Below are 576716 nucleotides of genomic sequence, written 5' to 3'. Positions count from 1 at the left end.
AATAAATAAAATATCCTAACCGTGGGCATTCTTCTCTAGACTCTCTATTCCATGTTTATGCATATGTACATATTCTGATTATATGGTTTTAAAGCTGAGACTTCTAAATAGCTTTTTCTCTTCCAGTAGCTCAACTTTCCTTTCCCCTATGCAATGAATCCACATTAGCTGGAACAGGCAGAAAGGTTTACAGTGCTTTTAGAGATCACCGAATCCCTAAATAAATATCTTTTTAGCTTATCAGTCCCACCAGGGCCCTTAGCCAAACTCATCCCAATTATAAAAATGTTATGATTCTATCTAGTAAAATTCCTTCTGTTTCTGTAACTATCGCAACAAGAGGAGTTACGTCAGTCGCTCAGCAAGCATGCTTTCCCTCTACAGTGCTCTGTTTTTGGTCATCTTCTAAAAGGGAGTTCACAGAGCCAACAATTACTACTGCCAAGGGGGTCTGGAGGTCATACTTTGAATGGTTACAAGTAAGAATATCTGCTTTCAATGCTCTGTGTCCTTATGCAAAGGATGGTCATCCGAGCAGAGGTCAACAAGTCAGTGAGCTGACACATGCCCCCACAGTGCAAAATTGAAATCTCAAGTCTGTGTAGACCATTGGGGTCATGCTACTTTGTCTGTATTACTCCATAGGGAGTGGATAACGGAAAGAAGCATGTGTGGAAAATAGAACATAGGTTTTGCGTTCAGAGAGACTGCATTTTCTCCCCTTCACTGTGGAACTTTGGGCAGGTCCATTATCTATGAAATGAAGGCATAGAGTCCTCAGTGTTGTTGCCAAATATATTTTTTTTTAAAGTTCATATTGCATGTGGCATATCGTAAGTTCTCAACAATCAGTTGGTATAGATAAGCAAATATTCACACCTTGGCCTTACATGACAACAATAACAGACTCTCCTTGCCAGCTGTTTTAGTTTCTAAGAAGTATACTTTCTGCATCTTTTAAAAATCTAATTTCTTATTTCAATATCCTATATCTCTAGAAACCATTCAGATTCACATGTGGGTGACAATTCTCTAGTTGAAAACTTTCGCACTTGAACTGACAAGTAATCGAAGAGTTTCCTCTCCTGCCCTGAAGACTCTCTCAAACCCTCAGTCATGAGGGAGGAGAGAAATTGTATTTCTCTACATAATAAGGTAGAAGGAAAATCTAGAGGGGGTGGGGGGGGCAATACATGCCCATAGAAATAGAAAGGCCAAAATGATTATACTTGATAACTGTATAAAATTTTAGGCTTTCACGAATTATTTAGACTATATAAAGTACTTCGTATTTGTAAAATGCTTTATAATGACAAGCCAGATAGTTTTTCTCAATAACCCCTTGAAATACACTGGTATGATGACCTCCATCTCACAAGAGAGGATGCTGTGGTACAAGGAGATGAAGTGATCTATTCAGGGAAGAATGCTTTTGAGCTTCTATGGAGGGCATAGAGGAAACACTGAGGTTGGTTCTTTCCCCAGGGTCCCGTTCACTCCCCAAAAAGGAGTTAAGTGCTAGAATGCTGTGTAGACAAGGGTGGTGTTGGATTAAACTTTCTGAGTTAACAGCATGACTTGTTAAAGCAAGTAACTACAATAAGTACATGATTCTTGACCTCTTTCCCCCAACTTGGTTCCTGGCTGGGTCTTTTGGTTAAGGGGAGGGGACCAATGAGGTCAAATGGTTACAGGTACTTTCTTATCTCCGACACACATCACCAAATCTCTCACTCACAAAGGGAAGCAAGACTCTGGGATACACCTGGATACACCCATAGTACCACAGTTGGAAAAATATGTCAAATAAATTTCTTTTCTTTTTTTTTTGTATTATTTTCATAGATGAAAAGAAGCCTGATTCCTGAATTTGAGGTATTTTAGGTCTCCTTTTTAGGCTAATAATAGTGCTCTTTTTATTTTCTATAAAATTTTCAGCTATTCATTCAAACTATGGAGAACCGTAGGGGAATTAACCTTTTATTTCATATCCATTTTAACTCTAACCTCTCCCTAACCTTGCTACAGAGGCCCTCCCTCTCCTTAGGTGGATGATTAAAATAATGGGTAACTAAGCTGAAAAGGGGAGAAAAATATCGATGGGACCAGAGAACTTGGCTTTAAAAAATGTGCTTTCCTCTCTTGCTGCAGCAAGAATAAAAGAGCAAAGCTTGGAATTTGGGCAATGGATTTGGAAGTATTGAACAAGAAAGAACCAAATGGATTTGTTCCAGCAGGGCGCAGAATATGAGACAGGCCATGTTTTAAATGCTGGGCCAGGTCCAGGCCACTTCATAATACAGCTGCATTATACAGGAATGAGAAAGATGGAACTGAACGCAAACAGAATGATAGAGGGAATTGGGGAGTAGAGATTCTCAGGAGGGATGGACAAATGGTGTGGATAAAATAAGAACCAAACTGAACTCTCACCCCAGCTGAAGCGAAATCAAACTCTTTTAAGAAAAAAAAATCTTGAACATTATATCATTTCTTTTCTCATCACATTACATTTCATTTTTGCCCCCTTTGACATCTAGAAAATCCCAGCAATATGAGAAGATGAGAGGATGAAGGAATGACAAGACCTCCCCGGCGTTATTTCCAGACAAGAACAAAGAAACCCAGTGCTGCAAGATATATCGCCACAGCCCAAATATATATGCGCAGGTGATAGAGATACATGTGTATACGTGATACCCCGGATGGATAGAGAGCCTGTAGACACAGCTATATTCATGCAAATTCCAGCAGCCAGGAGGTTAAATGCATTCAATCACACCCATGCTCAAACTCTCCTCTCCCCCTCTTCTGAGCTCTCAATCATCTCTACACACAAACTTTGGCAGATAATATACTCCGGGCCCTCACTCTCCTATCTGTGGTGCCAGAGCCCTTGGTTTATGAGACTATCCTAAGATAATCTGTGTCAGAGGTCTGGTGAATGGGCCCTGCTCCCGATCTATAGCCATCCAAAGGTCCAGCCACGACATGTCAGCTGACAATGGACTTTCCTCTCCTTTGTCACACGGCATGGTTAGCATGGGACCAGTGTGTGTGTGTGTGTGTGTGTGTGTGTGTGTGCGCGCGTGTGATGATTCAGCACTGACATTTCAGAAATAATGGCCTCTCTGTCCAGGCAGTTCCTGTCCCTATTCCTAGTAGGTAGCCCACACTATGAAACCACAGAAGCCCCAGTGTCCCCTTTGAGACCAGCAACCACAGCCCAAGAACTTCAGGTGTGGAACATGGAGGTGTGTTTGACCCTCAGACTTCTCTCTCTGCACTCATCCCATAAGTGAACACCACTACGGACGCTGTCAAAGGCATAATTCCAAGGAGCCCTGGTAATCAATCATGCCATATTAAAGTCTACTCATGGCTGTTGTCACTCAGCTCTCCTGTGAATTAAAACTTGAAGTTTGAGATGAGAGAAGGAGGGTTGAAGGGACATGGGTTCCTGCGAAGCCTTTTCTTTTCAACTGGATATGAAAATAATCCTAACATAATCATAACTGGAATCATAATATAATCATAATATGGGAAGTGAGGAACTTTTCATATTGTATCTTCATAAGAACCATCTAGAGATAAAGTCACAGGCATCAGAGGAAAGAGTACCTGAGCTATTGATTACCCCTGGGAAGGGACGGCTGGGAAACACACACTTAGAGGACACGCCACAGCTCATCAAGTCTTCATCTAACACATTCCACGACAAAAGGAAAAGAAGACCTTCATGCAGTCATTTAACATTATTGCTAAAATTGGTAAATAGCAGCATGCTGGAGAAGAGCCGGTGGTCTGGAATTTAAATTCAAATAGCCCTATCATTAGGGAGTTTTCTGGGTTTTGAAAAGATGCATTTGAAGTCTATTTTAAAATCAGCACAACAAGAGCTCTGATTTTCTTCTACATGCTTCTTTTATTTGGTCATCATTATAATCATCCAAGTGATGATCATTTTCACTGGGGACTCCCACAAATGAACTGGACACAAATACTGGTGGAAGGTGCTGGATCACCCAGCACCTGGAGTCATCAGCCTGGAATCGCCTCACACACCTGGGTTTGGTTCATGCAATTTGCAAGGAAAAATAAATCACAATATTCTTGTCATATCACTAGAGGAAGTGGGTGACCTTAAGCAATGTGGAAAGTCTGAGCATCTTATCTGGATTGCTACATGAGGCTGGGGACATGGGGCATGGCAACTTGAGAATGAACTGTATGTTTGAAAGCAAACTATCATCATAACATCATTGTGATTGCTTTCTTCTGTATACATTGACTCTTATCTTTGTTCATCAAAACTTGGGTCCCCACCCAAATTCATATATTAGAAATCCTAATCCTCAGCACCTCAGAATCTGACCTTATTTGGAGACTGGATCTTTGTAGAGTTAACCCAGTTCAAATGAAGTCCTTCAGATGGGTCGTAATGCAAAATGACCTGCACCCTTACAAAAAAGGAAAATTGGACAGAGAGATATACCTACAAGGAAGACAATGGGAAGAGACACAAGGAGAAGCCAACCAGCTCCAAGCCAAGGAGAAAGACCTAGAACAGATTCTTCTCCACAGCCTCGGAAGGAATCAGCCCTACAGACACCTCCATCTTGGAACTCTAGCTCCCGGGACTTGAGATTATTCATTTCTGCTAAGTCACAGGTGACTGTGGTACTTTATTATGGCAGCCCTAACAAACTAATACCCAATTATTAACATTCTATTGTGTATCAGGGACCTTACATTAAGTGACATTTAATCTTACCAAATAACTCTCTAAGCTTTTTATTCTCCACATGAGGGAACTAAGAATTACCCATTAAATAGCTTGTTGAAATCACCATCTGGTGAGCATTCTGGCCACCTTGTAGTGGTCACAATTGACCACTTGAACCTGCCACCTTGAACCTGCCTGACTTCAGAGTTTGTGTGCAGCTACAGGCGACAAGGAGAACAATATTTTACACTGTACATTTACATTCTTAGGGCTTGGGTTACACCCATAAGACTATCTCTATATATCTATCTATCTATACACGTAAGAGCTCATAGACATGGGAGCAAGCTTGCCAAGGGTCTTCCTGAACCCTTTGGGGTTATAACTCATATTCAGTGGAGATCCGTAGACCCAAGAGATCTATAACACTGAGGACGATGTGGAGAGGCCCCATCAGAAGAGGTGCAGAAAGAAGGATGATTGTCACTCTGTTGGATCTTCTTCTCCAAAGGCATTTGGGTCGCTTGTACAACCCAAGACAGCAAGAAGAGGAATCAGGAGCATGGAGAGGAATCAGAATTGCTTCCCAGCCATCACTGACTTCTTGTATTGCATTAGCAGGGAGATCATAGCCACGTCCTCCAGGATTGGCTTAAGTGGCCTGAACCTCGCACTAGATCATCACTCGCTATTGTCACAGAAATAATCATGCAGATTCGGCAGCGGAGGAGCGTCTCTGGTAGAACAGAGTTCATGCATGACATATGATGTATCTGTTCAAAGGGACAGGTACATCTTTCTTACTGCTGCCACGCAGCGGCTCTCATCCACCAGCCCTCCCGTGCAAATCACCTCAAATAAATGTGAGTACTGCAGTGCTCACAGTAATTCCTTCATTTTTAAACACATAATGGAAATGTATAACTAGTCCTCATAAAAATTTATATCTCAATCCGTCCCTTTAATTTATAACGGGCCCTCTAGGCGGTTATTATTCAAACATTAATAAAATGCCTATGGATCACCACAAGCAAAACGTCTCCAAGTTCCCTTCTCCTCGTGTTTGCCCGAATATAAAACGAGACCAGCATTAACGCCACTTCTGGTTCTAACAACAATTATGCCTTTAATAAGAGGGGGCCATGTGATGTATTATCTTAATCATGTTAGGAATCCAGGCTCTCCTCGTGAAACCGAAGTTGAATTTTTCATGCCCTTTCCAACAATTGTTACTCTTAATGTCCTATATGTTTGGATTCTGCAGTTTATGCAAATGCCCCCTTTCTATAAATTTTAGATTTATCTCCATTTGTCATTGTACGTATTCTAATGTAAGGTGATTGTTATTTTTTTCCCCGAAAATATGATTAAAACCCATTTCAATTATTTATACGGGGCAGGGAAATAAAATAAAAGTAGATGGGATTTTCCTCTACAGTAGGGTTAATTATGTGACTTTTAAAATGTTAATAAATTTAACACGGGTCCGAACCTCTCCTGAATTTTTAAAAGTAGTTGTCTTGAAAAAAGACTTCACTGAGCTAAGGAAAGAGAAGTCATGAGCAGGCACCTCGTATTTTCATTACGCAGTGGGAATGTTTGATTCAGAATGTTCAGGGGGAGAACGTTTTTCACTCTCGTGATAATGCAGTTCTGTTCCTGTTCCCGTGTTTGCCCAGAAGCCTTACAACCTTGTAGCATGTGTTTTCCTGAATTAAAGAATAAATAAATAAATAGCTGACCTGTGTTTCTCCTCTAAACTTGAGTGATGCATTTCAAACCGTGCTTGATGCTTTCTAGCGAAGTGGTTTCGCACAGGCCCAGCTCTCCCCCTCCTAGAACAACACGGCTGTGGCTGAAAGTCCTGCTCTAACATCTTATTTTTATAACAAATCTTTCCCGATATTAGCAGCGGGCCTTCTTCATCAGCGCTCCACCACCACTGGGCTGGAGAGATAACCTTTCCTTCCGTGAGACACCCAAGGCTTCGGTGTGATATGTGTTCACAAAAGAAGTTTATTTTGTAATAAGTTACATCTCTTCCCATCCATCTCTCTCCGCAGCCATTTAAAAGTACCAGGGGGAAAAACAGATGAGAGGTTTCCAGTGAACCAAGAAAAAATCTTTAATAAGGCCCGTGAGTTCAATATATTAGCCGATTTCCCACAGATTTCATCAGGACTCTTGATTTTTCATCTGTGATCCCCTTTCAATAGATTTACGGCAACGGAGCTAAAAATCACAGGTTGATTCTGGTTAAATGTTAGTCGTTATTGCTAATGAGATCCTGTACCTTTAAAAAGCTAACTCCGCTTCAGTCCCTTTATATCCTGCTACTCTAATGGTCTTTCCACTAATTGGTTCTGTGTAAATGAAACAAGCTGAAAAACACTGTGGCACCAATAAATATTAATAAGTTATTGTTTGTTTTCTTTACCTTGCTTATGAATTCATACAAAGACAGTGCTAAGACATTAACTCCAGTCTATTAATTGCCACCTGATAATTGCCACCTGATACTTTTCTCCTGGATAATTAGGTACCCATTAGTTCTAATCAAGTAGTTACTTAATTATTGCAGTAATTAGTCTAATGGACTAGCAAATTGAAGCTTTATCACTTTTGGATACTTAATGTTCCTGACAGAGTACTTCACAAGTGTCAGGGTTCCGGATTCAGCAACCTGTCATCCGAGAACCCCCTCCTCCACTCCCACCCTCATCCCATTATCACCACATCCACTTTCCCTGACATTGTTGGGGGGGCCTTCCGAAAGGCAACCTAAACCCATGTTCCTCCGGCAGGGGCCCCTCCTGGTGTAGCCCCATAGCAACGCAAGGCTACATCCTCCTAAGGGCAACTGCACGTTGATTGGCCCAGAGTTTGGGCCACGTGAACCGCAGTCAATGCGCAGAGACCATTCCAGGGAGATGCAGAGAGCCTGCAGACAAACTGTACAGATGAAGGGAAGACTTGTTTAGGAACACTAGGGATCTAATTAATAATGGTATGTCATATCTTCCCCCACTGAAGCAAAAGATGATGCATAACACCCAGAGCAATGCAAAAGCTTAACAATTTGTTTGCAGAGGAACTGAAGTAAGGTGGAAATACAAATAAAATTCATACGACCGTCTGTCCGTAAGAGGCCCCGGAAAGTGATAAAATTGCTTTTCGGGACAATCTTTTTTTTTTTTTTTTAAAGATTTTTATTTATTTATTTGACAGACAGGGATCACAAGTAGGCTGAGAGGCAGGCAGAGAGAGGGAGGAGGAAGCAGGCTCCCGGCTGAGCAGGGAAGCCCCATGCGGGGCTCGATCCCAGGACCCCGAGATCATGACCCGAGCAGAAGGCAGAGGCTTTAACCCACTGAGCCACTCAGGCGCCCCTTTTCGGGACAATCTTATGTACTCCTCTTTCACAGAACTTTCACAGACGTTGAATTTCTCTGATTACCTGCTTCCCCATGAAGAGCAGTCTACATGGCACAGACGTTCTAGAAAATTCCTTCACAGAGTGTGCCTCTTCGTTTCTGACACTCATCATTTCTTATTTCTCCAGTGTCCTTTTCGAGAAAGTCACTTGGCGGCTTTATTCAGGATCCTCTTTCTTCATTGGCCAACATTTCCCCCTTTTTTGTTTGTTTACCTTACAAACAAATGTAATGTCTGAAAATGTCTTTATTTTTGGGTGATGCCTAGTGCTGTGTCCTTGGTTTGACTGACTGATTAACTGATTGACTGATGATCTCTTGATGGCTGCAGTTAGGTAGCTAGACAACTATTTGTTTATTTAAATCTATGTTGTCTCTGTTAATAACCTACATATCTGATCCTGTCATTTTCTTCCTTAAAATCTTTCAGAGGCTTTCACTACACTCAGAGTACACTCTGGACTCCTGACGCAGGAGGTCCTGCCTGATTTGGTCCCTCCTATCTCTCAGATTCTCTGTGTATTTCATAATTCCTCTCTGGGTTCATGTCAGCCGCTTGGATTTTTCTAGTCTTGGATCACACCCAAGTTGTTTATGCCTCAGGACATTTTCACGTACTGTTTTCCCCTCTCTTTGGAAAGCTTTTCTCAGCTCTTCTTATGCCTGGTCCTTTCTTGTTTGGGCCTCAACTCCGATGTCACCTCAAAGAAGTCTTCCTTGAATATCCTACCTAAAAACACCTCACCTGCTAAAGCTCTCTTTCAGAATTCTGATTATTTCTTTTTTAGAGCTCTTAACACCAACTGCCGTCTTCCCCACTGACATTTAACAATATGAAAACAGAGACCCTGACTGTTGCATTTGCCACTGTTATGCCCAGACACATGAACAGATCTGGCACAGAGGAGGCATCAAATGCTTCTTTCTAAATTCATCAGTAAATGGATGAATGAGAGAGGAGAGCTATCCTTCAAGCCTAAGACCTGTAGATTTAAGATATTTCCTTGGAAGTTCTTCCTGCCAATTAACCTTGTAGCCTTCTTAGATTCTGATGACAGAGGAAACTTTCCAATCTCATTCATTGGTACACAATCCAATCCTCTGAGTTTTACTGTGTAAAGGGCTCTGGAGTGTACAGCAGTGGATCAAAAGAGAGGGTACCATGGTTAAAAGTGTGGAGTCAGACAGCCCTGCTTTCACAACACAGTTTTCCTGGTCATGTGACTTCAGGCTTTGCTTTCTTAATTTTTAAAATAGAAATATTTTAAATATTTCTATTTCTATTTAAATATTTTAAATATTTCTATTTTTAAATATTTTAAATATTTTAAAATTTTAAAAATTTTAAATATTTAAATATTTCTACTTTTAAATATTTTTAAATATAAATACTAACACCTAAAGGAGAGAGTCTATTTGAGTGTTCTTTGGGATAATGAATACAAGTATCATTAAGCATATGAGAGCAAATACTCCCTGAAGATAGTTATCACCATTTTGAAAACATGGCCCTGTGTTGCAGAGGCTCACACCATTCTAGAAGGTTCTTCTTCCATGACCTAAAATATCACCTACAAAGGTGGTCTCAGGGATTGCAGCCTCACCAGAATTGCTTCTGTACATCTGCCTTGACTCATTTTGCTCATGAATGTGCTAGGGATTTGCTTCTGTAGCTTACTCACTGCTAGGTCTCCGCTGGCATCTGATGCCCCTTTGTGTGAAAAATCACATCATAAGACATAAGTCACAGAAATGTAAAGGAAGCAGATTACGTTGGCTGTTTCCTCTTCCTTTTACTCTGCCCTACTGCCTAACTGAAAGCCTAATGAACACAGTGCTAGGAAGACAGACGTGATCCAACCACAGTCTTCATGAGAAATGACGAGGCCTGGGAATGTCAACCCCAGAGGATGACGTGAGGCCTTATCCCATGAAAGGTGTCGCTAACCATGTCACCGCGCTAAACCTGGACTTTATCTCGTACATCGATTTGATTCTGATTCTTTCAGTCCTCAAGTCAGATTTGTATCTGAATTGATCACCGAGCCTTTGACAAGTGTCATCGGTCATATATATTGCAATTCATGACATTTAAAGGCCTATTGACCTAGAAATTCTGCTCCCATGTGGGCAACAGATACCAATTTCATTTAAAAATGTGGTACAATTGATGAATACTCATATTAACTCAAATATATACCGAAAAGCAAAAGAGTAAGTGTTCTGAAATCTATTTAATTACTCTATTTATATTTAACTACATCTTTATTCTTTCGCTAAACAAGAATGTGTTTATTTAATGTCAATGAGTATCAAAAACTACAGCTATATTCCTTGCTGCTGTGGAAGTGTTTCAATTTTAGAAATCATAGGAATTTTAAGAAGGAAGTACTAGATGTATCAGATTCTCTTTAAAAAAAAAAGGTCAATATTTAATATATTACGTAATTATTTTAATGGAAAATGTTGATGGGGAGGGGTGTTGGGAGAGGAGGGGTGGCGTTATGGACATTGGGGAGGGTATGTGCTATGGTGAGTGCTGTGAAGTGTGTAAACCTGGCGATTCACAGACCTGTACCCCTGGAGATAAAAATATATTATATGCTTATAAAAAATAAAATTTAAAAAAAAATTTAAAAAAATTAAAAAAATAAAAAAAAGAAAAAGAAAAACGTATTTTTAGTACTAGTATATTTGCCAAGATATGTTAAGAATTGCGTAAGGTAGGGGCACCTGGGTGGCTCTGTCAGTTAAGTGTTTAACTCTTGATTTCGGTTCAGGCCCTGATCTCAGGGTCCTGAGATCGAGCCCCGTGTTGGACTGCCTGAGAATTCTTTGTCTTCCTCTTCCTTTGACCCTCACCTTGCTCATGCTCATGCATGCGTGTTCTCTCTCTCTCTAAAACAAGTAAATTTAAAAAAAAACTGCATAAAGTAACAATAATAATAACATGCAGACCCAGTTTTCTGGAGCAAATATGCAAATCTAATCATGAAACACAATGATGCTATAGAATTAATCTCAAGATATATGGTTAAACCCATACTTGCCTAATCTCTGTTTTATTATCTGTGACACAGGAACATGAATCGCTACCTGCCATACTCACCTCACAAAGATGCTGTGAGTGTTGACTGGGTTAATATAGAGGAAAAGATTATTTGGAAAATTAAAAATTTGCTTTAGAGGAAAGTAAGAGATCCAAAAGAAGATACCATGCTTTTTTTTTTTTTTTTCAAAAGAAAAATTATCCAATCTCATGTGTCTCTGATTCAGAACAACTTCACGTGCTAAATTTTTCCTGCATATTTTTAGATGTGCCAAGTTAGGAGAACTGAGCCATGGCTTCTTCAAACCCAGCTCTCAGTGCATAGCCCATTTGCTGACACAGGTAAGTTGACTCCAGGACTGAAGGTCTTGTCCAAGCAAAAGAATGGAATTTCAATAGGGAAGGTGTCTGGACAAACTGTGTTTTTTCTGTTTTGTTTTTTGTTTGTTTGGTTTTTAATCCTTGCTTCCAAAAAAAAAAAAATCATTGCTCCCAGTTTGATAGCGTTCCATCAGTCCTTCCCCACCATCACCATTCCTTAATAACAATGGCAACAAGAAGATCACCATTCATTGAATTGTCTGCCAAATACAGTACATATCTTCAAATTAGTCATCACAGTTGAGCGACTGGAGCTCCAGGAACTGTGGGTGGTTTCTCCAGGATCACAAGGGCTAGATGATGGCACTGGATGGATATCAGATGGTGATTCACAGGGCTAGAGTTGAGAGTCTACCATAACAGTGAACTCTTCTATTGGTAGCTGTCCAGATCTTAAAGAGCCTCATGAATTGCTGAGTTCTCTAGACCTTTTCTTTGAGGGAGAAGAATCAGGACTCATACATCTTTGCCTCCCACATAGTCTCTAGCTTGGTCAGCCCATGGTGAATATCTAAAACATGTTGGCTGCCTTTACTTGATGGACAACAACTACTAGCACCTACTAACTGTCATGTGATCTGAGAACAAGCTTCTCTTTTCCCTCATTTGTGATATGAATAATCTCTGCTTGCACTCTATATTCACTCAAACTTCGCCCTGCTCAGTGGAGACAGCCAACAACACCAAATTAAAAGTCTGTATGGAGATGTTAATTTCACAAAATGCCCCCTTTGAACTCCAGGCAGGACCACTGTCATCACTTTGCCAGTAGGGGCATAAGGAGTTGATTGTTCACTGGCCTCCAGCCTTGTGCTAAGTTGCTTTAATGGCATCTTTTTTTTTTTAAGATTTTATTTATTTATTTGACAGACAGATCACAAGTAGGCAGAGAGGCAGGCAGAGAGAGAGGGGGAAGCAGGCTCCCCACTGAGCAGAGAGCCCGATGCGGGGCTCAATCTCAGGCCCCTGAGATCATGACCTGAGCCGAAGGCAGAGGCTTTAACCCACTGAGCCACCCAGGTGCCCCAATGGCATCATTTTTTAATGACTGTGGGGTATTGCTTTTTTTCCCTAAGGATGAGCACCACTTGTGTACGAGGAGTATAGGCTTCGGAATATGGATGTGACGGGAGTGACTCATGCATCGACATCTCTGGCGGGTTGCGCAGCTGGGCTCGTCCTATAATATTCACCATCCTTTGCCCTCAACCACACAACCAAGGGCATACACTAGTCTTCAGATGCACGCATTGACTCTGGGTGGAAGAAACTGGAAGAGGAGTCTAGCACAGGTCTCATTATTATGCTCTAATCCAGTGAATTTAAAGAGACATAAAATCCGCTCTTAGGAAGCAGTAACCTATCTCTTTTTGAGCCAATGTTGTTCAGCAAAGGATTTTTTTAATTGAAGTATAATTGACATGCAATGTTATATTCATTTCAGGTGTGCAACATAGTGTTTTCATGATTCTATACATTACACATGGCGTGCCATGATGTTAAGTGTGCGCTACACCAAGTATAGTTAGCATCTATCACCCTGCAACATTATTGCAATATTACTGACTGTATTCCCTATGCTATACTTTCCGTCCCCATAACTCATAATTGAATTATAAATGGAAGTGTGTACCTCCTAATCACCTTCACCTACTTTGCCCATCAACCCCCACCTCCCCTCTGGCAACCACCAATCTGTCCTCTGCATTTACAAGTCTGTTTCTGTTTCGTTTGTTTGATTGTTCGTTTGTTTTTGTTTTCTTCAATGCTACATGCAGGCGAAATCATACAATATTTGTCTTTTTCTGTCTGACATATTTCACTTAGTACAATACCCTCTGGGTCCACCCATGTTGTTGCAAAGGACATGGTTTTTGGATTGTGGTTCCACCACTTTTGAGCTGTATAATGTTGGATGAGGTACTCATTAATTCTCAATGTGGCTTAGTTACTCCATCTTCTAAATGTCTTCTTCATGGGGTCGTGAGGATCACAAAAGACAAATGAACCAAGAAAAGTATGTTGTTAATCGTAATGCACTCTGCAAATGTTAGATATTACTGTCCCTGAGAGAGTCAATTTTTTTTTTTAGTTATCAGAAGAGTCTTTCAGTCGTTTTACTTCCCACTCCAACCACTAGCATTCTGGAGGCTGGCTCAGCTAGCTCAGGAGACTGTCTGCATCTCTTCCCTGCATTCAGTAATGTCAAAGTGGTCATTCCTATAGGCATTATTGGGAGGAAGTATTCATATGCAGAAATTGCCAAGCACTACAATCAGGGCTTCTCCACCCCCATCTGTTGTTAAACATTTACCAGCATGTTTCTGGCCCCATCATTTCCTTAATCTCTAATCCCTCCCACCTTCCATCTTCACAGAAGCCACATATTTCCAGGATGTTGGACTTGTAAACTCTGAAGGAGAGAAATCTTTCTGATGTGAAGTTGTGTTCACTATCTAACAGAGCCTGACACATGCTAAGTGTTCAGTAAAAATGTGTTGAATGAGGGGAGTCCCGGTGGCTCAGTCAGTTAAGCATCTGACTCTTGACTTTGACTCAGGCATGATCTCAGGGTCATGAGCTCAAGAGCCACATCAGGCTCAAGTCCCACATCTCCGTCTCCTTCTCTCCTTCCCCTGCTCACACTCTGTCTCTCTCTCTCTCTTTCAAAATATACTTAATTAATTAAAATAAAAATAAATAATTTTAAAAAAGAAAGCATCAAGAACATCATTTTAAAAATGTGTTTAATGAATGGGTGAATTGATGAATGACTCACTTGAAGGATACGCGGGGAACACAGGGAAGACATACTGGGGTGTGGATATTGACTCTAATCAATAAGAACTTGGTCCTTCCAATTGACCTCTCAGGTTAGGTTTCTGCATCTGTAGAATGGGTAAATTGATATGTGCATGACAGAGAATTGATGTGAGGATTAATTAAGGTGGCAGGAACAGCATGCACTTGGGTAGTTAATAAATGTGAGATGTCTTTCTCTCCTTCCTGAAGCTGATGGGTGATTCTGTTCCTCCTCCTATTCATCCTCCTACTTGAGTACCCCCCCACCTCCCACTGTGTTTATGTACATATTTATGTGTACACACAAACACATATGTTTAACAACTAGCTGCGTGACTATCATTTCACACCAGGATGCCAAGCTCAGCCAACACATTCAGATGCGAACACCTGTGACGGAGGCAGAAAGAATGACTTCCATAAACCATTGCTTAATTTTTGAAATTGGAGTGGGTAATTCAGAAGGGTAATTCATGAATTCCTTATTTTTTTTTTTAATTTTCCAGCTCAAAACTGGTTGGGGATCCTGTATTCATTTTTGCTTACCTGTTAGAGTGGCCATGAGGTTCAAGTGGGATGATGTATATAAAACACTCAGTGCACCCTAATTATTACGACCATTAGAAGAAGAAAATGACATCAGTGGGTCCTAGAACCACAAAGCAGGCAGGGTGCTGAGATGATCCTTTAGTCCCACCCTGTTCATTCTTAAATGAGCAGCTTCAGGCAAAAATAAAGTGACTTTCCTTAGGTCACTCCATTTAATCAGTGGCAAAAATTAATCTAGCAACTATTGACTCCAAACCCAGCACCTTTGTTTGCGCGAATGCACGCCCACATCGTCAATGTGACAATGATTAAAATGGCAACTGCTGGGAGCAAAGTGTGATCTGAAGCACACACATGATGATTAAAAGAACAAGAGGCTAATGTATATTGAGAAAAGATGCCTACATTCCGAGTCAAATTAGCTCATTTCTGTCAGATCATTTTAAATGCATTGTTTTTTCACCATGAAAACACAACTGCAATTAGTTAGTGGAAAGGAAAACAAATGCTTCTTAGAAGAGCTTTATGAAATCCCCCCCCAAAAAAAAACTGTTTAATGGCCTAAAAGAAAGGGGAAAGTAAATAATAACTGGGGCCTGCATTACTTTGGATGCAATTAATGGTACTGGAACAAAAGGAACAAACCAGGAATCACAACGTGAAGTAGCCAACAGAAGCCTTGCATGTATTGAACACAGCATTCTTGAACCATGCTGAAGCACCATCTTCTCCCATCCTGAAATTCCCCAGCTCAGATGTAATCAATTTGAGCTTGTAATGATCCAGCAGCTTAAGATCTCCATAATAATTTAGCCCACTGCTGTGCAACTGCCTGCAACTTCTAGGAAGGAAGATGTCCCAGGAAAGCACAGGGCAGGAGGGAGTGGGTGGCAGACTCTCAGGGATAGGAGAGGAGAAGCAGGCAGAAGCATTCAGACCTCCTCTGTGTTCCAGGTAACAGGTGACTTCGTTAATGTCTCCATAGGGGTGACACTCAAAAGATTTCGCAGCTAGTAGTTTTCACCCTCCAGATAATCGGAACTGACCCTGGCTACCATATTGGGGCAGGGCTCTGCTGTGTTAGGTGATGACCAGTCCCTGGGGGTCTGGCCAAGGCTGCCAGAGTGGGTTGGAGGTGGGTAGGGATTCTCAGAGTTCAAGGCAATGACAATTTGCCAGCTGGGGTGGAAAGAGGGCAGTTTGTGACCGCCAAGCAACAACATCGCTGTCTACTTACTGAGTGATTAGTGTGCCCTTCACGCTTTTCTCCTTCCTCCTTAGGCCTTCCCTTCCATACTTTCATGGATGGTTGCTAGAACGATGTCCCAACAAGGCAGAGTTCAAAGGTCTAGAGAAAGCATTCTCTGAGAGCAAACAGTGAGCCAGTGCCCACGAGCGAGCCCTATCCCAGGTTGATTCCTGTTATTTCTTCTCAAAGGCATTAGCTTCACCTCAGCCCCAGGCTCATAGACATGCAGGTTCAGGTTGCTAAACCTCACCTGGATCCTAAAAAGAAGTGAGAAAGTCAAGAGTTTCTAGTTTTGAACCCAATGCAGGCCCACACTGGAAGGCCTCAGTCGCAACTCCCTGCTTGCCAGAAAGCCACATGGGAGCACAAAGTGTGATGTCCTTCCAGGATGAGCCAAGGCTGGACTTTTTCCAGGTGGATTATTCTTTGTTTCTACACAAAGACCAACAATCTCCGTGGATTGCGAAGTTCACAGCTAATTCCTCCTCCCTGGGGTGACTGCTCTGCTCTCAATGGCAAAGGCAAGTTGATGGGCCTTAAGGGCAGGAACTACGCTTGGCTCTGCGGTGGCCCCATCCCCAGACCCCATTTGAAGAAATAACCATGTCTGGGAAAGGCCCCTTGTCCTCCGTTCCCTGCTTGCGGCTGTGAGACGTTTCTCAGCTGCCTTCGTGGCTGGGCCCAAAGCAGCCAACATCTCGCAGATATAAAATGGGAAATGGGCTTCTCCTCAGAAGAGCAGCAGCTGCTGAACACCATCGGAAAACAAAATCATCGTCCTTCAAACCCGGATTTAGGCATGTAAAAGAGCTGCGAAAAAAGACAAAATAGAAAAAATGAGGCAGAGGCAAGAGTATGGCTTTGCAACTGGTCTAGCCTCCACCAATCCCTCCACTTCAGGGAAGAACAACTTCCAAACATGCAAGGCCTGAAGTTTTGGTTGTGTTGTTTGCTTGTGGGGTTTGTTTTTTTGGTGTTTTTTGTTTGTTTGTTTGTTTGTTTTTCCCCCGAGGGAATGAGCATTCCGTCTTCCAATGTGTCTTTCAAAAAATGCATCGATTTATCCCATCTCCCCCTTTTTAGTAGCCAGCAGCCCTGACTTAAATCCCTGGGATGATACATTTTTACCTTGACCCCCTCACCATGAAGATGGCTGGGTGGTTCCTTTGCCAATTACTCTCTACTCTGTTGACATTGGTGCCAGGCAAGGTGCTCAATTTTGTTCCCTAATGCGATAGACAGCTTGTACCCCAGATATCTCTGGTTATTAATATGTTAAAGTCATCTTTCCCCTTTTGATCCAGCAACTGGTGATTGCCGAATATCTACCAGACAAATGGCTGATACTAAAGATTGTCATTCCACAGACCAAATTGTTTTAGAGGCTCTCTTGTGACTTGTTTCGGTTTTTGCAATTTTTTTCATTTTTCTTTGTTTTAAATCTAAGTTACACCTGGAAGGCACACTTGTAAAGGATTGCAATTATTAGAAAAATCACCTGTTGCCCAGAGATGTCTAGTCTTATGCAGAAAAAAAATGTCAACAGGTATATTACAAAATTTTTAAATATTATAACTGAGCTCTTTTTTTTCTTTATATAGCAAATGAAATAATTGCATTTTGCTGGCTTTTTTATCTCCTACTGTAGAAGTTTTTTTTTTATTTGTTGTTGTTGTTGTTGTTGTTCCTTCTTTTTTCTTCACTCCTTGCTTTTTTTTCTGAACTAGGTAATGAGTTTCCCTGCAGAAGTCACCTGGTTTTTAATCCAAGATACTCTATCATAGATCGTTTGGCCTATCAGTCATGGTTAAGGCAAGGACCAGCATTATTTGCCAATTTTTATTTTGATTAATTAAAAATAAGTGTGTCGAGACCAAAATAGATAAACTCTAGGGAGCTGGGAAGGGTGCATAAGAAGGACACATTGGAAATGTTGGATAGGAGGGAGGCTGGTGTCATTTAGGACCCCTGGAAATGAGAAGATTCAAAGAGGATATTTAGGGCTGAGCAAGTTTCTGTTGTAGAAGCCGGTATCTCAAAGGAACAGTAAGAAGTGAATATGTAAAGGGAACTGGACATGATCCTCTCTTCTTTGTAGGACTCTGCCAAGAAAGGGGAAAGCACATGAGAGGAAAACTTGGGAAACCAAGTCAAGAGGCCAAGGCCTGAGCCACAAAGAGTCAGTAAGGCCAGCAGTGGGCCGGGGACCCCAGTGGTTTTTGAGAAGGCTGTCTGCACGAGGGGCTCTGGATGTCCTCTAAAGGCATTTGGGACAAGCCCATCCGCTGAGGAGGTCGGCGCCTGCCTTGACCCCCACCAGCGGGTAGCCAGTCAATCATCCTGTCCAATATAAAGCCTCATTTTCCTTTAAAGAACGTTTGTGTACTTTGTTCCAGGCAAGGAACTCAAGTGACCCCAGACTAACTGCAAGCTGTCCCCTGACCCAAATCAAAGGGGCACTCCAGCACCTGCCATTCATCAGGTTCCTTTCAGCAGAGTGGCATGAAAGAGAGAAATAATTTTACTCATGCCTAAAGTGTAGTTCTTTGGGGAAGCAGATGTTGACCAGCAGCGTGGCAACCCGGTACAACAGTTTAAGACAGGAAGTCAAGAAAAAATAGATTCAACAGGAACTGCAGAGGGAATTGAAAAAGGCAGAGCATAATTACCTGCTTTGGAGTGGAGCCTGAGCACGGACGCTAACATCATTACTCTTACATTAAGAGAAGAGGATTTTTCCCTAAACACAATCAGAGCTTTGCCCTTCGATGCGAGCTGTTCTATCGAGGGCAGTGGAGGCAGGGAGCCTTTCGAGAAGGTGAGAAGACAGAAGGAGGAAACTAGACAGACAGACATAAAGGCACCTTTCTATATCAATACTCTTGGCCTCACTGTCTGCTTCTCTAATTCACTTATTTTTTGGCAGGCACCCGTATCACATTAAAAATGCATCCTCTGATTCTAACATATTATCTCTGCATTTGCGCTGGATGGCAGGGTGGTGCTTATAGACACGCAAAGGACGGGCTTCTTACATATTTCTTAGAGTGGCAGTCACTTTTCAGTAATGATTCGGTATATAATCATATGTATTTCAGCTCGGACAGTAATGATGATTGCTCTTAATTGGGAGAGAAGAGCTACACTGGGTTGTGACTTGGGCTGGGTCAAGTGCCTGGGTCTGGTTCCTAACTGGTGATGCTGGGCAGGTCACTCAAACACTCTATTACTTCATCTGTGAAATGGGCAATGATGGGACCCAACTCGCGTGTGCATTCAGTGAGATAATAATGGTAAAGCAATAGATGATAACTGTGAGCTGGGATTATCAGTGCTCATTGCACTCCAAAACAGAAACCAAGATCAGTCTAAACAACCTAGCCTATTTCAACTTCCAAAATGCCCCTAAAGCCAACAGGCATGGGATGAGAGCTCTCTAAAACCACGTTCCCAATAAGACCATAAACGTTCCCAAACCAAGACGAGTTATGACAGCAGGGTCTATTTTTTAGATTTGCTATGTCATGCATGCAGGGCTGGTTAAAAGGCTTTTTAAATAAGAGCCCAGCAAAACCGCAGAAGAGAAAAAAGACAGGGTCGGGGGGAAAATTCCTCCCGGGCAAGTGACAGAATTCAGAACCCAAGCCTGCATGCGGTGATGCCCTAAACTCAAAATCTCTATAAGCTAAGTGGTCGATACGGCTGCCTAAGATCATCCCCCAATATGGCCCTGAGAGGACTAATAAAGGACCTGGCAGTAAGGGGAGAGAGAGGAAAGCACTTGGCTGGAAGATTGACTGATCTTGCTACAGATCAGATGGATGGTTCTAAATGACCTGTAAAGACATTCCTGGAGCCCTGGGCCACAGCATTAAGAGCCCAGACACCACTCGCACTTCTGAAGTAGTTATTAGTGACTGAAGTCACAGTTGTCAACTGTGACTTCAGTTTCAAGTAATGGTTTAACAGCATCAACTTGAGGAAAGGTTATATCTCGGTGTGTCTGCCGTACTGCTGACACTTAAAGGAAATAATTGGTAGATTTAGAGTGGAGAGAGAAGGCAGTGGGTAGAACAGGAGGGGCGGTCAAAACTTCTGGTAGAACTTTCAGTGTGATTGCGAGGAACAGAGCCAGAAACCTTTGCTGAGCCGCTGCACTGGAACCAGCCGCAACATGGGCATGGGCCCCACACACCTGCCTGCCGACCCCTCCCACCATCTTCTATCCTTTCTTCCATGTCACAACTGAAGAAGTCTCATATTCTTCCCTCTGTCAACGACTGAGTTCCAAGATTTCTCCATGTGCCTATGCTGGTCAGTTGGAATGCATTGTGATTTTGGAAATACCACATTGAACAATGAGAGAAGTGTGCTTTTCTGGCACCTTTGGGGTGTGGGAGGTCTGTGAACGGGGCACTTAGACCTTTTGGTTCTGCAGCTTGATATAAACCATCAATAACATGCATGGCGCCCCCACCCCCCAACTATCATCACGTTCAATCCCCAGGATCTGATTTCGGGGAGGTGCTGACGGTCTGCGTTGGCACGAGGGATGCTGGAGACACACTGCAGGCAACGAGCGATAAGTCTCTGTGTGTGTGCGTGTGTATGTGCGTGTTTATCCCCACATGCAGACCTACCTTTGCCTTCACCAAGTCAGACAGGTGAGCAATAAATTGGTTGTCAAACTTATCCAGATTTTGGTCTCAAGCAACTTTGAATTTAACCACCACCAAAATTTTTCTCCAGAAGACATTTCTGGTGTTTTTACTTAAAGGTAACCACCCCTGTAATTTTTTAAAGAGTCACAAATCTCAGCAGTAACACTGCCGCAATTTACACGTTATAGGATTTCCATCGTGATTTGGTCTTTCCGCCTTCCCTCTCTTCTTTTCCTCCTGAGTTACATTCCATCTGCTTGTCTTGCTTCCTCTCAGTAGGAATATGCCAAGTAATACACATTTAAATGATACCATGTATGACATAGGATCCTAAAGCGTGTTAATGGGTTGACCTTAAAGGCCCAGAGAATTGCCTTCACTTCCCATGGAATGGGTCAAGCTTTGGGCTGGATGAGAGCGGCCGTATTCAAAATAAGAGCAAGATGGCAGATTCAGGAATGTTCTCCTGAATCACTCCTGGTTGCCACTGATTGGAAGTATTTAGACGGGGATCTGACAAGCCAAACTGAGTGTGTGGCCTGACTCCTGTGAGGGGTGTCTGAGGAATCATGGTAACTCACCACTGAGATGGACTCGGGCACTTATTTTTTCTGGGAAGCCACCAAGATAAGGTTAAAGGCATAAAATAGGAAAAAAGAAAAGAAAAGAAAGAAATAGCAAAAACAAGTGACAAATGAAAAGAGAAATCAGCCAAAGCTTAGCCTGCCCTGTGATCTGGTTCCTCTCCAGTGGAAGATAACCCACGGCTGACAAGGGCATCCCAGGAGCTCAGGGGACTTCACCAGGTGTAATTGGTGGGCCATTGTTATGTAAAGCAGGCTCCTGCTGTACTGAGCCAACGGAGCTGCCTCCTTGCTCTAATGGCAGAGAATTCACCTGGGAGGTGTTAAGTCTTCAGTCTGTTCCTAGAGGGACTTCATGTTCCCCCTAATTAATTCCTCCACTGGATGTCTATATAATGCCATACTCTAGTGGTCATTACGAATCAGGGTGATGGCTCCTGGAGGTAGCTCCGGGGCTTCTAACTTGGTGTTTGGGGAGGGCCACAGAGACCGGCTCATCGTGGCTGTGAGAATGTGACGTGACTTCCACCGGCACACGTGCGCACACACGCAGGGAGACTCGCTCAAAACTGCTGAGATGGCTTTTCTTTTGGCATAGGAAATGCTTGTCAGACACATCAGCTGATAGCATCCACGGAGCTGGAAGAAGGAAAATGAACTGCATTACAACGAACTCAGATTTCCCCAGTGAAAGCTGCACACTGACATTTATATTAGCTTAGTTTGACATGACCTAGCCGTTCGGATTGGATGAAGAGGAGCTGTCTTCCCCAATCGCCTGCCCCATCCTATGGAGTGCATCTTCCCAGGTCTGCAAGGATAAGAGATCATACAGAATGGTGCAATTTCTTGCTGGCTCTTCCCTCGGACTGCAGAACCCCTGAATAGTCCAAAGTGTTATGTTTTCTATAGAATTGCTAAATGTAGGAGGAAATCACCCAGGCATCAGAAGTATGGAGAAGCATTCTAACTAAAACAGTAGTCCTCACTAAACGCAGAGGAACAGGTAGGCGGCTGGTTCAAACGGCAGATTCTTGAGCCTACACTCCACATAAGCAAAATCATTTAGCTTGAAATAGGACTTGGATATCTGCACATCGAACATGGACTTTTCACTATAGTACAGCTATCATTATGAGTATTGATAGGGTATTACAGACATTAAAATTTAATTAATTTATTTTTTAAGTTACTAACTTAATAATATTATCAGGTATCAGGTTAATAATTATATAGCTACACATATATTTTAGTCACGGACTACTTTTACCACACAGTGAACCTGGGCTATGATTCAGGCTCTGACGTAGTCTGGCCATTTAGGAAAAATTGACTTAGAAGCAGAGCAGACTGGGCTCAGCATGGGTCAGCCCACTTTGCAGTTAGGTCACAGACTTGGGGATTTTTGCCAGTGGGTCGAATATCTCCAAGTTACAGAGGGGACTCCGAGAAGTGAAGTCATACAAGCCAATTTAGGGCAGAGCTGTGATTAGACCTTTGGTCTTCTGTCTTTCCTTCCTGATAACGAGTTTCAGGCTAATAAAATAATCATTCTACTCATTGTCATCACAGATCTCTAGCAAGGATTATCTAACATATTCCTCGAGCTCAGTCTATGAAGCCGGCAGTGTATTTTTTAAAGTCATTTTGGAAATAAAGAATTTGAAGTTGAGGGACTTGGTAACTTGACCTGTGGTCGCCCTCCCCATCAGTGGGCAAACAGGATTCAAACTCGGGGTCTTCAGCTCCAGGACCTACAGTTTTAATTATCATGTGATATAGTTGTCTCTTCATTCACTTTACAAGGAGGCACAGAAGGTCCATGACCTGCCAGGTCTTACTTCAGGAGATGGGGACACCGTGATCTTCATGATACAGTCCCTGTCTCTGAAGCTTAGAAGCTAGCAGGGTAGAAAGTTCCCCCCATCCTGAGCAATAGAACATGGTCTTGTTAGTGCCCTAATGACGGAAGGACATAGATTTGCTTCTTCTGATGCAGTTATAGAAGGCTTCCAGAAAGGAACCTGGACTGAGTAGTGACAAGATGGGGACAGGGGAATGAAAACCAAGCCATAGAAAAAGCATGTGCAAAGGCCCAGAAGTGAGATCACATTTGGAGAAGGGGTCAGACAAATATACTTTTAGACCAGCACTTAGCTGTGCACCTGTCCCGCCAATGAGATTGAAATCTACAACTCAGTCACTGAAGGCCAAACCACACGATTCACACCAGCTAAGTGACATGAACCTAGAGGATTTGCTTAGCTTTATGTTATGGTGAGGATGATGATTTCCTCCAGAGAATGGTATGATATGGCTTGAAGAATATCAGCTTTCGGGTCACAGATATCTGTACTCAGTCTCTCCAGCTCCCACTTACTAACTCATAAGATAGTATTGAGTATTTAACCCTTTCTGATCTGCTGTTTCCCCAACCATCCTTGAGAATAATAAACCCCCCACCCCCGCAGGGTTCTTGAGGATTAGTAATAATGCATATAAAAATCTGACGCATAACACAACACCAAAAACAAAGCCATATTACACACTGGGAAAACGTATTTGAAACACATTTGGCAAAGAAATCACTTTATTAGTATAGAAAATATTCCCACAAATTGATAAGAAAAAAACCATTAAGTCTCTAGAAGAATGGAAAAGGGTATAATCAGAGTTCACAGAAAAGGAAACACAAAAGAGTCAAACACACACACTGTACTTAAAAAGAAAATATGCTTGATCTCATTCACATTAAAATAAGTACAAATTAAAACTACAACAAAATGTTATTTTCTATCTTTCAGATTATCAAAGTCAAAAATGTCAAAGTCAAATATCACTCCATGTTGGAGCTGGGGTGGGGAGAAGAATAGTTTTAGCAATATCTGTTTTAAATATTTAAATTTGCAGGCTCTGTGACCCAGTGATTCCACTTTTGGCAATCCATCATGCAGATGTTGTGACATTTGTGTGCAAAGAAGTATGTATGAGAATGTTCACTGCAGCAGATTGTGATAGAGCAAATTATTGGAAACAACTTAAATGCCTATCAAAATGGATCTAGTTCAATAAGTTATGGTAGAAGGAAACAATGTAATATAAAGCAGCTGCTAAAATGAATGAGGCAGCTCATTCATGAATTGCTGCAGGATGATCTCCAAGTAGACAGTCCTTGGTATGAAACAATGTATTTGTTTCTGTATGTCCGCATATATAGGGAATATTTCTAGACTAACACACCAGAAACTGATGGCACTGGTTCCCTCTGGAGAGTGATGGAGAGTGGTGGCTGTCTTCGAGTTTTGAATTCTGTCCCTACTATTGCATAAATGTTTAAAGGATCAGAAAATGTAAAAATATAACCAATGAGGGGTGCCTGGATGGCTCAGTGGGTTAAAGCCTCTGCCTTCGGCTCAGGTCATGATCCCAGGGTCCTGGGATTGAGCCCCACATCGGACTCTCTGCTTAGCGGGGATCTTGCTTCCCTTCCTCTCTCTCTGCCTGTCTCTCTGCCTACTTGTGATCTCTGTCTGTCAAATAAATAAATAAAATCTTTGAAAAAATATATAACCAATGAAATATAAAGAATGCATGCATGGTTGGCTGTGATTCATACAGCCTAATCTTGAATGTGTTATTCAGAATGGCAGAATGAACTTGAACATCCACACCCTCACCCTGTGTCCCTGGTGACGGATGTTGCTTTGCATACCTTGGAACAGCCTCTCATTAATAAAGAGGCCCCACAAGCAATACTGGAACAGAACAAAATGGGCAGGTTAGTTCATCACTCGTGCTGTTGAACTAAGCTTAAGGCTGGGCTTATCTGTGCCCTACGGTAACAGAGTGGAACAAAGGAGAGTAAATATTTTGTTCTAACTGCAAAGTCCAGCTTCATCCACCAGCTCACTAAGCTATGTGATCGTCAGCAACTTAACCTCTCTGAGACTTATTACATGGAAAAATTAAAGGAAAATATCCCCTTTGTTGATGATGAGAGCATTAAATGAGGTAATACAGTTACAGTAGTACAGCTGTGGACATACAATTGTTCAATTTTATTGTTACATCCAAGAAGAAAAGGTCTTTAATTTTAATTTAATTTAGAGCTAGAGAGACTGCATTAGCAGGGGGTGGGGCAGAGGAAGAGGGAGAGAGAGAATCTCAAGCAGATTCCCTCCTGAGCATGGAGCCTGACATGGGGCTCGATCTCACGATCTTGAGGCCATGACCTGAACCAAAACCGAGAATCAGACACTTAACTGACTGCACCACCCAGGCCTCCCTAATTTTATTTTATTTTATTTTATTTTTAAATATTTTATCTATTTATTTGACAGAGAAAGACACAGCGAGAGAGAGAACAGAAGCAGGGGAGTGGAAGAAGGAGAAGCAGGCTTCCGCCAGAGAGCCCAATGCAGGGCTCCATCCCAGGACCCTGGGTTCATGACCTGAGCTGAAGGCAGATGCTTAATGACTGAGCCACCCAGGTGCCCCTAATTTTATTATTTTTTAAAGTTCTTTTTTTGTCCCAATTTTTATTTAAATTCCAGTTAGTTAACATTATGTAATATTAGTTTCAGGTGTAGAATTTAGTGATTTGTTACTTAAAAACAACACCCAGTGCTCATCTTAAGTGCCCTCTTTAACGCCCATCAACCACTTAGCCTACACCCCACCCACCTCCCCTCAGCAAAGCTCAGTTTATTCTCTATAGTTAAGAGTCTTATTTCAAGTTCACCTCTTTTCCCCCCATACATATTCTTTTTTTTTTTTTTTTTTTTAGTTTATTTATCTATTTCTTAAGTAATCCGTACACCCAAACTTGGTGCTCAAACTAAGGGCCGTAAGATCAAGAGTCTGATGTTCCCCCAATTGAGCCAGCAAGGTGCCCCAAAAAGGTGTTTTAATTATTTGCTTTTTGTATGCTTTCTATTTACCAAGGTTGATGTCTAGGTAGTGCTAAGCTGCTCTGGTAATTTAAATTATTTTAACAGACCCATAGATTTTCGCTCTTGGGCTCCACCTCAGATTTAAGCACTAACTTTCAACATGTTTTTGGAAAAGTGGCTCATTTTGTCTGCTTTCAGTTGGTTTTTTTGTTTTGTTTTGCTTTGTTTTTTGTTTTTAATTTGGCAAAACAGTAATAGTAATTGCATTATCTCACAGAATTTTAAATCTCAAGTTCACGTGAAAGCGTATTCATACATTGCAACTGAAAGTCAAACACTTTTTAATTTTTAATAAATAAGCCAAAGTAATTGATGTACATCATGTGAAATGTCCATCCCCATGATGAATAACAGGCTGGGGGACTGTGCAGGGAAACCCGAGCCATACCTGCTCCCTCATCTCCATCCCTCCAACAAGCCCCCTTGCAGCAAAGTTACTCTTGCAAAGTCTTCTTGAGGAACTTATATAAGTTCATATTTTAATGGGTAATTGGAGTAATTATGAGGGAAGGAAAGAAATGTAAGAACATGAACAAAGGTTGAAAGAGGTAATGATTGGCTCTGGAGCTAATCCGAGACAGTGAAAAGATAAGGAAAAAAGGAACAAAATCACAATGACTGTGTAGGATTTATAGCTCTAACCTTCACAAAGAACACTGGGGGCTGGGAGTCCAGGACCCTCCTTCTGCAGGGTAATCAGGATCGTTTAGGGGAATTTGAACAAAGCTGACATTGGTCTGACTAGGCAGGACAAGCCCAGGTTCTTCACAGCTACATAGGGGTCGCTGAAGGCAAGAGTCTGGTTGGTCTCAGATGACTGAGCAGAGCATTATGGAACTAAAGAAAATCTTTGTTAGCTTTAATTTCTTAGCTGACCAAACCGGACCTTGTACTTGGTCTATAGGCATATAATTTTTCTGCCTAATGCAATTAATTATCTGCTAAATTTCCACATGTTGTTTCCCTGCTCTCAAAACACTGAGCTGAGCATTTTCTCATTAATACTTTGCCACTAAGAGTAACTACATTACATGGATTTTTTAGAATAATACTAATTTCAAATGCAGTATTATTTTGGCCCCATGAACCATCAAGGTAACTTGGGAATTCCCAAACTTATGTACATTATGATTAGATTAGTCATTCTAGAATTACACTGAGAAGTAGGCACATGTTACAAAAGATTCTCGTGAAAGAATTAATGTTTGAAAACATATCTAGTTACTGAAAAGACAACCAACACTTGCATTTGAACTTTAAGTGTTAATGAATCTGTCATGTCCTCTGGTACTAGTCACCTTGGAGTGGAATTATCTGGACCATCTGCCAATACAGAAATCCACATGACTGAGCCTATGAGGCAAAACCAGTTGAGTACAGTTTAAAGAGAAAGTAAAGTTTTCCACATTGCATCTGTCAACAGTCATTGTGCCTGTCAATCAAATCATTTGAAGTGTTCCAGTCCATTTAATTATTATGTTTTATTTTAATGTCAAAGGGAGCACAAGGAGCAAGGAAAGAAATACATGCAACTCTTCCAGAAAATTATGCATTAAGCAAGAAAATGCTCATGGACCTAGATTCTTAGTTCAGAAAATAATATTCTCCAGACTTCAGCTCAGATGAAAGTGCCCCAAGTTCACAATTTATGGCAGCAGATGTGGCGGCCAGAGCAGCAGGCTGAGAATGTCAACATGGCCTGGAAGGACTGTGAAGCCCAGGATAAGCAGCAGGCCCTTTTGGATAACAGCTTAATGTGAAACAAGAAACTAGCTTCCATCTGACTTCCACTGCATGGGTGTCAACATCAGAAAATGCTCCATCACACAGCTAGTAGAAGCACAGCCTGATGGACACAGAGCCTGACCTTGCTTCCCCAGGAGACAATCCCTCCAGGTCGTGGGTGAGGGATACTGGCAAGGGTCATGGAGGGGGGCGTGCAAGTACAGCTGCTTGCTCAAAATCCATCCACTAATCAACAGGACTCAGCCTCAAGGGGTTGTCATGCCAGCCCTTTCTCCTGCACTCACTGAACAGATGAAAAGCAAAGCCCAGGAAAATACTCTTATTTAAAGATCCAACACTGCACAGAGAAGAGAGCACTAAGAACAACATTAAAGCAAGCATCCAACTTGGGTGGGTTGGCCAAGCTAGCTGCTTGTGTTCAGACACACCTGAGTCCTTTATTGCAGGAACCAAAAAAGGCTCAATGAAAAGGTGGTGCAAAGAAAAGGGAAGATGGATGAATGGATGGATGGATGGCTGGATGGATAGGTGGGTGGATAGATGGATGGACGGGTAGATGGTTGGATAAATGGACAGGTGGGTGGATGGTTGGATGGGTGCATGAAAGAAGATAGATAAATATTTGGGTCTACAGTTATACTTTTATAAATACATCTGTACCTATAACTTTCTCTCTTCTTACAGACATAGACATGCTTGAGGCTCACCAACTCAGACATAGACCCCAATTTTACATAATCAGAGATATTTAAGTTCCCTGGTTGATTCCTTCAAAATGAAATCCTGCCCTGTGGCTTTCTGTAATATGCAGAATTCTGCAGGGCCCTGAAGGTATACGTCAGCCTCCCTAGTTTATTGGGTAGCTGGAAGCTGCTTAGATTCAGGGCAAGGAAAGTGAAATGTGTTGCCTCTGGCAAAGGGGTCATCAGCTGCACTGCACTGTGCCTTTAGCAGGCACTTCAATGTCAAGGGCATTAAGGCTCATTATTTTCTTTGCTTCCTTTGGTCCTATCTCTCCTTCCTCATTGCCCACACTGGCCTCTTTCCTCTGTACTCCACCTCTTCCTCTCATTAGGTTTATCGTCAGTGACTACTAGCTGGCCTGGAAGTGGAGATGTCAAGCTGAGCTTACAAAGCTAGCGGTTCATGAGCCCTTCCAGCTGGAAAGAGGTAGGACCTGGTGGTGGTCCTTCCATGTGGAAAAAAGAGATATATTTCTCATACGTTTGTCCAAATCAATTACACCCACGGAGGTGAATTATTTCTGACACTTACTACATTTGCTGATTTGTAACCCATCATAGAAAAACAAAGGAAGAGAAAAAAAAGGAAGAAAGAAAGGAAAAAGATGAATAGGTCACAGTCACAAGATATTCTACTTGTTTGCAAAGAAGTTGAATTAATGAATCCATTTATTGAGTTAATTCACACTTACATTAGAGCAAAAAAATGTTGTATCTGTACATCTGTTCTCTAACAACAAGAACAACATAAATGTTTAATTGTTTGAGGGGGCTATGCACATATTTCTACATGTTTGGATTTTATAAACTTCTGGCAGAAAAAAAATAGGAGGTGAAACTTACTAGTAAAAGTGGTCGAGATATTAGCTAATATCGTTGAGTGTTTAAGTGTCCCTAATCACTTTGCATGGATCATCTTTAAACCTTACAATCACTTTAGGAGATAGGAATTATGACTTTAACTTTGCTTTATAGAAGAGGAAACTGAGGCTCAGGAAGGTTAATGGGCATGTGAGAAAGCTCATGGGAGTGAAAGGTAAACCCAGGAAATCAGACATGAGTGTCTGTTCCACTTTAAATCTCACACTATTGTGTGTCCCATCGTATTTACTTATCACTGATCTGGGTGAATTCTCATTTGAAGCCTCCATTGGTTTTGCAGACTACTTAAAGCCAAATCTAAATGGAAGCAGCCATTTTGTTCATTTATTTTCATTGTTCATTTTATCCATATTGTAGGTAAGAGTCATGGCCATTATTTTACAAGTGAGAACACTTTCGTGAGAAATGGAGACGATCCTGTAATCAAGACAGGGGCATCCTGGATTAGGGGTTCATAATGTACAGTTCGGATATCATGCAAAAGGGTGAGTTTCATCTTTTTCCACTGAATTGGGGAGAAAGGAAAAAGCTAGCTCCTGTTCTCAAAGCGATAATTACATAGGATGGGAATCAAAGTGGAAGCAATGAGAAGGCTCAAGCTGGCATAATGCAATGTGGCTTAAATATTCTCTAAATGATAGACTTTGGGTAAACTTCATTCCCCTGTGCTTCTAAATTTGAAAACAGACTTAAAGAAGAATGTTACTATGAGAACTTTAATGAGTAGGAAGCCTCTTTGATCCCATAAAATCAAAAGAATCTATCACATTCTAATGAGGTTTCAATCATTGAGCCGTAAAGACGTCTCTAAGTATACAAGTGAACAGGAAAGAGAAATATTCCAGAATGACTCTAGGTAGATCAGTGCATCTGCTTTCACTTGGAGACATGATTCTCTCACTTCCCTGCTTTTACTTGTCACTGTAAACCTGCCTGCATTTCACAGAGTGACAATGAATCGAAGGGTTAAATGGTCTACAGCCTGGTGACAGTAATGACAAAATTAGTTAGGAAGAAAAAAGTAAAATAAAACTCAGTGCCGTTTCATTGGCTGTATGCAAAACAAGTTACCTATATCAGTGTCATTGGTAACCAAAACCAATGTGAGCAAACTATACTCTGCTCTTTTGAAATGTTCCAGAAAATGATGTGTGTTCCATGTTGAAGCACATTAGGAAATACCGCATACCCTTACTGGAATCCATTGTGAACTACTTGTCAAAGTTCAAATGGCCTGTTCAATAGCCACTTAATGATTATTAAACTAGCGTTAAATAAGTGGTAAAGGTTCTGAGAAGTCCTTCAGTAAGGAAACTTCCTACCTTTCCTAAAAGTAGTGTTTTCTCAAGTGATTTGTCTTCTGTAGGTTATGTCCATAGACATCATATCCACTCTGGGAAAGTCTTCACTTTGGGCTGGGCAAGACTGAAGTCAAAGAGTGTGTTGTTTCTACTTCCCCTTCCATAGTTGTTCACTGTGAGAAACCCCTCAAGCTCATAAAAGACTCCTGTCTTTATAGAAGAACCTATGGGAAAGCATAGTTTGTATTGTATTGTTACCCCATGTATCCATGACCCCATGGATCAGCCTTCACCACTTATTCAATATACACCCTACCATTCCCCAATCTCAATATTTGAGCATCTCAGGGTTATATCAAGTTCTGGACCCTCTTGCTTTGATCCTACAATACTCTCTGCCTCTTTTTCCAGAAATATCTTTTCCCATATTTTGGTCTTTTGGGTAATTTGCCATCCTTGATCCAAATTCCCCCTTGAACCTAGCTTTATTCCTGATGTCTTTCTTCTGGACCTAGAATTTGTGTTTATCCTCGGATCTGGCCATGTCAGGTTATACCCAGTAAATTGCCTGATAAAATCTCAGGGGAACCTGTGTGGCTCAGTCAGTTAGGTGTCTGACTCTTGGTTTCAGCTCAGGTCATGATCTCAGGGTCTTGAGATCGAGCCTTGTGTCAAGTTCTGCACTCAGCTCAGAGATTGCTTGAGATTCTCTCTGTCCCTCCCTCTGCTCTTTCTCTCTCAAATAAATAAATGAAACCTTAAAGAAAAAATAAATAGTACTCAGATCCCAAACCCAACCTCAGCATGGCTTTCACAACTCATTGTCCCCAACGATTACTCTTCTTGAAGGAGAGTCAAAAATCACTGCACCGATCTGGAAACAAAATCCTGGCACTGATATCTGGAGCCTGCTCTGGATGCATAAACAGATGGCATTATCTATGACACCACACACAAGACAGTTTTTCTAGTCCTCACTTTATTAGTTTATAAGATGGTGACTTTCTTACAGCACAGAAGGGAAAATAAATTGCTACACAAAAGCATAGTCTTTCAATTTTTAATTTGTTCTTGTCCTTTTCTTCTGTATCAAGTTGGTCAAAATATTTATATGGCTCTCAATAGTTTACAAAATGGTGTTAGTACACCTGTTTTCATTTAATTCTAATAACTAGGTGAGATAGGGATTACAATGGTGATTCTAGATGAGACAATTGTGCTTCCAAGAAATTGAGTTGGTCGAAGTTGCCCAGGTGGTAAGAAAGATGCTGACTGGAGGTGTCACTGAGTGAGGCTGGGGCAGGAGAGCCATCCCTGGAATCTGCTGACCTGCAAGTGTCTTCTTAGACATAAGGTCACTGGAACCAGAGCTGGTTACCTGGTGGCCTGGTCTGCAAATCAGGGCCTAGTTACAAGTTTCCCAAGAATTCATTCTCTCTAAAGGAAGCAAAAGTGGGGTACCTGGGTGGCCCAGTCAGTTAAGCATCTGCCTTCAGCTCGGGTCATAATCCCAGGTCCTGGGATCAAACCCCAAATTTGGCTCCCTGCTCAGCCGGGAACTTGCTTCTCTCCTCCCCCTGCCACTCACTCTGCTTGTGTTCTCTCTCTCTCTCTCTCTCTCTGTATCAAATAAATAAATAAAATCTTTAAAAAAAAAAAAAGAAAAGAAAAAAGTAAATTCTAAAGAAAAAAAAATAGGAAGGAAGGAAGGTAGATTGACCACTAGATTGGCTGCTCCTACCAACGATTCAAAAGTAAAGCTTAAACAAATGCCTCCTACAGACTTTCACACCTAAAGTTTCATTACCTCAAGATAACCATATGTTTGAGAGGTTGTGGGGAGCTGTGTCATGGTTAATGAATGCTTTGCATTGTGAGGTAGAGATAAAAACCAAAATGTTCATCCATTCATTCATTCCTACCCTGTACCAGATGTTCTTTCAAGAACTCGTGATACAGAGATAATCAAAACAGAAGGTTTCTTCTTCCATAGAACTTACCTTCCAGTGGGGAACCAGATAATACACCAATAAATTAGATTATTTTTTATATTAAGAACTCTAAGAAGAAAATTTGACAGTAATGGGGAAAGGTTTCTGTCAGAGGTCAAGAGAGACAGTAAACATCATTGATGAGGATGGTTATGCAAGTCCTCTCTCAGGAGGACCATGCAAAAGATGCCACCTGGGACCTTCAAAGCAAGACAGTGGGCCAGTAGCAAAGATAAGCTGGACCTGTTATTAGTTTGTGTGGGTTCAAGCTCATCAAGCTGGATTTCTACAATTCTGAGTCAGACGTGATTCTTCAGTTCTTTGGAAAAAACCGAATGCAAATCTGTCCGAAATCAACATTTATCAGAAGGATGTCAAGGGGCTGAGGAAAACAGCGTTTTGGAGGAGAGTGAAAAAATTAGGGCTGACCTTGTATTCTTCAACTGGAAGTCTTCCACTTTGATTGTTAAAAGGGAACGGGCAAAAGGAAATGAAAAATTATCTTCACGAGAAGGGGTCAGGCGTGGTCTGCCCATCAAGCAAAGCCAAGGTCAACGGTTGCTGTCTTTTGGCACCATTAACCACACTCTTGTTTATGCAGTTTGAATTCTGACTGCTGAGGAGTTTTAAGCTATTCAGTGAACGTCTTCTGTCATGGTCGTTTTCAAAAGGATATAATTTCCTATCCAAACTGTAACATACCAACTTTCAAAGGAAGCTGCTGTGGGTAAGTGGTGATGGCACTGTGTTTCCTAACTGGTGATTAGCAAATTTATTGCATGATAAACCATTTTCAGTGCAGTTTTGAAAAATAAAAACATGCTTCTTCCTGAGTAATTAGTTGCTCTTTACCGCCAACAAACTGTAATTTTTATTCCTTTTATACAAGCCCATTTATTAGGAGAGAGAGCGAGTGCGCATTTATGCTTTTGTGTTTATACTGCAAAGAAGACATGGCTTCGAAAACCCTGCTATGAGAATTCTGAATGCAGTTATATTTTAAAATCCACATTAATTATAGATCCACTTATTCTTAGAAAAGACAGGAATTGCAGCAGGACGGTGGCCAGGGGGGAGGGATTCACATATAAATTTCCTCCCAAGGACCCCACTGAAATTTCCATAACATTCACCACATGACACTGATGTGTGAAAATTGACATGAAGATTTGAAAATTGGGACCGAGGGAGCCCAAGCATAAAATAACTTCAATTTTGCGCTCCCTCTGTCTCTCGGAGGAATAGCGTGTAGGACTGACCAACACAACACAAACAAGTGAAGGGGAAAAAAAAAAATCCAGGGAGAAGGATAGGAGTTATTAAGGAGAAAACACACTTCTCACTCACAGAGAGAAAGGATGATCAATGGATTTAGTCACAGAGAAATTCAAGCAGAAAATTGCTGCTGTTTTTTATCTGAACAGCAGAAAGTTTAACCAAACCAGCATTCTCAAATCTGCGGAAGACATCTACGACTACCTGTGGACGCAGGGATGGGGCTTGGGTCTCCGATCCAGATGAAAATGGTTAAGTCCTCTTACTGTTTCTTAGATAATGAGTAGATTTTTGTTAGAGGAGATTTGCGTCGGAAATGACCTACGTCAAGGCTAACATTCTCTGCAGCCTCAAAGAGTTTCACCTGTATGAAGTAATCTGCTTGGTTCCAATGCCTGCTCCTTGAATGAAAATAATACCCCCAAATGTATCCAAAGTGAATGTGAAAATGGTATGCAGTCCATGGACAGTCTACCTGCTAAGAGTGACAAATGTAAAATCATTACTGACAAAATGGAGTGTACCAGCAATTCTTCACCTGGCAAAAATATTTAAAGAATGGCTCAAATCACACTACTTTGGCAAGTGCACTTTTTTTTGAGGTTTGAGGAAAACATAACGGGGAGAACAAAACAAAACCCTGCATCATCCACTCAAGCCTTTGGCTATCCTGGGTTTCTTTGCATGAAAAAAGAGAAAAAAGATGGAGAACACAGTTGCTTGAACTCTAGAGTTTTAAGTGAGAGAGTAACTGCTCACACTTGGAGAATCACTTCACAGAATGTCATTTTCAACATCAAGATTTTAAGACCTGTTGGAATAAACAGAATGTTCTATGTGAACACCTATCTGCTATTCCTCTGAGACAGAGGTAGTAAACAATTTGATTTTCCTCTAAAAGAAGTTTAAGATTTTGAACACTATAATAGAGTTTAAAAGCAAATTTAGAAAAAAAAAATGAACTTTAATGAAAGCCTTCAGCCCTTGGCAGTTTTATGACTTTAGGCAAGTGAATTGATTTTTTTAAAGCTGTTTCTTCAACTGTAAAAATGAGAAAAAAAGAAAAAATATCTACTCCAAAGTGGTGGGATGGACAAAGTTCGATAAGCTATAGAAGATTTGCATTCTGTAGTAAAAATTTGGTAGATATCAGCCAATGGTATGTTATTTTAGTATATCTTCTGCTGTTACTCTCAATGCTTTATGCAACCAAGCCTGTTAGGAACCCTTAAATCCATGTAGTATTTTAGAATTTACATGATTTTTCACATCCTTGTTCTTCTGTTTGATCTTTGTATTGATTAGCATAATACTAGTTGGTATAACAAACCATGAAAATTTCGTGATGTAACATATAAAAAACTTTATTATTACTCTTGTAGAAGTCCAACACAGGTGATCTTCACTGGGACACGATCTCCTTCCCAGTGACTCAGGGAACCGGGTACCTCTCATGTGATTCTGTCTTCCTCTTGGGGTTTGGAAATCCTTACGTTCAGTTGGCATTTTGGGAAATGGGTATGGTCCGTCACTCATGTGAGCTTTTTCTCAACCACACCCTTCCATTGAGACTCCATTGGCTACAAGCCATGCAGCCCCAGTGAACCAAAGAGAAGATTGGAAGCTGTCCCGGGAATCCGTGCCCAAGAGCAGGGGAACAGTCTCTGCTCACATCTTCCCCCTGATAAGCCCAAGACCCACCCAGAGTAAAGATGATTTCCCTATCTCATACACGTAAGAGTAGAACTGAGAACAGTACGATGACTTCTGAAAACTCCTAAAAGGTTCGAACCTCATCTCTTGAATCGCAGGGCATTGGTTTTGCTTCTAGATCCCTCAGCATCACAGTGAATACCAAGATGGCTTGAAAGAGAAATGGTGGTCCACTGTCTCTGGGTGTGTTTCCTTTTCACTGTTCTCTTCCACCCTCAAGCTCCCTGGGTCACTTCAGCCAGGGAGGAAAAGGATGTGACATCTTTAAGGAACTTAAGTCTCACACGTCCCTCTAACAGTTGTATTCTGTTGAAGTGTAGCAGAAGCTTCATCATCTGGAAGGGACAGAGTTCTACCCAGTGAAAAGAACAGGCTTAGGCAGTGGGCCCTCCTTTATTGGTGTCCTTGTCAGGAAAACAGCTGCTTGTCATTTTTTGGAGTATTAGAATCCACGAAAGAATGATAGTTAGATGTTCAGACCCAGGTTGTTCTCCTCTCTTTTCCCCCAGAACAGTCCAGATATAATGGACAGAGAGCCCTGTGACTTTTCGAGAGGCTTGGTATCATTTTAAAATGTACTAGGAGGGGTCCCTGGGTGGCTCAGTGGGTTAAGTCTCTGCCTTCGGCTCAGGTCATGATCTCAGGGTCCTGGAATTGAGTCCCATGTCGGGCTCTCTGCTCAACTGGGAGCCTGCTTCCCCCTCTTTCTCTCTGCCTGCCTCTCTGCCTGCTTGTGATCGCTGTCTGTCAAATAAATAAGTCAAATATTTTTTTAAAAAAATTTTTAAATGTACTGGGAAACAGCAAGCCTTTGCCAGAAATGCCCCCATTTCTTATCTCACATGGCTTTAAGACCAACAAAAAAAAGTGGGCAGAGAAATCTCACAAGATGGTGAAGGACATCCCTTCACTTTTCTCACCTAGAACTGATCTGGATGAACATTCAGGCAGTGCAAGACGAAAGGTAATAGAAGTTTACCGCCTGAGAGTCTAAATTCTTTTGCTCAAAACACAGTCATTTTCTTTCACCTCAAACAACTTCAGGATTTTGCCCCAGGGCCGTGGGAGGATTTTTTTATTTTTATTTTTATTTATTTATTTATTTTTTTTATGGTCTGTGTGAAACAGTATATTCCCTGGTGGCCACGGGGAGGTCAGATTCCCGTCCACTGATACCCTGAGCCGACACAGCGAGCAGGGCTCGTGAACTCCACATTCAGAGCTACATCCAAATGGGGAGCTTTTCTGATGAAGGAACAAGGAAAAGCCCAGAGACTGGAAGGGACCATGGAAAGCCGAATCACTAGAGTTGGTGAGCTCCCCGGGGCAGGGATGGGCACATCACGTCTGCACCTGCTTGAGGACTGTTTCAGTCTGAAACCCATGGGTGAATGGGCGGCTTGGCCCAAGCAGCTGATGAAACCCTCATAATTCACGCCGCTTACCAGTCAGTGCTTGTAGGCGTTGAATCGGATGAAACATGAATTGGTCTCAACTAAGTCCTTCTCTACTCTTACGTATAGATAAATCTCTCTCTGCTGGTGGAAATCAGCTGGCATGAGGACAGAGAAAGATCAGCACTTATTATTATTTTTTTTTCTCCAGCCACCATGAGAGCCCTGATACATCTCAGAGGCACCAACACTTCCAGAGAAAGATAGGATACTAGGAGAGGAGAGTGATGGTATCAAATTTCACCAGAATGACTCTCCTCTAGGTTCTTTTTTTTTTTTCCCCTTTGTGCTGCGCTAGGTCTGTGATTCTTCGCTAAGATGATGATCTACAAGACTGGCTGTTTGAGTGCTCTGGATCTCATTTATTAGGAAGTGAAGTATGTAATGGTGAAAAATAGCTCAACGGGTTTCCTCTTTCTCTGGGGTATCTCCGCAGCGGCACGGCTGGCTGCACACACAGTCAGTGCCACGGAAATAAATGGAAGGGAGACAAGACTCCGGATGCCGAGTGTGAGATACCCTCCTCCACACCTGCTGGAAGGCCCCCAACAGCCTCCTTTCTGCATATGGCTGTGGCTTGAGAAGGATCTGGGGGTCACTAGCGTGGTGCCTTCAAAGACACATGTGAGCTTCATGCTCAGTCATTTATTTTCTTGAAGGATTGTGTGTGTGTGTGCATCTGTGTACATGTGTGTATGAAGTCACAGCTCACAGGGCTGATGGGGGCAAGGCAGACTTCTCCGCCTCCCAGTCTGCGAGACGCCTGTCTCCAATCACCTTGAGGACTCGTCAGCACGAGTGGAAAATCCTTGAGAACAAAAAAGGCTCTAAAGACTTAGTGGGGAGAAGGACTTAGAGTTCGATCTCTTAAGAAATCTTTATAAAATGTGTTAATAGTTTGTACTTCTGGGTTTGTAGCCCTGTGAGAAACAGCACTTTTCATTAACATTACTCCTCAAAACTCAAGTCACCCTATTCTAACATTGCTGTTCTGGAATACTGAGATTGTTCTATGACTCCTCAAAGTCTTGCCTAGGTCCAGAGCAGAACTCCCGCATGACTGTGTCTAGATTCTGTTCTCTGCAAAGCAGAAACCCTAGCCTTTCCAGTCATATCATTGCTATTGATTGGCTTTAAGGTACTTTCGCTGTCTGACTTTTCTCCTAGGCACTAGGAAAGAAATAGTTTCCAGGAAGGACAAAACGTCTTGTGATAAGAGTAACTAGTATGTTGTGATGCAATTCTGTAATGTTGGAAACACACACACCACACACAGAAAAGGGATTTTGAGAGCATGAGTAATAGAGGGTCTAAGACTTATGTGCCCATCGCTGGGAGAAGCAGTCTATATACTTTGACTCACTCAGCTTCACAGTGCCTCTGAGAGGCAGTGGGGAGGTGACAGTGTCCCTATCACCAAGGAAGAAACAGAGGCTCAAGAAAAGTGACTACCTTGCTGAGAGTCCCACAGCTCACCAATGAGAGAGCCAGAATTTTCACCCAGGCTGTGATGCCACAGTACCTGGCCAGCTCACAGCTGTACCTATGTAAGAGCAGAGACAGGGAGACTGACCTGAGAATAAAGACATCGAAGATTCGTCCTAGGTATTAAGGATCTCTAATATTCGGGGAGTTTTCCCTTTTAGGAGCCTGGACTACATGCCTAATTTCACCTGCTTTTTATTTTTAAAAGCCAATGAGCACCTACTTGAGTAAGGTACTTCCCTCCCTTGCATTGTGGTTGAGGAAATTGAGGACCCAATAAATGAAGTGACTTTTTCAGGGTGATATAGATAGTAAAGAAGTTGAAGCTAATATCTGAGTCTTCTGGATGCCTTGATGCTCTTGGTTCTGAGGCCTTTTAGAAATGGATTCTGGTTCCATATAAATTTTAGGATTATTTGTTCCATTTCTTTGAAAAAAATGGATGGTACTTTGATAGGAAATGCATTAAATGTGTAGATTGCTTTAGGTAGCATAGACATTTTCACCATATTTATTCTTCCAATCAAGGAGCATGGAACATTTTTCCATTTCTTTGTGTCTTCCTCAATTTCTTTCATGAGTATTTTATAGTTTTCTGTGTATAGATTCTTAGTCTCTTTGGTTAGGTTTATTCCTAGGTATCTTATAGTTTTGGGTGCAATTGTAAATGGGATGGACTCCTTAATTTCTCTTTCTTCTGTCTTGTTGTTGGTGTAGAGAAATGCAACTGATTTCTGTGCATTGATTTTATATCCTGACACTTGACTGAATTCCTGTACAAGTTCTAGCAGTTTTGGAGTGGAGTCTTTTGGGTTTTCCACATATAGTATCATATCATCTGCGAAGAGTGATAGAAAAGACCTCGAATAGCCAAAGCAACATTGAAAAAGAAAGCCAAAGTTGGTGGCATCACAATTCCGGACTTCAAGCTCTATTACAAAGCTGTCATCATCAAGACAGCATGGTACTGGCACAAAAACAGACACATAGATCAATGGAACAGAATAGAGAGCCCAGAAATGGACCCTCAACTCTATGGTCAACTCATCTTCGACAAAGCAGGAAAGAATGTCCAATGGAAAAAAGACAGCCTCTTCAATAAATGGTGTTGGGAAAATTGGACAGCCACATGCAGAAAAATGAAATTGGATCATTTCCTTACACCACACACGAAAATAGACTCAAAATGGATTAAGGATCTCAATGTGAGAAAGGAATCCATCAAAATCCTTGAGGAGAACACAGGCAACAACCTCTTCGACCTCAGCCGCAGCAACATCTTCCTAGGAACATCACCAAAGGCAAGGGAAGCAAGGGCAAAAATGAACTTTTGGGATTTTATCAAGATCAAAAGCTTTTGCACAGCAAAGGAAACAGTGAACAAAACCAAAAGACAACTGACAGAATGGGAGAAGATATTTGCAAACGACATATCAGATAAAGGGCTAGTGTCCAAAATCTATAAAGAACTTAGCAAACTCAACACCCAAAGAACAAAGAATCCAATCAAGAAATGGGCAGAGGACATGAACAGACATTTCTGCAAAGAAGACATCCAGATGGCCAACAGACACATGAAAAAGTGCTCCATATCACTCGGCATCAGGGAAATACAAATCAAAACCACCATGAGATATCACCTCACACCAGTCAGAATGGCTAAAATTAACAAGTCAGGAAATGACAGATGCTGGCGAGGATGCAGAGAAAGGGGAACCCTCCTACACTGTTGGTGGAAATGCAAGCTGGTGCAACCACTCTGGAAAACAGCATGGAGGTTCCTCAAAATGTTGAAAATAGAACTACCCTATGACCCAGCAATTGCACTGCTGGGTATTTACCCTAAAGATACAAACGTAGTGATCCGAAGGGGCACGTGCACCCGAATGTTTATAGCAGCAATGTCTACAATAGCCAAACTATGGAAAGAACCTAGATGTCCATCAACAGACGAATGGATAAAGAAGATGTGGTATATATACACAATGGAATACTATGCAGCCATCAAAAGAAATGAAATCTTGCCATTTGCGACAACGTGGATGGAACTAGAGGGTATCATGCTTAGCGAAATAAGTCAATTGGAGAAAGACAACTATCATATGATCTCCCTGATATGAGGGAGAGGAGATGCAGTATGGGGGGTTAAGGGGGTAGGAGAAGAATAAATGTAACAAGATGGGATTGGGAGGGAGACAAACCATAAGTGACTCTTAATCTCACAAAACAAACTGAGGGTTGATGGGGGGAGGGGGTTGGGAGAGGGGGGGTGGGGTTATGGATATTGGGGCGGGTATGTGCTATGGTGAGTGCTGTGAAGTGTGTAAACCTGGCGATTCACCGACCTGTACCCCTGGGGATAAAAATATATGTTTATAAAAAATAAAATTAAATTAAAAAAAAAAAAAAAGAAATGGATTCTGCCACTTTTTTGATTGCCAAGATTGATTCCAGTTTTCTAGAAGGCTGGGGAATCATTGGCCTTTTTACCTCACTATTCACACAACATCCTTGGTGAATGTCATGGTGGCTCTGAGGAAGACTTGTTGGGGAGTGAAGGCTATGGGACACATAGAGCTCCAGGGAGAGACCCTCCAAAAGTTCAAGACTTTCATTGAGCACATTGGTTATATTATCCATCTGAGGCTAATGCAATTTTGCTCTTGGTTAATTTATTAGGTATTTTTCATGGCTAACTGCTGCCCAACAATATGCCTATCATGAAGTTGCTGTCCAGATAAGTAAATAATGATACCTCAGGATCAAAAATGGTCAGGCTCTGACCTTCTGTAGCATTCCCAGATAGGGAATACTTGTGTCGTTTGGCTTTTGTCCTCTTTCTCCTTGGTCAGTGTGCATCACCAAGAGAAGTCACAAAGAGTTTCCTGTTCACCTCTTATGGGCAATTTTACCTCTGAAAGTCTTAACCATCTATTAGTAACACTTCATTCTGTAACTTTTTATTCTCACATTTTACCCACTCCCCATTTAAATTGTGTGGGACTTCTTCTGTCCTTGAGCTTCTAGTTCAGAGGTTCTGGATTTTGGATGCATATGAGAATCCTCTGGGAAGATTTTGAAATTTTTCATGCCCCCACAGTTCTCTGGTGTGGGGCCCAGACATCAGTGAGCTTTAAAGGACCCAAGCAAATCCCATTGTAAAGCCAAGGTTGAGAACCATCATCTGTGTCATACCCCATCATAATCTATGGAAGAAAAGGTAAGGCAAATAGGCATTATTTTTTGTATGCACTTACATGAAGAATTTTACATATGTTGTTCAGAATGCACCACACTTCTGTAATGAAAGCTTTATCATTCTTTCTTTTTAAAGATTTATGTATTTATTTATTTGAGAAAGAGAGAGAGAGACAGAGGGAGAGTGAGGGGAGAGGCAGAGAGAGAATCTCAAATAGACCCCCTGCCGTGTGTAGAGCTCAATGTGGGGCTCCATCCCAGGTCCCAGAGATCATGACCCAAGCTGAAATCAGGAGTCAGACGCTTAACAGAACTGAGTCACCCAAGCACTCTTATCTTCCTTTTCAAGGGAGGAGACTTATGCTCAGAGAGGTTAAGTCCTACACCCTAGGTCACACCAGATGTGGTGAAAAGGGGATTTGAACACAGTATTACTCGATTCCATAATTTCATAATTTCATATATTTTCTTTCCATAAGTCGTCTAGTGTGGTGCCTGGCACACATTGGAAAAAACATTTTTCTTAATCCCCTTCTCTTCCTAATCTCAAGTCTGTCCTGAATAATTCTGGATGATTAACTTTCTGTTGGCTTACCTCAAATCATGATAACCTCTGAAGAAAAAACTTTGGAGATTTTTCTTTTCCTACAGTATCAGATCTAAACTTCTCTACTTGATTTCCAAAAACCCACTTTATCTTTTTGCCTGACTTTAGGATTTAATCTATCATACCAAATTATAATTTCTTCCACAAGCTTATTTAATAGCCCATGAAAATGCCCTAATTTTTCTTTGCATCTCTTATTCTCTCTACTTTTCATTCTAAAGATAACATAATTTGAATCAAAAATGATTTTAGAAGAATTATCAGTGAATCAGGAAAATGCCTAGATATAATATGAAGTGTAAAAGTAGCACCAAAAATGTATATAAATGTATATAAACCTTGATCTTAATTATGTAATATAAACATATATAAATGATGCTATGATCCTAATTATATTATATAAACATATGTTTATACATATGTATACATACATTACATATGTTATTTTATTTGTGTATGTGAGCATACATTTTTAATTAGAAGCACTTATGCCAAATAATTGCAGTGATTACCTCTAGGTTATAGTTAATTTTTTGTTTGATTCTTTTTTAAATATTTTCCAAGTTTCTTTCAAAGTCCTCACAAAATGACTTATATCTTACTGTACTATAACATTCAATAAATCTGGGCTACCTTCCAGACACAAAGAAAAAGCAACCTGAAGATCTTGACTATAAAGACCTCCAAAGTCTCCTAAGAGAAATGGAAGAAAAAAAGTTGAAATTAGGCTAGCAAATTCTGAAACTGATTTACAGCAACAATAAATACTTTAAAATTTACTTTTTAACCTCAGAGACGTTACAGAAAAAATAACTCTAGGCTTGCAATCCAACCCAGTGATCGTACCTCAAATTTGCTAATCTTGGCAACTGAAAACAAAATTATAGGGTAGGAGCAACCACAGAGAGTAACCCTTATTTGTAATTACTTTAAGTGTGGGACAAAGAAAAAACATCCATGCCAGCTTTCTAAGAACTCATTCTCAGCCAAGAGCACCTGGAGCTAAATTGTGGCTGTTTCACAACATCCTGCTGAAGGAAAGGCAGGGATAGAACAGAAAAATCCACCCTAGGAAACATGCTGGACACAATTATGGCCCTGCTCATGGAAACATCCTCTCCTTCCCAAGGTACATCCAAAAGCCTCCTTTAAGCTTTCCAATAGACTCATGTTGGGGAAGGAATGGAAGCTTCACAATCAAGCAGATTCTGACTTTATTTTTTTTTAAAGAGTTTATTTATTTATTTGACAGACAGAGATCACAAGTAGGCAGAGAGGCAGGCAGAGAGGCGGTGGGGAAGAAGGCTCCCCGCTGAGCAGAGAACCGATGTGGGACTCAATCCCAGGACCCTGAGATCATGACCTGAGCCAAAGGCAGAGGCTTTAACCCACTGAGCCACCCAGGTGCCCCAGATTCTGACTTTAGTCCCTACAAGGCCATTTGCTAATCCTGTGACTTTGAGAATGCCCCTTAACCTCTTCCATCCTCAGCTTCCCCTTTTGAACATTGTAGGAGACATAAACTATCTGACAGAATTTTTGGAAGACAAAATAAGTGTAGTTATTTTTCTTTGCTCCCATAAGGGAGAGGAACAGTGGATATCATTCTTCTGAAAGTTTTAAGTTCAAAAAATTGAATGGGTCATTTTAATTTGGAGGTTGAGTAGGAAGGGGGTCCAAAGGTTTAACTAATACTCCTACCCAGACAGTATTACCTCTGGGGAATATTATCTAAAATATACATGAAGGTGCCCACAGCCTTTCTCTGCTTTGTCATTTCAAGGGCATTGAAGAAGCAGTGAGACAGAATTCATTTTTAGTACCTTGCTGTATTAGGACAAGGAGGGGACTTAACTTTTCCTACTGAATACGAACTCATACCATGTTAGGTGTACTAAACACAATTTTGTTTGATTCTCTCTAACAACCCTAAGGAACAGACATAATATTTGCATTGGTACCAATAAGGAAATTGAGGCTCTGACAAATTATGTAGCTTGCTCAAATTTACACATCTTATAAGTTTAAGAATGAGGACTTCTATCTGGATCTTCTTCAATTTAACTCAAAATTTATTCCAGTATCTTAAGGGTTTCCATGGGAGTCATACTGTAATGTTTCCCTAGGATTGTATTAGTGAGTTCAGGCTACTATAACAAAATATCATAGACTGAGTGAAATCTATTTGTTCACTGTCTGGAAGCTGGGTAATCTAGGATCAACGTACCAACTGATGGAATTTCTGGTGAGAGATCTCTTTCTGGATTTCAGATGATTGCTTACTCACTGTGTTCCCACATGACTCAGAGAAAAAGAGACCTCTCTGGTGTCTCTTCTAAGGACACCAATCCTATCATATGAGGGTCCCACCCTTCTGACTTTATTTAACCTTACTTACTTCATTATGGGCCCCATCTCCAAATACAGTTACATCAGAAGTTGGGGCTTCATCATATGAATTATGGGGGGAACATAATGCATCTGTGGCAAGTATCTTGCATGAATTTGTGTGTTATATATTTGGTTGTTTTTTTTTTTTTAAGGATTTGTTTATTTGACACAGAGAGAGAGAGAGAGAGTGTGTGTGTGTGTGTGTGTGTGTGTGAGAGAGAGAGAGAGAGAGAGAGAGAGAGAGCTGGGGGAGGGGCAGAGGAAGAGGGAGAGACGATCCTCCAGCAGAGTCCCTGCTGAGCTCAGAGTCCAACGAGGGGCTCAATTCAGGACCCTGAGATCATGACCTGAGCTGAAACCAAGAGTCAGACACTTAACTGACGGAGCCACCCAGGCACCCCGATATATATTTGTTTTGAGACTCTCCTCTGTTCTGCCCCAGATAGTCCCCTTCTTTTTCTCAATGCCGTGAGTTTTTAAATTTTACAGATAATCTCTCCATATCATTTATCACATTATTATATATCCTTAGACCAGACCTTCATCAGCTCTCCCTCTGAGTGTTATGAAACATGCTAACAGGGCTGAGCTGCCAGACTTCATCTTCTCAAATGCATCCATCAAACAACCCCAGTGCAGATGGCCCAGGTGAGTCTCTCGCAGTCCACAGCTGAAAATCATTCATTTGATGAACACATATACCCCAAACCTATCTGACTGGCACTCATTGTCTCCCACTGTCAGGTCCTGGGTTCCCCTTCCAACTTCTATCTCTCCCTTATAAAGGTCTTTTTATTCTCCTTAATATAACTTGCACCAGGTGTCTTGCTAACCATTTGTTTGTTTGTTCACCTACTCATTTATTGAATAAGTATTTATTGAGTGTTACTAATGTGCTAAAGAGTGTGCTACACGTTGAACACCCAGCAGTGAATACTGCAGATGTTTCTCCCCAGATGGAGAATATTTGACGAGAAAAGAGAAAGACACTAAGTGAGCTCACAGGAATTGCTTCCATGCATACCCAAGACCCATTATTCTCCAATCCCCATATTTCTGTTAAAGTTGCCCCATAAGAAGATATTTGGAAAGCATATCTTATAAAGATCTTATTTCTAGAACATGTAAAACTGAACCACACACACAAAAAAACCCCAGTTTAAAAAATGAAGAAAGATCTAATAGACACTTCAACAAAGACTAGGTGGCAAATGAGCCTATGAAAAGACACCCAACATCATTATTTTAGGAAACTGCAAGTTAAAAACACAATAAATTACTATTATATATGTAACAAAATGGCTAAATGAGAGAGTGACACTATGAAGCATTGTGGAAAATGGACAACATATTGCTGGGGGAAAGCAAAATGGTCTAGTCAGTTTGTGAAACAGTGGGTGAGTTCCTCAAAGAGCTAAATGAGCACTTACCCCATGACCTAGTAATCTCAGTCCTAGACATTTACCAAAGTAATGAAAAAATATGACCCTGTAAAGATATATATGAACTTAAGGGGTATAGCAACTGGGAGGCTTACAAGTCTCAGTCATTTAAGTGTCCTGCTCTTGATTTCAGCTCAGGTCAAGATCTCAGAGTCCTGGGATTGAGCCCCATGTCCGGCTCCATGCTCTTTGGGGAGTCTGCTCGAGGATCCTCTCCATCACCCTCTGCCCCTCCCTCTTTCTCTCTCAAAATAAAAATAAATAAATCTTTCAAAAAAATAAAATAAATATGTATATCAATTTATACACAGTAGCCTAAAAGTAGAAGGCACCTAAATGTCCATCATCTTCTAATTGGGTCAATGAATTGTGTGCCCATAAAGCAAAAGTCATCCCTGAAAAGGTCCAAACTACTGATACTTACAATATGAATGAATGTCAAAAGCATCATGCTAACTGAAAAACAAAAAATGAACAAACAAAAAACCCCCAGAAACAAAATCTACCTATGATTCAATTTATTTCAAATTCTAGAAATGGCAAAAATGTAGTGATAGAAAGTGAGTATCAGGAGGCAGAGAGCAGAAAATGTATTGACTTCCAACAGGCACATGGGAACATTTTGGGGTAAAAAAGCTGTTCCTTATCATGTTTGTGATGGTGATTATACAGCTGTGCATGTTTATCAAGCCTTATCACTTCTTTTTCAATTTATTAGTTAAAATTTTAAGGAGTAAAGCCTACTTTAGAGAAAGCACATGAAAGATCGAGGGCTGGAGGCACTCCCTAATTATTTACATAAGTCAGAATATATACATTAATCTGTGTTAAACTTAATCTCTCCTTAATCAGTACCATGGTCATCCATCTTCACTAGCACCCACCTTACTCCCTTAAAAACTGTGAGTGTATTTACTCTTATGTCGGTGAGTTGATGAGCCCCCGTGCTGGAAGGGTAGGCTCTAGCCACTTTATTCCCCATACATATATCAATATGGCGCCTTGCATAGGATAGGCTACAATCAATGCATGCTACCTTGCGATGCCCGTGTTCTGTAACTGTTCACCTTTCACCCTCAAACCAAATCTTCATTCTTATAGAACTCTCTAGTCTTAAAGAATCCCTAGCTTTAAGTTACTGAGATGCTAGCTTTTGGGGAGGCATTCTTTTAAGCAGGAGTTTGGGCGAAATGACCTCCTGGGAAATATCAACTCTACGCAACAGATAGAACAGAGTCAAGCAAACAGAAGAGGAGGAGAGTCGCCTGCAGTCTGTGGGCTTTATGCCTTGTGATTCTATTCAGAGAATATGAGAGAGAAGTAATGTATGTGCCTATATAATAAACAACTAAAATACTGATATATATATCAAGAGGTTTTTTCGGGGGAGGGGATCCCACTGTGAAGGCATACTGCCACTTTCTTAGAATGATATTGATGTATCTCCATTCAGAAAATACAGAGTTTTTATGTAAACTGATTCATTTAATAGAGTCTCCTTAAGGACTAAATCTTATTTGTCATCCCATCCTCAGAGTCTGTCATGACATACAGAACCCACTTAAAGATATTTGTCAAATGGATGAATAATTGAGTGAATGCATATGTCAACTGACTCACATAACCTACCCACAAGAAATAAAACCCAACATTGTGCAAGCACACTGCTTGTCACTGAGACATGATGAGCTTTGCGTTTTTTTTTAATACTGATATCTATTCATCTGTATATGTAATGTAGCATGTATTAGAGATCACAAAGGTAGAAAGACAAACATAACAAGAAGGCAAAAGCAGAAGGAAAAGGAGGAGATGCCATATTTATTTAGAGGAGAATGGAGAAATAATTTGTTAAACTCAAAAAAACACCTGTCTACCTATTTGAGTTTGATACTAGAAGCATATCCAGTTCCTTCTCTTTAATATCTGTAATAAGCCAAGATCATGCTAATACAAACTTCACTAGCTAATACTTATGATAACACATTGTGAGTGGAGCTCTGTACCAAAGATCCAGTCTTCACAACAGCCCTATGAGGAAGAGCTCACTTGGCTTCTCTTTCCTTCTCTACCTCCTTTTCCTGAAATAACCAAATGTTCTCTATGAATAGCATCAAAACAGTGATTTATCTTCAGGGCAAAAGCCATATTAAAAATTCAAAGCAACTTTCAATTCTAGCCAAAGATCCATTGTTTCCACAAATCCTTTCATTGTACCTACAGTCATAGACTAGTTATCACTGTTCTCTGGTTGTTCAAGACATCCATATGCTTTCTTTTTTTTTTTTAAGATTTTATTTATTTGGCAGACAGAGATCACAAGTAGGCAGAGAGGCAGAGTGGGGAAGGAGGCCCCCACTGAGCAGAGAGCCTGATGCCAGGCTCGATCCCGGGACCCTGAGATCATAACCTGAGCTGAAGGCAGAGGCCTAACCCACTGAGCCACACAGGCACCCCCAAAACATCCATATGCTTTTCTGTGTTCTTAATCACAATGTGTGGTAGCCTGCCATGATGCACAACTCCAGGAGAGGCACCATTTAAATCTTAGTTTATGTGGATAATGCAGCAGGAAGTAACAGGATGTTCAACCTGGACGACATTCAACATGGCGGCCCCAGATAAAAGAGGAATTCTCTCTTTTTTTTTTTTTAAAGATTTTATTTATTTGACAGAGAGAGATCACAAGTGGGCAGAGAGGCAAGCAGAGAGAGAGAGAGGAGGAAGCAGTCTCCCCGCAGAGCAGAGAGCCTGATGCGGGACTCGATCCCAGGACCCCGAGATCATGACCTGAGCTGAAGGCAGAGGCTTAACCACTGAGCCACCCAGGTGCCCCAAAAGATAGCAATTCTCAAAGGTGTCTTCTTTTTAAACCTGCATGACTTTTTTGCTCCATTTCCTCATTTGATAATATAATAACAATGATACATCAACTTTAATGAGTGAACATTGTGCACCAGCTTCTTTACTTGCATTTGAATTTCAAGCCCCAATACACAGATTTCAAATAATCGGGCATGAAAGTTAATCTCATTCCTATAATTCTTCCTGACATTCATTTTTCTTTATGCATTTCTCGGATTGCTTGAGTTTTTCCCTCAGGATGCATTGGAGGAGTTGCTAGGAGCAGCCTCTTTTCTTTGTGTCCCATTCCATGGGAAAAAAAAAAAAATCTCATCCCAAAGTGAGTGACAATGATGAGGCTTCCAGGACGTTAGAGGCTGTTCTGCTAGAAGAGGTCATCAGGAGCCAAAACCAATAATGCAGAGGAAAAAGTTTGGTATCTATGAACCAAGGTCTCAGCAATGTGTGAAATCATCAGGTCAAACAAGGACTTGGCTCAGCTGACAAAGATTCACCTCCAGACACCTGCAAAAGTTTCTCTTGCTGACTTCTCCTTGACAGGACTCCCAGTCTTTGGCGTGCTCTGCCTCTCTTGTTTATTTTGCATATATTTCAACTCAAGTTATGAATATGACTAAGAAAAATCTTCTCCCTGCTCTCCTAGACATTCATCTGAAGTCAGGTGTTCTTTTGTCCCCTTCATGCTAAATTTAGTTTATTAGTCAATTCATGTAACATTTATAAGGAGTGGAACCACTGCTTCTAGTGTACATTTTTCTTTTGTTCCTGTGCAGCTCTAGAGTTCAAGGCTGTGGACATTGTCAAAATACTTGACCTAGAAAAATAGTAAAGGCAAGGCACAATCCTGCTGCTTGGACCGGGGTGATAAATTGCACCAAGAAGGCTTGTTTTGCTTCTAGGACTTGGTGTTTCAGGCAGAAACTGGCTTCCTTCCCTCGCCACTGGCATTTGAAATTAAAAAGAGGATGATACAGCTCAAGGCATATTAGTACTTCTTACATGTATCTTCTGAACTACTTTATATAATCAAAGGCATGGAAATATTTTTCTCTGCCAAACAAATTAAAGTGTTTTTTTTTTTCAGACAAATTAAAGTTTAGCAGAGCTGTACAATAACTGGAATTACAACTTGGAAATGTCTCTACACAACTTAGAATTTCTGTTCTACCCAATCATGAGCTTTGTATTGTATGGATTTTCTCTTCTTTCTTCCCTTTTCTTTTTTCTTTCTTTCTTTCTTTCTTTCTTCTTCTTCTTCTTCTTTTTTTTAATCTAGTTTTTCTCAAAAGCTAAATATAGTTCTGGAACAAAGCTCAAGTCAAGATTACTACGATTCTAAATGTGTACCATTCACACACAGTTAATGGCTTTTTACTACAGGATCAGGGTCTTAAATTAGCTACCCAAGGGCCACATCATCCTCACTGGCCAAACCCAGCCTGCAAACATATTATCATTTGCCCACACAGCCTTTTTTTTTTTTTTTTTTTCAAATAGAGTGACATATGAATGTGGAAATTGCGTATATATTTTGGATATCTGCTTTTCCTTTAAGAAAAATAAAGAACCTAGTTATACTGGATGTCATTCTTGCATTCTACATTTAATTGTTCAACAAATGTTTCTTGAGCACCTACTGTTTGCTAGGTATACTGTTTAGGGGCTAGGCATAACTCAGTGGGACAAACAACTGCAAACCAAATGTCTCTGTTTTCATGAAGCTTCTGTTCTAGGGGGTGTCTACCTGGGGGAAAAAACCAAAACAAACAAACAAACAAAATGGTAGTCTCCCCATGTAGATGACCACTTCTTTCCCATTTCTTTATAAGATTTACTCCTGCTTTCCTGGAGTTTCCTTCACAAATTTGCACATTTGTACACTCCCATCTTCTAACCTATAAGTTTGTAAAGTTCCATCTAAAGAGACTTAGGCTCTATGAGTCTCTACATCAAAGGTCACAGCAGTAGAGAGAAAGGCAGCCTAACTTGGGAGGAACAGATGTTGGAACTGGACAGCACGGGTTCAAACCTGAGCTCTGATTCTTGCATGCTTTGTAATCTTGGTACACCGTTTAATGCTCAGTTTCCGCATCTGTTAAATGGGAATGATAATAGTCTTTAAGTCATGCAGAGGGTTAATGCCTGAATGTGCTTAGAAAAGAATCCGGTGCCTGGAGAGTGTTATATGAAGACTTTCAAAATTATAATGAAAGTCCTTCTTTTTTCAGGAATGCTCATGAGAAACAAGCACAAGATACAAAGCTGAACTTCTCACTGCAGAATTATTTACCGAACAGGTAACCTTCCTTAGAATCCTGAGATATACCCTCTGATTCAAATATCCCACCACCATGAAATGTCCAGATTACTTTTAAATATCTTTTAAACAAGTAATGCATGGTCTTCTCACCAATGAATTCAGAATATTTCAGAACAATTTTTTATGATTAACTAGAGAATTTTGCCGTTATTTATAAAATCACTAGCTGTTTTCATGACCCAGTTTCCACTCAGGAGGTAAGAGCAACATTAACTTGAGAACACACTCTGATGTACTCCAGCTGGTATAGACCACACAGAAGGAGGCCATTTGCTTTAATAAGAAAACAAAACAAATTTTTTAAAATGTTCCTTTTTTCTTAAATATATCCCTTCCTCTCCATTTCTTAGAGTCCAAATCCTCATCATTTCAGATTCAACTCAACTAAGGAGCAATGACTATGGCAAACATTTGGCTAGGTGTTGTAAATACATCAATTTAGCTAGACATCATGGAATGTTTGAATATAATTATTTTTTTTCTTCCTTTCCTGATGAGAACACGGACATTCAGAACAGTGACGTGACTGGCCCAAGTCTACACAGCCTCTTGTCACTATATCAGACTCAAAAGCTTGGTCCCCTAACCATGGATCCCATGCCTATTAGGGTTCCTTTGGGCAATGGTCCTTTGAATATAGTGTTCAGACCAGCTGCATCAGCATCACCTGGGATCTTATTAGAAATGTAGACCCTCAAATACCTCACCTCAGATCTACTGACTCAGCAGCTCTGTGGACAGAGCAAAGGATGCTGAGTTTTAACAAGCCCTTTGGACAGTTCAGATGCCCACTCAAGTTTGAGGACACTGGACTTCAGCTCATCTTAGCTGACCTTCCTGACTTCAGTCTTTCTCCTGTCCTTTGCCTGGCTCAGCCCTACCAGGCTCTCCTTTCATGGATATAGTTTCCATCACATCTCTTCTTCTCAGAAACCTGGAGTCAGTCTTCCTTTCCTCTTTCTTAAAGCCAGATTCCTTTCCATTCAGGGTTCCTGTGACTTCTCCCCTAAGCTCTGGCTGTCTAACATTTTTCTGCCCCGCAGGCCAGTCAAATCAGGCTGCCCACTTTGCCGTGAAATGGCTGTCATCTCACCACTTGGGGGCCTTTGGTTATGTTGCTCTTCCTTATTCTTGATTTCTTCCCCAAACCACCTTGGAGTCCACCTCTTCTCTTCATGTCTCATTGGGTACCACAGCCCAGAATTCCCACGGAAGAACTTGGGCCCAGTCTATCTCTCCAACCTCAGTTCCTACCACGTCTCCTCCACTCTTCTGCTCAAGCCATACTGGCCTTGCTTCCATCACAATTTTTTGCTGTTGTGAGTTCTTTGAAATTATCCCCCCCTTCACTACTTAGAACAGCTTTCCCCAAAAATCTGTCATAGCTGGTTCCTTCATTCAGACCTCAACTCATATGTCACCTCCTAGGAGATGCTGGTGTGGACCTTCCATTCCATAAGCCCCAAGTCACTCTCCTAATGCCCAATTTTATTTTCATGGCACTTGTAAGTGCCATGCACTCACACTCTTCTTAGGTGTGTACTTGAACGGTTGCTCTTTCTATGTTCCATTCTTTGCTTCCATCCCAGTGCCTAGAACAGTACCTGGCACAGAGCAGGTGCTAAGTAACTATGTATGGATGACTGAATAAATCCTTCATCATCGGCCTCACACCATTTGGCCATTACTTCAAGACTATCTTACAGGGGGAGCTGTTCATATTCTCAGTGTTCATCTTAATTCCTTTCCCCTATATCATGAACTTTTTGAGTAGTGATACTTGCTTTTAAGTTTTCTTGTCTTACAGGACACAGTAGAATGTTGAAACAGTCAAACTGTGTCAGTGTTTGTATCTCCCTTCTTCAAACAGTCCCACTAAACACCATTGCACATAATTGGTGTTTGTCTGATAATTGTTAGTTAAATGATATTTGAAGCACTATAGAAGAGTTATATGTTGAAACCAGCCCGATTGCAAAGTCCCACAGAAAATGATAATACATTTTGTACAGTGACAAATAAATTCAACATTTAACTTTTGGAGGATAATCCTGCTATCTAATGCTGAGTACATAAAAATTTCATTTGTCAACTGTATAATATCCATGTAAACTAAGTTCAGTGACTGCTTCTTTAGTACCCACTATAAAACTAGGCAAAATGCATGCATTATCATGAACCTATTTAATCCACATAGAACCCATTGAAATTAGCTTTGTTATCTCCTCTTTTAGAGGTTTAGAAACCAAGGATCATGTAGTTGAGAATTTACTTGAGGCTGTTCCAGATCTCACAGCTAATAATGCTGACTCTGAGATTGGGACCCCAGATTTGTCTTATTAATTCCATCCATTTCATCACTTTGTAGTACAATTTCCATTATATTTATCCCTGTGACAAAACAGAAATATTTTAATTAATTCAAAAGAAATGGTAAAAGAGCATTCAAGAAAAAAGTCTAAAATCCAACTCTGGTTTGGATGCATTGAATATATGTTTAGTGGGGCACCTGAGTGGCTCAGTTGGTTAAGTATCTGACTTTTGGTGTTGGTTCAGGTCATGATCTCAGGGTCCTGAGATGGAAACCTACATCAGGCTCCATGCTCAGTGCAAAGTCTGCTTGTCCCTCTTCTTCTGCTCCTCATCGCCATAAGTAAAATAAATAGATAAATAAAATAAATGAAATGAAATAAAATATTAAATATATATTTATATAAAATTTATATGTATTTATATATTATGTTTAACTATTTTTAATAAATAAATAATATCAATATATTTTTTTAAGTGGGCTGGACCCTGAACTCACCTCAAGCAGGAGCCCAAATCAAGAAGAGTTGGATGCTTAACTAATTAACCTACCCAGATTCCCCCATCATATCAATAATTAAACAAATAAGTTATTTGGAATCTCTTCATTATTGCAGTTATACCAACTTCTACCCCTACCTAAATCCATATTTTCCATACCAGGAAGCCAATCCTATTAGAAAAAAAAAAAAATGCAAAACATTGGTCCCATCACCCAATCTTTGCAAACCATACTAAAGGCTTACATTTATTAACTGTTGTCAAAATGTTTTTACGTATACTATCTTGCCATTTCTTCAGACTTCACCCTAAGGACAATGAAAATGTCTCCTGAAAGATAAGACCATAGAGAGGAAGTACTGTCAAGGGTCTTGGCTCAGGATCTGCCTGAGATTGTGGCAACGCCAGACCACAGAGTCCAGTTCTATTGCCTCTTATAAAATGACTTCTGTAGATCAAAACAAAACAAACAAACAAACAAACAAAAAAAACGGTCCTACTGACAGGTGCTTGGTGGAACTTCTGAGACACCAACACTGATATGAGGCCATTTGGAGCAGTGAGGGCCAGGCTGTGCCCATCTGACTAAGGCAAGGCACCCAGTGCCTGTCTCCTGCACCCCACTCTCCCCTCTCTCCCCTTGGCTGAGGTCCTGATGGTTGGCTTTTGTTTCTTGGCTACATCTCTAGACACTTGTACCTCTCATCTTGTGATGGGAATGTTCAATATTTGGCAGTGACCTCTCCTACACCCACCCCTTGCCTCAGGGCTTGGATCCTAAAGCTACTTCTCTCACCCAGACCCACCAGCCTTCCCAGTTGCCTCCTTCCCTCTTGCTTGGTAATGCTCACTGCACTGGATATCTCCCCACCCAGAATGCCTTGTCTAGCCTTTGCCCGCCATTGAATTTGAAGGTGACATTCTGTCATGCCAGTCACTGTTAACAGTCACAGTAGAAACCACCCTGTTTAGTTACTCGGCTGTCACCACTCTGAACAATAACTAAAAGGACCATACAGTTATGGGTGCTGGAAACTTGGTGAGAAATTTAAAATACCAATCATCAGAGAATCATAAAAAAGAAACATCATATATTAAATTTTTTAAAAGATTTTATTTATTTCTTAAAAAAAATTTATTTATTTCTTAGAGAGAGAGCATGAGAGAGAGCACAAGCAGGGGGCAGAGATAGAGGGAGAAGCAGACTCCCTGCTGAACAGGAAACCCAATGTGGGACTGGATCCCAGGACCCTGGGGTCATGACCTGAGCTGAAGCAGACTCTCAACCAACTGAGCCACCCAGGTGCCCCACCAAATATTAAACTTTTTAACTTAAAATGTATCTATAATTTGTCAACCTCTGGATATAGGGTCAAGGCCTTGTTTCCGCACACGGGCCTGCCTGTCAGAGTGCCGCATTGCCATTTTGCCTAAATCGTACTTATTAAGCAGCATCCCTGATTTTTCAGTGTCTACAAAGAGGAGCCAGAACTTAAAAACTTGCAGAGCAATCTCAGAAGAGAATCCATCTAAATTTTAATGATCTTTCCCAATCTTATACATTTGTCTAACTCACACCTAATTTAACAGCAATTACTTTCTAGCAAATAGCCTTCATCAAATCTTTCCAAAGCACTCAACTTCGTTCTCATAGACACAACATCTTGCTGTCTTCTAACAGTAATATTTCTCCAGTTTACATAATGTTTAATGAAACTAAGCAATTACAGTAACAGATGCAACTAGTTTAAATAGAAATGGGGACAAATACACCTGGTTTTTGGGACGCATCCAGCTCAATGGAAAGAAGCATAAGTCCGTGGGTGTCCTACTGAGCAGCCTACCCCCCCACCAGTGGGGAGAACTCCACCCACCATGGAAACCGGAGGGGATGGTCACCGGTGAGTGTGGTGAGTCGTACATGTGGAGGCTGGTTCACAGGCAGGTGGCTATGGGCAGATTTGTCTTTTTCTATCATAGCATCAGGAACCATCAGAGTAAGAAGTCTCCCAACAGTGTATGTAATTCAGATTTCCATCAACCAGCTTCTTAGCAAACCCATGGCAAGTTTGTTTCAGAGACAGGGGTCTCATGAGCTGCAAATGAGCCCATTTCATACTTGGGCAGTTGTCATAGTTACAACATTCTCTTAAATAGTGAGTCAAGAGTCTCCCCTTTATGGTTTCTAAATTCAACCTCCTTAAATGGAGAAGTTGCCAGACCCCTCCTGCTTTTGCTCTTTCCTTTCTAGATACACTCTAGTTTGGGGTTATTATTCTCCCCCTTAGCGGACTTGCTCAGCAATGGAAACAATTGAGCTCAGAACTTATTCACCAGAGCAGGAGGAGGAAGAGTCTCAAGACATTTTGCTTTATGTTAGTGTAAAGCATTCACTTACCTTCTTAAAATAATTCCATCAGACTTTCAGCTCATATTTAGCTCATGGTCTGCCCAAGTTTCCAGCTCATCTTTATGTGAATTGTTGCCAAACCAATTCTTTTTCTTTCCTGTCCTGCTTTGCTAGGTTTCTTTCTTTCTTTTTTTTTCTTTTCTTCTCTTGCCACTGATTTTTAGCCCAAAGTTTGTGTTTATTTCAGTTCATCGGTAGCTGCTTGGTTAGATATACACTGCTACTCCGATCATGATAACTGCTGATAACTAGGCACCAAGAACAGCTCAGCACAGTGTCCATGTATCAGTTAATTCTCCGAACAGTTTTGTGAGGTAAGTACAATTTAACATACCCCTTTCTCAGCTGAGAAAACTGAAGCAAATGTATAATATAACAACTGGTAGTTGTGGGATACAATCCCAACCAAGATGGTTCCAGGGACAGGGCCCTTAAGCACTACACACTCTACCACTTCTTGATTCATCTCTCTTCCTGAATAGTCTTTGTCGTCAATGGAGTCCTACTGTCTGCCAAGTACCTTGAGTTTCCTCAGTCAAGAAACTGGTAAACATTTTCCAAACATACCTTTGTTTTCCTGTCTCACTCCTCTCCTATTGGCTTTTCTGGGGAAGGATCATGCATGTGGGTTCCCGTGTAAGGAAAAAACAGTCCTATGTTGAACTGGGTGCTCCGTTGGGGAGGGTAATCTTGTAGAACCCAATGGTAATGGGCTCTGGGGTGGGAGAGACTTGAGTTCTGGCCCTATCCCTGCTCTATAGGCTCAGCTCTTTGCTATGCTGACTTCAGTCCCTTTTATTTGTACGATACAGGAAATGATACCGATCTGATGGGGCTTTGGGGAATCACATGCAGTCACACTGGTAAAACCCTTAGCGGAGAGCAGGCATTCCAGTTGAAGTTGATCCCCTGCCTGTCTCCCCTCTAATAACAAAAGAAAAGCCCTGAATAAAAATACTCTCAGATGGCCTGGGAAACATGGAGGAATGCACAGTAGTCTCTTGACGACAGAGGGTGTGAGCAGTGACAAGGTGACACCTCGGGCAGTTCTCCAGTGGAAAAAAAAAAAGGCCTCCCATCCCATGGCGGCTGCTCTGTGGGGCAGAATGGGGCCATGGAACTGGCTGTGTCTGGGCAGCTGGACCCACCAGTGTGGGCTAGCTCTTCTTCTGAAGTCAGCATGCTGGTGAAGAGGGGAGAAAGAACACTTGTGTACAACTCAAAGGAATAATTAATCATCTTGGCAATTACTCTAGTCTCAAATCAGCTTCCTGCTGAGCTCCCTGACACTGCTTCTCTTAATTTCCTGGGACCAGCAGTTCCACATCCCTTCTCCAGGCGACCACCAACTAGGGAAGCAAATTAAGGATATCTTCCTCTATAGTCCACTGGAGCATATTTTAGATTAAAAAAAAATGACAATATTAATAGGTAACTGATTTTTCGCTGATGACAGAAGACTCCTACCGAGAACCTGGTTTGTGTCTAATAATGTCATTGGATTTTATTTTTTTATAAATATTTTTCTCCTAGAGATTTTGGGGGTGGGTGTCTGTCCTCTTGGCCTTTGTCGAGCAAACATGAAAAGCAACAAACATCTTTAGTTCATGTAGTTTATACTCCATTTAGACATCACAGAAATCTGTGAAAGCTTATGAGTTTCTGAGTTCTGAACAAAATGAGTATTTGGGAATTTGCATACCACCTTATAATTTTTAATATGACTCTTTCTCTCCCAGGCCGCATGCCTTGCAGCAAGGAAGAGGGAGTCGTGGGCATCTTAGTGTTTCCAGAGGCAATAACTCTTTTCCCAACGTGATTTCATTTTTACATGATTCCTGTGGTTCTTTCATGGAAATCCCTTAGATGTGAGGACAGAGTTGGCTTGTTCTGTTTGTACTCCCAGTCTTACTTACCAGTCTCTGCTTAGTACTCACATTTTAACTCCTTCTGTGCTTTTCAGATGATTCTGGAAGGCCCCAACCTCCATATTCGGATCTTATCACTTGTCTGCACCTGGAAAATCCCATTCGCCTTCTTGGCATACCTGATGCTGGTGACCGCCTATTTTAATTTATTTTTGCTTTGTTTGATTTTGAACAACATACTTATTTGAAATACGGCTGCTGTTTCTCTTAAACTGATTAACAGATATACTAGATGAAAGATTACTTATCAGTCTGTACTTTTATGTTTATTTTGCTCCAGCTTTGGCATCTTTTCATTCATTTATATTGTAATAGTAGGAAGGAAATGTGATCAGTCTTTAGGTTAGTATCAGCAAACTTCATCCCTTTGGTTTGCCTTAGGGCCAATAAAGAAGTCTGCTAAGTTGTGCTATGGAAATATGACGAGAACTTTACTCTTCTGGTAGAATCCACAAAAGGGTTTAGAGTAGGTTATCCTTTGTTGTGGTTCTCAGCCCAGATTTGAATCAGGGGTGGTAACTTTGAGTAGACCTATTTGTATTGTGCACATATGAGGTATCAGTACTTATATATTTAACATTTAATATTTTTAAAAGTAACTTCACAACTATAATTCTGTCTCATTTTTATGCCCAGAGTCAACATACATCTCAGTAAGGCAGGCCTCGTATGACAGACGAAGTAGAAAGAATGATTGAGTCCAAACTAGAAGTCCTGAGTTCAAACCATGATTGGGTGACCATGGACAAGAAACTTGACCTACTCGGGCTTCCTTCTCATATCCAGTTATCAAGTTTCATTCAGAGTAGTGACTTTCTACTTTTATTTGAGGTCCTGTAACCAAGGATTGGCAGAATCCCCCTCAGGACTCTGGTGTCCTCATTCCTAGTACTCAACCTTGACACACCAGACCATATTATTAAGATCAGGGTTGGGTAACTTAACACCACATGTGGTGGTACCTGCCGTTGTTGAAGGATTAAAGGTGTCGGAGAGGAATGAAGAGGGAAGAGGAAGGCAAGGAAGTAGGTTGTAGACCAGTAAATATGAGACAAGATTATAAATGTTATCTATGGCTTAGAGGGACAAGAGAAGGGGAAATAGTTCTTCCCTGGGAATGAAGGGGAGGAAAACCAAGAGAGCTAGGGAGGGGAGAAAATAATTGATCAGTGTCATCCTACTAGGCCAAGGGGGAAGGAATAAGTGAAATAAAATAATAGAGTGACTAAAATGAGCAAAACCAACAATCATCTGTGCGAACTTTTCCTTTTACGCTTTGATTCACATGGAGGAGAAAAGTCACCTCTGGTGGGGAAAAAACACTATAGACTTAAGCACATGGAAAACAAATCAGAAAAAAATCCCTCTCTGTTCCTGATCTCCTCCATAGTCTGTGTTTATGGTAATAAATACCAACAATTCATAGCCATAAAATGGACTCTCCAGAGCTATAAGAATCTAAATTATCAAAGAAAGAACCAGGCAAGTTCAGTTTACTGTGACTGCTAAGGCAGGGAAGTGGGTTTATCCATTTCAGAAAATAATTTTGATAATCATGGCAATGGGAACAAAGTGTTTGAGATTTTCTTGATTACTAACAGCAAAAAATGCCAACTTACCTAGAAAGCCCCATTTTCTAAACATTCTGGTGAATTGATGTTTTCCCACCGTATATAAGATGCAAAATGATTTCTAGTAAGGACTGGTAAAAAGTATATCTGCTTAATTACACGTGAATTTTATGAGGTGGGTTTGACTGCTGTTTTCTGTCTCAGCGTGAAAACTCCCTTGTTCTAAATGTCTTTGATAGAAAGATATTCCTCAGAGCTATGGAGATTTACTATTCAATTTAGAAAAATACAGAATGATGGCATTGGGGATGATCAGGCTGAGATGTTGGTGAGGCTGGGTGGCACTGGGTTTATGTCTAACCAGAGGGGGAACATCAGGTACACCGTTCAACCACTGAATCTGGCAACATTCATGAGGAAAAGAATGGGAACAGAAATGAGTGGGAGTGAGAATCCAGCTCTGACACTCAACTGTCTGTCAGATCCCAGATCGGTTCACACCAGTGGTACCACTTTGTTCAAATCTCTTCATCTTCTTAGCCTCAGTTTCCTCGCTTGTGATATGAGGAAAATAATAGTGCCTGCCTCACATGTTTTGGGGGAAAGGTTAAATGAGATGGTATGCATATGGTGTTTAGCACCATATCCAGCACACTAAGAGTTCGTGATAAATATTAATGATTATAATTCATAAATGGGACCAGAAATGGGGTGTCTGGGTGGCACAGTCATTTAAGCATCTGACTCTTGATTTTGGCTGAGGTCATGATCTCAGGTGCTGTGAAATTGAGCCCCGCATTGGGCTCCACATGGAGCATGGAGCCCACTTCAAATTCTCTCTCTCCCTTTTCCTCTGCCCATCCACCCCCCAAAATCCTCCACCAGCTCTCATGGATACACACACTATCTCTCTTAAAAAATAAAAGTGGGGTAAGATAAAACAAGGGAAACTAGCAATTGCATCAAACAGCATGGCAATGCACATGGTGGCCTAATTTAGCCATCCAGCTAACTTGCTAGAATAAAAATGATAACAAGAGAAGAGCAATTATTTTATTGTCTTCGGTGTGTGCCAAGCACTGTTCTTAGCACTTCACATGTATTAATACATTTAATCCTCACAACAACATCATTCATTCAAACTCCAGTTAAAGAACCATCATACAGGAGGAAGGATTCTGTGAGAATTGTCTCCAACTTCATTTAGACACATTATCTTCTTTTAGACAAGTACCATTAAACCGGTATCTTCAAGGAAATAATCACCTTAGAAGGGAGGCTAACTTAAAGTTCTCATAAACCATGGGATATTACAGAAACTACTAGGAAAGTTTCCACAAGCAAACCTCTCCCCGATTAATGTTCTCAGACAGAGAGGTGATCAGGCTTCAGACAGTACATGAACTGGACACAAGATAGGATCGTAGCTGAATCTGGAGTTCAGATCAGGTTCTGTTCTCAGACCTTATAATGTCCGGTCATTTTATTTGAGGTCACGTGCCCGCCAGAGCTGCCCAGGACTCAATGCCAAGGCAAAGAGAAAGCTTTTAAAAGAGATTTGTTGAAATTCTGTCACAAGGTCCCATAAACAATTCCTGTCTCCTTCCTGTATCCTGTTATAAATTGTAATCTATATTTTACCTACTGTACAAATATCATTATTCTTTTGTATAATATTCTCAACAACTTTATTTGATTGCTTTTAAATACTTTTCAGCTTATTATTATGTCTTATCTGTTTTTTTGTTTTGTTTTGTTTTTCCTTGTTTGGTTTGTTGCCACTTCTCCTTCCAGAAGTCATTTGACTTAGTGAGTCAGTCACCTCCCTCTTATTACCTAACAGCCCGACGAGGATCCTTTTCTAATAAGAGTAAAACATGAATTGGTTATAGGTTGTTTTTTATGGTTTTAAGGAAAATCAAGAAACCAATAATAATAACAAAAATGCCAACTTGATCCTAGTGACACTTTAGAATTCGTGATTACATGGTCTTTCACTAATTCCTAAATGCATTGTTTAAGCAGGTAAATCATAGCTGGGTGACATGACACTCTTTGAGGGTAGTAAGAATAATAATTCTGCTTTGCAAATACGGAAAATGCCAAAACCATGGCAGAAAAAAAAATGAGATTCAGTTGTTTTTGTTTACTTTGCCTTTTGGATTTTTTACTTGAACCTCTTTCCTGAGAACTGCAAGTATACCACTTTCTCGTTCATCATTCTGCTATCATCACTATGCTATCACAATGACTTCAAATTAAGTGACAATGAGGATATATCTTTCAGGATGTTAAGATATCTGGATGAAGCGTGAATCATCCCAGTGCATTGTCTAAGTGATGCTAAACACAAAAATGGTTGGAAACAACCCCGATGTTTGGTGTCATAGAAACAAAACAGTCAGTTGACCATTGAATTGTTCACCTTTCAATGGGGTGTTTTGGCAACACAAGGATCCTTCTCAAATCACCTTTTTCTCTAGGGGGCCTAGAGCTGTGATTTCAACTCTCAATTATGTTTCAGATCAACCTCAGGAAGTTTGCAAAGCCAGGGCTCTCTTTGGGTGGGCACATCTTAGACTCTAAATTATGTTTCAGAGCAACCTGAGGAAGTTTGCAAAGCCAGGGCTCTCTTTGGGTGGGCATACCTCAGAAGTCTGGTAACAGCACATATGCTCTTTCCCTTAGATAATGCCAATCTCACTAGCTCTTGAGTATATTTCTCTCTCCTTCCCTTTCTCTCACAGACACACACACATATATATACAAAAGTCATCACATTCAGTTTCTACCTAACTCTTACTTGGGGAAGCAGCCATTATTGGCTAGTTTCAGGGACTGGTAGATTCCTTAGATAATTCAGATAGACATCTCAGCAGAGAGTTATCTGCTGTTATGGGTTGGCTAAGCCCAGCCCACTTAGTAGTTATGTTCTGCAGGATCCCAAAGAAGATCAAATGGTTTTTTTCTTAGTGTTAATAGGAGATGCCAATGGCAGAGTGACTGCCCTCCCATGGCCTTGGACTGTTATCTAGGCAGTACCCTTGTCCAGGGAAACCCTTTACCTTTATCCACCTGGCTAAGCCTTCATGTTCTCCGTAAAGACACAGCCTTAGTGTTTCTGTGAAACCTCAAAATCTGTCCCCGTGTGACTGGGTCGCCTTAGCTTGTCCATCACTCTCTGCCACACCCATGCTGTTTGGGATTCACTATTGCTCATCCCAGACTGTGAGTTCTTTGTGGCCAGAGGTTATGTCTTACCATCTTTGTCATTCCGAAAACTTCCCCAGGGCTGGACAGCTAGTGAGTCTTGGTAAGTGCCATCTCTCAAAGCATTTCCTTCTCCCTAAACCAGTGTATTTCTTTCATGGGCGAATTTTAGTGATAGATGACAAATTGTGTGCATATGTGCTTCTGTATATTATAAACACTCCAGCATGGTCTCTGTGTGTTCTGGCCCAGTCCTGAGCTCCATAAGGAGTGACTTACCTCTTTGAGGTAAGGGTTCATCTAAAATGGCTGGATGCCTGGGGAGGGAGGGGGCAATCCAGTTGGTGGCGTAGCTGCTGGTGGTGGTTAAGGAAGTCTCTCAGAGCTGCAGATCTAACAGCCCCTTTTCAGAATTCCCAAGGAAGAGTTGCAACAAGGTCTTTTATTCATTCATTCAACACAGGATTTGAAGGTCTACAGCATGTTGAGACAACAGGGATGGGCAACACAGAGAGAGTACAGTCTTGGGGTGTAATACATAATAAGTAATATGTGATAATAAAACCTGGTGAGCCCTGTAGGAAAAAGGCAAGGATGCAAGATGAGGGGTGAGGGCAGGAGAGTCTGAGTGGCCCTGAGAAAGACAAGTTTGAGGGAGGACCACAGATGGAAAGAAGTTTAGAGTGGGGGTGGGGGTGGGGGTCAGAGTGACTGTCCTGTTTTGTCACAGAGAGAAAAGGATGGCAGCCCAGAGAGATCAGAGGTGACCCTGAGGTGACGGAGGTTGGGAAAATGGGGGAGAAGATGTGAGAACTCTACTTGGAAAACCATAATTACAACTCAACTGTAAACCTCCACTCTTCCGCAGGAAGAGCTCTACTATCAGAGAGAGTAGCTCTAAAATACCTGAGGACAAAACTGGCCAGGTGGGAGACAAGTATTTCTTGTAGTGTTCCTGTTCTTAAAACTTTCCCGGCAATCATGTCGGCCCCAGCGTCCGTGAAATGTTGGACCCTCATTGAGGTTTCGGTAGGCGAAGCCCACAAAAGCCTTCCAGTGGAATGTCATAGTGTCATGTTTTTGACTTGGGTACTCTAATTTTCAAAAAAGAAAAAAAAAAAAAAAGGAACTTTCAGAATGCAGATCAAACCCCAACTGGCTTAGAAGATGGCAGGAAACGAGGACCAAACCCCGGAGAAGCATGCTCCGAAAACAGGACTGGGCTGGCTGCTGTCAGTGTGGCTGGCATCCAGGTAGGGTTCCAAACGTTCCCATCCTGTGCAGGACTCTGCCCGCTTGGAAACAAAGCCAGGTCGGTGCTGACTTTAACGGCCTTTTCCGTTTCTCTCTCGACAAAGATTAAAGTTTATAGTGGTGCATTCCGATCTTATTAAACACCAAGTGGCCCCCACCATCAGAAATTTCAGGAAATGAGGGACAGAGCCTCCAACTCAATACAGATTCTTTTGTGTTTCTCCTCCTGTGAAGGGGTGAGTTAGGCCTTCAAAAAGGGGATGAGGCAGCTTTAATAATGAGGAGAAAAAATGAAAGGAGAAGGGAAGAAAGGTGCCTTAGTTGTCTCGGTAGCTGATCAACAAAGAAGCAGTCGTGAGCTGTAACCTCTTGGAGCTGCAGTCTGGAACATGACACATGTCAGCCTATGATAAATGGTGCAGAGTGTGTGCAATTTCAAGCGCAATGCCCTTGAGATGCTCAGGACCCCGATCACAAATGTTATTGTTAAATTAAACCTTAAAGGAAGGATTGGAAAGAAGGGTGGGGGTGGGGCAGGGTGCTTTTATATACATACATATATATATATATGTATATATATGTGTGTGTGTGTGTTGTGTGTGTGTGTATGCATATAATAAGAAATGCACAAAAGGAGGAGAGGAGGAAATAATATGCCAAGTGAAGAAATAGAACTTTCTCTTTCTCACCTAACTGAATAAAAAAGCATTCCCTGAAAACTATCCAAGATAGAAGTCTTCTCCGTTTGTTTTCCCCTCCTGCAGCATTCCAAATTACTTTGATTGGCATAGCTACGTTACACCCTTCCGTTTGTACATTTGCTCTGATCTTTATTCTCATCCTTGGTCATCCTGACACCGCTGACTCTCCATTCTGCTTTTGCATTCTGTGTGTGATGCACGTGAGATGAGTGTGAGTATGTGTGCATGGTGTGTTTATCTAGCGCTAATGGCCGAAAACCTCCCTCTCTCACCCATCCCCTACTGACACACCTCCAACACCTAAGCTCATTAATTGAATGCAGGAAATGCTGGATGAAGTGATATAAGGCAAAGGGGAGGAGGAGAGGATGTGGGAGGAAGGGGATAGGAGTCTGAGAACTGGTTGCCTACAAAGGCTGCTAGTAATCAGTGATACAGGGGCTGTGAACAACTAGCTACAGAGATGAAGTGGAAAAACCCACACAAGTAAATGAAAATTGGGGTAGCAAAAGTTAGGAGTGAAGTTGTTTTCCTGTAGAATGAAAAGGAACAAAAAGTCGGTAGGATAATTGAGCATCTCTATCATGTGATCATGCCTGCCAATCACAATCTGGAGTTTCCCTCATGGACTCAAAGTATCATTATTGGTCTAGAAGTGGCTGAAGCAAAGGGATTGGCTATTGAAGAGAGGCACATAATTGTGTTCTGGATAGAGGCCATGCTGAAGGGATTTATTTACTTTTCCCCTCCCCACAACACATTCAGATGAAAGGATGTTTAATAGAGGGGAAAAAACCCAGATTACAAAAGAAAGGGGACCCAAGGCTTGTTTTGTGCATTTTGGCCATGGTTGCCTGGCATCTTTGAAAACTAGAATCCTTTTTTGGTCTTTTGGAAAAGTTCGCCCAGGTTTCTTGTTATTAAAGAAAATAAACATCAGACAAAACAGGACTTTATCAAAACTATAAATAATTCAATGCAGATGGATTTTAAAAGCAAGCAGATTTTCAGAGTGCAGAGCACGGCAGGGTTTGGGTAGAAACAGAGAGGGAATATAAACAGAAAAAAGAAATGAAATTATGAACTTGTTGAGGAAAATAAATAGACAACGTAAAACTAATTGAAAGGAAAATAAAGAGGGACCACTCAAAAAACAAGGCAGCCTTCCCAGAGTTCTGTGCAGTGACATGCAGCCCACAGCCATTGACTAAAGACAACCTAGCTGAAAGTCACCATTGAGTGTAGCCTGATGGTCACCAGAGCAAACACAGACAGGTCCCTTGTTTTGTGTCGTTGACAGTGAACTCCAGTGAGATTGTCTCTGGTTCAAATCAGTGTCAAAACTGTGGTTAGAACACAGTGAACTGGGGACCTTGGTCCACTGCTTTTTCTACCGAGTGGCACCAGGAGTGGCATTAGCTTCTACCTACCATCTCAACTAAACATACAACCCAGCTCCCCCTACAACCAGTACCAGCTCATGAGGCAATTAACAGTTTCAATCTGGCAACTCCTTTACTCTCCAAAAACAATGCTACAGGAGATGACAGAAGCCAAAGGAAATGGAATTACGCATTTAAGCAATACCTCTGGAAAGCTACAAAGGGGAGCATGGACATCGAATGAACTTGAAAGATGTTAGAATTCTTTGGGTTGGGAGGAGAGGTTGCACACCCTGAATTGTGCAGAAAGAAATTGCCTCACAGGCCACTAGGTGGTTTATTTCCTTCAACAAACCTCTTCCATTCTCTTTTGCAGGTGGAAAGAGAATGAAGGAAGGTGGCCTTGGGCTCCAGGAGGAGCAGAAGGTAGCCTTCAACTGCTTCCACAGTCCTTGGTGTCACCAATATTTCATTGGTGGTCTCCTCCTTGCCTCTCTGGCCCTGGTCCTTTCAGGTGTCATAAAGCTTACTGACGGTTCTTTATTGATTTACTAAAGATGGATTCATCAAGTCTCACTGTGAGTTCTGTGTGCGAAGGAGGTTCTTGTTTGGTTTCATTTGGTTTTTAATAACTCTTGAGCAACAGTCACGAAGTGGGTCAAACTCGTGTGCAAGATATGCAGAACAAGTTTCAAAGCAGTCAACACACACGCATCTATTCCAAGAGGACTCCTTGGGTAGCTCCTGGAGATGGAAAACAAAAAATTCCCATGACAGCCGGCCCCGGATCACACAGCTGTGGCCAGTCATTCTGTGGCAGGTACGTGAGCACGCTGTACCTCAGGGTTGTTTTCAAAGAAGACGTGATCATTTGGAGTTGGCATCTGAGCCAAGAAGCGTTGATAGCAACTATCACAGCATGTTCTTCTTTCCTTTGGAAAGTCACGGGCTCAAACATTACCTGTGAAAAACAGAGATCTAATCCACAGTGTTCAAGAGTTGCTTTTGCGTCCTTGTGGGGAGGGGACATAAGCCTTTTCTCCATCGGCTGAACATGTCATTTTACCTTATTTCAAATGCAAGCCCTTCCTTTGCCAGTATCACGACAGTAAGCTGCCTAAATACTGTTGATACAAAACAGTAGAGTCCACATCAGAATTCCTATTCATCTGGTGTCTGTGCCGCATCCCCTCGCTGAGAGCGACTCGGCATCCTCCATCTAGAATCTCAGATCCAACCTTTCAGGAAAGCAAATGCTTTGGGAGGGCATCCTTTCTGCGGTAAATGACTAGGGTAATTGCTACTAGAGTGTTTTTAAATGACATATTTGCAATCAAACTCCAATTTCAAATTACCCCCACCAGCAGCCCTACCTTACAACAATTTAGAGAGCCTGATATTACTGACATGTGTATGCATGGTCTGAAATAGGAGGAGTAAGGGGGATTCACCAGGAGCAGCGCTTACATGGTCATGACTTGAATGTCATCCACTCTGAGTGAAGAGCATTCATTTAAAAAAAAAAAAATCTTCCTGTATTTTTTTTTCTTTTTAAAATCTAATTCATAGTTCTGGTCCTGCCTCATGCATTGCCAACGTTACTACCTAGCTCTAAGGCCAATCCAAATTCTACCCACTGAATCCCTAGCCACATAAAACCTTCCTCTCTCAGTTTAATGAGAATTTATCCCAGGGGCACGTGAGTGGCTCAGTCGGTTAGGTGTCGGCTCTTAGTTTTGGCTCAAGTCCTGAGGTCAGGATGGTGGCTTTGAGCCCCACATTGGGCCCTGCATGGAGCGTGGAGCCTGCTTAAGATTCTCTCTCTTCTTCTCCCTCTGCCACCAACCCCACCTCATCCCTGCTCTCTCTCATACCTGAGTGCACGCTCTCTCTCACTCTTAAAAAAATAAATAAATAAGGAGAAGAACCGAGCCCAACAAGTAAAAGAATCAGCAGCTCTGGCAGATGAGAGACTTGATTAGAATGGCTTTCTTACTGGGTATCCATACTTCAAGCTCAACGTTAGGCTTTATTCCTATTTCCTATACATTAATGTCTTGGCATCTTTAGCATTGCTCCTAAGGACATTGGTCACCAACTCCACCCTCTGGGCACAGTGAATTCCTCCTTGGCAATTGCTGGGATCTGTTTACTGTTTATTTCTTGGGACAGGGTTGCTTTCTTTGGAATGACCTTTCTCTTCTGCTCCTCACATACTAGGAGACATCCAAGCTATCCATAAAGAAACTTCAAGAAACCATGAACTTTTGAGTTACGGCCACCTGCCTCCTATCCTCATTCCCTCTCTCCCACAATATGTACTGAGCATCTGTCATGATCCAGGCATAGTTCTGGCCATGGACTATAGTAGTTAGCAGAAAGCTATGACTCTCGTTCTCACGGAAACTGTAGTCACCCATGCTATCCTCTTCCTTCCCTCCTGCCATTGCAATATTTGGATCACAGCACATCACACACACTTATGTGGCTCAGTCAGTTAAGCATCAGACTCTTGATTACAGCTCAGGTCGTAATCTCAGGGTTGTGAGATCCAGCCCCAAGTTGGGCTCCATACTGGGCATGGAGTCTGCTTAAGATTCTCTCTCTCTCTCTGCCCCTCCCCTGCTCGATCTCTTAATAAAAAATGGATCACACCACATCAAATTAAAGCTATTTATATTCACTCCTATATCCATAGGACCCAGTGGGCACTCAGGACCCCAAATCATGCTTGATTCAGTGCTATTCTATACCTGGCACAATGTTCAATAAAGGTTTGTTGAATTTTTTTTTTCTTTAAATCTAGAACATCAAGGTAAAGAAGAGAAGTCTCATCTTGAATTAATAATAAGAAAGGCAATTCATTAGCAAGATGATAAACAATAAGGCTGAAAGAATTGGCTGGGGCACAGATTATGTCCGATTCTTCTCAGGAGCTAGTACTGAGTCTCTCTCGCTGAGAGGTGAGGTCTCACACACAGAGAAAGGTTCCAGACGCTTTGGCTCATTTTATAAACTCTGCTCACTCCTATCATTCTGCTCTGCTGCCAATGGCCTTACATTATTAGTGTTGACTTTCAATTAGTGTCAGTTTTCCAAAAATAATATTTTTAGGAAGCTTTATTCAGACTCCAAACTGCCTTGCCACTGAGATGAAAATGCTCATAGAGATTTCAGCCATCCTCAAAGGAAAGGCTTTGATAAAAGCAAGCCAATAATACACATCTTTCTCTTTTAGCTTAAAAAATTTAATCACAGACGTTTTTTCCCTTCTTATTGACAATATGAGGCCACTGTTGGTATATTTGTTCAATTCTATATGCTAATTTCATGAAGTCTGGATATTATGGTGCAAAATGGCAGTCCCACTTAGACAAAGGAAATTCCATCTAAATTGGATCAAGTAAGAAACATAAGCTTATTTTGATTAAAGGAACAACTGAGAAATTCTTTTTCATTTAGAGTCAATAACCGTGTTGAAAATTCAAGGGAAAAAATATGGAAGATAAGGAAAGGAGAAAAAATCTGTGTGTGTATGTGTAATATATACATGCATATAAGCATACATGTATACACAGTAAACATACTTACACCCGTATACTTACATACACACATTCATATTAATATATACCTCCAAGCCACGGTAGAATTTGAATGCTCTTGACAAATTGCGTTTAAAAGCTTTTAAGAGGATACAGTGAATATAAAGCTCCCAATAAGCCACGAGGTAACTTATTCCATTTTCCTAACACTCCTGAATGTGTACGTTATTTTTAGCAATGATATTGTTTTATAAAGAAGTTGACTGTACATGAATATGTATAATATATACACACTGAAATTCAAATAGTCAAAAACTAGAATTTTACCTACTCCACCCCTTAAATTTTCTGATACATTTTATACAAGTCCCTAAAAAGAATACTTTATACTATGTATATATACTTATGTATATTAGATGTACAATATATAAAATATAACAATATATATCATTACGTAATAATATATGTAATTTTATGTATAGTTATTTTCTCTTACATACACAATAACATACATATTCTATTTAGAAGAGTATATTATAAATAATAGTTTATTTAAATAATTTTCCTGGTGGGGCACCTGGGTGGCTCAGCTGGTCAAGTGTCTGCCTTCAGCTCAGGTCATGATCTCAGTGTCTTGGAATCCAGCCCCACATGGGGCTCCCTGCTCAATGGGAAGCCTGCTTCTTCCTCTCCCTCTGCCCCGCCCCCCTCATTGGGCTTGCTCTCTCTCTCTCTCTCTCTCTCAAAGAAACAAAATCGTTTTGATAAATTAGTAAACAGTTTTCCTAGAGACAAATCCTAAGAGTTACAGGAAAAGCACTTGCCCTGGCTTAAAGCAGAACACTTGATCTTAGTTCTGCCCTTGGCAGTGACACAGTGACTCTATGGTGTCTCCAACCTTCCATGTCCTCTGCTGGAAGATGAAGTTGTCTTCCCACTCCTGCCTCTTCATGGAGCTGTGGGAAGATCAAAATACTAGTTAACATGTATGAACACTTACCATAGGCAAAAAACTGTGCCTTGTGCTTTTGTTTCATTTCCATCTTCCTTTTGACATTTCTCCAGAAACAGATATTATAATCATGCCCATTTAACAGATGAACTTAGGGGGTTGTGAAGTCAAATAGCTTGCCGTGAGTGACATGGCTTGAAAATAGCAGATACAAACGTTGAAGTGAAGTCTGGTTGCAGAGCCTGAACTTGTCAGTAGCTCAGCCTCATTTGAAAAAAAAAAAAAACAAAAAACAAAACAAACAAACAAACAAAATAACCCAACAACATATCCACTAAAGCATTTCAGAGAATTTGAGGACTAATCAATGCACACAATAATAAAAATAATTTTTTAAAAGATTTTATTTATTTGGCAGAAATCACAAGTAGACAGAGAGGCAGACAGAGAGAGAGGAGGAAGCAGTCTTCTTGCCTAGCAGAGATCCCGATGTGGGGATCGATTCCAGGACTCTGGGATCATGACCTGAGGCTTTAACCCACTGAGCCACCCAGGTGCCTCCCAATAAAAATATTTTTTTAAAATTATTGCATTATAAATAAATGACATATTCTCTACTGATAACAAAAAACAAAGAAAAAAAGAAATCAGCAAAACCCCGGTGCCCACGTGGTGTCAGTGCAGAGGAAGACAGCATTATTCTTATGTTAAAAGGCTTTTCCTTCATAGAGGAAAGGATTCTCCATTATACAGACACACTTGGAGCCAACTGGCATCTGATCTCGGAGGTCTGTGATGAAATTTTAATCCTTGCTATAGAAAACACAACTAAAATGTAAAAATTAATGGAATCTGAATGTTAGAGACCCAAATTTCATGCATTTTAGCTGTCTCATAAATAAGTTCATTGTGATTCCGGGCTTTAATTCTGAAACTAAAGGCTTACTTTCTGACAGGAATCACAGAGGAGGGATTTAGAAATTTTAAAGGGCACAAAGCCATGCCATCTGGTGCCAGATCTAAGTGCAATCTATGGGGAAAGTTTACAGCTCTTGTCCACCAGCTTCAACTGTCCAAAGAAGATACAGGTCTATGGATGCCAAGACTTATAAACCATTTCTTCAGAATTATATTATCTTTCCTGAGCAAGAAAGGCAGCATTTCTGAGAAGTACATCTCCCCATGTAGCTTTCTTGGGTCTCCCTGCAGAGTATGTTCCTCTAACTAGAAAGAACTACTTTGGAGAATATATGATAAAGAAGCCTCATAGGTTATATAGGGGAAGAAGGGAAAGGGTACGACGCGTATAAGATCACGGCTATCTTTGATCCCAAATGACAGCAGAATCTCTACGCACTTTTTCTAGAAAAAAATCAGAGCTTGATTTTTTGGGGGAAATGACAGAGAACCCAAATGTTTAACATCTAAGAAAGCTATGGTTGGGTGGGGGGAAATGATGAACTGCCCACCATTAGTATGACTTGGAGCAGCATGAGAGTGGACACATAGCTTGATCTTTCTGGTCAACCACTAGTGAGACATGGAGTAGCATAGGTCAGTTCTGCCTCTGCCTTTTGGCATCCCAGTCTCCTTGTTTCAGAAACTCATGGGGTTACTTTTTATTTTAGGACTAAACAGTACCTGAGACTGACACCAACCTTTGTCTTTGCTGAATTGTCAGAATATCTGTGAACTTTCAGGATCATCTAACATCATGCTTGATCCACATGTGGTCAACAGGAAAGGATGTGTTTCCATTGAGAAGAAAAGGTGGGCTCTGATGTTCATTCCCAGTGCTGCTGAGAGGCTCAGTCCTAGTCATCCAGGATTGAGGAGCTTGAAAAGAAACTAGTTGATTTTTCTTATTTCTTGGTTGGTCCTTTTGCCCATCTCAGGAATAAAATGACCTAATTAGTACTTTGGGATTCAATATGTATCAAAGCCAACTACAAAGTCACTGCCCCGGAAGTCTTTCCCAGCTTCGCCTGAATGGGTACCTTTTTTTTCTCTCTGCATCAAAAGCACTTTGTGCCCGGGGCTTCTGGAACATTTGATATGATTTTGTGATTCTTTCCTTTTCTTTTTCTACGTGTTTGTCTTCTACCAGAACGTGAGCAACCTCATGGTCAGAGGCAGAGCCTTACTCACCATTATAGGTACAATTCTCAACAGTGCTTATCACATAGTAGAAACTCAATAAATCTTTGGTGAATAACTGAGTGCCTTTATTAATCCATCTGTAGATGAAAGGTCTACTCTGGTGAGGAATTATGTCAAGGTTCATTCCTTCTTTTTTGTGGATTTGTTGTTTTTATTGTGTCCCTTTTAAAATTATTTATTTATTATTTATTATTGTTATTTATTGCTATTTTCTTTCAAGGCTCATTCCTTCTTTGGACATCGACCATATATAATGTAAAGTACCAGGCCTCTGAAATTCACAATGATATAGCACTGACCAAAAAATTCAAATACTTTCTCACTTTATGTGTTTATTATTGATTATCCTACCAAAATATCTGGCCAGTGATGCCAGGACTATATCTGGTTGGGGTTATACTTCTAAACCTCTGATGCTGATGCCATTACACAGCAGGTGCTCAATAAATGTTTACTGAATGAAATAGGAAATCAGAAAGCAAGCAAGCAACTTCAATATCATTAATACTACCCAATGGTCACCGACCTTGTAGAAGGCCACCCTTGGGAGTAAGAGATATCTAGGGGTTTCTTACCACTGTCTGAAGATAGAAAGTCCTAGAGATTCATTTGGGGGGAGCAGCTGTTGGAAATATTGATGGCTTTTGAATTCCATATTCTTTATTTTTATTTTTAATTTTAAGCCTTCACTTTTTTAGAGCAGTTTTAGGTTCAGGAAAATTGAGAGGCAGACTTAGAGATTTTCTGTATACTCCTCCTCACACAAGCATAGCCTTCCCCATCACCTACACCCTCACCAGAGTGGATATATGCTACAGTTGATGAACCTACATTGACACATCATAATCATCCAAAGCCATTTAGAAGGCTTCCATCCAGAGCCATACAGAAGGCTCCGTAGAGACATGGGACAAAGAGTATTTGGTCTGATCCAAAAATAGGGCTCGGCCCACAGTAGGTCCTCAGTCACTATCTGCTGTATGAATGAATGAGTGCTCAGAAAGGACTGGGGTTTCAGTAGTATGTTGGTCTTCTATTTCTCCAGCCTACGTGAAAGGTCATGTTCTTGTAGCCCAGCACCTCCTGTTCACAGTAACTTTTGCTATGCCACTGTCATTCAACGAGTCTCCCCCCCCACCTTTATTTTCACTTCTATGAGTAGATTTGAGTTGAAGAATGGCATGGAATTCACTGCTTCCTTCTCATGAGAGTTATTAATAGACTACTAAGAAAGTTTTTAAAAACCATCCTTTCCCAGGGGGCAGACACTTATCTAATCACAGGAAAGTGAGCATCAGATGCAGCCACTGAGTTGAGTCTCAGCTTATCAAATGAGTCTGCATGCTAATGTATTCCTTTAATCATGGCTCTGTCTCAGGCACAAGCAACTGTTACTAGGAAGAAATATAATCAATAATCAGGATTTCCGTGCTTTCATTCATGGTATAGAGGACATGGGGGAAAGCACGTAACTCCATCAAATCATTGCTCAGAGAAAATCTCTGTTTATAAAAGAGAATAGTGGGGATTGTCTGTGTTTTTACACAAAAGAAAAATTAACTCCAGCATGAGGTTTATGTGCATTCTGTAGAAACTTTCCATAATTTGGAAAAGGAATTGGATTCATACAATGCACAATAAAGGTATGGTATTATCAAGGGAGGATAGGTCTGGGAGACATCACGAGCTCACTGAAATTCCTAGTTCAGCATCTTCCAAAAGGAAGAAATTTTACTGTGCTGAGTTTCACTTTCTTCATCATGAGATGAAGTCACTGACCATTCAGTAAGGTTATTGAGTGGGTCAAGAATGAATACATCTCTGTGAATCCTGGAACATGTTTAGTCGCCACTCTCCCATTGGAAGAAAGGAACCATTTTGAAAAAAGCCTGCCTGAAAGGTTTTGATAGATGAATAAAGCGGCATAGTTCTATGTTCTGAAAAGGACCAAGTAGAAGGATAATTAGAGACTTAGATGGACATCTAGAGATCATCAAGTCCAGGGGTCTTCAAATAGGTTAACAAAGAAAACATTTATTTAAATAAGATATTCGATCTTGTGTGTAAGCTCACATCAGAAGTGGAACTTGTGTGATGGGAGCCAGGTTCTCGGCTTGTCAGCCTGCCCACCAATCCACGAAGCTCCTCCACAGAACCTTCAAGCACTGAGAACCACCCTAAGTCTTTTACTCATGCAATGTGATCTGTTATCTCCCCTACCCTACCATCAATAAGTTTTGAAAGTAGGTAATTGATTCAAGTGGACTCAAGTGACTTTGCCTAAGGCTACTTAGTTTATTGGTTGACGACTAGGAAATAAACTCAGTCCTCCTAACTAAGGATCTGGCACTCTTTCAATCATGGCGTACTGTATTAGGGTGGGCTAAGTTTTGCCCCAATAAGAACAACCGAGTATAGTGGCCTAAATCTATGATTTATTGCTCATACATATAACATGTGTTTTAGATTAGTGAGGGGCTCTTCTCTACAATATCCTGTGGCAAAGACTCAGGCTGATAGAGGCTCTGTCACTAGGACTCTCCCATTATTATGGTAAGGGGAGAACGTGTTGGAGAGCTGAACACTAGCAATTAGATCCTCTCACACAAAAATGACACACATCTCTTCCCCCATATGTCATTGGTCAAAGCAAGTCAATGGGGACATCTTAATACAAGCAAGTGGGAAAGTACAATCCCGGAGGGGGGGAAAAAAAATAGAACTGTAGACACTTCTGCTATAGTCACTGATTATTTATGTCTTTTCTTTTAATTTTATATTCTAAAACCAGTTTATAATTAATTATATTAAAGCTTCATATAATAGTATTAGATTATAAAAAAATATTTTAAGCACAGTTGGATCACGACAAGTACAGAGTTATATATCCATCTTATAATAATAGCCACATCTGATTTCCAAATTAACTGGAAGAACTCTGTAGAGTCCAATTTGTTGAGTCCCAGGGGGACAGAATAACCTAGATGACTCATATGGGGAAAAGTATAACAGACAACTTTTTGTTTCTCCAAGTCTATGCACAATTGCACAATGCTAACAGTAAGATTGTTTCCACTGCAAGGAAGAGAAGTTGATTCTAACTAACCTAAGGAAAGGGAGTTTACCGAAAGGCTATCAGGGATTCAAAGAAAGGTTAACAGAGCAAGCAGACCTCAGATGTGACTGCTGCTATAAAATTACACACAAGATATTGTGACCTAGGCAATGTCAGAGGCCAGGAAGCAGGAACCCCAGTCAGTTGTGAAGTTCGAACAGTATGATCAGACCCAGAATGCAGTGAAACCCAACTATTTCAGTCATTCTTCCTCTATTCAAGAATCATAATCTATGGTGAGAGCTTCCAGTTATTCTAATTATGCCCTTTGACTAAGAGAAGACTTTCCATAAAGGAAGAGGAGGAAATAAGGGTTCTTGAGAAGTGGACAATGATATTGGGAAGCCCCCAGAACAATAAATGTTGGTCACACATTGCTAGGAAAAGATGCACTGGTGCGTCCAGGGGCCTCCTTAGGATTGGGCTCATGTCCCCCTGACCCGGCAGAGAGATTGTGTAGTTCCATGGCTGGACTGCATTTCATCTCAACTCCTGGTTCCACTCCTATGATTTCATTTCAAAAGCAGCTACTTCAGCTTCGCCATCAACTTTTCATCTCCTATGGCAAACCATTTACAATATCTCCTATTGCAAAAAAAAAATAAAAAAAATAAAAAAAAAAACCTTTCCTATTAAAAATCTCCAAATTGCTACTTTCATACTCACAGCCATATGATCCCGGAATCTAGACGAGGAGAAACATACCGACTCAAAGATCTTTTGAAGGATCAACCCTGCTATAACTAATTTCTGTCCTTACTTTGCAAGATAAAACTTATACAGATGCTTCTCTAAGACAGAACTTTTTATGAAATTAAGAAGAAACACTTCACAAAAGCCAAGTTCTCTGGTATTACAGAACATTATCTTCTCATGTAGATGTCTTTCTAATTCATTATTCCCTAACAGAGATGTCAGAGATTTTGTGGGGCTTGGCCGTGTCAATATGTCAAACCACTTACGCTGATCTTCAACTCTGTTGTAATGCACCCGCTTGTCTAAATAAGAAATTCAAGTACAAACTTTTCCCCTAGACATTTCCCATAAAGTTGCTCAGTTAACTTTAGGGTAAAACCTCCCATGCTTTTAAAATTATCATGATTAGAGCCTAGTAATGATTTAAAAAAATTAAATTAAAAAAAAATAATTACTTCTTCCTAATGAAAGAAAAATCAGAATAGAATTGATGATGCTTATTAAAATACCTATTTTTTTTTTTTAAATCTGGAGATGATGTTCTAAGTTCAAGTCCTTCTCCTAAACCTCATCCTCACACACTTGTCAGGCTAATTATTTGTGCAAAAAAACTTAGAAAATGTATCCTGGAGTCAATATTCAAAATACTCTGGAAAGTCTTAAAAATTGAAGTTAGGAATTTATTGAAATCACTTAAATGAATTGTTAAATTAAATTCCATCTATCTACTATGTGTATCTGTACCTATCTATCTGTCCATCGATGTATTGTATGTGTACACTTTTCTTTTTCTTTTTTTCTTTCCTTCTTGTTCATTCTTCTTTTCTTTTCACCAACAATGAAAACTTTACCTGCACTCAGTAATGCTCCAAAAAATCTTCCCAGCTGCCAACGGCTTCTTCTAAGTCAGAGAACCTCTATTGTCTTTCCTCTGGTAATAAATGATAATAATTAAAGGCAAATACACAATAATTAGTCACACTAGGTTTATCCATCTGGTGTACCTGCGTCCTATCACTGTGTCTTTGAAACAGATGACAAGCAACATATTGCAGCATATCCTGCTAATGGGTCTAAGTGGAAAATGGAGAGGTAAAGAGGTCATTGGAAAAAAGGTCAGCAGTAAGAACAAGAACATTATAACATTATACTTTTTTTTTTAAATTCTCATTGACTATTGAGCTCTGTATCTTCCAAAAACATATGTGCTTCCACAAGATAGTAGTAAACTACAGAAGCTCATCAGGCCTAGGAAGGTGTCTATATACAATTAATTCCACTCTTGTTGAGATCACGGTCACCATGAGCAACCCCACAGCTGCTGTTTCTTGGTTGCTCCTTTTAGACCCAGTCCCGTGTTGCCTTTAAAAATATTTGTTCTCTCCTTCTGAAAATTTTGCAAGGCAGATGTTAAAGTCATCCCCCATTTGTAGACGAGACATTGACTGAAGGAGAGATCAAGAAACTTCCCCCAGATCACTTTGTCAGTCCTGCACCAAAATTAAAAAAAAAAAAAAAAAAAAAAAAAAAAGATGAGCCATTTTTGGAAGAATTAACAAAGTCTATTGGGCTGCTTATCAATTATCGTAGTTGAAGGTTGACTTTAAGAGAGCTTAAAATTGGGGGGGCCAAGTTTTTATGAACAATATAGACTTTCAGAGCTTAAGGGAATATGGTCATCAAGTCCTAAAATTAAACAGACAAACTCAGTTATATATATGAGACAGGCACATCTTGGTTAAGACTATTAAAAATGCATTACAAATGAATTCTCCTTTCCCCACAAACCCAAGAGAAATGGTTATTCATGGGGACTATTTTATGCCATCTGTATTCTTCAAGGGAAAGGAAGAATATTCCCCAGTTTAATAGTTGCCCCTATAAACCAAGAAAGACCTACAATGTCTCTCTAATCGGCCTACCACCTTCTGTACTCAGTTCATGTGACTCTCACCTCTATTCATGTTTTTAAGGCTTGAAATACCCTCAGTACACACGTTCACATATACAAGCTGGGCTGGCACTGGCCACTCCATCTGTTCACACTCTCTGAATTTGTCATTAATTTCCCACGAGTAAAAAAATGAAGATTTCTATCAGTTTTTTCCCCCCAAAGGGGAAGATTGGACACCTCCAGACTATTAAACATGGCCATCCCAAGTTACCAGTGTTTCTCAGGACAAAATACACTTTTTCTGCTGTTGTTAGGAGATCTGCCCATGTTCCAAGGCCCATGAGATGGGAAGGGAGTGAAAAGGTATAGAGGTGGGAAGCTAGGACTTTCACAGTCGGGTAAAAAAAAAATCCCTAAGTGCCTGTTTCAAATAGGTGGAACGGGAAATGGTACCTTCACTGGCTCCGTAGAAGAGGGAAATAGAAGGAAAACAAGATCAGGGTTTTGCAATCAGTGTAAATTGTTATTCACCAAACATTTTGGCGTCTCAGCTTGTCTTTTGAAACACCTGTTGCTGACTATAGCAGTCACAGCCTCACCAAGCAATCAAGGCATTCCCATCTGTGGTGAAATTTCTCAATTTCTCTTGTATACATCAGACCCGTCATTGCTAATGAGCTCACGGGAAGCATGCAACGTCGTATTTGATTCGATGGCTCGCAAGGATGAAGCGGCGGGAATTAAAAATTAGAATCAGCTGAGGTTTTCCCCAGCGTGCAAGGCTGATGTTCCCCTCTTCCCAAACTTCCCTTCTTTGCACAGATTTTTCAGGGTTTTATTCAAATCAGGACATCAGGCATTTTGGCTTGATTACGCTTCTCTTTGATGGCTCCCTAGTCATGGGAGGGCGCAAGCTACCCATTGTCCTGATCTCTCCTTTCTCTTAATTCCGTATCCAATTCGATAGCCACGAACTGCAAATTATGTGCCTTTACATCAGCTCTATTCTCTCCTGAACTGCCTCATCCCCACAACCCGTGTCTTAGGATAGATATTTCTCACAGATTCTGTCAACAGCCTTTAAACCGTCTCTCCTCGTTCCCCCATTCCGTGCCCGCCTTTAATCCAGCATTCAAATTGTTTACCACAAAGGGTTTTCTAAAACATAAGTCAGAAATAAGAAGCCTGAACTCCCACCGTGCCTTTTGGGATTCCTCGTGACTCGACTGTAGCCCGTGTGTCCATCTTGACCTCCAGCCCGGTCTCTGCTCAGAATCCGTTCCTCCTTTTTCAGTGAAGCAATGCTGTTCTGTGAGCATTGGGCCGGTCTCTGCCTTCTATCCCTCATTGTATCCAGTGCCTTGCTTCCTCCCTGGGGAACTCCTGTTTATCCTTTAAGAGGAGCAGAAATGGGTGACCTTTCCCACGGTAAATGTACCGCTCTTGGGCCCCATTGATTCTTTTTTTTTTTTTTTAAGATTTTATTTATTTATTTGAGAGAGAGAGAGACAGTGAGAGAGACCATGAGCGAGGAGAAGGTCACAGAGAGAAGCAGACTCCCCGTGGAGCCGGGAGCCCGATGCGGGACTCGATCCCAGGACTCCAGGATCATGACCTGAGCCAAAGGCGGTCGTCCAACCAACTGAGCCACCCAGGCGTCCCGGCCCCATTATTCTTGAGCCACTGTGTTCAGCAGGATTCCGATGCTTATCTGGGGTTGGTGAGAGGAGTGGAAGTAGGTTAGCAATGCCTTCCAATGGTGAGGGAAGGAGGAGGGTTGAAATCTTACTCCCTCCATGCAAACTTCTCCAACTCCCCCAGAAGGGTTTATCGACTGACTCCTTTGTGTTCCTATAGCATCTTAAACTTTTCTCTCCCCGCCCTTTATAGTCCCTGTAATTAGCTCCTGGAGTATCCATCTCCTACATTAGACCGTGAACTTCTGCAGGACATGGATTAGACAAGGGACACTTGCTAAATCTTTGTTGAATGACTTCTCATTCTTTTCTGATTCCAAATGATCATGGTGGATCTACAGCAGTTTGGCAAAGGACTACAGTCTGCCTACAGGCTAAATCCAACTCACCACCCGTTTGTACAAAGTATGGTTGGAATAGGGCCATGCCCCATCATTTATTACCTATGTCTGCTTTCACATTATAACAGCAGACACAGCTGAGTGGTTATAAGGGAGACTCCATGGCCTGAAAACCTAAAAATATTCACCGCCTGGTCATTTACACATAAGGCCTGCTGACCCCAGTCCTGGAGCTTAAAAATAAAAGCTAAGTTTCCATGTTTCTGAAACACTATCTAAGGAACTTCGGGGCCATGATATGGGAAGTACTCAGCCCCAGTGAGATACTCCGTCCCCCATTCCAAGGTCAAAGCTGCTGCTAGAAGCTCATTGGGTTCTGTGGGATCCTAAATGATATTTTTTTTTAACTTTCAGAAATCTTGCCCAAGGATACTTCACCAAAGCAAAACATAAGCCTTATCATTAGTCTGTTAGTGTGTAGTCATTTAAGCTCCTATGAAAATGTTCTGGGCTCTGTGTCTGGGCCCAGCACTGCTCTTTGAACACACCTTCTATCCATGTGTTAATATAAAAATGCTTAATGAGGGGCGCCTGGGTGGCTCAGTGGGTTAAAGCCTCTGCCTTCAGCTCAGGTCACGATCCCAGGGTCCTGGGATAAAGCCCCGCATCGGGCTCTCTGCTCGGCAGGGAGCCTGCTTCCTCCTCTCTCTGCCTGCCTCTCTTCCCACGTGTGATTCTGTCTTTCAAATAAATAAATAAAATCTTTAAAAAAAAATGCTTAATGAAGAGTGGGAACCTCCATATCCACGGTCTTCCTGCTTCTATCCCTAAAATCTCATCTCCTGAGACAAGCTCAGTGGACTAGAACCCAAGTGACCTAATCGTACCCTAAACTGTAGATGGTAATTTGTTCTTCCAGGTCTTGCCCTTGTGTAAGCAGATCACCAGTTCGAAGCCCGGCTCCTTCCAGATATGACTGGCTGTTCAACCCTGGGAAAATAGCGCCTCTTTCTAATCCTCGGTATACTTCTCTGTAAAGAGGGGGCTGGTAGATTGTTGTGAAAAAGCAATACAATCATCCACGAAAAGCATATGGCAGAGCTGTTGTCCCCAGCAGAGCATTGGCTTTTCGTCTGTTTTGCTTTCAACATTCCGATCAGTTCATCCTGCCAGCTTCTCATATGGTATTAGGTCTTTCAATGTAAATGTGCCAGCCTCCAGGTGTTAGGATCACACCCATGACTTCTTTGACCTCTGGTGTCCTGAAACCTCATTCCAAGGGCTCTGGCCTGCCTCAGAGGTGGGCCGGGAACAGTTCTGACAGGTCAGAACCAGCCTCACCTTGAAAAGTAGCCTAAGTCTCGAGATATCCAAACTGTCAAGTCCCCTCCAGATTGTTTTTCTAGATTCCAAATTGGAAGAAAATCATCCCCTCTTCCTAACAGCCGAGGGTACCCTAGTTATAAGTTTTGGGGCTAGTCTAGTCCAACGTCCGTGGTTTTTTGCATGGCCCAAGATCTCTAGGATCAAAAGTGGCTGCTGAACCCAGCCTTGAGAGTTTCTGGTTCTGAGTTGATTGGCCCAGAATCAGAAATAAAAAAAAAAAAAAAAAAAAAAAGAGAGGCAGAAAAAAGAACAGATGTATTTCTTTTTTCCCCTTGAGCATTATTTTTCTGATTCCATCCTGGAAACCAAAGAAAAACATGTTTTGATTATATTTACAAATTTATCTCATCATTCTGGAATGTTGGACTACATTTTATCTTTGGAAAGGGACATCAATAAAGTGCCTTCTGGGCATGGAGCTTGCTAGCTTGCAACGACTCTCTCTGTAGGACACCAGGCACAAAGGGGCAGCCAGAGCAAAGAAGCATCTCCTTTGCTTAACCCACAGCACCCCAATATGCATGACTACTCCCTCGAGGGTCTGGATGCACAAGGGGATCTTCTGATATTTGCCTCTTTAACATCAAACATTTTGGGGGAGGCTGGACTATTCCCACCACCTTCTAACTGCTGTCATTGCTGTGAGTTTCTCTGCCTTCATTTCATCCATCTTCCTCTACTACCAGAGACATCCATCTAAAACACAAATCTGATCATGTCACTTCCCCTCTTACAAACCATCAGTGCCTGCCCATTGCTCAAGGGATAATGCCTTAAACCCTTTAGGAAGATTCACCTGCATTTATGATCTGGCCCAGCAGCTCTCCCTGGCAAATCGATCCTTTTCTTTAAAAACTTCAACTCTCCTAACTTCTCTCATTCTTCCTTTGACATTCCCTCACAATGGGTACATGCTTTAGCACTAAAATATTTTACATGTTATAAAAGAACCATTAATATCTCTGCTACTCTATTTGGCACATCTTGAGGGTGGAGGCTATGTCAAACATGTTGCCCAGTTGCCATCGGACGCCATGATTGACAACACTGAGGTAAAGTAGAATGAATGCAACTTGATGTGGAATCCCGTCTGCATCTCATTCTCCGACCCTCTGTGTTACATTTTCATGGCTCATCTCTCCTAATAGACTTTGAGGGTAGGAATGCTGTGTCTATTTATCTTCCACTCTCTCAAGCTTCTGTATATTTCCGGCATGTGGGAAAAGCTCAACAATGATTTGTTGAAGAAAAGATTAAGTTTTTCAAAACGTTAAAAAGTAAGTACACTTGGAATCTATTTTCAGGCAATTTTCTTTCCTCTTGGATATGTAAGACAGCACACTGGTATCAGGGACACAGAAGTCCTATATGGGTTTAAAAATGCTGAGATTTAAGGAGGAGGCATTCAAGGGGAGCATGGATAGAGGAGAAGAGGGAGAGGTTACTTCTAGTTGCAATGATTTGTCTATTCAACAAATAAGTTTTGAGCACTTACTTTAAGTGTGGAATGTGGTAGTAAGAGAAGAGAGATAGGACTCATAGGATTTCACAGCTCAGGGCCTTAGCATAAGCACAGGCCATTGCAAGGGGGATGGTAAAGGTAGCACTGGGCACTATGGGATCATAGACACAGCTCCAGAGTCTGCCTGGGAGTTGGGAGAAAGGAGGGGTTTGGCAGTGGGAGGACAAGCAGAGATGGTCCTAAAGTGTAACTATGCTGTGAACGGTGGGCCAGCACTTTCTGGCCACTGGAGGAAGAATGTTGTAACAACTAGCTTGGGAGTCCCTTCAGCAGTCTTGATGAGACATCTACGACAGTTACTCTTACCCTGACTTTTGCCTCCTGGCCTCAACGCAGTCACTCAAACAATAGATACCAGGATATTGAGGGCTCTGAGAAAGACCCAGAAAGGCCAAACTCCCAAGAGAAGACTGGCCGCAAACCAAATGTTCCCCAAAGTCCCCCATCACAGAAGAGCAGAGAGGATCAGTTCAAACCTTAAAATCTATCTGAAAAGCCATCGCAAGCCTCCAACTCTTGATAGGGGCTTGGTGGTGATAGAAGGTAGCATCTTCCCTTTTGAGCAGGTTTTCCCTGGGTGTTGCTATGTATTTGAAATAGGCAATTGATCCATTAACTTTGATTTATATTTTTGAAAACTAAAACCTCGATTACATGGGAGTTTCAGAAGTTTTTAACTCTTTCTTATAAATGCTGTCTTTCTGGAAACATTTGGGGGTGACCTCAAACAGAGACACGTTTCCACTGTACTTGTGCAGAGAAGAGAGTACAGAGCTGAGAAGAGAGTAGACTCCTGATAAATGTTTTTTTAAAAATGGATTCAACTGAATGATTGTATATTTAGTTCTCATTTGTGTTTGATTCTGCCGGCGTAGAAACATGAGCTCAATTGAATATCCCTCTTTAGAGAATCAAAAATTTAGTGGGAAGAAAGCATGGGAGAAAGTAAAATAAGAACATAATATAATAAGCACATCTACAAAGAAATTGCTGTGGAAATTATGAAAATTCTGAAAAGGGAGAAATTACATTTTTTTAAAAATTCATTAGGAAGGCTTCAAAGAGAAAGTGGACTTTGAGGACCGTTGGTTTTCCTGAGCTAGATTTAGGGTTAAACATTTCTTGTTCATTGCTTTACAAAATGCTTTCCTATGTTGTAAAAGTTGGTGCTCTCCCAACAATAATGTATGCCACCATTGAAACTGGAAATTAAAATAAAAAAGGATAAGGAAGAGGACCAGAGGAAGGGAGAGGAGAAACAACTTATCAGCAGATTTAGTCCTTCACAACCCATCATTCCTTTATCACTGTTTTAGGGATTTCTAATAAAGGCCATTTGGTCTCTAGAGCGCCTGGGTGGTTCAGTCTGTTAAATGTCCCACTCTTGGTTTTCTCTCAGGTCATGATCTCAGGGTGCTTAGATCGAGCCCCTACTGGGTTCTGAGCTCAGTGGGGAGTCTGCTGGAAGATTCTCCCTTTCTGCCTCTGCCTTCCCCCACTCCATTTGCAAATAAGTAAATGAATCTTCTAAAAAGATAGCCATTAGTTTCTAAAGTTTTGAGAGCATGTCACATTTACATCTGTGCATTTACTTAGGGTTTCCAAAGCCCTTTACTACCTCCGGTTTCATTTAACTCTCCTCATAACACTAACAGACAAATAACACAGGTGGTTGCAGCCCCAAGCTTATTTCACAAACACTGGAGCTCAGCAAGTCTCCTCTTCCGGGGTTCCTCAACAACTTAGAAGGGGGGAACCAGGTTTCTCACTCTTGTCGTCCAGCTCCCTCATCGTCATACTGCTATTTCCCATAGGGTTTTAAAAATTTCTTCAGCCAGATTTACTTTAGTAAAAATAATTGTGGAACCTTCCATGAAACTGCTACATCCTATAAAAAACACATGACAAATTGTATTTTCAGTCACCCAAAATTGGCCTCCCTTGCTTTCTTCTTACCCTCAGGCTAGGTCATTGGCAGAGTACTGTTTAGGTGGTTTTGTTTGTTTGTTTGTTTGTTTTGTTTTTCCCCCCATTTCCATCTGGAAAACAAGGGTTTTGTGTCGGAAGGAACAAAGTTTATAAGAACTGAAATGCCAGAACAGGCTACATTAGCTCTCAAAGGAAACGGGACAGGTAAGAACATTTTAATAGTGGGACTCCTTCATCCAAGATGGACCGAGACCAAAAACAGAGACTGACCATGACACGTGAGAGATAAGCACCATCTTATGGGTCCATCATAATGGCTTCCTGGAACAACGTTAAGAAGCCGGCTGGGTCAGCACTGAGGATGTTGTGTCCCGTCATGGTGGCTACAGTAGGCCTGGGGTTTCTGGGTTCCCTCTCTAGAGATCCTGACTATGCCCCACTCAGGATTTCCCTATTGAGTGGCACATTTACAAAGGCTGATGAACTTAGACTCCTGTTCTCCTCTAGGGTGTTAACCTGACTTCGGGGCTGTTGCTTTAGTATTTTCCAGAGGGTTTTTTTTTTTCTTTTTTTATATATACATGGCTCCTTCATTACATACGTTCATGCCTCTACTCACTCTCTATTCCTTTACTTTATAGATTTCCTTTTTCTATAAATTTCTTTGAAAAAGATCCAAAGCCAAATTAAGATAAATAAGGATTTATTTAGAGTCAGGATATGGAAGCTAAATGATCTTATGTGAGACTTAAACTTTTTTTTTTGTTGTTCTAAGTAATACTGCTTATTGTAAAAAAAAAAAAAAATTGGAGAATACAGAAAGTACAATGAAGCATTTACTATAATCCTCATCCACAAAAATAAGCATTATCAATATCCTCTAAGTAGACTATTTTTTCTATTGATATGTAAAATTGTTGAAGGAATACTTTATGTGTAATTTTGCTTCCTACATTTTTACATCCTATTTTAACAGAAACATTTGTCATGCATCCTGTGATAAAGTCTTTGTAAGTACGCTTTTCAATAACCAGACTTCATAGTCAGAAGTCTTGGGATTCTCCCCTAAAAACATACTTATAAGTCCATCAATCTAGCAAAGTGGCACCAAAACCCACTCAATAATGCTTGCTCCCAACTGAGGTCTCAGTGATTCTTTTCCTTCCTTAGATCCCAAGTGAGAAACCTGTACTCTCCAGCTCTATACCTCTTCCTGCATACCCCGTGTCTTCCTACATACCACTCCCGTCATCTCTGTCCTAGACGACACCATGCCCTCAGCTGGTCTTTCCTCCTGTCTTTCACCTTGACTCCTCCGAAGCCCATTCTCCACAGACCAAGCCACAAGAGCTTTATATAAATCAGATAATGCCCCTCTTCTGTTTGACACCCTCCAGCCTTTGTTGCATGTGGACTAAAATCCATGTTCCTCACCATGGACGATGAGCCCCTCCCATCTCTGTGCCTGACTGTGGTTCTGCCCATCCCCTATGACTCTCCCTCGTCCCCTTCTCTGAAATGATCATACCATTTGGCGATTTGTTGCCCATTTGCTTATTTGCCTGTTTATGGCCCATTTCTCCCCCACCAGATTATAAGCTCTGCCTCCTGCCTGCACCTGTCTCTTCATGCTTTATCTGCCCAGCCTTCAGGTGGCGGCATACCGCTGGCATTCAACCAGCATTTGTTAAATGGATGAATAATATTGCAAACTGTTTTATCCATCCTTTAGTTTGAAAACATTTATCTGCTCAATACATTCCTCTGGCTTCAAACAACATTGACATAATCTGATAGCATTATTCTTCTGGCACCCATCCCCACCCACTGTCCTCCCTGCAGACCCCCATGGATGGATCTTCAGGATTTGAGCCCACGGGCCCTTCCCTGGGCATAGCTGGAGCATCTCCTTCGTGTTTCCTCCCCTGCTGGGCAGACAGACACCCCACTTTTCCCATCCCTAGATACATTCATGGGCTGCTCTCTTTGCTCTGAACACCCATTTTCCCATTGGTCTAGTCCCAGGCTTCCCTCTCTTCCTGGGGAAATCTTGCAGTGATATTATGTGATACAAGATAGAAATAGCGCCTGGCCTCGGGGAACTTATATCCTAGTGACATGGACAGACAGTAAACAAATAATCAGAATAAAGCACAGCAACACAATGTAGGTGTGGTGACAGAAGAAAGAATGCATCTTTGAAAAGTGACTGTTGGAGTGGACGCCTGAAAATAAACTATCATTACACCTAATTTTTACTTCTCCCGTGCTATCTGTCATATGCCCTGTTTATCATACTTAGATGCCAGTTCTATCTTTCCTCTTAGTTTTTAAGCTGCCAAAGGGCTAATTTCCTGTCTGTTTCACAGGATTTATGCACAGTACGCATCTCTGTATCTGAAGGAGGGGAGGCGGAGAGAGGAGGTAGGGGTCAGGGGTGGATAGAAGGAGGGCAGGAGGAGGAGAGGAGCAGGGGAGCAGAAGAGAGTAGAGAGGGATCCAAGGAAGGAAAGGAAGGGGAGAGGAAAGAGCAACTTTCAGGTTGGGGCTGGCCACTAAAAATTTGAACATTGTACCACTAAGGCGGTGTGGAGCTCACCAATGGGCTTGAAACAAAGATTTGATTGCCAATGCAATGCATCATTGTACTGATGTCAGTTACACTTGGCAAAGACTTAGCATTGGGTCAGGCCAATGATTTTTTTTTTTTTTTTAATTCTTCTCAGTTCCCATAACTTTACACCCTGTATTACAGCAAAAGGATGGCCTAGGGACCCATCCTGCCTTTTCCTTCCAAAAAATTATCATTTACCAGATATAAGCTTGTCAATTCCCTCGGGCCAGCTCTGATTTAGATTTAAAAAGCCCAGTGAAGTCAGAGCTAGTTTTGAACCCTGCCTGCGTGGGGGAGCATGGAAGATCTCCAAGCTATGCCAGGCCCTCCAAGCCCACGCAGATGGCGAGCAGAGGGACCACCCTGGACTTGGAGCTGCTATGGAGGGCCGATGACAGGAGAGGCAGAGAGAGCACAGGGGGTGAGGCAACATCCTCTTCTCGGATGGCCTCCCTACAGACTAGAAATAGTAAAGTGGAGACCTTGTTTTGTTCCAGTCCCTGCTCCAATCCTGTGGGAAGGACTGGAGCATTGCCAAGGCCACTGCACCCCCAGAGAAGCCAGGTGCATCTTCAAAAGGAGCACAGTGGCCCCGGGAGCAGAGAAGCTGCCCGCCAGGCCCCAGGCACAGAGCTGAATGCTGTGGCAGGGAGAGGTAGCAGGCAAGGAGAGCGAAGAGGACGGAAGTTGATATTTACTGAGCATCTAGTTGCATGAACCTGGTACTCCATCAGACAGCTGACAATGTCCTCTCTTAGAATGCCCACCACAGCCCTTGAAATAAATATTAATACCCTCCCGTCACAAATGAGAAAGTGGAAACTCAGTCTTGTTGCATGTCTTGTCCAAGTTCACTCCGTCGATGCTCAAACCGTTCCTCCTGACCTCCGGGAGATCAGCGTCAGCATCTCCCTATCCATGTTCCCCAGGCATCTAGAATTGCACAGAAAATGGAACAGGGCATTGATGGTTTCCCTGTGACTAGTGAGCGAAAGCACAAACTCCTGACTTCCAACTTGTAGTTGTTAGTAATGTGTCTGGATGATATTAACAAGTCTGGAGAGAGAGTCCACTTGGGGCCTGGGCAGAGCCAGCGTCGTTATCTGTGACGCTGGGCACATTGCTGAACCCTCCTGAGCTTTATTTATTTATTTTTTTAATTTGTAAAACAGAGACCCAACTACTCACTTCCTCAGATCACTGGGAGGATCAGGGCTAGAAGATAAGACAGCACCTAACCCAGTGCCTGGCACTCACAGCTTTCAAGGCATGTTTGTCATTTCCCCCCACTTACCGGGGAGCATGTGGGATAAAGGGCCGTGGGACATATGTGTCGGACATTTGAGTCCACGCACTCCAAGGGCATAGAAATTCCTTCCTGCCCTGGTCCAGGCTACCCCTGCTGGTTTTAATCTGGCCTTTCTAGCACATTTGTCATTTTGATTTCTTTTTCTCTTTCCTCTTTAATGTCCATGAACTAGAATGGGATCAAGAAGTTCTTGACAGACAGGCTCCAGTAAGGAGTCCGGGTTGAGGTTTGAGGCCTCCAACAACGAGGCCAGATTCCGCCTTCATTAAGGCTTCAGGCTATTAGAGCACCCATGGTTGGACTCTGATGGAAGGACAAGGTCATCCAGGGTCACCCCACATGAACTTGATGGTGTAATCCAAGACCCCGTGGACACTGATGAGTATGGAGATGGTCTCAGTGCCAAATGAACAAAAACCCACACCCACACCAATCTGCAAGTGGCTGGAGGAAAAGGTCAGACAGTTGCCTAAGGTGGGATAATTTAAGAGCAATATTTTCAAATCGTTATATATTTTTTAAAGACATAATTGTTTTCATACATCCCGACTCCTCTCTCGAATGGGGAGGAAATGCCCAGGAAGGGGGAGAAACTTCGCGGGGCCGTTATCACACCCCCCCCCCCCCCCCCCCCCACCGCTTCATCTGCTCCGGGCCAGCGCTCTGTGGGTTGCCATGGTGACGCAGGGCTGACCTCTCACATTTTACTCTTCCAGGAGCTAAAAAGGTAAAAATGAGCCATTTGGTCTCAAATGAAAATCAACCTCCTTCAGTTAAAAGATGTTAAATCGCTTTCCCTTCGTCAAACCTAATGTTCCGTAGCCAAGTTTAAAAAAAAAAAAAAAAAAAAAAAAGAGGGGAAAGAAAGGAAAAAACGGGGTAGTGAGGAAGGAAGCAAGCGAAAGGTCTTAGAAGCAGAGATGCGGGGCTGACGGGCCCCTGCGGCAGGGACAGACCACAGGGGCGGCAGAGAGCGGCCAGCCCACACCCCACAACTGTCCCTGGGCTCACAGTCGCTGCTGTCTCGCTTCCTCCGACCTGCACAGGCCCCATGGTTCTGGTTCTAGCTCCCCTTGGCGCTTGCTCGGCAGTGGTACTTGGTGCGGCTGTACGGTGGGCTTTTATTTTTTTTTATTGTGGGCAACGTGCATCAGAAAATCAGACTATCGGTTGAACCCGTTAGCGGTTGGGCAACCCATTATTAGCCACGCACCCCACGCGAGAGGTGGCAGGGCACATTCGTTGGCTGTGATTAATATGTTGAAGTGGATGTCGCCAGCCGGGCAGGCTGCTCGGCCATGCTGCCAGGAACAGGACCACTCAGAGCCTGGACAGCGGGACCACCCAGGCCAGGATGCCTCTCATCTGATTAAATGCGCAGGTTGGGCAAGTGGGAGAGGTGTGCCCGGTGGGGAAGCAGGCCTCTGGGAAGCAGGTTTGGTCATGCCTGGGGGCTGGAAGCAGCTTGCCGCCCATTTCTGGCTTTCTGATGCATGGTGGGGCAGCTGGAGATTTGCCCTTCTTTTCTCTTTTCTCTCTCTCTCTTGCTGAGTACAGGAGCCCACGCCGTCCATCCACCTGCAGAGCATGTGAAAGGCAGTGAGATGGCATTTTGGCTTCAGTTGAGTCATCGGTTTCATTTTGATGTCAGTTTCTAAGCATGTGGGCTAGAGCTGTCAAATCTTCCTCTATATGTGAATTACCTTTAATTACAAGCTAGGCAAGAGCTACCGGTTTATCACTACCAGACTTGTTTTTAATCCCTTAACTTCTTGAGAGTGGTAACATAAAGAAAAATTGTAAAGAATGAGAGTGGATGTCAGAAATGGGACTAATTCTTATCAAAAAGATTTCTTCCCAATCCTAGGTTTTTCCAAAAGTTCTTTAGAAATCTCAGGGGTCCAACAAGCAGGGAAAACTATTTAGTGATCAATTTCCATAAGCACAACATTGGAAATATAGGAAGCCAGCATTCAAAGTCGTAAACCTGGAGGGGAGAAAACGGTGCCCAGATTCATTCATTTGCTCATTCATTCATTCGTCCAGAGGATGGACACCATTTAGTCATAGTTCTTCAAACACTGACAGCATTTGGCAAAGACCTGCTAGTTTAATAATCTTAAACTCACCGATATCATCAGCTTCCTGTGGTAATAGAACTCAGAGAAAGTGTCTCTTCTGCTGTGTTCATGACATCTCTTGGATCCTACCTGACATAGGCTATCCCTGAAATGTGGGAAGAAAGTCTCTTTCATGCTGCACACATACATACACTCCCCCAGCCACACATGCGCGCGCGCACACACACACACACACACGTTCGTGGTCCATATTTCTAATGAGGTCCAAGTGGTCATTTTACTCTCTGGGACCATTGCTAAACCCAGCTTCTGAAGACAGCTTAGTTACATCAAACTCTTTAATTGGCTGGCATTTAAAAAGTTTAAGGGGTTAATGCTTATAAGGGAGAGGGAAAATATGCTTCCGCGCATGCATTTTGATCTGAGGTTCAAAACATACAACCAGATGAAAATGGCCACCCTCATTGCTACACACAATTCCTTTCTCTGCCTCCCGGTTCCTCTCCTTCCCTCTCCAGGATCTTACAGATCTCAGCGCGATTAGAGAGCTGCTGATAAGTGAATGGCCAATGGTATTCTATGATTTCAGTGTAGTCTGAAGACTAAATCCCTATGAAAATAATATATCTCTTCTCCACTCCCCCACCCCCCTCCCCACTAGAAGCAGCTGCTTTTCACATTTAAATGTAGCAGGGGTAACAAGAGCCTCTTTTATCAGCTACTCCTATTCATAAGGCATTAAAATACATGCCATTTCTTAATCCCTAGTGCAGCTCTAAGGGGCTTCAGCTTTGTGCTGAAATAGTACGTATCTTTTAAAAGTAGCTGATGGAAATCGTCTTCTAAACCAAATCAGTCTCTTAAAAGCAGTCTCCCCCAGGTTTACACAGAACATAAATGCAGTCCCGGACACAGTGTGTGTCCAGCCTCCCCCTCCACCATAAAGGGCTTGAGAAACAATGCCAGAGTTTGTTTATAAGTAGCCCTGGTGACTTGGCAAGCGGCTTCCCTCCCCTCTCTCCTCTTTCCACCCCTGTACCCATCATTGCAACAGCACAACTTGGCATGGTACAGCATCTCTTCTGGGAAAGGATTTCTGCATAAGCCAATCGGCATTTGTTGAGCAAGGTCACTTTCAGACATAGCTCCTTCGGAAGGCAGCCTCTCCAGGAATAGAGGGAAAGGGAGTCAGGGTGTGGATCAGGGAGAAAATCACCTGGATTCGTAGTTAATCCAGAGGCCTCAAGAGGAGTGGGTGCAGGGTTGGTGAGTTTTGCAACCACCGAGAAAGCTATATGATGAGCAGGTAGCTGATAGAAACTAACATAGCAATACTGCGTATGTGTATATTTGTTGAGATATATCTTTGTACACAGATACATGTGCACACACAAACATGCATTATCTGCATCAGATAATACCATTGGCTACATGTATCCTCATCTAAAAATAGCATTCAAAGCACTATTAGTACAAAGGGAATATGTAAAATACAGACAAAAATGAATACCCTGAGTTATAGATAACTCTTGCAACTATATTTCCGATAAAACTAGTTCCTTGACATCAAATCTTTTCCTATATGTTTAAATTAAAGCTGGCCCTTTATTTTTATTTACTTATTTATTTATTTATTTATTTGACAGACAGAGATCACAAGTAGGCAGAGAGGCAGGCAGAGAGAGAAGGGGAAGCAGGCTCGCCACTGAGCAGAGAGCCCGATGTGGGGCTTGATCCCAGGACCCTGAGATCATGACCCGAGCCAAAGGCAGAGGCTTAACCCAGTGAGCCACCCAGGCGCCCCCTTTAAAATAAATTCTTTCCACAGGGCGCCTGGGTGGTTCAGTGGGTTAAAGCCTCTGCCTTTGGCTCAGGTCATGATCCTGGGGTCCTGGGATCAAGCCCCACATCGGGCTCTCTGCTCAGTGGCGAGCCTGCTTCCCCTTCTCTCTCTGCCTGCCTCTCTGCCTACTTGTGATTTCTCTCTCTGTCAAATAAATAGATAAAATCTTTAAAAATAAATAAATAAATAAATAAATAAATAAATAAATTCTTTCCAAACAACAATAACAACTAAGTAAATATGCAATTTTCCTTCACAAATATATCTAGTTTTCTATCGCCCCTAAAATTAGCGGTTTCCTAGTCTCTGGCATTATTGTTAAGGAAGAACAGAAAAAGATGGCAGAAATATTTGCGATATTTTGTGTTCAGCTCTATGCTCATTTTCACTTAGACTCTTCCAGAAGGTATCTCAGGGGCAGAAAGTGTCACATTCATCTAATGTTGTTTCACTCGAAGTTCCAGTTTAGAAGTGAAATTTCTCTTTTCTCAAAGCGAGTGAGCATTGCTGGAAGTGTTTTGGATTTTAAGTCCCTCTGGTAGATAGACCTGTTTTTCAATTGCTGTGAATTTGCTTTTTCAGTCTGAGTCTCTCTCTCCTTGATTTCAAACTGAAGTGCTCAGGGTGCTCTTTGCTTTGTATAACATGTTTCTTTTTACCTATAAAATGTCACAAAGTTATAAAGGAGGAGGACCGTGTAGTCAGATTTGCCCCCTCCCCCATGAGCTAGTCAGTTGGGGAAGAAGGCTTTACGGGAACAAACATAAGGCATATGTAAAATGTACACATGAATACACCCTCCTTGCAACCCTTTTGTGAAAAGTATCCATGTCCCGAAGGTTGTAACGTTCTTAGTAAAAAGCAAAAAATCTTCAGGTAATTTTAAATGCCCTTAAACACCGTTAAAGGAAAAACTTCATTCGAATCACTGCAATTTATTGAAAAAAAATCTTACTTTCTGGGGGTAATGGTGATTGTTTGAATCATGTAACCCGACTGCCCTCTTCTGGATAGAAAATGAAATGGTAACAGTCTGAAAGATATCAGAGACCTATACAGGATGCTCATTATTCTAGCTCCGATTATAAGTTTACAGCTAGAAAATCTATAATGATGAAGACATTTCAGAAAAACTGAGAATTATAATCACAAACTAAGTAACCTGACTTTCCCCGAATCCGAAATGACGTGCTCCCTCATTTTTTTTCGACAGCATTTCTGGCTTTTGTACTATTTTCTTTTATATTTGAGACCCTCGTGTGAGACCCGAGAATTCATACAAAGCCAGGATGAGGAAAAAGAATGACTTTGATATTTCCACAACATTAGGAAAAGCTGATATAAAGTGAGCCAAGCATTTATAAACCTTGCATGCAGTTTGCAGGAGGGACTCACAATTATTAAAACCTCTCAAAGTACGTTGTCAGTAATTAACTAGATCATATTTTACAGATAAAAAGTAAAATGAAACTATTCTCAAATAAAATAAAAACATGAAAAATAACTATTATACAATTCCATAACTCAGTGGCATCTTACTTGGTATTTGGTAGAATTATCAATAGGATAGTCTTAGATCCATCCACTTTTTCCCTCTTTTTCTGTCATAGGCCATACAATCTTACATATCAGTATAATTAAAGAGCTTTGGGTTTCTTTCTTTTCTGCCATTTTACGTCTGAAAAATGGTATAACAAATTCAAGATGATTGATAATTCTGGATAGAGAGTCATTAAATGCCAACAGAAAAAAAATGTACCCTCAATTATAATTGTGATACTACGTCAAACAGATAGAGGAAATCCTAATTCTGAGCTCTATTAAAATGCACTTATTTCAATTTCCAGTTGCTATGTATGTCCTATTAGCAGCCTGACATTTTGAGTAGTACACTAATTCATATGAATTGGGTTTTAAATGAAAGCTTTCAAGTCAACCTTTATGGAACACTGAATGTGTAATAAACCCAGAATTAACAAGAGAATGAGGCGATACTTTTTCACCAAGCGAGCTTCTTGTATGAAGGAGCAAAACCTGAACACTCCAAATTATAAAATGCTTTCATTTCAAGGGCCTCGCCCATAAGTAAAGCACATGCTGATTTCATTGTATTTTTCTCTAGAGACCTATTAAGTAGTTAGGAGCAGGTATAATTCTAGTCTGCAGCTAGAAAATTAAAGGTCAGAGGTTAAGTATGTGTCTTACCAGGTAGGCCTCAGCTGGTTCTCCACCTGTCTGTCAGGCACCAGAGCTGAGGACAAATTCCAAAAGATCACATAAAGCGGGCTAAGTATCCACATAATTGGGCAAAGCTTATGTAGGTCACTGTTAGCAGGAGAAGAGAAAACAGGGTCCCCTGATTGTCTAATTTTCCTCTAGAGAGGCTACTGGGCCTGCAGCGGGGTTCTGTGTTCCAGTGGAGGGACCCTTCCCTCTTGGGGGTCCTTTTGATAAGATAAATGTAAGAAGTGCTTGTGGAAAGTGAAATGGGGTGTCCGTGCCCTGGTAGGGTGGCTCTAGGCACCCCAAACTTGGCGGTTGTCAAGGAATGCCAGCTGTGCCCGCAGGAATGTGGGCAGAAGGACATTGCTGCCCCCTGCTGGGACTAAGAGCCCCATCCTTTTGGGTGAAGAGGAGCCCCTGCCTTCAGCTAGCTTGTTTTCCATGCAACCAGGAAGAGGATCCCAAGGTCACGTTTGGCCAATCAGGCTCAGTCACCTGGCTGTATTAATGGACGAGCACTGGATTAGAAATCAGCTTCTTCCCAAGCTTTGCCATCTTATGAGCACTATTTCCACCATGGAACTACTTCCTCTCTACCTCAGTTTACTCATCTATAAAATCAGGGACACATATCCAGTGCTTCCTAAGTCTCCTTCCTGGTTCAAAATCCAAATATTCTTACTTAGTCACTTGTCATTTCCATGACACTACATCACTAAATTGGGAACCTGACCATCTCCAAGAACAAAGGACACTAATTAATTATGTGAAATATCTAAAGAGTTATGAAAATTTTTTTAATTTTTTAAATTTTTTATTAACATATAATGTATTATTAGCCCCAGGGGTACAAGTCTGTGAATCGCCAGGTTTACACACTTCACAGCACTCACCATAGCACATACCCTCCCCGACATCCACAACCCAACCACCCACTCCCTACCCCCTACCCCCAGCAACCCTCAGTTTGTTTTGTGAAATTAAGAGTCTCTTATGGTTTGTCTCCCTCCCAATCCCATCTTGTTTCATTTTTTTTCCTTCCCTATCCCCCAAGCCCCCCACATTGCCTCCCAAATTCCTCCTTTCAGGGAGATCATATGATAATTGTCTTTCTCTGATTGACTTATTTTGCTTTGAATAATACCCTCTAGTTCCATCCACATCATTGCAAATGGCAAGATTTCATTTCTTTTGATGGCTGCATAGTATTCCATTGTGTTTATATACCACATCTTCTTTATCCATTCATCTGTTGATGGACATCTAGGTTCTTTCCATAGTTTGGCTATTGTGGACATTTGCTACTATAAACATTCAGGTGCATGTGCCCCTTCAGATCACTATATTTGTATCTTTACTACCCAGTAGTGCGATTGCTGGGTTGTAGGGTAACTCTATTTTCATAAAGAGTTATGAAAAATTTTTTATGAATCTTTCCCCTTGGATACTAGATTGAACCAAACAAAGCAAACCATTAGATTTTATAACTTGCTCACTTATGTAATAAATATGAAATGACCTGAATCTCTCCTCCTCTTTTTTTTTTTTTTTCAAGTTCATAAGGTCAGTGGTTTGTATTCCCACAGAATACCGCCTCTGTCCAGAATCGGGAGAAAAATCAAGTCATTGTGGTCCAAGGCTTTGGGAGAGAAATTGAGAAACCCGACAGCACTGGTAGGGATGACGTTAATGACACAGCAGGGGTATGTGGCCCTCTAGTCTGGAGGGATGCTCGGGTGGGACTCATGCCAAATCTTTTGGAAGGAGTCTTCTCAGGTACGGGTTCCTCCAGTTCATCTGGTCATAGTATTGTGACCACAGAGTCTGTAGACTCTGGTGCTAGCTGTCTTGTGCCAATGGAAACTCCCAGAGCAATGACAGCTGCTGGCCAGATCTAGAGAAGCCGAGAAAGTAGAGAATCAATAAAGTTAAAAGATCGTGTAAACCAAATTATCATGCCTGCCTTCATTTCAAAGTAACACTCATGTCACCATTTAAAATACTCTCACTGGGGCGCCTGGGTGGCTCAATTGGTTAAGCGACTGCCTTCAGCTCAGGTCATGATCCTGGTGTCCCGGGATCGAGTCCTGCATCGGGCTCCCAGCTCTACGGGGAGTCTGCTTCTCCCTCTGACCTTCTCCTCGCTCATGCTCTCTCTCACTGTCTCTCTCTCTCTCTCTCTCTCTCAAATAAATAAATAAATAAATACTCGCACTAATCCACTTAAATCCATTGTGACTTCCCTACAGGAGTTACTGGAACATGTCCTAGAATCTCCTAGAATATAAGTTCCATGAGGGCAGATATTTCTGTCTGCTTTATTCATTGTACTCGTGGTAGCTAGAGTAACGTTTGGTGTCTGGTTGGAATGTGGGACATATTTATGATGGAGGTATTGGTAGTGGAGAGGAAATGGAATTGGAGGTGGTGGTGGAGGTTGTGATGGTGCTAGAGGTGGTAGAGATGGAGGGGAGAGTAGTGGAGGTGGAGGTGAGTGAGCTGGACATAGTGGTAGAGGTAGAGGTAGAAGGAGATGACAGTGTTGCCATGGCCACTATGGACTGCAAAGACTTCCCACAGGAAGCAAATGGTTTAAAGAAGCTCCACATTGGAGCTAGTATGGCAGAATTCCCCATGAGGCAGCTTGAGTTCCTGCTTTCAGTAAGTCTACGGAGGATGAATTCATCTTTAATTATGAGAGCCAAACAATCCCCATTGTCTTCTTATGCAAGTTTGAATTCCTGAAAGGACCTCCCCTACCTTGGAAGCCTCAGGCCCCTCATCTCCCTAAGACTTCCAAGCCAGCGCTGGTCCTACTTGAAAACCATTACCCATGGCTCGTCACTGACTGAGGACTCTCACTGCAAGGTTCAGATCATGTGGGAACTCTGTTGGAGAAGTCCAACAACCAAATCTAATTAATTCAAGTCTCTCCTTAAAGGTTGAGGGGCTCCCCAGGTACAGTGGGCTAAAACCTTGCCCAAGCCATGAGAGTTTACTCCATCCCCACCGGTCTCTTCTCTGACCTAATCCCCTTGGGGGCCTAATCCAATCAGCCTATTCTCCATGTGCTGTTCCATAAATCTATGACACCATTCCACATTCCACCCTTCTCTTTATCCTTCACTCCTTTCTCTTCCTGGAGAATCTTTATTCTTTGAAATCCCTTCAAGAACCACTTTAAGCCCATCATTCAAATTCCATCCTTTGATATTCTTTTTTTTTTTTAAGATTTTATTTATTTATTTGACAGAGACAGAAGTTACAAGTAGGTGGAGAGGCAGGCAGAGATAGAGGAGGAAGCAGGCTCCATGCTGAGCAGAGAGCCCGATGTGGGGTTCGATCCCAGGACCCTGAAATCATGACCTGAGCCAAAGACAGAGGCTTTAACCCCTTTCATCTTTTTGAAGACTTCCACCCAGGCCCCCTATCTCTCCTTCCCTCATCCAGCCAGAGTGCCCATCCATGGTGTCCCTTTGGCATCTGGGCATGTTCCTGTAACAGTGTGCCTGACTCCATGGAATCATGTCCACATGCCCATCCTCCACCACTGCCTATGCAATATTTGAGAACACATCTGATACGTGTACCTAGCATGGAGATGCCACAGCATCAAGGATAATTCTTTTCCTTTTCCACTGAGCAGTATGGGATGGCAAACTGTTTCAATGCTAGTACATCACCCAAAATGATGGGAACTTACGAGAAAAATAAGTGAATATTGAAAGACCAAGTGATACTGTTTCTCTGATCACAGAATACAACTGTGTGTCCTGGAAGGAAACATAAATCCACCAGGTGCTTAAGAGCCAAGAGACCTATCTACTAAGACTTGGGAAATTCAGTAGAGAGTTGGGGAGGGCAGTTAATTTCTGTCCACTCATGGTTGGCTTTGGAGGGGTCTGGAGGCTTCTAGAAGACTTGCTTAAATTTGCATTTGCTCAGGAAGGATATTCTTGTTGTTTGGAGCATTTTATTTGTGTGCTTGGTGGTAGTGGTGCTTGTGGAGGGTCTGATGCGTCCCTGAAGCTGTAGTCCTTGGTACCACCTGTAAAGGTACCATAGAAATTAGCAGAAAGGCTTCAAATACATGACTTGTTAAGAAGTAACCATTTACCATGGAAGATACTCATGTGGTTTAACATTTTCTAGGCATATGGGTCTGAATATATATTTGGATGACAGAAGGACACCAGGAATATGTGAGGCAGCCCCTTGTTTGCCTGAGTTCTCAAAGCTATGCAGGGAGGGCTCTGAATTCAAGAGTCACTAAAAAATGGTACTTCAGAGAGGCCAGAACTTTCACAAAGGCATTCAGGGGCATCCAAGAAGCCCTCTACTATTGATGTCAATAGACACAATAATAGAACTTCGAATTTTTGTTTTTTGTTTTGTTTTGTTTTAATGGAGAGGAAACAGCAGACCTAGATGTCTATAAAGGACCAGATAATAAGGGACAGGAAATAAGTGCATCATGCCCAATTATGCCTACCACACAGCAGGGACAGAAGCCCCTTTCAAGATGACCAGCTACTTTTCATTGCCCCAAAGTCTTGAAATCAACAAGATGAGGTGAACTGGGAGAGCAAGGGAAGGAATCAAGATGGTAGAGTCCTTGGTAAAGACAACTGGGGATGAAGTTTGGGGTACAGAGAAGAGAGAGAGAGAAAGAAAGAAAGAAAGAAAGAAAGACAGACAGACAGACAGGGTGCTGAGAATCAGCTCTCCAGTTGGGCAGATATGGGTGGGGTGGGGATTTCATTGCTGGTCTCTTTCTTTTTCTTTTTTTTTTTTTTTTTGTTTAATTTTTTAAATCTATGAACTTCATTGGATTCTTGGCTCCATATCAAGGATGAAGTAATCTATAAATATAATTTTTTGTCATCTTTACCATAGTATTTCTCTAATTATTATTATTGCTATTTTTAAAATGGGAGCAATTGGAATGAGTAATGAAGTTTAGACCCTAAAATTGCTAGAGAAGTGAATACAAAAGACCCCAACTCTCTCTATATGTATAGCAAGGAAAGACAAGAGCTTTGGAAAGAATGAGAAGGATCAGGAAATGTCAGGGACCAAAGGATGACCTGCCAGGGAAGATTTTTAAAGTCAGGAGAGCAGCTACACATGGCCAAATCACCGGGAAGGCATTGAATTTTCTATATTGCTGCAGAAATTTGGAAAAACAGGCACTGATAATGAGCTGTCATAAAAATTACATACAAAATCTTTGCTATTGGAGATTATAGTTATCAAGGGCTCATGGGATTAACAAAGAGGGGAGCCAGAGAAACTTCAATAAGAAGAAAAATTATGCTTACTTACATTATTCCTTTATAGCGTCATTTGAACACTTCTGATTTAATGTGAAATTTCAGAAGAATGGTTGAATAGAATGGAGTGTATGCAAAATACTGAGCTTTGTGTTAACCCAGACTACTTTTCCAAGTGAAAGCCTGAGGAACTGGAAAGCACACATGAAAAAGTTTCACAAAAATGTCCCGTGGAAGCCACAGTGCATGGATGTGGATCTGCTAGCACCTGCTCCTTCATCCTCCGTCGAATGCTAGGCCCTGCTTGGTGCCAGGTCATATAATTGGTGCCATGGAGAATAAGGTCACCACGCACACTCCCTCCTGGCCTAGAAACTCCAGAAGGAAATGCGTTCATTCCAAAATGAGAGCGCTGATGATTTGAGAATGATCATAATTTGTTAGAATAAAACTTTTCGCTTGGGTTTTCCCAACAACCCATGAAAGGTCAGCTCAGCTAACCTGTCCTTCAGAGCCCCCCTCGTGGAGGCAGGGTCTAGACCCTGCCACATACCATCTCCTGGTTTCCATGAAGCAAGCCTAGTACTAATGCCACAAGCTAGTTTCTCTTTGTTTCCATATGTTTTCCTAGGGGCTCTCTCATCACAGCATCTTATACAACCCCTATCAACATCATGTCCCATTTGGTCAAAAGGCATTTCCAATCCACTGCTTCCTAACCTCTTTTAGGGGAAGTATTACGTGCAAGTTAACATTACCATGCCCTGACAGATCAAATGAGGAGATCCAGCCAGAAAGCACTGAAAGTTCATGACAAACTGGGTCACTTTCCATTACATTTATTTTACTGTAATAGGGTCCTTTAAGGACTCCTTTTAGAGATGGTTTACAATATCTCATGTGAGCTTTTCTCCCAAATTTCACTCCACCCCCACCATGATTATTGTCCATGTGGTTAAACAGACCATGCACAGTTATATACAACAGGATGGCAGGCAGCCGGGGGTTGGGGCAGGGAAAACTGAGCCATAAAACCATAGAACCTGACCTGCATAGGAGGACAGGACAGGAGTTGAGAGATGTGTGATGTGCCACCACAGAGGCCAATGGAGCTATGAAGAGGTGATCTTAGGTGAAGATTAGGCAAGTAGACACATGATCTTGGGCAGGTCTATCAGGTGGATAATAGACTCTCAACTAGCAAGCCTGAGTTCAGGAGCCAGGTCCAATATTAGAGAGAAAGACAAGAAAAGCTAAAGAAAGTGACAAAAGTTTAAGGAGGGATATTTGGAAGTAGACACATCAGTAGATTCAGACTTAGAGAAGGGCTTTTGCCATCATAGGAAGCAAGACTCACAATAGGGAAGAGGTAAGGGAGAACCATGAGAGCCTAGGAACCAGAAAAGTAATGCCCATTGTCCAAGTGGACCACCAAAGAGCTGGGAGAGGAAAGCTAACCTCAGGGCTGAAAAAGGCAGCCAGTGGTCAGGGTAGGGCACTGGGAGGACAGAACTGTGTGGTGGCCCCGACGGGGAGATCCAGCTGTCAGGAAATGGATGGCACACCACACGGCGTGCCTGTGTGTATAAGTGGTAGGGATGGTTGAGGCATGACCGTGGAACCACTTCAACATTCCCTCCCACAGATGAGGATGGGTCCGGGAACGAGGGGGAGGCGGAGCTTGTTGGTGCCAATTTCACTGTCACGGAGAGCACGGACAAGGTGGGAGGAGTCCGACAGACCTAACTTTCCTTGGATTTACCCTGGACTCTGCACAAGTTATCAAAAACCTCTCTACCAGTTACCAACTAAGCACCTCTCTCTTCTTAAAAAGTCAGAATCCTCTTTCGCCCCTGGCTCCTCCTTAAGCTACATTGGATGAGAACATCTATCACTTTAAAAGAAAGATATTTACTACCATCAGCCTATAGTTTTCATTATAGAGCAAATGTTCAGCTCCCCTATAGGTCATTTATTCTCCATTTTCTTTGGCTTTTGGTAAGCACAGCTCCTTTCTGCAGAAAGCATTGGTTGAACACTATTATGTGTCCTACACTACCTAAATGCCAGAGGAACCAGGGGGGTAGGAAGCCTATCTCTTGTCCTAATGGAGTTTCCAGGCCGGAAGAAGAGACAAAAAATGCAAATAAAAAAACAAAAAAGTAACAGGTGGTTTCAAGACAGTATAACAGCATGTGGGAGAGTCCCCTGTTGAGTCTTGGGAAGAGACTCACTCATGGGAAGCTTTCCAGAAAAATTAAGAACAAACTGAGAGCTCTGCGTGTGTTAGTGGCCTTACTGTGGGAGGGCCTGGGGCCTCCATGGAGCAGTGAGCTATTTGAGAAATGGATTTTCTATCCTTTCAATGTGATAATATTTAATAGGATATTATCCTAGGCATAATATAATGTACAAGGCTCATGTTAACTGATCTATGTAAAATGAAAATATGATTAATGTTCTGATCTTTGCGACTACTATGAACAAGGCTCACAGAAGATGTATTTGAGTCTGTGATTACTTAGGCTGTCGAAGAAGGTGATCCCAAGGAGCCCCAGTCAGATATAAAATTTTACTGTACTCATAAAATCTATGTTGAACTTAATGCAGTGGAGTGGTAAGACAACCGGATCAGAAGTTAGGATTCGTGATACGCTTTTTCCCATTCTGTCACTAAGCAGCCCTGTACCCCTGGCAAATCACATCTGTGGTCTCCATGTCCTGTTTTCTAAGAGGAAGGGATAGAATTGGGTTTCTCACTAGTCACAAGGGGCCATGATCCTGCCCTAAGATGATTCTGAGATCAGTGTTATAATCATATGTGATGAACTATGAAAATGATGACTTAGAACACGATGTTCTTTTTGAGAAACCCAGTTCAAGACAATAGACAGGACGTCATAAATTATCTGCCTTGGGGTAAAAATAAACTCCAGTCAAATTCATGTGCTTCGTACCTGGGTAAAGTGCTTAAAGCTATTTGTCTGTTTCTACCAAATAAACTATGACCAGGCTTATAGGAGCAGGCATGTTAAGATCATATGATGTTCAGTCCACCGGCCACATCATGGGGAAAGCAGATGCGTGTGTCAAAGAGATAGCTTCCGAGACTGAGGAAAAGGAAGGAAAGATCCCTCCGGCCAAAAGAATCTCTCCCACTGTCCCATGAATCCTGCCATGGTTTCTTGGGGATTAAAGGTAAATCCTAAACTCCTTATCTTTCCTCACTCGCCGAGCCTTACAGGATAGTGAGCATTAACTAAAAAAATTCATGGAAATGTGACTGGCAGACAACGGTCAACCAACAAACATTGGTTTGTCTTCCCTTCCTTCCTGTGGCCCTGAGTCTCCTCCCCAGGCAGGTCTTGGCCTTTACTCTCTCTCTCCTCTGAGCCAGGTAGAAACCACAGTGTCTTCAAGCCCTTGCTGTGTTGTTTCCTCCACCTGGAAGATTCTCCTCCCCTCCCTCTGACCCCTATCTCTGTTCAACCAAATCCAGTTTGTGTCCAATAAAGGTTTCTATTTGAAAGTAAAAGAAGCTAATGAGAAAGGTTACAAGGGCCTCTCCTAAGAATGAGGACCTAAAAAGCTAATTGTGGACAATGAGATCCCAGGGATCTCCAGAGGACCCAGGTTCACACCGCAGAAACCATCTGGTCTGCACACCCCCATCACTGCTGCAATCTGTCTGACCACTAAGTGACCCATTTGGGGGCATCAACTCCACAGTCAGAGCCTTCAGACCACACGTGTATTTGGAGAGACCTAAGTCATGTGCTGGTCCCTGGTTGCACCCCATCTGGGTGAGATGGGAGAAGATCATGTGGCAGTAGCAGTGGAGTTCAGCAAAGAGAAGGGAGATCTGGATTTAGCTTTCTAACAGAAGGGAATGCTCAGGGACGGGGAGGGAGTCCACCAAGACAATATCAGGGCATTAATAACAAGAGGGATCAGATGTCAAAGAGCCCCCAGACTACCAGTGTTCCCCACAGGGTCCTATCCCCAGAACGTTTACCAAAGCCTCTCTCCCAAGCTAGGACCCACCTAATTGGTTTTCCTTGGCCCAAGCTTCACTCCTCTGAATTCCTTCTGGTACCATCTCTGCCACACATTTTACGAGAAGTATTACACTACCAGAACACACTGTGTGACTCTCTTGTGTCTTCTCAAACACCTTCTCCCTGTGTTGTCTGACTCTGCCTGAGGCTCCCGCTTACACAGAGCATGCCAGGTCTTTCAAGAGGCTCTTGTTGTATAGAGAAAGAGAAGACTCAGGACAGGACCAGAAGTGGTGAAGGCAAGCAGGAAAATACCCTTCCCCATGCCCTAGGGAGGCACATGGGCTGTGGTGGGGCATCACGTGAGCCCTTGGGAGCCCCGTGGTACCATGAGGCTGTAAATTTCTTGGGTAAACCTAGCCTTTTTCTCTCTGTGAGTCTATACACTGCTTCGAGAAAAGGGCCTGAGCTTGACTGTCTGGGAGCTCTGTCAGAATTCTGGAAACGAAAACCAAATGAACTCTAAACAGAACTAAGCAGGAGCTATGCAACTGTGTTATTAAGAAGCGCGTCATCTGGGGTGCCTGGGTGGCTGAGAGCATTAAAGCCTCTGTCTTCAGCTTAGGTCATGATCCCAGGGTCATGGGGTCGAGCCCTGCGTCAGGCTCTCTGCTCAGCAGGGAGCCTGCTTCCTCCTCTCTCTCTGCCTTCCTCTCTGCCTACTTGTGATCTCTGTCTGTCAAATAAATAAATAGGTAAATCTTTAAAAAAAAAAAAAAGCACGTCATCTGAAAAAATAAAACTCCCTTGATTAACAGAATTCCCTAATATAACACACAGAAAAAGTAGTCTCCGACAAAGTGAAGGTTTATTTCCAGCCAAAAGCCAACATCTCCATAAAATATTAAATCAAACCAGAGATGATGGCTAACTCCAGTATTACTGAGCATTAACTTCTTAGCATGAAGCAATGCTATAGGAAAATATTTTAAGCTATTTTTAGGTGATACAATCATATGTTCACAAAGCTGAAATGATGGCCAGATCAAAAGAATCATAACGATCTGCCTCCTACTTTCTTTTATAATTAAGTTCCTAAAAATATGTCTGTATGAAAGTTAAACAATTGATTTACATCTCCTAAAGGTGGTTTGATTCCAAGAGAGCTTACAAATTTAAAAATTAATTTAAATTAAGCTAATTTAGATTATATAAAGTAATATATAGCCACGAACGTTCTAGAATGTATCCATTATTGCTTTAAATTCCACAACAGTTTGCCGTTTATCCAGGTAGTAAAACAAAATCAATTTTCAAAAGTAATTTTTACCCAAAATTATGTTTTTTCATTTATTTGAAATAATATTCAGAATTCCAGGGGACTGATTTTATTGTTGAAAAAGAGGTCTGATTTTTTTAATATTTATTCCCCATTATTCTAATTGATTGTTACTGGCATTCAGACATTCTTCAAATTTTGTGCATGCATCTTTCTAAAACCATACACTTTCATGCATAAATCAATGGCACTCTAAGCCCCATTTGCTATGCCTAGTTAGACTTTCAGATATAACCTCATTAACATGCATGTTTACTTGCCGGACTAACAACTCAATCTGAACAATATTGCCATCCATATAGGTGAAGTGATGTTTGTGCGACTAGTGGAACACATTATTGTAGTTCCTGCATGCTCTTTTGTAAATGAAAGCAGATAAATAAAGCAAATAATACAGTGGTAATGTGAAGGAGTTAACCATCAAAATCAAGAATAAAAGAACTTCTGGTCAATCCAGACCGTGGAATACTATGCAGGCATTAAAACCATCATATCCAAGAATATCTACTCCCATTTGGAAATAGTCATGACACACATTTCAGAGAGAAAAAAAAAAACAAAACTGTACATACATTTGACCCTCATTGTGCACACCTGTCTTCTACATCTTCTCTTAAGGGTATCGTTCCTGCCATCTTTTCAGTATCTGGACAGGCTTGTGGTCCGTCCTTCACGTGTGTCTTGGCAGTAGACAAGGTTCTAACAAAAAGAGGTCAGAGGTCAGAAAGGAACCCAGGAAAAGGCACGTTTTGGTCTAATTTTGCCTAGAGTGGCCCTCTCAGGAAGGATACAATGATACTAGTGGTGGTAGGAGTCATACTAGAAGTATTAGTAGAAACAATAATATACCTAAAAGAATGCAGGTACAATTGGTTACTTTTTATAATAAGCACCATAGGGGGGAAAGTAAGAAGCAAACAAAAACATCTAGAAGACATAAGATTAATAATCTGCTAACTACAGGGCTACAGAGGTTATTTGGGGAACCAAGGACCCATAAAATTGGAATCAGAGGCATTCTTTGCCTTCGAAATCACTTCGGAAGAAGGATGACTTTGGGGACACCAGCGAAAAAACATTGAGGTGGATCCCAAGAATGGGGGCCACACGCTAGGTAAGTGAGCTATTCAGAGCAGGAAGGAGGACTGGACCGGGTCAGGCCATTCACAGTAGGTCCCCAAAGATCTGAACTTTTTATCTCAAACATTGCATCTCATCACTGCCTATGATTTTTACCGGCAAACTAGAAACTTCTTTCTCTGGATCTTTTCAACTCAGGCCACTCTTCACGGTAGCTGTGTTGACACCAGCACATGTTTTAGCAAACTTGCTCAGTGGAATCTTTGCTTGTAACTGTCTAGCAGTTCTTAGCTTCTGTTTATAACATTTTAAATTTCCCTAGAAGCCAAGGTTATTAATAAGAGCTAACATTTATTTAAGCATGCTCAGTTCCCTGCTTGCGTGACTGTTTAATGCTAGTGTTAGTATTATTGTCTTGCATGGTTATTTTTATCTGCATTTCAGTACCTTCATAAGGTCTTGGAGCCCCCAGAGGAGTGCCTCACACCAGCCCATACATGCCGGTCAGCTGTTCTCACAGAGTCCATGTTGTGTTTTGTTTTGTTTTGTTTTGTTTTTCTCCTGCATGGGCACCCAGGTGTTGCCATCCATTACCAAGAGGTTCCTCAAAAGAGAATCACCCTGGCTAATGCCAGCAAGAGTACCAAGCCCAGTGTTTATGCTGAGAGCGCAGCACTCACAAGGGGGACAGTCCTGGAGGGTCGTAGAGCCAAAGCACTTCGGGGCCCCAGGCAGGTGAGTGGCCCCCACCTCACCTCACCAAGCCTCCACCATGTTTTGTTACAAGATCCAAAGTAGTTCCTCTAGAACACGCTGTCAAAGCCTTGGTCAGGCCGACAGCTTCCTGCTCGCTCCCCGCTCGTATTCCAAGGGGCTCCAAGAGCAGCAGAGGGGTACATGGAAGACAAAGCCTACCCCGCCCTTCTGTGCCCTCCCCACCATCTTCCGGAAGCAGCTGGTTGGCCTCTGGGTGACCCTGGCTCTTTCTGGCCCTGAAGTTGTCGTTGTTGTTGTTGTTTTTTCCCCCTTTTGAGCCACATCTTTATCTCAGAGAAGGAGTTTGGGTTTATGTCCATATAACTAAATAGCTCACAGAGGTGGTTTTTAAAGGAGAGAGGTCTCCCCAGTGGTAAACTCAAGTGTCCACCTCTGGAGAAACAGAAATCACTCTCTACTTTGGAGCGAAGGTTGTCTCCTTCATCTTTTGCCCACCAGGTCTTTGAAACCCATAAAGCTGAGATTCTGGATCAGCCTTCATCCCTCCTCCTGACTTGACTATCTCCAGTTCTTACCAAGAAAGACAGCCTCCCCATGTCTCCTCTCTTCTGAGGTGGTCCCCATGTTGGCCTCTGGAGCAACAGGCTCTGCCTTTCTGGTCCTCTGAGGTAAACCTTCACCAAGAATTTCTTTTTCCCTCTTCCTGATCTCCCTAGGGCCACTGCTTGGGATCACCTCAGCTTCTCGAGTCTACCTTTATGAAGATGGTGATGGGCTTCCAGTGGTGTCTGCCCAGCAGCTGCCCAGCCGCACTCTTGGCAGCCTTCCTGTACATGTCATCTTCCAAAGACTCCAGCCCAGATCAGAGCTCTGAGGATTCAATTATCTAGGAGGGGAGGCTTGGTTTTGGGAAATATGGGCATCTGTAACTACTTCCCTGTACATGCCAGACAGATGATTCCTAGTGACGAGATCAGCCAGACTCTGGGCCAGTCAATGAAATACCACTAAGAGCGGGGAAGCAGTCTCCATTACAGGAAAAACCTACATTACAGGAAAAGAACATGCCTTGTGGACAGTATGTCAAGAATATTGTATCCATTCACTCAGCCCATGAGCATCTCTGCTCTGATATAGACCAGGCATTGGGCTAAGTACAATAGAAAAAAAATATGAGGCAGGCGTGGCTCCTGTCCTCAGGGAGCTGAGCATTTAGATAGGAAGCACCACGTCCTGCAGGAGATCGTCACCATTTGCCTCAAATAGCAACTGTGTAATCTGTGTAAATAGTAAAGCTTTTGATTAACATTTTAAATCCCTAAGCATGTGACACGCAGCCTCCAAATAAATACAAGGCAAAGTCCCTAATGTGAAACTACTATGACTAGAGCCCAGTTAGGATATTTAGAACAGGGTTTAGCCATTACTTTGTGGCCAAATTTTGACACTTGAGAACACAAATGGGGAGCTCTGAGGATACCCACCTGATAATACGTTGGGTACGGCTTACCTTATCAAAGTCAAATTTGCTTTCTTTAAGAATAATTCCCATTTAAATGGATGACCCAGACAAACTAGTTTAAGCTGCTACAAATGAAAATGCAAATAAAACATCTGCTTCTAAATGATTTCCACTCATTATTTTAACTTCAGAGGAGGAGAGGTTAGGAAGTTTCTAGAATCATTTGAATGCCAAGTGCTTTGATCAGACATGCTGTTAGGACCCCGTGAGCCGATGGACTGAGCTTTTAAGAGGTAAAATCCCTCAGCGCTCTAAGACTAGTAGAACACAAACAAGATGACAAACTTAAGAGACTGGACACTCCATGTAGAGATGTCTAAAAAACAAATGAGAATTTGGGAGACATAATATACTGCAGCAGAGGGAGAAATGAATGTGAGACATAACTCAATATGGGAGAGAGACCTGAGGAGGAAAAAAATCTCATTCTTGTCGAATATATCTTCTTTAGAGACTCGGCACGGCAGTCATGCTGAAATAAGGCAGTCAATGCAAGAAAGCCCCTTTGATTTGGAGGATCCTTGACAAGTACAAGACGCCAAGGAAATATAGAGGGACAGTGAAACCTAACGATAAGAACACAGGGAAAGCACAACCCCACTCAGACAAAGGTGGGTCACAGCGGATACTCCCTGTGACTCCTTGGTCCTTTTGCTCTGGGTCTCCAGGTTTTTCAAGAGACATTTGAAAGGCTGGAACAGTATTTATGGCCGTCATCCCTGGAACTGCTCACTGTTGTGCCCAGCGGTCATCCCACCAAAACACGATGAGATGGAGAAAAGAAACGCATAGTCAGGCTCTGAGCTCCGGCTTGTCACTTCCCCAGCTGTGTGACCTTGGGCAACTCGCTCTAAGTCTTTGAATCATATTTGTCCCATCCCTTAAAAAGCAGCTGCTGTCTGGGAGGGGAGGTTTGTAAAGTGCATGAATCATAGTAGTTGATCACTAAACATAGCATTTTCATTATAAAGTCTTCTACAAAGAGTTTTTTTATTTTTCATTTCATTTTGTTTTTTAAAGAAGAAACCAGGAAGTTGGCTTGAAGAAAAATATTTAAATGTTGTAGGTACATATGTACCCTTTAAGGCATGTTTCTGCTTGAAATTCCCCTTGTGAAACCTAACATCCTCTTCTTTGGTAAAGATTTTCAGATTTAACTCTAACATGTAACTTTATTTGGTTAACATTTTGTTTCTCCTACTGGACACACATTTATTTTTTAGATATTGATATGCAGGTCTACTATTCTTTTTCATTTTACTTAAGAAAATCTTTTTTGTAATGTAGTTTTGGAGATTCCATAGGACTCAAGGAAGAGAATTCTAAGGCAGTTACTCTTAAACTCTCCTGGGGTCACACATTACTTTGAAATCTGATAAAAGCTATAATCCCATGCCCCACAAAAAGCAGATATACACACATACAAACATAATCGTAAGGGTTCATAGATCTTCTTGGAGCTACAGGAAAGTACGTTAGGTTAAGGACTATTCATCTAGGGCATACCTAGACATTTTTAGAACTGTCCCCACTCCCTACAATGGTAAAGGAGGAATTACACAAAACCAATTCTTTATCCCTTAAGAAGAATCCTTTGTCTTAAAGTTTGGTTTGAGTCACATTCCCTGGGTACTCATGGAGAACATGAAGGATTTATAGCAAGCCTAGGACTACGGATAGACGCAAGGAAATCGGTTTTGAAGTAATCATCTTCCATGTAGCCTCTTTAGAAAAAATAATTTGTTTGAGAACTCTTGAATGTCTGTTAGCTCTTCTACTTTATAAAAGAAAGGAATCCACTTCAACCACCTCCAAACTTAGCGTGGCTCAGCATCCTGTGCAATGAAAATCTTTTAAGTGTCAAGCAAAGGGAAACCTCGTGTAATGATTATAATCAAGCTACCATAAACCCATAAACCTACAGGAAAAGTGGAATGCTAAGAATTGCTTTTTACCTTTCGTGTAAGCAAGCACGAAATGCAAGCAATTTTCCCCAGCTATGCTCAGTACTTATCCTTAGGGCAACTCAAGAGCGAGGAGAACAAGTTCCTTCCAAACAGCATAAGCAGAATAAGTAACTGAGACTTTTAACAGTCGCTGAAATATTTTATGAGACTACCAAATTTTCAAAAGACACTGGATAAAATCGCAGATAAAAATTTCATGTGATGTATCTCATATTCTTTGTGTTATTCAAGGAGTTATTAAAACCTAATTTTTAACAATTATCATTAAATATTTATAGGAACTACAGTCAATTGTCATTTTATTTCATCCTATTAAAGGTTTAATAATTTCTACTTTGTATTTAAAAAAAATAATATGCTAGCTCTGGATAGACTAATTCTTGCCAGCGCACCCCCCCTTTCTCTTTCATTAATGTCTACAAAGAGTCTTGGCATGATCTGCCTTATTAAGAAATAGAATTCTAATAAAATTTCATTTATGCTTAATAATTGTCAGGCTTTATAATTGATTTATGCTGTTTATAGATTAATTGAGTACTAACAATAATGTAATATCCCAATCCAGAAAAAAAAATGTTTTCAGTTGTTACATCCACAGGAAACAAAACATATTAAATGTTTATATATATATACACACACACACACACACACACATATATATGCATACAATATATGCATGTTTTATTGCAGATATGCATGACAGAGTGACTAATAAAGAATTTTCAAATATATAATTGTAATCCATTAAGCTAATGCTGTGGAGCAAGAATAAAAACAGGAGTTCAAGAAGGAAAAAGAAAGACATAAAAATCATTAAATGTCGGGGCGCCTGGTGGCTGTTGTTTAGGTGTCTGACTCTTGATTTCTGCTCAGGCATGATCCCAGGGTCTCTAGATCAATCCCCGGGGCAGGCTGAGGGAGGAGCCCGCTTAAGATTTTCTCTCTTCCTCTCCCCCAACATCCCCCGCCACCCCTACAAGCACATGCAGGCTCTCTGTAAAAAAAAATAATAATAATAAATAAAATAAAATAAAATAAAATTTAAATGTTTTTTTTACAGAAGTATGTTTGCATACTCTTTGTGTTAGTAAGTTTCATGTTATTATGGTATTTAGATTTTGTTTGAGGTATTTTTAAAGATTTTATCTATTTGAGAGAGAGAGAGTATGAACAGGGGGAGAGACAGAGAGAGAAAGAGAGAGGGAGAAGCAGACCCCCTCCTCAATACAAAGCCTGACACAGAGCTTGATCCCAGGACCCTGAGATCATGACCTGAGCTGAAGGCAGAGGCTTAAATGACTGAGCCACCCAAGAGCCCCTGTTTGATGTATTTAAAAGTGTAACATAACCATTTATTTGTAAAGATCTGCAGAATTCTATCGTCTGAAACCATTTAAACTTATGATGATGGGACGCTTGGCTGTATCAGTCAGTTAAGAGTCTGCCTTCAGGGCCGACTGGGTGACTCAGTGGGTTAAAGCCTCTGCCTTTGGCTCAGGTCATGATCCCAGGGTCCTGGGATAGAGCCCCACATGGGGCTCTCTGCTCAGCAGGGAGCCTGTTTCCCTTCCTCTCTCTGCCTGCCTCTCTGCCTGCTTGTGATCTCTGTCTGTCAAATAAATAAATAAAATCTTAAAAAAAAGAGAGAGTCTGCCTTCAGCTCAGGTCATGATCCTAGGGTCCTGAGATCGAGTCCTGCCCTGGTCTCCTTGCTCAGCAGGGAGCCTGCTTCTCTCTGCCTGCTGCTTCCCCTGCTTTTGCTCTCTCAACGTCTCCCTGACAAATAAATAAAATCTTTGAAAAAGTTAAATAAACCTAAGATGAAAAGTTAAGATGCTCATATTTGTACTGAGTCAGAAACTGCATTGTTTTACCAAATTATTTCAGGGGTGATACAAAAAAAAGATTTCTAAAAATCAGTATTCTCAATTATAATTCAATATGTGACAAACATAACGCTAATAATAGAAGTAACTGAAATTACATATATATGTAACATAATATATATTCTATTATATAATTATTTACAATTACACATACATTTATGTGTATGTAACTCAGCTATCTTGATTTTATTGTCATGTCCTCTTTTTCTGTTTTGTTTTGTTTTTTCTTTTCCCTTTTAGCATGGCTTATCACATGAAGAATGAATTGAAAGGCAATGTTTGGAGGGAATCTTTCTAATTTGTCTTGGAATTTTGCCGATAAGGGCAATAGACTTGTATTGATCCTACTCATGTGTGACCCTAATTTGGAAAGTTAGTGCTCTTAGAGTTAAGATTTTGTGATCAAACAAGTTTGAAAGAGTCATACTGCCCCATTGGAAGCTAGTATGATTACTTTGCCAATCCTATTGATACTTTCTTTCGAGTGCCTGCCTTTTTGATAGCTTTAAGATTTTAATTATTTATTTATTTAGAGAGAAAAAAGAGTACATGAGCAGGGGGAAGGGCAGAGGAAGAGAGAGAATTTCAAGCAAGCTCAGCACTGAGCTCAGAGCCCAACTTAGGGCTCGATCTTATAACCCTGAGATCATGACCTGAGCCAGAATCAGGAATTGGACACATAACCGACTGAGCCACCCAGGCGCCCCTGAAGTGTCTTTCTTAAGCACTGTGTCTTGTATAGGACCTGACTAGAAGCTATCAAGGACACACAGAGGAACACATCCTAGTTCTGCCCATGGACCTTTCAGGCTATGGAGGAGGCCATGTGGATGGAGGGTTGCAGAAAGTCATGTGGGTTTCCCACGAGGACACAATTTCTTCCTGATCATTTCCAATTCGACAAATGACTGTAGTCATGGGAGAGATGGCCTTTGTGCCTGGAAACATGTATATGAGATGAACATTCAGAAATGGGGAAGGCTAGTCCAGGAAGCATTTTTACGAACATAAATAAAATCAATGGGTGAAAAAAGTCATTAAAAGTTCAATTAATAGTAATCTAGGATCCACCAGGCATCCTATGACTTTAGTAAAGGTTTACATTTATTTCCTTATAAAGTTCCTGTTCTGTGGTTTCATCTGACTTTGTTTTCCAAACTGCAGGTTGTAGCGTGTTAATGCCTTGTGAAGTCAATTTAGTGGAGCACAGCCAGTTTTTTGAAAAAGAAGTGAAATCGAGTAGAGCAGAATAGAATGGTCAATTATTCATGGGTACTACACAAAGTGGGGGTGATTATTATTTTGTGAAACTTTCATTTCAGATATGTGTGTGGACGTAATATGACGGGCAATAGAATTCTTACTATATACATTGTTGAGCAAATAACCCAAAAAAACTCTAAGATACACACAAACCTAACCAAAAAATAGGTAGAGGAAAGTGAGTACGGATTGGAAGCTTGCAACCTAATTTCCATTTTGAGTGAACAGGTAGACTGTGCTGCGCTAGCCAAACTGAAGAAAACAAAAGGAGTGAGACATTTGGGGAGAAATTAATTCACGAAGGAAGTTTATGATACATTGCACAGAGACACTTTATTGACTCGAGGTGGGCATTTCCAGTAAACTGCTGACCCTCAGGAATGAGGTGTTCCCCCAGAGACATAAATTTGGAAGATAAAGGCAAAAAAAAAAAAAGCTAAGGCTAAATCTTTGATTAAAGCTACCCAATATTTCTCTGAATGTTTAAGAAAGTTGAAGAAAATGAAACAAGTTTCCCAGACAAGATATTAGCTATGAAAAATGTCACATTGGGTCAGTTCCTTTGCATGACTACTCGCAAAGACCACAAAGGAAATGGAAATGGGGCCACCCCAGATTCTCACCCCATTATATCCAGTGCACTTGTGTGGCACGAGGGCTAAACTAGAGAAGGGGACCTTTTTGCATTCCTGCAGCATTCCGTCGTCTCCCAGGTTTTTATCATTGATTATGTCATTGAACGCGTACGTGTGGAGTGAGGCTGTCAGGTTCGGCTAAGCACGGAGCTTTAGAAATGTCATTGTCACAGAGCACACGTTCCCCTTGGAAGCTAAACGATCCTAGCAACTTTACCTAAGGAAAACTCTCTCCAGATCAGTGAAAGACAAGCTACATTGAGACTCCCTGGCATTCACAAACGTCCTCTTAATAGGGGACGAGCAGTGCCATACAGACGTATTTCCATTGTCTTTCTGCTCACAGGAAGGCCCTCTGTGCTACTGAGGATGAAATGTACACACTCGATTGTGTCTGATAGTGGAGACCAAGACGGCTGGGAAGTTGAGGATGTTAACTTGGATCTGCAGTGTTAAAAGCAAATTCCTAAGTTTTTAAATGACCCTTATCTTCCCTTCCCTCCTCCCTGAATTTGAATGACCACTGCAAGGCAATAAAAGAAATCAGGTGTGTTGGGGGACAGGAAGAGGGGATTGAGGTCCATAGTGACACTGTGTCTGGGATGTTGAGTGAATGTTTTTTTTTTCTTCCTGCATTTTCTCTCTCGTGTGTTTGGTTCAAGCAGGCCACAGGCCCTGGGTTTCTTTGTCTCAGCGGAAGTGTGAGATGGGACAGAAAGCATTCTTGCATTTCCTTTCCAAAAGTCTCAGCCACAGAGTAGGGTTTTATTAAGTATCTAAGAAAGAGAGGCATAGGGGTTGTAGCTCCAGGGAGAGATTTAAATTACTGAAAAGAGTCTCACAAAGATGGGGAGAAAAAAAAGTCTGTGGGTCCTGGAGGATGAATGTCAGTGCCCTGGGCATACCTCAGGGAGAATGGTGGTGTGTGTCTTACCCTCACCAAGGAGTCTGGTGCTGTGAACCACACGTGAAAGGATCTGCAAACCTGAAGGCGTTGTTTCAGCTAGGGCAAGGAGGTTGTTGGCAACAGCAGAGTGTCTGGGACCCATCACTAATGGATGAGCATCCCTGACATGTGACATCCAGAAGACTCTGGAAGCTTCTCCCTATTTTAGTACTACAGATGAGAGGGAGGAGAGAAAGCCCTCCAGGAATGACTGACGTTAGCTACCTCACAGTCCAGAGGAATGGGAGCTTATGGTTGAAATAAAGTTGATTTATGCAAAAAAAAATTAGATGTACTTTATCTGGCAAATTGTGATTTATGGACTGAGGTTGCTATCCATTGCACTAATTCATGGTTATTAGTGGTTGGAATATTCCTTTATTGTAATGATCACTCTCTTCACACACACACACACCACACACACACACACACACACACACACACACACACACCCCTCAGAATCAAGGGCAAAACTTCACTCTGAACAACCTAATGGCCACACTAGCCAGGATGTGTGTAAGAACAGAAATGTGAAACAGGGGGACAAAGGTAAGCAGAAGTTCTATGTCTTACAAATCACAGGGATATAAAAACCACCTTCTTTACCAATTCCTCAGAGTCCATCCACAGCCATTGTCTTATGTAAGATTTATTTCCTTCGAGAAATTTCCATGTGCACACACAGGTCTTGTCAAGTTGGGAGCATTCTCAGTTTGGCGGAGGGGGCTGCTCCCTGCCTCTCTGGTTCTGTGAAGTTGCCTGTCTCTTGATGATGTGATTTCAACCAGTCATATAGGGCATTCCCAAACTGGTTTATTTCTTCCCAAAGTCAACGCTAGTGAGACAAAGACCTAAGCTGCTCCCTCTATGGCTTAATTTCCACCATTTAGATCTCTGATACCACTCTCTAAGGGCATATTCAGGACTAAGTTGCTGCCTCTTCGGCCAGTGTGCTCATTTCTATGGCTAACATATGCATTACCACAAACTGGGTGGCTTCTCACGACAGAAATTTCTTCTCTCCTGCTTCTGAAGGCCTTCCTTCTGAAACCAAGATGTCTGCAGGGCCATGCCCCTTCCAAAGTCTCTAGAGTAAATTCAGTGAATACACATACACAAAGAGAACAAGATCTAATTAACCATAATGACACCAATTGTACATCATTATTGTTAAACTTTTAGAGCCCTCTATATTTTATTCAGCTGCAGGTGTCCACAAAAGAGGTTTCAAAATAATAAATCATTAAATCCCTTAAATGTTTGAAATATTCCATTTTATAAATGAACTGCAACTCATATCTTAGTCCCTTCTTTATTAAAGGGCAGATAAGTTGCTATTTGAAATCATGTTTTTTAGCAAGGATCTCCACCCCTCTGTCACAGATACCTACAGCAGAATGGCTAGGTCACAGGTTCTGTGCATCTTAAACTTCACTTGACCTTGCTGATTTGCTTCTTCACAGAGGTTATTACGCACATTTATATCTCCACGCACACATTGGGAAGAGCCCATTCTTTCTTTGCCAGTTTATCCCATCGCTTCTGTATATCAAGTTAATATTTGTGAAATGCAACATCAATAAACAAACATATATTGGTTCTAGGTTCTCTATTCTATTCTACTAATCTCATGGCCTGGCTTGTACCAATACCCCTCAACAGTTTTACAAAGAGTCTTGATATTTGATTGTAGGAGTTCCTTTACATTATTCTTCCTCAAAATTTCCAAAATGTTCCTGTTATTCGTGCCTTTTTATTCTTCCATAAACATTTTAGCATCAGCTTGCCCAATGTTATAAAACTCTGCCAGCATATTGAATGGAATCACTTGGTATTAATTTGTGGAGATGCCATTGTTACCACAGAGAGTGTACCCATCCATACTCATGGTATATCTATTTCTTTAGGTATTCAAGTTCAATAAATTATGCAATTTATTAAGACCTCATAAAGGCCTCAAGTATACATTTTGTTAGTTTTATGTTTTGGAATTTATGGCTTTTAATTGTGTCATAAATGTTATTTTTTAAACAATCTTATTTTTGAGTAGGTCAGGCAAAATTCACACTAGTGGCTGTTCTATGTTGACAGCATATTCAGTAAACTTGCTGAATTCTCTTTTGAGCAATAATATTTTACATATAGATTCTCTCAGATCTTCTAAGTTGACAATCATCATATATGAACATCTTATCTGCCAAGATTTATAATCTTTATTTCCTTTTCTAATTTTATGAGTGTCTGAAACATCCATTATAATATGTAAAAATAAAAACAAAAACAAAAGACTGTAAGAACAACTATCTTTGACTCGTTCTTAACTTTAGAGTAAATGCTTCTAATGTCTCATCAGTTGTGATGTTTGCTATAGATCTTTGAGAGATATCCTTTATGAAGCTAAAGAAGTTATCTTCTATTCCTACCTTCTCAAAGTTTTATTTCCAATAAATCATGAATAGGTGTTGAACTTCAAATATGTTGTTTATACATCTATTGAAATGATAACAAAATTGTTCTCCTTTATCTATCAAGGAAGTAAATTCCAACAGTGAGTTCTTTAATATTGTTGTATATCTGCATTATTATGATGCATTTTTTAACGACGATTTTGGAAATGAGATGCTAATACAGATGTGAGATTAACCCATCAATTTTCTCTCTCATATATTCCCTATCCAGCTTGGTATCAAGATTATACCACCTTTATAAAATGAGTTGGAGATCTTTCTCTTTTGTACTCTAAACAGTTTGCCTAAGATAAGGATTGCTTTAGGGCACCAGGGTGGCTCAGTCAGTTAAGCATCTGTCTTCCACTCAGGTCATGATCCCAGAGTCCTAAGATCAAATCCCAAGTCGCTTCCTGCTCAGGAGGGAGTCTGCTTCTCTCCTAGCATCTGCCCCTCCCCCACTCATGGGCACTCACGTTTTCTCAAATAAATAAATTAAATCTTTAAAAAATGACAAGGATTCGTTTAGTAGAACTTACCATTGAAATATTTGGCTTTTAGTATTTTGTAGGGAGAGCATTTAAAACTGGACGAATTCCTTGAGGGACCTGGCTGGCTCAGTTAGTTGAATGTTTGACTCTTAATTTCACCCCAGGTCATGATCTCAGGGTCATGGGATTGAGCCCCTCGTTGAGCTCTGCACTCAGTAGGAGTTTGCTTGTGCTTAAGATTCTCTCTCCCTCTCCCTCTTCCCTCGCCCCTAAAATAAATAATAAATAAAACTGGCTGAATTTCTACAAGGTATACAGGTCCACACAGGTATTCTCTTTCTGAAGTTCGTTATGATAATTCAATTATGCTAATGTATGTGTGTGTGTGTGTTTTGATTTTGTTGTTACTATTCTTTAGTTTCTTATATCATTTATTTCTGCCACTATCTTCCTTATTTCCCTTTTTTAAACTTTATTTGTGTAGACCCTAATTTTTAACTATAATTCTTAGGTGATTAATACTGTTTTTTCTTCCTTTCTGATTCATGAATGTTCCTTTTGATCCTTTTTCAGACTTGCCCATACTTTTTTTTTTTTTTTAAGATTTATTTATTTGAGGGACGCCTGGGTGGCTCAGTTGGTTAAGCGGCTGCCTTCGGCTCAGGTCATGATCCCAGCGTCCTGGGATCGAGTCCCACATCGGGCTCCTTGCTCAGCGGGGAGCCTGCTTCTCCCTCTGCCTCTGCCTACCACTCTGTCTGCCTGTGCTCATGCTCGCTCCCTCTCTCTCTCTAACAAATAAATAAATAAAATCTTTAAAAAAAAAAAGATTTATTTATTTGAGAAAGAGAGAGAGAGAGAGAGAGCGGGGGGAGGGGCAGAGGGAGAAGGAGAGAAATAATCTAAAGAAGACTCTGTGCTGAGCACACAGAGTATCCCTCTCAGGCTCCCTCTTACAACCCTAATTTCATGACCTAACCCAAAACCAAGAGTTAGATGCTTAACTGATTGCATCACCCAGGTGCCCCTATTTTGCCTTTTAAACTTTTTTAGCATTTTATCCTACAACACTTTTATTGACTGCTTGTGTAATATAAATATAAATCATATAATTTAAATGTTAATTAAAAAAACAAAAAATATAAATCATACAATTTAATGGTTTTTAACATATTCCCAGAATTGTGATACCATCATTGGAAACAACCTCACATTTTTATTAGCCTAAAAAGAAACCTCATATCCTTTAGCTCTTATCTCCCAACCACCTCCACATTTTACCCCAAACTTGAAGGTCTGGCAATTATTATGATTACTTTTTGCCCCTAAATTTACCTACTCTGGACATTTTGCACAAATGGAATCACACAATATGTAGTCATTTGTGATTGGCTTTTTTAACTTACCATATTGTTTCTATGATTCATCTGATTTGTAGCACACATCAGAACTTCATCCTGTTTATGGCTGAATAACATTCTATTGCAGGATTGTACCACATTTTGTTTATACATTCATCACCTGATGGGCACTCAGTGTGTTATCTTTCTGTTATTCAGGATTACGTGGTTATAAATATTCACCTCCAAGATTTCATGGGAACATGTTTCCAGTTCTCTTGGGTACATGCCTGCAAGCACAATTCTTGGTTCAAATAATGACTTTATGTTTAACGGTCCTCTAATAACCTTAAATTTGAAGCCATGTATAACTTCTTTGGAGGACATAATATGAAGCAATTTCTAAAATGATTTAGAAGTATTTTAAGTGATTATATAAAGTAACTCTTAAAATACTTTTCATTCAGTTGTTCTGTTTATTCCTCGGTATGCAAAATATTTATCTTTATGTATTTTTGATTTTGTATGAATTTCCTAGATGTCACAAGATAAAATGTTTTCCCCTAACTTGAATGGGAATATATACAAGTTTTCTTCAACATTGGTCATGTTCATTGTTGGTTTTAGGTTTGTTCTTTTTTTCTTAGTCATATTTAGAAGAGATTTTTCTAGAATCAGCTTGAGAATTTTTTATGAGAAATGGATGTTGGATTTCAAATGGATTGCAGAATGTATTGCAATAAACATGCTTTTCTCTTTTGACCTATTCATGTGATAAATTATTTTAATAGCTTTCATAATGTTGAAACATCCTTGTTTCAACTTAATCTTATTAGAATTTAATCGAGAACATTTGCAACTGTATTGATGGTGAAATAGAAAAGTATGCAATGTTGGTTTTCTATTTTTTTTTTTGCTTCTTTTAACCACAATGTTATGCTAATATAACAAAATGAATTTTGAGACTTACCCTTCATTTTTCTCACCAAAATATTTTATTTATTTATTTTTAAAAGATTCATTTATTTAGTTACTTGAAAGACAGAGCATGAGGTGGTAGGGGCAGAGGGAGAGGGCCAAAATCAAGAGTCTGTGCTTATCCAGGTGCCCCTCACCCAAAGAACAGGAATTCTTTGCTCCTTGAAGGTTTTCTGGATTCACTTAATAAACCACCTGGGCTCCCTGCCTTACTCGTTACTAGTAAATAAATATTGCTTGAAAAAGTTGATACATTATTTTCCCCCAGAATCAATTCTGTCTGTATTTATTTTCCCTAATAATCATCCATTTTATGACTGTGTGTGGGATTCTTCTTAATTTTCTTCATCTCTTTCATAGTTATAGTTGTGCTCCCTTTCTTTCTGTTGATATTGTAACTTACGGCTTTTACTCTAGATTAAACTGGGCAGAAGTGTGTCTCTTATTACGTGTGCCTAAACACCTTAGGAATGTGTCCAGAATCAACTCTGGAATTTATCAAATATGCCATTAAATATTTTTCTCTTTTTTTTTTTTTGTAATTATCATGGCTTTTAGCTTAGTCCTCAATTCCTTTGATAACTTTTTTTAACTTTCAAAAATTTCATAAAATCCATCTAATTACAGCGAGGCTTTTAGTGTCTGCTGAAACAGTAAATAATGATTGGCAACACTTACCACTCACTTCCTACACACCAGGAATTCTTCTAAATGCATTACATGTATTATCTTGTTTAATCCTCGTAGTTAACATTAGGTAAGAACTGTTATTTCTTTTCCATTTTCTACATGAGGAACTAAGACTCAGAAAAGTCAATGTGCCCACAATTACCTAAGTAACAGGCAGTGTAACCTGATTTCAAATCATCTGGTTCAAGAGTTCACAATTTTAACCAGTCTGCTACAAATTCAATCATATCTCTAAGTGCTTGGTATGGCTTCTCCTTTACTCTTGCTTATTTTAGATGTTTTCCAGCACAAAAATGCATTAAGATCTCATGGAATCTTCAAGGACTCTTGTACCTTTGTTTGATTTCTCAATTCATGCATGTGACAAATGCTCCGTTGATATTTCATCTTACCCGTGAAGGATGCCAAAAAGGAAAAGTCTACTTCACATGTGGTATTGCAAAAGATAGAGTGGGCTTTGCATAGGCTCTTAAACCTCCTTAGACTTTGCATCTTGTGGTTAACCTCAAAGATAAACACCGTGTTCACGAAATGCCAAGGGCTCTTGGATTGTTGGGATACCTGCAATAGAGAGGAGGGATCCTGTTATTGGATACTAGTTGTTTAATGAATTACAGCTATAATATATGTCCCATTGCTATGAAAAATGTTCATTTATATGCAGCAATATTTCTCTACCACTGTAAGTAGGGATCTAATAGAGCTAATGGTTTGGATTTAAATTAATGAAGCATACACAATGTGACTAGGAGACTAGGATTTTATAAACTTAGTTCTTGAAATATTTGTCAATATTTGCTGGAAGTTTCTGCAAACACTGCATCAGACTTTGTGCCAGTGATGGGTGCCCAGACACATTTAGCGGGGGGATAATGAAGAAAGAGGGATTTGATTTATTTGGGATTTTTAACAAATAAATAGCATCCCAATTTGCCGTTGCTGGCTTTAAAATAGCAACAGTTTTAACGATCGCTTAAATGTCTCTATTCACCCAGCACATGCTGAATTGAGGCAACAGAACATCTGATATTTATGAAATGCTGTTTTTCAATACATATTAAGATTTGTTGATTAACAGTAGGGATAATTACGAATGTTAACTAATGGGGTATCTTTTTTCTGTTAGCATCTTGTTCAATGGTGGGATGAGATCTTCCAGAAAGCTTTGTGGATGGGGACTGAAGAGAAGCCACACACAAAGCATCCTGTGGTGCAAACAGAAAGATGTCATATTTAGATTCATTAGGAATTCTCAAAAGTTCACAACCAATTCCCTACACGCCAGGAAATTGTGCATTTACTGGTTTTAATGCCAGTCTCAGTCTCAAAACTCAATCCTATTTCCCATTATCTTTGGAGGGAACTCTAAAACCATACACTAGAGAGTTTACAAAGTTTAAGTTGTCCAAAGCAATTCCCCCTTTCAAATAAAGATGCTGAAGCTCAGAGAGGGAAAGTGGCATGTCCAAAGTCACACAGCAAATGTGTGAGAGTTCTCGAACCGGCACCAAAGTTGTTTTGTACCTCTTATATTACTCTCCAGAATAACCAGGTTCATGTTCTGCTTATACAGTCTGTACAGACACAAATGCTGATCTGCCTCTGGGATGATTGGCATTTTCGGCCATGCCTACTGTTAAATGCGTTTAAGTATCCCAGAGACCACACCCTATCTTAAAGAAAAGTGCCCAATATGACTTTAGAGTTAAAAATAAATCGATTCAGCCTGTACTTGAAGCTTCACAAGGCCTCACCCAGGGCACTTCCATAATCCTGCTCGATGTTTTTTAAACTACCTCATGGACCCTCCCCCAAATCAGAATTTTCAGCCCCTTCAGAGCATCTCCAGATCTGTTCTTGTGAATGAGGCAATGCCATCCAGTCTTAATGAACATATCACTGTCTATCAAATGGGAGGTAAAGTTTTAGGCATCTATGACGTTTAGGTACTCCCCATCTCTTCTGTGTCATCCAAAAATCACCATAATTGTCGTGAAGCCTTTTTATAGCAAATAGGACCACAGAGACTGACGGAGGCTAGAGGTGGTGCTACCATGATAGGCCGTCAGTGTGGAGTGCCAGAAGTGGAACTAGTTGGGTGCGAGGAGACAGTAGTCAGAGGAGGAGGACACTGTGATGGCTCTTGTCTTATAAATAAATTGAGGGGACTTTCAAATGTTGAGTGAAACACATAAAACAAATCAGAATGATTCTCATTGAAAGTGGGGATGGATGGGCCAAGCCCTACACAGTCTCCCGTCTACCTTCAACATGGGATACCCATCAGGATTCCACACTTTGGAAATCCCTGGACTGAATGCTTTGTACTTTCTGTCACTAAGAGCTCATGATTCCGATGGGCCATTGCCATGCGCAGTGGCTCAGGAAAGGAATAGAATCATTAGGGGTGCCTGGATGGCTCTGTCAGTTAAGCGTCTGCCTTCAGCTCAGATCACGGTCTCCAGGTCCAGGGACGGAGTCCTGCATCCATCGAGTTGGGGATCCCTGCTCAATGGGAAGACTGTTTCTCTCTCTCTCTCTTTCTCTCTGCCCCTCACCACTGCTTGTTCTCTCTTACTCTCTCTCTCTCTCTCAAATATAGAAATAAAATCTTTTTTTTTTTTTAAAGAATAGAATCATTAGCCTAAACCAATAGTTCTTCAACTGTGGTTCTAGGACATTATTAGTTCTGCCTGGGAACTCGTTAGAGATGCAGATTTGCATCTCCATCCAGACCTACTGAATCAGAAATCCTGAACCCAGAGATCTCTATTTTTCCCAACTCTCCAAATGATTCTGATGCACGCTAATTTTGAAAAACCACTGTATTAAATAAGAGTAAGAACATTTACTAAAAATGAGAGGAAAAATTAATTAAAGGCAAAGATGCATTTATCTCACACTCAAGAAGGTTGAGTATAGGCCTAAAATGGTAATTCAATCACCTATTAGACTCACAGATTCTTCTCACCATTCTGCCCTGCTCCTTGGAACCTTGTGCTGCATTATCATGCTTGACACTCCAGATGGCAAGATGGCTGCTGCCTTTCCAGGTTGAACGGCTTTATCTTAACAGATACCATCTTTACAATTTGGGAAGAGACACAGTCCTCTGGGACTTCCACCTACATCTCATTGGCTATAACTGTGTCATGTGGTCATCTTGGGGCAACCCAGGCAGGAAGGACATAAGTACGTAGGTATGGAGCCAGCCCTACAGCTCAGCCTATTTAGCTGAGGGTAGACAAAGGCAGGGGCACATGCTTTCCAAAATATCTTAAAGCATTTTTGGTGGCTATGAAAGGAGCTCCTTCTCTTCAAAGAACAAACAAATAAACAAACAAAATAGAGAACATGAGAAATGTGTAGGGATCAAAAACAACCACGTGGGGCTCTTATGCTGAGTGCTGGCAAAAGGCAAGCAGGGGGCTCTCAGAGAATCCATCCAAGTCATTCCCTACGGGCCCTAAAGTAAAAATTACCCCGGGGGCTACTTCAGTTGAGTGGGACTTTCCCGAGGTTGTAGACATCTACTCCTTTGGGTGTAGCGGAGAGGTGGGACATTGATAAATAAAAACTTAAAGCATAGGTCCCAGAATGGCACTCCCGGCTTTCAACCTCTCCCGCGTTCCCCTTAGCACACGTAAACTTCCCTCAAGCTTTATCTTGGCCCTTCTCTCAATTGATGCTTCAGCCAGGACAGATTTGCTAATACTCTCCGCCCTCGGTAAGTGGTTCAGAGTGGTGAATTTACATACTTGTTAGCTGAACAAAAAATAATGTCCTGCTTTGATAACGTCACGTGGAATCATTCCTGCTCTCAAACCGTGTTTACGCAGGACCTCTGAACCAGGTGAAATCACTAGAAACATAGGTGAAGGCAGCAGGCCTCCAACAATACGTCACACTATTGATCTGTTGCTTATTGTAGGCAACAGCTCATGGCCAATAATTCTGGCGATTCTGGGCAAGTTATTTCACTCTTCAGACCTTGGGGGTTGGAGTAAATTCAATTAATCTCGATAATCTTATCTATCCTTGCCAGATAAGATGAACCACCAAGATGTTCTATCATATGTGGATGTTTTGTTTTTCTTTTATATCATACCGGGTAAGCACCAAAACAGCCCATTATGCTCAGGCCAAATAAAAGATGGGAAATAACATTGTATCAAACATCCTGCTACCAAGAACCACTTACACTCCAAATCTCCAACCATGGTTCAGAAGATTAGCTCTAGGGACGCCTGGTTGGCTCAGTGGGTTAAGCCGCTGCCTTCGGCTCAGGTCATGATCTCAGGGTCCTGGGATCGAGTCCCACATCAGGCTCTCTGCTCAGCAAGAAGCCTGCTTCCCTCTCTCTCTCTGCCTGCCTCTCCGTCTACTTGTGATCTCTCTCTGTCAAATAAATAAATAAAATCTTTAAAAAAAAAAAAAGAAGATTAGCTCTAATACCAACTCACCAGAAAAAAATCTTTTGAGCATCTTTGTGGGGATAAAAATTTTAGAAAGACCTCATTCTTCCTTTTAGCCCCTCAGGACACCCCTAGAAACAACAGAGTGGGTGCTACTTCTCCACTCAGCTTCTCCTTTGTGCATGCACGCCCTCGTACAGCCTGGGTTCCCTGAGTTCATGGGTGGTCTGTTTGTTTGTCTTCTGTGAAATCTATACTTTCCAAAGACAATATACTCATGGAATGAGGACGCCACGGAGCTCGACCATTTCTACAGGGGCTTCCAACACGTCTGTATTTTATTCCAGCTGCAATTTCTCAAGAAAATAACTCCAGTGGAGGTTCACGTTAAATTCCCAGGGGCTGAGTTACCAGGAATCAACTCCTTTTTAATTCTGCATGATCACTACAAGTCCTAGCACAACCCTTTCCGGGGACTGGCCCAGGACATTTTTCTTTCACCTGCACTTGGATAGGTGAGATTCTGGAACACATCGAAGGCTAGTTATATAACAGAACCTAGTCTCCAAACCCTCCCATTAGATCCCTGATGCTTGGTGGAAAAGGCATTACCTAGCAACGGTCACCCACAAACTGCAGGAAAAATAATACAGATAACACGCTGCATCTCTCCACGGAGTCAAAACTGACAGAAAATTGCATTTGCCCTTTCTTTCCATGTGGAAAATCTATTGTTTACAGGCAAAAGGTATAAAACCTGCACATCCATGTGAATGGACACCTTGACCCTGGGTGAAAAATAATCTTGGAGAGAATGAACTAAAAGTTAAGGACACTAATACCTGCTCGCTACCCAAACGCTACAAACAAAATGTACTTGTGCATTCAAGTGGGATTATGGGTGCTGGGAAGTGCCACCTTCAGACTTCGTGCGTCTGCCTTCTGGGTGTTTGAGGCCCAGATGTTCAGTTTCCCTGCAGAATAAATCTTGCAAACACACCATCTTCACAGACTGGAGGTCCCAGGACCCCTTGTGCATTACACACAGCAGCAAGCTTGTCACACCCCTGCTGATGACACCAACACTATTACCAGCAACCAATAGGGGAAAACTCAGCTTGATCGTAACCACTTTTTTCCAGAGCTGGGCTGAGGGGGAGGGCCCCCTTGTATTAGAGACAGCTGATAAAATATCTTGCCATGTGTCCACTAAACACTGGTTTCATAGAAATCTGAAGGGGAAATTTAAACATGTTCTCTTTGATGATAGTCCTACTCAAGCAACTTTCTTCTGCTTGGGAAGAAAAATACTCCAAATGAACATTACGCTATAGATAGATTTTTTTTTTTTTTAGTGATTTTTATTTATTGATTTTAGAGAGAACGAGCCAGTTGGGGTGAAGGGGGTGGGGGAGAGAGAGAAGCACACTCACTACGAAGCAGGGAACCCAAAGCAGGGCTTGATCCTAGGACCCTGAGATCAGGACCTGAGCTGAAGGCAGACACTTTTAACGACTGAGCCACCCGAGCACCCCCTATAGGTATAATTTTTCTAATGGGTGTAGTGTATTGATTGAGGAAAAAAACGTGGCTGTCATTCTAAAGTTAATAGAACAAATGAATATTATACATCCAATGTACCTCTTTGCTCAAAAAGGGGAAGAAAGGCATAAAGCTTTCATGAAAAGACAAAGTAATCATACAAGCAAAGGGAGTGTTTTTTACATTTTGAAGATATTCCACGCTTACATGTAGTGATGGTTGTTTAAGAGGCTGACTCCATGAAACTGTACTCTTCAGTGACTTTGTTTCTAAGAAAATATAGTTGTTCCCTTTCTAGTTAGAAATAAAACAGACTTTCAGATAAAGGATGGAATGTTTCCTTTTGTAGTGAACGATGACAAATACACAGGTTTTTTTTTTTAAAAGACTGCTAGTGAATTCAAAATATCATTACTTTCTTAAAATAGTTTAAATAGATGTATATATTTTGGTGTGAAAACATTTCTATTTTTGTATCTAAGTATTTTTAATGCATGCATGTACATATAGACCCATACTTGGTCCGCCTACCACTTTGGAATTTTTTTTTAAATTTTTAAATAAAAAGGTTAATCTGATGTTCTTAAACTGATGGCATTCTAACCTTCAAAAGCATGTGTTTATCATGAGTTTCCACCACCCCAAATAGTTTTGACCTAAGGTTACAATGCAGGCTCAGACTATTTCAAAGGGGGTAAAAATGGATGATAAGCAAACACTTCATTCTGGAATCTCGGTATGTGTAAGACTCTTCAAATCCCCAAGAAGATTTTTCAGCATATCCCGAGAGTGGTGGAGGAGTTCAAACCCAGAGGGTACAGTCAATCAGAGTCCTGCTGTCACATAACAAAGAGCTGAGCCCCTGGTCCCTTGCATCATCATCTTCCTGCCACATTGGCTGGCTGGGGTCATTAGAATACTCAGGATTTCACTTAAGGTGATGCATCATCAAAGGTAAGATTTTAAGTCCTAATTGAAAAATGCTCACCTCTCACAAAGTCCATGCCCTTTCCATCCTGGATGTCGCAGAAAAGAGAGGGAGAAAAGGGTGAAGGGAAGGACACTTCTTAAAACCACAGTCTTAGAACATTAAAGAAACCTGTTTCCCTCCAGCTCTGAGCCAAGTTTAATTCTTTACGTGCATGGAAATTGTGGTTCCATGGGGACCAGGGAAAATAAGACTTGTGGGGATTCTGCAGCTTACACACAGGTAAACTGAGGACAGCAGTAGGTAATGAAAAGGCTCCCCATTGGAGAGAGGCACACTGTTACTTGTACAAATCACTGCATCTCACAGCACTTGCCCATACCACTTTGGCCAACCTTGCTTAGGACCAGCCACTTCTATATCAGGATTAAATGTACAGGGGAGGGGCGCCTGGGTGGCTCAGTGGATTAAGCCTCTGCCTTCAGCTCAGGTCATGGTCCCAGGGTCCTGGGATCGAGCCACACATCGGGCTCTCTGCTCGGCGGGGAGCCTGCTTCCCTTCCTCTCTCTCTGCCTGCCTCTCTGCCTACTTGTGATCTCTCTCTGTCAAATAAATGAATAAAAATCTTTAAAAAAAAATGTACAGGGGAATCCAGCCACTGTCAAGATTGACTCAATGAGGGTAATTTATCATGCACACCCATTTGCACAGCACACTCAAACTGTTTTCCCGTGCCCTTCAACTTTTCCTTCTCCTGAAGGCCAGCTTCCTGCCCCATTAAATTTTTAACCTTTGGATCCCTGGCATTTTCTGGACTGACAATGGAATGAACCCAAGCAGTGTCTACCTCCTGGCTCCCCCCCACCTCCTCTTCCACCCCACACCAACCTCCAGGAGATCCATGGAGAAAACTAATTATGTTTTCCTAAGGAGGCAGAGTACTTCTATTTAGGAGAAACTGGGACCCTATGTTGACCTAACACTGAGCGTTTCAAGTAAACTGCCAGAACCCCCATCAAATTGCTAAGAGTAATTTAGAGTATGAAATGTGTTAAATTATTCAAAGGGCTGAATAAGCATAAACAGGCAGTACCAAGGAGAGATACATACACCCAGCGATGCTGGGCTGACATTTAATACATCATATTAGCACTCCTGTTAGTGCAAATCGCCCACCTCACAGCACACTGCCCCGCGCACTCACTAACAGACGCTGAGACGCTGTCATTCTCCATCAAGATTTCTGCTAACTATTTCCATTTTCAATAATTTGTCCCAACCTCCACAGCTGCCTTCTCTTCGGGAGACGCTATGTCCATAGCTCTCTCCCGAGTAAGTAAAAAAAATGTTAATGGCTGAATAGGAAAGGATTTGATTTTCTCTCTCCTCTCAAAGCCAGGACCTCGTCTAGTGCTGTCTGATACCAAAAAGAGCTTGTTCACAAAGGGAAAATATTAAAACCTCTTTGCTTGAGACCCTAAAGAAGTACACATTTCCAGGGTCCTAACTTTCTCATTTCCCAAACAAGTCTCAAGTGAAATGAATTCTGAAAAGGTGCTTACAGAAAAGAAATTGGTGACTCGGGTCAAAAAATGCAGACCAATTGTTTCCGATTATTCAAACGTGATACGAGCAGTTCATTCATCCACTCGTCCACCCCATAGATATTTATTTAGGATCCATGATACACCAGTTCCTAGGTTTGGGATAGGGGGTAGAGTAAAAGGTGGTACAGAGAAAGGTCAGTCTCAGAGATGCAATTGCACTGCCCTCATCATTGAAAAATGAGCACTATAGGGGTGAGGGGGCCCAAAATAATTCCAAGGCAATGCCATAATCCCATAATAGAAGTGTGTGAAAAGTGCTATCTGGGCTCAGAAAAAAATAACAATCAATTCCATGAGGGAGATGAAACACGCCTCACTAAAGCCTGTACACTGAGGTATTGGGTTGTTCCCAAGATTCTTACCCTCCTACGTCTTGGGCCTGTCCTCCACCCTATAGTTTACAGAAGGCCCCAATCGTGAAGACCAGACAGAACATACACATGATGGCAGTCCCCTAACCAGCCTTCACCTCACCAAATAAGGTAGTTCTTGCACAGGCAGTAGTACTCCCTCTTTTCTTACCACTTCCACACCTGTTTGCAGGTTTTGTCATTCTTCCTTCATGGATTTGCTGAAGTAGCCATATACAAGAGACCTTAGAGCTCTACACAGCCTGTTAGAAGGTCCTTGCACCAACCAAGCAACAGAGCAAGATTTCCACAGTGCTCTCCTCTGCTGAACTGCATTAGAAATCTCCAGTGCTATACCATAAACCCACCACCAAAAAATACAGGGCTCAGTGATAATCGTGCCAAGGTGGCTGGATGGGTAAAAATCCAGGCCCAACTCTGCGCTACCCAGAAAAGACTCGTGTCAGCTTTAAAAAAACATGCAAGTTCAAAGTCAGAAGAAGATATGTCATGCAAGTGAAAACCAAAATAAAGCACTGAGAACTAGACCTATATCAGACAAAAGAGATCTGAAGACAAACAACAACAATAACAATAACGAACAATAATGAGATAAAGAAGATCATTATACAATGATAAAAGAATCAATTCCTCAACAAGATATAACAATTATAAATACACATGCATGGCATCATCAGAGTATCTAAACATATTAAACAAATACTAACATCTGAAGTAGAAATAGACGACAATACCATAATAATAGAGAACATCAATACCCCACATTCAACAATAGATAGACCATCCAGACATAAAATCAATAAGGAAATGGACTTGAACTGTACCTCAAAGACATATGCGCAATACTCTGTTCAACAGCACTAGAAGAATGTTCTTCTCAAGCACACATGGAACATATCCCAGGGTAGATCATATGATGGGTCACAAAATGAGTCTCAGGAAATTTTAAAAATCTGAAATTATACCAAGTATCTTTTTTTACCACAATAGTATGAAACAAGGAATCAGTAACAGAAGGAAATCTGGAAAATTCACAAATATATGGAAATGAAATAACACACTCTGAAACAATCAGTGGATCAAAATAGAAATAAAAAAGAAATCAAGAAATATCCTTACGCAAACAGAAATGGAAACCTCATTTGTTTTTTGTCTCTTTGTTTGTTTTACCAGCTGATTTAGCCCTCTCTTTTCTCCCAGGCTTCTCATATTTTCCCCAGTGACCTGTCTCCAAGAGCAACAGTGACCCAAGTAATATCCAAAAGTAAGCTGAATCAATGTCCTTTTAACAATGGTAAGTCCTTCTCTCTAAAAGGCAGTATCTTGGGTGGTGTATAATATTATCCTCCTCCTATGGATGAAGAAAAAGAGATCCAGGAAGTAAAGCAACTCACCCAAATTCTCACAGCGAGTAAAAAGACATGCTGGGCCCGGTTGGTCAATAAATATATGACAACTTAACTGGCAACAGAGAAATTAAAATTAAAGTCCCAAGATATACTTTAAATCCAACAGGGAAATTCAAATCAAAACCACATTGAGATACCACCTCATACCAGTTAGAATGGCAAACATTGACAAGAAACAACAAATGTCGGAGAGGTTGTGGAGAAAGGGGAACTCTCTTACACTGTTGATGGGAATGCAAGTTGGTGCAGCCACTTTGGGAAATAGTGTGGAGATTCCTCAAAAAGTTAAAAATAGAGCTATTTTGGGGGTATGTACCCCAAAGATACAGATGTAGTGAAAAGAAGGGTCATAAGATCCCCAATGTTCATAGCAGCAATGGCCACAATAGCCAAACTATGGAAGGAGCTGAGATGCTCTTCAACAGATTAATAGATACAGAAGATGTGGTCCATATATACAATTGAATATTACTCAGCCATCAGAAAGGATGAATACCCAATATTTGCCTCAACATGGATGGAACTGGAGATTATGCTGAGTGAAATAAGTCAAGCAGAGAAAGTCAGTTATCATATGGTTTCACTTACTTGTGGAGCATAAGGAATAACATGGAAAATATTAGGAGAAGGAAGGGGAAAATGAAAGGGGGAAAATCGGAAGGGAAAACAAACCATGAAAGACTATGGACTATGGGAAATAAACTGAGAGTCTCAGAGGAAAGGGGGTGGAGGGATGGGTGAGCCCAGTGATGGGTATTAAGGAGGGCATGCATTGCATGGAACACTGGCTGTTAAACACAATGACTTACGGAATACTGTATCCAAAAAACAAACAAACAAAAAACTTTTATTACAGCAAAAAAATAATAAACACAATAGATTCTACCAATTAAAAAAAAAATCCAACAAAATAACCAAACTTAAAAATCACACACTGCAAGTGTTGGTAAGTATGTAGAATGACAGCATAAATTGGACCAACTACTTTTGAGAACAATTTAGCATCGAATTAAAAAGTTGAACTTGTACATAGACTATGATTCAGTAGTTCTATTAGTGGGAATGTCATCTAGAGATATTCCTTCATATTTGTATTATGAAACATGTAACAAATTCTTATAGCAGTGTTGTTTCTTACAGCAAAATGTAAAAGCAACACAAATGTCCATCAACAGTAGAAATGGAAGAATAAAAGAGGACACATCCATGGAATAGAAACTAAACAGAAACAAAAATCAATAAACCACAGGTCTACACATTAACATGAAGATGTCATTAAAACATAAAGTCAAATGGACTCTGAAAAACGATCTGAGAATTTTGAAGGGGTGGGAGGTGGGAGGTTGGGGGCACCAGGTAGTGGGTATTGTAGAGGGCACGGATTGCATGGAGCACTGGGTGTGGTGCAAAAATAATGAATACTGTTATGCTGAAAAAATAAAAAAAAAAAACAAAAAAAACAAAAAAACAAAAAAAAAAAACATAAAGTCAAGAGAAATAAGCCATAACAGTAGAATGCACACAGTAGTATTCCATTTGTATAAAATTTAAAACCAGGAAGAGCTAAACAATTAGATTTAAACATTCATTAACAGGGGCAACTGGGTGGCTCAGTGGGTTAGGGCCTTTGCCTTCGGCTCAGGTCATGATCTCAGGGTCCTGGGATCGAGCCCCTGCATCGGGCACTCTGCTCAGCGGTGAGCCTGCTTCCCCCTCCCTCTCTCTCTCTGTCTACTTGTAATCTCTGTCTGTCAAATAAATAAATAAAATAAAAATTCATTAACAGTTCATAAAACTACTTAAAATAAAGCAAACAATGGGGCACCTGGGTGGCTCAGTGGGTTAAAGCCTCTGCCTTCGGCTCGGGTCATGATCCCAGGGTCCTGGGATCGAGCCCCACATCGGGCTCTCTGCTCCACACGGGGCCTGCTTCCTCCTCTCTCTCTGCCTGCCTCTCTGCCTACTTGTGATCTCTCTCTGTCAAATAAATAAATAAAATCTTTAAAAAAAAAATAAAAAGGGCTCCTGGGTGGCTCAGTGGGTTAAGCCGCTGCCTTCGGCTCAGGTCATGATCTCAGGGTCCTGGGATCGAGTCCCGCATCGGGCTCTCTGCTCGGCAGGGAGCCTGCTTCCCTCTCTCTCTCTCTCTCTCTGCCTGCCTCTCTGTCTACTTGTGATCTCTCTCTGTCAAATAAATTAAAAAAAAAATCTAAAAAAAAATAAATAAAATTAAAAAAATAATAAAGCAAGCAAAAAAAAAAAAAAGAAAGAAAGAAAAAAGAAAAGAAAAGGAATGATCATGCCCCTAGCTTTAGACCAGTGATTGTCAGACACTAACCCTTGATTAATCAGCCTCCTCTGCTCTGTTTAGCTCCTTCCCAAAGCCCCCCTCTTAACCTCTGCCATAACCTTCTCTGGGAAAATGAACTTTTCCACTGTCTCCTAGAACTGTTCCTTCAAACACTGGACCTGGGATGTCTTCTTGAGTTCTACTGCCATTTTCATACCATTTTGCCTCTAAAATCCAGCTTGTAATACTCTTTTCTTAAATCTGCACCATCTGGCTTACCATTCATGAATCTTCTTTGTTGCTACCATTTACCAAACTGGCTCATATTTCTCTAAGTTGACCCTGACATTATTTTAATATGGACATCGATAAATCAGACAACATAAAGACCTCCCAGTTCTTAGACCTCATCCTCCCAAATGATATTCTCCTCTCATTCCAGTTTAATCTGCCGCTCCCATGCCATATCTTGTCATCACAGGAAATGGCCCCATCTGAAAAACAAATAATTTCTATATACCATCCTCCAAACATAATTTCTATCCTTTCAGTTCATTTGTTTGAATTCTCTCATGAAATCAATTTTTAAACTACAATAAGATGTCTAAATTTGATCTTATTACTTTCTCACTATGGTACTTGCATCCTCCTTTTTTTTTTCCTTCACAATGGGAATTAAGAATGTTTTTAATGAGGTGCAATTTACATATATTTAATGTATATAACTTGATAAATTACAAATAAAGTTACAATGAATATTCATGTACAAGTCCTAGAAGAGGGGCACCTGGATGTCTCAGTAGTTAAGCATCCAACTCTTGATTTCAGCTCAGGTCATGATCTCACCGTAATAATCTCAGGGTAAAGAGATCCAGCCCCATGTTGGATTCTGTACTCAGCAGAGTCCGCTTGAACCTGTCCCTTTGCTGCTTCCCCTCACAAATAAATAAATAAATAAAATCTTTAAAAAATAAGTCCTATGTTGGAAAAGATGTGGAGAAAGGGGAACCCTCTTACACTGTTGGTGGGAATGCAAGTTGGTGCAGCCACTTTGGAAAACAGTGTGGAGATTCCTCAAGAAATTAAAAATAGAGCTTCCCTATGACCCTGCAATTGCACTACTGGGTATTTACCCCAAAGATATAGATGTAGTGAAAAGAAGGGTCATCTGTACCCCAATGTTTATAGCAGCAATGGCCACGGTCGCCAAACTGTGGGAAGAACCAAGATGCCCTTCAACGGACAAATGGATAAGGAAGATGTGGTCCTTATACACTATGGAGTATTATGCCTCCATCAGAAAGGATGAATACCCAACTTTTGTAGCAGCATGGACGAGACTGGAAGAGATTATGCTGAGTGAAATAAGTCAAGCAGAGAGAGTCAATTATCATATGGTTTCACTTATTTGTGGAGCATAACAAATAGCATGGAGGACAAAGGGAGATGGAGAGGAGAAGGGAGTTGAGGGAAATTGGGAGGGGAGGTGAACCATGAGAGACTATGGACTCTGAAAAACAATCTGAGGGTTTTGAACTGGCGGGGGGCGGGAGGTTGGAGGATGGGTATTAGAGAGGTCACCGATTGCATGGAGCACTGGGTGTGGTGCAAAAACAATGAATACTGTTACGCTGAAAAGAAATAAAAAATTTAAAAAAAAAATAAATAAAATTTAAAAAATAAAAAATAAGTCCTAGAAGAGAAATGGCTGGATCCTATAGTAGATGTATGTTTAACATTTTTAAAAACTAGCAAGGTTTATTTCCAATGTAGTTGCACCATTTTATATTCCCACCTGCAATGTATAAGAGTTCTAATTTCTCCATATCTTCCCAGAGACTTGAAATAGTCCCATTTTGTTTTTGTTTTTGTTTTTGTTTTAGCCATTCTGCTAGATGAGTTGAGTCCCCTTCTTTCATTATTCTTCTTCATATCCAGCCTTAGAGCCCAAGTCTCATTCTTGCTTATCCCCTTTCAGTTTCTCTCTTCCATTTTCTTGGGTAATCCCAGCCATTTCCAAGGACTTAACACGATAGGCATGTTAGTAACTCCCCAATTCACCCATCCACTTCAGCTGCCTCTACCTGTTACACTCAGTTGCTTACTAGCTTTGCATTCGTGGTCTCACAACATCTATAATACTGCATATAATAAAACAATGCTTCCTGCCCCTTCTGAAACACATCCCTTATCTCTATCCCAGTTTTCTTCAACTCAGATGTTTCTACAGCCTATTCAGATGACCGAGGCAAGCCATTCTAGATGACCCCCTCTCTCACATTAGGGCTTCCCTCCACTGTTACCTAATGATTACAGAATTGTATCAGTTCTGCTCCAGATTATAGCTTTAGTCCATCCATTTCTGTTTTCTTTGACTCTCACAGTTCCAGTCGCCATCATTCCTTGATTGGACTACAGCAAGCACCTCCTAACTGATTACTTCTGTTTCGTTATTGTATTCTTTCACAGAAAACAGAATGATCTTTTAAAAATACAAATAAGTCCCTATCCCCAACATGATTAAGTGCATGCTTCCCAATGCACTCAAAACCAAATTCAAACTTCATACATTAGCACATGTAACAACATCTGGCCCTATCTACTTCTCTGACCACATTTTTGTGCTGTCCTACACACCTCACTGCTCTGGGCCTTCTTCTAGTCCCTCACTTAGGCCAAGTTCTTTCCAATTTAGAAAAACAGAGCATCTGGCTCTCCTTCAAAGGATCTTTCTCTTGGGTTTTTACATGCCTGATTCTTTATCATCCTTCAGTTGGTTTCCTTGAGATCACCTCCTAACCACCCAGTACAGCCAGCTCTCCCCATTACTCTCTATCTCAGCCACCTAGTTATTTCTTTTATGGTACTTCTTAATTTGAAATTCCTTGTTTATTGCTTTTTTATTAGATATTTATTTTTCTCCCTCACTACTTCATAAATTCTCTGAGGAAAAGGATTTTGGTGGGTTTTTTGGTTTTGTTTTGTTTTCCAAATCGAGTACTCATCTACTTTCCCCTGGCCTTTGAATATCACACACAATGCAAAGGGTCTTGAATCTTTGTTTTATGGTGTAAGTATTAGCATGCTGAGCTAATAAGGACTTACAAACTCTCAACCTGTACTTAAGTAACTATTAAGCTACCAGATACCAACATAAAGTACAGTTTTCTGGTTACATACTCTAGGGATATAGATTACGTGCTTATTGTTTATAAACAATTAAATCAGTTATTTTTCCACTTGCATTTTTGTTACTAACTTTTACATGCTGTAAGATGGGTTCTTTGTAATTTAAAAAAATACTTATTATCAAGTAATTCATCCCAAGTGCAAGTATCTGTCATGTTTTTCATGATTTTCAATGTCTTTAATCATCTCTACTAATTATGATTATACCCTTTTTATTTACATTCATTCTGACCAGATTTGATAGAATGAGTATGATTTTAAAACCTCTCAAACTTGTTCCAGGTGTAATGAATATGTCGTTAATGACCTAGACTTAAATGATGAATTATTTTTAGAATCATCTTCCGTGTGGTCAGTGTTGATTTATTTTTGCTCTGGAATATAGCTTTGCTTGTGTCCATAAAACTGTATATGGCGAGAGCAGGTAAGTCGATCCTGAATTTTGGCTAACACAGTTGACTAAAAGGGAACTATTTCCTGGTTCATTATATATCCCTAGCAAGGTTCAAAAGATGTCATGAATATTCACAAAGATTCAACTTAGAGTTCCATGAGAAGTTGATCTTTATACAGCTTAAAATTGGTGATTCTCTTTTCCTATTTCTCTTCTCTGTCTTGTGTTTTCAGTCTGCTTTCGTGTAGCCCAATCTCCTCTCCCTTCCATTCTGTAAATGCTACACAGATATACTCATCCCCACTTCTCTTTTTGTTCCTCCTCCCTCTGCCTTGTCCCCTTCTCTCTGATCTCCATATTATCACTGTGCCCCCTGCATTCCAATAATGTTCCTGCTTATCCTTGATGTTAGCTCATTACTATAATGCTTGGTTGCTCAAAAATTTCATTATCAAGCTTCTTTGTGGAAATAATATCCCATGACTTAGAATATATTTTTCTACAAAATTCAATGTTCTAATAGTCTACAGAATATTTTATAATCTGTTTCCACATTAGCTAGCTATTTAGCATGTAAAGACCATAGGACTTCAACACAGCAACCTAATCCTCTGTAGTTATTCTTTTCATTAAAATTAATTATAAATACTCATACAGTAGTATGTAGAACAAATAATAATATAAAATTATAATTTATTATATTATAATTATGTAATTTGTTGAAATTCTGTGAAACTATAACCTCAGAGAACTAAATATTTTTGCTTTGTTTATCCCTTTGGGCTCATCCTTTCATTTTAGACATGCTAAGGGCTGGACCTTGTGTCGTATCTTATTTTCCTCAAATCAACATCATAAGAATGATACAGTATTTATGAAAATACTTTTTTAATTCTCTTTTCTCTTTTACCATGCAAGCCTTTGAAGACAGGATATTCTTTATGCTCTTTTAATAACGAATATGGTTTTTAAAAGTGTATACCAGTGTATAGCTCATAGGAAATACTAATAATTTGTTCACCAAATGTTTTGATAAAAGAATAGAAAAGGTGAGATTTTGTCCTGGAATTGAAAGCCAAATAGTAGGGGAAAGCAGGACAGGACAGGAGGAATGGGGTGCAAAGTCATGGTAGAAGGAAAAGCCAGTCATGGGTGGAGAGGTATAACCAGTTCCTTCTTGAAGGTTTCTACATGGTTAACCTGCTTAGTGGGGTTGGGGGAAAGTGTAGGGTCGCCAAATTCTGGAGGGCAGTAGATGGCCATTGTGGCATTTCTAGCAAGGAAATTGCATGATATGATGATCTGTGTGTTAGAAAAATAGCTTTGGCAGCAGCGTGGCAGATTAGGACCTGGGGAAGCGGGACAATGAGGGTTTCATCTGAGGCAGAGGCCAAGGGGATGGAGGCAGGGGCCAGAGTTGTGCCATGTTGACTTAGTATATCAAAATCAATAGATTTTGATGAACTGCAATTCCTGTCTTTCAGTAAGAAAAAAAATACTCTGTTATTCCTGGTCTTTCAGAAGAAAACACACCTAGGCTGTGTGGGGTTTTTGAAATCTAGTGGGGACACGTTTCAAGGATAAAGGACATCGTGGCTATGTGGAGATTTTGGGTCCTCCCACCCTGACCCCCACTTCCTCCACCCCCTCTTCCAGCTGAAAATTTTTTCTCATTTCGAAGAAATCTCAGATTTTACTGAGTCAGGGCTGGCAGAGAACTCTCTGTTGCCTGACTGCTCGATTAAAATAACAACTTCCCAAATCCATACAGTGAGTTCATAACACAGAAATAGAAAAAAAAAAAAAAAGAAAGAAAGAAAAGAAATCCCAAGAGGATTGGTAGAAACTCCTATTACTGGACTTATTAAAAAGAGGACCATACAAATCCTTCGCTGTATCCTGCAGGGACCAGGCCAGCGCTGAAGGAGGAGTGCACACGGGGCTTTTTGATGTAGAGTGATACCTGCCAGAGAGGCATGGAGACAATTCAGAGGAAAGCTGATTATAACCATTCTGGTATCCACTTGAACACTGCTGCCTTCTCGAAAATGTGTACACACGCAGTCTGAGGTTCGGAATCCTGACTAGCTCCTATCCATGCAAATGCAGGGCTGGCCCCTCTCCCCGAAGCTCTTTCACACACCTACCAACATAGATGCCTGCCCTTGAGGGGTGAACCTGGTATTGGGGGCAGGGGTGGGATGGATATTTGGCTCATATCTTTCTTGTGAGGGTCCACACTCCAACGTGATTAGCTGCTATAGCCTAGTTAATAATCAGCATCTTACCTCCTGTGCTCTCTGCCCCCAGGGACTCCCTCTTCCTTGCCCCGAGCACAGAAAGTCCCCTTTTTCCCACTCTCCCCAAACAGCACCATTACTGGTGTATCTGTGTGACCTAATGAGGGCTTGGCATGAGGCAGGGGGCCATCAGCACCTATCACAATAGGAATCAGTCTGAGAGTATTAAGTCTTAGATCTCCCAAAGCTGCCTGCCTCTGGAAGCTTCTCTAGTTTTGCTATCTCTGAAAGTGCCAGTTGCTGCTTTGTTGGAGGGTTTACTCGCCCACCAGGAGTCTTTCCCTTTGTCACTCTCTTGTCTCTCTCTAGTCATTCTGAAATCCAAACCCTGTTGTCAAGGGACAGATGTCACATTGGTATAATTGTACCAAACAGACAAATTCAATTGTCCTTGTTAGAATCCTCTTCTACTCCTTCATAGGAGAGAGAAAGGGGAGTTGGGACTGGCAAAAATATATCTTTTTATATTTTCCTAAATATACAAAAGCCAAGTTCCCAGGCACCTGGGAAGAATGCTATCCTCTCTTAGAATGCCGTAGATATTTCCTTCTTTTAAAAAAAATGAATTCTTGGAGTGTCTGGGTGTTTCAGTCTGCCAAGCATCTGCCTCTGGCTCAGGTCATGATCTCAGAGTCCTGGGATCAAGTGCTGGGTCAGGATCCCTGCTCAGCCAGGAGTCTGCTTCTCCCTCCCACTCCACCCCTACTACCCCTTCCCATGCTCTCCATGTCTTTCTCTCAAATAAATAAGTAAAATCTCTTTAAAAAATTACTTCTTGATTTTAATTCTTCATTATTGATTCTTCCAACCCAGTCCTATTGGTCAACAGAAAACAAACAAGTCATCTCTAACCACCCCAGCTGGAAAGGATAGTTTCTATGGACTGTGACCTTTGGCTGAAACTTTTTGTCTCTAGGACCCAGAACTTCTCTACCATTAGCTTGGGCTGTTAGTTCTTGATAAGCTAAAGCATCACTCATTCAAGTGTTTAACCACCATTGAATTCTTCATGGGACAAGCCATGATCACTCACTCATTTACCAAGTGCTCTTTTCACTTCCTCTTGGCAGAGTATGTTTGCACCTGGAGGGTAAACTGCATGCCCTTTTCCTCTCTGTGTTTTCCCAAGCACCTGCCAGGACCTGCAAGAAAGGCTAACTCACTCTGGCACTGAACTTTCTAAGTCCACCTCTAAGTATATTAAAATAGGGGAAAGGGGCTTCAGATCTTCAAAAATTAGATCCACAACTGATAAAGATAAAGTTATTGTTTGTGAAGGCTGCATTTCAGCATGAAACTCAGTCTGTTTGAGCAGATAAACTGACAACTTCACCATTCCCATTTTGTGAATTGGGCTTCTATGACCTATATGCTAAATGATATTTTTATGACTTGAAGAAAACTGACGGGAAACCACGTTGAAGCTTAGTGATTGGGAGAATCTGACTCATTTAGAATGAGACAGAGAAGGCATACATCGATGGTTCTAACCCTACCAGGTTAGAACAATTTGTCTATTGGTTAAATGTGGTGTCAAACTTACACAGCAGTTTCTTTTAAGTCTCTCTTTAATTTTAACAATAAAAGAAATTGGAGTTTTGATCCAATATTTCCAGATATAAAAGTGCAATGTTTTCAGAAGTCATTTGATCATTTATTTTGTAGTGCATTTTTTGGATTCTCTTTGATGTCTCAGGTTGATTCTTCAAACAGAAATTCAAATTAAATTTAAATGAGACAATCTGATTTTCCAGACCTGAGAGAGTATTCAAAAATATGAAAGAGACAGGGAAGCAGCAGCCCAGTTGTTCAGCTGGAAGGAGGTGGGGGGGGGGGGGCTTGAGGGAAGAGATTAAAAAAAAGTAATATCAGCTACACTTAGTGAAAGACTCAGCGTAAAAAGCTGAGTGCAAACCCCCAGGGCACACTCCATCGAGGGCTGAAGTCTGTGCACCCAACAAAGACATTATTGCCACGAATTCTTACTACTTCCTGCTATTCTATAACCAGCTGTAATTTTTCATGCTTCAAAAAAAAAAATCAACTTGTTTAATTGACTCTTTCAAAGTACTAAGACATGATACTTGGACCCACACAGTGTAAAGGAAAGTCTGTGTTCCAGGTCCAGCCAATTGGCTCCCTAGCTGTGATCTTAAGCAGTCACTTTGTGGTACGTTAAAGATGTCTGCAAACCTTTTACTATTCCTCACAGTGAGATGTGGAGTTTAGCCACACATCCTGGAAATCTAGATTGGCCTTAGTGAGTTGTGGCACGAGTATGACTTCCAAGTTAGTTGTAAGAAGATTTCCACTTCGGTCTCTTGAAACATTCTTTCTGGAAGAAGCCAGTCACCATTGGAAGAAATCCAACTCTCAAAGACCACCATGCTGTGAGGAAGTCCAAGCTAGCCATGTGGGAAAATCCTATGAAGAAAGATCGATGACGGGTGACTCCCGGCTGCTCCAGCCACCACAGCCAGGCAAGAGGGCAAATAACCACCTTGGGCACAATTTTAAAAAGAACCAAAGGACCCAACTGATAGTGAGGACTCAGATATTTGGTCCCAGTCAATTCATCCCAGCCACTTCTCCCTCTTCAAGCCACTCTAGATGAGGTCATTGTCACTGGGGTCCAGAGAAGAGCCTTCTCCATAAAATCCCACCCAAATTCCTGACCCACAAAATCTTGAACATAACAAAATGTTTGTTGTTTTAAGTCACTAAGTAATAGACAAGCAGGATACACAGGAAATAGATAGCCAATACATAATCAGAACACACAACTCATGGAGACTGAGTTCCTTCTCCTCTGAAAAGAAAGGAACCTATTGCAGGAGGCACCTGCAGCTGCTCATGATGTCCTTTATTTCCCATCCACTTGAGTACATGTTGCCCAGCCAAAAAAACTATGGTGGTCGGCATCCCTTACAGCTAAAGAAGTCTATGAGACTAAGTTCTGGCAAAAGAGATAGATGTGAATGCCAGAGATCACAGAGCTGGGCAATAATTTTAAAAGAGAGAGGATACAGCCTTTATTTATTTATCTCTTGCTTCTTTCTTAGAATATGGATGTGATAGCTGGAGTTCAAGCAGCCATTTTGAACCACAAAGAGACATACTAAGAATGATGGAACATCAAGATGGAAGGACACCTATGGAGCCCTCTTATTTACTGCCCTTTTGAATTCTTTTACATGAAAAGGAAATCAACTTTCATCTTGTTTCAGCCTTTGATAGTTGGGTGAGAAGGAGTCTAGCATAGGTAAGCACACCTAATACTATTGGCTGCACCTACCTCATGGAGTTGATGAGGTCAAACAGAAAACAGAAAATTTATGGAAGAATGATCTGCCTCGTATTCAACAAATGCCATTCCCTTCTGTCTTCTTCCCACATCCCTAATATGCTATTACCTACAATAATGGATTCTAAACTTTCTCAAACTACCTAAACTTCTGAAAACTTATTGGTATAAGTATTTGGGAAGTAAGATGGAGCATGGTTTCATATTTGGGGTTGTTCATATTTAAGATGGAGGACCACTTAGATCAGAACCACCTCTATATGGATTAGGACTTCAAGTACAGGAAAGGGAAATACATCTTTGAATAGCCCATCTTCAAAATGCCAGTACTCCAAGAAAGGAATATGCCTCTGTAAAAGTTCAGCAGATAAGAGAAAGCTGGGTTGTATTAGGATCCATGGAACATCCATCCGTGCATCCAGCTGCATAGTCTAGTTGGGGAATTTTCTTCCCCTGTGAAAGGTAGGACAAGAATGAGGATATTGTGCTATATCAGGGACTTGGTATTTTTTTATGACATTCAACCCTCACAGCAACAAACAAATTAGGTTATGATTCCCACTTCCTGATAAAGAAATGAGGCACATACAAGTCAAGTAAGTTGCCTGAGATAAGAGTGCCTGCCATATATCATTTTGCAAACCAGATCCATAAGATTCCTAAATAGGTCTTATTTCCTGCATGCCCTGTTTTTAGCAATGCCTCTATAAGAGAAAGTCCAGAGCAGCCAAAACCATGGCATCATTGTGAACCCACTCAACAGCCTCCAGTCAAATATTCAGGTGCCCAAAAGGCAGTCACAACCCAGAACCCCTGAGCCTCCTTGTCATCCTTCTTTTCCATGACTGGAGATGTAGCTGCTGCAGTGATTTTCTGGGATGGACTCTGCACTGTTGGTGCTTTGACCCTGCCAACTGAGAAAGGGGACCAGGTTTAAGACGCTACCATTTGGGCAGCAACCAGAAAGGGAGAAAGAAGAAGGGGGAGGGTAGTCTATCATTTCAGAACAATGGGGGAGGTGGTTTATCCACAGACACCATCCTGAACAGAAGACAGTCTGCTGCCTCCTTGACCCTTTGATTTGTGATGAGAACAGAGCCTCTGGCACGTGTCAGTCAGCCCACAGAAAACAAAGGTTTCCCCATCTCTGCTTCAGTTCAGATTGCTCTCAGACCATGATGGGGTTCAGGGGAAGAGAGGATCTCAGCAGTTCACTGAACCTTTGGAAATATTTCTCCCCTCCTTCCACCCTTCACCATTCTCTATCTCCCCCTTAGAGCAAATCCGTCTTTCTTTTCTGGACTCTCGCACACACTTGGAGGCTAATTTGTCCCTCCATCAGCCTCACCTTCCAACTTTCTAACCTTTTTGCACAATTGTTTTCATTGCGAACTTTCTAAAATGCAAATGCAAACAGGTCTCTCTTCTGCTTAATAACCTGCTCAGCAATCAGGCTCCGAATGAAGGTCAGCGTGACATTTATGATCTGTCCCTGATTCTCATTGCTAGCTCTTCTCCTTGAACGGTGCTCTGTTTCCATCGCTCAGGGCTGCACCACTTTCTCCAAGAACAGGTGGGCTTTGCAATAGCCCCTCTTATTACAAGGTCTTTCCCCCGCCCTCCAGCACATTCTTACTCCTTTCTTGTCCTTCTGAGCATGCGGTCTTTCTGTAGCATCTCCCTGACCTCTCCTAGCAGAGTTTCTGCCCTCTTCTCTCCTCCAGCATGTCTATGGGTCCTTTAGTATAGCACGTGTCCCTTGGTGGGGTCATACAGATTTGTCTGGGTTCTTCACTCCCCACTCCAAGCTTATGAGTCTTGAAGGTCTCAATGTCTAGCACAATGTTGCTGCAATAAAATGGGTGCTTAGTAAATTTTTCTTAATAAGTAAGTGAATTCGAAAGCATTTGGGCTGCTAGATAAAAGATAAAACAGATATATCACTTACTTATGGGATTTCTTGCCCGTCTGCCTACTTGTAGTAATTGCTATATATTTACTATCTAATAGTTGGGAGTAAATACACATTATATCATTTCACCAAACAACACAGCTAAATCAGGTCAGTTTAATGCAATCTATACATGACAAATTTGCAAAATGCCTCTCTCTATAAACCTAATTTGAGACAACCACTGGCATAAACTTAATGAAGGTTGAAAATAAAAAGAACTTCAAAGTGGCCTGGTTTTCCCCATAGGGGAAGTTATGGAATTGCATGCAATAATCGCTATATTCTTCTAAGTGATGAAGTTGAGCATCTTGAGAATTGTAGCGGAAAAAAATTGAGAAAGGCAGAAACACAGTGAGGAAGAATGGGTAATCTTGAGTTTGTGTGGCAAGTTTACACCAGCCGTGGCTATGCTGGTCCACTGCTGGCTCCAGAAGCCATGTTATCTTAATAAGACCTTAAATAACATTCTTAACTGCACCTAAATCACATGGTGGCAACCCCAAGAAAAAAAATATGCAAGTATTTCCATTCAATTCTAATTGCACACACATTAAAATGTATGTTCCCTTCCTAATGCTACCAGTATGACACAATAAAATACTACCTATTTTTATAAAAAATCCATACTGCATAAGAAATGTAAAATGTAACAACTATGTCAATTTGGGTTTCCCCCTCCTGTATTGTATAGACTATTAAAAATTCCAAAGGAGACCTATAGAAAGAACATGAGAGTTTATTACTCTAACTTGTCTCTCTAGGCAACATATATACATCGTCCTATTTCTGTAGAGCTACTGGGGAGACAAACAAACAAACAAACAAACAAAAATCATTTTGAAAAAAAAGTCCCATGATTAATGGCCTCACCTTTACAAAATTGCTCTAACTACCATTTTGTAGTTTAATTCTATCAGTCTCTTCTGTAACTACAAGAGTTGGGATATTGTCAAGAACTGTCCTTTTGGGACGCCTGGGTGGCTCAGTTGGTTGAGCAGCTGCCTTCGGCTCGGGTCATGATCCCAGCGTCCTGGGATCGAGTCCCACATCGGGCTCCTTGCTCATCAGGGAGCCTGCTTCTCCCTCTGCCTCTGCCTGCCATTCTGTCTGCCTGTGCTCGCTCTCTCTCCCTCTCTCTCTCTGACAAATAAATAAATAAAATCTTTAAAAAAAAAAAAAAAAGAACGGTCCTTTTGCGGATTGCATTGAAGCCCACCTCGCCAGCCCACACCTCCTCCAGGAGCACCTGTGAGGCTCACTCCGTCATCCCACAGACAGGAAGTGGAAGCATTGAATAAGTACCCTGTGTGATGGTGAAGCCCAGATTCAAACCCAGGAAGGCTTGGCTTTAAACCAAGCTCCACTTGTGACTCCAAGTATGACACCTGCATAGCACGTGTCTCCCAGGTCATCCCACATTCAGCAAACTCATAGGTTTCTGGATGTGGGTGGGGCCTTGTTCCAGAAGAGACACAGCTCTGAGCATGACATGAGGGTCTTGTCCTTCATGGAGACTTTCCTTGGCAGGCAGACAGTGTTAGTTACTACCAAGTCTCTTCTCCTCCATTCCAGGAGGGTGTCTCAACATGCTCAGCCCAACATCACTCCCAGCCAACCAAGGAGGGCAGAAGGTGCCATATCTGGGCCACTCTGTGCTGCCACCTGAGATGGGATGCTCAGAAAGACTGGAGAACAGAGTAATGACAGCAAATGGAAATGGGATGTGAGGGGCTCCTGATCCACCCAGGATGCTGTCCTCATCAGTGACATGTTCTTATGAAGGAAGGACAAAATCCAAAGGAAGTATCCTTTGCCCAGGACTATTCTAGAAAACGTGGCATATCAATTCCACCTGTACAACCTGCCAACATTTTTGAGCTCCTTCAAGGCCATCCAAGCCCCATTTCACCTCTTCTTGGAAACCCTCCTAGATGTACAAGCCAGTTGATCATTTATCTTCTCTGATCCTGAAATATTTTGTCCCATAACTGCCCAGAATCAAGTTAGTTGGATATATAGCACCTGTGTGTTTCTTGGACACACTCATATCCAAGCCTATCCTAGAATATGACTGTTTACTACCACAGCTCTGACCGCCATGTTACCTCCTTCCAGAGCTCTGGACTGTCACAGGTATGGAGAAGAGGGTAGGGCCCTGAGCAGCAATTCTGTCCAATTCTTACCAGTTCAGGGAGTGGTGTGTGAAGCTGGGGGGCCTTGTTTCTCCACTGTTACCATATTTTACGGTTTGTGCATGTCTGTCATCCCACCCTCCAGGGCCCAGGTGGTGGGAAATGGCCACCTCCCTACCTTCAGTGGTCACTAGGTATAGCTAGCCTGGTTGGATACTCTGAAATCATTACACCCCACATTTAATGTTCAGAGCCTTTGTGAAGGGAAAAAGAACTAATTCACTGGCTCTCTGAGTGACCATTTTCTTCTTTTTGCCACTGGCCATTTCCTCTCCCCTCTTTTTTGCGATTCCAGCAGAGAATCTTTCCCAGTGAGTCCACTGGCTCCAGGGACTTTCTTATCATATCATCCCTTCTCTGGGAGGGACAACTCGCTGCCTTGTCAGACTGCATACATTAGATCTCTTAGAATAAAGGCAAAACTCCCCCAGGGTCATCAAAGCTCCATGAGACCTGGGTATCTTCTGTCCTCTGACCTCAGTTCCTGCTACACTCCCTGGATCACTCCACTCTGGCAGAACCAGACTTCATGCTGAACTTGAATACATCAGACACACCCTTCCCTCTGGGAACTTACACTTGCTGTTCGTTTTTGGTGGAGAGTTCTTCCTCCAGGGTCTTCTCCCAAATGTCCTATTCTCAAGAAGACCTTCGCTGACCACCTGATTTAAAATTGAGCCCTTCCTGCTCAGACTCCAGTGATCTCCCTTTCTTGCTTTAGTTTTCTCCACTAAAAGTATCACCATTAGGGGCACCTGGGTGGCTCAGTTGGTTAAACGTTGGCCTTCAGGTCAGGTCATGATCCCAGGGTGCTAGGATCAAGTCCCACCTTGGGCTCACTGCCTGGAAGAGAACCTGCTTCTCCCTCTGCCTCTCCCCCTTCTTGCTCTCTCGCTTGCTCTCTCTCTTTCTCTCTCTCTCTCTGTGTCAAATAAAAAATAAAAATCTTTTTAAAAATATCATTATTAAACATTTCACTTTTGCTTTTTAAATCTGTGTCCCTGACTAGAAGGGAAGCTTCGTGAGTGCAGATATTTCTTGGTCCACTGCGATACCACTGTCTGGCTTATGGTAGATACTCAACAGAGGCTTGTTGGATGGATGGATGGATGGATGGATGGATGGATGGATGGACAGATGGATGGATGGATGGGTGGATGGATGGATGGATGGATGGTGGATGGATAAATATAGTTGTTTATTCCTACTCTCAACTAGGATAATGAAAGTAGTACAGAAAGTAGTACAGAAATTTGTCCATGATTGATTGCCGTTGTCATGTCCTCAGATGTCTATCAGCCTGTAAATTTCATTTCTGCTCCAGAATTCCAGCCCACTTGAAAACCTTTGTCCATATTTGCTTCTTTCACTTATTCCTCTAACTCCCTGTCTACTCCCTTTTCCAGGACATCCAGAGCTCCTCTAATAGCGGATGCTCTTTAAACAAGAAGATCACAGCAGTCTGCATTTTACTTAAACACGTCATCCCTATTAAACCAGTCCAAGGACTAAACTAATCACTACCAAAACACCCATTAAGAGTGTGGTCTTCTTCAAATGGGTTTTATAATCAGTGGCAGTCTTCTGGGGCATGGGGTGGTGGGGAGTTAGAGTGCCAAGGTTTCAGCAGAGAAGCTGCCCACTACATTTGGTTTCAGAGAAGTTAAAAGCAATCCCCTTCCCAAACACAATGGATACCAAAAGCATGAGAATGGAAATAAGTCAAACACAAAAGTAATAGTAGGTCCTATAAAATGTGATGGGTTTGCAGACTTTTAAGGTCAATTTCAACCTCTATAAGACTGATTATTTATCCTGAGCATTGAGCCTGTCACTGTGACTGCTACCACCTGGGGCATAGTAAAATCTAGATATTGGCGTTCCCCAGTATAAATAGTAGAAATAATAGTTCAAAACTTCATAAATTAGTCATGCTTTTATCACAAAAACTCCAACTATGTGCATTAGTTATTATATATTTGGTAATCATTATTTATTATTTTATTACTTAGCTTATATTATTTTTATTTGGTATTGTGTTGGCTTATTATTATATATATAATAATTATATATATAATATAATATAATATATTACACATAACATATATATAATATAATATAACATAATATAATATATATTATTATATCTATCATTTACTACTGTGTTATTATTTTATAATCAAAGGATGACTAATCATACCGGCTGACACCCATGTGTCATTTGTTGTTCAGACAGTTGTATCTATTAACTTATTCTATTCAGTCCTCTCTACAACCTTATCACTGTTTTGCAGATAAGGGAAACTAAGTCTCAGGTTAAGTGATTTGCCTTAAGGACTCACAGCTCCCAAGTGACAGAGCTGAGTTGCAACGCCAGGTAGTGGGGCTCAACTGTCCATGTTCTTGATGACCATCATACTCAAAAAATAGTAGTAAATGCATGTAAGCATCCATTAATTATTCAGTAGGTATTACTTTTTGCTTAAGAATCCTTAAGAAGGGGCGCCTGGGTGGCTCAGTGGGTTGGGCTGCTGCCTTCGGCTCGGGTCATGATCTCAGGGTCCTGGGATCGAGTCCCGCATCGGGCTCTTTGCTCAGCAGGGAGCCTGCTTCCCTCTCTCCCTCTCCACCTGCCTCTTTGTCTACTTGTGATCTCTCTCTGTCAAATAAATAAATAAAAAATCTTAAAAAAAAAAGAATCCTTAAGAAAATTTGCACTTGGAGAAACCATTTTATAAAATGAAACAATATCCAAGAAGTTCTCCTGTTCCTACTCAACATTATCTGTAATCGATCTCTCTTTAATAGCACTTGGGTGATTTCATCTGCCTAGCTTAATTTCTTTGCATTTTTCAGAGAACACATTGACTCTAGCTAAGGCAATCTCCCACCAACTTACTCTATCTTCTTCCCTAATAATGATGATGATGTGTATTATTTTAATAAAGCAAACATTTATTGAATCACACAGCTATTTGGTGAATCCCTTTATTAATGGACACCAGAGCCCAAGGAGGGAGATGCAGCCTCTTTCTAGTTTATGGATGGTCGGAATCCGAGGCTTTTAGAGTTCAGACCAACTTGCCTGAGATCATCTGGCTCATAAGTGGCAGAACTATGAGCTAAGATATGAACCCATCCTCTCTCTTGACTCAGAGGGGCAAGGCTCTCACCCTTACACCACATGAGAATTACCCACATGGATTTCAGGAAGGCAAATGCCAGGTGCAGAGCGGGGTTGTGCAAGAGAGACATGGCACTGGTTCTGCTCACAGCCTCTCTGGCTCCTGACCCCTCTGTGACTTGAAATGAGGCTCAGCCTTCTCTGGAATTCACTGTGCTCTGTGGTTAATGAGGCCAACAGCCCATGAGTTCCAATGTCTATCCCAAGCCCTCGTTTGCATCTCCCCTTCTGGGTTTTTCTTGATGTCAGCTCCAGACCTCCCTCCCAACTCACTCAGAACACCTTCAGCCATGGGCTTTCCTTGACTCCAACTTCCCACCATCCTTCTCCAACACACTGACACTGAACACGTTTCCTTACCTTGCGTTCCACCAATACATAAAGGGCGCAGGAGAAAATCTCCATTATTTTGCAATGATTCAAATACGGCTTCATGATTTTCTCCAGTTCTTTTCATCCCTGTGTCTTTTCTTCCAAACTTATTAGTAAATTCTTCCATGAGTGGAACACAGCCTTTTCCTTATTATAACCCCAGAAGTCGCAACGAAGGTATCAATCAATATAATTGCATATTGATTAAGGAAGGACTCCTGCCTACTCATCATTTTTTCTCCTACATTGAGCCGAGTTATACCCCAGTTTCCATCAAAGAAGAGCCAACATACTAATGTTTGTTAAAATGTACTGATTTCTAAAAGCATGCTGGGAAAATGAGGCCAACTATCAATTTCTGTCTCTCAAAGGTTTCTGGACAAGTTTCCAAACTCCGTATCTGAGATTCCAAATATTTTCAAGGATTTGCTTTGCCAGGTGGAAGGTCTGGATCTGAAATGCTTCTGTGACTTTGTTTCTTAGTGCTGTCCCTGTCAAGGTCAAAGTGAATACAGGGCTGAGGCTGGGGGTGGAGGTAGGGGAGGGGGATGGGAAAAAAGAAGAATATGTCGTCAACATTCAGATTTGATGTACATTATGTGCAACAGGATCTGGGAGGTAGCAACTCCCTGCCAGCTGGGATTTGGGATTCCAGAGGAAACAGCTGTTTGGAGATTATAGGAACAAAGGAAGTTTGAGTCCGGAAGGAGTGCAGGAAGTCGCTTTTGTTCCTCCGAGTGTCTGTTGTTAGTACTCTTCATACCAGGCCTGTGAGGCCTTCACTCGATGTTCCCAGAGACAAATTAACGTGAAGACAAAAACAAAAAAATAAAACAACAAACAAATTTTTATTGGGTTCGTCCTTTGGCTTGGTTTAAACTAGGGCTTACTGATTTTGCAAGCTCAACTCATAAGGCTTCCACCTCATGGAATTATGCCTCCCACCCCAACCCTGGTAGCAGGCCATGAAATGTTTTCAGAAGAGCTCCCCACTGTGGGAATGAATTTTTGTTCATGAAAGATCCTGCATTTTAAACTCTCTGCCTCCCACATACGCCTTGAGATTTCTCCCACACAAATGTCTCTCCCTTCCTTGTGCTTGCCTTCTCACTCTCTTTCTTAATATAATAAAGAATTCTTTTAAAATATCAAGCAATTAAAGCTCTTCATGGGTGAGCTCACCCATTGAGAGGAATCCTCTATGTATGAAAAGGTGTCTCCATCACATTCTAAATCTGTTTGAAAAAAGCACACCCACAACATATTATTTTTCTGATTTTTGGCAGTAAGAGAACTAATTTTGTTCCAACACACTATGCATGCATTTTCTTTTCCTTTAGTGGCTTTATATATCCCAGCTACACTTGGGGGAAAATTTCCATTGACCAGAACAAGTCAGAGCAAGATTAAATAGCTACTTACGTTTAAATGTGTTTATTATATTCAATTGTAATTTGGGTTCCCCGATAAATAGAGTGAGAAATTAGAACTAGGGGAAGTGAGAGGAGACAATGATAGGAAACAGAAGGAGGTACATTTCTTTTTTCTTTTTCTTTTCTATCTTTCCTTTTTCTTTCTTTCTTTTTTTTTTTTTAATTGTCTCCCTGTTACTTGGAGGGGGGAAAAAAAAAACAAAGCTAGACAACACACTCAAGTCCATGTCTGCTGATCGGGCTGTGATGTGTTTGACTTTAATTTGTGCAACCAGCCCCCTCTCAGGACTTGTGCAAATGCCATGTCCTTTTAACATCAGCAGCCACTGGCCTCATTCTCATCTTCTGAAACATGCTCCCTGGAACAATCTCATGACCGGCCAGAACAGGGATACAGCCTTCAATTCAGGAAAAAGCAAATTGTGCTTGGGTGGGAATACCTGGGTAATTTTACTTTCAGGGAGGTGCTTTTTTTTTTTTTTTTTTTCTTTTCAGTGTACCAGAATTCATTGTTTATGCACCACACCCAGTGTTCCATGCAATACGTGCCCTCCATAATACCCACCACCAGGCTCATCCAACTTCCCACCCCCCGCCCCTTCAAAACCCTCAGATTGTTTCTCAAAGTCCACAGACTTTCATAGTTCATCTCCCTCTCCAATTTCCCTCAACTCCCTTCTCCTCTCCATTTCCCCATGTCCTCCGTGTTATTCCTTATGCTCCACAAATAAGTGAAACCATATGATAATTGACTCTCTCTGCTTGACTTATTTCACTCAGCATAATCTCCTCCAGTCCCATCCATGCTGATACAAAAGTTGGGTATTCATCCTTTCTGATGGAGGCATAATACTCCATAGTGTATGAGGACCACATCTTCTTCACCTTCTGGGGTAGGGGCTTCCATGTAATTGGAGGTTCTGTTTGAGAAACGACTGAGGAGAAAAGCAACAGACGGGATCAAATGTTCCCATTACAGGAGTGAGTGAATACCAGTCTCCTGGGCAACTTAGGAATGGTGACAAGACCCATTCTTGCACTACCCTCACTGCAAAGAAACCTAGGCAGGTATTCAAATTAGTTCCTCAACTACCATCTTGAGAATGATGAATGCAGGCCATTTGGTTTGGAGCTGTCCATGACAGAGCCCCAGAACAGAAGTTCCTATTGGCTTCCGAGCACTGATCAGAAGTCAAGAACACACACATTCAGAAAGCTATCTCATTTATCACAGGTGGATTTGACTCTACTCCCCTCTTCTATTAAGTGTCATTTCTTTTTTTTTTTTTAAGATTTTATTTATTTATTTGACAGAGAGAAATCACAAGTAGGCAGAGAGGCAGGCAGAGAGAGAGGAGGAAGCAGGCTCCCTGCTGAGCAGAAAGCCCGATGTGGGGCTCGAACCCAGGACCTGGGATCATGACCCGAGCCGAAGGCAGCGGCTCAACCCACTGAGCCACCCAGGCGCCCCTAGTGTCATTTCTTTTAGAGGCAAGGCTGACCATAGTTAGCTAATGACTGATAACTGTTGTTGCCGCAAAATCAACAAGCAGATTTGCTTCCTGACCTGTCTTTGCATGAAGACCAAAATGATAATAATGATAATAATAAATGCAGAACTCTAGATGCCGTGTGGTCCAACTGCAACATCTCACAGAGAAAGAAACATAGCCATGGAAAATTGAGTGCCTGGTCAGGCTCTCAGCCCTGGGTGGCAGCGCCAGGCAGGACCCATATGACCCAGGAGCCTTTGCTATGGCTCAGGTGCCTTTCTCAATCAATTTTATGCATGTAGGTTCTCCTAGATGAAACCAAATCTAACACCGTGAGCCAGGGAGACAGATGAAGGTGGGCAGGAGAGGGTAGAGGGAAAAGGGAAGAGAGTCAGGAGAGCTGCTGGGAGACCTATGTAATACAGCCTGAGCAGAAGGATGAGAGAGAGAAATATTTGCACTTAGGTTATCTACTCTTTTTCCTACAAAACTACATTTTCAGGTTTTCTTTTTTTTTTTTTTTCTCTTCCCTTGGATAGCAATAATTAGTTGTGTCAAGATGACTACTCAAATGATAATGTGATTTCAATGAAAAAAGTGGGAGAAAAACTATTATTTGGACAGTCATTTGATCAAGTTGTCTTTTCCTTGTCACATTTTAAATGATTTATAAAATTATATGTGGGTGTCTATTGAAGGTTACTTAACATATTTTAAAGCCCTTTCTTTCTTATTCCTTTCCATCTCCAGTACATCACAATTTGTGGGATTTTTTTTTTTTTTTCCACTCTCAGTTTGGTTTAGATCTACTCATAGACCGGTTAAGCTAATTTAAAGATCCAATGTTACTTGCTCTGGACATTAGCCATCTTAAAAAATTTGTTTTATTTTTTTCTTTCTTTTTTTTTTCTTTTTCAATTTTGGGTCAAGTAGCCCATGCCATATGTCTTTGCACTTAACTCTGTATTCCTTAAAATACTTTCCTTGGAACATTAGACCAGTAAAGGTAATCTCAGATAAAGAGATACATAGTTTAAACAAAATGGAGAAACAAGAACAAGTACACCTTCCACTGAGAAATTGCATGCTATTTTGCATATTCAAGGTTATGGGAATTTCTACATTAAGTACAACTCTTTGACTACATTTCCTTCAGTTTCAATCCAACTTATTGTTGCCAGGATCTCCTTTTCCCCCTAAAATGTACTAACATTCTTTGGGATCCATGCTCCACAGGAAGCACGTTGGGAAATTTTGGTTTAGCTGATATGTACACAAATTCAATTGTATAACTATGATCCACTGCTCTACTCCAAACGAGCAAAAATAATACGCGGGGCATCTGGGTGGCTCAGTCAGTTAAGTGCCAGGGTTCTGGGATCAAGTCTCAGATTGGGCTCCCTGTGTCGGGGTGTCTGCTTCTCCCTCTGCTGCTCCCCCCTGCTTATGTTCACTCTCAAACTCTCTCTCCCCCAACTTCTGTCAAATAAATAAATAATTTTTTAAGAAAATAACGTGAAAAATAAACGCACTAAGGGCGTTTCTGTTGTTCTGAACAACAACATGCCTTTTTTGACTATATGAACACAAGAAAATTTTAGCTTTAAACCTGGATTCTTAGAAAACTTTGCCTTAAAAATAATTTGGACCAGAGTGAAACTGACATAATTTAGTGACAGTTCTCAACACCCATCACATGTACCTCTGCAGCTCCTAACACGTGCTTTGTAATCACAATCCTAGAACACTCCTGGACTCACACAAGTTCTGCTACAGTGGATTTCAACTAGCCGCTGGAAGAGTCATTTATAATCACTGGACCTGGAGTTCGGTATCTGGGATCCTTGTACTGATTAGACAGGTCAGGTAACAAGGTTGTATCTATGAGCTAGGCACAGTAAGGTCTCGGAACGGCAAGGGGATTGTTTCTCTTTTATCTTTTATTAAAGGGGATCAGGTGTTTGCCCATATGAATTACACTCCAAGCAATGTGCAGCTCTATTCTGGAATATGCCCATAAACTAGAAATATGTCTGTTTAAATAAACATAAAATCATAAATATCCTGCAGCCAAATAAGACAGTGGCATTTAGGAGAAAAGGCGGGCAAAATCCACTTACTTCTTCCTCTTCCTGAATGAATGACTCAACTTTGAGACTATAGAGATTTTCCCAAGAACAAAGAACCAATAATCCCAAGATGCTGATGTTTATTTATCACTCGGTACAGTTTCTAATTTGCATCCTGTGAAAAAGCATGTGAAAGAGGGGTTTTGTTTTCTTTTTCAAAACCCTCTAAATATTGTCCCTGAAGTGACACCATTTTATTAATGAACTCGGGCCAGCATCCTTGCTTGGAATAATGCGTATTCTTTACTTCGAAGTGTTCAGCTGTACTCCCGTTTTCTCCAAGTAGGATTGCAAGGGAATTATGAGTTGCACCAGCCTTGCTGTTCTTGTATCTACTTATTTTGAAACCTTTCCTTTGTAGCGACAGCTGCAAGGTGTCCCTTCAAGGATTTTGCTTTTTTGATTTATACTTTTATACACTCAAATCTCAATTGAGATATCCGAGCTTCATTCCATTTTCTGACCTTACGCTATCAAGCCAGAGTGACCCCCAATCTCTTAGGACTGGGCTACATTCCAAACCAGGTTATGGAAGGACAAGGGCAGAGAATCAAAGCCACACATCACCCCAGCCCCAAGGAGACACTTCACGTAAAGCCGAGTGAAGGCCAGCCAATCCACAGACCTGATCTATTTGCCCACGTGAGAATTCTCTCCTCTCCACCCTTTGAACTTTTGACATTATTTTTGAGTGTGTGTGAGTCCTGTTTATATAAAATACGAAAGCCAGACAGATGCTCAGTTTGGCATGGAAATTGGCTTCATGGAAATAAATGTTCTTTCTTTTTCCTATTTTTTTTTTCCTGGTGAGGATGCGCACTGCTGACAGGCACTGTAGCTGCTGACATATGAGTGAATATTCCATGCATCTGTTTCTGGTTATTGTTCTCCTCATGACACACCTGTCATCGTGCCCACGCAGTGAGGCGTGTCAGATAATAAAAACCCCTCCGAGCCCGGCCAAATGGACGTGGTAGTCAATAAGGCGGTGTGCTAATGTACCTGGGAATCAACTGAGCACTCGAGGGTGCCCCCCCCCCCCGCCTCAAGCCCCTATTTGGGGAGGATTGTTTTCACTTAGAAAGATGCTATCTTGGGATGGAGAGGAAAATGGACTGGACCAGCATTCCAACAAGAAAGACTTTTCCAAGTCTCCATTCCCTCAGAACACCCGGCCTGATTTTTCAGGGGAGAAAATACTAACCTGGATAAATACAGATTTTAAAATACTATTCCCATTGGTCGAAGAACGTAACTTTCGACGATTTACAATACATCTTTCTATGTTACTCAGTGTGCAAGTAGCTGTTTAGCACTGCGTACCACGCCTGGATATGGTAAGCATTCAATACACAGAATTTTTGTTGTCATCTCTCTAAGTCTAACAATCCCCCCAGTGACATAAACATATTATTATACCCTCGGTTCACACTTGCTCGTGGGGACCAAGTGACTTGCCTCACCCCCATCGCACGTCCAGTACATGGAAGAACTGGCACCTCTCCCCTTCTAATGGGAACCAGCAGTGGCATCTTTGCCCGATGGAGGGCCAGGGAGGAGCACAAATCTTTGTATTGTAAACCAGATTCACGGGAGGTTTATGGCAGGCTAATAAACCACTAAATGACCCCTACCAGTTGTTTAAATAACAACTTAAGTTTTGGTCCAGGCTATTTCTAAACCCCAATTTATGTCCTATTGGAGAGCTACCCTCCTCAGTGAATGAGACCAAGATTGAGAACAAAGGAAAATAGCATCCTCTCTCTTTTCAATAGTGCCTTGTAAATGTTGTGTCAGATGAATTGTTCTATTTATAAGGTCTTTGTTTTTCCTTACTGTAAACTCTTAAGGACACTCCATTGCCCGGCACAATTCAATATGACTGGAGCTCACAGGGGTCTTGATCTCTGTACACGGTACACCACAGGAGTGATTTATAAACCACAATCCCAGAGCATCCCAGGACCGGGAGTGAATTGTGGCTTCTAAGTGAACACAAGTGCTATGAATTCCAATGTTAGACCAGCACAAGCAATGTCCCTAAACTCATTTCCTGCAAGTGAGAATGGGGATGTGGTTGGAGGGGATTCGGGGGAATGGCAAACCCCATAAGGAATGAGGTTGGTACCCAATTAGCTTCTTTTCATATTATGGGTTTAGGGAGGCCAAGTAATCCCAAGATGGCTCCAGTCATTTTCACGTTGGCAAAGAGGAACAATATCTCTTTTTAATAGTGTGAGGTCGGAGGGAAAAAGGGCAGAGGGAGGAAAGGGGAAAGCAAACCTAAGGAGGATTGTGAATGCACATAGTAATTCCCTGGACATGAGCATTTCTGCAACCAAAAAAAAAAAAAAAAGATTAAAAAATTAATAACTTGAATGTGTGATCAATAAAAATAATTACCATCAGGCAGCACATTTTTCATAAAGCACTCCATGGCCTGAGAGTAATTTCTGACATAGATACAGGAGCAGAGCACTTGAAATGCACAATTACCAAAAATCCTCTTTCTTAAAACAAGTCTTTCCTGTTCCAATCTCAATGTGTGTGTGTGTGTTTTCTTCCTGTCTTCTATGCTCAACCGTTTGGTCTAAAGACAGTCAGGGAGCTAAATATATATTAATTAGAACTCTTGGGGCTGGCATCACTGAGATACAATTATACCAAACGGATGCCATTCCGGGCTCTGATAGCTTCATTTAAATTCCTGAATAAAACATGAAATATCTTTAATGAGAAATGAATATAGCTGTCAGGAGGGAGTAGTTCTGATATTGTTACTAGTTGAGATCGAGAAGATGAAGATGTAATGTGAATACCTTCCATTTTATATAAAAATGATGGTTGTTAGAAAAGACATATCCCTCTTCTGAGACATCGTGTATGCAACAAAGTCGAAAAATTACAGAGCCTAACAGCACCACCTCCTCCCGAGGAAGCACAGCGTCAGAGTTTCTGGGGACTCGCGCACACACACTGGCTCTGTCTGCTACCAGGAGAAAGGATCACCTCCAAAAGCACCGGCCAGAGCCAACATGTGCCACTCCATGAAGCAAATCACCATGTCCTTCCAAGAAAGAGTTGAGTAGCCACAAACATACTTTGTGGAGAACAAGAGAGATGGAGACATGGGGACTTATCTGCAATCTCTGTCCTGCTCAGATGTGGAGGGAAATGGATTCATAAAATCACTAAAATCACACTGTCAAGGAGATGAGCTGCACATGGCTTCTGGCTCCGCCGGGTCTCCTCTTTGATCACAGGCCCTGGGAAGTCTGAGCCTGAGCCCCAGGCTCCAGAGAATGCCTCTTCACCTGTTGGGCTGTGGCTAGAATTTTCTTCTCTTCTTTCCAGGGGTTTCCCTTTATTCATCATGTCTTTCATAATTAAACTAGCAGCGGCTATGTTCAGGCTGCTCCTGTCTTAATCTCTGGTGACCTTCAAGCACGTTAGAAATGATACCAACAATAACCAGCATTTGCTATGTCTGCCACTGAAGGGCCAAGTCCTCAACCCGGGAGACTGGGAGGCAAAGAGAAGCAGAACTTGCAGGCACGAGGATTTATTTTTTCCCCATATCTTCCATCAGAGTGGTGAGCAGTTCTTAAAAACAGACAAGATACCACTCCGTTCCCTTTGTTCTAAGAGATGAGTTATGACTCCTGCTTTATAAAGTAGATGGAGAGGTCAGGTGACCAACTGGGGTTGGTCAGTTAATAAAGATCTTGTCTTCATGCTACTCAACACAGGGTTCATGTCAGCTCCCAGCCCTGTAGTCCATCTCGCCCCATGGAAGTGGAGTCTCAGATGCTGCTTTTCTTTTCTTTTTTTTTTTTTTAAAGATTTTATTTATTTATTTGACAGAGAGAGATCACAAGTAGACAGAGAGGCAGGCAGAGAGAGAGAGAGAGAGAGAGGGAAGCAGGCTCCCTGCCGAGCAGAGAGCCCGATGCGGGCCTCGATCCCAGGACCCTGAGATCATGACCTGAGCCGAAGGCAGCGGCTTAACCCACTGAGCCACCCAGGCACCCAGATGCTGCTTTTCTAACCAAACTCCTAGATGAGCCTGGTGGTGTCAGGCTGAACTATACTTTGAAAGCAATGAGCTCACCAGTAGAGATCTCCAGACTCTTCCAGGCCTCCATGTTTTCCTTTGCATTGCTCTCTCTGCCAAGACTGACCTGTTCTCCATCTGTTGAGGCATTGCTGTGTTCTGTGCAATCTTTTCTGAACACTTCTTCTTCTCTCTTGGGCCCTCAAAGACTTAAGGACATCTTTCTTGCTAGGCACATATAACTCTTTTTGTTATTGTACTTACTAATCTGTCCATTGCTGCCAGATCCACTGGAAAGAAATCTCTTAGACAAAAGAGATAATGTATCTTATATGTCTAACCCAGTGCCTGACACATAGGAAGAGTTCAAATAAATACTGGAGATAATATTTGACCAGATAGACAGATAAACTGGATGGATGGATAGAGAGAGAGAGAGAGAGAGAGAGAGAGAGAGAGGTAGTTACATAGATAGACAGACAAACAGACTGGATGGATGGTTGGATGGGTGGAGGATGGTTGGATGGATGGATGGGTGGATAGATAGATGATAAATAGACTGGATGGATGGATGGATGGATGGATGGATGAGAGATAGATAGATGGATGATAGGATGGATGGCTGGATTGATGGATAGATAGATGATAGTTGCATAGCTAGACAGACAAACGGAATGGATGGATGGATGGATGTTTGGATGGATGGATAGATGGGTAGATAGATGATAGATAAATAGATAGATAGATTGATAGATAAATTATGGAGATAGGTAACATAACCTGTAAGTTTTTCTAAATTTATACTTTCCTGAGTAAAATAAAAATAAACAAAGAGGTTTGTTTTGCCTTGATTGTATGAAGTCAAGAAATCTGGATAAGTAAGAAAATGCATCTAATTTTGTTGCTGGTTTTTGCTTTGTTTTGTTTCCTTCCATAAGACCCAATCACAATTTCACTAATATACTTTTACTTTTCACTAGTGACTTTTATTTTCCAAAGTTGTTTGCATCAACCATTTCTTTTGATCTTGTCTTTTTGTTTTGCAGATTATTCTATAGTTGTCTTTGGTTCAGGAATGGATCAATAATAGCTGTGACAGGGTTGGTTAACTTTTACTGAATTGCACAAGAACAGTTAAGAGCATTTCTTATGTGTTAACTCAATCCATCCTTATATCCACCCTATGCAATGACCATACCCCATGGAAGATATGGAGGAAGAAAGATACTGAGATATTAGTGTTCTTTGCCCAAAGCCCAGAGATCATTGTACATGGATAATGACCTATTCTTTATCTCTACAAAGATCAAAGCAAGGATATGAATGATGAAATGGCATAATGAGAGAGAGACTGTACAGAGAAAGAATTTCTCACATCCTATCAAAGAATTTCTCACATCCTATCACCCAAATGGAAGAGATTTCGTTTGAAATAGCTTAATATAAAGTAACAAAGAAAAGATCTTCACTAATGATTCATGCCTGAATTTTAAGCATTTGTGGACCTGGTCAAGAGATTTGGGAAGTTTGCTCCTCATCTTGTTTTGGGACTCCATGTGCTCATCTCTCTTGTGTCTGCAGGATGGACATGTAGTTTAGCTGTGTGGTTCCAGAGGAATGTGTCCTTGTTTTACCACCAGTTCACTTTAGCCTTGATGTCCGAGACTCACTCTTTCCATCCCCCTAGGCCTTCCTCTCTCATGGGTCTCTTTTCCACATAGCCTCCTTCATCAGGCAGACACAGCGGTGGATAAGTGTGTAAGCTAAGAACAAGGGGTCCCTGGGCACTTGAGGACCCCCATGAATCACAACCTCTCCTACTAGTAGTCCTGTTTAATCCAACATGGTTGCAACTTTGTTGCCCTGTTACCCATTTACCCACTGGGGCAGGGGCCCCCAATTCTGGCCTCGTGTATCTAGGTCTTACTAAGTCTATTCCCTAAGTGGGTGCAGGAATGGTAGAGAGAGATGCACTGTTCACTGCCTCTAATCCTTCTGCTGCAAATCTGCGTGAGCCCCTTCCCTGAGGAAGCCGGACACCTCTATATTTATTCCTGGAACTTGTTACGAACAGTCTGAAATAGTGCATCAGAGAATCTCAACTTGGGAATTGGTGGAGCCACAGAATGGCCTCACCAATCCATCAGGGCACTCTGCCCCCTGAGCTGGACATGGTCTCAGGACCCTCTTCAAAATATTCTACCTGGCAACTTCTCCAGGGTTGGAGTTGACACGTCTCTGCAAATCCTGTCCTTCACCCTTGGCCCCCAGGCTTGCTCTCACAGCCTGCCCACCTGACACGGAGGATCCCTCACTGCTGGGACACCTGTAACTGTGTCCGACTTTAACCGCAATGCCGACCCAAACCACCACAGCTTCCTTCCCTCCCCCTATAGACCCACACTCGTCCTCTCAAGCCAGGTTAGGTCCTTTTACCCACCCAAGCCTGAAGTCCTCCTTTTTACCTTTCTTCCTCATCGCTGAGGACCCTGCATGACTTTCCAGCCAATCTACCCAATTTCGGCCAAGTAGCTAAAATAGCTAAATAAAGAATGACACACCTAAGGAAGATGCTTCTGCCGTGCGTGCTCTTAACCAGATTCAACATTACAACAATTGCCGATCGTGTAAAAGTCTAATAATGACAGTAACTAGCATTTAGTGCACGCATCTTCTATATACAGCTGCACGTCGTGCAGGGATTATCCCTCTGGACACTGAATAAAACGAAAAGTAATTTACCACAGCACCCCACTTTCTTCTGTGAATTCAGCCCTTAAACCATATTTTCCAGTTATTCTGAGATAAATAGACTCTTGCTGCTTACATGTGTCCTATAAGGGGCTATTTTATATTTTTTAAGACATTTATTTATTTAATTTATTTTTATTTATTTATTTGAGAGGGAACATGAGTTCGGGGGAAGGGACAGAGGGAGAGCTGAGCAGGGAACCTGATGCGGGACTCGATTCCAGGACCTGGGATCATGACCTGAAACAAAGGCAGATGCTTAACCGACGGAGCCATCCAGGCACCCCATGCTCTATGAGGTGTTATTTTACAGATGGGCAAACCGAGGTTTGGAATGGGAAGTAAGATTGTACAGTAAGAATGCAGCAGGACTGGAGATCAAAGCCTAGCTTCTACCTAAACCGTTGCTCTTAGCTTCTAAATTATACTAAGAAAAAAAAAAAAAATCTTTCCACATTTCTCCATTTCCCAAATGCCAGGAAAGAGCATCTTCAAAGCAGAAAGGCTTTGAAGGACTGGAGTTGGACATAATGGCTATCTACGAAGACTTCCTTTATCCCAGCACACTGGGGCCCTGGGGACGGTTCTAGCTCTCTCTAAACAGTGGTCTAGACAGAAAATGGGAATCATAAATGCTCCCGTAGCAAACACATAACCTCAAGATAGAAGTGTGGTCTGGGGCACTGATTGCAGACATCCCCTATTTGGGGTATAAGACCCCCAGGACACAGGGATTTTTGCGGGAAACTGTTTCTCATCTTGAAGGCTTTTTTTTTTTTTTTTTTTCGATTTCCTCCTCCCCTGCAGAAGCAAAGTGGGTGGTGATGGTGTTGGACTCAGGGGTCGTGAGGGGGAGACAGGGCTGGGACTACAGTGAGATAAGTAAGGCGCCTGCTTTGGGCACAACATGTGAGAGATTTCCAAACAAAACAAAACAAAACCAACAAACAAAAACTCAGGAAGCAAGATAAGTCATACTTTAATGCAGTAGTTAAAAAAATCAAAACTAAGGCAAAAACACATGATGAGCAAAATTTCAAAATTTTTAAATAAGCACAGTATCAGTGTCCTGATTGTTCCTCTTGCCTTAGGATTCAGAATGGCTCAGCGTGACAGTAGGCTCAGAGTAAATTAGGGAAGGAAATTTAAGTTGGGGGGCTTATAAAATCTTTACCAACCATTGCTTTCTGAGTCAGGCCCAACCAGAAACATTGTTTCACTTTTACTAGAGAAGGTGGAAAACTGAAGTTATCCAGTGTTTTTTGTGTGTTGTGTTTGTTGGCTGGGTTTTGTTGTTGTTGTTGTTGTTGTTGTTGTTTGGTTTGGTTTGGTTTGGGGTTTTTTTTGCTTTTTGGTTTTTGTTCTCTTGGAGGACTGGACTCAGTGGGTATAAGGAAGAAGCAATTGGTCTTTCTTCCAGAAGCCCTGGTATAGCCCCAAACCTCCACCTGCCTCAAGTCCTGAGCAGAATCTAAAGTCCTTCTAGTTATCACTCCTCAGTGAGTAAAATGGTCTGGTCCTTTCCGAGTAATAAAATAATCCAGCCCAGGGCCACACCAAATTTCCAAGCTCTTAGTCAGTGGAAAACCTCTCTCCTCTCCAGCTCAGGATTCAATCCGTAGACCAGGAAACCTGTGTAGAAAAGGAAGCAAGAGGGGCGCCTGGGTGGCTCAGTCAGTTAAGCAGCCAGCTTCTGATTTGGGCTCAGGTCATGACCTCAGGGTCAAGGGATCGAACGCCATGTCAGGCCAGGCTTCTGGTGCAGCAGGGAGACTGGGATTCTCTCTCTCTTCCCTTCTCTCTCTTTCTCTCTTGAATAAATAAATGTTTCCCTCAGCAACTCACTCCACCACTTGTTCTTTGCTGCTTAGGACCCCACTAAGGGTGGAGCATGGTGGGCAGAAAAGGTGAGGCCTAGGAAGAGGCTTCTGTGGTGGAGAATTTTAAATTAGGCGTGGAGAGCTTCTGGGTGTGGCAGAATTCATAGAATCCATAAGCTGAAATTTTCCTCATGGAAAAACCTGCCTTGGGGTAGAGTCTTTAGACTTACTTTACCTCAGTGTTCCTCACACTCGAGCAGCTGTTACAAACACCTCCCAGCTGTGTCACAGTGAGGCTTGCTGGTCCCCTCAGCCTGGACTTTGGGACTCAGCAGGTCTGGACAGGGCCAGGACACTCTAAAGATAGTATGTGAGGAAGATACGCCACCATCTTGCCCTCAAGAAATTACAATTTATAACCTGTGGAAGAAGGTTTCCCCTGTCCTCTTGAGGAAAAGCTGTTTATAAACCCAGCTACTGTGAGCACAACACACTTGGAGCTATTAAAACACAACAACAAATGTCTTAATTAGGGCAGGAACAGGGAGTGGTGTAAATCTCTCAGGGTCCCTCTGAAATAGTTTTCCTCGCTGATGCAACCAGGAGTTCCTTTTTACTTTATAAACATTCCTGGAACAAGAAAATTAAAGTCCTCCAAAAATGAGATTATAAACACTAAATGCTATTTATGACTCTCATGATAGAAGCTTACAGTAGAATTCATTTTAATCTCGTCACTTAATAAATGTACTGCAAGGTTTTTTTTTCCCCCTCTAAATTATTTCAATGGGCTTCAAGATACCAGCTCAAAAATATGGTGAGGGGACAGACAGAGTTCAAAGAGCTACAGACACTCCCAGCTCCCACCCCCACACTGTCCCTAGGAGCCCAAGTTCAGAAGGCAGAAAGGCAAACTGGGAATCCACCCAACCAAGTTCACTTCCAAAGCAGGCCTTTGTTTGTTATTTTCTCTGCTGAAACTCTCTCCCCTTGGGAGTCCGCCTGCCCCCATCTTCTCTCCCGTCTAGCATTCTATCTGAACTGGGTGTCCTCCTGGAAGAGGAAAGATATTCAAGTCAGACTGGGAGATGCAGGAGGTTTTCCAAGAAGACCGGGTGGCAAGTTGGGGTGGCATGTGAGGCATAAGAAAGCACCTTCCAGATGCTGAGAAGATGGTGGGTGGTCCAGGCCGAGAGAAGGGCCCAAGGGGAGGCTCTGGGGGCGCACCAGCATGGAGGGGCAGTGTGAACATGTGGCTCCTGAGGCAGGAGAACGCAGCCATGTGGCCTCAAGGCTGGCAGGGGGCAGAACGTGGGCGTCTTGCATACCCAACTGAGGTGCTGGGCCTTCTTGTTGAAATCTAAAGGATAAGACTGAGCAAGAGAGAGGCATCATCGGTGCCTTTTCAGAAGGTGACAGTGAAGCAGAGAACAGAACGTCGGGGCCCAGAGTGAAGGAAGGGTTTCCAGTGGAGAGATGGCACACCCACGCAGGAAGGGGGTGGGGGGCACTGAGCAGACTCAGGTGGCGGGCCCATAGCGGGTCATTCCCCCTCTAGGAAGCACAGCTGAGCACGTCTGCTCACTGAAGATGAATTCATGACCTTGTTCACATGTCTTTCACTTGGGCCAGGATGAGACTGTTCCTGGATATTTTGACCCCAGACGTGAAGCCTAATCCATAGACCAAATCTTCCTTCTTTTCACCCATTCCCTAAAGTCCTCAGATGCCTTCCATTGCCTGACGATCCTTCATTTGTCTTCTGTCCCTTCTCTTGGCAGAGTGACATGTCTCTGTTTCTCAAAAAAGCCAAGCTCATCTCCAAATCAGTTTACAATTTGCTGTTCCCTCTGTTTTGAACATTGTTCCCTGTGAATCCAGCATCACTGGCTCTTTTCCACCATTCAGCTTGCTGCTGGACTATGACCTCCTCAGGAGGCCTGCATTCCCAGAGCACCACCATTCTCAGCACCATCATCATCTAAAATGACCCAGCATCCTTCTTTGTCACAGTGTTCATTCTCTCCCTTCCCCTCAATAAAATGTCTGGGTCATGAGAAGAGAGTTTTTTTCCTCTGATCTCCTCATGGCTTCAACCTCCATACCTTCCGAAATGCATGGCTCATAGTAGATGCTCAATAAATTCATATGAGTGACATGAGGACCCGGAAAAATGGAGAGAACTAACTTAGAAGAATTTATTTGCCAAGGAGTCACCAATTCAGTCCCTTCCCCCAAGAATATCCCATCCATCTTTTCACATTCATTCACCAGCAATGAGGGAACAGACTAGCATCATTATAAGAGCAAATTCCCGGAGTGGGGAGGGAGCAATCTGTCCCACAGCAGGTTACTCCCAGAGGACCCTCGTTCCGGCAAAGGGAACACTCACTGCTCACTTTTTCTCTGGGCAAGGTACATGTCTGCACGACAGCCTCCGACTCGAACAGCTACCTCGGAGACCAGACAGGAGGCATTAAAAATTAAACAACAGAAGAGTCGACCAGCTTCCAATCTCGGGTTTATAGACAGGAAAATGCTTAATGACAGGTGGTCTCTGTAACAGAGGTGGCCTCTGAGAGACATTTCTCTTGATTTTATTTTTTAATTAACTTTTATTTTCAGTATTTTGTCCCCTTTTTCTGCCCCTGCTGGAATGATATATAAATGATAAAAGGCTCACCACAGTTCCTAGAGCAGCCCAGGCCACCTCACCATCCAGCTGCAAGGCAAGGCAATCTTTAAAGAGGGCTCTGTCTTGGAATCCTAATGTTGCCAAGTGGCATGCACAGATTCTCATAATGTGCCACCCCAAGCCGCAGTTCTGAAAGCTAAAGAGGGCAATTTTTCACACTTGGAACCGACAGTCTTCTAATTACCCATTCCAAGACCCGTGAAATGGCATTCTTCCTACTTAAAGATCTCTACCATCCGCTGCAAGACACACTAGTGAGCTGAGTATATTTTATTTAGCATCTATCGACTGTGCATGAAGAGTAAAACGAGGCTCCATCCAAGTCTTACTGTACTGAGTGGCATGAAGATGCATATATTCTGACTTAGCGTAGGGTCATGACTAAATCACATATATGCAGGTGTGTATACACATGTACACATGGATAATACAGTCATTATTACCAGGAGACAAGGCATATCTTGTGTTCTTATGGTGGTGCTTTCTCTCTAAAGGTCATGATCTCATTTGATGCTGGAAGACAGCTCTCACATTCTGGTCATTTTACAGACATCAGAGCTACATCTCAGAGAGGTTGAGTTACTTGCCTAATGTCACACAGCTTGTGAGTGCCAAGCCGAGGTTTGAACCCAGGCAGCCTGACTCCAGAGATTGTATTCTTAACTTCCTCACACGTCTGGAGTGTTTGGGTGTGTCCTGGGGAACAAGGGAAGGAGAAAGAAAAGTAGCTTGGGAAATATCACAAGAGCTAGGTTGTGTGTGATGTTGCATGCTGCTAGATGTCACTTGGACTTTATTCTTTGGGTCATAAGGAGATATCAGGGTTTTAAGGAGAGATCTTTGAATAAAGGGACCGATAGCTTTAATCCTCCTCTTCGTTGATTACTATCAAAAGTGATATGTATGTAGGGGCGCCTGGGTGGCTCAGTGGGTTAAGCCGCTGCCTTCGGCTCAGGTCATGATCTCAGGGTCCTGGGATCAAGCCCCACATCGGGATCTCTGCTCGGCAGGGAGCCTGCTTCCCTCTCTCTGTCTCTGCCTGCCTCTCTGTCTACTTGTGATCTCTCTCTGTCAAATAAATCAATAAAATCTTAAAAAAAAAAAAAAAGTGATATGTATGTATGCTCTGTTACTTGCATATCCTGCCTCTTCCTTTACTGGAATGAATTTGTCACAAGAATGAGTCTCTCAGAGTGCCTGGGTGGCTCAGTTGGTTAAGCGCCTGCCTTCTATTCAGGTCATGATCCCATGGTCCAGGGATTGAGCCCCACGTCAGGCTCCCTGCTTAGTGGGAAGCCTGCTTCTCCCTCTCCCGTTCTCCTTGTTTGTGTTCCCTCTCTCACTGTCTCTCTCTCTCTCTCTCTCTCTGTCAAATAAATAAAGTCCTTTAAAAAAAAAAATAGGTCTCTGAGGACCCACCCTCAATGCCTACAGCAAGGTCTGGCACAAATAAGGCACTTACTATATGGAAGAGATGAACCAGGGACGGCAAGGTTGGAGTTCCCATTGCTACCCTATGCTTGGATCATCTGGATTCCTTGAACAAAACACACCCCAGGCTCCCAACCCAGCTCTGCCATATGGCATGGATCCAAATGGGCTCCTGGTGGGTCCATCGAGTTCTCTCCATCCCTCACCCCAGACTCGACATACATGTAGCTTGGCCTCAGGTTTTCTCAGTAGACAAGATGGCCTTGTTCTGGTCTGCTGCTCGCAGCATCCCTCCCCAGATCATAAATCGATATGGTCTCCTGTCAGAGCAGGTGACCCTTGCCTATCTGCTCCCAGTCTCACGTTAGGATTAATTATTTCATGACGTAGCTTCACCTGAGGGTAGTAAAAGAGAAGAAAACCCCGAAGCCCTGCATCTGAACTCACCCCTCCCTGTTCACTCTGACCCTCACTTCATCGTCTCCTGTGTATCCTCCACATCTACTTCGGACCACTTAACCTTCCATGGGATATTTTTATGCTCCATTTCTGTGCCATTATGAAGGAGAAGAAAGCAAATGGAGTTCACTTTGGGTGGGCACAGCTATCCCCCACTGATGTGTTTCCCCTGCATCCCACCCCCTGCCACTTCCCAGAAGGGAAATGCAGGTGCAAAGAGAGTGAAAGTGTTTTCAAATTAAATGCATCTCAGAAAGTCAGGTAGGCAGGAACGGACACCTTTCACTGGGAAGTCAAACTAGTAAAGCCCCTAAAATTGACAACTGACCCGTACAGACAAAAGCATTTACTTAGTAACAAACAAACCAGTACAAGACCAAGTTAGCTAGCTGTCTTGTTTACACTCCCCTGGGGACTTGGGCTTCTCCTTTCTACACTTCTCACAAATAACTACTTGTTTAATGTCAACTTTCCCAGAGATCGTTATGGTTACATTTCCTCATGTAACTGGTAGCTTCAAACAGAAGCAAGCTACTTATCTTGCTCACAAATATTCAGCTGGGGGTCAGGGTCATCAGCAGTGGCACATGTCAGCACCACGGGAAGTTCTGAAGGGCCCATATCCAAGATGGCTCATGCACAGCTAGTAAGTTGGTACTGGGGAGTCAAGTCAGCACTTCTGGTTGGGGAGCCCGATGTCCTCTCCAGGTGGGCCTCTCCACTAGGCCATTTGGGTTTCCCATGACATGGCAGCTGGTTTCCAAAAGCAGTGTTCCAATAGAGGGGAGGTAGAAGTTATCAATCTCTTAAAATGTAGGTTCAAATACTGACTGTAATGAGTTGAATTTTATGGGTGCTCTATTTAAAAATAAATAAATAAAAAGATGTGTTAACATCCTAACCACCAGGACCTCAGAACGTGACCTTATTTAGAAATATACTCTGCAAATATTGTCAAGTCAAGTTAGGGTGGGCTCTAATCCAATATGGCTGTCATCCTTATCAAAAGGGGAAATTGGACATAGACATGGACATGAACCATGAAGAGACAATGTGAAGACACACAGGGAAACTGTCTTTTGACTGGAAAGGCAGAGATTGGGATGATCTATCTACAAGCCAAAGTTTGGTCGCAAACCACCAGAGGTCGGGGTAGAGGCATGAAATGGATTCGCTTCCAGAGTTCTGAGAAGGGACCAACCCAGCCAACACTCACCTTGGACTTCTCATCTCCGGAAGTGACGGAACACGTGTCGATTGTTGAAGCTAACCAACTTTGGTACAGCAGTTCCAGGAAATGAATATACGGGCATAGCATCACTGTTGGCCAAAGAAGCCAGTCCCGGAGCCAGCCCAGATTGAAAAGAAATCTCAGGAGGATTGTCAAAGAAGTCATGGTCATCATGAAGCCACAGATTTTAAAACAGAGACTATGGTTCTCTTGTCATCCACTGCTTTATCAGTGCCTGGTACAGGTATGGCATTCAATAAATATTTTTTGAAATAAATAAAATGAATAAAAGTTCACTGTTGTGTTTGTTATTTGGACTTAAACTGATTTGAAACTGACCTTCTGGGCATCACAATCCTTTGTGGAGAAACTCCTCATTTTTTGTAAAAAGACAAAATGGTACAATGGTGGTACCTGCTTCACTTCACAGGTACAGTGGTACCTGCTTCACTTCTGCCTTCTAAAGAACGCAAAGAAATTTCTGACCCTCCCTCGTCTGAGCCCTCAGTTACTGTGTGTATGTATAGAGAAGGGGACCTGGAGTTTGAATGAGGCCCTAGGGATTGCAAAACTGTCACAGAATCAGACTAGCACTGTATTTCTAGCTTCCCCTCCCATGAGTGACACACAGGAACTTCTGCGTGCGTTTGAGAAGTTCTGATCGCAAAACCACCCCTCGGAGCCTATGACAACACCAAGTAGGATCATCTTTGCCTGAGATCTCGTCACGGTGGGACTTAGGAACGGACCCTTATGCTTCACAGTTTCAGAGAGATGGTGGGGGACAGGGAGATGATAATAATTAAACCAAAAATAGGATGTAGTAAGTAGGAGGAGGCGGAAGCGAAGGAGAAGAAATGGGAAGAAGAGATCAGTTACTATTAATTTAAACCCTTCTATCTAGCTGATTATTTACCCATGTTTATTTAATCAGTACTAAATAACTATGCCATAGTTATTCTCCTTGTCGTACAACAAAGCTGAGTTCCAGAGGAATTCGAGCCTGGTACCTAAACCATACACTAGAGAACCACGAGACTGAGACCCAGAATCAAAGTCATACAACTCTGACGCTGTGTTCTTCACCACTGGGCCAAGGTGCCCCAGCAAAGTGGATGGAAGGAGCCAATGGGCCCCACAGAGTGCTGTGCTCATGTGGGATGACAGGAAGAAAGCAACAGGGAAGGGGCTATTAGAAGTCACCCAGGGACCCTGCAAAAGTGATGGAAGTGTTGGGACTCTGGGATTCCGGGACTCTATTTGGGGACACCCTCCCTTATCCCCCTAATTCAAAGAACAGGTTTCCCCCAAACTGCACGAAATCCCACCGTACAATTTCATACCAATTCGCACATACAGAGACACAGATGCACACAGCCACACACTTCCTTGCTCAGTGCTATTCCTCTGAAATATACCGTCGGCACTTTCTTAATAACTGCGGTCCCCCCGGGGGGTAGCACATGAACTGCTGTCGGTTGCTATTTAAGACTGACAAAGACAGGAGGAGAAAGCGGACCCTGTCATTCCAGGGACTTGCCTCCTTTTCCTGGCTGGCATCTCTTTCCACAATGGTTCAGGTCCAAAAAACGTTACTCATTGTGCTCCCCTTCGCCTTCTCGGCTTGATGCTTGCGCCTGGGCTGTCTGGAGGAAGAAGGAAGGGGGAGAGGGATGGATGGGAGACAGGAGGGCATCACTGATAAGAACAAAGGCCCAGCGAACTCCGGAAGCCCACGGAGGAGGCCGCCAAGAGGAGCTGGATTCCAGCAACATGAAAAGACAGTGAGGAGGAGAATTACGGGAACTTCCTTTTCTGGTGGTGTGGTCCGGTCATAATGGTATTGTGGTTACACGGCAAAAGCTCATTAAAACAATAAATAAACCACAACCACTATAACGAGGAGTTCTCTTTCCTAGCCTGCTTTGCTGAAAGACAGGAGGCTGGGTCCCCTGTCTCCTGCCATTTACTACCAGCAGTGCTCTTCATAGATGGCACGATTAATTTAAAACAGCAAAGAAGAGCAGAGATCGCTTACACTCTTATATTGTGCAGGATGAGGGTGAAGAGGGAAGGGCTGTCACTTAAGGACTCAGTAAAAAGGACTGCAGTTGGAACTTTCTGGATAATAATGAGGCCTCCATGTAAAGTTACATTTCATGCTCAGAGTGCAATTTTCTCTGGGCTCTATAGAAAATGTCCTAGCCCGTGCTATCATCAGAGAATGCCTGGCTGCATTTTCAAAAATGCTTCCCTGGGTGGTACCTGCATTTGAATTAATGAAAGAAGCAGAAATGAGGAGCCAAAGCAGGTAATTCGATATAACCAACCAGCACTTTAAAATTCCCCACTTGTCCAGCACCTTTGTCCTTCGCTCATCTAAAATTCCAAACAGCCTCTTGAAGGCTAGATACAAATAACCCTGTAATTTCAACACTACAAGATTATAGGAGGATTTAATCCTAAATTGGCTATTTCTCAAATGTAAGTCTGACCAAACTATAGGTCATTCAAGCTCTTTCGCCATTATCATATAAATGTATCTGGCAAACACACTCCTTAGTCCAAATCTCCAAATCACAGTTGTTCCCCACTCAGGACCGAATCATATCCAAGCTTTGTTAGCCTGTCCTTGAAGACCCTTCAAGTTCAAGTTCTGGCCCCTTCTAGCTCTCAAAGTCCTTTCCTAAACAGGCAGGCCACAGGAGCTAATGTGGATTTCTCTTGTGTTCTGAATAAGAGAGCATTGCCTCGTCTGTATCCAACTCTCTCTCGTGTGGTGCTGCCCACGGGCTAAAGGCATGAATTTGGGGATCAAACAGACCTGGAACCGAATCTCTATCTTGCTCCTTATCAACAAGGTGACTCTGGACAGAGAAAGCCTGACTCGGTTCAAAATGAGAATAAGAGTATTGACCCCACAGAATTCTTACAAGAGTTTTAATGAGCAAATTAATACAAAGAATTTAGCAGAGCCTTTGGTAAAAAGTAAGGACTGAATAAAGCAAGGTGGTTTTCGTTGTTACTACAAATATTATTACCTACAGTTGTCAAAATGCTGCAATCCTATCAAGACCTAAATGCATCCTCCAAGATTACCCCAGTTGGAAGCAATCTCTGTTCCCTGTGAAATCCTGAAGTTTTAGTGATTTGGCACATAGAGCCTCTTGGTGTAATTGTTTCAAGGTAGTGATAAAAATATCTAGTGCTTATGTATGTATTAATTACTAACCCCAAGAATCTTCTAGGCATGATCTCACTCCCCACAATAGCTCTGTGAGCCTCGTACTATTATTATCCCCATTTTACAGATGAAGAAACTGATATACAGTAAGATGAAGTCGTGTCCAAGGTTGCCTGGCCATTTCAAGGTGACACCTGGATTCAAAACCAGTAAGGCCGACAATAGGGCTCTGTTCTTAGCTGACTTCCTCAACTCGGCTTATATCTTCTCAGGGTGAGAGTGAGGGCACCAGCCATGTCCCTTGTCTCATATACCCTCTATACCCTTATTGGAAAGGAAATAGAACTAAAGTCACAGATGCAACCTCGAACTCCACCTTAGCCCCTCTATAGCTTGGGCTATGTCATTTAATATTTCAAAGTCTCCATTTGCACAATGAAAGTGAAAATTCATAAAAGATTAGGGGCAATGGGGGTGCCTGGGTGGGTGGCTCAGTGGGTTAAGCCTCTGCCTTCGGCTCAGGTCATGATCTCAGGGTTCTGGCATCAAGTCCCACATGGGGCTCTCTGCTCAGCAGGGAGCCTGCTTCCCCCTCTCTCTCTCTCTTCCTGCCTCTCTGCCTACTTGTGCTCTCTGTCTGTCAAATAAATAAATAAAATTTTTAAAAAAAGATTAGGGACAATGTGTATCAAATTAGTACCCACCATATGGCAGGTACTCAACTAATATATTTTATGAATATGTTGGAAGACTCTCAGGTAGCAGAAATTCTATTTTATACATTTTCTTTGTTCCTCTTCACAGAACCTCAGAAAGAATCCTTCTGTGCAAGTAACCCCTTGCACAGAAGAACAACTCAGTATACACTTATGATCTGAATAACTGAATGTATGAATAAATGTCACCTGTGTGATGTAAGCAAATAGCTCTAGAAGAACATGGAAAATGGTCGCATTGGGCTGTCTGTCCCTAAAAACCTTATTAATAAAACGGTACACATTCTTTTATGTTGGAGTGATGGTTAGGGTTTCCCTGAACATAACAAGCCATCTCTCCACCTGCGTGGCCACCCTCATTCAAGGCCTGGGCCGGTGGGAGGTTGACTGGCAGGCAAACAGCTCCACCTACTGCCCTGTAGATTTCCACGGTCCAGAGGGAGGCCACGGCGGGGCTAGTTCGAGGCCACGGCGGGGCTAGTTCAAGGCCACGCCACCGCGCTTAACTCCAATCCAAACAGAGCAGAAGTGAAAGCCCCATAATTGTGAAGACAATGTGTCCAGGAAGCAGGGCTTATTTTGCTTCCTCTGACTTCCATCCTCCGCTGAGCCGCTGCTGGAATGTGTCTATGGCCAGGGCGGCAGGCAGCCCCGGGGTGCTGATCCCAGCCCTGGAGTTCCCCAGGGCTCATTTTTCGCTTAATTCGGCGGCACGTCTCCAGAGGAGTGTACCATTGTATCAGTGCTGATGGGGTCAGAGAGGCCTTTCTGAGTTGTGTGGGCATTGTGCCAAAACATTCAACAGCCCACTGACCTTGGATACAAGGACAAGGTCATCACTGCTCGGACGCCTGCCTCTCCTCAGTGCGTCACAGGCAAACAACATTCGGTTTCAACTGAGTTGATCCTTCTCTTCAGCATCAGCACGTTTGCGAGCGCACCATTCGCTGATGGGAAGAGCAGAAGATCCTCTAACTTAAGGTCCACTCATGTTGGACTTGTATCCTCTGCATCACCCACCAAGCCATCTGACCAAGAGCCTGATGTATACAGTAGGTGCTTAATAAATGCCCACTACGTGGATGACCGAAACACATAGGGCTTCTGGCCTGGAAGTGGGAGGTGGTTTTTTTCCTTACCTGAGGCCCTACATTGCAAACACCTCGAGGATCCTTCTTCTTCCATTACATCAGCTCCTGGTTCCACTTTCCTGCCCCCACAGAATCGTGAGCCCAGTGACTAGCATCCATGTTGACTGGGGCCCCAAACAGCAAACACCCTTCGTTAAGGAGAGACCTGATTGCGTTCATTTCACTGATTTATTTCCAGTGTTCAGGAAAAGGCTTAGAATACAGTGGGTACTCAATAAATGTTTGTAAAATGTGTGGATGCATGGGTGGGTGGGTGGATGGACAGATGGAAATACTCGCTAGGAGAACCATCCCAGAAGGAAGAACAATGAAAAGAAAGGAGCGGAGAGCTAGAGGGGAGGATGAAAGGAAGAGGAAGAGGGGGGCAGGCCACCAAGGAAAAGTGTGGAACAACTGATGGGAGAAAGAACCAGAGCTGATGTCCACCCCTCCAGCTCGTCTCTACAAACTCTTCTGCCCTGCAAGACTTGCCACCCAGTGGTGCCTTCCCCAAGCATGGGGGTGGGGGGAGGACTTCCATCCTTAGGGGACACCCCAACACAGCAGGCCTCTACTGTGTTCCCTCTGGCCACCCACCTTCGGCTAAGACCCCACTTTCCAGATAGCCACATGCCCCCTGGACCTCGTGGCCCTAAAAGTCTACCCAGTAACAAGCTCTATGGCCTCTGCCTGTGTCTTTCTGTCTCTTCTGTCTGGCTGGCAGTCTGCCTCTTGCCCTTTATCTGCTTTCCTCTCTCTCTGTGGTCTCTCTGTGACTTTGCCTCCTTCTGTGTCTCTGTCACTCTGCATGTGTAAGTATCTGTTTCTGTTTGTACCACTCTCTGTCTCTCTCTTGCTCTCTTTCTCTCTATTGTCTCTGTCTTTGTCTGCATCTGTTCCTTTCTGTCTGTGTATGTGTCTCTCTCTGTATATCCCTCTCTCCGGCCCTTTCTTTGTCCCCTTCTGTCTCTGGGTCTGTGTCTCCGTATCTCTCTCTCTCTGGCTGTCTTTCTCTCTCCTTGTCAGTCTGTCTCTCTCATTCCCTTTGTGTGTGTCTCTTTCTCTCTGTCTCTCCCTATCTCTGTCCCTGCTACTCTCTGCCAAACAGCCTCCTCTTCACGTATACCCTCCCGGCCTCGAGCATATAAAGCGGCTTCCTGCTCATCCTCCTCTCGTCCCCACTAAGATCCCTGTCAAGGCTCTCTCTGCCACAGATTTAAATCCCGTCACTGAGGAGTTCTTCACCGTGACAGCCGCAGTTTGGGGGAATGTGCATTTCTATCTTAGCTTAGCTAACCACACAAAGGCCCGAAATCCACTGTTCTGCGGACAGTCTTCTCTTCATTCACATGCCCTGGAATGTCCGCAGAAGTCATCAGTTCCTCTGTAATTTGGAAACTCCGAAAATTCTGTGCACCGGGGCAGTCCTGGGGCCGCAGACGGAGGGGGCCTCGAAGGAGAGAGCCATTAGGAAGATTTCATCTTTGTGCTTGCCCGTGACGAAGTCCACGCCTTGGCGCGCTCACAGGTAACTGACAGCTCTCCCTGCCTGGAACTCCGCTTCCCAGACTGAGCAGCCCAGACAGCAGTTTAACGCGACGGTCAGAGGGCAGCCAGGCCTTATCGACCAATGGGCTGCCTTGCCTCTGCCTCACTGAGTTCGGCCTTCCCGTATAGACTCTGACAGGAGGGGCCACGCCGCAGGGCTCCACCGCTAGGATTTAGGCACAAAGAACCATTCCAACAACCCCCACCCATTTTTAAATGAATGAAACTCAACACAGATTCTGTATTAATAATCTTTCCTAGAGGGTACCTCCTGAGTCGCCAGACATGAGAGGGACGGCACATCAGTTGGGGTGTGCGACACACACGCACACACAACAATGTGGGTATCTTCGGTTGATTAAAGATGAGGATTGAAACGCCTCTTAATAACCAGAAAATAACTTACAATCTAACATCTTGATTGTACTAGATTTCAAAGGGCAACAAGATGTGTTGAAATGCACATATATAATCACCAATGGAATTAAGAGATTTGCGAAAGTTATGCTTGAGAACATTATGTGTAGCTGTAACACAGCATAATCAAATTCCCATTTAATTTTATTAATGCTAAAATTCAGACTATTTGCACATTACCATTTTTCCCCTAATATTAATTTTGGGGTTATTGAGAAAGCACATTTTAAAATGTTTTCTTTTCTATGGATATTTTTAAAGCAAAATCACATGCTTTCATGGTTATTTACTTAAGAACATTTCCCCTCTTTCTTTTAACCTTGATCTCGCAAACAGAGTTAGATACGTGGAGACCAAACTGGGAAGCTACAAAAGCCTCAGGCTTCTGGTGCAGGAACTTAGAACACACTTTCTTCTAGCTGTTTCCTCTCCAATTGTCCCCACCACTCCCATTCAGGGAGCCTATGTTTACACATAGGCCCTTTGTCCTCCCTCCCGCCTACTGGCGAGGGCCTGCTCTGCTCTTTCCCTCTCCCTCTGACGCTAGCCTACCTTGCATCTCAGAGCACACATTCCAGAACACCTCTGCCACTGACCAAAGCCCTCCCTGGGCCAGAAACCCATTCCCACTGAACTTCAGGTCCACACCGGGTGAGGGGAGGCACCTGATATAAATCAGAGTGTGAATTTCAAACAGGGAACTACAGGGCGCCTGAGTGGCATCTGCTTTCAGGCTCAGGTCCTGATCTCAGGGAGCTGCATTGGGCTTCCTGCTCAGGGTGGGTGTCTGCTTCTCTCTGTCCCTCTGCCTCTCCCCCTATTCATGCCTCTCTTATTTGTTGTCAAATAAATAAATAAAATCTTAAAAAAATACAGGACTCACATGATAAAAATTGCATTAGGACTCTACAAGCAGAAGAGAAAAGGGGATAGAAATTTGAGCAACGGGGCGCCTGGGTGGCTCAGTGGATTAAGCCTCTGCCTTTGGCTCAGGTCATGATCTCAGGGTCCTGGGATCAAGCCCCGCATCAGGCTCTCTGCTTAAAGGGGAGCCTGCTTCCCCCCTTCTCTCTGCCTGTCTCTCTGTCTACTTGTGACCTCTCTCTCTCCCTGTCAAATAAATAAATAAAATCTTAAAAAAAAAAAAAGAAATTTGAGCACCAATCTTTCAACCATGTGGCAGTGGTTTCATTTAATGTACACTTAAGTCAGAAAAGGCATCACCGTATCAATTTATTGTGACCAGGCTTACTGGATCAGTGGTTACTGCAGTTAAGTAAGGTGTTCAGAGGTAGAGGGTAAGAATGTGAAGGGGAAGAACTGTTTTTACTTAAATTACATGTCAGAGTTGAAAATATCACACAGAAAAGATCCGACAGTGATCACTGCATTAGAAATGCCATGTTTTTTGTTAATTGGAGAGCTGTGGCTTGAAGTCAGAACATTTGGGCTCCCATCTTATCTTTATCACTTTCTGGCTGAGATACATAAGGCAAGGACCAGCACCTCTCTGAGCCTTTAAAATGGCCTCTCACAACCACAATGCTTAGAGTGCCAGCTTCCCCAAATTACTAAGATGATTAATTGAGAAAACAGTGTACATCCTAGTGGTCTGTAAACCACAAAGAACCACACATAGAAGGTGCTATTAATATATAACTATGCTTATTAACATAATTCTGGATAAATTTACTTATTATTCTCTTTTTAAAAATCAGTAGTAGGTCCAAATATTTTCATTTCTCCTTTTGTCCGTGCATGTCTTCCTTTCCATGTATGCAACTGGCTATCATGGTCTAAGAGGGTAGGCACTGTCTTACTTATTAGAACAACAAAACATTTAGTGGGACACAAGGAATAAGTTTGTCCTACAGGCCTGAGCTAAAGTCCCAGCTCAGCCACTGACACGTTATGTGACCTTGGATACTCTACTTACTCTCTAAGTGTGTCTATCAACTCGAAAAGAAAGGAGAATGCTATTTATTGCTTAATTTAGGGGATTACTGACAAAGACAAAAACTAGGGCAAAGAGACATTTAGTACTGGTCAAGAGCCATAGACATAAAGTCTTAGAAACCAAATTCAAGCTGGCTCAAGGGCATTTGTTGCCTCAAATAACTTGGAGGTACAAGTTTGAATGTAGCTCCATGAGCATCATCAGGCCTTTGTCGTCTCTGTCTGATTCTCCTTGTGCCGTGCTCTCCTTCTTTCCAAGTGTAGGTGGTTTCCTCCTCATGGCCAGAAGCAGAATGAAAGGGAAGAGTCCTACATGCACACTTAGTAGCACACTTATCAGAAAGTGAATGTTGTTTTCATATATGCATAAACACATACAGGCACTTTTATCTGTATCTATCTATAGATATAGATTGATAGATATATAGATAGATAGCTATAGATGATAGATAATGGAATGGAGGAAGGAGGGAAGGAAGGAAGGAAGGAAGGAAGGAAGGAAGGAAGGAAGGAAGGGAGGAAGGAAACAAACCTTGGATCCCATGTCATGGCTTTGACCTGGTGATGGGCTGAAGGCTATGACTGAAGTTTCATTAAATCCCAGGTTGGGAGAAGAGTTTTTTTTTTTTTTTTTTTTTTTTTAAAGAGAAAGGGATATTGATCAGATAAAAATAATCCACCAATTTCCCTTATGACAATTCAGCATCCATGTTCCTGCCATTTTAGTTTATATTGATTTAAAATAATTTTCTTGGGGCACCTGGGTGGCTCAGTTGGTTAAGTGTCCAACTATTGGTTTCAGCTCAGGTTGTGATCTTAGGGTCATGAGATTGAGCCCTGCATCAGGTTCCACATTGGGCATGAAGTCTACTTAAGATTTTCTCTCTCCCTCTGCCTCTGTACCACCTTTCTAATCAATCAATCAATCAATCAACTAAAATAATTGTCTTGCCTGACATAAAGAATGGCAAGCCACTCACCTCCTTTCTAAAGGGAGACTTCACAAAACCACTACTCCATGCTTCATCTGGCTCAAAGTCTAGGCTCCATAAGTGACCTGCATACATTCTTCTTAGGTCCAAATGGTGAGGCCTTGAGTCCAGTAACTGGGATAATGACAAATAATATCCAAATTTGGAGAAAAGGAAACAGTCTCACATTATAATTTGTAGGTAGGACAGCAGTGTTGGAGAGAGCTTGCAAAGGCTTGCTCCTGGGACCTGTCGGTGATATTCTACATCAGGCAATCGGTTACACCTAGGTCACCAGGAGCATCCCACTTATCCATCTCCTTCCATGGCCACACATGAAAAGGGTGAGAGGGCCCCATCTTCTTTTGGGGAGAACAACTTGGACGTAGGTTCCAAGGACAAGGAAATAACTAGAAGTAGAGCAATCCTAGGTCCCTGTCTGCCGGACTCGGACTTGCTCTGAAAACACGTTGCTTCATTTCTGGAGTCTGTTCTGATAACTAATACCAAAAATCTTGCTGAATCCTGATTCTTGCATAAAGAGCCCACCTTTGTACATTTGTCTCTTAGCAACCAGTTGGGAGTTCTGCTATTCTTGATCTTACTGACACCCTTCATGGCTTGTGTCTCAAAACAATGTAAAACATCATGTTTTGGTGGATGAAGCAGACTAGCCAGTCCCTGACCCTTTACTCTTTCTCCTTTCCTTTACTGTATCCAGTGGCCAGCACGTTATAGCCTACCAGCAGATAAAATTTGGAAAATAAATGGAGATCAGACTCCCCCTAAATTTGTTTTGTAATGGCTTTGTAATATGTCGTTTTGCCTAGGTTGATCCATTTTTCCCCAGATTTCATTATTTGTATGCCTAATTCTTGAACAGGCCACAGGAGAGTCTCCTGTGTAAGATTTGGTGGGCAGACGTGAAACAGCTGCCATTTTGTAGCCCAGACACATTGCTGCTTACTGCTGACTCCCGTCATTGAGTGCAAGGCTGTTCTGCAACATGGTCACCTTTCTTCTGGACCCTCTGAGAGCTTCTCTGACTCCTAGGCCAGATGCGTGTTTTGCTCCAGGATGAAGGACCCATATTCTTAGGATGCCTATATCAATGCCCACAACTAGGGTAAAGGCAACAGGAACAGATCAGGGTTGGTCCATCCTCGTGGGTCGCAGCTCATAGCCGTGGGTTTCTGCTTTGTTGTGCTCTTGACCACCTTACATACTCCTGTCCATCTTCTCTTCCTGCCCACTACATGGTCTCTAAGTTCTAGCAGCAGACATGAGGACTATAGCCTTATAGAGACCACAGTTGTGTAAAGTCAGATCACTGTGATGTATCTACGGCTATGTATCTATATCTAGTTTCATATCTATCTCAGTGATTATACTACTCTGATTGAACTCTAAATGATACTCTTTCTCATTCTAACTATTTTCTAGTTAATTGTCTTTGATCAGCTATCCTTCAACTCCAGGATGAAATGCTGGCTTCTGCAATCTAAATGTCCTTGATTATCTGGGCCCTATTCACCTATTTGCTGTTCACAGTGAAATGAGTCTCAGTTATAACTCAGGATCCATTTCCTCTCTGCTCCCAGAGCATTGGCAAATAGGTTTCCTCTATGCATCAGGAGGAGGTGGCTATTATTAGCCAAGTTCTACATCCTTCCGGACTACCTGGTTCTTTGAATCTCACCATTTCTAGCCATCAGGCTGTGTGTTAATACAAACAGCAATAATGTTTTAATACACATGATGATTTCCAACAAGTAGGATAATGGATAACTTCCAGTTAACGAGTTAATGTTTTTCCAATTTCCCCTGGTGATAATAATATGGAAGTAATAGGAATCTCTAGCTACTTCAGCAAGTTTGTCCTTTTTCTCTCAGTGTTGTCTCATGGAAACAATAAGGAGTTTCCACACTCATGCCAACAAATTTCACAGCCATATTGGCCAGATTTATTGCTAACCACTGAACAGACTGCTTTTGAATGAGTTGGTTTTCTCATCCCTTCAACCACCAGTTTCAACATGAATGGTCTCTTCAGGGATGTAGTCAGCTCAATGCAATTTTAAAATGAGACTTTCAGCTGATCATTTCAAATGTTGTATTTTCCACCATACAAGTCATGCTCTCAATTCCCTACTATGTCTACTGTTTGAAGTGTATACACTTTACTGAGTTCAAATCATCATTAAAGCAGTAAGTCATAGAGAGAATCTGTAGGAATCAAAGCATATATGATATTATCTACAAAAAGAGACTTATTCCCACCTTTTGGCCAGTAGCCTACCTTAAGACCTATATATTCAACTGAACCACATGAAATTACTTTTTTTTTAATAATTCAGGAATCATATTGGCAATCTCATTTGTTAACCTAATAGAAATTCCTTTAAACTAGTGTCCATAATTTGAATATCTATTAGGAAATAAAATAAGAAAAGAACCAAAACAAGCTCAACATTTCTTTAAGTGAAAAAAATAATTATGAGGAACGAAAGCATCTCTACTACCAAACATGATTTAGGGAGGATAGAAATAAAATATTTAAAAAATTGTTTTTATTCCCAGAGGTTAGGGCTAATCATGAGGAAATTAAGGAAGTGTTTATTCCAGGTTTAATCTCAATATTAGTCTATTTCTTAAGAAATTCACCTTCTTGACTATAAAGCATGTCCTCATCATACTTACTAATAATTTAGCTGTCAGGGTGACCAAAAAGACAGGAATATTGAAAGATTCTGACCACCTATACCTTTGCAACTCTACTGGAACTCACAGTAATTATAGCTCCCCCCCCCTTTTTTAATCATTTAAACGCATATATTTTTTAATTTGAATTTAAAATCTGAGGGGTTTTGTCTGTTTCTCTCCCATCTTAAATTCAGGTTCAACTCAACACAGTGTATATTCTGTCAACTAAACTATTGCTTCTTTCTAAGATAGTCACTCTAAGTGAGTTGGAATGAAAGCTAATAATATAATGGACTTCAGTTATGACACAAGAAATACATGATGCATTTTAAAGAGGTGTTACCTGATGTAGGAAATGATGTTAGGGTTCAAAGACAATGGCAAAGAAGGAATTCTGAAGACATCTTTGGTGCAAAAAGGTGATTTTATTAAAAATCACAGAGACAAGACCCATGGACAGGAGGAGCTGTGTTTGGGGAAATAAAGAAATTATATACTTTCAAGTTGGGAGGGGGTTAGGGATAGCATAATTCTCTAAGGAATTTTGGAAGCAAGATTTCCAGGACCTTGAGGGAGCTAGCTATTATTGGGAAAAGGTCATTTATTACCATCTAATATAACCTGAGTCGTGAGACTCTTTAGATGTATATCGGTGGGTCATATGCTTGGGAGATGATTGCCAACATGTATATGGGGAAGTAGAGATAAAGGAAGTTTCCAAAGGAATTTTTATATGTTAAAGTAGACTTACAGGATCCTGGATTAAGCTTACCTGGGGCCTTAGCAAAGTATTAACATCAAAGCAGCTGAGTCCTTAGAGGAGTATCACACTGCCTATTTCAAGGACTTTTCAATGGGCTGTAAGTAATAAGGAAATTTAATAATTTTTCTTCTTCCTTTGTTCCCACATCACTGCCTATTGTAATGGGCAAGATCAATCTTTCTCTCTTTCTTTCTTTCTTTCTTTCTTCCTTTTCCACATGCACATAGGTGCACTAAGCAAGGTTTTTCAAGGGAGGGGGGTGCAATAAAAGAAAAAAGAAATCCATAGCACAGGCTCTAAAAGAAATTCCCAAACCAGAATAGCCAGAAGCCATGTGTATTTTCAAGTGTCATTACAGAAAGGCTCAGCTAGGACTTATGAAAGTCTGGCAGTAATGTAGGGCTTAGAAGAAGGAGGAAGAGAGAGAGAAGGAGGAAGAGAGAGAGGAGGAGGAAGGAGAGAAAGAGGGAGAGGGAAGCTCCACCTTCCCTGGACCTCAGCCAGGAGCTGGTCTATGTTGAGCATCACCTAACTTCCCAGTCACAGAGTTCCTGACTGTTAAGTGGCATCTCAGGGTCCCAGCCAAGCGAGGTGGGGTGTAGGGTTGTGCTCAAGGGCCTGGGAGTTCCTGTCCGTGGGACAGAGTTAGGCAAAGGAACGAGGGAGAATGCTGTTGTAATTTTGGGGAACTGAGCAAGACAGAGACAAGAAAAGTGATGTAGGGTCTGAAGCTGATGAGCATAAGGGATGTGTCTGTGGGCAGCTGTGACTAACACTAAGGATTATACTGCGCAATACGACAGTTATTTTCCCCACTCCACCAACCAACCGTCCATCAAGAAAGTGGTGTGTGGGGATGCCTTGGTGGCTCAGTTGGTTGGACGACTGCCTTCGGCTCAGGTCATGATCCCGGAGTCCCGGGATCGAGTCCCGCATCGGGCTCCCAGCTCCACGGGGAGTCTGCTTCTCCCTCTGACTTTCTCCTCGCTCATGCTCTCTCTCACTGCCTTTCTCTCAATAAATAAATAAAAATCTTAAAAAAAAAAAAAAGAAAGAAAGTGGTGTGTGGTTGGCCTCTTCTCTGTGTCCCTGTGCCACGTCCTCCGTCTGCCTTTCTTGATAAGGTTTCTGATTGCAGCAATTCTGTTGTTGTTTGAGTTTCGGAGAATTTTTGTTTGGTTGATATTATTGTTTTATGGGGGAGGGGGTTCTGAGAGGTGAGCAAAAGGGGATAAGAAGCAAGAGACAGGAAAGGCTTTATCTGATTCCCACCAGCTTAGCTTTAGTTTCTTCCATCCATGGAGGCAGCTGCTGATGACTTTTCTGGCACTTTCAGACATGTCTCTCCCTGGCATTACCAGGGGTCCCTTAGCCACAGCTGTGTTGTAGAATGTCTGTCTTCTGTGTGAATGTTTGGAAGTTCACCTCCCAGCCCCTTACTGATGATATTCCCATTTCTCCACCTGCTCCCAGATACTGTCCCCAACTCATGGGGTCCATACTGTCTGCTGCCTGTTGGAGCACGAGCATCTCCCCAGGTTCCCCATGTGGCTGTCCTAGCTGCCATGGCCAGACTCACAACCTTGAGATGTTTCTTTCACTTGAATCAGACAACTGAAGGTCCAGGCCTACATGTCAATTTCTCCAGAAAATCTTCACTTTTTCACCTGGCTGGAGACTCCCAGGACAGCTCGACCGAACCTCTCCTGTCCACGAGGGTCCAGTGCATGATCAGTTATGGTCCCTGAGCCGGTGCCCACCTGCCTTCTTCAGAAATCTGACATTAGGTGATACAGGACCCAGCTTTGGACCAGAGAGTAGCTGGCATTGGATCTCAAACAGGGTACCATACCATCGGCTTGAAACATGGACTTATTTATAAATATGAAGATGGGTGTACTATCCAAACCTTATCTGTCTATGCATAAAATGAATTTTACAACTCCATTTTAATTTCTGAAAATATTTTTATTCCACCGTCCCTTTTGAATAAGCATTTGGTTCAATATAAAATTTTATTCCATTTACTTTTAATGACCTCATTATGGCATTTGAGCCCCTGCAGACCTGACTGCTAAAAATTAATATACCTCCAAGTGCCCTCCAGTTATTTCTGGGAGCTTCTTAAACCGCTCTCTGTGCCACAGTTTCCATACCACACTGGGCTTGCTCCCCTCTCCTCTCCCACCTGTCCACACCTGCTGTCCATGAGGCCTCAGCCTGATTATTACTGCTCATGATGGGAACTCAATAGAGGATGCCAGATGCTCTGGAAGATTCCAGCCCTTGGTTGCCAAATATCACTGTGTTCTGCAGAGATGGTAGAAGGGTTTCTCCCTGACTGGACACCAACTAGCATGTCAAGACTGGATTGATTTCTTTTTTTTTTTTTAAGATTTTATTTATTTGATACAGAGAGAGAGATCACAAGTAGGCAGAGAGGCAGGCAGAGAGACGGGTGGAAGCAGGCTTCCCGCCAAGCAGAGAGCCCGATGTGGGGCTCGATCCCAGGACCCTGAGATCATGACCTGAGCTGAAGGCAGAGGCTTTAACCCACTGAGCCACCCAGGTGCCCCAAGACTGGATTGATTTCTGCACCCCCAATCTCTCCTAAACAATTCTATCATGTTCAAGACATTGCCCTTGCCTGAAGTCTTTTCAGATGTGTCATTAAAAATTATCTTTTCGATTATTTCCCATTTTCTTCTGAGAGAACTCAAATCCAGCTCCAGAGGTTGGACAAGTATCAGAACTCCAGATGGGGTGACCTGAAATGGATGGGGGCAAATCAACTCTAATATTGGCTTAGATCCAGTCAATGGATCTGGACAATGAGCACTTCAGTCAAGCCACTAGTCAAGAGGTGCATTCCCTGTGAAGCAGACATGGGTACACCAGCCCTCACTCCTGCATTTCTCTTGCATCACCCTAGAAAGGGAGACACCCCAAGTCTAGCATATAGTCAAACATCTCACATCTCAGTGTGTGGAGCTTGGATTAATAGTAAATTTATCTTTGAAACATAAAATAAAATATCACCACCAGATCCTTTATATGGATGACCAAGTTGAGGCTAGCTGGGTGGCTGGGCTGGGATTTGAACTTCTGAAGCCTGTTTCTTAACCATTCTTCTTAACAACTCTTCAGTAGAATAGCCAAGCCTTCAGGAACTAGAAGGGTCTCAGGTTTGAATTCGCTGTCTGGTGCATGCATATTTTTCATCTACTTGAGGAACAATCCATTGGAAGCCCACAAAAGTCTCCATAATAGATAAGGAACAAAAATGTGAATTTGTCCAAGCTGGTCACATTGGAATCCTGCAGAAAAGATGGCCCAATGACCGGAACTGCAAGCCATTCTCCTTATTTTCTTGTCTATGAGGTTTTCTCTAAGCTGAGGATGGCCTCAACCTATCAGAAATGCTGCTCCAGGGAAATTTCTAATGGCCACAAGCATAAGAATCAGTTAGGTGGGCTTCAACTTGATTGCCAGGGGAAATAGTTTATCTTTGGCCTTGATTTAAAGATTCAATGGTCCACTCATGGACGCTTTCCCTGAACTCAGACATCCAGTAAAACTGATATTTAAAGTCGTTTAATCACTAGATGAGTTAACATTTAATTAAGATTGCTTAATTCTGAATCTTACTTAATGCCATTTCAAATATCTTAACTAATCTTATCCAAACTCGAGTTCTAAGAGTAAATATATATATATATATATATATATATATATATATATATATATATACACACACACACACTCAGCTCTATTTGACATCTTAAGAAAAGAACAGGCAATATTTCTCTTGCCATAAAAAACTCCCCTAATCCCTAAAGAGGAAGCTTGGGCACACGTCCCTGTGGTTTGGGGACAGAGAACTCAGAGGATGTCTTTAGAACATCTTTAGAACTTTCTAGGCTCAGACCTCAAAGGCTGTGGGAAGAATGACAGAGCTCTCCATACCCTTCTCTGGAGGAGGAATGTTTACAAGCGCTTCCATTGCCTCCCATTTTCTACTGAACCCACCAGGTGAGGGCTCTTGTACTTCTGGAACCAGAAGCCCTCATACGATCTTTCCCAGGGACCGTGCAGAACACTTGGGTCCCAGATAGGAGTTCTATAGGTTTGGGGCAACAACCTGCTATGTAAATCACTGGCTCCTAGTGATTTAGGATAAATGATGAGGAGTGTCAGCATGATTGTGCTCACCTAAGGACTCCAGCATTCATGTGCTTTTGAATTCTTGAGCCTCTGGCCATGACATCTTGTATGTCTGTACTTTTGTTTATTTACCTCTGTGAGTGGGCACTTGTTCGTGCACTTTCTCTCTCTCTCTCTCTCTCTCTCTATATATATATATATATATATATATATATATATATAAAATCTTTCTCTCACTCACTCATTTGGGTATTTCCTCTCCATTCTAGGTTCATACAAGAGCATCATCAGATGTGGCATGGAGAAATATGGCGCCCTCAAGAAACAATGGTAAAATGTCATAGCAGGTGAAATGAGGAAGCATGGTGTAAAGACACAATTGGGAATGATAGATTGGGACTGGGTGGGGCACATTTGGAGACAAAAAAGTACCACTAAGGATTGTGAAACACCCCTAGTCCAGAAAAATGCCTAAACCTGGTACTCTCCTGTCAACACAATGTATTAAAATTATAAAAGTTTGGTTTGACTCTGAACAAGAGCAAATAGATTGGTCTACACCTAAGAAGCACTTACTGTAATTATTTTTAAGTACAACAGATATAATTATAGAAATCACTAGATACATGGCGATGGTCAGTTTTCTGTGTCAGTTTGACTAAGCTGCAGTCCTAGTTACTCAATCAAATGTGAATCTAGATGTTGCTGTGAAGACATTTTGTAGATGTGATTTATACATATATATGTATGTATATATATATGTATTTAAAATACATACATATAAAATTTTATACATATAAAAATATGTATAAATATATATATGTATATATGTATGTGTGTATGTATGTATGTATACACACACACACACACACACACACACACACACACACACACTATCTAACAAAGGAGTTTATCATGGATAATGTGGGTGGGCCTGATCTAAGGATCAGGAAGAAGAAAGCTAGCCAGTGGCTTACAGTCAGCCCCTGCTGGGTACCTTCCAGGCTGCTTTACCAGTCTTCTCTTTGGATTTCAGACTAGTCTAGACAGCCCTGATCATAATATAAGCAATTATTTCTAATAAATTTCTTTATATATGTATATATCATATTGGTTCTGTTTCTCTGATGCAACTTTCACTGATACAATATGCATCAAATCAACTTTATTGTAACATCATATTGTATTATTGCATTTTTTGTATAATTCAGTGTCATTTTCTTTTTTCTCCCTTCCTCCCTTCCTTCTTCCCTCTGTCTTCTCCCCCTTCTCTCATTTCCTCTTCACCCTCTTCCTCTTCCCCCTTCCCTCCCTTCTCCTCATTCACCTCTTCTCCTTTCTTTCCTCCCCTCCCCACCTCTTCCTCTTCCTCCTCCTCTCTTTCTTCCGTCTTTGACCTTGTAGAAGAGTAATGCCTGAATAGCAGGGAATGTTCCTTTCTGATCCCAAAGGGCGCTCTTCATTAAACTACATGGGACAGCCTAGAAAGTTCACTGTACCAACCCTTTGCCAGAAGTTGTTCCCAGCTCATCACAAGTTGAGGTCCTTCTATAGCTGTCTAGAGCTTTATGTGATCTCACAATGTAATTGACCCAAAAAGGTCAATGTCAATCCAGACCTTTCTTTGTCCAAGTTCACAAGAAAATGGGACAGAACATTTCTCATAATTCCCAAGATGACCTCACCCTTAAAAGACAAGATCCACCCCCTGAGGCTCTGCCTGGTCCCAAGGGTCATGTTGAAGGTGACAGATGTCCTGGGTGACCACCATCTGGGTCACCCTTGCTGGGCTTCCCCTAGCGAACTCTCTAGTGCTGCACCTACTTGATTGGGATTAGGGCATACAAGTAGACACCGTCCTGCTCAGTAGGATCCTGAGAGCCAGTACTTACAAATGGGTCCATCCCCTCAGATCTCCCCACCCTGGCACAAGCCTGAGGCCTCATCCCACAACCCCCTTCCAAACAGCCAGACTGAGGGTTCAGAGTCATACTGCCTCAGTCTGAAGATCACATTTCTATAAATTGCAAATGTATTTTTATAGTTTAATATTTCTGAAATCTGGATTTCTCATATGAATGAGTACATTTCATGGGTTTTGCCTGTGTTTCTGCTTTTTTAAAATCCACTCATTTCTACACATCTATTCCCAACCCCCACAAAAAGCTATTATCAAGTTGGTTCATTTGTAGTCAAAAGTATCTGAGGATTGACACTTCAAGAAAAGATGGAAGTTCACTGAGGAGGAAGAGCCCCATCCCAAGAGTCCCAACAGCCCTGATACAAAGAGTCACCATCCTTGTGAGCCATTTTGATAAGCCCATCCTTGATCTAGGTCCCCTCAGGTCCTTATTAACTCCAGGAAACTTTGACCTCAGACCAACCCACAGCTTTGCAATTCCGCTCTCTCTCTACTTGGATTTGACAAGTCTTATTCTGTTGCTGTGTGTCAAACCACTGCCACACATGTACAAGTTTTATCTCAGAAGTTAGATTTAGATATCATGGCAGACTCTCTCTCAACTGCTCTATCACAGGGGTCCTCACACTGCCTGCTTACCCTTGGAGTCTTTGGTGGTCTACAAGCCCCTGCTTACTGACATTTCTCTGTGTCCATCCCTTCTCCCAATATTAACTCATCCCTGAAGTTACCTGCTAGAGACAGTCACCATTCAGTAAGGAGACAGGGACCACAGAATTTATTGTCCAAATTGGAACACTCTGAAAATAAAAAAGCAAATTATTACTAATTATTGATTATTAAAGTAAACTATTAATAATTATGCAAAGACAACATACATTAATGGGGACTGTTCTGGATAACCTGGGGTCTATATATTCTTCCCCAGGACAAGCAACAGTGGATGGACAAACGCTGGCTCCTGGCCACTTCATTGACTGTTTGCAGTCCATAGAGTGGACCTACTTGTTTTTAGATTAAAGGTTCTTCTTTGGTCCAAAGAGGCTGGCTAAGATGTTGCAGCCAAATAGTAAATAACATGGTTATTGGGGTCTGAGAAACAACAGTAATAAGTAACATTAAGTGACCATTATCTTGTGCCAGTGAGCTAAGTGCTTTAAGTCTTAAGTCTAAGCCTTTATTTAAACTTCGTACCAACTTTATGAAGTACATGTGTGTTCACTTCTTTTAGAGGCTATATAATTTATGCAAGACCATTCAGATGGGAGGTGATAGAATCTGGATAACATCCAACCTCCAGAGACCAACCCACCCACTCTGTACCTTTCTCTTCCCTGCCTCAGGGGATCTCTTTCTTCCTGAGGGTTATTTATCTCAGTAAAGCACAAGAGGAAACTGGCCATAAGAGAGTTGCCCTCAGAAAGGGGCTAAGGATGTGCCTGGTATTCAGGAAAAAAAGGTGTCTCCAACTACACTGAAGCTACACAGTTATAGACTCCAAATGATCTAGAGCAGAGACCAACACACTTCACCTGTGAAAGACCAGTTAGTAAGTATCTTAGGCTTGGAAAGACATATGGCCTCTGTTGCAACCAGTTGGTGCGCCACTGTAGGATGAGAGCAGTCACAGCCAAGACATAAGTGTGGCTGTTTCCAGCCAACTTGATTTACAGAAAGCTTATATCACCTGCCTAACTTGAACAACTAAATCAGAAATTTCACAGTCCTGCAGCCAGCCTCCTCAGGTCAAGACTCCAACGGACAAAGTTGTTTCTGAAAATGCTTCTGAGAAAATGTGTTCAAAATAGATATCTAGGGGGGCGCCACTGTGGCTCAGTCCGTTATGCATCTGACTCTTGATTTCAGGTCAGGTCATGATCTCAGGGTCCTGAGATTGAGCCCTGCACTGGGCTCTGCACTGGGCTCTGTGTTGGGCTCTATGCTGGGCATGGAACCTGCTTAAGATTCTCTCTCCTCTTGTACCTCTGCATCTCTCCCCTACTTGCTTTCTCTCTCTCAAAAAAAAAAAAAAAAAAAAGATATCTATGAAGGTGGTAGAGACAGGGATGCCAGATAGCTAAGGAAGCTAGCAGCACAGAGGAGGTCCTAGGTATAGAAATAATCATGCCCCTCCCCTTGGTGCCCTCCACTCTGGGGTAGGAATTTACAATATCAGAATAAGACTGGCATGGGTGTGAACAAAGAACATCATTAACTTGCAAATAACCAAGTAACAATTTGCTGGGGGCCTCCTGAAAATTCCCTTGTTAATTCCAAATGTTCCATCAACAACTTGGATGAATCAAGCTCCACCATCAGGAAGGCACAACATTGCTAATGAAAGCCTTAATGATTAAACTGAACTTCTACAATCCAATGATGTTTTTTGTTTTGGGGGGTTTTCTCTTAATGAGAGAGGAAAGGGTTTTGGAGTGCATCAGGGGGCTAATAAATGCACTTTGCAGATAAAAAAAAAAGATAATCAGTTTCTTCACTAGGAAATGTAGAGCAAACATATATGAACATTACATCCTGAAGTTCCCAGTCTTGAGGTTGAGGAAGTTCCAAATGAAATGGGAAAAAGGGCAGCCAAAGAAAAATGTATTGTTCCATCTGGGAAATTAAGGAAGTAGTAGGCTCTCATGGAGAGCCAAGAACTGGAATGCTGATCCCCACTCCCTGGTGCCCCCCACCAAAGCCAGTTCCTTCTTGCACCATGGAGAGAAAAGCTACCAGAATAAATATCTCATGTGCCAGGGAAGCAGTAGAATCCTAACCAAGTGTTGCCAAGCTATGTAAAAATCCAATGAGTTTTGCTATGAGAGTAGGAGTTAAATGCTTTCATTTGAAATCACTAATAAAGGAGTTATGATCAAAACTTTTGTTGATGAGTTCCAAGAGAATTGAAATGCACCTAGATGTGTTTCTTAAGTCATTATTTTAGAACAAGATGGAATCAAAGACGTCTAAGATGTTCTCACACTCTTCCCAGGTTCCCTTATTCTTCACACCAGAGGCTAATACTGGTTTCTTGTTTAAATTTTACAGATGTCTCTGGATATATAGCCATATGTGGATGTTCCTTAAAAAGATAAAGAAAAATGACAGTACATGTTGCACATTTTTCCAGCTCCTCTCTTTTCTCATTTAATGATAACTCTTGGAGTTCCTTCCATACCACTTTATATAGAACTGCTTTTTACTTTTATTTTCTAATATTTGATTGTATGTCTGTCATAATTTATTTAATGACCCCTATTTATGGACATTTTGGATTTTTACGAACTTATACTATTAAATCATAAATATCTTTGTATGTATATAACTTTTTGTATATTTTGTCAGTGGTATAAATTCTTGGAAGTAAAATTTCCCAGGTCAAGGAGTATGTACAAATTTAAAATTTGATAGATTTAACTCAATTTCTCTCTTGGAGGCATCCCAATTTTTATTTCCAATAACGAAATACAAAAGTGTGTATTTTACTTGGCTGTCCTCAACTTCAAATTTTTTATAGCCAGTATCATACATAGTAATAGTTCTGCTATAGCTTTAATTCACATTTACCTTTTGGTAAGAATTATTGTTTGAGCCACTCTTCATAGATTTAATAGCCCTGCTCCTTTTACTTTCTTTTTTTTTTTTACTTTATTACATTATTTCAGTGTTCCAAGATGCATCATTTATGCATCACATGCAGTGCTCCATGCAATATATGCCCTCCTTAATACCCACCAGCAGGCTCACCCAACCCCCCACTCTTCTCCCCTCCAAAACCTTCAGTTTGTTTCTCAGAGTCCAGTCTCTCATGGTTCGTCTCCCCCTCCAATTTCCCCCAATTTCCTTCTCCTCTCCTTCTCCCAATGTCTTCTGTGTTATTCCTTGTGCTCCACTAGTAAGTGAAACCATACAATAATTGACTCTCTCTGCTTGACTTACTTCACTCAGCATAATCTCCTCTAGTTACTTTCTTTTAGTTGTCTAATGCTTGACCTTTGAATCTTGTGTCCTTAATCTTTCATTGTTGATTACCAGGAGCTCTTCACATGCTAGGGAAAATAGTGTGGGGCTAGTATAGGAGTTGCAAATATTTATCTTCCAATGTTGTGGTTTGTATTTTTACCTTCTGGCCTTTTATTTTTTGTCATGTAACAATTTTTAACTTTTATCTGTTTAAATTATCTACTTTTTCTGAGTTTGGGGATTTATTCATTCTTAGAAAAGCCTTCCTTGCTATACCATCACAAATGTAAATTCTCCCATACATTTTATAGTATTTTATAGTTTTAGCATTAGCTTTTATGACTTACAGATCTAGCATTTATTTTGGTATAAAGTGTGAGATAGAAACCCAGCATTTTCCTTTTCATTCAGATCAGTATTGACCCACCATTCAGTAATTCAGATTTTGCTCACCAGTATGTCTTCCATTATATATAGAAGTCTTGTATAGCTTTCAGCTATACTTGGACATTCTCTTCTTTTTTTTTTTTAAAGATTTTATTTATTTGACAGAGAGAGAGAGAGAGATCACAAGTAGGTGGAGAGGCAGGCAGAGAGAGAGAGAGAGGAGGAAGCAGGCTCCCCACTGAGCAGAGAGCCCGATACGGGGCTCGATCCCAGGACCCTGGGATCACGACCCGAGCTGAAGGCAGAGGCTTTAACCCACTGAGCCACCCAGGTGCCCCTGGACATTCTCTTCTGCACAGTGTTTTAATTAGTGATTCTTTGTAACAAGTGTAACATCTAGTATGGCTAGTTCTCTTTCATTATTTTCTTTTGTAATTTTGCCTGGAAATTCTGGGTTTGGTTATTTTTTTCTGCATAAAACATATATTTTTTTTTAAATGCAGTCTCATGATAACTCTATTTCCTAAATTCTTGCCTGTCTGAAAATGTGTGTTGCATTTATATGGTCATAGTTTTGCTGGGTATAAAATTTGGAGGTCACCTTTTTTTTTTCCTTGATGATATTATAAACACTACTCCAATATATATATTTATATAATAAATACGTATAAATATTTAATATGAATATATGTGTGCATATCTATATACATATATGCATTATATATATATACATATATACACACATATATATACACATCTATATAATTTTTGTTACAGTCTCTAGTATATGTAGAGTATGAGGGATGGGAGGAGAGAGAGAAAGATGGAGAGAGAACAAGAACACTTAGGCCTGTTTTTCTCCTTTTTATGGATGGATTATATATTTTTAATGAAAAAAAATTTTTTTCCAAAAAATATATTTATCTTTTAAGTTCAATAACTTTATTTATCTAATTCTTATTGTTAGGTTATTCTGTGTTAATTTTTCCCCCTTGGGCACTATGACTCTACATATTCAAGTGTTATTTTACTTGTGAAAATTTTAAAAATGATTTATTTAGGGGAACCTGGCTGGCTCAGTCAGTAGAGCATGCTGACTCTTGATCTTGGGATTGTAAGTTCAAGCCCTATGTTGGGTGTGGAGATTATTTAAAAGTAAAATCTTTAAAAAACAAGTTAAAAAAATAAAAATCATTTAGTTAGATGATTTGCTTGTTCCATTAATTCAGCTTCTTTTTTTGGAAGCTCCAATAATATGTGGGCTGGATCTTCTTTTTTTTAATATTTTATTTATTCATTTATTTATTTATTTTAGAGAGAGAGAGCACGTGTGCCAATGGGGGAGGAGCTGAGGGAAAGAGAGAGAATCTCAAGCAGACTTGGCACTGAGCACAAAGCCTGATGCAGGGCTCAGTCTCACAATCCTGAAATCATGACCTGAGCCAAAATCAAGAGTCAGTTGCGTAACCAACTGAGTCACCCAGGCACCCTTTCGTTCTTTTGTTCTTTTGTTTATTATAGTCCTTTTAACTCTGTACACTTCTCTTTTGTTCTGGCTGTGTATTTTAATCTGTCACATCTTTCTTGCTGTATTTTCAACAAGGCCATTTTACTTCATGCTCTTGGCAATATGGCCCTCTTTTCTGTGATAATTTTCTTTTTCTTTCTTTATGCCACCCCAGGGTCTGTCAGCTCAATGATTTATCTCTTCTGTTTTCCTTTCTCTATCATCCCTGATTATTTATATTCTTTCTTAAAATGCCTTTTTTTTTAATTAAAAACCACAACATCATTATTGCTTATTTTTAACTGCAAATTTGTATTATTTCTATTGTTGTTGCAATATATTTTGTTAAAATTTTCATCAGCTTTGTGGTGACATTCTTCTGGTGACTGTCCTGACATTTAGGAAGAAAAGAAGATAGCATCTTTGTCATTTTAAAACCATAAGTTCCATTTGTATTTCTTTATCATATCTTTACCCATTCATTTATTTGTAAATATTTATTGACTATACCGTGTGCTAGGTATTATGCTAGGTTCTAGGGAAATAATAACAAACAAAACAGAGAAGACTCTTGATTGCTGGACCCTCTATTCTATCTTACATTGTTTGCCAAAAATTTATATGAAAAATAAAAGTAGTCAGTTGTAAATATATGATTATATTTGAAATTTATGATAATCTGGTCCCTGTCCTTCCTATTCTCTCTGTTCTCAGCAAGCATTTCATATATACCTGAAACAAGCATTAGCTAATTAGCATTATAAAACAATTGTACACAAGAAAAGGAAAACAACCTTGTGAGTTCCAGTATTTCAGATCAAGTAAAAAAGTAATACACATGACAAGGTCTTATTTTCAAACCTAAATAAGTATGTTTCCTTACCAACATTATGTTAAAATCCAACATTAATGTTCATGGGTTTCATTGTTATTACAAAGCAAATTATCCAGAAATTATTTTTAAGCCCCACCATTTTAAGCCTGGTGACTATAAGTTGAACTGCAAAGCTCTATCATTCTCTTCACCCTCTTCCTACAGAATCACACATTTACTTTGAGATTTATCTTCAGACTTTTGATAACAAAGGCAGTGCCTTTGTTATGTCTAACAGCACATAAACTATAGCACCATTACCACAAAGTATAAAGACAGACTGTAGAAGAATGGACTCTCCCTATTAAATGTATGCAATTGGCTGGACATGCCAGCAATTTATCGAAAAAATTAATAGGCCCTCTATGTGACATTAAATAGCCTTTTAACAACAGTGCACTTAGATCCCACACCAACTCACACAATATAAATAGAACTGAATTGCCTAACAATCAAATAAGGATTTGTCTTCCATTTCAATTTAAATTACTCTGAAAGATAAGCAAACCTAAAAAGCTAATGGAGAAATAAATCCCTATCTATTATGTTTTATTTGACACATATGTAACCCCAGTTGTCTTTGGGAAAATAAAGTCACATTATTTATTTGCATTTTCCATATACCAGTCATTAAGGCATTCTCAGTAAATAGTGTTAAGTGGAATAAGATAAGGTTGTAATATTGTCACAAGTGTGCACAAGGAGAGAAGAAGTGGTTGTTTCCAGAGAGAGAAACACTCCTTGTGCTATGAAGGATGAAGGAGAATAAGAGGGAGAATATGCAATAATATTTGGAAATAGCAAGGAAAACAATTGATGGAACTCAAATCCCATGGCTCCACACATCTTTGCATAACCAAAGACCTATTTATGCACTGGAATGATGACATTCACAGTGAGAGAGATACAGAGACAGAGAAGGTGGGGGTTATTTAAATAGCCACTCTAACATATGAGCTACAAGGTCAATAACAAATGGAAGAAATACTATAGCAACGAGAGCCCCAAAGTTATAACCACATGATAGACTCAATCAACAACTGTTTCTTATCTTTCCCTTTATTTACAAATGCACAAGAACAATAGGACCAAGAAAGAGAGAAAGAAAGAAAGAGAAAGAGAGAGGGAGGAAGGAAGGAAGGAAGAGAGAAAGGAAGGAAGGAAGGAAGGAAGGAAAGATGGAAGGAGCATAGAGGGAATTAATCTGCAATACAGAAATGGCAGAGAGCCAAGTCAGTAGGAATTGGCAAATTACTGTGAATGTGCTAACGTGAGGTTCATGAAAATACAGAGGTGAGTAAGACAGATATTCATGATGGAATAAGTGAATAGGGAGAAATCAAGGGGTTCAAATCATTGTGTCAGATTCTAACACTGTCACATATTTGCCCGCCCTTTCCCTGTAAGAGAATTATATATTCTTGCCTGTTGCTGTACATGCTACACATGTGTACACCTGTTGCCATACTACCTGCCCCCACCCTTGAGAAGGGTACAGTCCCACTCACTCCATTGATGATTGACCTGGTATCACAAATGACTTAATTTGGCCAAGACGAAGTAAGCTGACTTAAATTTTGCCATATCCCAATAGGAGATGTAAAAGCCTTTGCTCAGCTCACCCTTACCTTTTTCCTTCAGTGATGAGAATGGAATGTCCCAGGGCATAATGCAGGGACAAGCTGCCAACAGCCTGGACCCTGAAATGAGACAGGAAAAAGAGTCACAGAAACCTATGTCTTGCATAAAATGAGGACCGTTCCACTTTCCTATGATTGGATTGAAGGATGGGAAGAGTCCTAAGGAGCATAAAAATAGTTTTGGTAGCAGGAGTAGAAGCAGACTTTATCAGATTACAAATTGATTGAGAGGTACTGATGTGAAGGGAGCATGTCTAAAAAACTCTTTGAAGGTGAGTAAAGTGAAATGGTGTTAACTGGAGCGATGTAGGGTCCAAAAAAAGATTCTGGTTTTCACACCTTCTTTTGTTTTTTAAAGATGAGAGTCTCAAGCAAGCTTCTATGCTGACGGGAAGGATGCAGAAGTGGGAATGATGCTTAAGATAGTGGGTGAAAAGGAAGTAATAAGGCAGTGCAATCTCTGGGAGCCAGTACACGGGCAGATGGATCTTCCTTTGATAGGACAGTGAGGTACAAGCTGATGAGAGAAATAGATTGTTTGCTAGACTTTAATGAGAGCCCAGCTGAGGCAAGTGATTAAAAGATTATGAATTCATAATGATTCTAATCTGCCTAATTGTGTGATTTTTTTTCCCCCAGTAGGGCTTAATTTTTAGCATGGATATGAGCTGGAGAACGAGCGTGATTGGGTCTGCTCTGGACTAGGACTTTGTTCATGCAGAATGGACAAAAAAACAAGGGAGGTATGTATATTTGCAAAAGAGTGCAAGCCTCCGTGGAGCAGGCACTCAGCCAGATACACATGGATTGAGTAAAAGATAGGTTAATTGATGGAAAGAATGGAGAGGGATCAAGATGGAAACTCAGGTTTGATGAAGCATTGAAATAGAGGTACTTGAGTAGAGGAGCTAGGAGAATAAAGGATCACCTTGAGAGAATTCGCTGTTTGGATTGGTGATTGCGGAAATTGTGCAGCCTCTGCTAATAAGAGCAGGAGAATGGAAGTGGGTGGCTGAAGTGGAAAGGAGGAGAACATTGGAAAAGAGAAGTTCAAGGGCAAGAGGCCAGGATTTTGAGTAGAGATGGAAAGGGAGCCTATATACCAATTGTTGAAGTTTTTGATGATTAAAGAGGAGTGAAGAAGATGGTAAGTGTTTGAGACAGGGAAGAAGGAAAGAAAGGGCAGATAAATAGATGGAGACAAAGAATCAGAGGTTCTGGGGGAAAGGAAAGACAATCACATAGAAGCAGCAATAGGGAGCCTGGATGAGTCATATTCACCTTGCTGTGGAGTGTGGAAGAATGCCCGGGGAACTGCTGTGACCATGATTTTTCTCTACTCCTTCCCACCTACCCAAGGAAACGTGGGAGTCCCCTAACATCTCATCCTGTACCAGAGCAAATATGGGTGCTTCTTGTTCACACACTACTGAAGAGATCACCCTAATAATGTCCTCATATCAGTGAACTATAAAACCAGGAATGGAGAATAATGTCTCCAGATCCCCAACTATGCTTCCCAGATTCAGTAACTGAGTATGAAGTGGTTTGAATTGGGGGAGGTTCTCAATCTTTAGTGTGCTTAAGAATCAACTCGGTGGTTGGGGTCGTTCAGTTGGTTAAGTGTCTGACTCTCGATTTTGGCTTGGGTCATGATCTCAAATTGCGAGATCAAGCCCCGCACAGGCTCCATGCTGGACATGGTGTCTGCTTAAGATTCTCTCTCTCTCTCTGCCCCTTCCCCCTCTCTCTCCCCCTCTAAAAAAAGTAATTAATTAATTTTAAAAATCAACATAGTTGCTGATTAAAATGTAAATAGCCAGGGTCCAATTCCACAGGCTGAAATTCAGAAGGGCTAAGCACAGACATAACTTGGTATTTTTAACCAGCACTCTCAATGAATGGGAAATATAGGTGTTACTTCAGATGGCAATGGAACGGGTAAAACATGAAGACTCTTTTTACTAAAAAAGAATGGGACTGGATATTGGGAGACTAGCCAACAACTGCTTAGTGGATGTGAATCCTACCATGTGTTTCCTAGGCTGCTGTAGCAAAGTACCATGAATTGACTGGTTCAAGCAACAGAAATTTATTGTTTCACAATTCTGAGGGCTGGAAGTCAAAGATCAGGTGTCCGTATGCTTGGTTCCTTCTGAGGGTTCTCGGGGAATATCTTTGTGATTCTCTCCCAGCTTTTGATGTTTTGCTAGCAATTTTTGGCATCCCTTGACCTGTAGATCCAGCACCCCAATCTATGCCTTTATCTTGATATGGTGTTTTCCCTGTGCCTGGCTCCATGTCCAAATTTCCTATTTTTATAAGGGACACAGTTCTATTGGATTAGGTCCCATCCTATTGACATCATCTTGACCTGATTGCCAGCAGAATCTATTTCCAAAACAGGTACTAAGTGTTAGGACTTCACCATCTTTGGCAGGGACACCATTCAGCCCATCACATCTACTTAGTAAGGTTCACAGAGCCCTGCCACCCAGCCTCTCCAATCTATATTCTCTACAGTTTGCCTTAGGCTACTTCTAATCTGTTTCTATGACTTTCATCTCTGCTGACTTATCCTACCTGATTCCTGGTCCTGGAAATAAGACTCTCAACACCCACCGCTTGTCCCTCTGTATTCATTTCAGGGAGTCACACCTAGCTGGCCTTCATATCTCACTCTTGTCCTGCTTCTTTCTGTTTCAGCACACCACTGGGTCTAAGACCATGACAGCCCACCTGCAAGTATTAGCTCTCTATCGTCAACAAACCTGGCCATGAACTCTGATTGCTCACACCCTCAACACCCACAGGTACCTCTAGCCTGCCAGCACTATTGTCTGTAGTGGTGGCTCACAGCTGCCCTTGTCAACACCTGCCCATCTCAGCTCAGAGAAAGAAAACATAGCACCATCGTTGTTAGGAGGATTTTTTTTCACACCTGATTAAATAGCTCCCACTTGAAATAAAAATTACTTTACCCATGGCTCCCTGCATTGGCAGCTGAAGTGGATTATGTTGTCTCAAACTGCAGAGGATGGCGTCAGGTAGGAATTATGGAGCTGACACTCCTCAGAAGCTATAATTCACACAGTTTCTGGAAGTAAGGGATTGAGAGGAAAACAGGGCAACCAAGAGAATCTGTCAAGAAAGAAGTAGCTCTAGATTAAATATTTTCCAAAGTTTTCTGGGAGGCATAAATAGTTTATTAAATATTAATCAGAGAAATCTCCATCTGACTGTTCCTCAGTAATACAACAAAAGGAATGGCCAGTTTTACAATCACTGACATGGGGGTGGGGAGGGGATAAGGGGCCACAGAGCTGGAATCATTTATCAAAAAAAAAAAAAAAGTGGCTTCCAGCAAAAGATTCACAGATGCTGCCTTCTAATTAATTTTTTTTAATTTTCAAATACAGTTTTACAGACTCTATACCTGCAAATGAATGCCTCACACCACATGGTGTCTCCCAGTGTACTGTGAAGGGAGAAGCCAGGGCAGTTTTTGATGGCATATGCCTCACTCAGTGACCTTGATCTGCCTTGTGTTGCCAGAAACCAGAGAAAGGGAAATTCAATTAAAATAAAACACTAGATGCCCTGTATGGATTTCAAAATTGTCTGGGCCAGAAAATGAGACTGCATTTTTTAAAATGGTAGAAGGAAGTTTCACATGCTTTCTCTGTTGCCTCTAAGAAATAAGGAATCAGGAATGAAAGAAAGAAAGAAGAAAGGAAAGGAGGAAGGGAGGAAGGAAGGAAGGAGGAAAGAGAGAGAAAGAAGGAATCCGTAAATTCAGACAGACTGTCAAACATTGTGTTGTCAAACTCATTCAGAGGAAGGTTGTTTGTAAGAACAGGGAGAAGTGTGGGAAATTCACAGGATCTTCCATTCTTAACCAAACCATACCTTTCCCCTGAGCCCAGACATGACCTTAATATTCTCAGAAGTATCCTCCAGTAGCCATTAATAGTTGATCAGAATTTTCAATTACGATAAAATGCATTTGCCATTCTTTGTCTAGAGGGTTATTTTTAGTGAGGAAGGAAGCTGGGATCCTGAGGATTTAAAATTGTGAAGCAGAGAATTAACTACCTTTCCTTAGGATATAAAATAAGAACAAGGTGAAACCTTTTGAGGTGAGGTTTTCCGTTCCCTAAAATCTACGCCTTTATCCATCTACCTACATACATTTTTTTTTAATTTATTGCTTAGAGTTCTCACTTGGTTTTCAAAGACAACCATTCTAAATGGTCACCTAAAGTTTTAAAAGACAGTCAACCTACATTATTTATATGGCTCAAAGACTCCAAAGTTGTGAACAGTGTGGGCCAATACTCCTGAAGAGGACAGGAGGCCCAGAACAATCAGGGCATTTAAGTGCAAGACGCTTTAATCATCCCATGAAGGAGGCTACTGAATTCCAAGCCCAACATCAGGCTTGTCTGAGGGTCCAGTGTGGACCAACAGGAGAAATCGATTTGTCAGTAGTTCCACAATATAAGACAGAGGAAGTTGAAGAGGTGACCAGTTACTGAAACAAAAAAATCTCCTAAGTTGTGGTAGCTATAGGTCACATCAATTACAATTTTTTTTTCTGAAAATAAAACTCTAATAAACTCATCGTAAAAACTTTTCAAATGACAAGGTAATGAGAAATAAGCAAAGCATCAGTGTAGAAATCCAGAATTATATCAGAGATTTTAAGCATTTTTTTGTGTTCATAACTAACTATATAATTATGTGATCATACTCTAGATACAGTTTTATGTTTTGTATTAAAATATTATTGTATTTGTATTAAAATGTTTTGTGTCTTCATGTTAAAATGTTTCCATGTTTTTACAAAAAGTCTTCAACTGTGAAGATGCATAATTTTTCCTTGTAAGGATAAGTATAATTCAGTCCTTCATTCTCAATAAATGTGTCAAGTATTATTGCATCCCAGGATGTGTGCTATTTCCTGGGAACATGGCAGTTTGCAAATCTGCCTACACCAATCTCTTCTTTTCCAGTTTCATTGAGCTCTCATTAACATGTAACATTGTTTAAGCTGTACAACAAAGTGATTTGATCTGTGTACATGTTGTGCAAGGATTACTACCATAAGTTTAGTTAACATCCATTATCTCATAGAGTTACAATTTTTTTCTTGCCATGACAACTCTGAAGATCTTCTCTCTTGGCAACTTTCTAATATACAATATAGTACCATTAATTACAGTCATTGTGCTGTCTGTCACATCCCCTAAAAGAAGGAAATCCTGCCACCTGTAACAATGTGGATGAATGTTAAGGGCATTATGTTAAGTGAAATAAGTCAGACAGAGAAAGATGAATGCCGTATGATCTCACTTGTGTATGGAATCTCAAGAAATGAAAAGGGCCTCGTGGAAACAGAGTACAGATCAGTAGTTTTCAGAGGCAGGGGTGGGGGCATATATAGATCTTATTTTTTTTAAGATTTTATTTATTTATTTGACAGAGAGAGAGAGCATCAGAAAGCACAAGCAGGGGAGCGGCAGAGGGAGAGAAAGAAGCACGGGGCCCAACGTTGGGCTCAATCCCAGGACCCTGAGATCATGACATGAGCCAAAGCCTGATGCTTAACTGACTGAGCCACGCCAATGCCCCTCACATATGGATCTTATATCTAAAGATCCTCATTAAACTGTAGTAAAGGAGGTGTACATTCATCAACAACTCAGGCACATCAACATGCATTTATAACTAAGAGGTCCTGTAGACTAAAGGTACACTGAAATAGAAAAGTTCATGATGGAGGAATTGACCTTGCTAGGGAGGTTGGGGAATGAGAAAATTCCCTACTGAACGGAGATCTGAAGGAACAACTGAAGTGAAACAGGTTGAAAAATACATATATGGATAAAAGTGAGAAAGACTGTTCCAGGCGAAGGGAACAGCATATGCAAAGGAACAGCATATGCAAAGCTAATTGACAAGGGAGATCTTGGTATATCTGAGGAACTGTAAGGAGAATGTAACTAAAACCCAAAGGCTAGAGGTAAATAACAAGGCTGGAGAGATAGGTGGGCTTCATACCGATTAGGAATCATAGATCCTAAGAAGAATCTCTTGTGGTTCTGTGGAGTGTTTTAAATTGCTGAAGGCAGCCAGGAGGGGCGCAGGTGAGAACTAGCAGGTCTGAGTTATAGAAAGATCATTCTGACTGTACTGGAGAAAATGGGTGGGAACATAAGTGGAGTTAAGAGGGTCAGTTAGAAGCCCATTTCAGGGGTTCATTAAAGACACTGGTATCTGTGATGGCTCTTAAGAGTGACTTAGAACTAACTAGACAGTGGTGGACAGAATCGTCTAGCATTGAAGAGTTGTCAGACATGGGACTGATGAAAATCCAGAGAACAAGACACTTTAAAGTAACGACAAAAACCCATCAAAACAGTGAGACTTGCACTTTAATCGAAATGATAAGTGGACTGAAGACAGAGAAAACTAATCCCTTATTGTCAGACACTTGGGTTGTACCACTTCCTCATACTGCAATGAACATCCTTATATAGAAATATTACATTTCTCATTTCCTTCTTAAGGTGGATTTCTCAAAATAGAATTAAATAATCAAATCACATAGACATTGTCAAGATTGCAAACGTGTTACTGTGCTGCCCCAGTAGAAGTAGTATTAATTTCACCCTATGCTTTGTTTTTTTTGGGGGGGGTGGTTTTTCTTCTTAATTTTTCTTATTTATTTGAGAAAGAGAACAAGATAGAGAGCACAAGCAGAGCAGGGGACAGGAGAGGGAGAAGCAGACTCCTAGCTGAGCAGGGAACCTAATGTTAGGCTCTATCCCAGGACCCTGGGATCATAACCTGATCCAAAGGCAGAGGCTTAATCTACTGAGCCACCCAGGTACCGTGCCTTATGCTTTTTTTGGTTGTGCTTAGCTCATTAGAGGTTCACCAGAATTGAGGGTTTTAAGTTTTCACCATTTCAATGAACAAAAATGACATTTAATTTCCTGCTTTGCAATTCTTTGATTACTAATGATGTTGATATATTTATAACACTTTTTTAATATATATTTTTATGTGTATGGTCTATGTCCCTTGCCCATAATTTCCTTCAATATTGTAGTGTTTTCCTCACTAATTGAAAAAAAAATAATTGACACATTATTATGGGTATCGACTCTGTGTAATAACTTGTGAAATACTTTTGTTTTCTATTCGCCTTTTGTTTTTTCTTATATTTTTCGAAAAGAACATGGAAATTCATATGCTTGACATGATACTTTTCTCTTTTTATTCTTTTAAAATCACCTCTCTCCATCTTAAGGTATATATTTTTTTAAACTGCCTTTTTTTCCTTGTTTCATCATTAACACATTTTCTTTTACATTTTATGTTATCCAATCAGGAATTTATTTTGATAACGGCATGCTGTCAGGATCTGACATGTTTTCCAGTCACTGTTCTGTAGTGGACATCTTCCAGGTTTTGTCCAGCACCTGCTACCCCTTCACTGGGGACCTTCCTGTCACTGGTCGTGCCCTTCCCCCGCTATAGTTAATCAGTCAAGAAGTGGTTCCTTCAGAATGCTTCTGTGAAATTTTTCTAACTGAAACTGAGAAACGTATTCATTCCCTATTTGTGGGTGCAAATTTTCACAAAGGTGTTGGAGCCATCAATGGCCGTATGAAGAAAGCAAGTCCATGGTGAGAGAGTATTAATTTAACATGTCCAGTAGCAGAAAGGTGCATGGAGAAGGATTCTTGGCACTGTGATCTATTGTTAGAGGTATTCCTGAGTCTACCTGCTATTCAAACTTTCCTTAAATCTATGAACCAATTATTTTTATTTCTGCTTTTCTTTCTTTCTTTTTCTTTTTTCTTTTCTTTTCTTTTTTTTTTTTTTTTTTTTTTTGCCTCCTCTAGTTCGAATATGGTTTCCGTTCTCAGAAGCATCTATCCCACTTGTAGTTACTTCTAATATGTGTGTGTTGGTTTTATTGTTATGTTTCATACATACTTTTCCTGTGTTTTTCCATTTGACTTTCACATTTAATTATGTTTCAGTTTTGGTTTTTTTTCTGTTTTCTCAGAGAATTCTCCTTCTGAAATAAAGTTTAAAGCCCTTCTGACCCTTCATATGAATTTCCTTCTATTTTTAGAGCAGGTAGGTGGCTTGTCTGTTTATGACTCAACTCTCATTGGAGACTCTTTTCTCTAAGCCCACTTGAAGGGAATACAGAGAAGCAAGAGATAGGTTTAGACAATCAGACAAACACTCAAACTGTGTTTGTCATCTCAAAATACTATCTTGCAGAATCTGTGTCCTCTGCCCTGGTATAGAAGAGAATATACCACACCCATCAACCCTTCTTGGGTTGAATGAATCACCTCAGCAGCTGTCTCTGGGCTCACAGATCATTAACAGCAACAGATATTCCTCATCAACAAATATTATTGGTGATTTATTGCCATCAGTTAATAGAGTGTCTGCCCTAGTGGATACTCACCAAATATTTGTTGAATGCATAAATGTATGAGTAAATGAAGATTTGCTCAAGTCGAAGAGGAGTTGAGTCTAGAATACCTGGAATAAGTTGCCTTAAATGTCAAGTCATATTACTTAAGAGCTCTAGAGTCTGTATCTGGAAAATAAGGATAACAATGGCTTCTCTAACCAACATATGGAATTATTGTTGGAGATAATGACATACTCGGGTGAAAAATTGAGATGTTCTGTATCTAGTGGTATAGAAAGAGGAGTTGTTTAGAACAGTTACTTGATGTATGCTCAGTCAGGTCATTCATGGGAAATGTGGCCTGAGTGCAAATAAGGCAATGGTTTTCAAAGCATAGCAGCTGGAAGTCTTGGCTACTTAAACTTCATAAAGTTGGGCATCAGAAAGCACATTCTCATGGCTACCACAATAACTTAAAGTTTCTACAGACACATTATCACTATGGCCCAGCAGATTTAGTCTGTTGTGATGACTGAAGGTTTTAGAGGAGAGGTGAACTTAACGAGACCACAGTTCAAACCCAAATCACTTTAAGTAGGCAATTCTGGAACGATATTGAATTACCATAAAAATAATTCTCTTCCACAAATGTTGAAGCTTTGGTACAAGCCATTGCATGGACACTTCTTATTCATAATCAGGTGTTTTTGTAACGATTGTGCCTCAGAAATATATTTCTGTTATTGATAGATCTTGCCATAAGGACCCAAGAGTAGATCACAGCAAACACAATGGTAAAACTGTATAGTAGAATATTTAAGAGTTGGAAGAACTAATTCCTTTAGCTTTAGATACCACCAAAAACTAGATTCTTTCTTGTAAATTTATTACTTAATAAAAAAGGCTAAGTATTTAATATCTTAGGTACCTAAAAGGAGATGTTGGAGAAACTATGAAAAAAAAATATGAGGTAAATTTTTTGAAGTTAGTTCTAGGAAAATAAGAGAGATCTCCACCTCATTACACTCACATCATTGAAACAGCAGCACCATTGGGAAATAACAGATGCTGACTCCCAGATTTATCGCTGGTATTGGCATCCCAATAGAGCAAGGCCCCTTCAGTTTACCATCACTACCATTTCACAGATGATATCTGATGGGAATTCTGTACCAGTTTTACCTGAATCTTTGTCATCCCTGATAAGCCTGAACAGAATTACTAAAGTGATGAGAAGAGTACAGATAAATGGGACAGGGTTGACCTAGCAACCTTTTCCAAATTGTCAGAAAGATGGCAATTTAAAGTGGAACCAACACATGATAATTTCAACCACCCCCCATAAGAAGGAAGAATAAGTCAAAACATCAACAAAATGGTTCAAATATGGTAATGATATTCCACATTAAGCAGCTCAAACAAGGACTCATTTGTAACAAGTCAAATTTAGAAAAGACTAAACCTTTCATTTCCTTTTTCATTCTTCATGACAGCAGTTCCTTCTGGAAGGCACTGACTAAAGTTCTCATTTTCTCTCTGTGCTTGCCACAGAAAGGCCTTGTATGGAAGATTTCTCATTAAAAGTAAATACATAAATGAAAAATCTGTAGCCATGGAACTTAATTTCCCCTCAAGAGTCCCTTCACATTTGAAGAGGAAAAAAGGAAGGAAGGAAGGAAGGAAGGAAGGAAGGAAGGAAGGAAGGACAGAAAAAGAGAGAGAGAAAGAAAGAAAGGAAGAGAGAGAGAAAGAAAGAAAAGAAGAGGGAGGGAGGGAGGAAAGGAAGGGAAGGAGGGAAAGAAAGGGATAAAAGAAAGAAAAGAGAGAGAGGGCAGGAGGGAAGGAGAAAGGAAGGAGGGAGGGAAGAAGGAAGGAGGGAGAAAGAAAGAAAATGAAAAAAGAAAAGAAAAGGTAAAAAGAAGGAGAATGGGGAAAGGAAAGAAAGAAAGAAAGAAAGAAAGAAAGAAAGAAAGAAAGAAAGAAAGAAAGAAAGAAAGGGAGAAAGAAAGAAAGAAAGAAAGGAAAGCTGCTTTTTAAAAACTTCTCTGAGTATTTATACCACTTTGTTTTTCATTCACACGAGGGAAATAACAAGAGGTCCTCTGATGAATGTTGCAGATCGCCATGGTTACGCTTCAGAGATGCGGCAAAAAGCAATTATGGTGGAACAGAAGAAAGAAATGCACCTCTTTGTCAGAATTTCATAACAGCTGTAATAACACTAGAGCACCCAAATGAATGTAAAATAACTGAAATATTGTGGCATGTTAAATGCCAGCACATTAAAAAATTGTATTTCAACGTCATACTATTTAAAATGACAGGAAGCATTAATTCCAGCTGCACCAAGGAGCTTGTTAAGAGATACAGGGTGGGGGTGTCATCCAGCATCCACGCAGGGAGGAGACTTCAACAGGATGGATGAAATCCAATACTGTTTGGTGGAAAAAAAAATAGGATGTACAAGAGCAAATGTAATCTAATATTCAGAATTAGTTCCCTATATGTTATTGAGGTTAGCACCCCACCCCTGCCAAAGCTGCTACGGTATTAAGCAATTGCTTGCACCATGAGCTCCAAATATTTCTATTAATTAAAAGTTTTCCTGCTGAGGAATATTATACCCATTTTACAGTAGAACCAAATGAGACAATGATGGCCAAATAATTATCAGTATTTCATCCTGGAGTCTTCTGTGGTTAGAAGAGCTTAAGGCTGTCTTTCAATAACTCAAAGCTCCCAGTTTTAAAATGTTGGTGAGAGAAGAAATAGGATCCAACAATAATAAAATACCATCTCTCCATTTGACACTCTTCAGATAACATTTTCCTCTGAGTGAAAAAATGCAGTAGATGAGATGTGCTTTGGCCACAAATGCCCATTGTACTTTTCTGTTCTGCAGCCTACTACTTGTTCTAACTAGAACTTGGGCTCATTTCTCAGGCCATCAACATTCACAAAAACCAGTTTCAAAACTGACCGTGAGCCATGCTTTAGATTTCAATGGCTGATATGATGGCTCTTCTAAATATTCCAGATACTCTCTCACCTTGGCCAAAAGACAAGAAATTGTTGATAGGATCAGTAGGAAAGAATCTTCACCAAGGAACAAACATACCTCTTAAGAATAGCAACAATGTTAAGGAAGACACTGGAATTCCTCTCCTGGTCAATGATACAACTATAGCTCAGTCAATAACCATGGGTAGCATTGGGACCACGTCCCGTGATATCACCCCACAAGACTTATTTCACATCTCAAGTGGCCTGGCTCACCCTTGTACATACAGAGTCCAGTTTCTCTAGCAGAGTGATATTGGCTAAACGTCACTAGACTTGTAGAGTTCCTTAGCTCTGTTGCTACATAACTACCCCAAAACTTGCTGGCTTGAAATAACCACTTTATTATGTTCAGGGATTCCGTGGGCTAGGAATGTAGTGAAGGCTCGGTGGGGGATGACTTGTGCCTCCACATCTGGGGCCTTCGCTGGGATAACTTAAAGGCTGGGGTGGAGGGTGGTGACTTAATGATTGAGACCTGGAACCATCTGAAGGTCTCCTTCACTTGTCCTCTGGGACAAATGTTTGGCTGGGAAGACTCAGAAAAGACTGAAGCATCTCCCCATGGTATCTCCATGTGGTTTGGCTTCCTCACAACATGGCAGTCTCAGAGTAGTTAGTCTTTCTGCATGGCAGCCCAGGGCTCTAAGTCCAAGAATCCCAACGAAGCAGAAGCTAAATCTCCATTTGTGACCCAGCCGAGGAACTCCCACTCTGTTGGGCTGAGGATCACAACCCATTTGTTTTCAAGGGGTGGCCCAAGAGACATTTTCTCAATGGGAGGAAATGTTGAGGTATTTTGCAACCATGTTTCACAACCATCCCAGCTCCTAACCAAAAGTTACTATCTCATCTTTGGATATGTGATTCTATAAAAATGCCTAAGAGCATTTTCAAGCTAAGAAACTTTGAATAATTAGACCAAAGATTGGATACAAAAGATATTTACATTTGCTTCTGACAAAAGAAGAATGATTTCTGAAGGAAGAATTACACAACTGAATTATAGAACAGATGAGGTAGTGCTTGTACAGGTACATGGGGCCGAGGAAGAGTGAGGGATCCTGCTTACTCTAAGCTGGACACATTTATTCACCACTATGCCCTCACTGATTTTTAATGGAAAGGACTTCAGTAGCCCTCCCACATGACCCCTCGTTTTCAAGGACATAAATATCTTATGACCACCCTTTTATAGACAAAAACCAGCAGGTGAGTTAAGTGGCATATGATAGGATCCGAAGACCACCCCTGAATTCAGGCCATTAACCTGACTTTCCAAGATTCTTGCAAGAACACTTCCTCCCAGATTCCTACAGTTCAAAAAATACAAGTTAGGATTCAGCCTCATTACTTGTGAAATGCAAAATTTAGAAAAGACTAACCTTCTAAGTTTAGGAGGAAAAAAAGCCAAAAAACTGTAAACTTTTAATTGTGATATGGGAACGGCCCTAATCATAAGTAAACAGTTTTCTGGTGTTTTTTGTTTTGTTTTGGTTTGGTTTGGGTTTTTTTGTTTGTTTGTTTGTTTGTTTGTTTTTGTTTTGTTTGTTTTGTTTTGTTTTGTTTTGTTTGCACAGTGAACACAACATGTAGCCAGTGCTCATATCAAGAAACAGAACTTGCATGATCTCATGGTCATGAGATTAAACACCTTTTAGGCTCTATACCAGGTGTGGAGCCTGCTTAAGATTCTTTCTCTCCCTTTCCCTCTGCCCCTCCTCCTCAACCTTGCACTCATGCTCTCACTCTTTCCTTAAAAAAAAAAAAAAAAGGAAAGGAAGGAAAGAAAGAAAGGACAGAAGGAAGGAAGGAAGGAAGAAAGAAAGAAAGAAAGAAAGAAAGAAAGAAAGAAAGAAAGAAAGAAAGAAAGAAAGAGAAATAGACCTTCACCAGCACCCCTCGTTGCTTTCCAATCCCCGCTTTCTCCAAGTGGTTATAGCATGTGCCCTTTGTGTTTGGGATTTTTTATAAGCTATTATTATGCTTGTGAGATTCATCTTACTGATTTTTTCCCTGAAATTTCTCAACCATTTTACATTTGATGTCTATTCCATTTCATTGCTTGTAAAATAGTGTGATTATTGAATGTGTGTCCAATATTTACTTAACAGCTCTGTACTGTGTTTTTGTTTGTTTGCTCCTTAAAGTCATTGCTTACGTAGAGAGCATTGCATTGCAGGATTAAATGGAGGGTCAGAGTTTCTCTGCTCAATAAGCCTTTAATTGCCTATATGACCCTATTAAGTCACTTCATCTTTCTATCCCTTAATATTCTCTTCTAAAAAGTTGGTGTAGACACATAAAATCCCCCACGAATCTTTCCATCACCCAAACTGTACACTTTGAGGCCATTAACCCTAATTCCATGTCATCACACTTTTATGTATTTCTTTAAAAAGGAAATTATATAAACACTTCATAAGCCCTCTCTCCTCAAAGAGACTGCTATTCTGGAAAAAGAAAGCAAGAGAAGCCATGCTTTTCTTGGGAGAACATTTGCAAACTGCAACTTTTCAAATGTGGTTGTTTGCCCATTTATTGTCAAATGAACAAGTGTCAGTCAACTGCCGGGGAACTGCAAAAAAATGGAGATGCCATTCATTGGAGCACATGCGGTTGTGTCAGTATAATGGCTGAATTGGTCTTTCCTTGGAGTGGTTTCCCTTGTGTGTCCAGCAGAATAGACCGGGGAGAAGAAGCAATCTGAGCCATCCCTAATGTTGCATGCAACCAGAGATAGGACTGTCACTGCTTATTTTGTGCTCAAGGCAAACGGAGTTTAAACAGGGAGGAGGTAAAAGACTGGATTTCAAGACCAAGGTCTCATCCCACAGTGCTGAGGCATGCAACCTCACTTACTGTTTGCTGTATGCTTCCGTCAGATAAGTGGGCTTACAAAGCACCTTAATTAGAATTAAGGATTATCCTGGACCTGAAATCACTGGGCAGTGGGCCCTTCTGTGTGCACAGAAAGCACAACCTCGATTCATCAAATACCTGGTAGACTTGAGGGTCTTACTGAGAAAACGAACTTTAAGTAGCCCAAACTTCTGTATCTTTCACCTACTTCCAAAATTTACTAATAATTTCTCCCTGCTTTAATTTCTGGAGGGAAGAAAATAACCTTCTCTTTTTTTTAAAGAAGAAATTCAAAGACCTTAGAAAATGTACATTATAAGTACCCTATGATTCCAGAGACAGTAAATTAAAGCAAGGAGAGGCAATATTTATTAGTTGGGTGAAAAATATCAGGCTGCCAGTATCTCAGGTTGTCATTTGGAATTATCTACAAATCCTGGTGCTTTTTCCTTGTAGCACTGTAATTAGTTATTAATGAAATTTGTCTACCATGTTTATCTTTCTCATCAAAATATAAGTTCCCTTAGAGAACAACCAGGTCTCTCTCATTCTCTACCATATTCCTAGTATCTTTGATGACAAGTGTTCTCTTCATTTGGAGCCAATTCATACTTGAAAAACTAATGATTTATATTAATTCCACAGGACAAAAGGCAATGCATGGTCATTTCCTGAGCAACAAGTTTGTCATAGAGTTAAACGGGCAAAATCTTTTACTGAGATAATGAGAATGTTCCATTGATGGAATTTCTTGGATGAACCAAAATATGTGGGTGACACTGCATTTTAGGACTACCCATACAAGTATCTTTGAAAAGTCACTACTAGTTTCCACTTCCATGTTACCAATGTACTTTTGTATCTTGCTCTTGGGTTGAACAATAAAAGATTCCGAGGTCTGAATATATTGATTAGTTGGTACCTCTGGGTAATAATTATCAATGAGGAAAATGAGAGCTGGAAACATGCAGGAAGGTAAGGTCTCAGGACAGTAACCATGACTGGGAAAGCAGAGAGAGCTGAGTTGAAACCCAGTGGGGATGGGGGGTGATGTCAAGGTGTGGGTCTTGGACCAGACTTCCTATCAGTTTGGCAAGAAAGGAGCTCAGATGTGGACGTTCAAGTCAGAGGACTTCCACACCCAGATCTGCTCTGGCCCGCAGTAGGAATCCTGAACAGAAGTGAAGAGGGTCACTAGAAAAATATGTGTTAAGTGCTTTGAACCTAGTGGGTTTGCATATCATTCCTTGATTCCTCCCTCCCTCTCCCTCTCTTGCATCACACCATACCATTTATGTTTTTACTCATTTCCATTTAAAAGTCCATGAAGGAAAAAACCATCATGGTTGTAACACCGGACCCTGGCATTGAAGAGAACTCAGTAATATTTGTTGGGTGGGTGGATTCCACAGAAAACAAGGTGCCTGCTAAATTTGATGCAGAGTAAATTAGAACTCAGGGAGTGAAAGACACCTAATCTTATGTTAAAAGCAAAGAATCTCATTAATAACCCTCCCCAGATATATAAACCTACCTAAAATGTATAGAGTATTGAGCAGTTAGTCTGTTTTCTCTAGTTCTATGCTTAATCATATGATTGCTTCTTAGATTGGACTGGCATCCAACATTAGGGACAGACACTGGCCTCAGGGCCTATAAGCCACTATGGTTTCTTCTTTCCTTGGAAAGGTACAAAAAAGATAGGTTATTACTCAGGCTACTATGCAAATACATAGTTGAAGTACCTTACTAAATAATTTCCCTAAAACAGGGATAGAAAGAGGCTCTTCTTCCTCAAACTTTGTTAACTCCCTGACCACAAATCGGTGTTGAAGCAAAGATAATTGTTTACTTACCATTGACCTTTGAGTTCCCTTCCAAAAAAAGTTGAGCAATTTAATAAAGGAAAACTGGATCTGTTTGCCCAAGTCTCTAGTCCTTCCCTTCACCAAGAGCACATATTAAGAATAGAACTGGACTGTGTCTGATAACTCTGCCACTTGATGGGTTTTAGCAAATAGGGCACTTTAATGTCAACATCAAACTCTTTTTCAAATTTTCCTCTAACTCTCATACTAACACAGTCTTTGTTGCTTTGGGGTAGAAGGGCTCAATGAATTTAAACAGTGAAAATTGATCAGTGCAGTTTGTATTTCTCGATAAAATACTGTCTCTGGAAAACATTTTCAAAAGTTATGCTAGCTAATATTTTGCTAATGCTACAGTGCTAATATTTTGAGGTTTATAACACATCAGAGAACATCCACATCTCATCATATCTAATTGTCTCACAGTTTTAAAAATAACATTCATAATTGTAATTTTCAACTGTCTTCAATTTTCAGTTCTTATTGTAGTTCTCACAAAGCAAATTTCAGTTTCATGCCTGAAACCATGTGATGGAATCCATTTTCCATTTGAGCACCTACTATTAAACAGTAATTACTTCTGTTCATCCTTGCCAGTAGTCTTAAAAGGGAAATGGGGCAAAGGATATAAGACAAAATCAAATTTATTTTTTAAAAAGGGGGTCACCAAGATGGTGACCCAGGTTGCTCCTGACTTTACTCCCCCCTCACAAGAACAACTACCAACTATTCAAAACTGAGTCTACTACCAAGAGAATCCTAAAATTGCAGGGGTGAGGCTAAAGAGACCTCAGGACCTTAGAGACCCAAATAGACTGCATTAGAAGGCTACACATGGACAACACTGCCTTCCTCCAGGTCAGGGCACCACCAGGCAGAGAGGTCTCCCCTAAGCCTCCAGCTCCTCCAATGGGAAAAGAGAATCCAGGGAAGACAAACAACCACCCCTAGCATTATGGGTTGTTTTGTTTCTGATCTCACACCTAGGGACTACAGGGGTGGGGCTCAACCACTGAGAACCTGACTGTGACTCAGAAGGTTGGGAGGGCTTGAGCAACCAGCACACAGATCTTAGTACCAAGTTCATATCTTTAGAGCCTAAGTATTAATCTCAACCAGTGATTTTGCTCAGTGACAGAACCAGGACAAGGGTATAATCTGATCAGAAAACACAAAGGGATACTAAACTGCCTAATTCAGATCCTCAGATGAGGAATTTTGTGACCCAAGACCCTAATTTGCCCACAACCAGACAATGAGCTGACTTACAGCCCCACTCACTAGGGAGCGTGTCTTCTAGCTCCATTTGACTGGAAGGGTTGGTGAAAACTCCTGGAAACTGCAAGGTTCTATGGCATTTGAGCCAAGAGGCAGGTGGACAGAGTAGCTCGCCTCCAGAGCAAAGCCAGTACCTGGCATGGAGCATTCTTGTGGTACACACAGGCAGGAGGATTCATTCCTAGCCAAGGCTGAGGGTAGCTTCCAGCCCCTCCTCATCAGAAAGCCTGTTTGGGCAACTGGGAGGAGACTTGACCAGCCCCCACCCCAAGCAGGCAAGGAAGCTGCTATAAAGCCCACCTGCTGTGGAGAATGTCTTTCAAACCCATCTGACCAGCAATGCTGACAACAACTCCTGGAAGCCATATAGCCCAAAAGCAGTCAAACTGAGAGGCAAAGGACAGATCCAATAGTTTGCAGAGAAGAGCCAGCATCCCTCTTCAGTCAGGGAATTTGAGTGTGGATTGGCTTGAGTTAAGACAACAAAAAGCTTAACTAGTTTTACAGCTGCTTCTGTTATATGTGGGCAAGAAATCTAATTTGCAGCTCCACTCATCACTAATACAGCATTCAGCCTGTCCAACCAAGGAGCCTAACCAGAGCACACAGGAAGCCACATAACCCATTCAACAGCCCTATTTAAAGTAGCACTAGAGGGCACCTGGGTGGCTCAGTGGGTTAAGCTGCTGCCTTCGGCTTGGGTCATGATCTCGGAATCCTGGGATTGAGCCCCGCATCAGGCTCTCTGCCCAGCGGGGGGCCTGCTTCCCTCTCTCTCTCTGCCTGCCTCTCCATCTACTTGTGATTTCTCTCTGTCAAATAAATAAAAATCTTTAAAAAAAAAAAATAAAGTAGCACTAGAACAGAGAGCGCAGCTTATAGCTTACCCATCTGCAGAGAAAAAACAGTGACCTCACCTGGCCAGGAAATTCAGTGCACACTCTGGCCTGATTTGGATCTCCAGAAAAGACCTATAAAGGCCCTGCGTGGGTCCTGACCTGCTGTCTTGCCAGAGCAGGGAAGTAAATTCACAGCTCCTTCAAATACTGAATATAGTCCCAGTGTCAACTATCTAGTAAGCCTGACCAATAATTCAGACAAATGCAAACTCACACTTACTTGGGTATGAAACAAAGCCAGCAGTTCTAGCCAACTGTTCTCAGCCAGTAGCATACCCTTCTCATCCCTATTCTCAAAGCTCAAAGTGACTACTTTACCCAAAAATAGACCATAATAGTAGGCCCCACCTGCCCAAGGACATTACCAGCAGACACATCCAGAAACCCAAACTGAGCTGACTGGTTAAAAATTGTCTCTGCTAAAGCAAGCCTGTTAAGTTTAGAAAAGGGGCCCAGTTCCTCAAATGCATTGAAAACAATGTAAGGAATCAAGAATCATTTCTTTTAAATCAGGTAAAAATGATGTTACTGCAAAAAACTAATAAATCTCCAAAAACCAACTCTAAATAAATGGACATCTATGAACTGGCAGACAAAGAATTCAGAATAATCCTCTTAAAGAAGTTTAGTAACACACACACACACACACACACACACACACACACACAGAGAGAGAAAGTTAACTAAACTTACTTGGGAAAGCAATGCATGAACAAAAGGAGTTTGACCAAAAAAAAAAAAAAAAAAAAGCGAGCAACCATGAAAAATTCCTGAAGTTTAAAAATACAATAGCTGAATTGAAGAATTTAATTGTGAATTTCAAGTAACCATGTAGAAGAATCAGAGACCTGAAGGATAGGACATTGGAAATAACCCAGTCACAGGAGAAAAAAATAAAAGATAATGAGAAGAGTGAAGAAAACCTATGGGAATTATAGGACACAGTGAGAAGAAACAATAGTCACATTATAGGAATTCCAGGAGGAAGGAAAGAAGAAAGGAAGGAAAGAAGGAAGGAAAGAAGAAAGGAAAACAAACAGAAAGTATATTTAAAGTAATAATGGCTGAAAACTTCCCAAACCTGAGAAAAGAAATGGACATCCAGATCCGTGAGTCCCCAAAACCACCAGAATAAGCTGAACATGAATAAGACCACATCAAGACACATTATAATTAAAAAGGCAAGACTCAAATACACACAATAAGAACAGCAAGGAAAAAAGAGGAATTACATTCAGAAAAGCCTCCAAAAGATTAATGACAGATTTCTCAACAGAAACTTTTTAGGCAGGAGGGAATGGAGTAATATGTTCAAATATTGAAAGAAAAAACATCAAGAATTCTGAGTAAGGCTGTCCTTCAGAAATAAAGGAAAGATAAAGACTTTCCTAAGCAAACTAGAGCTGAGGGAGTTTATAACAAGAAACTAAAGTTTCTTTATAAGAAACTCTAAAAGGAATTCTTTGAGTGGAAGTAAAAGAATGCTGATTAACATCATAAAAACACTACAAAGGTAGTGTAAATTTCACTGGTATTGGTAAATATATAGTTATTGTTAGATTCTGCTATATGATGATAGTGGTGCATAATTCACTTATAATTCCACTTAAAAAATACTGTAAGTAGTTGAAATAACCATAACAATTATAATCTGTTATTAGTTACAAAATATTTTAAAAACATGTAAATTACAACAACAATAACCAAAAATGTGAGAGGGGAGGAGACGTGAAAGTGTTAATTTTACAAATTCTATTAAAGTTAAGTTCTTACCAGTTTAAAATAGGATTATAAGTTTAACATATTTTATATAAACTTCACCATAACCACAAGGAAAAATTCTGTAGTGATTACACAAAAGAACATGATAAAGAAGTCAAAGCATATTGAGATCAAAATACAGCAAAACACAAAGAAGGAGAGCAGGATAAGAGACAGAACAATGAACATACAAAACAACCAGAAAACAATTAATAAAATGACAATAGGGGGTGCCTGGGTGGCTCAGTGGGTTAAAGCCACTGCCTTCGGCTCAGGTCATGGTCTCAGGGTCCTGGGATTGAGCCCCGCATCCGGCTCTCTGCTCAGCGGGGAGCCTGCTTCCCCCCTCTCCCTCCACCTGCCTCTCTGCCTACTTGTGATCTGTCCTCTCAAATAAATAAATAAAATCTTTTTTAAAAAATGACAATAGTAAGTCTTTACCTATCAATAATTACTTTAAACATAAATGGATTAAATTCTCCAATTATAATATATAATATGGCTGAATAGCTTTTTTTTTTTTTAAGATCCAAAAATACGCTACCTTTAAAAGACCCACTTTAACCTTAATAAGAACAATAGCCTTAGAGTGAAAACATGGGGGGGGGCGGAATTTAAGCAAATGATAACCAAAAATGTGCAGGGGTAGCTATGCTTATATCAACAAATAAATTTTAAACTAAAAATGGTAAAAAGAGACAAAGAAGGTCATTATATTATGATAAAGGGATCAATACATCAAGCAGTTATAACACTTAAAAATATTTTGTGCCTGACATTAGAGCATCTAATATATAAGGCAAAAACTAAGAGCTAGGGGCACCTGGGTGGCTCAGTGGGTTAAGCCTCTGCCTTCAGCTCAGGTCGTGATCCCGGGGTCCTGGGATCAAGCCCCGCATCGGGCTCTCTGCTCAGCGGGGAGCCTGCTTCCCTTCCTCTCTCTCTCTGCCTGCCTTTCTGCCTACTTGTGATCTCTCTCTGTCAAATAAATAAAATCTTAAAAAAAAAACTGAGAACTAAAAGGAGAAACAAATAACAATACAATACTACTTGAGGATTTAACGCCCTACTGTCAAAAATAGATAGATCATCCAGACAGAGAATCAATAAGAAAACAGTACATTTGAATATACTATAGATCAGGTAAACCTAACACATGCAAAATTTCTATGGAACAGCAGAATACACATTCTTCTCAAGTATAGATGGAACACGTTCTAGGATAAACCATGTGTTAGGTCACAAAAAACAAACCTTAGCAAATTCAAGAAGATTAAAATCATACCAATATCTTCTCTGACCATAATGGTATGAAGTTAGAAATCAGTAACAAGAGGAAAATTGGAAAATTTACAAATGCAAGGAAATTAAACAACACTCTCCTTTAAAAAAAAAAGGAAAAGAAAAAAGAAAGAAAGAAAGAAAGATTTTATTTATTTATTTGAGAGAGAGAGTGAGAGCATGAGAGGGAGGAGGGTCAGAGAGAGAGAGAAGTAGACTCCCAAGAGCAGAGAGCCCAATGTGGGGCTCAATCCTGGGACTCCAGGATCATGACCTGAGCCAAAAGCAGATGTTTAACCAACAGAACCACCCAGGTGCCCCTAAACAACACTCTCCTAAACAAGCAATGGAGGAAAAAAAATGGGGTGGGGAAGGATAAACAAATTTCTTGAGACAAATAAAAATGGAACTACAACATATCAGAACTTGTGAGATGCAGCAGAGGCAGTTCTAAGAGAGAAGTATATAGCAATTATTCATAGCAATAAATGCTTACACTAAAAGCAGTCATCCCAAATAAACAAGAAAAACCAAACTAAAATTAGATTTAGACTTTCTGAAACAAAAACTTTTCACCACTATCCCCATATTGCAGAATCTAACCATGGCTATATATTTACCATTACCAGTAAAATTAACACTACCTTTCTATGTTTTTATGACGTTAATTAACATTCTTTTACTTCCACTCAAAAAAAAAATTCCTTTCAGCATTTCTTGTAAGAAAATTCCTTTGGTTTCTTGAAATAAACTTCCTCAGCTTTAGTTTGCTGGGGAACGTCTAATTATCCCAAAGAAACAAGATCAGCCGAAGAATATTAGCCAACTAAAACTTGGTTCTTTGAAAACGGAAACAAAATTGACAAACCCTTAGCTAGATTAACCAAGGGGAGAAAAAACCAAAATCAGTAAAATTATAAATTTAAAAAAAAAAGAAACATTACAATGGATACCACAGAAAGTCAAAGGATCCTAAGAGGTTACTATAAACAATTACAGATCAATAAATTGAACAACCTAGAAGAAATGGAGGGATTCTTAGAAACATACAAGTTAAGAAGACTGAATCAGGGAGAAAGAAAAAAGCTGTAGAGAACAATCACTGGTAATGAGATTGAATCAGCAATCAAAAATCACCCAGAACATGGGGCGCCTGGGTGGCTCAGTGGGTTAAGCCTCTGCCTTCAGCTCAAGTCATGATCCCAGGGTCCTGGGATCAAGCCCTGCATCGGGCTCTCTGCTTGGTGAGGAGCCTGCTTCCCTTCTTCTCTCTCTGCCTGCCTCTCTGCCTACTTGTGATCTCTGTCTGTCAAATAAATAAATAAAATCTTAAAAAAAAAAATCACCCAGAACAGAAAAGTCCAAGACCAGATGACTTCAATGATAAATTTTACCAAATATTTAAAGAAAAATTAACATTGGTCTTTCTCAAACTCTTCCAAATAATTGAGAGGGAAACCTCCTGCATTATCCTGATACCAAAACCAGAAAAGGAGGCTACTGTAAAAGAAAACTAAGGGCCGGTATCCCTGATGAATATAAATGTAAGAACTCATAATAAAATAGTAGCAAACCAAATTCAGCAGTACATTAAAAGAATCATTCACTGTGATCAAGTGAGATTTATTCCTGGGATGAAAGGATGCTTCAACATATGCAAATCAATCAGTGTAATACATCAGATTAACAAAATGAAAGAGAAGAATCATATGATTATCCCAATAGATACAGAAAAAGCATTAGACAAAATTCAACATCCGTTCATGTTAAAAATTATTAATGATTAGGAATAAAACATATCTCTACATCATAAAGGCCATGTATGACATGCCCACAGCTAGTATACTCATTGGTGAAAGGGTTGAAAAGTGTCTCTAAGATCAGGAATAAGACAAAGATGCCCACTCTCATCACTCCTATTCAACATAGTCCTAGAAGTTTTAGCTAGAGCAGGCAGGCAAGAAAAAGAAATAAAAGATATTAGAACTGGGAAGAAAGAATGAAAATCACCTGTCATGAAGATGACATGATTTTAAATGGAGAAAATCCTAAAGACTCAATTCCCCCCAAAAAAACTATTAAATAGGGGCGCCTGGGTGGCTCAGTGGGTTAAGCCACTGCCTTCGGCTCAGGTCATGATCTCAGGGTCCTGGGATCGAGTCCCACATCGGGCTCTCTGCTCAGCGGGAAGCCTGCTTCCCTCTCTCTCTCTCTCTCTCTCTGCCTTCCTCTCCGTCTACTTGTGATCTCTCTCTGTCAAATAAATAAATTTAAAAAAAAATCTTAAAAAAAAAAACTATTAAATATAATCAATAAATCCAATAAAGATTTAGGATGCAAAGTCCATATACAAAACTCAGTAGTTTCTCTGTATAGCAACAATAAATTTTTTTGAAAAATAAATTTAAAATGATCTCACTTATAAAAGCATCAAAAACAATAAAATACTTAGGAATAAATTTAACAAAGGAGGTCAAAGATCTTAAATCTGAAAACACTGATAAAAGAAATCAAAGACACATATACATGGAAAGGTTTTGCACATTCATGAATTGGAAGAATTAACATTGTTAAAATATCAATATTCCAAAATCTCCAATATTCCAAAAGATCCAAAGCAATCTCTACCAAGATTCTAATGGCATTTTTTTACAGAAGTAGAGAAAACATTCCTAAAATTTATATGAAACCACAAGAGACTCCCAATAGCCAAGCAATCCTGAGAAAAAAAGAACAAAGCAAGACACATCACACTTTCTAATTCCAAGAGATGGTCATTGAAAACAGTACTGTACTGGTAAAAACAGGAAAATAGACCAGTGGAACAGAATTAGGAGCCCAGAAACAAACCTAAGCATACACAGTCAACGAGTATTTGGCAAGGGAGCCAAGAATACTCAATGGAGAAAAGACAGTCTGTGACAAATGGTGCTGTGATAATTGATTATTCACATTTAAAAGAATGAAACTGGACCCATGTCCTAAACCACTCACAAAAATTAACTCAAAATGTATTATAGGCTCAAATTAAGACCTGAAGCCATGAAACTTCTAGAAGTAAACATAGAAATAAAGCAACTTGACGTGGATCTTGGTAATGATTTTTTGGATATGCTGCCTAAAGCACAAGCAATAAAACAAAAAATATAATAATAATCCTTTAGGGCTACACCAAACTACAAGCCACTACACACCCAAAGAGACCATCAACAAAATGAAAAGACAACCTATGAAATGGGAAACAAATATTTTCAAACCATATATCTGATAAGAAATTAATGTTCAAAATATATAAAGAACTCATACAAGCCAATAGCAAAGTAATAATAATTACTAATAATAACCTAAACAGAAAATGGACAGAAATCTGAATGGACACTTTTCCAAAGAATGTATATGAAGGGCCAAAAGGTACATGAAAAAGTGCTCAACATCACAAATCATTAGGGAAATGCAAATTAGAAATACAATGAGACTCCATAAAGCTTTGAAGTGATGATTGTAAATGGAGTTGATTTCTTCCACCATCAGCTCTCCTAGCTTGCTTTTAAGTCCATAGATGCAACACTCCAAACAGTTCTATAGTGATGGGAGAATCATAAAATCACATTTGCCTTCTTACCCTCCTCCTGTATTGTTTTGTTTTGTTTTGTTTTCCAGTGAAGGTTGTTTAAGGGCTAAGAAACACAGGGAAATCTTCATGGACACCAAAATATAGTAAGTATATTTAACACTTTTGTGTTAAAAATTTTTTTAGTACTTATTCATTCTTTCTAATGGCTAAGTAATATGGGAGGAGTATCTGGGGATGGGCATTAAGGAGGGCATGAACACTGGGTGTTATACACAACTAAGGACTCACTGAACACTACATCAAATATTAATGTACTATATTTTGGCTAATTGAACTTAAATTTAAAAATGTTTTTAAAAAGAATATGTGCTATAGATTAAATGTTTTGCATCCCCACTATACCCCACCCCTGCCAAATACATATGTTGAAATCTTACCCCCCAAGTGATGGTATTAGGAGGTGGGGCCTCTTGACCTCATCCTTCCTGCAGGCTCCCTCCATTTTTCAACTTTCCTTCTCAAAGCACTTGAAGAGTTGGCCACATTTTCTGACCCCATATTCTTATTCTTACTTACTCCTCTCAGCTCCCTGCTCACTTCACTACTACTGTCCTGCTCTGAGTTGTCAATGACATCCAAGTTATAGAATTTTCTTCCTACTTGATTTTTTTTTCAGACTTCTTCATTCTTCACTCCTCCTCCTTCCAACTTTTTTTTTTTAAGATTTTATTTGTTTATTTGACAGAGAGAGATCACAAGCAGGCAGAGAGGCAGGCAGAGAGAGAGGAGGAAGCAGGCTCCCTGCCGAGCAGAGAGCCCGATGCGGGGCTCGATCCCAGCACCCTGAGATCATGACCTGAGCCAAAGGCAGCGGCCTAACCCACTGAGCCACCCAGGCGCCCCTCCTCCTTCCAACTTTAAGAAACACTTTCAACTCTTAGATGGTATTCAATATTCTCACTTTTCTACCTACTTCTCTGCAATAATACTTCAATTTTTCTTCCTGAGGATGGTATTCTCCAGGGTTCCTCCCCAGGAAGGCCTTCTTATCTCATTCTCTGTATCACCAATCAGAGACCTCACCTCTGCATTGTGTCTTGAGCCCAGACCTTTCTCTTGCCCACTGGAGAGTTCTAATTGGTTGTAGCCCTTAACACCCTTAATCAATAGATTCAAAATTAAACTCATTGTCTTTTCTCATGACATCCACCCCAAACCTACCCTACATTTGACGTCTTCATGACAGTAAAAGTCATCATCATACACCTATAGCAAAAACCATCAATCTGGGGCCAGCCTTGAGCCTTCCCTCCCTTATTCCCCATATCCAGTCCTACCACCAAAGCCTTGCGTTTCTACTTCTTGAAAATGATTCAGATACATCTTCTCTGAATTGTTATACCTCAAGATACTATCTTACTGATTTGCTGTAACAATCCCATTAGTGGTATCCCTGCTTTTGCTTGTCCCCTTCAAGTCATGCTCACCATTAATCCCTGTCAGTCCAGAGTGCCTTGAAAATGGAAATATCATCATTGCATCATGGGATCTCTGATGCCCATAAAACAAAGTCCAAACTCTTTAATATGTTTTGCAAAGTCAGTTGTGACCTGGCCTTTTGAACTTCTTTCTTAGCCTTTCCCCATTCCAACTTGACAGGAGATTTTCTTTTCATTTCTTTTCTCCTTTCCTTTTCTTTTCATTTCTTTCTTTCTTTCTTTCTTTCTTTCTTTCTTTCTTTCTTTCTTTCTTTCTTTCCTTCTTTCTTTCTTTCTTTCCTTCTTTCCTTCTTTCTTTCTCTTTCTTCCTCCCTTTTTTCCTTTCTCCCCTCCCTTTCCTCCTCCCTCCTTTCCTTCTATCCTCCTTTCTTCCCTCTTTTCCTTCTTTTCCTTCTTTCCTCCCTCCTTCCCTTACTCTCTCTTTCTCCCTCCCTTCCTCTCTCTCTCTCCATTCTCCATCCTTTCCACTCATATTCATATATTCTTTATCTCTAATTTCTTCCCTTCTTTGTCTTTAGATAATTCCTATCCACCTGTCATGCCTCAGCTTCATATTGCAGTCTCCATACTAGACTTTCATAACACCTCTGTTGTTATTGTGTGTCTCTTATCTCCATATGGGCACAGACTGTCCATCCTGCTCCCTATATTATCTGAACACCAAGCACAGTTTCTAGTACACAGTAATGATGTAGTATCTCATGTCAGAGCTGGCGATGTTTTGTGCTTGTTATGTGCTGGACACTCTTCTAAATACATTGAATGATTTAGCATATTTAATCTCACAACACCTTGACAGAGTTATTGTTATCATTCTCATTTATATATAGGAAAACTGAGGCACAAAGAGGTTAGGTAACATGTACAGTTATTAAGTGATGGAAACAAGATTCAAATTCAGACAGTGGCTCTAAAGACCAGGCTTTTAATTTTTTTTTAACTAAATGAATGAGAATAAATGAAGGAGTGGCGCACTGGATAAAACTTAGGTCAAATTCATTTCCCTGTGCAATATGGCTGGGAGGTTCTGGGGCTAGGGATTTATTCTCTGTCTTCCGACTCCAAATTCTATGAGTTCGGGACTGTTCTGTACTGCCTTTTATATTTTTAATTGTTTTAAAAGCAAATGCATTTTTGCTCTCTGTGGACATGGTTTTAATAAGCCTATTTAAATATTCATAATTCAAATGCAAAATCCCCTGCTGCAGCCTTCTGTGGTTCACAGACTTCAGTAAGTGGCCTCTGCTCTTTGTGGTGAGGGCCTGATGAACTGACTGGCCCCTCATTTATCCCACTTCCTGTATGATCAGACTCTCCGAACAGACTGCTGAGCCAGGAGGTTAGAAGAGTCTGTCATTGCTTCCAAAATATTAATTGGATGGTAATATTTTTGCTCAATAGGCAGCTGGTTCATAACCTCACTGGGAAAGTGCAAAATGGTGATAAAAATTGTCTCAATTCTAGGAGAAATTAAATGTTTCAGAATATCTCAAGAGTTAACCATGCTGGTCATTTTTCCCCTTCAGATCTCCTAAATTCATAGTCACTGAGCATTGTCAGACCCTGTGATAAGATGTTTAAATTCAAATCTGTGATTTCTCCTGCAATTCTCAGTCTTCTCCTGTATCTGCAAATGCTGAGTGATGTCCTATATTTTCATTAAAACCTTTCTTAATTACTTGAGGTTAGGAAGCAAATTTTACTAAATTGTGTTTCTCATGCCTAAATTAATGCCACCTACATATTATTTTCTAAAAAACAACCTTTTATTGAATGAATGAATGAGTTATCCCAAAACTTCATTATTCTCTCCTTCTTTGAAACAAAGATCAATAAATATTTGGTCTGTAGCACAAAATTTTTTGACCACATTTGTTTGTAGGACAGACCAGCAGAAGGCATGATTCTTTTTGTGAAAGACTACAGAATTCAAAATATTTAAAGTCTTTCAGTCTTCAGACAGACAGTTGTCCTTTTTTTTTTTTTTAATCCTCTCACATCAGTAGTAACTCCCTCTTACTTTTTCTGGCTCTTTCTTTGCTCTCTGTTACATCTTCCTTCAATGGGAGCTATTTCTATTATCCTCGCTCTCTCTTCTTTTAACCAGTCCTATGATTCAAACATAATCTACATATTGACGACCTGTACATCTTCATCTTCAACCCTGACCTGTCCAAGTCATATGCAACTTATTTCTCCAACAACTAACTGCAAAGTATTCCTCTCCTAGACTTGGCTGTCTTGGTAAGTGACCATTCCTTGGGTCTTAATCCCAGGAGTAAGTTTGCTCAAGTAAAACAAAGGACAATATGTATTCCAAGTCCACAGATGGTAGTTTGGCAAGAGTGCTGCACACAGGGAAGGCTGATCCATATTCAAAGTTAATTGTCTATGTCCAGTAAGAACAGAGTGCTGTTCCATCCATGATATGAGCAGTGCAGTATAATCAATCTGTCACCTAGTCACTTTGGGCAATTCAGGCCTCTGAATCAATAGACAAATAAGGTAGTCACTGTACTGGCTAGAGGGATTGCTCTTGACTGATCCTGACTAAAGTGAGCTGCTACTACCCAATGGACGTAAGAGTGTCTGGAATATAAAACATCCCTTGGGTTATCTCTTATTACTACCATCTTCTAAGATTAAAGTCAATGTACAATTGCAACAACCAAATAAGGCAGGATTGCTAATAGCACAAATCCTTCAGGAATGAATGTTTGGATTTTATTTTTTTATTTATTTAGAGGGAGGGAGTGCATGCAAGTTGGGGGAGGGGAAGAAGGAAAGAATCTCTAGCAGACTCCCCTCTGAGTGAGCAGCCCCAGAGTGCTGGGCCCCATCTCAAGACCCTAAGATCATGATCAGAGCCAAAACCAAGAGTCAGCACTTAACTGACTGAGCCACCGAGGCACCCAAAATTTGGGGTTTAATTATGGTTTAAAGAGATGTGTATGGATGCCAAGTTGATAAAGAGTGGACTATGATGGTCTTTTTTATGCATCAATTTGATTAGGCAATGGCCTTCAATTATTCATTTAAACACTAATCTGTGCTGTCATGAAGGTATTTTGTAGATGTGATTAAAGTCTATAACCAGTAAACTTGAAGCAAGGGAGATGATCCTAGAAGATCTATCTTCTAGACATAATAGATAATCTTGGTGGGCCTGATTCAATTATTTGAAAGGTCTTAAAAGCTGAGCTGAGGCTTCCCTGAAGGGTGAAATTCTGCAACTAAGTACAGACAGGGCCAGATTGCTTGCTTAACAACCACCCCTATGGATTTTGGACTTTTCTACTCAGTCCCCACAATCTGGTAAACACAGTCCTCACAATAAATTGCTTAATATAAATTTCCTACCAAGTCTCATTCTCTGGATGAACCCCAAATGGTACACTAAATCTGACAACCTTACACTGGAGTCAGTCTGAGTCCTCTCTTTCCATCCCTTTCTTCCCCATATAATCTTTCTGCAAGCCCTGTTAATTCCAAAGCATACACTGAACTGTACCATTTCTCAACATCTTTGCCAATAATCATCTGATACAAATCATGCCAATCTTCTATCTAAAATTTTTAGGGAGAGGAGCAAGATGATGGAGGAGTGGGAGACCTAAATATTATGAAGTCCCAGGAGTTCGCCTAGATAGTTAGCAAACCATTCTGAACACATACAAACTCAACAGGAGAGCAAAGGGAAGAGCAGCAATTCTATGAACAGAAAAGTGACCACTTTCTGGAAGGCAGGACCTGCAGAGAAGTGAATCTGAGGCAACAGGAAGATAAACCATGGGGGAGGGGCTGGCTCCCAGCAAGTGGTGGAGCAGCAGAGCACAAAATTGAACTTTTAGAAGTCTGCTCCACTGAGGGATATCGCTCCAGAGGCTAAGCGGGGGTGGAGCCCTCACAGGGACAGTGTGGTCTCAGGACCCAAGGGGTCACAGAAAGACCCGGAATGTCTGAGTGTGGCAGAGCTCCCAGGTATCATAGCAGGGAAGCTGGCTGTAGAGACAGAGCCGAGGAGGGGGTTCTCAGCTTGGGTGTACCTTAAACTGTGATCCAAGGCATAGTCAGACCACTACTCTTCATGCAGGGACCCCACAAGCAGAAGATCTGGGTAGACTCATCTTCCTCGACTGGGAGGAGCGGTGCAGGAGGGTGTGCAGCAGGAATCTGCTGGGTTTGGAGACTCCAAAAAGGGCTGCACACCAGAGATAGAAATGCTTGGTCACAGACCAGGTGAGTACAGAGCACGACTGGATACGAGGGACACGGGAGAAATTGACTGCTTTTTTCTAAGGGTGCACTGAGGAGTGGCACCCCGAGCTCTCAGCTCCTCTGGGTGGAGATTGGGAGACCACCATCTTTATTCCCATCCTCCAGAGCTCTGTGGAAAGCACTCAGGGAACAAAAGCTCCCAAAAGTGAATGGAGCAGATAACTTGGCCTGGCCTCTGGCAAGGGCAGGGCAATTCCACCTTGGGTAAAGACATTTGAAAATCACAGCACTAGGCCTCTCTCCCAGAAGATCAGCAAGAACATCCAGCCAACATCAAGTTCACCAATCAATGAAAACTGCAAAACTTCAGAGCTATGAGAATAGAGAATACAGCATATAGAATTCATGGTTTTTTCCCCCATGATTCTTCAGTCTTTCAAAGTTAAATTTTTATAATTTATTTTTTTATTCTATTTTTTCCCAATTTTTCTTCTTTCCTATTTTAACTTTTTCAACTATTTTATCCTATCAATACCTTTTTTAAAAAATCTTTTTTACTTTTTATTGTTATAGTCATATTCTATCCCTTCATTGTATTTAGTCTTATTTTTTATACATATAGTTTTTTTTCTTTAAAATTTTGACATACAGTTTCTTCTAACAGATCATAATATACCCTAAATCTAGTGTATGTCTTCGTTCTAGTCTCCAGCCTGATCACGTTCTTTCTTCTTTTTTTTTCAATCAACTTCTTATCAATTGTTTTTTCAGAATCTTTTTAAATTTTCATCTTTACAGTCATATCCCATCACTTCATGTTTACCCTTATTTTTGTATATATATAAGTTATTCTGTCTAAAATTTTGGAAGGTAGTTTCTTTTTTTTTTAAGATTTTATTTATTTATTTGATAGACCGAGACTACAAGCAGGCAGAGAGGCAGGCAGAGAGAGAGGAGGAAGCAGACTTCCTGCTGAGCAGAGAACCCAATGCGGGGCTCGATCCCAGGACCCTGGGATCATGGCCTGAGCCGAAGGCAGAGGCTTTAACCCACTGAGCCACCCAGGTGCCACGGAAGGCAGTTTCTTCTAACAGAACAAAATACACCCAAAATCAAGTATGTGGCTATATATATATCTCCTGCTCTCCACCCCCACCCCCTGGGTTTCAGGTATCTTCTGATTTGGTTAGTGTATATTTTTTCTGGAATCATTTCTACCCTTTTAGTATTTTTCTCGCTCACTCATCTATTCTTATCTGGATAAAATGACAAAAATGACAAGGTGGAAAAACTCAACTCAAAAAAAAAAAAAAAAAAAAGAGGCAGTACCAGTGGGTAGGGACCTAAACAATAAGGACATTAGTAATATGTCAGAACTAGAGTTCAGAATGACGATTATCAAGGTTCTAGCTGGGCTCAAACAAACAAACAAACAAACAAAACCCATAAAAGATACTAGAGAATTTTCTTCTGGAGAAATAAAATCCCTTTCTGGAGAAATACAAGAACTAATGTCTAACCAAGTTGAAATCAAAAAAGCTATTAATGAGGTGTAATCAAAAATGAAGGTTCTCACTGCTAAGATAAATGTGGCAGAAGAGAGAATTAGTGATATAGGAGACCAAATGATGGAGAATGAAGAAGCTGAGAAAAAGAGAGATAAACAACTATTGGACCAAGAAGAGAGAATTTGAGAGATAAGTGGTACCATAGGTGAGACAATATTAGAATAATTAGAGTCCCAGAAAAAGAAGAAAGAGAGGGGGACAGAAAGTATATTGGAACAAATTATAGTAGAGAATTTCCCTAATTTGGCTAAGGGAACAAGCATCAAAATCCAGGAGGCATAAAGAACCACCCCCCCAAAATCAATAAAAACAGGTCCAGGGGCACCTGGGTGGCTCAGTGGGTTAAAGCCTCTGCCTTCGGCTCAGGTCATGATCCCAGGGTCCTGGGATCGAGCCCCGCATCAGGCTCTCTGCTTGGCCAGGAGCCTGCTTCTCACCTGTCTCTCTGCCTACTTGTGATTTCTGTCTGTCAAATAAATTAATAAAAATAGGGGCGCCTGGGTGGCTCAGTGGATTAAGCCGCTGCCTTCGGCTCAGGTCATGATCTCAGGGTCCTGGGATCGAGCCCCACATCGGGCTCTCTGCTCAGCAGGGAGTCTGCTTCCTCCTCTCTCTCTCTGCCTGCCTCTCTGCCTACTTGTGATCTCTCTCTCAGTCAAATAAATAAATAAAATCTTTAAAAAAATGACATTTAAAATTAATTAATTAATTAATTAATTAATAAAAATAAAATTTAAAAAAAAAAAACAGGTCCACACCCTGTCATCTAATAGAAAAACTTGCAAGTCTCCATTACAAAGAGAAAATCCTGGAAGAAGTTCAGGACAAGAGGTCTGTAACATACAACAGTAGAAATATTACATTGGTAGCAGACCTATCCACAGAGATCTGGCAGGCCAGAAAGGACTGGCATAATATATTCAGAGCACTAAACAAGAAAAATATGCATCCAAGAATACTATATCCAGCTAGGCTGTCATTGAAAATAGAGGGAGAGATCAAAAGCTTCCCGGACAAACAAAAACTAAAAGAATTTGCAAACACCAAACCAGCCCTATAGGAAATATCGAAAGGGGTTCTCTAAGCCAATAGAGAGCCTTAAAGTAACAGACCAGAAAAGAACAGAGACAGTATACAGTAACAGTCACCTTAGAGGCAATACAATGGCACTAAATTCACATCTTTCAATAGTTATTCTGAATGTAAATGGGCAAATGTCCCCAATCAAAAGACACAGGGTATCAAAATGGATTAAAAAACAAGACCCATTGATATGCTGTCTGCCAGAAACTCATTTTATACCCAAAGACACCTCCAGATTTCAAGTGAGGGGTTGGAAAACAATTTACCATGCTAATGGACATCAGAAAAAACCCTGGGGTAATAATTCTTATATCAAATAAATGAGACTTTAAGCCAAAGACTATTTTAAGAGATGAGGAAGGACACTGTATCATACATAAAGGGTTTGTCCAACAAGAAGCTCTAACTATTTTAAATATATATTCCCCTAACATGGGAGAAGCAATTATATAGGCCAATTAATAATAAAATCAAAGAAACACATTGACAATAATACAATAACAGTAGGTGACTTTAATGCCCCCTCACTGAAATGGACAGATCATCTAAGCAAAAGATCAACAAGGAAGTAAAAGCTTTAAACAATACACTGAACCAGATGAACATCACAGAATCTATTCAGAACATTCCATCCCAAAGCAACAGAATACACATTCTTCTCTAGTGCACATGAAACAGAAGAGATCACATTCTGGGTCACAAATCAGGTCTCACCCAGTACCAAAAGATTGAGATGATTCCCTGCATATTTTCAGACCAGAAGGCTTTGAAACTAGAACTCAACCACAGAGGAAAGTTGGAAAGAACACAAATACATGGAGACTAAAGAGCATCCTACTTAAGAATGAATGGGTCAACCAGGAAACTAAAGAAGAATTTTTAAAAATCATGGAAACAAATGAAAATGAAAACACAACTGTTCAAAATGTTTGGTACACAGCAAAGGCAGTCCTGAGAGAAAAGTATATCGCAATACAAGCCTTTCTCAAGAGACAAGAAAGGTCTCAGGTACACAACCTAACCCTACACCTAAAGGAGCTGGAGAAACAACAGCAAAGAAAGCCTAAACCCATCAGGAGAAGAGAAATAATAAAGATCAAAGCAGAAATCAATGAAATAGAAACCAAAAGAACAGTAGAACAAATCAATGAAACTAGGAGCTGGTTCTTTGAAAGAATTAATAAGATTGATAAACCCCCAGCCAGACTTATCAAAAAGAAAAGATAAAGGACCCAAATTAATAAATCATGAATGAAAGAGGAGAGATCACAACCAATACCAAAGAAATACAAACAATTATAAGGACATATTATGAGCAATTATACACCAGCAAATTTGACAATCTGGAAGAAATGGATGCATTCCTAGAGACATATAAACTACCAAAACTGAACCGGGAAGAAATAAAAAAACTGAACAGACCCATAACCAGCAAAGAAATTAAAGCAGACATCAAAAATCTCCCAGCAGGGGCGCCTGGGTGGCTCAGTGGGTTAAGCCGCTGCCTTCAGCTCAGGTCATGATCCCTGGATCCTGGGATCGAGTCCTGCATCGGGCTCTCTGCTCAGCAGGGAGCCTGCTTCCCTTCCTCTCTCTCTGCCTGCCTCTCTGCCTATTTGTGATCTCTGTCTGTCAAATAAATAAATAAAATCTTAAAAAAAAAATCTCCTGGCAAACAAAAGCCCAGGGCCAGATGGCTTCCCAGAGGAATTCTACCAAACATTTACAGAAGAATTAATACCTATTCTCCTGAGCTATTACAAAAAACAGAAACGGGAGGAAAACTTCCAAACTCATTATATGAGATCAGCATTACCTTGATCCCAAAACCAGACAAAGACCCCCATCAAAAAGGAGAATTACAGACCAATATCCTTGATGAACACAGATATGAAAATTCTCACCAAAATACTAGCCAATAGGATCCAACAATACATTAAAAGGATTATTCACCACAGAGAAGTGGGATTTATTCCTGGGCTGCAAGGTTGGTTTAACATCTGCAAATCAATCAATTAATAAAAGAAAGAATAAGAACCATATGATACTCTCAATAGGTGCTGAAAAACATTTGACAAAATACAGCATCCTTTCTTGATCAAAACTCTTCATAGTGTAGGGATAGAGGGTACATACCTCAATATCATCAAAGCCATTTATGAAAAGCTGACAGCAAATATCATTCTCAATGGGGAAAAGCCGGGATGTTTTCCCCTGAAGTTAGGAACATGACAGGGCTGTTCCTGTCACCACTGCCCTTCAGCATAGTACTAGGAGTCCTAGCCTCCACAATCAGACAACAAAAAGAAATAAAAGGCATCTGAATCAGCAAAGAAGAAGTAAAACTCTCACTCTTTGCAGATGATATGATACTTTATGTGAAAAATCGAAAAGAATACACTCAAAAACTGCTAGAACTCAAGCAAGAATTCAGCAAAGTGTCAGGATATAAAATCAATGCACTGAAATCAGTTGCATTTCTACACACCAACAGAAAGACAGAAGAAAGAGAAATTAAGGAGTCAATCCCATTTACAATTGCACCCACAACCATAAGATACATAGGAATAAACCTAACCAAAAAGGCAAAGAATCTGTACTCGGAAAACTATAAGGTACTCACGAAAGAAATTGAGGAAGACACAAAGAAATGGAAAAACATTCCATGCTTATGAATTGGAAGAACAAATATTGTGAAAATGTCTATGCTACCTAAAACAATCTACACATTTAATGCAATCCTTATCAAACTACCATCAATTTTTTTCAAAGAAATGGGACAAATAATCCTAACATTTATATGGAATGAGAAAAGACCCCAAAGAGCCAGAGGAATGTTGAAAAAGAAAACCAAAGTTGGCAGCATCACAGTTCCAGACTTCAGGCTCTATTACAAAGCTATAATCATCGAGGCAGTATGGTACTGGCACAAAACAGACACATAGATCAAGGAAACAGAACAAAGACCCCAGAAATGGCCCCTCAACTCTATGGTTAACTAATCTTTGACAAAGCAAGAAAGAATGTCAGACAGTCTCTTTAACAAATGGTGTTGGGAAAATTAGACAACCACATGCAGAAAAATAAAACTGGACCATTTCCTTACACCACTCACAAAAATAGACTCAAAATGGATGAAAGTCCTCAATGTGAGACAGGATCCATCAAAATCCTTGAAAAGAACACAGGCAGCAACCTCTTCGACCTCAGCCGCAGCAACTTCTTCCTAGGAACATCACCAAAGGCAAGGGAAGCAAGGGCAAAAATGAACTATTGGGATTTCATCAAGATCAAAAGCTTTTGCACAGCAAAGGAAACGGTTAACAAAACCAAAAGACAAATGACAGAATGGGAGAAGATATTTCCAAACGACATATCAGATAAAGGGCTAATATCCAAAATCTATAAAGAACTTATCAAACTCAGCACCCAAAGAACAAAGAATCCGATCAAGAAATGGGCGGAAGACATGAACAGACATTTCTACAAAGACATCCAAATGGCGAAAAGACACATGAAAAAGTGCTCAACATCACTCTGCATCAGGGAAATACAAATCAAAACTATAGTGAGATACCAGCTCACACCAGTCAGAATGACTAAAATTAACAAGTCAGGAAATGATAGGTGTTGGCAAGGATGTGGAGAAAGAGGAACCCTTCTACACTGTTGGTGGGAATACAGGCTGGTGCAGCCACGCTGGAAAACAGTATGGAGGCTCTTCAAAAAGTTGAAAATAGAGCTACTCTATTACCCAGCAATCACACTACTGGGTATTTATCCTAAAGATAAAAATGTAGTGATCCGAAGGGGCACAAATGTTTATAGCAGCAATGTCCACAAAAGCCAAACTATGCAAAGAACCTAGATGTCCATCAACAGATGACTAGATAAAGAAGATGTGGTATATATATATATATATATATATATATATATATATATATGATGGAATACTATGCAGCCATCAAGAGAAACAAAATCTTGCCATTTGCAACGACGTGGATCGCACTAAAGGGTATTATGCTGAGCGAAATAATTCAATCAGAGAAAGACAATTATCATATAATGTCTCTGATATGAGGAACTTGAGAGGAAGGGTGGGGGTTCATGGGGGGAAGGGAGGGAATAAATGAACAAGATGGGACCAGGGAGGAAGACAAATGATAAAAGACTCTTAATCTCAGGAAACAAACTGAAGGTTGCTGGAGGGAAGAGGGGTGGCTTGGTAATGGACATTGGGGAAGGTATGCGCTATGAATTGTGTAAGACTGATGATTCACAGACCTGTACCCCTGAAGCAAATAATACATTATATGTTAAAAAAAAAAACCAATGTTGTATTTTATGGTGACTAACTTAACATAATAAAAAATAAAATTAAATTAAGTCACTCTAAAAATAAAATAAAATAAAATAATATTTTTAAATGGCTTCTCACTACACTTTGAGTAAAATGCAAACTCTTTGTCATTGTCTAAAGCAGTGGTTCTAGACCAAATTTTTAGCCTCAAGATTAGATTTTGCATTCTTAATTTTTTTTTAACTCCAAGGAGCATCTGTTTCTTTGGGTTATATCAATATTTACTGTATTAGAAATTAAAATTTAGAATTTTCTAAAAGTAGTTATGTATTAATTCATCTAAAATAATAGCAAATCTACTACATGTTAAAATACATACTGTATTTGTTGAAGATAACTGTATTTTCAAACAATTAGTAAGAAGAGTAACATTATCTTACATTTTTTTTTTACCTAACTCTTTAATGTCTGGTTTAATAGAAGATATCTGAGTCTTTTACCTGCATCTCTATTCAGCATATTACAATATACTGTTTTGGTTCAAGAGTATAGAGAATGTTTGGTCTTTCCATCTGTGTGGTTAGAAATAAGAAGAGTGTTTTAATAGCCTATTTGATAATTAGAGGTATTTCTTTTATTGTATTAAACCAAAACTTGACAAGTAATAATTTGTATAGGTAAATTACAAGGTGGAATCTGAAAGTATATGAATGTACATTAAAATCCATTGGTTTGTCTTTTTGTTTGAATTGATCTATTGCTTGCGATTTTGCAACATCTTGCTTTTGTCATTTGAGAAGTAATAGTTCACTGAATTAGACAACCATTCTAAATCTTGGTATGTTTCACATACAAAAACAATCATGTTCACAAACATCACCATGAATCTCATCAGAGAGCTATTAAGCTCATAATGGCAGATACAAGTTCTCTAAAATTCTAATTTTCTTTGGAAAGGCTGCCTTCATCATTTGCAACAAATACTGTGATTTACCTTTAAGTGACAGTCTCATTTCATTCACTTTCAAGAAAATGTTTGCCAAACACCCAGATCTGAATAATTGCACTTTGTTAGTTGTTCTTTCAAGGAAAAGTACTGTGCCATGAAAAACTGGTTAGTTAGGCTAGCAATTCAATCACACAATTGTTTTTCCTCAAGGTAACCATCATACTTGAGGTGGAACAGAACTGCTTCAAGTGAACTCTCCATTTTGCCACAACAAAAATGTCAGAATTAGTGCAATTAGTATTTTTTTTTCTTATTTTCTCTAAGACATTCTTAAGTAAAACTGGCTTTTATTTCTCTGGACATGAACTTTGGTAAAGAAACAATGATTGGTGGGTTTGCATGGATTAATGGTCAGGCATATTAGTTTTAGCCAATATTACTTTGGTTTCATCAGTTTAAAGGTGGACCCAGCTGATGGAGTGCCTGGGTGGCACAGTAGATAAGCAGCCCACTCAATTTCAGCCCAGATCATGATCTCAAGGTCCTGGGATTGAGACACGTGTCAGGCTCCATTCTCAGCGGGGAGTCTGCTTGAGGATTCTCTCCCTCTTCCTCTGCTCCTTCCCCCACTTGCATGCTTTCTCTCTAAAATAAATAAATAATCTATTTTTAAAAAGATCAATGCAACTAAGTAAACAAAAAAAATTTTCATATCACTATGACAATAATTTTGACTTAAGGAATCCTCTGCAAGAGTCTCATATATCTCCAGGGCCCATACTTCAAGAATTTCTGCTATAAGCTATACCTAGTCATAGTTCCCTCCCCTCCCTGTAATTTGAATTCTACCGAAAACCTAGCAATTCAGAATTCAGGACAAGCAGGAAGATGTTGTGCTGGTTCCGGTACTCTAACTTACAGAAATCTGAGTGCCTGAATTGTCTCTTCATTTTTGAGTGTAACTAAATAGTATGTGTTCTTCCATGGAATACCTTCTATATATTTCATCTACATGACTGTATTGGGCTAGACAGTGTATTAGTCAGGGTTCTTCAGAGAAACAGAACCAGTGTGTGTGTATGTGTGTGTGTGTACATACACAGAGAGAAAGATTTAGGGAACTGGCTCATGCAGTTATGGAGGTCGTCAAGTCCCAAATCTACAAGGTGGTTTGGCAGGTTAATGACTCAGAAAGAGCCAATAATGAAGTTTAAGTCTAAAGTCAGTCATCTGACAGAATTACCTCTTGCTTGGGGGTGGTCAGTCTTTTATTCCATTTGGGCCTTCAGCTGATTAGATGTGGCTCACCCATGTTATGAATGGCAATCTGTTTTACTCAAAGTCCACTGATATAACTGTTAATCCCATCAAAAACACTCTCACAGAAACATTCAGAATAATATTTGAGTGCATAGGTGGGCATCACAACTCAGTTAGTTTGACACATAAAATTAACCATCATACATAGTATTCCCCAGGTTCATATCCTTCCCAGAACTTCAGATAGTGACCACATTTTGGAAATGGGGCCATTGCAGACCAACTGGTTCAGATGAGGTCACGGTGGAGTAGGGTGGGGCCTTAATACAATATTGACTATTGTCCTCGTAAGAAGATAATGCATTGAAAGACACTATGTAATGAATGACAAAGGCAGAGAGATTGGAGTGATGTATCCATGAACCAAGGAAAATCGAGGATTTCCAGTAACACTAAAAGTTAATTGAAAGGCTCCCATAAAGCCTTCAGAGAGATCATGGCCTTGCCAGCTCTTGATTTCAGACTTCTGGCCTCCAGATCTGTGAGGGAACATGTTCCACTCATTTTAAGCTACGAGTTGATGGCACTTTGTGGCCAGAGCCCTAAGAAATGAATACAATGACTATACCACCAAATGACTTAAGTATGTCAAGGTAGAAACAAAGATCTCTTCATGGGTAAGAATAAATAAACAAGGTTTGTCCCATAAGGGTAGGGCAGTAAGAGCAAGACACTTAACCACATGTCATTGACCTGTAGGGTGCAGAGAGAGAGAGAGAAGAGATAAGGCTGGGGGTTCGGCAGAAAACCCAGGCAGGAGCCTGGGTCATCTCCAAAATGAAGGAGGCCAATTGAGGACATGGGGAGGAAGGGTCAGAAATGTCCTGGTCCCCTTCTAAGGTACAGTTAAGTATCCTGGGGAGCCTTTCAGAGAGCTATCTAAGAGTCTCCAAGGGTCCCAACTTTGCCTCCTGCAAAATTCGGAGTATGAAAGAGAACTGGAAGAAGAGCCAGAGGGGTTGAGAAGGCAAGCAGGATCTGCCATCACTCCGGACAGGGAAAGAAAATGTCAGATTGCAGCTGGTAAATAAGATGTTACAGCGAAGCTTGAAAAGCCGGGTTCTTTCTCCTTTGTGAAGTCTCTACCTGCATAACATGAAGGGGCTCAGTGACAGACACATTAAAACACCATTAAACTGTGAAATAGAACACAGTGTGAAAATAGATTTAACCTTCACAGTGTATCGATCTCCACCCTGCGCCGTGCCCAAGTTCTTGGACAACTGTTTTATAATAGGTTTTACTTATTTTCCTGTTGCTGTTCTGACTTCCTCAGAGAAGGGTGTTATTTCGACAAGCTCCCCAACAGTGGAAAGAAGCAGACTTGCTTCTCAGGCAGCACCTGGCCTTGGAAGGCTCCTGCCAGCAGCTCCACAAACAGAAATCAGTTTGGTGAAAGTGAGGAATGACTTTGTGGTGGCCCCTGGGACAACAGACACCCAAGGAGGAGGAGGAGAAATGCCAGCCCCTTGGGGAGGGGAGAGGGGAGGGAAGTGGAGAAGGGAGAGGGCTGGCTCCATGCAATGGCGGACCAACCGTGGCAGGACGTGGTGCTCGCACCTCCTGTGATTGAGTTTAGGCACCTAAGGACAAGGGGATCTTGCTGCCTTTGTAGGATAGCTCTTATGTTTTAGTTTTTACTTCAAAATACATTTTGAACACACACACAATCAGAATTCTTTTCATAATAATGGAGAGAAGAGAATCCATCCCCTGTAACAAAAATGATTAAAGAGCTAGAACTCTCTAAATAACTTTCTGGCTAAGTGTTGGCCCACATGAACAGATTAACAAAGAGTAACACAAAGACAACAAAAATCACTCACTTTTCATGGAAACATTCATGTTTCATTTTGCAAGTAGCTTAAAGGACTGAACAAATTGGAAGATACATTTCTAGCTCAGCGTTAAGGCTAAAAAGCCCAAGTAGCCCTTAGATATGAGACTTCCCACATCATTTTTTTCTTCAACCACCATACATGGATAATGAACGTCTGAGGAATAGCCCTTTCCTAAATTGTAGCCAAACCAGAGAAGAACCATAATGAAGACATCAGGTTGTGGCAAAGCATCCAAGGAACCAGTTCACACTTAAGGGTGAACAAATAAATTGTCTTTGGGATTAGAAACATAAAGAAGTTACCTCATTTTGTTATATTATTTGTAATTATTGTATAAGTAATAACTGATGGGATAAAATACAAAAAAAGGAGTAAAAGCTCTAACAACGAAGGGGATAAGGAAGAAACTTCCTGTAGGTTGCATGATTGCCTCTCTTGAAAATGTAGTAAGACCTATTAAAATCATTTAAAAAAGTAATTGATTTAAGGGCCACCTGGGTGACTCAGTTGGTTAAGCATCTGACTCTTGATTTCGGCTCAGGTCATGATCTCAGTGTCATGAGACTGAGCCCTGCACTGGACTCTGCTCTGGCATTGGAGCCTGCTTAAGAGTCTCTCTCCCTCTCCCTCCCCTTACCCCCTTTTTTAAAAAATAGTAATAATTGATTTAAATACATTTGCCGATTTAAAACTATGCATAAAATACCAGTAATTTCCTATATTAAAAATATATCTACTTTGAAAATAGAATAAGAAAAGGATCCCTCCTCTCCAAAAAGATTGCACCCAGGTTCTACCACAAATATAAAATAAAGTGGATATAGTCCTTATAGGAAATGTGTAGAACCCGTATGAGAAAAAAAAAAAAAAAAGCTTATGAAATCTTATGTCATGTCCATACATTGAGAGATTAATATGGTGAAGATTACAAATCATCCAAAAATAACTTATGAATATAATGAAATTCCAGTAGGATATTTTAGAGCACAAAAACTTTTGAAAATTTATGTAGAAGAAAAAGGTAGGATGGATAGCTTGGGACTTTTTTAAGTGAAGAGGAATAGGGAGTGACGTGACTAACCAGATGTTATTCATTAAGCAAATACTTGAGGACAGTGTACCTTTTGCTTGTGGGAGAGGGAGAAAGAGCAGACATGGCCCTGCCTCCAAGGAGCTTATAATCTAGTGAAGGGGAGGGAGAAAGTAAAAAAATAATGACCAGGATATCGTAAATATCTCATTATAAGCAGTAACAAGTGCTTTCCAAGAAAGCTACCAGTCAGGGAAAGCAGTATTTAGGGCTGCAGTTCTATGCCCAAACTGGAGGACACAACTTCCTTCAACGGGCACACAAATGGCGTCACTAGCCTGTCCTACAACACACCCCAAAGCCATAAGTGATGGTCTTCATGGGGAGTGACATTGAACCTGACTCAAGGATGGAAAGGGAATGAGTTCCCAGGGGAAGGAAAGCAGGTTTGAAGGCCCGTGATGAGCAGATCTTGGCACAGTCAAGAAACAAAAGGAGTCTAGTGCCAACCAAAAGATGGAATTCCAGAGACTTGGGAAAAAGGTAGGAGAGAAAGAGTTGGGGCCACGTGCAGACCATGCAACATGGAAAAATTCTATTCATGTGTTGTGAAAATCTCCCTAAGGGTCCTGGGCAGGTGCCCTAATGAAACCATACCATGATGAAACCAATGGCTTATTCTTTTCTGTTGCATGGAGAATGTTCTGGATGTGATGAAGAAGGCACACAGGGCAACTACATAGTGGGTTATGCGGTATTCCAGGAAAAAGATGGTGAAGTGGGTAACCAGGGTGGGGGTGCTGGAAATGGAGAATTGAAGGACTTGACAAATATTTAGAAGGTAGGATTAATGAGAATTGGTGATTGATAAACTAGAAAGTCAAAAGACCAATATGAAGCTGATATCTCTTAAAGTTTTTCACTGGTGTAAGAAAAGACAGGCCGCTTGTTCCAACCAAACAAAAGGAACAACAGAAATAGATCCATATGTATATAATTATAAAATCAACTTGGCATTTTAAAACAGTGGGAAAGAAGGAATGATCCGTAAAATAAATTTTAGCAATTGGCTAAATGTTTTTAGGGGGAGGAGGAGAGAACAACATAAGGTTGATATTTTTTTCTCACAATTTACTCCAAATAAAAATAAAATATTGAAAGTACAAGAAGATAATACAGGTTCATATTTCCATTTTGCTTTACCTTACTTTGTTCCCTCTTTGCCTTTGGACCTCAGGAACAAACAGGACCTAACAATACTCCTTAGTTCATGTTTCACTATCATCCATTTGTCTGTGAAAAGCCTTCTCCCATCTTTTTATTTGATTTTTCTCCCCATCATCACTCCCATTGTATTTCTCGGGCTCCATACTCTCCAACACCTCCAAGTAAACTCTTTGACACTCTTGCAAGCATTACTACATAGTGTTGGTGAGCAGTTTAAATGTTAACACATGAGAAACCCTTTAGAAAACACTTACCATGTTGTACCCCTTCAATAGATATTAACTCATCTGGAGTTTATTATTAAATTTTCCTATCAAAGAATATCTCCTCTTTTAATCAAATCTTTTTTCTAACATTCTCTAATTCTGCGAGAATTTTCTCCAAACATGCTTGTTTTTTCTTTGTTAGGTTAAAGCCAGGCCCTTTAGAGTATTGGTTGCTATTTTAAATCTTCTATTTCTTTTTCTGAGTGGTTATTCCCAGTATGGACAAATGCTGTTGATTTTCAAATTTTATTTTTTCTGCTCAGTTGAAAAACAATGTTGAATTAGGGAGGGCTTTTAAAAGCATAATGCCAAGGGCAGAATGCATAAGAAAAAAACATTTATTTGCTCAAAAAAAAACTATCAAAGTCAAAAATATATGACAATTTGGGAAAGAAAATATTTGCTACACATATGACAGAAAAGAGACTAAGAGACTAATGCTCTAAGTATATTAAAAGCTATTACAAAACAAAAGGGAAATTGTCAAATATGGGCAGAGACCATGAAGAAATAATTAGGAAAGGAACAGAAATATCCAGCAAACATGAATTAATGCTCAGTCTTATATGTAATCAAAGATCTGCAAATTAACGGAAGAAAGCACTTTTGCATTATCTTCTGCATTAGTCAAGATTCATGTCATAGTGACAGAATCCCCACACAATGGAAATTATGCAGAGAAGGAAATTATTGGATCAGTTAACTGGGAGATCTGGGGATGAGTCTTGCTTCAGTCCTAAGAGGACCTAATAGCTCCCTCCCATCTCCTAGTGTCATGTCTATTGGATTTTATTCTACAGGCGGATTTTGTCTACTTGGAAGACAAGATAGCTGCCAGGAACTCCTTCCAGTCTGGCAAATTGAGATAAAAATCTAACAGCACTCTTCAATGTCTATGTACAGAACCAAGGGAAGATTCCAGTCTTAGTTGGGTCACTTGCCTCTGCTAATGAGAGAGTGACACACCATAGGCAGAAGGAGGAACCTGAAAGGGCTGTATTTCAATTCCTCAAAATTTTTAAAAACCACAGATCCCTGTAAACAAACAAACAAAACTAAAACAGAGAAACCAATTGCCTATGGAGAGGGTCACATAGGAAGTTGGAAAGTTGCCAAGGATACGCTCTGTCTCATAATTGTCTTTGGGACCCTAGTGGCAGAAAGACCTCATTACACTGCAAGTCACCTCCCAAGCCACTGTGGGGACTTGCGGGCTGGAGTGGTTTGCTTTAGACATTGTATCACGGTCCTCGGAGAGAAGAGTTGCTTTGCAGGAAGAGAAGGAACAATTCCATCTTGAGGGACAAAAGCAAGCAGCGGAAAGGTCTGAGATGGGGAGGGGAGAGGAACAGGTGATCTAAACCCCGAGAATAAGTCTCTTTTCTCGAACAATGCGGTCTGTGCTGAAGGTTAGTTACAAATACAATCTCGGGCGTGTGAAAGGCACACTAACTTTTATTTTTTCTCCCCACTAAATTGATAGGTTGGCAGGTTTGAGGCCTGTGTCCTTTAGAAATCCCGCTGCGCAGCTCAGAGGTTTAATACAACCAGGGAGGAAATAAACAGCATGAAGGTCACTCCGAGCTTCTGTGAAGGCACAGTGTTTTGTTTTATGAAAAAAATACAAAATGCGGGGATGGTGTGAAGACGGCAGGGAGCAAATAATGAAATTCCTTATTCCCCCGGAACTCTTCAGAAAAACCCGAATTCCCTTTGACCACACGTCTGCCACCTTCTAGATTTAAATGCCTTCACACGGCAAACGGCCTTTGCAGTACTGCATGGAGAAATGGGGCCACCGTGGCTTATAGGGTTTAGGGAAGTTGCGTGAGCCACGTGGTTCTATACTTCCTCCTCTGGATGTGGGGAGATCTCAGCACACAGAGCAAACTGAGGAGCCAGTAAGAGCCTGACCGGTCATGCAAGGAGGGGCACTTAGCTTCTTTCCAATTAACTTAACATCCCTTCTGTAGGTCCATCTGCAAAGCCTCTGAGGTAGATGTTAGAAGACATGTAGATGCGGGGATGCCTCCATTCGAGAAGGAATGAGCTGAGCACATGCATTCTTAGGCTACAACGGGGAGGCACGAGACAGCCAGGGGAAAGAACAAAGGGTTACAAGGGTTACAAAATACAGTTACAAGGAGGAAAGATGGTGCAGAGTGGAGGGGATCCAAAAGTGTTTCTTCAAGAGGTGTGATATGGGAACAGCACTAAAAATGAATGTCACTGGGAGAGAGAGAGAGAGGAGAAAAGGCTATTCCAGATCAAAGTAGGCAGATGTATTAAGGACAGCAGAACAGTGCATTTTGAGTACAATCAACCATATTTCTGGGACAGTATTGTTATATAGGACTGGAAAGCTAGGTTGGGGCCAGCTACTTTCTTTCTTTCTTTCTTTCTTCCTTTCTTTCTTTCTTTTTTTTTTTTTTTTAAGATTTTTCTATTTATTTGAGAAAGAGAACACACAAATGTAACCCAGGGGGGAGCAGTAGGAGGAGAGAGAACCTCAAGCAGACTCCCCACCAAGCATGAAGCCCAATGCAAGATCCAATCTCATCTCATGACCCTGAAATCATAACCTGAGATGATATCAAGAGTCGGATGCTCAACAGGGCCATCTACTAAGTTGCCCAACATGGCCCACTTGCTGGAAAAGAAAATCGGTCACACACATTATCATTGCTTACCTATTGCTCCAGTTGCCATACCGGACTTCATCGGCACCTGGAAGGCATGGACTGTATCTGGTTCCTGCCTGGCAGGGATTTATACCTGTGTTTCTCCAGGTCAGGAGGAAAGGTCTTTGACCCCATCCACTACTTAAGAGTCTCCCATAAAGAGAGCTACGTTGAAGTAACACTCCTGATTGCTTCCAGCGCCTCTATCAATACACCTGCCCGGGGAGGAGGAAAGAGGCTTGCCCATCACAGCCATTCCCTCTTTCTCTTTGGAATCTGCCTGTCTGCACAGAGTGGGCATTTCTCTTTGCTCCTCTCTGCCTGGAGTCTTTCAGGATCAGGCAGTGTCCCTGTGTGGGGAGGCCTCTGGTATCCCATACTCTCGGTGTCTGGCTGGGTATGACTATTGAATTCTGGGGCTCATATTAGGAAACCCACATGTCCTCCTCGTTCACGAGCAGCAATAAAGATCCGTTTTCATCTCCATTTGTTTGACTCCTGCGTCTATCTCCTGGTCTAAACTCAGGTGGTAAAGGGTATATTACGTCCCTTAAACGCTATCAAACCCTAAGAGTAGGCACTCAGTAAGTGCACGTGTTTTGATTGAAAGAACGAATGTACACATGATTTAATTATTGAAGACCAGCGGGGGTAAGAAGCATCAAGGCCCCCACCCCATCACTCTATTGCTCTGTCAAGGCCCATCTGCAACTATGGGCACCTGATAATAGAACCTTCCCATGAGGTCATTTGGGGTCACCATTAATAGATCACTTTCTCTTTCCTGTTCTGAAATATTTGATTATTTCCTTCTTCTCTCCTCTTATTTGAAATTTGTGTCTCAGGTCCTGGAAGGATTCCAGTCATCTTTTACTCATTGAATACCACCACATTCCTTTCCCCACTGATACCACCTCCTGCAGCTGCTTTCTCACTCATTTCTGCTCTCCGTTTCCACAGCCAGGAATTGTGAAAATCCTTGAAGTGATGAATATAGGGGCTCCTGTTGTTCTGGCTCCCCACCTGCACCGGGACACACCTCTCACTTAGAATACAATGTTTCTGGTCTCAAAAATGACCTTCGTGTTCCTGGCCCTTTCACATGTTGCTCACCAAGAGGATGTCATACACAGTTATGGAAGACCAAGAAGTTTTCTTGTTCTTCTTATTTTTTTAATTCATATTTTAAAAATTTAGTTTCATTTGAGAACACACTCATACTTCTAAAACCTGGATATCACATTGTCTCAAGAGCATGCCAACCAAAACAAGAAATCCACCTGTATTTCAAAGTCCAAAGAGATTTCTGAAATTGGAGGACCACCTCTGCTTCCAAAGTTTCTTTAAAAATGATGAAACTCCAAGATAACCGGGGACTAATGTAAGTTGAGACTATGACTGAAAAAGTGGGTAAAATTGAGAGCTCAGCCTCTGTAGATCTCTGGACAGAAGTGTCTGAGCATCCGTGTAGAATTAAAAAAAAAAAAAAAGAAGAAGAAGAAGAAGAAGAAGAAGAAGAAGAAGGGGCAGAGCCCACTGAAAATGGAAAAACAATTAAAAAATATATTGAAAGTAGAAAGAAAAAGAGAAATCATTCCTAATTAATTCTGGTGCCCTGCTCAACCCCAGCCTCTTTGTAATCCTACTGGGAACATCTTTATTGATCTGGGGGTCCTGCAGCAGGCTTCTGATGCTTACCTCAGCATAAAAACAGGCTCTTGTGATGAGCAGTGATTTAATTACATGACAATCACCGTTAACAATGCATGACGAATACCAAAAAAATATGCAGAGCAAGACTGGCAGTGATAAATGCAAAGAGGTAGCATTGACTTTCAGTAAAGTTTCTGGCTCAAATTCTACTAATACGTCTCTCATAGGAAAAAATAATATTCAGCGACTTGAAATGTCTGAGAACTGGACTCATTGGCTCATTTTTAAGTAATAAAAAGAAAGTTTAAACTTGAAGATATTAGTTTTTATTATATTAGTAGAACTTATTCCTAAAACCTGAGAATAGACCTATAATTAAGCTTTCCAACAAAAATTATGAGGCTTTAAAAGGCAGCGAATTTCTCCTGTCTGAGATCCTTAAGACTCACTCAATGCATAGGTCTATAGTCAGTATTCAAAAATTTATGGAAGGAACTAGTGGAAATTGAATATATTTTTACAATAAGACTCTTTCAGAATAAAATTTCAAATGTCTTCAGACATGATCTTACGCCTAGGCTTTTAGATATATCAAAGCACATATGTAAGTATAGGCGTATGTAAAACAATAAAATACATTCCAGTCTTTATCATGAGACTAAGTTGGGTTAACCTAAACTAAATACTAGTTTAGAATGATAATGTTTTAGTGGTAATTGACACAGGTTGTTTTAAACCATTTGAACAGATAAATATGTAAGTAAGGGCAAAAAATCATGTGTAATTTGGTATCATAAACTCTGGTTAATGGAACATGGTAGAATGGCTCTTCTTTAATGAGAATCTAATAAAATTAGAGCATCGTACAAAACAGAATAAACACACAAGAGCTGAGAGTATAAAGACGGAGTCATCACAGAGGAGAGAGGTGGAGAGGGTAGGGGTGAGTAGAATGTGTCCATAGCAGGCAGAGAGGGAGTGCCCATTAGGGGATGACATCAGTGGAGTCCCCACAACAGTGAGTGTGGAAAGGAGCATCTAGGTCCTGGCGACCCTCAGAAAGCTCATCTCTAAGTTGGCAGGGTCTAAAAGGGGCATGAATGAGAAGAGGTTCTGGGAAGATAGGGATTCACAGGAAGCTGCCATGGCATCAGTCCACAGAACTCAAGATTTCTTCTTTTGAGAATATCAGTGGATTTTCTTCAGGCAGAACATGTAACAGTCAAGGGCATAGTTTCCAGAGCCAGCCTAGCTGGACTCAAAGCTCAAGTCTGTTTCTTACTAGTTATGTGACCTTGAACAATTTCCTTAACTATCGTGCCTCACTTTCCTTTTGTAAGTAAAATGTAAGATGAGGGATATAATAGTACAACTACTACACACAGTTGTTTTGAGGATTAAATAACCATGAGAGACTGTGGACTCTGAGGAACTAACTGAGGGTTTTGGAGGGGAACGTGGTGGGAGGTTGGGTGAGTCTGGTGATGGGTATTGTGGAGGGCACGTATTGCATGGAGCACTGGGTGTGGTGCATAGACAATGAATTCTGGAACACTGAAAATAAATTTAAAAAATAAAAAATTTTAAAAAATATAACACTCCCTAAATGTCAGCTGTGAGTAATATCAACATTCCTAGGGTGGTGTTGGTAAGTTCAGAACAAAGTCTTTCTTATTCTGGCCTTTGGAAGGACTCACAGCCTGCAACAGACTCTCTGCCTACCCAAGCCCATACAGCTGGTGGGCACACTCTTCCCAGACTGATATCTTCTTCCAAAGATGGGTTTATCAGGAGAAGGACCTACTTATTCATGAGCAGAGAAAACCTGCAGGTCTTGCCTGGGACAGCCAATCCAGTTCTTTAGTCCCAAATAAGAATCAATAATGGATCCACAGACCTGTGAGGAGAACAAGCAATATGAAAGGAGAACTGACACGGAAAGAAATAGATGATTCAGGTAGACAGATGAAAACAAAAAACACTCTTTTGCCTTTAGATTTGAGAATATAGTAAACAAAGAAGAAGAACAACAGACTGCTATGGAAAACACAAGAGAATCTAAAATATGATCAGCCAAATTAAATAATTAATTGAAAGACTGAAACAGAAAGTCAAAGAAGTTTCCCAGAGTGTAGAGCAAAAGAGAAAATATAAGAGAGGAAAAAAAGAGACAGAGAGACAAAAGACTTCAAAGTCTCACTTCTCTGTCTACAGTGCCTCAATAAGAAGGAAGAGAAATGACCACATAGGTAATAGAGGACACGATTTTAGGTCTGAACTCTCTCTCTTTCTCACCTTCCCACATAAATAAATAAAGTATTTTTTTAAATTAAAAAAAAAGAAAATTTCTTCTAAATGTCCTTCAGCATAATCAGAGAGACAATCAACAAAGAGGAGGGCATGTGGCCTAGGAAGCCACAGATGGGACCCAAGAGAAAAAGGAAGGGGTATCCCCAGTATGAGAAGGTGGCAGGTGGGAGACAAATGAGACATGGGGGCAATGGCGGACAGTGGCATCCTGAGCTCAAAGACGGAGAAGTTGAAACACTGGATAAAGTTAACAGAATAAAAAATAAATAAACAAAGTCACATGATTTAGAGGCGTAAAGCAAAAGAAAATTCAAATGTAACTTGGCATTACCTCACAACACAGAAATCTATACATTAAACAACATAGATTATCCTAACCTAATGCAAAAAAGTATCATTTCCAATAACGATTAAAAAAAAAAACCAACAACCTTGTGCTTTTCCAAATTGCTTACACAACTGGTCTGGCTCTCTCTCTGATCTCTTTTTATCTGCGTGAAATTGCCAGATTTCCTCCACTAACCCCCCCATTTGACAAATTGGAAAGCCAAGCCACAGTGGCATGAACTGACTAAAGTCCGCACCACTAGGAAGTTAACTTTTCTCTCCATCCCAGCATTAAAAAAAAGAAAGAAAGAAAAGAAAAGAAAAGAAAAGAAAAGAAAAGAAAAGAAAAGAAAAGAAAGGAAAGGAAAAGAAAAGAAAAGAAAAGAGAAGAGAAAAGAAAAGAAAAAATTCTCTACAAAACTGAACCCAGCTAAATTTATGTCCCAAAAAATCATAGGTAGCAGGAGTGGATGCCAGCGGTGGAATTTTCATGCATCGAGTATTAAAATGCAAAACTGCTGTCCACTGTGGAGATTGACCTTGGAGGGACATGATGACTCACGTGGTCCCTCATGTCAATATGACAAACCTATTAAAACGTGATGAATTCCTCAGGTGACACGTCTCATGATCCCGACCTGTTGTCTATTTACTGAAAAGAATATGTACATTTCCAAATGTAGGCATCGAATATCTCTTTGGCACACTGGGTTCCAATGCAGCTCAGGGATATTAATAGAATACAGATTTAGAGACAAAAGAAATGCCGCCGTGAGTTGTTGTTGGTTTTACATTCCAGAAGATTCCAGCCTGCCTCTGCAACTCACAGCTTAATTGGGATTTCTATTATTATACAATTTCTAGCTTTACAGTTTCCAGTTCTGACATAATCATTTCCTAGTGTGAGTCACAAGTAATGTGACTGTGCAGTTAAAATTTAAGGATACTATTAAGATAATCAACTACTTCAATCCAATCTTGGGCCAAATCCAGAGAGAAAATTCCCCAAACCAATCAATTTAAAGGACGTGCCCTTTTTTTTTCTTTCTTTTCTTTCTTTCTTTTTTCTTTTTTAGTTTTAAGCCTCTAATTTTGACAGCTTGTTCAAAAAGAATTATGTAATTATGATTGCCAAGTTGTGATTTTCTGAAATGATAGGAGACAAGTATAACACGGATAATTGAAACGGAGAATGGGGGAAACAGAAGCTCCAACTGTATCTAATGATGACTTTCAACATCCGCTTTTGCTGAGTGTTGAGGCAGCATTGTTACACAACAAAATGGACCAGTCTAATGCCGAGATCTTAAAAAATGGAAACATTTTATGCACAATACCGGTATTTAAGGTTCCATCCTTAAATGGCTCCTCTTATTGCTTTAGCGGAGAAACTGAGGTAAGGTGAACTGCATTTTTGTACTCAGTGGGTCAAGAATTGGTATTAGTGATGACATCAAGAATTAGAGTTTTGGAGTCTGGTTTTTATTTGGCTGATGGATGAGTCTCCTCTCTTGGCCCTACTATATAAAAGCATTTCCTTCTCAGTTAAATTTACACCAGGATTATCCTCCTTCCATCTGCACCTCTGGAGCTGACCATTAGTTGGCTATGAGGCTTCTTAATGGAATTTTAATGATGGGGAATACCTCTGAGAGAAATAAATGCTCATGACTCTCTACACAGCTCGTTACAGTACTACTACTACTAAATTTTACATTAAAGTGTATAAAAGGGCAGATTCAGGTGGAGAACATGGATTTTTCTGATTATTAGTTTGATGCTCTTTGTATCATCCCATACTGCCTTGGAGACTTTATTAAGACATTAAAAGCATAGGAAGTTATTTCACGCGCTATTGTTCTCCAGTGATGCTCTGAATACATTAGCGATGTGTGTATGTGTATATGTGTGCACACTCACGCGAACGTGTGGGCGTAACCCACACAAGTATAAGAAATTCTACTTTGAAAATAAATATGGATGACAGCATCTCCTAAGAAAACGCGGGAGAAATGTGCTCCTGCCCAAAGTGGTCCATTTAGATTCAAAAACCTTAATGGGTGTGGTAGGCATAATAATGACCCACGATGGATGTCCAGATTCTGTGCATGTGTTAGGCTGCAGGGTAAAGGGGAAACGAGGTTGCTTATCAGCTGTCCTGAATATAGGGTGATTATTCTGGATTGCTCAGGTGGGGCCAATATAATCACTGTATATACAGTATTTTATGGTCCTTCCGAGTGGAAAGGGAATTGGAAGAGACAACTGGAGGAAAGGCAGAATAACAAGGACTCTGCTCAACATTGGTGGGTGTTCCAAGAAGGTAGGTAGGGGAGGGTGGGAGGTGGCAAGGAGCTAGGGTGTTGCGAGTGACTTCCAAAAGCTGGGAAAATCAACCTACCTAAGGTTTTCCAGAAGGACCCTGCAGTCCTTTGACAACCTTGATTTTAGCCAAGTGGATCTCTGGACTTCTGATTTCCAGAACTGTAAGGCAAATTTGTCTGTTTTAAGCCACGAAATTTCTGGCAATCTGTTATAGTGTCATAGAAACCAACACAAAGGACTCCCTTTAATGCATCCTATCATTTTTGACCTGCAAAGGAGACATGGCCTCAAAATTAAACCTCACTGAATATATGTTTATAATCTGACTTGTGTTGTTTAATGATTCTGGGAGACTTCATTCTTCCAGACATGTTCATTGTACTTCTCTTTATTATACTTTTAAGCAACAGTGAAGGAAAGGAAAAAATAGCCTGGCGTGTAGTGTTTAGCCAATTTCCATCAAATGTTTATCTCTCCAAATAGATGTTGTTTCCCCAATTCAGATAATGTGATATGAAACTTCAGTAATTTGTATTTTCTGTTGCATATGAAATTTGGGTCTCTACAGCATCGGAATCCACAATATGAAAGCCGTTGTTTATAATTTCTCATGTATTTTCATTGTCTTTCCTCACATTATAACAACTGGCTATTATAAAGAAGATGAAAATGAATCTTTGTTTTCTAGGATTCCTATTTTCTTCATTATAGCAAGCACTCAAACCTCCTGCTACATAGTTTAATGCACATGGATTAAGTTACTAGATCTTTACATTTTTTAAATTCTTTTTTAAAAAAGATTTTATTTATTTATTTGACACAGAAAGAGAGATCACAAGTAGGCAGAGAGGCAGGCAGAGAGAGAGAGGGGAAGCAGGCTCCCCGCTGAGCAGTGAGCCCCATGTCAGGGTCGATCCCAGGACCCTGAGAGAATGACCTGAGTGGAAAGCAGAGGCTTAACCCACTGAGCCACCCCCTACCTACATTTTCTTTTTTTTAAAGATTTTATTTATTTATTTGACAGACAGAGATCACAAATAGGTAGAGAGGCAGGTGGGGGCCAGGAGAAGGAGGCTCCCCACTGAGCAGGGAGCCTGACGTGGGGCTCGATCCTAGGACCCAGAGATCATGACCTGAGCCGAAGGCAGAGGCTTAACCCACTGAGTCACTCAGGTGTCCCCTACATTTTTAAAATTCTAAGGGATTTTATTTATTTATTTGAGGGAGAGCAGGGGGAAGATCAGAGGGAGAGAGAATCTCAAGCAGACTCCCCACTGAGCACAGATCCTGATGTGGTGCTTGGTACCAGGACCTTGATATCATGACTTGAGAAGAACTCAAAAATCAGAAGCTTAACTGACTGAGCAACCCAAGAGCCCATAGTTCTTTACATTTTTTTTAACCATGAATACTGAGCAGTTAAAGGATTTTGAACTCCCCCAATAATTGTAGTTTTATTTATTTATAAATTATATTTATACAAGATGATTAAAATATTATATACTTTAGGAAACATGCTAGACAAGGATTTTTTTTTTTCACTAAACAAAAATAAATATAAGTAGGGCCACCCAGCTGGCTCAGTTAGTGGAGCATGGGACTCTTGATCTCAGGGTTGTAAATTCGAGCTCCATGTTGGTGACAGAGATTACTTAAAAATAAAATCTTTAAGTAAGTAAATAAATAAATAAATAAATAAGCAAGCCATAGAAGAAGCAAAACAGGAGCGCCTGGGTCGCTCAGTGGGTTAAGCCTCTACCTTCGGCTCAGGTCATAATCCCAGGGTCCTGGGATCAAGCCCCACATCCGGCTCTCTGCTCAGCAGGGAGCCTGTTCCTCCTCTCTCTCTCTCTGCCTGTCTCTCTGCCTACTTGTGATCTCTATCTGTCAAATAAATAAATAAAATCTTTAAAAGAAAGAAGAAGAAGTAAACCAGTATGAAAACCTTGGAGTTCGGGATGCCTGAGTGGCTCAGTTGGTTATTTATGTGTCTGCCTTCAGCTCAGTCATGATCCCAGAGTCCTGGGATCCAGTCTCACAACTGGCTCAGCAGAGAGCCTGCTTCTCCCTCTCCCTCCGCCTGCCGCTCCCCCTGCTCGAGCACTCTCTCTCTCTCTGTGTCAAATAAATAATAAATAAAATCTTTTAAAAATTTTTTAAAAAATTTTTAAAATTTTAAAAACGTGATTGACTAGATACTCAAAAGGGAATCACAAGGGTACGTATGCCTACGCTCAGTTAGTAAATACTTAATAAAAACTGCCAACAGTTTTCTGAAGTAGTTGAACAAATTAAAACTTCCACTGGCAGGGGGTACTAGAAGCTGTGGAGAAATGGGAACAGAAGCAAGACCCTCGGGACCCCAGACCCAGGGAGGCCCTCCTTCCAGGACTGATGGTAAGGAACCTGCCTGAAGTTTCTGCTCAGGGCAGCTGGCGCTGGCGAGTGACCCCTGAGTGGGGGAAGACTGGAGAACCGATGACAGCTCACTTGGGAGGGGCCCCTCTTAACCTGAGGTCTGGGCATAACACACAGGCACAGTATATACTAGAGGTTCTCAGCTTAGGGAGATTTTTCCTCCTCATTCCCCACCCCTGAGCAATTGGCAACATCTGGACACATTTGGAGTGTCATATCTTCCCAGATTTGGGGGAGGTACTCCTGACGTCTAATTGGGAGAGGTCCGGGACACTGCTAAACTTCCTTGCAGAGGTAAGAATCACACTGTTCCATCACAAAGAATTATCTGGCTCCCAAGGTCAATAGTGCCGAGTTTCCATCACAAAGAATTATCTGGCTCCCAAGGTCAATAGTGCCGAGTTTATACATATCCTTGAGGGACGGTAGACCAAAGGGGTGTGCATAGAGGGTTCTGGGATGCTAGTCTTGTTAAGTTTCTTTTTTTTTTTTTAAGATTTTATTTATTTATTTGATAGAGAGAGAGAGAGAGAGAGATCACAAATAGGCAGAGAGGCAGGCGGAGAGAGGGGGAAGCAGGCTCCCTGCTGAGCAGAGAGCCCGATGCAGGACTCCATCCCAGGACCCTGAGATCATGACCTGAGCTGAAGGCTGAGAATTTAACCCACTGAGCGACCCAGGCACCCAAGTCATGTTAAGTTTCTTGATCTGGATGTTAGTTTCATGAGAATATTCAATTTGTGAAAATTCATGAGGCTGAATATACCTGTTATGTGCACTACTCTGTGTGTGTATCCTAATTCCATAAAAGTCAACTGCAGGTGCTGAGCATATATGTGATTCCAAACCCTCATAATGTGGGTGCTATTATTGCCATTTGTAGCAAGGGAAATCAGGGTTCCAGGGAGATAAGTGGGAGGCCCAGAGACAAACAATAAGTTGGTACCACAGTACCCAGTCTTGGATTTGAACCCCTATCCTTGTGGCTCTGAGTCATGGAGCTCAACCAACTTCAAGCCAGCAACAATCAAATGCTAATGAAAGGCAAGTGGGAAAAAAACAAAAACCAAAAACCAAACAAACAACAACGACAACAAAACACCTAGTTTTTATTTCAGTATAGCCCAAATTTGGGGTCAACCAGCCCTCTGAGTGTTCCCCCCTTTTAAATTGCCTGTTTTAGGACATGTAAAATTTTTGTTGCCTCTGAATTAGAGAATGGACAGCTATAAAAAAGAGAAAGTGGATGAAACAGATCAAATAAGGTAGCAATTTTATAGATTACCAGGGCACTGGGACAGAATTTTGAAACTACTAGAGTTTAACACTTAATGGGAAGTTTTAGGACCACACGTGAATTGAATTCACGCACACTCCCACAGGACTATGAATAATCGAAACCCAGGCTAAAAACTACGGGTCAGGAGAAAAGGAGGCATTAATTATTAAATGAATGTGACACTATTAACTTGGAAATCCTTCATAGGAACAGCCCATATCAATACTCAAAAGAAATGGACAGCCTGACCAAGTAACCATTTATAAGAAGCAAGGGAAAAGAATGTCAGGAAACCTCATCATTCAAAAGTCAATAGTTCAAAATCGCTCATGCCCGGGAGAATTCGCCCCTCCTTAAGCCCCGCCCCCCACCATGATGCTTTTGAAGTAGTTCTTGTAAAATCAAGAATCAGAGCACAGATCAAAATCTTAAGCCCAGACACACCATGTTAATTATGCAAAATATCTTTGTCATTGAATAAAATTATGATTTTATTTTTTTTAAAGATTGTATTTATTTATTTGACAGACAGAGATCATAAGTAAGTAGAGAGGCAGAGAGAGGAGGAGGGAAGCAGGCTCCCCGCTGAGCAGAGAGCCTGATGCAGGGCTCGATTCCAGAACCCTGGGATCATGACATGAGCTGAAGGCAGAGGCTTTAACCCGCTGAGCTACCCAGGTTGTCCCTAAAACTACGATTTTAAAGTGCCTTGGCTATAAGTGACCATCCATAAATGATTGCTACTGGGATGATTATAACTGGGTCCAACATCTTAACAAGCAAATTTACACTGCTATAAATTATGAAGCTTAAACCTGATTATAGTGAGCAGGGATGGTTACCTAGAAATAATCCTACGATCTGTTTGCTGTTTAAAGTAAGTAGGAGAAAATACAGTGGGATCTCGCAAAGCTCCAATTTGCTGGGGAAAAAAGGGGGGGGGCACACTGGCAGGTTGACAATTACATTTTTCAAGGTAGTCAGAGTGATCAGTGCTACTGCATCAAGTTAAAGAGAGGTGTCTGGTTGGTGAGTGGAAGGGATTAAGGTCATGTGCTGTTTTAGCATCTTTATTAATGATTTGGAAGAGAAAAATATACACAAACATTTTAAGTAATTTTAACATGGAATATCCTGTATTATGAAAAGAAGAAAGGCTATTTCTACATGATCAGGGGCTTCTTCTCTAATCAGAGTCACTGCTAGGTTGCCCACCTCCCCTGGGACACAAGTTGCTGAACCTGAGGGTGACAATAAGCATAGTCCAGGGCAAAACTTTCAGAGCTGGAGAGAACACATGCCCGGGTCTCTCCCTGTGCGAGCTCGATTCTGCCCGGGATCATGGCTCTGTGTACAGCCTTAGGACTTGCCATTGCCGTCCGACCCTTTCACCAAGTCAGAGAAACTGTCTCCCACTTTCAGACTCTCCTTCAGCAAATCCCATTCTCTCCCTGGGCCCAGCCCCACGTGCTGTAGGCATAAAATGCAGGTGATGTGTGCCTCACTTAGGGAAAAAAAAATTTAAAAATCTGCTCTCTCCTTTCATTGTACAAGGAACATTCTACTTGTCCCTGTTAACTTTTCTTTGCTGGATCACTTCTCCAGCTTGTGCAGGACTTTTGAGGCAAAAATGAAACAAAACAGAACAAAAGCAAACAAACAAAACCCCCAAATCATGGCCTTTGCCACTATGCAGATGACGATTTATCTGGTAGAGGCATATGAAATCAGTTACGCCAGCTCGTCATTGTGCAGTTAAACAAACGACTCCATGTGTTTTTGTTTTCCCAACCAGTTGCTTTGATCTGATAATGAAAATACATGGAGAAGAGAAGCTTGTATGTATTATCGTAATGAATTAAAGGAATGGAAAGCAAATTGAAATCTTAGGATTTCTCAGCTGTAAAGACTAGCCTAATAAAACGTTTCCCAGAAAAAAGCTGGATTGAATAATGAATGAATTGAACACTGGCGTTGAGAAGACTACTGACATTGGGCTTCCAGAAAAACACGTTCTCCACCCGGAGGTCAAATGCAGCAGGAGGCAAAAGCTGAATGTTTTGCCTGAAAACACAGGTTCTTGGGTTCTTAACTGGAATCTACAGATCAATTTTTAGAGATATGTGAAATTTTACAAAAATTTAGGAGTATATGTGTATACGTGTAGAGTGAGCCTTGAATAATGCAGTGGTGGGCAATGGGAAGGCTGTTAGAAGCACCCACCCTCTATGCAGTGGAAAACCCAGTATAACTTCTGACTCCCCCCACAAAAAACTTAAATACGTATGCTTCCAGGCTTGATGAATGTAAGTATAATGTGTAAAAAGATAAAACTTTTTTTTTAAGATTTTATTTATTTATTTGAGAGAGAGAGGAGAGACAGAGCACGAGTAGGGGGAGGAGCAGAGGGAGAGGAAGAGGGAGGAGGAAAGAATCCCAAGCAGACTCCGTGCTGAGCAAAGAACCCAACACGGGGTTCCATCTCACAACCCTGAGATCACTACCCAAGATTGTGACCTGAGCCGAAACCAATATTTGAACGCCAAGTTGACTGAGCCATCCAGCTGCTCCAAAAGAAAAAACTTTCTGGAACACTTCAGACCCTGAGGTTGTCAAGGGCCAATTTGCTCATGTAGAGCAATTTTTTAATGCTTCTGTAGGTGATCAGTTAGAGGAAGTCACTTTTTGTACTCCTAGGAATGAAGACCTTTTTTAAAATGATGGCTGATTTGTGTGAAGACATCATTGAATATTCAAGTGCAGTAAGATTATCGAGGAAATGTCGGCTATGGGTTTGTTTAAAATGACTCCCAACTCTTACACAATTTAAAATGTTTATTTGGATTAGTGCTCTTCTTCTTCTGTGTTTAAAATACCAACAGTGATCAGCTTCAGTTTCTTTCACTGTAAATTAGGAATAAAATGGCCATGCTACATCATTTTTTTCTTTTCTTTCCTTTTAGTAAACATGCATAAAATTATTACAAGTCCTAAATTGACAGCTCAGTGAATTTCACAAAGTTAACAAGTTGATGTAACTAGAATCCGGACCAAAATGACAAACCTTTGACATCACCCCGGGAATTCCCCCGATAGCTCCTTTTAGCCACTGCACCCCTCACCTTCTGACTTCTAACACCATAGATTGTGCTCTTCTGGTATTGAACAGTACATAAATGAAATCTTGCATTGTATGTACATGTGCTTTTTTGTTGAACGTTATTTCCAAAATATGTGTTGTTGCATGCAACCTTAGTTTTCCCTCTCATTTCTGTATTTCCCTCTCATTTCCCTCTCATTTCTGTAGAGTATTCCATTGCAGAGTCCCAAGTAATTGATCATCACAGCTACTGATGAACATATGCTGTGCTGTTTTTAGAATTACACAAGTAGCACAAGTAGTGCTAAGTATTCTTGGGCATGTCTTTTATCGAACGTATGCACAATTCTGTTGGTTATATACCTAAGAGTGGAACTGGGGGAAGGGTCATAGGGTATGTAGCTGGTTAACTTTAATAAACACTTTTCTGAAAGTTTTCCAAAGTGGTTGTACCAATAGATGTTCTCACCCACTAATGGCATACAGGATTTTTTTTTTTCCACATCCTTAAAAACACTTACTACTGACTAGTTCATTTTAGCCATTTTGTGGTTTCAGTTTGCATTTGCCTGATGACTAATGATGCTGAGTGCCTTTTTGTATGTTTGCGGGCCATTTGGATAAGCTCTTCTGTGAAGTGCCTGTTCAAGTCTTTTGCCCCTTTTTCTACTGGGTTTTCTGCCTTTTCATCATAGAAAATCTTTATGTATTCTGGGCAGAATTGTCAAGTTATATACAGAGATTGCATATTTTCTTTCACTTTGTGGCTTACCCATTTACTCTCTTAACCGTACTTTTTGAGGAAAAAATTAAGTTTAGTGATCTCCAATTTATCAGTATTTTCTCATTATGATTAGCATCCTACTATCAGTATAAGAAATCTTTATCACATAGATGTGAAGAGATTTTTCTTATGTCCTTTTCCTGGAATCTTTTACTGTGCCTTCTATCTTTGGATCTGCAATTCACACAGAATTGACTTTTTTGAGTATAAGGAAAGAGTCAATATTTATTTTATCCATGTGGATACTTAAGTGACCCAAGGTCTTTTTTCAAAAGGTTTCTTCCCCTACACTGCATGCTGTCCCCACATTGAAAATATGTCACCTTTGACATAAATTAGATCACGGGTTAGCAAATATGTGTGGATGTCCTTCCGGTCTTTTCTATTTCTTTAATCTGTCTATGCTTGTGCCTATAGCACGTTGTCTAGTTACAATAACTTTATAATACATCTTGTTATCTGCCAGTGTTAATCATCTGTAAGATTGCTTGGACTATTCTTGAATTCTTGCATTTCCGTGTACATTTTAGAATCAGCTGATTAATTTCTGTAAAAAAACAATTTTTCTTGGGCTTACATTTAATCTCTTGACATCTTAATATATTGAATCTTCTAATCCACGAAACCCTACATTTATTTATCTTCTCTCTTTCAATTATGTTTTTGGTGTAGAAGCTTACATATCATTCATAATTTTATATCTATATTCATAAGGGATTCTGGTAAGTCATTTCCATCCTTGTATCACCTTGTTGGGTTTTGGAATGAGGATTGTACCGGCTTCATAAAATATGTAGAAAAGTGTCACTTTTTTCTTCTTTTTTTACTATTTCCTGGAAGAGTTTAAATGAAATTGGTTATTTTTTCCAAAAATATTTAGAGGAATTTCATAGTTTTATTGTTGTTAATTAAATGAGCTATTACATCTAAAACACTTAGGAAGTACCTGGAATTTAATACATGCTCTAAAATGCTATTCTTCTGTGCTTGATTATCCATTTTCCCCATGTAAATCACATTAACATGCCAGAACAGAAGGGCAGGTTTTCTACAAGGAGACCCACATAAAGAGGTAATATGCTTTAAGCCATCCTTTAGATGTCACCTTTCAACATTCATCTAATGATTCAATTGACTACTCATAATATTTTCAGAAGATATTGTATTTTTATTTCCCAACCACTTTACTCCCATAAAAGTTAGATTACGACTATACAAAAGAGAGGGGGTTTTGACGGGGCAAAGTTTTAAATGACAATACAGATCACTCCATCTCGTACTCCTGAAGAATTTTTGGTTTCTAACAGGTGTACACGGAGTTCATGATATATCTACTTTTTTCCCTTAATAATTCCAGGCACCTTCTTCCATTCTGAGTTCTTGGCTCTCTCTCCTCTCCTTCTAGTGGAATTTTTCAGGAGATACCTCCAAGTGGTCTCCATTTGCTAGGTCCACTCATTTCTCAACCCATATCTGGTTTCCTTTCCTACCACTCTACAGAAATGACTCATCGCCAAGACCCCCACAGGTGGACATGCCATTAAATAAAAGTCGTTTTGCTGTCCTCAACTGATGTGATCTCAGTGGTATTTAGCACTATAGACAGCACCTGTTTTCTTGAAACATGCTCTACCAACTGAATTCTCTGACAGTACATGCTTAATGCTTTTCCCTTATTTAATATTTCTATTTAGCCTTGGTTGGCTCATCTTTACAGACCTTTTTGAGTGTGGAGTCCATTTTTTGAAGCATATGGCTTCAATAATTTCTATGAATGTTGGCCCTTATGTATATCTCCTTCTAGTGCATTTCTTCTCTCAACTCCATAACCATACATTGTTACCTCTTTGAGATCCTCATTTAAAGGCTTTTCAGGTACCCCAAATTCAACATCATCTAAAACTGGGCTCCTGCTGTTCTTCTCATGGCTGCTCCTATAATTCCCTTGGAAAACACCATACCATCTTCCTGGACCCAAAGAGAACACTGAGTGCCATCTTGAACTCTGATCTCTCCTTCATCCCATAGTCAAGCAACTGAGAAGTCCCACTCATTTTTCCTCCTAACCATCTCACGATTTCACCTGTAGATTTTTTCACTGACACAATTTGAAGGTCCAGGTGACCATCAATTTATCAAGATTATTCAAATTAGCTCTTCTTTGAACATTCATTGTTGCTGGCCTACCCACTGCAGCCAGAATATCCTTCTAGAACTGGAATCTGCAAATGTCCTGCCACTTTTCAAAAGTATCTGTTTCATGCCTGGCTTTACCAAGGGAATGCAGTCTGTTTTGGTCAGGTAGATCATAAGTGTTCCATATATGTTCATTAAATGATAAATGACAAGAAGAAAAATCAAGGGTTTTTTGTTTTGTTTTACCATGCACAAATATATTTTCCTGTGATATGTAAGTAATGACTTTTCCAATATAAGACATCATTGAAAAGTTTGTAGTTGACACGGCCAGAGCTTATAAATAATATCACACAGTATAAGCTCTGTGCTTAATACAAGAAATTACTTCCTCTGATAGACCGCACTATCTACCCGTCTCAGCCCTCTATATATATATGAAAGGGCAGAGAAGAAAAGTTGACTATGACCCAATCAATTAATCACGTATTTCCTGAGTGTCTATTAGGTGCCAGTGGAGGACAGAGGGAGTCAAAGCCTCTGACAATGATGAGCTATAGCAGGCAAATGTCAGAAAAATATGAAAGATGTAAGAGGGCAGAATTTATTTGGACAGAAACTTTATTTGGACAGAAATTTATTTGGACAGAAACAGATTGAGAAAGTATTCCTAGTGAAAAGAACAATGGGAATGAGGATTAATCTGGCATAATGTACTTGGCACCATCGCCATGTCTCTTAAGAGGTTTTGGAGGCCTTGGCTTAGGGGGTGGTGATCAGAAATGGACAAGATAGAAATGAACATGAGTAACACACAACAAGGATCTATAAGTTTATGGGTTGGGACGTAGGGGGTGGGGAACATGAGGAACAAAAAAAAAGGGGGATGCCCAGTGTCTTCCAGCCCAGAAGATGCCAGTGCCAGTAAGGGAAATAAAGAATCTGGAAGGAGAGTATGGGTTAAAGGGTCCTGAACACACGGAGGGAGAGATAACCAAGTTTCTGACCCACTGAGGTAGAGAGGCCTATAAGACATCCAGACAGAGCTGGAAATGGGAGTGTGAGGTTTGAGAAGAGAACCAGGAGAGCTTGGCTAAAATTCAACATTCCTACTGAATTATCATTAATTATCATACTGTGAATCCACAATCCATAAATTTTATCCAAAGAGCATTCTGGAATCTGGTAGGGGTTTGATCACTTGTACAAATCTTCACATTTCCCTTACAATGAACGTTTTTAACGTTCAAAGTCGACTTAATCAATTAACAATTGTTTTCTACTTACAGTTTATTACAGGTTGATTCCGTCCTGCTCTTGGTAGCCCAGCTGCCGTCTGTGTCCTCAACTTAATGCTCAGAATTCCCACTGGGCAGCAGAGGGAATAAGTCTAACTAATGATGCCTTCTTGTTGGACAAATTATTTCATTTTGAAATTGTATAGCAAAAGAACAACAATGAAGTATCGGTTCCACTTTTAAATAAATAAGGGGTTATTTTGCTGCTGAAAGTTTTCATTCAAATGACTGATCAGATCTCACATGTCTGTTTTAAAATGTCTGACTTAGGTCGTTACAAAATGACAGACTGTGATAAACTACATGATAGTTGGGAGTGAGACAATGAGGCATTGTTTACACAGAAGATTGAGTAACTGGTTGAACAAAAGAGGTTCTTGGCTATCTATTGTATGTACAACGAAGAGATTTACTGGAGCTTTTATAATTTCTGCAAGTCCTTTTCCAGCCAGCTTCATTAACTTGAAGCAAATCAAATCATGCAGAAATCTGGCTCAGCCAGAAAGAAACCCAGGAAGATAGAATATGAAGAAAAACAGACACGGGATGATAAGGTTTAGAATCTTGTGCATTTTTTCATAAACATTTTGTTTGAAGATTATTAAATTACAACCCAGAGAGAAAAAAAAAAATAGTAAACCTCGCTATTAAATCAGTTTTTACCTCAACTTTTCTTTACAGTATACACACACACACATATATTATATATATAAAACACAAAGTATATGTCAACAAAATACAGTCTTTACAACTTAAATATCATTTGAACCAAAGGATATTTGTGTGTATTTTATATATGCATAAAATCGGGGTTTTTCCTTGCGGGGGGTATTATGAATGGTGGGGTCTGCAGGAATCAGCTATTCGTCAAGAGGATCTTGGGGTGGCGTTTTTCTAGGAATGGGGTTCTGAGATATAGATGCATTATGTCTAGCCTATCTTGTTCAGGAACAAAAGATTGATTTGGATGGCTGAGTTAGTTTTACTTTCTGCTCAGAAATTCGGGCAAATATAGTGATTATGACAATCAGGTGAAGAAGCCATAATAGTCATTAGTCCCTTGCTCCTCTGCCTTCATCCGTTTTCCTAAATACTCTCAGAATCCATTCATTCATCCTCTCTCTCAAGCGCTAATGTTGACATTTTATTTTGGAAATAGGCAAAGTCAAGTCGGAAGACATGGCGTTTGTAAGGCAACCAAATACTCCCACGAAAACTTCACTTTTTGGATGAGTGGTCCCTTCCGACCTTCCCGGGGCTTCCACTGCCCGCAAAGGACCACACCACAGGCTGGTGTCCAGCACCGGGGAGCTGACCGCCATTGTACACACATCTTCAGTAATCATGGTGGAAGGACGCCCAAAGGTTTGGGCTACGCCTGGTAATTATTAAAAAATCTACTTCTAAGAGACATTTGTTGGGGAGATGATGGTTACTATCAGACTTGTGGACTCAGAGAAGGAAACTGACTCACATGCACAATAATCAGAAAGGAGTGTGTGAAACAGGAGTGAAAAATAACTGAATCTTAAGGAGCATCTGTTGGAGGTAGGAAAACAAGTTCAGGGTCACTCTTGCATCCAGGTGGTCCCCCAGCCCTTCTCAAAGAGGCCATTCAGACCCCTGGCCACCTTGCTTTACCTCCTATCTGAGAAGGGACCTCAGTCTTTCACTGTCCCTCGATTGTTTCCTTGGGATGGGCCAAGCCGCTAAGCAACTAGCACACCCATGCGTGTGGGTGTGAGCACGTGTGTGTGCATGGGCGCACGTGGAGAAGCAGGGAGGGCACAGGGAGGGCTCCACGCAGCACGCATTCCAGAATGACACCACGGGTACCACCTTGGAAACAGAGATAGTGTTGGTCTAATCAATCCAACAGGGAATCGGGCGCTGGTGTCCAAGGTTGGCGTGAGTCCTAGAGAGCACTGCGCTTCTTCCGAAGGGGGCTCTGGCTGCTGCAGGGTTTCAATTCTGCGTACTGCACCTGTGAAAACAAACAGACAGCCCCGGCGGTTAGGTAACCCTAGCTCACCACAGTGTGTGTTAATGGCTCCCCAAGGACAAACCGAGGCAAAGGAAGGAAGGTTCAAAGGTAATGAATCATTTTCTAAACACAGGAACACGGAGGGATTAATTGCAGGAAGGATTTGAGAAGTCATGCATCATTTCTTGAGACCAAGAATATTAAAAGCAGATTTTTCTAATGAGATGCATGGCTTTCTACCTGCTCTCGGCACTGCCAGATAATTTTAGTTTCTCGTGTGCCCGTTTTCAACCACAAGGACGCTTAATAATGGCCTCTTGGGAAATGTTTCTCTTAGTATATGATACAGCAAAACTTACCAAGAAATATTCATTTAAAATTATCTCAGGTCTTGGGGAAAAAATTATCTGCAAATTATATACATTTATGTTTCCAGGAGAGGGGGAAAATGTTGAAATTGATACTGGCCACAGAGTTAAATAGATTTCTCTTAAAAATGAATTGCATTTACAATGTAATGGCTAAAACATCTGTGATATATCTGAGCACTTGGGGAGTCCCCAGGGGCAAGCTGTCTATTGTGTTATTTGGAAGTGTTCTTGGTGATACACGGAGGATCTTACTAGCATACTGTCTATCTTCCTCGAATGTTCTTTTGTAGCGTCACTCTGTATGCATGTCAGCTCCAGCCGGATGGCCGCTCCGAGGGCTGGTGCCTGGACGATGTAGACACAGTCCTTGTGGTGGGCTGTGCTGGATGGTGATTTCCTTTCTTTGAGGACGTGGGGACGACCTCACATTGCAACTCAAGGGTTGCAACTCAATCTCACTGCCTTGCTGTGCAGGTTCTGATTGGCTGACGGCAGAACGGCTTCATTTAAAGTATAGTATTACAGAGCACATGTGCTCACTGGCTTTTAGCATTTGTGCTGAACTCCCCAAGGACACCATGCCCCATCACATATGTTGAGCTACACTTCATCAAAAGCAGATACATGCTAAAAAAGCACCCTCACCTTTGAGTGTTTGGTGAAGGTCCCCTTGGGGAGCAGGGGAGGACATACCTGTCAATTTTCAACGCAAAACAAACAGGGGCCAGGTTACTATTTTATAATCATGGAATGCAAATGTTAACGAGGAACCTCATAGTCATAGAATGCATATAATAGCTAATTAGATCATAAAATGGAGGTTAAAGAAAAACGGCGTCATGGAATCTATTTTCATCTCTAGAACTCAGAGGGAAGGGGAAGGAAACTGGAGGTCTTTTCAGCCCCGAGTCCCTGCCATCTGCAGAGGAGCGCTGGGAACCACTTCCATGACAGCGGCCCAAGGCTGAAAATCGATACTTGATTTGGATTCTCTGAGATAATAAAGGGCTGTGTCTTTGATCATCATGCTGCTATTTCACACCACGGTCTCCCCATCTACTCCTTCTATGATCTCTATTCTCCTTTAGAGAAATCATTGCCTGTCCTCCTTCCCCTGGGATTTATAGCTGCCTGATCCGCAGGGGCCTGGCTCGGGCTACTCTACAGGACTTTCTGGCATTGTTGCCTGGTTTAATCTCGGTGCATCCACAGAGACCAGATGTGGCTGGACTCAGTGACCATTACCTGTGAATAATACTTCTGATCGATCTCCAATTATTTCAGGCTGTCTCTGCCTCTATGTGTATGAAAGGGGGTGGGAGCTTTGCCCTCGGCATCCCTAAATCTTCAGAGGGGAAGGGATAGAAGGGAAGCCTAGGACGTAATTGGGGCAAACAAGAATAAAAAAGAATAATCCTCTTGTCCCCTACTTCCCCTATAATGCCTGCCATCTGGAAGAGGAGGAAAATAAGCAATCCTCCCCTAGCTTGGGATCTCCCACTCTCCCACTCACTGAGCCCATCTTATCCTCTTCAGGGAGGCAAGCGATCAAAAAACGGACAAACACTATCTCACTATACCCACGCAGTATGAGTTCCAGATCATTCTTAAGTAGCCCTTTTTTTCGGGGTAATTTTCCATAATCATATCATGCTCCAGACAAAGGTTTTCCTGCCACCTCCCTGCAAACTAGGCCACTTTAAGGATTTTCTGATTCGTTATCTCAATTACACAAGCCCTGCTCTGTGCACCTCTGGCTCTGGGGCTGGCCAAACTTCAGTGCTGGGGTCCCCGTTGGTGGTGACCGTTCATTACGTACCTTTTGAACATCAGACGGTACCCTGGAGAGGAAGTCTAGCAGCTCATTATTGTCGATGGCATAGGGATTTCGAAGCTTCTTGGTGAATTTATTTATGCCTGGAAAATGGAAATGCAGGGAGATCTCTTTGTTTGTCTTTCTATCTACCTATCTATCTATCTTTAAAAACTCTCCTGACTGGGGGAGAGGGAGATTCACAAGTAAAAATTAGTGTAAAACAATTACTAGACCTCAAGTCACACACACACATACATGTCGCTGTCATGTGGAATCATTCACAAATGCCTTTTCTGGAAGGAAGGAGGGGTGGAGGGTGGTTTGTGGGACAGGAGCTCTGCCTTCTTCAACTGTGAAAATCCCATTACAATCCCAGCAGCAAGGTGGCAGAAACACACACTAAAACTGTGGAGCTCATTGGCTTTTTTGGACTACACTGATTAACAGCCTTCTCTGCTAGGAAAACAAACGTCCCAGATGGGAAAGGCCTTCATTAGCCCCAACAAGTCTCTGCTTGGGGGCTCTGGACCAAATGCAGCAGTGGGAGGTGGAGGACGGGAGTTGCTTTTTTGTTGTTAAAAAGAAATGGCAGAAATTTCTCTCCCCCACTCCAGCTCATTTTCACAGGTTTATCTTTTCTCCCTGCAGAACAGAACTTGACATGTTGATTGTACTTTGATGCTGCAGGAAACTGTGAAAAGTTATTATTGGAAATTATCTTACTATGGCTGCTAACTTAATTTATGGACTGTGACACTGGTGCTTGGGTTTGTCTAGTCAATGGAGTCCCTGCTAATTTAGGATGGGGACAGTGGTAATTAGAGGAGGTTCAACCCTTCAGGTGTCTTTGATGGCTGCACCTTGGGTTTGCAGGCATGCCCCAGGAAAGCTCTACCTGTGGTTTCCTCTCCAGAGGGATGTACCTCTGAGCCACTATTGTATCTCCTCTTCTGTTCCCCTGAGCTGCTGGTAAGAGCTCAGGAGCCATTGTCTTTCCACCAAAGGCCAACTCTTTCTCATGCTGAGTTTTCCAAGCATAAAGACTAAGGTGGTGGGCTTCCGAAGTTTGCCACGGAGTGCTTGTTTAGCGAGGATCATATCTGAAGCCCGAGTCGATCCCAGTAATGCTGAATGACTTCTCACCTTAGATAACCCTTCCGGACTTTTCCCTCAGAGCCAAGGTAACAGTTAACTGTTTGACCGTCCCCAGCCCATAAAAGCTTTGATGTTTTTCTCCATGAAATATTATTTTGCTTTCATCTACAGATAGAACTTCCTGAGTATCATTCTACCTGACACATGCCAACCTCGGTCATTTCCTTAGACAGTCACATTCACATCTGCTTTGCAAATGGGAGCCGGCCATTGTCCATGAGTAAAATGGTGACCTGGTGGTTGGGCTGGGGAAGGCTCCTTGTAAATGATCCTTTTTCTCTCAAGTCAGAGCTGCACTCTGCCTTTCTTCCCTCTACCCCCCACAGCAAGCCTCATGTTTCTAGCTAAAATCTCCCCCAGCATTCCTTTAAACTAGAATACTCTCACTGTATTATTCTAAAGACACTTAATTGTAGCATGGGTTTTTGGCAAAAGAAAACAGACAAGGCAAAATGATGAAGGGAGACAAAGACTTATTGAGAAAAGATATATCTTCTATTGTTAATTATATATAGTGTAAGCATCTGGAGTCTTTACAATGAACAGCAAGGCAGGGATAATCTCACAGCCGGTCAAAACACTGCATTCTTAGTCACTGAGAAGATTATAAACCTGCACAGTAGCTCAAATGTACCAATAAGGGCAGAAATTGCCCACAATGCACTGAGACTGTCTGTTTGAAAAACTTCATGAGAATCAAAATTACAAGGCGCTCTGACTGCATGCTTCAAAAGCACACCTTATTTCTTTTTATGTTGTCAAATGTCCGTAATTCTATAATATTATCTGTTGTATGAGACCAAGTGTTCACAGGGGCTCATGTATTCTTGGGTCCACAGTAAGGAGTAATGGGGCCAGGAGCAAGGGCTACGGAATGAGAGTAGCTGGGCCCCGGCTCTGGCGTCACCAGGCATCCGTTGTGTGGTTTCAAGAAAACCACTTGACCTTCCTGTGCCTTAGATTTCTTACATTAAAATCTGAAGAATAAAGACCTGCCCTATATAGTTTCTTAGGTGGATGGGAGAATCACATTGGACACCGTAGGCACAAGGATTCTCTAATCTGGAGTTCCAGAACAAAGAGGGGGGCTACCATCATGACTCGAGATGTCGACAAGCCAAAAAACAAAGGGATTATATTATTAGGCATGTGAGCACACACACCCAGATTTGGAAATTGTACCTTTATCAGCGTGACAGACAAGCCTTTAGATGTGTTTAACCTTAATACAGATAGGCAGAGGGCCTATCTACTGTGAATCTTAATGTTTTAGCACACCCAAAGGAGTAGGATCCAAATACCAAAGGATAACATGTGGCAAAGACACTATCATTTAATGGTCCCAGATCACAGACTGAAGCGATCAGTGGAGTGGATTGAGCAATACCCAGTAAAAAAGAAAAAAAAAAAAATTCTCTTGGAGATAGTTGGAAAAATTGCCTGACTGCTTGGCACATATGGCCACAGGTGAATAAAACCACTTGAAACAGAATTATAACACTATTTTTCAAATACTTGTATGAGTGCCTAGCATGCAGCCCCGACTCAGTACATTGGCGGGAGTGTTGAGATGGGGTGGAGGGTCCTTGCTTGCTCATGTATCAAACAGTAAGTGCCTCCCACATAAAAGACACTGTGTTATCAAATGGAGATGCGAAGTTTAATAAGTCATGGGTCTTCTTTTCAAGAAGTTCAAAATCTAGCTCCAGGAGTTCTTATGTACTTTGGAATGACAGAAGTACCCCAGATCAGAAGCATCTATGGTGAAGAACAGAATGAAAATACGGGAAACCTCTCAAAAGGGGCAGAAAACCCACATGGGATCCAATCCTAAGAAGTGCCTTGCCTTCTAGAAATACACCAAATGGGTGATCAAAATTCAGTAGATACCGTTTCCTTCAGAAAATGTCAAATATCCCTCTTAAGCCACTTTTCATGCCATTTTCAAAATCTACACTCCCACACAAGAGAGGTGGGGGGTGGGCTCAAAAGAAATGCCATCCCTGTAAATCGCAGGTATGAAATATGCAGACACATGAAATATTTGTCAGGTACTTGTTAAAGATCTACTACCTATATGTAACTTCCCTGGGAATTACAGGCTAAAGAGGAAAGAAAAATGCCTCACCCTTCAAAACCTTACAACGAGGTTGATGAGTCAAGGAATATTTCCTATGGCCACTACGAAATCAGGCTGCTTTTCAGGGGCTTATGTTAAATAATCCTGGTACTTAGTAAGTATTTCTACAAAAATATTATTTGGAGGAATAGGATCTGGAAATATAGAACATATGGTTAAGTAATGTTGTTTCAAAGGGTTAAAAGAGGTGGACAAAAGGGGAAAAAAATTTTAGGATCTTAACTCACCACTTTAAGGACTCAAAGAAAATGATTAAGTAACTCAGAATAGAAATGATTTTCTGGTAAAAGGAACCGTGGAAATGGAAGACATACGAAGTCTTCTACAGGAGAGAATCTCTACCAAGAATTCAGTCATATAGGAGACGTGCAAAGGAATGTCCTGGGTCCATGTAGCTAATAACAAATTTGTCTTGGAAAGGAAGTCCTAATAGAATTGCTGAGTACATTCCAGGATGGCATTGGCGGGTTTTACTCAATGAGGCAACAGAGCATATTCTTATTGTCAAGGCTTTTGACTACAATATATATGGTGAGCTCATCAATAAACTATAAGCCCCTGCCCAGAACATACAACTAAAGAACCAGACACAGAAGACAAAGCTCAAAGGGTTATGGTCAGCTCAGGAGAATATAATAAACTCCATGCTATTTAATAATTTCATCCATAAGCGGAACAATAAATAGAGCAATATCTCATTAATGATATTGATATTGATAATGATAATGATATTGATAATGATATTTTATTAATGAGATAAAAAGTTGTTGTTGGAAAGCTGCCAAGATCTTGGAGGATAAGATCAAAAGTCAAAGCAATTTGGGATAAACAGAAAGAGGGACTGGAATTCCAACACTGATGATCAAAGGAGGAAATAGAGTATAGACCCTTTTGTCGAGGGAAAGACGCAGAAAAGCAAGTCATGTATGTACCAGAATGATAAGATCCTGAGAATGTGTTTGACAAGCTGACCATGCAATTGACTTATGCCAGCTTAAAAATGAACAAAGTATTGGCCAAATGATTATAGTAATTTTGAATCATTTTCTGGTTAGGGTCAGACAACAGCTTTAAAATCTGTTTTTTAAATGTGACCAGTAAATGGATTTGCAAACTAATTCTTAATGAAAAACAATTAAGAAAGACTGAGGTTATTCAGTCTATATAGATAACATTTAGTACATATAAGGCATTCAAGGAAATACTTTTATAAAATGTTTCTTCTTTTTTTAAACATTTGTGTGTTTTTTTTTAAAGATTTTATTTATTTATTTGACAGAGAGAGAGAGCACAAGCAGGCAGAGAGGCAGGCAGAGGGAGAGGGGGAAGCAGGCTCCCCACTGAGCAGAGAGTTCGATGCAGGGCTCGATCCCAAAACCCTGAGATCATAACGTGAGCCGAAGGCAGAGGCTTAACCTACTAAGCCACCCAGGCACCCCAAAAAATGTTTCTTCTTGATCAATGGACCCCGAAGAGCTTCATGTTCTCTTAGAGTCTACAGATCAAGGCTAGCATTGTTGCAGAATAGAGAAACTAACTATGGATAGAAGTAAGTATGTAAGTAAGAAACTAAGTATGGATAGGAGACTTTTGCCAAGAGTGAGGGTCATCAAGACTATCTTTTTCTTTTAATTCTTTTAATTCTTTCAAATTAGAATATCTTTTTCTTTTCTCAGGCTCTCTCTCTTACTATAAAAGAGAGATACTTATTTATATGGGATTTTCACTTCCTGGATGAAACAGAACCAGTGCCTTATGCTCTTTCAAAATCATTCTACTTCTTAAGTTTTACGAATTACTCAATTTTTTTTTTTTATGACTTTTCCCAATTCACAATGTCTACACTTGGCTTTTCTCATCAGCAGGATTCTACTCCTGTGAGTTCTCTCTGAAAAGGTCTACATTTAATGGTTTTAGAAAGGTTGTACCTTGTTTCTGACATTTGCAAGCTCTCAGCTTTTACTTAAAGATGAATGTATCTTAATGCAATCACTTGTACGTGGTAACTTCTCTGAACCCCTTACTATCTGAGGGTCCCTAGAAATATGGCTACGGTTGAGAATTCAGCAGTAGTCACAGGAGCCAAGGAATGGAAAACTATGACTGGCAGACTCTTAGGGAAAAGAGTTGACTGCTTCTCCAGCAATTAATTCACTACAATGCACGCTCCTTCTATCAACCCAGAAGCCCACCCAACAGCAGACACAAATATTCACAAAGCTGCTGTCTTTCGTCCAAATGCTAACTTGAGTAGTAAATCAAGTCATGCCGTTTATTTCGAGTTTGTGATTTTTGTTACTACTTTTTTTTTTTTTTTTAAGCAGCTAAACTTTATATAGGCACATCATTTACCCTGCTAAATTATGGCTTCCTCTTCTTTTAGGCATTGGGTAGGGAGTAACCACCTCCCTTCCTCTCTACCGCTTCTGGATTGAAGTATGGGGTTAGATTATTTTTCCTCCAGGAGAGATGGAATGTCAGAAGCACCCTGGCAGGGGCCAGATCCACTTTTACATAATATAAAGGGCGAGATGCAGGTGTTTGCTCACTGTTTGAATAACAGGGTTGCCTGAAAGTTACCGGGCCACCGCAATATATTATTCGAGACTATTTATGACTACAAAAGCCCAAAGGGAAATCTCATGCACAATCACATTTTTATTTGATTGCAATTATACAAGAGAACTATAAATATCTCTGCTGATCGTTTGGGCGACTGGCCTTTTCAGGGAGGTCCTGGAAGTTTTTGTTCCCAAAATTCCTTCCTTAATCTCATGTTTAATTGCTAACAAGAACACATTTAAAGTTTATGGTCCCACTTGACAAATGAGTCATGGGTTCTTACCTGAAATTGACCGCAAGCGAAAGGACCATGCCAGACTTACCCCAGATTAAAACGATGTAGCGGAGTGGAATAAAATACAAAATGATGGTGGCCACTGCCAGGATCAGACAGGCCAGGAACGAGAGGAACGGGACCGTCCAGTTAAACGTGCTGCAGACAAAGCACATCACTGTCACTTTCTCTGATGCTCTAAAGCGGCTACATAGTCATCTTGCCATGCTTATTTCTTAGTTACACAAATGAGAAAGGTCTACTAGAGAAATCACTCTAAAACCTGGAGAGGAAGGTCTGCCAAGCTGGGGATGGCAAAAACATCACTGAGGTCCTGAGGGGAAGCCAGCCAAGACCAACCTCCAGCCAACATGTCAGAGTCCTCTGCCCTCCTGGAGCCGACAGTCTTTAAGGGAAGACTCGGCTCCCACCAGCAATGAAGGTCATGATGGCTCCGTGCATGGAGATCTTCAAAACGAGAGGTCAGTGAGGTCACATCAAAGTCAACAATTCTCTCGGTGAAGACACGGTTGCCAGTAAATATTTAGAAAAAAGGGAGGATATTATTAAGGTGTCCTGGTGCTTTTGGTTTGCTTTGTTTTCTTTTTTTTCTTTTTGAGAGAGAGAGGACACAAGTTGGGGGGAGGCGGACGAGCAGAAGGAGAGGGAGAGAATCTCAAGCAAGCTCCACGCTCAGCACAGAGCCCCACACAGGACTCGATCTCATGACTCTGAGATCATGACCTGAGCCAAAATCAAGAGTCTGACACTAAACTGACTGAGCCACCCAGGCACCCACCCCAACTTTTGTGTTTTTTAATTACTTATTTTTAGAATTTTTAGACTCGTTGGCTCTAGAAGGTTACCAGGGAAACAGGCTTGAGGCATGTAACTATAAACCCTTATGCCCCCAATCCAGAGGGAACACAGCTTATGTGACCACACATTATTTTCACAGGGCCCCTGGCTCCTTCAGCATATCCATTGCCGCCTCTGACTTGTGTGCAAATGGAGATCTAGAACACGGGATGCAGAACTGAACAAACAGTAGAAATCCTTGCACGATCCTAGAAGATGATCTGGAAATCCCACGTCCTGTGGAGAGCCCATGAGAGCCTACGGTCCTTCTTTTTCCTGGTCTTCAGCTTCACTTATATGGTGTAGCTTCACTGACATTGACCCTTGAGCCTTGTGCTAGGAATACAAAGAGATTTGTCTCTTTGTTTTTGTTTTCTGGTGGGGTGCGTGTGTGTGTACATGCAGTGGGGGACTAAACATATAAAAGCTGTTGGGTACTTAATATGTGCCATTGTGCTAGTATTTTTTACATCATAATTGTGATGGTCATCATAATTCTTCTAAGTAAAGATTATCCCCATTTTACACATGAGCAAATTGAGGCCGAGAGAGATTTTTGTCTTGTTTTGTAAATAACCACAATTCCATGAAGAGTCTAAGAAAAACCCGGTCACCTCACCCTCTTGTAATAGATTGTTATCAGTGTTTTTAATCTTTACCCACTGAGAGGTATGTGTGTTTTTAATTTCTCAGTTTTTAAAATTATAAGCAAATTTAAACACTTTTAATATGCATGTAATTTGTTTCTCAAGTGATTTCTAGTTTGTTTCTTTGTGAGGTGCCACTGTTTGGGAAAGTGCTTAAGAAAATGGAATTTTAAGCAAACTGACATTGGATTGAGTTCAGGCTCCATCTCTAATTAGCCACAGGAAAGTGATTTAATCGATCTGCACCAACATTTCTGCTCTGCAAAATGTGTATAATAATAGTAATATCTCTATTATAGAGTTCTGCCAGAATTAAACAAGAACTTGCAAGTAAGATAGCTAGCACATTCTGTTTTTAGCACATTGTAAAAACTCGGAAAATGGAAAGCAGTTACGATTTGCCTATTGTGCCTTGAGCTGTTTTTGCTTGACTTTTTCCTCAGTGATTTAAAATATCTCTTTGGATACTAAAGAAATCAATCCTTTGTCATATTTGTTACAGTGCTTTCCCCAATGTGTTACTTTGTCTTTTTTGTGTGGTTTATACATTTTTAAATATAAAATTATGTATTTTACATGACCAAATTTATCAATGTTTTCCCTGGCTGATTTCTGGATTTGATAGCACTTATGGAAGATTTCCCCAGTCCAGCACCTTGACGTCAACAAAATGAATAATTGATATTTTCCCCACTCCTTCCTCATGCCTTTTTCTATGCTATTCTAAATTTATACATAAACATTGGTCCATTTCTGACTCCTCGCTTCCACAGTACAACTTCTAGCTGAACTTTTTGGAGGGCGATTTCACATTTGGAGACATGTTATATGGACTTCCTAATGATCCAAATCATGCCATGGCAGGAAGTTTAACCTACAGATCTCCTTGCACAAGGATGCTGGGAAGTGCATGAACGGCACAGTAATGGTTGTTAGTTGTTAAAAAAGTTAATAGCTTCAGTATCATTAATAGCTCAAAATCCAAATAAAGGGAAGAATCTAAGTAGATTTCTACTTGGCAATATTTTACAGATTTTTGTTTTGTTCAATTCAGCATTTATTAAGAATCTACTATATGCACACAGACTTAAGATAACCTTTATTCTTTTTCTTAGCATAAAGTTGCAGCTGCATTGATCTTTAGAAAACAGTGAGATCATAAAAAGGATACCCACACAAATACCCCTTTCCCCCAAAAGAGAGGCTCAAACCTAGATACGGTGAAAAAATAAATTGCATAAAAAATGGGTATGTGTGTATATATATGCATATACATATATGTACTTATTAATAAATTTACAGATTCACAAATACCACATATATAGTTTTTATACTGAAAAGGAACCTCTGATGGATATACTCCAAGTTGTTAATGATAGTTCAATATGACAAAAAGAAGGGGAAGAAAAGAAAGTTCAGAGAATAAAGGGGGCATGCTGATTGATTAGTTTGATAATGGATGTATACCATACTTATAATAAAAATAAAAACAAAATATGAAGTCAATCAATTACAATTAAATAAGTAAAAAACAAACATGAACCTTTATGCCCTAATTTTCTTCATTTTTTTGTTTTTTGAAAGCAGAGCCATAGTAGTAGATCCTGGATACAAATCAATAGATAGATACCATAGATTAAGAAGGTTCCTGAGTGGGAAGACAATACAAGTTAACAATTTATATTAGGCTGTGCTGAGTCATGCTGTAAACTCTAGGGTCACAACTAAAAGAAGAGCAATAGAATCCTTACATTCTGAGCAAATAGATAAAAAATAGATGAGAATAAAAAAACACTCATAACAAGGACAAAAAAACAATGACATCCACAAATTTAAAATCTAAATATATGAGTAACCACATTTAATTTGAATGGACTACATGGTACAACTAAAAGTGATTGTCTTTAGACAATCTTTGCTTTAGAAAGAGATCTAAAACATAAACAGATAGGTTGAAAGAAAATAATAGGAAATTATATATTATGAGGAATCCAACAAGCAGGAGATGGTATAGCCATATTACTACTAGTTAAGATATTAAGGTAAAATTTCATTTATTGCTTAGATATAAATAGGGCACCTAAAAGTAATGATCCAATTCAGTAGGAAAGTATAGCAATTTTAATATGTATGACCCAGAAGCACTTAGGTGACTCAGTCGGTTAAGCATTTAACTCTTGATTTTGGCTCAGGTCATGATATCAGGGTTGTAAGATTGAGCCCCATGTTGGGCTCTGCGCTCAGCAAGGAGTCTGCTTGAGATTCTCTCTGTTCCTCCCCCTTGCTCACTCACTCTCCTTAAATAAATAAATAAAATCTTTAAAATAAAATGTACAACCCAAATAATACAGCTTTTGAATACAGAAGGCAAAAACGAGCCAAGCTATAAGGAGATACAGATAAATCCACGGTGGGGCGTTTTAACACACATCTTTAACCAATTGATCCAAGAAGTCAACAAAAAATAAAAATCAGTATAAATACAAAAGACTGAACACAATCAACAAAATTAATCAATGCATACGTGTATACACACACACACACACACACACACACACACACACACTCTCAATAACTTTTCCAAGCTCACATGAAGAGTTTACACAGGTAGGCCATTTTCTTGATCAATATTTCTGACCATAAAGCAATTAAGTTAGAAATCAGAAACAAAAAGATAACCAGAAAATCTCCACATACTTGGAAATTAAGCAACATATTTCTTCACCATGGAAGCAATAAAAATAGAAAATTGGAAAAAAAGTTTTTACTAAACTTGAATGATAATAAAAATATCAACACCAAAATGTCTGGCCTGGAGCTAAAGTTATGCTTATAGGAACCTGTAGAGCTTTAAATACTCTTAGATGTTTGGAAAATAGAATGATTGAAAGTAAGTAATCCAGTGATCTATCTTTAGTTAGGAAAAAAATGCTAAATTAATCCTAAGGGAAGTAAAAGGAAGAAAGGAATAAAAAAGAGTATTAGTAATTAATGAAAAAGAAAACAGGTAGCAGGAAGATTACAAAGGCCAATAACAGTTCTTTCTGAAGACTATCATAATTCATAAATCCGATCAAGAAAGAAAGGAAAACACAATTAACATCAAGCATAGAGTTGCCTGTAAGCTCAGTCTGTTAAGCAGTGACTCTTGATTTTGGCTTAGGTCATGATTTCAGGGTTGTGAGATCAAGCCCCATGTTGGGTTCCATGCTAGGCATGGAGTCTGCTTAAGAATTTTTCTCTCAATCTCCTGCTACCCACCTCCCCCTTTAAAAAAGTATCAAGCATAAAAAAGTGGACAATGCTACAGATCCTAGTGACATTAAAGGTAGGATTTTATTAAATAAAAGGGGATTTTATTAACAACTTTATATCAAAAAGTCGAGAATTTAAGTGAAATGGACGAACTCAAGAAAAGGACAGCTTACAGATGTGAGAAGAAACAGAATGGCTGAACACATCTATATAATTTACAAAAATGGAATATTCAACTAAAACCCTTCCTAAAAGAAAACTTTGGGCCCAGATGCTTCACCAGCAAATTCTATTGAATCTTAAAAGAAGTAATGGCATCAGGCGTGGGTGCCTGGGTGGCTCAGTGGGTTAAAGCCTCTGCTTTGGCTCAGGTCATGGTCCCAGGGTCCTGGGATGGAGCCCCACCTGGGGCTTTCTGTTTGGTGGGGAGCCTGCTTCTCTCCCTCCCTCTCTGCCTGTCTCTCTGCCTACTTGTGATCTCTCTCTCTGTGTCGAATAAATAAGTAAAATCTTTTAAAAAAAGACACCAGGCTTATGCAAACTCTTCCAAATAACGATAAAGAGAGAACACTCCCACATGTTGAGTGAGCCTAGAATAATCTCTCCATAAGGAATTTAGGAACAGAAAATTACAGCTCAAATCTCATTAATGATTATAGCTGCAAAAATCCTAACAAAGTAATAGTAAATAAAATACAGCAATATACGAAGAGAGTGTATATAGCATGGCAAAATTGGGTTTATTCCATAAATGGAAGACTGGCTTAACATTTAGAAACCAAAACAATAATAGACCACATTAGCAAAAATAAAGGAAAAAAATTATCAGCGACACCTGGGTGGCTCAGTTGGTTAAGCGGCTGCCTTCAGCTCAGGTCATGATCCCAGCGTCCTGGGATCGAGTCCCACATCGGGCTCCTTGCTCAGCAGGGAGCCTGCTTCTCCCTCTGCCTCTGCTGCCCCTCTGCCTGCCTGCACTCTCTCTCTCTCTGACAAATAAATAAATAAATAAAATGTTAAAAAAAATTATCATGCGAATGAATGTAGGAAAAAGTTTGACAAAACTCACATTCACAATAAAAACTCTTAGTAAATTAAAAATAAAAGGGAACTTCTTTAATCTGTAAAGCATCTTTACAAATACCTAAAGCAAATATTCTTCTTAGAGTAAAATTTTGAAAGTTTTTTTCTCTAATATCATACAGGAGAAAAGAATGTTCAACACCAATTCTGTTCAACATGGTACTAGAGCTAGTAGCTGGTACAATAAACCAAGGAAACATAGAAAAATGTGTAAGGATTGGAAAATAAGGAAGAAAAAATTATCCCAGATAATATGTCTATGCAATAGAAAATTCATAATAATAGTCTTCAGATAAAAATCAAGATAACTAAGTTTACCAAAGTTTATAGATACAAAGTCAGTGTAGGAAAATTAATTTCACTTCTATATCCTAGTAATAAATAGAGAATGAAATCTGAAAAATATCATGAAACTAATCAAGTACTTGGGAATATATCTCACAAAAATGTGTGAAACTTCTATATATAAAACCCTAAAATAATATTGACATAAATTCAAAATGACCTAAATAGACATAAGACTTTATGAGAAGACTTAAAATTTTATCGAGATGTCAATTATTTTCCAATTAATGCAACCCTTTTAAAGATCTCAGTGGTTGTTTGTGTGTGCAAGTGTATGATGTGTCATGTGTATTAGTGTTGGGTGTTTCATTTCTAATGAAGATGTGTATCAGACACTCTGACAAACACCCTGTCAGATCGCTTTCCCAACAGCCAAATCAGTTAACTCCTGCATTTTCCCTTCAGCAACCCACAATTCTAGCAGAAAATGTTTAAAAGTTTTTTTAGGGGTGCCTGGGTGGCTCAGTCATTAAGCACCCGCCTTTGGCTCAGGTCATGATCCCGGGGTCCTGGGATTGAGCCCTGCATCAGGCTCCCTGCTCAGGGGGAAGCCTACTTCTCCCTCTCCCACTCCCCCTGCTTGTGTTCCTGCTCTGTCTTTTGTCAAATAAATAAATAAAATCTTCAACAAATAAAAAATAAAATTTTTTTTTTAAAAAAGGGAGACGTTTGCTTCTTAATTATGCTTTTTTAATTTAAGACATGGAAAAAGAATGTCAAGGCAGTTTGCCAAAAATAATATTCATAATAGTCAATATTCTTAAGTGAATAATACATGCCATCCACTAGTCTGAGCTCTTTATACGCACTAATTCATCTAATTCTTCCAAAAATGTTATGAAGTAGGAATCATTATTACTCCCATTCTACAAATGAGGACTCTGAGTCTTAAAAGTTAAGTAACTGGCATTAAATCACTTAGGCTCAGTACAAGTGACAGAATTAGGATGTGAATTCAGAAAGTCTGCTCCAGAGCCCACTCTCACTGCCATTCTATAGTAGGCACTTTCGAAACTGTAAAAAGGTACATTTTTCTCACTTAACTTAATGTTCCTGTTTATACAGAGTACTTAGTTCAAAGACATTTTACTGTAAATCCTTTAACACTCAAGAACTTACTAGACCTTCTCTCCATTAACATAGAGTATCTTGTGCTGGTTTTCACAGAACACCCAAAGTTAAAAAAGCAAAACAAAACAAAACAAAAACCCTTTCCATCTGAAAATCAAATACTTCAGTTCAGTTCCACAACTTCCCTAATTTCCCCAACTTGAGAGCTCACTAAATTCCTAAGAAAGGAATCCCTGACTTGGACAGTAATGAGACAAATAAGTCAAACCTTTCAATTAGTGAAAAAAGAAAAAAAATTCAATGAATCCCCTTCCTTCCTTCAACCATCCAGGCTTAGCAACATGTCCTAAGAATATCATTTTCAAAGGTCCAAAGCCCTAAAGAAAAATGAGTGTGTCCACATCCGGTAGAGGGGGTAACAGCTCCATCCTGTAGTTCCTCCCCCAAATGGGTGTCCCACTAGTTGACCCTTATGTCCATGGAATCTTGATTTTCCTCACTTCCCAGGCTAGGACAAATGAGTTTTTCTGACTCTTCTACCCATGGAGACAGAAATGACTGATCATATAATCTTACAGATTATTCTTTTGTTATGGATCCCACAAGATGCTTTCATTCACGAGGCATGGTTTTTACTCTAGCTTGTGAACCTTCTCCTCTACCTTCTGTCTGGCCAACTCTTTGGTCTTTCTGCCTTCATTCTTCATTCTTTGTTCCTTTCGACAAACAGAAGATCAATTGCTCTACCACTCCCCCACGTCTTCACAGCGATCCAAGCTACGCTTAACTTCCTTCCTCCTTCCTCATCTTTAGTGCCTAGTCCTTCTCAGCATCACTTCCCATCTAGAGAAGTTCTCCTTCTGATGAATGTACCTTCCAAACCGGACTCTGGAATATCTACAGGGATGACTTTCCTGTCCTAGGTTTCTCATTCTCCTGTGCAGAGATTTCCTTAACCACTCAAATATACACGTGTTGAAGGCAACACTCCATAATGAGAAGACATAAAATATAGCCATCTAGCCTGCTGTTTGAGATAATATAAGGTGAACCATGTTCAGTAAATATTTTAGCCTGTTACAGATATACATTTGAAATTTGTATAATATTAGAGAAGGTAATTAGAGGAAGTAGAGAAGAGTAGAAAAAGAAAATATAGTTTGTGCCATGTAGATGCAATATGATTGGAGTCTTCCGGGTCAGTAACTGGAAAGCCCTGCTCTGAGTATTATGCAAGCTTTACTTATTTACCAGTTGCCAGAAGTTGGGTAAAAGTTTTCGTGGTCCTTCGACACTGAATTACAATGGAATTCCAACAGAGTTACACATGCCATCCCACTTGAATACCCAGAAGGAACTTTAAGGTCACTGTGGTAATGAATGGCCCAAGAATTAATAGGAGTGGAGAATTAAGAGCTTTCCTTCCTGTGCTGCAGCTGGGCAGAACAGTACTCTGTTCATGGCTGAAAATACGTCTCAGACATGGCCACCACAGCTGTGCCGGGCACAGCTGCCCCTCAGACGCACTGCAGAGATGGGGGCCTGTTTAAATCACCCTGCCTTCTTCTCTCATCAGACACATTTCCTTGACCATTATCAATTGCACAACAGCCACATTTGTCTATTCGAGACCTTCAAGCATGGAGAAGGTTTTACTAAACACCATGGCCTTCCTTTCTCCGTCTTGCCCCTGCTCCACATCCTTTTATCCTTCTTGCTGCCACAATGTCCCTCATCCAGTTTTTTTTCATTGACTTTTTCCACCCACTCAGGACCCTGTATGAGCTTCAAGCATGAGCACTACCATATGGTATCACACAGACATATTAAACCCCATGCATCTCCCTGGATCTAGCATAGTCTTGGGCTTTGGAAACCTTTGCGCAGTCTCCCACCAACTGAAGTCTCCATTCATTAACTCTTTGCTCAGCTATCTCTTCCTGTTATCAGACTTACTGACAAGATGCCCCTTCTTCAGAAATGCCCCCTGTCTGTCTTTCTCTCTCCTACATCCCTTTCTAGGCTGGTCAGGCCTTCCCTGCCACCCCGTCTTATCTCTACCTCTCATCAATGCAACTGAATTCTAGTTATTACTGTTCTCCCTCACTACAAAATCGATCCCTGCAGGAAAATGGCATTGTAGGGCAATAGTGAGGGCAGGTTCAAATCTAAGCTTCTTTGCTTAGTAGTTCTGAGAGTTAATCACTCTGTGATTCCATTTTCTCATCTGTAAAATGGATATACTAAAAATCCTTAATCCAGAGGTCAGTTGGAATCTTTTAATCCGACTCCTGCCAGCAACTTCTTAAAGAAATTATTATGTGTTCAGGGTTTACAATAGTGTCTGGCTAGCACATGACATGAGCTGACGTTGCTATTATCATGGTTTTATGGAATATTTCTCATTCTTAGACCGAGTCAGTGCCTGACACTCAGGACTGAGAGTTAATGAGTGAATGAAGGGAGAAGTAAAATGCCCTCCTCATCATCTATTTCCTCTTGTCACTTATGTTTCTGTTAAACAATTTTGAGGATAACTTCAAAAATCATTGGTCAATTTATATGACATCTAGATGGGCATCAATATGTGTAAGCCAAAACTCTCCTTCTCTTTAATTTCTTCTAAGACATGGATAATGGGAACAGCAACATGTAAACTCAGTAAAGCCAAATTTAAGGTGATTTATAACTTACTTTATAAACAAAACAAACATGTTTATTATGCCAACAAATGGCCATGCAAGAGAAACTGGATTTGATAAGGAACCGAGAAAGATCAGCGTCCACGCAAAGTTCCATATTAGCTATTTATATTTCCTGAAATTTGTTATAACTTACCGATTTCCCTCCTCTCTTTTATATATCCTCTCGATATATAAAACTTTCCCTTGGCTTTTAGCACTAACATTAATCTCTTCTTTATCCATGCAATTTTTTTTTATGATTTATTTATTTATTTTAGAGAGAGAGAGAGAGAGAGAGAGAAAGAGAAAATGAGTGGGAGGGGCAGAGGGAGAGGGAGAGAGAATCTCAAGCAGACTCTGCACTGACCGTGGAGCTCAACACGAGGCTTGATCTCATGACCCCGAGATCATGACCTGAGCTGAAACCAAGAGTCAGAGACTTAACCAACTGCACCACTCAGGCACCCCTACCCATGCATATTATCTTCTCTTCTTACAGAAACTATACTGGTCAATAAAATAAGAAAAAAAAAGCTATCAGTGAATCTTCAGAAAGTAGATAGTTGATATAGTTCTGGATTTGAAGAAATAAGTTTAAAGTTAAAAGAAAAAAATGTTTCAATTGCTTTGTTCATTGGTACCAAATGAAGACTGAATTAAACAGAGTTCATGATGTCTGAAACAAAATAAACATAGAAACAGTCTTTCTCAACCAAGACTCCAGTGGAGATTTAGTCCTTGTGACCTAAGGTAGGAAGTGGCAAGCCATGGGTTGGGTTTAAGTCGACTCTAGCTCGCCACCTGTTTTTGTAAATAAAGTTTTGTTAGAACACATATCACAGCCATTCGTTTAGGTATCAATGATGCCCGCTTTCATGCTTAACAGAGTTGAGTAGTTGTGGTCCACAAAGATGAAAATATTTACTCACTGCCTTTCATAAAGAAAGTCAGTTGACCCCTGTCCTAAGTCATGAATTAACTTCCCATCTTTGTATCCATGATGCTACTTGCTATGTATGGCTCTTTGGTAAATTGAGGAAAAAAAGCATTTGTTGTGTTCCATGTTTCAGTTGAAAAAGGAAGTTTCAGAGCATATTTGCCTCCCTTTTTATTTCTGATTATGATACTCTATTTTTTTTATCTATAATTTATCACCAAAATGAGGATACTTTTGAGAGTGAAATAATTATGCTGGGGCAATTGGTGTGAATTGGCCATATGGTCAACCAGGTTCCAAGGCACTACCCAACTGTGAAGCTGACACACCCAAAGAACAAACCAACACATACAAATACGGTTGCTCCAATACTGTAGCTTTTGTTTCTTTTGTTTTTGCATTTATTGATCCCTGCCCTCCCCATCCTCTTACCCCCACTGTCCTAATACATGGCAGCTCTACTTCAAACACAACTCAAATGTAGAACTTACTTTTTAATTCTTTCTCCAAACGAAGCTATTTCCTCCAAGATGTTTTGAACAGTTGAAACAATATCCTGTACCATATAGATTCTCTCAATTAAGCCCTTTTTCTCGGATTCCTAGGAAACATAAAAGCAAGATTTAGCTCAGTCACTTCATTTTTATTATCCTGCTGTAGAAAATACTATACCATGTTAAAATAACATGGTTTTGATGAAAAGAGTGACTCCAAGAGATGAATCACATGTTTCACAACTTAAAATATTTATTGACTCCAAAGAACCGTTACCCACTCATTCAGAGGCAACCATTCACATTATATCTCAGTCACTACTTCAGTGTGTAGAAATTCCCATAGAACCAAGAGCTTCATTTCTCTGTGGAAGCTACTGCTTCTGTCAGAGGACTTGGCAACCTCCTCCATTTGGCTGACCCTGATTTCCGGTCTGGCTTCACAGGGTTATCTGCCGGCTCACCTTACCCTATTCCCTCACAGTCCTTCAGATATGTTTCCAGTATGTGACAACACAGTATGGTGCAAATCCAGGTGACAGGTCTCCTAGTACTGTGGCTTCTTTGTCAAACTCTGCTGCATTTTTAGTCATGTTTTGAACACACTGCAAGTCTGACAAACATTTCAGTCATCCTTTGGCAACCACCTCAGAAACAGAGTAGGCACCTGGAGGCAGACTACAAAGTCACTGCTGGAGACTGATCTTACACGGGTTCTCCCATGGAGGATTCCCAATGACTGACTGGCTTTTCCTTCACAGAAGTAGCAGCAAATACATGTTCATCTTCCTCAGTCTCCAGTTCTTCATGTGAACCAGAATTTAGCCTCCTAAGACCATTGTCCGTATCTTGCTTATAGAAAACCTCAAGTGTGTTTTACCATGTTATGCAGCTAATGCTTACAAAAAGAATTCATAAATTATCCAAATGTTGGAGAAAAGATGATTCTCTAAAGTGGTATTTTTACACAAATTCTTATATTCTTATAATCTAGGTCCCGGGGAACTCTACTGGAACTGGGATTTAGCTAGTATTCCTCTCAGCTCTTGTCTTTCTAGGGTATTGTAGCCACTACATATACTATATAATACCCAAAACCTCAAATTTTTCTCTATCTAGAATTTTACTTGAATTAGAATTATCCTAACTTATGGAGCAAAACCTTCTAAATTTATGACAGCATTTTAAGAATAACCTTCTATACAGCAAAAGAAAAGACTTCACTCTCCTTGTGCATTCTCTGTTCCATCAAAATGGACACAACTTGTGTGGGAAGGAGAATCCACCACCTGGTTAGTGATTATGGCTAAAATTTCACATAAAATTATGGCAGAAATTTCACAAAACACAGACTTCCCTTCTCCCACCTGTCCCTGTTTATGAAGCTACGTGGCAGAAACAGATCACAGGGAGGGCAGAGGTTAGAATGTACTACTGCCAGACCCTCTTTAGTAAAGAGTGCTGGGGTGATTTGAAGAACCTCTTACCATCTGGGCTGAACTACTTAATCCAAGCAATCTGTATAGAAGAAAGTAGGTTCATTGTGTCCTCTTGTTAAATCAAACTAGCATGACATTTGTGGTTTTTCACCCCAATTTAAAATTTCTTATTTCCTTTACTCTCTAATTCTTCAAGCAGCTTGCATTAAAAATTAGGTATGCCACTGAAGCAACCTAATTCATGCTCAGCCACATCTATTAATGGGCACAATGGTGAAAACCCATCTCTGTCTGCTACATAAGTATTCATGTTTATAAAGGAGGATTTGAAAGCACTAGGGAATTTGACCCAAAGGGCAAAAGTAGCTTCCTCTTTTCAGTAGCATAGACTTCAGGTCAAAACAATTTCTTGGAAAATGACTCAAATTTCCATGTGGCTCAAGTTCATAAAAACATCCTAGTTCCATTGACTCAGTGTGTGTGTGTGTGTGTGTGTGCGCGCGCGTGCGCGCACGCGTGTGTGTGTGTTCTCCCCCACCCCCAAAAAACACCCAAATGCCAAGGTTCTGGTTGTGAAGGAAGTATAAGTTAGTATACCAAAATAATAAATGATTGTCTCCATGTCCTTTTCCTTTTTAATGAATTTGGTATTTTAGTTTGCATATTTAATACCCAAAGACAAGGCTAAGAGTCTTACCGTATCTAGGCTAACAGGATAAAAACTTACCAACCAAATCTCTACACTTTCAAGAGTAAGAGTAATCAGAATTATATAATTTTTGAAATACTTATCAACTATCAATTTGATTTTATATTTGGTGAATCCACATAATTATTTCATTTTATTTTTATAAACACATTACTTCAAATTTTGAAAAAGCATACTTTATATATATTAAAATGGAACTTATTTATGTTATTTGGACATTTCTAAATGATGCATAAAGAATGATTATTTGTGCTACAGATTCACATTTTTAACTGGTTTCCTAGTTATATACGTTTATAATCCCAGGTCAGGGCACTTTTCAAAAGAATGTACTTTTTAATATTCTTTTTATATATTTCAGAAAAATTGTTCCTAATCATCTTCAGAGTTGCACTTAATAGTCATTAAGTTGACACCTTTAATTGACTCTACTGTGGATCATAATTTTAATTACAAAAATACTCTTTCTACAGGTGCTGAGATACCTTGAAATCTCACACCAAAAAAATGTGTTACATGGAGAAAATCATTATCAATTTTAATTTTTAAATGTTGAGATCCCTATATATTTTAGCTTAAATATTTTCAAAGGCACTGCCTTTTTGTATCCATTCATATGGATTTTCTCTGTCAAACATTCTTTAGAACAAAACTCTAAGTTGTATCCATAATTCCTTTGACTGCTTCACAAAATTTATGCTGATAAATAAATGACTTCTCAATTTCCTTCCATTCTTGGGTCAAATAGATATTTAGTCTATTAAAAATCAAAAGATTTTCCACAAATTGAGATATACCAAAGGGTGACTTCAGAATTAAATATTGAAATGTGCACAACATTTGACCTTGTCATTTACTTTGCGTTAAATATTACTGGTTTTTGTGGGGGGAAAAAATGCAGTGTCTTTTTTGTCAGTTCTTTTAAAATTCACCTCCACTCACTAAAAGCTTGCAAAGATGAAATTATTTACCATTTCAATCATCAAAGATTTTGATAAAATTTTCCAACTGTTTATGACCCAAATGCAACAAAAACTGTAGAGATCTTTTTTCACAAGAGTTCAATAGCTCTAGAAAATGTTTAAGTTGACTAAGAGCTCCTCAAAGGTTCAAACATTCTTAAAATCAAATTGATGACCGGCAGCAAAAAACAGAGTACATATTGACACACTGAAGTGTATTTTTCATATCTGAAATATCTTTGTCACAAACAACTTTGTTGTTGCTACCTAGTACTGTATATACAAAATATTTATAAGTGTGGACAAGACAGCTTCTAATTCAATCAATGGAGCATTATCATTCTTCTGTACCCAGTCATGGATAATCAGGGCACTGTGGCCAATCCCAAGTACACTTCTGCCTCATAAATGCATTCATTTTGTAAAAACATTTTATTAGCCATGATGCTATCCTCCATCAAAGTTTGCATTTATACTATCCCTATAGGTTAAATAATTCCCAAATATAATTGTTTCAACTAAATTTACATCAGCATTCCTGATGTCAGAGATTTCATCATTTGTAAAACTAATTAGCAAAAGCTTTATTTGGTTCCATTTATTGGTTGAAAAAAAATCAAAATCATTTTAGAATTAACTTATTTGACAGTCTGTTTCAATCACTCGATAGCGTCCAGGTAAGACTGCCACCATTTGACTCTGCCCAAGAGTTTTCAGATATTGGTTCTATTAGAGTCGACATATTAACAGCTACCTTGCATTTTCATACACGTACAACGAAACCTCGGAATGGAAAAAATCCGATAAATGTACAATAGCCATTTGTCTAAAAGAAAAGTCATAGTCCACAGAGAGATATGTAAGCACAACTTCTTGGCTACATAAATAAAAGCATGTTTCCAGAAATGGTCTTCTTGAAGTAACTACTAACTGTTGAAGACTCTTTGGCAGTTTTGTAACTTCAGTTTATATACACAGATGATAGGACCATGTCCCCAGGGGATAGACAAGGAATGTAAACACACATCTCTCAGCACATCGATAATTATCTTAATAGAATATTATTACTGGATTATTTCTTAAACATGAATTCTGACTTTATTTACTCATTGCAAAACTTTATCAGAGAGTAAAAAAAAAAAAAAGGTAAATGCAGATTTACTCTTTGGAATGAGTGAAACAAAATATGATAGCCAAAGTGTTCAGACTACTTTTTATTCTCTTATCCATAGGACTGTTTCAATTCTGCCTATATTTACATATATTTGTTGTATATTTACAACATACCCTCACCCTATCATTTTTCATCTTTCCCACTAACCCTCCTGGAATAGGCAGTTTGGAGGCTATATGCATACAGACTGGGCAATAGCCGTGTGCCCACAGGCTTGTATACAACATGACTGACTGGGGGGAATGGGGGGCATCAGAGGCTTCTCCACCATCGCTTGAGACAAGAAGGGGTGAACTTATCTGAGAACACTTTGTTTGTCAGGGACCACCCAAAAGCTCTCCCTGAAAGCTAGGTTTTAGTGGCTTAGCCCCCTGAAAAGGGGTCAGGAAAACAGATGGGTTATCCCTGCTTGTTGGCTGGATTTAATCGGGTGTCAGTAAGATCTCTGGTCACCGCTCATGCAACACCGCGGCAAATAGGAAAAACCATAGCAGAAGCAGAATGCACAAACAACAAGCCTAAGCAATTTATCACAGTGTATTTGAAATGAAGTATTAAATACAATACTTAGAATTTAAATAAAATGGGGGGGGGGTCAGTAAATAGAAAATTTCTGGGCAAGTAGGTACATGTAACATAGGATTCTAGTCCAGAACGCCAGAGCAAGTGTGTCTTCATTATAAGAAGCCCCTTAGCACCTGGGTGGCTCAGTCGGCTAGGCAACTGCCTTTGGCTCAGGTCATGATCTTAGGGTCCTGGTATTGAGCCCTGCATTGGGCTCCCTGCTTGGTGGGAAGCCTGCTTCTCTCTCTCCCTCTGCTGCTCCCCCTCTTTGTGCTCTCCCTCAACCAAAAAATAAAATCTTGGAAAAAAAAAAAAAAGCGTAAGTTCTAGTGGGCATTTCACAAGGTGGGCATTCAGCTCCCACTTGTTTTTTTTTGGCATTTGCTTCTTTGATGTCTATGGGTTTTTGTTCTGTCTCTTTGTATACCATCGGATATATAATTTTGAGAAACCTGACTCAGTTACATATTGCCCCCTACTCTTTACAGCACTATTTTGCCCAGAACTCATGAGAGTATGTTAAATGATATCTTTTAAAACTATTTCAAAAACATTTCTTTCCATTCTTATATTTAAGAGCTGGGGTAACCAGGGATTGTTTGCACCAACAGGTGAAAAGTTAACAAGAAAAACAGACCAACCAACCATGAGACTTCAACTCTACCCAGGCCCACACATTTTGTAAAGAGCAGACTAGGGGTCAGAGAGAACTGAGTTCTGCCTGGTCATCTACCAATTTTGTGATCATGGCAAATCCCTCACCCATTCTGAATTCCAATTTAGCTATCTGGGAAAAGGGAGAGTCTAATCCTTTCCTGACTGAATATTAATTTAAATATTAATATTTAATAATAAGAATTAAATATTATTCGTATCATAAGATATGTAAAGCATTTAGTATATTATAGACACTTCATAAACATAAGTCCCTTCCTTTTGAGAATGCAAAGAGATAAAAGAAGGAATAACCTTCGATCTAGTTGAAAGAATACAGGGGTTAATTTAAGTTTTGAAAGCAATGATCTTCCAAGACAAGTCTACTCATGTTGCCCTGCGTTGTACGAAAGATCATCTGGCAGTTTTATCTGCATCATGCTGGCTTTATTTACACGTCTCAGATTGAACCACGGAATATGGTGATAACAGTTTAGCAAACACAACATTACATCTGCTGCTGCCACCAAATTGCCTGGGAAGAGCAACAGAGATCCATTCAGGAAGACAGAACCGTTATCACGTGTGCTGGTGTGTTTCCTTAACATAGGAGGCTTCTGATTTATAGAGGGAAATGTGTAATAAAGAGTGGAAGAGTGGTGGTCATTGGGGTGATTAGACAAATGCACAAAAAAAATTATGACCAGCCATGCACTGCACTCCCAGAGCCCTACATTTGAGAAAGAATAGATTTTACTTCTTATTACAAACTTGAAAAACCAGTGAGGCATACGACCGTTCACATGATTTGGGTCTACTTTGTGATAAAGCTTGCATCACGAAATAATAGAAGAGATGAGAGCATGCAACTTTTCAGATACAGAATTCCAATTTCATAAGGTTCCTTTGTTTTCTGATATGCCATAAAGAAGGACTGGCACTCATTGTAAGAAAAATGATGACAAAACCCATCTCTATAACCTAAAAATGTATATTATTATATAGAGACAGATGCAAGTTCACCATTTTCTTCATTGTCCGTTTGTTTATAAAACGTGAGAAAAATAAACCTGACTCTTTTGGCTAGGTTTATAAAGCAGTCAGATTAAGAACAAATCATGTACTTTTTTTATAAGTAAAACCAAAAATCAGTCAGGAAGCAAATGCGTCTTTCTTCAGTTCTGGTTGCCACCCCCACGGTTCCAATGACTATAGCACTGTAGGTGTAATAAACCAGCTTGGAGCCTCTGGGAGAGAATTCACACCATCAAAATGAATTTACAACTCAGAATTAATTATATAATCAGTATGTTACTTTAAATCTTTCCCACATGTTCCAATTTAAGGAAAAAAAAATCCTCATTTCTCATTTAATTACCTAAGCAAAACCGGGAAGACAGTCCCAAAAATGGACCATGTCAGAAAAAATCCTTTTTGACAAGTTTAAAAATTGAGTAGTATTTGTCAGAGGATAGACGCATTCTCAAAAGGGATCAATGCAAAATTCTGTCTCAAGATCTCTCCAGTAATTCCAGCCCTCTAGAGCAAAAACACAAAAATATAACTTTGCATTTTCAATGGGACTATGTTTGGTCTGTTTTATCCTACGGAATATTAAAAGCCTATAATTTGAAAACTTGAAGAATTACAAATGCCAGAAATAGACTGGAATTTAGCATGGAAAACACACAAACTGAAAAAAAAATTCAAACCTCAGTATCTGTCATAACAAAGAATAAGAAGCAGTATTTCTGATAGATGAGATTAAAAACTACTCCTTGGAAGCCTGGCTTACTGCACTGGGAAAGGTCTTTAGGACTTCTTCCCATGAGATGTGGGGGATGTGCGCATGCGCTTTCAGACCTACATGCTTGCACGTGCAAACCGCACGTGCGCGCACACATAGACACACACGCACACACCCAATCAACTCCTTAGCGTTTGCTCTTTCCACGGGGGTAAAATTCTGTAGTTTTTCAGGACAGCGTTTCCTTCTCAAGTATTCTTTTGCTTGAGGAAATGAATATAGAACAGATCTGGGTTTTATTTTATTTTTTTTTTAAGATTTTATTTATTTATTTGACAGAGAGAAATCACAAGTAAGCAGAGAGGCAGGCAGAGAGAGAGGAGGAAGCAGGCTCCCTGCTGAGCAGAGAGCCCGATGTGGGGCTCGAACCCAGGACCTGGGATCATGACCTGAGCCGAAGGCAGCGGCTTAACCCACTGAGCCACCCAGGCGCCCCCAGATCTGGGTTTTAAATCAATATCATTTCTAAGTGGTTTTGAACCTGCTCTGTTCATTACAGAAAGCGTTTCCACGCTGACTGGTATTTACCAACGACTTTTCTTGGCTTACCACAAGAATCTCATCTGGTGTTACAGGGAAGGGCTGAAAAAAGTAAAAGAAGGAACAGCACCAAGATGATGTTGGTAAAACACCAATGAAAAACTGCCAACAGTCTACAATAATTCTCTGGCATTTAGGCCTCAGGAAGATTGGTTTCTGATACATGCCTGACGCCCCCTCCCCCACACACACAGAGCAATCAAGGTCTGTAAGTACTGAAGGCAGTTCTCTGTAAATAGGGCAGGTAGACCCACAAGGAGCTGCTGATTTTACTGTGTGTGTGTGTCCTTTAGTTTTCTCCGAGGAAGGGGAGCAGGAAAGGCAGAAGATAGAAGATCCATGCAATGAAGCAGCGCAACACGTAATCCTCACTACCCTAAGACTCTGCTCCAACATCACCTCCTCTTCAATGAAAGTAGCAACCACACTATATTCCCATTATTTACTCAGAAGACCACGTTTATAGTTTTAATCTTTGCACCTAAAGAGGCTGAGAGAGGGAGAAAACACTTCATAAATAGGTAACAATGCAGGACAATGAACCGAAAAATAAATGACATGTTTCCTTCATGACAGTGTGGCATGGTCCAAAATAAATCTGATTTAGGTCAGAAGAACTGGATTTGAGTTTTGCTATTATCCTACCTAGTGAATTTCTCTTAATTTGTAGATGGGGAAAATAATATAAAATGTAATGGTTTGAGTACTGGATGAGCTAAAGTACATAAAAACAGTAGCAAGTTATAAACCCTCTACTAATATTAATATTTTTATAAATATAATTATTTAGCTAATATTCAAAATAATCTTGTTTTATATTATTACTTTTGTGTCCTTTATTACTTACTTTCAGTTATAACTTTTCCCTTGAGGAAAAGGAGAGGGGTCCTCACTTATCAATTACCTTGTAAACCCACTGGATATTTGGGATTTAGGACAAACCACCAGGGAACAGAGGGGGTTTCATTAAGAAAGACAAAAGGAACAGCTATTATCCTCAGAGAAACATTGACTTGTGGATAATGGATACACAATACCCAATGTATTCTACATTAGCATGATATAAACATTTTAGGCAATGAGATATTAAATATCTAGACACAGTATAGCCTATAAAACCAGAGCCACTGACTGTATTCTGTTAGTGCAAACAAACTAATAGGATAGATAATCCATCTAATTTATAGGCTAATGTATCATATTTCACAATATTGGGGAATTACATACCAAACATAACCCTTACAATTGAAGTCACAAAGAAAATATACAAGTACTGGGAGTATTAGTGAGCCTGATATGAGCGGGATGAATAATGGTCCAAAAGGTTAGATTAGTAACATTTCTGGTTGGCTTCAAAATATAATGAAGGCAACACATTTTTTAAGAATGGGGACTTGAGTTTTAAAAGAAAAATTTGAGCAAGTCCATGTGTTAGAGAAAAGACTGCAGGAGATAGGGAAGCCAATCCCTTCTTATTCAAAACATACATAAACTGATAATTAAGAATTGGCTAGAATCCATTTTAATATTGAAGTCTTGAAAGTAAGATGGTATGGTAGAAATGGTAGTAATTAAATCACTTCATCACTAAAAATCACATTAAATCAAATTAAATGGAGTTAAATCAGAGCAACCATTTACTTTATCTTCCTGAAAGTTATCCTTTTATTTTTTTAAGACTTTATGTATTTATTTGAGAGAGAGAGAGAGATTGGGAACACGAGCAGGGACGAGAGGGAGAAACAGGTTGCCTGCCAGCAGAGAGCCCAACGTGGGACTCAATCCCAGGACCCTGAGATAAGGATCTGAGCCAAAAGCATATGCTTAACCGACTGAGCCACCCAGGCACCCCACTGAGAGTTATCCTTAAACACGTCCTCTACAATATACCCTGTATACAGATTGCATGTCTCCTGAAAGTGTATGTGTGTGTGTGTGTGTGTGTGTTCAACTACTACTAACCTTTCAAAGATATTGTCTGACTTTATATTTTCCTAAAAATACCACACTTTATCATTTTAAAAGTACCACTCCTCTGTCAATAGGTTAAAAAACTCACTAATCAAATTAATTTGCTGTGTGTTTGGGACATTCTTAAGAAAGCACAAAGGAATCATAGGCAGAATGACTCTCATGATGAGATTGAAAGATAAAACCTCCTCCAAGCATGATCGTCTCCCCTGGCTGGGACACTATAGATCATCTTCTCTCTCTGGAATAAGAAAGCACAGGGAATGAGGCATCCTGGTCCTAGCCCACTCATCTAAAGGACAATGCAGGTTATATTACAGCAAGAACACTTTTTTAAAATTTTTATTTTTTTAACTTATTTATTTATTTGACAGAGATCACAAGTAGGTAGAGAGGCAGGCAGAGAGAGAGGAGGAAGCAGGCTCCCTGCTGAGAAGAGAGCCTGATGTGGAGCTCGATCCCAGAACCCTGAGATCATGACCTGAGCGGAAGGCAGAGGCTTAACCCACTGAGCCACCCAGGCACCCCAAGAACACCTTTTAAATACATATGCCACGTGTTTCTCTCCCTAAGAAGCTTCTGCTTGGAATGAGAGGAATAACCAGTCTGGAGAACGGAAACCATGTTAAACACTGAAATTGAGTTTAAAATGTACTTAAATTTTAATGATGACATCCTAATTTGTGAAAAGGGGACAGAGATATAATATTCATCCGTATCCTTTCATTACGAAATTGTTCCACGACTGATCCACAAAAATGAATTAGATGTTTATTTTCTTAAGAAAAACAACCATATCTGTTTTTTGCCAACAATTGACACAGAAGGGCAATTTCTCCTCCCTAAACACGGTAAGACAATTGTGCACTCATTGATCATCCTAGGACAGATCATTCAAGTCCTGTTTCTGACAGATGAGTTAAAGACACGCCAACTCACAATGCAGGCATTACCGCAGTTTCCTTATGATATAGCAATAGACAGGATTTTTTTTTTATGACATGCCCTTATGATTTCTTCTTGCTGATGTTAATAGTAAATGCTAAAATATTCTGTGTAAGCATTTGTTAGGCTGGAAAAAGAAAGAAACTCTAATGCAAGTATTTATACCTTCCGCAATGAAAACAAGATATTATTGCTTTGCGTGACCTTTCCTAAGTATGGGAATACAGCATTTTACACAATAGTTTCTTGGTTCATGCTTCAATTACTGACCTTTACTGTGCAGAAAATTAATGCAATTTTCATTGTAATCCATCCGTACAAATAAGGTCCACATAGAAGAATTCCACATTTGGAATCTAATACAAATAGGAAATGTCAGCTGATTGCTGTTGGCTGAACTTAGCCATTATCTGTTTGTTCAGGGGTCCCCAGCAAACTACACTTGTAACAAGCAATTTCTTGCATGGCCATCAGGAATAAGAAAGAAATATCTCCTCTCTTCAAAGTTTAATTTGTACAGTTAGTTTCCTAAAAGCCCATAAAGTAGTTATCTGAAGGTTCTTTGTTACATCTGAAAGTGCAGAAACACACACACACACGTGCACAATTGTGCAATCTAATTTGGCTTCTCATACAGGTCACCACCATGGACTTCTGACAGTGAAAAGGAGCAAAAGGTTACAGTGATGTCATTTTATAACAATCCCCCTTCCAGACAATAAAAGTATGACAGACCCCAAACCACGTCCTGGTCCGTGCATCAGAGACTTGCAGAATATACAGAATGCATCCATCTCCAGAGGAAGCTGTGCCGCGGGGCCCCGACGTGCTTTTATCTTCCACAGTCCCCCGTTATGGTATTTGGTGGGAAGGGGTGCTAGCAATTACAGACTGTTACTTTCAAGATGGATAGTCTAGATGGAAAGGAGTTTCCTCTCTTCTTCTGGTTTGGAAGGAAATGGCTGTATGTTTATAATTTGTAAACAGCTCATCGCTCACTGGGTGTGTTACAGTTCCCAGAGGCATGGCCTGTCATGTCTCACATGCAACAGAAGCCAGGGGGGTTCTGTGGGTAAGCTCTTTGGTACAGCACAAGATGGAGGGCAGTAGCCCCGTGGCTGTGTGCGCGGGTCTATGGCAAGCACGTCTCAGCTGTGAAGTCTGGTCTATGTGGAGAAGGACGGATGGACTGTAATATATATTGGGATGTAGTGGGCTCCAGAAGTCTTAAAGTTGAAAATTCCTCTTTACTTTACAAAGCTCTCAGAGATGGGAGATTGAAAAGATATGGATAAGGACAGCAAAGTTTACCAGTCTCCCTAAACAGTAGAAGGGTTGTGGTAAACACAAGAAGGTATACGTAGAAGTCAAAATTTCATTTTAGATTTATTCCTCTGGATAATCTGAAAGGCCAACAAAACTGAGGAAGCAAACAAACATGGCCATGCTGTGGCCATTAAAGGCCCTATGAGAACACTGTAATAGAAGTATATCGCGAACAGCACTGTCCTGAGGGAAATATGGAATGTCCTAACGCCCTGTCTATAACAGGGTTGGCACACCTGCTGTGGGGACTGCAATGTTTGGATAAACACAGGAGCTCCAAGGCTCTTCCATGTAGATGCTATGGTTCCAACTCAGTCATTCTTACCCAGGAAGGCTTAGCACACTTGTCTCTCCTTCCAGATGCCCAGAGCCCCAGACAGTCCTTGAGGCACCTCAGTAGAAGGTTGGCTTATGACAACCACTGGTCTAGAATCCATGGCCTGAATTTTTGCTTGCCAGTTCACACCACTTTTTCACTCATTTCCTTCTTGTTGGAAGCTCTGCTTTATCAGATGGGCCAAAGACACATGGTCACAATGCTCTCTAAAGGACAGATGACGCCCTCTTCTATTGAGGTCTCATTTTAACAGACATAGCCAAACAGAAGAAAATCTTCCTTACTTCCTAGCCTTGGTAAATAAAATTTAGCATGTGGCCTCATAAAGGTTTAAAATAATTTCTTCTAATACGTGTGGTTCTTTTGGTAAAACATCCTATCACCAGGCAGGTTAGCTTGGCTGTGACAATTTTTCATGCTCAAGGAGTTATATTACTCAGAAGCAACTCCCATCGATTCATCAAGAAGAAAGCTGCATCTGTGTGACCTTATTCTGAAAAGAGTCAATTCCATTTTTTAAAAATATTATGCTTTATTTTATTATTTTGCTATTAATGATCATTTTAGCACAACAAATAAGATTCCCTTTGTCATCTACCCAATTTGCTTCAAATGGGCAAAACCATCTGGCTCACCAATTAATTTTAGGGCTGTTTGTGTCATGGAGCCAGTGTTTTTTAATTCATTACCATTTTCTGGGCATTTTATATTGGATACTTAAATCTTAAGATCCCCCTCCCCTTTCACCTTTTCCCCTCCTGCCAGCCTCCTCCACACAAACATCACAAACCCCATCCACCCACAGGTTCTAGGGGGTTGGAAGTCCATTAAGCTGGTAGCATCTCATTTGGCATTTCCACTTTTTTCATTTTATTCCAGAAGGTTTGTCTGAAAGCGTAATGACAACAAAAGCAGCAGATTTGAGAGATTCTCCCAGGAGAAGAAAAAGGACAGATGTACACAGACATATAGCTGAAAACATTGCCAGCAACAGCTGGGAAACTGACAGGCTCTGAAGTGGGTGACCACCCCACAGAGCGCAGACGGGAACCTAAAGGAACAGCAATTTTACTTGATTTACTTTTGACTTCCTAGACTACCTTTTATCTACCTTTTACACACCGAGGGGCAGGCTCTTACGATCTTCACTTGAATCAAATGACAGGCCTCCTTTAGGTACGCTTTTTATAATATTTCGGTAATTCCTTATATTTTTACCCCCTTTTATCCTCACTTTATAAGATCTCTTAAAAAGGATATCCTTTATAAATTACAAATATATTACTATGCCGGACAGTTCATAGTACTGAAAGCAAACAAACAAACGGCAGTTTGATTCAACCAGAAACGTGCTATCTGCTGACCACGTTAACACCCCCTTTCACGAGTTTCCCTGACTCACCTTGTCCTCTTCATCCTCCTCTTCCTCCAAGTCTGTGCTCTCCTAAAAGGAAAAACCATGGTTTGTTCATATAACATCCCTTGAAATTACTAAATGCAAATTAAACCCATATACACTTTTTACTTTTTTTTTTTCCTACGTAACTGAAGCACTCGTGGTTTTTAAATCCATTATATAACCTCTCAAAAAATAATGCTCTTAAAGTTCAGGGACACTGTGGAAAGACTACAAACACTATGCATAATCTACATAAAACTTAACTATAAATAAAGCGATCAGGCGAGTGGCCTTTGAAGGTACCCAGCTTTAAAAATGCATCGCCAGGCTGTACGTTCTGTAAACAGTTTGTTCTTATTCTGACAAATGAGCCAACTGATATGTTAAGGCTGAGAACACCGTACTGGGTTTGTGCTGGGCTCATTGTTATAATGACTGCTCTTTTCCTTTGGGGCCATTACTGAAACATTAGACAGTAGGAAATGCATTAGTCTGAATATAATCAATCTCAAGAATAAGTTACAGGTTTCTGTGCATTATTACTGTTTTCCTTGGGACTCTCGGAGGGGGAGTGGGGGCAGGTAAGAGAAGCCAACTCGGGCTCTCATGGCCACTAACAGGCACCTGGCTTTAGTCTGGGGACCAAAGCACCAGGTGCTGTGAATAGACTTGTTCAGATCAGTGTAGAAATCTTGACTGTTTACCAGGTAACTTTTAATTGTATCAGTGCAATATTTAAAAGCCAACACAGGGGGCGCCTGGGTGGCTCAGTGGGTTAAGGCCTCTGCCTTCAGCTCAGGTCATGATCCCAGGTCCTGGGATCGAGCCCCGCATCGGGCTCTCTGCTCAGCGGGGAGCCTGCATCCTCCCCTCTCTCTCTCTCTGCCTGCCTCTCTGCCTACTTGTGATCTCTCTCTCTCTCTCTCTGTCAAATAAATAAAATCTTAAAAAAAAAAAGAAAATAAATAAATAAAAGCCAACACAGTCCAGGCGGGCCAGGAGCTCAGAGAGAACGCTGGGTATTCAAAAACCAAAGTCCGTTTATAGCCTGAACACTTATTTTCCGCTCAACCATGTTGCAAAGGTCAGGCATGCTGTTTAGATGTCATTTTTCTAGTAGTCAACAGAATTCTCAGTACCATGTTCTTAAAGAAAGAGTAACTCTGAAGTATGCAGAGAGTACTCTACCATACTCCCTAAAACCACTGAGCAGTTACCCAGCAATTTCTCCAAGACCGCTGCTCCATTACATCCCAGAATTCCCATGAGCTGTAGCCAGCTCTGTGTGGGACCCTCAACGGATGCTGGAGAACTCACCTAGTCACCATGGACAGCACACGTTTCAGGAAAGCAAATGGGTAAAAACACACATAATAAAAACACGCCATGGGAGGAAGAACACTGTAATTTGGAGTTAGAAGCCCAGCTTGGGACAAGTCTTCAGCTTGGGACACTGTTCAAGGACATCCTGTTGTGTGACCTTGGGCAAATCACCTTGTCCCTCTAGGCCTTACGTTCCTCAAGCATAAAATAGTAATTCCTGCTTCCTTCATGGTTGTGTTATCAAGATTAAAATAGGTAATGCATGTGAAAGTGTTCTGTAAATTGAGAAGATTTTACACACACATATTTATAATCATATGCACATAAGTATTCTTACGTACCCAAACATATCTACCTGCCTACACATGCATACACATCATGTATATGATAGCTGGAAAACTAAAATCTGATCAAAAATTGTAAAAATGTTAGCTGACAGCATTTTTTATTAAAGATGTTTCTCTGTGAAAACTTCCCTCATCCCTATTCTCATTCCCATATCTGTGTGCAACTTACTCCTTAAACAATCCTATACTTTAAAGCTATTTATTTATTAGTTGGTTCTAGCATCATTAGGTCCCTCATTATTGAAATACATCCATGTCTCCCTCATCAAAACAATCCAATATCAAACAGAATAGAATTTGGAATTTGCCTGAGGTTCCTCCTCCCTGCCAAAAAATCTCATTTTCTCTTCTTCCTTTCTACCCCCCAAATGATACCAGAATATCCCTTCAATTTCCATTATTTCATAGATTTTTTTTAATAATAGCATTATAAGGAAAAATGGGTGAAGATCATCAGCTTTTGGGTCTTGAGAAAACCACTACTATCAAGTCGCAAAATCCTAGACTTTAGTTTTAAAAATTCATTTCTTGAATCTGGAATTCCAAAATCATGCCCTAAAGCAAGTCTACAGATACTAGTTCTTATTCACCCAGACCAGGAAAAGATCCTCTGGGCTGGAACAAGTAAATAGGGGAAGCTGAGTCAGAAAGTATGATAAGTAGATGATAGGGGATGTCTTGCTGTTTGCTTCCTTCAAGATCATGGGAAGCTTGAGATTTTCAGGACCTGGGCACCCAAAAATGGAGCTGCCCATGCCTGCCCACTCTCTGATTTCCCTAGAAGCTGGCCAGCCTCTGAAGGCTTCAGGCTAGGATGTCTGGGTGGAGAGGCGTAAGGCAGTCTTCCAGACGCATTCCGTGCCCTGAAGGAACTCAGTGAGATGCCAAAGGCTTTTTTCAGTGGATGAGAATGCTATTCATAGGAGCCTTGCAGATAGCCTTGCAGATAACTTGCATGGACAAACAATGAAATATGCTGCCACTTTGGTAAAAATGACCAAGCACCAGAGGGCTCTCCTCACGCTAAGAATGTAGGCCAAGTCTCAGAAGCATAACACAGAAGGACAACTCCAGGTTATACCCAATAAAAGATCACCACTATCACATAAATGTATGTCCAATGTTGCTCTCCTCAAGTCTCAAACCAAGTGGATTTGGGTCACGATTTGGTGGCAGTTGGTTGTTATTACCACCTTTTTTCCTCTGGTCAAATGTCACAGTTACTAGAACCTTCGCTCACCTGGCTGTCCTGGATGGTGCCAACCTTCCCTTTTGTGGGTGTGATGAAATTGTAGATGAACAGTAGCAGTAACAGCAGCGGGATCATGTACAGTTCAAAATTCCAGACAGTGACTAAAAATACCTGATTGGAAGACAAGATAAAATCATTGCTTGAAAAATCAGTATGGGAATAAACTTAAAATCCTTTGCATGGACTTAAGGAAATTAAATCCAGGACACTCTCTCTATAGTAGCTTTTAGGAACAGTTACAGACAGGCTAATACACACACACACACACACACACACACACAATGAACAGTTTTAGAATCGGCCGTAGAATGAAGAAGATCTAGAAATGAGTAGGCCAGTCACATTCTGAAATAGACAATATTGTAGCCTCATACCTAGAAATTCCATTACCCCATCAACTATATTCAGTTTTTTGCTCTGAGATTTACCAGAATTTAGGAAAGTAGTATGGAAAAATCCAAGGTCTCCGAGTCAGGCCACAGACCAAATTTTGCCAACAGTATGGTTTATTGGAGCTGTAGACTGTTAATTACTTCTTAAATTGGCTTCTAATGTTTAAAAATCCAAATAGTTCAGATAAAAACTTCAGATGGCCAAAGTCTCTTTAAAAATCTTAAAATTTTCCAATTTTGAGGCTGGATGGTCACAAGGAAATTATGGGCTAGAAGTGCCTGCATCAGACCAGGTATGTGCTTTACCAGCCCAATTGCTGTCAGCCTCCAGATTTGTGACCCTCCCTACAGAAAGACAACCAAGAGCTTGGGTTTGAATCCAAGTATCTATGTGACAGTGGTCATGGGAGACATAAATGCAAATAAGACACGGCCCTACCTCCAAGGAATAAGCAAATTAGGACAAATAAGAAAACAACCCATGATAATTACAATATGAGGCGAGAGTGAAATCACAGGGAAATGATTTCAAAACTTGAGCCTCACTTTCTTTTCCAATCCACAAGTGGTCCAGAGGATGAAATGAGATAATCTGTGGTTATCAGCTATTAGTGCTTATAAGGGCTTGAAAAGAGTCACTCTTACATCAACGTAGAAGAGGCAAATTACTGCATCTTAAATATTGATTCTTCTTTTCTCGAAGCAATATTACCTATTACTAAAAACATTTTATACCATATTAAAGTTTTATTTTGTAGGTATTATATGTATTTCCTGCTTATTTTTTGTTTGCTATTCTAAATGCAATAATTTCTCCCATTCTACATTTCAAGCAGATAAATAAAAGCTAATAATTGTACATGTTAATTTTTTAAATTAGTAACTTTATAGAATTTTCTTCAAATAGGCTATTATTTCACTTTTGGGGAGTTTCTAAGAATACATTCACACAATCTACAAATAATTTTTCCTGTTTCCTCTTGTCTAATATCTATAACTTACTTTCTAATAGGTATACTTACTTTCATTACTATTAACTAGACAATTTTATTTATTTTTATTTTTATTTATTTATTTATTTTAAAGATTTTATTTATTTATTTGACAGACAGAGATCACAAGCAGGCAGAGAGTCAGGCAGAGAGAGAGGAGGAAGCAGGCTCCTTGCTGAGCAGAGAGCCCGATGCAGGGCTTGATCCCAGGACCCTGAGATCATGACCTGAGCTGAAGGCAGCGGCCCAACCCACTGAGCCACCCAGGCGCCCTTAACTAGACAATTTTAAATCAAACTGTTGAAAGTGATATTGTCTAATTCTTGGATTTTATAAAAATGCTTCTATTTTTATAATTAAGCATGCTGTTGATTTTTGTTTGAGCTACATAAATCATTTTGTATTAAGAATATGCAAATAAACCTTTTTTAAATTAGAAAGTTCACATAGAAGCATTCATTTTATTATTTTAAAAATATTTACAAATCCTTTTAATAAAAATATTTGAAAAAGAAAAATATTTTTAATAATACCACATCGATTTTAACAAGGATTTATTTAATTCATATTATTTTTTAATTCAGGAATGGAGGAGGGCGAATGATTAATTGTTCTTTCACTATCTTCTGAAATAAGGAGGGTTTTTCCTTCTCATTTTAGAACCTCAACATGGTATATTGTATTTATGATTTCCAAATATTGAAGTGAATCTGTATTTCTGGAAGAAACGTCCCCTTTAGTGGGCTGTAATGGTCTTACATTGTACTTTGAATTTTATTTGCTAACACTGGAAGATGTTTTACATTGATATCCATGTGCTGTCATTTCCTTTTTATTTTATTTTCAGGTTGTAGTATCAGGATTATTTTAGTATCATTACTTTGGTACACTCCATTCTTTCTTTCTCTATACCAAGGATAATTTTTTCATGTCATATTACTAAATATACCAAGAATGAAAAAAATATACATAGGCTAATTTAACAAATACCCATGCACCTGCGTGCATGAAGACTTGTAAATGTGTTGTCAGTTTTCTTTCCAATTTATGTATTAGTCTTTTTAAAAAATAAAACATTTCAGATAATTGGTATTCATTGTCAACTCTTCACCTACTACCCTCAACTGACTCCTCCCATTCCCAGAAGCCACCATGTCTGAAAATGGAGTTGAATCTTTGCCATCTGAGGACCTCTATGGTTTATTTTAGAAACATAAAGAGCATCAAAATGTTCCCATCACTCTGAATTTTTTTATTCAATATTATGTTCCATAGATCTGTTGATGGTATAGGTATAAATCAAGTGTATTCATTTTTAGGGGTATCTGAGTGGCTCAGCCAATTAAGCATCTAATTTGAGCTCAGATTATCATCCTCAAGTGCTGGGATCAAAACCCATATATCCCTCTCCTTCTTCCCCCACTCGTGTTCTCTCTCTCTAATCAATAAATCTTCTTTAAAAAGTATATTCATTTTAACTGATACATGGTACCCCATTCAAAGTAATGTTCAGTAATTTATCCATTATCCTCTCATCATTAAAAACTTAAGATGAAACTTTTTATACTTTTTAATGTAGTCAAACATACTCACCTTCAACCGTAAAATTCATGCTCTTCATGTTCAATGTTCTACTTAAGGAATCACATTCTACTCTGAGATGATAAAGTTATTTCATTGTGTTTTCTCCCAAAAGATAATTGTATGTGTGTGTTCCTCATTTTTTGTCTCAAGTGGTTTTTTGGCTTATAGTCAGAAAAAAGCATCCAATTTGGATGCTTCTGGATAGCCAACTTATACAACTAGATTGTGGTATCAATCCCTGTTTTTGTTCACTATTTCCATTGACACTTCTGCTACATACCAAATTCCTACATGGGTGTGTTTATTGTTTAAGGACACTCCAATCCTGTCCATTGATACATATTCTATTTTATCAAGACCACATCTTTAACTGTAGTTTAATAACCAGATGATATGAGTGAGCAAGTTGGTATTATTTTACCTTCAAAATTATCTCTGGTAGTTCTTTGTTCTTTACCCTTCTACATGTATTTTAAAACCAATTTGTAATGTTCCATAAAATTCTTGGTGAAATTTTCACTGGGATAGCCTTGAATGTATCTACCAATTTGGAGAGAACTGACATCTTGGTACTGGCTTTCCAAATCATAAAGATTATTTGTTTCTCCATATATTCAGGACATTTCTGTATCTTAAAATATTTTATTACTTTCATCATGCTGATGAAAAACATGTGATCATTTTGTCTATGTTTTATTATTATTTTTCCGTGTAACTTAAGAGTTTTGATACTATTATAAATGAGGGCATTTTACATTTATATACTTTAATTGGTTACTTCTGGGCACAGGAACATAGATTTCTATATGTTGTTCACATTATTTTGGTCCCCTCTTATCAGCTATAGGGGATTTCAAATCTATCCTTTTGGAGATCTGCTGTGGAAAATCATATAAACTGCAAATCATGACATCTTTGTTGTTGGTGGTGGTTTTTTTGCCGTCCAATCTAGGTGTTACTTACATTTTCTTTCAGTGCTAAATCTCCAAATTTTTTTTAAGTATAGAATTTTTAAAATGTTTTTTGAATCAATGCATATTATTATGTTGTTGATTTCCTCCAGGCTATTCATCTGGTATGCTTTATCAGTTTTATTTACTGATTTATAATTTATATTTTCTTTTACTTTTCTTTTTAAGGTTTCTTTTACTTTTATGTCTTGTTTTTCTTTGATATGATCAACAGAGTGAAGCAGAGAAAATGATACATTGATTCCTCTACTAGATAAAGCTAGAGAATTTCCTAATTTTTACCTATTTCTTTCTTTATTTTTAAAGTTCTTTTAGGACTAGAAGTTTTAACTGATTTTAACTGTGTTCTAAATGGTTACTATTCCTCAATGTCTATCTACTGGATAAGTGAAATTTTATTGTTTTTTTACATTGCTAAATATAACTTCAACTGAAGAGGCTGACACAAAACTATTGGGAAAAATTAGGAAATAGCATATTTTTAATTTATTTTCCTCATCATAAAGCTATTTATAAAATGTCTTTAACAAAATTACTTGTACATCAACTAATATTAGAAGGCTGTTGTGCTAGATAAATACCTCATTTGCCATAACATTTGCATCTATCAAGTATAGTTAAGTAATATAAGAAAGTGTTTTATAACAGAAATTGAGTAGCATTTAAATATCACATTTAAAGGATTCATAACTTTCAGAGTGAGTCACCAGTTCACTCAGAAATATTTTTAAGGGGTGCCTGGCTGGCTTTGTGGATAGAGCATGTGACTTTCTCTCAGAGTCGTAAGTTCAAGCCCCACATTGGTTGTGGGGCTTACTTAAAAAAATTTTTTTTGAATCAATCTATAACTCCTACCTCTGTAATGAACAATTAATTTCCTAATAAACACCTTCTAGCAAAATAATAATAATAATACTAATACCTGAAAACAAATTTTAAAAAAAGACCAGTGATAATTGGTAGACTCTGATAGTTGGTAGAGAGACCTGAGATTCTGATCCATGAACTTTGCACGGAAGTGCAAAGCTTAAAGAAGAAATCAGATCGGCATGGGGTCACTGTAACGTTTTCGCATCTTTCCTTCAAGAGCAGCTGCTATCACAATGATAATACCAGTTGGTTAAAACTCAAAAGAAAAATTTGCCATCTTTCTGAATGGATGAAACCAGCAAAGAAATTGGGGACAATCAGAGCCATGGTACAGAGGAACACTGGAAGGAGACAACAAGCAAAGGAAAACCCCAAATTCTGTATGTGAACTTTGCTGCAGTCTCTGCCATAGATGTGGGGGCAGATTCAGAGCAGTCTTAACTGGGATCAGAGCTGCCACCCACAGGAGGTGTGACAGAATTTGCAGTTTGAGTTTAATGAAGTTAAATATCTTCTTAAAAAATAAGGTCAACCTATGTGAAAGAACGTTGGAGAATCTAGGGTCTCTGCTGCATAACATTCCTAATATCTAAGGCACAATTAAAAATCACATGACATACAAAAGGTCAGGAAAATGTAATCGATTTTCAAGGCAGAGGCAATCAACAGATGCCAACTTCAAGGTGAATTATGGTTTTTTTCTTCTAAGTTTTATTTAAATTCCCGTTAGTTAGCATACCATATTAGTTTCAGGTGTAGAATTTAGTGATTCAAACTTCCATACAACACCCAGTTCTCATCTCAAGAAATACCCTCCTTAATCCCCATCACCTATTTAACCCATTCCCACACCCAACCCCTGCCCACCTCCCCTCTGGTAACCATCAGTTTGTTCTTTAGAGTTAAGAGTCTGTTTCTTGGTTTTCCTCTTTTTCCCCCTCCCCATGTTCATTTGTTCTATTTCTTAAATTCCACATATGAGTGAAATCATGTGGTATTTGTCTTTCTATGACTTATTTTGCTTAGTATAATACTCTCTAGCCCCAACCACATCATTGCAAATGTCAAGATTTCATTCTTTTTGATGGCTGAATGATATTCCATTATATATACATATATACACACACGCACACACATATACATATATGTCTACATACATACATTTTCTTTATCCCTTCACCAGTTGACAGACATAGACATTTGGGCTCCTTCTATAATTTGACTATTGTTGAAGGGTGAATTGTAAGATGAAATTATAAGACAAGAACTTTAAACCACATATTAAAAATATGTTCAATGAGATAAAGGAAAATAAACTAATATAATAAATGAAAATTGGTAAAGATTAAAATACAAAAAATAATAAAAGTGAAAATTGCCCATCTAAAAAATATGATATCTAAAACTTTCAAAAAATTCAGTGGATATGCTCAGGAGCAGAATTAAGAAGAAAAAGTCAGTGAACATAAAGATAGATCAAAAGAAATCTTATCTGGGGCACCTAGGTGTCTCAATTGGTTAAGCATCTGACTCTCAATTTTGGCTCAGGTCATGATGTCAGGGTCCTGGGATCAAGCTCCATGTCAGGCTCTGCGCTCAGTGTAGAGTTTGCTTGTCTTTCTCCCTCTGCTCCTCCTCCACTCTCTTTCTCTCTCTAATAAATAAATAAATAAAATCTTAAAAAAACAAACAATGAAATCCTATCTGAAAGCAAAAAATGTTTGGAAAAATTTAATAGACTGTCTGTGGTCCATGGGATAATTTCAGAAGTTCTAAAATAGATTTTTGGAATCTCAGAGAAAGGAAGAAGTTCAAAATTATGTAAAGAACTAATGGCTGAACACTTTTTACAGAAACCCAAGCAGAATATGTTTAAGAAAACCAGGCTTAGGCATCTATATTGTCATCACACACACTATATTGTAATCACACAAACATCACACTACAATGTGAACATAACTATTTGAATGGACATGAATATCACATTAGAAACCATGGAGGCAAGGAGACACTGCAACATTTTAAAGTGTTAAAATGAACAACAGTAAGAGAAACAAAAACCGTAAACTCAGAATTCTATACCCAGGGAAAATATCCTTTATGAATGAAGTGAAGATTTAGATAAAAGAAAATTAAAAGAATTCTTTACCAGTATAACTTCATATCAATAAATGCTAAAGGAGTTCTTCAGAATGAAGGGAAACTCAAACTTCAGGAAGAAACAGAGAGCATCAGATGGTGGATACATAGGACAATATTAAAGACTATTTTTTAATTTTATTTTCTTTAGGATCCATACAGTTGTTTAAAGCTATGCTTATAGCATCATCTTGGTAGGATATATAATGTACTTATATGTGATATACATGAAAACTAAAATATAAAGGAGGTAGGGATGAGTGGATAAATGGACTTAGATGAATTGCAATGTTTCTACGTTTTAGATAAAGTGATTCAATAATACTTCTAAATTGACTATCAAAAGCTAAGGGAGATTACATATTCACACATGCACTTTAATCCCTAGAACCATCACTGAAAGAATATTCCAGTGAGTTAAAATAGAATGTTAAAAGGCACAAAAGAGAAACAGGAATAAGGAGCATAGTAGACAAGTGGAAAATAATAAAACGGTTATCTAAGTCTAACAATATCAATAGTTACATTAAATGTTAATGGAATAAATACTATAAGAATAAAAAGCAGAGATGAGAATAAAAACTCCATAATAACCTTCTAAAAGTAGGGAAAAGGTAAGGATGTCTGGTCTCACTACCTCTATTCAGCATTAGACTAAATATGCTAACCATTGCAATAAAGTAAAAGAAATGAAATAAAAAGCTCAAATAAGAAGGAAAACAACAAAACTATCTCTATAGATGACATGATTTTTAACATAGAAAATTTTAAAGAATCTACAAAGCAATCCTAGAAATAATTAAATCCAGCAAAGTCACAGAGTATATAGTTATTTTTTAAAGTAAATTCCATATTTATATGCTAATATCAAAAATAACCTCTGGATTATGACATTTTAAGATTTCCATTTATGGTATCATCAAAGCCCATAAAATATATAGGAATAAAATTCATAAAATACGAGAAGATCTCTTCACTGAAAATTATAAGATTACATTATAAAATAAGTAAGTGGATAGATATACCACTCATTCATGGGTTGGAAGACTAAATATTGTTTACATGGCAGTTGTCTATAAACTGATCTGTAGAAGCAAGCAATCTTAATTTTGTAGAAATTGACAAGCTGATTCTAAATATTATCTGGAAATCCAAGTGACAGGATCATTAAAGCAATTTTAACAATAAAGCTTACACTACCTAATTTCATAATTTATAAATATATAGTAATGAAGACAGTGTGATGCTATCAAAAAGATAGGCATAGTGATCATTGGAACAGAAAACAGGTCCAGAAACAGATCCACATACATGCAGTTAATTAAGAAAGTTGCCAAGATAACTGTATAGGAGAAATAAGAGTCTTTTCAACAAATGGCGCTGGAACAACTGGATACATGTATGAGGGAAAAAAGAAAATCATTAGTCCTTACCACCTACAATATATAAGAAATAACTCTAAATGGATTATAATATTTTAATATAAATGTTCAAATTTTAAAACTTCTAAGAAAACATATGAGGAAAAACCTTTGCCATCTTGGGTGACATTTCTTAAGATACAAAAATAAGATACAAAAAATAATTCTTTACAAAGAATAATGTAAATAAAAGAAAAAAAAGTAGAGTTTATTGGCAGCAATCTTCATTTGCTCTTTGAAAGATACAGCTAAGAAAGGGGAAAAGTCACAAAATGGGGAACAATATTATCTACACATATACTGAAAGACAAGTTGTACCCAGAATATATAAGGAATTCTTACAAGAATTAACAAGAAGATAATCCAATAAAAATGAGCCAAAGATTTGGCCAGGCCCTTCACACATACAGAAATTTATGTGAATACCTAAAAGCACATAAAAAATATGGAACATGATTATCCAACAAGTAAATGCAAATAAAGGCCCCTGGGAAATAGCAATGCATGCTTACTAGAAAGACTACAATCAAAAACCCTGACAAGAGAGAAAGTATTGACAGTTTGTGGAACAATGAGATCTCTCAAACACTCCAGGTAGAAATACAAAATGACACAACTGATTTGGAAAACCACCTGGAAGTTTCTCAAAAACTTGAGCATATGTCTACTATAATCCACAGCCTTTCTACTCTGAAATGAAGAAATTTAAGATAAATAATGTACGTCCCACAAAGACTTCTTCACAAATGTTCAGAGCATAGCAGCTTTAATCCAAATAACAGCAAAGCAGGCAAGAGCACAAATGTCCAGCAACAAGTGAACATAATATATCCATTCAATGGAACATTGCTCAGAATTGAAACATCTACAAAACGTCAGAACCAGTACATGAAGCTCTATTTTTCTGATTCTTACTCTATCTTGTGGATTTCCTTCCGACATTCTATGACCCAGATGCAAAGGTGACCCAGTCTGTATCTTCTCCCAAAATGTAACTTTAAGAAATTGTCTTAAATCTTTAGCTACAGATATTTCTTCATTTTTTGCCTCAAAACTTATCAAAATTTTTATAAAAATAGGTTCAAAAATAAATACATGACAAATCTCAGATAAGGAAAATGTGATTCATAAAGAGACTTCATGTTTTTCTAGGGAAAATGCTAAAGATCGAAATATGTGTGAGAGAGTCCATGGTACCAAGGGAGCTGTGATTGACGAACTTATCCAGCACTGCCATAGACATTTGTGCAAATCTTCTAGATATTGTTTAATTAGATATGACAGGAGAAAGATGTTACCTTACATCACAAAAAGTTTTAAAGAACAAATCAGGCTATGTTTTCCTCAGGTTTCATTATGAAGTCTTTTGGAAATAAGTAATCAAGCAATCCAATGGCTGAATTACCTTCTACACATCCAAGAGGATGCCTCGCTTGCAAATATTTAACTTGGGATACCAAGTACAATGGCACTACTATTTTCCTAAATACTCTGGGATAGCCTCATTTGAAATTATATTAAGATTCTGTCCTGTCCCTTGAGAGTAGATTTAAGACTAGAAAACAGCCAGATTACATGAAGCCAAGTCTCTGAATAACTCCTAAAAACACTACCTTTGTTGAGACAAACAAAACAAACATACAAATTATGATCACACATTGCCCATGAAAATAATGTTAAAAGAAATTGAAAAATGGAATCAAGATCCTCATTTCAATATAAAAGTTTTGGTAAGGTTGCTCTTTTTGTTTGTTTGTTCTCATAAATCACTAGACTCACCACTCAGATTAGGCTCATGTTAATATAATTACTGTTTACAAAATATCACCTTGACCCAATATTGGTCAGATTAACTAGGTAGTCTTAAATTGCTATTCTACTGTGTAGAATGACATAGGATGACTTAAGATGGCATAAATACATTAAGTATGTAAAAATGTTCACTTTTGGTAGGAAATTGCTGAAAAACTTTTATATCAAGTTTCAGTCATGAACACTATACTTTCTAAGTTACTCATTCCTACAACTCAAACACTGAGGTCTCTAAAGAGAGAAAAAAGAGGTCAAGATTTATTTCACAAATACAGTTAAGACTTAACGTCAGAGTAAAAATGAACAGATATCCTGGAAGGAAAACAGATGAAAATTAACCCAATAATCACCTTCCTTGCTACCAGCCCAAACTCCCACCTTACTAGGCCACTGAGTTAAAATCATACAGATAAGCAACATCCCAAAAAGCATGAAGGAAAGGCTTGTTGATTTATTTTGGTTAAGGCACTTCTGCTTCAAAGTTCAATAGCTTGGATTGAATATTCAAAGGGGTTAGAAGGTGTTTCATCTGCAAAATACTGAAGAGGAGACTAACCCTCAGTGAAAACCACTGGAGTGGTCTTTGCCTTAGGACCAACAAGAAAAAAAAAAAAACAAAAACACACATTTCTTTCCCAATATTGTGAAAATCAGTTCATTTGTTATACTAAAAATTAAAATATTTAAAAACAGTGTCTTGAAATAATCATACAGTCTTTATGAGCAACCATCCATCAGCACAGGGCATAATTTGAGAAGAGATTCTTATACACATGATTATTTTAGAATAAAGGTATTAGGTAAAGATGAAACAAAGTTATGCTACTTCTATTCCAAAGAACTCCAAGGTTAAACAAAGAGAGAGTAATATGAGAATCTGTTTTTAATTTGACCAAGTACACATTCATTGTTCTAACAAATCAGTAAGCAGCTACTTCTCAAGAAAGTAGAACTTACTTTATTACTGTGAAAAGAGAAAAAAAAAGTGTTGTACATACTACTGTAATAAAGGAAAACCATAGTATACACCAAAAAACACCTCCAGGTCTTCTAATGTCCACTCATCTGATTAAAAGTCTTTATAGATTTCTGGCCTACATTATGACACAGAGACATGATAGTTTAATATGTAAGATCTTCCTTGAACTTGCTTATACTTGACTATTATGCATAAGCTAATATCCTTCACAAATTCTAGATTCACAATCAAGATACACTATTTGCAGACCCCATACATGAAACGGTGTTCAGGATTTTGCTTTTGAACATACCCTTTGCGCATCTAGAAAGCTACTCCTTCAGCATTTCATCACCTTAGGCATGTTTCCTTTAAACGCAACCCAGTGCACTATATACTAACCCCATCTTATCATCACTGCTTTACTTCACGTATAAATTCATTGTTCATTTTCCCTTCAGTAAATATTTGTTGAATACTACAAACCATGTTGATTTACTCTTTTTTTTTTTTCAATTTGAAGTAGTTATTTATTAACTGACCAGATCACAAAAATAATCATGGTAGATACCTTAGTTCATCCTTCTAAATAGCCTATTGATCTGGTCTTCCCTGTTGTCAGCATCTTCACTTTCAACAAAAAGTGGTGCTCTTTTTCTTCATTCCCCTTTAAGGAGAAGGTAATTCGAAGGGCCATAAGAAGTTATTTCTTCTTCGAAATATTTTCCAACAGTATAGATCTCATGGATCAGAACTCCATACCAAATCATGTCGTATTTATCAATCATATCTTATTTATGAGCAACCAATGTGTTATCTACGAGGGCAATTCACTTTTTCTTGATTTTGCCACAACCATGCTTATAGATCAATTCATTCACTGACTTCAGGTTTGGGTACCTCCATGCCACATATGGTTCCACAATCCTTGAACCTTTGGCTTCACACCGCTGATACCTCTCACCCTGTTGACAAATGCCAACCTGGGTTCTGCAGGTATGTAGAAGTTGCCAGCTTTTCTTACCATCCTAGCTATTTGATCTCAGTTCTGTACATCTGCACATATTCGTTGTGGTAATGCTTAGCTTTTTCATAGATAAACTTCCTGTTTGCTTTTCAAAGCATGTTTTGGGCAAATGTCTTACTCAGGTGGTTGATCTACAGCTTTGTGAAATTGTTTGTTTGTTTTCCTTAAGGGTTGCTGACACAGCAGGAACCTTCCTTTTCTTCTCCTCTGTATCTTTCATGGTTCCAGCAGGAAAAGCTGAACCACGTTGATTGAGAGACAAGAGTGAACAAAACCAGCAAACCTACCACCACCCCTAACAATTTCAACAATAACAAAACAGCCTTAATAGAACCTACATTGTATTTGGGGATAGGCATGAGGTAGATAAAATAAATAAGCAAACTCTATATTATGTAACAGACGATTAAAAACTAGAAATGTGAAAATAAACCAAACAGGGATGAAAGGAAGGGAATACGAGGCAACAGGTAAAGGGGTACAATTATAAGTGGAGGCGGCCAGGGAAGGCCTTGTGGAGAGAGCAACATGTGATCTAATTCCTTGGAGGAAGTGTGGAAATCCAGTTCAGTCGTGTTTCTGGTCAAAAGGTATAACGCATCCAAAGGTCCCAAAGTGCGAGTATTCCTGGTACGTGCAAGGAATAGCAAGAACCCCTGTGGCTGATCAGAGTGAGTAAGACACTTAGAAAGAGAAGAGAAGTGAGAAAGGAACAGGAGTCAGTCTTGAGGGGCCTGGAACATGGCTGTAAGTTCTCTGAAGTATATTCTAAGGGAGTGGCTGTTGAAGGGCTATGAGCAGAAGAAGGACCCTTATGTTATCCACTGTCATGATCTGACTGAGGATAGGGAGGAGGAATTAGAGCTTGAGGACAGACATTATTACATAATTTAGAAGAGAGGAAAGGAGAAAGGATTACAGAAATTGTACTACATCTGTCAAGAGGCACTAAATTTTTTTTCCAATAGCCATGCTTTCCTAAGGCTCTGCTAACTGAATATAATGAAGGTAGAGAAGGAAAGGAAATTATTTTAAAGATGGACCATGGAATTTGAGCTTGATTATTGGTGAGGAATAATATAAAGTGGTAAGGATGCAATTTAAACACCATCAGTGTACTGATTAAAAGATTAGAAGAAGCTGAAAAGAAAATAAGTGAAATGCAAAATGATTCTGAAGTAATTATTCAGAATGTAGGTCAGAGAGACAGAGATACAGATATAAAGAGAAGTTAAAGCTATGGATGATACAAAGGAGATGCTGAGGGTAGGGAGAAAGAGTTAATGCTATAATGGGAAAGAAGCAATATATGAAGATAAAATGCCTGAGAATTTCCCAAAACTGTAGAAAGATACCCATATAGGAAACAAACAAGAAGGAAGGAAGGAAGGGAGGAAGGAAGGAAAGAAAGAAAAGATAAATATATATATATATATATATATATATATATATACCATGATATATATACCATATGTATACATACCATGATACCATATATACCATGATATATGAAGAATTTAGATACAAAAATGCCATAGCAGAATGGAAAAGCACCTGGGAACAAAAAAAAAAAAACTAAAGTTAAAGATGAAAAACAGCTCAACTGCAAAGAAAAAGCAATTTGAGTTTATCTCAGTGCAACAAGAAAAGCAAAAAGACACTATAGCACATATAAAATTTCAGTCTTTCAATTCAGAATAGTATATCTGGCAAATTATCTTATGAGTAAAACAAATACATTTTCAGAAATATATGAGCCAGCAGTGCTTATCACCAAAAGATGCTCATGAAAGCGTACAGATTTATTTTAAAGAGAAGGAAAATTATTCCTGGTCCAAAGGCTGAATGCAAGGATGTATGTGCTCAAAAGCAATGATAAATCTGTACACCAATCTAATTAAATATTGACTTACAAAAAAAGAGGCTACTTTGTGTGTAATGAGACAATCTAGAACAAAATGGGGAGTCAGTAAAACCCATAAATTGGGAGTGGTATGGTTTGATTTAAAGAATCCTAAGACACTTTCTCCGATTGACTTATTTCGCTAAGCATGATACCCTCTAGTTCCATCCACGTCATCACAAATGGCAAGATTTCATTTCTTTTGATGGCTGCATAGTATTCCATTGTGTATATATACCACTTCTTCTTTATCCATTCGTCTGTTGATGGACATCTAGGTTCTTTCCATAGTTTGGCTATTTGTAGACATGGCTGCTATAAACATTCGGGTGCACGTGCCCCTTCAGATCACTACGTTTGTATCTTTAGGGTAAATACCCAGCAGTGCAATTGCAGGGTCATAGGGTAGTTCTATTTTCAGCATTTTGAGGAACCTCCATGCTGTTTTCCAGAGTGGTTGCACCAGCTTGCATTCCCACCAACAGTGTAGGAGGGTTCCCCTTTCTCCGCATCCTCGCCAGCATCTGTCATTTCCTGACTTGTTAATTTTAGCCATTCTGACTGGTGTGAGGTGATATCTCATGGTGGTTTTGATTTGTATTTCCCTGATGCCGAGTGATATGGAGCACTTTTTCATGTGTCTGTTGGCCATCTGGATGTCTTCTTTGCAGAACTGTCTGTTCATGTCCTCTGCCCATTTCTTGATTGGATTATTTGTTCTTTGAGTGTTGAGTTTGCTAAGTTCTTTATAGATTTTGGACACTAGCCCTTTATCTGATATGTCATTTGCAAATATCTTCTCCCATTCTGTCAGTTGCCTTTTGGTTTTGTTAACTGTTTCCTTTGCTGTGCAAAAGCTTTTGATCTTGATAAAATCCCAATAGTTTTGCCCTTGCTTCCCTTGCCTTTGGTGATGTTCCCTGATATGAGGGAGAGGAGATGCAACATGGGGGGTTGAGGGGGTAGGAGAAGAGTAAATGAAACAAGATGGGATTGGGAGGGAGACAAACCATAAGTGACTCTTAATCTCACAAAACAAACTGAGGGTTGATGGGGGGAGGGGGTTGGGAGAGGGGGGTGGGGTTATGGATATTGGGGAGGGTATGTACTATGGTGAGTGCTGTGAAGTGTGTAAACCTGGCGATTCGCAGACCTGTACCCCTGGGGATAAAAATATATGTTTATAAAAAATAAAAAAAAATTATTAAAAAAAATTATAAAGAATCCTAAGACACTTTCGTGTTAAACCCATGTGTTAAGGAGAAACATAAACTTCAACCTTTTAGCATGAAGCTGAAGCTCTACCTCAATCTTCCTGCCGAAAAACAAAACTCACACAAAAACAAAGACCCATAAAACAACCGTGAAGACTGGATACTACACCCAAATTAACAAACTCTAGTTGAAGACATATGAGAACAATAAAGGTATCCAGGGTCCATGAAGACAAGACCAAGAATGGAAGACAAATGCAATGAGGTGAAGCTTGGTAGCTTGGTTTGCTACTGCTTTATCTCTTTCGGGGATTTTATTTATTCATTTATTTTTGTTTGTTTGTTTCTTTTGCCCAATTCACTACGTGGGATGACATAGTGACCAGAGTTAGAGTAGCAGGTTAGAGCTTGCTTCTGTTTTAATAATCTAGGGAGCTAAAAAATCAAAGTGCACAGAAACTATGGCAGCCAAAACTTCAGAGACAAAATGAACAGGAGAGATTCAAGCCCATCATTCGCCATGCAGTTCTCCTGATTTACGATTCTCTAAGACATGCATGTTTAGGGTGAAAGGTTGAGACCAAGCAGAAAGTGGAAACTAAAAGCTTTTAGCAATCTCACGGACTGCGAAGGAGTAGTAGGAACAAAGGGCTCCCGTAGACACAACAGGCTTTTATTAAGACACCTGAAAGGCTCTGCAGAAGCGTAGGGGTAACTAGAAATAGACCCACCCTCAAAATGCCTGAAATCCTCCTACCTTGGATCATTTCAACCCTAAATGTATCATAAAGACTTGTTAGACTCTTATTACCTCCTCTATATACTCTCAGTGGAAACAACACAGTTCCATATCCCCTTTATCATTTTTTTAAAAATATTTTATTTATTTATTTGACAGAGAGAGACACAGCGAGAGAGGGAACACAAGCACAGGGAGTGGGAGAGTGGGAAGCAGGCTCCCCGCTGAGCAGGGAGCCCGATGTGGGGCTCGATCTCAGAACCCTGGGATCATGACCTGAGCTGAAGGCAGAGGCTTTAACCCACTGAGCCACCCAAGCACCCCCCCTTTATCATTTTAATACATCTTATGCAATATTTATTTTTTTTAATTTTTTTTTTAAATTTATTTGACAGAAATCACAAGTAGGCAGAGAGTCAGGCAGAGAGAGAGGGGGAAGGCAGGCTCCCCGCTGAGCAGAGAGCCCGATGCGGGGCTCGATCCCAGGACCCTGAGATCATGACCCAAGCTGAAAGCAGAGGCTTTAACCCACTGAGCGACCCAGGTGCCCCCTTATGCAATATTTAATAAAAAAATAAGTAGTCATGGTTAGGATTAAAAAGAATGACCAAAAATTAAGAGAAAAACAGACAACCAGAATAAGTAGGTGATTAAGAGGTTAGAGTAAACAGATATGAATTTTAAAATAGTTTTGATTACTACGTACAGGAAAATGGGTAACAGCATGCAGAATATCAGCAGAGAATTGGGATCTCTAAAACAGAATCTAATGGAAGGCTAGAAATTTAAAAAAAAAAAAAAGGATAAGTAAAAGGGTGAACTCACGAAATGAATTTAATAACAGAACAGAAAAGAGAAGATTCATGATTTGGTGTATTGGCAGAAAACAGATAAATATGCTAAGAAAATACAGTACAAAAACCCCATGTACACTGAGGAAAAAATTAATTTATACCTAAAAATGTGGAATCCAGGAGAAGAAAGGAAAAAGAGAATAGAGGAAAAGCTATAAATGATACTGGATGAGAACTGTCCAAAATTTATAAAAGATGTGAAGTTACATATTTAAAGAAACTCAAATACGATGAAGAGAAGGAAAACCACATGTAGGCACCTCAGAGCAAAACTGCACATAACTGATGACAAAAATAAGCTTGAAAGGCAGACACTGGGGAGAAAAAGGAAGAAAGGAAGGAAGGAAGAAGGAAGGAAAAGGAAAGGAGAAAGAAAAGGAAGGAGGAAAGGAAAGGAAAGGAAAGGAAAGGAAAGGAAAGGAAGTCATCCCAATGAACAACAATCAAACTGACAATGGACTCTTCCAAAAAAATGGTAAGAGCCAGAAGACAATTGGAAGGAATGTATGTATGACAGGATTTATATGTTCTTAAAAAGCTTGGTAAAATTTACTTCTAAAGTTGCCTCAGCTTGTGTTTTATTTTCTGGAAGGATACTAAATTACTGATTCAATTATTTAATGGTTTTAAGGTCATTAATGTTCTCATTCTTTTTCAGTCACTTTGATATGTTGTTTTGTAAGTTTAATCTATTTCATATTTTTTTAACATTTTAAGCATAAGATTTCATAGTATCCTCTTATGTTTAATCTCTGCTTCATCTATTTTTTTTCTCATTTTAATGTCAGACACTGTTTACTTGTGCCTTTATTTTGTACGTTGAAAATGCTCAAAAAATAATCAATTTTACTAAGCTTTTTCTGAAGAGACAATTTTTAATTTTATTTTCCTTTTTATTTTACACATGTATTCTACTTCATTGATTTTGCTCTTATTTTTATTTCTAACTCATTTGGTTTCATTTTGCTGTAATTTTTCAATGTCTTGATTTTGACAGTTAACTCATTTTGAGTGTGACTTATTTTTCAATACTGGTTTTGTCTTGTTCTAATTTTGTGGACTATAGCATATCAATTCCAACTTTTATGTGGAAGGGCAAAAAGCCAAGAATAGCCAAGGCATTCCTGAAAATTAAAAATAAATTAGAATCACGCTAAAGCCAAATGATGTTTGTGTAACATTACGGGTATAGACAAGAGACCAATGGGCAAGCCCACCCACATGTGGAAACCTGATCTATAATTTTCTGAAAATTGCAGATCACTAGGAAAAAAGCAGAAGATTCAAGAACTGGAACTAGTTTAACTGGATAGCTAGAAAACAACAATGAAATCAAAAGTAGCTTTAAAAATTTAATGTAGGGGCGCGTGGTGGATCAGTCGGTTAAGTGTCTGCCTTCAGCTCAGGTCATGATCACAGGGTCCTGGGATCGAGCCCCATGTTGTGCTCCCTGCTCAGTGGGGTGTCTGCTTCTCCCTCTCTCTCTGCCTGCTGCTCTGCCTCCATGTGTTCTCTCTGTCTCTCTGTCAAATAAATAACTAAAATCTTTTTTAAAAATTTAATGTAAAAAACAAAAAATTAAAGAACATCTTTATAATTTTGGGATACGAACAGTCCTCAATAATGATACAAAATACACAAACCACAGGAAAAAAAACTGATAAATCTGACATGAAATACAAGAATATTTTCATCACAAGTTAATATAGAGTGAAGAAATAAGGCACAAACTTGGAGAAGATATATCTCTCATGAAGAATTTCTCTCTAGATTAATGAGACACTTCTATAAATCAGTAAAAACGGAGGGGGTAAAGAAGAACAAAAGCAGCATAAAGGCCCCCCAAACATATAACTCTTATTTGTAATGAGGAAAATGCAAATTAAAACTACACCAAGGTACCACATCACACACCAGATGGGATAGAATTTAAAAAGTCAGAGAATCCCAAGAGTCTTCCAACATGCAGAACAACAATAAGTTTTGATTTGATGTCTGGTGTTCAATCACTTGGGAAAGGGTTCGCATTGACTAAACACAATGTGTAGATCGGATAACCTCGTAACTCCACTCGTCAGTATAAATCTGGGAGTGGCGAGTTTCAAATATTAGTGTACACGAGAATTAGTGTACATGAGAAGTACTAGGGGGCTGGTTTAAACAAGGTTGCTGGGCCTTACCCCTGGAATTTCTGGTTCCACAGGTTTGGGTGGGGCCCAGGAAATCCCATTTCTACAAGGTTCCCAGGTGATGCTGTTGGCTGCTGTGCAGGCATCACACATCAGGAGCCTGACTCTAAACTCTCGCACATGTCCACCAGATGAAATGCATTCCAGTATCTTCAAGAACACTCTTTGTAATAGCCAAAAACAAAAATGGAAACAAAACAAAACAAAAGGGGCGCCTGGGCGGCTCAGTGGGTTAAAGCCTCTTCTTTCAGCTCAGGTCATGATCCCAGGGTCCTGGGATCGAGCCCCATGCCAGGTTCCCCACTCTGTGGTGAGCTTGGTTCGCTCCCTTAATCCAAGTGCCCCTACGAATGTTCTTTTCTATTTTTTTTTTTCTTTCTCACTGGTTGCCCTAGTTGGAACAAGCCACTATGTTACCCAGTGTTTCATAATGCCTTGTAATTGGTTCTATAAATACCAAGTAAATGTATTTTGCCTGGCATCATGGCCATTTTGCTCAAGTTTTACCCTTTGAAATCCTGAAGCATATATAATTTATATCTGTATTTCTTATAAAACATAGGATAGTGTCTTGTATGTAATAGAAACTCAAAGATTGAATTGAAACGGGAGTCAAAATGAGTGTTAAAAGTCTAACTGAGGGGCACCTGGGTGGCTCAGTGGGTTAAGCCGCTGCCTTCGGCTCGGGTCATGATCTCAGGGTCCTGGGATCGAGCCCCACATCGGGCTCTCTGCTCAGCAGGGAGCCTGCTTCCTCCTCTCTCTCTGCCTGCCTCTCTGCCTACTTGTGATTTCTCTCTGTCAAATAAATAAATAAAATCTTAAAAAAAAGTCTAACTGAATCCTTTGCATTTGAACCTGTCCCCCAAAACTGCAGTTGGGTGACAGCACAACATAAGGCAGCTTGTAGTAATCTGGAGGGCAGACCAGGAAGCCCTAAATCAGAATCCAAAGGATGGTTTTATACAAAGGCAAAAGGATAGAACCCGAGATACTTCAGATGCACGAATTACAAATATCCCCCCAGTGCAGCATCCCCCATGTGAACATTTATGTGTGGCTTGAAAATGGTGAGCAGGAGAAAGTCCTGGCGAGTTCTTTATTTCCATTCTACATCAATTCCCGGAAATCCAAGATGGGCAAATATACCACAGGTTCCGAATCGATTAAAAGTGCTGAGTTGATTAATTAATTCAAACTTCCATCCAACCAACATTCATGGGCTGTTTATTATGTATGGAGCACTTGCTGTTATTTTAAAAAAGGAATAAGACCCTTTCTGTCATCCAGAAGCTACAGTATAAACTCCCTCAAACTCACGCATGTGCACACATGTGCGTGCATACACACACACACACACACACACACACACGCATTTCTGGAGTTCCTCATCATGTTTTATTTACATATGGTTGTAAATAAAAATATCAGAGTACATCATTACATATGATCATACAGTAATCAAAAGAACACTTCAAATGAGAAAATAAAATTGTTAATAATTAAATTTGTGGTTGACTTTGACTATGGAGCCAAGTGCTCTTAACTAGCACACTGTACTTTTCCCTGTTGTGTTATTTCCAACAGTTCTGAGGCAATTACATTTTCTAACATTAAGCATTTATTTAATGGTGCTTGGGACATACTCATTTTGATTGGATCTAAATCATGGCTCTGTCCTAGCAATGTGCTCTTGGAAACATTACATAATATTTTTTCATCTGTAAAATGAGAAGGATAGTATCTGCCTTGAGCACTGTTGAGAGGACTCAAGGCAAGAATGGAAGGGAGGAGTCATCATCACTGCCAGGCTTCTTAAAGCAGGTGAATGACAGCATCCAAGTCAAAAGACAGTAATAGAAGCAAGAAGAAAGCCACTTGAAAGATAAGGTTTGTTGGTCTCTATGTCATGAATTATTTCTGTGGAAAAGCACGCTGGCCATTCACTGGTTCAATGAGAAGACATTTACTCACTTATTCCTTTGTGTTTGTCCAATGCTAGAGAGGGGCAGTGCTTACTTTAGACTTCTTTGTAGTAAGAGAAAGAAAGCACAAGCAAAAGACACGACAGTGGTTAAAAAAAAAAAAAAAAATTAAAGGCTTCCCATGCTTAGAAGTGGTGAGACAACTAATCGGGTGGGATCATAGAGAAATGGGGCTGGCGATAAGGGAGGGTACTAAGTGGGGGCCAGCTAGACCTGTATGTCAGGGTAATATGTGGAAGATGCGATTATAAGCTAAACCCAAAAATAACAGGATCGGTTATTTAACTAGATAATGTTAACTAGATAATTTTCTCCTTAATTATGGGAATGGAGTAATGAAATGAGAAACAGAAAAACCTTTTAGGAAGGAAGTGCAATAAACCAGGAGAAAGGGCGAGATCATTTTTGTCCGGGATGCTAAGGGATATTTTACAAAGAATATAAATAGGCTTTGGGTTTGGGGGCACCTGGGTCAGTTAAATATCTGGCTCTTGATTTTGGCTCAAGTCATGATCCTGGGGTTCTGGGATCAAGCCACATGTAGGGCTCCACGCTCAGGAGGGAGTCTGCTTAAGGATTCTCTCTCTTCTTCTCCCTCAGCTCACATTCTCTCTCTCTCTCAAATAAATAAATATTTTTTAAAAAAGATTATAGGCTTTTGTTGGTTCCTTAAACATGGTTTGGATTTTGAGGAACTGTGGGAAGTCACGTGGGGAAACACTATTGATCTCATGCCGAATTATACTCATCTGCTCGTCAGGAATTACTTCCGGGTTCTGGACAGCCCTTCAAGTCATTCCTGGTCTCCTCAGCCCTTTGGGTTGGCCTATGAAACCAGCCCACCCATTACTCTTCTTGTTGGCGTTTTTATATGCAAGACCTACCATGTAGAGAGGCACACAGCTTCCTCCTAGAGGTAAAGCCCTCCATCATACACCAGTAGCCCTGAGGGAAGCCAAGTGAGCTAACCAAATACCAGAAATCTTTCAAGTTGCTGATAACATGTGACTTCTGTGTATTTGTAACTACAGTTCTCCCAGACACTCCGACTGAAATGTCCATAGTCTGTAACCTCTTCCCTCCTCCCAAACGTTTGCCTCCCTTAGTTCCTTCCTATGCAAGGAGCCAATGCTTGCTTCATAAATCTTTATGCATCAGACAAACAACAGGAATGAAGGACTGCAATGAAGGGCCTCATTGTGGTAGTCTGAACAATGGTTCCCCAAACCATGTCCATGTCCTAGACCCCAGAACCTGTGCATATGTTTCAGTGCAAAGGGAAACTAAGGTGACAGATGGAGTTCAGGTGGCTCACCGTCTAACCTTAACATAGGGCAATCAGCATGGATTACCTGGTTGAGTCCAATGACATCACAAGGGTCAGTCCTTACACGTGGAAGGTGGAAGCAGAAGAGAAAAGTCAGAAAAAGATGGGAGGGCAAAGCAAGGCCAGAGAGGTGCCGTGTGAGGACTCAACAATGTTCCCTTGCTGGATGTGAGGCTGGAGGAAAGGACCATGAGTCAGGGAACATGGGCAGACTCTGTAAGTTGGAAACAGAAAGGAAACAGACACCTCCTTAGAGCCACAAGAATAGAACATAGCCCATCCAGCATCTTGATTTTAGGCCAGTGAGATGATATTATATAAATGGAAAATGGTCAAACAATGACCCAATAAAAGTCCACACCACTCATACAGGCAGAACAACTCATTTGCAAAGTAGAAAAGCACTGAACTAAACGAATGAAAGCCACAAATGGGCTGTGACTATCAGCTTTTTCCTCCTGGAATGATCATAATTTCGGGTCTTCCACCAAACAATACATTTTGCATTATGTGTTTTTGCAGAAACTGGTAATTGAAAGTCTGATTTTGGTAAATACATCTTTCAAAGCCATCGGCAAATTCTCTGCTCTAAGGAAGGGAAGACAAATCCTCACCCTTCTATTTACTCCCCATAAAGCTGGGTATCTTGAAGGGGTCAAGGAAAAAAAATCCCATTACATGTACCTATAAATATTATTTTAGACGTGTAACAGTTGGCATGGTGGGCACCGTTTGAGGGTAGAAGTCCGATGGGGCTCTAATTGTATTCTCAGTGGACAAAGCATTCTCGAAAAGTGTTCTCTGCCTTTGGTCCCACGAACATCAGGCTACAATTGTGACTAAGAGTTTAAAAATCACACTCATGACTGACTCCTTCATGTTCATAGAAAGATTAGATCAGAGTGAATGCAGAAAAAAATCGCTCTGGGTAATAAAGCAAGTGTATCTAATTAGCATTAGCGCAGTGATCAAGTAAAGCAGTTCACTGTATTAAGTTACTCTCCTTGTAGCTTTATTTCTGGCACTAAAAGAGGGAGGCTTGCAATCCATTCCCATTAAGCCTGCAATAGCTCTGTACATATTCAGTGTGCTTAAAACAGACCAAGGTGCTCTAATTCAGGAACCCTCCAATAGTGATTAGGGAGTGATGTTATTTCTAGCAAAGCACAATCCCTTGAGGAGTCTGAATGAGAATGCCTTCAATGGTCTCCCATTACCCTGACAGACTACCTATTTTCTTCATCAAGAGGAACACAATTTCTATCAGAGGCCCACATACCTGTCACCACACACAAACATGAACGCAGGTTTGGATCTTTCTCTCCCTGAAACATGCTTTTCAGAGTCCTGAATTTCTTGTGATTGGGGGAATCTGAGAAGATTTCCTACAACACTGAGATATCACTATAAACCAGGAAGGAACCCCAAATAAGGTCCTTCAGTATGTACACACACACACACACACATGCTCATGCACGCGTGCACTCTCTTTCTCTTTCCTATCCACTCACACACAGTCACTCACTCAATCTTTTGCTCACCAAAATAAAAGTTCAAATCAAAACCCAGCACCGACAAATTCCGTTTTTGGCCTGTTATATTCAAAATCTGTTGCATCGTGTAAATAAATGTGCCCAAAACAACCACCACCACAACACAAATTCCTGAAACAACAATGATCCTATTTAAAGATGCTGCTTGAATTTTAATGCCTTTCATTTCAAACCCAAAATAGTAAGTTTGATGACACGAATAGAAAATGAAGTCTTCCTCCAGCCTTTCTAGGATACGATCCACTTAAGCACAGAATGAAAATATTTTAAAAGGCCCTTTAAAAACCAAGAGGCAGATGTTCAGGTAAAAGCAAAGCCAGGAGATTGTATATTTTAATAAAGCTATTCTATGTGCAGCCCCAAATTAGGAATGGCATTGAGGCTAGGGCATGTCTAAACCATCACCACCTGTTTGCCCTGAAAAATCAATTAAAGTCACACTTTCAGAGTAGTCCCCTTCTAACCAATAAAACTTAGCCAGCTTCATCGAGAGACCCGAGCTCCTCCAAAGGAATGTACTTGAAACCTGAAGCCTCAGTCTCGAGTTCCTGCCCTGCTTGTGTTCATATAAATGAACCACAGTAAAACCAGCCTTCAGGGGCAAAGGCAGACTGGGAGGAAGAGGACCAAAAAGAGAAAGAAAAAGAGAGAGACAGAGACAAAGAGAAATTCTTCTTTCCACTGGCTTCATCGTGAGAATCATACTTTCTTTTGGTGAATTCTAGTAATTTCTTCAAAGGCTCTATTTTTTTTCCTCTTTTCTTTTTTGCTCCTGCAGAATTCTGTGCTACATTTTCTGTGCAACAGAAGAGATCCAACTTTGCAAGTTGAAAGCAAGGGCAGGAAAGCCATCCCAAGTGTTTTAGTAATTAAACGAATATGCATAATGAACCATATGCCCAAAGGGCCTGTTCTTCATGCGGGCCAGATTTTTGTTTGAATTTTTAATTTTTATATACAGATGAAACATTCAGTGTAATCTACCAACAGTGTGAGAGAGCATGCGATAAGAAAAAGTGCGAGGGACAGTCCACGTAGGAGCAGGAACAGGAGACACTGGAGAAATTCTGCTCCGAAGATGTTGATTCAAATGTGTTTTTTCCCCTCTAGCAATTGTTCCTGTCATCTGCTCAGAGCCTTCCGGAGACACATATAACGAATACACTGACAGCTTTATACAGTATGAGTAAAATACAGTGCCGTCAGCCGAAAAGTGTGAAAATCCCATGGGACAAACAAGGATTTCTTTAAAAAAAAAAAAAAAAAATCCTTCTACACCCATCATTCAGACTACCATCGTGAATTACAGGGAATCCTCCCAAGTCTCTTTCGGAAGCTACATAAATATTATATTGTAGGCACTAAGCCACATATATTAGCGATTTGAACTGATCTAAGAGGAATTCTTACCTCTCAATGATGCAACTGTGCGTAGCAGGTGGAAAACGCTTGGGGCGGAATGCAAGCTTGTCCTCCCCACTCCTACCACGATACGCACGATGAATTTAAGGATTCAATATGCTTGCTCAGATACACAGATCCTCTATATTTCCTGAACTACCGTCACGGAAGAACTGGCAAAACCTTCCTTTAAGCTTTTCGGTGTCATTTGAAAATACTGAGTTATAATCAAAGCAACATTAAGAGACACAGAGTCTGATAAGATTTCCTATATCCGCTCCTAGACGCACAGGATTGAGGAAGCATTCTCTAAGGCAGAAGAGAGCTTTGTAAAAATGTGTTTGTAAGACGTTTGAAATTTACAGTGATGGTCTGGACAAAGTCACCGGGTCCTTCTGGTGGGTTAATCTTATAAATGCCTAATTCAGGATAAACATTTCAGAGTGTGTGTATGTGTGTGTGTGTTGGGGGTGGGGGATGCCACAGGGGAAATGCTAAAGTTCACTATCCTCCATGTCTTTAACTGAAATAACCCAAATGCAAGAGGCTACCCTGGGCCTTACGGCATGGTGAAAAGATGAAAATCTGATCAAAAATTGACGGGAAGCCTTAGCCTCATTTCAGCCCCCATTTTGAACACAGATATGCTGTCACTTTCCCAATGCAAACACCAGAAATGGAAGGCAAAGCATTTAAAGAGCAAATAATAATGGAGCTGTAAATAACATCTCTCATTGCTTTCACTCTTAATTCAGAGTTTATGCTTTTGACAACGGCTAGGTTACTTGATCTAGTGGTCTCAGCGGAAAGACAGATAAACTTCAACTGCAGGCACAAGACAAAAATTGACAAGGAGCGTCACCTTTCCTGACTGTTTAAATCCTTTAAGGAAGTGTCAGAGCAATTAGAGAGGGAGTGTAATCTTTGCAGAGTGCATTAACACTCTCCGACCTCCCAGACAATAGATCAGACCTCAGACACATAATGCTTCCCTAAGGCTTTTTAGCCAGCATATTTGATCTCTTAGTCACTCCGCGTGTTACTATAGGTATCATCCCCATAGAAGGCATTACTCATGAGCACTCCTGTCCACTAGGTCTGAGGCTGGTCTGCAATCAAGCAAAAGCCGGAAAATCACCTTAATCCTCTGCGTACTTCCTGTATCTTTAAGATGGGAGGGGGGGAGGGAGGGAGGAAGGGAGGGAGTCTAGACTTCTGGAAAAGAGTCTTTCACAATTCTCTTATCATTGTTTAAAGCTACAGAGTCTGTTCTGTAAAAGTGAATTACAGTAGACCCCCGGTATCTGGGCGGGGGGGGGGATACCTTCCAGGACCCCCAGTGGCTCCTGAAACTACAGAGTACCGAGCCCCATAGATGCTGTGTTTTTTCCCCTACATACACACCCATGATAAAATTTAATTTATAAATTAGACACGGTAAGAGATTAACAACGATTAATGAAACAGAACAATCCTAACAACATACTCTAACAGAAGTTACGTGAATGTGGCCTCTCTCAGTGTCTTTTGTAGGTACTCCCTCTTCTTCTTGGGATGATGAGAGATGCTAAAATACTTGGTGTGGTGAGGTGAATGATGTTGGTGCTGGGACGGAGTGCTAGGCTACCAGTGACCTTTTGATGCACGTCAGACAGAGGGTCATCTGCTCCTGGACCCTGGTTGACAATGGCTAACTAAAACAATGGGAAGCAAAATTGTGGAGAAGGGGAACCTCTGGTATTGCTTTCATATGGACGGGTCATTAGATGAGCATGGGAGGGTAGGGAGGGGGACAACCTCCAAAATATTTGATGCTTTTTGTCTACAAGATGAACTTCATAATCGACTCACTGAGAAAAACGCCAGGTGCGATAAACAGTACTGTAATATGCAAAAGAAAGCAAAGGTTGGGCGGGGCGGGGTGAGGTGGGGGGATCAAATCAACTCCTTGTACTCCAAGCTTTTAAATCTTCATCTGTCCCGCAGGTCATGTGGCAAGGCACATGGGTCAGACAATAACCATTTCCTGATGAACACATCCTGTTCCAACCGCTAATCTCACAGTGGAAGCTTGGCTTTTACCATTTATTATAAACATTTTCAAGAACTGCTTACCGCGATATATTTTTTAATGGATTAGATTTTGGTCAGCTGCTAACAGAGAACTGAATATTCTTTATACAAAGACAGCAAAATAGGTTTTCTGAGAGTCTGACTTACTTTCCACTTTTCTCCCTCATGAGTAAATTGGAATAGCAATTGAAACAGAACATAAGAAGGCTGGGTTTCTTTTCTGTTCTTTTTCCTTTTCCTCCCTCTTCCATTATAAGAAATTCTGTATCTAACCTCATGGTATACAAGACCTTATTGGTTTTGAACTTTATCACAAGACTTGGTGAAATGTCCAAAAGAGAGACAAAGGCCGAAATTCACATAATTAGCTCAAGACTATTACAGCTGTCTGTTGATGACAGCATCTAGAGCCTACCGCATTTAAAGTAAAATAATTACATTTTCTTAGAATTAAGGCAGTTCCCCCTTGAAAATGTGTACTGTCAAGGTTTTGCAAATGAGACTACAAGAAAAGAGAAGAGGTGCATATTAGCTTTATGTTTTAGCAAATCGCTTTAGAGTTAGCATTTTCAAACCCAAGCTTAAGAGAAAAAAAAATGGCAGATGAAAATAGATACTCACAAAAACCAATTTAAGAACTTTTGAAACTTGATTACCAAATAAAGATCTACTGAATGCTTTAACTTTGCTTCAACAATGCCTAAAATCCAAAATGAAATAATGAAAGTAACTGGAAAAAATGTTACCGTATCTACTATGCATCCTCTAATGTTTTAAAAGAAATTACTTATGTTATGTTTTTAATCCCTGGGTAAAATTGCTTTCAAGGAATTCGTGATCCCACTCAGATTAAAACTAACCACGAACAGTTAGCTAGGGAAGGAAATGTCCTCCTAAACCAACCGGATTTCATACTCTGATGAGAAGGTGTACCTGTGTACAGACACTCACACTCACATGCGCAAGCGCGCGCACACACACACACACACACACAGAGCACTATGCCTAAGTAATTTAGTACAATAGCAAAGGACTTTATAACCCTGACCACTGTCACAGGCATACAATTTTAGTTAAGAAAATTAAAAATAAAGGGGGAAAACAGGTTTAAAAATGGTTGTCCTGTGAAATCTGTACCAACTTCACAATAGTCCAGATCCCATCCCTTATGCCTAAAGATGAAAAAACCATAGAATATCTGAGTAAATTATCAATAGAGATGACACAATGCCAAAGCTTGAGTTTTTTTAAAACTAATATAATGATTTCTGCTCATAGATAATTGTATTAAATTAAAAATAAATTGCTGAAATTAAAATCCCCAAGAAGCCATCCACAGAAATTTGCTTTGGACTTTAATCATTTATGAGTTTCTATCGCCACCTGCAGGACAATATTTAAGGAATCTCAAGCAATATTTGAGTTTTGCCATTCTTTCTTTTCCTCTTTTTCTTTCTTCTCTTCTTCCTCCTCTTCCTCTCTTAATGTCTGTGGGCACCTATGTGTATGCATTAAATTGCTGGGATATCAATTATTTATCTTTTGAAAATATATATAATTAAACATGTAAAACTCACCAATGAAATGCAAACTTAAATTTTCTGGAAGAGGTGTAGGGGACTGTGGCCACAGGCAGCCAATTTTTTAACAGCAAAGCATATCCCATTCTCCAATTTTGCAAAGTAAAATTCTGATGGAAGGTTAACCTACAGTAATTTCCTTACCAAAATGATAAGGACTTCAATGATTTCCAAGGAGAGCAGTTTTTGCTAAGGAACAGTTTACAAAAAAGTTTATAATTGCATGTACCTGGCTTAGAGCAGAGACGAAATCTACCAGAGAAGAAAGTATCAGCAAATTCATACTTAGGGTTTTGTTGCTCTTTAAGCAAAAGACAAGTGTTAGTATTTTACTAACTGTTACCGTAACCTAATAAAGAACAGGTTTTAAGGGCTGATGTCAAAGCTTAAAGACAAAAGCAAAGACCATCATGATCATTGTATTTATGTCTTCATCACTATCAACATAAAGTTTGGATTAGAAAGATCCATTACCTGGGGCACCTGGCTGGCTCAGTCGGTTAAGTGACCGACTCCTGATATTGGCTAAGGTCATGATCTTGGAATCGGCTCCTTGTGAGACCCTGCACTGGTGAGCTGAGTCTGCTTGGGATTCTCTCTCTCCCTCTACCCTACACCCCCCAACCCAACGTATGCATGATCTCTGTGTCAAGTAGATAAATACTAAAAAAAAAAAAAAAAAGAAAAGAAAGAAAGAAAGAAAGAAAAGAAGAGAAGAGAAAGACCTACCACCTGTAAAAGAAGGGTCAGCCAGATGTATATGAAGTAAGTATACAGACTTTTGCTCCTCCAAGCCCCATTCTGAGTAGCAGGTCTGCAGACATATACAAAATCGTTCAAACGTAAGACTTAAGGAAAAAATGTTCTTTTATTTTAAGAACATAATTCACAGCTACCATGTAGACATAGTTCACACTCATGAACTAAAACCATAATTGTGAGGTTCAAGACCACAAACATCACATACTAGACAAGTGTATAGGGTTGAGCAGCATCCTCTGTTCTAACAAGCCATGAGGCCTTGGGAAAACTCATTTTACTGAATGTGAAGGGCCTCTGATTTAACATTCTATAGCTCCATGCTTCTCCAGACTTAAAACAGTAGCCATGAGGGTCTCATTTTCAACACCTAGTAAGCTGAGAAGGGTATTTCTTTCTTTCTACTTTTTTTAATTTTTCTTGACAAAATGAAGTATCTTTGGCAAAGACTTGAAACAAAAATTTTTAAAACTTTGCTCAGAAATAGAAATGTCATTTTAAAGGAACATACATATATGCGAATTCAGGAAATAAATATAAATGTGTATATATTATTTATATATAATATATATGTGGATCTGGGCTATATATATATATATATATACACATACATATGCATACATACTTACATACATACATGAGTGTACACACACACACACACACACACGGTACATATGAATTTGGACTATAAGAAAATCCCAGAGAGATTAAAAGTCAGCAAACATTGTACAGAAACACGGCTTAGGTGAGGACCTATTGAATTGGATATTAACTGTCTTTGTATCTTTTCAATCAAAGTGAGAGCTGGAATATCAGGCCACTGAATGTCTCCCCCTCACCCCGAAATTAGCTGTTATTTAAAAAGCCAATGACACAACACTGAGAGAGGAGGAAAGGCAGCAAAACACACCTTCTGAAGTCATAAATCAAATGGCAAAAAGTACAGTACAGCATAGTAAACCGTCACCAGACCACAAAGAAGGTTTCTCTCCATAAACATCAGATCGGGCAGCTGGAATGATTACCAGGCTCTCCTGCAACTGTCGCCTGTAGTGGGTCTAATTACAGGCTACCGGCTCAGGCAAGCATGCCCACACTGCACACGGCAATAAAAGGGCCATCCGCTTGCCAAGCCCAGCCAGACAACGGAGAGCACGCGCCACCTGATGGGGAGGCCCAAAGATCAGCCAGAGAGACTAATAAAAATGACAGCTTAGAAACAAATGACAAAGCTTGGGCCACCAAAAAAAAAAAAAAAAAAGGCAGCATCAAATTAGCCAGAAGTACAAGGGCTGAACGTGGCTCTTCAACAGATCCGAACCGAAGCAGGGAACCAGTTATAACTTTTCACACACACATTGGTGATTTTTCTCCCTCTCCTTCTCTTTTATTTCTAGATTTTTTTTTTCATTTTTGCATCATAGAAAATGTTTGCACATCCAGGTGTCACATACAGAAACAGATGGAGAAAGAGGGGAAAAAAGCACTCAACTCTATGAGAATTTAAAATAAAATCCCCCTCATTTGGGGGATGCTGTTCTGGGTTAGAGATTTGCCAGCTCCTTCCCCCTTCCCCTTGGTTCTCCCACTGCTGGCTGCCTTTTGGCCCTTTTGCTATAGATTAGCATCACCCCCTGGATGGGCGACGTCAAGAGGAAGCTAGAAAAATGCACATTACACAAGGTTATGATGCAGCTGTTAGATTGTCTTTGGATTTTACCCTCTGATGGGGTCCCAGGCTGTCACGGTCAGAGGAGGAGTTAGAATACAAAGAAAGCAGCATCTGATCATAGATGGTTTGTACTGGTTCTAGCTCTCTTCCAAGAAGTACTGATCAGAAGCCTACTATGTACACAACACATAAGCCATTAAGGACGTACGCAGAGGTAGAAGATGGGGACTTTGTCACTGTGTAGCTCACACTGTCCTAAAACAATCCTTCCAACATATGGCTACAATACACTGAATAAGTCCTTAGTGTTTTCACATTAACCTGAGTTATTAGGCCATAGAAATAAAATTCCTCCATTTTTGATGTGAAGAATTAATTTATTAGATAGAACATGAAGAATGCTCAGAGCTTTAAAGACAGAGCCACGTGCATGGCATTTGGTGATTCTATGCACATGAATGAGCCCTAGAAAGAGTTGATGTGTGAACACCAATGATATGGTGTGTAATACACCATACTGTATTGTATTGTGCATAATACAATGACCTGCATTTCTGTCCTATCCTGGAACAGGTCTTCCTCAAGTCCTTACCTAACATCCTCCGTGATGAATCAGCAACTATGTGCATGTACGTGTGCACCTGCTCTCATGAAGCCTCTGAGTTAGAATACCACCACACCTACCAATAGTGATACCAGATAATAATCCCTACCCACCTTTGTAGCCCATTTCCTATTTTTAAAATATTCCCTTGCATATTATCAAAGTTCATCTCCAAAGGACAGATTTAATTTTTCTTATGGGGTGTGTCCACCATTAAATGGCACCACTTTGGTTTCAACTTTAAGAGGAGGGCAGTGGAGAGTGGCAGGGAGGCAGGGAGGGGAGGTGGCAGGTGGCAAGAGAAACGGGGAGGGAGGCTGGGGAGAAGCTGGGAGGAGGGGTAGATGGATGAGAAGGAGGAAGGGAGAGAGGAATGAAGGGAGATGGGGAGAGAAGGGAGGCAGATAAGGGACTGGGGAGGACTTAGCATGACAGTTTCATCTTTGTATCTCAGTATCTAATAGTGCTTGAGATGCTGGACAATGGTTGTAGAAAGCAAGGGAGAGAATGAATGGGGCAAGCCTGAAGAGGGCACTAGCTGGGTCAAGGAGTGACATGACCTCCTGATCTCTTCTTTCTCTAAGATTTAAGACCCTACACTCAGGACCAAGTTCAAATTAACAGTAGGATATTTCTGGACAGCAGAGAACTAGACTGAATTCACTGAGAATCTGCAAAGGACGATGGCTCCCAACCAGAAAACTCACAGAAGGCAGAAAACATATGTGTGTGTGTGTGTGTGTGTGTGTGTCCCTCCAGAAAGCTTAGAGGAGGCAGTAGGTAGAGACAAAAGCATTCTCATGCAGAGCTGGCACATGTCATACAAAAGTGAGAGTTAACCATTCGCTTGTTATCTAATGGGGCCATGTGAAGACTGGCAATGTATGTTCTTCTAGGAATTAAAAAAAAAAACAAAAACAAAAAAAACAGATCTCATGCTTACTAGTCAAATTGGGATGTGCCAAAATATCCAAATGATTTCAGTTAGCCTAGCTATGATTGTCTGAGAGTGCAATTCAATTACAAAGTTGAAAATATAAACATGAAAATATGCTAGAGTAGTTAAGAGTGTCCTTTTAAATTTTCAACAGATAATCTTTTAATGCAATTACTGTAATTTTATTAAATGGCATAATTAGTTAATGCCTGAGAAGTTGTCAATAGAAGGTGCAATTATGTTGTAAAAAATTATAATCACAATGTGCAATGATGGATTGTTCTGAGGAAAAAAATGCTGAAAAACACCCTTTAAAATATTTTTGAAGGTATATTATGTAGTCCTCTGTGAAAGGAAGGCTTGGGAAATCATCTTATAAATGTTAAATAAAACAATAAATTGTCAAATATTTTAAGCATTTTACAGGATATATTTATACATTTCGCACATGAGTATATATGGATGCATTTAAAATGTCAAAAAATATCTTTTCCTCCAGACAAAGTGGTTATTGGAACTGGATTTTTTTTTCAGCTTTAGAGAAATACTGTTAATCTTGAGCTCCAACTGCACAAACACCTACTGAACAGGCAGTGAGGTCTATTCTGTACAGACAACTGACTTCTGGTGGAGATGGAAACACGGCCACCAAATGCTTAATCAAATGCAGGTGCATCTAATTGTGAATAAATTGATGATAGAACTTAAAGAAGAAGTAAATCTTTTAGACACAGTTAATACATAAATATCAAAAGCATCGAGAAGACATGGACCAGCACTATTTTAAAAGTGTGATGTAAAAACAAAATTCCCATTATCGCTGTCACTTGTAGCAAAGTACATTCAACCTGAACATTCTTTAGACCACAGAATGGATCGTGGACAGAAGCAATCCTCAAGATCTCATAGAAGGGCTAATTAAAGTGTTTTCACAAAATGTTTCACGGAGAAACTTTGTATCTCCCAGATACCTTTGCTTCTTAGTCTCCCTATGTGTGTGTGTTTGTGTGTGTGTGTGTGTGTGTGTGTGTGTGTGTGTGTTTATGCACGCATGTGGCATGTGGGTTGGAAGGGTCCATTCTGTTACTGTTGCTGTTGTTTATAAGTTCGATGTGAAGTCATTTCACCTTTCTCAACATTCCAGGATCTCTCAAAGCTAAGAATCCCATATATGCTAAATACAGGATTTCACTGAGAAAGTGGGGAACAGTATTTTTAACCTTATTGGAGAAGGAGAGGTTGATTGATGCTTTAAATTATGTCTCATATTACAGGCCCTGTCAACTCTGAAGAAGAAATTCTTCATTTTCTGACACTCAAAAAATTGAGGAAAAAAGTCACAGATGTTAAAATCATAGCTTTATGAAGATACCCATTGATATATGGTAGATTTAGATTACTTTTTAACATCAAACGTCCAAGTAAAAATTTAATAAAATAAGGAATCCATCAATGCCCCACAGACTTGCCTCTCTTGAAGCAATAGGTGTGTGTGCCTGAAAGACTAGTAGAAAATTGAAAAAAAAAAATGCAATCCTTTTTTATAGCATTAGGAGACCTTTGCTATTTAAAATAATCTTCTGATGATGCCGTCTGTCAAGTAAATGCTTTTTTGTCATATGAAAAAAAAAACTTACTTATGCCATAATGCATCTTTAGGTCTTTTCAAAGACAGTATTGGAGTCTGTAAAATACATGTACCCAACAGAAAAATAAAACAAAAATCCTCTATAGATGACTGGTTCCATGATACAAACATCACAATGCAGAATTATCTCTGGAGAACAAATTCCATTTATCCTATCATTAAATAATGTATTTGTATCGAAACATGGGGATAGACTATAGAGTACCCCATTCCCCCCCACCACAAGAAATACAGATCTATCTCTTTCTATGATAGCTGTTGCCTTAAGACATTTTGAAGGAATGCACTAATGTAGATAGATAAATAAATGTCCTTGTCTCTACACTTATCCCTTATTTCGAATAACCTGGAATTCTCAAAAAGAATCTGGCAAAAGTATAGAGTTTATCCATGACCCCCCTCATGTAGTTGTTTTCAGCCTTCATGCTCTCCATCATCTAAGAGCTTCCCCTAAATGTGGGTAAAAAATAACTCCGTCTTCAATTTGGGTCTCAGCCTGGAACCAGCCACTGAGATTTTCCAGACCATCCAGCTAGATTCCAAGGATGTCATGTGCATGTGATTCCCAGGGTCTGGACTCCTCCACAGATATGGCACAGACATCTCCACCTTATGCTTCTTCAGAAGAGTTCTGGCTCTATCTCTTGTCAATGTAATGACCGTGACTAAGAATTATTCCCACTCACATGATGAGGGGTCCCCCTCCCCCAAAGCATCTTGGAAAAGGCTTAACTCCCATTCATTCCACCTAAACACATATCTGAAATGACCAGTGTCATTGTCCCTAGAGTCATTATCATCTATTTAAGTATAAGGACCATAATTACTGCATTCTGAACAGCAGTGAGAGGTAGTATAGCCCATTGGTTAAACACAAGGACTCCAAAGCCTTATGGTCTGGGTTAATATCCCAGCTGGGCTTAAAAGCATATGAGCTCTGACACTCTATTTAACCTCTATGGGTTCATTTTTCTCATCTGTACAAAGAAGGCAATAACTAGTACCTACATCAGCAGGTATTGGTGAGGACTAGATGAGGTAACATTTCCAAGATGCTTTGGACAGCACTAGACACACAGTAAGCACCAAAACGTGAGCTCTTAAAGACCCCTAGAGGTGAAAGTGTGTGTCTGAAAATGGCCACGCGCAGGTCTATGAAACACCATGTGTAATTACAAATCCATTCACAGGGAAATACCCAGATGTGCTTCTTCTAAGCATGATTTTTAGTTACCCTTCGCCTCTGTCAATAAATTGACATCTCCTGTTAATTTGTTTTCCCATTGGAAAAGTTGAGAATAGGGACTCTGAGCAGAAAAAAGAAAATATATACATATTTAATTTATAATGAGTCAAGCTCAGAAAATGCCACAAAGTAAAATATCTAGAAAATCTGGAGGAAAGAGAAAGACTCAAGAGACAAAAATGAGCAAGATATCCTGTAGTCTAACAAAACAGAAATCAAGCCTATAGACACATGCTTCGGAATGGCACAACCCCTCTGAAAAAATCCAAATTTAATTTCTTACAACAATGAACTCAAGGTTGTAGGCAACATTTGCATAGCATGTGCCAGTGAATTAAAAACACTCTTCTCCAAGTGTTGGGAATGAGTACAGTCCCCTGGGTAAGTGGAGAGGGTATTAATCCCAGGGTGGAGGGTTTTATGCCTGGACAGTCTAGTAGATAAATTCCGCCCCATGTTTGTCCACCCACTTCTGACCAGACACCATGTTGGACTTCTATCTTTATAGGCCACTTGTCTTTAACCCTGCTTTCAACATAAGATATATGAATATATCCTATCCACACCCATAGGAATCCTTAGAAAACGTATGCTTTGTTTTCCTTATGTCTTAAAATGAACAGCCACAATACACTCAACAAGATCGTACAAGGTTCATGTTGTGTCTCATCTGAAAATAGAAACATTGACATGACATTAATAGGCTATTTTATATTATCTGACAAAACATAAGAAAAAAAAAAAATCCTATAGTTTTGCCCTTAGCTTGTGGTGCTGGAGTCACTTCCAGGACCTTGGGAAGAAGGCAAAGCCCCACTGAGAACTGGCCCACCAAAAACACTTCTTTACTGACCTGTGCCGTGAGCCCTCAGACACCACGGATCCTACTTTCGAATACAGAAAGACCTTCAAATGCAGTCCTATTACTTAGTAAAACCTTGGCCTGAGACCTTGCTTTAAATCACCACAGAATTCTTCGGCTCCTACAATGCCAAGACAAGCGGATGAAGCATGAACAATGGTCGTACCAATGAATAAGGACCAGTAACAGCACCCTGTGCTTGGTGGGTCATAGGAGAGACTCAGGCTGTACCCCCGATGACAAACCCAGTGCTCTCCACAGGGCAGCAAGGAAGAGAAGAAGCAGGGTTTTGGCATCACAGGAGCCCTTCCTTTCTCTGGCCCAGGTCACCTGAGGATCCAACACTTTGCAGAAAGATAACCCTTAATGGGGTCCCCCAGAGTCATGGACACAGTACCGCAGCCAGTGGTGGCCCTGGATGAAAGGATGAAAGGATGAAACTAACCATCTGTACACCCTACAGGAGCCTAACATCACAAGTAGGTAGGCAGGAGGCCTAAAAGCAAAAGGTTCTCCCCACAAATGAAGGCTTGTATACCCATGGTCTTAAAATATAATAAGGGAGACTAACATACATACTTTTTTTTATCCTGAAAGTACATTTTCTTTATACACTCTTACTTTAGGAACAGACTTTTGGAATCACCATGATGATAACAGTCGCAAAAACAGTCTCTAATAACATAACCCTTCATCTGCTCAGGGAGGGGAGAAACCACCTCTCTCTGTATCCGTAGTATCTCTGAGATCTGCCAAGGCTGGCCCAAGTACACAAGAGATAAACGTTCGGCACGGGATTTCAAATTAAAACCTTTAAGGGAGCACTCCTCATTCTCGTACCTTCAGAGAAAAGGTGCATGCACGTATCATTCCTGGTTGACTGCATTTTCTCAGTGAAGTCCAGTGGGAAACATCCCCCAGTAAACACACACACAGACAATGGAGACTCTCCCAGTCTCACAAACCCATGTATCCTTGCAACATCATACTGTGGAGAACCAAAGAAGAGAGCCTTTATATGGATAATGGAAGAGCCTTTATCTTCAATTTTGTGGGCCACAGTGATTTGAAAGGATGAAGCAGCCACTGCAGTCTGCTAGCCGAGGAGCGTGTTTCCCAGCGTGGTGCCCCCAGGACGGACATGTGCCGGGACTGGAAGGTGGACCCACTGCCGATGCCCCCTTCCCATTGAGAAGGCCCCTTGAGTAGACAACCTATTTCTATTCATTTGTTCTAATCTTTCTTCAGATCAGGCCGGTAGTCCATTAATCATTTCTGTCATTCCTCTACATAAGTCCGTGCAATGGAGCTCTGTTTTTCTAAAAATCACAGTGCCAGAAATTAAGCTCAAGAAAGAGGAAATCCTCTCCTCCTCACAGGGGCTGGCTGGGGTGCTGACTGGAAGAAGCCACCGATTGTGTTGACTTTCCTCTTGTGCCCAGAATCACAGGAGAACATTATGTGGAAAGTTTTGAAGAGAATTCAGGTGGGAAGTGCAGGTGGGGAGGCTGAGGAGGAAGCCAACATGAAGCCCCCAGCTGAGGAGAACATTGAAAGAAAGGGAAGCAGATGAATAAATGCCAGAACAAGACAGATAAGGATTAAGAGGATTCTTATTTATGTTTTTATTAAGGCCAGTTGTTTTTAGCAACTTCAGACCAAAGAAGAAGTATATTAAAAGTCCTGGTCATAGCCCTCATAGGCCCTCTACATCTTGAAGCAACGGAAGTCTAAAATTAATGAAACCAAACAGAACATTCTCCACGGCAAAGAAAAAGACTCTTGTGGAGCTGATATAGTGTATATGTGATATGTGTAATAAGGAATAAAGATGAGAATGACCTTGAACGCACTGACATCTTAGGCCGATTTAAAGAAAAAAAATTAAAGATTGTATTTATTTATTTATTTATTTATTTGACAGAGCGGGAACACAAAGCAGGGAGAGTGGGAGAGGGAGAAGCAGACTCCCCGCTGAGCAGGGAGCCCAATGCGGGCCTTGATCCCTGGACCCTGGGATCATGACCTAAGCTGAAGGCAGATGTTTAATGACTGAGCCACCCAGGAGTCCCTAAATTTTTTTTTTTTTTTAAATGAGGATGTGCCTATGAGGTAGGAGAAAGCATGGACGATTAAAAAACAAAACAAACAAACAAACAAACTAAAAACAGAGGCAGAAGATTCATGATTTACCGAAGATCCTGACTCAGAACGACTCACACATCCTATTAGGCCTTATTGTGATCTTTGCACAATACAAAGGTTAATAGCATGATAAAAAAAAAAGGGGGGGGGGACAAGATTAGCAGTTGGGAGATTTGGTTTCTCTTTCCATGTCTGACACTACCAATCTCTTCAAGAACAAGTCCTTTTTACAAATGGCGGAGGGTGCCCAGAGGCCTAAGTTGGGGGCATGGCACCAACTTTCAAGTCCTTAAAAGATTCCTGGGCTCTCAGTGGTTAACTTAGGTGGTTCTGAGAATGTTTGTAGATCTTGCGAGAATATTTTGTGGTTTTTATTTCACTCCTAAGGATGGCTCAGCATCACCAGAGAGAAGGAAGAGTGCTCTGACCTACATTAGTCACTCCCTTCTGTGGTGTTGGGTCACCTTGTCATGTGACTCAAGTAGTTTGATAGAAACCAATGTTTTTATATCAAAGTCTGTGACGATTTACTAAATCATAAACAAGCAATTTCATCATGTGAGTCTTCAACCATCACTTTTTTTTTTTCAACCATCACTTTTTTCACAAAACACTGGCACTCACTGGAACAGAGGGAGAGAATTATTAACAATGGAGGGACTCCACAGACACAGTTAATATAAAAATAACCACCCTGAATAAAGACACCTTTTTGAGTAGAAAAAAAAATTTACAAAAATATAGAATTGAGGTCTCTAAACTTACTGAGAGAGAGTATCTGAGTAAGATTTGAGTAACTGAAGGGCTTTCCAAGGGTAAATCTGCTATAAGTACAGTCTTAGACATCTACATAGTTATCTACGCTGTAGTGTATTTCGGAAAGATACACAGATGGATATCGTGTATATTTTAAAGTTTCCTTACAGGTGTGAACTTGGGCTGCATTCAATGTGTAGAACTCTGCATCATGTGGGTAAAATAAAAGTCATCTGCATTTGGATTTGGGACTCAAACACAAATAATTTGAACATAAAATCGAGGCTTACCACAAATGCAATGGCACTTCTCCCCGTGGATTCCCACTGGAAGCAGCTTTTAAGGAACTGTATTGTATTCCACATTGCCATGGTGATTCTTTTCACACGGTCTATATCCCTCGATAAGATCTAATAAAAAGAACGGAAAACAAGGAATGAGATTGAAATACTCTAAATATTCTCTTTAGATCAGGCGGCTCCGTCATTTAAGTTACAGTCTGCATAGCTGTCAAATCAAAAAAAAAAAAAAAAAAAAGCAGGAAAAACCCTTCGTGCTTTTTCTAAAATTCTTTTTCAAACACCATCCTCCACAGAAGGAAAAAAAATACAATGCACTTTGTAGCTCTTTTGATGGAGAGTAGCCTGTTTCAATAATATTCAGGACAAAACCGAGCTGGTAAAAGCTACGGCAGCAAGGCATTTGGGGTGTATGCGTGCATGTATGTGTCTGTGTGTGTGTGTATGTGAGAGAGAGAGAGAGAGAGCTTATTAGTTTAGAAGGAAATGGATGGATTTTTGTGGAAACTAGATGTACAAGTATTCCAGCTCGTAGAGTCTAGAAGGAAAAGACTATAGGAACGTCTAATTCTGGGAGGAGAATCCAGCTCTCCCACCTCCCCGATATGCAACCTGCAACCAGTTTCCTAACCTCTCTGGTCCTATAGGATGGGGTTGATCTTAGTATTCACCTTGTGGACAGTGAAGAAAATTGAGGGCCTTTGAAAAGTGCCTGCCATGGGTAATGATCTCAAGTATCTGCATCATAATTAAACATAAGCTCAACGTGTGTAAAAATCTGGAGACACGCTGAGGTGAAAGACATGTGGGGAAGGTCCTAACAGACCCCAGGATTTCAGCCCTAAATCCTCTGGAGCTCTCAGAGCCCAAAGCCACCCCCTGCAGAGGTCCTGCTTGGCAAAGTAAACGTCCTTTCTCCCAGTTGTAGGCAGATTCATTTCAACTTGTTTGCAAAGCAGCCAGCCCAGGGACTCCAACTCCGGTTTTAACTTTCAAGAAAATAGGGCACAAAGCAGTAGTAATAATAATAATAATAAAAATAATAAAAGACGTTTACTCAGATTACACCAAATAAATATTACACTCAATGTTATGACAGACCAAAACAAACATGGGGATGCTCCCTTCAGAAGACATTCCAGGCCCTTCCCAAGTGTGCCCAGAAGTTCATGGGAAACAAAAGGCTGAGGAGATGCGTTTATATTTAACGGCTTTATGTCATCCACAGCTGCCCACCCCACAGGAAGTGGTGGAAGTAATAAACACTTTAAAAAGGGGACACTTTGTTCTTTGTTACACAACTGAGGAGGGACAATAGGTACAGAGTGAAATCCTGGACTGCTTCAGAGTAAGACAGGGAGGGACTCTGAAAAGAAATATAAAGGTCATGTTAAAAAAACGCAAAATGTCCCCTACTGGGCCCTGATCATCCCTTTTTTTAAACTGATGAGAGAGGGATTAAGGGAAACCAGCAGAGGGAGAGAGTTGACCCAGAATGCGGTAAAATGCTAACACAATCCAAATGTGTAGACAGTACAAAAATGGTAGGAGCATCATGAGGGAACTTGAGGTTAGAGACCCCTAAGATTCGCTGGGCTGAGGCAGTTAAGGCCTCCCTGGGCAGAACACCTCCCTGGGACCTTGACAGGATAGAGGTGGAAAGGGCCTTAACTGATTGAGGCTAGCAGGGTGAGCCACGTCAGTCTACAGAGGCTGCTGACACTAGGAATGTTCCTTGATAGAGTGACGCAGGAGATGAATGGAGGGCTGACACCTTCTACTTCATCCAACATTTAGTTTTTAGTCCGTCCTTTCTTATCCTGCTAACTGAGGTCCTTGTTCTGGGACAGATGGGGAGAGGCAGAGGAAGGAGTGGAGATGGGGAGAAGCTGAGAGAATTGGGGGGTGGGGGAGAGGAAGAGGGAGAAAGGGAAGGAGAGAGACATAGGGAAAGGAAGGGGTAGAGAGAGAAAGGGAGCGGGAAGGGGGGGAGGAGAAGGGTGGTAGGAGGAAGAAAGGAAGGAAGGAAGGGAGGGGAGGGGGGAGAAGGGGAAGGAAGGGAGGGGAGGAGGGAGGAGGAGAGAGATGCTAAGTAAGGACAAATAAGCACTTCCGGTGCTGAGTGTATCAGGGCCCCTTTAAAGGGTACCCACCTACCTTCTTGGACAACTTGCGGGTATCTTCAACAAAGCGCTTTTCTTTGGGAGTAAAAGTCCTAATACTTGCTTTGACCTAGAAAGACATCATTGTTTAGAAAAAAAAAAAAAAAGACAGCATTTAAATGGACTTCATTCTTCTCTTTTTCTTGTTAATGACTGGGAAGAATGTAGAAAGCAATATCTTCTGACCCTCAGGCCTTTGGCAGGGAGCTGAGGTGATGGAGGACACCCCTTAATGTGTTCTTGGGGATCTCATTTCCCCAGCACACTGGGGTAGGTCAGACTGGATTCAGGGGACGCCAAGACTGTTGCATCCACTTAGCAAATCAGTGGAGGTATTTTAAACCCCTGTGCAGGTTGAGTTCAGGAGGCTCTAGAAACAGTTTCAAAGAAATAAAACTGCCTTCCCATCAAGGTTTTGAACCATTTTTTCACCTTGTCTGTGAAAATCAGTTTCCTGCTTTTAAGAACATCTTTCCACAGAGAATCCCATTTCCTCCCAATTCTATGGAAAAATAAGTAGATGAGTCATCTGAGACCCATTTTGTGGGGGATAAACTGAGGCTCAGAGAGATTTCGTGGCTTATCCCAATCACTGTACTGAGGAAAAGCTCAAAGAATAAAATCCAAGTCCCTCTCCACTCCATCGGATGGACAACTGGGAAATGGCACCACTAACATATTTTCTCGGTAATGCTCTCTTCCCTAAAACTCGGGTTTGACCCGTGTGCACAGACTACGTATACAAGTGTGGCCAGAAGAAAACAGGAAATGCAGGGTCACGGACGATACAAGATGCCCAGAGGATTTCCTTGAAGGGAACAAGAACTCAATGGGAAAGATAAGGAGGTAACATCCCCATCTCCATACTGGAGACTAAAAATATAATAATGTCCCTGCCGTTGATTTTATGAATAATTCCTTAAATACACTACACAGGAAGCAGAGTAGCATAGGAATCACCACAGAATCAGAAAGACGTGGATCTGTATGCTGACTCACTCATTTATGAGTAAATCAGCTATCGTATTTAATTCCATTGGCTCATCATAAAATGGCACTAACGATACCTATTTACCAGGTTTATTGGGAGGATTAAATGCAATAATGTCAGAGCCTGGCCCATTGTAGGTGGCCACTAAATGGCAGCCATTCTTATAAATACCATAAAAACTCCATTACCCTACATTCATTTATACCGCTAACTGGATTAACCCGTGTTCTCCTTTGCCTTTCTGGAACCGGCTGCTGATACGATGGCATATGTGTGGTCACAGCTAAGTAGGCCACATCCCTGCATGCGAAGGAATCTCCTCTCACAACAATCAAATCACATGCCCACCGAGAATCAGCTGTGTTAACTCCCAATCTGGTTTCTGCCGGTTTTGCCCATTATTGTAATTCCATATTTTAATCAAGTATCATATAAATCATTGAAATCCAAGCATGGACCCAAAGACTTGAAATCTGTGTCACTCTAGAAAGCCTTGATAAAGGTCAGTCCCTAAAAAGATACTGAGGTAATGATTTTATGGGAAAAAAACAGTCTGGAAAATTCTATATCAGATTGTTCCGGATCTTTAAATTAGATCTCCACTTTAAAAAAAAAAAAAAAAAAAAAAAAAAACTTAAAGTAGATATTATTATCGATGTTATGAGTGTATTTATGCAAGGAACAGGTTACAAAACTAAACATGATAAATCCATGCTATAAAAAACAGATTTTATGCCCATAGCTAAAGATGGGCAAAAGATTATCTACATATTTTATAATAAACTAAAGGTTGAAGATAGGTTTTAAAAACTCCTCCTTCAACTGTAGTTTCCAAATGAGTAACTACTTCTCTTGATAGTGTTGTATAGCAGGACATCTATTGTAACAATTAAATAACACGTCAGGGGTTTGAAAATACCTACCTCTGTCTGACTGCCAGCTGTGACCTTCAAGATTACTGGAAATAAAGCTAACAAATTTCTCCTTTTTTTTCCTTTTTTCTTTTGTTTTACTTTTTTGTTTTGTTTTGTTTGCTTTTTCCTTGACATTTGGATGTCCTGGGAATTAAATACCATCATTTCTACTGGCTCAAGGGGATTAATACCAGTTAAAAACTGGATTCTGGATTGTCCCACACTGATTCTAGAGTCGAAGTTCAAAACCCTCTTCTCTCTCTCTAGTGGCAACATGTCTGAAACATTTTACAGGGATTTGAGATTTGAGTCTCACCAGGCTGGTCATCTTTTACTTTAGGTAGAGAGAAGCTGGGAGGTATGGCTGGTCCAGCTAGACTCACCGGGTTATATATGAGGTCCATTTCCAAGTAAATAGCTCCTTTAAAAGCTTGTTCTAAATCTTTATTCTTCAACACGTAGCAATTTGGTTGTCCATCTCGAATCTGTCATAAACAACAGATAAAACACCAAATTTCTAGGGGGCTTAAACTAAACTGGCAAAGCTGAGACCGTAAAAAGCACACGCAGATGAAGCAGATATGCAGCTAATATTAAACCCATCATACATCAACTTTAAATTCTAGAATGCTATTCAACTGATAAGAGGATAAAGTAATAATCAACAGGGTAAAACTGGGTTATTAATGGAAAATCAGTGGTACAAATTATTAGTAGGTCTACATGGGCTTTCCTTCAAAAATCCCAGAGGTTATACATTTTCATTTATTAAACATGATAAATAGTCTACAAAATTCCTGACCAGTACTTCTCAAGATTGCCAAGGTCATGGGAAAAAGGAAAGAGTCGGAAGCTGTCACAGTTCAGAAGACAGAAGGAGATAAGATGATTAAGTGCGATGTGGTAGCCTGGCTTGGATTCCAGAACAGAAAAAAAGACATTAGTGGAAAAACTGGTAATATCCAAATAAAGACCCAAGTTTAGTTAATGGTAATGCCCAATGTCCGTTTTCTTTTTTTAGTTTTGACAAATGTACCATGGCCATGTGAAGAGTTAACATTAGGGGAAACAAGGTGAGGGGTATATAGGAACTCTAGATTATCCCTGCAACTTTCCTATAAACCTAAAATTATCCCAAAATAAAGAGGAAATTAAAATATTTTTAAGAAAGGAATAAAGGAACTGATTTTAAGAAAACAGTGTTTCACAGCCATGGAGCAATGCAAATTAAACCCAGGAGCGTAGCTGAAGGTGAGGTCAACATCCAAAGACATTTACAATGCACAAAACACTGAGAAGTTTTCAAAATAAATAAGTTCCTCTGATAGCTTCTCTCAGCCAGCAGGTCACATCACTTCCACACCCTAATCTGCCCGTGGACCCCAACGCATATGGCATTCCAGAAAAATACCTCCTGTACCATTTTGGAAACGATGTGGGTCCCCTCAAAGCGTTCTCTTTCCAGATTTGAGAGCAGCCATGCTTTTATGAGTTCACAGCTCTCTATGTATTGATTAAACTTCTGTTACTTATAAGAAGCATCCTTGTTTACTCCCAAAGGACACAGGAAAACTTGAACTGACCAAAAGCTCCATTTGGAATTATAATGATTAAAGATTTGAAATAACATAGGAAATTTGAAGGCATGAAATTTGAGCCATATTTTAACTGACTATTGCTGTCACTTCAAGCATTCAGCACAAGTGTTCTTATAAACAGTGGTGGAAATGAGTTGAATAAGTCATGGGGGAAACAGAGCCATTCCACTTTACAAGGGAGAGGTCACCTTCCTTCCCAAAGTCACCCCACCTCTCAGATTGAATAGGTTTTAAACAGAAAGATGGTTTTCCTGGCCAGTGGCTAAGAGGAAGGGGGTGCCCCATAAAGACCTGGTTTCCTTCCTAAACGGTGTCCAAACAGGATTCTGAGCTTCCTCTTTTATCCACAGTCTCACTTAATAAATTGTGGGTGTTAAAGTTGAAAGAAATAAATACAAAAACAGCATGACAATTTGCCATCCTGACTTCAGTCCAGTTTAGCTGTGCCTCAACCCACAGTCATTGTACTGTTATCTTAAAATTTCCATGATTTCTTCAGGGTTAGGAAAGGTCAACAGAAGAACATGAAGTATCAGTAGAAAAAAAATAAATTTTATAGTAATTTTTTTTTGTCTTTGATTTTTTTGGTAAACGATCTTTTCCTCTTTTTCAGTGTCCTAGTATTGTGTCAGCAAAACAGAATCCACCCAGGGACCCTAAATCCGTTATTAAAGCTAGAGATACCGCATAGGCTATCGTGTTGAGTACTTCCATATAATATTATCTTAAAACTTGTCAATTTTAAGTTTACACATTTGTAAAAAGTTTGAAAAATTACAGGAAGAAAAAAAACAAAAGTCCCTATGAACTTCCACAAATATCACAATTCCTTCCCCCGCATAGAAATTAGAAAGGAATTTGGCAGGTATCCTGCCTCAATTTGGATTGAGAATTTATATTCATAAATAAGCCCTTGAAAAAAGTAATTTGAATTTTTGGCCTGCGTGAAACTGTGTTTTACAACCTCACTTGGTATCTATCAAAGTGGTTTGATATTGTATATATAGTATACAGATTTGCTTTTCTTTAAATTACTATATAATATTCAAAATAGGAACTTATTTGTTAACTGTCCAATTGATGAACATTCGATTGACCCCAACTTCTCTGTCTGCTATAAGGAGTATCTTTGGGAAAAGAGAAAGAGGATGGGAAACAGGAAATACCCTACTTTGTTCTGGGATATGTTTAAGTTAAGAGGAGGTCCATGTACTTGAATAGTATTATAATTAAACACTGAAATATTAAACAAAGGGACTATTTTTAGAAGATTTTCATTTTTCACAGTCTTTATGTATCTGAACTTCCAACACAAGAATATAGGAAAAAAAGTTTTGTAACATCTCAACTTGCCAAACCACATGTAAGAGTACCTATAGAACAGGAAAGGAAATCTAACCATATTTTTCCTGTCAAGAGAATTAGGTTTATCATGTATACTTAGAACACAGAAAATCACCTCTGGCCATTTATGATTATAAAACCTCTGTTAAGTAGCAGGACAGTTAAAACACAGCCAAAAGAAAATTTAGAGCAAAGAATCTATATATACTTTCATCTTTCAGGTATGAGATAGTCACTTAAATTAAGACCGAAACTTGATTTTTAGGTCTCTGCTGATCAAAGCAAAAAGGAATGATACAATTTTCGATCTGTGACAAAGGGAGGTCTCTAAGTTCATCTGAAGAGTCTTCTTGAATTGACATTTGGGATGATTTAGTTTCACTCCGAGATAAGGGTCATTGAATAAAATAATAGACAATGTCTTTAACCTGTTACAAGAAAATTTTTCAGATTGACTTATCACACACATTTTTGCATGCCTGCCTACTCACAGAAGAGCACAGATATTAGGCAGTTGTTTGGGGAAGGTACCTCTGCAGAACAGTAATATAGATCCAATATCATTAGAAATCTAATTCAACAATCAGGGAAATGGTCATTTGCATGTTCCTTTCTTTTCATGAAAAATGTATCTATCACAAAGCTTTTAGAAAGCACGTGCTAACAGTTAATTTCTGGGTAAATGAGCCCGCCAATGCAAGAGTACAGGAAGTCTGTTCCTGAGTAATGATTCAGGATTCTGGAGCCAGAAGACAAGTTACAGAGAAGACAGTCTCGTTTAGATTTTAATCTGACCTGAAATCATCTTTAAACTATTCAACTTCTTTTTCTACTTAAAGGAATTTTAAATCTTCTTAAATATACTTTAGCATCATAAATATGATTAACTTTTTAAAAGTTGAGTGAATAAAATAATTTTTTAAAAGATTTTATTTATTTGACAGAGAGAGAGAGAGATCACAAGTAGGCAGAGAGGCAGGCAGACAGAGGAGGAAGCAGGCTCAGTGCTGAGCAGAGAGCCCGATGCGGGGCCCGATCCCAGGACCCTGAGATCATGACCTGAGCCGAAGGCAGCGGCTTAACCCACTGAACCACCCAGGCGCCCCTAAAATAATTTTTTAATCAAAAAGATACTACAATCATTTTTTAGAAGACAGGATTTTTTAAAATCTGTGTATAACAGAAGTTGGTTATGTGGAATAGGGAACAAAATTGTTTTCTCGTTTCAAGCTCTCTTTAAAGAATTATTATTATGCTTTGCTATAAATTTCCTTATGACCAATTACCAACTGATGCAATAGAAAAGTTAATCAGAATCAATATGCATGAATAAATCCATCAATTGGTTTAGGGAGGGAAGATACATATTTAGGAGCAAAACCAAACTAAAGTGTCCTACTGATACCCCCAGCTTGACCCTCATGTGAAAGAGTGGAGGACATTTGGGTATAAACAAGCATGCCGCTTATCAGACACTTTTCTTTCCATGCACAGGGGTAAATACTTGAACGTGACAACATCACGATTCAACAGTTGGTCCCAGATGATGCACATACAAAATGACTCTCCAATAAAATGTGAAGAGGACAGACATGAGACTGGGTAAGAAAAAATAAATACTCTTTACTTGGAAGGGATTCACATTCATATCCCTACTTGGAAGCAGGCCTGCTTCCAATGCCATGAGTTGCAAACAGCATGGGAAATTACAAAGCCCACAAGGTTATCATTTGCCTGGACATAAAGTCAACCACCAGCCAGTGGAGATGGTATTGAATTCATTAGCCAGACCCTCTCCACGTATACCCTACCCCTCCTCCTTGCTGAGGCCATCCATTCCAACCAAAACCTAGCTCTGAACCTTGGAAATGGCAGAAAACATTTGTGTTCTCAGCATTTATCACTTCCTCTCTAAAATATAAGCTATTTTACAAAATTAATATATATTAATTATAAGAATTGTGTAAAATTTATAAAAAATGTTTAAGAATAGAGTTTTTATGTTACATTTTTTTAAACAAGTAAACATGAATCTCTAGTTTTTAATGTACATTTGTATTTGCTTATCTTGTGAAAACAGGATCAGAGTGTACTGGATAAAATTAGGGACTCCAGAGGCAGATGAACTGAGTTTAAATTCTGACTCTGCCTCAGATGGGCTGAAAAACTTTGGACAAGTTACATAACTCCCTCCGGTTGGTCAGTTTCCTAATCTGTAAAATGTGAATAATAAAATGATAACGTATCTCAGAGGTTGCCATGAAATAATCAGCAGAAAGCAGTAAAGAACAGCGACAAGCAGAAATTGCTTGTTAAATAAAATCTTTTAGTCATATTAACTTATATACTTTTTAATCACTTGTCTTTTAGATTTAAAAAAAAAAAAAAAGAAAGACAGAGGAAACATTCCCCATTGTAATAACCAATTCTGGTACATAATATGGAATAGTTCTTCATCTTATGAAGATTATATAATGAACTTAACCAATCCTTCAATTTTTAACCATAAACACTGTGTTCATTTTATACATAGCTAACTGTGTGTCCATGATGCATCCCCCAAAATAAATTCCTAGAGGTGGAAAGGTTGAGTCACAGGATATACCCATTCTTGTGGTTTGGGCCAAGAATTGCCAGTAAGCTCTCCTAAAATGTGATATTAATTTCTACTCCTAGGCTCAATGAATAAGCCTGTCCATTTCCTTGCAACTTTGCCAACTGCAGGCATTTTATTTAATATATAGCAATTTCATAGGAAGAAAATGGCCTCAGGATGTTTTAATATGTGTGTGTGGTTTTTTTTTTTTTTTTTTTTTCCCTCCAACTAATGAGACTGAACATTGTCTTTCGTATGTTTATTAACTGTGGGCCATGGTAGGACTGGGAAGCCAGACTTAGATTCAATTCCCATTTCTGGCATTTAGCATCTGTGTGGCCATGAGTAATTACTGTATCTCTCCCAGGCTCAGTTGCCTCTCTAAAACAGACACCTAGCATATAAATGCTCAGAGATATGTGTAGATTAAATTTTAATCCATTTTATCAAAGTGCCTTCTAACAAGGCTCGTACCAAGTCACGTTCCCTCCAACAACATTGGAGCGGGTCCCTCGTTTGTCATCACTGGTAAAGAAAAATCTTTACCCTATTTGTTAATCCAACTGCTTAAAGTGATTTGATCATTTACGTTATTACCACAAGGATGATGGAGATGATAAATTACACTGTAAGTCAGTACTGTGTGCTACTATCCTCACTTCACAGTCCTCAAACCATTTAAATCCTTACCACAGACTCTAAGGCAGACATTATCATTATCTTCATTCCATCAAGGAAGAAAGAGACAGAGAGGTTAAGTAACCTGTCAATAATCACACAGCCAATTAGAAGACAACACTGGGGGCCACCCAGGTGGTCTGGCTCCATCCTCTGCACTTTTAAGGACCATGATCACTACTGAGCAAGCAGGAGCCATTCATACGTTTATTAGCTAGTTGGATTTCCACCTGTTTGAATTAACTTTTCTGTTAGATTGATTTGTCTCTTCCTTACAGACTAAAACACAAAAACCTTCTATGTTAGTGATATTATCTATTGGTTTCTACATTGCCAGTATTTCTGACCTTGTGTTTTAATTTACAATGGCAATTTCTGTTGTTACCATGTTGCCATCTTCAGATTATTTTTTTCTTTCTCATTCCTGGTTTTCATGATGTTTATATAAGCCTTCCCCATCATTTTAACAGTTTTATTTAGGAAGTTTGTTCCAAGTGTTTGATCTTTAATTCATGGCAAAATCGTGACTATGTTTGATGTACCACACTGATGCATTTTTCCCTGATGAGTAAGCAACTGACTTTCCCAGAATCCCTTTTAAGGTGATCACTTCACTTACCCTTTTCCATCGTCTTTCTTTCATGTCTTTTTGTACAGTTCTAGAACTGTCCTCACATAGGTCTTAAGCATTATAGTTGTTCTTGTTTCCTGATGTTAGATTCTTTAATGCTTTAAGTGTTTTGAGTGTTTTCCTATTGGGTAAGGCCACTGATTTTTTATTTCCCTAATTTTGATCTTGCTTACACCTCACTGACCTTTATTTCAAGATGCTGTTTATTAATTTCCTTTATATTTATGTATAGATGATAGCTGACATCAGATAGCTAATATTATTTTCATTAAAATATAAATGGTATATTATTAATAATATATAACACATATTGTTAATGTAATTAATAACATAAAAATATTTCTTATATTTTTACATTGGCTGGGTCTGACACAAAAGCTTATTTTAATTTGTAAACCTAGAACTTCATTAAATTTGAAATCTCTCTAATTGTTCAATAGTAAGTCTGAGATTTGTGGTGATTTTGATAGATCACTGCAGTATTCACCAAACACTAATTTATTAGACTACTTTTTTCATCATCAAGAAAGGATGTTAAATTTTATCAAGTGCCCCTTTCACTTTATTGAAATTGCCAAGTTTTTTTCCTCCCTTAATGTATTAATAATATAAATCACACAATTACATTTCTTAATGTGCTTTCATGGTCTTCCATGAAAGGTACATGATTTCTTTTTTAAAATCTGTGTTTTTTTATATCAGAATTCTTCTAGTCTCACAATCAATTCACAAATTTTCTGTTTTCTTTTATGTCCTTAATCCATTTCAGTAATGTAAGAATGCCTGGGCCCTTAAGGTTTTATAAAACTTGCTCATTAAACAATTTGAACCTGCTCTTTTCTTATTTGGAGGAAAGGATGCAGGGAGAAAAGAGTGGAATTACTTGATGATTTTTTTTCCTGATATTTCAGTACCTGATATTCATGTTTTTCTAATTGTAATTTTTTTTAAGATTTTATTTATTTATTTGACAGAGAGAGAGATCACAAGTAGGCAGAGAGGCAGGCAAAGAGAGAAGAGGAAGCAGGCTCCCCGCGGAGCAGAGAGCAGGATGTGGGGCTCGATCCCAGGACCCTGGGATCATGACCTGAGCTGAAGGCAGAGGCTTAACCCACTGAGCCACGCAGGTGCCCCTCTAATTGTATTTTAAACATAATTTTTCTTGCTATTTTTACACATTGTTTTTTTCCAAATTGGGAGCTGTATTGTATGTATAGTAACCCGGGGAGATCTTAAGTCTCAGTAACACCCACATTCCCTCAAGATATATCCCTATTGAAGTTTTTTCCCAGACTCTTCAGTAAAATTTAGTTATGTTTTTCATAGTGATCCCCATATATCTTATTTCCTTATTCTTCACAATAAATGCTTTACTTTTTCTCATTAGCCTTGTAACTGGCCTCTCCATTTCACCGGATTTTAGAGAAAATCATACTTGGGTTTATCAGATATACAGTTCCCATATTACCTACATTTTTGTTCTTTTTTTAATCTTCATAAATTCCTCTCTAGCTTTCCTAATTTTACTTAGTGTATCTTTTGTTGTGATGTTTAATTGATTTTCAGCCTTTGGTGCTCAATTATAAAAGCATTCAAAGTAAGGATTTCCTCTGAATAATACTTCTGGCCCTTATCCACAGTTTGTATGATAGTATTTCACTGCTAATTTCTAAAAAGTCTGTAACTGTAGTTTTGGTATCTCCATTAGCTACCTGAGACTTTTTTCTTTCACCAACTGTTTTGATACTTGTTTCTTTTTTGTTACTAATTTATATTAATATTTATCAACACAATATAAATTATGATCACAATATAGTTTCTGCCTTTTGGGGATCTTCTGAGGCATTTGTGAGCCCAAGACATGATCAAAACTGAAGCCCACAGGTATTTGAATAGAATATTCTATGTATTTATATATGTGTACATATACTACATTAGATCAAACTTACTGTTTATTCTCTAAAATTTGAGAGTCGCTGCTTTAGTAGGCCAAAACTTCATCCGACAACTTGCTGGAAAAAAAGCACTTTCCAGGGTCTCATCCCCAGAAATTTAGTAGCTGTGGGATGGTGTACATGAACTTTAACTCTCAGCAACAACTTCATGGAATTTGGACTTTCAAACAATTGGGCCTTTAAGAAACCCCACTTGACAGCCTTATTTTTTTGTTTCTGATATTTTTTAAGCTGCAAAGATAATATGATGGTTTTGTGTTTCTAAGCTGGTAATCTTTTCTTGTATTTCAAATTTTTTGAAGACTTATTTATTTATCAGAGAGAGAGGGAGAGGGAGAGAGCACAAGCAGGGGGAGCAGCAGGCAGAGGAAGAAGCAGGCTTCCTGCTGAGCAGAGAGCCCAATGCGGGACTCGATTCCAGGACCCTGGGTTCATGACCTGAGCCAAAGGCTGATGCTTAACGACTGAGCCACCCAGGCGTCTCTCTTGTATTTCAAATATTTTTAATGCATATATGCACTTCTATGGGAAACTATTCACATAAAGATTCATGTCTGCTCTAAGTTTATTGGTAATGAAATCGTTTTGCGAAATAACCTCCTCTGTATGTTTCTGACTTCCCACTTATATGTAGGAGTAATACTTTTGCCCATCCATTTCTGTTTTACCACAATTGAGGCACCTCAAAGCAGCAGCCGCTAGATTTTACTCTTTTACTCAATGTAAGAGGTTTTTCCATTTAATAGAAAAGTTTAACCCATTCAGCATTTGCTCAGACTTATACTTGCTACCTTCTTGTACCAAGACATCAGAGGGAATCCACGCAGTATTCCTTCTCCCTTAGCCTGTCCATCCTAACCAAATCCATCCACCATATATGCTACATATGGTTCATGGTAATTCCAGCATGTGAAAGGTCCCCTTTCCTAGTTTCCAGGCCCATGGACGAATTTGCCTCATTTTATCTTTTTTTCCTTTATTTCAAAGGACATATTGGAGCAGGAGCAGGCAGGGAAGAGAGTCGAATGTTTGTTTTAGCCATTTTAAAATTTTTAAGTGGCTATACATCCATAAATATTAAAGTAAAATATAAACATAATTTGTTTTAATGGCCAAAATTTCAGCACGAACTTTAAAAAAAAAATATGATCGTGAAAATGTGTCCATTACAATATTCAAAACCTATCACAGGTGAAACGGGGCAAACACTTAATTGAAAATGCAAATGAAGATGTGTATGGACATTTATTTGGTACAAGCCATTATAGAAAATTTGTCCCATAAAACTAATTAAGTGAAGCTGTTCCTCTGCACGTGGATTCACAGAGGACGCGAAGGGCTGTGTGAAGCCTGTGCTTCTGATCAGGAACTCACCTGCCCTTGGCCTGGCTTGCGCAGGAGGTCTCAAACTTGAATCAAAAGGCAGGACCTCGGGGCACCTGGGTGGCTCAGGGGGTTAAAGCCTCTGCCTTCAGCTCAGGTCATGATCTCAGGGTTCTGGGATTGAGCCCCACATGGGGCTCTCTGCTCAGCAGGGAGCCTGCTTCCCTTCCTCTCTCTCTGCCTGCCTCTCTGCCTACTTGTGATCTCTATCTGTCAAATAAATAAATAAAATCTTAAAAAAAAAAAAGGTAGGACCTCAAAAAAAAAAAAAAAAGGTAGGACCTCCTTTTGATTCAAAGTCATCAAAAAAGACAACTTTTTTCTTAGGTATTAGGAAATCACAATCAATAGAGAGAGACACTTTCCCTGTTTTACAGAAAGCTGATTTTCAAAGTCTTTCTATATGGGGCCATTCCATAATTTCTGAGATGATAAACATACGTCTGCCTAAAAAGAAACGTCCTGGAGGAGAAGAACCCAGATTGATTTCCAGGACAAAAAATTAGACTTCTTAACTGACAATAGATGTGTTTAAATAAATCTAAGGGAATCGGATAATATTTCAGAGGTAGTGTCTATGTAAATATCTTAAAACACTAAAATATGTTTACTGTTTTCCAATGCACACTTATGTTACTGATTAGAAGATATTTGGAGTTATGTGGAAATGGGCAAAAATTAGAAGTCTTCAGATGATAATCCAGGCCAGATGTAATTTTCTATTGTTTTTAATCGTGAGTGACAAGTTTTACATATCTATATAGCCCTTGTTTTTTAAAGATTTTATTTATTTGAGAGAGAGTAGAGAGAGAGAGACAGAAAGCACAAGCAGGAAGGGAGAGAGGAAGAAGCAGACTCCCCACTCAGCAGAGAGCCCAATGTTGGACTCGATCCTAGGACCCCAGGATCATGATCTGAGCCAAAACCAAGAGCCAGACCTATAACCAACTGAGCCACTGATGTGCCCCCTCTATATTTTACTATTTACCCACTATTTACCCACTATTTACCCACTATTTTACTAAAAAACTTGGACAGAAATTAAATACATGGAAGGATGACCAAGTGGCCTGGATTCTTACAATGCTGTATTATTTGAGCATATGTAAATGCTTTGAACAATTCACTGCATTAACAGATATACTGATTTTACAACATGGATTTTAAATGAGCCAATCGTCAGCCAGCACATTCACCCTGCTTTAAAAGACACAGTGAATTTAGATCAGGCTTTTCATTTAACAGGCTGAAAGGCACTTAGCACATTATCATTTTAAGACAGATTAAAAGTTAAAGTACATTCAATACTTTATACTTAGATATTTTGAAATGTAGCTTGCATTTTCTCTGAAAGTGTAAATCAAGTTTTAGTTTATGACTTGATTAAAGAAAATGTACTCTTGCAAAAAAGAAATTCATACTCTTCTCCAAGAAATACAATTTTTGTTTTTAAATAGAAAAGAAAGGGGCGCCTGGGTGGCTCAGTGGGTTAAACCTCTGTCTTCAGCTCAGGTCATGATCTCAGGGACCTGGGATCGAGCCCCGCATCGGGGTCTCTGCTCAGTGGAGAGCCTGCTTCCTCCTCTCCCTCTCTCTGCCTGCCTCTCTGCCTACTTGCAATCTCTGTCTGTCAAATAAATAAAATCTTTAAAATAAATAAATAAATAAATAAATAAAATAAATAGAAAAGAAGGCATTATTGAAACTATTTCATATCCTATAAAGGCAACAGAGAAGCACTGGCTATTCCATTTTTATAATTCTCCCTCATATGAAAAAAGCAGAGAAATCAGACCATCTCCTACGAGGCATAAAACTTGAAATATAAGAGTTCTCTCTTTGACGAGTTTCAACCAATCCCTCCAGGAAAAGTCTCTCTCCCTCTGTAACTTCCTTCATACTACAGCCAAAACTTTCTTCCTAGTAGACAGCTCTGAGATCTCCATCCCAGGCTAAAAGCCTTCCGGTTCTCCTTGCTAATAGAATAAGCCCCAGCCTCCCTCAATCCTTCTTGAGCAGCCCTCCGTCCTCCCTCTCCATTCTCCCTGCTCACCCTGAGCACCAGGCAACAAAAGCTCCTCTTTGCTTCCAGAAGGTGGCCTTTCTCTTACCCCCTGCTTCTCCACGCCTCCTCTACCCTCTGCTTGGAATGGCCTTCTTTCTTTACCTCACCCACCAGTCATGATCAACACCAGGTCCCCTCTAGGCCAGTTCAAACTCCCCACTTCAAGTCTTCCTAAAATTAAATCCATTCCTCCTGCTCTATGTTTTCTTTTTCCTTTTATGTAACACTTGATATTTCTGATCTTGCATAAGCCCAGAGAACGAACTGGTGGATGCTACAGGGGAGGGAAGTGAGGGATGGGCAAGTGGATGGAGGGAGTGGGAGGTCATTGCTTCTGGTTACAGAGGAGTTAAGTCATGGGAATGTAAGGTACAGCATAGGGATTATAGTCAATGGTACCGTAACCATGCCATCTGGTGACAGGTGGTAGCTACATGTGTTAGCACAACATAACACAGACTTGTTGCATCCCTGTATTGTCCACCCATATGATATTCTATGTCAACTGTACTTCAATTAAGAAAAAAAGCATTTCAGGTCTTCTGTGTTCATTCCACAGGCATCACCCAAGATATGCAAGTCTTCAACTCTGTGTCCTACCTGTCCACACTTTATCGCATTGAGACCAGTGGTTGCGTGAAGAACATCTTGGTTCTTCCTTTTGGCCTCATTTCTACTGAACAGGGGCTCACCGTGGCAGGAAAGCATCCATTTAAGGAGCCCAGCTTGGACATGAAACTGCCTACTTCCAGCCTCTACTACGTCCCAGCGCCAGGACCCTCGTGCACCTTAGCTCCCTCTTTTGTAAACAGCCATGATACTAAAGCATGCCGAATAAGGTTTTCGGAAAATTAATGATTTCACATGTGATACATGCTTCACCTAGGGCTGGTTAGTGAAGCACGATGCAACAGATATTAAATAAAGACAAAAAAAAAAAAAAAAGCCAGATCTAAATAAATGTGAAAACATACTCTCTAAATCACAAGTTGGAATTACTCGAAAACGGAATGATCGGTGATCTAATGAACAACTGAAAACCTGCCTCTTACGGATACTGAGGATTATGGCATTTTTTCTATCATACTTATAACTACATTTTAGGTAGAGGGGCCCCCCGAGCCCCTCATGAGAACGTGGCTCAGGCCACACTGCCTTTAGGCTTTGTGTGGTAGAGAACGGTCAGAGCTGGATTTATTTCTCTGTGTGCCACAGCCCTTTCATGTTAGAAACAGAGAGCATAGACCAAATCAAGTACTCCCTGCCTTGACACTTTCCTGTGGATCCCCATCAACGCTAAGAGCAAGCCAAAGTCCTTCAAACGTTCAGACTGGCAGCGTCTTACAGCTTTCCCATGACACTTCGTCCCTGTGTCCTTCCTTATTCCACATTTGTGATTGCCCCCTCCAACCCCTCCAGGAGACTCCATTCCATCCACACTGTCCACTCCAATATGTCTGGGACTAGACATTCAGGGTACTGCCTTAGAGCCTTGGAACATGGAAGCAGTCCTGCCTGGAACCGTTTCCCCAGATAGCCACAGGGTTTTCTTTCTCACCTCCTTAAGTTCTCATTCAAATGCCCCCTGGAGTGAGGTCCTTCCTGGGCAACCCACAGAGAAGTGCACCCCTTCCCTGGACATAATCTTGGAGCTTTGCTTTCTACAGGGTACCTTTCACCATCTAACATGCTGTCTTGCTTTTTGTGGGTTTCTTTGTTTGTTTTGTATACTGACTACTACAACCCAAAGGTAAGTTCTGAGAGAAGATAACTTCACCGCTGTCACTGTTAGAGCTAAACTAAAACTAAACTAAACTAAACCTAAAACGATGAGCAATCCCTGGCATAAAGCAGACACTCAATAAATACTCCTCAAACAAATGAATGTATAGATCGTGGACACATTATCAGCAACCAGAATAAAGTTAAGGGGGTCGGGGGCTCTTTGCATTTAAATGAAAATTTTCATAGAATCATTCTACCCTGCATCTTGAAAGATAAAATGCAAAAACGGCACTAACTTGGGTCAGTGGTTCTCCACCAGGAGTGATTTTGCCCCTCCTTGGAACATTGGCAAGGTCTGCAGACATCTTTGACTGTCACTACAGTGATGGGTGGATGGGTCCTTCTGACATCTATTGGGTAGAAGTCAGGGATCTGCTAAACATCCCACAGAGCACAGGACAGCGCCCCACAACAAAGCATGATCCAACCAAAAATGTCAATCATGGTAAGGCTGAGAAACCCTACACCTGATTTAGCCAGAGGTAATTTCTTAGATCTAACTCAACAGCATTGAGACATTGTACATCATAAGGGAAGAAGGGAGGGAATAAGTGGGTTAATTTGTTGGTATTATAGAAAACTAATTACACAAAACTTTTACACATAAAACAGAGGGAGGTTTAAAATCACACCAAGGAGTGTTCACCCAGCAAGGAATAAAATATGTTACTACCTATTTATCTATTAAAAACAAGGGGACAGGGGCACCTGGTGGCTCAGTTGGTTAAGCATTAGACTCATGATTTTGGCTCAGGTCATAACCTCGGGGGCCTCAGATCGATCCCCACATGGGGCTCCACACTCAGTAAGGAGTCTGCTTGAGATTCTCCTCTCTCTCTCCCTCTGTCCCCCACCACACACACACTCTTTCTTTCTCTCAAAAATAAATATTTTTTTAAAAATCAAGAGGAGACATGTCTCTGTCCCATCTAAAAGAATTGAGGAAAAAAAGAAACTGAATTGTAAAGGCGGGTCTTCCCTTTAGACCTCTCTAAAATTGTATCCCATGCTCTTGTTACATGTATTAATTCAGGAATAACTGACAAAGTTGTAGCCAAAGAGAGAGAGAGAGAGATCCCAAATTGCCATCTCCTCCTGGAGAGTCAGTGTGGTCTGCTGCTGATGGCTCTGAGTATTTGGCAGGAGCCAAACTGACAAGGGAGAAGCTGCTCCACCCCTTCTCTTAGAGGAACAGTCAGGATAAGAGAAATTGGGGAGAAATTAACCAGGCGATCAAAACCCATAGAGATACTGAGAGATGTAGTGCTTCTGGACTGTAAGCATCATGTGAGCTAGTCTAATCTCATGGTTAGAGCACAGACTCTCCTGCTACAAAAATGTACTAGTAGCTTTGGAGAAATAAGTCTTTGGGAAGAAGTAAATAAAGCCTTGCTGACTGATTAGACCATGACATCTCTACAATGAAACATTAATTGTTGAGTGAAAAACTGAAATTCTCTCTTCTGGAAGAGTACATTTGGTACAAACATTAATGTCCCATTAATAGGTAAATTCAGATCCCAGCTTCCCTCCTTTGCCCATGTAAAGGTATCATGTGGTACTTTCTCATCTGACGTCATAGGATATTATTTCATTCAGCTCCTAGCTTACTCTAGTATGTTATCTTTTAACTAGACTACTGAAATGGCACTCTTTTTCCAAGAGAAGCTCTCTGCTCTCTTCCAGAAAGCATTTTTTGAGGCTGAAAGCAAACCCTACTACTATAAAGACAAACAGAACTTTTGAGAGAATGGTCTTCAGTAGAGCTAGGAAAAACTTTGCATTACCAAGAATTAATCTTTGAAGAAATGGGTACTAAGGAGATAATAAAGGGACATGTGTATGTTTTCATTAACAAATGGAAAATCAGTCATAGATCTATATTCCTTGAAACCAAACAGAAACCCCCACTAAAAATGAATTGAAAGACCAGTCAAAATGTTCTTGTTGGTTAAACCAATATTCAACTACATGATTGTTACTTTATATCTGAAACTACTGAAAAAACTGGAAAACGTTAAGGAATAAAATAGTTGTTTCCTGCTATAGCTAGGAGGATCTTTTCCCCAGATTGACAAAGATAGAACAACTCTAGATCATAGAAACTTGTCAACTGTAAAACGACTTACGAACTGGGTATTAACTACAGTAACTTACGGACAGCAAGGGAATGGCAACTTTTCCAAGAAAATCAGGAGGTTTATCTCCATCTTCATCAAAGACTGTCACTTCCAAAACATCATGGATATCTTTAATAGGACTGAAACAAGAAATTTATCATGTATTATATACAAAAATACACAAGTGGAGTCTGTTCCATGAAGATCTGAAAACACAGTTTCACTAATTAAGCCTGTATGTCCTTAGAGTATAAAACTACCATTTAATTAAATTCCAAAAATTAAATCAAACTGAACTGTATTCCCAAACCTTCCATCATAGAAGATTCAGACATCCATATGAAAAAAAAAAAAGTCAACTTTTTTTACTATGACATATTCCATGTATACATGCACTCAAGGGTAGGACTATTAAAGAAACAGGAGGATAAAGAAAAAGAGACAGAATGAGGAGCTAAAAGGCCAGTGATTTCAAATAGGCAATAAGATTTTCTTTACATTAAATTAATGAAAAAAATAAATTAATGAAGAATTCCCTTTGGGGAGGAGGAAAGAAGGTGATCAAAATCATTATTTGCTGAGATACATAGAAAGCTTCCCATTGTTGAAAGACAAAATATTAAAACTCCCATGCATATTTAGAAACATTTTTTTATGTGGACCAGAAACCAAACATCACCTATAATGAGAAATGGAGCCATGGTCATCAGCTGTGTTTTGAGCAAACAAGAAACTCTTTCATATGGCAGTTTGCAAACCTGCTCAGGCGAGTTAATCCACTTCTCATAGATCCTTGGGAACTTTCTCTCATCAGTCTTTTAGTTTTCAGAGTACAGATCTTTCACCTCTTTGGTTTAGTTTGTTCCTAGGTATTTTATTATCTTGGTATAATTATAAATGAGATTGTTTTATTATTTTTTCTTTCTGCTGCTTCACTATTAATGCATAGAAATGCAACAGATTTCTGTATAATGATTTTGTATTCCACAACCTTAACAAATTCTTTTATCAGTCCTAGTACCTTTTTATGGAGTCTTTAGAGTTTTCTATATTATGTCATCTGCAAATAATGAAAGCTTTACTTCTTCCTTACTAATTTGGATGCCTTTTATTTCTTTTTCTTGTCTGATTGCTGTGGCTAAGACTTCCAGTGCTATACTGAATAAAAGTGGTGACAGTGGACATCCTTGTCTTTTTCCTGTTCTTGGGGGAAAAGCTCTCATTTTTTCCCACTGGCTATGATGCTAGCTGTGGGTTTTTCATATAAGGTCTTAATTATGTTGAAGTATACTCCCTCTATGAACGGATGTTATATTTTGTCAAATATCTTTTCTGCATCTATTGAAATGATCATATGTTTTTTATCCTCTTAGTGATGTGATGTATCACATTGCTTGGTTTGCAAATATTGAACGATACTTGTATCTTTGAGAATAAACCCCACTTCGTTGTGGTGAATGGTTTTTTGTTGTTGTTGTTGTTGTTGTTGTTGTTGTTGTTGTTTTAATATATTGTTGGATTCCATTCACTAATACCTTGTTGAGGATATCTGCATCAGAGGTACTGGCTTTATAGTTCTCTTTCTTTGTGGGGATCTGAGTTTGGTCTCAGGGTAATGCTGGCCTCAAAGAATGAATTTGGGAGTTTTCCTCCCTCTTCCACTTTTTGGAAAAGTTTGAGAAGAATATGTATTAACTCTTTAAATGTTCAGTAGAATTTACCTGTGGAACCACATGGTATTGGACTTTTGTTTGTTGGGAGGTTTGTGATGACTGATTCAATTTCGATCCTTGGGAGCGTTTATTTGAAAATCATCAACTCCATTCAAAATATATTCATTCAGTTACAAGCACAGCATTTCTTCAGTGTTGTGAGGGCAGTGAACCACCATTTGACCCCAATCAACAGGTGCCTCCCCTTGATGGCCAGGTACCTCAGAGTCTAAAGCATGCTAGGAAATAGATCTAGCCTTCTAAATGCCTGAGTTTGAAAGACTGGACATGGCTTCTCTGTGGGGGAGCTGGTCTTCAGACAAGCTGGAATACAAAGACACTTTGGAACTCTTTGAGGAATCACAGATAATCTATATTTTCCAAAAGACTCTGCCATAATATAAGCCTTTAGATATTACAATAATGCTATAACATATAAACTTGAATTTAAGGCAGGTCTTCATTTGTAATTTTCTTTAACCCAGGAATGAATTAGTCTGGATAAATGGAAGTGTCCATCTACTCACAGATTAATTGAGCTACTGAAAGATCTACTTTACAAATGCCTCCTATAACCCTAACCCTTGCAATTCCAAATGGCCTCTTCTATTATTAACACTATACTCTATAAAATGAAAGGATAAAAGGTTTTCAGAAGGAAAAAAACAATAAAATTCATTCTTTGCACATAAAAATGGATAGAAAGTTCCACTTAAGAGCCCCAGTCTGCCCCACACATATCAAGGATAATTGATCTCTAAGTTAAAAACACTCCTTGATATTCTGGAGGCTTAAGAAAGCACTTACAAGGTAAAAACTTTGTTCCACTCGGGGTTGAGGTTTTTGTAGATGGTGTGTGTCTGAAGTCGGTCGTTGCCTAACTCCAACAGGCAAAAAGGATCACTCTTCCCTGGAAAGAGAACACAGGACATTGGTCAAGGCAAAGGCAGTTCCCTGATCAGAGACAAAGGAATCTCAGAAGTAGAAGAGGCCAAGTGAGTAAAATCCAGGCAGGTTTATACCAATAAAACTGTGCTTGCTGAAAGAGCAAAAGTGAGCATCTCTTTCCAGCAAGGCTTGTGAGGGAGTTCAGGAAACAGAGAGAACCTGTTAGTTCGGGAACTGTAGCATACTTAATGAACAGGGATGGATACATAACCCAGATGCAGCCTTGAGAGCCAGTGACCACAACAGGTTGCATAAAAGCAACTGTCAGCCTCGCACATGAGAGAGTTGAGTTTTGTGTTGTTTTAAGATTTATTTATTTATTTATTTGAGAGAGAGCATGAGAGGAGAGAGGTCAGCAGGAGGAGCAGACTTCCCACTGAGCCGGGAGCCCAATGCGGGACTCAATCCCGGGACTCCAGGATCATGACCTGGCAGCCGCCCAACCAACTGAGCCACCCAGGTGCCCCGAGTTTTGTGTTGTTTTAATACAGAAGCTCGTGTCCATTTCCTGCTTAAGTTTTCCTTGAGTCAATATAGGAAAGTACTCAGCTATGCAGGAAGCCTATGGTAACCCAGAGGCTTCTGCAAGGTCCAGAGAGAAGAGAAGAAAACTATAAACACGGCTACTAAGGAGCTAAAACTGCCCTGTGGGGGGAGTGGCCACAAACACATATGATCTGATATATTCAAATACATTATGAGAATACAGATGATGCTACATTTTTGCTGCTCATAAACATGCAAAAGTAGAATTCCACAAAGTCCAATGTTTTTATCTTAAAAAAAAAAAAAAAATCTTAACCCCGACTTCTCTCATCTCGCGTCTTCCTTTTCCACCCCACCTCATACATCCTCCAAAAGAAAAAATAAATAAATAATAAAGTTAGAAAATCCAAAATCCAAAGTGGGACCCAGAAAGTTATTGCAAAAAACAAACAAACAAAACAATGCTCTCCCCTTTCATTGGGTTTGACAGTGGGATCCAGAATCGGAACTGTCAGGGACAGAATGGGTGGCTCTATAATGTCCATATAACCGAACACATTGCCTGCCTCTGTGGCACAGGGACACTTTACGAAGCAGCACGTACTAAATTAATTGGGGGCATGAGGACAGATGTTCTGCCAACAAATGGCCAAGGAATCACAGGCCAGGGTCTAATGCCGAGAGTCCTTGGGATTCTTGACCTACTGGCCTACCGTTCAGGTCATGGAACCTACATCTAATTAACTTAATATCCAGGAGCTCCGAGGTACAGCACATCAATAAACAGACTGACAGGTTCAAGAGACTCCATGAAGATTCTATGTCAAAAATAGAAAAAGAGGAAGAACAGATACATGACGAAGGGTATTAAACAGGAGATTCTGTTCAACGGAATAGTGTTCTAGACACGTAGATGCCTGGCTAAGCTTTTAAGCCAATGCTATGATCTCAGTGGCCAGTAGACAATGACCAAGTCATGGACATAAATGAATGAGTTGGGGTTGTCAGTTATAAACATGGAAATGGCCCCTGTCTCAATTTAGCGAAAAAATATCAGAGAACTCTCAGAATCATGGCAAAGATTGGAAAATCAGGCTGGAAAATTACTAGAAACCCAAGAAGGGTTAAAAATACTCAAGCACAAGAACCTCCGTCACTCTCCCTCCCCAGGAAAAGTCTGGCTTCTGCTTCCCAGGAAAACTAGCCTCACAGGTCCTCGTGTTACTGGATCCTGGGTGTGGCTGCCTCTAAGGCGAATTATCTGCCCCTGCTTTTTTGCTGCCCATGACGCAGAGGCAAAGACCTCCAAGAAGGATCTAACTGTTCCCGCCTCATCAAGCACCCAGGCCCTAAATGCCAGTGCTCAGAAAAGAAGGACTGGCTTTTCATCTTCTGTCCACGCAAGGACGCTCTGACCTCTTCTCCAAAACATGCAACAGGAACCTCCCCAAATTTACAAGGGGTTTAGATGCTGGGCAGCCACAGTCAAACCAACACAAAACCCATTCCTCGGCATCTCACAAAAAAGGCTTGCTTACTTAAGGCAAGTGAGCTTTACTCTGGGGAGTGTGTTTTGCAGGGCAAGGGGGTAGGCTCTGGGAGGGGAGGAGCTGCGGACAGAGGAGGGCAGATTTGCCTCTTTCAGAGCAAAGAGCATGGAGAGAACACGTGCTCCACTCTTCAGGCTTCACTCTTCTTCCTCTCAGGTAAAGGACGCCGGCTCCCCCGACCCGTGCTAAAGCAGCCACTTAACCATTTGTCAGACTGTTAGTAGGTGTCAGGGCTGCTCCTCCAGAAACCCCAACATGACATGCCATCAGCACTCCCTCCTGGGAAACCATCTGACACTTTTAATGAAAGCCCTGGGGTTCCTCCACAGCAGGGCCGAGCCGCGGCCGGTCCTGTGCACGCACAGGTGGGCTGGAGCTGTGGCCCCCTCCCTCCCAAGCCAGCATACTCTTAGCTGTCCCAGCTAATGAGGAACAGACTTCCTTCCAGAAACCGGGAACTTCAGTTATGCGTCTCCAAGGAACACACGGCACCAACTCTCTGAAGGTGATCCCATCAAAGCTCATTAAAATGCTGCATTTATTAATATTACAATATAAGCAGGCGGAGAGGAGGAAGGAGAAACAAAGACATTAAAAGATGTACAGAGTCACTTCTTTGCACTTTACGGATTGCTTTCTCTCCCTTAAAAGTTTCCAGATAAAAGGGGATTTTCTAGAATTTAAATAATGAATACATTCATTGGAGATAAAGATGACGTCCCGTCATAAATGAGATGTCCCAATGTTCTCCCAATGGTACTGAGCAAACAGCACCAGACAGACTGACATATACACACAGGGTCTGTGCTTTTTGTCTCTGGTCCCCGAAGTTCTCTAAGTGAAACAGTCAGATGACCTCCCATACCCCCGGGTGGCCTATCACCTTGACACAGGTGGCCTGCCACCTTGACACGGATACATCACTGGCGATTTCAGCTCACGGACCTGTTTAGCACTTTGCCTTCAATAGGCTTTGCTACTTTTCAACACCACTTTATAATGCGTTTCTATTCCTTGGATGGCAAGTAGAGGTTTCTCACTGAAATAATTTTACTTTTATGTCAGTTTCAGAAATTGAATGGAAGTAATACACGTACTGCAGAGGTCCTACCACTCATCTGACAGATATTTTTTAAGCACACACTCTGCTCCTGGCACTGAACCAGGCCCTGATGGACACAGCCCACCAAGGCATGACTTCTAAAGGACTCTCATACCAATCTCTGCTTTTCAGCAAATGCCACCTTTCCAGTGAAGACCTTCCTTGTGCTCCCTGCTCAGAGACTGTGTTGCTGCCGTTTCTGCTCTCCAACTGTGTGTTTTCCTTACACGTCTCATATTCCACATCTGCACATTCCTGTTCCATATTCAGTCCTGTATTTCATTTGAGGGTCTGACGCAGGCAAACCCGAGGTGTACATACCCCTCTGTCCCCCAGGAGGGAGATGTGCCATGGTCAAGAGTGCCATGCCCCAGTAAGAGGGTCCAGCAGGCTCTTCGTGGCCAGCCCTAGCTAGAGGGGCCCACCTGGCTCCTTCTGCTCTAAGCGGGTAACCATGAGTTAGGCAGCTTCTCATTCAGTCCTCACATCATCTCCAAGAGGTGAGGGATGCTCATGCCATTTTGCAGAAGAGGCACCTAAAGTTCAGAGAGATTCAATGTGGTTGGTCCAAGTCTGAGAAGATCTCATGGTGCAAATGAATCTTAAAGCAGACGTCACTGGGCTAGCAGAAATGGATGGGTTAATCTTGAGGAGGTAAGGACAGAGGAGAGCTTTAAATTAACAAGATAGACAGACACGCAGAGAGATACAGATACATAGTGGCAATCATGACATGTGAGATATGGATAAATAAATGCTGAGATGAGCTTGAAGCCTTGAAGGCCATGACCAGTACTTTTCATTTAAATGCGCTTCTTTTATTCTCATCCAGCACTCAGGAGCCACCGCAGACCGTCAGCATGGGGGCAGGACCAAAGAAAGAATTTCCAGAGGAAGATCATTTCTGAAGCTAAGCACGGAGCATCACAGCGCAGACAAGCTGGGAAGGGAGGGGTAGGGTAGGGGGCAATAGAGCCATGCCAGGCTGAATTTCTATAAACTCTCCCTTCATGTTTTGTTTCCAACCACATGCTTATAACCCTTACTAGAGCATACTGGAGCAAATTCTAGGTGCTCATCTGAAAATCTGTTCTCTGACAATTTACCCCACACGATCCATCCTGATCCCTATTCCCAAACCCTCTGTCGAGGTTGGTGTGTCTTTCCCCCACTCCCGACCAGCATGTAGAGGTGTGGGGCTCAGACAGCCTTCCTCCACTGCGTGTGGGATGACCAAGTCCTCCTGCAATGCTCTCTTAATCCCTGATCCCAACCCAAAACACAAAGGCCAATTAGCCTCCAAGACCTAGTTCAAGATGTATCATCTTCGCAGAACTTTCTCTACAACCACAGGCTCCCAGGAGCCTTCCCTTTCCCCCCAGCTCCTATGATGATTGATTTGAAACTCATAAGTCCTCAAATGAAAATTATAAGGCCTATGACGTGCCTGCTCCTCTACTCAACAATTACTTTATGATCCCTGCAATGTGGAAAACACGATGCTCGGAGCTAAGAGGGATCTTCGAAGAAAAACAAACATGGATGTCTATGGGTGCTGGGTCTAACTTTTCAAGTATGTCTTGCCTTCCCGAGTGGCTGCAACCTTCGGGAATCCATAGAATGGCCTCTGCGGGGTCACCCAGGTGAGGACTTGCTCACGTGACTGCTGCAGACATCCAGAGCAAGGGGCAGACAAACCTGTATTAGGACTACAAGATCCACAAAGGACAATAAGGACTTAATTTTGCTGAAGTGTTATTGAACTAAATTTCTGATAGTCTACTCTTCTAACAAAGCACAGAACATATAAGAACTCATGACATAATGGGGCAGCTGGGTGGCTCAGTGGGTTAAAGCCTCTGCCTTCAGCTCAGGTCATGATCTCAGGGTCCTAGGATCGAGCCCCGCATCAGGCTCTGCTCAGCGGGGAGCCTGCTTCCTCCTCTCTCTCTGCCTGCCTCTCTGCCTGCTTGTGATCTCTGTCTGTCAGATAAATAAATAAAATCTTTAAAAGAAAAATAACTCGTGACATAAGAATTTTTCTTCTAATTCCATTCCCGTCGCCATTCAAGTTCCAAAAGCAAACAAACAAACAAAAAATCCAAAACATAAAACCACCATCACCCACTGCATTGACCCGACATCTCCCCGTTTCCACTGAGGCACCCTCAAAACCCTTGCTCCTCTAGGCACATACTTTCTTCTGTGTTTCAGAAAAGCCCTGCAGGCTCTGAGACCTGCTGTCCCCTCATTTTAAAAGGCTTTTCTTTTACTTCTGCCGTGCTAACTCAGCTCTGACATCTCAGTAAAAGCGTCGTTTCCTGCAGGAACACCAGTCAGGTGTTCCTTCCCTGAACCTTGACACGCTGTCCTTGACCTTAGGAGTAGAACTGCCCTTACACCTGCCCCTCGAACAACAGGCGTTTCAATGGTGCACGTCCACTTACATGTGGATTTTTTTAAATAAATGCTACAGTACAATACTGTAAAATGAATTTTCTCTTCCATGGTTTTCTCAATAACATTTTCTCTCATTTATTCTAAAAATACAGTATATAACACAGATGACACTGTGGTACTCAACTGTTTATCTCACCAGTAAGGCTTCAGATCAACACTAGGCTATCAGTAGTTAAAAGTTATATGCCAAGTTTTTGCCAATTTTTAACTGCATGGGGTATCAGTGCTTGCATGCCCCACACTGTTCAAGCATCAACTGTAGATGCTATTGGTTTAATTGGTCATTTCATGGGAGGCCAAAGACCAATTCCTCTCCCCTATCATATCACCAGAGCCTACCACAGCCCCTTGCATTGAGCAGGTATATTTGCTAGATAAATTAAGATAATTACTTACTAAGCGCCCAACTAATAAGATCAAAGTGACTTTGTTAATTCATAGAAGAGAAACGAACTGAGTTCATTCACTCTCAACGTACCAGTAAGTTCAAAACTGCTAAATCTTACATAGACCCCCAAACTCTGTGGTGAGGAGAGTCCACGTTCTTTGGCAGACTATTAAAGCAGATGGTGAGCCAAAGACAGATTTATACAGTTTTTGATGTGTTTTTAAAAAGTTGGTCTTGATTCGAGCTCAGCCATCCAAGAGGTTCTCAAGGAAATTAAAAGCATTCAATCACTATTTTTAAGCTTTCTAGAAATTGCAATTACAGCCATCCCTTTGAAAATATGGCATCTTTAGGGGGAGAGGTATTGCTATGGCTACAACTTCAAACAGACAATGAAAACAAACCAGAAAATGGACAGGTGACTTAAAATCTCCAGTGAACAATAACTATAGGACTATTTTTCCTCTAATACAAGTAGTCATGCTTTGGGAAAAAAATTAAAAAACAAAATAACTAGAAACTTACAGCCAGTGTTATAATTTATAGAAACTACTTAAAAGTCATTATTACAGCATATGGCTGGAATATTTCTATAATATGGGATCTAAATGAAGTGTTTTGGTTAACAGTTTCTCAAAACAGCACTTTCGTGTGTAACAAAACAATTGATGAGCCCACAAAAATATTTTATATGGATAAAACTATCATTCAGATTATTAAAATGTGGACACAAGCACTAAACTGGTTTGAGTATGAGAATTTCCCCACTATGAAGCACATTTTTTTTTTTTTTTTTTTTGGCTTGGCTTTTATCAGGCAGTAGAAACAGAACAAAAAGAAAAAACATTTTAGATTGGTAACTAGATTTCTAAAAGTGGTTGAAAAGCCAAGTGTGATTAGAGATGCTGATAATTCTGACATTATTTAAAATTAGAAGAATGATAAACAAAACATTAATAACCTGTGAAACTCCCCACATCAACTATACTCTAAGCAAATAAATTTAATAAAAAATGGTAATAGTTATGTATTGAACATGCAATATGTGTTAGACATGTTCATGTAGGTTTTAATTAACCCTCAAAATATCCACGAGGAAACAGGCTTGCGGTGGACCCAAGGCCAGCACGTGGTAGAACCAAGATTTAAAATAGTTGACTGTTTCTGTATATGTTCTACACCATAATACATAAGAATGAAAGCAAAAGGCAGAGACCGTAAAAATAAATGGCAAAAATATGGAGACTGATTTTCATCTTTAATGAATAAATCACTGAACTAAACGTTGATTTATTTAACGCATGAGTCACAGTCACTGAGAAAGGGTTCACATCCTGAATGCACTCTACCAGGATCGGGGAGATCAATCCTGCGTGTGGAACAGACCAAGAGCTCCTCCTAATGGCACTGGGAACTGGAAATGCCACCCAGATTTTGAGAGAGGTCCTTATCCATTTCAACAATACACACTGCCCCCTTTGGGCAACTCTGCGGTAGAGAAGGAAGAGGGAAGTGACCAAGCTCCTCAAATACAATTGGTTCTCAATGAGTATTTCTTGAAGATCATGAGATCTACCACCAAGCTGGCTTTTCATAAGTTGAGACAAGCTTTAAAAGCTATTGGGACTGGGTATGGTACATAAACAATGAATTCTGGAACTTTGAAAAGAAATTTAAAAAATAAATAGAAGCCACTGGGAAGCTATACTGGGCTCCCTGGAGAGAAGTTGGGGATTCTGGAATTAAACATATCTTTTTTTTCTTGTATCAGGCACTATTGGGTTCCTATCATGTTTATTTACCAAACAAGGCCACTTCACAAAAACCTGCATTTTTTGTTGTTGTTGTCTGAAAACACTGTCTTTTCCACTCCTCTAATAGTTATTTTGATACTAATTTAGCAGTTGTCTTATTAACCTGGAAACAGAGAAAGGGTCTAAATGACAACCTTATGGCCAAGAAGTCACGAAGATCCGGATATATTTGGAAACTCTGTCTTGTTTGATGGGTGGTGTGGTATAGCGAAATATGCCAAAAAGTGACAAGGATCCCTGGAGAATAAGTAACTCCAGATTGGAGTGAAAATGGTATTTCCAGTTTTGTTCCTTCATTGTTTCCTGATACTTCCCCAGCTTCTCATCATGGCAGACAGATTATGATGATGAGAACATGAAAAAATTAAGATAGAATTGTGCTACAAAAAGCAGAAATATTGAGACTATGTTCCATTGTTCTATTACTTACTATCATTCTGCACTGATGTGGGCTTTCAATGCTTCCCTACTTGCTCTTTTGCTGTGAGGTGAAGAAAACTCTCCTACATTTCTGTATCCCCCATTTTATACCCAAATTTTCAATGGCTAGGAGCACCTTGATAGTGATAACAGGTGAAGGAATAAAGCAGAGAGAGACCAAACAATAACCAGTCTTACCACGAGAAGATTCCCTAGAGGAAAGGATGTCAACATATAAGATTTATTTCAAAAAATGAAGAGAAGGCTTAATTAACAGGAAAGATGAAGTGTGAAACCTACATCTTGATTGTGAGAATATAAGAGTCATTGACTAGGTGTTGAACTTGGCAGGTACCTTATGCACATGGTAGCCATCATGGCTTTAGTACTGATACCTTGAAGCAAGACCTACATGTTAAAATCCAACAGGTTCCCCACAATAGTCTATCAATTATAACAAGGCTCTCCAGATCAATTCTCCTTCTATGTGCTGAACATATAGTAAATACTTGCCTACACTTCACCCATTGTTCTCTCAGTATGTAAGATAAGCATTGTCATTTGTACTGAGATACAATTCTGACCAGAAAAAATTTCCATTCTCAAACAATATTTCTATTTAACTATCACCTACTTCATTATCTTTTATGAAATAAACGCCGCCTTTTTTCAACAGTATTAATTCATGTATCTGATGTATCCCTGGGCAAAGTAGAAGATACAGCCCCATCCTCTCTGAGGGCTTTACTGTGGGGAGGGAACCTGTTGCCATATTATTCCTCACCTTGGTTCTAACAAAGCCTTCCTCTCTCTCCTTTAATTGTTAGAAGGTGGGTTACTTTCCTCTCCAAACAGCTGAGTGGAGGATATGGGTCCCATTAAGCATCACAAAGAGATAGGCTCACCTTGAATCTCAGAGTAAAATTTATCATCTGTTTCCTGAATCAAGGCTGTAGTCTGTTTTACTACAGAAGTAATAGCATCAGGATGGACAACCTATTACTTAAAAATTTTAGGTTATGCTGGGCACAAGGTGTTTGTGAGACAAACTCTTTAATAAAAATATCTGACAGGCTCTTCTATTAGAGTGACTGCTTGTGGCTATCCGCATCTAATATTAGCTGTAGAGTACATTAAAATGTCTTTGGCCAATTTTAGAGGGATGGACTGCAAGAGAAGATAGATTACTTCAGATTCTTTAAAAAGTCTTTTCACTTACATACAAACGAATGTGGGGCTTAAAAAAATCCCAAGCTATACATAAATTCAAATGTATTAGTGTTGAATCAGTTCAATCACACAATAGCATATTTATGAAGGAATGAATTAAAAAATAATAAATACATTTTTATATATTAGATATATTAGATATATTTATATATCTAGATATATTATATATATATAATAGATATATTAGATATATTTATCTTTTGTAAGTATCTTAATATTGGGAATATACATAGATTTTGGTTATTAATATCTTTTAACACATGTGGAAAGACACTATTTTTTTCTTTATATAGAAACATATTTTCAGTTTTTAATGGGAAAGAAATTCACCTTAGTCCATGTTTGTGGTGTGTGTGTATGTGTGTGTGTGTGTTCTAAATGTTGGTAAAGTAATGGGGATTCACTTTCTCCAAAGTTAATTTCTTTTCATGACTATATAATTGTAACACCAGTAACCAGTAATAAGGAATGTCCTACTTTGAGCACAGCAGTGATGAACGACTGATATTTTCTTTTTCAAATTATTCCCTGCTAAGACAGAGACCACTTTAAAATGGGCAAACCACAGACAGGAGGATTACCAGTGCATTCTTTCTCCCCCAACTCCCCCAAGACAAGAGTTCCCTGGACTTTGCAAACTATAACAGTAACCTCCACCCAGAATACTATAGCAAGATCTCCCACTGAACCTTGGCTTTATCAGGTTCGCTGGCATCTTCAGTGAAACACACTTAAAGCATCAGTTATTATGGTTATTTGGTATTGTCTTTTAAGAAACAAAGAATTATCCAAAAAAATGTAAAACAAAAGCAGTGAGGGTAGAAAGTTCCCTTCTGTGCTCTGACATGATCATCACTCTCGGAGAATCCCCCTGGTTATTCAGAGTAAGCAGACTGCTTGTTTATTCACAGAGATGAGTACTTCGTTCCCTGAGCAACTGTAGTGGACCCCTCCTTCACAAGGACAGCCGGCCGAAAAAGGCTGGGTATGGGGTACAAGTAGTTACTTCTTTCTTAATGCTCCTGGTACTGACGATGACAGGTATACATACCTCTTCTGATTCTGGAGAATCCAGCATGTTTTAAAGCACGTCAGGTGATTCTAACAGTGAACCATAAGAGCAGAGTAATGGGTGAGTCCCCACCCACCGTATGATACAATAGCAAACCTCTTGGAGGTATTAGTTACATCCCTACTGCTACTTCCTTACGATCTGAATCCATTTCTTTTTTTCACATGGAAAAGGTGTTTAACAACTCTCTGAATTTGGTCCACTTTGTTACCCTAAACCAATAATCTGGTTAAGAATAGACAGGAGGTTCCACCCAGGACCCTGCCAACCTATAAAGAACACAGTGAAATCTGGTTCTAAAAATAAAGATCAATATGGTGTAAAGACATGTTTAGCTAATGACAAGAAGAGTGATGATTTTCTCACGAATAATACAGAGACCAGGGCATTCCGTCAAACCACACAGCATGACTGGATTTGTAACCATTGCTTTTTGCTGCTGGGATTCTCTTGGTACTCACCTTCATCCACTCAAAAACTATCTCCTAGCATTTCGAATATAAAGAAAATGACAAAATGGCAACATTTCCCCCCAAAATTATTCTTCTAAAAATAAGGGTTTTGCCTTGTTTTCTGGTCTTTTCCAAATATCGCCCCCCCCCCCCCCCCCGCTTTTTTTTTCCAGATTGCTCTCCTATTCACTTTAAGAGCCAAAAAAACTGCTTGGAAAGAAACATTGCCCTGAAACTCCTCCGTAAACACTAGTTTGGGGGCGGCTGTGGAGAGGGGCACCTGTCAGGATGGGTAAAACAAAGGTTTTAAAAATGTGTTTCCACAGGGATGCCTGGGTGGCTCAGTGGTTAAAGCCTCTGCCTTCAGCTCAGGTCATGATCTCAGGGTCCTGGGATCGAGTCCTGCATCGGGCTCTCTGCTCATCAGGGAGCCTGCCTCCTCCTCCTCTCTCTCTCTGCCTGCCTCTCTGCCTACTTGTGATCTGTCTGTCAAATAAAATATAAAAAAATCTTTAAAAAAATAAAAAAATAAAAAATAAATAAAAATGTGTTTCCACAGACGGAAGTAGTTGTCAACAAGACTTAAAAAGAAATTTTAATGCATTGCAATTAGTTCCTAGAGATCCACAAACATACAACTACAGAGAGAATTTTTGAAAATATTGCTTGAAGGCATGAATGAGTTCTTGTGTTTGAAACAACATTTCCTGAGACATCAACAATCATAGATCCAAGAAGTATTGTATCAAAACATTCAGATGGAAGTAAAAATAATGGGCTCTGGACAACTTGAAGATAACTCTAAATGTGCAGATAACAAAACTCTGAAGGCCAAAGGCACATGAGAAAGGAGTAAATTAAGTATTTTCATAAACTATAAGTAAGCTTTAAAAGAAAGGAAAATTTCTAAATTAATATGAGACTATCAACATTTGCAACTAGATTAATGAATGTTAGAAGTAATCATCTATCTCATCTACAACACCCAAATTTATTTATCCATACTGGCCTAAAATGCCATTTTTGGATCTTCTCCCTCAGTATTTCCTTAAGATCAACATCACCCTATTTCTCGCTATTTATATAGTAGTGATATATTTTTTTAAGATTTTATTTATTTATTTGACAGAGAGCACAAGTAGGCAGAGAGACAGACAGAGAGAGAGAGGAAGGGAAGCAGGCTCCCTGCTGAGTAGAGAGCCCGATGTGGGGGGCTCAATCCCAGGACCCTGGGATCATGACTTGAGCCGAAGGCAGAGGCTTTAACCCACTGAGTCACCCAGGCTCCCCAATATATTAGTGATTTCTATCGGTTCATTTTTTGAGGGAGGGTGAAGAGACTCTTTAAAAAAAAGTAAGTTTATATTCCCCATCATTTTTTTTCATTATTTTTTTGTAATAGAAATTGCTTACAATTAAAATTCTCTTTTCCAAAGTTTGATCTTCCTCATCCTCAAGCTGGAAAGTTCTGAAGCTACTATCCTAGAGCGTAACTTTCTTTGTTGAAAAGAGTAGATCATACTCCAAAAATAGAGATGGGGGGTGCGTGGGTGGCTCAGTGGGTTAAAGCCTCTGCCTTAGGCTCAGGTCATGATCCCAGGGTCCTGGGATCGAGCCCCGCATCAGGCTCTCTGCTCAGCGGGGAGCCTGCTTCCTCCTCTCTCTCTCTCTCTCTCTCTCTCTCTCTGCCTCTCTGCCTACTTGTGATCTCTGTCTGTCAAATAAATAAATAAAATCTTTAAAAAAAATAGAGATGAAGTAAGTCCTACAATACCTTGTCCATGCATAAAATCTGTACCTTATTCTTTGTATTTATGCATTTGCTTGGTAAACAGCATCTGTCACATACGCGTCTCCATTGTTAGTATAGCGGGTTAATCCAGCAATGAGAGGACAGTCACCCTCGATCAGACATTGGAATGCCTGAATTACTCTCCTCTCGGTCAAGTACAACTCAGCACAAAGCATGCCTGCTCTTGCCTCGGTCTTCAAAATCCAAGTTAGTGAACCACCAAGAGTAACTCTGTGTAAGACCCTGTCAACCACAAAGTGGTTCCATGGCCAAGAATTTGGTTATTATTTCAGACCACTGCCAGCTAAATGGGTTTTCATGCTTAAATTTATGAACCACCACATCCTCTCGCATGCTGAAGAATGAAAATCTCTCAGCACACAGCCCCACCAAGGAGGTCTAAGGCAGGAGGTCCAACCTGTCTTCTGAAGCACTATAATTAAAAAATTTCTCAGGAAATTAATTTAACAAAGAAAGAAGTCCCGGCACGAACCATCCGCAAATGTATTTGAAAGCCAGCTGGACCAGTACATGATCTGATCATCGTAAAATTACTTGAAAAAATAATTTTGTGAAAAACGTTAATTAAGTGAAAAAACTGCTTGACTACCTCTTTTTATTTTCCCTTCTATTCCTCTATTTGAAAGAGTGTGATTGCTTGTATATACGCTTCCGCTTATTAAAACATTTCGCTTTGCCATCAGATCATTTCCAAACAGGAAATAAGTAAAAACAGAAAACTGATTAAAGATGTTTATACCTGAGAAATCTGCTGCTAGGAGATCTACCGCCTTTAAAACCTTCACTTGTAAAATGCCGACGTCCTTCATATCTTTCAGAGAATTCTGGAAGCACTGAGGGGGAAGAAAAGTAGATCAGACATGAAAAGAGCTTTCTAATATACTATTTAATGCCGTAAAGTCCTACAGGAAGTACATCAGGCTTTATCATCATCTTTCTCGTGCAAAGCTTAGAAAAGTTCCAGAGTACACTGTATCAGCCAATGGGACAGTTGGGCATTCACAACAAGCAGATGTGAAAAGTGACTGAGAATTGAGGACAGCATCAAACCAACTACAAAGCACACAAGATCTACCTTTAACACTGCCCCCTGGTGACAGCACAGCTACCCCACCGGAAAAATGTATGTGGAGCTCCATTCATTCTCTTCTCCCCTTTGTTTCTCTTGCAGGAAGCTTTTAAATCACTCAAAGAGGCAACACTATTTTGGCTTCATTGGTACCAACTTTATGGAGATCAGAGGGCTCAACGTGGACACTTCACAGATACCTATTACCACTGGAAAGAGTGAGGATGGAAATACAGGGCATTTCTGGTCCACGTTTTAGCTGGCTCATTAAATTAGAGACTGAGCATCTAGTATCATCCTGTACCCACATTTATTTGATTTTTTTTTTTTTTAGTTTGCATGAGCCAATGACTGAATGTATCTACTGATAATTCTTAAGCATGCAGAACAATAATTCACTGTGTATATACATTGAATCCTTCAGAAATGGTGCATGAAAGAGACAAGCGGATAAACTATTTCTGCATGCCTCTAGGACACATCTGCTGAAAAGATTCTGCTTTCAAACTTTTGGATATCTTATTTCCGCTATCATCGGATAACTAAAAACCTGTGATAAGCAGACCTTGGGGATTTATGGGAAGACAGTAAAATCCTTGTTCTTTAGGCATTTCAGGATACAATAATAATAACTTACTAATAGTTCAGGTTTAACTAACTTCATATGCACCATTTCGAGGCAGCTTTGAAAGTTGTTTCTGCTGTGTATTTTCAACCTAATAAACAAAGCAAAACAAAACGAAAACAAAAACAAAAAGAACTAGCTTACACTCATCTGAAAACATCTGAAACAAAATACTTTTATAGTTTAAATGTGGAAATGCCTTCAAGATGATCTATTCTTACAAGCTGAAAAACAAGAGGTCTGAAACTTGTGTTTTATGACAGGGCATTCTTTTCCTCTAACATGCTGGCCAGGTCTCTAGCTGAAAAACAAACAAAACAAAAAAACAAAAAAAAACAAAAAACACCTGATATTTCTATTTTGATTGGCCTCTTCAAACCTATTTTCCCTGAGTACTCCTCACATCCCAAGGCATGATTCAAAGTCATTATGAACTTTTCTAAAATCACCTTAGAAGTACAGGTCACCCCTCGTGAATTCGGTATATTTTGTAATTTTGTCCGTGGGAAAGTTTGGGGGAGAAGTTTTAAGGTTTATCATCAAATTTTTATTTGCTTAACTGCAGTCATCAGAGAGCATATTAATAGTGGATTTTGTAGAGACTCCTTTAGAACCTGCCAACCAAGGCACACAGAGTCTGTGTTGACAATAAGACATGTGGCTAGGTTTTTGTACTCCCGCAGATAAAGAATTATTCAATTAATCAATATGTCTCACAGTGAAGGATTTGGGAGGCACTAAAGTTTATGCTGAGAATAATATTCCCATTAAATAGGGATTCATCTTTGCTTCATTTTCGGGCCGCTTTCTAAAACATGTCTTTCATGTGTGGCGATAAAATAAATGTATTGATTTACAAAGAAGGCGGGATAAAAACAGAATGCAAATAAAGGCACCTAGAAAGCCAGAGTACAAAAAAATAAATGAAGATCGCAAAGCCATTTGATTTAAAAATGCTGAGTGGACTTTTAACCGTATTGCCACTACTTAGGCAAAAATCAGGAGCTGTCTTTATTATCCAGAGTCATACAGAACAGCTCTGCGGACCTGTCCAGAGCTTTGCTTTGCTCTACAAGACAGAGGCACATTCTCACTTGATCCTGAGAGGTTCTGGAAAGGTAGCTCTGACACTGCAAATATTACAGCTAATTAAAAAAAAAAAAAAAAAAAAACAAACTTTGGTGAACTTGTATTAAAATTTCTATATACATATGCAGACATGGGCATATGTATTGCCTCCTTGTGCATTTCCATTTTCTCCCAAGAGTTTCTAAAAGCTAACAATTCAGAATACCGTTCGGGGCTTTGAAAATCGCCAGCTCCAATCCACTTCCACCTTCTCGCTAATGCATTAACCTTTGGATCTGATGTCTTGTTTTATGAGACAGGCTGTGAAACTCGGGCCAAGGATCTCTTTTCAGGCAGTTTTTTTTAACTCGCAGACTTTGTTTCAACTCAAAAGCGGAGGTGGCGGGGAACAGCATAATAAGGCCAAACACTCACATATCGCTGGGCAATCTGCTTTCTCTCGCCGGGGTCTGCCAAGGGGCACACACACAGATCTGAGACCGAGACTCCCGCACAGGGAGTAAGTGTGATCAACATCAGGAGAGCCCCCAGGCAGCTCTCCAGCGGCAGCTCCAAGCAGTTAGCTTGCTTGAGAGGGAGGGCTGAGATATCCACTTTGCACCTGGAAAAGTTGGAGGAATCAGAAAGAAAAGGGATTAACTCATGGCCTTTCTGAACCTCCAAAGAACCGAGTTATATCCCCTTATCCCCCAAACTTCACTCTGTCTCAGCATGGGTTTCTTGCACAGTGAAGGTGATGGGGTCTCCCCCCACCGTCCAGCTCTTAATTCTCCCTCCCAGCCTAATGCACTCTAAGATTAAGGAGACGAAGAGGTCAAGACACCAAAGGCAGCACGAGGGGATGGTAAGTGCAAAGAGAAGAGTCAGATCTTTGCCCCATGAGGTCTGCAGAAAGGCGGTGAGCTCAAGAAATAGGAAAGAACAAGCTCCAAGCTCAAGCATTATGGATGAGGGCTCTGTAGGGCTTCTCTGTATCATGTCTTTCGCCAGCAAAGAGAATAAAGGGTCACAGTTCAAAAGGGAGAGAAAAGACAAGAGAAATTCAAGCGTCAAAGGGTTCCTGGGAGAAACTATTTTCTTCCGGATTAATGCCAACTGGTGCGTTTTTATTTAAAGCAACGTGTTAAGGTGTTTTCCTAATAGGCACGGTTCCACAGGGTTTCCCCAGGTGCACTGATGTGGACAAATGGAGCGTGAAGTGCACTTGACAGATCCCATTCCAGCAACACGGCCAGGAAAAGGCTTCACCCATCTGCTGTAAACTGCATGTTTTCCGTCTCTCAACAGTCAATGTTCTGGGGCTGTTGAAAACCTCAAACACATTTATATGTGGAAACAAACACCAAAAAGGAGGGCTGAGGTGCTAAGCCATTTATTTAACACTGAAAACTGGGTTTGCCTGGACCACACCTGCTTTGTGTACGCACAGGTGGGTGGAAAAGGTAGGGTCAAGTCCGGGGAGGGAGATGGGCAGTGGTGGTTCCCAGCTGTAATACGTGTGTGTGCATGTACCCATGTGGAATTCCTATTTTCCCCCAATAGTTATTGAAAGAGATGAGTAATCAGGACTTTAGAAAGGAAGCACCTTCTCTCACGATGTGGGAAAAGGATGGATTCTTACCCTAAATCTTCAGCGGACTCTGTATGTTTGCAGATCATTAAAAATAGGTAATCTTACCTAACATAGAAAGCAATGGCCATTTTGAGTCACGTGATATCTAATGAGTTCCAGTTTCACACATTCAAAAACCTTGCAATCCCTTCGTAATTAAAGAAAAAAAATCTGTAATACTAAAAGTCTATACCAGTTTTTACTACAGAATCAAAAAATGTATTTTAATACTGATATGTACCTATAAAATTAAATATGTGTGGGTATTTATTTCATTACCAAAAGTGATTCCAGTTAGAAGAGGTAGCAATTAGAGCTTTTGCATGTAATAAATTCATCAAGAATTTCTACCAGAGACACATCCACACAAAAAAAAATTCTTTAAATAATCCTCTGTGTCTTGAATCAAAACATTTTTGTGTGTGTATATAGCAATAAAGACCCTTTTAAAGTTTGCTACCATGAAAATAAGGGTTACTAAATATTTTTATTTCATAAGTATGTATGTAAGTGAGGAATTAATTTTGCTTATAAAGAAAGAAATGTTATGTGCTTTAAGCCATTTCTACAAAACTAAAAACCCATAAATTCTTAACCAATAGAACAGTAGCACATCTGCTCTGGAACACTTTGCTAAGCATTATTTTACATTGTTGCATACACTTTGATTGAACAAAGCTCTTCACAGAAAGATAAATGATCCAACTTTGTAAGAATTTTTTTCTGGTGGTCACACTCATTAGTCCAAATTAGCAATAACCTATTTATGGCACAATCATGTCAATGTCATTAGGAGGAGGTAACTTATTTTCATCCTTCGACGACCACGTTTCTGTTGTAGTGGTGGTTTCGCTCGTTTTTTTGAACAACCAGAAGTGACTTGGAGGCAAGAGACAAATAATGTTTGGGAATTAAAAAGGATGCCTACAGTAAGTTTTTCTTGGATGAATCAAAATGAACCTTACGTTAATTCTAAAAAGTCATCTAAAGGGGCACCTGGGTGGCTCAGTGGGTTAAGCCGCTGCCTTCGGCTCAGGTCATGATCTCAGGGTCCTGGGATCGAGTCCTGCATCGGGCTCTCTGCTCAGCAGGGAGCCTGCTTCCCTCTCTCTCTCTCTCTCTGCCTGCCTCTCTGTCTACTTGTGATCTCTCTCTGTCAAATAAATAAGTAAAATCTTTAAAAAAATAAAAATAAAAAGTCATCTAAAAAGGCTGTGAGCAGTATTAGCCTTTTTAGGATAACTATGCACACTCTCCCAGTGCCTGTGTGAAGGCAGAACTCATTGGAAGAGAGCAACTTCCTATTTCAAACAAAAGTTGAATCATGTACCAGACAAAATGCAAAGTAACCACTGGGTTTGGTCTTAGAAATTACACATTTCCACAAACTTGTTCGTCATGTCTCTCCCCTGTGAAACTTTGCACCGCTCCCATTTCTAAAGTCTATGTGGATGGACAGGAAAAGAGCCCTGCCTGTTTTAGATAAAACAGTTCCCACAAACAACAGACTGGGGATTTCTGCATGAGCTTACTGGGTTCTACATGATCAGTTAACTGAAGAGTGGATTCAGTCAAATATTTTTACCTCCATAGTGACTTGAAAGAACAAATTAAACTGGTAGACTGCCATCATGTCAATCATAATTAAACACTGATCCTTTTACACATGGGTTATGACCCAGCCTCCTAGGGTACCTGCCCCATTATGCGAATTGGTATCTTAAGAATTAAGGACTGATTTACAGCTACCCCCTGCCTAGGGTGAACAACTACTGCCCTCTAAAGATGTCGTCTTTTGTTTTGTTTTGATTTGGTTTGGGTTTTTTGTAAGATCCATATGGAATGTAGGACTTGAATTTACAACTGTGAGATTAATGGCCACAGGCTTTACCTACTAAGCCAGCCAGGTGCCCCTACAAGAGATGACTTTCTATAAACTTTCTACAATTGAATTACCCTCTGCCTCTGTTCTACCCATCTGGCATCTGCATTTACATCCACATTCTTGAAGAAAGGAGGAAAGCTGGAAGAAAGAAGAAATTAATTCCCTACAAGAATCTCCTCCAGGCCTCCCATGTTACTCTATTTCAACCTCGGTCCACATTGTTCCAGCTCATCCTCATGTCTCAAGGAGAACCAGAAGCTCTGGAGGTTAGCCAGAGGCTGGAAGAATTATTTATATTAACTCCAAGCGAGGAAGAGGTACTGCATTATCAGCAAGAGCAGAAGGAAAAAAATTTTAAGAGGATTTGTCTCAGGCAAACTGGTGCAGCCACTGTGGAGAACAGTGTAGCGTTTCCTCAAAAAGTTAAAAATTGAACTCCCTTATGATCTAGCAATTGCATCACCGAGTATTTACCCAAAGAATACAAGAACGCTAATTCAAAGGGATACACGCACCCCTGTGTTTATAGCAGCATTGTTTACAATAGCCAAGATAGGGAAGCAGCCCAAGCATCCATCAACTGATGAACAGAAAAAGATGATGTGGTGTATACATGCAACGGAATATTACTCAGCCAGAAAGAATGCAATCTTGCTATTTGCAATGACAAGGATGTGGCTACACAGTATAAGGCTAAGTGACAGAAGTCAGTCAGTGAAAGACAAATATTGTATGATTTCACTCATATGTGGAATTTAAGAAACAAAACAACCAACAAAAGAAAAAAAAAGAGAGATAAATCAAGAAACAGATCTTAACTGTAGAGAACACACTGCTGGTTACCAGAGAGGAAGTGAATGGAGGGAGGGGAGAAACAGGAGATGGGGATGAAGGAGGGCACTTGTGATGAACACAGGATGATCTATGAAAGGGTTGAATCACCATATTGTACACCTAACATGACTATAACACTGTATATCAACTCACTGGAGTTAAAAACTTAAGAAAATTAAAAAAAAATTAAAAATATAAAAGATTGGTCTTTCCGAATTTCTGATGTTAGCACCATAACTGAACCTCCCAAAGAAAGGTAAGTATTGTGTGAACAAAACATCTTCCATTTATTTTTTTTGAGGTTCAAGTAAAGATAAGTACTCTAAAGTCTAAAATCTTTAAGACAAAAGAGATAATCTGAAATACATCCATCAAAGACATTTTTAATACAGAAATTTGGAAAGGAGAATTTAGGTTGTTTCTTCCATTTTCTAAAGGGTGTCAGATTCCGCCCTGAGAAAATACCAAATGATTTAGTTGGTCTCCTAATTCTCTCTTGGTGCTACTGAATCACTACAGAATCTGTTGCATCCTCTAAATTTCATCCCAAACTCTACACAAATGGCAACCTTTTAGAAGCATTTATGAAAGCTGAGCTTACTAGTGTATATGTGAATTTTCATTGAAAAGTAAACTCAGTTTTCGGGCATATGATCTAAATGGCTCTCATAATTAATTTTTCAATTATCACATCAATTAATAAATAAATAATAGGCACTTAAACTATTTTTTCTACGAAGGGCCATAAAGCAAATACTTAAAGTTGATGGGCCATGTGGTCTCTGTTGAAACTACTCAGGTCCCCTTGTAGCATGAAATAGACCATGTAAACAAATGAACAAGGCTGTTATCCAATAAAACTTCATTCAAAAATAGGCAGCCAACTGGACTTGGCCCATGGGCCCTAGTTGTCTAACCCTCGATCTGTAGACATCTTCATAATTTGGCCATCACAAATTACATCCATGCTAGTATCTTAAAAATTTAAAAGGTTGGTTGCTGACAATACAAACACATTGACAAAGGCATCAGGGAAACTGACCTAAAAAATAATTTTGAAAGCCTTTTTAAATTCTTTTTTATTTATTTAAGAAATCCCTACACCCCACATGGGATCTGAACTCATGACATCAAGATCGAGAGCCACATGCTCTTCCAACTAGCCAGCCAGGCGCCCCGAAAGCATAACTTTTAACTCACTATAATCCTAGAAACTCTGGCCAACATATCCAATGATGGACTGAATAAAAACCAATAAAGCAATAAAACTTATAAACCTGCTCTTCTTTCTGTTGGGAACCATGTGGAAAACACACATTGTTCACATACATGTGATTAATGAGTCTTACCAAATTAGGTCTGTTCCTGTGGTTTCATGTGTGACTTCACACACAAGAGAAGTGGCTATGTTTGGATAGTCATTCAGAAGGTGCTACATGCTGGCCCTTAGATCACCAGGAAATCCTCTTTCCAAAATCTGATCTAAATATATTTGGTCTACAAGAGCCCCACTACTGTAACATCCTTTATTTTATGGAAACAAAATAGCAGCCCCCCCCCCCGCCCCGTATTTGGGTCTAGAGAGGAGCCATCATTGTTTCCTTGCAGGAGATGGAATTGGATGGCTTTGTGACCTCACTCCTGCTGTGCTCTTGGGTCTCATCTCACAACACCGCCCGCCCTTCTCATTCCTTTCCAGCTTCTCAGAATGCCTTCTCTCTCCTGTCTTCAACTTTGCCTGTGTTGTTCCATCTTTCCGAAAGTTCTTCCTCCAATGTCCTCGCAGGCTAACCCATCCATCTCTACAGGCTTCAGATTAGACTTCTGCGCTTCCAGGAAGCTGCTCTCTTCCTCCTTCTCCCCTAAGCTGCTGCCTGCCTCCTTGTAGCAGCCCCAAACTTCTTAGTGTCTGAGGACAGCGTCCATCCACTACCATTTTCCACTGAATCCCAGCTACTGTTACAGGCTATCCTATACAGGACGTGTTCTCTATTTCTTGAACAGAGTGAACACACAAACGAGTAAAGAGCAGTGACATAATGAAGCTCAAAGTCAAGAACTCCAAATGACAGAGGCAAGTGTTTTTTGTTAACCAACTAAATACTGAGTACTCTCTAATTCTTCCCCTACATATGAAAGGCATGGAAATATACATATAAATATATATATTTCATTTCCATGAAAGGCATGGAAATATATATATATATAGGCTTTCCGGATTGAAAAGTCCACAGTTCTCTTTACCTGAAGAAGACAAGGACTTACTATTTTTTCCCCTAGCCTACAGGCAGTGAATGTGCTGATTTAGCATTGTTTCTGACCTCCTGTTCTTGTCTTTCTCCATTAATCCTGCTGCATTTTAATGTTTTAATTCAACACATAATTTTGCCGTATCAGTCACCCAAACCTGCTCAAGTTTCACTTGCCATGATAGCTTTTAACCTCTTATTCATTACCATAATTCCCTGTTTTATATTACAGACTGGCCAGCTTTTAACTTAAATGCAAGGGGCAGAAAAGAGTACTGTAGTTTGAAAAGCTGTAAATCTCAGAGGCGAAGGAAGGGGGTGAACACGAAGAAAACGGCAAACGTGTCAAGCCAGGCTGTAAAAACAGATCGACGGCATGTGGTGCAATTTGTCCAGAGAAATCTCCCAGCCCCACTTCTCCACCACATCAGAGTCGCTAAGAAACTTGGAGGACGTCAGAGCCATTTTCCAAGGCACCATGTAGGACTGAAGGTTGACTCTGAGGCAGTCCAGTTAAAACAGACTCAAACTTTCTCATCCGTGACTTTTCAGAACTAAAGCCTAGAATATTCTAGAACAAGTTAATCCCTAAAATCACCTTGAAATGCAAAATAGGCTTTAAGAAAACATATAATTGTTTTGAAGTGGCCCAGGTTTACAATGAGATAATCTGTATTTAGACTCTTGCCCTTTTGTTTAAAAGTTTTACTCTCTGAACCACAGATGGACTTTAATTTTTTAACGTTTTAATTAAAACATTTTAAGTTAAATATAAAAGAAAGTTGTGTTTGTTTGGTTGGTTGGTTTTTCTTTTTTTTTTTAGTAATTTTTCTGTTTTGATTTGGTTTTGCTCATGAATAAATATTAGAGTTCGTAGGCACTATGATCCCAGGGGACATTGGATCTGGGGACCCACGTTGACGCCCTCAGGAATACCTTGTGGGCTCAGTGGAAGACTGAAGGGGAACCATGACAAGGTTTCAGAAAGCTCCACGTGACTCAGGAAAGCCAGGAGAAGGCTGGCCATTAGGGAGGCCCATGTCTGAACCATCACCAAGCTAGCCCCCCACTAGTGTTAATGCTGCTGCTCAATTCTTCAGTCAACAAATGTCCTTTGCAACATGTCCTTGAAGACATTCACCACCAACTTCTGCAAAAATTTTTTTTAAATGTCTATACTGTTTAGAAAAAAAAAAAATAGATACTATATATATATATATAGACATATATATATACTGAATTTTACTAGTCATATTTCTTTTTCTTGAATTGCATAATTTTAGTTGCAGTTGTTGTGGGGTTCTCTAGTTGTCATACAGAAAAATCTCAAAATTAATAGTAATTATAATATCTAACATTTAAGTGCTGAAAAGAGACTAAGGTACTACAGAGACACTGTTGCTGACCGGATCCCACGGAAAGAAAGCCCCACCTCACAAGCAAATTCACTGCCTGGGGTCACATAGCTAACAAACTCTGAATTTGCAACTCCAAGCTGGTGCTCCTTTTGCTCACGTCAAGCTGCCTGCAAAGGGAAGCTTCGCTGAGGAGAATTTCCCCAGAGAGGCCATGGAGGGCTTTAAACGACTAGCTTCAGGTGTTCTCCAAAAACAAAATATGAAACGTGTCTTAAGAGACAGTTATGACTCCTTCACACTGTCAAAGAGTTTCCTCGTATAAAAAGGTATTTCCTGACCACGGGGAGAGAAAATAACCGAGCCTTAAAATTAAAACAACAAAGAAAATGAAATGAGAAGAAAACAAGTGAGAAGTTAACAGTGGGAAGGAACCGTAGGTAACAGGTCTGTGAAAGTCAGCGTATGGTGATGCCACACCATCGTTACGATTTTGTATGTTAAGGTAGGTCTCATCCCACTGAAGGTAATGCTGGGTTTAGCCAGCTTCCAAGAGATGCTTTTTTTTATCTTTTGTACCTCAGGAGAGGAAAAAGGAAGAGGATACCAAAAAGATCCTTTAAAATCCATGAAGAGGAAGGACATCATGACCCCTAAGACAGGTACATGTCTAAGTTACAAACAGGAAATAACTAAAATAAATGAGCAACTCCCATGACAACACATGGGAGGAAAGGGGCATCTTAAATTATTTTCTGTGGCTGTGAAAAAACTGAATGCTCATATGGAAAAGCATTTCCTATAAAGGAAACAGGACAGCACAGTGATGTGTGAAACGAGAAGGGCACAATCTCTGCACCTCCTAAAATAACACATTGGCCATTCATCACTGGAAGCCCAAATCCCCACCCCTCAGGATAACACTTTGGGACACAGAGTTCTCTGCATTCGCGCCTTTACGCAACTCATCCTTGGCTGCGTGGGCTGGCATAAGGTTTCTGATCCCCCTGAAATGGGTGTTAGCAGGGCGCTGGTATGTCACAGCGGTGACAGGTGTCAGAGGTCTCGGGAAATGTCTGAAGTATCTCAGTTACCCTGTGTAGGCACAGGAAGGAGAGATGAGACCTAAAGTCATCTGCAAGGCATATCTGCAAGGGGACCAGGGGAAAACCTCCTGCAGGAGCTGGAGGGTGTGACATGGCCCCGTATGCTATCCCAAAGCACCAACCTGGCCCATGGGGGTTGTCGATGATGAAGCAATGTCAGCCAGCTGCAGGATAAGCACAGCGCTGGGGATGAGAGGGCTACACAAAGTGATAGAGCCAGGGCAATGCCCCATGGAGGCTAAAGAGCCAAGGTCTTGACTGGTGACATACTGTTCCCCAAGGGGGTGTCTGAATATGCGTGACGGGATGCGGATGTGTCGTGTGTATGTTTTCCACACACTAACTGGGGAAAGGAACAGGTATCAGCTGGGTAAGAGCCAGATTTACTAAACCTCCTGCAACACGCCAGAGAGTCCCATGGAACACGTGCCTCCATTGAGAAACATGGCAGGAATGTTCCATGGGTACCAAACTCTCCACCCAGCTATCTCAGGAGAGCTGCTGGCAAGGGATGGTGGGTGAAGATGGCAAGAAGAACGGACAGTCTGGGTGCCAGACGCTCTGCTCAGTACTTGTGCTCGGAAAAGGGACTGGTGGGTGAGCTGGGTCTCGCCCTCATTTCTGCCAGTAAGTTCCCTGCTGATGGAAAAACATTCACTGCTCGGGCCTCTGCATTCCCTCATCAGTGAATGGATGGGGTTCTATTGGAGGAGTCAGTTTCTGTCTTTAGCTTTCGGCAATAAGACTGTCCTCAGTTAGAATCCCAATTTAGAAGAGAGGTAAAAGTTGAGATTCTCTGGCCTCAGGATAGAGATTTAGCAGGACCCCCCCCCCGCCCCCCGCCCCATTCTATAAGGGATGAGCCCCAGGCATCACTCGGAATGCAGGGTTCCAGAAACCTTGGTTTGGAAAAGATGACAAACATCTGTTGAGAGCCCTTTGAATGCCTGTATCCTAGATTTAAGATTTGGGTACAAATTGTATGTACATGGGATGAAAAAAGGCAGTGACATAATGGAAAGAAATTGGTCTTGGAAAACACAGAATCCTAGCCTTGGCACTCGCTGCTCTGAAGTCCGTGGCCAAGTCATTTGTAAGCCTCTTGCACTCTTCCTCCCTCCTCCACAGAACAGGAAGAATGCTGCTAATTTGCAGGGCTCCTTGAAAGATCAGAGATGATCTTTCCACCAGCATTTCCATGGTACTTCCCAAGGGCCAGCCATGGTGTGGGCACAATCTCACTGAATGGTACTGCTCTGAAAAGGACTCTATAACATTCATGATATTGCTCGTTACACATAGGTGAGCCCCTCAGTTAAGCTGGGAAAGTGCAGAGGAAAGAAAGAAACTAGATCTTGCCTCGACAGATTTCATTATGGTTTGCCCCAAAACTCACCGAGGACACTGAAAATTTCCCCCATCATTTTGAGACACCTAGCTTCATCTTCTTGTTAAATTATATGGTATTTTACTAAGTAGCAAAACCAAAATTGTACGGTACACTGGAAATTTACACAGTTGATTACTGAACAATGCAGGGGTCACAGGTGCCAATGCCCAGGACACAGTCCAAAACCTGCCAGTAACTTTTCACTCCCCTAAAACTCAACTACTAAACTGTTGATCAAAAGCCTTATCAATAATATAAACAATGAACACATATTTTGTAGGTTATCTGCATTCTCACAATAAAGTTAGCGAGGGAAAAGAAAATGTTACTTTGTAAAAAATCGTAAGGAAGAGAAAATACATTTACAGTATTTATTGGGGAAAAAGAAAAATGTGTGTAAGTGGACCCAGGCATAAACATTTCCCAAAGACCTGAGATGGCACAATAACTTTTTTTTAGAGAATTCCTGACACATACTATTTTCTTCTGTTTTAATCGATATGGAATGACATTGACCAGTTAAAACAAGATTTTCCCCCGGGGTTAGGGTCCAACTTCCTTATGGCTGCTGGGGTGGGGATGTGAGGTTTTACTCTAAGGCCAAACAGATCACAACATTCTCTCTAAGCAGCCCCATGCGTACACAAGCCACACACACGTCTCCCCCGAGTTAGAAAGCAGAGCCGACTCACGTGCCCAGACGTTCCTCGTGCTTTCTGCTGTCTTTTCCCCACACTTCAATGTCCAAAATGCCCATCCTGTCAGAGAAGTAGTGAAAGTCAAACTGTTCCCGCCACTGCGGATTTGCACTCTTACACAGTGTCTAGAAAACATGCAGTTATAATATTTATTTTCTTAAAATGCCATTCATCACGACAGAAGCTACATACATTCATTTCACATCTACCCGGCAGGAGATGGGGACGGTGTGCCCCTCCCTCAGAAAGTTAAACTTTCCATTTTGGAACGAAAGGGACTTTGAGGTTTCGGGAATTGGCAAACCATCGCTCCCCGTTTAGCTCACCCGCAGATTCAAGTATTTATTGAGCCCGTTAGCAAGAGTGACCCCACCAGAATTACCCCACAAGGAACCATAAATTACAGAGATATTATAGACATATTAAACATATCTCAATAGACAGTTACAGTAGTTCTCTCACAAAACATACTCCTCATTTGTTAATCGAATGCAAGTAAGTATCAATTTTATTAGCACATCCATTCAGTGCTGGCGTAAGAAGTCCATAATTTAGGAGGTTGAGGTGTTCATTACATTGCTTCTGATGCATTGCATGAGACACCTGTCCCTGGGCCATTGCTGCCTGGTTTTAAATCTGAGTTTACTGAGTCCAGACACTTGAGCAAGAGAAAGACAAAGAAACCCCAGAATGGCCACACCGAAAAAGTTAACAGCCTGGTCTGAAAACTCCACAAGGGTTTCTGTGTTCTCCCGGTGACTGCGAACTGCTTATGGGTTTGATACCTTAGCAGAATTTTTTTTTAATTTTGCTATTATTATTATTATTATTATTATGCTTTTGTTTCGCTGACCCAGAGACTGAATTTGTTAATAAAACGGAGCAAGAATGCTGGGCACAGACTATCAGAAGAACTGAGTCAACTGTTAATCCAAGCACCAAACTGTTTCTGCAAGGGAAAACGGGGACAACTCAGACGGCGGCTGTAGCCAACATCATGTAATATCTTTTAAGCTCTTTCTCACATTGAGCTTAATATATCAGATCACAGAATTTAGAAACCACAGGAAAAAAAATATTCGACCACAAATTAAATGTGATATTCCCCAAGGGGGTACTGGAGCAAATACTGGACTCATTCTGCACTTCACCTTAGTCCAAAGGGCTAAGTGTACTTAGAGATGAATAATTTTTCTGTAAATCCTTAGCCTGACCCTGGCTGGCTAAAGGAATCTTAGTAGAGAGATGTGTTCACTCTGGATACATTCACTGTCAGGTACAGCCTGAAACTACCTGATTAAAATAATCATCTGCCTCATTCTGCTGTAACTCACCCAGAATTTTTTTAATGTTTCTCAAAACTGATGCTCTAGTATCAGCTTCAATTCTTTACTCTTTGTGGTGGAGTAAGTGATGTTTAATGTTTGATTTTGCACTAAAGAGCGTACAGCAGAAACAATCTTTTGCTCTCCAAATCATTTCCCAACTACATCTGTCTGCATGTTCCATCCTCTACACTGGAAAGCCCAAATTACAAATATCCTCGGGTCTATTTTCTAAATCTTCCACCAGTGCTTTTTTTATTTTTGCTTGTTTGTTTTTGATTTTTGGTTTTTTGGGGTTTTTTTTTTTTTTTTTTTTTTTCCTATGTGGCTTTGGGCAAGTGACTTAACTTTCTGGTACCCTCGTTCCCCCAAGCCATAAAAACTTAGGAAATATTCCTGTCTGACAGCTATGCAAAACGAATTCATTACCATGGTTTGGAGACTACGGTTTTTGAAATAAAAACCACACCAAATTACTAAGATTAAAAATTAAGTGGAATTTGTTTCAGGAGAGTAAGATGATTGAGTTCTAAAGGCAGCTAAAAATACCATTACTTTTGTTCAAAAAAAAATCACTAATAGTTCAGTTTAAAAAAAAAATTACAGTAACCAGCATCAAATGTCCATTTTTGGTATTAATACTAACAAGTAAGAGAAAGCAAAGAGTATATGATTTTAAAAATATTTTTCATTATCTCGAGTGTTTTGACCCAAATATATTACATGATTTTACTTTTGTAGGATTTTGAAAATATTTAGTTATCCCTTTCCTGCAATCTTTGAAACGTTTGCTTATTTTCAAAATGAAAATAAATCATGCAACCAAATCTGTTATTTAATAAGTTTTCTCTAACTCCAGTTACTATATTAAAATAAATTATGCTAAGCAACCCAATAGGTATATTAATTGTCTACAGCTATATAATTCTTCTGTTGTCTGGAATGCTCCTAATTAAGTTACGAGGGCTAAAACTAAATTTCTCCTCTTCTTGTGAAATTCAAAGTGGAAAACATTTTTTTTTCAGTTCCTTTATTATGAAAGATCTTGTACTTCTTAAGGAATTGACAGAACTTACCTTACTTTTATACCTCTGATCTCCCAGTTTTAACTGGACAAACATCTCTGTCATGCTTCCTCCTGCGACATCCTTCCCTTCCAACAACGTTATACTTATAATCCCGTTCCAGAGTTGGTTCTTTCTCAGGGACTCTGAGAGCCGCAGGTTACGTATCAAAGAGGACTAAAGCAAAGAAGGAAGATGACATATAAACTTGCTGATAATTCTTGAGTGTGACTTTGGTGATCACAGGAATTCCAGCTTTCAGTATGGGATTAGGAATAGCACTCCCTGACTGTCAAAGTGTTACGAGTCTTCATCGATTTTGCAAACCTGCAAGCACAGTTATGTGATTTCCTTCTCGAGCCCTGGACTTGTAACAATACAGTGAAGGATGATTGGGAGCAACACTTGGTTTGGCACTGGCCTCTACTCCCACCCAGATGTGCTCCTTGGTAGGAATCAGGGCCTTCTGCTATTTTAATAGTAGGAAGGGAGGAAAAGCATTCTGGGAGACAGAGAGAAAAGAGCAAGGCACTGCTTGCAAGGAAACAAAATTCCTGCGGGTACTTAGAAATAACGGTTTTGAATTTATCCTCCACACTTGAATCTGTCCACACTTCCCCGTATTCCTTGGGCTACTACTAAAAAGCCTCGCACCACCGTGAGATTCACAACTCCTGATCAGGCCTGCCATCAGCTAACCAGGCAAATGAGCTCTGCAGATCTGCAGGGAGGGGAAGGACGTAGAAAGCACTTAGCACGGTGCCTGGGATCCAGTAGAGATTCAGTAACTGTTAACTTAATTTTTTTTTCCTTCTCTAAATTATATTACTCATGCACACTCACATACCCCTTAAACAATATAGAAAAAAGCAAACATTGCCTATTATTAAATTATAAAGAGGACAAGCACACTTTGTTTACTTTTAATTTCCATTATGTAAATTTTCAAACATACACAAAGGCAGAGAGAATGGTATATAAATCTCCACGTACTTATTCATCTGATTCAACATTTTTGCCAATCTGATTTCATGTATCCCTTCCCTCGTTCTCTCTGGCTGAAATACTTGAACGCAAAAATCCATATTTGTTTTTCCATAAGCACCATGCCATGATCACACTCCACAAAAGTAACCATAATTCCCTTACTATCGTGAAATACCCAGCACCCATTCACATGTCCCTGAAGGTCTCAACCATGTCTTTTTTACGGTGAGTTTGCCGGAACGAGGATCCCCGCACGCTCCGCACACGGCATTATTTGGCGGAGTTCATTTATGTTTGCTGCTCGATACGTGAAATGGTACGAGCACAGACCGCTTTATTTGAAGGAGAAATAAATGGACTGAAGAATGTAAATGGCATCAAGTATCACAGGAAAGCAATGCATTTCTAACACTATATATTCATTCCCTGTCATCTGCTCAATATATCTTCGAGATCATTCAGTCACCAATTTGCTCGGACACCAGTTAGTCACAATTTATCACAACAAATGGTATGTCAGTATCATATTAATTATATCCCAGCTTACCTCATCTAACACATGTCACTCCACCACTTTTAAAAAATGATACAGCAGGGCCACCCCAACCATTTGGCGGGTCCTTTTGTGACTACCTTTAAACAAAACACATTCAAGGAAATCTACACTCTCAAACTTCACAACTGTGTTGCTTTTCTCTTAAGATGTAGGCACAGGCACGCGCGTGCACACACGCGCGCGTGCACGCGCGCGCGCGCACACACACACACACACACACGAGTTTTGGAGGTGCTGAGACAGAGCCGGGATTTTCAAAAGGAAAAAAAAAAAAAATCCCTGTCCTTGGGAGAACATGGATGATCTTTTCTTAACTTCTGTTTCCAGTTCGGTTGTACATAGAATATATTCACTAACAAAACTTTACGAAATAATTAAAGTTAAGTAATTTTATGGTTATTAAAAAGACAGCATATAAATAGACACATATGTGAACAGATACGCATATGCATTTGTAACTCTGAATGTGACCATATAGAGCTGGATACGTCGAATATATTTTATACCTTATTAAGTACCTGGGCTGAAAATCTCTCATTAAAAGAAAAATGAGGTTTTGATTCGTATATCCTGCTACAATTCTCTTTTTTTAACTTTTTTTTCTGAAAGTTTGACTTGCCAACCAAGAAGCTAAACCATGACCTGTCCCATGGCCATGCTTCAAAGCTCCGACAGATATATTCCTCCCTAAACACTGCAACTATTTCAAAATCCTTTTTATAAAGAAGGGAGTAATGTCCACATGGGATCAAAGGGCATCTTACAGTCTGGCAATTGCCTAAGAAAAATGGTACTGCTTCCATGAAATATGCCCTAAAATAATTTTGTGGCTCGGTATGTCCTAATTTCAAATTGGATGTTTATCTTGGAAAGGCTTCTATCTAACTTGTCCATAAAACAGCCCCACTTAGCTCTATGAGCTCTGTGAAAATGGAATCCAAAGCTGGTTATTAAGGGGGCCGAGAGATAGGTTCCATATGGCAGAACAGCATGGGAGGGCAAGGCAAAGGCCTACATCAGGCACGGCTTGGCTGGAGCTCCTGATCTATCCACGGACACTCGTTGCATTACACCATAACATCTGGATTATTGCTTGTAATGTCCCTGGGAAATATCCACTTTCCATCAAAGCCTTTATCTATCTCAGTCGGACTTTGAACATTTTAGTATTTAACGCAGTCATGTTTGATGTGACGGACTTGGTCTTTGCCGTCCAAGATTTTTTTTTTCCCCCCTTACTTAAGGCAGGGTAGGAAAAGTGAACTATTTATTGCAGAGTTCCCAGATAGAAAAAGAACACAAGGACTTTATTCTCCTTACACTACCCTCGACCTTTCTGCAAAAGCCACTACAAGGTTATGTCCAAATGAAGTTTTGTCTACGAGCAACGTATCTGGGGGGTGGGGGGTGTTTTAAAGAAGCGTCTTAATTACTTTAACATGTATTTGTCTTCAGCCTTGAGGCAAGTGATGAGCCTTAAGCAAGGAGCCGTTGGGGGGAAGGGTGGGTCTTTTAAGAGCCCATCCTCTGTGTGCTCTGATGCAGACCTGGGCTCCCCAAATCTTTTGTGCTCTTCAAACAATCCCTGTCTCCCACAATAAATCCACTCCCCTGCACTCACTCAGCTAACTCCATAGTTCAGGTTTTCACGTCTGTGCCTGAGCCTATAAGTGAAATTTGTCATCTTAATGCAGCCTGGAATGTGAAAGGAGAGAAGGAAATGACCCATCAAAGGAGAAGCCCACCCCACCTGCGTTGAAACAGACACCAGGAGATAGAGCAAAGTTTCTGGGTCCTGACCCTAATTTCTCAGCCGACATAAAGGATAAAATATAGTACATCAGGGTTTTGTTATTTTTCTCCTTCCTCCCTAAGGATCGGAACATTTCACTGTTTCTATGTTGCTTCATTCACAGGCGCGCTCTCTTCCTTAACACCCACCCCAGCAAACCCACACCCTTCCTCTGAACAGAAATCATAACTTCCATCCAAAACGCACACGTTCGTTATGACCAGTGAATACAAGGTACGATATTTAACTTAGTGACATCCTGACTTTCACGGGGCACCTGGATGGTTCAGTTGGTTAAGGGTCCAACTCTCAGCTCAGGTCATGGTCTGGCCTCCGGGTTGTGGGATCTAGTCCCACGTGAGGTTCCACACTCAGCAGGGAGCCATCTGTCTGCTTGAGATTCTCTCCCTCTCCCTCTGCCTCTCCTCCCCTCACGCACCCTCTCTCTCTTTCTCTCTAAAATAAATATATCTTAAAAAAAAAAGAAAGAAAGAAAGAAAGAAAAGAAACACGGACTTTCAGAAAAATGAAAAGCTTCAGGCACAATTTACTTCTGAGTCACAACAATCCCAGGGACAAGGAAGGGTTAAAAAAAAGGGAGCAAAGGTGGAGGGAAGTGCTGCGGAGAAAGATCACAAGTTTGTGATCTAGGCACAGGCTCTGAAAACAGTGAACGACTATCATTCCTGGGATATATAAAATGGATTATGGCTTGGCCACATGCATTTCTGGAGGATTTCGGCCAAGTGGTGTACTGGGGAGATGGTGATGTGGATCCCAGTCTCTTGGCATGACTGCAGAAGAAAACCCAGAAATGACAGGCATGTCAGCAAGGTGCATCCTCTCCATCGTGGGTCAGGAAGGATGGCAGAAGGGTTAGGAGTAAAAAAACATCTTGAAAGGAGTAGTATGTGGCCCAGGAGCTGGGGCCACAGCCTATAGTCGCCAAAAGCAACGTGACAGTGGTCTATGCCAAAGTCTGGAACAGACCACGCCGACCAACACCACAGGACGGGTATCCAAAGCACTCCCTTGGGTGGGACAAAATACCAACCAAATTTTAAAAGATAGGAACAAAAAAGAGGGGCAGCGGGAAAATATGTGTATGACATCCTTCTAGGAAGGCATACCTACTAGGTGCCAAATACCGTGTGGGTTCTTTTTCTATGATCTCAGTTACGGGAGTATAAAAATGGATGTCCTAACGCCACCAATGTGTCCTATTTTGACTCTCATTAGTTCCTTTTCCTAAGTCATTGTGAGAAAAGAAGTGTCAGTGGAAACAAATGCATGGGAAAAAAAATAACTAACTTTGTAAGCTAAATGAACAATAAAACAAGATTCAACTCTGTTGGCATTGCTTAGAAAAGCTAAGGGAGAACATTCAGTCTATAAGAGGATTCCCTGAAATAGCCCTTCCAAGCTTTTTTTTTTTCCCCCACATGTAAAACAACTGTTCATTGTCAACAGCTTTTATAACATGACATGAGAAGACCCATACATTCATGCAACAGGCTCCCAGAGAAGCTCCTCTTGGCAGTTTCTTACATCAGCCGAAGAGGATCCTGTAGGCATAAATTCTCTTAGAACCACACAAAAAAATCTCTGCGTCTGGACATAAAGAAAGCCTTTTAAATTTCCCACAAGGACATGGACATGGACCATGAGATTTATACTTGTACATGAATCAGCGCCGCTGGTGTAGTGGTATTATACTTGTACATGAGAACGAGATTATAGTCCCAAGGATAATGAATAACCTGCAGGTTGTACAGATACATCAGCTAGAAAAGCCTTCCATGAAATTTAACATTTTTCTCATTGTGGAAAAAAAAAAAACTACCATTGCTCAGTTTTTGCACTCCAAAATAAAAAAAAAAATAAAGATTTTGAAAAAATTTGACACAGTCTATAAATGCCCACTTCTCAGGGATTAGGACCAGGAAAATGCTCCTCACACATTTCCTACCCTTAAAAACGAAAATGATAGAGGGTATCATGCTTAGCGAAATAAGTCAATCGGAGAAAGACAACTATCATATGATCTCCCTGATATGAGGGAGAGGAGATGCAACATGGGGGGTTAAGGGGGTAGGAGAAGAGTAAATGAAACAAGATGGGATTGGGAGGGAGACAAACCATAAGTGACTCTTAATCTCACAAAACAAACTGAGGGTTGATGGGGGGAGGGGGTTGGGAGAGGGGGTGGGGTTATGGATATTGGGGAGGGTATGTGCTGTGGTGAGTGTTGTGAAGTGTGTAAACCTGGCGATTCGCAGACCTGTACCCCTGGGGATAAAAATATATGTTTATAAAGCTGTAAAAAAAAAAAAAAAAAGAAAAAGAAAAAAAGAAAAAGAAAAAGAAAAAAGAAAAAGAAAAGAAGGCAGCCTGACTCAAGAAGATTTTCTGTTTCACCCTGACCCCTAGGAAGTTCAACATTAAATGCTATGCACATATGTAGTAACATGAAGCTGCAGTATTTCTGGATTCCCTTCTGTGTTCCCCATTTCTGTGTGTCTCCTTCAGGTACAATACTTCAAGGGCATCCCTCTCCAGGACCCACCATACCTCCCTCTACAGCAAAGCAAGCAAGGCGTTCACTCTCAGGCTTCTGCAATGGGCAGGGCTGGCCCCTGAGTACCTTTGGGCATTTTGTGTGCCAGGAACTGCACTCACTTTGCACTAATTCCAGCCTTACCTAAGACCTGTTAAATGTTAAATCTAAGACCTAGCAGCTTTGTCTTGTAGCTTCTAGCTTTGTCTCCTCCTCTTCCCAACACCCACGCCATACCCAAGTCCATCCTGGTGGTTCTCAAACTTGATCGTGCTTCAGAATCACCTGCAAGGCTTGCTGGAAGATTGTTGGGGTCCATCCACAGAGTCTCTGCTTCAAGAGGTCCACAATGTTGGGAAGGTGGGGTGGGTCACAAATTCACATTTCTAACAATATCCAGGGGATGCTGATGCTGCTGGTCCCAGGGGCTCTACTTTGAAAACCCAATTGGTTGAAGCTTGATAATAAATGCTTTGGAGCACTTGGGATGGGCCACATTATTTTATATGGTCGTATCTCAATTCACTTCTTCCTCCCTCTCATTTGGGAAGATTCACTGCAGTCCTTCTCTGTCCCCAGCATTCAGCCCACCTGCAAGGCGAGTATACAGTCTAACCACAGCCTCTGAATACCCCTACCTCCCTACAGTCTTGTCTCCTGCTGACTCAGCAATCACACGGCCAAGTCCATGTCACCTTTGAATCCTCAGGACAACATTCCGGCCAACCTAGTGTGTGCTCAGTGACAGGGTTTGGGCCAAAGTTGACTCTTATGTCACTGAGAGGAGACATTCGGTGAGAAGTTTAGGGAGGAAGCGGCTCTGTTTTTCTAGTCCGGAGCACACGTGTGATTAGAGAGGGCTAACGGATTCATGGCCTTACCTGAGCATGACTGAGGCCCCCAGAAATGAGGAAAGGCCCTAGAGGTCTTTCTACCCAGAGAGATAGTTATATGGATTTATAAACTGCCTTTCAGAAGTCCTAGATGTCAGATAGAAACAGAGGGACAAATGGACCAAAGGAATAAAAGGGAAGGAAAACAGAGACGGTAGACCTAAATTCATGAAGAATCCTTATCCTGGGACCCATGAATCTTACAAAATAATGGCAATTTTAAAAGTATCCCAAAAAGAGGTGAACCATGAGAGACTATGTACTCTGAAAAATAATCTGAGAATTTTGAAGGGGTGGGGGGTGGGAGGTTGGGGGCACCAGGTGGTGGGTATTGTAGAGGGCACGGATTGCATGGAGCACTGGGTGTGGTGCAAAAATAATGAATACTGTTATGCTGAAAAAATAAAAAAAAATTTAAAAAAAAAAAAAGTATCCCAAAAAGCCAGGGTAGCTGGGTGGCTCAGTGGGTTAAGGCCTGTGCCTTCGGCTCGGGTCATGATCCCAGGGTCTTGGGATCGAGCCCCGCATCGGGCTCTCTGCTCAGCAGGGAGTCTGCTTCCCTTCCTCTCTCTCTCTGCCTGCCTCTCTGCCTACTTGTGATCTCTGTCCATCAAATAAATAAAATATTTTTTTTTAAAAAGTATCCCAAAAGGCCAATAACAAAGCCCCTTTAGGTTGCACCAGAATCCAAAGGGAAAAGAGAACCACAACGGATACTGAAAATAGAGGGGATATAATGCAGACACCTGCTCTCCCAGGTATAGGATGTCTGGGAGACCAAACAGACATGGCTAAGAAAACCTAAGTAGGCAACAGAAGGAAGCTCTCCCCAACACTCTGGGGCTGGAAAGGGGGGAGGACAAATTTTCCCTGCCAAGGTCCAGAGAATAAATATTCAGGCTTCAAGCTGTTAAGTCTCTGCCCCAACTATAGTACGCTAGTCCTGTCAAGTAGAGACAATGCTGACACAGATGGGTACATCTCTATTGCGACATTACTCGCAAACGCAGACCTAGGGCTGGATTTGTGCCCTTAGGCCGAGGTTCTGCAAGCCCTGGGTAGTGAGGCAGGAAGAATAAATACTAGGGTCAGGCTCACCTGGTAGAAGCTGAAACCATGGCAGGTCTAAGAGAAAATGCAAAATACGGTCCATGTCCAGACACCACATGAAACAGAGGGAAAAACAAAAATACCCTGGAAATTCTCCTACTTGGTAGTATCTTAACAATTCCTCTCATGGTGTAAAGTCAGCTGGAGGCCACCTGACAGGTGAACCTAGAAAACATATCCTGTGGTTATCAGCCTCTGTATTAACAGAGAGGAACAAAGATACAAGAATATGAAGCTGAACAGCTCAAAGACTGGGACCACTAGTGAACTAATTTCATACATAAAAGTGGTATAGGTCAGGTCTCTTACTTCGGATTACTGGTATACCCAGTATAAACCAATGGTCAAAAGAGGGGTTATGTAAAAAATCAAGATTTATTGCAGAGCAAATGTATGTACAGTAAAGGAAATTCTAGGAAAGGGGAATTGTGGTTGGCCACAGGACCAGCAAAGGCCCAAAGAAAGCACAGGGGAAGGGTGTGGGTGTGGGTGTGTGTGCATGGATTTCTGAATACAGTCAGTGATTTCTCAGTTCCATCTTTTATCATTATGGGTTCTTTTTCCCCCATTAAACTATCTGATATTAGAGAAGTCACTGTTGTTAATTTTCTATGTGTTATATGCATTAGAAAGAGAGTAAGATTTGGAAACAGATCTCTTCACAGAAAAGATTATAAATATCCAAATATCTAAAATATCTATTTATCTGAATAAAATAAATATCTATTTAATAAAATAAATATCTACTTATCTAAATAAATATCTAAAAAGAGCTAGTTAACTGATTCAGGCCCTGTTAAATCAGATTCTCAATTCTCATGTTAAAATGCTCATCAGAAGGTAAACAGAGACTCTGGGTGAAACTAAAACCTACTTTGTTAAAGGCAATCTCTCCATATTTACTACATTATGGTTAAGGTCAATAGAATAAGAAAACACTTTAGAAGAGATGCTGCCATTCTGGGCCCCTTTGGATGGTGCAAAATTATAAACTTGTGGGGTTTAAGAGGGAATTACCTAAACAAAGTTAAGCCATTAAAAGACTAAGATTGAGGGGCGCCTGGGTGGCTCAGTGGGTTAAGCCGCTGCCTTCGGCTCAGGTCATGGTCTCGGGGTCCTGGGATCGAGCCCCACATCGGGCTCTCTGCTCCGCGGGGAGCCTGCTTCCCCCTCTCTCTCTGCCTACTTGTGATCTCTCTCTCTGTCAAATAAATAAATAAAATATTTTTAAAAAAAAAAGACTAAGATCGAGGTGAAAAAGTCAATGACATTTTATAGAGAATACATTACTTAGGACTAGTAAAATTTTAGATACTCAAAGCATAGTAATCTCTATGTCAAATTTCTGTTGCCTCATTTTTAAATATAATATGGAAATCTTAAAAAAAAAAAAAAGAAGAAGCTTACAGTTTAAAAAATACCAAGACAGGTTGATCGGGCTATTTTAACTACTTTTACAGAGGGTTAATCATCGTGCCTACAGATTTTCCACGGCACTCATTTTCATATGTCAGATTAGAAGCTCCCTCACTTTCTCCACAAAACCTGCAAACTCTAAGTAGCAAAAAGTCAACTTAACAATTGAAATTCTTCACCAACACGTAAACCACATCCCTCATGTAAGATCATGAGTGGCATTCAATGAGCTCTACTCATCGAAAGTTTTATTAAACACCAGGCCCCAGGTCTGGGCATTTATTAAATCTCTGAGCCCAGCGCATTGAAGTCAAAATTCTAGAAACGACCACGAGAGGGAAAACAACAACAACAACAAAAAAAAAACCCACAGCAGCTCAGTGGTAAGACACAAGTCTGCAATACAGATATAAATACTGCTCTCCAGGATCCTCTGTGTCTTTCGCATTTGTGATATCTTTATCCAGGCCGTCAACATTTCTTCTCTCCCTCCTCATTCCTTTGGTCATTCTCCCATAACCTCTCCTGTCCTCCCTAGACTCCAATATTCCCCAAGCTCACAATTTTTCTTTCTAGCCTTTATGTTCTCCCACAAACTGCCAGAGCTCTTCCACAGGCCGGAGCTCCCTAACTAAAGATGGTTATTGATGTACAGTACCAGTGTTTTAGTGCAGCGGCAGAATCAATAAACGAGAAAATACTGCTTTGTCAGGCTTCTCCAAAGCATGCCGGGAAAGTTTACTGCTCCGGATGGTTACAGAAGCTCTTAATATGGGAGAGCAAGAGCTGGGCTCCCTTCTGTGGTAAGAAATGATGTTCTTCTACCCTCTAGTGACTATAAAGGAATAAGACAAAAGTCGGGAGGAATTTTTGAGACGGCTTCACATTATTATTTATTGTCTCTTAATTTCTTTAAAAAAAAAAACAAAACAGAAAAAACACACACACACAAGAAAAAAAAAGAGCCTTGTAAACTAAGTGAACTGGTTAACAAAACAACTTATCATGGTCATTTTTAGGGTGTATAAAATGCAAAGGATACACATTTTAGTAAGAGATGGGCTTCGAGTCCTTTGGATTTTAAAAAAAGGTTTGGAAAGTTTGTCTTTCTTCCCAAATGACTAGTGCTAGTCAGAGGACAATTCTGTCTCTTTCTGTCTTACACAGGCACACACACACACACACACACACATCACAGTCACCTCCACATCTCTTTAAAAAGTAGCAGAGTAGCAACATTAAAGTTACAAATACTTTCTTGGTTTTGTTTATGTTCACATCACTGTTGACATGTAGTCACTAGGACTTACTGATTTAATAACCAGATAGATTAACAATGTTTTCTTACCTTGTACACAGAGAGCTTTTACAAATTGGACAACAGTATATGATTGCTTAAAAAGATACCAGCAATGTAAAAAAAAAAATAAAAAATAAAAAAAAAAAAAAACAGTGGTACTTCATGAAGAAATCTTTCAAGAAACTTTCAGCAAAGAAGGTGATAAACAGAAAATTAGGACTAATACAAGAGAGATTTATAAAATATACCACACATTCCTCTCAATGAATCTTTTCATTGCCCATACAACACCAAAGCTAGTTTCCATCTAGTGGTATATAACTTCCTAAAGGACTAATTCTAACAGCACTATATTCCAAATAATCCAGGCTTAATGAAGTGTAACATTCTAACATGGCTGGTACATAAAAAATGTCACCACGAACACATGTAAAAGTTCAAACATCTGGCTATGCCCTTTTTAAATGAAATTTAAAAGGGAGGTTGTTTCCTTCTTATTAGCAGCAACAGTGAGAAGAAGAGAATGCTGTTACTATGTATAAAGATTGGGTAATACCAGTCATGTGTATTGCTACAAAGATCAAATTTCCCCAAATGACGTAAAGAAAATAAACAAGTATATTTACCTTGCTGGCACTCAACCGCTTCCGACTTGACCAACGCTAGGGATTGAGTCCATTGAATGGTGGAAAATGACAAAAGGAAAGAAAGAAATAGAATCGTTAATAACATAATGCATTAGTTAGATGGTGCACACTCTAGTCAAAAAACGAACACCTGAGTTCTGATGTTAAAGAGAAAACACATTTGAGCAAAAAAAAAGAAACAGAAAATAATCCCATTTCTGTTGTGTGACATCATTTTCTCCTAGTATTCGATAATCAGAAGACAGGACATAATGAATACTGCTCAGTCCTAGAAGTACCAGTTCTCAATATGAGAAGACTCTTCATCTTTAAAATGCTTTGAATTGCCTTAAAGCTCTCTCATATCATGTCTAAAAGCAAATCTGCAAAGGCAGATTTCTCCTATTTGAAAAATTCAGATAGTATTCTAAAAATATTTAGTAAGTTCATGGACAATGTTTGTGCATGTTTAGGTTTCCATACTTTTAGAAACTTAAAAAAAAAAATCACTCCATTTGCCCCAATGATCAAATCTCAATATTCAAAATAATAGGGAAAAATAAATCTGAGCTGTTCCTGTACAATTAAGAAAAATAGGCTAAGAGAGCACCAAGGGAGGGTAGAACAAATTTTCTGAACAGCAAGTAACTTCACCACTGTTCTCTTTTGATCTCTCATTTGTCATGCTAAGGCTGCTGAATTTCGTCTACAATTAAAATTCTTTCCTAGCGAAATCCTCTCATTATCCCTGTCACCATCCAGGACGGCGAAGCTCTACTCTGGCTGGTTAACCAGCTAACTGGATGTTCAAACTTGGATAAATTTGGGAGATTACAGTGCAATTATGAATCTAATCGAGCAGACCACATTTCCTATTATGCTTAAAGGAAAAAAAATACCTTTAGGCAAATGACCTTACCCATTTTGCCAATACGTCTTCCCAATCAATTAGAAACCAGAAAATAAATAGTCTTTGGGGGAAATCCACTTACATTCCAGTGACCAGCAACCACAAACACTGGTAGAAAAATGACCTGAACATACTCTTAATTAAAAACACCTCCCACTGAAAATAAATAAATTAATTAAATTAAATTAAAATTTAAAAAAAAACCACCCCCCCCTCAACATTTACCATGTGCTGCAGAGCTGTAGATTACAATCTGGGTATTAAAGTCAGTTCTTTTTCTATTTTCCTAACATCATACTGACAAACAGTTACACCCAAAAAACCACCCAAATTAGTTACCATCCTAGAGGTACACATTTCTAGTTAGGGCTCTCTGACATAGAATGCATTTGATTTTTTTTTTTTTTTTAACAATCATAAAAGATACACAAAATGCAGAAAAAAAATTAATGGAAATTAAATGCCTGTCTGCTTATTATACTACTAAGTGCTACCATATATTGACAGTCTACCCCATGCCAAACACTGTATTTGATCATCTCCGTCTTCACAATCCTGTAAAATACTTTTTTTTTTTTAATCTCCATTTCACACGTGAGGAAATTGTAGTTGAGAGAGGTTAAGTAATTCTGTGTATGTGACCTGATCACTTAATTTCTCAAAGCACGAAAGTAGCAGAGCTGGGATTCAGATCCAGGTCGTTTGAGGACGGAGCCCACAATTCCAACTACAACCCAAGGAAAAGAAACAGATGGTGGGTTTCTCAGCCTTCCACCCGGCACCTGCCTTCTGATGTCCATGTACACTTAAAGCCCTGGACGTGAGGGTGAGTTCACCGACATTCTGCTCGTGTTCAGATTTCTGTCAGTTTGGTTCTCAAGTGACAAAGACTCCCACGGTGGGAATTAACAGACAAGTGATTCCCGATCGAATGATCTCATCTTTCCAGTCTTGAGTGTTAGTTATTGCCATTTAAAAACCCCACACAAGGATGTCTTTAAATATTCAGATAGTGAAAAGAACAAACTTTTTCTGATATCTGGTCTATCCCAAAGGCCCCCATAGGCACAGCATTAAGCTGAATAACCAACCACACACGGCCCCAGATACCGGATTCCTTGCTTGGGGACACTTTGACCAAGTACATAAACAGATAAATAAAACTACTGATCAGAACAAATGAGGCAAGCAGGGTTTTCTGTATTATAATGCCCCATAAAATATATACACAAGAAATATATTGTGCCCTAGACCTCTACCAGACAAGCAAAGAACAAAGAAAATGAGAAAATGCAGGAGTGAGCAGATACAGAGTCTGGCAAACTCTTGAAAAGAAGTGGGGGAGGGAGGGAGGGGGTCAAGGAGGAAAAAGGGCTAAACTCAGTAACATGAAAAGTATGGCTCCTTTCAGGACTCTGAAAAGTTTTTCTTTGAGATGTTTGACAAAAGCACATTCAGGCAACACCTCATATTAATATCTCTGCAATTTGAAATGCATTTGAACTAAAATGGCGTTATTTTAAAATTCCAAATTTTGGCAATATCTAAATATATGTTAAGGGCCCTAGGCATAATCCAATCTGCTACAGAAACATTCACAACAGGAATACCTAGGCAGCTGCTTCCATGAGAAATTATCCAACTTCCCGAGCCCCACTTGCATATGTAAGAAAATTTTCAGCACGTATCAGGTAGCAATTGCTCGATGATGGGGCCAATGGTACTTATTTACACGGCCTGTTATTTTAGTGTGGCGTCCAGCTCAAGGAACCAGTCACTGGCCACACACCCTGACACTGAATCTAATAGCTATACTGTCCAGGCTGAGAGAAGCGAAAGAAAACCCTCCTTCACTATGTTGGATAGGAAAAAAAAAAAAAAGTGTATGCTCAACATCAATTTAAGACACTTTAACACCACAATCCCAGCTTTATTGAGGTTTCCAGTTTTCAAAGGACTATTTCTCTAAAAAATTAATAAATGGGAGGGTTTTTCTTTTTCCCCCAGTTACTGTCAACTAAACGCTCATAAGTAAAGAATTCAAATTAAAAATAGCAACGACTGAGTTGACTTTCTGGTAACTAAAAAAAAAAAAAAAAAAAAAAAAAAAAAAAAAATCACTGTTCAGCTTTGCTACCCCTCTCTATTTTCTTTGAGTTTACTAGTAAATCAGTCCTGATTTTCACCATGAAAATAAATTACAACTAAAAGCAAAGGTGATGTCAAAATCAAGTGTATTCTCCTCAATTGACCCCATTGACTGAATTCAAGAAGTAGTACTGGAGGCCTAATTTCAGATTTTCATACCAGAGTCTAAACATGCTTAAATTTGAACAAATTCTAGTCCTTTTCCAAGTAGATATTTTAGTTGGCTTTAGAAACACCTTTCAAATAAGTTACGATCAAAGATGCTTTTTGTTCTTATTTTAATTGTTGGAATTCCAAGGCCTGACCCCTGCATATAAAACTAGGTTATGATTTGTAGTCACAGATCTGCTCATAAGAACACACTCCCAGTCAAATCGTCATAAAATCCAATGCTTTGTTGGTGTTAGAGAGATCTTCAATAGGCCGTGCATTAACTAGAAACATCCGTGTGATAATAGATCAGAGGATATTAAAATTTATGTCTTCCCGAAAGTACTCTCAACAGAAAATGTGGTAGCTGAAAGAAAACAAAATAAACTGGAATGCTACAAATACATATTTGATCACCTTAATAATTTACAGTGTAATAATTAAATCCTGGGAACTGCTTTGCATAACTGAATAATGTCTAAGTCGTCCAGTACCTAAGAAAATAGTTAATGGAAATCTTACCACTTAGGAAAAGCATATGCATTTTAATAATAGCAACATCCACATCCTTAGCCAAAGTAGAGATCATTCCTTAAAGAATTTTCTTTCCAGAATTCCAAAATAAAGTGTGCATAGAACCACAGATAGTACTTTACATCTTGATACAATTAATATGTTTCCCTCCAAAAATAATCACAAAAAATGCCAGCCATCTGGTAACCCAGTTATTAAAGGACAATCGCAGTGAAGAATTTTGAAAAGAACAAAAGGGTCAAACTTACATGTCTCTTGAAATCACCCTGTTTTACAACTAGGCTCAAATTTAACACAATCACCCCCATGTCCTCTTCTAAACTGTTTGGATCTTCCAATTTTAAAATATGTTCAGTCGTTCTACAAGCAAAAAACAATGAATAACGTTAGCACTTATGGGCAGTTACTATATAATCTCACAATGCATGGAGAGCTTACAGAAAAAGTCTCCTACCTTGGAGTAAGAGTGACATACCAGTTTTAAAAAGCACATATTCAGTAAAAATAACCCAACCATCTTCAAAGTAGGGGAGCTGTTTGGCATTGCCTAATTCAACAGTTGGTTAATGGATTCTTTTCTCTTACTGCCCAAATAAAATTTAAATACTTGTCTTATTTTTAGGTTAGGTAGGTTAATGAACCTGCATATTAACAGTTCAAAATCCCATACACATTTTGGAACACGCTGTGGAAGACTAAGTGTCTGACTCATACACTCGGGAAATAAAAGCTAAAATCATAGAAAAATTCACATTTCAAAGCATGCTGTCATTTATTCAGATTTTTTTTTCATTTAAATCTAAACACATGCCATTCAACGTTATCTTGAGTTCCCTCTAAAATTCAAAAATCACAATTAGAAGGTAAAAATACAATACCTGTTAAGCTCAAGATCTCTGAGAACGACAAAGGCAGAACCCATGAAATCAGATGTAGTTAAATCTCGGTCATATACCTACAAAGAGGGAAGGGGTCAGTAACACACATTAATAAGGTAAACCAACCGAATTTATTGAACTATTAATAAATGCGACAGGCTGGGGATTTTGAATTCAGTCTTCTAGATCTAAAAAATAATTTGCATCATTCAGTTGAGGCATTAGGCCAAGCCGATGGTGAGAACAAAGATTATTCAAACTTGCCCATTTTTGCCTACCACAGCCAAAATAACAGCAGAAAATACTCTTAAGGCAGGATTCATGTGCATTAAAATGTTACGCACAGTGGACTGCTCTCTGTAGTTTAAATGGTGTCTCATTAAAATTTAGTATTTTCCACGGTGAGCAGATCTGCCAATTAAATAGAAATTTGCTAAAGATTCTGTAGCAATCCTATCCTGCACTCAACTCATGCAGTTTTAACCCAGATGTTAGAGCAATTGATGCTTACAACCGGTAGCTTAAAGCTCTATTAAGTATAAAGTTATTCCTAATGAGAAAGGCTTTCCTACTTGTCGCCACTACCCCAGCTGTAATAATTCTTCCACGTGCAATAACTTTAAATACAATCAATGGAGATATTATTTCCACTCTGATTTTCTGCGGAGTATATACCACTGATCTGAGAAAAACATACAGTTTCAATGAAGGGTATAAATAATTCCTTCCACACTAATATTTTTCACCCAGAGCTTAATAATAATAAAAGAATTGGGAGACGTGATCTTTTTAAGGGGGCAAAGATTGCTGAGAAATCAATGTGTTTAACCAAAGAGCAGATTTGAAAGCCATCTGTGATTACCTTCACACGGAGCTTTTGATCAAGGCTCTGAATGGGGAGGACAACTATCTCATCCCAAACTGGGTTCAAGTTCTTATATATGACTTTACTTTTGTACAGCGTCTTCCCGTTCAGCTTAAATTTCACATAGGGATCACTTGTGCCTTTAAAAGAAAAAAAGAGAGCAAGACAGGTTTTAAAAATACACGTTAAAGCCCAGGATCTCCATTAAGTAAAGAGTCTTTCCACACTCCCCTTGGCTCAAAGCATTTCACGGAGCGCACCTAGGACAAATGTCTCCCTGTGCAGGGATTGAAAGCCCCAGAGGTGGAGAGGAGAGAAAAATGAAACAATTTGGGGTAAAAGACTGATTCTTCTTTGCCTTTCGTGATAGAATACAAATGGGCTCCTTGAGCTTTTTCTGTTTGGTTTCCTTCTGAGTATTTCATCACTACACCACCCACAAAAATTCCAGAAACAAAATTCACCAGCACCAGCCGACGGTGTCAGGAGTCCTGAGGAGAAGCCCACCCCTCCCAAGAAGGGCAGCAAGTCCCTGAAAAAGGGAAAGAAACCATTTTCAAACACTTGGCCAGACGGCTGACTCAACAGAACTCTGTACTTTCAGATATAATCATAATAAATAAATCAATCTCTGGGACACACTGGCTCAAAAGATGGGGCCACAGGACGAAGACTGGAACCAGGGGGCAGAGAGATTAAAATGACAAAGTTGCCATTCTTCACAGCCTCCTGCACCTGCAGCAAAGCCGGTGAACATTGTCTCACCCCTGGCCAGCTGAACGCCACCCCAGCCAGGCCCTCAGCTGGCCTCAGGGCCGACACCCCTGGCCCGCCCAGCTCCTCCCCGGGGAGCTTTGAAACAGACGCCGAGAAGAATGAGTCATGTCCTTCCAGCTACGATATCCCAAGCAGAAAGAAGGGCGCATGACGAACCCTCCTCCCTACTTCCAGATTGGTTTGGGGGAGGGGGCCGGCTGTGAACACACGCTGTGAATTCTCTGTTGTGCATGTCTGTGCATGGCTCTAAGTATGTCACCATATTTGGGACACACTTGTGTCTGAACACCCCGGGGATGGTTCAAATGAATGAACAATCGGTGAGGAGAGACCTGAAGGCCAGCCAGTAACACCACAAAGACAGGAAAAATATCATTTGAGGAGTTAGACTATTATAATGGACTGTGAAACAATGATGAATAAGTACACAAAGACCAACATATATTCTCTGACATACACCCCAGGTGCCACAGACGGTGCCCAGCACAGGTCCCATACATTTACAGACGTGAATTCCTGCTATAGAGTCAAGCCAAAGTAGCGAAAGATATTATCTCAAAAAATAATTAGGCTGCTCGGCTGCAAACCTTTACCAAGTCATTAATACCCATCCTTCATTACCTTAAGCTTTTATTTTCGTTAGTTCTGTTTTTTGTTTTGGGTTTTTTTTTTTTGGGGGGGGGGGTTGATTTCTATTTAGCTGCTGTATTAAAAATGACTGAACCCAAATACGATCCCTTCCCCAACTACTTTACCAGAAAGGGATTTCCCTAGAAAGCAGGATCAAACACATTGTTTAGAAGCCTTCATGGGCGACCCAAGGTATAATCTGGACGGTAGCCTTCGGGTATGGCAAGTCTTCCAGCTCTAAGATGAAGAAATGAAACCATACACGTACAAACATACATATTCGACTCTCACATTATAAGTTTGGCAACACGGGGACCGAAGCCCCCGGCAGTCTTTAAAGACTTGGACACACAGGGACACACACGCACACGCCCAGTGTTTGCTGGCAGCTCTGAGCGGGACAGTAAAAAGGAATGCATTCACAGCCATCCAGTGCAGTAGTCACTAGTGAGTGAGCAACCCCCACCCCCGCCACTTTTATAGTACATGAGAACACCTCTGGCAAGTCAGACTTTAACCATCATTCGGATATATATATATATATATATATATATATATATATATAAAGCAGGGGAAAACTATAATAAAAAGAGGCCTTTAATTAAATGAAATTGCCACTCTGGGATCGGGCCTTCATGCTTGTCAGCGTACTCTCAAAATAAACATCTCAAAACTAGGCCTCGGTGGTGTCACTTTCTCACAGGCAAAGCATACTGGGTAATCCCCAGGCATCTTGACAGCTACATAATGTTCAAACGGTTTCACGGGTGAATGGCGTCAGTTGCGTGAAAGAAAATATTAATGTCTGGAATTAATAGAAAAAGGGACCAGGGTTTACAAAGCCAAACAAGGAAAGAGGGTGTCAAGTTAGTGTGGCGTTAATTGTTAGGGAAAATTTGAGAAAGGGGGGAGCACACTGTGATTTTCTCCGGGAGCCTAAGTGCCTCACTGTCAGGAAAGTGACATCTCAACTAGGCAGGTTCTGAAAAGGGGTCCGCGGCTCAAGAATGCAACTCCCCGATTATGCACATGATGAGATGACACCTGAATGGCTGGACTTTAACCTTTTTCACTGGGAGCTTCATAAACAATGAGGTTCTTTGGAAGAAAGAGGGAGCGAGGGAGCGTGGCACTCTGGGAAGAGAAGAAAAAGCCAGGAGGCCAGACGGGTGCCTGCGTCCCAGCACGGCCCCCCAGTTCTACCATGTGGACCCGACGGGGGTCCCACACAACCTCAGATTGAGAAGAGCTAGGTGTGAAGCAGCCCGAGCCTGCGTTTCCTGCTGCCCTCCCAGTCCCCGGGGGTTCAATGCTTGCCAACACAGACTAGCGACCATTCCCTGGTCCTCCAAAAACGTATACTCGTGACCACAACACGTGGCTCTCCTTGTCTCTGCCCCTGCTCAATGACACAATGCTCTGTCAAGCCCGCAGACAGGGCTCACGTGCCACAGACATGAATTGCTGACTTCAGAGCCTGGCTCAGTGCTAGGCACGATGGGGAGGGGCGCCAAGGTCCGGCAGTCCCAGGGGCCTGCTTCCGTCCAGGCTCTTGCCCCTGGCGGGCGGCAGGACATCGTGAATATAACACAAGGCCCAAGGGATGAGGGTCAAAACAGAACTGAACTCGGGGGTGATGCTAGCTCACAGGTGGGAGAGATGAGCTCCCGGGGGGAGGGGTGGGGTTTCAGCCCATGGAGGCTGAGACAAAAGTTGTTGGTTGAGATAAGGGTGGGCTTGAACCCTGATGTCACTTTAGCAGGGGCCACTGGCATCGAAGCTGGGGGAGCAGAGAGGAGAGCAGAAGGACAAGATCTGTGTGGTGCCAAGCCAACATTTCAACTGATCGGGGAAATCAGTGGGAAAAAATATAATGAGAAAGGAGAAGAGTAAATGAAACAAGATGGGATTGGGAGGGAGACAAACCATAAGTGACTCTTAATCTCACAATACAAACTGAGGGTTGATGGGGGGAGGGGGGTTTGGGGGGTGGGGTTATGGACATTGGGGAGGGTATGTGCTATGGTGAGTGTTGTGAAGTGTGTAAACCTGGCGATTCACAGACCTGTACCCCTGGGGATAAAAATATATTATATGTTTATAAAAAATAAAATTAAAAAAAAAAAAAAGAAAAGGCAGGTTTGAGTCAGAGCCCAAAGTGCTTTAAAATAACAAAATAAGGAGTTTAGTTCCGGTCTGTAAGAAATACAGGATGGTTTTGTGTTTTCTGTTCTTTTTCTTTTTGACTCTCTCTCTCTCTCTTTTTTTTTTTTTAATTTCTTCACACACATATTAGACATGCACTGGTCTCGGGAAGGTATGAATGAAAAAGAGAGTCTCTACTCTCTCAGACTTTCCTCATTCCCATTCTCCTAATGGTCTGGTTTTATAGGTTCATCATAGGAAAAAAATACAAGAATTGATTTGAACTTGAATGTAATCAACTTACATGCCTTGAACTTCATGCTTTTACAAAGCAAAATAAAACAAAACAAAACAAAAAAAATACAGGTTCACCAAGGATTTTTTTTTTTTTTAGCCCACTCCATAAATTATCATTACTTATGTAACCAGCCACCAAATAATGGGTATTCATACCACTTCCAATTTTTTTCTTTTTTACTAGTGCAAACAATACTATAATAAGTATTCTTGTATGACTCTCTTGGAGTGCATGAATATATTCAGAGGGAATTTTTAACTTTGGAACTGCAGGTCACATGAACCGTCAAACCTTTCCTGGTTTGGACAGACAGTGTCACATTGTTCTTCCAAAGTTTGTCAAATTTACATACCCACCAAGAGTATACATTTCGTACTTGTTTCTTTCCATGCTCCCCAAAATTGGATGTTATATGCCTTTGTTTTAAAAGAACAGCGGATGGAAAAATAGTATCTCTATTTTTCTCTAATTTTGACATGTTGACTAAAGCTTAGGATCTTTTCATATTTTAGTGACCTACGTTTCTATTTCTTTGTCAGGGAAGTTCACATTCATATCATTTGTCCATTTTTCTAAGATCTCATGGTTATTTGCTTCAGGATTTGAATGAGTCTTTAATTATAGAAATCAGCCACTGGCTATAAATCTTGTCATAATTTGTTTATGCTTAAGCTATTTCTTGCAGTAAGTTTTTTTTTTTTTTTTCCAATTTTATTTAGTTAAATTTACCAAAGTTTTATTTATGGCTTTGTCGTTTGACATTCTGCTCGGAAGAAATTTTCTCACTATAGGATTTTAAATTAGCTGTGTTTCCTTCCACTAATCTTGTAGTTTTTCAGTTTTTCTACATGAATCCTTCATCCATCTGGAATTATTTCAGCGTAAGGAGGGTCGGAAAGTCAGGTTTAGGTATGAACAGGAGAGTAAAAACAACCGGAGCCTAGCTTTAGAAATATAAATCTGGCAACCGCTTATTATGTAGGAGGTAGAAGAAACTAACAAAAGCAAGAAATCTGCTGGTTGAGATAAGGCCACCCCAGGACGCTGGGAGGCCAAGCAAGAAGACCCAGACCACAAGAGGAGGCAATCTGGGGCTTCACCGACTGTGCCCCTCAGAACCGCACCTGGAGGGATGCTCCGTGGTCAACAAAACCAAGAGAGAAACTGTTTACCACTTCCTTCCTTGGAATACTGACGTCTGCTAAGAACGACATTCAGACAACAATACCAACAGCTCAAAACTTTTCTACCTTGTATTTCAGAAAATTATTTCTACATAAAAATCATTTTACTAGGAGCCTCTATGAACTTAATATGAGATTCCTCCAAATCAAAGCTCTAGAAAGTAAGATGGATGCCCCAAACTTGTCTAATGTGCATGGTACAGGTATTAGAAATACATGATCCATGAAAGCATGACATTTGAAATAAGATGGCATGGGGATGAAAAGCCCTTACTTCCCTTTCCATAACTTCCTTTTAGTAAAATCCCACTTCCTTCCTTGGGCAATTTTACTGTTTCCTTATGTCTTACTATCTTCACCTGTTTCTAAAAAATATACCAACCCCGGGTATCTGGGTGGTTCAGTCAGTTAAGCATCTGCCTTTGGCTCAGGTCATGATCCCAGGGTCCTGGGATGGAACCCCACATCGGGATACCTGCTTAGTGGGGAGTCTGCTTCTGCCTCTGCCCCTTCCCTCTGCTCGGGCTCTCTCTCAAATAAATAAATAAAATCTTAAAAAATATATACTAAGCTTTTAGGATCATCTCAAGAGCTGAAAGAACCAATATACTTCGATCATAGACTCTAGCCATTTGCTGAGAAAGTCCCATAGCAATTGCTATCATTTTTAGGATTACTACTCAGTTAATTTAAAAAGGGATGAGTACAGAACAACATATGTAGTGTTATTTAAATATTCATTTATTTTACCTATGCAAGATAACATGTGCTAGTTTGTCTCTGTAATGTCCCTTCTATAGCCCTCTCTAACGCTGTGAAATTTCTATTACCTTTTTTTGTTTTTCTGAAATTGAATAGAAAATCCCATACAGACTTCTTAAAAGATCCTATTGATTTGAGGACATTTCCCTGAAACAATCTGAGCTTTCCCAGAAAGAAAGGCTTGTGTTAAGAACTAAATAGTACTAAGCATTCTTGGGTATTGGCTACCTCTCTACCTAACATCATAATGTTATTCATTGAGGATTTCAGATCACTTTGCATATACAATCTGGAGAAAATGACAGGTCAATGAGGACACAGGACAACTCAAGGAGAGAGTCATCAAGAACTCTATTTGTTCTCTTGGCATTTTATTTATCTACCACCACAATAAGAGAGTTATAGGGGGGAGAAAAGGGTCAGAAGCAACAAAAGTGATAAGTAGAACAGACCATATCATATTGATTGGTTCAAGAATCGATCTAATATGCAAATAAAATAAGTCTGCAATGAAGCTATAATTACAAACTTCTCTTTGCTTTTTTATACTGTAACTCATGGCCATGGTCAAGAAGCAGAAATTCAAGATGCACTAAAAAGAAAGAAAATTGCTACAGTCTAGTAATACAGTGATACGCACCCAGACTTTACACACACACTCAAGCACTTCACAAAAAAGGAGGGGCACCTGGGTGGCTCCGTCGGTTAAGCCGCTGCCTTCAGCTCAGCTCATGATCCCAGGGTCCTAGGATCCAGTCCCACATCGGGCTCCTTGCTCGGCATGGAGCCTGCTTCTCTCTCTGCCTCTGCCTGCCACTCCCCCTGCGTGTGTTTTCTCGCTCTCTCTCTCTTCCTCTCTCTGACAAATAAATAAATAAATAAAATCTTTGTGGGGAAAAAAAAGGAACCAGCCTTGAGGCGCCTGAATAGTTCAGTCAGTTGAGGTTCTGACTCCTGGTTTCAGCTCAGATGATGATCTTGGGGTGGTGAGATCAAGCCCCATGTTGAGCTCTGCATTCAGCAGGGAGTCTGCTTGAGGTTCTCTCTCTTCCTCTCCCCCTGCCTCTCCCCCACCGTGTGCCCTCTCTCTCTCTCTCTCTCTCTCCTTCTCTCTGATAAATAAAATCTTTAAAAAAAAGAACAAGCCTTCATATTATATTTTTACTTGCTTCCTTCGGTCAATAACATTTCAGTCTCCTTTGTGCCCATAAATATATTTCTACAAATCATCTCAATGGTCATTTATGTGTATATTTGTGCATATAAATAAAATATGCCTTTTAAAAACTAGCATTCCTTATTCAAAATAAAAATCCATGCAAACGTAATATTTGTAGGTAAGAACCTTCTTATTTGCTATCAGCAAAGTTCATTGGCCAAGCAAAAACATGTCAGCCATACAAAAGAAAGGTTGTCAGGCTAGAAAAGTTTCCTAATTAAATGCACTTCTCAGGGAAGTTATTTGTTTGTGCAAAGAAATTATCTCCACATGTTTACATTAAGTTCACATTATTTTAATATCTGATAACTTTGGTTAGGCGATCTCAAGAGTGGACACAAGACAACAATTATTTGCCAGGTCTTTAGGGAAATTGAAATACACATCAATGAACTCATCCTGTGTAAACAGCATTTGGAAACATGAAAAGTATAACTTTGATGTTTTTCTTATCCTCCGGCTTAAGAATAATAAGTGACTAATCAAACTATTTATAAGCATGCATTTAGAATCTTTCCAATATTACACATATTTAGAATTTCTCTTCTTGGCAGAAAAAGAACCGAGGCTGGGCCATTTTTATAGGGGACCCGTAAGTTCTGACTTTCTTTGAGGCTGCCAAAGAGCGAGCCAGAACGGATTCCCAGAAAAACAGCCAGTGAGGATTTTTGAACAGCTGCTGCTGCCCCCTAGCGGGGACGCTCAGATTTGCACGTCAAGTTCTGACTTTCAGCAACCACAGTGGGCGTTTAGGGGAATTCAGCGGGCATTCCTCCTCAGTCATATGGGAAAGAAAAGAAACAGCCTTTCCTCTGTAGAGCAAACTCTGTATTACTTAAGATAGCAGTTATGGTCAAGTCTAGTCGAATTCCAAGCCCCATTGTACCCACTACAATTAAATGAAGGGAATATGCTTATTCTCAGAATCACCCTCGCCCTCATCATTCTGCAAAATGGTGGCTGCATGCTTCCTGGAGCTGTTCTCTTGTTACCAAGCACAAAAGAACAGTTTCCTACCCAACCATTTTAGTGTTTTGCTGTATGTGTTCTGCCACTTAGCACATCTTAGTTGAGCTATTCCTGAAGTTTTCTCCTGAATATGACGGACTCCTCTCCTCTAACGGAGCCTGCCATGTGTAATGCCTCAATGGCACTTTGCTCAACACCTGCCCATGCGACGTGGGACCCTGCAACGTGGTGGTAAAGCCATTTACCAAAATCTGGTATCAGAAACAATTTCCAATGACCACCTTACAGTGGGATCAATGATCCGAACTTAACCAGTTTTATCAAAACTTGTTTAACTATTTATGAAGCTCAACCAAAATTTGCTTATTTTTGACTATTTATAAGTTTATATAGATTAAGTGAGTGGGACCTAATAGAGCTGTTGGAAGTAAAGTCCTTCTGGGATCTTCAGACTCCCCCTTGCACCACGGCCTCCCTAAACGTTCCTCAGGTCCACCTACCCCACACCCAGGCTTTGTTCCCTATCCATCTTCCCCCTAATATCTTCTCCTTTTCTGTCCTGTCATTCATCCCCTTTCCGGGCTCTGCAGTCTAGGCCATGGCATGTCCAGTCACTCCCCCTTTATTTTATTTTATCTTATCTCATTTTATTTTATTTTTGGACTGACACAAATATTTCAAATTCTGTTTTCATCCTGTCTTCATAAACCAATTAACAAACATGACCCAGCAGCCTTCAGCTGTGTTTAAAATTTCTCATAACTTTATACATACCATTTTATAAATATGGATTAAAGGAAAACATTATCAGTATACTGACAATTTCAGTAAATTGGTAAATGGGCCATTTGGTGAACAGATTATTGGACAAATTGGCTTTTGGCGAAGTGGCCACTGAGCAGTGTTTACAGCCATAGTTTTGGTCCAAAGCATGCAGGGGTGTGAACCTCTGCTTCCTGCACTAGTTATGACTGTCCCTGTCATGTCAAACTATGAAGGACCCAGATAAACTTAGAAAAAGACCTAACAACAGTGGAAAAGGAGAGGGGAGGCAGTGACCAGGATGCAGCCATGTGAAGAGACTATAAAGTGGGTGAAGGCAAAAAAGAAGACAAGAGTGAGTCACATGACCCATGAATACACCTGCCCAGCATCCCTGCAGAGAGCACAAGCTACCAGATCTGTACGTTATCACCACTGGGAGCTCCAGATATACACACTACCAAAGCACGCACCATTATTCGTACCCTAATTTTCTCCCTTCTGTTCATACAAATCCTAAAAATGTCCTCAGCCCAGGCTATTGTTTGGGAGCGTAAGTTTAAATGTAATGAAAGAGACAGCAGCCTCCACAGAGAAGAGACAAAGGATGGGAGCTTTGCAATGACATTCACGGCGGTCATGCTCTCATTTAATCCTCCCAAAGCTGGAAGGGATAGCATTATTTATGTTGTTGTTTGAAAGACAAGGAAAGTTAGTGAGTTCTCAGAGCCAAGCCTCAGACTCAGATCCACATCCTTGTGAAGTCTTCGTAACTAGAGCAACTTTAAAGCCTCACCTTGTCCCCTCCCTCTGAATCAGGATGACGGCTCCAGCCAATGCAGCGTGGAGAAAGTCACACGGTTTTCCTTCCAAGGCTGGGCCACACGGGGGGATCCAGCTCCTGCCTTGTGCCCTACACATGGCTGCCACATCAGAGGCGTGATAACTCTGAGCCACGGTGTTTCACAGAGCGGCCTTGAGTGGAACAGACCTGGTCTTCCAGCAGGTTCCCAACATTGGCGTAAACAGGGCTTCAAGCCCCCAGATAATCACTCCCAACAGGTGAGACATTCTCAACCTTCAAGTTTTCCCAGCAGAGATGGCAGACAGCATGTGGCAAAGAGAAGCCATTCACAGTGGGCCTTGTGAAAATTCCCACCCCCAGAATTCACAAGCATGGGGTGGTTTGGGGTTGCTAAGCTTTGTGGTAGCTGGTTACACGGGGATGGCTTCTGGAATAATCGCCTTCACTGTCACATGCTGTGTTCTCTGCCTCGGCTTCAATGTGCCAGGTGTGTCTGAGGTGTGATGATGGCATGATGGGACGACAATCTCAACTACGCCACAAGAAAATCACAGGACGTACAGATATATACGGATGCCCCCTCTGAACTTAATTCTCTGTATAAAACGCCCACACACCCTGTAGCAGAACACACCAGATCAACCTCACGATGAAACGGAATAAGGAAACAGAACTCCTGAAAACACAGCATGCAATGGGGACCATGTTGTATTGATACAGAAATGAGCAACTGATAAAACCACTCACTCTGGGGGTGCCTGGAGGGCTCAGTGGGTTAAAGCTTCTGCCTTCGGCTCAGGTCATGATCTCAGGGTCCTGGGATCGAGCCCCACATCGGGCTCTCTGCTCAGCAGGGAGCCTACTTCCCTCCCCTCTCTCTCTGCCTCTCTGCCTACTTGTGATCTGTCTGTCAAATAAATAAATAAAATCTTAAAAAAAAAAAAAAAACACTCAGTCTGGAGAAGCCCCCTTCCACCAAATGGAAGACATGCTACATTAAGTTCAAGTCAATGATCTTCAGTTGGATGTAAGGCCGTTTGTTATGTGCAGCAGATACAGGAAACATGCTGGTCTCGGTCCAAGGCACTTCCTATGAATTGGGACGGGATCCCCCCGAAGGAAGAGCTTAACCGACTCTATAAAACAGGAGAGTACCAAGACCTTCTAATAAGGTGGTCAGGAGGCACAGAATCCCAAAGCAAAGTACAAGAAAAGGGTTCCATTGTGGGAACACATTAAGGCTCTACGGACAAACACGGCCGACCAAGGATGCTCTGTATCAAAGTGGGAAAGGGATCAACAGAAACGGGTTTCAAAAATCAGCTCCACTTACTTGCTGAGGGAGCTTGGCAGGTTAGCACACCCCAGCAAGCAGAGAAAAGCCAAGCACTCCCTGTGATTTCAGAAGGGGGTCTGCCTCTCTGAAAGTCTCAAGTTGACTCTTGAATGACAACCTCATACACTGGAGGGCTGGGTTTCTGTTGCTCGCGCAGAGCAAGCCAGTGCTCTTACGCCATCTGCTGTTCAGAGAAGGTACTCCAACGTGAAGAAAACCCCAGATTTTGCAAGAGTACTGATTGTGATCTTTTGATACAGTAACACTGGTGTGGTGCTGGCATATGAACAGAAACAGAACAAAACATCTGCAGGGTTCAAAGAGAAATCCAAGAAGCGACCTTAATGTGTATTGCATTTTAATACACAATTAAAAAGTGGCAATCAAATCATTAGGGAAAGGAATATTTAGTCCTTGCTAATTAAATAGCCATTTGGCAAAAAGTAAATCTAAGTTCCTACTCTGAGCCAGAAAATAAAAAATAAACTTGAGACAGATCAAAGAGATAAAAGAAAAATGTCAAAAAAACCAGCAACGAGAATAAATATAGGTTGGTGTGTATCCCTTTCAAGACAGAATGCCCTTATAAAAACAAAGGAAGAAACTCTCTAGAATAGGATTGTAAGACTTGAAAAGAATTTTGCAACAAAACTTTATAAACAATTTAGAAGGCAAATGGGAAATTAGAAAAATATACTGGAACATATCTAGCGAAAAGAAGAATGAGTGGCAGTAACAGATAGAACGGGTTTTGCACAAAAGAGAAGCAAATAGCTCATAACCAAACGCATCTGAGGGACCAAAATTACTAATAGAAATTGAAACAAATAAAATACTTTTTCTCTATCAAATTAACAAAGATAAAATCTACACACAGCGTAGGTGAGAAGTGGAAAGTCGACCATGTAATATGCTATTGGTGGGTGAGCAACAGAGGGAGATATTGCCAGCTGCAATTCTATAATGAGAACCTTGAAATGCTCAGATTAATGGACACAACACATCTGCAAAGGAATAAAAAAGAAAGTCATACGCCCAGATTTTAGGCACAGCAATGTTTGCATGGTGCATTATTACTTAGTATAAAAATGTTGAAAGAAACTGGAATATTGATTAAACAAAGAATGATGTACTATATTCATCTTCTCATTTCTTCTCAAAATGGAATTTTGATCGTATGGGAAAAAAACACGTGTGGTGGGGGGAAAAAAAAAAAAGCAAATGATCAAGCAGGTTAAAGCCAGTGAGTGACCAAGGAGGATGCTGTCCACCATCCCATGACTGGCCAAGTTGGCCACTATTTTCTGAATTAAATTTAAGATGGGGAAAATAAAACCATCAACCCATACTACAGTCCTTATTCCAATCACTAAAAACGAGCTTCTCCTTCATGTCTGCTGCTGCAGAAACACAGAGTGGGAATTGGTCTCAGAAAACACCCTTCGCCACCATCACCCTTTGCCCCCCACCCTGGGGGCAGAGGGTCAGAGAGGGAAGGAAACAATCTATTCCAAAAAGAGACAAAGCAAAGGATATGTAAACAATAAAACAAATGATCAAGAAACTGGGAAGAAAGATGATTATAGGACTGGCAGAAATGCCGTGAGTCCTTCCCTTCCCAGAGAGATAATGCAAAATGAAACGCTGACAAGAATAAAGACAAGTGGACACAGTCACAATACTCCGTACTGTTTACTGTTGTGCTGCTCTGTGTCCTCCAACCCCACCCATACCCCCCATGTCCCTGCGAGGCATTCACACCAGGAGAATCCTCACAACCTTCACTAGATGGCATCTGCGTTACCACCCAAACCCAGGGGGGTCTGCACCCAGGGTCCAGGACTTGCATTCACCAAAACTCCACATTAGGGCACAAAAGCAAAAGATGTTTTTTTCAGACAAAGCAGGATACATGGAAGAGACAGCCGGGGGTCTGGCTCAGGCTCCAGAGAGCTGTCTGGAGGCTAACACCACTCAGAACACACCTGCCAGGAAGCCGTATGGCTGTTCCTCAGGACACAACACCAAGAACAGGGTTCTAGAAACACCCCATCTGTCCCCCAATTACAGCTGCAAAGAGGACAATGGGTATCTTGCCAGCTCTAATACAACGGTATCTTTTCTTTTTAAAGAAGAAATACATAATCATAAAAAAGTTAAAAGGATAAAAATTAGCCTATTTTGCTATTGCAAAAGGAAAGGAGGTCAGAAAACAGAGGAACCAGACATTCGAATTTTTGGGTAGAAGATCAGTAATTACTAAACACCTGTCACATGCCAGACTTTTCACACTGGTGGAACCTCTTATATTTTTTGTCTAAGTGATTCTTTCCAAAGAGGAAAATGACTCATCCAACATATTCTTCCTGCAATGTGCAAATGAAGTTGTTACTGCACTAAAAACAAAGGTCAACCACCTACCTGTGCTGGAAAAGGAGAGAAAGAGAAGTTTGCTAGATGAATGGGTCCTGAATTTTCATCACCTAAAACCCACCTCAAAATGCACCATCAACCCTCAGCCTTCAAGCCTCCAACCAAAGTGATTTTTGTGGCCCGGATCATGTTACAATGAACTCCTTCCAAGGACTTTTGCAACACTGAAAAGTGAGCAGCAGAGGGCATCAGCAACACAGTGTTCTAGGGCTTCTCTGTCTTCACATCAAGGAAAAGCAGGGTTTTAATACAAGGGCTCTGGGTTTCCAGGAACTAATGCTGGAGGTTTTAACAGGATTTGAGCTGAGCATTCTTCCCAGGATAAGAGGCCTTCCCATGTCACAGAGCAGTGCTCACCCCAGGCCTAGAAAGCAAGGCTGTTGGCATGAGCACTGCCAGGTTTAAGACCCCAAAATATCTCCCTGACCACCTTTCCGTCCAAGTGAAACAGAGTCCAAGTTAAACTCTCCTTATGCATCAGCCTAATTATAAAGTAGGAGGACTTAAAATTGGTCACACCATCTTCCATGTGCTTTACCAATCTAGAAAGGTAAGACCCCCAAGAGTAAATGAGCTTCAGATGGAGAACCCAAAATGGGTATGTGTGTGTGTGTCGTCTTTGGTGAAAAATATTACAGCCTGAAGAACCTCCAAGAGAGGGGAAAAAAAAAAAAAAAAAAAGTGGGAAGGAAATGGGAAGTATAAAGGAAGAAGTGAGGATGAGGAAAAGGGAAGTAGAGCAAAAATAAATAAATAAATAAATAAATAAATAAATAAATAAGATAACCTGAGCCTGGCTTAGGGAAAGACATACCCACAGGCCACAGGCAGTATCTGGGAGAGAGCAGAGAGGTGGGGATTCTGGGCTTTCCCTCAGATTGCTCAGGAAGATGAGCTCAAGACAATGCCTGGACATTTACAGCATTCAAGTAGGCTCATTCCAGAAACACCACTACAGCACCCTATGTGCTCAGCAGAAAGAATAGGGCTATTTAATAAGGACCGAGCTCCCCAATACTGGACCGAGTTCAGGCAAGGCTAAAACACCACCTGCCAGGGAATGGAAGCAAATTCATGAAGACCTAGAAAACGACCTGTAGGGGGCAATCTTCTAAATGGGGCCACACTGCTAGCACAACCTCATCAAACCCTCTCAGCCTCCCAAGTGCTATTCTTATATCCAGGATGATGGCTGCAGGTAGAGACATGTCCATGGCAGGGAGTTACTGGCCACCCACTAACATCAGTGCTTTGGAATGACCTGTAGGCTTTGCTGGGTTTGTTCAGTGCACGTGGCATACAGCCCCCCACACACACACAACACATATTCTGTACAAGGGAAAGACCAGTTGACAACAAAAGACCCTCTGATGGCTAAACCTGCCCATTGTTCCGAAGCCAGAGCTCCCTCCTAATTCTGCCCAAAGAATAATTCTCAAGTGTAAAGTTGAACCAACTTCACCCAAAACCCCAGAAAATCTCAAAATTCCACCTTGATAGTCTATTTTTAAAAACCAGCATTGTGTTTGAGCCAGAGAAATGAGAGATTTCGATAAAATGTCCACAGCACTCTTTACACGAAAAAAGTCTACCATCCAGGCCTGGCTGATGGTATCATAATAAAGAGAGGTGCTCTGGGGTCTGAGAACCTGCCTCCCACTTGTTTTCGGACGGGTCAACCGACTGAAAGTTTCCAATCCTCAGTGACAAGCCTTGTAAGCTCCTTGTAAGCCCGTTTCCTGGGGGATGTCAGAAATGTCTTTTCCTAGATACCATGACTTTCCACTTTACTGCCCAATAAAAAAATATATATATATAGAAAAAAATGGCCTTTTACCACCTAATATCCCCAGACATTTTTCTTTCATTTGAGGTCATATTACTGAAATGTTTCCTAGCTACTGCAATTGAAAGTGTGAGCTTTCCCAAATTTAGATGACAACTTCTTCATTTTAAATCAAGTTTTTACTCTGCTCCACTAAAAAGCAGTTTCTGAGAGCCAAATTCCAAAATCAGAACATAGTATTCTAAGATGCAGGTTGGCAAACTTTGGCCCATGGGTCAAATCCAGCCCACGGCTTGTTTTGGTAAATAAAGTTGTAGAGTCCAACCTAATCATGACCGTGAGTTTGCATATTATCTTTAGATGCTAATCCGAACCAAGAATTACTTCTATTTGGCCTTTTGGAAAGCTGCTAACATTTTTCACTTTAGAAAACATTAAATAATACACCAGATGTGATATAGCACTCTGGATAACTTCTGTCAGTTTTGTACAATGGATTATCGGCACCTGAGAGTCACACTGTCAACGATTCTTCTCTTTCCTCTTCAGTGATGCAGCTCTGTGACCAAAAAGGAAATGAATCATTAAAATGGATCTAAAGATAATGGCTCTTCTGGCGCTACACCAGCAAGAGGTAAGTAGCTGTCACTGAGCCCTTATGACCCATAAATCCTAAAATATTTACTTTCTGGCCCTGGACAGAAAAAGTTGCCAACCACATCCTAGACAGAAAGTTACATAAGCGATACCGATTACACAACAATCTAAAGAAAATACCAAACTCTTTCCTCAGAGGATGATTCATCAAAAAAACGGTTTTTCTCCCTAAACATTCAAAAATGACACTGTGCAACTGACTTCGGTATCCCAGAGCAGTCCCTCCAGGGCCAAGGACCCAAAACATCTCAACGATATTCCAAAAGCCGACCTGTCGTAACGGAAAATCATTATCTGGTCCATTTGACCCATTCTGCTTGAGGCTTAAACATTAAATACATGATTCACTATGATTCACTATCAGGAAAACAAAATATAAACAAACTCCTATGTTTGTAGTTGGAGCATAAAGAGAGGGCACGGGGGTGCGACAAACTGAGACTGGTGAAGGACCCAGTTCCAAGGTCACTGATGGGGACGTTGACGTGGAACAGAGGACCAAGCTCTTCACTGGGAGTCAGGAATATAGGCTATCCTCATTACTATTATTCATTAACAACTATAACAACACATGGGGCACCTGGATGGCTCAGTCATTAAGCATCTGCCTTCAGCTCAGGTCATGATCCCAGGATCTTGGGATCGAGCCCTGCATCAGGCTCCCTGCTAGGTGGGAAGCCTGCTTCTCCCTCTCCCACTCCTTGTGTTCCCTCTCTTGCTGTGTCTCTCTCTGTCAAATAAATAAATAAAACCTTAAAAAAAAAAAGAACCATAATAACACTCATTATCCTTTACTGAGTGTTTTCTATATGTATGGTTCTATGTTACATCTACTTCCTTTTTGTTCATTCTAATGACTCCACTGCCTTATAATGGCATCATGACATCATGCCCATTTTACTGATGGGTAAACTCAACTTCAGAGAGGTTGAGGGAGTTGCCATAGGAGGTCCCAAGCTGGGAAATAGGCTATAATGTCCAAACCTCTCCTTGCCCCACTGAGCCACCCAGGCTATGCAGAGAGCTCCCTCACACACCGCGTCCCTGTGTGACCTTGGTAGGTCACATAGTCTCTGGACTTCAGTCTCCAGAATTCAAGCTTCTGTTGGATTGGCCATTGAAGCAGGTAATCTGTATGAGGTCCTGAATTTCCAAAATCATCTGAATCTCTTCCGTGACTTTCACCATCGGGTCCTAGGAGAGAAGCAGTGCAGCGCTCATCTCATGGAAGGTACTCAACCATGCTCACTAACTGAAGGAGGGAGTGAGTGACCGAATTCTCTTCCCTTTGGGGAGGATGTTTTCCCCTCCTACTACAGTCTTTAGCATTCCTTTTCTTTAAGCTCCTGGTAGATTTCCTTAAGGAAGCATTCTATGTGTAAACCATCACTGTGGCACTATAGGATATACAAGATGAATAAAATCGCCATTCAGCTAATAGAGTGCTAATATCTTAATACAGCAACTTGGTCATTTATCCAGTTAAGAGTAAAAGTGTATGTTTCATGGAGGTAACATTTTTATAGGCTTGACATGAGAGAGAACTTGTGTCTGTGATAAACAGACAAAGAAGTGGCATCTGGGGGTGCCTGGGTGGCTCAGTTGGTTAAGCATCTGCCTTCGGCTCAGGTCATGATCCTGTAGTCCAAGGATTGAGTCCCACATCGGGCTCCCTGCTCAGCAGGGAGTCTCCTTCTCCCTCTGACCCTCCCCCATCTTGTGTTCTCTCTCTCTCATTCTCTCCCTCTCAAATAAATAAAATCTAAAAAAAAAAAAGAAGAAGAAGAAGAAGTGGCATCTGAATGAATCTTGAAGGATATTTCATAATGTATCAATTGGCTATCCAGCTTATATCCACAGAACTGGAGGACATGTTTCATAGAATAAATAACAGTAATTTGTGGATAATTCAAAAATCCTTTTGTATTTAGTATTTTGGCATATCAAACAGTTCTCTGTATCGAATTGTGTTAATCAGGTTAATATCAAATTAAATTATGTTCAGAGAATACAAACTTAAGAGCACTGGAGAGCAAAGAAAGAACAAGGTAAAGCCTCAGGAAAAGGAGATGTTGTGCCTAACAGAGAATTGAGACTCTGCTCTTCAGGAGAAGCTAGTGCTTGTTCTCACGTGCCAACACGTACTGGTGGATGGCGGTTGCCTAGAACAACGGTGCTCAAGTGTGTTTCCTGGGCCACCCATTCAGGATTGCCCTGAACTTGTTAGAAATGCAAATCCTTGGTCTCCCCACCCCCATGCCACCCAGACTTGCTGAATCAGAAACTCTGGGGGTGGACCATGTGTGTTTTAATCAGCCCTCCAGGCTACCCTGGTGTTCATTCAAATTTGAAAACTATTGGACCAAAGGACTGTGTTGGATAAAATTCTGATGCTGTGGGTCGCATAGAAATTATCATTGTACTGATAAAGAATGTCTGTCCCAGGCAAGGAGTCAGGAGTGGGAGCATGTATGATGGTCGTTCCGATCCCTGCCTAAATCAACAGTGCCCACTTGAATGCTACCTGCCTTGAGGGGTCTCTGGAACATTTCCCTGATCACTAACATAATGCTTATGAAAATCAAGCAGAAATTTATAGAGTCACCGTGTAGAAAGGCACACCATACCTCCAAGTACAGAAAAAGAACTGCCTGGGAGAGAGAGATTTTCTCAATAATGATGAACTTTCCCAGTAAATAAAAGAAAACAGACAAGAACAGTCACTACTGGTTCCAAAAGATAGAGGTGCTGGAACAGCACAGTTGATGACCTAGATGCCTTACTAGGTATTTTATTTGGATCATATTGAGTTTACACAAGATAAAGCCAAAGTCATATGATGTTTAACTCTGATGAAACTATTCAGAGATGACAATGGCTGGGATGATAGTACAGATGACAGTTTCTCTTTTGTCTCTAAAAGGGCAAAGATATGGAGCAGAAACATACACACCCCATTCTTCTGGTCATTTTCTGATATGTGCGATGCCTTCTTCATCATCTACTAAGTTTACTGCCATCTACTAGGAATGTGCAGTAAGTGCATCATTAGGATATGTCAAGGGTGGTGGAGCCAGACCACTGAGAGAAAGATCCAGAGATGGTGGGTCCACTAGAAAGAGAGGAGCTGGTTTGTAGAAGTAGTCCAGGGTCTGCACTCATCCCCAAAGTTACAAACTATTAGTGGAGTTCCAAAATTTAAAACAAAACAAAAGAAAAACCATGTTTTTTTAAAAGGTTTAGAATACTTTCTTCTTTGGAAAGTTAAATACACTCTCCATGGAACACACTTCCCACTCCAGATAAGCTTTCACAGAACAAGCTCGATGAAGATCTTAGTTTGACAGAAGCACCCATGGGACACTATGCAAATTGAGAGCAAGAGTTGGGATTTTTGTGGGAGTTCACTTCACACTGGTTCATGACTGTTGCCTCAATGTTACTTCAGGTGTGAAATGTTACCTGATCAAATCATTAATAATAACATAAGACATGGATTTATTAAAATGCATGAGTTTATAACTATAGCATGTAAGTGGTAGAACACTGGAAGTCATATGACTGAGAGAAATTATGATTTTTGGTGGAAAAAAAATTAACCAATGAGTAAAAACATGAGAGGTTTTTCCACTACTTTGAAATCCTGTGTCTGAGAAAAGACAAAGGGGGAGAGAGAGAGAGAGTAATTTTGTTTAAAAAAAAAAAAAATGGATGGTGCCTGGGTGGCACAGTTGGTTAAGTGACTGATTTTTGGTTTCAGCTCAGGTCATGATCTCAGGCCCTGATCTCAGGGTCATGAGATCAAACTCCAGGTCAGGCTCCACATTCAGTGTGCAGAGTGTGCTTGAGATTCTCTCTCTTCCTCTCCTTCTGTCCCTCCTGCTTGTGCTCTCTCTCTCTAAATAAATAAATAAATAAATAAAACCTTTTTTTTTAAAAGTTGGAATATTTTATATACCCTGAAAGATGGAACTCAGGTGAGATCAGATTGATAGATGAATCCATAATCTAAAACATGAGCAGAAGAAAATCACAGCAACACAAGAGCTTTCAGAAGCAGGACTGGGTGGGAGAATGTGAGGGCGTGTGCCAGGTAAACCATGGATGCTCTGACTTTGCAGGCAGCGGATACAGGAAGCAGAAGACAGTCTGAGAAAACATCAGGGTCACTGGTTGGCGTAGTATATGTACAGCAGCTGGGTGACCCAGGACCGTCCTCTCCCCTTGATGCCAAGCAATGATTGCAATCCCCTTGAATGCAAGCATGAACAGTAAGCCAGGGAGGAAAGCTTCAAGTGATAGGTGGTAACTAGGAACCGGTGATAACTGGGAGGAATGGCAAGGAGCCATCCTGAACCACTGGTTCAGCCTGTCCAGTCATGTGTCCCAGTCCTCCTTGCTAACAGGGAAGAGAGGACACAGTAAGCAAAAATAACATCCCTGGATGGGGGGACAGGGACACAGAGACACACAAAAAGATGAGCAGCAACATGCCAACTGGAATAGCTAAGAGATAAAGTACGAACAGGAGATTTTAAATGTCTACTTAGTATTTTCACACATAGGATGGTATCATCTCATTTAGGAAACAATCATAGGCTGATATAAAAATTTAAAAAGTGGCAATTCAACACATGAATGGAACAGCACAGTGGTCACAATGGACAAGAAAATGAGAAAGCTGGAAGGCCAAATGGAGGAATTCTCCCTGAAAGGAAAAAGTCATGGGAAGAATGAGAAAGAAAAGCTAGCAGATATTGAGAACAGAGGGAAGGGTCTAGGGGAGACACTCAATTCCTTAGAATAGAATGTCTTTCTTACTAAACAAATTTTTTAAAATACCATAAAGAAATCTCAAATATATTTGCTTGTAAAGAAATGTAAAATCTCTGAAGGATAAAAATAACATAAAAATAAAAGATAAGCAACAGATTGAGAGGAAAAAAAAAATACTTGTAACATGTAACAAACAACCATTAATGCTGAAAGTTAAAAGAATTAAAAACAGAGAGAAGAAAAAGTTGAAAGCTAGACAGAAGATAGAGAGAAACTCACAAAATAAGGCAATATGAATGACCAGACCACATTTGTGATCGTGATAATCCATAAAGTACAAATTAAAACAAGGAGAGTCAACACCCAACCTATGAGATTGCCAAGAACTAAGAATGGGAAAGTAGATACTCGACAGTGAGGAAGTGGGGAAATTGTAAACATACTGTAAGAGAGGGCATATTCTGCACCTCCTAGAGGGCAATTTGCCAGGATCTTTTAAATTTAACAATGTGTATCCCCTGGATCTTGACTTCCATCTCCAGGTTCTGTCCTAGCTGGTGAAGACAGTTAGCTTTCATGAAGCGCTAGAAGCCAGACATAGTTTTAAGTACTAAAGAAGTTACTACATTCAATACTCCCAATAGCCTGTAACAAAGGTTAATATTACTATCCTCATTTTAGAGCTGAGGAAACTAAGTCACAGAGGGGCCAAGGAACATTTCCTAAATCAAACAACAATAAATGGAGAAGGGCAGGATTTGAGCCCAGACAGTCTCGTCAGGCTGTCTGCTCTTAAGCACATGCTAGTTTTTGCAGGATATAGTCTCATCTGTGTATGAAAACATACTCGAGGTGTTCATCACAGTATCATATATATATTCCTAAGAAGGAAAAAGCATTGTCAGTCGAGAAACAGATGAACAACATATCCTATTATGGAATATTATGTGGTATTTAAAAGAAAGGAGATACATTTACATAGAAAAACATGGTCAATCTTGAAGACATCTTTAGTGAAGCACAAAAAAAGCTTATTGCAGAATAACACGGCCATTAGAGTATTTTAATTAAAAATATACATGTGTGGGCGCCTGGGTGGCTCAGTTGGTTGGGCGACTACGTTCGGCTCGGGTCATGATCCTGGAGTCCTGGGATTGAGTCCCACATCGGGCTCCCTGCTTGACGGGGAGTCTGCTTCTCCCTCTGACCCTCCCCCATCTCATGCTCTCTCTCTCATTCTCTCTCTCTCTCAAATAAATAAATAAATAAATAAATAAAATCTTTGAAAAAAACTGCTTAAAAATATATATATATACATGTGTGCCCGTGTGTGTGTGTGTAAAGGCACAGAAACAGAAAAAATGAACAAATCAAATCATGAAGGTAACAAATGTTATCCTGGGGGTGAGGAGTCCAGTGGGATTGCAGGGCAGGAGGGAGATGGAATTCAAAGGGCATTTCCATCTACGTGTACGTTTGAGGGCTTCACGCTATGGATGCATTCACATCTTTTCTTATGCATAATTAAAGTAGAATCAAAGGAACATTTTCTTGAGCAGTTGCTATATGCCAGGCATAAAGCTATTACCGTCATCTTATCTCATTTAAAACAACTTTATGTGATTATTACTATTATCATTATTGTTATTAATTTAATAACAGTAAAGGACAGTAAGATTCAGAGGATTTAAATACTTTGCTGCCAAGGCCTTGATACCTAAGGGGTGTAGATTTGAGCTCCGCTCTGTTGCAGGAGATGCGAAAGGCGGCCTAAACACATAGAGACAAGAGTACAGACGCGGGTGTGCCAGGCTTACCACAGCGGTCCCGGATGACCAGGTTCCGGCCTTCCTTCAGGTGGATGGTGAGGAGGTAGGCAAAAGGACTGGGCAGGTTACTCAAGCCATCGCCGGCTTCCCCAAACATCTACACAGACAGAGAAGTAGGTTAAGTCTGCTGTTTGGCGACCGAGGGAGAGAATTTCAGAGCCGAAGCAAAAGTCACGACAGAGGCAAATCTTCAAGCTGCATCTCCCACCCCCAAGCTTGATGACCTGGCTACAATGATTTATTAGCACATCCTTCATGTTTCTCCCCAGTGGGATTTTTTATCAGAATTCCCGATCATATCTCTGCAATCTTAACTCTGCCCCAACATAATCACACACGTGGTAAGCCAGTATCTGACATACCCTTAAGCTCAGTGATTTCTGGTAGGATTCTTTCTTCTGGAACTCAAAGGGCAGCCCAGAGGGAGGGAGTAGCACCTGTGGATTCCACGTATGTCCCACAGACATGGGTCCAGACTCGGATGCAAAGCGACTTCCTCATTTTCTCCCCTTTCCCACCAAACCTTTCCACCCTGGCACACCTCCTCCACATTTCTGTTCACGACCACTCCACCGTCAGCCTGGAGCCCACACATCTGTCGGGTACATACCCTTCCCATGTCCACATGTGACACACTTTGAGCGCTCTCCCCTTTGCATACTTTTCCTCCATTCCCTGCCCCCACCGTGGTGTCTCCTCCACTTACCCTCAGTCTTGCCTCCCCTCAACATGGCTCACTTCCCTGTCCAGGAATTCTTCAACTCCTACCGGCCACAAGGTCGACTCCAAGTCCATTTTTTAATATTTATTCAATGAATCCAACTACAGTGTTGAAATAGAACTTTGCACTCTAGTTCAAATTTTTGTCTTTCCAAAGAGAAAGGACAGATAAAGTAATTTATCGTTCACTTATTGGACATTCAATTAATCGATTTTGTGGCTGGGTCTCCCTTGACAGCCTTCTTTTGAAAGTTTCCCCCATCCAGGTTTCAAAGCACTTCCGAACAGCTTTGTCTCCTTTACCGTCTCACTCAACTGCCTAGCTGCTCTGTATTTTTAGAAAAATCGGTCCCAGACTGACAGATCGATAGACCCTGAATTAATCTTTCCCAGCCATAATGTGCAAGGCCTGCCTTTGTAGGTGGATCCGCTTCAGCATGCTTTAAAAACAGGCAAAGAAATACAGATCCACACATTTGCTAAGAAATTATATTTACTCCAGTGTTTCTTTTTAAGAAACGTCACTCACAGATTGTTCTTCAAATTGTTGGGATGTCAGAGAAGCATTCAGATCGCCACTTTCACATAGCTTCTGTAAAAAAAGAAAAAAGAAAAACAATCCCGCTTTCAAAAGGCAAAATGGTATCAGCCTACAGAGATAGATAGCCTTTATCAGGTCATTCGCTTTGAGTCTGCCATCTGCATGGTCAATTTCGAGTACGCAGGCTGCCTTCCCGCAGACGTGGCCAGTGTTGGTAATAACAGTTGGATTCGGTAGAGCCCCTCTGGCTACAGCCTCTGCCAACTTAGTCCTCGATCGGAGGACAGATAAGGCTGACTCTGCTCTACCACCAGGCTGCTCTGCCATCCCTCATTCATCCAGACTCTAGCAGGCAGGCAGCATGAAGTGGGAGCAGCTGAGCCCTCCCACCAGGTCCCTCGCATGGCGGGCCTCCCTGGTCCTCTGCCACCAAAGAGAAGTGGGCAGATCACATGGCAGAGACTTGGGCTCATTGCTCAGGAGGGAACATTTCAAAATGCGATCTGGAAGACCTTCCTCCCACCCTATCTTCCAGAGTCTGTACAATCACCAAGCAAAAAGTAAAAAATGGAATTCTGAACGAAAGCTCAGAATGGGAGGGGTGTGGGTTTCCTAACTGAAGGTACCCATGAAATGATCCCACAGGGCAAGGAAATGGTCGGTAGTTAGTATGGGATATAGTAAACATATCCACTGTGCAGATTTTAGATGCACAGATGCAGGGTCCAGGAGAGCTCTCGGACCCCTTGAGGTGTTCTGGGCTGGAGATAAGGACAGCTGTCTCCATGGAAAGACAGAGTGTAAGGGACGTGAATTAATGGTCTTCCCGCATTTTGGATACGTTCCTGTCGGGCTGGTGCCTTACTTAGCCAGGGCTAATTTCTTGTGTGAGAAACACGGGATTTCTCCCTCCAAACAAGGCTGGGTAACTCCAAAGTTTCAGGCAAACTGAGGCAGGCAGTCAACCTGCAAAGACAGCTTTGATGACCACGAACCTCTGAGAGTAGATATGAGGACTAGGAGCACTGTGGTCACTGGTCCTTCCCATCCACAGTGCTCATCAGGGAGGGCCAAACACAAGTCAGAGATCCTGCCTGGAGGGTAGGCTACCTTCCAAGACATGAACACACACACACACACACACACACACAATGTGTGTGTGTGTGTGTGTGTGTGTGTGTGTGTGTGTGTGTGTCTCAAGTAGAGCTTCAGGCAGCAAGAGAATCTGGGTTCCGAAGCAGTAGCCCCAAGGAGATGCAGGGATGGTGAGGGGTTGCAGACAAGCTGGGGTCCTCTGGTCCACCCCCTCTGCAGGCAGTGACATCATGAAATGCTACAACCAGGCAGCAACGGTCCCTGATCCCAGGATGGTCTGAAGCCTCACACGTCCTCCCCACTTAGAACAGAGGCCCCACGGCTCCTGCATCTGTGGTTCTCACACAGGCCTTTTTCTCCACCCGTCCCAGCCCTGATGTCCCTTGACTGTGTATATAATTCATCTTCTCATTCATTCACCAAGATCACAAGGGTGATTTCAGACACTTCGACCTTTCCCCTAGGCTCCCAGCACTGCAGCCACTAGAGGCCCCCGGCCCTGGAAGGACCACTGCTGCCCAGGCAGGAAAGGAGCCCCAACCCTCTGTGTGGGAGACCTGTTAGCAGACCGGAAGAGAGGCACCAGCAGGGCCTTCACTAGTCACCCTCCTCTCTGGCTCTTCATACCTCCCATGTTGTTCTATGTAAAAACACATCCTAGGGTGGTTGGACAGGACTATCTGAAGACCACGTTAGGAGGACAATCTGAATCTCACTCTACTCCCCCAATTTCAATGTTTGCCCTCATGCCTTTTACACTGCACACTATTATTTCCTGGAAGCTTAGCAACTCTTCTGCCTGATTTACAAACCCAAGAGAGACCAGCCACATCTTCATGGGCAGAACCAACAAAAAACATCTCCTGTCTGATCCTCTGCAGCCTTAAGACCCATTGGTAATGTCTCCCATTTTGCAGTCTCACAAACCTATCACAAACCTACCAGTGCTGGGCTCAAAGTTTCCATTCAGAGTGCACAGTTATTAGCCAAAGATCCAAAGATTGTGGTGGCCCAGAATCTTCTATCACCAAGGAGAACAGTGGACGGATAGGGGCTTTAAAGCGTCACCCCTCAGAGGGCACACCAAACATGCTCTCCCCTAAATTGGCCTCTCTGTGCTTAATGATAACATTAATTAAGGGACAAAATGAGTCCACACAACCACCGTCACTTACACGCTATCAAACATGAGCACAAAGCTCTTATTCAAATATGTGATAAGTCTTCCACTTATAACAACATGGAAATTAAATGTGAAGAATGACATTAATTCAATATTATGGCTGGTTTTACTCACAGAAAAGTCACAGAACTTAAAGTTATGGTTCCCACAGCCACCGTAACTGTCACACACCATATATACACACCAACGAAGGAAAGTGATCACATAAAGAAGAGCAGAAATGCTACATGGGCACCGAGGACCAAGTTACGGCCGCTGGGGGACACATAACTTTGACTATTCCCTTCCATTCTGCATAGAGACTAAGGTATTATCCACTGAGTAGAAGTTATATGATTTCACTTCTTTGTAAACCTAGTAACTGCATCAATGAGTTCTTCTTTAAAAAGAGCACAGTTATGACTTTCCTCATAGGAATCCCTGGTATCCCACAATCACAAGGATATATTTTTGATGTTCTCAACAAGCATAATCAAGCACTCTGTTTTTTATTTGACTTTTGAAAAGTTAACACACAAAAATTGTTGTATAGAGCATTACAATTGTTAACCATGTATAGATTTGTGGGACCATGACAATAATCAGGACAGAACAGTTCTGTTCCCTGATAGCACTCATTCATGCAGCCCCACTGGGGTCCAGCCTGTCTTCCCCATGTAGTTTCATCTTTTCCAGAATATCCTGCACAGGGACTCATACTGTATGCAAACCTGACATCTGACATATTTCACTAAGCACAATGCCTTTGAAATCCATCCAAGTGGTCTTCTGCATAAATCGTTTAAACCTTTTTCATTGCTGAATAGTATTCCACTGAATACATGAGCCATAATTTATCCAACAAGTGCAGGTTTCAAACATTTCAACCAAATGATTTCCAAGGACTCAGGGAAAGATAAATAATATTGAATACCATGAACACTAAATAGTTTACTATGACAGGGGCACCTGGGTGGTTCAGTAGGTTAAGTGTCCAGCTGTTGATTTCAGCTCAGGTCATGATCTCAGGGTTGTGAAACTGAGCCTCGCATCAGGCTCTGAACAGGGCATGGAGTCTGCTTATGATTCTTTCTCTTCTTCTCCCTCTGTTCCACCCCACCTCACCACTCATGCATTCTCTCTCTCAAAAAAAAAAAAAAAAAAAAAAAAAAAAAAAAAAAAAAAGAAAGAAAGAAAGAAAGAAAAAAGAAAAAAAGTTTAATATAACAAAACAGTCTAATTACATAGAAACATTAAAAAATACAGCACCAACATTTTAGCATAAAAACTAGTATAAGGTTAGCCAGCTCTCACCCAACTCTCACTGCTGCTTTTTGGGTGAGTGGTTTTGTGCTTTTGGTTTGGTTTTGTTTTTAAAGACACAGACTTTGCATTGGTATTTCCTTTCTACCTAAATAGAAATTGGTGGGAAGGTAGTATATTTTGCATTCTCTTTAGTTGAGAGTCCTCTCTCTGCAAGAATGCAGGTTTATTAAAATTCAGCAGGATATGGGAAGATATGAACATGGATGGGCCAATGATATAAAAAAGAAAATCTCCCCTACTCACCAAGGATCTTAAGAGCAAAACACAGACGAGAGTAAACATCTTCCTTTTGTGTGCACAAAGCGTGATCCTGTACAAATACCACCTCCCATGGGGCTCATCTGAACGCTCTCACCATGAAGCACACACAGGAAGCCAAATTATAAACCATGTAAACAATCGCTGGGCATTTAAACCTCAATACAAGGAGACATAAACCCACATCCAGAAAAGCTAAGTGAGTAAAATGCTGGCTGAGAAGAGCACTTCTACAGTCTCTGAAAAATACTCAAGAGTACGTCAGTATAGCAAACAATACATGGGATACAGATTTACTTAACGACTGTACCCGCATCTAGGTTCCCGAGAATCGGGACACTCTGGATGGCAGCGTTCATACACACAAACACCTACAAGACAAAGGAAGTAGCAAAATGCACGAAGGAGATGGGATGGCTGGACAGACCCCAACGCAGAGCCTGGATACAGTGACAGAATCAAAACAACTCACGTGGCGATGAGAGGACAAAATTAAGACATCTGTTGAGAAAAATTCAGGTCTACCAAATGGCTGAGTCTATGCCTATTAAATTTGTACACAACTTTTAAAGGGGCTATTGACTGTACAATAGTGGGCTACCTATTTAGTTCCCCCCCACACACTCCCAAGATTGTTCTCTGTAAGTGATTACCCCGGAATACTGAGATGCAAAGTAGAAGTCACACATGTGTGTGTTTGTGTGCATGTGTGCATACATATATGCCCTATTCAATCACATGTCAGTATAAAGCAGTGGTCAGCAACGTCCAACCCACCACCTGTTTCTACAGATAAGGTTTAAACTTTGCAACACAGTCCTATCTATTCATTGACATGTTTATCTACGGCTGATCTCATGATACCGTATGGGGGCTGGGGTGTTGCAACAGAGGCTTGTGGGCCACAAAGCTAGACATATTTATTATCTGGCCCTTTGTGGAAAAAGTTTGCCAACCCCTGGTATAATCAACCTTTCTTTTCACGCTCGGTAATATCTGTCCACTCACCTTGCACACACTGTTTACACGCTTGTTACCAGTAGGTAGCTTAAAAGAATAATGGTCCCCTTTATATTTTCTTAGCACTCTGTAATTTACAAATATACACATGCTCCTGTTAAGGGGCCCACAGGCTGTCATCAGTATCACCAATGTACAAATAAGGAAGCCGAAGTGAAGAGGATAATTGGTTGCTGAAGGGAAATTAAAGAGTTAGGCTTTTACTGGAGTGTCCTGGGTCCTCCACTCTTTTCACTGTGCCCCTATCCAGGAGAATCCAAAATTAGAATGCCCAGCTCTGTGCGGGGGAGATGAGACTTGGGAGTCAGAAAGACCTGATTTCAAATCTTACTTGTTCTACTTCCTATCTTTGGGTTCTTGCAAAATTTACTTAAAATTCAAGACATGAGAACATCTCCAAAAGGGCCAAAAAAGATTCTTACTTTACAGATTATTTGGAGAAAAATTAATTCATTCAAAGGCTATCTCTGGGCCACTTCACTAGGCTACTTGTATATAGAGGGACCCAAACAGATGTGGTCCCATGAGATAATACTCTTATATTGTACCAAGCACAGTTCCTTATATGTAACCTCTCAGAAAGTGATACTGGTGTTGCCTCTCTGTTAGTATTGCTGTCTTACTAGTATGATTGTTATTAAGGCGGGGGATGTATTTAGGAAGACTGGAGGAAAAAGGTCAACGAAGGTGGTCAACCAACCAAGTCCCTCCCTTCATTCCAACCATCCCTTTCCCTCTGATACTTTCATCACAACAGAGCGAGGGGGCTGGTAATGAAGTCTCAGGACAGTGCCCCCTCCCCTTCCAAGCACAGCTCATCGACCTGTGCATGCTTCCTCCATGGCTCTCCTCCAAGGCAAAGCTTCCACTTACTGCTATTCCCAGTGTCTACAGCAGGTGTCATAAGCACCACCTGTATACTACTCACCCCTGCCTGTGAGCAACACCAGTACTGAAACCAAAGGGCTCCTTCTTAGCCCACTCTTTGGTACCCCCAGGTAGCCCTATGGTCTCACAAGCTTGCCCAACAGAAAAGGAAAGCCCACATGACGCACACAGCCTCCAAAGTAACTCACATCCCCAACCACTGCCCCCTCACACTGCTGCCCTGCTATTCCTGAATCACACCAGGCACTCCCCTGCCTTCCTGGAGCCTGTACACTTACTCTTCTCTCCTCTAGAGAACTCTTTCTCCAGGCACCGACACACCTGAATTCCTTGCCTCCTCTAGGTCTTTGGGTAAATGTGACCAGCCCAGAAGAAGAGGTCTTTCCAGACTTCTCTGTTCAAGCACTCCCAATCACCTTCTCTGCTTTGTTTTTCTCCATTACACCTGGCCCTCTCTGAACATATCTGTAGCCTGCCCCCATTGGGATCAGGATGAGATCTCCATGAGAAAGTGGATGTTTGTCTGTTCGGTTGACGGCTGTGTTCCTGGTGCCTACAGCAGCATCTGCACGTAGTAGGCACTCAACAGAGGAGAAAGGAGGGAGGGAAGAAGAAGAAAGAGGCCAACCCCACAAAAGACCCTGGAATGCGGCTGATGTGCCCATCTCGCGGACACGGTGATGGTGAGGAATGATTCTGGAGATAAATCACTAACAGTACAGAACACGTAACTGAAAGGTAGAGAAATTAATGTACCTGTTCAGTTGTGCCAGCTGTAAGCTAGTTCCTCTGTATTGGTTTGTCACTGTGCTTCTCTGTGGTCACGAAACTGAAGCTCTGTGGTTGCCTGGTAGTGTTTCTGGAAACCTCCCGATAAGGTAAAGTACTTCTCTAAACCACTCAACTCATCTGCATAAGCTAGCACCAAAGCTAGTTATTTAAAACCCCAACTGCCAAATGAAATGACAGGAAATCCCCAGTGGGCGACTACATGGACAATGAGGTGGTAGGAGGCAATAATCCTTTCATTCAGGATTATTAGTCGCTGAGCACGATAATAAGGCCATTCAACCACTATAATTATCCTCGCCTTTAAAAGGGCACAGTGGACACACAAAAATAACTACCTTCCTTTGAGGGGCACTTGGGTGGCTCAGTCGACTGAGCGCCCACCCAGCACTTGATTTTGGCTCAGGACATGATCTCAGGGTGCTGGGATCAAATCCCGCACTGGGGGGGTTCTGCACTCAGCATGGAGACTCCTGGAGCCTCTCTCTCTCTCCATCTGCCCCTCCCCCTGCTTATGGGTGCTCTCTCTCTAAAATAAATCTTAAAAAAGAAAAATCTCCCTTTGACTACCAACTTTTTTAGATCAGCGGCTGTGAGTCATCACATTTCCAAACTCCTGATGTACACAGAGTTTTGCACTTGGATTCAGACAGTCCTGGATTTAGATCCTGGCTCTAACACTTACCAGCTCAATGATGTTAGGTAAGTCATTAAACCCTCCGGGCCCTCATTTCATTCGGGAAATATAATAGTAGAAACAACTATAATAACTAATAAATACAAACATAATATGCAAACCATGTCAGGTGCTTGTGCCCTCAACCTATTTCTGAGCTAAGAGCCTTCCATTTTTTTTTTGGCCTTAAAATTTTGCATGAAACTCAGGGACTTGGCTTACTCCCTGCCTGAGTTGGAGCAGATGTGCCCTCCCTCTTCAGGCCCTTTCCTGACCTCCTGCTATATGACTTCTCCCCACTCACCTCACTCAGTGATCCAGCACGGATCAGGGGCTGGGATCACCTCAGATCTTCGTCATTGTCTTTGTGAAATCTGGGCCTATGCTCAACTCCACCATCGACACCAAGGAGGGGAACCAGTGGCAACTTTCTGTATTTTCTAAATACCTGACTTTATAAAGCAGGAGAGAGTATCTTATAAAATGAGTACCGGGGAAGGAAGTGAAAAGAACAAAGGCAAGGGGGAAAGAAAAGAAGAAGAAAAAAGAAGCTACTCTACCCCTGGGTCTCCTTAACTGTATTTAACCTGACACTTAGGAATTCCTTTAGAGCCCGCCCTCCCTCCCCCAGGCCTCCACGTATCACCACCTTCCCCAACCCAGCGGAAATTCATGCAGCCCCACATTACCTAGCATGGCCTGTGGCTTGAAAATCAGCTGTGGAGAAACATGAGTCAATATATTTCACATAAGGGCCCCTGGGTGGCTCAGTCTGTTGAGTGTCCAACTCTTGGTTTTAGCTCAGGTCATGATCTCAGGGTTGTGACATTGAACCCCACACAGGGCTCCATGCTCAACATGCAGAATCTGCCTGAGATTCTTGTTCTCCCTCTCCTTCTTCCCACCACGTAAATAAATAAATACTTTAAAATGTGTGTGTGTGTGTGTGTGTGTGTGTGTGTGTGTATTCCCCCCCCAAATAAATGAGGTGTGCAGAAAGCTGGAATGGAAAGAAAAAAAGGCATGGTGTCTGTTCCTCAGGAGCTCCCAATCTAATAAGAGATGCTGACTTCAAGGGGCACCTGGGTGGCTCAGTGGGTTAAAGCCTCTGCCTTTGGCTCAGGTCATGATCCCAGGGTCTGGGATCAAGTCCCACATCAGGCTCTCTGCTCAGCGAAGCCTACTTCCTCCTCTCTTTCTGCCTGCCTCTCTGCCTACTTGTGATCTCTGTCAAATAAATAAAAAAAAAATCTTTAAAAAAAAAAAAGAGAGAGAGTTGCCAACTTCTAAACAACCAATGAAATACAAAATGGTGGAGGGGTTTGGCAATAAAAAAAGGTGGCCTTTACCACCTCCTATCCCCAAGTTTTGGTGATGACAGCAAGCAGGATAAAACTGTAAGACCACCTTTCATCCATAAGAGGCCAGACATACAAAGTCATGTAAAAGAGACAATCTGGTTGCTGGGCAACCATGCGAGGTTCTCAGCCTGACTGAAAGTGGTAATTACACAGCTAATCAAATAGTGTGTCAATCCAAAAGAGGACAAGGTCATGCAAGAAGACCTGGGTGAAAGTTTGGACTTACTCCTAAACCCTATGGAGGGAAGAGAGAGCCCAGCCCACAGGACTCTAAGAACCTTGGCTTCATGGCCTAGGCAGGTTGGCATGTGGGCATGGATGTCGTTGGCCCAACCAAACGAAGTGTGAGTATGTCAAGTTCTCATTTGGAATTCAGTCGCTATTGGGAGATGGATGGCTATCTACACCATTCAGTGTAGAACCTATCCATTCTCTTCTCAGGAATTTGTGTCCACAAAACAGTCTCCTGATTCTATGTGACTTGTAATGTAGGCTGACTTCAGGGAGCCAATACACCCAACAGGTTCTCGGAAGTATTTCTAGGCCCTGATATAATTATTGCTCACTCCACTCTAATCAAGTTGATGCTCATTATGATTTGACTTCCCAAATAACTTGACAATAATGACACAGCGAGCTGTTCATATCAAAATAAATATGAGAGTCTACACAGTATTTAATTCTCATTGCAAATGAATCAACATTTGTCATTTCTAGCTCAGTTTCATGGGTATTGGGTTATCATGAGTTGGTACTCTAAGCCAGATGGTCAGTGGACAGTTAATACAGTCTTGGAAGCTAGTGATCTTCTCAGGGTCTTACTCAGTGACACCTTTGCTGACTACCCATTTGCCTTCCCTTCTTTACTTCCTCTATTTGCTCCAAACCCTTTCTCCCTCTACAGATTTCTACAGAAAGCAGAATGAGGTTAGTGTTCCATGACAGCAAAAGTGACATGCTATGTAAATAAAGGTAGGGGGAAGATACAGATTATATAGTCAGGAAACCCAGACAGGGAAAGAAATTTTCAGCTGGGCTTTGAAGGATGAGAGAATTTATGTGAGAGAAGACAGATGTGAGATGGGTCACTGAAGATTACAGAAACCATGAAAAGCAAGGAAAGGGGAACAGTCTAACATCATTTCACGGCATTTCACTGGTGCCACCTGGTGCATAATGGTGATGTTGCCAAGAAACAAATGTTTGTAATCTGTGAGAGCACTTCAGAGAGAGAGAATTCTGCCAGAACAAGTTGAGATCAGGTTTCTGTGGACTATCCAGTGTGGTATGAATCTGGGACCCAAGAGAAAAGTCTAGAGAATCCTCTTCCAGCAAATGCATCCTTTATTCTAAAAGGACTTTCTTCCACTTTGGTCTTGGGGATGGTTGAGCACCACAGTGAGACTATTCCAGACTTGACTATTTCAGACTTCCATGTGGCGTCTACATTCTCATATTCCTTTTTTCTCTTCCCTCTTAATTTTTTTCTTTGCTTTCTCATTCCGTTTCCCCTAAATGTAAGCCCGCACCTCACTTCATTGCTGACCCTGACAGGAGTGGGAAAAAAATTGGAAGACACTCAGCCAACATCATTATCTGGGGTGTTATCCCACTGCTGCAGGTTCAGCCTTGAAGTTGCCCTTGGACATAAAACATGTGAGACAAACATCAATGGGTACTTGAACCACAGATGTTCCTTGCTTTACCCCTCCCAGCTCTGGAAAGCTACAAATAAAATCAGCCACACCAAGAATACTCAGCAAACATCTTATTGTCCTTGTGGTACCCCAACATGGTGGAAGGAGCTCAAAAGGGGGATAGGCAGAGCAATGCACTTGACCACGTGTGATCCCATAGGCCTGATTAGCTACAACCCAGTCCACACCAATCCTTTCTTCCCTCCTCATTGCTTCTCCCATTCCATGAAAGTGATAGTCACCTGTCCACTATTCATCAGGTAGAAAAGAGATAACCTGTATCCTAGATAGAGATTCACCAACCCCCAAACTCACATGACATGGATTCACCAAAACTTCCATCTTCATTGGAAAAAAAGACAGAGAAAAACACATTCAGATTTAAGGCTAGTATCTGACTTGGGTTGAAAAGTCTACAGCTGTCTAAATCTCTGTTTTCAGTGAAATCATATAGATAGAAATTTCATTTACAATATGTTTCTTTCCAAAAAATCCTAAACAAATAAACAAAGAAATTCTGACTTTAATGAAATCATAAACTGAAGAGAACTCACAATAAAGACGCTGATAAAAACTGTAGGAACGTGAATGGATTTATTACTATCGTTGATTTCCTCATATATAGTGATTGAGCACATTCTCTGTGTCAGGCACACAGCAAGGCCCCAAGAAAACGAAGACAAATTAGACATGACTCCTTTAGACCTACCCACAGACCAAATTACACAGCCTCGTGGGGAAGATAAGCAAGGGAGTGGCTAACTTCTATACCATTTAATAAATTCTAGATCCTCTGGTAGTGGAGGAAGCCCACTCAATATGGTGGAAGGGAGCTCAAAAGGGGGATAGGCAGAGCGATGCACCTGACCACATGTGATCCCACAGGCCTGATTAGCTACAGCCCAGTCCCGCCATCCTCCTCAAACCAACCAGATACATAGCACTCAAGTGGCCATGGGAGGATCAGTCTCAGTTTCTACCTTGTATGTCCTAGGACAGGAAAAGAGAAGCAGAAGATTTGTATTCAAAAAAGAGGTTTGGGGACACCTGGCTGGCTCAGCTGATGAAGCACATAACTCTTAATCTCAGGGTTGTGGGTTCAAGCCCCACGTTCAGTGCACAGATGACTTCAAAATAAAATATTAAAAAAAAGAGTTTTCTTTTAAATGGGTGAGTTAAAAAGCAAAATTATTTTAAAATAATTTTTTAAATTATTCCAAGAGTTTTGCATTTAGCCCAGAGAAGAGAAAGTAACCACTACCAACCATCCATTTACCATCCATAAAAAGCCCCTCAACACAGACCACCCTTCCTAGCACACATCACACCGGAAAGTTCCTCAAACACCTATGTCAGGAGCAGCAAAATGCTCACCACCTCCTAACTACCCCACTCACACTTCAGGTGGTGTCCACCATATTTCCTCACCTATCAAATCTATGCCAGCTTGCACAAGCCCTCACGTCCTGTCACAATGCCTGTCCGTCCCCATGCACTGATATCCTCCATCTGCCAGGCTGCCAAAGGCAAGGCTTAGATGTTTTGCGCAGACAGTTCCAATATCTTCTTGCCTCTTATGGTTCCTTTAGAGCTATATAAAGCTGTCTCTTAATACCTCATAACTTAAAGTTAGGGTCACTTTCCTATCCATCTCTATTTCTAGTCACAACCTTTATGGTGCCTGAGTTAGAGTAGGTACTCGAATATTTATAGTCAGCAAAACAACTTCACGGCGCTAACCTAAAAAAAAAAAATTATTCTAGGGCCACCTGGGTGGCTCAGTTAAGTGTCTGATTCTTGGTTTCTGCTCAGGTCATGATCTCAGGGTCCTAGGATTGAGCCCCACATCAGGCTCCCCGCTCAGCAGGAGTCTGCTTATCCCTCTCCCTCTCCTCCTCCCTCCATGCTCCTGCTTTCTCTCTCTCTCGCTCATAAATAAAAATAAAATCTTTTGTAAAAAACTAATCTTAAAAGAAGAATTCTAATCTGAGAGTGTTAGCCTATCAAAGCCAAAAAACCCACCCATTTTCTTCTGATCAGTTAATAATGTAACAAGAAGATAAACTTCAGTATCCGATTCTACATTGGATATAATTACTCCCTTCACATCGAACTATGAATTATGAATAATGTTTAATAATTCACCTGATTTATATTTTGATTACTGGAAAAACATATTTCAAATTTATAAACAATGGTAAAAACTGTAACATGGTTACAAAAAGAATTTCATAAAAGTAAGTGGTAAGGGAAAAGACAGTTAAGTCATTGAATGGTTAATGGTGACTTATCAAGTTTCCAAAGGAATCTGGTCACTACATCCTCCAGATATCCATGATCCATTCCATAATGACACCCAAACGTATGACACAATTAAAAATAAATATATGACACCCCAATATATAACAGGCTTTGGTTCTGAAAGTAAAACCAAAAATCCCAGTTGAATACCCAGGTTTGTATGCAATTATAACAGGAACCTAGAGTCTCCACAAAAAAAAAAAAAAAATTCACTTCTTCCCTCAAAGCTGTAACCTACTTTAGTGTCACTGATGGGGAATTAAAAAAAAAAACAAAACAAAAACTGATTAAACCAGTCACCATGATTTACTGATCTGGGGACTGAATTTATATTAAACTTGTTCTAGATATATAAGATTTTCTCATAATTGTATTTGGCTATTTTAGCTCATCGAAATACTAAAGCATTAAAAAATCAATGAGACCATAAGAATCTGCATCCTTCAGTTTCTTTTTGTTTTTTTTTAGAGAATGCAAGTGAAGCTGTCCACGGGCAAACATGCACACGCGTTAACAAGCACACACAAATGCACACACATACGAGTGAGACTGGAGCAAGTTCAAACCCTCTGACAGTCAAACGGAGAGACACATTCATACATTTCTTAGGAAGATGAATATGCAGGGGTCCCTGGGTGGCTCAGTCAGTTAAGTGACTGCCTTCGGCTCAGGTCATGATCCCAGGGTCCTGGGATCAGGCCCCATGTCAGGTTCCCTGCCCAGCAGGCGGGTCTGCTTCTCCCCCTCTCTCTGCTCATTCTCTCTCTCTTTCAAATAAATAAATAAAATCTTTTTTTTTTTAACAAATCAGTTTATTCTCTGATAGTTTTTGAAGTCGGAAATCTGAAATAGGTCTCCCTGAGCTAAAATCACTGTCTACATAGAAGAGTTCATTCTGAAAGTCTGGGGAGAATATGTTTTCTTTTCTACCCCAGCTTTTGCTCACCCAACCTCCTGCCCCTCCAAAACCCTCAGATTGTTTCTCAGAGTCCACAGTCTTTCATGGTTCATCTTTTTTTTTTAAAGGAATATTAACATGTATTTTTGTCTACCATAACACTGAGCAGTGGTGGAGAGAGAGAGAGAGAGACACACACACACACACACACACTTAAAGCAAAAAGTTCGAGGAAAAATTATGCTTTTAATTTCTTTGCCAGGAACATGGAAAAAGGAAAACTCATCCAATAGGGCTTTTAATGCCTTAAAGTATCCCAGAGAGGTTATTTGTAATAGTTTTAAAATACATAGAGGTCAACCCTAAAACGAATGGGAACAGTGGGCGCAATCAATATTACCTGAATTTAAATTCTTATAAATGACATTCTCTCCATCCAAGCTAACCACAAAAATAACTCCAAACCAAATCTTCCAAGGGTAAGGAGTACACATAGAAAGGAGAAAAACAGAAGAAGCAGGAAAGTGCCCAGCCCTGGTCTCACCTCTGGCTCTTCCAGGGCCTCCTCTCCAGCCGGTGTCTTCTGCAGCAGATCCAGGATGCCATTGCTGGAAGGCCTCCTGTCCTCGGCGGGAGAGGCATAGGCCTCCTCGGAGTCCGTTTCCACCACACGGAGGTAGCCTGCTTCTTCCTGGCTCCAGTCCAATTCCTCCTCAGACTGTTTCAAGGAGCTACTGCTGCTCTTGGGCAAGATCCCCGCTGTCGACAGGCTGCTAGGCACCGAGATGTAGGATGACTGGGGCCCAGAATAAGGCCTACCCTCTGGGGCCAAGGCCTCAGCCTCCAAGAGGTCAGGGACAGAGAGGCTGAGGCGGCGGTCCAGGGAACGCCTTGCCCGTAGGTCTAGGGGCTGGTTCGGGTTCTTTTTCACCCTCCTCTTGCTAAAGTTGATTAACAAAGGCCTGGTCCGCTGTTTCAAAGAGCCCCAGACAGATGGTTTATCCTCCATGGCTGCCTGAAGACCCAGCAAGTCACTCCATGAGAGAGCTCCTCTGTGTGGGAAACAACTGCAGCGGCTCCTAGAAAACACCATGTGAGGAGAGAGAACACAAATGAGCCTTCTCAGTAGTATCTAAGCACATTGAAGTGTAAGATGTGACTGGAAAGTCTCACACATTCCACTAAGGGACTGAGACGGAAACATTTGGTTGGTAATGTTTACAAATATTTTTAAAGCATTTTTTTAAAATATTTTATTTATTTATTTGACAGACAGAGATCACAAGTAGGCAGAGAGGCAGGCAGAGAGAGAGGAAGGGAAGAAGGCTCCCTCCTGAGCAGAGAGCCTGATGCGGGGCTTGATCCCAGGACCCTGGGATTATGACCTGAGCTGAAGGCAGAGGCTTTAACCCACTGAGCCACCCAGGCGCCCCTTAAAGCATTTTTAAGGCACTGAATTTTTAACATTTTTGTCAGAGGAGCCACAGAAAAATTCCAGTCATGAATGGGACTGTGAGGTTGATGTGAAAAGAATGTTTCATAAGAAGACTGCTTTCTCTGACTTAGTTCACTGCACTTAATGTCCTCCCTCCCGGTTGTCATGTTGTTGAAAATGGCAGGATTTCCTCCTATCCAGATGCCTAACTCATATCTCATTGTGTCTGTGCGTGTGTGTGTGTGTGTGTGTGTGTGTGTTACACACACATGTTTTTTTATCCATTCATCCCTCAATAACCACTTAGATTGTTTCCTCATCTTGGCAACTGTGAATAATGCTATAGTGAACAAGGGAGTGAGGGAGTGAGGAAATGCTGATTTTAGTTTGGGAGGATATATATACCCAGAGTCATATAATACTTCTAGTTTCAGTTTTTTGAGGAACCTCCATATTGTTCTCCATGTGTCTGTATCAGTTTACCTTCCGACAACAGTGCACAAGGGCTCTCTGTCTTCCACATCCTCACCAAAGATTGTGATCTCTTATTGTTTTTTTTTTTTTAATAATAGCCATGAAGAGTTGAAGTTTGCTAAGGGAGTACATCTTCTGTGATCTCATCACACATACACAAAAGTTCTAAATATGTGAGGTGAAATTTACAAATTAACAAGTTAATATGTTAATTAACTTGATTGTGGTACTCATTTCACAATGCATGTAATTAACTCATGTTGTCTACCCTAAACACACACACACACATAATTTCTACACATACAATATTTGTTTCGTAACTAAAACGTGGGGAAAAAAGACTACTTTCTTATGTTGCTCCAGGGAAAGCAGAGCCAAAATTTACCAACACAATAACAGCATCTTTAATCAATATTATCAAATAACCAGTACCTTTTAGTGTTTGAACCAGGGTAGACAAAGATTCTCTGTATGAAATCAGTTAGTAAATATTTAAGACTTTACAGGCCACATGGTGTATCACGATTACTCAGTTCTGCTGTTTGGCACCAAAGGAGACATGGACAACACCTAAATGAGTGTGGCTGTGTTCCAATAAAACTTTATTTACATAAATGCAGCAGAGTGTAGTTGGCCAATCCCTGCTTTAAAGTTACTATCTTCCTTTCCAGCAAGACAGGTGCATTTTGAAGGATACACACATACTCATGTTGACAAAAATTCCACCTCATAATCTTAAAACTTTATAGTAAAAATAAGGTTGACTAAAGAGAAAAGCATTCATAGAAGTAAGAGGCCTGTTCTTGTTCCAATGTACCAAGTCAGAAAAATTGACAAAACTATAAGGGAAATCTCAAGAAATGCAAGCTTCAGAGCTTTAGCTTCAGAATATGTGATTGAAAGTGTTTCCCGCAAACAGTTAGGTGTGAATTACAGGAATGCTTCACAAATAATATGTAATTATACAGAGTGGTAAATAATATGCAGGAAAAGGGGTGATTTGACATATTACAGGTTGGACTCATTAGGGATCAAGTCAAAGTCAAATCTTGATGCAAAAGAATTAAATTGACCACTTTTTTCACCATCCACAAAAATAAGCTCAAAATGGATTAAAGACCTGAATGTGAGAACTGAAACCATAAAAATCCTAGAAGAGAACACAGGCAGTAATCTTTTTGACATTGGACATAGCAGCATTTTTCTAGCTATATCACCTGAGGCAAGGGAAATAAAACAAAAAATAACCTATTGGTACTATGTCAAAATAAAAATCTTCTGCACAATGAAGGAAACAATCAACAAAACTAAAAGGCAACCTGCTGAATGGGGGAAGATATTTGAAAATGACATATCTGATAAAGGGTTAGTATCCAAAATACATAAAGAACTTATATGTCATCACCCAGAAAACATATAATCCAATTAAAAATGGCAGAAGACATGAACAGCCATTTCTCCAAAGATACCCAGATGACCAACAGACACATGAAAAGATGTTCAATACCACTCATCATCAGAGAAATGCAAATCAAAACCACAATGATATATTACCTCACACCTGTCAGAATGGCTAAAATCAAAAACACAAGAAACAACAAATATTGGCAAAGATGTGGAGAAAAAAGGAACCCTCATGTACTATTGGTGGGGATGCAAATTGATGCAGCCACTATGGAAAATAGCATGGAGGCTTCTAAAAAATCAAAATAGTTCTACCCTTTGATCCAGGAATTCCACTACTGCGTATTTACCTAAAGAATACAAAAATACTAACTCAAAGTGTTACGTGCACCCCATGTTTATTGCAGCATTATTTATAATAGCCAAACTCTATGGAAGCAGCCTAAATATTCATCAAGAGATGAATGGATAAAGATACACACACACACACACACACTAATACTATTCAGCCATAAAAAAGAAGGAAATCTTGCCATTTGCAACAACATGGGTAGAGCTAAAAAGAAAAATACTAATTGAAATAAGTCAGAAAAAGACAAATAATGTATGACCTCATTCATATGTGCAATTTGAGAAATAAATGATCAAAGGAAAGAAAGAGAGATGGAAACCAAGAGAACAAACTGATAGTTACGGGGGTGAGGGGGTTGTAGATGGGGTAAATAGGGGATAGGGATTAAAGAGTACATTTATCATAATGAAAACTAATAAATTTAAAAAAAAGAAAATTATCTGAAGGTCTTAGGGGTTTAATCCAAAAAAAATCAACTTTGGAGAAATAAACCTTATCCTATGTGTCAAGTAGCTCATAATAAATCCTTTCAGGGGCGCCTGGGTGGCTCAGTGGGTTAAGCCGCTGCCTTCGGCTCAGGTCATGATCTCAGAGTCCTGGGATCGAGCCCTGCATTGGGCTCTCTGCTCGGCAGGGAGCCTGCTTCCTCCTCTCTCTCTGCCTGCCTCTCTGCCTACTTGTGATCTCTCTGTCAAATAAATAAATAAAATCTTTAAAAAAATAATAATAATAATAAAATAAATCCTTTCAGTATGAAAAAGAACAGCAGAGTCAGGTAATTCTGATCTGGCCTGTATTTACATTGCCATGTTTGGCTGAGGATAAAATAGGCCAAGAGCCACAAGAAAACACATTTTCTAAGATCAAGGACAAGTGTTTGTACCCAGCCCTATCTTACTCTACGACAGGATATTTAGTCATTGGGAAGTCACTGCCTTTGGAAGAGCAGGACTATGAGAATCTACAGCTTGTGCTGGATCACTGGATGACCACCAGGCCAGGCAACAGCTTCTTCCAGGATGAAATAGGCATCTTCAGAAGGTAATGCAGGGATAAAGAACTTGGGTTCCAGAGACAGACTCCATGATTTGGAATTTTGCTGTGTCACATTTTACTTAGATATACTATTAGGGGCAAGTCATCACAGTGTGCAAACCAAATAAGACAAGGTTTAAGGCCCAGTGTCAAACGCAGAAAAAGTATTTAGTCAAGAAAAGCTTTTTTAATCATTACTGATACTGTTGTTATAATTTCCAATTTTGATATCTTAATTTATTAAAGAGCTCTCTTTCTCATTATTATTTGTATATGTAACTACCTCAATGGCCTCTTGTGAGGACTGAATGAATTCGTCTTTATAAAGAGAAGAATAGTGCTTGGCACAGAGTAAATACTTAAGATAATGTTAGCTAGTTTTTAAATTATTATTTCACTTATTTCATGCTGAGCCATTCTAGCTTTGAAAATATTTCACCACTTTTTCCTGCTTTGTAAAATGTTGTTGTAAACATAAACTTGTAGTTCACATTAGCAAGACACAAATACATTATTTAATTCACCTCTCATAGCTTAACTTGCAAATATGCTAAAAAGAATTTCTTCTATATTCATTTAGAAATATTTTAGTCAATTAGCATTTAGTGGAGAGTTATATAAATGTTTATTAGATCTAGTTGGTTGATGGTTCAATTCTTCTATACTCTTGGTGATTTTCTTTCTACTAGTATTACCTAGAGAGGAATGCTGGGTCTCTCAATCATAACTGTAAATTGTATTATTTCTCCTTTAGTTCTGTCAGGTTTTACTTCTGTATTTTGAAGTTGTGTTATTTGTATACATGTTTACAACTGTTAATATCACCTTACTGTTTAAATCCATTTTGACAGACTCTTATTTGGTTTGTATAGACCATTTAAATTTAACATAATAGGGGCGCCTGGGTGGCTCAGTGGGTTAAGCCGCTGCCTTCAGCTCAGGTCATGATCCCAGGTCCTGGGTTCGAGCCCTGCATCGGGCTTTCTGCTCAGCAGGGAGCCTGCTTCCTCCTCTCTCTCTGCCTGCCTCTCTGCCTACTTGTGATTTCTCTCTGTCAAATAAATAAATAAAAATCTTAAAAAAAAATAATAAATAAATAAATTTAACATAATAATTTATATGTTTGTATTATATGAAGGTTTCCCAATGTAACTGTTTCCACTGTTTTTTATTCTTCTGTTTCCGTTTCCTGTTTTTCCTTCCTTCACTTTTTTCAGTGTTCATTTTAATTCATCAATTGTGATTTTGACTTTATAAAATTCCTGTCAGACAAGGTTTTACTTTGATTTCAATCACGAACCATATTTTAACTAATTCAGGAAGAGAACAGCTTATTATATTTACTATTTCCTCCATTCTTAATATTCCAAATTTCTCATATCAATTCCCATAGCCTAAGACATTTCCTTAACCTGCTATTTTACAGCAGGTCTGTTGACTCCAAATTCTCTTGATTTTACCTGAAATGAGGAGATCCTCATTTCACATTCAAGGATATTTTCACCAAATTCTGGGCTCTGCACTTTTATTTATTTCAGCACTTTAAAAATAGTAAGACATTTCCTCTGGGCTCCATGATTTCTGCTGAGAAATTTTTCATTTGAATCTCTGTCTCCTATAGTGTCACTTTTTCTCTGATTGCTTTCAAGATTTTGTCCTCAGTTTTAAGCAGTTATGATATGCCTGGGTATGTATTTCTTTGGGTTTGTCTTTTTTGGGGTAGCCTAGGTTCTTGAATCTGTAAGGTTATATCTTTTGTCAAACTTGGAAAGTTTCCAGCCCTTATTTCTTGGAATACTTCTTAGTCACATTCTTTTTCCTTTCCTTCTGGGGCTCTAATAATATAAACAAAATGCCTTCTGTAATCGCCCAACAGTCCAAGGGTCTCTGTTAGGTATTTTTCAATCATTCTCCTCTCCTTTGTTCACACTGTGTACTTTTTATTCATTTAGATTCAGGTTTACTGATTCTTTCCTCTGTCATCTCCATTTTGTTATTGACTTTATCTAGTAAAGAATGTGGGGGTGGGTAGGAGACAGCAAGGTGGGGCAACTACTGTATTTTTTAGTTATAAAATTTCCACTTGGTTCTACATCCTATCTCCTATTTCTTTACAGATACATTTCAACTTACCTTTTATTTCAGAATTCATGATTATTTACTAGAGTATTTTATTTTTTTAAACTTATTTATTTATTTATTTATTTATTTGACAGACAGAGATCACAAGTAGGCAGAGAGGCAGTCAGGGTGGGGGGCGGGGGCGGGGTGCAGGCTCCCCACAGAGCAGAGAGCCCAATGGGGGGCTTGATCCCAGGACCCTGAGATCGTGATCTGAGCCAAAGGCAGAGGCTTAACCCACTGAGCCACCCAGGCGCCCCATTACTGAAGCATTTTTATAACAGCTTCTTTAAAGTCATATTTTCATTGTCATCCATTGTCTTTTCCCACGCAATTTGAGAATTTTGTAGTTCTTTATATTCCAACATGGATTATACCCTAGACGTTCTGAATATTCTCATAAAATCTTGTGCCTTATTTAAATCTATAGAGAATGTTGAAACTATTGTTTTGCCAGGCATTTGATCTGATTACCTTCTCACCCAAAATTCCAACCCACATTCTGCAGGCTGATGTCAATGTTGTTTTCAAAAGCTAGGAAGGGCCATTCACATCTGCCTTGGGTGCACACCATGTGGAAGTTACTGAGACTTGCATGGAATTCTATTCATTAACTACATTCTCAAAGTAGACAGTATGGTAATCATGATCAGATGCATAGATGAGTCCAGAAATTCACAAACTTTATGGAATTGTTTCCTGAGCCCCTCCTCTCAGCTGTCTCCCCTGCTACTCTCTAGTACTCTGGAACGCCCCTTTTTAATCCTCTAATCAGAAACAACCCACTTCTGTGATGCCACCAGAGTAGTGGGAGGATTGAGACACATTAAAACAAACAAACAAAATAAACAAATACAAGTTTTTTTATTTAGCCCTGCCCTCAAACTGACAGCTTCACAAAATGGGAAGGGCATCCCCTTCACTCCTTGCTTTGGTTCCTGCTGTTTCCCGCTTCTGTTGCTATTGCCTTTGCCACAAGATTGCCAGTACATGACAAAATAGAGAAAAGGGAGACCAAAAGATGGGGGATTTCTCCCCTCTCTCTGAACTTTAGGGCTTCTCTTTTCTATTCCTTGGGCCAGAACTAGAGGGTGTCTCTTGGTCCTTTCTCAGTCTGCTTCCAATACTGACTCCTATATTTTGATTTCGTAGTTCACATTTTAAGTTAGGTTCCATGCCCAACGTGGGGTTTGAACTCACAACCCCAAGATCAAGAGTCACATGTTCTACAGTCAGCCAGGTGACCCTTGACACTGACTCCTAGACTGCAGACTGCACTGAATTCAGGCAGGGGATTAGCAGAGAGGGGAACATGGTAAACTTACCTGATGTCATTGGTATTTTGACTGTGGTGTCCTCCCTCATCTACATCATGATATTTACTTTTCAGAGATTTCACCTAGCTTCACCAAGCATTTTGCCCTGGCTTCATACTTGTGTCCCGTGGGCAGAAAAGGCGAGAGTGGTTTTATTCCATTTTACCTGAAATCTGAACTCTCTTAGTACGTTTTGCAAAATCATTCCAACCATTATTTCCCCAAGTGCGCAAGTAGTACAGAAGGAGATGTACAGAACTATGAATATATAAATACTAAAATAGGTGCCCAGAAGAAAAAAGTATTCTTAAAGGTGTGCATAAAGCTAATACACTGCTGGACTCTGCTCTCCATGATGCTTGAAAACACTATCCCTCCAATCAATGATGAAATCCTCTGAACAAAGAAAGTCTAAAGAAAGAATAAATTCAGGGTGCCTGGGTGGCTCAGTGGGTTAAGCCTCTGCCTTCGGCTCAGGTCATGATCTCACGGTCCTGGGATTGAGCCCCACATCGGGCTCTCTGCTCAGCGGGGAGCCTGCTTGCCCCCTCTCCCTCTGCTGCCTCTCTGCCTACTTGAGATCTCTGTGTGTCAAATAAAAAAAATAAAAACTTTGAAAGATCTTTTAAAAAAAAAAAAGAAAGAATAATTCAAGGAACCATTAGGTTGGAAGAAAAAGCTGGTGAGATACATCCAACTGTCTGGATATTCAGTTCTCCTCACTTCGAAGAAAACTAAAAAACAAACTTAGACATATCCGTTCCATTTTCTATGAGGACATACATCCACAGGTTATGGTGGGGGATCCAAAGCGTCACATCCAAAGCGTCACAAGTTAAAATGTAACCCAGGCTCTGCCAAGCATCGGCACTAGAAGCAGACTCTCTTCACAAAAAGAGATACCTACGCTACCCAGCCCACTCCACGGCAGCTTTCATTTATTGAACGAAAAGAACATTCTCCTTCTTCAAACCACTGACGGCAAGATAAGGTCTTTACAGGAAACGGCCCTGAGCCAAGAAGCCTAATGGAAGTTTCATTTATCATGGTTTTAACCCAGACATCCTCCCCAACCGGCTGCTAGCCACTGGCCAAATGGAAAAAGAACAGCAACCCTTTTAAATGCCAGCCCCAAAGTATCTGATTGAATCTACACCACAACCACTGTGTGAATAAGACACAGAAGAGGAAGGAGGCTGATACTCAGTAACACTGAGGGAGACTATGCTTCCTCAAGTTCTCCTTTAGCGTAAATATGAAGAAAAGGGTTTGTTTTCACGATTTAATATCAAATGACAGAGCAAGTGGTTACAACTAGGCCGAATGTAGTTAATCATTAAGGTATTTTTTATCACCAGTAGAAAGAAAATGTCATGTCACATCCTGTTAAAATTTGCAGGGGTGGGTTTGGGGGGAATTAAACTAAATTCAATGGACGTGAAAATCAGACGGCATACCCATCCTTAAAAGTGTTTAAGGGCAAATGACATTTTTTTTTAAATATTTTATTTATTTATTTGACAGAGAGAGATCACAAGTAGATGGAGAGGCAGGCAGAGAGAGAGAGAGAGGGAAGCAGGCTTCTTGCTGAGCAGAGAGCCCGATGTGGGACTCGATCCCAGGACCCTGAGATCATGACCTGAGCCGAAGGCAGCGGCTTAACCCACTGAGTCACCCAGGCGCCCCGGCAAATGACATTCTGCGGAAGGATTATTAGCATTCTGATAGAACAGGGATAAGAATCTCTACATTGCCTATATTTAATTATGCTTATAGTAGAAACAACTTCCCCACCATAAAAACATGGTGTCTAAAGGAGAGCACCCTTAAGAGAAATGTCTCCCCAGATCAGTTTCATATAAAAAACAGAAAATGCAGGTGCCTGGGTGGCTCAGTCGGTTATGTGCTTGCCTTTGGCTCAGGTCATGATCTCAGGGTCCTGGGATCGAGCCCTGTGTCAGGCTCCCTGCTACGAGGGCAGTCTGCTTCTCCCTCTCCTTCTGCCCTTCCTCCTTGCTTGTGCTCTCTCTCTCTCTCAAATAAATAAACAAATAAAATCAAAGACAGAAAGAAAGAAGGAAGGAAGAAAGGAAAGAAAGAAAGGAAGGAAGGGAAAATGCATCTGCTTTTAAAATAAATCTGGCTTTTTCTTCCCCCTAAAAATGTAGCATCCCAGTCAATAACTCAACTTGCTACTAAATTTGTAATCCAACTGAGAGAGAAGAGATCATTCTACATATTAGACAAATCATTAAATATAACATGAGGACAGAAACCCCTCCAAAATTAAGATCAACCAGGATGGATGCATTTTTTTTAATCCCACTACACATGCTCTTGGAAAGAAACAAAATGCATTAATAGAGAAGCAGTTCCTGTCTCCTCTGGTTAACATGATACTCTGCCCCACCACTAGTCTCTTTAAAATCTCATCTACATAAAATGGGTCCCAGAATTGCTCCTCTCTTTATCAATCATTTATAATTCATACTCCGCTTGGAGAGGATTGGAGGAAAGGGGAAGGGGCTGAGGTTTCTGAAGCCCTGGGTTTACACTCTTATTCCAACCTCTGGTAGGATAACCACAATTACACTCTCTATCTGAAACGACCAGAATGAGTTTAACAAAAGGTATGCATGATTTTTAAGCAAGCCCTGACGAGTTAACATTCCACTTAACAAAAGAATAAAATAGTTGTGCAGTAAGGCACAGTTGGCAGGTCTGAGATGGCTAACCTCTTAATCCTGCTTGCAAGGTTAGTCCTTTGCTGGTATCTGGGAACCTAAGATTTTGGAAGGTTTCCAATCACCCTAACTGACAAGGACTCATTGTGAGGGTAAGAGTGACTCACTGTGCCTAAATTGTACATGCAAACAATTTATGCTGAATACCTGCTTTCCTTCTAAGACACTGGAATTTTGGTCCATGCTAGGCAGAGGATATCTTTATGTGACCAGTTCCCAATAAAAACTCAATGGAAAAAAATTCTCTAATGAGCATCACTGGTAGACAACATATCACACGTGTTGTCACAATTCATTGCTAGAGGGATTAAAAATGTCCTATCTGACCCCACTGGGAAGCTGGTACCTGGTTTCCTCCATGTTTCCTGTGCAATTTTCTCTTTGATAATTTTGTTTTGTATCCTCTTCTAGAGTAAATCATAGTTGTAAGACCAAAGACTGACTCCTGTGAATCCTCCTAACAAGCCACCAAATCTGGGAATGGTCTTAGGGACCCCCAGTTGCAACTTCAGTACACTATTTAGCATAAGTTGCTAAAATGCACAGGTTTGGAAGAAGTGGAAAGATTCTAAATTATTCTGATTCATTTCTTACCAGGAGTAAAAGAAAACAAAACAGGGAAGAAAAAGAAGGTGGGGAGGGGGAGGAGATGGAGAAGAAGAGCAAAATCTTATTACAACACTGAAATTTTAGAAAATGCAAGCAAGAACAGACAGGAAGTTCAACTTAAGGAATAAACTGATGGGTATTCAAGGGAAGTAGAGAGATGAGAACAAGGTGATCAAATCTGTGGTATTCTACAGGCCATGCTTACCCAAGTGGCATACAGAAACATTCAAGAGGAACCAGAAACCTAACAGCTGAGAAGAAGTAACCCAACTTTCTGGGGAAAGGTAGTGCTCCGACAGCAAAACTGAGCCACCTTTGTATGGAACACCTTGCAGAACATCTCCACGGTATCAGGGAAGACAGAGACCATGGGCACCATTGTTTTCCCAATGCTTTCCACCCTATCTCTTGAATTAAAATTATCTCGGTCTAGAATTCTAGAACCTTCTCATTCTTTATACTCATTACAAAGGTATAAACACTGACTCTTGGAGACCATAAAGGCAAATTTCTTCAGCACACTGGATTTCACTTTAACTGCACTTAAAGAGATTAATTAAGTAAAAAAGCTAAGAAGTAACTTACCCCTATGTCAAGTATCATGGACTTCTTTTCCTACTTATGTCTTTTGCTTTGTCACCATCTCCCTTGGTAGGAGCTAGGGAGATCATATCCATCAAAGCACTTTGCAAACAGGAAATAAATACTAAGTAAATGCGGGGGGGGGGTTCCACACTTTATCACTATATTTACTTTACATGAGATCTTCTCTCATCTTTCCTGGTTTTTCCTGTTCTAAACAGTGGTAAAGTCCTGCCATATATTTTGGCTTGCCTGACGTTTTTCATTTTTCACTCAACTCAGTCTACGATAATTCTCAGATCCCTGGATTAGCTCTATTCAAACATTCTCAGCCTTGGTGATATATCCCTCATCTACTCCTGTTGTTGTTCTTTCATACATCCATTTCTTCAGTGTGCATAGAAAATTACAGAACACGAACATGCCAGAAACACACCTATGGAAGAAAAAATTAAATACAATTACATTTTCTATGTGCTCCTCTCCGATGACTTTCCCATCACGCCCTGCTGGAAGGAATCAATAGTCCAGAACTGAATTTACTGTATGCATGTATTTTGTTATAGATCATTCCAGGATAAACACAGCACTATTTTTCAAGATTAGAAGCTCCATTTAGTATATATTTTATATAAGGAATGTATTACAGCATGCTTTTCAACCAACATTACCTTCAGGAACTGTATCCACAATGATAAAGGTAGCTTTATTAAAGTCATTTTTAAGACAGTATAATATTCTGTTGTGAGAAGATGCTTTAACTTATTTATTAATTTTCCTGCAGCTGGATTCTGAAGATACTCCATTTTACTACTAAAAACAGAAGTAAGCAGACTTTATAAAAGCTATTCTTCAACTTGTCTTCTGGTGCTAATGTTAGTTTTTCCCTAGAGTTTTTTCCATAATATCTGGACTGTTCCACTAAAAGTGGTTAGAAACATGTAAAGAATGGTTGTTTTAATGACCAAAGCTGGGGGCATAACTCATACACAGTGGGAACAAATCAGAGTTACGAAAGGTATCTTACAAGAGACACGTGTCCTGCCCAAATTAACAAGAAGGGCTCATTGAAAAACACCCTATCTCAGAGTTGAATTGTTGACTTGGAGGTTATGTGTGTCCTAAACTTGACTAGCTAGGTATTGCCAAACTGTTTTCCAAAGTAGATATACTAATTAATATACCTAACATCAGCCAATAAGTTCTGTTGTGCAATGTCTTTGCCTGTAACTACTATTGCAAGATTTTTTTTTTAATATTTGCCAATCTGAAATTGTGAAAGGGGACCCATTATTCTATTGGTTGATAGCTTTGTTTTCTCTTATCTGAAACAGTACTTTCAAAATTTTGATAATAACGCTTCCTTAGTACTTTCAGCCGAAAAAGTCTCCACCCTATGCATAGCTTTTGTAAAAAATTAGGTGTCAAGATCCACATCTGAAAAAATTTGATGACTTCAATTTTTCAGTATTTTTTTTTCTTCGCATGTTGTGTTTGTGTGTGTGACATGTATATGGCAGGTACAGTTTAAAAATCCTCAGGATCACTAATATATTTTCATGGAAAAGCTCTGAAGTTTTTGCATTTCACAGTCATTTGTTCTATCCTAAATTGTTTATGTATAGTTTTCGGGCGGTGAGACTTTGGTTTTTATCTATGTACATAATTGAATTTCAAATAAAACCTACCCTACCTCCCAGTGATGTATTAGGCCATCTCTACTAGGTATATAATTTCCATATATAAGGTCCATACCTAGTTATTGATACTTGTGCCAATATCACATAGTTAATTACTACAGGTTTGATATCCAGCTGCATAAGGTCCCATCTTGTTTTGGTTCTTCTGATTGGTTTCCTTTTTCTCTGCTCTTCCATATAAATTTTAGATCTGTATGTATTTGTCTAATACTCCCACCCCAAATAAAAGTAGTAAACACTTTAGTTGGTAGTTGCTTTACAAATTAATCTGAGGACAGCTTCAAGATACTGTTATCTTCCTAGCCACAAATATGGTTATTTTCTATGCCTTTTTTTTTGTAATAGACTTTATTTTTTAGAGCAATATTAGATATATACAATAATTGCACAAAAGTACCAGTGTCCCTATATACCCCTTCTTCTTCCCAACAACATTTCTCCAATTATTACCATCTGTCATTAATGGGGTATATTTGTTAGAACTGATGAAGTATTACTGATATATTATAATTAACTGAAGTTCATAATGTACCTGAGGGTTCGCTCTCTGTAGTATTCGTTTCTGAGTTCGGACATATGTATAATGTCATGAATCTACCATTACAGTATCATACAGAATAGTTTTTACTGCCTTAAAAATTTCCTCTGCTCCACCTATACATTCCTCCTCCCCTCCCCCAACCCCCAGCAAACACTGATCTTTTTACTATCTCTATAGTTTTTGCTTTTTCCAGAATGTCACATAGTTGGAAACACACATTACACAGACTTTTCAAACTGGCTTCTTGCACTTAATAATATTTATTTACATTTCCTTCATACCTTTTTGTGGCCTGATAAATAGCTCACTTATTTTTGTTGCTGAATAATATTCCATTGTATGGATTTGCCACAATTTGTTTATCCATTCAGCTGTTGAAGGACATTTTGGTTGCTTCAAATTTATGGCAATTATGAATAAAGTTGTTAAAAATATTTGTGCACAAATTTTTGTGCAAACATAAGTTTTCAGCTGATTTGGATAAACATCAAGTAGCATGATCACTAAATCATATGGTATACAACTCTTAACAGTCTTTAACTGATAATCAGTTACTGATGTATACATTTTCATAATAGGCAACTTGCACTTATTTTGTCAAATTAATTGCTAGGTACTTTATGGTTTTACAGTAATTGATATCTGTATTATATTTTCATTTTCAGTAGCTACTACAGAGGAAAACAATTGACTTTTATACATGGATTCTAATTCCTAACATCTTGTTGAGGTCATTTATTAATTCTAATAATTTCTCTATAAATTATAACTTTGGTTTTCAATGCAGACCACTAAATTATTTTCAAATGATGACAATTTTGTTTCATATTTTCTAAAATACCTATTCTTTTTCCTTTCTGCACTGAATGGGGCTTCCAATTCAATAGGTAACAGGATATTGGTAATATATTCTATATTGTTTTTCCTGATCAGTCTCTCAAAGGGTTTATTAGTTTATTAACTTTTCTAAAGCTAATTTCCTTTGTTGATTTTCTGTATTGATTCCTGATGTGGGGTTTGATCCCATGACCCTAAGACCATGACCTAAGCCAAAATTAAGAGTTGGACACTCAAATGACTAAGCCACACAGGTATCCCCATCGTTCCAATTTTTAATATGTTTTTAAATTAGTTTTGATAGACATAAGCCATGAGTGCATGTGAATGTGGACTCTAGAATTTCTACATGGGAAAGGACTGAAGGCTGTAATTCACCTGGAAGTGGTATCTTAGGGGAAGAATCTTAAAGTTGTACTTGCCTAGAAAACTACTGGTGTGTAGATTGTATATTTATTTGGTGTGGTTCTGGGTAATAGAAACTGATCGAGATGAAGGGAAACATACATTACACAAACTTTTCAAACTGGCTTCTTGTACTTGGTAATATTTATTTACATTTCCTTCTTACCTTTTCATGGCTTGATAGCACATTAATTTTTGTTGCTGAATAATATTCCAAATAGCCTTCTGAAGACAAGCTGCCACTGTGAGTGTAAGTTTACAAATCCACATTCATGGTAATAAAGGGACTGGACAGAAAAAAAAAAAAGAACAACTCATTCATTCTTTCTTTACCCTTTGTGTTTGATTTGCCAGTTTTTGTTGCCTTTTTTTTTTTTAGTTCTTGACATAGAAAATTAGATACGATTTTTGGACTCTACTAGTCTTTTATCTATCCATTAAATGCTACAAATTTCCCTCTATGCACTAAATGAGTTGCATAAAACAAGTTTTGGCATGTCATGTTTTCATTACCATGTAACTCAAAATATGTCCTAATTTCCATTTTAAGTTCTTCTGTAGGAGAGTTTTTGTTGGTGGTGGTTTTGTTTGTTTGATTTTTTTTTAGAGGTATAGTGCTTAATTCTAAAAAAGAAATGGGATTACCCAGTTATCTTGTTATTGACTTCTAGCTTAATTCCTAAGAATTCAGTCAGAAGGGAAAATCCGTGTTTTCATTCCTCTGCGAATGGAGGCTTTTTTTATGGCCCAACTTATGGCCAATCTGCAATTCTTGGGTTCTATGTATGTCAACTATTTGAAGCCAATTGTGTTGCTTAGACCCATGTTCTTCTGATTCTTCTCATTTATTGTTTTATCAGTAAAGAAAAGAAGGGAGGTACTGAACAACAGTAATTATATTGAGTTAACAGGACTCAATAAAAGGAATGAGAGGGAGAGGGATGTCAGGATTGAGTTGAGCCCAATTAAAAAATACTAGAGCTATTCACTCACAAGTGCATATTGTGGGATCAGTCTTGGTTTCTCTGTATTTCAGAAGTTCAGCTGGAGAAGCCATATGGGTAGCTGAGTACATGACTATAGACCTGAGAGATCAGGTCTAGAGAAAAGAGTTTGGAGAGACTGGTGTTCAGATTACGGTCACTGCAGGCATAGTAATGGATGACCTTGCCAAGAAGAGTTTGAAATGGAAAGATGGCATGAGCCTCAAGGACCTCCAGCACTGAGCAGTCTGTTAGAGCAGGATAAATTTGCAAAGGACATTAAGAGGATATAGCCAGAGAGGATGAAAAAAAGTGTGGTGTCACCTTATGACAACTAGAAACCAAAACAGAGATGACAAGGGAAGGGCACTGTATAGAGGAAGTGGTCAAGAGCATCAAGACCTGCTTATAGATAACACTAGTCCTGAGAGCTCCCACTGGTGCAATGGAGCTTCTTGGTAATTTGGGTATGACTTGTTGTGGGGGCAGAAAGGGAAAAAAAAAGCCTGACTGGGGTAAGTTTTGAAGGGTGTGGGACAGGAAAAACTGAAGGCAACAGATAAAATTAGGCTGAAGGGGAAGGATGTAGGTCAAACTGAGAACACTTGATCATGGTAAGAGGTAGACGGACGTAATACTCTCGCTAAAGGTATATGTTTCTCTGGCTACAGTGTTCAATCAATGATTATCTCTTGACAAAATTGCTCCCCACCACTTGCCAGTGCACACATGCATGTGCACACACACACACACACACACACACACCCATAAACACACAGACACACAATTTTCTTGATTTCTTATCAGAATATTTCTTATCTGTCATGGAACTACAGACCCAAATTTTGAAAATCAAGCACTGTCCAATAAACAACTGCATACCCCTAATAATATGTGTCAAGTGTAATAGAAAGTAATTTACTTCTTCACACACTTGAGTTTAATGGCCTCCTATTAAACCACACACACTGACCTCTTCACCAGTATCTACATTGCAGAACAACTGCCAAACCTCAAATGTCCTGCTGAACATGATTATCACATTTAAAGACACTTCTTCTAGGAAATTACCTGCAGAAGCAGAACACTTGAAGTATCTTTAGAACCTTACTGGCAGAGGGATGGAATTAGGGGAGAACAATAATTTCCAGTAAAAATTGTATCCCTCTTGAGTAAATGGCATGTTATAGAAGCCATCTTAGGATATACAAGTGTGACTGAAAGGTAAGCCCAAAGACAGACATTAATTTAGAACAAAGGAATCCTTAGACACATCTTCCTACGCCGTTTCTGGTGTGAAACAGAACGAGTTTAACAAACTGTGTATACCCATCAGCTACCAAATCAATATAAATATTTCAGAATACAAAGCAAAATCTTTCAGAAATATGGCTCTACCTATCAAAAGCAAGAAACTTTTACACATAAATACCTACCTTTCAAATAAACATCACACATAGTTTATCATTGCCCTACTTTCAAAACCCCAAGCCAGTGGTTGCTTTTACAACAGAAACTTCCAGAGCACTCCCCAAGCCCAAGCGAAGCCTATGTCAACAAAAGCAGCGAACACTAATTGTCTCTCTGAAGAATGATTATGCTTTCTCAAAGAAGACAGGACAACTCAATAATTCTAATATGCTATGGACAATTTTATTGATGACTTCTCCACATTTGCAACCAATTTAAAAACATATACTCAAAGAAAATCACATCATCCTACCCATAAGGCCATCTTACATAAAAATAATATTTTCATGCTTTCCTCAATTAAAAGTGATGGAGGAGTCATTTCACTCAGCATAATCTCCTCCAGCCCCATCCATGTTGATATAAAAGTTGGGTATTCCTCCTTTCTGATGGAGGCATAATACTCCATTGCATATATGGACCATATCTTCTTTATCCATTCATCTGTTGAAGGGCATCTTGGCTCTTTCCACAGTTCGGTGACTGTGGCCATTGCTGCTATGAACACTGGGGTACAGATGGCCCTTCTTTTCGCTACATCTGTATCTTTGGGGTAAATACCAAGTAGTGCAATGCAGGGTCATAGGGAAGCTCTATTTTGAATTTCTTAAGGAATCTCCACACTGTTCTCCAAAGTGGCTGCACCAACTTGCATTCCCACCAACAGTGTAAGAGGGTCCCCTTTCTCCACATCCTCTCCAACACTTGCTGTTTCCTGTCTCGTTAATTTTGGCCATTCTAACTGGTGTAAGGTGATATCTCAGTGTGGTTTTGATTTGAATCTCCCTGATGGCTAGTGATGAAGAACATTTTTTCATGTGTCTGATAGCCATTTGTATGTCTTCTTTGGAGAAGTCTGCTCATGTCTTCTGCCCAATTTTTGACGTGATTATCTGTTTTGTGTATGTTGAGTTTGAGGAGTTCTTTGTAGATCTTGGATATCAGCCCTTTGTAGTATCATTTGCGAATATCTTCTCCCATTCCATGCGTTGCCTCTTTGTTTTGCTGACTGTTTCCTTTGCTGTGCAGAAGCTTTTGATCTTGATGAAGTCCCAAAAGTTCATTTTCACTTTCGTTTCCTTTGTTTTTGGAGACATGTCTTGAAAGAAGTTGCTGGAGATTATGCTGAGTGAAATAAGTCAAGCAGAGAGAGTGGATTATCACATGGTTTCATTTACTTGTGGAGCATAAGGAATAACACGGAGGACATTGGGAGCTGGAGAGGACAAGTGAGTTGGGGGAAATCGGAGGGGGAGATGAACCATGAGAGACTGTGGACTCTGAGAAATAAACTGGGGGTTTTGGAAGAGAGAAGGGTTGAGGGTTGGGTGAGCCTGGTGGTGGGTATTAAGGAGGGCATGTATTACATGGAGCACTGGGTGTGGTGCATTAACAATGAATCTTGGAACACAGAAAAAAAATTAAATTAAAATTTTTTTTTTAAAAGTTATAGAGGAGAACAGAGAAATCCAATTCTTAGACAACCAGGCAGGCACTATCTCTTGGAACATCTGTCAAAATTGTTTAGATAGGGAGATTCTAGTAAACAATTCCATCATCTGGATTAAAAATGACAGAACTAGCAGAATGTATAACTTTATGATATACACAAACAGCCTCTATACACACCGAGCATTGTCAACCACAACATAACCTTTTCCTTTGCTATTTTTACTCATTCATTTATTCAATAAATATTTTCTGGTATCTATGCTCTATAGCATTACAGCCACCGGGGATACATCAGTGAACAACACAGAGTCCTTGCTTTCATCCAACTTATGTTCTACTTGGAAGAGATAGACAACAAGCAAACATATATTGACTACGTTGGTCACATGATGGCAAAAGGAGCGAGAGCTGAGGGAAACGGGTGGCTGCAGGCAGACAGGCAGCCATCTTTACATCATGAGTCAGGAAAGCCCCCTCAGATAAGATGAGCAGAGAACAAAAGCAGTGAGGGAGACAGCCAAGTGGATGCTTGAAAGGGAAGCACCTCCCACACAGAAAACAGACAAGGAAGTGTGCAGGTCCAGAGCAGGGCAGAGCTATCTGGAAGACTGACAATCAGGAAGGAGGCCAGGGTGATTAGAGCAGAGCCAGGGGAGGAACTGGGAGAAAATGTGTTCAGAGGGGAGCAGGGATCAGATCAGGCAGGTCCTTGTGTGCCAGTGTGAGGACCTTGTGTTTTACTCGACTGGGTTGAGAAGCCACTGGAGGGTTAAAAAGGATGCCAATGATTCTTTACTAGTTCCTACTACATATCTGGTCCTGTGTTCACTGTCAGCAATGCTCAGAATGATCTTTGAAGTACATATTTTCACTCAAAATTCACCGATGAGGAAAATGCAACTTTTTCAGGTTCATAGCTGGAAACTGAAACCCAGGCTTATCTCAGCATTGCTCAAAAGGAACCACTACTCGCATTTAGAATAGGATAATTCTTTGTTGTATGGGACTGTCCTACACACTACAGGATGAGAGTCACCAACCCCAACCTCAATCCCCATACACTAGCAATGCCCGTTGTCACCGCCACCCTCAAAAACATACACATTTTCAAAGGTAACCCCAGAGGGACACTACTTCCACTAGCTAGACCGGCTGTGCTGTCCCTGCCCACTCCACCACCCTGCTCTCCCTCCTGTGTTTTATTCTGCTAGCTGAAAACGGGCAATTGGAACAAAATTCATAAGATGGATGGGTGCATTAGAATTTTTTTAAGAAAGACGGATGGATGGATGAGTGAAACGCTTTTTAAAGTTGACTATTTTCTCCATGGAAACCATTTGTTATAGACATCCTCCCTTGTTTCAAGTTCTAAAACAGTATCACTGTTAACTATCACCGTTGGAACACAGCCAGGTCAGAGAACAACATAATATTTTTCAGGTTCAGAGTTGAGCCTTGAGAGACCTTGGAGTAATAAAACAATGGCTTATAGACCTGAGGATATAATGGGCTCTGAGCAAAATACTCAGGTGAGAAGATTTTATTCAGAATGCTAGGTCTATTAAAATGTGCTTGAGGAAAAATTGGCAAGAACTACTAGGAAAAGACTGTCCACAGTGATGCATAATCATATGCATGTGAGTCTGATCCATTCTGTCCTTCCAAACTATTATATCCCTATGAGACTGCTTATATAAACACTGAAAATTAATACTGAGACATCAGTTTTTAATACATCTTTATAAGGCAGTCATTGACAAAGATATGACTCAATATTCTCAGCATTGTAGGCATCAATTCGTATTATTATCTGCCTAAGATATCAATTATGCTTACAAATGAATTTGATCAGAGCTTGAAAATTAGCAGAATTTGAAGCCAAGCCTAAATCTTCATAATGCAATCTGTGAAAAGATGTGACTCAAGATAACCAAAGTTGCAGGGATGAATCTATATTATTATGTGTCTAAAACATTAATTATGCTTACAGCCGAAAAACAGAGCTTCGAAATTGGCAGAATTTGAAACCAAGCCCAACCAAGCCTAATTGGTGCAATGAAAGACATTTCAATGGGTGCTTTAGAAATAGCACTTGATTCCACGTGAAGAAGACAGAGTAATGTAGCTGGAATAATTAAAAAGTCCTTATATTATTAGCTTAAACAATAATATTAATGACAGTGTTCCACCATTTGATCCTCAATTCAGGACTGGAAACCTGGCAAACATGCTTAAGTCCTAAAAAAAATCTACCAATAACATCTTAAAACAAAAGGTATAAAAATAAGAGGTTTGGTTTTTGTTTTTGTTTTTAATAATGGTTTTTTTCAGGGGCGCCTGGGTGGCTCTGTGGGTTAAAGCCTCTGCCTTCGGCTCAGGTCATGATCCCAGGGTCCTGGGATTAAGCCCCGCATCAGGCTCTCTGCTCAGCAGGGAGCCTGCTTCTCCCTCTCTCTCTGCCTGCCTCTCTGCCTGCTTGTGATCTCTGTCAAATAAATAAATAAATAATCTTTTAAAAAAATTGTATTTTCCGGGTTGATTCTATGCTTTCTTACCCCCAGAAAATCAATATAGAAGGGCTTCATGAGGAGTGCCTGGGTTGCTCAGTCAGTTAAGTGTCTGCCTTCAGTTCAGGTGATGATCTCAGGGTCCTGGGATCCAGCCCTGTGTCGGGCTCCCTGCTCAGCAGACAGTCTGCTTCCCTCTCTCCCTCTGCCCCTACCTCCACTTTCATAAATTGCTGGCAGGAATGCAAAGTGGCACAGACACTCAGGAAAACCATTGGATGGTTCTCGTACAATTAAAATTGCAATGACACACGGCTCAGAAATTCCACTTAGCAGTATTTACTCAAGAGAAATTCAAACAGATTTGCATATGATGACCTGCACATATATGTTTATGGAAACTTTATTCAAAATCATCAAAGACTTAAAGCATCCCACTTTCCACTAACTATTAAGGAATGGATTTGAGAGACATGGCACATGTGCATACAATGGCATACTGCTCAGAAATAAAAAGGAATGAACTAATAACATGAAATTTCATGGAAGAATATAAACAGTATGTTCCCGCAAGAAGTCAAACGCAGAAGGCTAAATACTGTAATAACATTTTGGAGAAGGGAAAACTATAAGGACAGAAATAAGATCAGTGGTTGTTAGGGACAGGTGGATGGGATACAGAAAGGACAGGGGAACTTCAGGGGAGTGACAGGAAACTTTTATAGCATGATAATGGTCCTATGTCTCTGTCTCAAGTTTGGACAACTATTTCCTAAACAAGGAAACTCTAGTGTGTAAACTATATCTCAGGAAATCAGATCTTGGAAAAAAAAGAAAAAAAAAACCTGGATTTCAATCAAGTTACAAAGCAGTTCCACAAAACAAACTGAAAAGATACAATTCACCCGAGTACTTCCTGGTTCTCGCCAGTCCTGCCAATGTGGGAAAGTCCTGTGTCACAGTGTCACCCTTCGAATCTTACAAATCCCTCAAACATCACTAGCAACTGCCTTTTGCACCGTATTTCCTTACACTGTTTTGGAAAAGTATGACATTTACCTGTTCTGTTTTCTGATTAGATTCTTTCTGTCCTTTCCTTTTGTAAGGCGAGAGTGGTAAGGTGGGTCTGTCCCGAAGGTCAGACGCTCAAAGAGGGAATCTGGTCTCTCCGTGAAACACACACTCTGTCACCTTGCCTCCATACTCTCCAACTCCCTCTACACCATTCACATTTCACTCACTGACAGGCAGTGGTCTCCAAAGTGAGTACCTCCATGTAGGCAGAAACCGAGTAACAGAACTTCTACAAATATTGACCTTCACCTCCAAACTGAGTAAAACTCATTGTCGCTAAAATTTAGGACACAGATTGATTTGTTTGTTGGACAATATTTATTGAGCCAAGAATTTGTGCCAAGAACCAGTCAATGCTCTGGGCCCACTGGGAGCTGCCCTGAGGGAAAAATGAAGGTTTCACGGTACAGAGAAGTGGTTCGTGGGCCACATGCTGTTGGGATCCTCCTGCGTGAGGCATCTGGATGGACTCTGTGTGTGTGTGTGTGTGTGTGTGTGTGTGTACACCTATGCACACCTGGCCAAAGAGATTGACAGAGGCTACCTAGTCATTGAGAAAGCTTCTTGCTGAGAAACAGTGAGCTGAAGAAAATGCTAATAACATAGCACAGGCGAAGGGCGCCTGGGTGGCTCAGGGGGTTAAGCCTCTGCCTTCGGCTCAGGTCATGATCTCAGGGTCCTGGGATCGAGTCCCAAACAACGGGGCTCAGCGGGGAGCCTGCTTCCCCCTCCCCCTCTGCCTGCCTCTCTGCCTACTTGGGATCTCTCTCTCTGTCAAATAAATAAATAAAATCTTAAAAAAAAATAGCACAGGCAAAAGTATCAAAGAGCAGTAACTATACTCCAAGAATGAACTTTTCATAAAAATCAAATTAAGTCAACAAAATCAAAAGCTTCTGCACAGCAAAGGAAACCGTCAAGAAAACAAAGAGGCAACCCACGGAATGGGAGAAGATATTTGCAAATGACAGTACAGACAAAAGGTTGATATCCAGGATCTATAAAGAACTCTTCAAACTCAACACACACAAAACAGATAATCATATCAAAAAATGGGCAGAAGATATGAACAGACACTTCTCCAATGAAGACATACAAATGGCTATCAGACACATGAAAAAATGTTCATCATCACTAGCTATCAGGGAGATTCAAATTAAAACCACATTGAGATATTACCTTACACCAGTTAGAATGGCCAAAATTAGCAAGACAGGAAACAACATGTGTTGGAGGGGATGTGGAGAAAGCGGAACCCTCTTACACTGTTGGTGGGAATGCAAGTTGGTGCAGCCACTTTGGAGAACAGTGTGGAGATTCCTCAAGAAATTAAAAATAGAGCTTCCCTATGACCCTGCAATTGCACTACTGGGTATTTACCCCAAAGATACAGATGTAGTGAAAAGAAGGGCCATCTGTACCCCAATGTTTATAGCAGCAATGGCCATGGTTGCCAAACTGTGGAAAGAACCAAGGTGCCCTTCAACGGACGAATGAATAAGGAAGATGTGGTCCATATACACTATGGAGTATTATGCCTCCATCAGAAAGGATGAATACCCAACTTTTGTAGCAACATGGACGGGACTGGAAGAGATTATGCTGAGTGAAATAAGTCAAGCAGAGAGAGTCAATTATCATATGGTTTCACTTATTTGTGGAGCATAACAAATAACATGGAGGACAAGGGGAGTTAGAGAGGAGAAGGGAGTTGGGGGAAATTGGAAGGGGAGGTGAATCATGACAGACTATGGACTCTGAAAAACAATCTTAGGGGTTTGAAGTGGCGGGGGGTGGGAGGTTGGGGGAACCAGGTGGTAGGTATTAGAGAGGGCACGGATTGCATGGAGCACTGGGTGTGGTACAAAAACAAGGAATACTGTTATGCTGAAAAAAAAAAAAAAAAAAACAGAAAACAAAACAAAACCCCAAAAAAATCAAATTAAGTGATTAAAAATGTTAAGCTTGGCATGTCTGATCCTATTAATCTTAGTGAAAATGCAGATCTGTTAATACATTGGGTGAGAGTAACAGCTTTTTCATACTTACAAAAGGTTCTAAATATTTACACCCTGCTAATTTCAACTTGGTGTCATCCTTTCTTTTAAGCTACTTCAAAGGCATAATTTATATGCAATAAAATTTGCCCATTTATGTGTGTTACTGAGTAATATTTAGTCATCCTCCTGAGTTACGCAGCTATCACCACCATCTACTTTTAGGACAATCATCCTTCCTTTTTAATATCTCCTTAAATGCAAATTACAATGTACGTGTTACAGTACTTCCGAAATAAGTATGTAGAATCTACAGGTAAATAAATGCATACATGTTGCCTATGTATCTCATGCCTATGTATTTGCTAAAAGACAGGCATGGTCCAAAAGCATGGAGACTATGGCTTTAGGGTCCCCGTCACAATGTTCCCCAAGTCCATATAACCATTTAACCCCTTTGCACAAGCCACACTGCACTTGGTTCCTTTATCAGACTCTCCGACGCCTTTGCTATCTTGACACAACATTCCATGCTTAGTTGTGTTTCTGGGATCCATGGTAACATTGGAGGAAGAACAAACAAGTGTTTTGGCCATCATTATATCGGGGGTAATCCTTAGCAGAATCAGGGTCTGGACCCTAGGCCTGAAGACCTCAAGTTCAATGAGTTAACATTCAAACTCCAAGACTCCAGGGTGAAGGAGAGACACATACACACACACATAAGCGACAAATCAGTATAACAGGCATCTGAATAGCAAGGTGCCCCAAGAAGAACCAAGAGAAAAACTGCTCCATTCTAAAATTAGCCATGCAGGGGCGCCTGGGTGGCTCAGTGGTTAAAGCCTCTGCCTTCGGCTTAGGTCATGATCCCAGGGTCCTGGGATCGAGCCTCACATTGGGCTCTCTGCTCAGCGGGGAGCCTGCCTCCTCCTCCTCTCTCTCTCTGCCTGTCTCTCTGCCTACTTGTGATCTGTCAAATAAATAAAAATCTAAAAAAATAAATTAATTAATTAAAATAAAATAAAATAAAATTAGCCATGCATTTCCTGAACAATTGCTTTTATCCAAAACCCGGTGAGACTCGCCTTTCTTTTTTGAAACTGATCAGAACACAAGGCCAACGTGAGAGTTTCTCTCTCCCTAATAGTTTTTTTCTAAATCATCTCTGCTTCATCTTTTCACACTTGAGTACCTTTCACCTTAATTCTTTTCCTTAATTCTTATTTTATTTACTTACGTTGAGAGAGAGAGAAAGAGAGCATGTGTAAGAAAGGGGAGGGGCAGAGAGAGAAGGACAGGGAATCCCAAGCTGACTCCACACTGACTGTGGAGCCCTATGTGGGGCTCAATCCCACAACCATGAGATCATGACGCCAGCCAAAATCCAGAGTCCAACGTCTAACCTACTGAGCCACCAAGGTGCCCTTCTTTTCCTCAATTTTATTTTTGGTTTTGGTTTTGTTGGTGATGCATAATCAAATCCTTAAGAAAAACAGAAAGGAACGTTGAGATGGATAACTGAGTAGATTAAGAGCTCATATTTGAGGGCTAACGTGCTACCTGTCTTAAACTCCTGCCATACCCGAAATGCATATTTTCTCATCAGTCACTAACACGACACAACAGGCAATGCTGTGACAGCTACTGGATAGATGAAAAGCAGTGTACAGGCATTTGAGTAGCATGCCCAAGGGCAGGCAGCTACTAAGGAGCAGAGGCAAGATTTGAATCCCGGCCAACTAAACACACAGGCTGCTTTCTTGTAATGTCTCCCAACTCAGAGCATGGGACAGGCTAGCGAAGCTAACTGGAGGGTCAAAGAGAGGGGGCCAAGGTGACATTCTTATGCAAGCAGAAGGAGGGACTGTGACCTAAAAGAGGTCTCAAGTGTTAGCACGAGGGAAGAGGACCGTACCCTTCTAGGTAGGAGAGCTGGGACCTACGGTCACTTCTCCCAGCTTCAGCTCTTGGAAAGGAATAGTTTAACTGGCCCGCTGGTAATTCGAGGCATACATGGCCTCAGAATTACTTTCTTCTAACTGTAGCCAATCCTCCTTCTTCACTTAACCCACGTGTGTGAATCTGCCTATTCAAAAATGTATTGGCAACCCCAGCAGCACTCTCCCAGTCATTCACAAACACATGCGAAGTGGCAACAAATCTGAGTGGACCCACAGGCACCATCCTAATGGAAAATGAGGAGAGCAAGGCTCAGGCGCCTTGTTTCAGCTCTTACACTGTAACCAAGTGTCCTTCTGGAGATCTAATGCCACTTGTTTGCAGTTTCTTTGCTTTTTCTCATGAATTTTGCTGTTTAAAATGGCCCCTACACACAGCACTAAGGTGCTATCTGGTGTTCTAGATGCAAGAAGGCTGTGATGTGTGTTATGGAGAAAATACGCATGTTCGATAAGCTTTGCTCAGGTGTGAGTTACGGTGGTGTTGGTTGTGAGTTCCATGTTAATGAACCAGCAATATACATGAAATAAAGGTGACTTTAAACAGAAATGCACATAAAGCAAGGTTATTTATTAACAGGGTGACAAAAAGGTGACCAGAGGTTCGCAAGAACCTAACTCTGTATTTCCTTTAGAAGCACTCATCCAAAGTTCCTGGTGACTTTGGAAAGTTGTAACTACTGTGAATAACAACAGGCAATTCTGTGTTTCTTTTTTTTTTTTTTTAATTATTTATTTGCCAGAGAGATAGATCACAAGTAGGCAGAGAGGCAGGCGGGTGGGGGGGAGGCGCGGGGAAGCAGGCGCCCCGCTGAGCAGAGAGCCCGATGCGGGACTCGATCCCAGGACCCCGAGATCATGACCTGAGCCGAAGGCAGAGGCTTAACTCACTGAGCCACCCAGGTGCCCCCTGTGTTTCTTTTGATAGACATTTTGTCTGGTCAGAATTCAGCCAGAAATCCAAGTGTATCTTAGGTCCTTTCCTGCTTAAGAAACAGGTTTATGGGGGCGCCTGGGTGGCTCAGTGGGTTAAGCCTCTGCCTTTGGCTCAGGTCATGATCTCAGGGTCCTGGGATCGAGTCCCGCATCGGGCTCTCTGCTCAGCAGGGAGCCTGCTTCCCTCTCTCTCTCTCTTTGCCTGCCTCTCTGTCTACTTGTGGTCTCTGTCTGTCAAATAAATAAATAAGTAAATCTTTAAAAAAAAAAAAAAAGAGACAGGTTTATGGTCACAAAGATTTACATCAAGAGTCTATTTTGCAATATAAAGATGAAATAACCAGAATTCTTTTTTCATAAAGGAACTTTATGCCCAATTCATTTTACAACTAAAATAATAATATGTGGGATGCCTGGGTGGCTCAGGTGGTTAAGCATCCGACTTCTGGTTTTGGCACAGGTCAAGATCTCAGGGTCCTGAGATAGAGCTCCCCACTGGACTCCATGCTTGGTAGGGAGTCTGGTTGAGAGTCCCTCTCCCTCTCCCTACCCACCTCCCACTTGTGTGTATGCACACTCTCTCTCAAATAAATCTTTAAAAATAAATAAAATAATAATATGCTTTGAGGAACAATAAATATTTTAAATGCATGCTAAATTGAGCACATAAACACTGCAGCTAAGACTCCCATAAATCTTGCAGTCATTCGCATTCACAATTAAAGTCCAAATAAAGAGTAAGTTTAGAGGCCATTGATCTTAATAAGTGATGCTAGGCCAATATGTTTCCAGCAGTTTCCTAGGGATCACCCAAAAGAACAGTTCGTGTTACTAGTAGTGGAAAGACAGATTAGGAAACGCACGCACATGCACACGCACACAAAAGTCACGCTAATTAAAACTACGACTTTCCGGCAATTCTTTTCAAATGAACCTCACTTTAATATATATATATTAAAGGGTACACTGCAGTAACATATTTAATGATAATTGTACAATACAAATATTACAAAGTTTCACTTCCTTTCCTGGTCCTATAATTATTTAGGCGATAGCAACTAAAAACCTTTTAAGCATAGTTTATTTTTTAACTTTTCAAATAAGCAACATTACCTGAATAAAAGAATATAGTGGATTATATTACTGGAATAAAATGCATAATGACAATAATTAGAGGGGAAGGAAATAAAGTATTGACTTAGAAGTGTCCCAAAAGTAATTAAGTAGCTTCCTTATTAGATTCATTGGTATATACAGGAAATGTATATAACATAACATCATTATAATGTTTTTCAAAAGTCCTGAAATAAATATTGTCTCCAATAAACACAACCTCACATTGACCACACTGATTTAAGTAGGATGCGCCATCCAAAGTTGCATATAATGGGAAACAAACTTAACACTAGTTTTACACCATGGCATGAATTCATTCTGGAAGGACGGAAACACTAGTCACGCAGAGATTTTACCCTTGAATACAGTTAGGAAAACTATTTCTTTTATTAACATGATCCACCCAACATGATCTACCTCCCTTAACAGAGACACTATTTGGAATACTGTCAGAATCGCCTTCATACACCTTGGGTGTCACAAAGCCAGACCTCAGTACAAATATCTCAAGGCGGGGGTGATAAACAGCGAATAAAATTCACTGAGCATGTACTATGTCCCTCATACGGAGTTACAGGTCACAAATTTGATTTATATAATACTCTTAAAGTCCTGCAGGGATGATGACATTAAAAAAAAAAAAACCTCTACAGATGAAGGAACTAAAGTGAACTTGCCCTGGGTCACCAGCTTGGTTTTGGTAGCAGAGCTGTCATTAAAAGTCACAGTTGTCTAGCTCAGGACCTTTGAGCTTTCCACTCTGCCAGACTATCTGCTCCACTATTCAAGTGGTAAAATTGTCAATCAAACTACCATTTTGAAACTGGAATGAGAATTCCAAGGGGAGCTGCGAGCTTACTCCTTGAAGCCTCTTGACTCGTCTCTCAACCTTCTCTCCTTCGCAATCTCCCTTCCACCCCACCAGAGCAAGAGCATTGACAAAGCAGGGATGCGAGCCCCTTGAATGGTTCCTGTATTGTCTGCAGGAAAGGGCTGAAAGTCCTTAATGTGGCATTTGAAACCCCACTATCTGGTCACCACCTACAAGTCCTGCCATTCCATCTGTGATGAGAGATGGGAGGCCAGGAGGAAAAGGAGGCTTGAAGCTGTCACTCTGGACAGCATGCCAGCTTGTCCTTGAGGGATTTGCCCTCTGATCAAGAGATGGTGCCCACAGCTGAACAGCAGGCACGCTGCATGGGCCTGGTCTCAGGGGGTGGACAAGGGAGATATGGCAAAGAGACAGGAGAGCATTCTGGAATTGAATACACCATACTGGAGGAAGTCTTGTTCAATTCGGGGCTGGAGAGGAATTTTGCACAGATTTAATCTCTCCACAGAGATGCTCAGGGGCCAGAATCCCCAGGAGGAAGACGTCAATGTTCTGTGAGTAGAACAAAGAGAGATGATCAGTATGGAAGCTGGACTCTCAGAAGAACAGGGTTAGAATTGGAGGTAGAATCTTTTCATAATCATCTTGGGTTTAAAGCAAATGACCTAGATGGTGACTGGCCAAAGGGGAAGAGCGGGGTTTAGTAAGATAAAGAACAGGGAGGTTAGATAGCAACTCATCAAATACACAGAATGTGGAAAGAGCAATTATGTAGCAGTGAGGAGGGCATTATGGTGCATTAGGGTTAGACTAGAATCATCTATGGTTCCACCCAATCACAAAGTATAGGCAATACTGGTACAAGGGACCAAATCAGGGCAGATACACTCTTTTGTATAGCAGAGACCCAAGTAAGCCCTTATAAGTCATCACGACCTTCCAGAAGCCACACCCTTTACAAAAATCATCTTCCAGCAAGAGTTTCAACCACAGAGCAATCTAGGCTTCGAAGGAAAAGTTAGAGCACAACGATGCCATCCCTTCTGTGAAAATCTTGGGCCAGGTTTCTTTGTTGGAATTCAGAATGGAGATTTTGGAAAGCTCGCGTTGTATGTTACATAACAACCTAACCAGTGTTTGCGTCACACCCCCATAACGAAACATACCAAGGCTCGCTCGGAAGGGGATAGACAAAATAGCTTCTGAAGTGTTCCTACGACATCATCTTCTGCTTCCCAACCCCACCGCCCTCCCGAGCTCTCTCTGAAGATGGAGAATTAAGAATTCAGTGAGCCTATTTCAGAACCTTCAGCAAATGATGCTCCTTCCAGCCTCCCTATGCAGATTTTGGACATCTTTTCGTGCTGCATTTCTACCGAGATCCGGCAAACCCTGTGAAGTGCTCTGGGTTGTGGGGGTGGGGAGGGCAGGCTGCCAGGAGCATGCCGCAGGGAGTGTCCAGGACAACCCCAGCACAGGCGAAGAAAATACTGGAACTGCCATTCAGGTGGGTCTAATGTGTCCGTTTAATTTCTATTTTGGTGAGTGTTTAATAATACATGTAATATCAGTACACAGTACATGTACATAATTTATAAGCAAATATATAAATTTAGATTGGGTGTGGCTACTCAAAAAGTATCTCCTCATAGGCTTATGATCAAAAGAATACAGAACATTTTTAGAGCACCTGAACAATTAAATCCTTTAATCTGCTGAAAAACAAAAAAACAAAAACAAAAAACCCTACAATACTAAGAAAAGAATTTGCTTTTCCCCTTTAGGCAAAAACTATTATTGGAACTGTGTCTCTTCTTTCCGGAAAAAAAGGATCAGGTAACGAACATAAAACAAACCAGACAAGGTTAAATACACAAGATGCTTGTTTTAAAAAAAAAAAGTAAGTGTGATACAAATAGGGTTTTCAGTAAATAGGTAAATGCTGCTGTCACCTCTGTTAAAGGGAGTTTCTCTAGGGAAATCCACTGAGCATTAATTTCAACAAATGTTCTCATTTGTCTCAAGTTTACTCTAACATTACAAACTACATTATGCACTGTTTCCTTTTGCTTCCTCCAAAGCATTCATGTCATTTGCAATTTCAGAAGTAGGCACAGGTGCCTTTCTGTGGACCCAGGTGATGGGGCAGAGGTAGGAAAAAAAGATTTGCATCTCCTCTGAGAAAGAAGTCACTCATAATTAGAGTAGAAAATTAAAGTCACAACATTAAAATAAATCCATTAACCATAGTGCAAGCTTAGAGAAATCTGGTCAGTGGAAGCCTTGCTTTAACTGTGACGTACACACAGGGATTAGAAACCCTCATGGCCCTGGAGCACAAGAAAAGGTCAATATGCAGAAAAGACCATCAGTATCCTTTCCATGGTGCTGTTCCCAAAAACAAAATCACTTTCATTTGGAATGCTCCCAGGTCATTGTAGTTAATATACAGCGCTGTTACAGAAGCAAAATGTATGGGAGATGAGGTTGAATTTGGTCTGATCTATCACAAATTCTGAAAGTTCCTCTTTTCAATTAACGCCCAGGATCAGCTTTCCACGTGTGACTCGACCTCTTATTTACAGCTCAGTTCAGTGGCCAGATCGGACAGAACACCCGCTCCCTTAAAGCTCATGTTCCTGTTGGGGTATGTATGTCTGGAAGGGCAAATGGAGTCATTTCACAGAGGAAGCAGTAACACAGGAGCAGATGCCTAAGTGACAAGAAGGAAAAATCTGGCTACTTGGGGAAGAGGATTCTAGAAAGAGGGAAGAGTCCATGCAAAGCCCCACAGCCAGGAACAAGCTCCCTGTGTCCTAGGAATAGCAAGGGTCCATATACCCAGACTACATGATCTAGCAGGCAGTAGGAAGAGATGACATCAGAGAGGGACCTGGGACCAGCAAAGACTTTAGGTTTTTTTTTGTTTTTTTTTTTAAGATCTGTTTATTTTGAAAGGGAGGTGGGGAAGGACAGACAGAGAGGGAAAGAAGCATTTTCCCCACTGAGCACGGAGCCTGATGCAGGACTCCATCCCAGGACTCTGAGATCATGACCTGAGCCACAATCAAGAGTCAGTTGTTTAACCACCTGAGCCACCCAGGCACCCCAAGACCTAGGGCAGGGAGGTCTTGGAGAGGTGAGGCTTGGTCACAGGAAGGATCTGATTTGTTGTACATTTCTAAAGGATCAAAATGGCTGCTATAGAGAACCTGTCCCATACAGAGCAAGAGTTGAAGAAGACCATGTAGAAGTAAAGGATCAAAGGGTCTTTTGTTTGCTATTTGCTTTTTCTCTTTTTAGCTTTCTGGCTATCCAGATGTCAGTAATAGTGGATCCACAACACTGCTGGAAAGGCCAGTTCTATACCACGTTTTACGTTACACTGCCTGTTGCATTCATTCAGGAAAGAAGAAAACTGAAGGTTATGCTTCCTTTCAAAGAGGGCCTTTACTTCCCTGAGAATCACACTCCCAGAAAAGTCACCCATCCCTGAGACAGGCTGCCTTCCTGACACTCACCAGTGACATCATCACAGCCTCCCAACCTAAACAACGCCATGCAAATTTCTGCATGTATTTACTGGGATTTCCATTTCTGTCTCAAAGGAACCCCATATTGTGTAGAGGAACAGCTTCAGGGCAGTCCTGTGTGTCATCAGTAGGAGCTGTTACTCATTCCACAGACATGGGGTGGTAGGGGAGGGCAGTGTGTATTTTATTCCTACCATATGTCCGGAAATGTTCTGGACACAGCAGTGTAGCTCGGGAGAAAGAAAGAAAAGACTTCTCGGGACATATGAGAAAATAAAAGTCGTCCTGACCAAAAATAGACCACTAACATACACAGTGAAGCCCACTTGCACGTCAGCAGAAAACATTTTCCCCCAAGATCATGTTGGGGCTTCCCAACAACTACTTTTGAGCAATGATTTCTTTTAGACCAGTTCCTTCCAAAACCACTGTATTCCTCCTGCCTCCTGAACACAGATTACTGGGATACACAACAAGTGCTTCAGAACAGCACCCAGTACAGAGCTGGTCCCAGCTTTGCCTGGTCCTTACTTAAACCTATCCTGCAAGGAGTGCCTGGGTGGCTCAGTGGGTTAAGCATCTGCCTTCAGCTCAGTTCATGATTACAGGGTCCTGGGATCGAGCCCTCCGTTAAGCTCCTTGCTCAGCAAGGAGTCTGCTTCTCCCTCACCCTCTGCCCCTCCTCCCTGTTCGTGCTTGCTCAGTCTCTCTCTCTCTCTCAAATAAATAAAATCTTAAAAAAAAAAAAAATACTATCCTCCATTAGCCCAGAGCCCTTCTCCACTCCTTCCTCCCAATGCACTCCAAGATTCCCCATGGGGAGCACTTTCCATTCTTACGGGTCTTTGTCCAAATGGGACTTCTCACTATCTGGCAAAAACAGGTACAAATAAAATAATCAATTATTAAAATATTTACTGTCTCAGATGATGAGACGTGCCTTGGCAAAAACAAAATTGCTAAAAAAAATTTAACTTTCTAGCCCTCTACACCTAAACTAAACTAAACTAAAAGGACGCTGATACCAAAGATCTCAGTTGTAGAGACGAACGCCAGCTCTCTACTAAATACAGTAACAATTCTAAAGAGATCTTCCTTTTTTTACTCTTAGGTCTCTAAAGCACGGGCCTGACCAAGCTTCACACTTAGCCATCTTCCCTAAAGATATATTTGATTAATTTCTGTCAACAGTCCTGACTAGATTGATTATCTCACCAAGAAAATGAGTGCGTAGCTGCAAGATCAAAGCGTTAGGAACTAGTTTTGAAAGTACTGATCAATATAATCTACTGAATGTTGTCTTTAGGGAAAAAAAAAAGGACCATGTGTCTGATGTCCCGAAGAGAGACTTCTAAAAAGTTGTATGTCCATAAATCCCTGTTTGGCCAAGCCTGGCACCATATTCACTGGACATCCCCAAGCATAACACATTTTTTTAAAGATTTTTTATTTTTTATTTGACAGAGAGAGACCACAAGCAGGCAGAGAGGCAGGCAGAGAGAGAGAGGGAAGCAGGCTCCCCGCTGAGCAGAAAGCCTGATACGGGGCTCTATCCCAGGACCCCAGGACCATGATCTGAGCAGAAGGTAGAGGCTTTAACCCACTGAGCCACCCAGGCGCCCCCATAACACATTTTTTTAATAAAAATGTCAGATTAAACCCATCTGAAAACTACAAGCCTTAGAGAAATAATTCAGTGACATTACTGAAGTTACAAGCAATGCAACAGAGTTGGAAATTCTCTCTGGCAAAGTCATTCATTTCTAAATAAAGAATCATCAATCATTTAAGGCTGTGATTAATGGCAAAGTAAAGCTTACTCTCATAAGGGCAAGCATGACAGTTTAAATTCATTTGTTCATCCAATAAATATATCTGTAACTTAGTATTTATCAGAATATAAAATCTGTGTTTTCTTAATATTTATATAGTTGAGGGGCACCTGGGTGGCTCAGTCATTAAGCGTCTGCCTGCGGCTCAGGTCGTGACCCCAGGGTCCTGGAATTTAGCCCCACACTGGGCTCCCTGCTCAGCGGGAAGCAGGCTTCTCCCTCTTCCACTCCCCCTGCTTGTGTTCCCTCTCTCACTGTGTCTTTCTGTTAAATTAATAAATTAAAAAATTTTTTATATAGTTGAGTTGTGTTAACCTCAATTTCACCCACATACAAAATCATTAAGAAATCACACACGGGGAGTGCCTGGGTGGCTCAGATGGTTGGGCATCTGCCTTCAGCTCAGGTCATGAACCCAGGGTCCTGGGATCGAGCCTGGTATCAGGCTCCCTGCTCAGCAGGCAGTCCACTTCTCTCTCTCCCCACTATGCACCCTGCTTGTACTCTCTCACTCTCTCTGTCAAATAAATAAATAAAATCTTTAAAGAGAGAGAGAGAAAGAAAGAAAGAAATCACACACAGGACACATTTGTTAAATTTCCAAATCAAGTGGGTAATTTGGTTATGGATGAGAACTTGTGACCCTCTGTTGTATAGTGACTATGGGTAAGCACTGCATTGAACTCCTTGTCCATGAATTTTCTGTCTTCCCATTCCCCCCATTGCCCCCCCAAAAAAACTAAATGAACATGAGAAGAAATCAAAGATTATAAATATTAAGCATCTTGTCTGCTAATATGTGGCAGTGTGAAGATCTGAACCAGTTTCTCTCTAAAATCACAAAATCTGTGCTTAGTCCTATAGACTGCATTGTCATCCCTAACTGAGGCTCATCAAATCTCTTCTCTGGGTAAGTCAGTCATAATTCTAAATTAAGAATTAGAAAACCCAAAGAGATACCACGGACATTATAATTATTGGTGCATTATAGTGGGAAACAATACAGAAAATTACAAAGGCTAATTAAAAAGGGATAGGATTTAACTATCCTATGAAATAAGTAGCCATAATAAATGGAAGCAATTTAGAAAAGAATTAAAAGAAGACCCAAACCCTATGAAGAAAACACTAATCCAAAAAAAGAAGAAGAAGAAGAAAACACTAATCCATCATCGAGGTATTCAAAGTTTTCTACGTCACCCACTGCAGCTCCAACCTCCTGTCCACTCATGTGCAACCTTGATTCATACAGTTTAAAATCCGAGTCACTGAAGGTGAAAGTAAACGGTGTGCTCCAGAGCATAAAAAACCGAGTTAAAAGCAGATGTTGGTTTCAGTCCATCACTGAATTAGAACACTACCAAATTTTTTTAAGCTGGTGAGAAAACGTTCTTTTTCCATCTTTGGACTTTACTGGTTATAATCACATGAATAGTACAATAGAATAAGAACTATAACATGAAAAGGCAAGGGGCTATCAAACTGCTCATATTTTTTATGAGTTAAAAAAAAAATGGAATGCATTGGGAATGAAGGGATGTGTTTTCTCCTCCTAGGCTCAAGGAGCAAAATACACACTATTCATTCTCCCAAGGCACTCAGCAGGAGTGGCAGATAACAAAACAACCCCCATACAAACTGGTATGACCTATGAGGTGTTAAGAATGAGAAGCTAATGGAACACACAGGATATGCATCAACCTAGCACAGCAAGAACTTGGACCAAGGAAAGAGTAATTAGGATGAAGTTGAGGGGACTGATGGAGAAGGTGAATTATGTAATCCATTATCCTATGTGTTGGGAGGGTAGGGGTGAGGCCAAGGCAAATGTCTAAGGCTTCTTGGGCAGCAAGGAATCCAATGGAACTAGCAATTAACACAGGGAAATAAGAGCAAGAGTTATTTACAAAAGGCAAGATAAACTCCATGTTGAATGTGTTCAGCTCAAAAACTGATAAATTACCAAAGTCAAGGCTAACTGTAGACCGACTGGATATTCAGGTTTAAAGTTTAGGAACAAGGTGTGGGATAGAAATGAAGAAGACAGAACCACCATCCCCTCCCCAAGCAAGGGGGTAAAGTGGAAAAGAAAATAAGATAAGGACAGAACGATAGGGATCACAGACTTAGTGGAAGCACAGAGAAAAGGGAAGTCTTTTTCTTTTTTTAAAGATTTTATTTATTTATTTGACAGACAGAGATCACAAGTAGGCAGAGAGGCAGGCAGAGAGAGAGGAGGAAGCAGGCTCCCTGCTGAGCAGAGAGCCCGATGCGGAGCTCAATCCCAGGATCCTGAGATCATGATCTGAGCCGAGGGCAGAGGCTTTAACCCACTAAGCCATCCAGGAGCCCCAGAAAGGGAAGTCTTCATGAAAACTAAGGACCCGCCAGGGGGACCTCCCTTTCCTCAGGGAGGAAAAGGAACCAGGATCAAGGAAGCTGAAAGCAAAAGTTTCAATGAAGGAGTAAGCAACCATCTCAACACTTCAAAGAAGTGGGCTGAGGAAGAAGAGCTGCATCCACGGTTTTAGGATACTGGGAGGGCTGCAGAGACTTTGGAGATACAGGATCTAGAAGGCAGCAAATTGGGAAGGCAAGAAGCAAAGATATGACAAGAGACACCCTTTCAGGAGGTTCTGCTGTGAGGAGGAAAGAGATACTCTGTAAGCGTACGCCAGTGAAGATACAATAAATGAACAGTGTCACTTCATTAAGATAGGCTAAATTTTAAAAATTAAAGTCCTAAATGAAGACACGTAAAAGCAAACTAAATACACACTGTAAATAGGCAAAATTCAGATTTTAATCATAGATACCCCCTTCAAAAATCTCACAATTGACTTTTCCCTCTAAGTTACAGTTTTCATGTCTTTTGTGGATGGCAGAAGTCTAAATAACATTTGTTAAACAGAACTGAAGTTCAAATGTCTAATTAGGATAGAGCTATGGCTAAAACCCAGATCTTTTGACTTGCCAGGTAATTTTCTTTCAATGACAAGGCAAAATGTTATGTCCTTGCACCTACAGTAAACTTTTTGAAAAGAAGACATATGCAATATCATTAATCATTAGGGAAATGCAGATCAAAACCACAATAAAATACCACCTCATACCCATTGGGGTGGCTAACATTAAGAAAAACAAGGGGGTCCTGAGTGGCTCAGTTGGGTTAATCATCCAACTCTTGATTTCAACTCAGGTCGTGAACTCAGCGTCATGAGATCTAGCCCCACGTTGGGCTCCATGCTCAGAGAAGAGTCTCTTTGAGATTCTCTCTCTCCCTCTGCCCTGCCCCCCATGCATTCTCTTTCTCAAATAATAAATAAAATCTTAAGAAAATCAGAAAATAGAAAGCGTTGGTGAGGATCTAGAGAAACTGGAATTCTTATGCACTGTTAGTGAGAATGTAAAATGGTGCAGCCTCTGGGAAAACAGGATAACGGCACCTCAAAAAATTAAACATGGGATCATGATATATTGCAGTAATTCTTCTTCTGGATATATACCCAAAAGAAATGAAAGAAGACACTTGAAGAGCTATTTGTACACCCATATTCATAGTAGCATTATTCACATTCAGCCAAAGATGAAAGCCATACTGGTGTCCATCACTGGATGAATGGATAAGCCAAATGTGGTACGTACATATAAAAGAATATTACTCTCTTATAAGGAAACTGACACATGCTAGAACATGGATGGACATTGATAATATCATGGTAAGTGAAATAAGGCTGTCACAAAAGGACCAACACTACATTTACTACATGAGAGTAGTCTTTACTATCTCATGTAGTAAAGTAGACTCTACTACATGAGAGTAGTCAAATTCATGGGGACAGAGAATAGAATGGTGGTTGCCAGGGGCTGGGGGTAGGGAAAGAGGAGAAATGGTTGTTTTGGGTACAGAGTTTCAGTTCTGCAAGATGAGAACAGCTCTGGAGATGGCTGGTGGTGATACTTGCACAACAATGTGAATGGACTTCACCACCATTGAACTTCACTCTCAGAAAACGGTTAAGATGATAAATTCTAGGTGTATTTTACCAATGTCTAAAATAAAATGTACAGGGGCGCCTGGGTGGCTCAGTGGGTTAAGCCGCTGCCTTCGGCTCAGGTCATGATCTCAGAGTCCTGGGATCGAGCCCCGCATCGGGCTCTCTGCTCGGCAGGGAGCCTGCTTCCTCCTCTCTCTCTGCCTGCCTCTCTGCCTGCTTGTGATCTCTCTGTCAAGTAAATAAATAAAATCTTTAAAAATAAATAAAATAAAATAAATAAAATAAAATAAAATGTACATAAGTTAGAAAACCAATTTTTAAGCCAAGCTGGAGTGAATAGATAGATTTATAAAGTGTTACCTTGAAGAGGTCATATGAGAAGGGGCACCTGGGTGACTCAGGCAGGTAAGAGTCCGGCTTTTGGTTTTGGCTCAGGTCATGATCTCATGGGTCATGATCTCAGGGTCATGAGATCGAGCCCCACATCAGGCTCCGTGCTCAGTGTGGAGCCTGCTTAAGATTCTCTCTCCCTCTGTCGTGATCCCCTCCCCCGCTAAAATAAATAAACAATTCTTCAAAAAAAAAAAAAAAGAGGTTGTATTAGGTAAATATTTTTTAAAAGAAGCTGTATTAGGTAAAGTAATAAGATATATGTTACTATAGCTGAGTCAAAACCTCAGGTGACCACATGTGCCAGGAAAGGAACAAGAAGACCCAGGCAGGCTGAGCTGTGGTGGGGGCTGAGGCACGAGGGAGAAGGCACAGGGCTGGAGCTGTGCTGGTTTTTCAAGAGATGCTTCCAGCCCAATCACGTATGTGAAATTTCCACCATTTTATACCCTGGCAGTCAGAGGACCACGACTTTCCAATCATTTTCCATAGGCACCTTCTATGTCATTACGTAAATATCAACATACAGCTATTCATTTGGATAAAATGTTTGCTAAAACTTGACTATGAGAACATTTTTCTGCTGCTTCTCACTCTATAAATACTCAAGAGCAATTCACATTTAATAACACAACAGAGACAGCTTTTTTCCCCAGAATGGATCATTTTTGTACCAGAGTTGTTGGGCTCTGCTGTCGGTTGTGCTCTCTTCGTCCCTTCACACTGAATTCAATAAATGAGCATAAAAATCAAAATGTATTCTTTGGGGCCATTTTTCCCTTAACTTTAGGGCTGTTCTCTGAGTGATTTCCCCTTGTGGATTTCATGGCAATTAACCGAGATACAAAGACCCTTACTGAGTTAATAAAAGGAAAAATATACAACTCGCCGTCCCCCATTGTGAGGTATAAATTCACTTAGGTACTTAGATAAAGTTGTTTTCAAGGTTATTCTATGGTGTTAGTTCCTTTGAGAGCCCAGTGATTTACCGTAATGTGTTTTTAGACTTTGAGTATATTAAAGAAAATCCATACCAAAACACACGATTCACAGGCTTCTATACTAACTCCCAGTACATCCCCACCATGTGAAATTTTAAATTAGTCCATGATCACAGCTGAAGAACAGGCAGTTTCTGCACAGTTGTACAAGATGACAACTGGGTTAATGTAAAATGTAAACATACTACAAGCCCAGAATATCTAGCATAGAATGCATACTATCCCAGAGATGTATTTATAGAGATACACACATTGTGGACAGAATGAACCACAAATCTTCATTAATGCAGCTGTTAAAATTTGTTTCTCTGATGCCAGTAGCTGCCTGGAAAATGATTTATAATTTTAAATGGAAGACATGCAAATTATAAAAATGGTACCTAAACTATGCTTACAGCACTGCATAATGATGTATAAGTATGAACTAGACTGATGGAAACAATGACTGGTTTTTTCAAAGCAGAGACTATTGGCTTTCTTTCTAATTCTAAAAATGTTATCCCCTTTAGTATTGACATGGCACTTTGTGCAAAGAATACATACGAAAACAAAAGTTGACGTGTGTGTTGGTATTTTATATATGTGTGTCTTTGTGTGCTTTCCTCCAACAGAAAGGAAAAGTTCAATCCAAAATCATCTTGGATGATAAGTACATTTCTGAGGATCGGGTCTGATCAACGGAAGGCAGATGCCTGGAGAGAGATTACTGCAAATGATTCTGAGGCTCAGTGGGAAACCTGATGTTATCAGCCTGAAAATCTGCCCCAGGCTTCAGAAAAGGGAACAGTGGCTCCAGACCAGTCAGAGGCTATCTCTGTTCAGTTACTAATATCAGAAACACAGATCCTGTCTGAGGACCTAAAGTATTCTATCATTTTCCTTAGAATTATCAACTCAAGAGACCTCCGCAACTCAAAAAACACAACATAGCTATGGGGCGCCTGGGTGGCTCAGTGGGTTAAGCCGCTGCCTTCGGCTCAGGTCATGATCTCAGGGTCCTGGGATCGAGTCCCGCATCGGGCTCTCTGCTCGGCGGGGAGCCTGCTTCCCTCTCTCTCTCTCTGCCTGCCTCTCTGTCTACTTGTGATCTCTCTCTGTCAAATAAATAAATAAAATCTTAAAAAAAAAAAAAAACACAACATAGCTAATTAGTTCTGGTCTGACAGCCAAGGGGGAAAAGTCCAGGTATGGGGTTTTTTATTAATTAATTAATTAATTAATATTCCAGAAATAAATTCTTAAAACCCAGTGCAGTCACTTCATTCGCCTGGAGCAAATGTGTCGGAGGATTATGACAGCCATTTATTTAATCAGATCTGTTATTTGGTTGGTAGAATTCTTATTTATATGCAATGAAAGATTTTCACACTTACTGTCTCCATACAGAACGGAAACTTCTGGAGGGAAAACAACCTGTAGAAATATCTACACAAATGTTCAAAGAGCATCTAGGTTTGGGTTTAATAACGTCATTTAGTATATTTCTGCTTTCCTATAAAGTAGTAGTGATATAATACAATTATTTTCTATTCTAAGGACCAAATTATACTATTCTGTACTTAGGCAACAAATCCAAAGAACCAAGTCAACCCAAGATGGCTGGGTCTACACTGCAGAGTGAGTTTCCAGTGACAGAGCATAAAGCAACCGCTTTGAGTCAGACACTTGCACCTTTGCAAAGCCTCACTGGCTGCTTTAATTCATTTCCTATAAATACTCAATACAATTCAAGCTTCATAATTGACAGAAAAAGGCTAAAAATAATCCATAGTTGAAAAGAGTCAGACTGAAAGGAAGAGGAAACTCTTAGTTCTAGCAGGTGTCTTGAAGTAAATGGGTAGAATCTTGACGAAGTGAGAAGAGGACAGTGTGTCATTTGCAGAAAGCTAAAAGCATCACACAAGTTTACATATGTTTTAACCATGAAAGGGAAGTGAAAGCAAGCCTAGCCACAGCTCTGGGCTCACCTGACCAGCCAATGTAATCAGCAAGTGAAAACAGAAGTTATTGCCAGATGCAAAGTTCGGTCAACATGGGCTGCATACAAGGGGAGCATCAGCGTGGAGAGGCCCTCCTTTCCTTGTGCTACCAGGTCTGACAGTAACATATGCACGAAGGAGAAAGGAGCACCCCCCACCAACGAGGGGAAAAGTAGGTGCAGCAAACATTTGGAGGGAAGACCTAGGGATTTTGTTTTGTTGGTTCAGGCTGTTAATAATAGAATCTGTTCTCCATACAGATCAAACACCTTGCTCTCTCAGATTTAGACCAAGCATCACCTCCTTAGGGAGCCTTCCCTTTTTTTTTTTTTTTTTTCTTTTCTTCTTGAGGTAGAGGAGAGCCTGAATGTGGGGCTGGGCAGGCACAGAAGCAAGGGGAGATGGAAAATCTTAAGCAGGCTTCACACCCAGCGCAGAGCCCAACATGGGGCTTGATCTCAAGACCCTGTGATCATGACCTGAGCCAAAATCAAGAGTTGGATGCTTAACTGACTGAGCCATCCAGGCACCCCAAGAGCCTTAACCTTAACCCTCACCCTGACCTTGACCCTTCAGTGTGAAAGCACACTTTTGCACCATAATCTGTCACACCTGACATTCAGTATGGCCTTCATGATCAAAACTGTCTCATTAGTTGGTTTATTTGGCCTCTCCTATCCACTCCCACCCCCCAAAATAATTAAGTCCTCTAAGGAGATGAGACGGTATTTGCCCAATTCACCCCTGCATTTCAGCACCCAGAACAGTACCTGGCACACAGCGGTTGAGTTTGGATTGAATGAATGAATGAACTCATTCAGAGGGCAATTGCATCTACTACTATCATGACTGAATATTCATCAGAACTCCAAGCCTGCATAGAGACCAGTACCTCCCACCAACCTAAAAAGTTTCACAATTGGTAAGCTTTCCAGTAAATGCTTCATCATTGGATAACTATTGATGGGCAATCTACGGATTGCTCTCTGATAAGGTGTGGGAGCAGCTTCGTGCACTGGGTCCAGCGCATCACATCAATAATGACGACACCGCCTTCCTAGAGGTCTGGGTGTAACCTGCTGTGGACGGAGCTCATTTCTCTGCCCACGGCTCCCATCTGATTTCCCCAAAACATTTCATCAGTGGAATGATCTACTTTTCTTATCAGCTTTACAAAATCACAGTCAACAAGTTGCCAGAGAAGTCCTTGCACTCCAGCATAGAAGAAGGCCACCAAACTGGGGGTCTCTGAAACTATCCACCAAGGGCTGAGGGGTCCTCGACCCAGGCATGACTGCAAGCCTATGAGGCCAGCCACGCTTCTCTCCTCCCATCAACATTTGGATTTCAGTAAGCTGAGATCCTTTCCCAGTCTTGAGACAGCGGGTGTCCCCAACAGGAGAAAAGGCAACAGGTGAGGTCTCCAAGGCACACGCCTGAGGAACGGAAGGACACGTGCTCAGTCACCTCTGAAAGAATCCAAACGTCTGAAGCAAACGTGGAAAACTGCCACAGATGAACCAAAACGAGTCAGAGACATGCACAACCAAGCCTTTCCTCATCTGTGGTTTAAGGAAGATTTTTAAAATGCAGATGAAAGGGTATTTCCTACAGTCATGTGAAGGATGGTTTATTTGAAAACTGTACTTCTCAGCCTGTTAGTGATGCATTAAAGTGACATCTGTCCAGATCATTGAACTTTCTCTGTCTATACCTGAAGGGGTGACTCACTATTGCAAGGCAGTCAGCACGTCCTAATATTTATGTGGCATTCCGTTACAAATGAAATCAAATGAAAAGGTAAAGGACACTATTATCAATATTAAAACCATCTATCTTTTAAAAAGGTTGTATTGATTTTTCCCCCCGCCGCTTCTCAGATTCCATCAATGCCAGTGCCAGCTCGGTGAAGTGGACACAATCCTATGACAGCTTCAATTGGTAATGCCCAAATGAACTTCCCCAATGTTCTACAGTCTCGCACGGCATGCACTCTGCAACTCATTTCATAGACTGTCAGCTACAAAAAGGCTGGGAGCAATCCCAAAACATCCAAAACAAATCTCTCCCTGAGATAAAATGCTGCGAATGAGGTTTTAAATAGGACGGAATCGCTAGGTTCTGTTAGGACCGGTGAACATGACACATGGTAGTTCTTTAAAGCAAATATGAGCCTCACTTCACTGATGGGAAAACAGAGGCACAGAAGGCTTAAGTTACTTGCCCAACATCACACAGTGAAAATGCTGCAGAGCCACGTGTGAGCCTAGCGGCCCAGCTGTATGTCCTTGTTCTTTGTGACACTTTGTCCCTCTGTCTCTGTGTTACCTAACTCCTGCTCAGCGTCAACATTCCTGAAAGGGCCAGCACTGTGAAGAAACTATCACAAAAACTGCACAAGGTCATGCAGTATGAGAGGAACAGACAGCGCCAATCTTGGGCACCTGGGTAGCTCAGTGGGTTAAGCATCCAACTCTCTGTTTCAGCTCAGGTCATGGTCCCGGGTCATGGGATTGAGTCTTCCATAGGGCTCCGCGCTGAGGGCAAAGTCTGCTTGAGCTCCTTCCCCTACTCTCGTTTGCAAGCTTTCTCTAAAAAATGAAATCTTTGAAAAAACAAAAACATTCCAGATGACTCCCGGTGACCTCTACAAGACTTTGAGGGTCACTTACTCGCCAGCCTTCCAGATTCAAGTCACATTTTCCCTCCACTTCTCAGTCCAAACAGAACTCGCCTATCTTAACAATCCTCTCTGCTCCCAAGAGGGTTCCTCTAATCACCTTTTCAGGAAGATCTATCTTGACTCTCCATGGAGATGTGCATTTTGAAAACAGAAACTGCTTCTGTTTTCCCTGTTGTTCCATTTAAACACGAAATCCTTAGCTAATCAATACTTTTTTTTTTTCCCTTCTCTTTTTTAGCCATCAGAAATGTAGGCTGTGAACCCAATGAAACCATTTGGTGTCACCTTCCAAAGTCAAACTTCCAAGGTATTAATTCATCCACATATATTTAGGAAACATTGTCTGGTTTCCCTGAGGAGTGGCTGGGCTTTCATCAAATTATACTATAATCACCAAGAAAATGCTAAATCCAGCACACGATCAATGCGTGCAGGTCCAGTATCAGCTTTCTAATGTCAAGACTTCCTTAAAAATGCAAAAGGGAAAAAATACCTTAAAAGTGAAAGGAAAAAAACTAAAGGAAAAAAAGGAAGAGATAGTGTCTCAACTCTAAAGATAAGAGCCTTCAGTGGGGTAAAATGGACTGGATTTAGGTAATTTTTATTGCTTCCTAAAATGTGTCTCAAAAAAGAAAAAAAAAATCTGTCTCCCGTTAATTTTTGAACTGAAATTCTGCAATTTAGTACCAGGTCCTATTCCTGCTTTCTGCCCTCTCTTTTCTCATTCTTCTGGTTAGAAGGCAACATAGAGCCAAACACCAACAGTGCAGAGGTGTCTGATCCCTGGGGAAAAGCTGCCGTAACATGGTAGGCACTCAGTTCTCCAAAGTGTGGATACGGCGAAGGATCCAGACTCCCTCTTTTCCTGGAATAACAGGCATTTATAAAGTACGTGTTACACACAAAGCGCTCTGCAGGGATTACCACTAATATTCACAGCACGCCCAGGTGAATATTTGCAAACTCTGTTTTACAAATGAGAAACCAGAATTTTGGAGCCACTGAAGTCTTACAAAGGGCAGAACTGATATTTGAGCCCAGGGTTTGTCCAGACTTGGGGCTCTTCCCAGTAACTGAGTCATGGTGAGTCAAGGAAGCCATAGTATGAGGCTCCATCAATGCCTACTGGCGTAGAAGTATCTTCACTGGTCCCACTCCATGACCACCCCATCTGCAGCGACCTCCAGGAAGGCTTACTGAATGGACAGAAACACTCAGGACACTTTCCTCTCCGTAATCATGTCAAGCAGCACGCACTGGAGGACTGGTTCTCCTGATTGCAAATGGAGATGTTTGGCTGATAAAACCTGAAAATAAATATCAAGACGTTTTTAGGAGCTTTAACAAGTTAAACAAATGCAGAGTCTTTTTAATAGTCTCATGTCCGAGGAGGAGTTTGTTTAAGTGACATTTAAAGACTACAGAAAAAGGCCTGTTATCCCAGCATCAAACTGGCCCTGGCAATGTTTTGTCAAGGTATGCCTTTAGGAAATTGTAATTGTGCAGAGAGGCACACAGTGAGAAGTGACTCGGCCCAGACTAGAGGTCTCCATAAGGGAACCACTAGTATATTTCTAGTGCTTGTTAACAGAAAACAAATGTATTCATACAGCAGCACATAGTGTGAATATATGTGTGTGTGTAAAGAGGTCCTGCTCTACACTATTCCATTTGTGCTTTCTATGTAATCTTAAAAGCAGCTGTAAGGGTGGGTGGCTCAGTCAGTTAAGCAGCTGCCTTCAGCTCAGGTCATGATCCCAGTGTCCTGGGATTGAGTCCTGCATCAGGCTTCTTGCTTAGCGGGGAGCCTGCTTCTCCCTCTGCCTCTGCCTGCCTGTGCTTGCTCAATATCTCTCTCTCTGTGTCAAATAAGTAAATAAGAGATCTGGGATCAAGTCCCACATTGGGCTCTCTGCTCAGCAGGGAGTCTGCTCCTTCCTCTGACCTGCCCCCATCTTGTGCTCTCTATCTCTCTCACTCTCTCTCTCTCTCTGAAATAAATAAAAAAATCAGATACAGATGTAGTGAAAAGAAGGGCCATCTGTACCCCCAATGTTTATAGCAGCAATGGCCATAGTCGCCAAACTGTGGAAAGAACCAAGATGCCCTTCAATGGACGAATGGATAAGGAAGATGTGGTCCATATACACTATGGAGTATTATGCCTCCATCAGAAAGGATGAATACCCAACTTTTGTAGCAACATGGACGGGACTGGAAGAGATGATGCTGAATGAAATATGTCAAGCAGAGCAAGTCAATTATCATATGGCTTCACTTATTTGTGGAGCATAACAAATAACATGGAGGACATGGGGAGATGGAGAGGAGAAAGGAGTTCAGGGAAATTGGAAGGGGAGGTGAACCATGAGAGACTATGGACTCTGAAAAACAACCTGAGGGTTTTGAAGGGGCGGGGGGGGGGGGGGTTGGGTTGGGGGAACCAGGTGGTGGGTATTAGAGAGGGCACGGATTGCATGGAGCACTGGGTGTGGTGCAAAAACAATGAATTCTGTTACGCTGAAAAGAAATTTAAAAAAAAATTAAATGTTAAAAAAAAATAAGTAAATAAAATCTTAAAAAAAAAAAGCAGCTGCAAAATCAATGATTTTTAAGCACTAAGACAGCTCTCAACCAGAGCCACTAGCGAAAAAATAACAGTACAACAACAAAAAAAATCTCATAGCAAGGGCTGGTTTTCAATCCGGCTAGACTGAGGTTATTACTACAAACCAGAGACTATACCAACAAGAGAGCCAGTATTGTTCAGCAAAATTTACATTAAAAATAGTTTAACAACAACAAACTCATCATGCATTGCATATCATGAAAGAGACTGACTTCCTTTTTTTTTAAGATGTATTTATTTGGGGGGGGGGTGTGAATGGGGTGTGAGGCAAAAGGAGAGAAGAATCTCAAGCCGACCTCCTGCTGAGCGGGGAGCCCCAACATGGGGCTCGATCTCATGACGCTGAGATCATGACCTGAGCTGAAACCACGAGTCAGACGCTTAACTGACTGAGCTATCCAGGAGCCCCTGAAAGAAACGGACTTCTAATTGGAATGGATAGAGACAACCCTGATGAGGGCTTTATTCAAAGGTACATGAAGTTGTGATGGGTGGGACATGAGGACAGATGCTGGGCCATTTTGGTCATATCCTGCGGCTTCCCATAGACACCACATCAGCCTCAACAGAAAGGTAAAATGCAGTCCTAAAGGAAGTGTAATGAATAGAGTTTGAAATATGTATTCTCAATTTCCTTCCGTGTTCTCAGTGAACAGATGCTCTAGATTAAAGAAAGGTTCCCAAGAGGTATCTCAGAAGTCCCCATGGGGATAAGCAGAACATTCAGCAGAAGTTAACTCTTAACTTCTCCAAGATCACATCAACCAGAATACCAACCCCATCTGTACACTGTGGACCCTTAAAAGATCTCATTTGGTCTTGATATTTATAAACGAATGATCAGCAAAAAAAAACACCCAGATCCAATCAACAGCACCACAAGAATTTTATCTGGATTTTAAAATGTCAACATCTGTATCTATTTAAAAGCTGACATCAGTTTAAAAAACAAAACAAAACAAAAAAAAACACACAGTGACTTGTTCTCCTGGGGTTGTTCTCATATGGAACGAGCCATGGGTTTTACACTTACTGACTGCTTGCTTTGCTACACAAATTTATTATAACAATTTCGTGTTTTAAATCATCACTTGGGTCAGATAGGAAAGAGAGACCTTTTCAGAGCATCTAGTTCCATGTATTCACAAGCTTCTGGCAGAAAATTGCTCTAACATGATGTGTTTATCAAGATCCTGCCAAATCCATCTCCAGAATAGGGGTTAGCAGGAATCTAAAGCTTTATCGATGTGGCTTTTATTTTTTTTTTTTTAAAGATTTTATTTATTTATTTGACAGAGAGAGAGAGATCACAAGTGGGCAGAGAGTCAGGGGGAAGCAGGCTCCCTGCTGAGCAGAGAGCCCGATGCGGGGCTCGATCCCAGAACCCCGAGATCATGACCTGAGCCGAAGGCAGCGGCTTAATCCACTGAGCCACCCAGGCGCCCCTCGATGTGGCTTTTAAAGCAGCCTCTGCGGTGAAGGGTTTCAACTCTGTATTCAGCCTGGGAATGCACAGAGCAGCTGCTTCCAAATCCACGAGCCAAAGAAATACCCACCATCTTAGTTGTCATGAGTCTTGGAGACTCCCTAGTTTTGGGGCTAAACCACATCACCAGAAACTAAGTCAGAACGGAGTGGTTAAAATAGCCCAGGCTTAGGATGGAAGAGTGGGGTGGGGGGATTGGAAGTAAAATTCCAGCCAATAGGCTGACCCTGTGCAACTCACATGGCTTCTCTGGGTCTCAGTACTCTCTTCTATAAAATGGGTATGACTCCTATCCAGCACAGTTCCTGAGAATAAGATGATGCTGCCACCTAGTAGAACCTCCATAATCCCAGGTAGCTGGCGCGTGACATGAAATATATGCCAGCTGAGTCCACGTGCCCTATAAACCAGGGAAAACAAAAAGCTTCTTCCACCAAAAGAAAAAAACATCATGAAAAGGCACATATTGGCAAGGAACACAAAAACTAAGCACTCAATTCTTGATTTATAATCTTGAGCTCACGATGACAAAGGCAGAAGTGGACACAAAGCCAGAAGTTGGAAAGGAAGTCATTAACAAAGCAAGTAAATGCCAATCGGTTACTAATGAGCAGGGCAGCACCAACCTGTTCAACTTTTTCTTTGTAATCACATAAAGAGTTCATGATGTTTAGAAACAATGTATCATGTACATTCTCAGGTCTGCCATGTCTTCTGGTTCAAATATTAACAGAGTTTGAAACTTCCTGAGAACCTTCTTTCTCATCCCTTGCTAAAGCCAAAGGTTTCTGTACCAGCGCAAATAGATTTAAGAGAAAGAAAGAAACGTCAGAGAAATTCTGCCTGTTTAGGCAGGTCTAAAATGCTGAAAGCGACTTCCGCCGAAGATTCTTACAATATCCAAAACACTCAACTATGTAACAAAGTGCATGACAACCACACCAGAGAGGAAGTTAAGTTAGAAGGGTGACGCCAGGGGCGCCTGGGTGGCTCAGTCGGTTCAGCGTCTGTCTTCGTCTCAGGTCATGATCCCAGGGTCCCAGGATCGAGCCCCGTGTCAGGCTCCCTGCTCAGCAAGGCGTCTGCTTCTCCCTTTCTCTCTGCTCCTTCCCCTGCTCGTGCCTGGGCTCCTTCTCTGTCTCTCACACTCTTTGTCAAATCAATAAATAAAATCATTAAAAGAGGGTGACACAAAGACTGGGAGAAGATGGAGACAGTTCGTTACAGGGCCTGTTTCAGCAACAGACAAGAATTCTCGCTTAAGTGAAGCACATCGCCGGAGGACAAATGGCGACAGACTCATTCACAGACAGACTGACCAGGTGAAGATAGCAAGACTGCGGCACCATGGACCCCACCTCATTCAGGAAAGAGCAACAGGAGGTGGAAGCACTGACCCCCCAAGGCCATTTTCAGACTAGAAACCTACATATGTAATAATTATGCAATGTTTTACACTTGGTAAACCTGTTAAACATAATGATGTTGGTTACATACAATTACACTATATACATTATACACATTATATATATTATATATATATACATTATAATGTATGTATACATTATATGACATTACATAATAATATAGTATCCTTTTCTGATATAAGAAGTTCTCAAACTAAACACCAACATCTTTCCCAATAGCCCCCTCCCCACTACCACCCAAAACACAAATTATCATATTATCATCACAATCATTATTTTTACTTGTTTCTGGTCTGATTGGGGTTTGTTTCATTTTTGTACCGTCCCCTCAGTCACCTATTGGCTCTGAACGCGGGGACATTCACACAGATAAGTTTAGTACTTTCTGTTCTAGTTTTCCTGACCAGATCACAACCTCTCATGAATATGTCTTTTATTTTTATTGTTAAAGATTTTATTTATTTTTTTCTCGGGAGAGACAGAGCACAAGGAGGCAGAGTGGCAGGCAGGTGCAGAGAGAGAAGCAGGCCCCCAGCTGAGCAAGGAGCTGGATGCAGGGCTCGATCCCAGACCCTGAGATCATGATCTGAGCCGAAGGCAGTGGCTTAACCCACTGAGACACCCAGGTGTCCCTATGTCTGACTTTTAATGGACAAAGTTGATCATAAACTTTCAGTTCCTCAAAAGCAACCAGCAACTTCTGAAAACCTGTCTGTTCTTTCCAAACGTTGCTTCATGCCGCAGAGGGATCTCTGCCCACCGCTGGCTCATTCCAGCTGCCCGGTCCTGCTAAGCTCAAACAGCCCAGCCTCTCACCGCTCGGCTCCCATGGCACCTTGCCCCTTATCCTTAGCAAACAGCACACTTTCTTGCAAGTATCTGTAAAGCTGTCCGACTTCCCATCTTGGCTGTAAGCTCTCAGAGGACAGGGAGATGATTCACAACAAAAACTCCGTATAACGCATGCTCAATTAATAGCTTTTGGACAAAGGAACACATATTTATTTCAGCCACTCTCTAACACAATTTTCATTTTTTTTTAAAGATTTTATTTATTTATTTGACAGACAGAGATCACAAGTAGGCAGAGAGGCAGGCAGAGAGAGGGAGAAGCAGGCTCCCTGCTGAGCAGAGAGCCCGATGCGGGGCTCGATCCCAGGACCCTGGGATCATGACCTGAGCTGAAGGCAGAGGCATTAACCCACTGAGCCACCCAGGTGCCCCTCTAACACAATTTTTAAACAAGCCTTCGACTCAACTCTGAGCACCTACAGAAACCTAATATTCTACACAAAAATTAATTTTGTAGTATTGATATCAGCAGTACCTACAAAACAGCACTGGCTGATCTGTATGAGCTACAAAATGATCCAGATAGTTAATTTATAATAAATATGATATACATAATAAACATGATATATCAGATATGATATATAAATATCTATCATAAATACAAATATTTATGATATTTATAGTGAGTACTTTTTTTTAAGATTATTTATTTATTTGACAGACACAGATCACAAGGAGGCAGAGAGGCAGAGAGGCAGGCAGGGGCAGGGGAAGCAGGCTCCCTGCTGAGCAGAGAGCCTGACGTGGGGCTCGATCTGAAGACCCTGGGATCATGACCCGAGCCGAAGGCAGAGGCCTCAACCCACTGAGCCAGGCGCCTGTATAGTGAGTACTTTTAACAAGAGAAAATAACCCATTAAGAGGAAGATGGCAAGCATTTTACCTTATGACAATTATATGAGCTGAAACGCTGCAAATGAGCTTTCAATGAGCCCCTTGCCACTCCTGCTCCGGCCAGCCCTTGTTTGCTGTTCCACATTGCCACCCTCCTCCCATGGGCCAGATCGCAGGCTATCAACCATGCAAAAGGGCCAGAGAATTTATCTCCACCCTCTCAAGAACAAGCGGAAGTAGACCCTTTTCACCTTTCCCATCAAAGGACTTGGAATCTGTGCCTACCCTGCCAATGCCAGGGGAAATGCCCACATTTCCTTTGTGACCTGCTCCTTGCTTCTACCCTCTCCTTGGGAGATGGCATCATTCATTTGTTGATATTACTCAACCTGCTGAATTATTCAGTTGGGTTCTCTGCTGCATTATTCAATGCACCCAAACCTCTACCTTGGAGTCATGCAGACATTTCAAACTCACAATGTCCACAAAACTCATTTTTATTTGTTCAAAACAATTCCATCCTGACTTGTTGTCCTAGCACCAACCCAGGGCCCCCATCCTCCTACAACCACCTGTAACCTACACAATCTCCCAGATCATCTCTCAAATCCTCACACACCTCTGCTTCCCTGTTGCCTTAAGCCAAGCCCTACAGCCTCCCTCCTGAACTAAGATAACTTCTTAACTTCTTTCCAAATGACTCACTGCAGGAATTAGGGCATCTGACTCCATTCAGCCATAGCACGGTGAGCAAGTTTGTCCTCACGACTCTGTACGGATCCTATCTGTCCAGCCACCGCTGTATCTTCTTCCGGTGCCTGACATTAACACTCAGCACAACCAGGCAGGCAACAAATGACTATGTGAATGCATGAATGCATGGTTGAGACAGCCAGCACTCCCAGAATTAAGTTCTGCTGCCTGCCCTGCACTCAAATTAACGTTTGTCTAAACATTTGCATGCGGAGAAGTGAAGGCTCAGTAACCCAAGGTCCACACCCAAAGGCAAACCTCCATTTGGCACACTCACACATGTCCTCACATCTATACCTGTGTTCTTTTTTGTTGTTGTTCTTTTTTTAAAGATCGTATTTATTTATTTGACAGACAAAGATCACAAGTAGGCAGAGAGGCAGGCAGAGAGAGGAGGAAGCAGGCTCCCTGTTGAGCAGAGAGCCTGATGTGGGGCTCGATCCCAGGACCCTGGGATCATGACCTAAGCCGAAGGCAGGGGCTTTAACCCACTGAGCCACCCAGGTGCCCCACCTGTGTTCTTTTTCATGCCTCCTGAAATGATGGAGGTATTCCATGACAAAATATAGAGTTACGGAGAACAATCATTTTCAGAAAGAAAAAAAAAGTGTGAAATTGCAAAGCACAGCTCTTCTAGGTACCTTCCAGGACCTCATAGACAAACACACCATCATCTTCAAGCCATCTGTGTCCTGGACAGGGAGCTGGGCTTTAGAAGAAAGTCCCCATGCCCATACCCAGAGGAAACCCACATTACAAAACAAGGCTACCTTCTACCCATGGGGGGAATGCACATGAGCCTATCACCATACCAGGGAAGGAGGAAACATCCATGTTGCTCAATTACGTATATGCAATTGTGTCCATTTGCTTTTGAAACTTTAGAAATTCCCACAAGGAGGGAATGACAAAATGGTACCTATCTCATCTGGCAATTTGTCCCTAAAGAAATACCTGTTAAGGGGCGCCTGGGTGGCTCAGTGGGTTAAGCCGCTGCCTTCGGCTCAGGTCATCTCAGGGTCCTGGGATCGAGTCCCACATCGGGCTCTCTGCTCAGCAAGAAGCCTGCTTCCCTCTCTCTCTCTCTCTCTCTGCCTGCCTCTCCCTCTGCTTGTGATCTCTGTCAAATAAATAAATAAAAAATCTTTAAAAAAAAAAAAAAAAAAGAAATACCTGTTAAACCCACATGGTCAGCAAATGACAATGATTGTTAAAAAGGGCCAGTCCACATAGTCTCAAGTCTCCCTTCCAGCCTCTCCTACAAGACCCGCATGTAACAAAGACACAGATGAAAACTCTCCCAGGCAGAAGAGAGGGAAAGCGCCTGAATCCTGGCTGAAATGCTTTCTAGCTGTGTGCCTGGGGACAATCCCCTTGTCTCTTTGGGCTGCAGTTTTCTCACATTAAATGCAAGTGACAACAGCCCTGCTTTGTGGGGTTGTATTCATGATTAAAAGAGTTCCTATTTCTTAGCACAACGCCTGAGTACAATCCGGGTACTCCATAAATGCCAGTGATCGTAACATAAATGATACTCATATCACAGTCATAGCATATTAGCATTGGCATGAATCCCACTCCCCTCTTACCATCACCACAGGGGTGTCTATGCCCAACCAGTTCCGTGAAATACCAAGAGCACCAGGTCTCAAACTTTAGCACGCACTACAGTCATCAGGAGGGCTTCTCAAAATGCAGATCGCTGTACCTCAGACACAGAGTTTCCAATGCAGAGGGTCTGGGATGGGGGCTGAGAACATGCATCTCTAGTAAGTTAAAACCAGTTGTGCGGGTGCAGCTGGTCTGAAAGGACATGCTGAGAACCACTGACCAAAGGGGCCTCACTGCATCCATGGAGGAAAGTACCTGGGTCCAAACCTCTGGCTGTCTCCAGCCCTCCACCCACATAGAATGCCCTCCCTGGACTCTTCCATCTTGGTAACTCCACCAACAATTCCAAATTCAGCTCAAGCCATCAGGAGCCCTCCAGGTTCCAGGCCAGCACCTATGACCCTGTGCTATCAGAGTGAAATCAGCTCCATGAGGGTAGGAGCTCCCTGGCAAATAGGACCTTGCCATAGTCCGTGCCTGGCACATAGAAAAGCCTCCATTAATGATGAGTGGTAGAATGAGAGCTGGGAGCGCCAATAGCCAAAGGCATCCCTGGAGAACCAAGCAAAGTAGAAGGTCCTAGAAGTCAGCTCTGGGCCTTCCCTCCAGGCTATTTACTAGATATGAAATGCCCTGAGTCCCCAATAAGCCGAGTATCCCTCCCTCCCCAGCGACCAGCCTTCATCCTGCTCAGTGAACCATGAGTCCTTTGCCTACAACCACAGTTGGCCCTCTTACTCTTTGACGGTAATGGAGCTTCAGCTTCCGGCCTCTCGCTGGCAGAGGCCCCTATGAGTGCTATAGGCTGCTGGGAGATGCTCAGTGTTCTCAGGGAGAGAGGGCTGCAATCAGGAAGCATTTTTATGTAAGCATTTCTGGTAAATTGCCCAAAAAGTTCTCAGCTGAAAGAGAAAGAAACTTCCAGCAAATGGTGATCATTTCTTTTTCCATTCTAAATAAGCATTCACTTTCATAACTAATTTTACATTATTTTTTTAAAGATCCCCAAATCATTTGCCTTTCAGGTGTCACAAAATCTAGATCTGCCCACTTCAAATCTCATGCATACTCTGCTCCCTGGCCCTTTCGGTCTTCTGGAAAGTTCTCTAATTCATCACTCTTGGCCCCTCCATTAGAGAATCTTAACCAAGCCAAGCACACATCTACAAACACATTCTAGTCAGGATTTCAAATATTCCTAAAGAGGAGTTCAAGGTGCGTTGTTGATTTCACTGTCAAATGAAAACAAAAATAAAAATTGTGCTAAGCACAACTCGGGCAGAATATAGCCTACCTGATCCTCCCAACACAGGCAAAGAGCCTCTCTTCCCCACCTCACCCCCCAAAGACACATTTTTTTTAACACCTAAAGATAATTACGAAACCCCTCAATATCTCTGTATAATTACTAACAATGATAAGGAAGGGTTTAAGAAAGCAAGTGCTCTCTGTGTCAGGAATATTATTTAAAATTCTAAGGACTAGGGATAACTGGGTGGCTCAGTCAGTTAAGCGGCTGCCTTCAGCTCAGATGGTGATCCCAGGGTTGTGGGATCGAGTCTGGCATCGGGCTCCTTGCTCGGCAGGGAGCCTGCTTCTCTCTCTGCCTGCCACTCTGCCTGCTTGTACTGTCTCTCTCTCTCTGACAAACAAATAAAATCTTTTAAAAATTTTTTTTTAAAGTCTAAGGACTATTTTCATTCTCATCTACAGCCTAGTAACTGCAGTTTGAAAATCACTTTCGTGGTTTACATTTACATTATTAAATGTAAATGTATTAAATTTTGTTTATTATAATGTATTAAAATTATTACATTATTTTCATTCTCACCTACAGCCTAATAATTGCAGTTTGAAAATCACTTTCGTGGTTGACAGAAATTTGAAGAAATTATGAGTTGTCATGGATCATTCACTCAAAGGCTAAACTGGGAATATTAGGATTCCTTCCCACATAAGTGCACTGCAGTACTCTCTACACTTCTAGAGATAATTTAAGGAAAAACAGATACACCTTTTAAAATAAATGTTATATTCATATATGATTATAGATTTATACACACACACACACACACACACAAAGTCCTCTCTAGATGAAAACAGTGGTTTCTATTCATTTGAAAGATATGGAATCAAGCTGACCTATGTTAAAGGATATGAATAATAAGAAAATTAACTGTTACTTCAATGTGTAATACACAAGGAAGACCTACAAAGTTTTACCATATTTGTCCCTCTTGGACATATTTGGTCCTTAAAAATATGTTAACAAAGACGCATAATAAACTTTGTATTTTAAAAACTGCCATTCATCTTCTTGGCCCAGACTGGTTATAGTTTAACCATACAAAGAGACTGAAAGCAATACTCATTTATTCATAACGGTCACTTCAACTGACATGGATTGTTTTAGGAAAATAAATTTGAATTATTTTCCATTAAATCTGCCAGATTTACACTAAATGTCAGAGAACCATGGAATAGTGAAAAAGCACGGGTTTTGCATTCAGAAATATCCCCCTTCGCTCTCAGGTCCACTAATTACTTTCAACAAACTGCTGGATTCCTCCCCGCCTGGGTTTCTCCCTTGAACAGGGGGAATAATATCTACGTTGTGTATTTTACGTAACAAGATAAAGTGCCCAATAACCTTATTTTGAGGATGGTTTTCATAGCCCTTGTCAGCTGGGATGTCAGACTTCTTTAAAGATTTTCATTCTCCCTGCATTTAAATGCTTAGTACCAGAGATTAAAGAAATGCGGCGCAAGCCCCTGCTCTTTCTGAGCACCCACCTGCGCGGAATGAGGGCCCTAAGTGTCCCCTTTGTATCAACACCTGTGCTACCAAAGGGCACGCCAACCTGGCTCTCGCAGAGGTTCTTCCTTAAAAGACATACAACAAATACGTATTGAATTAAATGCTGTTGACCCAAGCGAAAAATGGATGCTAATAGGAATCATAACCCATAGACCTGTTTGCCACTCAGTGCGTTGGGAGGCAGGTTTCTGTAAAGTTCCAAGGTTCACCTGGAAGCTGTTTAGTAACTCTTAAGTCGCCCCTGCCAATGTCACTTCCAGTCCGCACTTTGGTGAACACCTACCTACACGCCGCTGAAACCTTCAGACATCGCACAGAATTTCCTTCAGGTGTTCTAACCCGTTTATGGAAACCCAGCCATGTCCAAAAGCCTTCGGCGCCCCATTTGCTTGACAGATGGATCGCGCGCTAAGGAACTCACTGCGGAAGCAATCGTCTCTCAAGTTCACCACCACCATCACCGTATTGGGTGGGGGTTTTTTTGGTTTTTTTTTTTTGGTTTTCTGGGATTTTTGTTTTTAATGTGCAAGACTCGAACCCCCACACAATCATCCTAAGGCTTTCTTCTCCTGGGCAGCTGCGCTAATGCCTGCGCTAAGAACCAAAGTTGAACCTCCGGGTCTCCACGAAGGGAGCGCATGAAATCCCACACAAACGAGGGGCTAACCTCTGCAGAAAAAGCCCAGGCGGTGGCGGTAACTAACTCCATTGCGCCCCGAGGGGACCAAAGGTGTGTCCTTTAAAAAGCCAAGAATTCCTGGGGCAAGCCGCCCGCCCTTCGTGCGCTCTCCAGGACTGCCCCCCTCGGATTTCTGCCTCCCATCCTTGGCACATCTTTCGGATTCCGGAAGCCGCGGCTCCCGGGAAGGAGCCCCGCTGAATTCCCAGCCCGAACCCTCAGGGTCCCCAACGCCTCACCTCGGTGGCGAGCAGGCGCCCGCCCGGGAAGAGAGCCGGCGGCTACCCCCGCGTCCCTGCCGCGCGCGCTGCCAGGTAAGCCCGACCCCGCCCTCAACCGTCCGAGGCCGCGTCCCGGGAGCTGCCCAGGAGCCTGCGCGCGCCCCTCACCTGCCGGGACCCGCCGCGGCCGCCGCTCGCACGCGCAGAAACAGCCGGGACGCGCCGGGGGCGGGGGCACCTCCCGCGCTGTCGGACTTCCTAGGCCCCCACCCGCCAGCCCCGCCTCCAGGGGGCGGAGGCGGCCGTGCGTCACCTTGGAGCCACCTCCCACGAAAGCGCGGCCGCAGCCGCGGCCGCCGGTGGCTCCGCCAGCGGCTGCCCCTGGGCCCCGGCGGGGAGAAGAGGGAGAGATCGCTCATAACGCACTGGTCCGGCTTGGCTCGCCAGAAAAGGAAGATGCGCCCCAGCAGTCTGTGTTCAAAGTGAGGAAAGAGGACAAGTGTGACTTGCAAACTTGTAATGGCTGAGTAACGTGTCTTCGCGGACACTCAGAGGAGTCCCCGTTAGTGCCGTCGCTCCCTAAGGGATCAGTGGGGAGAGCAAGCTGCGTTTTTACCACCCTGACCCGGGCAGGAGGTACTAGAACCAGGCACCCCATTAAACCCCTGCCATGTTTGCAAGACGGTGGCTGCAAGTTCGGCCACTCAGACGCACTGAGCTCTTTATTTGCTGAGCCTTGGTTCCTGGTCCGGAGAGATTAGGCCGATTTCCGTGCCCAGCGCAATGAGTACTCCCACTCGGAGACCCTGAGAGATCCTTGGGTCCCATGACTGGCCCTAAAGCGTTCAGCAAATATTTGCCCTTGATTCCTTTCCCATGAACTTTCTTCCTCCTTCCTCTCCTTTTCCTGCTGTACTCTTCTTGCACTTTTATTTACTCTTGATCTCTGCCTGGTCGGTTTCTTTTCTCCTCTACCAAGGAGCCGGTGTCTCCTGTGTGCTGAGGCTGCCTTGCAAGACACTCGGTGGTTTGGGGGGAGACGGCCCGGATAGGATCCCTGCCTCCAGGAGGTCAGAACTTCACACCCGGCCACCCCCTTGGAAGAGCAGGAATTAGATATAAGAGAGTTATACTAGTTAAACTGAGTGTGGGACAGACCTGGCGTTCTATAGGTGATGGGAGTGGGTGGCCTGTCAACTGGAGAATTTAATTGGTCTAATTGGTGGTTAAGAGCCTGGGCTCCGAGTCAGAAAGACCTCATCAAGTCCTGCCTTGGCAACTGATGGTATAAACCCAAGAGTTCACTTAATGCCTCTGAATTCCCACTTTGTCTTTGATAAATGGGGATTCAAATAACAGCTATTGTATAGATTCTGAGAAATAATTAAGTGCTTTACATAAAGTACTTAACCGCAGTGTCCTGGCCCACGGATCCACACTTAGGAAGCGTTGGCTAATGAGAATAACAGCATGGTAAGGAGGGAGAACATTTAGAACACAAGAGAACTTGGTTGGAAGCAGAGCTGTAGTCTTCACGCAAAGAAGACATTCAGCAGTGGCTCCCAGTGAATGAACCGAACCGCTCACCGCTCTCCGATTTCGGGGCTCCGCCTACAATACGGGGTCCCATTTAATTTTCACAAACCTGTGAAACAGTTCATAATATTCCTGGATTAAGATGAGGAAAATTAGCCTCAGAGCCATGAAATCATCGGCCTTGAAGGTATGAAACACGTTCGTAGCAGTCAGAGCAGAGTCACCTGAGCCTAGGGGAATCTGGCTTTTCCGTGGTGGCCTCCCTGCAGGCTGTATCCCCTTCCTCGGGGAGGGAAGGTAATGGGGGGAGGGGGACATAAAGGATACGGGAAGAAGGGAAAGAACAATAAATAGGGAAAGTAACCATAGCTTTGAAGGCCACTAATAATACAACAGAATTAAAATAGTAAGTGAACCCACACATAAAAGCCTTTTGCTTCCAACCCCTGCCACAATGGGGTTCCTGTTCTGTGGTTCCTGTAGCTCAACCACAGGCTGAAAATGACTAACAGCATTTTTCAATCATTAAATGCTGCAGAAAGTGAACATCTAAAGAGACAAAAATCTAAGGTCATACCTCCTCATCTCTCACCACAATATACTTTTCTGTCAAGCTTCCTTGAAGGGTTTTTGGTGCTTTTTCTTTCTTTTTTTTCACTTGTTCAAATATATTGCCTGCCTCTTTCTAGTATGTTCCATCCAGGAAATAATATCATTGCTTTAACTAACTTGACTTCATTCTGTAACCACAAGAAGCACTTAGAACAGCTGCTAGACTCACATATGTGGCAGATAAATTCAAAATACACTGTTGTGACATTTAATTTCTTGACATAAGCAAGTCTGAACCAAGTTTTATATAGGCACTGTCCATGATGCCGTAATTGTGACTTTTCTAAAAAATAAAATAAAATCTCCGTTCTACTCAGTCTTGCCTTCGTAATTCTCATGAACATCAAGATATGTAGCCTTTGAAGAAACAACTCTATTGAGAATATGACCTTTGAGGTGGGGATGTCTCACTGTCCACATTCAGATTAGACTCTTGCCAGATACAATTGCTCTTCGATGCTAGACAACATATGCTGGGTTGCATGGTGATGTAATAATTTCACCTATTCTTTTCCGTTTTGAATGGCGGATGTGTCTTCTACAGATCCCACGTGCTCCTTTGCCGCCACAGGTGATGTCTCCTGTCATGTATCAGAAGCGCCACGTGGAGGTATGTTAGCAATGTCGCAGTGCCTGTCTGAATGAGCAAGAGTAATTTAAATAGGACAAGTTCAACGGCTATAGTCACCTAGGATCTCTGCCCATGGAGTTAAAGGAGATTTTCCTGTCTGTAAGTGCAGAGAATCAATCTAGTCCAGCTCCGATCAGAGGACTCAGAGTTCATCTTGGGAGGACGAACCCTTTGGGTGCCCGAGAGAAAAGTTTGTGAGCTCTGCTAACAGTGACATAAAAGCTTGACACCTAGCATCCCTCACATTTGCCTTCATCGGTGCTCCTTGTTATTACTGGGGCAAAAAAAGCTGAAGTAGGAAAACAATTGAGATATAAATACAGAGATCTAGACCTTCCAGGAGGTGAAATCCATGTCATGGTTAAGGCAAAATTTAATCCACTATCCAAGTGGCCAATGTTTAGTGTGTGCCATAAGGAAGCCTATGGACTTTGCTACGTGGCCTTGAGAAAACGGTATTCTTTGTATTGTTCCACGAACCGTGTCTGTGATTACATTTGCTCAGTTTGGTTTCTTCCTACCATATAATTGTCCTGAGAGTTTATAGAAAACATATCCCCTTTTTATAGTGGCAGGTGTAGAGAGACCACACTTAGTGACTCACTCCTAACTCTGCCACTTAACTAACTACATGCTTTCCTGCAGTTGGTAAGAAAAAAAATTTAAAAAGCAGTGGTTGGTAGGGTTTCAGTTTCTTGAACAAAGGGAGTGGCCCTAACAGAAAAGGAGTCTTCCTTTCTAATTGCTCAGAAGTAAGACTTGTTATAAAATCTTTCTTTGGAAACCAAGACCAACACTTAGTTGTCTTATTAATCATAAGCCTATGTAACAAATTATTTCAAATATCCAGTCATGTATTTAACACAAGCTAATTAGGGGCGCCTGGGTGGCTCAGTGGGTTGGGCCGCTGCCTTCGGCTCAGGTCATGATCCCAGGTCCTGGGTTCGAGCCCCGCGTCGGGCTTTCTGCTCGGCAGGGAGCCTGCTTCCTCCTCTCTCTCTGCCTGCCTCTTTGCCTACTTGTGATTTCTCTCTGTCAAGTAAATAAATAAAATCTTTAATAAAAAAATAATAAAAAAAAAACACAAGCTAATTAATTGGAAATGTTCACAGGTAGTAAGTTGCTCAAAGTTACATTTTCATAGACATTATAGTTTTCAAGGGTGAGAATTTTTTTTTTAATAATTTTATTTTTTCAGCATAACAGTATTCATTATTTTTGCACCACACCCAGTGCTCCATGCAATCCATGCCAAGGGTGAGAATTTTTATGGCCAAGATGAACATCTGGTAATAGTTGCTTTTGAAAAGTTAAAATTATACTCTGGTTTCTCTTCAGATCGCATAAATCTTTCGCCTTTTAAAAAAAGTTAAAGTTGGGGCGCCTGGGTGGCCCAGTGGGTTAAGCCGCTGCCTTCGGCTCAGGTCATGATCCCAGGTCCTGGGTTCAAGCCCCACATCGGGCTTTCTGCTCAGCAGGGAGCCTGCTTCCTCCTCTCTCTCTGCCTGCTTCTCTGCCTACTTGTGATTTCTCTCTGTCAAATAAATAAATAAAATCTTAAAAAAAAAATTAAAAAAGTTAAAGTTATTGAAGACCTGGTAGGGTAAATCTTAGAACCTTAGTCCCCCATTTATCAGATAATTAAAGCAGACCCAAACTTACTTTTTCAGGTGAAGCTTAACCTTTCTCGAGAATACTTCGTCATCATCAATATTTTATGTCTGGTTTTGAATTCCATCTGGTGAGCTCATGCTAAGCTTTTCCCCCAGATTAAACCAGAGCAAGAGAGCATTTCAAACCATACAGGATTACTGTGGCCCCACACAGAATCACTTTGTCAGGTTGTTCTCTTGTGTGCTGTCACTGGCCCTAGTTTAGAGCATCTTGGAATTGGTCTTGAGAAACGGATTGTTAAATCTGCACCTGGAATGTTGGCCAGCGTTATTGTTCTTAAAATCCTGGTGCTTGTTTTAAGATGATCCAGTGTAGAAATTGTCCGTCCTCTCCGGAATGCAAACCTAGGCTCTTCTACACAATAGGTTTGTTTGCATCCCCTGAATTCTGCAAATAGCACAACTGAATTGGTTTTCCTCTCTGATTTGATTACTGGAATGCTCAGAGAGGCCCACCTCTGCAGTGCTTTTTGGTACATTGTATAACAAAGTTTTATTTTTCTACCTTTACTGTTTTAAGTCTGAGATGAAACTAAAGGAATTTCCAGAACCGGATTATTGGAATAATAATTTTCTGTGCAATTATATGTACATTTGTTGACACATTCGCTCACAAATATATTGAGTAGCTCGAGGAGGACCACAGACTAGGATGCCTACAGGGACCAGGCTGATGAAATGTATGTGTGACTGTCCACAAAAAAAAAAAAAAAAATAGAGACTCCCACACACTGGCCACCTAAAGGCATTCGAATTCATTTATTAACTCTGTTCTGGCCAGACAAGGCAGGTGGCTAGATATCAGGTGGCTGTTCCTGTCCCCTGACCAACAATGTGTCAAGCTCTGGGTAAACACGGTGGGTATACATAAATAAGATTGCTTCTGCCCCCAAGGAGCTCACAATTTGTTGAAGGGGGAAACCATGGAAACAAATAAGCACAACAGCATGTCAGAAGGATGAGACTAGTTGCAGCACCTGCAGGGTCCAGAAAGTTAAGTACAAAATCAGGTGCTGGAGCCGAGGCAGGAAATATACAAGGGAATTAGCAAACACAGTGACTCTGCACAGCCCCTAGGGCTGAGAGAAGGATCCTCATGACTGAGTCAGCACACACTGCAAGGAACACAGGCTCAACCAGCAGGAGATCAAGTCAGGAAATGAAGCCAGACCCATCTAGCAATATTTCCAGTTACTCAAGTATTATTACTTGAGTAATCAGAAAATTAAAATATAGATACATGGAAAGAAATAATAACACTTTTAGTTGAGGGCATTAACAAATTTTGGACTGGTAGTCTCCAGCCTATATTTGTGAGTGCTGGGACATATAATTTGAATAAGTTTTCACTCATCGAGCCTCCAATTACTGGCTGTAATGATGACCTACAAAGAAAATACAGAATCACTAATTAATGGATTGAAAAGTAGTCAGGAAATACATGGGGCTTTATTAAGTGCATAGTAATAATATTTTCAAGCCGACTTGATAAACACCAGCTTTACTGATTTTTTTAGGTTTATATTTATAATGACTATTGTATCTTCCTGAGAAAACCTGGGCCCAAAATAGAGAATAAAATAGTAAGAAGTACGACCTTAATGCTAAATGAATTTCTTAATTCCCAGTATATATGCGCTCAACCTTTTTTTCTTATTAGGGAACACCTTATATGGAACTATATTCAAAATTTTTACATTCTGCTAAGAGATTATTTAAAAAAAAAAATAGCTTGGCTAGGTAGTTTGAACTTCCTGCTAGGCTGATTTTAAAATGAGGAATGGGAGGGATAAAAATCTATTCAGTGAAATGCAAAATATACTTTAGATTATAAAAGAAAGAGAGTTTCTCAGCTGATTCAATGTCAGACAAATTTGGTTATAGTTTTGAACCTTTTACAATGATCTTTGCACCCACCCTCGAAATGAGTTTGTGACTTTTCTCCTCGTTCCTGATGGGTTTTGTGAAACTAGTCCCTACTTGATGAATTTGTGAAATGGAGTTCCACTTCAGTAACTCTCATTCAAAAATCCAAGCCTTATATATCGAACTGAGTATGGTTTACCACACACACTCAGTGGTAAAAATGATCAGGAATTCCTAAACCTAAGGCAGGAATTCAAGCTCTATGACCATAGAAGTGATTAAAACACCCTGGACCTTTGTTAAGTTTTGTGTCATTTCTTACAGGCTTACATTTGCTTCATTTCTTACTGGCTCTATATTTCATCCCCAGTAATAAAAACTAATCACTTCTCTGATTCCCTAAGCAAATCCTAACATCATGTTATTTCACCTGAACAAACCGTATTTTGGTATATACCATAAAGGTCGATTTTGTTAAATTAAAGAGAGCTGCAAATCAAGTCAGAAGGAGTAGCCTCAGAGGACCAGCGTTGTTGTTGGTTTTTTTTTTTTTAAGATTTTATTTATTTATTTGATGGAGAGAGACACAGTGAGAGAGAGGGACACAAGCAGGGGGAGTGGGAGAGGGAGAAGCAGACTTCCCGCCAAGTAGGGAGCCTGACTTGCGGCTCGATCCCAGGACCCTGGGATCATGTATGACCTCAGCTAAAGGCAGACATCACCTTTAGCCACCCAGGCGCCTTGCATTTCAAATGCGTGTGGGGGAGTAGGGGATGCGGGAGGCGTAGTTAAGCATCTGACTCTTGGTTTTGGCTCAGGTCATGATCTCAGGATTCAGAGAGCAAACCCCGAGTCAGGATCCCTGCTCAGCACAATCTGCTTGAGATTCTCTCTCTCCCTCTGCCCCTCTCCCCCGCTTCTGTGCTCTCTCTCTTTTTCTCTCTCTCAAATAAATAAATAAAATTTTTAAAATGCATATAGGATCATTGTGCTGTTTCCTGCTCATGTTTTATACAGCTCTGAAGTATACATTTTATCAGGTAAGCTCGAGGAAGCTTGTGTCCCCAACAAGCTGGAAACTTCCATGGTCACCTAATGATGAAACATGATTGGAGAATAAAGGACGGCATTAGCAGTACCATACAAAGTGTGACTGGACTCCAAAGGGCAGAAATTAAAAATGAGAAATCGAGAGATCAATGAACAATATAGAGAAGCAAGCTAAAATTTAAATTGGCAAGGGAAAACTACTATAAACCATCAGGGCAAGAAAATCAAAGTGTGAAGATAAATAATATAGATAATAAGTAAAAGGGGCCCCGTATAATCAAAGTTCATACTAAGTATAGGGGTAATGTAAGTCAGGCAAGAAAATGGATTTTTCTTCCTTGTGATCACATTTCTCTTGAGGTATACCTGTCACTACAACTTTTTGAAATGCAGACACGCTCTAATGAAGAGATTACTAGCCTAATATTGTGCCTTACCTGACTATTATTCTCTGAAAATAAGAAAGCTCATTAGGTCCTGCCTGTAACTTCAACTCAGGAAGATACCATATGTTCAATGTGACTAAGGAAAGTATAATGATAAGAGAGTTATTTGCAAGAATTAATGTTTTATGTTAATATGCAATATCTCCATAACATGAGTTCAAAACAAAAGTTACGAAGATCTGTCTGTAAGAGTAGCATTTTTTCCCTCTGCATCTTTTCTCTTGTTTTCTCATGTTACATTCTGCTCATGGTTTCCTCTATGTACCTCTTGGTTTCCCATCAGTCCTGACTGATTCTTTCACGTCAAGTGCCTAGATTCATTGTCAGCAAGATGTAGTCAAATTCTATCCCCTCAAGGTCCCAAATACTGTCTCCTCCTAAAAGAATCCCCTCTTTTCTCAAACAGGAGAAATCCCTCCTCTCGAGAACTCTCATAGCAATATCCTTGCCAATCTTATAAAGATTTAATCAAGAACAACTGCTTTTGTCTTTATGAAACCAGTTTTGGGGTACCTGTCTTGTCTTTCATGCATTCATTTGTTTTGCAAATGTTTCTGGAAAACCTCCACTCAAGCATAACCTGTAGAATATAAGATTTTTTGTTCGAAATTCATGCATATACCCAATGAGTTGGTTACTTACTCTTGATGCGTAACAAATTACTTAAAAACTGAATGGCTCAAAGCAGCAAGCATTTATGTTATCAGAGTTTCTTTCTTTTTTTTTTTAAGATTTTATTTATTTATTTGACAGACAGAGATCACAAGTAGGCAGAGAGGCAAGTAGAGAGAGAGAGAGTAGGAAGCAGGCTCCCTGCTGAGCAGAGAGCCCAATGCGGGGCTTGATCCCAGGACCCTTGAATCATGACCTGAGCCGAAGGCAGAGGCTTTAACCCACTGAGCCACCCAGGCACCCCAATGTCAGAGTTTCTATGGAGCAGGAATCCTGGTGTGGTTAGGATGGATGTATCTGGCTCAGCATCTCACGTGAGGTCTCAGTCATCTCAAGGTTCCAAGGGGGCTGGAGAATCTGCTTCAAAACTAACTCAAAAGGTTGTTGGGAGACCATAATTCCTCGCCATATGAGCTCCTCCATAGGTGGTCCATGCATCCCATGTTATGGCCACAGTGATCAAAGAGAGAGTGGAAGAGACCAATATAGAGCCACCATCGTTTTTGTAACTTCATCTTAGAAATGAGATCTTATCACCTCTGCCATATTCTACTTATTAGATGCAAACCAATAAATTCATCACATATGCAGGGAGAGAGGATTACACAAGAACATGAATACCAGGAAGCCAGGGTTATAAATCCAGAGACCTCCTAGCATGTCTAATTATCACACACAGTAAGTGTGTGATGAAGAAACTATTGAGGGTTCTTGAACCTGTGAGTTTGTGGTTTTCATTGAATTTGATTAAGATAAAATTTTCAAACATCCTTTCTCCATATATTTTATGACCCTGTTTTTTTTTCAGTTTGAGAACTATATGTATATACAATTAATATACTCATGTATAATACACATATATAATAATACACACACATATATACGTGAGGCCACTTAAAGTTGTCCCCAGAGTTCACAAATGCTGTGCTCATTTTTTCCCCTTCTTTAGGCTTCTATTTTCCATGTGTTTCATTCTATGTGGTCAGGTTAATTAATTTCTCCCTCCAATATCTTACCTGCTAGTAATCCTATTGAATGGTTTTTTTCAACAGACATTTTATTTTTCATTTTGAAAATTTTGATTTTGGTTCTTTGTGTATCTTTTATTTTTCCTTTCTGCTCATCCCCTCTTTCACTTTGTTAAATGCAGGAAATTTATTGATACTATTGCTTATCTTCCTTGTCTACTAATTCTTGCCATTTGCTTTGCTTTTAGGTTTTTTTCTATTCATTCATTATTCCCTACTTGCCATGGGTCTTTTTTCCTGCTTCCCTGCCTGCCTTGTCAATCTTGATAAAATGCTATGCAATGTAAACTTTATGTTGCTGGGTGCTGAATTTTTTAAATGAGTATTCCTTTAAACTTTTGGGAGCTTTTTTTCTGGAATGCAGATTAAGTTTGCTTGGAAATAGTTTGCTTCTCTTGAGGATTGTTTTTAAGCTTTGTTGGGTAGATATGGAACAATCTCTCATCTGGGGTTAATCTCTCCAAGGATTTTAACCCTTGTATTAGGAAATCTTGCCTTACTGTCTTATGGAAACTTGAACTATTTCTGGCCCGGCATGAATTTGAGGGACTGTTTCACCTGAGTCTTCCAGTGATTCTTTCCTGATCTTGGCGGTTTCCTTGTACACGTGAGCTAATTAGCATTCAGCTCAACACCTGAGGGGAATCCTTTGTAGATCTCTGTATCTCTCCTCTCTTCCTGTCTCTCTGTATGTAGATCTTTCCTCTGTATACTGCCCGCTCAACGCACACAAATTATGGCTACTTTGGTCTCCCTAATCTTTCCTCAACTAAGAGAAGACGCCCGGCTCTGCTTGTTCTCCCCATCCCCAGGCTGTGGACTGGAAATTCTCCAGAGAGTAAGTTAGGGCAATCACTGACCTTACCTCATTTATGTCCCTTTTCTCTGGGATTGTAGTACTGTGCTATCAGTTGTCTAATGCCTGAAAACCATTGGCACATATATATTGGTTGTATTTTTTTCTCTTTTAGCTGTGGGAGGGTAAATCTAGTTTCTTTTATTTCATCATCGCCAGAAGCTGAGTTCACATGTTGTAAATATTTGGATCTCAAACATATAGCCTCTCAGTGACTTGCATAGCACATATTCTCTATGAGACAAGAAACATACTAAAAATATTTTAATTATAGCAAAATATACAAGGACTCGGGATATCTGAGTTCATAACTTAGTTCTTCATCAGATTATAGTGTCATTTTTCAGGAAGTCAATTTTCTGAAGACTGATTGGACCAGAGCAAAGGTTCTTAGTATTTTCACCCAAAAAGTTCACTGTATAACTATTATTTTTGATTTGTTTACAAAAAATATCTTGTTGGCAGCTCTGATAAGCTGGCCCAGCCCTCTTACAATGTCATTAGCATGCAGTCAGAGGGCTCATAGCCATGACATCATCAGTATTGATTCTTTGAGTTGATCAATTCTAGCTGACTGCAAAGCGGCAGAGACTTAGACCACCTGTGACATCTTATTCTGAGGAACAGTCTCCTTCCATTAAGTATAAGCCTTTATGAGCCCATTGCTTGAATCTTAATCAGTCTTTGCCTCAGTACTAAATAGTACCTTTGCATAAGTAGAGATGATATTTAAGACTTCACGCAGGGCTCGGGGCACCTGGGTGGCTCAGTGGGTTAAGCCTCTGCCTTTAGCTCAGGTCATGATCTCAGGGTCCTGGGATTGAGCCCCACATGAGGCTCTCTGCTGAGCTTCCCACTCTCTCTCTGACTGCCTACCTGTGATCTCTCTCTGTGTATGTCAAATATATAAATAAAATCTTAAAAAAAAAAAAAAAACTTCACACAGGCTCTCCACTCTGAATATCAACCCAGCAAATTCCCCAGGTATCAATGACACTTAGCAAGATTTCTAGGTCAGGACACTTCTCCTCATTCTCTTTGAACTATACCAAGTACGTGCTGATTTTTTCCTCAAGACACTTGGACAAGAACTCATTGCATTCTAGATTCATAGAACCTAAAGCAATTGGGAAGTGAAGTCACCAAGCCTGAAGTCACTGAGCAAATTTGCCTTCAAAGGTAACTGGCAAGCCAGCAAATATATGACTCATGATCCAAAACACCCTTATGCATCTTTCCTCTGTCAGCCTAACAAAGGTGCAAATGTATTATCAAAAGTTTTCTCTAAAAGTGACAGGCTCTCTATATTATACTCAGGTGGGTAATTGCAATATATTGAAGTTATATTTGACTAACAGTCTTCCCGTGCCTCCCAAATCCAGCTTAGCAGCTCCTGTCCTCTGGTTGACTTCACACTTCGAGAGCCATTTGCAGAACAAACAACATCAGTCATGTGAACTTCCACTTCAAATTAGCTCTCTTTGCTAATTTATCCATCTATCTCCATGGAATTAGTATACAAGTTAATAATTCCTTTTTCTGTTTATCTAATGTATCCTATATTCTGAACGATGAAACTTCAAACTTGAGTCTGTAGAAGCTTATAGTATATTTGAGTTGTTTTTTGACCCACACTTGGGAAGTAGGATGACCCTAAAGAGAGCAAAAGCAACGATAGGCAAATAGGCAAATAAAACAAACCTGGTATAGATTATAAGCTCAAAGTCAGCCATTGTTAGCCTGTGACTTAAAGCAAATTAATTTCCCTTCTATGTGAGTCGGAAATACTATATACAGCCCAAGATTCATTTTTGGTTAATAAATATTTTGAAGGTATCTGAACCAAAGTGGATTCCTAACAAATTGAATATTTGGATATAGTAGTGATGATAGTGATGATGGTGATAAGGCTCATTCCATCTAAGTTCCTTAAATTCACTGTTTTTTTTTTCAATATTTTTATTATGATAAATTTCAAACATACAACAAACCTGTAAAACCATGAAAACCTGTATATCTACCAGCTAGATTCCACCAGACATTTTGTTACATATCTATACAACTAATGTATCTCTCTATCCTTCCACCAATCTGTTAACGTTGGGACACATTTCAAAGTAAACTACAGACATTCTTACTCTCCCCACCCCCCTCCCCCAATGCATACTTCTAATTAGAGTTCCTTTTAGTTTAGCTAGATTTTTTTCTTTCAATATAAATCTTATATATATTCAAGTATACAAATCTTAAGTGTAAATTCACTGAGTTTTGATTAATAAGTACATCTGGGCAACCAAGATATAAGACATTATCTTCACCCTCCAAAATTCCTGTCTCTCCCCAGTAGATGCTTCCCTGTCTTACACACACACACACACACACACACACACACACACAAAGTTACTTAGTTCCAGCAGTTTGTTCATCACAAATTAGTTCTGCTTATTCTAGAACTCCAAATAAATTGGATAATATATTTACACTCTGTTGTGAGAAGGGTTGTTTTTTTTTTTTCCTCTTCCTGGTTTTTAAGATTCATCCATTCTCCTCTGTGTATCAGTCATTTGTCCTTTTGTTGCTGAGTAATATTCTGTTACATGAATATGATATGTAACAGTTTGTTTATACAGTCTGTTGACAGACACCTGACAATTTCCAGTTTGAGGCTGTTATCAATAAAGTTGCTATAAACCTGTTTGAACAGACCTTTTTGTGGACAGAGGTGTTTCTTTATTAGGTCTTTGGTTCATAGCGGTTGGAAGTCTTTCCCTTCTGTTTTATTCCCCAAATACCTACTGTAATGTTGAAAAGAGAAGCTTGAAATGCACATGTATGTGCAGACACACACACACACACACACACCCCTAGTAGAAATAGCATTAAAAGTGCAGCCTGAAACAGCATGGAGATTCCTCAAAAAGTTGAAAATAGAGCTACCCTACGACCCAGTGATCGCACTACTGGATATTTACCCTAAGATACAAATGCAGTGATCCAAAGGGACATGTGCACCCAAATGTTTATAGCAGCAATGTCCACAATAGCCAAACTATGGAAAGAACCTAGATGTCTGTCAACAGATGAGTGGGTAAAGAAGATGTGATATATATACACAATGGAATACTATGCAGCCATCAAAAGAAATGAAATCTTGCCATTTGCCACTACGTGGATGGAACTGGAGGGTATTACGCTTAGTGAAATAAGCCAATCAGAGAAAGACAGTTATCATATGAGCTCCCTGATATGAGGAAGTTGAGAGGCAACATGGGGGGTTTGGGAGGGTGTGGGGGGTAGGAAAGGAATAAATGAAACAAGATGGGATCAGGAGGGATACAAACCATAAGAGACTCTTAATCTCACTAAACAGACTGAGGGTTGCGGGTGTCAGGGGGGTAGGGAGAGGGTGGGGGGGTTATGGACATTGGGGAAGGTGTGTTATGGTGAGTGCTATGAAGTGTGTAAACCTGGAAATTCACAGACCTGTACCCCTGGGGTTAATAATACATTGTATGTTAATAAAAAAAATTTAAAAATTAAAAAAAAACCTTCAAAAAAGAAAAAAAAGTGCAGCCTGAATCCTGGAATGAACTGGGTGAGCTTGATTCCCTCATTTTACTGAACACGATGGTGTAGAATCATTGCTCCATTAATAAATTTATAAAAAATAGTTGCTGTAATTGACAAAGAGCCAAGAGGTCAGCATCTTGAGGCCATCACAGTCAGTAACCTTGTACAGAATTTTAGGGACTTCAGATCCAGAATGCTGGTCTCAGGTACACTGATAGTGACACCTACATCTTCCTATCTGCTTGTATTGTGTTTTTAATTTTTTTTTTTTTTAAGAGGAGTATTCTGTGTTCTGATGGGCTGTTTAAAGCAGAGAGCTGCTCTGCTGCCCTCCATCTGGGACTTGGAAGCCAATGCCATATTTCAGAAGGAAATCTAGAGCAGAGGCTGGGAGACTAAGTTCTGATGTCTCTGCTGACATTCACTCACCATGCCATGCTGGAAAAGCCCCTCCCTGACCCCTCATGGCATCAGCTTTCCAGTAGGGAATGGGAGGCAGGGGTCCGAATGAACATTAAACTACTACAGCAATGAATGAAACCAGTTTTAGAATATTCATTCAAATAAACCAGCTACACTCTATCTTGTCTTCTCTTTCGAATTTCCTTGGGATTTCTGAGTCATCAGAAATTGAGAACTTTGGGGGAGATTGGGTGGCTCATCGGTTAAGCATCTGCCTTTGGCTCAGGCCATGATCTCAGGGTGCTGGGGTTGAGCCCCACATGGGGCTCCCTTCTCAGCGGGGAGCCTGCTTCTCCCTCTCCCATTCCCCCTACTTGTGCACTCTCACTCTCTGTCAAATAAATAAAATGTTCCTTTAAAAAAAAAATAGAACTTTGTCTCAATTGTCTAGTGATTGCAATGGAAGTGTTACTCTTTTTTGAGTCCTGCTGTGCGCTAGTCCCAGCTTTCCATGCAAATAACCCTCCCCAGTCCCAAGGTCATGTGGCCAGTACATACTTAAATTTCATCCTAGATTGGTCTGAATCTAAAATGTGGTCTGAAGCATTTCACATAGGCCTTTGGAGAGCACATGAGCTCTTTGACTATCTGGGGGAGCTAGCAGATGTGCATTAAGGATTACTAACGCTAATAATAAACCACTTCCAACAAAAGCCTCCTGAGCGTCCTGTAAATGGTGAAAAATGCTCCTGGCTACGTAGCCACGAAGTAATTGCATTTCCTCCTAAGCAAAAACCAGCTGGGGTCTGGGTCTTAATGCATAAGGCCGCAGGTGCCTCCCGCAGACAAAATACTGCTGACTTTACACTGGGACTCTTAGCCTTCTTTATTGCTCTGTTAAGATCTTCAATAGGTAGACCAGTTCTAATTTCATCTCAGATTGCAAGATCCCTTCTCTTGAACTCCCCACATATTTTAAATCCAGTGTCAGTTCTACTTAATGAATTTTTTTTTAAAGATTTTATTTACTTATTTGACAGAGAGAGATCACAAGTAGGCAGAGAGGCAGGCAGAGGGAGAGGAGGAAGCAGGCTCCCTTCTGAGCAGAGAGCCTGATGTGGGGGCTCGGTCCCAAGACCCTGAGATCATGACCTGAGCTGAAATCAAGAGTACAAGCCTTAACCAACTGAGCTACCCAGGCACGCCTATTTGATGAACATTGACTACACATCTTTTTTTTTTTTTTTTAAGATTTTATTTATTTGTCAGAGAGAGAGGGAGAGAGAGCGAGCACAGGCAGACAGAATGGCAGGCAGAGGCAGAGGGAGAAGCAGGCTCTCCGCCAAGCAAGGAGCCCTATGTGGGACTCGATCCCAGGACGCTGGGATCATGACCTGAGCTGAAGGCAGCTGCTTAACCAACTGAGCCACCCAGGCATCCCTACACATCTTATTTCAGGATAGTCATAGGGAATGCAAAGATGAATGAAATAGCATACATATCCTTATTAAAGGATATTTTTTTAAAAGAATGGTAACATCATGGCTACTATATGGATATAAAATGAACAAGTGTCAGAGATTCTATTTAGCTTGTTACTAATGAGGGGACTCTGCTAAGATATTACAACCTGGTTCAAAGGGAGAAGCCGAAAAAACACACCAATCTATATTGATCTTGGTTTGCAAGCAAACTGTCCCCCATAGGTGGAGGGCAAGGAGAGATCAAAGACACAGGCAAGCCACTCCTGCCACACCTGGCAGGTGACAGGTTTAATAAACAAGGGAACTTATATACCATGCTTGCCTTGCCCAGCCCTAAGTAGATCTCTACACCTGCCTTGAGAATCTGAAAAATTTACACAGAGGCCTTAAAAGCATTTAGTCCTGTATATTGTCCAGATGACCTCAACAATACCTTTCTCTCTCAAGGCTACGTCTTTGAAAAGGCTCTCACTGTGGGAATAGTAGGCAGAGCATACATTCCAAGGACAGGGGGTGAGGACCCTTCAAAAGTGCTAGTCCAGCTTAAGTGTCAACTGATGGTCACATCCTCTTGTTGACCTTCTCAGAGATTGGAGTATGATAATGTTGAAATGAACTTGAGGATGGATGCAAAGCCACCTTTTTTTTGCATGGTGGGAGGAGAGTCTTCCTTTCAATGGACAGACTTAATTTACATAACTATACACAACGACTATCTTGCGTTGCTATTATCTAAAATTTGCCAACTTACAAAATAGTTCAAGAGCAATGAAAGGCTAAGGTCAGGTAATCTGGAAGGATTTTCATGGACAATGCATCCTTTTCCGTGGAAACACATATTTTTCTCTACACCCTTACGAAAAAAAGATATTAACATTTATTGAGTACCTATGGGTCGGCTCAGTGCTAAACATTATGAAATTCTCACCGTAGAAGATTAGTTATTGCTACCTAATTTTATGATTCAAATTAGAGAAATATTCAGAGTCCCTGCCAGTAAGTTGGGAAGCTGGGATTGATTCCCCAAACTCCTGTTCAACCTACAGAATACTGCCACACAAGGAAATTAATGTTAGGGACAGATGTGTAAACAGTAATTATATACTGTGTGTTACACAGGGTATATGTTTGAACAAGGGCACACGAAAAAAAAAAAAAAAACTCCAATGTTACCTTTTCCATTGTCCCACTCTTCCTGCCGCATAGATGCAGAGGTTTTATTTTTCTAAAGCCTCTTTGTTTTTAACTTCAATTATTTGTTAATTTCATATGCCTTTCTGACTTTTTTTTTCCCCCAGAAGGGAAAAATAAAATTCAGAGCAAAGAAGCAACAATTTAAGAATATCAACTGTTTAGGGGCGCCTGGGTGGCTCAGTGGGTTAAGCCTCTGCCTTCAGCTCAGGTCATTATTTCAGGGTCCTGGGATCGAGCCCTGCATCGGGCTCTCTGCTCAGCGAGGAGTCTGCTTCCCCTTCTCTCTTTCTGCCTGCTTGTGATCTCTGTCTGTCAAATAAATAAATAAAATCTTTACGAAAAAAAGGAATATCAAATGTTTAGATAAGTTGATTTCATTTATTCACCCATGATCCTTGTCAGCTATAAATTTTCTTTGTAGACACTTCAATATCAGCAAGCTACAAATATCTTTTCTCAGAACTATTTTTAAGCTTTTTAAAAATCTTTTTGTTCTAGATTAATGTTAGATTGACAGAAAAGTCGCAAAGACAGCCCTCAGGGTTCCTATACACCTCCTTGGATAAGGTCTTAAAATACCATGGTACATTTTTCACAATTAAGAAACTATCCTTGGTATTTACTACCATTCAACTCCTGACTTTATTTAGATTTCATCAGGGTTTTTTGTGTTTGTTTGTTTATTTGTCTGTTTGTTTTGTTTTATTTTATTTTATTTTTTATTTTATTTTTTTTTATTTTTTTTTTGACAGAGAGAAATCACAAATAAGCAGAGAGGCAGGCAGAGAGAGAGGAGGAAGCAGGCTCCCTGCTGAGCAGAAAGCCCGATGTGGGGCTCGAACCCAGGACCTGGGATCATGACCTGAGCTGAAGGCAGCGGCTTAACCCACTGAGCCACCCAGGCACCCCTGTTTTGTTTTATTTTAATTAACATGCTCTTCCTGTTGCCAGATTCATCCCAGGGACCACAGTGCTCCTAGATGTCATGTTTCGCATTTCCTTTGGTCTGTGACAGTTCCCTTATTATTCACAACCTTGACAGTTTTGAGGAGTCCTAGCCGGGTGTACTGTAGAATGTCCTGCCATCTGGGCTGGGCTGGTTTTTCTTCTGACTAGACAGGTGTCTAATTTTTGGAAAGATACCAGCCGAACAAAGTACCTTTATTGTCACATCCCCGTTGCAGGGGTACGGACCGGATCCAGGATATCCACATATCACTGATGCTTCCCTTCTCCCTCCTGTGATTTCTCAGAAATTTTAAGAATAATTTTGGATGTTGTCTGGGTATTGCATCACAAGTAGGGAAAGTATGAAGTTTAGAGAGTGGGTATGGTCCTCTGCTCGGCACTCTTGGCAGTTTCCACTGACCATGAGTCAGGGACCTGGTATGCTCTACTGTCAATATCCTTCCCCAAACAGGAAAGGACAAGAAAACCACCAGCCCTATTAAATGCTGCTTGGTTTATCCCAGCACAAGCCAGAGCAGGAGGAACACACCAGCTTCCAGTAAACTGCAACAAAGTTCTGCTAAGTCATGCCTCTCCTCTCCTACAGCAAGCCCACTAGAGTGTAAGAGCATTTCTCTGGAAGAAGCGTGGCCCCCGCTGCCCCTGCTGCAGTAACGTAGAAGGCCTAGGTAAATTTCAAAATCAAGGAGACCCATCTGTGTCTCAGAGACTCAGGCTCTCCCAGTCCTTTTGAACTCACCCAGTAGTTATGGAGAGATTTTTACAAAAGTCTCTGCAATCCTCTTTCATAGGATAAAAGGATCACATCTCAGACAGACCTTCCTCCGTGAATTCATGTGGCAAATGTCTTTTCTAAAATACAGGTACAACTGGGGCTCCTGGGTAGCTCAGCCGGTTAAGCATCTGCCTTTGGGTCAGGTCATGATCTCAGGGTCCCGGGTCTGAGCCCCACGTTGGGCTCCTTGCTCAGTGGGAAGTCTACTTTTCCCTCTCCCTCTTGTCCTCCCCGACCTTCATGCTCTCTCTCCCCCTCTCTGTCTCAAATAAATAAAGTCTTTAAAAAAATAATAATAAAATACATGCACAATGGATGAAAATTAATCTCTTTTTCCCCCAAGATTTTATTTATTTGACAGAGAGAGATCACAAGTAGGCAGAGAGGCAGGCAGAGAGAGAGGGGGAAGCAGGCTCCCCGCCAAGCAGAGAGCCCAATGTGGGGCTCGATCCCAGGATCCTGGATCATGACCTGAGCTGAAAGCAGAGCCTTTAATCCACTGAGCTACCCAGGTGCCCCAATCTCTTTCTTTTTAAGTTTTTTTTTTTCTTCACATATACTGTACATGGGCAGTTTTTCTGTTTTTCTTCATCAAGATGCCAGATCTTAAGAAAATAAATCTTTGAGCATTGGTCTTTTCATATAAAACTGAGTTCTTTTATTTTAGGTGAGTTTGGGAGGAGATAAAGAACAAAGGAAAGTTCACTTAGGGTTTTTTTTTTTTTTTTTTTTTGCTTATTTTATGGGTGGTTTAAATGGGCCGTGCCTACTTCCTTTTAGGAGAGATATTAAAGGGAATTCAATGCCCCATATAAAGCAATATGCTTGAGTAAATAATTAAGTTTGGCACTACGTGGCTGGCTCCTGCACCTGACTCACAAGCTGGGGCTCCAGGGAAGGGAGAACTCATGGATATACAAATGACAAGGATTTGCTGCCCGGAATTACAACCTCACTAAAAGGGCGACTGGGTGGCTCAGTCATTAAACGCCTGCCTTCAGCTCAGTCATGATCCCAGGGTCCTGGGATTGAGCCCCGCATCAAGCCCCACATCGGGCTCCCTGTTCAGTGAGAAGCCTGCTTCTCCCTCTCCCACTCCCTTTGTTTGTGTTCCCTCTTTGGCTGTGTCTCTCTCTGTCGACTAAATAAATAAAATCTTTAAAAAAAAAAAAAAAGACACATTTCCCAGCGCTATCTATCTATAGATGGGCTTTTGCTGTGTTTGTGCTTTTAATTAGCCAAGTAGGAAGACTTACACAAATAGAACCATTTAACGAAGTCTTAAAAGTCAAAAATATTTAGCAGAATTATTAACTAGTTGAATTGTGTTTTGGTTAGAAGGACTAACTTAGAAAAATTGTTAAAGCACTCTTTCACAGAACACTGTAAACTTTAAAATCAATTTCACTGGGATCCATGTATTCAAAATGTTATTATTAAAAAGGGATCTTACACTAGTATTCATTGTAACCCTTAGAAAATATTGAGGTATTATTGACCTTTAATAAAGTTTACATATTAAAGTATACAATTTAATAAGTTTTGCCCTGTTTATGTAACACTATTGTTTAATTGTTGACCTATAATAAAATGTACCAGTTTAAGTGGACACTTATTAAAGTTTTGAATTATTTATACATCCACGAAACCATCTTCACAATCAAGACAGTGAACATACCCATCTTCCAAAGTTTCCATGTGCCTGTTGGCAATCCCTTCCTTGCTTTCTATGACTGTAGATCCACTCACATTTTCTAGAGTTTATATAAATGAAGTCTACAGAAGATATTCTATGTCTATCTGGCTTCTTTCATTCAGGATAATTATTTCTTAATTCATCCAAGTTGTATTGTACACCAGCGGCTCATTCTGTTGTTTCCATTGTGCGGATATACCATAATGTGTTTATATATTCACTTGGTGATGGACATTTGGATTCTTTCCAATTTATAGCAATTACAAATAAGGCTGCTGTGAATATTTGGATACAAATATTTGAATGAACATATGCTTTCTTTTCTCTTGAGTAAATAGCTAGGAGTAGAATGGATCATATAGCACATGGATGTTTAATTTTTAAAGTAACTGCCAATAATTTTCCAAAATGGATATACCATTTTACATTTCCAATAGCAGTGTATGAGAGTTCCAATTTCTCCACCCACTTGCCAGCACTTTATATGGCTTTTTATATAATTTTATATATTTGCAATATTATATATAATATATAAATATTAATATATAATATTTATATATAATATAGGTATAAGTATATAAAATCTAATATTTAATATGTAAATATTATATATAAATATAAAATATTTATGTATTTGCAATAATTGCAAATATATAATTGCAATGTTTGGGCTCTTTTAGCCATTCTAAAAGGTATGTAGTGATATCTCCTTGTGGTTTTAATTTGCATTTTTGAATTTAATTTGCATTTTTGAATAACTTGTCAAAGCCTAACATGTTTGTATATACTAATTTGCCATCAATATATCTACTGTGGTAAAATATTCAATCAGACTTTTTGCCCATTTTAAAAATTGTGCTGGTTCTTGTTGGGTTTTGAGTATTCTTTATACAGTCTGGATTCAAGTCCTTTATCAGAGCTAAGCTTTGAAAATATTCTACTAGTCTGTGGTTTATATTTTTATCCACCCAACAGTGTTGTTTGAAGAGCAGACATTTTAAAAATGTTGAAGTATGTTTAAAAAAAATATTAGATTATAACCATGCTTTGAGGTTGGATCTACAAAAATTTTTTTTGCCTAATCTGAAGTCTACATCGTTAAATTTATTGACATAGAGTTATTTATAAAATTCCCTTGGGGTTGCCAGGGTGGCTCAGTCTGTTAAGAGACAGACTCTTGATTTTGGCTCTGGTCATGATCTCAGGGTCATGAGATCGAGCCCCCCGTCAGGCTTTGTGCTCAGTGCAAAGTCCGCTTGGGATTCTCTCTCTCCCTCTGTCCCTCTCCCCCACTCTCTTTCTCTTTCTCTTTTAAATAAATAAATAAATAAATAAAATCTAAAAAAAAAAAAGAAATTGGAAAAAGTCCATAAAATTCCCTTGAGGTTCACTAGTATCTATAGAATCAGCTGTAATGTAATCTATCCCATTAGTAATTTGGGTCTTCTTTTCTTTTCTCCACATCAAGCCTGGCTAGTTTGTCAATATTACATATTATCAATCTTCTCAAATAATTTTATTTCATTTATTATCTCTAGTAATAATTTTTTTCTGTTTTTTGTTTCATTAATTTCCATTTCTATTTGCTTTCTTCTTCTTTGGATCAAATGTGCCTTTACTGTTTTGTAGATTCTTAAGGTAAACACATAGGTCATTAACTTAAGACATGTGTTCTGTTTAATAGAATTGTTTGGTGGTATAAATATCATGCTAGTGTTATTTTACAGTAGGCAAGTTTTACCATGCTGTGTTTTTATTTTCTTTTTCTATTCAACATATTTCCTGATTCTCCTTTTTGATTGTTTAGTTGATAAATGGATTACTTAAATGTACGTAACTTAGTTTCTGTACTTTACAAGTTTTTGAGAAATCTTTCTGGTTATGAATTGTAATTAAATTCTAAATCTATTATGGAACATATTTTGCATGAGTTGAATCTTTCAAAATTTATTGAGATTTGTTTTCTGGCTTAAAATTTATTGAGATTTGCTTTCTAATCCAAACTATAACTTTTTTTTTTGACAGAGATCACAAACAGGCAGAGAGGCAGGCAGAGAGAGAGGAGGAAGTAGGCTCTCTGCCGAGCAGAGAGCCCGATGTGGGGCTCCATCCCAGGATCCTGGGATCATGGCCCAAGCCGAAGGCAGAGGCTTTAACCCACTGAGCCACCAAGGCGCCCCCCAAATTATAACTTTATAAAATGTTCCACTTGTGGTTGAGAAGAATCTATATTCTGATTGGAGTGGATTGTTCTATGTATGTAAAGTAAGTGAGGTTTGTTGATAATTTTATTCGATTTTTCTATATCCTGGCTGATTTTATGTCTGCTCTCTCTATCAATTATTGAGGGAAGGGGATACAAATCTCTGATTCTCTTTGTGAATTTGTTTTTGCAGGTTCAGTGGATTTTGCTTTGTGAATTTTAAAGCTCTCTTAGGTACATACACGTTTTTGGTTGTTTTGTCTTCTTGACAGACCCTTTTACCATCATAAAATTACCTTATTTATTTCTACTAATATTCTTTGAAATTTACTTTGTGGGATATTGATATACCCACTCTGCTTGGTTTTTCTGGGTTTTTGTTGTTGTTGTTTGGTTTTGTTTTGTTTTGTTTTGTTTTATTTTTTAGTGCTATCATAGCGTATTTTTTTCATCCTTATTTTTAATCTATTTACATTGCTATAGAGATCATTTCTAGCATAAAGGTGGGTCTTTTTTTTTTTAAGATTTTATTTATTTATTTGACAGACAGATCACAAGTAGGCAGAGAGGCAGGCAGAGAGAGAGAGGGGGAAGCAGGCTCCCTGCTGAGCAGAGAGCCCAACACAGGGCCCAACCCCAGGACCCTGGGATCATGACCTTAGCCGAAGGCAGCTGCTTAACCCACTGAGCCACCCAGGTGCCCCGGGTCTTGTTTTTTATCCAAGCTGTCATTTTGCTTCTTAATTGCAATGTTTGGGCTCTTTACCATTAATATAATTATTGATATCATTAGGTTTACCTCTGTTTTTCTGTTGTTAGTTCCCCGTTTGTCCCATTTGTTTTTTGTTCCCTTTTTCTCTTTTTCTATCTTGTTTGGAATTAATTGAATATAATTTTGTGATTCCATTTTTATCTCTTTCTTGGCTCATTAGCTGTGCCATTTGTTTGGTTATTTTAGTCATTGCTGTAGGGTTTGCCCTACATTTATCACAAAATGCTTACATTTCTCACCTCCTGACTTTTGGGCAACTGTATACCTTTTATTTAATAATAAGACTGAGCAAAAGTAAAGAAAGAAAAGAGAGAGAGAGAAAGGGAGAAGAGAAGAGAATCAAGGAAAAACAGAAGGAAGAAAGAAAAAGCAGAGAGAGAGAACAAAACAGAGCTTTAATCTCTTTTTTTTTTAAGATTTTATTTATTTATTTGACAGAGATCACAAGTAGGCAGAGAGGCAGGCAGAGAGTGAGGAAGGGAAGCAGGCTCCCCGCTGAGCAGAGAGCGGGATGCAGGGTTTGATCCCAGGACCCCGGGATCACGACCCTAGCCGAATGCAGAGGCTTTAACCCACTGAGCCACCCAGGCGCCCCAAACTTTAATCTCTTAATGGCAATTCCAAAACCCAACAAGTTCTGCAAACCAGAGATTATCATGTTATGTTTTACGCTAAAACCTGACCCAGTCTGAATTGATTTGATGGCAAAGCCTGACCCAAAGTGGCATGAGATTGTTCAGTGTCTGTGTAATTATTCACAGATTTTGCTGCAGAAAGTCGTGTGGAAAGAGTTAGCACAGCAGGCCTGAAACTGCTCCCCCTTAAAAAAGCCTCTTTGCATGATTGGCTCATGCCTGGCATCTGGGAACTTGGATTTGGGGAGGGTTGCCACCGTCCCTGACTCCTAAGAGTGGCTTACTAAGCTAAGCTGTTCTTGGAAACAATGTAGCTTGTCCCGAAAGCCTGTTTTTTCTTATGGGAGTCTTAAATTTTGGTCTGTGCAAGGCAAAGCGTGTTTATGTGTCGAGTCCCCGATAAAAACCCTGGGCGCTGAATCTCCGATGAGCTTCCATGGCAAACATCATTTCACATGTGTTCTCGCAATTTGCAACTGGAGAAATCAAGTGCATCCTGTGTGACCCCATTGGGAGAAGACTCTGGAAGCTTATGCCTGGTTTCCTCTGGACTTTGCCCCTTGAGCTTTTTATCTTTGCTGATTCTACTTTGTGTCCTTTTGTTATAATAAATCGTAGCCATGAGCGTGACTGTATACTGACTCCCCCGAGTCCTTCTAGCAAATTGCCAGGTCTGGGGTGGTCTTGGGAACCCCTGACACGGAAGTGAATGTGATTGAGTATAGGGCACTACTCCAGAATTATTCGAAAGCTTTGATTGTTTTTTTTTCTCTAAAGTGTATATGACCTGTGATTTTGGATAAAAGATTGTGTAACAAACACACATACACATACAGTAAAATATAGTTTGTATGTATAACTTGCCGGAAAGTTTTTATGAACTACTGATCTTTCCCAGGTAGCATCAATCATGGTGCCTTAGACTAGAATGATGATGCTGGAAAGTGCTAATAATAATAATAATAACAACAACAGCTAACATGTCTTGAGTTCTCATGCCCAGCATCAGACACTATGCAACCTTTACAATAACTCAGCAAAGTGCATAGTATCCGCATTCCCCTTTTGGCTGTTGTTGAAAAGTTCACAAGGGTGGGAGACGGAACGTCAGCTCAAGTGTACGTGGACAGATGCCTGCGCCTGAACGTCAGTGCCACTGGGAGTGAGTCTGCTCCGCACAGAGCTCATTTCTCTATTTTCTTTCATTAGTGCTTTTCCCCTCACTCACAGATTCACTTCTGGGATTTTCAAGTGTCTGTGCCTCAGGCTTATTGACAGAATTACACACAGACTATTTGCGTCCCTCAGTGAGTGCTGCTAGTTCGCAGCAGTAAATGTGCTTTTGTGTTCGCTCGCTGGGCTTTTTGTCCTTTTACCACGTAATCACTACCATATGTTGACTCCCATTCATACAAGTGACCTTGTATTGTATTAAGCAATATCCTGAGTGCAGACAAAAGCAAACTTTATCAATCCTACTTATAGCAGAAAAAAAGGCACAGAAGAAAAGAGGGAAAATGGGGAGTCCAAATGAAACCTAGAACCCAGGTCTCAAACAAGGCTAGGACCCGGCAGGCCAGAGAGAGGGGTTTAAGATGCGGCTGACTTCAACTTGGCATATCCTTAACACTCCAGGCTCGTAGCTATCTGAGAAAGCTACACTTGGGTGTCCATTTGGAGCTGGTAGAAAAACATTACAAAGGACCTATGGTGAAAGGCTCACAGTTGAAGAGACCCTGAACTAAGAAACAGGAGATCTTGGTCTCGTCAATGTTGCTTCTCCTTCCTTGGGGTGTGACGCTGGGCATGTCACTTAGCTTTCCTGAACCTCAGCTGTCGCTGACCACAAAACAGCATTGTTCAAAGCTACCCTTGAAGTCCCCTTCAATGCAAAAATTCACTGATCATCCAAAATATAAACATTCTGGATCAAAATAGGTTTCACAAGACATATCTGAAGAAAGAAAGAAAAAAAAAAAGACTTGTTGTCAATTAAACATTCTCCTTAAAGGACTTTAAAAAAGTGCTTAAAGTCAGTATCTGTAGCAGAGTTTCAAGAAGCCTTCCTACCCTCAATTCTCTGACACATAAGCTTAATCTTAATATGTCCTCTAATCTCTGTGAGGTTTCAAGTCTGACAGAAGAATGCCAGAAGCTTAATGTTGTTTCAGAGATTTTATTTATTTATTTATTTATTTATTTGGAAGAGAGAAAGAGAGACAACCCACTAGTGGGGGGAGGGGCAGAGGGAGGGGGACAAGCAGACTCCATGCTGAGCTCCGAGCCCCACACAGGGCTCCGTCTCAAAGACCCTGAGATCATGACCTGAAGAATCAAGAGTTGGAAGCTTCACCAACTGAACCATCCAGGCTTCATACTCTGGAACCAGCGCGTTCCATCCGAGTACATTGAATGTCATCTTTCTTCCTTCAGGAATAGATTATTTTGTCCCTACTGAGGAGGTTCTGAGAAACATTTCAATGTTTAAGACTGCCTAATGCTTTCTGTGTAACAGTTGCACTAAGGATTATCTCAAAAGACGTGGGAGACAATAAATACAACGATAAAAGGGCTGGACTTGGAGAAGAAGGACAGGCTTTGGGTGCTAGGTCACTCGTCCCTAACTGTGTGACCTGGACGTGCTCAGGTGAGGTGAGGACAAGAGATGATTCTGCTTCTCGATGAGCTGTGGAAACGAAGGAAATGGGAGGCTGAGAGGTACATGCGGGTACCTGCCACCCACAGTGCGGGTCCCGAGATGTTCAACGCAAATGTCTCTGAGCTAGTGCTATGTGGGAAGACCTGGGAGGGAAGGTATTACCACTGTGTTCAGTTGTTTGCCCAGGAGGTGATATGTTTTAATTTGAACGCTGTGATGGCTAAGTTTATGAGTGACCTTGAGGGGCTACAGGATTAAACATTATTTCTGGGTGTGTCTAACGCCTGATTAAACATTATTTCTGGGTGTGCCTGTGAGGATGTTTCCAGAAGAGATTAACATTAGAAAAGGTGAACTGATGAAAGTAAATGGCCCTGTGCAGTGTGGGTAGGCACCACCCAACCCAGTCTCTTAAACACCTGAATCTCTCTCTGTCTGACTGCTGAAGTGAGATCTCTTCTCACCCTCAGGGCTCTTGGTTCTCAGAAATTCACACCTGACCAGGAATCTGCACCAACAGCACTCAGGCCTTTGAACTATTCCATGAGCAAATTCCTTATAATAAATCATTATCTATCTATCTATCTATCTCCTATTGGTTCTGTTTCCCTGGTGAAACTTGATTAATACAAGCACCAAGAAGGAAGTAAAAGGTTATAAGTTCAGAATAATAGACCAAGTAATGATTTAAGGAGTGGTTAATAACGGTGATGTTATTAATAGTAGGTTAAATGTATTGAATGCTTATTGTGTATACTCTGACGCTTTGTACTCCTGCTACATTAATTCTTTCAATATACCATCATAGTATTTGTACTAAGCAGATGAGAAAATTGAGGTCCAAAGGAGTTGAACCTATTCAAGACCACTCACCGGTGAGTGGCAAGGCTGTGTTTTATTTTTTTTTTACTTTTATTTTTTTAAAGATTTTATTTATTTATTTGACAGACAGAGACCACAAGTAGGCAGAGAGGCAAGCAGAGAGAGAGGAGGAAGCAGGCTCCCCGCTGAGCAGAGAGCCCGATGCAGGGCTCGATCCCAGGACACTGGGACTATGACCGGAGCCGAAGGCAGAGGCTTCAACCCACTGAGCCACCCAGGCGCCCCCAAAGCTATGTTTTAAGCCAGAGTCCAATTCTATAGGCCATCTTTATATACAAAGCAAACATCATAGCAGGAATAGCTTCGGGAGACAATAATCTACATAAATTTATACGTTTAAAACTTGGTATTTAAAACTTTTGGGGCACCCGGATGGCTCAATTGGTTGAGTGTCTGACTCGATCTCAGCTCAGGTCTTGATCTCAGGGTCATGAATTTGAGCCACACATTGAGCTCCAGGCTGGACGTGGAGCCTGCTTAAAAAAAAAAAAAAATCTTAAAACTTTGAGCAATGAGAAATCAAAAACACAAGAAACAACAAGTGTTAACAAGGATGTGGAGACATGGAAGAACCCTCATGCTCTGTTGGTGGGAATGAAAACTGGTGTGGCCACTGTGAAAAATAGTATGAAATTTCCTCAGAAATGTAAAACTAGAACAACTCTATGATCCAGTATTCATACTACTGGGAATTTATAAAAAAAAAAAATGTAAAAACATGAATTCTAAAGGATATACACACCCTTTGTTTATTGTCCCATTATCTACCATAGCCCAGTTATGGAAGCAGCCCAATGGCCAATCAATAGGTAAATGGATAAAGAAGGTATGGTATACATACATAATGGAATATTATTCATCCCTAAAAAGGATGAAATCTTGCCATTTGCAATGACATGGACGGAACTACAGGGTATTATGCTAAGCAAAATAAGTCAGAGAAAGACAAATACCATACGATTTCACTCAGATGTGGAATTTAAGAAACAAAACAAAGGAACAAAGAAAAAGTTAGAGAGAGAGAGAGAGAGAGAAACCAAGAAACAGATTTTTAACTATAGAAAACAAACTGATGGTGGCCAGAGGGGAGGTGAGTGGAGGATGGGAGATATGAGTGACAGGGACTAAGGACAGCACTTACCATCATGAGCACTGAGTAGTGTATAGAATAGTTGAATCATTCTATTGTACACCTGGAACCAGTAAAACACTGGGTGCTGATTTTACTGGAATTAAAATTTTAAAATTTAAGAAAATTTTTTAGGAAACAAAAAACTTTAAGCACTGAGAGAGTGTATAGTTCTGCAAACTATCCTGAACAGCAGGAAGATAAATCCCAAGACAAAGGGAACCTAGACCAAAAAAAAAAAAAAAAAAAAAAAAAATTGGATAAAATAGCAACTGTTCTCTTGGTCTTTCTGGTGAAAGGTTAGCATTCCCTTCTTATTAAGGAGTACTTGGAGGACTGTATCGAAACTTCACTATATAAAGCCATTTTATGATGAATGATCACATGGTGAAAGAATGTGGGTTTGGTCATCTCTAACAAATCCTTAGAAATCCTTTTTTTTTTAAAGATATTTATTTATTTATTTGACAGAGAGATAGAGCGAGCACAGGCAGAGTGGCAGGCAGAGGAAGAGGGAAAAGCAGGCTCTCCATTGAGCAGAGAGCCTGATGCAGAGCTTGATTCCAGGACCCTGGGATCATGTCCTGAGCTGAAGACAGATGCTTAATGGACTGAACCACCCAGGCACGCGAGAAATATATATTTTTTTTAAGATTGATTGATTGGTTGGTTGATTGGTTGATCTACGAGAGAGAGCACAAGTGGGGGAAGGGGCAGAGAGAGAGGGAGAAGAGAAGCAGACTCCCCACTGGCAGTGGAGTCTGACTCAGGGTTCAATCTCATGATGAGCTGAAATCAAGAGTAGAACCCCTAACCGACTGAGCCACCCAGGTGCCCCAGAATCCTTAGCCATCTCTGTATACATCATCTTCAAGATCATTTCTTTTTTTTTTTTAAGATTTTATTTATTTAATTATTTGACAGACAGAGATCACAAGCAGGCAGAGAGGCAGGCAGAGAAAGAGGAGAAAGCAGGCTCCCCGCGGAGTAGAGAGCCTGATGCGGGGCTTGATCCCAGGACCCTGGGATCATGACCTGAGCCGAAGGCAGAGGCTTTAACCCACTGAGCCACCCAGGCACCCCTCAATAAGCTTTTTCTGTGCAGACCCAGTAGCAAGTATGCTCAGCTCTGTGGGCCATATGATCTCCCTCACAACCATTGGGTTCTGTGAGTGTAGTGTGACATCACCCATAGACCATTCATGATTAAATGGGTGTGGCTGTATTCCAATAAAACTTCACTTACAAAAATAGGTAGCAGGTCATTTGCCAAACCTTGACATGTAGCCAATGTCTGCATTAGGGAAAGCGACCAGTGAATCCCATTTTGCTCTGGACTGTCCCAGCTTTAGCACAGAAATTCCTACATCCCATGAAACACCTCATTCCAAGTTGATTGCCATGAACAAGTTGATTTGCAATCAAATTCTGGGACATAGAGCACTCCAAATGTGATAACAATCAACCCTCTCTCCCCTACCCCAAATTGCCTTTGCCAAGCTTATCGCTGTCAGCATAAAGTTATAAATTACAAGTGCATTCTGTTAACTCCCATGTATTAAGCATGCACAAGGGATGGGAACCAGATACCAATTTTCTTTTCCAACATTTGCTTCCATGGGGGACTTCCCACTTCTTCCACAGTTGGTCCCATCTTCAGACAAAGCTACAGACTGAGTGTTGGCAAGGTGTCTGGGCATCTCCAGAGATAAAAGTGAAGTTATAATAGATGTCATTGTTGGACTAATTATTATGATTCCATGTTAGAGTGAGCCCCAGGGGGTCTGCTGAACTTCAGTGGATAAACAAAGGAAGGAGTCTTCAGGCAGTGAAGTAATACAGAGGAAAAGCAACCCCAAACAGAGCACTAATTGACTGTTTTCTTGGCACCGTCAGCCAACCCCAGCCTGGGCTTTTAAGGATAATGTGTTGGGAATTACCGAAACTATGATCTCTCTAGTGTCGGGAAGGTTTGGACACAATAGGGTCACAAATAATAGGCTGATGTTCATGGTATTTGAAGAGAAAATTGGTACCTCCTGTTGCTACCCATGTAGCCGTGGCCTTGGAGAAGTCCCCAAGTCCTTGGGCTTCAGTGTTCCCATCTTCCAAGCAGTAATAAAGCAAGTACCTCATAGGGTTCTGGTGAGAACCGAAGGTGACATTTCTTGTGAATTTGCCTAATTTAGGGAGTGTGTGATTTTACACATGATCTGATCTGCCATGAGGCTGCTTCCTTGGTGGGGTTCTGCATTTGGGGAACTCACTTTGTATTGGTTAGTCAGGGATTGTATCCCAGAGGTTATTTTTTGTTAAAAGCTAAGGGAGTGGTGCAAAAACAATGAATACTGTTGCACTGAAAAGAAAAAAAAAAAGCTAAAAGATGATGAGTGACTAATTAAAGTAAAATGAAAGAGAGAGATATAAATGGAGTCAAAAGAGGGAAAATTCTTTGTGAAACTATGGAGTTAAGAAAGTCAAGACAAGGAGGGACAGAGATAGATGGGGGGTGGGGTAGATCGGAAGAAGTGAAAGAAATCCCCCATGACTGGGGAGGAAAAGCCCAAGGGGCAAAGTGGAGACAGGGGTTTGAGGGGAGGTTAACCTGGCCCCAGACCACATAGCCTTTGCCAACCACACTGAGAGGCACTGTTTTCCTGAGGGCTGGGGGGTCTTTGCAGCAGGTGCAATATTTAGGTTTTAAAAATTATTTTTAAAAGATTCTGGCTCTGACTACAGGACGGGTAATGTCTGTTGATAGAATGCAGCAGCAGTGAGGGGTAGATGTTGGGTGTAAGGGGCATGAGGGAACAAAACTGGATTCAGGGAACCAGACCCGTAAGGAGGCAGTTACGATGGTCCACGTGAGAAGAAATGGGGTGTATGTTCCATGGGGTAATGTTCCATTAGATTCCAGTGGAATCTCTGTCCAGGTCACAGCCAGGAATCACTGTGGCGGCAGGAAAAGAAAAAATAGAGGAAAGCAGTGAAATTTAAATTGGGAGGAAACCAAACTGACCCACAGTGGACACAGAAGAGCAACAAAGTGGGAGCCAGAAACACCTCTTCGATATTAAAATATACTTAATGTCGTGCATGCTATTGGTGTTCACCATTTCCTAGCCACCAAATATCCATGTATGCAAAGTCCAAGGACTGTCTCTAATTTCTTTCTGGAGGACCCCTCCTAGATCTGCATTCGATGGCCCTGTGTTTCCCCTGGTACTGATGCCACTCCTGGCCCAAGGGAAGGACGACTAGCTGACCCTCTGCTCAACACTGCCCTGACATCTGTGCAAGTGGGTTCCTGTCTTGGATCCTGCTTCATAGTCATCTGCACAGTGGGGAACATACCCTGGGCCCAGTCAATACACCCCACAGGACCCACACCTCCCATTTTGGTCCATGTTCTGGATCAAAGTACCCAGGATCTGAAAATGACCGGCCTAAACATCTCTACCTTCTTCCAAGTCCCATGGTGGCCTCTTCCCCCTCCTGAAGGCAGACCAGGCAGGGGGTGTGTCCTCCCCTGGGTGGGTAATAGCTAGCTGTTTGTGACAGTGTGGACCAGGTATGGTTATGCATGACAGAATGACCATATGTGTGCATATGTGGCCCCTTAGGCTGTAGGCCAGAGCCAAGAAAGGAAAGAACTCATCGGGCTTTGGGCTACCCTCTTCTATTTTTTTTTTTAAAGATTTTATTTATTTATTTGACAGAGAGAGATCACAAGTAGGCAGAGAGACAGGCAGAGAGAGAAGGGGAAGCAGGCTCCCTGCCAAGCAAAGAGCCCGGTGTGGGTCTTGATCCAAGGACTTTGGGATCATGACCTGAGCTGAAGGCAGAGGCTTAAACCACTGAGCCACTCAAGTGCCCCCGGGCTACCCTTTTCTGGGATGCTATATTCCAGAGCAGGCCATCTACAGAGTCTGAGAATTATAAATGCAGACCTTCCTCCCAGGTTATTATGAAGGTATATTTTTAAGAGGGTAGAATGTATTTTGTTTAAAATATAATTTGATTTACAGTTTTAAAATATTTTGACATATGTTATATGTAAAATCTTGCTTTAGACCCCTCCAAAAGGGGCCTTAGACCAGCCTGGCCAATCAATGCAGAACATCATATTCATTGTAGTGATAAGCTAGGGTTTACGGAATGTGTCCCGGGCTGACATAGTGAGGAACAGTGAGGGGTTGCTGAACTCATATGAAAGAGATCCTTCTTCCCCTTGTTACGTGGCTTGAAGCTGAAAGGACCAGGACGGAAGAGCAGCAGCCTTCTTGTCACCATGTGGAGTAGAAGACTGAGTTCGAGGAGTAGGTGCAGGGATAGAAGTAGACAAAAACCAAAGTCTGGACTGTTGAACTCTCGACTAATTATCAGTTAAAGTCAGATCTACTCCTGGTCTTTTCAGTAAGGTAATATAGTCAATTTCACCATAAAATATATCAGTTTGGCCTGGGCGTTCCTTCCCCTCTGTCAATCAACGGGTAGAGGCAAATAAAGAATTTAATAATAGATTATTTTTAATCCATCAATTTCTTTAGCCCATCAATTTCATCTCCTCGATCCACCCATCATCCCTACCTCCACAACAATTTTCTAATTTACCCAAATCTTTTTTTTTTCCTAAAGATTTTATTTATTTATTTGATAGAGGGAGAGCACAAGTAGGCAGACTGGCAGGCAGAGGGAGAGGGAGAAACAGGCTCTCCACCAAGCAGCAAGCCCAATGTGAGGCTCCATCCCAGGACACTGGGATCATGCATGACCTGAGCCGAAGACCACTGACTGAGCTACACAGGCACCCTAACTTACCGAGATTTTGAAGGCCATTCCTCGGAGACCAGATAGCTTAATGTTAGGGTGAAGTCAAGTAAATCCAGTTGTGAATCCTGACTTGGTGGCATGCGAGCCAGATGGATGTTCTTGTCTGGAACTTTTATTCCTTAAGGAGTGGCCATGTCCTATCGAGAGAGTTGGAACATTATTCTGGGGCGGGGTGGGGGGTGTGTGCTATGGCAGCATCGAAGAGTCCTACAATGATGATGTTGAGCTCTAGTGACAGTGTTGCTGGTGAAGATATCCTAGAAGGACAGTTCTGTGTAAGAAGATGCCTATGCATCCTGTTGTCTGGTCTCTCCTCATCCTAGCTGAGTTTCAAAACCTGGTTACCCAGGTTCTCATCAGTTCTGGAAGTTACCAAGTCTCCTTAGGCAGAGCTGGGCTCCACTATATGCCACCAAGCATCCTTCTACCCAGTGGTCTATAGTGTGGGATCCAGCAGTGTCTTGAAGGCACTATAACCTAAGGGAATAGAACAGCAGCAGCAGTCTGAGATTGTCTATCTGGCTGAGGTGTGGCTGAAGAGAATTAGATTTCTTTTCTTTTAAGAAATAGGATTCTGGCCTCATAAAATGAGTTTGGAACAAATAATCCTAAAATTTATATGGAACCAGAGAAGACCTCGAATAGCCAAAGGAATATTGAAAAAGAAAGCGAAAGTTGGTGGCATCACAATTCCAGACTTCAAGCTCTATTACAAAGCCATCATCATCAAGACAGCATGGTACTGGCACAAAAACAGACACATAGATCAATGGAACAGAATAGAGAGCCCAGAAATGGACCCTCAACTCTATGGTCAACTCATCTTCGACAAAGCAGGAAAGAATGTCCAATGGAAAAAAGACAGCCTCTTCAATAAATGGTGTTGGGAAAATTGGACAGCCACATGCAGAAAAATGAAATTGGATCATTTCCTTACACCACACATGAAAATAGACTCAAAATGGATGAAGGACCTCAATGTGAGAAAGGAATCCATCAAAATCCTTGAGGAGAACACAGGCAGCAACCTCTTCGACGTCAGCCGCAGCAACATCTTCCTAGGAACATCGCCAAAGGCAAGGGAAGCAAGGGCAAAAATGAGCTTTTGGGATTTTATCAAGATCAAAAGCTTTTGCACAGCAAAGGAAACAGTGAACAAAACCAAAAGACAACTGACAGAATGGGAGAAGATATTTGCATATGACATATCAGATAAAGGGCTAGTGTCCAAAATCTATAAAGAACTTAGCAAACTCAACACCCATAGAACAAATAATCCAATCAAGAAATGGGCAGAAGATATGAACAGACATTTCTGCAAAGAAGACATCCAGATGGCCAACAGATGCATGAAAAAGTGCTCCACATCACTCGGCATCAGGGAAATACAAATCAAAACCACAATGAGATATCACCTCACACCAGTCAGAATGGCTAAAATTAAGTCAAGAAATGAGAGATGCTGGCGAGGATGCGGAGAAAGGGGAACCCTCCTACACTGTTGGTGAGAATGCAAGCTGGTGCAACCACTCTGGAAAACAGCATGGAGGTTCCTCAAAATGTTGGAAATAGAACTACCCTATGACCCAGCAATTGCACTACTGGGTATTTACCCTAAAGATACAAACGTAGTGATCCGAAGGGGCATGTGCACCCGAATGTTTATAGCAGCAATGTCTACAATAGCCAAACTATGGAAAGATCCTAGATGTCTGTCAACAAATGAATGGATAAAGAAGATGTGGTATATATACACAATGGAATACTATGCAGCCATCAAAAGAAATGAAATCTTGCCATTTGCGACAACGTGGATGGAACTAGAGGGTATCATGCTTAGCGAAATAAGTCAATTGGAGAAAGACAACTATCATATGATCTCCCTGATATGAGGGAGAGGAGATGCAACATGGGGGGTTAAGGGGGTAGGAGAAGAGTAAATGAAACAAGATGGGATTGGGAGGGAGACAAACCATAAGTGACTCTTAATCTCACAAAACAAACTGAGAGTTGATGGGGGGGAGGGGGGTTGGGAGAGGGGGGGTGAGGTTATGGATATTGGGGAGGGTATGTGCTATGGTGAGTGCTGTGAAATGTGTAAACCTGGTGATTCACAGACCTGTACCCCTGGGGATAAAAATATATTATATGTTTATAAAAAATAAATAAATAAATAAGAAATAGGATTCTGATTTAAATAATTGATGTAATTATCGCATGCAGTCGTGGAAGAAAGTGCCTACTGAGGTTCAGTATTGGAACCATGTTGTCTCTACCATTAGAAGCTTATTGGGCATGGAACCTTCCAGAGAGATAGGATGAGACAGATGCCTCTCATACCCCAGACAGCTTAAAAGAAGGAACGATGGGTTTCCATAACTTCCTGCAGGTTAATGTTTGTTTTTTTTTTTTTTTCCCCTTGAGACATCCTCTTTGATCCATGTATTATTTTGAAGTGTGTTTTTAGTTTCTAAGTATTTGAAGATTTTCCTGTTATCTTTCCATTAGTGATTTCTGGTTTACTTCTGTTGTGGTCAGACAACACACTCTGTATCATTGCAGTTCTAAACTTGTTGAGGTTTGTTTTATGGCCCAGAATGTGGTCTATCTTGTTACATGTCTCACATATGTGTGTTCTGCCATTGCTGGGGGGGACAATTCTATAAATGTCAGTTAGATCCTATTGGTTGAGGGTATCTTGTATTCTCTACACTAGCTGATTTTCTGTTTAGTCGTATCATTAAGTGTTGACAGGGGTGTTGAGGTCTACAACTGAATTTGTCGATTTTTCTGTTTCTCCTTTAAATAGAGAAGATGCCCAGGATTTTTTTTTAAAGATTTTATTTATTTACTTGACAGACAGAGATCACAAGTAGGCGGAGAGGCAGGCAGAGAGAGAGGGGGAAGCAGGCTCCCCGCTGAGCAGAGAGCCCGATGCGGGGCTCGATTCCAGGACACTGAGACCATGACCTGAGCCGAAGGCAGAGGCTTAACCCACTGAGCCACCCAGGTGCCCCAATAATTCACTTTCATTCTCCAAGACAAATCCAAGATCGGTTGACCTGGCCAAATCTGAGATTTAAGTAAAAATAAAATAGATATCGCCCCCCTCATACCAAGTGCCCGCCCTAACCCCCATCACCCTATGTGATAAGCAGCTGATAGATGATTGAACACGACATCTGAAACTAATGGTGTGCTATATGTTGGCTAACAGAATTTAAATTAAACAATTAAAAAAAACCCACCATCCTCATATTTTCCCAGAATTTTTTTTTGGGGGGGTAACATTAACTTTAAATATTTCTCCATAGAAATTGTAATACCTCCGCATTATTAGTTTGATCGCTAGAGGGTGGTCCATAGGCTTCAACTTGGCTCTTCTTACCTTAATAGGTCTTGTATCAAATCTGAAAGGCATGTTCGTACAGGATAGACGGTGTATGCAACAACTACATGCTCGGCGGGGAGCCTGCTTCTCTCTCTCTCTCTCTCTGCCTGCCTCTGCCTACTTGTGATCCCTCTCTCTGTGTCAAATAAATAAATAAATGAATAATCTTAAGAAAAAGAAAAAGAAAAGAAAGTGAATTAATGAGGTTTAGGGGGTGGCAACTCCAATCACATTTATTATTTGGATGTGATCTCTTTGGAGGAGCAAAGTGATGAAAGTTCTCCTGTAGATCCACTGGGATGGCCACAACCATCTCACCGCAGGATTATTCCAGATGTTTGGCTCATGTCACAACTTAGTCTACAGAGGAACGACTGTCTTAGTCACTTGTAATATATGACACGGGCCAAACATCCTGGTGACATGAGCTGCTAGAATGAAGACAAGAAAGGTCTTTGGCTTTAGTCAAGCTTATGTATGTTCATGGAAGGAGACATGAGTTCTGTGAAAACCCTATTACCTCATAGTCTGAGAGATGCTCGGGTATTTGTTTTCCCCAAAGTAAAAGCAACTTTCCTTTGTTTACTCCACCTCATACTGTGTATTGTTAAGAATAAGTGCTGGGGTGCCTGGGTGGCTCAGTGGGTTAAAGCCTCTGCCTTCAGTTCAGGTCAGATCCCGGGGTCCTGGGCTCGAGCCCCGCATCGGGCTCTCTGCTCAGCAGGGAGCCTGTTTCCTCCTCTCTCTCTGCCTGCCTCTCTGCCTGCTTGTGATCTCTGTCTGTCAAATAAATAAATGAAATCTTTAAAAAAAAAAAGAACATATGCTGTATTTGGATGGATATTTAAAGCTAATAACTGAGTATTCAGAAATACTCCTCTAGTGGGTTGAAATATATGTCCATGTCCTAAACCCCAGGACCTGTAACTGTTATCTTATTTGAAAAAAAGAGTCTTTACAGATATACTTAAGTCAAGGATCTTGAGATGAAAATCACCCCAGATTTAGCTCATCCTTATAAAAACATGTACCCTAAGTCCAGTGAATAAATGCCCTTGTAAGAAAAGGGAAAGATACAAGGAGACACAGGGAGAAGCCAATGTGAAGACAGGGGCAGAGTTTGGAGTGATTTGTCTGCAAGGCAAGGAACGCCAAAGATTGCCACAGGCACCAGGATCTGGGAGAGGCTCAGGGAGCAGATTCTCGTCAGAGCCTCCAGCAGAAACCAACCCTGCCAACTCTTTGATGTTTAATTTTTGGCCTCCAAAACACAGTAAATTCCTGCTGTTTGAAACCACCGAGTTTGTGGTAATTTCTTACAAGAGCCCTAGAAAATTAAAACAATGTCCCCATTGGAAAGGGATCCAAAACAATTTTCCCTAGGTGGTCCAGCTTGCAGTCCAAGCAGATCCAATCAATGGCCCTTAAAGTTTTGGAGGTAGACCAAGATATTGTAGGCAACGACAAACCCCAGGAGGAGAGTCTCAGACCACTGAGGTTTTCATCAGGTTCCTGCTTAGCAGGAATTTATTCTCTTTGACAGAACGAGCTTTTGGGTTGATATGGGGCCTTGATAAGAACTGAACTCTTGGTTATGGAAAACCAGGGGACCCCAGGCCCCGAGTCACTCATTAGGACCTGTGGATCTATTCCATTCAGCAAAGCTTTACCACGTGCAAGCGGTATGTAAAAGATGAGGCCTGAGCCGGCCCTACAAGGCACAGGTAAATGGTATCAGCCTAGGACTCACGTTTTTCTTATGCCTACTTTTGCCGTACCCTATTAGGCTGAATTTTCAATTAGTCAGTGTAAAGGCCAAGAAATCAAGGGACTCTTTGGATTGCAAAACCCGAATGTTCTCCCTGGAGATTGTGACAGGGACATGCATGTAAGTCCTAATTCAACCCAGCCCGAGGTGGCAGGGGAAAGCATTCTTCCGAGACACTGGGGAAAAGGGGCCCCAAACAAGACACTGTTCTTGTTTGTCAACCAGATTGTAGTAAGGGTGTCAGTACAATGGTTAAAGAAACGCAGCCAAGAGTCCAGAAAAATGTAGAACATTAGAAAGTAGGAAGGAAGGATGTGACGAGAGAGAGAGAGAGACACCTTCAGAAGGAGTATGGGCTGGGTGAAGAAGGTGGGAGGACCCGGAGGGAGAGAGCATACAGAGACCCTATAGCTGAGGTAGCTCATTCCAGCTGGTTTCCCTGAGGAAGGAATGTCTGGAATTGGGCAGGGGGAGGGGCATGGTAGAAATGATAGGAATATCCTGGCCCAATAAAAATCTGAGTAACGCTGAAGTTCTTAAAGCTGTAAATACAGACTCCAGAAGTCTATGGTGACCTTCCAGAATATGACCCAGAATCTTACAGGTGAGTTGACGAAACAGAGTAATTCAGTGTTTACTGTGATGGATAATGCTGGTACTCCCACCAGATCTCCTTGGGTCCTTTTTATTATTAGGGTCCCAGGACTTTGAGAAGATTTTGCTCCCAATAACCAGCTCCTCCTCCCCCCCCCCCCCAACAAAGGATTGGTCTGGCAAAGTCTGGGAATTTCCTCTCTTCTAAGCCAGTGACTAATGGATTTGGGAGTTTGAAATCTCCATGCCTGTTGCTTTTGGTCAGGACAGGGCTGAGGTGCAAATTGCATTCCAGTGATCCAGAGATCCCCATCATGAGATAAACCTGAATCAATTATCTGTAAAATTTTACCTGAAGTTTACCTTATATGGCTTCCTTCTTGTTCTTGTCCTGATTTTCTGACTTGCTCAGAAATTTGCTGTTGGGATTACTTCATTCATAAGTCACCTGTACAACATTCCCTGTCTTAGAGTCTGACATGGGGGTGGTGGACCTGGGAGAATTATGAATCCCATCAGTAAATGGTCCCTTGAATTTGGAAGTGAAGCTTCATGTCTTTTAAACAAATAAAGCCTTCGCTGAAAGAAAAACAACACAGATCCTTTAATGAGGGACACACTCATGCAAGCAGCTAACATCTGGCCTTTTAATAAAGTAAGTCGGGGGACTTGGAAGACAGTCCTTACTGCCTGCCCCAACACAGCAGAAACACTGCACAACTGATCTGCCATTAGGCTTTTCAAGTATGTTTTCCCCCTGGGAATTACAAAATTCATACACTCATGACATGTGAAAAATATTTAAAATGCCAAGGAAAGCAGATGGTAATTCACACGTTGTTTTCTTTACTAATAATTCAGTTGGTCTCTTTGAACGGGTTGTTGTATGAGTTTACTAGGACTGCCACGACACAGTACCACAGGCTGGGGGGCTAAGCAGCAGAAATTTATCTTCTCACAGTTCTGGAGGCTGGAATCCAAGATGAAGGTACAGGGAGGTTTGGCTTCTTCTAGGGTTTTGCTCTTTGGCTTACAAATGGCCACCTCCCTTCTCTGTGAGTTTATGTCCCTGGTGTCCCTTTGTGTGTCCGAATTTCCTTTTCTTATTGGGACATCGGTCAGATTGGATTAGTCTCACCCTAATTGTCTCAGTGTAGCTTAATCACTCTGTAAAAGGCCCTATCTTCAAATACATCACCTTCTGAGTTAACCCGAGGTTTGGACATCAACATAAATTTTGGAGGAACACAGTTTATTCCATAACAGTTGGATAGGATGTAAGAACTTCAGGTGTGAAATATTTCTTTGAATGAAAGATGGTTTAATCAGAGGAAAACACTGCTTATTAGTTATACAGAAAAAGCCAGAGTTTTGTTTTTTTTTAATTTTTTATTTCTTTTCAGCGTAACAGTATTCCTTGTTTTTGCACCACACCCAGTGCTCCATGCAATCCGTGCCCTCTCCAATACCCACCACCCGGTGCCCCCAACCCCCCAACCCCCGCCCCTTCAAAACCCTCAGATTGTTTGGTTTAAGGCTATGGAGTTTCCATTTTTTCTTAAACCATCTTGTGTCTTAAAGTCTTTATTTTGATAAGAGAAAAGTTGGGGCCACTTGTGTAGGATTTTTTTTAAAGATTTTTTATATTTATTTATTTGATAGACAGAGTTCACAAGTAGGCAGAGAGAGAAAGGGGGAAGCAGGCTTCCCACCAAGTAAACAGCCCAATGCAGGGCTCAATCCCAGGACCCTCAGATCATGACCTGAGCCAAAGGCAGAGGCTTTAACCCACTGAGCCACCCAGGCACCCCTTGTGTAGGATTTAAGTGGGGATTTGAATAACCTGGTGGGGATACAGCCATTTTATTATTATATCACATTAGTTCCCATGAAGACATCAGAAATAGGCTGGCTGAGAATTGAAATCGTACGATGTGGTAAACAGCATCATTTTGTACTTATAGGGTAGGATTGATTTACTCTCAAGTCACATTTGCTCTTGCCCAATAAAAAACCAAAGTATGGGTTTTTTTAAAAAACATTTTTTAAAAGATTTTATTTGACAGAGAGAGACATAGCAAGAGAGGGAACACAAGCAGGGGGAGTGGGAGAGGGAGAAGCAGGCTTCCCGCTGAGCAGGGAACCCGATGCAGGGCTCCATCTCAGGACTCTAGGATCATGACCTGAGCTGAAGGCAGACGCTTAACAACTGAGCCACCCAGATGCCCCAAACTAAAGTTATGTCTTAAAAAGAAACAAAAAGTTAGTAAAAGGCAGTTCTGAAAGTCCACAAGAGGACCCAGAGCTGAAATCTTCCTGTATGACATGAGGGTCACCCCAGTGATGCAAGGTCCCCAGCCGCCGAAGAGCTGACTGAAGGCAAAGTAGACGGGGAGTGGGCTGTGGTATAGGGAAGCCCTCAGCATGACCCACAGCAGAGACCTACCGCAGAGAAGACTAGAGCCATGACCCAAAGCTTCCTTCCGTATTGTATCATGTCAGTGTTTTAACTTCCTTCTTTTCAATCTCTTTCCACCAAGTGTACATATGCATTAGTGTCCTCTGACTTTGTCCTGACTTTGTGGCTTACAAAATATCAGAACAAGCTTGCTGGAGAATGAAAACCCAAGGAATAGACGTCCGTCAGGGGTCTTGGGGCGGAGCTTGGATAGCCTGGAGAGATTTTAACGGGCTGGTTTGGGAAATAGGGTGTTTTCAGTGGTGCAAAGGCTGCCTGTTTTCATGTGAGGCAGAAGCCTTTTGCATCATATGCATTGTTTGGTTTTGGTTTTGAAATGCAGGTGTGGGAAATGGGAGGTGGGGAGTGGTAGATAAGGGTCTCATATTTGCCTGCTCTTGACTGTCAGACTTCTGTTTTGTTTTGTCTTTGTAAGAGCCTTATTTTTATTTTTATTTTTTGTAAGAGCCTTATTTTTTGAAACAAGGTCTGCCCTGGGTATCCTGTGGGGACATCAAGGGCATATCCTTTGCGACATGCCTTGCAAAGCAGGATCGTCAGGTACTCTTAGAAGTCATGGCAGTGGGGGCACCTGGGTGGCTCAGTCCTTAAGCGTCTGCCTTTGGCTCAGGTCATGAGCCCATCATGATCCCACGATCCCATGATCGAGCCCTTCTTTGGGCTCCCTGCTCAGTGGGAAGCCTACTTCTCCCTCTCCCACTCCCCCTGCTTGTGATCCCTCTCTCACTGTCTCTCTCTGTCAAATAGATAAATAAAATCTTAAAAAAAAAAAAAAAGAAGTCATGGAGGTGGGATAGTGGACAGATGTTGGAGGGTTTGCTAAGAAGACACCTGCCACCAGTCTTTTGAATCTCGGGAGAACAGTTGGGGGCTTCACAGATTTGGGGGAACCATAGCCGAAGCCAGATCACATCTGACTGCATATCCAGAGGCAGCCGTACCAGCGGTGGGGCCTCACCTGAGCTCATGCCGTGTTGTGAGCTTTCCTGTCTCTTTTACACCCCATCTCCCTTGTTTCAGCTGTGTGGCTGAGTCTGGCTATCTGGTCTACTTCTGAATTTTGGGAGTTTGTCCCAAAGCCTTGCAGATACATTCCTTTTTACTTGAGTTAGCAAAGTTCTTTCGCTGTGGCTTGTAGCAATAAATTCCAACAAATAACCTTTCTTTCGGCACTCATCCTTTCACCTTTCCCTCCTCGATTTCCAAACCGAATTCTCTCACCTGGGCCTAGAAATCTTTCTCTTCCTGCCTTTTCGGGAATTTTCTCCCGTTGGATGTCCTCCTTCCCATAACTTTCTGCAGCAAAGATCCTGCTAACCAACACCTCCCCACCCCAGCCCTTTCCTCTGACTTACGGCCCAGGATGCTCTCTGTCTCGCCCTCAGCCCCTTGGGCTTCATTTCTCTGTCTTGGCTACTTCCTCCTCCTTGTTTACACCCCTGTCTGGGCCTCTTCTTCCTTTTTTCATAAGCTTTCTTATTCATTATACAGTGTAACACGTAAGGCACCTGTTCCAAGAGGGAGGATTTTGGCCAACTGCAGCTGTGCCCCAAGGCTCGGCCTGAGGCTTACGGCTCTTCTCTCGATTAAAACATTATGCGAAAGTACCAGGTCTCACCATGATGCCTCTTCACCCCTGGACCCAATCTCCCTCCTGTGTGTTTTGACATGAACACCATCCTTTCTACAAACATTGCTTGCATCAACATTCCCCCGATCCCTCCATACCGAAGCCTTAGAAGCACTTCTGATCCCTTTTCTACGTCTGACACCCACCAAGTTCCGTGTGCAACCTGTCTTATCTCTGGTCCTTCCTTTCCATTCCCCTATCGCTTCCTGCATTCAGACCATCTTCCCCTGAAAGCGGGGTCATTTCTGAGATAATTACCTTTCTTCTAATGACATTTGTTCTCACCTTTCTCACACACATCCAGTAAAGATTAGTCATCAAAAATATAATGAACATTATATGAATATTTAAGAATCAGGTACTCCTTTGGCTTGGGGTAAACATTGTCCTTTTCTAAGTTATCATGTTTTCAGCATGAATTACTTTAGGGAGATGCTGATCTCTGAGCATCCAATGTGAACTGACTGTCCCTCTGATCCAACTGATGAGGTGTAACGGAGGGAATTTTTGGAAGATAAGGAGGTCAGCATTTTGTACTGTAAAGGACTTTGTCTTAGAGAGGAGAGAATGTCTCTTAGAGACATTCTTAGAGAATGTCTAAGATATTCTCTTTATAATTACAATGCAGTTAGATTTTAGAACTGAACAGAACCTTTAAAAATTATTTAATCAACTTATTAATTAATTAATTAGATTATTAACTGAAATGTAGAGAGGTGAAGTCATTGGTCTGAGACTTAGCTCAAGTCTAATTCCCCACCACTCAAATCCTAAAACTCATATTCATATCTTTTTTTTTCCCAATTGAGGTTAAAAAACGCAGGACATGGAATGTACCATTTTCATTCTAAGTTTGCAGTTTTGTATTACTAACTAAATTCACATAATTGTGCAAAAGATTGCTAGAAATTTTAATCTTGCAAATCTGAAACTCTATGCTCGGGGAATAACCACCCTGTTCCTTCTGCCATTCAGCCCTTGGCCGCCATGGTTCCACTTCCTGTTTGTAGGAATTTGACTGCTTTATTTTTTATTTTATTTTATTATTATTATTATTTTAAGATTTTATTCATTTATTTGACAGACAGAGATCACAGTAGGCAGAGAGGCAGGCAGAGAGAGAGAGAGGGAAGCAGGCTCCCTGCTGAGCAGAGAGCCTACTTGGGGCTCAATCCCAGGACCCTGCGATCATGACCTGAGCCAAAGGCAGAGGCTTAACCCACTGAGCCACCCAGGTGCCCCTATTTTATTTTATTTTTCAACAACTTTAGAGATCTCATATAAGGGGACTCAGAATATCTGGTGTGTGTGTGTGTGTATGTGTGTGTGACTGGCTTATTTTTCGTAACGCAATATCCTTAAGTTTCATCCATATTGTAGCGTGTGACAGAATTTCCTTCTTTTTAAAGAATAATATTACATTTTTTTACTCATTCATACCACATTCTCTGAGCCCATCCATCTATCCGTTGGTGAGCCTTTGGATGGCTTTTTCTCATGGGCTACTGGGAATAGTGCCCTATGAACCTAGAAATGCAGAAACCCCTTTCAGATCGTGATTTCAGTTTTCCGCAATACAGAAGTGGGATTACCGGATCATAGAGTATTTTTTAATTTTTGGAGGAAACTTTGCACCATTTTCCACAGCAGCTGCACTGTTTCACATTCCCACCCAACAGCGCTCCAATTTTTTCACATCCCTCCACAGCCCTGCCCGCTACCAGAAGTCTTCGTGACAGGAAGGGTAGGCTGATGTGGCAAACTTGGTAGTCGTTTTCTTTTAAGAAATTGCCACAGTTTTCTATCAACCACCATCCTGATCAACGTCCATCAATACTGAAACAAGACCCTCCTCCCAGCTAAAAGATTACAGCTTGCTAAAAGCTCAGATGATGGTTAGCACTTTTTTTTTTTTTTTTTTTTTTTATCTGACAGAGAGAAATCACAAGTAGGCAGAGAGGCAGGCAGAGAGAGAGGCGGAAGCAGGCTCCCTGCTGAGCAGAGAGCCCGACGTGGGGCTCGATTCCAGGACCCTGAGATCATGACCCGAGCCGAAGGCAGCGGCTTAACCCACTGAGCCACCCAGGCGCCCCTGGTTAGCACTTTTTAGCAAGAAAATATTTTTTAATTTGGGTGCCTGGGGGGCTCAGTTGGTAAAGCAACTGCCTTCAGCTCGGGTCATGATCCCAGAGTCCTGTTTTAGTAATAGTTACCTGGAACCGATATAAACAAAATGGCTTTGTTTTAGGCATGTGTTTTAGTAACAGTTACCTGGAACTGATATCAATGACTGTTGAGGCATTTATTAAACAACAAAATGTCTACCTAGGCAACATGGAGTCACTATGGCTAAGTAGGCCCAGGCAGGCCCTAGGGGGTTAACATGTTTTAACGTGGAATCGACCCCAACACTAAGATAATTTATGAATTTAAGGTTAGTCTAATCAAAATTTTATGAAGTTGGAATAGGGAGTTGTTGTTTAGGGTTTTTTTTTCCCCAATTTTTCAAATCAAAATTTATTCAGATACATATTAAATTACTTGTGCAGATGTCTAATACAAGCTTATGTGTATGAAAACAGCACACGAGAATGTTCATGCCATAGAAAAATGTTCTTAAAAAAAAAGAAAAATGTTCTTATTTTAAATGTTTGTATCCATGCCAAATTTCGATAATTGTTAAAGTAACTGGAGATCTTTAACTTAAATCTTTAACTTAATATTTTCTAATTCTAGAGGGTCTGGTGAAAATAATACATCTGTAAGAATTATGGGAAATGACACTATTGGATAAATACTATCTGAAAACTATAATGCTAAATCTACTTGAATAAAAGCAATTGTAATATCAATTTAATAACAATATCAGAACTAAAAAGAGATAAGTCAAAATAACTTTAAAGACAGAAAACACATGCAGATATAAGTTATGCTGTGGTTGTGGGAGTTCAGGACCGGGCTGCGGTGAGCTCAGTCAAATCCACAGGTGTCCCTGGTGGTGTAGCCCAGGTGCCTGGGCCCTCAAGACCTGGCTCTTCTCCTTCCTGGGGGTGCTGATGATCCAGGGGTTCTCTGACACTTCTGGGCCTCTGTGGGCGGCTGGTGGAGGAGCAGGAGTAAAAGGACCACTTGGGAAAGGCTGGAAGTTGGACTCTGCTTTGGCCAACATTTGCCTGTTGTGATCATTTTCTTTCTTTAGCTCCGCAAGGCTTCTCTTGGTCAGCACAGCTGCCATCCAGCTTTCCTGAGCTCTCTTTGCATGGAAGAGGATCCCCTTTTGATAGTGCAAGGTATTTTCCTCCAGTTCTCTCCTGGTGTCTTCAGCCATCTTCTTGTACAAGTCTCGAGTCTGAGACATGGCCTTGATGTTTCTACATGCGTAGGAAAGATTCCTCTTAATGTCTGCGCACTGCTCTTCTGCCTCAGACGATTTTCTCTCAAGGAGGCTGATGCGTTCTTGATATAATTTAGGCAGATTTTGAAGCTTCTGTTTCAGCTGCTGAATCTCATCTTCAAGCTGTGAATTTTCATGCTGCAAAGAGGCCTCCTTGGCTTGAAGATCTGTTATTTGTCCCATAAGCTCCTCATTCATTTGCTTTCCTTCCCGCAATTGTCTGGCTAGTTCCTGGTTTTTCCCTTCAGCACTTTGAAGGGACACATTGGAATCAGCATCATCAGCGACACCCTTCAGATCACCCTCTGACCTGTGGATGGGGCGATTGTCATTTTCTATTTCCCTCTTTTGCTCAACCTCACAGTTGACATGACCCAAATGATCTCCAGGGAGAGTGGGGCCGGGGAAGGTCTTCAGCAGGTCTTCACCCACCGGTACTAACTGGCTGACTTTCTCTTTCAGGGCCTGTTGTAATCCTGCGTTTGACTGTTCTAGCCTTTCTTTCTCCTGCTTCATTTCTTGGAGTCTCTGCTTCCATCTCGCAGTTTCTTGGGTGAGCCGTTCTGGACTCTGTAGATCATGAGGGTTTCCATTCAAATCACCCAGTGTTTTCTTCCAAAGCTGTTTTCCATTCTTCTCTGATGCTTTGAGGATGGGTCTGTCACTAGTCGCTTGAGAAAATTTAGGAGGCTGGCCCTTCTGTAACTTTTTCAGAAAGTCAACAGCGTTCTGAAGAGACAGCCTACAGTGGTCTGTATTTATTGCTGATAAGCACAAGCTTTTTAAGATGGGAAGACTGGCCTCCGCCCCAGGCAGACCTAGGGCACCATCAGCTTGTGTCATCAGTTCCATATTCTCACTGCCTTTTCCACAAACTTCAGCGTGGGCGAAACACCTTTTGCCTGACACCTTCACACTTCTTAAAATGTGTTGTTTCTTCACTGGCAAAACCAGTATCACAGTTTATACCAGGATCTCCCAGGGAAATCCACGGAGACCTGAAACGTGTCTCCAGCTTTCAGAAATCACGAGCGGAGGACCCCACAGGTGGTCTTAGGACCAACTGGAAAGTGGATCTATGGCAGGCAGGAGGCCATCCACGGCTGTGGAGAGCTCCCCAGCTCTGCCTCCAAAGGCCAGTGTTCTCTGGGTCTCAACAGAAGGCTCAGAACCTTGGGGGGCGCTCTGCCTCTAAGGTAAACAGTTGCCTGACAACCAGAACACAGCAGTTGAATTGGGGGATGGGGAGGCCAGCCAGCTTCTAGGAGACAGTTACCCTCTAACTTTGCCCTGAAATAAAAAGTGATCTCACTTCTACAGGCATGCGGGGAGGTGGAAAGGACTGACTGTAGCCAGGTGCCCAGCCACTCAAGGCCCACGTGACCTGACAGGAAACCTACCGGTCAAAATAAGGCCAGACCTTGACCATTATCTCAGGGCAGAGAGGTAGGCCCCCATCTGTGAGTGAGGCTCATTCTCCCGATTTAAAGCTTCCTTCTGCTTCAGAGAAGCCTGGCACTGTCCTCAAAGGTCTCAGGGATCTGTCTCCTTTGAGGTCCCCTCAGCCACTCTGGGCAGGCAGGTTCCCAGGAGTGAAAGGGTCTCCCCAAAGGTATTAATTAAGACACATGGATTCTAATTCTAGTAAGTCAGAAGAAATCAGCTAGAGCTGGCAGAGTCTCATAAATTCATGAATTTTCTGTGGAGCCAGCATGTCCAAGAATATTTGGAAAGGATTAACTCTGCTCTAGGGGTGACTGCAGTGGTCCATGTGGTTCTCCATCTTTAGCCCATCACCCCCAAGATGGCCCCCAGGAGGGTCTCTGGTCCACAAAGTCATTTCCAGAAGCGGGCCTCTGGGGAGAGGGCAGATCCCTTTTTTGGGCTCTGTTTGCCACCTTTTATTTCATTAAACCCTGTCTCACTCCCCAGGCATCTCTCTGGTAGACACAGCTCAGAACCTCCTTGTCCATCCGCTGGGGCTCCCTCAGGAATAACTTGTCCTTAGTCCCTTTATCTGAGGGAGAAACAAGAGAACTGCCAGCTGAGGCCAGGCTTGGGTTCCTGAAGACTGTTAACGTTCAGACCACAGGGGCTGCATGGGAGAGGACAGAGGCTCTGGCCCAGCTAGTGGTGTGGGCAGGAAACGGCCAAATGCTTACAGAGAGACTGGGTTCTTTTCTTCTTTTCATTAGACCATTTCTCTCTCTCTCTTTTTTTTTTCATTAGACCATTTCTTAAGAGCGATCTTAGATTTACAGAAAAATTGAGCAAAAAGTGTAGAAAGTACATATGTTGTGGTAAACTTTCTCTGAAATTCAACCTGTGTTGTATTGGTGTAAAACCCAGCATTTGAATACCCCCCACTTTTATTGAGATACAATTTACCTATCACACAATTTATCCATTTTAAGTGTACAATTCCATGAATTTCAGCATATATAGAATTACACAACCATCACAATGAGCTTAGAACAGTTCCATTACTGTAAAAAAAAAAAAAGATCTCGCCAAGCCTGTCATTTCTATCCCCTTTGGCCCATTAGGCTGTCAGAAGGAAATCTAAAATTTTCTGGGCTTACCAAATACCCTTAGGGCAAACCTTTCTTCCCAGTTTATGTACCTACCTGCATAAGTAGTTTCTTTGCCATATTGGATTAGCAATTCCTCCCTGTCTTGATAAGCTTTCTCATTACTTAAAGACTTAAAAACAAAACAAAACAAAAAAAACAACAACAACAGCAACAACAAAACCCAAAAGCCTTTTCAGGCTCTTTCACCTGTTTGCAAGTGGAACATGTGTGCGTGCTCAGGTTCACAGGAAGTCCCTTCCTGGTGCCTTCTTTGCCCCACAGCTTGGATTTGAGGATTAGGGTTAGTCTCTCGAGTGAATGAGCTTCACTGAGCAGAGTGGGTAACGGAAGGACCTGGTGTTTGCCACGTGCTCGTGACCCTCAGTGCTGCTGCTTCTGTATGTGAAGCCACCTTTGCTGGAAATGCCTTCCAGTTTGCCAACGGGATCAGATTCTTTACGGCTCATGGAAGTCTCATGGGAATTTCTCCTCTGACTGGTATAATTGCTGAAGACGCTTGCTGGCCATTCCCCAAAGAAAGAGGTTTGATGATTGTTTTAGGAATGGAATGGTGGTTTTGCATCTTCTGATAAGCTGACTATTCCAAACTTGGTAATATTTCCTCTGTTTCCCAAATAAATACCATCCACACCCGTTCTCCAACAAAACTAAAATAGAGAAGTATAGGTTCAAAGATCTTTCTATTAGAAAGACCTCTTAAAAAAGAAAGAAAGAAAGACCTCTTAAGAAAACAGACACACACATGCACACACTATAGTTGAATTCATGGAGGTCCTCTCCCTATCTTATTGTCCTGGATAATAGTTATAACATCTAGAATTTGGATCTTCATTGGTTAGTTTAAAATATTTTTTTAAAGATTTTATTTATTTATTTGACAGAGATCACAGTAGGCAGAGAGATAGAGAGGGAGGGGGAAGCAGGCTCCCTGCTGAGCAGAGAGCCCGATGTGGGGCTCGATCCCAGGACCCTGGGACCATGACCTGAGCTGAAGGCAGAGGCTTTAACCCACTGAGCCACCCAGGCGCCCCTTCATTGGTTAGTTTTATATATACGGTTTTTCTTGGAGGTGAGCAAGTGGGGTCTGTCTATCTTTCTCACTGCTGATCCCTCACAGAGTCTAGCATAGAGCCTGTACAACTTTTATAAGATTCATGACTCAAAAAGGAGCCATATTAGTAACAAATCCAAGAATACAGACCACAGATTTGGAAAAAAGCATGTGAGTTTCAGAGAAGCAGACATTTTAGAAGAAAACTGCCCCTCTAATTTTAAGGTGTTGAAACCATCCCTTTTCCTAAGGTCTTAGAGAAAAAGAAAGCCCTGAGTGTATACCACTGCAAATGAGTAGGAAACAGCATTGAGTACTTAATGCACTCAAAGTGAACACTTCCCTTCAAGAGATAGCCAGGAATTCCCGAGAGCAGCAGATTTTCTTTACAAAAACTATGGGATTATGGGCAAAAATAACGAAATGGGGGTCATGAAAATCCCAAGAACGCCCAAATGGTAGGACAGATCTGGGGTCAGATCTCTGCTGTGCCCCCGTGGACTCATCATTTTTTTCTCCAGCCTTTCTCTTGTCCTTTGTGGGATGGATGTCTTAGATTTATTGTAAGATGATGGGACATTTCACATCAGACATAACATGGGGGACAAATTCCATGTATGTTGGGTTTTGTCCATTTCTTTTCCATGGTTCAAAAAATAGCCAGGAGAATACTTCCTTGGTTGTTTTAAAGATTGAAAAAACAAAACAAAACACATAAAATATCTTCTGAAGCTATTTTACTATAAGTTGATGTTGACTATAAGACCAAACTAAATTGGGGGAAAAAAAATCTTCAACTAAAAGGGGCTTGTGTTTGTGTGTATGCACGGCCGTATGGAAGAAATAGGGGCCAGACTAGAATCAGAAGAAGATGGGAAGGCTTCATTTACACAGTCTGTATAGACTATTTAAAGTAAACTTCTAAGACAGTGCTTCTCAAACTTGACTTTGTATCATGGAAGGCCTTGTTAAAACACAGATTTTTGTCTACTTCCCCTATCCCCGCAGCCCTGCCATTTCTGATTCTACAGTTTGGGGTGGGTCCTAGGAATTTTCATTTCAAGTAAGATGACAGCGATATTCTAATGCTGGACTTAGGGCCACACTGAGACAAGGCAATTGTCAGATTCTCAACCTTGGTTGTACCTTGAGATCACCTGGGAAGCTTTACAAAACACCGATGCCTGGGCTGAACCCAAGTCTCAGTTGAGAAGTTCTGATTTCACTGCTCTGGGTGGGGGGTCTGGACGTCAGGAGCTTTAAAAGTGCAAAAGTTAAAAACAATTTAACAATTGTTAAAAACAATTTCCCTGTCAGTTCTGGTAAATTGTAGAAAAGGGGCATTCAATTTTTCGTTCATTCAGTAACTATCAATTGAGTTTCTACTATAACCTGAGCCTTGTGTGGGGTGTTAGGGATATGGATATAAATCAGACAGAGAAAGGCAGATTGTCACTTTGATAACTAATGAGGTGGCTGGCATACCAATGAACATATTTACAGAGAGCTGTTAAGAGCTGCAAGTGGGGGCCCTTGGACGGCTTAGTTGGTTAAGCATGTGCTTTCGGCTCAGGTCACGATCCTGGGGTCCTGGGATCGAGCCCCATGTCCAAATCCCTGTTCAACAGGAAGCCTACTTCTCCCTCTGTCTGTGTTCTCTCTCTCTCTCTCTGTCAAATAAATAAAATCTTGAAAAAAAAAAAAAGAGCTCTGGTGGAGGGCAATGAGTTTTAAGTGAGCAAAGACGTCATTAAGGAACTCAAACTTACTTTTGAAGAATGAGGATTTTTTTATGGGCAGAGACTTAGGGGAAGAACATATGGAGGAGAGGTCTGGAGCTAGGAATGGACACAGGATGCGTTCACAGGTGTTCTCAGTTACCTGGAGCCTGGGGTAGGTGGTATGCAAGGAGGCCGCAGAAGTTATCTAGAACCAGGGGAAGTGTTTCGAGATTCCAGGAGGACAGGGCGCCTGGGTGGTTCAGTCAGTTAAGCATCTGTCTTAGGCTCACGTCATGATCCCAGGGTCCTGGGATGGAGCCCCACATGGGACTCCTTGCTCAGTGGGAAGTCTGTTTCTTCCTGTTTCTCTGCCTGTTGTTCCTTTGTTCCTCTGGCTTGTTGCTCTCTCTGTCCCCCCCCCCCCAAAAAAAAAAAGATTCCAGGAAGAGAGTGGTATGACTGGGTTTAATCACCAGCTACACTTGAGATAGGAAGACCTACCTGAGAAATGTTCTCTAGATAGAATCATCTTTATCTTTTTAAAAAGATTTTTATTTATTTATTTATTTATTTGAGAGAGAGAGAGAAAGAGAGAGAGAGCGCATGTGGGGAAGGAGGAGGGAGAGGGACAAGCTCAGATGCAGGGCTCGATCCCCCCACCCTGAGATCATGATCTGAGCCCAAAGCAAGAATTGGATTCCTCATGCACTGAGCCACCCAGGCACCCTTAGAATAATCTCTATCTTGAGGTTATATCTAGGATATTCTCCAGAGGTATATAATCAGGGCACCCAAACATCATAGACTAATAGGAAAATAAGACACCAGCTTCCTCCTCATTGGCTAACTCCCAAACTTCTGATTTGATTCTGGGGGAGATAGGAAGGACACATTTGTTCTCACACGATTCTACCTGGTTTTGGACTTCGGAAATGTGGGCAGGAAAAGAGGCAATGTTGAGAAAGAAGACACCAGACAGGAGAAAAAGGAAACGGAAAAGACCCCGAGGTTTGGAACAGGACAGAAGGGTGAACAAAAATGGAAGGTCTGGGAACCTGTTTCTCACCTGCGGCCAGCGGGTCCCTCTGAAAGCCAGCTGGCGAAGGCCAAAGGCCATATCCGGTGGCCTGCACTGCCACCTGCAGGTACGATCCTGAATTACCGCCTGAATTTTATTCTGAGCTTTGGGGAAAGCCAGATGGGACCCAGGATATGCCTGGGCTCCCCCCAGGTTACCCCCAAGCTGGGCCAGCAGTTAACGATTCTGTTCCTTGCATTTCAGATTGACTGGCTTTTAAAGGATCATTCTTCATGAATATGAAAAGGTACTTTTCCCCCTATGTTTTTACATCTCTGAAGTCCAAACTTGTCTTGGAATTAATCGTCAGTTTAAGCCACAGACAATTTTCCCCTTTGAGATACACAAAGGAGCATCTTACCATCGATACCATCTTAAACTTGGAGAAACATGGCGATATTTATTTTGCATGCATCAGAGGTGCGGCCTGATGGACAAGGCATGACTTTTGGAATGTGGAAGATCTACCGTCACCTCGAATCTCTAATACCCTTTCTTTCTTATATTCTGGATCTCCGTTACTCACTAATTCTTTGATTTTTGGCAAATTATCGGAGTCTCAATTTCTTCATCCTATGTATCTTACACAGTTTTGTCAGAGTTTAATGATCTTATATATAAAGTCCTTGAACGGTCCCTACCTCCCACATTAAAGCACTCAGTAAATAACTATTATCATTTCCAAATTAAAGTCTCAAAAACTGATAGCTGTTCTACAAATACCCCGAAGGAAAAGCATCCGGACAAAAACACTCTTCATTCTAGAATGCGCTATTGAATTGCAAATGCAATGTGTGCGGTTTAATCCTTCGAATTTAGGAAGACCTGCTGCTGAGCCGCTAACTTTCTGTTGATAACAAAGGCAGGAGAATTTGGATGGAGGCCGTGGGGGCAGTTATTTTAAATATCTGGATGTTTAAAGTCTTACGCAGGAGCCTGCTGTCTTTGCCTCCTGTAATTCAAAACCTCCCATCCCCAAACCGTGTTTTCCTTTGTGCCCTTAAAACTAGTCAGCTCGTTGGGGCACCTGGGTGGCTCAGTGGGTTAAGCCGCTGCCTTTGGCTCAGGTCATGATCTCAGGGTCCTGGGATCGAGCCCCGCATCAGGCTCCCTGCTGCTTCCTCCTCTCTCTCTACCTGCCTCTCTGCCTGCTTGTGATCTCTCTCTGTCAAATAAATAAATAAAATCTTTAAAAAAAAAAAAAAACTAGTCAGCTCGACTTCTGCTTTATTTTGATAAACCTGGAAATGCAGAGCCCAGTCTTTTAAGTAAAGCTTTTCCAGGGCTTAAGGCAGCCGAACCTAAATGAAGCTGAAAATGACAATGAAAAGAGGTAATGCTATCTATCGCTGTCCGCTGGATGCCGTCTGTAGCTCTCCCTAGCAATCGCAGGATAAAATAAAGCCCCATGTTGAAGGGCAGGGCATAAGCAGGCTGGGTCTTGAAGCCTCAGTTAGCTCTGCAGGGAGGTGGCTCTGAGAAGGACCCCGATGGGAATGGAGCTTATAAAGATGTCTTGGAGCAGGCTTTCATATTTGCCATGTGGCTGCCCCTTCATCTCCCTAATACCCCTTCTCTCTTAAGTGATATGAAATTGTACAGTCCAAGTTCTTAGCACAAGTCCCAAGGAGAGGGAAGCAGCCATAAAAGGGGAAGAAATCAAAGCTTTCCATGTGGCCGCGCTGTGCTTTTGCTTCCTGGTAACACCATTGCATTTCTGGGGGTTGTGTCTGGAGGAGATGCTGAAGGGGGAAACAAGGAGTTTGTTTTGTTTGTTTATTTGTTTAAGATTTATTTATTTATTTTAGAAAAAGAGAATGAGTGGGGGGAGGGGCAGAGGGAGAGAACCTCAAGCAGATTCCCTCTTAAGTGTGGAGCCTAACACAAGACTGATCCTAAAACCCTGACATGGCCTGAGCTGAAACCAAGAGCCAGACACTCTACCAACTAAGCCACCCAGGAGTCCCTAGACGGGAATCTTGAAATACTCCTCCTGCCCGGGACCCTCCTTTCTCAGTGCTTCTGTCCTTCTTCCCGGCCACTGTTCAATCTTCCATTCCCAGCTCTCCTACATAGGTCGTAAGCTCAGTTGATACCTCGAGGTCCCGGAGGCATTAAGAATCTTGCAGGTATGAGGGACGCCTGGGTGGCTCAGTCTGTTAAGCCGCTGCCTTCAGCTCAGGTCATGATCCCAGGGTCCTGGGATTGAGTCCCCCATCGGGCTCCTTGCTGGGCAGGGAGCCTGCTTCTCCCTCTGCCTCTGCCTGCCACTCTGTCTGCCTGTGCTCTCGTGTGCGCTCTCTCTCTCTCTAACAAATAGATAAATAAAATCTTTAAAAAAAAAAAAAGAATCTTGCAGGTATGAGATAAAGTCATGGTTTGAGTCCAGGTTGAGGTGACATCCACCTGTGGGTTTTGATTTTGTTTTTTCCTTGAGAGCGCCCTGCCCCCTCACATTCCCTCCCCAAGTAGGAACTCCACCTGCATCCGTGTCTGCCCTCCCAGCAGGCATGTTTGCAGATACAGTAAGTGTTTGTATCACTCATATATTAAGTCTGTTAACATCTGCTCATTTATTTATGCCCCAGAACAGCCTGTGGAGAGAAAACCACTGGGTCCATTTATAAATGAGAAACTAGACCCCGAAGAAGGGAAGTAACTGGTCCAAGGTTAGAGACAGACTGTATAGAGGGAAGCTCACATCCTAACCTAGATTTCACAACGGCAAAGCTCCTGTGTTGCCAACAAGGCACAATATCCTAATTTTTATGCTTAAAAAATGAGAACAATGTATTTTCTGGGAATAGCATATTTTGGTGACCAAAATGACCCATGTTTTGAGGCTTCCTTCAGTTCTATAATAAACAAGGGTGGTTTGGTGAGTGGGGACAGATGGTGACAATTATTTATTGAACGCCGGAGTCTCTTTTCACCTACTTTTATCTATGTTTGTTAGCGATTTAATTACCTCTCTCTGAAAGTTTCCTTCACCTGTATAAAAAGTTATAAAAACTTTAATTAAGCACTTGGTGAGCTTTCGAGGGGACATCTGACAGCTCTCTGTGGTCTTGTGTAACTCTATCGTCCCACCTGCTATGATAATGAAATCGTAGAAACAGCAGGAAATGTATGTAATATACTATCTCAGTCAAGGTGGCCAGGTCATCAGAAGGGGGATGGGAGGTGGGTCGGGGCAGTGTGGCTGCAGGTGTTTATGACGGGGACAAGTCACAGACTCTCACTGGCAGGAATATGGACATATGCAGAGTGAAACTGCATAGATGACCTTTTATTACCACGTGCTTCAGGGGAGAGGCCCAGGTTGCTGGGAGAAGGGCTGGAAGGAGGCTCTGCGGTCAGAGGCCTGGCATGGAAGTCCAGGGCCGCCTCTCACCGGGATCAAGATGTTGGGCATGCCATCGTCTGTGCCTCTTTCTGCTTGTGGATTAAACCAGGCTGATGGTTCCAACGCTGCGGGTCAGTTGTGAGGATGAAGGGAGTTAATACTGGAGCAAGCTAGAGCAGATATTCCTCAGCACAATCCCATGTATCACCCCTACTACAGAGAGGAAGAACTAGAGGCCAAGAGAGCGGGAGAGGTCCTGGCAGGAGGCCACACAGCCCCTAAGGATTGGAGCCAAAATTAGAACCTGGATGTAGGTGGCCTAATGTTCATATACTTTCCCTGCTCCATTCGTGTTCAAAATGCCCCATCGATCATTTGATCTTCTTTGCTCTTCTGGAACATTCTTTTTTCAAAGATTTCATTCATTCATTCATTTATTCAGCTATTTGAAAAGCATGTGTGCCCGTGAGCAGGAGTGGGAGGAGCAGAGGCAGAGAGAGAATGCCAAGCAAACTCCACACCAAGCATGGAGCCCAAGGCAGGGCTAGATCTCCAGACCCTGAGATCCTGACATGAGCTGAAACCAAGAGTTGGATGCTTAACAGACTGAGACCACCCACGTCCCACCACGGCTGTCTTCTAGAACATTCTGACTCCTAATGAGTTTTTCTGAGCAGACCTGCCCCTTGGGATGTGGCCAGTGGCCAATGCTCGTCACGTCCCCAGGTACAGTGCCCATGCAAATGAGTATGCTGGCTTTTGAGTTTTCGTTTCAGCCTCTCCTGAGAATGGCCAAGTGTGAAAGACATCTCCAGCCTCTGTATCTCTACTAAGGTTTGTAATATCCTATGTTTGAACCCAAAAAATGGAAGGCTATTCTGAGGGGACCCACACTGAGCTCTCCTCTGTAGGTTTCAGGTGTCAGAAATGACAAAAGCTCTTCTGTATCTACAGTCATCTCACCAGCATTTAACGACCAGAAAGCAGTTAGAGACAATGGCAGGAGATGACTATCTCTTTTTGTTTGAGAAATATCCTTTCGATTGCATCAGAATAGATGAATCTTCAGGACACCTGGGTGCCTCAGTTGGTTAAGTGTCAGCATTCCGCTCAGATTATCATCCCAGAGTCCTGGGATTGAGCCCCACATTGGGCTCCCTGCTCAGCAGAGAGGTTCCTTCTCCCTCTGCCTGCTGCTCCCCCTGAATGTGCTCTCTCTCTCTGACAAGTAAATAAATAAAATCTTTTAAAAAAAAGAATAGATGAGTCTTCTTAAATCTGAGCTAAAATTAAGGCAAGCTATGCAAATTCTTTGTTGTAGAAGGCAGGGTTACGTTCATAATGTAAATATATTTAGGTAATAATTTCTGTTGTCCAACATCATGTCATTTATTGATCCAGTGATGGGGACACATATATTTTATACATGTGTTTCTAGTATTATAATATTTTATCTACAGTTAACCCTTGAACAACCCAGGTTTGAACTGCGAGGGTCCACTTACATGTGAATCTTTTCAATACCGTAAATATACTTTAAATATGTTTTCCCTCTCTTGTAAGTTTTAAATAACATTCTCTTTAGCTTATTTTATTGTAAGGATACAATATACAACTTGTAATATATATACTGTATGTACACAATGTGTGTGAACTGACTATTTATATTATTGCTAAGTCTTCCGATCAACAGTAGGTTATTTGTAGTTGAGTTTCTGGGGGAGTTAAAAGTTATACACAGATTTTCTTTAAGATTTATTTATTTATTTGAGAGCAGGGTAGGGAAGGGACAGAAGCAGATGGAGAAAATCCCAAGCCTGTTCCCGGCTGATTATGGAGCCCATCACCGGGATCCATCCCAGGACACTGAGATCACTATCTGAGCTGAACCAAGACTTTATTGTTCAACCAACTGTACTCCCTAGGCATCCCTATACATGGATTTTTGCCTGTGGTGGTGTCAGCACCCCTAACACCTGTGTTATTCAAGGGCCAACTGTATACGTATACACACATGTACACACACACGCCCAGGGCAAAAGGCAACAGTGAGACACAGATGAAGTTTGTTACGGGACTTATATCAGAAGAACAGACCCAAACCAAACTGCTCCCAGCTGCCTTTTTTCACAGACTTTGTGAGACCCTGGAAAGGAGCCTCAGAGATTTCTGCCACAAAGATGAGCAGAGTGGCTGACAGATCTTTGGAGTAAGATGTGCTGAGATCTGAAGTCCTCTGAGCAGCCCCTGAGTGAAGGCAGATGCTTAACCGATGGAGTCACCCAGGAGCCCCAAAGGAAATTATTTTAAGCACCAATAGCTAAGACCGCTGTCTCTTCTCCCCTAGAACAATAGGCTTTCCTTGTGCGCCCAGGACTGAGAGATGCTGGGACATGGGCCTTGCAGGGCTATAATCAGCAAAGACCTTGGCAAATTGGGACGAGTCACTCATCCCACTTCCATTCTTCCCTTCCGAAATCTCTCTCATCAGATGGCGCTGGAAGAAATATAGGGCCTATGGGATCTGGCAGAGGGGAGACTGACTAAGGGATGCATTTCGTTTGGGCGTTGTTGGGGAGATGTTTGTGGTTGGCGGTCCTTTTGCGGTAAGTTATTGGTAAGTATTGCACAATAGGACCAGCCTCCAGCTGCTAGCCCCGGACCGCTCAGCATTCTCTCACCAAGACACAGAACCTTGGCTCACACCACACTATAACCATGTTATACTGCTCCCAGCACCTGGAGAGCAGGGGTAGTGGGGGAGAAACAAGGTTTGGAACAGGCAGGGCCAGAAATCAATGTGCGGAAAGGTCTTCCAATGATCAAATATATACAATTGATAGAAGATGGAATTTTCATTGATCTTTAGTCAAAATGGAAGTTCTCCCCTCTCAAGTATCAACTCGAGAATGCAGTGTTATACCAATATGAAGGTATCCTATACTTTTTTCTTTCTGGGAATTGAGCGAAATGCCATTTTTCTGATTCCCTGTTGGAAAGGTACAGTCATATAGTGGTTTTATAGTGAATGTGTTAGTGTCTGAATTCATGTGGGTTATTTATCCTATCGATGATAGAACAAGTTTTGATTCACTTTACTAAATGAAGGGTTAATTTTTCTTGTTATTTTCTCTATTACAATTGCAATTATATAGTGAGATGCTCAAAACTTATAAAGCCAAAAAATCTAGGAAAATAGAAACACCATAGACGTGTTAAACAGTCATTTCATAAAAAATGTTATGCTATCTTTCTGAAGTTAATAATGACTTTGATATCAGACTGAAAAAAGGAGAGCACAAAATTTATTATGCAATCTCTCTCACGAATGTAAACTCGAAAATCCTGAATAAATATTAGCAAACAGAAGTTATCACTTTATTGTTTTGAAAGCCATCATGATCAAGGGGGACTTACCATGAGAATTCATGTATGATTTAAGAGAAAAAAAAAGCCATAAATGCAGTTCATCTCACAGACTAATTTAAAGGATAAGAACTTTCTAATATACCTAAATGTACACAAAACAAACATTTATTAAAATCCATTATCCATCTAAGATTTGTAGGTACACATATGCGCACACAAAGCATAGAAAGCTACATCTTAACTTATAAGTATTATCTAATTAAACACTACAAATAATTTTATGTTTAATAGTGAAATGTAGAGCCATTCTTTTGTAAGTCAGGAACAAGGCAAAGATAAGTCCAGTACAATAGGAAAAAGTAGAAACAGCTCTACAATGATGAGCTAGTTTCTACGGAGGGAAAGCAGATTTTACTGAACAAGGTAGAATAAAGAAATAAAGCAAGTTCTTTGGAAGACATGCTTTCATGAAGATGTCAATTGTTTTCAAATTAATATATAAATTCCATGCAATTCTAATAAAAATCCTATCAGTTTTTGATAGAACTCAAAATGCTCATTTGACATTGTGTACGGAAAGCCTAGTGCAAAAACACCCACAAAACAAAAAACAAAAACAAAAAAACAAAAAGCCAAACCCACATAATTTTGAATTAGAACAAGGTAGAGAGACTCACCCTACTAGGTAGTCATATATATTATAAAGTAATACCAATTAAGAGAGTGTGTATCAGTGCATGGTAGACAAAAAGCAAGTTCAGGAAAGATAATGTACCTGATACTATTTATGTCAAGCCTCAAACACACAAAAATAATATGATATATGTACATGGAAGAATATGTGTAATGAAAATACAAAAATATTAATAAAAACATCAATTATCAGGGACACCTGGGTGGCTCAGTCAGTTAAGCATCTGCCTTTGGCTCAAGTCATGATCTCAGGGTCCTGGGATCACCCGAGTCAGACTCGCTGCTCAGCAGGGAGTCTGCTTCTCCCTTTCCCTCTTCCCTTTCCTGGTTCGTGTTCTCTCTCTTTCTCAAATGGATAAATAAAATCTTGGAGGAAAGAAAGAAAGAAAGAAAGAAAGAAAGAAAGAAAGAAAGAAAGAAAGGAAGAAAGAGAGAAAAAGGAAGGAAGAAAAAAAGGAAGAAAGAGGAAGGGAGGGAGGAAGGAAGGAATAAATAAATGTCAATTATCAAACATTATAATTCTTTAAATGGGAAGAGAGAGGTACAAATCCACAGAGGCTACAGCTGCATTTGTAATGTTTTATTTAAAAATAACACACACACACACACACACACACACACACACACACACATTTCTAATGCAGAGGTTTCCAATTTTCTTAGTTCATAGCAACTTTATTATCTCCATTATTTTGTGATGGTAGCCAGGCTGAAAGAAAAGTCTAAAGGTTCCCTTTCTTAAGTATTTAGAATTCAGAAAGCTTAATAGTAATGGTTGTGAGGTGTCCGATGTCCCCACGTGTCCCTTGAAAATTAAAAACATACAGTGGTGTTCCTATGAGTTCCCTGTGGCACACAGTTTGGGAACCACAGATTTTCAAAGCCAATCTTGAAAATAATCTAAATTCAACCAAGTTCATTGGTAGATTCATGAATATTTGTTGTATTTTCTCTCCACTTTTATGAAAGCCTGACAAATGTCAGGGAACTGGGCTGGGTACTTTGACAAGTTATTCCATTTTGTCCTCACAAGGGATCCTGCATTCTCTTTCTGCATAAGAGGAAACAGATGTTTATTAAAGTCGAAGAAAATTCACCAGCACACACTTATAAGTGCTGAGGCCTAGACTGAGGTCAGCCCTATCTGACTAAAGGTGTTTTGCTACTGATCGCTACTAACCATGGGTTTCAGGGACTAAACCCAGCCAGCCAATGGAGAATGGGTGTAGCCATTGTCCTCACACATGTGGTAGGAGACCAAGACAGAAAGAGTGTGAGCACTGGGAAAGACTTGTGCTCAACCTAGTGGTGAGCAGTCAGAAGTCGGGAGGGCGTTAGGGTTAAATTTGGGCTGGGGCTTGCAAGATACACATTCCTTTATGGGTATCCACAAGAGTATAAAGACAGAGAGGTAAGGAACCCTGTGGTCATTTTGCAAAACAATGGGTTGGTTATGCCTCGAAGTCCAGGACAAACAGTAAATTATTTGTAAGGCCTGCACTGTGCTCTTTCCCGCCCTTGGTCTCCAAAGTGTTAGCGACTTTGACTACTCACAGTCTAATTCCATTTTATTTCTATCATATCTTCCGACTCCTTCCAAACCAACAATAAAAGCTTTACACAAAAGATACTTTTTTTTTTTAACACGTGCCGTTAGAGCTTACTCATCTCTGTATTTCCTAGACCTCAGGCTATGTCCTGAATATGTTCTAAAGGAAATGGCAATTTTTGAATATTTCTTCAAAATCTGGATTGTTTGGGTTCACAAGTATTAAGCTGAAAGAGAAAGAAAAGCCCCAGTGGGTTTTCGTATGCCCTAGCTGTCCTATGAATCCCCCTGGGTCTTAGAAATTGACAGAAAGTTCCAAGAGCCCCTGCCATCTTGATGTAAACATCTAATGTTTCTATTGCAAAAGCAAGTGAATGTTCTCAGCAGCTGTGGCTTCAAAAGTCCCTGGGAAACAGAATTCCACTTATACAGCAAAGCTCTGGGTCAGAAATCTGCCTGGATTAAGTGGTGACTTTGTCTCCTTTGAAATTCATTTGAGTTCCATCTCCTGTCTGTGTAGTCCTCCCCTTCTTGTGATGACCAACCTTGGCTTACCTTTAGCCCGGGTTTCCTAGGTCTCAGTACCTAACTTTCAACTGTTGGCTTCTCCTTTTGCTCATGCTGGTCCCATCCCACCCGGTGACCTCCTAATTCCCTTGGGAGGTCAGAAGGTCTCTGAGAGAGGAGGCACCTGCGGGCCATGCCACCGCATGGCAAAGGGGGTGGGGTGTACCTGTGTTCAAGCATCCAGCTGGGTCATAGAAAAACGGGCTCTTGGCAGTACCTTCTTTCAGATCACTAAGCACAGCCTACACTCAGCAGATCGATATGGGCGAGACAAAAATTTACCCATGAGATAAAAATTATCTTAAAATCTTTGATTTTTATATGGGGTGGGAGGAGATCAGCCAAGAAACTGCTTTTTCCATGTTTTGGTGCAGCATGGAGTGGCACCAAGACTTCCAAGTCCTGGAGAACATGAAGCAAAAATATGTTCTTCCAGAGGGCTGAATACGTGCATCACACATTTGACTCTAGAAATCAGAATTTTGGTCTAGAAGACGGAAGCTCCCGCCTGAGGGGCAGGTCAAGGCAGACAGCGAGGACTATGGAAACGGAGCTGCAGTGATCTCTGTCCCCATATATGCGACTTCTGTTGCATGTGTAGAGACTGCCATCTTTCTGCCACAGTTCAGCGTCAATGGTCCCGATTAAGTAAATGAGAGATCCGAAGAAGGCAGCATGGGTCGTGGAACATGTGGGACCCAAGCTGGGAATCATCAGAGCAAAACAGTGAAGCAAGGAGAGAGACTGATTCCAAGCAGACATGCCCGCCTCCCCACAGAGGTGTGATGGCAATTTCTCAGTGAAGGAGGCAGATAGCTCGTGGACACTACTGTCTGGTCCGTAGAGTTGGTGTTGGGAAGGTGTTGCCATAAATTAATAGTTTGTTCAACCATTCTGGCCTCACAGTATCTTGATTTATCTCTTTTTAGAAAAAGATTTTATTTATTTATTTGAGAGAGAGAGAGAAAGAGAAAGAGAGAGAGAGTGAGTGCACAAGTAGGGGGAAGAGGCAGAGGGAGAAGAAGCAGGTCCCCACTGAGCTGGGAGCCTACTTGGGGCTTGATCCCAGGACTCTGGGATCATGACTTGAGCCAAAGGCAGATGCTTAACTGACTGAGCCACCCATGCTTCCCTGACTTACTCTTTAGAAGTAATTTATTTATTTATTTATTTATTAAGATTTTATTTATTTATTTGACAGAGAGAGATCACAAGTAGACCGAGAGGCGAGCAGAGAGAGAAAGAGAGAGGGAAGCAGGCTCCCTGCTGAGCAGAGAGCCTGATGCGGGACTCGATCCCAGGACCCTGAGATCATGACCTGAGCCAAAGGCAGCGGCCCAACCCACTGAGCCACCCAGGTGCCCTTTAGAAGTAATTTAATAAGCATGTGATTGGAACTTCAGCAGAAATCACTAATAGAGTCAACATCATACCCTAATAATATAGACCAGGCATCCAGTGAAATCACTGCATGAAAAAAATGGGGGAAATTAAAAAAAAAGAAAAAAAAAAGGATTCAGTAGTGGCCTGGCCAGGACAAATTGCACAAAGACTTATCAATGACTGCCAATATTGCCAGACCTCTTCTAATTGTCCAAGAGCTGCCAGTAACCCAGATTTTGACTTGAATTCATTAGATTTTGACATGTTGACGTAAGTGCAATGAGGCCAATGTTTTTTTGGCCACACTAACATGTATGTGGTACAGGTGAATCCAAAGCCCCATGGTTAGTGAGACCGGCTGTGACCCGAATTATCTTTCTATTCTAGATGCTGGTGCCTGAGTCAACATTTTAGCAAAGGCTGCTTATCGAGTCTGTTGGTGAGAAATACTTCGCCGTTTCTGCAAGTCTCTTTTTCCATTTGTTTTCCATCTTTTGTCAACAGGACATGCTTGTGAGTCTCAAGCATTTGGGGCGGGGGTATTGGCTGCTATGGTCTCTGTGGGCTACATCTAGAATGCCAAATATCTTAATTTAAAATATGTTGTACACCAACATAGTATACTTACATGCAATACTGAATTTGGATTTGCTGAGGAAGGACATAACTGTTCCATACTATTGCAAACTCTAATTGGTGTTCATAGGGTCGGCTTGACATGCAGGGAAGAAAACAGATCTCAGCTGGAAGGGGCACAACTATTGTTTGCCTTGCAGTGTTGCTAGATGGAGATCCTCCTCCAGATATGGGCCATAGCTGTCTTGACCCTCAGCTGAACATTTTCCAAGAATAAATACTAAAATGAGGAAAAATCGTCTTTTCAAAAGCAAAGTATGAATCCCAATAGGTCAAAGGGATTTTTGTACTTGGAATGAGGCAGAATGTTTCTTGTAATGGGCTTCTCTGTGATGTAGTGTTTTGAGTTCATGATTAACTTAGTAAAAATATGTGTAAATTAATTTCCAGAATGATTCTATGCAGTTTGGATGGCAATGATCAAAATTTAGTTGAAGACTATTTCCATCTCTAATTTCTAGTTCATAGTCAAGCAGTGGTATACTTATTAGAAAGTCTGCCCAACAAAATGAGAAGAAAATTCGCAGAAAGCAAACTTTCATTTTCTTTTAAAGATTTTATTTATTTATTTGACAGAGATCACAAGTAGGCAGAGAGGCAGGCAGAGAGAGAGGGAGAAGCAGGCTCCCTGCTGAGCAGAGAGCCCGATGCAGGGCTCGATCTCAGGATCCTGAGATCATGACCTGAGCCGAAGGCAAAGGCTTAACCCACTGAGCACCCAGGTGCCCTGCAAACTTTCATTTTTAAAAACTATCTTTTATTCTGAGATTTTTATCATGAAATTAAAGAAATAGTAGCTGGTAGAGGGTTTTTTATGTTAGTGCATGCCTGTATTTGACACAACTTGAATTTGTGTCTTATTTTCATCTTCTGTTTTTTTAAAAAAATACATTTTACCAATAAAAAATCCAAAATCTGGGGACAACTGACTTAAACCTTTATATCCTTCTCCATTCTCCTCTCAAGACGCTAGATTGGACTTCAACGATGAATGATCTAAATTTTTAGAAAGTCCAAAAAATTAGCAGGATGAAAAATCAAATAACACATCAAAAGCCGAGATGTATCAATACGTTAGGTTCAAAAATAATGACTTACAGCCATTGATGGGAATGCTTTTCCACTGTGTCTATTTCGAGGGCAAGCTTAAAATTCACAACTTAGCAGAAAAAGTAAAAGATCTGTGGCGAAATGTGAAGAATTTGTCATTGCTCAAATCTGGTGCTCAGCCTTGGGCTGAACTTAGTATTAATCTTGATAAAGGCATGTTTGCCGTGGACACAGAGAATAAGAGAAATGCACATAGGATTTATTGAGGATGGAGCAAAAAATCCATTTTTGTAGGACTATTTTTCTTTCACAATAAATGATTAGGGGAGGAAAAAAAAGAAAAGCTTAAAATTGGTGTCAAGCTCTTTATTCCAACCATTTGGGATTAGTGGGAAGATAAATATATCTGCTTATAATGTATCACTTTTGATGAAGCTGAAAAGATAGAGGGGAGAAAAGCATCCAGCAAGCAGGGCTTTGGGAGGTTTTGCTGAAGTCCCTACCTGTAGTTTGCCAATAGTAATGGAATATCAATGAATTTTTACCGACTGAATTTAATACATGAGCTGAGTATAGTCCTTAACCAACTCTATGAGGAGATAAATGTTACAAAATGAGAATGTACCACTCCTTCCTGCCTAAGATTTACGGAGGAAGGCATTTTTCTCATCTGTTAAATAAAACCTATGATACTGCAAAACGGTGATCTTTGTTGAATCTGGGGGCTTATACTCAATTGTAATGGGGTAATTAGACTAGGAGGCAATTTCACTCCATTCCCATATAGTTAAAGACAAGCTACATGACACAAATTTTTTTTTTTAAGGACAGAGACTTCAATGCAGGTGCTCAAAATTGTCCGTCATTCTACCAAACACTGGGTTGAATCAAGAGGTGTAATTCGGGGATCCTTTGGGTCAGGTGGTGCTCCCAGGACCCTGGGATCTAGTCCCACCAGGACCCTGGGATCTAGTCCTGCATCAGGCTCTTTGGCTCAGCGGGGAGCCTGCTTCTCCCTCTCCCTACTTGTCTCTCTGCCTGCCACAACCCTGGTCGCTCTCTCTCACTGAGAAATAAAATTTTTTTTAGAAATAAATAAATAAATAAAGGGGTGTAATTAGAGGGGGAAAAGGCATCCACCATCATATGTTTTCCTTTTTCAAACTCATTTCTAATTGTTTCCAGGATGCTCCCCATCTTATTCTTAGTTGGAGTAATTAGTGCTTATCTTTTTCCTTTGCGTATTTCAATAACCACTTGCCTTAGAAAACCTATGCATTCAGTCTCAGTGAGCTTCTAACAAGGAAGTTTAGAGACAGGAGGAAAGTAGGACAAATGGGAAGTATGCATTCATGGTTTGGTGCAGTCCTGGGTGTTGTGGGTACATATCCATACAATATACATATAACATACATACATACAACATGCCCACGGAGAGTTGGTGGTACTATATCCCTCCTACTTGCAATGTTCCAGTTTCTGTTGCTCCAACAACACCAGGAAACCACATAGATAACATCGTGGGTGATTTGCGAGGCTGCTTAACTTATTGTTTTAGGGGAATTAGAAAGAGACGAACTATTATATGCTCGCTCTTCTTGAACCCAGTGTCCATAGTGGAAATGTTTGGAACTATGTTCATAAGGACCTTCTTTTTTTTCACCACTGTTTCCTAGATTTTAGTGCTTTTCACTTGCATACATGTTTCTGGTCTACTCTTTATAATCTCCCTCACGGTATCTATAACAAACCCTTCTGTATCTTATAAGCATCAGCCTTTAAATTGATAGGGGCTACATGGTTTTCCCATCAAGCCCCAGTAGTTTCATCTTCATTTCCTTCCATATCATCCTTAACATTGCTTCCAGAATTTTCAGAATACCTGCCTTTGGGGGAAGTTGCTATACATTTCATCATCACTCTCTAAACCAAGTCCTTGAGAAGCTGAAAGTCCTGTTTAGAAAATAGATATTAGCTGAAGTCTATATTAGTAAGTCCATCACTGTTAAGAACTCAGTCCATGACATGTTAATTTACTCCTAAGCTTCCAGCTGAGGCCGGACTAACTTGAATGGTCTCATGAGTTGGCATGAAACGGGATGGATGGATGGAGCAAAATGATTCATTAGTTCTCCTTAGTACAACTGATGATTTTAGGAACTGTGGTTTTTAGCCTATGGCATTGTTTGGTGGACTCCTTCCTAAGCCATCAGCTATCCAAATCAACACTACCAGCACCTTGTAGAATGTAATTTTATGTTATGGACATTCTCTAAGAGACTTAGTGTTGAGCAGTTTTAGAATATCCCCCCCCATTTTTGTTGATTGAAGACCTCTTATTATTTAATGTTAAATATTTCACATGAACTATTGACTACAAGGAGAAAGTTGATCAGTTTCTAGATAATATTTTTTCTGGTTTTGAGACTGAAAAATATTTCATATAATTCATATAGAAAGAGGAAAGTTGTTGAAGCAATAGATTTTATGATTATCCCTCACCCCACTCCCACATACACATGCAAACATGCACACATGCGCTTTTAAAAAAATCTCTCAGACTCCAAGAATTCTTGTGAGAAGCCCAGGTACCCCCAGATAATTGATTTAAAATGACTTATGATTAAAATGTTCTTTAAAATGAAGAAAAGATGGGAAATTTCATCAGAGAATAGGAATCTAAAGTACATTTCTAGAACTGAACAAAATGTTATATCTGAGAGTAAAAATTTAATTTATGGGTTTAATAGAAAATTAGACAAAACAGAATGGATGGTTAGTAAATGGAAAAACAGGTCAGTGAAAAGTATCAAATTTGAGAGATCAAAAGAAACAAAAAGATAAAACAAAGTAAAAAAAACACTGGACCTATATCTAACCCAGTACTATCCAATAGAAATATAAGAGAGGCATCAAATGTAAACAAGATTTTTCCAGAAATACAAAATCTGAAAGATTTTCTCACAAGAATACCTGCACTATAAGAAATGTTAAAGGACATTCTTTAGGCAGAGGGGGAAAATATGAGAGAGATATAAAAATAAAGAAAATAAAAAAGTTGCCTGAATGATATGAATTGAATGTGTCCCTCCTAAAATTCATATGTTGATATCTAATCCCTGGTGTGATGATATTTGGAGGTGGGACCTTGGGGGGTGATTACGTCATGAGGATGAAACCCTTATCTATTGGATTAGTGCCCTTAAAATAATAGGCCAGGAAATAGCTCGCTCTTTTTCTGCATGTGAAGATAAAAGAGAATTCAGCTATCTGCAACCAAGAAGAGTGTTCTTACCAAAACCCAACCATGCTGACGCCCTGATCTCAGACTTCCAGCGTCCAGACTGTGAGAAATACATTTCTATTGTCTGTACATAACCCAGTCTCTGGTAGTTGGTTATGTCGGCTCAAATTGACTATGACATAGTGGGCATACATAGGATTTTAAAAAATATTTCATTTTCTAAAAGGTAATCGACTGTTTAAACAACATAGTAGGAAAGTTGATAACATATGTAGACTTACAACACATATAAATAATACCAAAAAGGCTAAGAATGGGGAAATGGAAGTATACAGCTGTTAGTTTCTTACATTATATGTGAATGCATATAATATCACTTGACATGAGACTGCGATTAAATAAAAAGGTATATTATAGGAGTGCTTGCCTGGCTCAGTCAGTAGAGCATGCAACTCTTGATCTTAGGGTCATGAGTTTGAGTCCCATGTA

General features: G+C 40.8%; 2 protein-coding genes and 1 pseudogene across 5 annotated transcripts; 1 reads left to right on the top strand and 2 right to left on the bottom strand.

The window, feature by feature from the left end:
- Nucleotides 1-264929: 264929 nt before the first annotated feature.
- Nucleotides 264930-507348, bottom strand: MCTP2 (multiple C2 and transmembrane domain containing 2). Of its 4 annotated transcripts, none has more exons than XM_047737123.1 (23): nucleotides 507235-507348; nucleotides 449053-449589; nucleotides 435026-435088; nucleotides 433765-433873; nucleotides 411406-411548; nucleotides 410544-410620; nucleotides 409914-410025; nucleotides 405924-405959; nucleotides 394699-394863; nucleotides 392292-392422; nucleotides 381583-381769; nucleotides 379125-379218; nucleotides 365458-365560; nucleotides 362976-363078; nucleotides 347167-347268; nucleotides 344874-344948; nucleotides 342708-342827; nucleotides 302793-302915; nucleotides 299886-299927; nucleotides 286053-286162; nucleotides 274731-274840; nucleotides 268554-268651; nucleotides 264930-266363 (listed from the first exon to the last, which is right to left on the bottom strand). In XM_047737123.1, exons 2-23 carry the CDS (start codon nucleotides 449515-449517, stop codon nucleotides 266295-266297), a joined length of 2637 nt encoding a protein of 878 aa, XP_047593079.1. In that variant the 5' UTR covers nucleotides 449518-449589; nucleotides 507235-507348; the 3' UTR covers nucleotides 264930-266294. The 4 variants fall into 4 exon arrangements, with proteins under 4 accessions (XP_047593079.1, XP_047593080.1, XP_047593077.1 ...); XM_047737124.1 differs by lacking the exon at nucleotides 507235-507348 and adding an exon at nucleotides 507136-507208 and having other exon boundaries at nucleotides 449053-449587; XM_047737121.1 differs by lacking the exons at nucleotides 435026-435088; nucleotides 507235-507348 and adding an exon at nucleotides 495005-495114 and having other exon boundaries at nucleotides 449053-449587.
- Nucleotides 314445-315199, bottom strand: LOC125104570 (60S ribosomal protein L7-like; annotated as a pseudogene).
- LOC125104569 (basic proline-rich protein-like) lies at nucleotides 449544-510133 on the top strand. Its single transcript, XM_047737126.1, has 3 exons — nucleotides 449544-449589; nucleotides 507235-507599; nucleotides 509795-510133. The coding sequence occupies exons 1-3, from the start codon at nucleotides 449547-449549 to the stop codon at nucleotides 509882-509884; spliced, it is 498 nt and encodes a 165-aa protein (XP_047593082.1). The 5' UTR covers nucleotides 449544-449546; the 3' UTR covers nucleotides 509885-510133.
- The last annotated feature ends 66583 nt before the right edge of the window (nucleotides 510134-576716 follow it).

This window comes from Lutra lutra, chromosome 7 (genome assembly GCF_902655055.1).
Source record: "Lutra lutra chromosome 7, mLutLut1.2, whole genome shotgun sequence".
NCBI classification, from domain to species: domain Eukaryota; kingdom Metazoa; phylum Chordata; class Mammalia; order Carnivora; family Mustelidae; genus Lutra; species Lutra lutra.
Note: the sequence above shows the minus strand (reverse complement) of the source record. Positions and strands in the feature narration are given on the sequence as shown.

Coding starts and splice junctions, on each gene's coding strand:
- MCTP2 (XM_047737123.1), bottom strand. CDS start 449,517: ATGGAGGATAAACCATCTGTCTGGGGCTCTTTGAAACAGCGGACCAGG. Junction 410,621..411,405: donor ATCAAAAGCTCCGTGTGAAG/GTAATCACAGAT, acceptor CCCTCTTTGTAG/GTATATGACCGAGATTTAAC. Junction 344,949..347,166: donor TGGACCTCATATATAACCCG/GTGAGTCTAGCT, acceptor ATGTCTTTCTAG/GTCAAAGCAAGTATTAGGAC.
- LOC125104569 (XM_047737126.1), top strand. CDS start 449,547: ATGAGAGAGCTCCTCTGTGTGGGAAACAACTGCAGCGGCTCCT. Junction 449,590..507,234: donor AAACAACTGCAGCGGCTCCT/AGAAAACACCAT, acceptor CCGCCCTCAACC/GTCCGAGGCCGCGTCCCGGG. Junction 507,600..509,794: donor CCCAGCAGTCTGTGTTCAAA/GTGAGGAAAGAG, acceptor TTTGAATGGCGG/ATGTGTCTTCTACAGATCCC.